The sequence below is a fragment of the Symphalangus syndactylus genome, chromosome 7, assembly GCF_028878055.3.
Source record: "Symphalangus syndactylus isolate Jambi chromosome 7, NHGRI_mSymSyn1-v2.1_pri, whole genome shotgun sequence".
Lineage (NCBI taxonomy): Eukaryota > Metazoa > Chordata > Mammalia > Primates > Hylobatidae > Symphalangus > Symphalangus syndactylus.
This window is the reverse complement of record NC_072429.2, coordinates 122,498,399-123,075,114: the sequence shown is the minus strand read 5'-3', so window position 1 is coordinate 123,075,114 and position 576,716 is coordinate 122,498,399. Positions and strand designations below refer to the sequence as shown.

At 42.2% G+C, this 576,716-nt stretch overlaps 4 protein-coding genes, 2 long non-coding RNA genes and 1 pseudogene across 13 annotated transcripts; 3 read left to right on the top strand and 4 right to left on the bottom strand.

Moving 5' to 3' along the window:
• Positions 1-86,402: 86,402 nt before the first annotated feature.
• LOC129486783 (ADP-ribosylation factor 1-like) lies at positions 86,403-87,237 on the bottom strand (annotated as a pseudogene).
• Positions 87,238-95,634: 8,397 nt separating this feature from the next.
• Positions 95,635-96,057, bottom strand: LOC129486784 (neuropilin and tolloid-like protein 2). Its single transcript, XM_055287193.1, has one exon. The coding sequence runs from the start codon at positions 96,055-96,057 to the stop codon at positions 95,635-95,637; it is 423 nt and encodes a 140-aa protein (XP_055143168.1).
• Positions 96,058-119,820: 23,763 nt separating this feature from the next.
• Positions 119,821-380,816, bottom strand: FER1L6 (fer-1 like family member 6). Of its 2 annotated transcripts, none has more exons than XM_055287184.2 (41): positions 380,616-380,816; positions 289,810-289,892; positions 282,346-282,466; positions 279,651-279,705; positions 279,422-279,553; positions 275,562-275,624; positions 272,151-272,229; positions 270,376-270,532; positions 269,602-269,788; positions 267,957-268,149; positions 264,760-265,106; positions 259,411-259,519; positions 238,233-238,413; positions 231,953-232,073; positions 229,122-229,222; positions 224,617-224,707; positions 220,684-220,803; positions 218,759-218,911; positions 206,878-207,055; positions 203,462-203,586; positions 197,510-197,644; positions 193,708-193,857; positions 183,024-183,134; positions 182,608-182,769; positions 181,272-181,452; positions 178,743-178,969; positions 176,766-176,888; positions 175,501-175,540; positions 173,791-173,906; positions 172,680-172,811; positions 171,640-171,765; positions 163,139-163,266; positions 157,042-157,212; positions 147,984-148,144; positions 144,589-144,731; positions 142,274-142,362; positions 141,751-141,849; positions 138,285-138,526; positions 136,290-136,453; positions 120,983-121,083; positions 119,821-120,318 (listed from the first exon to the last, which is right to left on the bottom strand). In XM_055287184.2, exons 1-41 carry the CDS (start codon positions 380,618-380,620, stop codon positions 120,135-120,137), a joined length of 5,586 nt encoding a protein of 1,861 aa, XP_055143159.1. In that variant the 5' UTR covers positions 380,621-380,816; the 3' UTR covers positions 119,821-120,134. The 2 variants fall into 2 exon arrangements, with proteins under 2 accessions (XP_055143159.1, XP_055143160.1); XM_055287185.2 differs by lacking the exon at positions 380,616-380,816 and adding an exon at positions 319,252-319,356.
• LOC129486786 (uncharacterized) lies at positions 139,051-182,563 on the top strand. Of its 2 annotated transcripts, XR_010121757.1 has the most exons (5): positions 139,051-139,114; positions 142,078-142,170; positions 171,364-171,494; positions 177,933-178,030; positions 182,525-182,563. It is a non-coding gene; the product is annotated as an uncharacterized lncRNA (long non-coding RNA). The 2 variants fall into 2 exon arrangements; XR_008659086.1 differs by lacking the exons at positions 139,051-139,114; positions 142,078-142,170 and adding an exon at positions 147,611-147,724.
• On the top strand, positions 226,623-229,022 carry LOC129486785 (putative uncharacterized protein FER1L6-AS1). Its single transcript, XM_055287194.1, has 3 exons — positions 226,623-226,772; positions 228,184-228,375; positions 228,948-229,022. The coding sequence occupies exons 1-3, from the start codon at positions 226,623-226,625 to the stop codon at positions 229,020-229,022; spliced, it is 417 nt and encodes a 138-aa protein (XP_055143169.1).
• A 35,193-nt stretch (positions 380,817-416,009) lies between the features above and the next one.
• On the bottom strand, positions 416,010-537,628 carry FAM91A1 (family with sequence similarity 91 member A1). Of its 6 annotated transcripts, XM_055287186.2 has the most exons (26): positions 537,252-537,628; positions 523,930-524,023; positions 518,160-518,242; positions 457,038-457,122; positions 455,922-456,073; positions 453,894-453,951; positions 453,119-453,186; positions 452,439-452,552; positions 451,136-451,226; positions 450,669-450,731; positions 446,650-446,756; positions 446,110-446,148; positions 445,488-445,600; positions 444,625-444,740; positions 443,862-443,974; positions 443,483-443,569; positions 441,486-441,618; positions 433,492-433,640; positions 432,080-432,214; positions 431,847-431,960; positions 426,306-426,378; positions 425,412-425,561; positions 423,269-423,373; positions 422,621-422,744; positions 421,102-421,171; positions 416,010-418,939 (listed from the first exon to the last, which is right to left on the bottom strand). In XM_055287186.2, the coding sequence occupies exons 1-26, from the start codon at positions 537,258-537,260 to the stop codon at positions 418,754-418,756; spliced, it is 2,631 nt and encodes an 876-aa protein (XP_055143161.2). In that variant the 5' UTR covers positions 537,261-537,628; the 3' UTR covers positions 416,010-418,753. The 6 variants fall into 6 exon arrangements, with proteins under 6 accessions (XP_055143161.2, XP_055143167.1, XP_055143164.1 ...); XM_055287192.2 differs by lacking the exons at positions 523,930-524,023; positions 537,252-537,628 and adding an exon at positions 518,627-518,715; XM_063642934.1 differs by lacking the exons at positions 416,010-418,939; positions 537,252-537,628 and adding an exon at positions 419,279-419,406.
• Positions 537,629-537,786: 158 nt separating this feature from the next.
• LOC129486787 (uncharacterized) lies at positions 537,787-538,738 on the top strand. Its single transcript, XR_008659087.2, has 3 exons — positions 537,787-537,983; positions 538,241-538,309; positions 538,718-538,738. It is a non-coding gene; the product is annotated as an uncharacterized lncRNA (long non-coding RNA).
• The last annotated feature ends 37,978 nt before the right edge of the window (positions 538,739-576,716 follow it).

Below are 576,716 nucleotides of genomic sequence, written 5' to 3'. Positions count from 1 at the left end.
CACTAAAATATCACCTCACTGATGGGTTTGGTCTGTTTTATTCACTGAAGTGCTCTAATCACTTGGAAGCATGCACTCAGTAAATATTTTTCAATGAACAAATAAATGAAGGAAAGAAGGACTTGGCAATGTGGTGTGGGGAAAGAGGAAACAGTGGAAGCATGAAATCTTTTCTTTTCTTTGCCACTGTCCCGTTCCCTTTACTTGTGTCTCTTTCAGTGCTGACCTTGTGTTAAGGGCAGGATGTCTGCCTGATTCTCCTGGCACCCTGGACAGTATATTGCATATGTTCTATCTCTAGCACTTAGCACTGAAAGGTGCCTAATACATGATGGTCTGATGAAAGAAGGATCTGAGTCTTGCAGACACATGTTGTGACAGTTTGAGGGGGTGGTGGTGATGACTGCGGACTGTAACAATTAGAGAAACAGAAAGGAACTTGCAAGCTGGGCACTGAATCTGGAAGGTGGGGAACAGAAAGAGAATTCCAGGCAGGGGTCAAAGTCAGCAGAGGACTGGAAGCTGGAATGCTCCGGGCACCTTTGGATTGTGGTTTCCTCTGAAGCTGGGCGAGAATGGCCATGCTTTTTATGCTCTCTGGCTCCTGCACTCTTGCCCTGGGATGGGGGTGTGACAGTTTGTCCATCTTTGGTGTCTGGCTTCTCTGTTCTTTGGGTTCATATCCCTCCCAACTCTATGCCCCAGGGCTTGCCCATGGACCTTGTGCAATGGGCCAGGTATTATGTTATCACTCATTGATCCAGTACGCTGGCAAACTGGAAGCTCATCTGATGCGTGGCAACCCCTTCCCCACGTAGCCAGACATTCCTGACCCACTGTCCCATGTCTTGTGAGAATCTACAGGCCACCGCATCCTCAGTTCCAAAGTGAACAGCGTTACTTCCTTAAACACCAGGCTGTGTCCTTGGAAATTTGCATGTTTCTCCCACTGGGCTGTGAGTCCCTGGAGGGCAGAGTTGGAGTCATATTTGTATCATTTATATCTTTTAGGTAGCTCATAAATACGCTAAATAAATGTGTCTTGATTTGAGTGAGTCGCTGAATGAATTCCTGAGTGGATGCTGTTCAGAGAGGTGGGGCTGGCCCCAGAATGGTGCTCTAGCTGACCATGCAGGGGCCACGGGTGCTGCTGTGAGTGATGCACTTTCCCAGGAAGACAGTAAGGATATTTGGCATTTACTATGCACTTGTGCCAAGCGTTTCTCATACTACATTTTATTTACTCCTCAGAACAGTCCTGTGAGGAAGGTTCCGTTAGAGTCTCCATATTTATGCTCCTGTGGAATCCTCCCAACCCCACTAGACTGTTTTAAGCTCCATGAACAAAACTTCCACAGCCTTTAGGTCTCAGCCTGTGTCATCTTTTTGGAGAAACCTTCACTGACGCCTTTATCTAAAGCATCCTTTCCTGCCATTGTCTATGATGGTAGCAAAGCATCTGTTTCCTTCTAAGCACTTATTACAAAGTGTGGCTGTCCTGTTGATTTATTTTTTCCCTTTTCCTAAAATTTCCAACTCTCTTTCCTCTGAATGATGGCTGTATAAGGGCAACGGCCTTGGCTCTGTTGCCAACCATCGTATCTCTAGGGCTTAGCAAAATGCCTGGTGTGTAATAGGCACACAGCAAATGTCTACTGAATGAATGATTCTGACCTAATTGTTTTGTATCTTATGCAGTGCCTATGAAATTGTAAGGACTCCATACTTTCTGTTGCTTCAGAGAGATGCTTTAGTATTTCTCTTTCTTGGTCTACTTCTTTTAACTTTCAAAAATATTTTCACAGGTGTCTTTTTCACAAATGTTCTGTGAGGCTGGTTATTTTTATTCAAAAACTATATATATAACACCTACTCTATGCCAGTAGGCATTCTAAGCACTTTACAAATGTTAACTCATTTTATCTTCATTACAACCCTGTGAGGTCAGTACTATCATTATCTCCATTTAGTAGACGAGCAAACTAACGCACAGCAAGGTTAAATAATTTGCCCAAGGTCACACGGCCAACAAATAACTGAGCTAGAATTGAAACCCAGGCCATCTGGCTCCGAAGTCCATGCTCTTCATGGTATAGCGTTTCTTTCCAGTTCACAAAGGAAGAAATGAGTAGGGAAGAGAAAACGGAGAATTGTTATTGACTGAACTCCAATTAGGTTCCAGGTACTTTGCTAAGTCATCTCAATTAAGCTTCAAAATTGGATATCATCCCATTTTTGTAGATTGCAAAATTATGACTCAAAGAGATGAAGTGACTTGCCTAAGGTTATACAGATAGTGACAGAGTCGAGATTCAAACTCCAATCTTTTTCATTGTGAAGTCCCGTATTTCCCTTTCTCCAAGCCAAATGGCAGCTAATAAAAGCAGGCTCAGAATTAGGACCTCAGCTCCCCTCCTGGAAGCCTCCTGCTTGTTACACAAGACCGGGATGCAGTCTCCACGATTTTGTTGCAATGGAAAAGCAGTTTCTCACAGCCAGTATGATTCTTATTTGCATCCCTGCGTCACATTGGTCAGGCCATGCCACATGATGGAACCAGCACTTGGTGAGACATCAGAGCAGCTTGCTCAGCCTCTCTAAACCTCGCTTTTCTTGTTTGTGAAATGAGGACACTGACAGTTGTGTTTCCTACCTTAGCAGGCTATTGCAGAAATCTAATGGCATTGTGTTCACGAGAAGGATTTGAAGACTGTAAAAGTCTGTGAAGGAAACATGTGGCCGTGTCGTGCTTGAAGATCAAACTCTGAGGAATGAAGGACAAAAACTTGGCAGAGCCTGATGCTGTGGCAGTTTTGAGTGATTTCTCTGCATGTGTGTCCTTGACTCAATTTCTGCTTCCAAATCATGGTTTCCAGGTCCGTTTCTTTCCCATTGGCTTTTCTATCCTGGAGATGCTTAGCAAAGCAAAAAAAAAAAAAAAAAAAAAAAAAAATTGTCATTAATGTATCCATCTGCCCAGTTTTTCATTATATAGAGCATTAAACATATAGAGCATCCTAGTTACTGGGGATAATATACAGTGCCCAAAATAATGAACTTCCGTTAGCGTAGTCCTAATGGGAGAGATAGGCTGCTCTGTGTGTGTGTGTGCGTGCGTGTGTGCGTGCGTGTGTGTATGTGTATCATGGAGCACTTGAAAATAATAGTAATTTACCTACATTTTCTTACTTTATCCTTATATAATAGAAATCTGACAATGAAGGGATTATACCTCCATTTTACAGATCAGGAAACTGAGGCTCCGAGAAATAAAACAGCTTAACTAAAGCCCAGTGCTTAGAAAGTGTGGAGTCAGGATTCATTCTCAATGATAACTTTCGAGTCCAAATCTCATCCCAGTGATTGTACTAAACTATGTGAATACAGCTGCTTCAAACTCCCTTTGTTTCTGGTGGTTTTCATAGACTCTGCTGGGTTTATCAAACACAAGAAAGCTATGGGCATCAGACGTAGTATAGAGAAGGTTGCCTGGGACTGGCTCAGGAATAGACATTAGAAGCTGGCATGAACTGAAATGGAAATGATATTGGCCTGTAATGGAGCAAAGTCCATCCCACCGTCATGGATGAATGATGTTTGGAAAGTAGCATTAGAAAGCAGTTAGCATGTTGGTGATTTTAAAAGCTACGCTTTTAAGGAAACTGAAACCTTGTTTGCCTTATTTTATTGTGCTTGTCAAACTTCTGGAATAATTTTATGAATAGTAATAGTGAAAAACTTTTTTCTTGCTCCAGAAATTACAGGGAATACTTCGAATATTTTGCCAGTACTTTTCTTAAGGATCTGTAGACACCTTTATTAGATTTAGGAAATTCTCTTATAGTCCAAGTTTTCTAAGAGTTCTTTCTTACTTTCTTTCTTTTCTTTCTTTCTTTCTTTCTTTCTTTCTTTCTTTCTTTCTTTCTTCCTTCCTTCCTTCCTTCCTTCCTTCCTTCCTTCCTTTCTTTCTCTTTCTTTCTCTCTTTCTCTCTCTCTCTCTTTCTCTCTTTCTTTCTCTCTCTCTCTCTGTCTCTTTCTTTCTTTTTCTTTTTTTGAGATGGAGTCTTGCTCTGTTGCCCAGACTGGAGTGCAGTGGCAGGATCTCAGCTCACAGCAACCTCCACCTCCCAGGTTCAAGTGCTTTTCATGCCTCAGCCGCATGAGTAGCTGGGATTACAGATGTGTGCCACCACATCCAGCTAATTTTTGTATTTTTAGTAGAGACGGGGTTTCACCATGTTGGCCAGGCTGGTCTCGAACTCCTGACCTCAGGTGATCTGCCCACCTAGGCCTCCTAAAGTGCTGGGATTACAGGCGTGAGCCACTGCTCCTGGCTGGCTCCAAGGGTTTCATTTTTTTATTTTTTAAATCACCAATGTGTATGGAATTTTGTTGAATGCTTTTCAGTATGAGGGAAGTATCTTTTGTTTATTCTTAATCTGTTCATATAGTGAACTGCATTTTCAGATTTTTCTAATGTTTCACCGTGTTTGCATAATTGGAATAAACTTGGCCATGATGTAGTAATTATTTTTATACCTTTATACAATTTTGTACATCATAAGACTTGTTAGGGCTTTTGTATGTCTGCTTGTGAGATTGACCTGTACTTTTTGTCTGCTTTTAGCATCAGGTTATAATGTCCTCTTTTTCTGTTCTTTACATGGTTTTGAATAAGATTGGAATTATATGTGTCTAAGTCTTCCAGAGATGCTAAGCAGTACGCTAGCATGCTGGGCCACTCTCGGTCTTTAAAAACTGAAAGTGTTAGTATTTTATTCTAACTTGCTTTTTTTTTTGTGAGACAGAGTCTCACTCTGTTGCCCAGGCTAGAGTGCAGTGGTGCGATCTTGACTCACTGCAACTTCTGCCGCCCAGGCTCAGGTGATTCTCCTGACTCAGCCTCCCAGGTAGCTGAGATTGCAGGTGCCCACCACCACGCCTGGGTAATTTTTGTATTTTTAGTAGAAATAGGGTTTCACCATGTTGGCCAGGCTGGTCTTGAACTCCTGACCTCAGGTGATCTGCCTGCCTCGGCCTCCCAAAGTGTTGGGATTACAGGCGTGAGCCACTGTGCCTGGCCCTCACCTGCTTTTATGGAGGCTTCTTCTGCTTCCTGTGTAGAGCTGATTCCACTACCGCTGGAGCAGACACTAAAAACAATAAAATGTGTTAAATAGATAAGGGACTAATTGACAGGGAAGATGGGAATAGAGAAATTCTCAGCCTGTAGTCTGTTGCTGTGTGGATCTCTTTGGGAGAATGTTTTAACTAAACTCCTTTATACCCATTTGACTAAATCCTCAAGGTCACAGAGAATGTCCTCCTGGTGGCTCCCGAGGAAGAAGGCTGAGACAGATTGCATTTACCTATTTTTACTGTGGTGAAATCTTACCAGTTTCAACCTGATACCAAACCCTAAATAGTCTCTTCTCTGACATTTATTTCAGAGGCTTTTTACAGATTTCTTAATCTCATCCCGAGCTCTGCAGCTGACACATTTGGGGGATTTATTAATACCCTAAAAACCTTGTGCCTTAATGCAAATCTCATCCCCCTTCTTCCTTCCCCAACTCTCTGAGTCCCTGCTGATTCTTCAAAGTCACTAATCAGGGATGAGGAGGTGGTGATAAAGGCTTCCAGGTGGTTAGAGAACTAGGTGCAAGGGAAAATAATTATCAGGTCACTCTGTCCGCAAACTACCCTTTGAAATTCTGTTTCTATGAACTGACATAATTAGTTGTTGTTGTTGTTGTTTTTTTTTTATCAGTTATCTTGAACTGAAAAGAGGAATGACTTCATGTAGGATTATAAATAGTTATGGAGAGGCTGACCTAGAAGAGAAATCACTACTTATGTGGCTAATGGTAGTTGTCAGGAGAAATTAATTGGAAAAAGAGATTAAACAGTCCTGCAAAAAGGAGGATGTATCCTGAAAACTGCTCAGAAAGGGCTTGGAAGGGCCTCAGACACCCTATGGGGACCTTGATAAAGGTCACTGTCCTCTTTGTTCTACCACCCAGTGTTGGTACCCAAGGCTGGGGGCAGGTGTGAGTGGGTGCTCACGTTTGAATGACCCTCCCCTGCCCTCCCCCCAGCCATACTTCACATTCCTTATTTCAGAATCTCGGTGGAAGGAGAGGGTAACAGAAATATTAGGGCTACTCTTCTGTCTTTATGACACCAGTTATGAAGAGAGATTTAAAGTCATCAAGGAAATCTGGTGCTAGCAAAGGGTCATGAATTCCAAGAGCCAGACGACATCTTAGAGCAGAGGTTCTCCAAGCGTGGTGAAGAGGCCCCGGCGGAGTGGAGTCTGAAACTTCTCAGGAGGTACATGCTTTTTTCTTTTGTTTTTGTTTTTTTTTTTTGAGATGGAGTCTCGCTCTGTCGCCCAGGCTGGAGTGCAGCGGCGCCATCTCGGCTCACTGTAACTTCTGCCTCTCAGGTTCAAGCAATTCTCCTGCCTCAGCCTCCCGAGTAGCTGGGATTACAGGCACATACCACCATGCCCGGCTAATTTTTTGTATTTTTAGTAGAGATGGGGTTTCGCCATCTTGGCCAGGCTGTCTCGAACTCTTGACCTAATGATCTGCCCACCTCAGCCTCCCAAAGTGCTGGGATTACAGGTGCGAGTCACCGTGCCCGGCCGAAACCTACTTTCTTTTTTTTTTTTTTACATTTATTTTTATTTATTTATTTATTTATTTATTTATTTATTTATTTATTTATTTTGAGACGGAGTCTTGCTCTTTCGCCCAGGCCGGACTGCAGTGGCGCTATCTCGGCTCACTGCAAACTCCACCTCCCGGGTTCATGCCATTCTCCGGCCTCAGCCTCCTGAGTAGCTTGGATTACAGGTGCCCACCACCACACCCGGCTAAATTTTTGTATTTTTAGTAGAGATGGGGTTTCACCGTGTTAGTCAAGATGGTCTCGAGTTCCTGACCTCGTGATCCGCCTGCCTCAGCCTCCCAAAGTGCTAGGATTACAGGCGTGAGCCACCGCGTCCGGCTTGAAACCTACTTTCATAATAACACTAAGATAGTAATTGCCTTCTTGCCTTATTTATGTATGTATGTATTTGTTTGTTTGTTCATTTATTTATTTATTTTAACTGTGTTGACATCTGCACTTCAAAGGTCATGTGAATAAAACCGCTGGCACAAATGTGGTACAAATACAAGATGGTGGGACCAAACTATTAGTCAGTGTATTCTTTACTGCCATGTATAAACATAATACATATTCAGGGACATGGAAGCAGCTGGAGGCCATTATCCTAAGCAAACTAACACAGGAACAAAAATCCAAATACTGCGTGTTTTCACTTATAAGTGGGAGCTGAATGAGGAGAACGCATGGACACGTGGTGGGGGAACAACACGTGCTGGGTGCTGTCAGAGGGTGAATGGGGAGGAGGGAGAGCATCAGGAAGAATAGCTAATGGATCCTGGGCTTCATACCTAGGTCATAGAATGATCCGTGCAGCAAACCACCGTGGCACACGTTTACCTATATGACAAACCTGTGCATCCTCCACATGTACCCCTGAACTTAAAGAATTTACTTGAGTGTTGTTGATGAAGCAGTAAAAAACTTAATTTTATTAAATCTTGACTTTTTGAGTACACCTTTTTTCTTTTTTCTTTCCGTCTTTTAGACAATGTCTTGCTCTGTTGCCCAGCTGGAGTACAGTGGCACGATCTCAGCTGGCTGCAACCTTCGCCTCCTTGGCTCAAAAGATTCTACTGCCTCAGCTTCCCAAGTAGCTGGGACTACAGGTACATGCCACCATGCCCGGCTAATTTTTGTATTTTTTGTAGAGGCAGGGTTTCACCATGTTGGCCAGGCTGGTCTTGAACTCCTGACCTCAAGTGATCCACCCGCCTCGGCCTCCCAAAGTGCTGGGATTACAGGCATAAGCCACCATGCCCGGCCCCATTTATGTGAAATTTATGGTGAAAGGGAAACTATGGTGCTCATCAAACACTTCTGCTGCATACTAAAGCACAACAGTTGTCTAGAAGAAATGCAATTGTGCTATTGTTTGAGTTTTTCAGGAAACACCGTTGGTTTTTCTTTTTAAACAAATGACTGACAAACCACGGTTACTCATACTTGAATATTTGGCAGCTAGTTTCTCAAAAATGAATGAAGTGACTCTGTTACTTCAAGGAAACTTACTGACAGTATTTGTTTAAGTGATACAATTTGCATTTTGAGTGAAAATTAGCATTTTGAAAGTGTTCTGTCACTCTGAGCCTGAACAGCCTCCAGTCGTAACACTCTTCTGCTGTGATTGATTGTGGTATTAACAAATGTGATTATTTATTATTATTATATAATGAATTATATTAACATTGGGAAGATCTGTATAATCCAGCGAACCATATATTTCCAAATGATCGAGGTATGATGTTACAAAATCCATACGTGGGCAAAAGATTCACTCAAAGTGTAAGATAAGTCAATGGACTTTAACAGAGTTTAAGAAGTTCACTGAGGGCTGGGCGTGGTGGCTCATGCCTGTAATCCCAGCACTTTGGGGGGCTGAGGCAGGCGGATCACAAGGTCAGGAGTTAGAGACCAGCATGGCCAATATGGTGAAACCCCGTCTCTACTAAAAATACAGAAATTAGCTGGGCATGGTGGTGGGTGCCTGTAATCCGAGCTACTTGGGAGGCTGAGGCAGGAGAATGGCTTGAACCCGGGAGACGGAGGTTGCAGTGAGCACCATCGCATTCCAGCCTGGGTGACAAAGTGAGACTCCGCCTCAGAAAAAAAAAAAAAAAAAAAGAAAGAGAAGTTCACTGAAATTTCAGATCCTATATTATCATTAATCTTTATGACGCTACCATTTGCCAAGTTAGCTACCGTATCAAACAAGAAGATCCACAATGATCCGAAAAAGCTTTAAAAATCCACCCTCCTGTCTTCCAAACCACATATTTGTGTGAGGCAGGAATTTCTTCTCATACTCCAACTAGACTAATTATTATACCAGATTGAATGCAGACGCAAATATGAGAATCTAGCTGCCTTTTGTTAAGCCAGACATTAAAGAGATTTGTAAAAATATAAAACAATGTTACTCTTCTCTCTAAATTATTTTGAGTTGGTAAATATAGATTTTTTTCATAATGTTATTTAATATATAATGGGTTTATTATTGTTGCTTTAGATGAATTGATAATAAGTATTCTGAACTTTTTTAGTTTTAATTTCTAAATATGGTAAATATCAAGGGGAACATCACACACCAGGGCCTGTCGTGGTGTGGGGGTAGGGGGAAGGGATAGCATTAGGAGATATACCTAATGTAAATGACGAGTTAATGGGTGCAGCACACCAACATGGCACATGTATACATATGTAACAAACCTGCATGTTGTGCACATGTACCCTAGAACTTAAAGTATAATAATAAAAAAAGAAAAAAAAACAGAAAAATAAAGAAAAATAAATAAATATAACTCATATAACCAAAAAGAATGTAAAGACCTCGTTAATTTTTTGTTTGCTTGTTTTTACTTCAACTTCTAAGTTCAGGGGTACATGTGCAGGATGTGCATGTTTGTTTCATAGGTAAACGTGTGCCATGGTGGTTTGCTGCACCAATCACCCCATCATCCAGGTATTAAGCCCAGTGAAAGAACTCACTAATTTTTAATAGTATAAGGGAGTCTTGCAATGAAAAATTTGAGAATCAGCCTGGGCATAATGGCTCATATCTGTAACCCCAGCACTTTGGGAGGCTGAAGCAGGAAGACCACTTGAAGCCAGGAGTTTAATACCAGCTTGGGCAACATAGCAAGATTCTGTCTCTAAAAAAATGAACAAAAATAAGAAAATCCGTTGGGCATGGTGACCCACCCCTGTAGTCCTAGCTACTTGGGAGGCTGAGGTGGGAGGATTGCCTGAGCCCAGGAGGTCGAGGCTGCAGTGAACTAAGATTATACCATTGACTCCACCCTGGGCGACACAACTGGCGACCTTGTCTCTGAAAAAAAAACAAGAACAAAAACAAACTTGAGAACCACTGACCAAGAGAGTTAAATTGCCCTTGGGTGAGCCTGTTAAACAATGCTCCACTAAGTCTTTGAAAGGACACACTGTCTTTCACCACATTTTCAAGTTTTGGGTAATTTTTCTTAGTGCTTTTATCTATTCTAATGGATAGAGTTATCTATTGAGTGAGTTTTTATGCATTATTAAAATTGGGTCTTCATAAACTAAAAGTAATTTTGACTCAGAATTTTGAGTACACCTAAGAAACTGAGGCGTCATTTCCCAAGACAAAAGTCCCAATGTGCACGCATACGCACGGATGTTTGGAGTTCTTTTGGAAAGCAGAAATTAAATGGTATGTAAGTCATGGAATGTTTAACACCTCTTAAAAGGACAAAGTAAAGTATACGGAGAAACTGCTTATGTAGAGGGAGACAGGGTATCACAGGTGCTAGGTAAGTAGCTGAGACTGAGATTAAATTCCAGCTCTCCACTTGCTATTTGTTTAATCTCAGGAAAGTTAATTAACCTCTCTAACTCTCAGTTCCCTGAGACTAATAATACTTACCTCTCAGGGTTGTAGTTAGGATTTAAGGATAAGTAGGTGTAAAACGTGTTATAGAATGCTAGGCGCAAGATGAGCCCTTAATGATCGTTCTTTTCATTATCTTTGTTACCATATACAGCCTAACCCCTTGTATTAATTTCCTGCTGTGGCTGGCACATATTGTTACTACATACTTAGTGACTTAAAATGACAGAAATGTATTCCCTTACAGTTCTGGAGGGCAGAAGTCTGAAATGTGTCTTATGGGGCTAAATTCAATATGTCGGCAGGACTGGTTCCTGCTCTAGGCTCCTGGAGAGAATCTGTTTCTTGCCTCTTCCAGTAGTGACACTCCCAGTGGCTGCTGGCATTCCTTTGCATGGCTGCATCACTCCACTCTCTGCATCAGTCATCACATCAACTTCTCCTCTGCTGTAGTCCAATCTCCCTCTTGCCTCCTTCCCATGGGACCATGTGTGATTACATTTAGGGTTCACTTGGATAATTCAGGACCATCTCTGCATCTCAAGACCCTAACTTAATCACACCTGCAAAGTCCCTTTTGCTATATAGGGTAACATTCCCAGGTTCCAGGGATTATTAGGACATAGATATTTCAGGGGACCATTATTCAGCCTCCTCAACCCTCTCATTTTACAGTGAGAAAACTGAGTCCCCTCAGAGGTGGGGATATTTGCAGAGAAGGTGATGCGGCTAATCTGGAGTGAGAAAAGGCAGGCTCTCTACCTCCACTCCCACCAATCCCTGGTTTGGCAACTGCCTGAGGCCCTTGCTCTCCCAGGCAGGGCCTTTTCTTCCTAACTCCTCTGCACCCCCTCCCAGAGCTGCCACTGCATACACAAATCCAGGGCATCGTTGCCATCATATTCCACAAATTCATGGACACGAATGCATGAGTTCCCCCTTGAATTGTGCAACATGGTATCTCTCCATTCTCAGTGATTAGGGATTGAGAGTCATACATCTATTTCTAGTTTTGAAGTCATCAAAGCCACTTCGTGTCCAGAGTGAAGATTGATCATGGTATGGTTTGTATCCAAGTGCCTAACATAAGACCAAATGACCCAAGGCTTGGCCTCTCTACAGCATCCTCATAATGTGAATAATATCCAGGTGATTCAAGATTAAGAAAGATCTTAATCTTTCTTAAGAGTTCCTTTGTTCCAGCTACATATTTCTAGCCATTACAGCTCATTCCATCTCATTCCACCACCCAACAGGCTCACCCCCAGGCTGTTTATGTTTCACAGTTCCAGGGACACAGTGACCATGGGGCCTCTGCATATCAGGGTCTGGCAGGGTGGACCATGAATGGGTTCCTGGGAGAGACAGCAAAGAGAGTTTTGCAGCTGACAATGAAATGCTGTCAAGATTTGAGACTCTTGAATAAGAAGCAAGCAAAAATCCTCCTTCCCAAGCCCATTTTCCTAATGAAGATCTTTTATAGTGAGTTTAATGGTACTCTGCAGCAAGATCCAGCCTTGTCCTAATGCCTGGAACCTGAGAATGTTACTATATATGACACAGGAGCGACTATTACCTTATATAGTAGCAGATGTGATTAAGGATCTTGAGTTGGGGGAGATTATCCAGGATTATCTAGATGGGTCCTAAATGCCTTTACAAGTGATTTTATAAGAACGATGCAAAGGGGCCGGGTGCGGTGGCTCATGCCTGTAATCCCAGCACTTTGGGAGGCTGAGGTGGGATGATCACTTGAAGTCAGGAGTCTGAGGCCAGCCTGGCCAACATGGTGAAACCCCGTCACTACTAAAAATACAAAAATTAGCCGGGCGTGGTGGCAGGCGCCTGTAATCTCAGCTACTTGGGAGGCTGAGGCAGGAGAATCATTTGAACTCAGGAGGCAGAGGTTGCAGTGAGCCGAGATCGTGCCATGGCACTCCAGCCTGGGTGAAAGAGTGAGACTCCGTCTCAAAAAAAATAAATAAATAAAGAGGCAAAGGAAGAGGAGAGGACAAGGACACACAGAAGAGAAGGCCATGTGAAGACAGAGGCAGAGATTGGAGTGATGTGACTAAAAACCAAGGAACACCAAAGAATGCCTACAGGAGCTGGGAGAGGAGGGGAAAAGATTTTTCCATGAACCCTTCTGAGGGAGTGAGGCCCTGCTGAAACCTTGATTTCAGACTTCTGTCCTCTAGAACTGTGAGAGAAACAAATTTCTGTAGTATTAAGCCATCCATTTTGGGATAAATTGTTACAGCAGCCTCTAGGAAACAAATACATCTTTGATGGGCTGGGACAGACACACTAGCAGATTATATGACAACAACAGTAATAACAACTAGTATTTTATTGAACATCCATTCTCCAACAAGCACTGCACTAAGCACCTAGTGCATCATTTCAATCAGTTACACAACCACTTCATCAGACAAGCATCACTGTCACGCACCATTTGTAGGCAAGGAAGCTGCAACTTAGGAAACTGGGCTACACAGCTAGCAAGTGAAGAGCTGGGATGAGACCCAGGGTCTGTCTGATTCTGTTGGGTATCATCAGTAACCTTCAGAATTACTCCAAGGACAGCCCATTTCATTGAGAAGAGGAGTAAGGGGAAAAGAGCAGAGCAGAGGGCACCAGCTGCTGGCAGAGAGAGGTCCAGCCTTCCTGGGGGCACTGGAGGCACTTTGGCAGCTGCCCAGAGAATGTGTGAGCTACCCTCAAACCCTGCCAGGGGAAGGGTGGAACTTGGCAGATGTGTGTGGAGGGGACAAAGGGGTGTTGGGGCTCAGAAATGCTCTTGGTCGCTATTCAGAGCCAAAGACCATTTCATGGCGGTTGTCACTACCTGCACCTTCCGCCTAGACTGGCAAGGCAGCCAGGAAGCAGTGTTTCACACAGTATGGACATGAGAGGCTGGTGTTGGTCTGGTGGGTTCTCTAAGACAGTCTAAGGAGAGTCTGTCCAGATCCCTGGGAAGGAAGGCCTTGCTTGTCAAGTCATTACATTACCTTATGCACTTGGAGGGAATTTTTATTTTCCCCCCAGGGACCAGTTTCTTTTTGATCTTATACGTCTGCTAAGGTCTATGAACTCAGCTCTTGAAGCCAGTGCAAGCTCAAAGGAAGGGAAAAAGCCAAGCAGATACCTCTCCTACACCAAGCTCAATTTAACATAGTTAGGGACAGCCTGGGTAGGCTGAGCTTCACGAGATTTCAGATCTTTGGTATTATTATACCAATTGTTTTAGGAGCAAATAGGGATGGGCTCCACTGGGGATCAGGCATGTGCAAGTAATTATTTGGGATAAGAAACTTGTTGCATTGGGTGTAGCAGAAACAGATGGAGGACAAACAGACTCCACCAGCAATTCTTTATTCATTATTCTGGGCTGTTAAAAAGCTATTCAAAGACCCTAATATTTCTCTGTAGCCCATGGCTAAGGGTATTTACAAGGAACAAAATTAATAAGGTGAAAGGACAGCATTTATTCAGCACCTTCTGTATGCCAGGTGTTTTGCATGTGGTATTTAACTTAATCTTCAAAACAGTCCTGGAATAAAAATATTATTTCTCACATCTTTTCTTTTCCTTTCTTTCTTTCTTTTTTTTTTTTTTTTTGAGAAGCAATCCTGCTCTCAGGCTGCAGTGCAATGGCACAATCTCAGCTCACTGCAACCTCCGCCTCCCGGGTTCAAGCGATTCTTGTGCCTCAGCCTCCCAAGTAGCTGGCACTACAGGTGCACGCCACCACGCCTGGCTAATTTTTGAATTTTTAGTAGAGATGGGGTTTCACCATGTTGGCCAGGCTGGTCTTAAACTCCTAACCTCAAATGATCCACCTGCCTTGGCTTCCCAAAGTATTGGGATTACAGGTGTGAGCCACCATGCCTGGCCTTCTCACATCTTTTCAAATAAAAAAAACTGGAGCTCATCGAAGTTAGGTCACCTTACTTGCCACACGGGGTTAGTAAAATGGCAAAACTAGAATTCCACAATCCATACTATTTTCACCACACCAGGCAAAATAAATGAACACTATGATGGAACTGGTAAGTACCATGAAGGAAATACACCAGGGAGATATGATGAAGCATGATGGGGAGAGGCAGGAATGCTCAGGTAAAGGGGTCAGAGCAGCAACAGAGAGGCTGATATGTGTGACCCTCATGTGTACCAAAGAGATGGCTTGCAAATATCTGAAACACATTGCATACAATTACATATGTAAATTCAAAACATATTTTTCTTTGTTATTTTTGTTAGATCTAAGGGCGCACACTGATTTCCAAACCAAAATGTCTCCAAAGTAACCCCTCTCAACTGAATGATGGGTTAACTGGCAGTGGCTATTGAAAAATAACAGGCATTTTTGCAGGATTACACCATTTCCTCGGGGAGTGGGCCATTCTTCAGTTGAACAAGTATTTAGTGAGTTTGTTGATAACCTCACACTCTCAGTGGCAGGAGGGTCATGGAGAGGTAGTGGCCCATACGGTACACAAAAGTGTTAATAGAGGATAATGGGTGCCGTGATCACCTTCTGCCTGGACCCTTCTAGACAGTCTCCATGAGCTCACTCACCCTTCACACTCTAGTGCAATGTGCATCAAAGTGGGGTCCACAGATCAGGGCTGGTCCACCAAATATTTCCTACCCAGCTGGGAGGAGGTACAGAGTCCAAGAGTAAGTGCTTAGGAACATTTACAGCAATTTAACATTACCATGACATTTTTTGTTGTGTTTTACAAATGTATTAATCACAACAGATTAGAAATTATAATATTTGGTCTTTCACCACAGATAGTTGGAGAAGTCCATCTGGTATCATTAGAATGAACTTTCTAGTATGCAAATCTGGTCATGCATAAAGCCTTTTGATCTACCAAAAATAACAATATTTGGATGTACAGCTATAATTATATAAATATATGTGTTCCATTTAGATATTTTTAAGTCTCCCTGACTCATCTTTATTGTATATGTGAAGGTCACATTGTTGGTTAGTCATAGTGTTAATACGTTTATTTTCCACAGAATGCTAAAATGCTTCTATTTTCTATATTTTTTAATGAGAAAAAATATCCAAAATCCTTAGCAGGCAAGCCAGGCCCTTGATGATCTAATCTGAACACCCCCCTTCCCTCCAGCCTCCTTCTCACCATTCTCTTTCATGACTCTGTGCCTTGTCTAGAATGTTTACTCTGCTGAAAAGCCTCTTCCTTGTCTTAGCCTGGTAAAGTCTTTTTAACTCGGCTCAAGCGTCATTTCCTTCTTTAAACCCTGACCTCCTACTCAGCTTTAGTCAATCCTTATTCTGTGCTTTCATAGGACATTGTAGACCTGGGCCATAAGACTCAGTGGTATTGTAGTTATCTGTTCCCCATCCCACATCGTTTCCCATCCTGTGCACCTGATGGGAAACCTCTCATGCTTTGAGACTCAGAACAAAGATTACCTCTTCCATGAAGTCTTTCCATACCACATACAGTTTTAACAGCTTTCTCTTTGGTATTGCTATTATACATTGAACATGTATGGTTCACTTATTTATTCAACACAAATTTATGTTTTATTGAGCACCTACTATGTGCAAGATCCTATGCTAGACTCTGGAGAAAGGGCCATGACCCAAAAGGACAGAAAGCTCACATTTTAGAGTTTTTTTTAAGCAAATAAACAGTAAAGACAATCATTTCAGGTGGTTATAAGTACTGTGAAGGAAATACATCAGGGTGATATGACGAAGTATGATGGGGACAGAGAGGACTGCTCAAATGAAAGGGTCAGGGAAGCAACAGAGAGAATGACATGTGGGCCTGAAGGGTAAGGAGCCAAGCATTGTAAGAACAGGTGCAAGTGTGCTCTAGGCAGAAGGAAGAGCAAGTGCAAAGGCCCATGGGTGGGAACACATTTGCCATATTCCAGGGATACAGGAAGGCCAGTGGGTCTGGGGCAGGGTGAGCAAAAAGGGGAATGATAGGAGATGAGATGAGATCAGATTGGGAGGCACAGGCCAGACGTCTAGGACTTTTCAGGCCATAGCAAGATTATATTTTATTTTAAATGCAGTGGAATCTGCTTGAAGATTTAAGCAAAGGAATGATACCATCTGGTTTTTACCTTTCAAAGACCATTCTGATTGATATGTCAGTGATCAATCCTGAAACACCACTTGAGAGGTGAAAAACCACTTCTCAGTGGTTCAGTTGAGAAGTGATGGTGGCCTGGACAGGATAGTAGTGCTGGACATGGGGAGAAGAGGAAGGGTTCAGGTCATGTTTGAAAGTTGGACAGACAGAATAGGTGATGGTTTGGAAGGTGCACCATAATACTACAGCATGTAAGTGTAGGAATGGTAGAGTTTATTTTTGGCCCTGAATCTGCGATTTAGTGAATGGTCCAGAGAAAATATCTCTGAAAAAAATTTCCGCTAGGGAAGCAATGCGAATTTGATTATGTGCTAGCAGGAGTGTAGGCATTAGGATCTGAATCTGCAGACATTTTCTGATCCAACACTGCCCTTATGCTAGAGAAAGCAAATATTGGCTTCTTGGTGGAAAAGTGTCCAAATTCTAAATCTAAGATAAAGCCCTGCACCTCACCCCAGAGACCACTCTCTTGGCTGGCAATGAACCAATGAGCAGCCCCATTTGAACTTCATAGGTCTATCCCAATATCAGCCAAACAAAGGTGTCCAGAAGACAAAATGGCAGGTCTCTGGACAAAGAAAAGGCATGACAGCCAAGGGTTCACTTTGTTGCTTGGTCCTGTTTTTTTCCCAGCATTTCAGAACTCCTTAGAAATCTGAGTGAATCAGGATTTGAATCAGCATGACTCCAGAGCCCATATGAGAACCTCAGGGACATTAATTGTGACTGTACTCATTAGCATAAATGGCAGGTGAATCTGGTGTCAATCACACTTCACCTTCCTTTGTCCAGGGAGGAGCTGGCCACAGCTCTAGCAACAGCAATAGTAATAGCTTCAGAAATGTGAGCCATTCTAATAAATCAGACTTTACTTTTTAAATTGGGGCAGGAAAAAAAAAAGGAAGCTTAGCTGATGACGGTCATAATGGGCAGTATGACAAGTGCCAATTTTCTTTCTTAAATGATGTTTTAAAAAGCCTTCTTTCAACAAAAGTCATCAGCATCGTATTCATTGCAGAGGACATTTTTGGAATACTGATGTATGTTAATTAGCAAGCATATATTGTACACCTGCTGGAAGCTAGGTCTGGGGGTGGGGAAGGAATAGAGAGATGAATAAGATGTAAAAAGTTCCCTGGCAAAGGTCAGTTATTCAACGGATAGATCCTTGGTTGAGGCAGATCTGAAGAAAATGGATGTAAAACAGGGGCAAGTGTGGTCAAACCTTGAATAATTGTTGTAAACAAAAGGCCCTAGAAACAGAGAAAGAACCCAAGTGCTTGTATGATATGGAGGCAGTGTAATGAGCATTAGCTTTGGGGCCAAGTAGATTGGGTTAGAATTCTACCTACACCACCCACCAGTGTTTTTATCTTGGGCAAGCTGGACTAACTTCTCTGAGCCTCAGTGTTCTCATCCATGAAATAGAGGAGGATGCTTATCTCCAGAGTTATGTAGTGAAAATAAATGACGTGAAGTATATGAAGTGTCCAAAGACCTAATACATAGTTGGTGTTCAAAGAATGTTGAAAATGTTAACATAGATGGTAGGTAGAAAATGTTAAAATAGATTCTTAGTGTGTGGATTGCTCTATTATAATTTCTTTTCCCTTTCTGATGAAAAGTTACCATATTCTGGGGTATCTTAGATTCCCTAGGGAAGAGGAGGTTCTAATATTATCTGTACTTAAATATACCAGATAAACTGACACAATATGATGGGTAAATGGCTAATTAGATAAGATACTGGGCCTGGGAAAGAATCACTGGTTTCCGAATAAATAGTGGATAGAAGGAAAGCAGGTGTAGGATTTAGGGCTTGATATCCAGGAGAATTAGGCTAAAGGCCCATATTGTAAGGGGCAAAGGGATAGTAGAGACACTCTAATTCAATCTCTTCTTAGTACAGTTAAAGATACTGAAACTTAAAGAGGTTGAGCCACTATTCCAAGACCCTCCGAGGCTGCAGTGTGAGCCCTTGAACTCTGTGTTCTTCCATTTCCTGTTCCTTGTTTCCTGGAGATCTGAAAGCAGATGGCAGTGCACAAGTCAGAAATACTGAGCTTGGAAAGTCACAGAAGAATCTAATTTCTGAGCTCAACACCTCTGCTTCAATATGGGAAACCACCACTTAACATTCCGTTAGAGAAACATGCTGTAGCAGTCAGAACCCACTGGTTAGGAACCAAGGCAGAAAGAAAGAAGTCAGGTCAACAATGCTTGGGTCAATGTGCTCACTTGAGCATCTTTAGCTGATTCTAGATAATTGGTTAGTTGGTTGACTTAAACCTGTCCCAGAGGTGGCCCCTGGAAAATGAAGTTTAGATACTGAAAATCTCTCAGGATAATTTAGAGAAATAAAGGAGAAATTAAAATTGTAGACAGAAAAATGAGTATTACATAAAAGCTACCTAACTACTCCCTAAACATATTTTCTGAGAGAACTAAAAAAAGAAACTCCTTTCTCCAAGCCTTGGGTTATACATTGGCAAAGAAAGAACTAGCATCATTGAAAAATGCTGGAGGGGCTATTTGTGAAAACCAGGGATAATGATAGAAGATACTGAAGTTGAATGGCCTTCCTGATGTCATTGAGGATCTGGATGGCATTGGTCACATAGCTTCACTCAACCACTGGAGGCAATAGGTGTGGCGACCTGAGTAAGCAGACATGCAGGGGTGGCAATCCCAGTGGTCTGGGCTTTGGTGGTGGTGAATTTATCATGGAGTCCCAAGGGTGAAAATAGATAGGCAAATCATGAATGTTCTACTTGAAACCTTAAAATTGAACACAAAACAAAACAAAAAAACCCGAACAAATTTTAAAACTCTCCTTTCTGCCTGTAATCCCAGTACTTTGGGAGGCTGAGGGAGGCAGATCACTTGAGGTCAGGGGTTTGAGACCATCCTGGCCAACATGATGAAACCCCATCTCTATTAAAAATACAAAAATTAGATGGACATGGTGGCAGGCGCCTGTAATCCCAGCTACTCGGGTGGCCGAGGCATGGGAGGCGCAGTTTGCAGTGAACCAAGATTGCGCCACTACCCTCCAGCCTGGGTGACAGAGTGAGACCCCCATCAGAAACAAACAAACTACAACAACAACAAAAAACCCTCTCCTTTTCTGGGAACTGGAGCTCATTCTTGAGCCGTCAAGTCAGCAAAAGAGAATAGAGTCAGTTCACAAAGCTAGAGAACCGAGAACACTTAGAATGAGTGGAAGATTGGGTACCCTGAGGAAGACCCTCCAAAATCATCTCAAGTATGTAAGCACATCTTCCCTCCAGCCTTCTGAAAGGGTCCTGCGGTCATTTACCAGGGTAATTTTATTCTGAGGAAAGAAGTTACACAGATTTTTAGGGTTCGTGACGCCGACTTTGAGCTATCCTTAATTCATGGGGACTTAGCACACTACTGTGGGCCAATAATCAGAGTAATGCCAGCCTCTAAAATGAACTGCAGCATTCCTTGCCTGCTGCATCCATACCCTTGTGGAATCCCTTCTGTTTGAATGTGGGCTGGGTTTATTTGGTCTAGTAAATGAAATATGGCAGAACTTAGGGAATGTCACTTCCAAGATTGGGTTATAAAAAGATTTTTTTTCTTTTTTTTGGACCTTGGGTTCTCTTTCACACTCTCTTGGATTGCTCAGCTGGGGGAAGAAAGTTCCCATGTTGTGAGGCATAAAAAGGCCCACATGTCAAAGAACCACAGCCTGCCAGTGACCACGTGACTGAGCTAGGAGGTGGATCATCCCTCAGGGAAGCCTTGAGATGACAGCAGGCTGGGAGGGATGCTCAGCCAGGACCATGCAGCCATGCTGCTCTGGCATTCCTGAACCACAGATGCTCTGAGATGGTAAGTGCTGTTCTCAGCTATTAAGTTTTGGGTAACTTGAAACGTAGCTATAGATAACTAATACCCAGTGTGGGGTGATCCACTCTATTTTTATTGTAGGCTGCCTCGCAACTGACTCACTAGAGCCTTCAACTCACCCTGTGGTTATTTCTCTAGTCCTATAGCGTCGATGGAAATATATAGGCTCAGCTTGGTAGAATTCCATAGTAGAATTCCATATTGCCTCTGGAACCCATAAATAAAGGCTATTATTGCAGAAGAGAGAAAATGAAAGCTCCCCCTCCCTGCCAGAAAAGTAAATCAAGAGCAGTCACCCTTTCCTGAGGGAACTGCAGAAATTTGTGGCATCACCAAAGACTTGAAATATATATGAGTGGTTATTTCTGTATATCACTATATTTAGTTGGTACAGAAAGATACTTGGAGGTTAAAAAATAGCAGTGGACTATCAAAAGCTTAATCAGGAAGAGACTTCTGTTGCAGTCACTGATCCAAGATGTGATTTCCTTATTGAAGCCAACTGACAAAGTCCCAAAATCTCAAAAGCCTGTGGTCCCTAATATACAACTATCAATTTGCAAAGTGCTTTTTCAGCTACCCCAATGAGAAGACAAAAACAAGAAGCAGTTTGCTTTTACCTAGAGGAGACAACAATACATCTTCACCATTTTGCTTCAAAGTTATGTCAACTCTGGCTCTGCCATAACTTAGTACATAGGAGACTTTCCCATCTTATCATTTTTCAGGGTATCCTGTGAGTCTGTTACATTGATTACACATTGTGGATAGTCTGGAGAGCAGAAGGAGCAGGTTCACTTATATCTTGCCAAGACGTGTGTGCCAGAAGGTCCTGATACCTCAGGGAAGTTTCTGGGTGTTAGTGGAATACTCTTTCTGAAACAAGATCTTAGTTCATAATAAGCTGCTTAAGTAGCAAGGTGCTGCATGGCCAGGTACATGGTCCCTTTTACTTGTGGTTTTGCTTTCTGAAGTTTCAGTTACTTATGGACAACTGCAATCTGAAAATATTAAATGGAAACCTCCAGAAATAAATAACTCATTTGTTTTAAATTGTACTCCATTCTGAGTAGCGTACAAAATCTTGTTCTGTCCTATTCCATCCTGCCCGGGACACAAATCTTCCATTTGTCCAGCATATTTACTCCGTGTATGCTATCATTTGTTAGTCACTTAGCAGCCATCTTGGTTATTAGATCAAGTAAACAAAATATATAGGGTTTGGTACTATCTACAGTTTCAGACATCCACTGGGGGTCTTGGAATGTATCCCTTACTGATAAGGCAGGGGGACTACTCTGTTAAGTCTCTCCCATGGCCCAGAAACAAACTGAAAGCTGTTATTTGCCTAAGAGACATGGCTTTATTCTAAAACCAGAGGCCTCTGCTATGATTCTCCTAGGAGGGCTTACTGCAATTCCCAAAGAGCCTTACGATATTAATTCTAATAACACTGGTACTTCTAACGTACTTCATCAATTGGGTTATGTATTAGGGTTATCTAGAGGGACAGGACTAACAGCACAGATGTATATATGAAAGGGCCAGTCTGACCAACATGGTGAAACCTCATCTCTACTAAAAATACAAAAATTAGCCAGGTGTGGTGGCACACACTTGTGATCCCAGCTACTCAGGAGGCTGAGACAGGAAAATCGCTTGAACCCGGGAGGCAGAGGTTGTGAGCTGAGATTGTGCCACTGCACTCCAGCCTGGGTGACAGAGCGAGATTCAGTCTGAAAAAAAGAAAAAAGGAAAAAGAAAGGGAGTTTATTAAGGAGTATTGACTCACGTGATCACATGGTAAAGTTTCACAATAGGCTGTCTGCAAACTGAGGAGCAAGGAAGCCATCCCAAAACCTCAAATGTAGGAACACTGACAGTACAGCCGTTAGCTTGTGGCCAAAGGCCCAAGAGCCCCTGGCAAACCACTAGTGTAGGTCCAAGAGTCCAAAAACTGAAACATTTGGAGTCCAATGCTTAAGGGCAGGAAGCCTCCAGCACAGGAAAGAGATGGAAGCCAGAAGACTCAGGCCAGTCTAGTCCTTCCACGTTCCTATGCCTGCTTTTATCCTAGCTGTGCTGGCAGCTGATTAGATGGTGCCCACCCAGCTTGGGGGGGGGTCTGCCTCTTCCAGTCCACTGACTCAAATGTTAATCTCCTTTAGCAACTCCCTCACAGAAACACCCAGGGACAATACTTTGCATCCTTCAATCCAATCAAGTTGAGACCCAGTGTTAACCATCAAAGGTTATAAGAGCTGGAAGTCTGAGCTGCTTGAATGGTGCCATCTAGGAGAATATTTCTTGCTTTAAACATCATGGTAATATCAGCCTTTTAGGTCACCAGATAAATAAATTTGGGAAGCACAATCAAATACGGTACTTCCCAAATCCAAAGAAGCTTGTAAAGCCTTTTTTTCTATCACTGTTAATGTGCCCCAAATCACATATCTAACAAATGGAACCAGGTTTCAAAGCCAGGTCAATTTGGTATAATAGGAGCACACATTTTCAGTAAGGCAGGCCCAAGGTCAAATTCAAGGTATTCCACTGTATAAGTTTCCTATTGACATCATAAAAAATTATCACAAACTTAGTGGCTGAAAACAATACAAATTAATATTCTTGTAGTTACATAGGTTAAAAGTCTGGTGCAGATCTCACTAGGCTAAAATCATGGTGTCAGCAGGGCTCTGTTCCTTCTGGAGATGCTAGAGGAGAATCTGTTTCCTTCTGTCCAGCTTCCAGAGGCTGGCTGTATTCCCTGGCTCATGGCTCCTTCCTCATCTTTAAAGCCAGCAATGTTACCTCTCTCTGACCATTCTTCTATATCTTCTACATCTCCCTCTGACTCTCCTCTCCTGCCTCCCTCTTCCACTTTTAAGGACCCTCCTGCTTACACTGGGCCTATAAAGATCAACCAGGGGATCTCCCAGTTTTAAGGTCAGCTGATTATCAACCTTAATTCCTTCGGCAATCTTAATTCCCTTTGGCCATGGAATCTAAGATAGTCACAGCTTCTGGGGATTAGGACATGGACATTTGAAGGCAGGTACAGTGGGCTCGGTCTGTAATCCCAGCACTTTGGGAGGCCGAGGTGGGTGGATCACCTGAGGTCAGGAGTTCGAGACCAGCCTGGCTGACATGGTGAAACCCCATCTCTACAAAAAATACAAAAATTAGCCAGGCGTGGTGGTGCACGTCTGTAATCCCAGCTACTTGGGAGGCTGAGGGACCAGAATCACTTGAACCCAGGAGGCAGAGGTTGCAGTGAGCTGAGATTGCACCACTGTACTCCAGCCTGGGTGACAGAGAGACTGTCTCAAAAAAAAAAAAAAAAAAAAAAAGACATGAACATTTGAGAAGGCGCATTGTTTCATTTACCATACCCACCTATTAGGTGAATTACCTTAGGCAAAGTACTTAAATCTTTAATCCTGAGCTTCTTCTTTGTAAAGTAGGAATAATAATAGCCAAGTCGCTGAGATGCTGTTAAATGAGATAAATGCATGTCAAGCACATAGCACAGCACCTAGCACATGATAAATGCTCAGTCTTTATAGTATTCTCTTTCCTTTCTCAAAAATAAGCAAATACACAATGTAGAACTCCCAAGCCTGTTCCTGGACCACAATGCCCTTCAATGACGCTTACAGCTCCCCCTGGCATTCCTCGCAGAGGCAAGAGACAGCAAAGGCTCAGAGCCTGGCTTCCACACCCACTGCCTGCTCTGTCACTGGGTGATGTGGGTCCTTTCTGTACTCTGGGACAACCCATGCTCATCACTCTTGAGGTTTTTGGCACTTGGCAGTGATTGTCCTGAGAAAGAAGTGCTCTCCTGGTATTTCCAGGGGGACTAATGAATCACTGAGTATGGCCTTGGCAAATGGTTCATTCTTCTATGAATGGTGACAGATACCCAAAAGGGAATAGCACTCAATGCCCAGAGACTGGCTTTGGATACAAACAAAAACAGTAGTGATATTTACTGTTCCAGACACCCCCCTATTGCTGATGTCACTTGACGCTTACAACTTTGGGAGGTGGGTTGGGGAGGCATCACCACCAGGCCACTGGGGAAATTGAGGCAGGCAGGGTGAATTGCTCGGCCACGGTGACACAGCTTATTATCAGTCCTGGTATTCCGACTTCCACACCTGGGGTTCTGCACTACTCCAGGCCCTTGCCTTAGCCTTCTCAGCCAACGGAATGGTGAAAGGGAATGAAATGGCCTCATTTGGGTTTCATCTTTTTTTTTTTTTTTTTTTTTTTTTTTATTAATTTTTTTTGCATACAAAAACAATAAACATTTTCTAAAAATACATACAAACAAAAAGATGCGTATCAAACATATTAGGAAGGTTGCACATGGGAAGTCGGGGAATAGAAATGGGGGTGGGAGTTAAAATAAATGAGAGAGGGACTTTATATGGATCAGTGATAATAACTCAATCCTCTATTTGACAAAGAAGAGGGAGAAGGAAGAGGAAGAAAAAGAAAGTGGGATAAAGGATCAGAAAGGGAGGAAAATAGAAAAAATTAGAGTATGACTCCAGGGTAGACCTGTTTTGTTGTCATTGAGTTGGTTGGTTGGTTTGTCTGTTGTATTCTTCATGTTTCGCCAAGTTGGCCAGACTGGTCTCGAACACCTAGCCCGAAGTGATCAACCCGCCTCGCCCCCCAGAGTGCCGGGACCACAGGCGTGAGCCACCACGTCCAGCCCCCACATTGCTTCTGGCCTCCGTGGTAGACCTCCCAGACGGAGAGGCCAGGCAGAGGAGCTCCTCACTTCTACCCAGACACGGGGCGGCCGGGCAGAGGGGCTCCTCACTTCCCAGACGGGGCGGCCAGGCAGAGACGCTCCTCATTTCTTCCCAGACGATAGGTGGCCGGGCAGAGGCGCTCCTCACTTCCCAGACGATGGGTGGTCGGGCAGAGGCGCTCCCCACTTCCCAGACGATGGGTGGCCGGGCAGAGGCGCTCCTCACTTCCCAGACGATGGGCAGCCGGGCAGAGGCACTCCTCACTTCCCAGATGGGGCAGCCGGGCAGAGGCGCTCCTCACTTTCCAGACGATGGGTGGCCGGGCAGAGGCGCTCCTCACCTCCCAGACGATGGGTGGCCTGGCAGAGGCGCTCCTCACCTCCCAGACGATGGGTGGCCGGGCAGAGGCACTCCTCACCTCCCAGACGGGGCGGCCGGGCAGAGGCGCTCCTCACTTCCTCCCGGACGGGGCGGCCGGGCAGAGGCGCTCCTCACTTCCCAGACGGTGGGTGGCCGGGCAGAGGCGCTCCTCACTTCCCAGACGATGGGTGGCCGGGCAGAGGCGCTCCTCACTTCCCAGACGGGGCGGCCGGGCAGAGGCGCTCCTCACTTCCCAGACAGGGCGGCCGGGCAGAGGCGCTCCTCACTTCCCAGACGATGGGTGGCCGGGCAGAGGCGCTCCTCACTTCCCAGACGATGGGTGGCCGGGCAGAGGCGCTCCTCACTTCCCAGACGGGGCGGCCGGGCAGAGGCGCTCCTCACTTCCCAGACGGTGGGTGGCCGGGCAGAGGCGCTCCTCACTTCCCAGACGGTGGGTGGCCGGGCAGAGGCGCTCCTCACTTCCCAGACGGTGGGTGGCCGGGCAGAGGCGCTCCTCACTTCCCAGACGGGGCGGCCGGGCAGAGGCGCTCCTCACTTCCCAGACGATGGGTGGCCGGGCAGAGGTGCTCCTCACTTCTTCCCGGATGGGGCGGCCGGGCAGAGGCACTCCTCACTTCTTCCCGGATGGGGCGCCCGGGCAGAGGCGCTCCTCATTTCTTCCCGGACGGGGCGGCCGGGCAGAGGCGCTCCTCACTTCCCAGACGGGGCGGCCGGGCAGAGGCGCTCCTCACTTCCCAGACGATGGGTGGCCGGGCAGAGGTGCTCCTCACTTCTTCCCGGATGGGGCGGCCGGGCAGAGGCACTCCTCACTTCTTCCCGGATGGGGCGCCCGGGCAGAGGCGCTCCTCATTTCTTCCCAGACGGGGCGGCCGGGCAGAGGCGCTCCTCACTTCCCAGACGGTGGGTGGCCGGGCAGAGGCGCTCCTCACTTCCCAGACGGTGGGTGGCCGGGCAGAGGCGCTCCTCACTTCCCAGACGGGGCGGCCGGGCAGAGGCGCTCCTCACTTCCCAGACGATGGGTGGCCGGGCAGAGGTGCTCCTCACTTCTTCCCAGATGGGGCGGCCGGGCAGAGGCACTCCTCACTTCTTCCCGGATGGGGCGCCCGGGCAGAGGCGCTCCTCATTTCTTCCCGGACGGGGCGGCCGGGCAGAGGCGCTCCTCACTTCCCAGACGGGGCGGCCGGGCAGAGGCGCTCCTCACTTCCCAGACGATGGGTGGCCGGGCAGAGGTGCTCCTCACTTCTTCCCGGATGGGGCGGCCGGGCAGAGGCACTCCTCACTTCTTCCTGGATGGGGCGCCCGGGCAGAGGCGCTCCTCATTTCTTCCCAGACGGGGCGGCCGGGCAGAGGCGCTCCTCACTTCCCAGACGGTGGGTGGCCGGGCAGAGGCGCTCCTCACTTCCCAGACGGTGGGTGGCCGGGCAGAGGCGCTCCTCACTTCCCAGACGGGGCGGCCGGGCAGAGGCGCTCCTCACTTCCCAGACGATGGGTGGCCGGGCAGAGGTGCTCCTCACTTCTTCCCGGATGGGGCGGCCGGGCAGAGGCACTCCTCACTTCTTCCCGGATGGGGCGCCCGGGCAGAGGCGCTCCTCATTTCTTCCCGGACGGGGCGGCCGGGCAGAGGCGCTCCTCACTTCCCAGACGGGGCGGCCAGGCAGAGGCGCTCCTCACTTCCCAGACGATGGGTGGCCGGGCAGAGGTGCTCCTCACTTCTTCCCGGATGGGGCGGCCGGGCAGAGGCACTCCTCACTTCTTCCCGGATGGGGCGCCCGGGCAGAGGCGCTCCTCATTTCTTCCCGGACGGGGCGGCCGGGCAGAGGCGCTCCTCACTTCCCAGACGGGGCGGCCGGGCAGAGGCGCTCCTCACTTCTTGGGTTTCATCTTACCTTCTCTGGTTGCCTCCTCCTCTGCTCCCACATCCAGTGAGGAGCCTTGCCACAGGGCAGCTCCTGGCTGTGCATGTGGGCAGGGCTGTTCCTCCTTCACCAGCGTCCTACGCCTGTCACTACCACTGACGGTACTTGATCACCCTCAGCCTCATACTCTTGGCTGTCCCTTGTTTGATTCTGACTTCTCCCAATTCTTGGTTTGAGTTGAATTTGTAAAAAGAGGAGAGAGAAGTGGCTGATGCTGTATTTCCACGGTCCTCACCAGGGGCAGAACTTTGCCCTCCACTGAGAAAACATTTGAAAGTCGCATGGGGCATTTTGGTGTAGTACAGTGACTAGGGGAGCCACTAACATTCCGTGGATATGTGTGTGTGTTGGGGGGTAACCATCCTGACACGTGCAGGATAGTTTACACACTGCACAGCCGCGAGAACATCTCATCCGAATGTCAATACACCTCCACTGAGAGACACTGCTGTGATTGGAGAATCAGCCCTTGCAAAATTAGAACAACCTCTATTGGATGATCATTGTGGCTTATCTTGGTAACTCTTCCTTGGGTAAAAAAAAGCCACTCAAGGTAAAAAGGAGCTTCCCCCTATCCCCACCATGAAATGGGGCCGATTCCACAGCTCGTTAGTGAGAATCAGGGTGTTTACAGACAGATCCAGGGCTGGGGGTTCCGTGGCAAAACATACAACAGCACAGACTTCAAAGCCACACAACCTGGGTTGATATTGTGGCTCTGCCATTTACTAGTGTGATCTTGGGCAGAGTATTTAGTCTCTCTGTGCCACCGTTTTCACTATTTGTAAAGTAGGGGCAATTGTAGCAACCACTCTGTTTTGTTGTGCCTGGCATATAGTAAGAGTCTAATAAATGTTAGATATTTTTTTTTACAATCACCACCATCTGTGGGACCTAGGGCAGTGTACTTCTTGGCTCTATGCCTCCGTTTCTTCACATGTAAATGGGGGATAATAATACCTACTTGAAAATGTTTTCAGAGATCAAATGAGAACAAACATGTAAAGAGTCAAATAGAACACATGATGCTTATAAGAGCCTCATGAAGGTATTACCCCCATTTTACAGGTCAGAAAACTGAGGCACAAAGAGGTTAAGTAACTTGGTCAAAGATACAACTCTAGTAAGAGGAAGAGTGTAATTTGATCCAAAGCTGTCTGGCTCTAGATTCAGTGTGCCCGACCATTACAACCACTACAACCATTCGCTGCTGTTTATTAGCAAGCGGCTAGAACAACATGTGGCAGGTCGTGGGCACGCAGTAAATGTTAGCTCTTACTAATGGATGGCAGAAGCTGGCTCTGTTTGCCCAACACTCACCTCTGAGGGTTATAGCCAGAGCCACAGACACATAGAAGCAGCCACCCCTGGTTGGCAAAGAGACAGTTCTGACTTTTAGCCAGGCCCTCCACCACTCTAGACACTCCATCCAGGCAGTGTCAGGATTCCCAGACTCCCTGCAGAGAGACCGGGCTGTGCGAGGGAATCAGGAAACTGAGAATCTGGTCTTCATTCTGTTGCCTCTGGTCACTCACAGGGCTGTGGCTTTCCTTGGGAGAAGGAGGGAGGTGTCCAAAGATGTTACAACAATGATGGGAGGCTGGAGGTGGGAGCATGCCTTGGCGTCCCACTGTCTCTGTTAATGGGAGCATCCCCCTGGTTGTTGTCACATGACTTATGACAGCACCAGTTAGGGGCAAAGCTCCTGGACTGTGCACAAGTGGGAGTGAGTTCCTGCAATAAAAAGAGAATCAACATGACACAGGGGTGACCTTGCGAGGCCAGGCAGCGTAGCATGGAGGAATGGAAGCTGATGCCGGGGGTGGGTGGCTGGGCTTCTCTTCTTGCCATCACCCTCCCAGCTGTGTCATTCTGGGTCTGCCCCTCAGCCTCTCTGGAGCTTATGTCTTTAACTACAAAGTAGGGATGAAAATCCCTTACCTGTCTCTTCACACACTTGACTATGGTAAAGTAGTAATGACCACTTAGTCACTGCTTATTACATGTGGAATGCTGTGTGCTTTATAGACATAGCTCATTGCAGCTCCATAACAACCCCAGGAGGCAGCTATCATTATTCCTGTTTTATGAAGCTGGATGCTGACTCTTACAGCCCATTTAGCCCATGCATGTTACAATCTGCCCAAAACTTGGGCTCTGAATCACTCCACTGTGGGTGTCCAAAGAGGCAAGGAGAGAGCACTACCATCTGTTAAGCACCTACTCTGTGTGAGAAAGTCCACATTCCTGGTCTTAGTCTGGCCTCACATCGCCCACGATGAGGCCCTTTGAAGAACTGAGGGGGTGGGGAGGGACGATGGTTGTTAGATTAAAGCAGTGCTGTGGTCAAGATGGCCCACTTAGAAGTTAGGCCGGGTCCCAAATCATGCGTACAAAGAACATACTCCATCAGGACGTCTAACTTCACTGAGCCTCAGTTTCTTCTTCTATAAAATGGGATGGATAAAGCTACGTCCCTCAAGATTTGCTGAGAGATGAAACAGGTAAAGTGTGTCCCACTGTGCCTGGCTCATGGCAGCTTCTATATAAATGGTGGCTATTAATAGCTCTAATTATGAGTTTCTAGTGGCTGAGCATTGAGGAGATAAGAAGGGGCTTAGTTTTCCTTGCTCTTCAGTCCCTCCCATTCCTCTCCCAAATATGAGATTTATATCTCCTTTTGCACCCACTAATATGCCCCAGCCACAATGGCCTGTTATCACATCCTAGGGATGACACAGTCCTGAGGCCAGATCCTTTTGTCACCTGCTGCTGGGGACTAGGATCAGCTCACTGATGCAGATTGTCCTGGGAGGTTTCCATAACAAAGTTGGGTAGGGGAGCAGGAATTCCCTCTACTCCTGAGGGGCGGCTGGTTCAGCTGGAGACATCCTTGTTCTCAAACTTCAGAAGGCTTTGGAATCGCCTGGAAGGCTGGTTAGGCAACCGATGGCTGGGCCCCACCCCAGTATTTCTGATTCAAGAGGTCTGGGGTGGGGCATTTCTAACAAGCTCCAGAGCTTCCGCTCTTCTCACTAAACTATGTTGACTCTTGAAAGAATGGAAATATATTTAATTAACATTACTGAAGTGGTGTCATGGCCAAAATCTATTGCTCCTGCTGGTCCAGGGACCACACTTTGAGAACCACAGAGCTAGATAAACGGGAAGGGCAGAACTGGATGGATGTGGCCCCTTCCTGTGAATTTCTCTTTCTTGGAGAGAGTGTTTGTTTGTGTTTTCTCTGAGTCATCTAGTGAATCTTCATGATTTCTGTTACTAAATGTCACTGTTGAGTAGCCTGATTTGAAATGGGGTATGAGGCAGTCCTGGAAACACAGCCCCATCTGAAGTCGGGGTGGGGTTAGGGGTCCCAGGCCTCAGTTAGGGAGTGGGCTCCTTGTCTACACAGGCTTCAGGGCTGATGCTGTCTTCTTGCCTCGGCTGGCATGCGTTGGCCTCCCAGGGCCCAGCAGGGCTTTCTTCACAGCTGGGCTGACTCATCTACCAGGTCAAGCCAGGGCCACAGGCACATGCTGACAATCTGGGGTAATTTGACACTAGACTCAAATGGACACCTTGAAGAATGGACTGCCTTTTTTTGGCAGGATGCAGTGACCTGTGACTGCTATGTGAAGGCCTGGGCACTGCTGAGGTCTGGACAGAGGTAGCCTGATGATCTGGCCAGGTGCTCAGCTCTCTGCAGTTGGCTCACTTCCTGCTGTCCGCTGTGCTTGGCATTTGACGGCAACTTGTCAACTCAGCATCAGATTTCAATGCTGTCCTGATTTTCCATTCTTCTGTTACCTCCTGTCTTGGGCTCACCACAGGCTCAACAACTTGACTTAACTTGGCGTTTCTGGATGTCTTCTGTAGAAATAGCTCTGACTCACTGGCCTTCCATCACCCCCTCATCCTGTAAGCCAATCAGCATGGGAAGACAGTGGGGTTTTTCCATGTACCTCTTTGGCTCTCTTATTGTTGATATCAAGCGACTTCAGCAATAGAGATTCATTTCATAAGAGAACTATGTGATGTTCCAGCAATGTCAGAGGCAAAGAAAGCTTTCCATTCATGTGGATCAGACTTAAGGAGGAAGACGAAGTGGAATCGTGGCCTCCTGTCATTTGTGGCAGGCTCCCACACCCCTGCCCCTGAAGTTCTGGGCACAGCCCATGATCTGTCAGGAGAACAGCAGGGCTCTGCATCTGGCAGGATTCTGCTCTGTGGAATCACAGATAAGCGGTTCCTATTTTTCTTCCAACACTGCAGAGAAATGACAAAATCCAGGGCCAGAGTTTTCATGAATTAAATAGAGTTGGAATGGATCTGAGAGCTCGTTGGGCCAAGGGGTGGCAAATGCATTTTATTTGTGCCAATAGCAATTATTTGGGAGGGGCTGGATGAAGCTCTGCATTAGAAGCCTACTTTGAGCTCTGGCAGAACTGGTACCCTGGTCTTACAGTCACATCTGTCTTGGGCATAGGATGAGAAAGTGGTTATATATTGCCATCACTGACGCAGCTCCGTTCTCTCCATTTATGGAACAGGAAGCTAGGTCCCAGTGAATGAAAGGTCTTTCCCAGTTCCTACAACTTGTTAGTGGTAAATTTAGGAATAGAATCTAGGTTTTCTGGCCCTATTCCAGTAACATTAATTCAATACATTTTCTTTTTTGTTTTTTTCTTGAGATGGAGTCTCACTCCCATTGCACAGGCTGGGGTGTGGTGCCACGATCTCAGCTCACTGCAACCTCCACCTCCCGGGTTCAAACGATTCTCAGCCTCTCGAGTAGCTGGGATTACAGATGTGCACTACCATGCCTGGCTAATTTTTATATTTTTAGTAGAGACGGGATTTTGCCATGTTGGCCAGGCTGGTCTAGAACTCCTGACCTCAGGTGATCTACCCACCTCGGCCTCCCAGAGTGCTAGGATTACAGGCGTGAGACACTGTGCCTGGCTGACATTTTCATTCTCATTGGAATAGATGCTTTGAAAACAATTGAGTCTGAGTTCAAATCCTTAATCCATCATTTACCAGCTGTGTGACCTTGAGCATGTCACTTAATGTCTCTGTGCTTCTGTTTCCTCATTTATTAAATGGAATAAACACACCCATTTTACTATTGGGAGGATCGAATGTGATCATGGTATGTGTAGCTCAGGGCCTCACCTAAATATTCAATGTATTTTTTTTTCCAACAGCAAATGACATGCATTATTAAGATGCCAGTCTTGGGGGCAGTTTGCACACCACAGTGATGGTATAATTGTGTAATTGTAGATCTAGCTTCCTCTCCTGTGAACTAATGGTTTGGGACCAGATTACCTTGAATTTTCCTCAAGCTCTAAAATTTCTATTATTGTAAATAAATGACTTTAAGAGATTTTTCTTTAGCTGTTTGTATGAGCTGGTACTTGGTAAAGGAGCCCTGGAGGGTTTTCTGGAGTCAAACAAGGGTCTTTCCAGGTGCAAAGGCCATTTTTAGGATTCTAATCTCTTCTATGCTGTGTGCAACTGATGGACTGAGACCTCTGCATTGCGGTAAAACGACTTTTCTTCTCAGCCTTTCAAGGTCAGGAAGTGGTCTGAGTTATCAGTGTCCTAGCACCCTGCATGGGCCTAGGATATGGAAGGTGGCTGACTTCATCGCTAGGGCTTGAGGAAAGCAGTCCAAGGCTCATCCATGGCCAGGGACTTGGAATTTACAAGGCCCAGGACTGAGTGAGCCTGTGACTCTGGGCCCCTGGCCCAGTCACTTCCTCTTGCAGCCTGTTGATCATTCCATGCATTAAATCGGGAAGCTGCTAGGTTACCCTGTGTCCTGGGGTGTGTGGCTAAATAGGCAGCGAGGAAATGCTGCAGCCTCTTTCACAGGGGGCTGGATGGAGCCGTAACACATTGAACAGCTGTACCTCCTCTGAAAAGCCATTTCAGGTGAACCAAAGCATTCTGCCCCTAGGAGGAAGAAAGGGAGGCAGTGAGGAGAGAATCAGGCCCAAAGAGCTGGGCCCAAGTGACATTTATAAATAGGAACATGGAAACTCACAGAAGAAGCCAAGCAAGGCAAAGGAGAATGGGCAAGTCTCAGTGAGACCATTTAAGACGTAAACAGCTAAGGAGAGTCTTTGAGGGCCGTTACGTAACTGTTTTCCCGAACCCGAATCATAGGAGCAATTTGTAGCTGGAAAGGGAAGCATCAGAAGCTTTGGTGCTTACCTTTGTTCATTCATTAATTCAGGCACTATTCACAGCCTCGTGTGCCCCAGACTCTGCTAGCATGGGAGAAAGGACCATAACAAAGGCATGGTCTCTGTTTCCAAGATTCCAGAAATGTAACCAGGGAGGAAGGCATATAAATAGCTTGCAGAAGCAACTGTAATTATCACAGTGCCATGGCATCCACTGTTGTGTTAAATCAGGTTTCTCTTGGTGGATGTTCATTGTGGTGTCTGCCTGGAACTCGTCCGCTTCTTGGTGGAAATGCATCCACCTTCTTTTTTTATTATTATTATTTTTTATTATTTTTATTTTTATTTTATTTTATTTATTTTTTTTGAGACGGAGTCTTGCTCTGTCGCCCAGGCTGGAGTGCAGTGGCGCAATCTCGGCTCACTGCAAGCTCCGCCTCCCGGGTTCACGCCATCCTCCTGCCTCAGCCTCTCCGAGTAGCTGGGACTACAGGCGCCCGCCACCACGCCTGGCTAATTTTTTTTTTTTTTTTTTTTGTATTTTTAGTAGAGACGGGGTTTCACCGTGGTCTCGATCTCCTGACCTCGTGATCCGCCCGCCTCGGCCTCCCAAAGTGCTGGGATTACAAGCGTGAGCCACCGCGCCCGGCCATCCACCTTCTTTAAGGAGTATTGTTCCTCAGCCCATCCCCCTCTGAATAAGCGCTGTCTGTCTGCACTCCTCTGACCCTAGTCATAGGAGAATGGCTAATGACCACAGTCAGGGCAATCAGAGTTCTTTTCTGGGATTCCTGTAAATGGAGCTTGGGAAATAAGAGTTTTTTTTTTTTTTTTCTTTTTTTCTTGGAAAGTGAAGCTATAAGGGAAGGCCAAGTGCTGTAGAGACCAGTCTCCTGCCTTAGAAAGATCAGCAGTTGAGGCCAGGTGCAGTGGCTCATGCCTGTAATCCTAACACTTTGGGAGGCCAAGGCGGGTGAGTCCCCTGAGGTCAGGAGTTCAAGACCAGCCTGGTCAAGATGGTGAAACCCCATCTGTACTAACAATACAAAAATTAGCCAGGCATGGTGGTGCGCACCTGTAATCCCACCTACTCCGGAGGCTGAGGCAGGATAATTGCTTGAACCTGGGAGGCAGAATTTGCAGTGAGCCGAGATTGTGCCACTGCACTCCAGCCTGGGCAACAGAGACTCTGTCTTTAAAAAAAAAAAGAGTGGGCAGTTAAGAAAATAAAAGTGATAGCCAGAAAGAAGCAGAGATAAGACACAAACACACACACACACACATACACACTCTCAGTGCAAGAGGGAGAGAAAAGCAGATAGTTGAGGGCCTTTGAGTCCCTGGTCTTACTCTCTACTGTACTTCTGCAGTTTACAAACACCAGCTACTCCCCTTTTTGTGTTTTTGCTCAAATTCAGTGTCTGTTGCTTACCATTAAGGGTCCCATCTAATAATAATATAGCCCCCACCAAGAAGAGAGGGAAGGGAACTGGCATTCCTACCTACTATAGACCAAGCATTTTTTAGGCACTTTGCAAACTGCCTGACTTAATTCTCTAAACAACCAGTGAGGTAGGGCTCAGCAGCCCCTTTTGATATTTCAAACAGTAAGAGAAGTTAAACAGCTTGCTCAAAGCACGGCAGCAGGAGTGAAGCAGAAGCAGGAAGTGGTATCATGCCCTGGGGTTATAGAGGCCAATCGAGAGATGCTGTCTAGGCCTTCAGGTAGTTGACAGGATTAAGCACATAGTCACAAAGAAAAATGTATTAGGTTGGTGCAGAAATAACTGTGGCTTTTGCAACCACTTTTTTTCTTTTTTTGGAGTTGCAGTTTCATTATTGCTGACCAGGCTGGCATGGTCTCGGCTCACTGCAGCCTCCACCTTCTGGGTTCAAGCAATTTTCCTGCCTCAGCCTCCCAAGTAGCTGGGATTACAGGCACCTGCCACCATTCCCGGCTAATTTTTTTGTATTTTTAGTAGAGATGGGGTTTCACCATGTTGGTCAGGCTGGTCTCAAACTCCTAACCTCAGGTGATCTGCCCGCCTCGGCCTCCCAAAGTGCTGGGATTACAGGCATGAGCCACCGCACCCGGCCTCACAACCACTTTTAATGGCAAAAACCCCAATGACTTTTGCACCAACCTAAACTCTAGCAATCCTTTTTGAATATAAAGAGGAAGGAGGTAGAGGAAAATCCCGACTTAAACCGAAGGATAAAAGGATGGGAAGGAGCTGTGGGCAGGAGGGAGGAGGGGCATGAATAACCAGTGGACAGAGCAGAGGGTGGGAGGCAGGAGAGGCCGAGGCATTTTTGGCAGGGAGCGGAGACCCAGTCGGAGGAAGCTGTTGCAGTGATGCAATGACTGCACTGAAGTAGAGGACACAGATGTCGGGAGCGATGGAGGGATTTGAGGGAAGTGGCGGGGGGACTTGGCAGGACTCAGTCACAGCTTGGACATAGTACAGAAGAGGAAGCAAGGCTGGCTTTCTGGTTCAGAGAAGTAAAGAAAGATTTCCATGTCTGGGCTGACAGAGTGGGACAAAAAAGTGGATGCTTTCCAGGGGTACTGAGTCTGTTTGGGATGGGGAACGGTGAGATGGAAGAAGAGAAGGAAATGTACTTGTCATTTTAATTACCACTGGGGGTTGGGCTCACATGGTGCAGTGGGTAAGAAAGCCAAAATTAAATGCAGTGAAATTTGTCCTGAAAATGGAATTCCTCAGCAGGTTAGAGAACCCTGTGCTAACAGCAATGGCTTTGACAATAGCTCCCATGAGGTCTGTCTTAGAGCACAATGCTTTGCACACTTCTTAGGCACTCAGTGTCTTTTTATTTTTAAGGAGGAAGGAAGGAAGAAGAGGAGAAAAAGAGAGAGAAAATACTGTATTCTCATTCTCAAAACTATACCTCAGTCAGCCAGCCAGCATCCTACACTGAGAGCCCAAGTTTGTAGCAGAGCAAAGCCACCATATCTGCCTTCTCAGGACCTTCTTCCTCTTTTGGAGACAGGGTCTACCGCCAAGGCTAAAGTGTAGTGGCGCTAGCATAGCTCACTGCAGCCTCAACCTTCTGGGCTCATGTGACCCTCCTGCCTCAGCCTCCTGAGTATCTAGGACTATAGGCACATGCCACCAAGCCTCGCTAATTTTAAAATATTTTTTATAGACATAGGGTCTTATTATGTTGTCCAGGCTGGTCTTGAACTCCTGGGCTCAAGTGACTCTCCCGCCTTGACCTGTTAAAGTATTGAGATTACAGGCGTGAGCCACCAAGCTTGGCCAAGGACCTTCTTAAAAGCTACTTTGATAATTGCAACAATTAGCTATGACATTGTTTCACTTCTTCAAGTAATAACAGAAAATACTTTATTCATCTGTTCGACCTTGGTAATGGTGTGAATTCAGTGTGGTACAGCCACACTGGTGTGCCCTGCACAATCTGGGGGACACTGTTCACAGAGGCAACAATGTGTTTGTGTCCTGGGAGTGGCGTGTGCATGACCAGCAGGATTTGACTGTGGTCTTGCATGAGAGGACCTTAGCTCAACTTCAAACTTGGTTTCTTAATGGTTGTGTGACTCTCTGAATGAGTCCCTTCATGTCTCTGGACCTGAAAATGGGGAAGCAAAATTGGACCAGATCAATGTTTCCAGAAGCATGTTTGCTAGAACGATCAATTCTATAGGCTATTTTTAGGTGTTATTTAATAAAACGGGTTCCAAGGTCAAAAAGCACCGGATTAAAATAAGTTAATATAGTGCGGCCTTTTTGTAAAGAAACTGTAAGATACGGATCTACAGAAACTATAAGATACGGATATGTGATAGAAAATACTTAATGTGGAATTAAAATTGCAGAGTTTGACATTTTTGACCAGGAATTTTTCTTTTTTAAACTGGTCCTGCTCTAGCTGGAAGGCTGCATGTCATTTTGTGACTGGAGTAGCTATATATATATTACTTTTTCAACTACGAAAGAATGTAAATTGATTATAGTGAAATTGGAAAATACAGATCAGTGAAAAGAAAATTTAAAACCACTTAGGGAAAACAAATATTTATAAAATGCTTCATTTCAAATGTAAAAACTAAAGTTACCCACTACCCTATAGAAATCCACAGTGATAACATTTTGGGTATTTCCTTCCAGACATTTTTTTCCCTCTACATATGTCAGCACTTCCCAGATGTGATGATGGTATTTGAAAGAGCATGATCTGGAAATCCTGAGCCGTGCTGCCACGAGAAAATGGATGCACAGAGGACAAGGCCAGGCAGCGCAGGTCTTCACTACACTGAGACTTTGCCTGAGTCCCATGGTGCCCCAGTGCCCTGGCCTGGGCACATCAGCACTGTCTTCTGTCCAGGCCCCATGAGTCTCAGATGGTAGGCCCTGGTGGTGGAAGGCTGGGTAGATGCCATGGGCCTTTCCCTAGGTCACAGCCACAGGTGAGCACTTGGTGTCTTACTACTCGGTGGAGAGGAAAGGTGTGCTGAAGGGTGGTAAGAGAGTGTGTCCAGGGGTGCAGACCAGAGTGGGCCATGCCTCATCTAGAGAGCAAGCATCTTCCAGAAAGGAGAGCCCTTGGCTCTTTTTACAGAAGCAATCAGAAAAACACCGGGCACCTCCCTGAAGACTGAATGTAAGAGGAAGAAGGGGCCGGGCACAGTGGCTCACGCCTGTAATCTCAGCACTTTGGGAGGCTGAGGCGAGTGGATCACTTGAGGTCAGGAGTTCAAGACCAGCCTGAACAACATGGTGAAACCCCATCTCTACTAAAAGTACAATATTAGCTGGGCATAGTGGCGCATGCCTGTAATCCCAGCTACTCGGGAGGCTGAGGCGGGAGAATCGCTTGAACCCAGGAGGCAAATGTTGCCGTGAGCCAAGATCTCACCACTGTACTCCAGCCTGGGTGACAGCATGAGACTCAGTCTCAAAAAAAAAAAAAAGAAGAAGAAGAAGAGGGGTTGTGTGTGTGTGTGTGTGTGTGTACATACGAGTGGGATCAGTAATATGACAGTATTGTCTTTTCCTTGGGTGTCGTTTATCCTGATGATGGATAATGGAGAATAAATGCCATTGGCCCATTGTTGCTTACAACTTCTCCCTTAAAGCATCTCAGAGACCGCAAGGTTGGCAACAATCGATGAGCAGTTTTGGAAGATCTCTCGCATTCTGATCGAAGGATGGAGGTTGGAATTGGCAGAGGGAGGCAGTCAGGGACAGGAGCTGGTCTCTATAGCCCCCCAACAAATTGTGGTCAATCTCTTTGAAGAAGAGAAAGACTTTAATCCCTTTACACCATTGTTTCCAATATATAGCATCAACACACCTGGTTCTATTCAGGATGATTTTAGATCATCCGAAGGCATGGCATGAAACAACACCAAATCAGAGTGAGGCAACAATTCTTTATTCTATTTTCTTTCAGTCTTTCTAATTATATATAGAGAAAGCAGGCCCTCAGGCAGTGTCTTCAGCAAGCAGCAGAAGCAGCAGCATGTGAGAATCTAATGATATTGCTGCTTTCCTGATAATCATTCTGAGTTACCCTCAGTTGCTGCAGAGAGTTACAGGGACAGGCATAAATCTTCCCAATTCTGGTTTATGATTTATAATAGTCATATAAGGTGTCCTTGTAATATGAATTTAAGTCAAAAGTGACTAGATTGGCCAGGTGGGCAGATCACTTGAGCTCAGGAGTTCGAGCCTAGCCTGGCCAACATGGTGAAACCCCAACTCTACTAAAAATAGAAAAAATTAGCTGGGTGTGGTGGTGGACACCTATAGTCCCAGCTACTTAGGAGGCTGAGGCAGGAGAATCGCTTGAACCTGGGAGGCGGCGGTTGCAGTGAGCGGAGAGTGTGCCACTAAACTCCAGCCTGGGTGACACAGCAAGACTCTGTCTCAAAAAAATAACAACAAAAAAACAATAAAAAGTGACTAGATTGAAAGTCAACTCCTGAGTAAATAATAGTAGGGGTGGTACAGAAATACCACGAATATCATAAAGATGGAACAGAAATGACTGAGGGTGAGGAGAGGCTGTTGAAGGAAGGAATTCAACAATAGATGAGCTGAGGATGTGCAAGCTGGATGTGCCGTGGGGAGGAAAGGTCTTTTTCGCCTACCTTCCAAAGTAGTTTTTCCAGAAAGATAATGAGGCACACTAGGGCCAGGTCTTCTTGTCCTGGGAAGGGAAAAGACACTTGTCTGTGATTCTGTGGTACTATGAGGCAAGATAGAAAAGGGAGTCTGGGCCTGGCATGGTAGCTCACGTCTGTAATCCCAGCACTTTGGGAGGCTGAGGCAGACGGATCACCTGAGGTCAGGAGTTCGAGGCAAGCCTGGTCAACATGGTGAAACCCGTCTCTACTAAAAATACAAAAACTAGCTGGGCGTGGTGGCGCATGCCTGTAATCCTAGCTATTCAGGAGGCTGAGGTAGGAGAATCACTTGAACCCATGAGGCGGAGGTTGCAGCGAGCCGAGATTGCATCGCCGCACTCCAGACTGGGCGACAGAGCAAGACTTCATCACACACACACACACACACACACACACACCAAAAACAGCAACAATAACAAAAGAAAAAAAAACAAAAAAAGAAAAGTCAGGTCTGGGGAGCTGAAGTGGCTGACAGAGGAGGAGGAGAATTATCTGCAGTGCTTCCGCAATTCAGGACACTCACCCAGTGCATCTCAAAGCCTGAGTCCTCATATCTCTTCTGGCTAAATGAGAGAAAGAATTGCTGGTGGATTCTACTGTGTTTTGCCTTGAGGTCATTATGGACAAAATTTCAGATCTATAAGGCCCACTGCTGAGGAGGGAGTGGACCTCTGTGAATCCTCTTAAGCAAAGGAATAAACATCCTAAGTTTGTGAGTAAAGCGTCCATCACATTCTCTCTCTGGAGCCATCACTGCTGTTTGGAGAGGTGGCTGTTGAGAGAGGCCATGACTGGGCAGAACCTGAGTTTTCTCTTGAAGATTTGTCCCTTATGAATCCAGCCCCTAGAAGACAGAGCAGCCAGCAGGCCTGTGGTATTTCAGTTTGGGTATAAAAACTTCAGGTTAATAATAAAACTCTTTTCTGGTTTTAAAAGTATATTCACGTGCATCAGCTCACATTTCTGAAAAAGCACTTAGAACAGCGCCTGAGGCAACGTAAGCATCATATAAATGTCGGTTTTGTGGTCATTCTTGTTTTATAATTATTATTATGTGTATCCTCACCCTGGCAGGCAGACAAGGCCATAGTCGATATTACAGTCATTTTATGGATAATAAAAAAAAGGCAGAGGGATTAAGTAACCTATTTAAATTCGCGTAGTAAACAAGTGGCAGAGCCAGGACTTGAAGCCAGGTTTTTAGGCTGCACATCTCAGCTTTAACAAATGATGGGAGACTTGTTCTCACATGTGGCTTTATTTGTCACCTAACCACCCTCTTAGGCAGGTAGGCACTGGGGGCAGTGCTCATGAGCTAGGCTTTTCAGCAAGAACCAGACATGGATATGTATTGGTTCTGTCACTTACCAGCCCTGTGACCTGGAGCTGGTTTTTTAACCTCTCTGGGCCCCACAATTTTCACTGGTAGGTGGAGTAACAGTAGTGCTGACATCCAGGGCTGTGGATGAGGATTGGGGAAGATATTTTGATATGAGTCTAGTGCTCAGCACACAATGGCAGTGATTATAATAACAACATGGTCATTTTTCAGATGAGAAAACTAGCTCAGAGAGCAAATGTGATTTTCTAAAGATTTGGGTTTCCTAGCTCCTAATTCCTAGTTCCTGCCACCACTGAAATCAGGACCATAGATGTTGCTCTCAGCATGACCATTAGTTTAGACAGCTGTAGGTAATCAGAGCCAGGCAATGCCCTCCCAAATACAACAATCACACACAGAAAAACATGGAACCCTTCTGCAGATGCCTTCCTTCGCTAGCCCTAACCTCATTCTGGTGTCATCTTTATTTGGTTCAAGCCCTACCCAGTATTTCTGTCTTCACCTGGATTTAAATGCTCCTGTGATCACACATAAGCTTTCATGCATCTATGTCTCGTTTCTATAATCATTACAGCGTAAGTGAACATATAATAGCTGCTTCTTCAGACCACACTTCCTCTCGGCAGTGCCTACCACAATCATGGTAGGTATTGACTGTATGTCTAGTGGCCCCACCTTTCCTCTGTAGCCCAAGCCACGTATCTTTGTTGCTTCCTTTTACTTCTTTGTTGGTCACAGTTTGTAGTTGCAGACAACAGAGTCCATTTCCATTTCTGAAAGAAAGATTTTTCCTTCTTTTTTCTTCTTCTCTCTCTTTTCCTCTCACTCATAGAATTATTCGAAGGGTAGACATCTGAGCTCTAGGCTAAGCTCCCAGGTCCACATGCAGATTTGTCCCATTCACGTCGATGCAGTTGTCCCTGAGATGAGAAACCACACGGCTTTTGCTGTCCCCTGTATAAGCAAAATGGATGCCCCCTGTCCAGCCTGTGTCCCTGCATAGGTTACTTCTGGATGGAATTCTCATACTGGTACATCTGGCTAGTTGAATCAGGCTCATTTCTGCCCCCAAGCTGTGAGGGAGGCTGGGGAATGTAGATTTTCTTTCTGCTCTGGGAAGGCAAGGGTAACATTGATGGAAATTATCCATGAGTTAATGGAGCATTTAAAGTATTTGGGGGACACAGAGCAAAGACAATGTGTGTAATGCATCTTCAGCATCCACATGTAATTGGTAAGCAAATTTCAGCAGTTCTAAATACGAACAATTCTGGGATTTATCCACTTCTTTCTACCCCACTGCAATCCTTTGGCTCACATGGACAATGGCAACAGCTTGTAAGTAGTCTCTCTGGCTCAGTCCCCTTTCTGCCCTATCTCGTGTATGTTTTGTAGCCAGTGTTACTCCTTTGCTTAAAATCCTCAAAGCTCCTGGTTGCTCTCAGAAGTGAGTTTAAACTTATAATTATGGCTTTTAAAATCCCTTGGAATCTCAGGCCGGGGGTGGTGGCTCACGTCTGTAATCCTGGCACTTTGGGAGGCTGAGGCAGGTGGATCACCTGAGGTCAGTAGTTCGAGACCAGCCTGGCCAACATGGTGAAACCCCGTATCCACTAAAAATACAAAGATTAGCTAGGCGTGGTGGTGGGCACCTGTAATCACAGCTACTTGGGAGGCTGAGGCAGGAGAATCACTTGAACCCGGGAGGTGGAGGTTGCAGTGAGCTGAGATCACACCACTTCACTCGAGCCTGGGTGACAGAGCCAGATTCTATCTCAAAACTAATAAATTAAAATTTAAAAATCTTTCAGAATCTGGAAGATGCTTCTCCAGGCCTTTTCACGTGCTGTTCCATCTGCCTGGGGGGCAATTTTGATGACTGTGTACCATTTCATCATAAAAGGACCAAACCGTTATTTAATCAAGCTGTTACTATTAGAAATCATATTGACTTAAAATATGTGCTCTTTTAAAAAATGTTGTAATAAACATTCTTTTAGCCAAATATTTTGAAATATTATTAGGATAGACTCTAAAAAATAGAATTGGAAGTCCTAGCTAGAGCATCAAGGCAAGAGAACTACAAAACACTGCTGAAAGAAATCATAAATGACACAAACAAATGGAAAAATATTCCATGCTCATAGATTGAAAGAATCAATATCATTAAAATGGTCATACTGCCCAAAGCAATTTACAGATTCAACACTGTTCCTATCAACTTACCAATGTCATTTTTCACAGAATTAGAATAAACTGTTCTAAAATTCATATGGAACCAAGAAAGAACCAAAAAGCCAAGGCAATCCTAAACAAAAAGAACAAAGCCTGAGGCATCAAATTACCCAAAATTAAACTGTACCAAAGCTACGGTAACCAAAACAACATGGCACTGGTACAAAAATAGACACATAGACTAATGAAACAGAATAGAGAAGCCAGAAATAAAGCCACATACCTTCAACCGTCTGATCTTCAACAAAGTCAACAATAACAAGCAATGGAGAAAGGACTCTCTATTTCATAAATGGTGCTGGGATAGCTGGCTAGCCATATGCAGAAGAATAAAAAGTAGATCTCTAACTTTCACCATGTAAAAAAATTAGCTCAAGATGGATTAAAGATTTTATTTTATTTTATTTTATTTTTTTGAGACTGAGTCTCACCCTGACACCCAGGCTGGAGTGCAGTTGCGCCATCTCGGCTCACTGCAACCTCCGCCTCCTGGGTTCAAGCAATTCTTCTGCCTCAGCCTCCTGAGTAGCTGAGATTACAGGCGCCTGCCACCATGTCCAGCTAATTTTTGTATTTTTAGTAGAGACAGGGTTTCACCATGTTGGTCAGGCTGGTCTCGAACTCCTGACCTCAGGTGATCTGCCCATCTTGGCCTCCCAAAGTGCTGGGATTACAGATGTGAGCCACCGCACCTGGCCAGATTAAAGATTTCAAATGTAAGACCTCAAACTATAAGAATCTTAAAAGAAAACCTAGGAAACACCATTCTGAACACTGGCATTGGGAAATAATTTGTGGCTAAGTCCTTAAAAGCAATTACAATAAAACCAAAAATTGACAAGCGGGACCTAATTAAACTAAAGAGTTTTGCACAGGAAAAGAAACTATCGATAGAGTAAAAGACAATGTACAGAATGGGAGAAAATATCTGCAAACTCTGCATCTGATAAAGGTCTAATATCCAAAACCTATAAGGAACCTAAACAATTCAACAAGCAAAAAACAAATAACCCCATTAAAAAGTGGGCAAAAGACATGAACAGATACTTTTTAAAGGAAGACATACAAGTGGCCACCAAACGTATGAAGAAATGCTCAACATCACTAATCATCAGAGGAATGCAAATCAAAACCACAATGAGATACCATCTCACACCAATAAGAATGGCTATTGTTTAAAAGTCAAAAACAACAACAACAGATACTGGTGAAGCTGTGGAGAAAAGGAAACACTTAAACACTGTTGGTGGGGATGTAAATTATTTCAGTCACTGTGGAAAGCAGTTAGGATATTTCTCAAAGAACTTAAACCAGAACTCTTAATACCATTTGACCCAGCAATCCCATTACTGGGTACATATCCAAAAGAAAATAAACCATTCTACCCAAAAGACACATGCCCTTGTATTTTCATTGCAGCACTATTCACAATAGTGAAGACATGGAATCAACTTAAGTTCCCATCAGTGGTGAATTGAATAAAGAAAATGTGGCACATATACCCCACGGAATACTATGCAGCCATATAAAGAATGAAATTATGTCCTTTGCAGCGACATGGATGCAGCTAATTCCTAAGCAAATTAATGCAGGAGCAGAAAACCAAATACCACATGTTCTTACTTATAAGTGGTAGCTAAACATTAGGTACTCAGGGACATAAAGATGGCAACAATAGACCCTGGGGACTAGTAGAGGGGGGTTGGAAGGAGCAGGGAAAGGATTAAAAACTGTTGGGTACTATGCTCACTACCTGGGTGGGTGATAAGGTCAGTTGTACCCCAAGCCTCAGCATCACACAATACACCCATGTAACAAACCTGTACATGTACCCACTGAATCTCAAACAAAAATTGGAATTATTATTATTATTATTATTATTATTGAGATGGAGTTTTGCTCTTGTTGCCCAGGCTGGAATGCCGTGGCGCGATCTCAGCTCACTGCAGCCTCCGCGCCCTGGGTTCAAGCAATTCTCCTGCCTTAGCCTCCCGAGTAGCTGGGATTACAGATGCCCGTCACCACGCCCAGCTAATTTTTGTAAAATATTGGAATTATTTTTTAAAAATAGAAATGTTGGGTCAGAAACTATAATTCTTTTCCTGAGATGTATGAAATTTATCTTTTTGTGCCTTTTAGTGAATTCTCTTACAGATTTCTTGAAGTTTGAGATTATGTCTTGTCTATACATCCCACCAACCAACCAATCAATCAATCAATCAATCAATCAATACTTGTTGAGGCACAGTACTGGGAACTGAAAACACAGTGTGAGAAGAATCAACAAAGTTCCTGCCTTTAAAGGAGGACATAACTGGACGATCACAAGACAATAACAGTGGGTATTAGCTTCAAAGTTACTTTCCCTGAGAAGCTTTTCCAGATAGCATGGTCTAGATCAGATCCCCGTGCTGAATGCTTACTTTCTATTTTTAAAAATCTTTTTATTTTGACCCAATCTAAAACTTGTAGCAAAGTTGCAAGAATAATACAAATAATTCTTGTATATTCTTTATCCAGATTCCCCAGGTATTAGCATTTTTCTTCATTTGATTTCTCTTTCACTAGACACACATAACACACAAACACAAACACACACATTATTTTATTTCTAAAATGTTTGAAAGTTGCAAACATGGTGTCCTTTTACCCCTACATGTTTTAGTATGTATTTTCTAAAAACAAGGATTATTCTTTTACAGAATCACAGTAAAATTATCAATTTATGAACATTAAAATGGACAGAACACTATTATCTAATGTATAGCTCTTATGCATATTCCGATCTGGTATCTATCTCTCTGTCTATCTTTTCACCAATTGTCCAATACTCCCCTTTATAGAAAGAGTAAGTCCTGGATGATGTGTTGTATCCAGTTTCATGTCTCTTTGACCTCTTTTCATCTTGAATAGTTCTAGTTCTTCCTTTGTCATTAATGACATTGACATTTTTGAAAAGTATGAGTCATTTAGCATAATGCCCCTCAGTGTGACTTGAGTTTCTCAGATGATTAGATTCAGGTTATGCATTTTTGGCAGGAATATTATAAAAGTACATTGCGCTCATTTTAGTGAATGATTTCAGGAGGCACACAATGTTCATCTCTCCCATTACTGATGATGTTAACTTTGGTTAAGGTGATGTTATTTTCTTCACTATAAAGTTACTATTTTCCCCTTTATAATTAATTATTATCTTTTGACAGAGGGGCTTTGAGGCTATAGAAATACCTTCTCAATCATTAAATTTTTCACCCACTAGTTTTAACATCTGTATCAATGGATGCTTGAATCAATTATTATTATGATAGTTGCCAAGTGATGGTTTTCTATTTCCATCATTCCTTCTACATTTATTCGTTGGTATTCTAATTTAAGAAATAGAGTTTCCTTCTCCCATATTATCCATGTATCAGTATGGACTCATGGGTTCTGTTTTTTTTTTTTTTTTTTTTGAGATGGAGTCTTCTCTGTCGCAGGGGCTGGAGTACAGTGGTGGTGTGATCTCAGCTCACTGCAGCCTCTGCCTCCCAGGTTCAAGAAATTCTCCTGCCTCAGCCTCCCAAGTAGCTGGGACTACAGGCGCGTGTCACCATGCCTGGCTAATTTTTTTATTTTTAGTAGAGATGAGTTTTCACCATGTTGGCCAGGATGGTCTTGATCTCCTTACCTCGCGATCCGCCCGCCTCAGTGGATTATAGGTGTGAGCCATCGCACCCAGCCAGGTTCTTATTTTACTCTATGGTTTAATAATTCACTACTATTGCTGTTTATTGTGATGCTCAAATTGTCCCAGAACTGGCCTGTAGTAGCCTCTTCAAGCTGTCTTCTATGTTCTTTTGACAAATTTCCATCATTCTTCAAGGACTTCCTTACTTCCTGGCACACCAAGATGTTTTAGGCTGACATCAGCAGCATGATGGGAGCATCAGGACAGCCTTTCTCAAAACTCTTCATGGTCTTTGGTTCTCTCCCCTGTTTCCTCCATCCCTGCTCTGGGGAAGGATGTCCTAGGAATTTGAACAGAGTGCACAAAATGAGGCTTAAGGCTCCTGATGCTTTGGCCAGTGATCTACCAGCCAGCAATCTGTGTCATCCAACAGTCCCTAGATCCGGGGACATATTGCTTCCCCACCTGTCCTCCCCTTGATACCTGGATTTTTAAAGGCCTTGACTTGCTTCCACTTCAGATTTCTCTTCTCTGTGAGCATTCCCGGTTCCCGGGCTGAGTATCGGTTTGATTTGAATTTAAGGAAAGTAATTGCCACATTACTCAATAGTATATCTTTTGTGGCGATGATTGTATTCTGAACAACAGAGTAAAGGCAATGTTTGGACTGTGGAATCCTGGCTCTGCCATTTTCTAGCTCTGTGTTTTTGGGCAAGATGTTTAACCTCCCTAAGTCTTAGTCTTCTCATTTGTAAAATGACGATAGTAAATATCCATTTTGAAAAGACATTGTGAAGAAATATCCAACAATGCTTTGGAAAATAGTACCTGGTACCTGGTGTTATTAAATACTGGCTTCCCCTCTCTCCCAGTATCCCTTTATCAGATCTTGTTGGAGGACTCCGACTGGCCTTGCATGGGTCTTTAAACTAATCTCTGTAGCCTGGAGAATGCTGTATTCTGATTAGATGAGCCTGGATCATTTGCCTATCTCTTTGGGGATAGGGTGGGAATAGGGTGAAGGATGCTTAGTTCCACCTGATCCACATGGAATGTACTCAAACAGGAAAGAAGGGGGAGGGGGGAAAGGTGAACAAACAGATGTCCATGCAGCTCTTAACCCTCACCTGTCCTTGTTGACGACCCCTCTGTTTCTGACTTATTCCTTCCCCCTTTTCCCACCATTTTTAAAACTTCCAAGCTCAGCATTTCATTCAAATGGGTCTGATATCTGAATGTTCAATAAATATGCATTGATTGAATAAATAAGTAATGGCTTTTTTTCTTACTCCATCTGGGGAATTTTTAATACCTGCAGGAAGCCTTCTTATAGGTCTGAAAGGACAAGTGAAGGAATCTAGAACTCTAAGGAAGAGCTGTAGAGAGGGGCACCCAACAGGAGCCAACGCCTTGGGTGGAGGAATGCAATCAACCGTAGGCAACCCTGTAGAGCCATGCTCTAGGGAATAAATACCCAACTTCATTCTTCTTCCACCTGCTAATCTCCTCTTGATGCCTCTCCCTGGCCATACACAACCTGAAGTCAGAGGGCAAAGCAGCCTACTAATGTAGTCCATCTGGGTCAGCTTCCTGGGGGCACAGAGCAGGCGGGAGAAGTAGTCAACAGATCTGGAGGAGGAAACAGAAAGTATCCAGTATACTCTTGTATCTTTAGCACCAAGGCACAGTGTTATCAGTGAACTGATTAATTCATTAATTTGCCTGATAATTCTTGAGCTTATATGTTACCTCTTAAAAGCATTCCCTGATGTCCCCAGCCAGAGCTTTTCTCTCTTTGCTCATTACCCCTTTTTATTTTTATTTTATTTTATTTTATTTTTTGAGACAGAGTCTCACTCTGTCACCCAGGCTGGAGGGCAGTAGTGCGATTTCAGCTCACTGCAACCTCTGTCTCTGGGGTTCAAGCGATTCTCCTGCCTCAGCCTCCTGAGTAGCTGGGACTAGAGGCATGTGCCACCACGCCCAGCTCATTATTATTATTATTATTATTGTATTTTTAGTAGAGACAGGGTTTCACCATGTGGGCCAGGCTGGTCTCAAACTCCTGACCTCAGGTAATCCGCCTACCTCGGTCTCACAAAATGCTGGGATTTTAGGCGTTAGCCACCACACCTGGCCTCATTTCCCCTTTTAAACACTTCCTGAGAGTTACCATAAGCATTGCTCACACATCTGTCTCCTCCCCGAGGCCCCTCTGAGCTCCCTAAAGCAGGGGCTTGTTTGAATTCATCTGAGCACCTCCAAAACTGAGCACAGGAGGCTGACTCAGAGCAGTGTTTAGAATGTGCTCTGAAAGTGAACAGCCATGTGGATGATTCATTGAATTGAACTGATGCAAAAGACCTTGCCTGAGATGGTCCAGTTGTCAGCCCATGGAAGGTGGGTGGTGGAGCATGTTCTTTGCACACTGGCTGTGTAGGTGTTAGGGCCTTATGTGAGACTGCAGGGGGACTTTGGGATTGAGGGATTGTGGCTGACTATGGCAGACAATTGAAGTACGACCCCGTCCTGGAGCCCCTTCCTGAGAGTTAGCAGTCCACTGTCATAGTTCTAGCTGCTACATGTGACAGGCACTCCATCTTGGTAGTTAACAGGATGAATATTGGAGCCAGACCACCTGGTCTCAAATCCTGGCTGTGTGACCTCAAACAAAATCCTCAACCCATCTACAAAATGGAGATGATAAGTTAACCTGGTAAAATTATTATAAGGACTAAGAGAGTTAATTCATATAAGGTTCTAGTGACAGAATTTAGCCCTTATTTGTAGATATATTCATTTACTTACTATAACTTCCAATTTGCAGGTGGGAAAGCTGAGGCACAGAGAGGTTAAATAAATTGTCCGTGTTCACACAGCCACTAAGTGGTAGGGCCAGAATTTAAGCACACACCATTTGGCCCTTAGTGACCTGTCCTGAACCATTGTACCATTTGGCTTTGCTCCATGTGGGCAAGTCCTTAAAGAATATTATTACAGGAGCTGGGAGCTGGAGGAAAGGAGAAGCTCAAAATGGAAAGTTCTGTAATAATGAGTATAAGGATAATGGTGTTTTATTGCTCAGCAAGATCTGATGGCAAGAACAAATTTCAATTCCCATTTTTCTAAGTGTCTTCTCCTTAAACAAGATAATGCAGATAAATCCATAATAATTAGCTCACTTTCCTCAGACTGGGTCCTGGAAATAAATGAACTAATGAAAAGGCCTTCATCTCTGATGTTACAACCTTGGGCAATGGACCGGTGAAGGTCAGGCACTAATTTTGATGTACAGGATGTGGTAGGAGGAGGAACTATCTAAGACTTTGCTACCCAAATGCTGCTCCTTAGACCAGCAGTGAAGACTCACCTGGGAGCTTGTTGGAAATGTAGAATCGCTTTCCTCAACCCAGACCTATTGAATCTGAATCTGTATTCAACGTTGAAACAATTTTTAACAAAGTAATTCATATGCACATTAAAGTTTGAAACACTATTACTGATGCTTGAGTCCTACATATCTCCACCCCACCCTCTCCCCACCGAGTCAGAAATTCTTTTTTTTCTTTTTTTTTTTTGTTTTTTTGAGACGGAGTCTCGCTCTGTCACCCAGGCTGGAGTGCTGTGGCACTTTTTAAATTTTATTATTATTATACTTTAAGTTTTAGGGTACATGTGCACAATGTGCAGGTTTATTACATATGTATGCATGTGCCATGTTGGTGTGCTGCACCCATTAACTCATCATTTAGCATTAGGTATATCTCCTAATGCTATCTCTCCCCCCTCCCCCCACCCCACAACAGTCCCTGGAGTGTGATGTTCCCCTTCCTGTGTCCATGTGTTCTCATTGTTCAATTCCCACCTATGAGTGAGAACATGTGGTGTTTGGTTTTTCGTCCTTGCGATAGTTTGCTAAGAATGATGGTTTCCAGCTTCATCCATGTCCCTACAAAGGACATGAACTCATCATTTTTTATGGCTGCATAGTATTCCATGGTGTATATGTGCCACATTTTCTTAATCCAGTCTATCATTGTTGGACATTTGGCTTGGTTCTAAGTCTTTGCTATTGTGAATAGTGCCACAATAAACATACGTGTGCGTGTGTCTTTATAGCAGCATGATTTATAGTCCTTTGGGTATATACCCTGTAATGGGATGGTTGGGTCAAATGGTATTTCTAGTTCTAGATCCCTGAGGAATCGCCACACTGACTTCCACAATGGTTGAACTAGTTTACAGTCCCACCAACAGTGTAAAAGTTTTCCTATTTCTCCACATCCTCTCCAGCACCTGTTGTTTCCTGACTTTTTAATGATCGCCATTCTAACTGGTGTGAGATGGTATCTCATTGTGGTTTTGATTTGCGTTTCTCTGATGGCCAGTGATGATGAGCATTTTTTCATGTGTTTTTTGGCTGCATAAATGTCTTCTTTTGAGAAGTGTCTGTCCATGTCCTTTGCCCACTTTTTGATGGGGTTGTTTGTTTTTTTCTTGTAAATTTGTTTGAGTTCATTGTAGATTCTGGATATTAGCCCTTTGTCAGATGAGTAGGTTGCAAAAATTTTCTCCCATTCTGTAGCTTGCCTGTTCACTCTGATGGTAGTTTCTTTTGCTGTGCAGAAGCTCTTGAGTTTAATTAGATCCCATTTGTCAATTTTGGCTTTTGTTGCCATTGCTTTTGGTGTTTTAGACATGAAGTCCTAGCCCACGCCTATGTCCTGAATGGTATTGCCTAGGTTTTCTTCTAGGGTTTTTATGGTTTTAGGTCTAACATGTAAGTCTTTAATCCCTCTTGAATTAATTTTTGTATAAGGTGTAAGGAAGGGATCCAGTTTCAGCTTTCTACATATGGCTAGCCAGTTTTCCCAGCACCATTTATTAAATAGGGAATCCTTTCCCCATTGCTTGTTTTTGTCAGGTTTGTCAAAGATCAGATAGTTGTAGATATGCGGCATCATTTCTGAGGCCTCTGTTCTGCTCCATTGATCTATGTCTCTGTTGTGGTACAAGTACCATGCTGTTTTGGTTACTGTAGCCTTGTAGTATAATTTGAAGTCAGGTAGCGTGATGCCTCCAGCTTTGTTCTTTTGGCTTAGGATTGACTTGGCGATGCAGGCTCTTTTTTGGTTCCATATGAACTTGAAAGTAGTTTTTTCCAATTCTGTGAAGAAAGTCATTGGTAGCTTGATGGGGATGGCATTGAATCTATAAATTACCTTGGGCAGTATGACCATTTTCACGATATTGATTCTTCCAACCCATGAGCATGGAATGTTCTTCCATTTGTTTGTATCCTCTTTAAGTAACTGGCCTGGGCATTAAGATTTTTCAAAACTCCCCATCTTCCAACGTGGGGATTCCAACATGCAGCAAAGTTTGAGAACCACCGTTCTAAGGAGATGAGCCCCAGAGAAGGGAGCAGCTATAGCTGGCATACTGTCCTCCTGTTGAGACAGACTTCAGACTCTACCCAAGTGCTCTGATTTTAATTGCAGATGCTCAGGACAGCCTAGTCCTCGTCCAGCAGGAGCCACAAAGTGCCTTCTGCCACTAGCCACAGCCATTTTACAAAATGCCTGGGCCACAAAGCTGCTTTGCCGTGAACCCTGGGCAGAAATTAGGAGTGGAAGGATGAGTATTATCACTTCCTTCTATCACTTCTATTATTCATTATGCCCAGTCAATTGGTCTAATTTTTATTTTTAAAAGCTTCCTTCCTATTGAGGAATTTGGCTGATTCATGGAGATATGTTTGGAAGGATTTAGATAAGTTTTGGGCTGGAATTTAGGAAACCATGAATTCTTCCAGAAAAGGTCAGAGGAAAATCTACTTTCTGTTGTGAAATTAAATAATTCAAACCTAAATCTGGTGGAACTTTAAATTATGTTGAGCTTTGAGAGCAATGCGGCCATGTGACCTGAGTCATATAGCATGCAGCTGCAACTTCTGCTTTTTCCTGTAAATGATTCGGAAGGACTGAATGATGCCAGAGTTAAGACCTTTCCAGGCCATTACCCCTCCTTATGGAATGTTAAAGGAAACTTCCTTGGCATGCAACAAGCTGTAACCAATCAAATCACTGTCCTATGTACTGACCTTGCATGGAAAATGTTGTAACCCTACTACACTTCTCTGTTTCTGCCTTATAAGTGAAACCTTAACTTCTCCACCTTGGAGCACTGACCCCATTCCTTTGGAGTCTGTTTCCCAAGTGGCTATCCTCAAGCTTTGTGCTGAAATAAACTCAATACTTCATCATATTTTCTGAATTTCATTATTTGAGGGTGACACTTTAATAACACTCTAGTGGGGAAAATTTTCTTCCCTTCTTTTTTTGAGGTAGGTTTGATTACGAATTGAACAAGGAAACTGGACCTAAGAGAGAGAGAGAGAGACAGGCCTCACTGAGTGGAGCTAAAGAGCATATAAGACTACAAAGCCGAGACATTCAGGGACCAGCCACATATCTGCCACTGAATACATCTGAAAACAGCCAACCTACGTGCTTACTCTGTGCTAACCTTCATTCTAAGGGCTGGGCAAGGATGACTTAATCCTCATAATAGCCCTATAATGTGGGAATTGTTGTCATATCCACTTTACAGAGATTATCATCAAGGTTTAGAAGAGTTACGTGACTTGCTCGGGGTTGCTCGGCTTGTAACTGCTTGAGCTGGCCTTCCAAATCAGGCCTCCCAACGGACTCCCAAGCCCACTGCCTCGGATATACCACACTTTCCACTGAGAAGTAGCATGCTGGAATTCTAAGAAGGTGTCATTTTAATTCTGAAACAATGGAGGAATAATTTTACAAAGAGGCCAGATGGAAAGAGTTGGATAAAGGAATAATACGAAAGCACTCCTCAGTCTGAGCAACATTTGGAAGAGGTTACACTGCAACTTAATTTAGGTGAGTCTTTTTCTGGGGACAAGGAAATGTCCTTGTGGTCAACTCAGTAGAATTTCATTTTAACAGAGCCAGTGGATTCTCAGGTTTCTGAGAACCAGCACTCCACTGCTTTTTGTCATTAGCATGTAACTGCTGTTCAAGTCAAACTGGTGTTTAGTGACTATGAAGTAGCAAAAGAAATCTGAGATGAAAATGCAAACAAATCTGCTTGCATGCTGCGGTCACCGTCTTTTGCAAGTTTATTCAACCAGTGTTCATTGAGTGGGTGCCTTGTGCCACATCCTGTGCTTCACGGATTACAGTAGCCCACTTATCCTTGAGGAGTGGGCATAGTACCCCGGTCTAGAGATGGGAGCACTGAGGTTCAGTGAAGATCTGATCTAGGTCTCAGGCTGACTCCAGAGCTTGTCCTCTTTACTGTATATCCTCTTGACTTTAGAGTCCAAGGGATCTCCCTTTATAGTCCAAAGGAATCTTTCTTGGCATGTAACAAGCACAATCTTAAACTTCTTAAGCTTCAGATAGACCTGGGGTGTTGATTAACAGGCAGATTCCTGGGCCCTACTTCAAGTGAATCTGATTCTAGAAGTCTGGAGTTGGGGACCCAGAATTTACATGTTCAGTCCTAATCCCCAATTTAGCGGTCTGAAGACTGAACTTAGTGAGTGCTATGTCAGTACTTCTCCCAGCCCCAGTCCCTGCCGTAAGAAATTCACAGCTCAATCAGAGAAGGCAGACACACGATGGATTATTACAACACAACCTTATAATCTCTAAAAAGAGGTTAGGTCCTAGGATGTTCAGGCATCTGTTGTCCAGGTAGAAAGAAGCAGCTGTTGGTGGGAGCAACGCATGGCACGAAGGGAAGCAGAGCTACAGCCCTTTCCCCAGAATCCCTGTGACAGCAGACACTCCCTTTATAAACTCAGGCTTCATGCCCTTGCACCTAGCACCACCCCACCCAAACACCACACACACACACACACACACACACATGTTTACACACACACACACACACTCTGCACCTCTCATTAATGATCAAGTCCTGTTGGCCAGAGCTTCCAAATGCTCTGAAATCTATGCATTCTTCTCGTCCTCACTGGTATTACTGTAGTGCAATCCACCATCTCTCCCCTCTACCATGCAATAGCCTTCTAAAGGCACTCGTCCTTGCTCCCCTCTAACTCATTTTCTACAGTATCCAGGGTGATCTTTTGAAAATGTAAATCAGATTTACACATCACCGCCACCCCCATTTTAAGCTTCTCTATAGACTAAAGCCCAGGTCATTATGTGTCTTGGTCTGCAAGCCTTTTCCCCATCTGGTGCTGCTTTCGAGGCTCACCTCCCTTATCCCTGGCACTCTGTGGTCCTCATGCAAAGCCATGTGCAATTCTTCAAACCTGTTCTTTCTCCCTAGCTTTTTCATAGACCGCTCCCGCTGCCTGGAATGCCCTCCCCACCTCCGTCTGGGTAATGCTCAGAGTGCAGGGCTCTGGTCAGATGCTACTTACTCCAGGAAGCCTTGTGACCCCCTCATACCACGTGAATTGAGTGCCCCTCATCTGTCTCTCACAGTCCTGCGCATTTCTTCTCCGTGCACTCTGCACCCAGCCCCTGTATTTTGACTGCTTATTGCTCTCTCTTCTCCACTGGACTATAAACCCCATTAGGATAAGTGCCCTCTTATCTTGACCTCCCTGTGTGTCTGAGTCATGCACAATGCTGTGCTCAGGATGGGCTTGTGCCATATTTTTTGAGTGAAGGAATGGACAATGGTGGGTGATGAGTGTCATCTGTCCTGGTAATTTGGTCTCAAAGACCCTTCCAGCCTTGTTCCCAAGGGCCCCTTACTATTCACTTTCATCTTGGACCTAGAGGACTTGACTCCATGGTCCAGAAATGTACATTTTTGACAAGGTCTGTCATTTGATGCTAATGTAGGTGATTGCAGAATCTTTTTTTTTTTTTTTTGAGATGGAGTCTCTCTCTGTTGCCCAGCCTGGAGTGCAATGGCATGATATCGGCTCACTGCAACCTCCGCCTCCTGGGTTCAAGCAATTCTCCTTCCTCAGCCTGCTGAGTAGCTGAGACTACAGGCATGCACCACCATGCCCGGCTAATTTTTGTATTTTTAGTAGAGACGGGGTTTCACCATGTTGGCCAGGGGCTGGTCTCGAACTCCTGACCTCAGGTGATCCTCCTGCCTCGGCCTCCCAAAGTGCTGGGATTACAGGTGTGAGCCACTGCCCCCAGTCCCTGAATCTTACTTGGAGAAATTCTGCTGGGTCATTTTCAGGCAGGGCTGAGGGGTGCGGGGACTCTCTGAGGGGTGGGAGGACTCTCTGAGGGGTGGGGCTTGTCTTCTCTCTGGAAGGGGGACAAATGTCTTACCATGGGGGTAGAAGAAAAGAGCATAAAAGAGGGCAGAGCCAGTTCCTGTGGGCCTGTCCTATGTTAACAACAACATAATGACAGCTAATATTATAGGATGCACGCTATGCACTAGGCCTCACGCTAAGTGCTGTTTGTGGATTATCTCATTTAATCTTTCCAACCACCTGCTGAGTTGAGTACTATTATTCCCATTCTACACACATTGAAACTGACGATTAGAAATTGTAAGTAAGCTGCCAGTGACTGGCAGATCTTAAATTCGGTCACTCCATGACTTTTCCTAGAATGGAGGGATGGAAGGTGCAGTGATTTCGGACTAGAAATGAATCTATGGAAAATAAAGGTTCAGATGGAAGTGAAAAGGAGAAAAAAGGTGGGATCAGAAGAAAAGAACTAAGAGGTAGAATTCCAAGCTCATTAACAGCTGGTCCTTCTGATGTTCCCGGCTGTAAGATGCCATTACTACATAATAAGCCCTGGAAATCAAATTAGTGTGTCCCAGCCCAACCAGCCTAAGACCATCAGGGACAACCACGTAGTCTGACAGAATCAGATTTATTGACACGTTGTAATGAGGGAGATCACACACCACAGAATCACGGAGAGTCTCACCAAATAAAGGAAGATGGAGTTATGCTAGGATTTGGGGTAAGTATGGAGGTCAGGGAGAGCTGAAATGAAGCGGAGTTTTTACAAGCACGAAACAAATCAAGGCTGTGTATAAAGCGACCGTCAGTTCTGAACAGCAAAGTGGAGGCAGGCTGCTGTTTCCTTGGAAACTACCAAGTGAAGGTAGACATGAAATGTTGTGTCTAGAAACTCCTTATCTGAAACTCTGTAATGGAGTTGGAAATCCATGCTGCTTTTTTGTGTCAAAGTGACTTGGATCCTCCAGGCCAGAGTGGGCTATCTCATTCTTACTGAAATGATTTCAGATGGTGATGTTTCTAATAGTCTATGATTTTAGAGCACAAAGTCCCTCAGTGAGTAAGAAAGTAACAGTCACAGAGAAGGCTTTGCTATCACATGTTGTGGCTCCTGGGGAGAAATAGTGTCTCCTATCCACACAGCTGTTGACTGTATCTGTGCTGGCATTCTTCTCTGTCTTATCTTTTTCTGTTGTCTTAATTGCCTTATTCTGCCTGATCTGTGTTTAGTCTGATGAATGGCTAGGCAGAATTTTTAAATTTATATTTAATTTTTAACATGTATCTTTTTATTCCCACAAATCTCATTTTAAAATTGACAAAAATTATACGTATTTATGGTGTACAACATGTTTCAAAATACGTACACATTGTGGAATGGCTAAATTGAACTAATTAGCGCATGCATTAACCCCATACCATTTATTTGTGACAAGGACACTTAAAATCTACTTTCTTCACAATTTTCAAGTATGAAACACATTGTTCTTCACTATAGTCACCATATTGTACAATAGATCTCTTAAACTTATTCCTTCCGTGTAACTGAAACTTTTGTATTCTTAGACAAAATCTCTGCAATCCCTGAGGCAGATTTTTACTTTCTCATTCTTGGCTAATTTTTATTTTCTTAGGGCTCACATGTGTATCGGTTTCCTGTGGCTGTCGTAACAAAGTACCACCAACTGGGTGGCTTAAAACAGTAGAAAGACACTGTCTCATGGTTCTAGAGGCCAGAAGACCAACATCAAGGTGTTGGTAGGGTTGGTTCCCTGTGGGAGAGTCTTCTAGCCCTCTCTTTCAGTTTCTAGTGGCAGCTGCCAGTCCTTGATGTTCCTTTTCTTGTAGATGCTTCACTCCAATCTCTGCCTCTATCTTTGCATGGTGTTCTCCCAGTGTCTGTCTTCACATGAGGTCTTCTTTCAAGGACACCAGTGTTATTCAATTAATTAGGGGCCCACACTACTCCAGGATGACCTTATTTCAATTTAGCTAATTACATTGCAAATACTTTATTTCCAAATAAGGTCACATTCTGATTCCTGAAGGTTAGGACTTCAACATAACCTTTTTGGAGGGACACAATTTAACTTTTAACAATGAGGAACAGAACACATTTGTTTCTGGGCCAGGGCCTAATGAGAATTAGTGCCTTGTCGCTACTCAAGTGTGGTCCACAGACAGGCAGCTTCTCCTCACCTGGGAGTGTACTAGAAATGCAGAATCTGGGATCCTGCTCCAGTCCAACGCATCAGAACCTATATTTCAACATTATCCCCATGTGATTTGTCTGCACATTAAATATGCAAAATAGAGTTAGTGCAAAAGCTTATTGCCCAATAGCAGCCCTGGGGACACTGCCAGTTTAAAATCTATTGGTTATTAGGAATTAAGATCCTGAAAGAAACCACCCCAGCCAGATATGGTGGTGCATGCCTGTAGTTCCAGCTATTCAGGAGGAAGAGGTGGGAGAATTGGCTTGAACCCAAGAGTTCAGCCTGAGCCATATAACAAGATCCCATCTCTAAAACAAACCAAAACGAAAACAACCCTTTGAAGAAACCAGCAACTGTAACAGTGGGACACAGCTAAAGAGGAGAGATTGGATTTGGGTTGTAGGTCTGCTGAGGCCTTAGGGAAGGCTGATGGGGAAGGAAGAGGAGGGAGCAGAACTGGGGCTGCCGGAATTACCCCAGCTGTTTCCAAACAGTGCAGACATCACATAAGCACTGTAGGCCTCACTTTCCTCATCTGTAAAGTGGGCTAATATCTCCTATCCCAGTGACTGGTGTGAGAATTAAGTGGGAAAATATACCCGAAGTGTCCAGGATAGGATCTAGCAAGGATAAATGCAAAATGAATAGCAGTTGAAGACACACAGATTGGGTCCAGCCTGAAAGAGGCAGCTGGGAAGGGGAGGCAGCTCATTCTGTCATGTGTTCATTCATTCCACATTTAGTACCTCCTCTGTGCCTGACGCTATAGTAACAGGAGTAAGTCCTCCTGTGACTCATGGTTATATGGAGGAGAAAATGAGCAAGTTTCTGAGCACTAACAATGGAAGCTGACTCAGGAACTTCTCACAGTGTGGCCCACGGGTATCAGATGGGGCACTCTGGGCCCCAGCTTGCAACAGGCAGGCTAATTCCAGGCTTTACCACATGGTTTTATGCTCCTCTGCCTCCTTTCTTCTCATCAGTTTGGTTCCAAAAAAAAAAAAAAAAAAAAAATGGTGGATGTGAGTCTGTAGCTGTCAGATTTAGGTGAGTCTAGCCAGTTAAAAACAACAAGGCCCAGCACTTTGGGAGGCCGAAGCGGCTGGATCACGAGGTCGGGAGATCGAGACCATCCTGGCTAACATGGTGAAACCCCATCTCTACTAAAAATACAAAAAAAAATTAGCCGGGCGTAGTGGCGGGCACCTGTAGTCCCAGCTACTCGGGAGGCTAAGGCAGGAGAATGGTGTGAACCCGGGAGATGGAGCTTGCAGTGAGCCAAGATCATGCCACTGCACTCCAGCCTGGGCGATAGAGCTAGACTCCGTCTCAAAAACAAAACAAAACAAAAAAACAAACAAACAAACAAAAAAACAAACAAACAAAAAACAAACAAAAAAACCACAAGGCAGCTTCCATTCTGGAGAACGTAATGGATAGATTGTCTCATTTAAGTTTCCGGGCAACACTTTGAGGGGTGGTAGGGGTAAACCAAACCGATGTCAGCAAACCTAGCAAACCTAGGTCTGAATGCAGCATAATTTGGATAAGCTGCTTAACTCTGAGTTTCCTAATTTTTTTTTTTTGTTTGTTTTGTTCTTTTTTGAGACAGTCTCAATCTGTCACCCAGGCTGGAGTGCAGTGGCACGATCTCGGCTCACTACAATCTCCGCCTCCCGGGTTCAAGAGATTCTCCTGCCTCAGCCTCCTGAGTAGCTGGGATTACAGGCCCCCACCACCACACCTGGCTAATTTTTGTATTTTTAGTAGAGATGGGGCTTTCACCATGTTGCCCAGGCTGGTCTCGAACTGCTGACCTCAAGTGATCTACCTGTCTCGGCCTCCCAAAGTGCAAGGATTACAGGTAAGGGCCACCGCACCCAGCCTCCTCCTTATTTTTAAGTGGGATAATAATGGTACCTACCACACAGTGCCTGGCACATGTTGATAACGTTAGTCTTTTGTAGAATTGAATCTTTCAAGTGTCAGTGGCAAGTGGACCTCCTGCTGCCTTTCCCCCTGGGAGACACTAGGTGCTATCCTGACTCTGAAAGAGACACCCTCTGCTCCCCACAAGTTCTCAGATGCCAGGTGGGCTTCCCGGAGCACCTACAATGCTTTAGCCTAGGCTTTACTGAATTGTAAAGAAGAGAAAGAAGAAATTTGACATTCTATTTCAGAGTAATGAGCAAATTGCCATTTCTTAACGTTATTTCTAAGCCATTATGAAGAATTCAACAATCAGCGCTAATGAAGAGAAATAAATACCACATGGGAAGAACTCTGGGCACCAGCTTCAAACTCGTTCTGAATTTGGGCTCTGGGAATAATCCAATTTCCTGAAAAATGTTGCCTTTTTTTCTTTCTATCTCTCACCTGCTCTCCAGTGGAGAGGGTAAGAAAGGTTAAATGAGAAAGAAGGACATTCAAGTTGTGATCAAAGCAATTGGAAGACTTTCCATTATCCTGCTTTAGTTTTCATCATAGAACTTCTCAATTTTCAATAATTACAGTTTGTTTTTTCTGCTTTCTCCCTGCACTATAATCAAAGCTGCATGAGACTGGCAATTTTGTTTGATTCACCCTGGCACCCAGCACAGTGTCTGGCACATAAAAGCACATGCCCAGTAAATGTGGGTTGAATGCATAAATGAATGATATACTCAAGAAGTTGCTCTAAACCCTGACAATAATTCAACAATACTGCAGGTTTTTTAAAAAATTCAAGTTTCCAGATTCTTCATCCCAGAAATTGATTCAGAAATTCTGGCATGGGTCCCCAAAAAGAGCATTTTTAAATATCTGTTTATATCTCTGGAGGGATCCATGAGAAATTAATAATATCAGTTGCTTATAGGGAGGGGAATGGGGCAGATGGGGGGCCACAGATAATAGGGAGACTTTTAACTGAATCTCCCTCTGTGTTTTTTAAAAATGTGAGTAATATATCATGGACTGTTAAAAGAAAAAAAAATTAAATTAAAGAATAAGAATGTTTAGTCCAGGTGATACGCAGCCAGGGTTGAAAATTACCCATTACAGCCAAGTTGCTATTTCAAAGAGCAGCTGGGATTGGGCAGCAGTATTGAGAGGTGGGCCGCCTGCTCAGCTTGAGTAACAGGCTGTCACGTAGGCAGGCTGGGAGGAGAATTTACTCTACAGGACATTGCTAGGTCCTGTAATCAATTGGGGAGAATGAGAGGGAACCATTGTCTGTTATTTATTTATTTGTTTATCTTTAGATGGAGTCTCTCTCTGTCGCCCAGGCTAGAGTGCAATGGCGCGATCTCAGCTCACTGCAACATCTGCCTCCAGGGTTCAAGTGATTCTCGTGCCTCAGCCTCCCAGATAGCTGGGATTACAGGTGTGTGCCACCACGCCAGGCTAATTTTTGTATTTTTAGTAGAGACAGGGTTTTGCCACGTTGGCCAGGCTTGTCTCAAATTCCTGACCTCAGGTGATCCTCCCCTCTCAGCCTCCCAAAGTGCTGGAATTACAGACGAGAGCCACCGTGCCCAACCAGTTTTCTGTTATACCAGGTGTTATACCTCAAATCCTGTGTTTGATTTAAAAAGAAAAGAAATTTCCTGTGTGCTGAGATAACTAAGTGCTCAACAAGAAGCCAACATGTCCATCCTTAATTAGTAATCAAAGTCTTACAAAAAAATCAAATCAATTTTTTTATCAGATTGGCAAAGATTACAAGAATAATAGCTAGCCTTGGGGGAGGTATGGAGAAACAGAGTCTTATATACTACTTGTAGGAGAAGAGTGCTACAGCCTTTTGGGAGAGCAATTTTGCAATTCAGGCCAAAATCCTTAAAGGTATTTACATGATACCTTTTGCTGTGCCAAACCTTTATTAACCTCAGTAGGGAAGACACCAGGTTCAAGAGGCCAGAAACCCAGCAAACAAGACACAGGGTTTTATTAGGGGCTTATATACAGGGGAGAGAGTCCAGTGGCACTGGGCTGGACAAGATATCCACCTTATATCCAAGCCAGTGGTGGCAGGCTGGGCAGGAAAAACACAACCGCCTGCAAACAGCGTGTAGTTTATATAGCATTTTCAGTTAACATCTTCCCCTTAAGGACCTCCACCTGGCAACTTTCAGGTACCTCCCCCGGCCCCCCCAAAAAACACAAAAAACTCAGGGCCTCAATCCTTCCTTATGGCCCATGTTCAATGGGACGGGACGGGGGCTCAGATGTTTCTCATAAACGAGGAATGAATCTCTGGGTTGGCCACTCCCGGATTCCCTAGCTTGAAACACACATTCAGGTGCGTCTGCCATACAGGTTTATTCTAATTGTATGCTTACATTATTACTATCAGGGGCATTTACCCTGTGCCTTAGTAATGGCGTAGTAATTCTTGGATTTAGTAATTTGGCATTTAGCCCATCGAAGTTGAATGGTTTGGTTCTGTGTTCCCACCTACATCTCATCTTGAATTGTAATCCCAATTATAATCCCCAGGTGTCCAGGAAGGGACCTGTTGGAAGGTGGTTGAATCACAGGGGCGGTTCCCGCATGCTGTTCTCGTGATAGTGAGTGAATTCTCACGAGATATGATGGTTTTATAAATGGCAGTTTCCCCGGCTCGCTCTTGCCTGCTGCTACGTGAGACATGCTCGCTTCTGCTTCACCTTCCGCTGTGATTGTAAGTTTCCTGAAGCCCCCTACCCTGCTTCCTGTTAAGCCTGTGGAACTGTGAGTCAATTAAACCTCTTTCCTTTATCATTACCCAGTGTTAGGGGGTACTCTTTATAGCAATGTGAAAACGGACTAATACAGAATTATTCAGCCAAGTGAGCAAATTAATATATGTAAAGGTCTTTATATCATAGTATTTATAATAGTGATTATATTGGTTAGAAACTATAAACAATATAAAAGCCAACCAATATAGGATCATTTAAATTATGGTATAGTCATCTGTCCCTTGGTATTCATGGAGGGAATTGGTTCCAGGACCCCCCAACAGAAGCGAAAATCTGAGGATGCTCAGGTCCTTTATATAAAATGGCACAATATTTGCATATAACCTACTACACACAGTCTCCCATACTTTAAATCATCTCTAGATTACTTGTAATACATAATTCAATGTAAATGCTATGTAAATAGTTGTTATACTATATTTTAAAATTTGTATTTTTATTGTTGCATTGTTATTTTTTGTTTTTTTTTTTAATATTTTCCAGTATTGATTCCTTAGATACAGAACCCTCAGATATGGGGGGCAGATTGTACATCCACACAAATAGAATGCCTTGCCACCAGCAGAAATGTGAAAAGAACAACATGACTTAACATTAGACATGACAGGCATACTCAAAGACACAAAACTTAGGGCAGAGTATGATGCTATTTTTGTAAAATATATACCTAGTTAAAAATATAAACTAGTTATTTATCCTATGGAAGTTGATATGGAATAGTAAATATAATCACACATAGAGAATAATTTAATGCTAAATGGAATTCTAAATTAAATATTAATAAAATATTAAGTTTAATAGAATATTAAAAATAATCACATGGAGTATAATCTTTTAAGATTGATTTGCGGCTGGGTATGGTGTCTCACCTCTATATTCCCAGCACTTTGGGAAGCCAAAATGGAAGAGTTGCTTGAGCCCAGGAGTTCTAGATAAGGGGCAACATAGTGAGACCCCTGCCTCTACAAGAATAAAAATAAATTAGCCAGATGTGGTAATTCATGCCTGTAGTCTCAGCTACTCAGGAGGCTAAGGTAGGAGGATTGCTTGAGCCCAAGAGGTGGGAGCTACAGTGAGCCATGATCACAGCACTGTACTCTAGCCTGGGTGACAGAGCAAGACCCTGTTTTAAAAGAAAAAAGATTGATTTGTACAATGCATACATTTTTATTTTTGCTTATGTTTTTATAAACATGCATTCCTTGCTAATTTCCAAATAACTGTTAACACTTTAAAACTTTGTCAAAGAACAGATAATTGTAGATATGCAGCCTTATTTCTGGGCTCTCTATTCTGTTCCATTGGTCTATGTGTCTGTTTTTGTACCAGTACCATCCTGTAGTACAGTTTGAAGTTAGGTAGCATGATGCCTCCAGCTTTGTTCTTTTTTCTTAGGATTGCCTTGGCTATTCAGGTTCTTTTTTGGTTCCATATGAATTTTAAAGTAGTTTTTTCTAGTTCTGTGAAGAATGTCACTGGTAGTTTGATAGGAATAGCATAGATTTGATACATTGCTTTGTGCAGTATGGCCATTGTCATGATATTGATTCTTTCTATCCATGAGCATGGAATGTTTTTCCATTTGTTTGTGTCGTCTCTGATTTCTTTGAGTAGTGTTTTGTAGTTCTCCTCGCAGAGATCTTTCACCTCCCTTGTTAGCTGTATTCCTAGGTATTTTATTATTTTTGTGGCAATGGTGAACGGGATGGCATTCCTGATTTGGCTCTTGGCTTAACTATTGTTGGGGTATAGGAATGTTATTGATTTTTGTATGTTGATTTTGTATCCTGAGACTTTCTGAAGCTGTTTATCAGCTTAATGAGCTTTTGGACTGAGACTATAGGGTTTTCTGGATATAGGATCATGTTGCCTGCAAACAGGGATAGTTTGACTTCCTCTCTTCCTATTTGGATGCCTTTTATTTCTTTCTCTTGCCTGATTGCTCTAACCAGGACTCCCAATACTATGTTGAATAGGAGTGGTGAGAGAGGGCATCTTTGTCTTGTGCCAGTTTTCAGGGGGAATTCTTCCAGCTTTGGCCCATTTACTATGATGTTGGCTGTGGGTTTGTCACAGATGGCTCTTATTATTTTGAAGTATGTTCCTTCATTACCTGGTTTGAGAGTTTTTAACATGAAGGGGTGTTGAATTTTATTGAAAGCCTTTTCTGCATCGATTGAGATAATCATGTGTTTTTTTTGTCTTCAGTTCTGTTCTTTCATTACATTTGGTCAGTTCTAAACAAGCAGCACTGATGGAATTTGTTAGGTTTCATTTTGTACCTGGTTCACAATGACATCATTCCTCACAGATGAGACTTTGCTTACTTTTAAAGATCCTCAGAAAAGAGGATTTTACAATTTCCCTCCATTACTACTTCCTCCACCTATTTAAATGTTAGGTGTCCTCCCCAAATTCATACATTGAAGCCCTAGTTCCCGGTGCCTCAGAATGTGATATTTGGAGATAGGGCCTTAAGGCCCGTAACTAAGTTAAAATGAGGCCTTAATCCAATATGATTGGTGTCCTTATAAGAAAAGAAATGTGGGCACAGACATGCACTGAGGGAAGACACCATGTGAGGACACGGGAGGAAGATGGCCATCTAAAAGCCAAGATCAGAGGCCTCAGAAGAAGCCAGCCCTGGCGACACCTTGCTCTGGACTTTCCTACCTCCAGAGCTGTGAGAAAATAAATCTCTGGTGTTTAAGCCCCACAGTCTGTGGTACATTGTTATGGCAGCCCTAGTGAACTAATATTCAAGGCAACACGGCATAGGAGAGTGTCTCAAAACATGGTCCTCCAGGCTGGGTGCGATGGCTCATGCCTGTAATCCCAGCACTTTGGGAGGCCTAGGCAGGTGGATCACAACGTCAAGAGTTTGAGACCAGCCTGGCCAACATGGTGAAACCCTATCTCTACTAAAAATACAAGCATTAGCTGGGCCTGATGGTGGATGCCTGTAATCCCAGCTACTGGGGAGGCTGAGGCAGGAGAATCGCTTGAACCCAGGAGGCAGAGGTTGCAGTGAGCTGAGATCACACCACTGCACTGTAACCTGGGCGACAGAGCAAGACTCCATCTCAAAAAAAAAAAAAAAAGTCCTCAGCAGCAGCAGCAGGAGCACATGGAGGGTGTTTGTTAGTGATTCCTAGAGCTACTGAGTAAGGGTCCCCCCATGGTCAGGCCCTGTTTAATGGAAATTCCTCTGCAGGGCTGCGGCACACAGAGACCATAAGCATGGGCTGTAGAGTTGGTGCAGCCTGTGTTCACGCTGAAGATGTCCCTGACAACTAGGATGACCTTACAATTTACCACCTAAAAGGCAACCATTTGCAAGATGAAAAGTGGTGCTCTTAATAATGATTATGAGATAACAATATAAACTGGGACTGTCCCACCAGGACCTATGGTCTGATTAAAACCAGAAGCTGCATGACTGAGCAAATCATTGAACATTTCCAAGCTCCGTCATCTGTAAGATGTGACTAATAGCATCAACCCTTCAGGGGTGTGGTGAGAAAAGTAACTTCTGTAAAGCTCTTACATGCTGCAGAGCAATTAATTCCTCCCAAGCCTCTGTAGTAGCACATTAGGCTGAAATTATGACACAATGGGAAATTTCCTCCCATGTCATCATTTTCTGGCCTGTGTGGATATAAACAACCATTTGATAATTGCATTTAAACTTTTAAAAAGTGTATATTAATTGCCTTCAGAAATGAGATGCATTATAGGAAGACCCACAGGGTATTTGCACAGCTGTTTTAGCCTTTCAGTTGAATTAATTTGTATTTTCTGAATAACTTATCCAGCTTAGCTCTTGATTATAGTCTTGGAGGTTCTATCCTTACATCTTTGGAATAATTGTATGGGACTTTATCACTTTTTTTTTTTTTCCAAAGCTATTTTAAGAAAAATCTGATTGGCAGAACTCTATCAGCTCAGGAATTCTCAAATCCATGTGTGCTCACCCAGGGTGTGTGAATGGGCAGATTGTGAAGTAGGTCAATTTATGGCACCTGTACCTTCCTCTAGGCAAGGGTGCTGGAATCTTTTCAGCCTGGTTTCAAATCCTGGTCTTAATCTTTAGAGAGCTGTGTGACTTTGGGTGCATCATGAAAATCTCTCAAAGCCTCAGATTCTTAAGCTGCGAGATGGTGGTTATAGTACTGGTCATCTCACGGGGAGGTAAAGGAGGTCAAATTTGAGAATGCATTTGTGCTTTACTTAAGGCTGGCCCCAGCAGGGTGACACTTCCCAAAAAAATAAATCCATATCAAAACTCAAAAAATGTTAGACTTTCTTTTTTTTTTTTTCTTTTAAGGCAGGGTCTTGCTCTATCATCCAGGTGTGATTCACTGCGGCCTCGAATTCCTGGGCACAAGCGATTCTCCCGCCTCCGCTTCTGGAGTAGCGGGGACTACAGATCACGCTGCCACACCCAGCTAATTATTGTATTTTTTGTAGAGATGGGGTCTTGCTTGTTGCCCCAGCTGGAATGTTGGACACTCTGAAGCTTCTTGAAGAGGAGGCAAGGGTGGTAGTGGTATTACCCCAAGTGGTGTAAGCAAATCTTCTTAAGCCCTCTTAAAATATCCCCCTCTCCAAAGTCCCATGCATCCTGGTATCTCTCCCTGCAGTTTCTCATTTCTGCTGCCCTGCCTCACAGGGCCTCTCTGTGATCCCCTATTTCTTCTTTCTGTAGCTCTTCTTTAACTCTGAGACATCTCTTCTGTTTATTTGTTAACCCTGTTTTCACAAAAAGAGCTCAGGAGCACAGGAGCTCAAACATAAAATCTTCCTTACTAAGTGGGAACATGAGAAAGGCTGGGAATATCTATCTTATATACTTTTTTTTTTTTAACTTGCTGTTTATAAAGTGCCTAATATTGTGCCTGGCACGAAGCCATTACTCAGTAAATCTGAGTTCTCTTCTCCTTTTTTAATAATTCTTTTGCTTCCTGCCTCTCCCTCTGCTTTCCCTAGTGGGGTGCAGTGACCTTAGCTTTTCTCTGTGTCACCCTATCCAAGGCTGTCCATTTGGACTGAGTCCCAGAGTCCCAAGTTCTCTTTCCAGGTGTCCTCAGTTTTTTATCTTCAGTTACTCATCTGGAGGAAAGGAAGCTGTGGGTTTAAAGCTAATCCCTGAGCATGGCAGGGGAAAAGAGTTCTGAGTTTGGGAATCTGAATCTTTTTTTTTTTTTTTTTTTTGAGACGGAGTCTCACTCTGTTGCCCAGGCTGGAGTGCACTGGCATGATCTCGGCTCACTGCAACCTCCATCTCCCAGGTTCAAGCGATTCTCCTGCCTGAGCCTCCCGAGTAGCTGGGATTACAGGTGCCTGCCACCACTTCTGGCTAATTTTTGTATTTTTTTTAATAGAGACGGGGTTTCGCCATGTTAGCCAGGCTGGTCTCGAACTCCTGACCTCGTGATCCGCCTGCCTCAGCCTCCCAAAGTGCTGGGATTACAGGTGTGAGACACCGCGTCTGGCCTCTGGTAATCTGAAATTCTGAGCTCCAGTTAGCATTGGGCAGGCTTTCCTTTGCAAACAACGAAATAAACCCTTGCTATTTCAATCAATAAAGGGATTTATTTAAAGATATTCAGTAGGTCCCAATCTGAGGAAGCTCAGAGAGCTCTGAAGTGATATAGTCAGGATAGGTGCCATGGGAGCTGCTGTGGCACTGCCACCATCACCATTATCACTACCCTGGCACAAGCATCACTGGGACCAGACCCAGAGTATCCACCATTGCAGTGCCCACAAAGGTGGATACCTCTGCTAGTATACTTGCTTTCCCAGCGTGAGGGAGCCTCCTTAGATAATTGATTTCTCATCAGATCTTGTGTGAATCTAACTGGTGTGAACTAAGTCATGTGTGCAATGACTTGTAAAGCAATCTAGGATTGTGAGTTTTGGGAATGGCAGGGCTCATAATGTGAAACATTACCCAAGGGTAGACAAGGGGTTGAGAGGTTTGGGGGCCATGATGCCCAGTCTCTCTGTTGACATTTGCTGGTTGTGCCAGTGTGAGCCAGATTCCTCTGAACTGTAGTGTTTTCATCTATAAAATGATCAAAACCTGGTGGGGGAGGTGGAGCTCTCCCTGGAAAATTCTAGGTTGGAGAATGGGGTGTGGGGCTCCATACCTCTCTTCCAGAAATGAATACACCCAGTCCCAGGGCTGGGCAACTTCAGGTTGTACCAGTCACAGGTGGAAGAGCTAGAGAGTAGCTGGCCTTGTGGATGCGGGAATCAGGAAATGTGAGCTCGTATTGCACCTGGGCACCCGATGTGACCAGGAGGTCATGCTGATTTCCAGAAACCCCTCCAAGTCTTCACTGTGGCAGCTCAGCTGCAGCAACACAGTGGCAGAGCTGGAGGTTGCATTACTGTATGCGCACATCTTCCTGTGCTTGGCACTGTAGATGTGTGAACGGTGAGGGAGAAATAGTTTGAAACAAGGCCAGGAGCAACCAGAAGTTACTCTGGGTAAAATTATTCTAGCCATTAAATGTATAAAATTATAAGTGGTATATTTGGTTTTCATTAATATCTAGTCAAAATGGAAGTATTCTGCTGTCAGGAATAAATTATATAACTAAATGTATACAATTTTAAATGCACCTTTTTCCTTTTAATGATGAGAATTGGACAAAAAATTATGAAATTTTCTGTTTGTAGAACCCAAATCTACAATAGTACTTCAAGGAATGAGTCCATTTTGGTGTGAAGTCTCATGTTTTATGTACTCCAAAATATCAGATTAGCCTTTAGCATACCTGACACAACATGTTCTGAGGAAATCTAATAATTTCAGATGAAATATCCTGAAGCAACAAGTGCATGTTTAAGGGATTGGGTACTGGTTATCCTGAGATGCCCACCATCACCACTAAGGATCCCCTTTATTTTGAGAGTTTAGACAACTCAACGTGATGAAGTATAATTCAATGTATTCCAGTTCAGCCAATATGAAATAAAGCAATAATATAGGGTGGTCAGTAGTTCAGAATTAGGGAATAGGGCACCTGGAGAGTTCCTGACTTCAGGGAACTGGACTGAAATGCTTTGGAAACAAATGCAAGTCACTGTTGTTTCTGTTAGCTTGTTGTGCAGCAAGATAGTCGGTGGTGAAATCTAAGAGGGTGCTGAGAAATGCTGTGAAGAAAGCCCTCTCTCTCCTAACCAGGCTCAACCCCTGTCATCCTGCACTCACTCTGACTGTCATTGCAGCCCAATTGTGACATGAGCTCATTATAATTTGGCGCTAATTGTGGCATGGAACAGAAGACCAGGAATAAATGAGGCCAGGGCTAAGCGCACGTGTGTTTGTGCGCATGCATGCATGTGCTTGTATTCCTGTATCTACATAAGACCAGTAGTTAATGAAACAACAAATAATGCTTTCAATATTCACTTTGATTAAAAACTGTCAATTTCTGATGGGTGACAGATGCTTCTTTAGGAAACAAGCCCAAGAATTCCAGAAAAATTAAATGAGCTCTTGAATGACAGAAGAAACCTGGTGTTAGATGAGAGCTGCTCTTCCAACTCCCCCATCCTCTGCCTCTGATTTCACCTGGTACCCCAGGCCCTGGCCACTGTCTGCCACATTGCAATGATGTATCACATCTACCATGTCTCTCGTCTACATGGGGGGGACTCTTTCAAGCCTCCATTTTTAGCTTTTCCCACTGCCCCTCTTACTGCTTAGGAATTTAATACTAATATAATTAATTGCCCTCAAAATGAGTCTCACAAGTAACAAAATAATGGTAATTTTTGAAAAGTGATATGCCACTATTACCTCGCTGGATTTTTAATAATAATAATATTGAAGGCACAGAGGGCTGCTGGTATAGCATAATTTGCTATAATTTTTCTGGATCTCTGAAGAGCAATTGGTTGCATTTTTTTAGAAGCTTTAAAATGTACATATCCAGCAGCGTTGTGTCCAGAAACTTAGCCTAAGGAAATAATTAAGAATATGACAAATATTTAGCTACTTAGATATTCACTTCAGTGTTATTCATAGTAGAAGAAATCTGTTGGGGGTAGGGAGGACTCTGTACATCTAATCAGATAACTGATTTAGTCAAAGCAATGCATATCAGTGTAATGGAATGATGTACAACCATTAAAATGATAATACGAGCTATATTAATTTGCGTGAAAAGGCATTCCACTGAAAGCAGGTTGTAAAACAAGATGGCAGAGTTTTGCTTCCAGGAAAATGGAGATGTGTTTCTGTTTTTACCATTGAGTATAACCAAATACCCTGGACATAATATATAAAACAAATATTAGAAGACCCTGTAAGGTAGAGAGATGGCAGGCTGGAGAGGAACTCAGGACCCAAAGAATAACACCATGATGAGTCTCTCTTTTTGTTATTTTGTTTGGCTTTGTTTGTTTTGCCTTTGTTTTATCCCAGAGTTGAGCTGATAAAGACAGCAATTTGGAAAGATCATTGGGCAGAGACATTAAAAGCCCCAAGAGAAACCTGCTCTATCCAGACAGCGGCAGCCTAGCAAGACAGAAAACTTAGACAATAACTCCTCTATTTCAGCTGAACAACACAAAATAAACTGCAAATCCAGCCTCATCAGCAAAGTCCAGGTGAGGAGTCTAGAGTTCCACACTAACCAGATTCAATACAGGTGCCCCAACAGCCCCAGCAGGATGGTGTCAGAAAAGGCCAAGTAGGAGGTTTTGTTTGTACTTTATAGTTAAGGATACCAAAACTAAAAAGCACGAAGAAGTTGGATTCTTCACAGCAACTACCAAGTCTCACAGCAGGTACAATTTCTGTGCTGCTAAACCCCCTTTCTCTGTGCGCTGTGGTGAAGCCTGTACTATTTTGCTGGCCTTGGCTGAGTTTATCTCAGGGAGAGAGAGGAGTGAAGTCTTCAGAGGTAGCAGCAGGGTGGGGCTGGAGAAAAAGGCTTTGCACATTTCCACAGCTTTCTCTCCCAGCATGAATGAATCATTCCGTTTATGGTCCTCTGTGCCCACATAGCTCTTCTTCTCACATAGAAGAGAGTGCTTTCAGAAAGATAGCCACTATCAATTGCATATACCTCAGTGTGTATTTGTCACTAAGTTTTCTCATCCATGGGTCTCTGGAAAGGAAACTATGATTATGCTTGTATTAGGGAGGACTGTGCTTTTCATTATAGCTGTCGGGATGTGCAGAAAGAGGAGGAGCAGATTGAGGTGGTACTTCTTGAATTTCTAGAATCACTTGCTCCTAGATTGCCCTGGTTCAAAGGAACTAGCTGCCAAGTGAATTCAGAAAGTTATTATTTAAGGCAGGAAGAGGACTGCTCCAGGGCGTAGCAACTATGCCTCTTTATGGGAGAGATTGATTCTGTTGGTAATTCCTGTTAGGTTTACGGGTGTAACTCCTTGCTAAAGTAAGATGATATTAGCCATCCACTTAAGGACCAAAGATAGATTACTATGAGGGATTTTTTTTTTCAAAGCTTTTCTTTTAATTAAAATAATAAAACTCTTTGTAAAATAAATTATTTCCAGTCTTAGCTCTAACATGGAAGAGCTTGGAAGTCATCACTCTAGTTCTTACAAGAAAAAAGCTAAACAAACTGAAAATCAATACCTTTTATCAGATTTACCAGGAGACTGAGGTCACAAAGCAAATCTGGAGAGATAGTTACATCCAGAGAGTCACAGCAATAATTTGTTTACCTGGAACAGACACATCTGGAATGATAAGCTGAAAGGAACCGTTAAATGATAGTACTGACTAATTTCTGGAGGCTAAGTATGGACTAGCTTAAGAATCATAAATTCCTGGGGGCCACAGTCTTGGGGGGGATACATTTCATGCGTTTAATACTTCCAGGAACCCTACCAGCATCTCATGAGGAAGACCCAGGGATTCTCCCCTGTGGCTTCGGTGGGGCTAAGGGAAAATAACCATTTTGTGAGAAGTTCATGGATTATCCTCCATAATAAAGACCTAGCCAGCAAAAGAAAAGACTTCACCAGACCCTTATTCCACTGGAGGGAAGGGCATTTGCCAGACCCCAGACCCCTTCAGCCTTCCTATTTTACCCAAGGTAGTGGGAGGAGGGGGAGCTAAGATACTTGTGAAGGTCACAGCCAGGGACACAGGCCTACCAAATGACAAGATTTAATAATAAAATTATAGGATGGAACCACTCCACACATTTTTTATGCCCGCTTTTTCTTCACTCAACATTATTAGGGACATTCTTCTATGTAGGTCAGTTTCTGAGTGGGTTCTGATGGAAGGATGTGGGGACACCTAGTCCAGCTAGAAGGTTGCCCTGGAACGGTATTGATGGCTACACATAGCCAGAGAAAAACAATTCAAGAGAAACACAAGCTACCAATGGAGGAGGATGTCTTCCACTCTTCAGAGGTTCAGGATGGGGTGAGGCAGAGGATGAATAGAACTGTGATCAAGACAGGAAGGCTGAGTCTGAAGGCTTTGAGCATGGTGCCTTGGGATAAATTAATTCACCTCTCTGAGGCTTATTGAGCAGGTTTTCATTTCTCAATGCACAAACTCTGTGATGCATTGGTAACATCATGTATATGTAACATTCTTCTTAAGGGAGCACCCGGCCTTTGCCTGATGCCTGCAGTGACAGGCAGTGAGGGGAAGGTGAGGCCTCCGTAGGAATTCAGTAAGCTGTCTCTAGCATTGGTGGTGCATTGGCATTGCTGGACAGAGCAGTGAAAACAACAGAGGCCAAGAAGGCTGATGGCTGTCATGACAAGGAGCAGTGAGTACCAGTGGGGAATGGGAGTGCAGCAAGGGGCTAAGAAACTGAAGTTGAATTAACAAAGGAAGGAGGGTTTTGGAGTCAAGTAGTTTAATTACTCAAGCTCTCAGTGGATATACAAAAGGGTCATGCTGAGATGAGAAGAAAGCGTTTGCTCCTCAGTTTCCTCTGAAGCACCAAAGCTACCTCCAGCTTTGGAAAAGGTGTTTTCTGTGGGAATGGGCAAAATCACAGTGGGTTGGGACCAGTTGCGATTCTATGCCATTGCCAGGAGAAAAACAAAATATTCAGCTCTCAGCAGGGGGACCTCAGCACCCACAAAGTAATGGAGAGGCATGATGCAAACATACCACATGTACATAGTATATAGGTAAATGCAGAGTCTGGGTAATTAGTAGTCTCAGGTTTCCTGGAAGGATCATGCTTTTTGATTCAGTTGGTTGTCTGGGAAATAGTCCAAATCTTTCTTTTCCAAACTCAGGGGTGGTAGAAACAGAATTAGCATGCCATCCATATTTTTCAAAGAAGTGATGGAAATGGATTTTCAGTAAGATTTCTGAACCAATTTTTAAATTCGTATTTTAGACTTTCACGTGGAGCTGTAGAAGAAGTGCATTCAATCTTGAGAGAGTGACACTGTTTTTTAAAGAAACCTCAAACCCAAATTGGAATCTCTTGTTTTAATTCTAATTCTGGCACATCACCAACAACCACTGGATGTGCCAACCCAAGGATGTTTTTTTTTTTTTTTTTTTTGAAAGGAGTTTTTAGTTCTGAAGCATGTGGTTCTACTTGTGGCAGATCTAAAAATGTTGAATAATGAACAAGAATTTAGTTTTGGGAAATCTAAATGTGTTGACTGCAGAACATTTTTAGAAAAGAATCCTGAGGCATTTAAACAGGCACCTGCTGGGATTGGGAAAATCCCCTCTCCTCTGCCAGGTGGAAGAAAAAAATTGTTAATAAGACAATACTGTATCAGTAATTTATGGAATTTGCACCTACTATAAGCCAAGCGCTTGAGGATTATTATTTATAATCTTTATGTGATAGGATGTTAAAAGGAGACTTCTTAAGTGAGTTTCTTTTTTTCTTTTTTCTTTTTGAGATGGAGTCTTGCTCTGTCACCCAGGCTGGAGTGCAGTGGCACGATCTCAGCTCACTGTAACCTCTGCCTCCTGGGTTCAAGCGATTCTCCTGCCTCAGCCTCCTGAGTAGCTGGCAGGACAGGCATGCACCACCATGCCCCGCTAATGTTTGTATTTTTAGTAGAGGAGGGGTTTCGCCACATTTGCCGGGCTAGTCTCGAGCTCCTGACCTCAGGTGATCTGCCTGCCTCAGCCTCCCACAGTGCTGGGATTACAGGCATGAGCCACTGCCTGTTTTTCTACTAAAGCATCAGTATTGTGGTTTTTTGTTTTGTTTTGAGTGATTCTTTTTTCTTTATTATTTTTAGTTCTGGGGTACATGTGCAGGATATGCAGGTTCGTTACATAGGTAAACATGCCATCATGGTTTACTGCACATATCAACCCATTATCTAGGTATTAAGCCCAGTAGGCTGTTTTTTGAGGATGGTGAAGGTGAACAAGACCTCCCCCACGCAGGCTTTACAGCGACAATGAAGAAGAATCTGTTTTGTCTTTTGGCTCCTTCACCTGGTTTAACGTCGTGATAGGTGGAGAGAAGATTGGTGGAGAGTGGGGGTGCTGCCTTCCTGCCTCAAGCCGAGTGAGGAGTGCTTTGGGAGACTCACCTAGACCTTGCCATGTCTTCCCTGTAGCCTTGACCATCAGCCAGGGCCAGAGGGTGTAGTCATCACTAAGCAAGAACTGTCCTATTTCCATACTTTTACCTCTCCTCCCTTGTTCTCCTCCTAGCCAGGCAGATCCTAAATAGCAGCTCCAGTCAGAGGACAATGAACAGTGAGAGTAGGGAGCAGAAAGACGGACCTCCTCTTCCCCCCTGCCCATTCACCAAAGCAGGCCTGAGCTTGGAGGTGGGAAGGCTTAAAGCTAAGTCAAGTTAAGAGTTTGGGTCATTAAAAGGAATTGGACTTTTATTCATTTATTGACTTTTATTATATATTTATATATTTTTAGACCAAGTCTTGCCCAGTCCCCAAGGCTGGAGTACAGTGGCACAGTCATGGCTCACTGCAGCCTCGACCTCCTAGGCTCAAACAGTTTTCCCACATTAGCCTCCCAAGTAGCTGGGACTACAGGTGCGTGCCACCACACTCAGCTAGTTTTTTATTTCTTACTTTTTGTAGAGACAGGGTCTCGCTATGTTGCACAGGCTGGTCTTGAACTCCTGGGCTGAAGTGATCCTACCACTTTGGCCTCCCAAAGTGCTAGGATTACAGGCAGGAGTCACTGGGCCTGGCCAGAAATGAACTTTTAAATTGCTGGATTGTGACTGTGTTTGCAACCTAAAGGCTGTCAACTGCCCAAGTCTGAGCAGAACAGGCTGGTGCATTTGTCATTCACAGACACTGGGAGACTACCCCCTTCCCCATATGGTCTTTCCATCCTCATCTCCACCACAGGAATAAAGTTTCAAGGGACATAAGCGTAAAAACTAAAGCGTGTTTGAGCCCAATGAACCGTCATGCTTGTTCAATAACCAGTTATGTTAACAGCACCACCAACTACATGGGGATTATTTTCCCCATTTTATAGATGGGAAAATAAAGGCTAGAGACATTAAATAGTGGAGCTGGAAATCAGATTCAGGTTTGTCTTTTAGGTCTGCAGTATGCCACCCTACTTTTGCTTATTGCACCAAAAAGAGTGAAGGTTATGCTAAAGATTAGAAATGAGAAAGAAACAGATTTTTAAGAAGGAAAAATAAGTTTTTATAATAATTTATTTTAGATATTGTCGATACTTTTAGACCACTTTGACAGTTTATTTGAAGGGTAGAAGTAACTTTTTTCCCCAAAAGCCAGGAGTATTTTATTTGTATTAAACTACACAAGAGTATAGTTTTCCCTCCGTACCTGCACACCCCAGGACAGCATATAGCACTGGGCCCCTTCCATCCCAAGGATCTATCATTCTACATGAAAATTTAAACTTGTAAGTCAGAGAAATAAAGAGCTGAGCCTGATTTAGGAAATAATTCACTGCAGGCTTTATTTATAAATAACAAGAGTACCAAGTGAATTTTGCATTTCATTTAATTAACACAACTTGGAAGGTAGAAGGACTTTTCAGGATTCCATCAATTTCTAGAACCTCAGGGTTTACCTGTAATCAATTTCACTCAACTTTGTATGGATGACAATCTCCTGGCCAAAAGCATGCCAAAAGTAAATTGGAGGAGCTATACTAAGTTTTCCACCCTCTCCTACTTAACCATGATTTTGCTTTTCTATTTTCTATTGCTTGGGTGAGAATTATCACTCGACACTTGCCCTAATATCTGAAAAAGACATGCCCTGGTTTGCTGCTGTGTTGTCTTCAGTGGGGGCTCTGGAGCTAGCCCAACTTCCCAACCAAGCCTGCTCTCACCCACCCACTGCCCCGCCATGCCACCCTAGCCCTGAAGTTCCTTCCCATCCCCAGCTTTGCCTGATGAAATCCTACTCTTCCAGGCATGAATATCCCTGTCTCCATGAAGCTTTTACTTGCCCCCCATAAAAATAAATAGCATCTTCTACAGAGCTCCCTGTGCACAGCCACTCAGCACCTTCCCACCCACTGCTTGTACTGGAGTTAGCTGTCTGCTCTCAGCCTTCCCTACTGAGAGTGAGCCTCTCAGGAAGAGGCTGTGCCCTATTCTATTTGTCTTTGAGGTTCCATCTCCTCTACTGTGCCAGCACCTGGTATGAATGAAAGTCTGTTGAGTGAGTGAATAAATGGGTAGATGGATAGATGAATAATAAGGGAGTGAGGCTGAACCACACTAACAATAATAACCACCCTTCTTGAGAGTCTACCTGTGCCAGGTGCTTTATGTACACAACTACCTGGAATTCTTACAGGAACCATGGATAGTTCCCATTTCACAGAACAGGAGTCTCCAGAGGCTATCTCCTCACTCTGTCCACTGGATTAGGCTGCCTCTTATGACTCTTCATGGGAGCCAAATGAAAGGTTGGCTGCCCATGAAGGGGTGTTGGAGGGGAGAATGGGGAGATGGGATGGGGATGGGAAGGATGTCATCTGCCTGAGTCTCACGTGACCCAAAGCATACCCTGTCATGCCCCACATCAGCATTAGCAAGCATAGCTCTGTCCTGCAAATGCAAATGCTAAAATAAATTTAGCTTCATTCTCCAAAGGGCATCTTTCCCCCTCCCTGCAGTGAATGCATTTCCATAATTTTATTCTGAGAGGAAATAATCACTCAGCTTTTTAAAAAATGGGCCTCTTTAAGTATGTCTTTTTGCCTTCTTCCATCTTTTGCAAGCTGAATAGCAGTTCTCTATGATCTGCGTTCTTTTTTCATCATTGGTAGACATAACAGATCTCAACAACATGGGGAGGCAGGTAAAGCAGTGTTGGAAAGGTCAGGGGAGCCTGGATGTAAGAGCAAAAGAAAAGCAGGAGCCCCTTTGCTGATGGCCACACCCCTCCTTTCTTAATCCAGTTGGCACCCAAGTTAGACCAACTGACATCAAAGCTGGTTCAAAACAATCTTTTAAAGGAAGGAAACTATGCAGGCAGGAGTCATACAGTGTAAGACACCCTGGGTCTATATGCAGATGGGGCAGGTGCCTTTGCTATTCTTAACTGAACTTTTCCATCTGGAAAGTGGGGATAATAATACAGAACCTGCTCAAGTGACCTCAATGTGCCACTGTTCGGTTTGTCTGATTTTCGGTAAGGAGGTTGGTTGTTTTAGGATCCCATGAGGTTGGGGACATGGTTGAGACAAGAAGATGAGGGTTCCCAATTGACCACGGAAAGGCTCTCTTTTCTTGAGTTTGGAGGCTGGTTGACCTTCCCAGTGTGTTACTAGGTCAACATGTTATCTCTTTTTTTGTACCTTAAACCTCATTGTGACAGGGGCTGGTTTTCTATGTAAACCAGATACTCCACATATGCAGGGACTTTGGATTCTGGTCTTTCTTTGCTAGACTGTGCTTATCCAGTTGCAGGAGTTGTGTGTTTCTCTGGCCAGGCTCCTGAGAGTGCAACAGGTGCTCTTGGGTAATTGTCCCTCCTCTCCAGACGCAGGCTCAGTCCTTACGCATGGGTCCCCGTGCCCTGGTCAATACTATATAAATGCCAAGGCTCCCTTTTCCCATTAGGTAATATAATTTTTCCAAAGGTGTCTACCTGCCCCATGCTGAGACAATTGAATTTCTTTTCTGGAATTTGGACTTTGGAAGAGAGAAGCAGAGACTGGGATTCACACATATAGCTGTGCTGACAACAAAAGCCAGCAAAACATCGTTGAGTTTACTCAACCACTTGACACACGCAAAATATTCGATAAAGGTTTACTTTATTATTGATATTATTCTTTATAATCCTTCCAACAATCCTGCCATGTAACTATTTTCTCATTCTAAGGATCAGATGAAGAGCTCAGAGATTCAAAATTCATCCCAAGGCAGAGTAACAGAGCTAGAACCCAAATCCTGCTCAGTCTGCTTGCAAAGTCCCTGCTCTTGCCATTGCACCTTGAGCCTTGTTTGCTGGTAGCATCATGACCCACCTTTACAGTGCAAGTAAAAATAAGAAGTATGCTCACAGATTAGCTTTGAGCGATAGAATCCAGGCACAAAAGAGCACATACTGTATGTTTTTAAGTTCAAAAACCAGCCAAACTTTACTATGATAATAGAAGTCCAGTTGTTACCTTCGTGAGGGGAAGGGGAGAAGGCACAAAGGGACGTTTCTGAGATACTGGTGATATTCTGTACCTTGATTTGAATGCTGGCTACACAGGAATATTTACTTTGTAAAAATTTGTTGAGCTGTATACTTAAGATTTGTGCACGTTATTGCTCTTGTGTTTGTTATATATCAATAAAAAATAAGAAAGGAAGAAATGAGAAATAAACTGAATTTAGGGAGGAAAACTGCCCCCTTTCTCTCACCGTTTATATTAACCAGACTGTTTTTACTCATTTTACTAAATTCAGTAGAAAACATGATAGCTTTATTCATTTTCCTGTACCTTTTTCAGACTTAATTCTTAAACATCTCTCTCATATATATGGAAATATATATGTATATAAATATAATTGCAGTCATCAGCTAGATGCCAAGTTTTCTATTTCTGTCTTTATTTAGTAGTAATCTTAAGCTTTTTACAGCATAATTATCAACTAAATGGCAATTGAATTTTTTTCCTGATATCCTGTCTTCATATTTTCAATGACCCAATTTGTTTTCTTATCTTGTGAGTAAGGCCAGAAAGCTATAATGACTGTTAATACTCTAGAAATTAACAACCATTATTATTATTTTAGCCCACTTATTTATTATGTTTAATATATTTAATGAAATTTTTAGTAAAGTATAATACACATAAAGCCACACAAATCCTAAGTGAGAACTTGATGAATTATCCCAAAGTGAGAAGTCCTAGCCAGAGCAATCAGGCAAGAGAAAGAAATAAAAGGCATCCAAGTAGGAAAAGAAGTCAAATTCTCTCTCTTCACTGATAATATAATTCTATACCTGGAAAACCCTAACAACTCCACAAAAAGGCTCCTAGAGGTGAGAAATGACCTCAGTAAAGTTTCAGGATACAACAATATATAAAAATCAGTAGCATTTCTATACACCAATAATATTCAAGCTGACAGCAAAATCAGGGATATAACCCAATTTACAATAGCCACACACACACACGTAAAATATTTTGGAATACATCTAACCAAGGAGGTGAAAGATCTGTACAAGGAGAAGTACAAAACACTGCTGAAGGAAATCATGACACAAACAAGTGGAAAAACATCCCACACTCATGGATTAGAAGAATAAATATCATTAAAATGGCCATACTGCCCAAAGCAATTTATAGATTCAGTGCTATTCCTATCAGCTATTTCTATCAGAAAAATGACCACCAACATCATTTTTCACAGAATTAGAAAAAACTATTCTAAAATTCATATGGGATCAAAAAAGAGCCTGACTAGCCAAGCAATTTTAAGCAAGAAGAACAAAGCTGGAAGCATCACACTACCTGACTTCAAACTATACTACAAGACTACAAAAACCAAAATGGCATGGTACTGGTACAAAAGTAGACACATAAACTAATGGAACAGAATAGAGAACGCCAAATTTGCATACCTACAACCATCTGCTCTTCAACAAAGTTGACAATACCAAGCAGTAAGGAAAGGACTCCCCATTCCATAAATGGTTCTGGGATAGCTGGCTAGCAGAAGAATGAAACTGAACCTCTACATTTCACTGTATTTAAAAATTAACAAGATAGATTAAAGACTTAAATGTAACACCTACAACTGTAAAAAACCCTGCAAGATAACCTAGGAAATAACATTCTGCACATATGCCCCAGCAAAGATTTTATAATGAAGATATCAAAAGCAATAGCAACAAAAACAAAAATTGACAAATAGGACCTAATTAGACTACATAGCTTCTGCACAGCAACATATACTATCAACAGAGTAAGCAGACAACCTACAGAATAGGAGAAAATATTCACAAACTATGCATCTGACAAAGGTCTATCCAGAATCTATAAGGAACTTAATTCAACAAGAAAGAAACAGTCCCTTTAAAAAGTGGGCAAAAGACGAACAGATACTTCTCAAAAGAAGACATATTTGGCCAACAAATACATGAAAAAATGCACGACATCATTAATCATTATAGAAATGCAAATCAAAACCACAGTGAGTTTACCATCTCACACCAGTCAGGATGGTTATTATTTTTTAAAAAGACTAGATGTTGGCAAGACGGCAGAGAAAAAGGAACACTTAGAAACTGTGGGTGGGAATGTAAATTAGTTCAGCCAATGTAGAAAGCAGTTTGGAGATTTCTCAAAGATCTTAAAGCAGAAGTGCCATTTAATCCAGCAATCCCATTACTGGGTAGAAACCCAAAGGAAAATAAATCATTCTACCAAAAAGATACATGCACTCATCTTTCATTGCAGCACTATTTACAATAGCAAGGACATGGAATCAACCTACATGCCCATCAACGGTGGACTGGATAAAGAAAACGTGGTATATATACACCATGGAATACTATGCAGCCATAAAAACGAATGAAATTATGTCTCTTGCAGCAATGTGGATGCAGCTAGAGGCTGTTATCCTAAGCAAATTAATGCAGAAAGAAAAAACCAAATACCCCATTTTCTCACTTATAAGTGGGAGCTGAATATTGTGTACTCATGGACATAAAGATGGGAACAGCAGACACTGGGGACTACTAGAGGGAAGAGGGTAGGATGGGAGTGAGGGTTGAAAAACTGCCTACCTGGTATATGCTCACTACTTGGGTGACAGGGTCATTTGCATACCAAACCTCAGTGATGTGCAATTTACTTACCCATGTAACAAACTTATACATGTACCGCATGAACCTAAACAGTTGGGAAAAAAAAATTATACCAAAGTGAGCATACGTGTGTAACCACTACTGAGGTCAAGAAAGGGAATATTTCTAGCTCCCTGGAAGCCCTTTTTGTCCCCCTTCCCAAACACTATCCTTTATTCCTCCCCAAGGCAACCACACCAGAGATTAGTCCAACGTGTTAGAACATTATATTGAGAACTGAAACCTCCTGCAATCACAGTGCACTGTCTGCATTAACATGATTTTATCATTCCAAAAAATTCTTGCTCAGGAAAATAAAGTTATAGGTAATCTTATTGTTTGTTTCAGGTACTTCCCCTAGATTCATTTATCCAGACAATAAGCCACTCTTCCAGACATCATCAAACCCCTTCTCAGGACAAAGAGTAGGTTCATAAAATGAAGAGCCTGTGTAAGATTGCTGCTTTCCCTTCCTTAAATGTTTGGTGCAATTTACCAGTGAAATCATCTGTTCTTTGTGGGAACATTTTTCGTTATGGATTCGATTTCTTAAATAACTAATAGCAGTATTTGAGTCATCCATTTCTTCTCTTGTTGCTTTCAGTCAGTTGTGTTTTCCAAAGAATTTGTCCAGCTGAAGTTACTGGTATAAAGTAGTTTATTACATTGCCTTATTCTTTTTTACTGTCTGTAGAATGGGAACTTACATCCCCTCTTTTATTTCTAACATTAACAATTTTGTTTTCTCTGTATTTTCTTTATTACTTTTGGCCTCGTTCACTTTTCTATTGCTTTCTATTTCAATGATGTCTGATCATCTCTTTATTTCCTTCCTTGTAGGTTGAGTTTTCTTTTCCTAATTTTTTAAGGTAGAAATTTAGATCATTCACTTTAAAAGCTTCCCTTTTTTCTCATATCAGTATTTAAAGCTGGAAATTTCCTTCTAGATACTTTTTAGCTGTATCCCACACATTTTGACATGTTTTTTAAATCAGTCAGTCAAAAACATCTTATAATTTTACTATTAATACATGGCTTGTTTGGAAGTATGTTTCCTATTGCCAAGTACTTGGAGGATTTTCTAGAAGACTGATTGTTATTAATTTCAATTTCAATTTGGCCAAGAGCATAGTCTGTAACATTTTAATCTTTTAATATGTATTGAGACTTATTTTATGGAAAAGCATGTGGTGTATCTTGGTGACTATTCCTCATACCTTAGAAAATAATCTGTATTCTGCTGTTGTCAGTTGGGTATAAATTATGCAAATGTCAATTCATCAAAATTGGTTGATAGTATTGATAGTAGTTGCTCATTCTTCCACTAGCTACCAAAAGAGGAGGTTACAGTTTTCAACTATTATTGTCATTTCTCTATTTTTTCTTTTAGTTTTGATCAGTTTTTGCTTAATGAATGTTTGTGATTTGTGTGCATATTTACTTTGGATTGTTATTTATTTTATTTTATTTTTTTGGTGAATTGACACTTTCAGTATTTAGGAATTAGAAAATTAATTTTTAGGCCAGGTGCAGTGGCTCACACCTGTAATCCAATCACTTGGATCACCTGAGGTCAGGAGTTCAAAACCAGCCTGGCCAACTTGGTGAAACCCCGTCTCTGCTAAAAACATAAAAAATTAGCTGGCGTGGTGGTGCACACCTGTAATCCTAGCTACTCAGGAGGCTGAGACAGGAGAATCGCTTGAACCTGGGAGGTGGATGTTGCAGTGAGCCGAGATTGTGCCACTGCACTCCAGCCTGGGCAATAGGGCAAGACTCTCTCTCGAAGAAAAAAAAAATTAGTTTTTAAAAAGTTTGAAAATAAAGTCCCCCTTTATCTCTAGTAATACTCTTTATCTTGATACCTACTTTGATCATTTTTTCCAATAATTAAGGTTTCACCCTGTCACCCAGGCTAGGGTGCAGTGGCACACTCATAGCTCACTGAAGCTTTGTCCTCTCCGGCACAAGCAAACCTCCCACCTCAGCCTTCCAAGTAGCTGGGACTACAGGCACATGCTCCCACACCCAGCCAATTTGTTAATTTTTTTGTAGAGATGAGATCTCCCTATATTGCCCAGGCTGGCATTGAAATCCTAGGCTCAAGTAATCCACCTGCCTCTGCCTCCCAAAGTGCTGGGATTATAGGAGTGAGCCACCATGCCCAGGCAATTTTATTCTATAGCTATAATTACAGTGCTCGTTTGTCCAAATGAAAACAGAAGACAAATAACAAAACTGTTGATTACCAATCATGTCTTAAAAGCAGTAAGAGGTTCCATAACACCCAATAGACCAGTTCTAATGTTTTCCCTAAGATAAATTTAGCAGCTCCAGCTTCTTCAGTGTTTATCAAAATACAAAAGAACAAAGTAGAAGTTGTCTTTATCAATGGCAGATCAGACTCCAGCAGGCTGAGAGAGAGCAAGCTACATCACACATGGAGATGGGGTGCTCCTGAGGGGCTGTGGGTTTAGATGGGCAGCCTGCCCAGCTCGCATGTGCTACGGCCAGTGAGGCCCCAGACACCTCGCTCGTGTGTCTGAGCAAGCGTGAATGCTGGGGACAAAGGGCCCATTTTGGCCTCATGCTGTCTAAGGGACAGTGGGGCCCTGCATCCCCCAAGCTGGCCACAGCAGGTGAGCAGGTAGGGGTGTCGGCCTGGGGAAGAGTGAGATGGCCATGAGCTCCAAGCCCAGCTCCTAGTAACCTTGGGAGCACAAGGACAAGCACAAGGCTGTGGAACACAGGGTGACCCACGGACAAGTGAGTTGTGGGGATCTCTATTGTGACCATGCCAAACTGACTGTGGGCCACTCCACTGCCTCACATTCCTGAGGGGAACGACTGAGCTGGCAACTCAAACTGCATACCTAGGCTAGGCAGGTCTCTCTCCTTCCCATGTGGTCAAGTTTTCTTGGCTTGGATTTTTAACTGTTTTTTAAAATGCACTGAGTTCTGGTTAAAAACCAACCACCTGGCCAGGTGCGATGGCTCACACCTGTAATCCCAGCACTTTGGAAGGCCGAGGAGGGTGGATCACGAGGTCAAGAGATTGAGACCACCCTGGCCAACATGGCAAAACCCTGTCTCTACTAAAAATGCAAAAATTAGGCAGGCGTGGTGGCTCGTGCCTGTAGTCCCAGCTACTCAGAAGGCTGAGGCAGGAGAATCACTTGAACCCAGGAGGCAGAGGTTGCAGTGAGCTGAGATCGTACCACTATACTCCAGCCTGGCGACAGAGTAAGACTCCATCTCAAAAAAAAAAAAAAAAAAGAAAAAGAAAAAAAAGAAAAAACAAAACAAAAACAACCAACCACTAAAATGGATCTGAACACATCTGAAAAGCCAGGGGTACACCCTGCTCTCCCCACACAGTGACTCCTGGAGGCCAGATGCCCATGGGCCTACGTCCCTCCCCAGCTCTGAACAGTGAGTTGATTTCACTTTTTACAATAAAAGCTGAGTAATATTGCATAGGTAGGAGTACCAGAAACTGCCGTATTGGAAATAAAAACTATTTACATTAAATAAAAAGACTGGCCGAAGTCTGTGTCTTCCACATTTACAGCACAGTGAGATGCACATGGTGACTCAACCACGGAGGCAGCTTCTGGCACTCACACCATGAACTACACATTTGCTACATGAGAGTAAAGTGGAAGGCAAGAGAAGGAGTGAGAGGATGGGGGTTCGTGTTCACTTCTGGTTTGGGAGCTGCTGGGACAGCAGTCCAGTCCTTCACAGAGTCTGTCGCCGCTGATGGTGTGGGTGGCCTGAATGTACCAGTTCCTATGGTGTAGGGAGTGAGCCCCAACGTGTCTGTAATCCCAGCTGCGTTCTTGGTGTTGGGGAGGCCCTGCTTGTTGGTGAACACCTGGAGGACTGCATCCCGAGATTGACCCCAGCTAGCATCCTCATGAGCCCCTCCTGGGCCTCGTCCATGAGCTCTCTGTCATTGCAGTCCCCCACGAGGATCAGGCCTTTTGTGTGCTGGAAGTAGTGGCCTTCCACATCCCACAGGATGAAGCTAATGTTCTTGTACTCCGTGTTCTCCACGCTGAAGTCTAAGGTGGGGACGGTGGTCATAATCTCGCCCAACTTCAGCTTGTACAGGATTGGCGTCTTCCTTGGAGCATCCAGGCCCACCATGATAATGGGCACTTCTTTTTTTTTTTTTTTTTTTTTTTTTTTGAGACGTAGTCTCGCTCTGTCGCCCAGGCTGGAGTGCAGTGCCGCAATCTTCACTCACTGCAAACTCCGCCTCCTGGGTTCACGGCATTCTCCTGCCTCAGCCTCCCAAGTAGCTGGGACCACAGGCGCCCACCACCACGCCCGGCTAATTTTTTGTGTTTTAGTAGAGACGGGGTTTCACCAAATTAGCCAGGATGGTCTCGATCTTCTGACCTCGTGATCCGCCCACCTCAGCCTCCCAAAGTGCTAGGATTACAGGCGTGAGCCACCACGCCCGGCCAATGGGCACTTCTTTTGTGCCAAAAAAGCCCTTTAAGAAGTTGATGAAGATGTTCCCCATGCTTGAAAGTGGGTGGAAGGACGCTGGCCAGGGACACCTCAGTGGCAGCTCCCCCAGCCAGGCATTGGTTCCGCTCCCTACTTTGATCTTAATAGAAACACAATAGTTCTCTTCTGCTTATTTTTTCATAAAATTTTTTCTATCCTTTTGCTTTCAAATTATCTGTGCTCTTGTGTTTAAAGTGCATCTGTTATAGACAGCATATACTTGGATCTTGCCTTTTAAATCTAGCTTGACAATATCTGCCTTTTAATTACAGTGTTGTTTCGTCCATTTTTATTTAATATAATTATTCACATGGCTGAGTTTAATGTTTTGCAGTTTGTTTTCTCTTTGTCACATTTGTTTTTTGTTTGATTGTTGGACCTTCCAAAACTAAGCAAAGAGAGGATCACCTTAATCAAATCAGGGATGAAATTATTAGAAGCCTCAGTCCTTGGGAGGGATGTTCTAGTTCCTAGTTGCTGTTACACCTAAGTATCAGCCCTTCATATTTTCCAACTAACAGTCTTGAATATGTTCCCAAGCTGCTCCTTTTTGGAGGGCTGTGAGCCTTATTTTATTTCTCTCTAGTCCTGTGAGAATCCCCAAAACCCTACTCAGCTTCCCGGAAGCTCAGCTTTTGCTTTTGGAATCAGCAGCCAAATTGAGCAGTAGAGGAGCTGCACTTCCTGGCTTTACTGGATCTTGTCCTGTAAGCTCTTTGCCTCGGTAACTTTCTAATGCTTTCATGGGCATTCTTCGTATTTTGTTTAGGTTTTTTTTTTAATCATCTTCAGCAGGATGGTTGGTCCAAAACAACCTAGTCAGTATTGCTGGAAGCAAAACTCATGATTATCATATGTTATTATTTAGAGAAAAAACAATTCACAGATGTCATGACCTCATCTGGTAACGTAGCCTGTATAACTTAACTGCTGTATAACTTGGATAAGTCATTGCCCTGCCCTGAGTCCTGAGTTCCAACACTGGCCACTCAGAAACATTTGGTCTTTTGTATGTTTTTTGGGATCTTGCAGGGATTAACTCCAAAAATAATTTTGTTTTGGTAGTTGTTTGATAGTTTTTTAATTCTATGGAATTAACCTGCATTATTAGTGATTATGTAATTAAAGTTCTGATGCAGTTAACAATTTTTATTATCGGGAAGGGTCAATTCATTTGATGTAATCACAGCGTGCTATCAAGAGCAAAACTTAATTTTGCTTTGTGCCCATATTTCTCCCTAAATATTATTTATTTGCATTTAACTTATTTTAGCTTAACAGAGATTTACCCAACCCTCTAGTGACATTTTCAGGACATGATTTTAAATGACACCTGTTATCCAGTCCCATCACTTTGTCTTATTTATATCGTTGTTTCCTCAGGATTGGAATAAGTGACATGTCATGATTTATTTATTTATTTATTTGTAAAGTTTGGTTTAGGGAGCATTGCATTGGAAATATACAAGTAAATTTGGTTTCAAGCATCCTAATCTGTTTTTCACTCGATGAACTGAGATTTTGATTCCTTTTTAATAAAAAAGGGGGGAATGTCATGTAAGAAAGCACCCAATGAAAGCAGAACCCAGAAGGAAGGATGAGGTGGGAGAAGCTGGCTGAGAGGGAGAAGATGTAGAAAAACTTTGAGAGATCAAGTTTGTCATGGAAAGGGCAACGGGCTGGGAGCTAGAAGACCTGGGTCCTAGTCTCAGGGCTTCTGGCTGTCAGACTTTGGATAGGTCACTTCTGCCAATGGGAAGCTCAGGAAGGTGAGGGTAGGGAGAGCAGTTCTGAGCAAAGTCCATGTCCAAGGGGGGTGGAGGGTCTCTTTACCCAGTTAATTCTGAAGGTTTCCAAACAGTAGATATCCCAGGCTTTCCTTGCATGTACCCTAGGATCAATCTACCAGTAACTTCCTATCTCTAGCCCTCAGTTTCCACATGTATAAAATAAGGAAATTGAAATCAGTAATGTTTAAGGCCTCTTATAAGCCCTAAAATTTCAAGACTTTGAAAGGAAATTTTAAGATCTTACCCAGCTTTAGAAGTTTGGAGGACCTTTGAAATTGATGCAAAATTTGGTGTGTCATGTGTATATACAGATGTGCATTTTTCTGGGGAGAGGGTTCTTAATGTCATCATTAGGTTCCAGGATGTTCCATGAATGCAAAAATATCAAGAAACAAATGGAAAATTAATGTTAGTAATTTAATTATAATACTCTAACAAGCGTCTTATTGAATAGCTTCTGAGTGTTCATATGGGCACATAGATGAATAAGATGCAGTTCATGCCTTTGAGGAATGGTTAGTCAACAAATCATCAACAGAAGTTGTATTGGTTCTCCTGGGATGTGTTGAATTGGGTCAAGAAATTCTGGGTCCTAGTCCTAGTTCCTGTAATATTTGGCTGTGACGCTGACCCTCAGTTTGCTCAACTAAGAAATAGATTTAATAAAACATATTTTGCTCCCTCCTTAAGGTGGTTCATTCGATCTATAGGTTAGAGCCATGTTAGGTACAAGGGATACAGCTGTGAATGAAACTGAGTCTGCCCCATGGAACATAGATCAGTTGGTAAGCTATGGATTTTATTTTCCTGGGATAAATGTTACACTGTGGGTGAGAAGTGAGAAATAGATACTGTTATCCACCTCAGACAGGAGCCTGAATAAATGGCTTTATTTTCTCTCCTTTTTATATTAGATTGAACTCAGAGAATAAAAAAGCATCTAGACCACCAATTTGCCCACTATGCTTCCTGAATACAGAGAGATAACAGAGATGGGAACTGTGAGGTTTCTCTAAGGGACAGCCATATGTATTTTGCAAAGTGATCTCTGGGCTTTAGGAGATACTTTGGTTGGAGGATGCTGGAGGCAGCTGCTGGGAACTGAAAAGGATTAAGAGTATATAATGATGCTCCCAAAATGATGGGTTGAGCGTGGGATAAATGGCATTATTTCAAAAGCACGTAGAAATAACTATGTTACTAATATTTTACAGACTTCTAAAATAATATAGGGGCATCTCTATAGGCCAGAAACAGAGAAAGAAAACAGTAAACCATCAGCAGTGTGTATATTAGGGACAGACACTTAAATGAATATATTTAATAGTCTATATGAGATAAAAGAATGAATAAAATTCATTGATTTTTGAACAAGGACAGTGATTATGAAGCAAGAACAAGCAGTTAATTTGTTATTTTAACAAGTACAGCATTCTGAAGATTATAGAAGAGTAAATCTGTAAACTCTAAGGTTAATTATTAAAAGATAAAGAGGTAGAAAAGATGAAAGTAAAGATAAGTAGAGGGGACAGAGCAAGAAGATACAACCTACCTTCAATAGGGGTTAAAAAAGATAAAATAAGGTGCTGAAAAGATGACATGGGAAAATTTACTGCCTGAGAAATTCCCAGAACTGAAGAAAGACTTGAGCTCTCAGAACAAAAAAAATCTGTGAAATGGAATTAAAAAAAAATCAAAAACAAAACAAAATGAAACCTGGGCACAATGTAGCGCTGCTTCAGAATAAGCCCCAAAAGGGAAACCTAACAGCTACCATAGAGGAAAAGCAGATGACCTGCAAAGGGGTACAATCAGTGCCATCAACTTCTCAGGAGCCACATCAGATGCCATGAGACAATGAAGAACCAGCCTCAAAGTGCTAAGGATATGTATCTTTGAACATGAAACTCCATATCTAGCCAAGTCTGTGTTTTAACAAGCCTTCTAGGAGATCCTGAGGCAGGCTGAAGTTTGAGAACCCCTAGGCTGCAGCATGCTCTCCACAGACATCTAAGGGAGGACTTTTCCATTCTCAATGACTCATTACTAACTCCTTTGCTCCTGCAAATGCCTGAAACTTGGCTTGCCAAATTCTGCTCACTTTTGCTAACACCTGGAGTGGGTGGTGTAACAGGGATATATCTTAACCTAAACGAGTGAAATCACAAGGGGGTTGAGTTTCAGACATTTGTAAGGTAGGTTGGAGTGGGACAAGGAGGGGCTGAGATAAGAGGCATTATTTGGGGATCCAGATGGCTTTCCAGCAGCCACCCACATTATACGAGATGTTGCTTACTTGGGAATCGGACTTGGTCCGTGGGGGAAGTGAGTCATCCTTATCTTCCCTCAGCCTCAGTACTCTAGAAGTGGAGGCTCCTCTGGCTGAGCGTATGTCTATGTGTTTAATGATTTCTTTGCACCAAGACAGAGCTTGGAAGAAAGTTTGCAATAAATGTATATGAAGGGCATGAGACCTACTTGCTTGGTTTTCGAAAGGTTTATTTTCATTCTTTCTGGGAGATGCCCTGAAGGAACTCTTTAGAGATCTTTCCTGCCAGCTAGTTCAGGTATTTACTGTCTGGCTTTTCTAGCTCTGAGTCCAGTTTTCTGCCTGAAGGACTTTTGTCATTTTTAAAGTGTTTATTTTTCCCTTTAGGTAAAAGTGAAGAAAAAAAGGGACTTTCTATCAGTTAGCAGTGGAGAAGTGGTTTAAAGCTTTGCTTTTCAAACATAGTGGTGATCAGACTTGTCTCCTAGGGACCCAGAGCCCGGAACTAAGAGGAGTGGGTGGAAGTTGGTCTGGAAGCCCACAGCATCACTGTGTACTATGCCTCGGGCTCAGTCCCAGGTTAGATTGTCTTATTCATCTGAGAAGGAAATGCGTTTTGGATGGAGGGATGAATGAATAAGTGTTTGTGTTTTCTGGTTGATTTGGTTTCTGTTTCCTGGCACCTAAGGCAAAATGATCAATCCCTTGATAAATACTTTAAAATCTTTGTATAACATCCTATAGCATACAGAGTGCTTCTATGCTCACTGTTTTTGACTGAGCCTGCCAGGGGCACTCCGAAACTTGGAGAAAATGTGTCACCCAGTTCTGCCTTTGGGACAAAGAAGCTGAGTCTTGGGAACATTTAAAACTATACATTCAGGAAGGTGCTGAATCAGGACCAAGAGTCTGTCTCTTTAGATTTTCTCCTCAGTTAGGCAGGTAATGGAACAAATTCATCTACCTTCCATTCAGGGCAGGGGAAGGAGAGAGTTTACTAGAAAACCACAACCATGAGAGTGATAACATCCTTGCTGCTATGGAGAAAATGAATTATCTGGTCCCTGCTTAGCCCCTGTGCCATTACCAACTGGTAACAACCTGGAGGCAAGGGGAATAAGAATTTGTCATTTTAGTCTCCAACATTAATTCCTTGAAAGGGGTCTGAAAACAATAGAGAAAATTGTATTTTCAGCCATGCTTGCTCAAAAAGTAACGCTATTTAAATCAAAGGCATAACATTAAATCACAATTATAATTCGATGAAAGTACCTGGAGAGGAAGAGGATAATGTAGTGTGGGTTTGGGGAGAATCAAGACTAAATAGTCCCTGTTGATTATGATAAAGAAGGAGAGAGTGGTGAAATAGATACTTCTGGAAAATTGCAATGCTACCACTGTGTATCCAAAGGCTACACAGGGTAAATTTGGAATCCATTTTTCATTTTTCTTACTAGTTGTTCTGTACTGGTTAATAAATATAACTTTGCCTCTCACCCCCATCTGGGGTACAGGAGAAAGTGATCAAAGGATCATATTTTAAAAATGGGTTTTATTATTTAAATGACTGGTCTTCTCTTTTTTATTCCTATTGTTTCAAAACAGTTGAGTTCTTTTTTCTGATTACCATGCTACAGATGTTTATCATAGAAAGTTTGGAAAAAACAGAAAAGCATAAAGAAAGTAAAAATCACCTGTAGTTCCACCACACAGACAGCAGTAATATTAAGGTGGTATTGTATTTACATCTAAAATTTCATCCCCACACCCACACACAATCCACTAATTACCCAAGTTCTCATCAGCCTAGGGTTGCTACTAAAGCCACTTCAGGAAGAAGCCCTTCTTTTCTTCTCTTCATACCCTGTCCTCTCTTTGGAGGGACACATTACCAAGGCTTAAGGAAGGTAGTGACCAGTGCATCCTGATTTGCTAGGGACTTTCTGGTTTTCGCATGAAAAACCTTACATCTTGGGAACACTTCAGTTCTAGGCAAACTGGGATGGCAGGTTTACCTCTATCTCCTCCTCCCACCGCATCAGCAGAAAGCAAGACTGATTCGGTCCTGGAGAGCTGGTGGGAGGCTGGCACTTGGCGGCCATGTTGCTCTGCTGAGCAAGGTTAATGTGCTAAGGTCACTGCTCATTCATCTCAGGGCTCTTGCTTCCTGTTGGGTCTGGGCCCAGGCACAGTGAGCCTCATGAGCACACCATTCCCTCCCTGCCTTAGCAGCACTTAAAGCAAAAAGGCAAAGCAGTGGATTGGTTAATAAGTTAGTCCTGCTATGCTCGTCCATCTACCTTCCATTCAGGGCAGGGGAGGGAGACAGTTTACTAGAAAACCATGACCTTGAGAGTGGTAGGGTCCTTGCTATTATTGAGAAAATAAGTTCTCTGGTCCCCGTTTGGCTCATCGTGCCCATTGCCCACTGATTACAACCTAGAGGCAGGGGGAATGGGTATTTGTAGTCCCATCTCCAACACACAAGCGCCTTGATGTGCAGATCCCTTTAAAGCAATGAGAAAACTAAGGGTTTTTGATGTGGATGCTAGGTTGACTTCTAGTGTAATGTAGCTCATTGTAGTATTACCAGACATGAACTGAGTGCTTTGTATATTGTGAATTGAAACATATGAGAGAAATTTTTCTTTGCTGGGGAGACTGATTAGAAAATCAGTGAATCTGGGTAGTAATGGCTTGTGATTCTTACAACAAGTTGGTGGATTTCCTAAGGGCAGGGTACGACTTGAGTTGGTGGCTCTGGCTCAGTGAAGGCTGAATCAAGGTCAAACAAAGATGAGGCCTCTCACTGGAACCAGCTTTGGCAGTCGTGGAGCAGGCGTGCTAGTGTACTATCTTCCCTCTCCTCACTTTTGCCTCTATAGTTCCACCATCCTCCCTTTTCCCATACTTTATCTAGACACCTGGCACCAGCCCTTAAGGAACTCTTCAAGCCCTAACCATGCTTCCCATCAAAACTGACTGTCCTGAGGTCCCTTCCCTCAGGGGGTGGTACAAACAGCAATGACGAATTGAGCCTGCCCATCTGGGTGAATTTAGTGTCTTGGCAGCTCCTTCTGCCTATGCCCAAGGACCCCACCCTCCTCTAAGAGCCTGGCACTGATATTCTCTGAGTAGGAGTTTTGCTGCATTCTGACTCCCACCTTCACTTTGTCTCTTCTGCCTCTTTCTGATCTTCCACGTTCCATCCTGTCTCCTTCTCTGCTTGGGAACTTCAGAGTCAAGGTCGAGTTGGATGGTCTTCCTGACTGGTTTTGGTCTCTACCCAAATTTCTGAGATCTTTTTTTTTTTTTAAACTACCCCACATCTCTTGATTCCTGCCCAATCTTCAAGCATTCTAAACCACCAAGGCCAACAGCACCTGAGAAACCAGCAGAAGCCCATCTCTGGCAGCCCTACCAGCCGGCCCATTCTCAGAGCAGAGAGCAAGGAATGTGCTTGGTTCCCAAGACAACCATCTCAGATTTAGAGGGGGAAGCTGTTCAGGGACAGAGCAATAGGTTTCTCGACTGATTCCTTTCACTGGGGTTCTTGTGGGTTAAGAGATGGGCCCCAAAGGGAGGGTAGATATGGAGCCAGGATGTTAGATCACACAATGACTGGAATTTGTTCTGTCTCTCTACAACACAGAAAGCAGTTTCATAGCCACAATCTCTATGCTCACACCAAAGTCCTGTGGGAGGGACAGCCATGGGCAGGAGGCTGATGCAGGCAAAAGAGCATCAGCTGTGAAGCCTAGCTGTTCAGGGTTCAAATTCTGACCCAGTGAGTCCCTAGCAGAGTAACCTTGGCCAGGTACTAAACCTCTCATCTAAATTGGGGAAAATGCCTTTCTCACAGGGTTAGGAAGATTAAATTATATAATGTGTTAATACACTCATCAGGGAATGTGGCCTATTAAATAATAGGTGTTACTACTATGTCTTTTTTTAAAGTTTATTGTGGGATCAGAATATTGACAGAGCTGTATCAGTCAAGAGCAGTATTCCCCTTGCTAAAACTAATAGGCAGCCCAAGCCTGGCTCCATCCAACCACCTCTTCCAATGCTCTTTAACTGGTGGTGCTTTATGACACCAAGCAATAGATGATGATTATTGTTTCCACTGAATAGAGTAAGTTCCTTGATTGGTTTAACATATATAGACTGCCTGAGGGAATAAAAATATCACCATACAATAGGTTAATGGTAAATCAAGGTCTTTGTAGTTGTGGCGGGAGAAAAGGGTTAGCTGCTGGAAACAGTATGGTGCCCTGGAGGCTGCTTACATACACACTTAAGAATTCTTGTCACCTTTAGCAGAAAATTAGAATTCAATGGATATGAATGCTTATGCAGAATCTTCTCGTTCCCTGACATAAATTTCGCAGGGACTCTCCCCCATTACTCGATCTTCTAGGGACTGTTCAGGGCACTTGTGTCCCTGTTTGAAAGTGTAACTACTTTTCTTGAAGGTGCTATTAAATGTTTTCATTGGCTGTGGTTGTGCAAAGTCATTTCGGAAAGGAAGTTCCATGGAACTGAGGTTGGCCCTGCTTTGTTTGACGCTGGAGGTCAGCGACCCACAGTGGTGGTCATGGATGCACTGGGAGGTGGTGGAGGAGCGCCGCGTCTTCTGGTAGTTGTTCAATTCTTCTGACAAGTCTGCCAGATCTGCAGAAATGTCTTTGTCCCTTAGCGAAAACAGTTCATAATAAGGAGGATCAAACATTTCTTGGAACCTGGTTTTATGAAAAGCAGTTTTGCAAGCCATGACCTTTTCTTGAGGCTGTTTCACTTGTACTAAAACAAATAATGAGAAGGACCAAGACAATCTCTGAAGTAATGCCAATAATGGTCCCATGAGTTTCAGTGATTTGTTCAAATAGTCCCGCCTTTTCTCTTTTCTTTACAATGATTTTCATCCCAAGGGTATACACAATTTTGGACACCATTACAGACTAAAGGATTGTTGATGCACATGTTGCTATGGCAAAAGACAGTGCCGCCTGTGCAGGCAGCTGATGATTCAGCAATTTTACTTTTAGCTATATACTCCAAAGAATGGAAAGCAGGAACTCAGTTACTTGCACACCAAAGTTCACAGCAGCATTACGCACAATAGCCAGAAGGTGGGAACAGACAAGATGCCTACTGATGGGTGGGTGGATAAACAGTATGTGTTATGCTCAACAAAGGAAGTAAAGAGAATTTGAGCTAAGCCGACTACCTTCATCTGCCCACATTTGTATTACTCCTGTTTCTGTTTTAAGCATTCCATCATTGGCCACAGTGCCGCAAAACTTGGCCTTCAGGTTTTCAATAGAACTGCTTTCGTCATAGACTGCAACAAAGTCTCTATTGGATTCATTTGAGTGCTCCATTGGATAATCTAGGAACTTCAAATCCTAGCTTTTGGAGTGGCTTTCATGGTCCCGATGCAATCAACAGTTTGGCCAGGTTTTGTATTCTCTTCTTGTTGTACCTGACTAGAGCACACTATTCCATCGGCTCCCGAGAGCTCAAACCCACAATCTCCTAGGTAAGTAAAGTCTGGATCTGGAATAAATGAATATTAGTTCATCAGAACTAAACTTAATCCACGTGAATCTCCCTGTTGATCTGATTAATGGAGGGTTTTTCATGCCTCAACAATGATCTATAAGGGGAGAGAAAGCAAATGGCCCATCTGGAACTTCCAAGGGATCAAACTGACACTCAAATGATGGCTCTATATAATAATGTTCATCAAAGCTCGATTCTTTCACATGGAGCAGCTTCCAAAATGTAGATACACTCCTTGCTTGGTGGATATAAGACAGGATAATTTGGTGAAGCAAAATGACCTCATTGCTGGTTTGAACCCAAATATCACACTGGATTGCAGGAATGTGCTTGATTCCAACATTTTGTCCATCTTTGAGGGCCAAGCAGAGCCCCTCCAGGGCCATGTTCCCTAACTGCCGGGCGTTTCGCGAGGGGCTGAGGCTGCGGCAGCGCTGCTCCGTTCCCATCGCTGGCTAGCAGCTGCCTCCCTGCAGGGCAGGCCTCAGGTCCTGCGGCCTGCCATGCCGGAGGGGCGCCACCTCCCGCCCTTACGCACACCCCCCATCCGCCCCGCCGCGATAGGCGCCACCTCCTGCTCTGCGGCACCTGGCACCTGGTCCCACATACGGCCCGGGGCGGGGCAGAGGAGTGCGGATGCGCTGAGTGGGATCACTGAAGTGTTACCACTATATTTCAGATAAAGAAACTGAATCCTTAACACGTGAGTCATTTGTACAAGGTCATATGGCCAATTCGTAGCTAAGCTGTAACTCAAACCCTGCCTACTGATGTCTTACAGCCTTAAAAGAGGAAGGGAGAGAGGAAACAATGTGTCTTAAGCTTCTGAAAATAGCTGTCGGTTTCCAGAAGATTGTCATGCAAGACCCAAGCCACAGGTCTAGGTGTTAATATCCTTTATTGAGCCCTCACTGTATGCCAAGAATTTAACTTTATTATCACATTCTTCATGGTTCACCTACAAGTTTGGGGCTATTACCCCCATCTTTCTATCTCAGAAGGAAGGTTAAATGTTTGAACTTAGATTTAAATCCAGTTCTGTGATGTTAGTGGCTTGTTCTTAATCACTGTGCATGGCCTCTCCTTATGGGCTCACATGCTGTAGTCCTTGCAGGGGTTATGATACAAAGCAGGAAAATAATACTAAACTTGGAAAGAGGCAGAAACCTGGTGTTACAGGTGGAGACAGGAGGCCTAGGGGAAGTCAAAAAAGCAGCTTTGGTAGGATTTGACCCTGGGGAGGACACACTCCTGACCTTCCTTTTTCTTTTTTTTCTTTTTTCTTTTTTTTTTTTAAATAGAGTCAGAGTCTCACTCAGTTGCCCAGGCCACAGTGCAGTGGTGCAATCATAGCTCACTGCAGTCTCAAATTCATAGGCTCAAGCAATCCTCCTGCCTCAGCCTCCTAAATAGCTGCGACTACAAGTGCTCACACCACCACCCTTGGCTATTTATTTTATTTTTTTGTAGAGATGGAGTCTTAAAATGCTGCCCAGACTGCTCTCAAACTTCCTGGCCTCAAGCGATCCTCCTGCCTTAAGCCTCCCAAAGCTCTGGGATTACAGGTGTGAGTCACTGGGTCTGGCCCTTCTTCTTTCCTGTGTGCTTGTTCCTGATACATTCTTTTTTGCAGTCCCCGGTTTAAAAGATCCAGGCCTGAAGCAAGTGCCAAAATATGGCTGCCAATGCTGGGAGTCTGTGAGCCAGAACCCCAATCTGATGAGAGTGATTTGAGCTGAAGTTCAACCACAGTTCCACAGCACTATCTTGTCAGTTAGGCTGCTTGGATGTCACCCTTGCCATTATCCTTCATTTTTTTCCAAAGCAACATTTCCCCATAAGGAATGACACAGACAACACCAGGGAATTGAACAGTCAGTTGCCACTTGTTTTTGCATATCTATTCATAGAAGAAAGAATGTCAAGACAGTGACAAATCTTGGGCTTTGTCATCAGAGAGAACGTGGCTCTCCACCACTTATTAGCTGTGTGACTTTGTAAAATTTACCTAACCTCTCTGACCATCTGTAAAATAGGAATAATTAGGGAAGAGGGGACTGTGCCAAGGAAGACTGCACCAGTGGTACCACCATCATCCACCACATCCCAGGACCTGATTCTTGCCTCAGAAAGCCCAGAGATGCACAATTGTCAGTGCTCAGGTGATGAGACCTTCTAGACTGTCTCAAGCTGAGTAAAGTGCACACCTGAATGAGGCAAACACCAGAATCCTGACTGATTTACTTTACAGTGAAAAGTAGTTCTGTCATATGGAGCAGAATGCTTGCATTAGCGTGACTAGTCTGTTTACTCCTCTCAACTCACTTGAGAGGTCAAACCTTCAATGGACAGTTGCTTTGATACATATAAAGCAGAGAAGGCAGACTTTGGATAATTTTGGGGTAAGATCACTGGGGTAATTTAAAATTCGCTTTGAGGGCCTACTCTATGCCTGTTATAGGCTTGTGTCTCCCCCAAAAAAGTTCGTGCTTTGAAGCCCTAACCCCCATATCTGAGGATGTGACTGTATTTGGAGATGGAGCTTTTAAATAGGAAATTAAGTTAAAGTGGGGTTGTTATGGTGGGCCCTGTCCAGTCTGACTGCTGTCCTTATAAAAAGAGATTTGGCCACAAAGATGCATAGAGGGAAGATGGTGTAAAGACACAGAGAGAAGATGACCATCTACCAGCTAAGGAGAGAGGCCTCAGGAGAAACCAACCCTGACAATACCTTGATCTTGGACTTCAGCCTCCAGAGCTGTGAGGATGTACATCTGTTGTTTAAGCCCCCAAGTCTGTGGTATTTTGCTGTGGCAGTCCTACTAAACTCATACACAAGGCAGCATGGTATAGGAGAATCTCTCAATAATGGTCTTCCAATCAGCAGCAGTAGTTACACCTGGGGGGTGTTTCTAAAAACAAGGAGGGGGCCAGGTGCGATGGCTCATACCTGTAATCCCAGCACTTTGAGAGGCCAAGGTGGGTGATTGCTTGAGGTCAGGAGTTCGAGACCAGCCTGGCCAACATGGTGAAACCCCATCTCTACTACAAATACAAAAAATTAGCTGGGCGTGGTGACAGGCACCTGTAGTCTCAGCTACTCAGGAGGCTGAGGCAAGAGAATCACTTGAACCCAGGAGGTGGAGGTTGCAGTGAGACAAGATCACACCACTGCACTCCAGTCTGGGAGACAGAGAGACTCAGTCTTAGAAAAATAAAAAGAAGGGAGGGCGGGCACCAAAACTTGACCAGTATCAAAGGGTCAGTCCCCAGCAGGGAAGGCTGGGTGTGAGTAAAGCTCTGGCGTCCCCATGGGTTTGTCTCTGTGCCCAACCCCAGTGATTGACTATGCCTGAATCCTCCAGGGAGCGTGGGAATGTCAAAGAGCTGTTCCACTTGAAATCTCTTCCGGATCATGGGATGAAGTAGGCCTCTCCCAGGGCCCTCCTGGAGCACACCATGAGTGTGGAGAGAGGCATTGTCACCCTAGCTGGGCTGCAGCCTGGCTCTGGCACAGAGGAGTGCTGAGCTATTGTAGAAAGTGTGACAGCCTTGCGAAATGGCAACGGTTCCAGCTGAAAACACAGGCTTTAAGTCACTTTGCTGAAAATCAATCTGCTGAAAGCTAATTTACTAAAAGCCCATTCACCAAATGACCTAGTTGTTGAATTATTTAGGAGTTTTTATGAGGCTTTTGTGTCATTCTTGTGCCTGCCTCTGCCCTGCCTCTGCATAAATCAGATTATATATGAGTGGTGCTGATGTGCTGGGAGGGGGGGAAGGTTCTTAAATGCAGGCTACTGCAGTCTCTATTTTTGTAGACTTCTATCCTGCCTCAGCTCCTGAATCTGGCCAGTCTCTGCCTCTTATCTACTATTTTGACTCAAATGAGGATATTTTCCTTTAAAAGCAATTTAATCTCTTCTGTATTTTTGTAGGTGTGTGCTATGGCATTCTGTAGTTAGGATTGCTGTTGGCTGCAAGCCACAAAAAACCAGACTAACAAGTTAGAAGCTTTTTTTTTTCCATGTAACTAGAAGTCTGAATGAAGCAGTGCAGAGCTAAAGCTTTCTCATACTTCTTGATGTGCTGTCATTGACCTTGGCTTTAGTCCTCATGTGGAAAGATGGCTGCTGCACCTCCACACATCACATCTATATTCCAGGCAGGAATCAAGGGACGGGACAAAGGGCAAGCAAGAGCTGGACTACTCCTCATGTCAGAGAAACCAGAGCTTTTCAAAGCCCCAGCCAGCATACTTCTTACTGTCTGTCACTGGCCAACACTTGTCACCCCAGTCTGTGCTTCTGCCCACATACCTATTCCCACTGCTGTATCTGGAGGTGAAATGATGTTGGGTGAACTACCCCAGGCCTGGCTTAAGGTTTTATTTAAAAGCAATGTTTTACTCCCTAAGTAAGAGAATAGGACTTTTTAAGCAGCTGAAATCTATAGAACACATTGGGTCATAAGAGTCTATGAAATGGGGTTGTTACTGTCACTGTAATCTCATTTCTACCCACTAGTTGATGAAGTCTAAGGAAACTCAGTGTACAGAGGTGAATAAGCCATGATAAGCATGAATTCTAGAGCCAGACAAAATGTGTTCTGGATTATAGGAGAGATCAAACAAGGTGTTTTAGGGTTCAGAAGAAAGAAAGGAAGCCCCTCCTGGTGTAGAGGATTAACATGAGCAGAGTGTCATGTACCTCTAATGCTTATTTTTAAAATTTACATCGTTGCAAATTTATTTCTATTTAGTGGTCACCTTTGCTACCTCTACATGCCTGGATTCTAATTCCTAAGCCTCTAGCTGAGCTTCCTGAATGCCAAAGGAAGAAAAAAGCCCCTTGAGTATTTCCTGACAGCCCCAGGTGGGCTCTTAGGAGCAGTAAGTGACTCAGAAAAACCATAAGAAAGATTCACCACAATCTGATTTTTGTTATTTTACTGAAAATCAGTTGGCTTACAGTTAGCAAGCAGTATTGTTAAATCATCATAAACATCACAAAGACTAGCGCAGGCAGAAATTGGATAGTTCTTTAGGGAGAAAATAGTCTATTTCCAGTTATATTACAAGAGCTATTGGGAACAAAGAGAGAAGATGGTTTTATTTTTTTTAATTTTTTTTTTTTGAGACGGAGTCTTGCTCTGTCACCCAGGCTGGAGTGCAGTGGCGCAATCTCGGCTCACTGCAAGCTCCGCCTCCCGGGTTCACGCCATTCTCCTGCCTCAGCCTCTCCGAGTAGCTGGGACTACAGGCGCCTGCCACCACGCCCGGCTAATTTTTTTGTATTTTTAGTAGAGACGGGGTTTCACCGTGGTCTCGATCTCCTGACCTCGTGATCCGCCCGCCTCGGCCTCCCAAAGTGCTGGGATTACAAGCGTGAGCCACCGCGCCCGGCCTGAGAAGATGGTTTTAAAACCAAATAGAACTTTCTTATAATTAGCTGTGGAGCCCTAATTTCTTGATCTGTACATTGGGAATAATTATAGCCACATGTAGAAAGCATTACTGTTATTCACCAACATCTGGTTCTCCTTTGCCCTGAGCACAGGGGTCACTGTAGTTCCCTGCTCACTTGAAGTTGGTCCGTCTAACTTGTTCTGGCCAATAAAATGTAAGTGGAAGTGCCAAGTCTTCCAAGTAGAAGGATTTAATAGTGATGTAGTCTTATCACTCTATTTTCCCTGACCCAGGAATTGTGGAATTAGTGTTGATAGGGAGGGTCCATATGATCATAACAGCCTAGAGTCCCAGCCAACATGTGGAATGTTGCTCAGACTCAGAGCCAAATCTCTGAGTAAGAAATAAAAAACTGCTAAGAAAAGGATAAACCTGTAAGATTCTGTGTGTGGGGGGGGATGTTTATTACTACAGTATGGTTTGTTACTACAGTATATCCTAGCCTATTCTGACTATAGACATCACAGAGATTAAAATTATAGAAGATCTCCCATAGGAAATTAACTACACATTATCTAGTATACCTGCTGCAATAAAGATCTGACAATATTAGTATTATTTATTAATGAAGTACAGAAAAACACTTAGGGTATTAACAAACGGTGCTGGGAAAAAAAATGGATAGTCAAAAGCAAAGGAATGAAGTTGGGCTCTTATCAAACACTCTATACAAAAATTAACTCAAAATCGAAGACCTAAACATAACAGCTAAAACTATAAAACTCTTAGAAGAAAACTTAGGAGAAAAGCTTCATGACATTAGATTTGGTAAAGATTTTTTGGATATGACACTGAAGGCCCAAGCCACAAAAGAAGAAATAGACAAATTGGAGTTCATGAAAATTTTAAATTGGTGTATGAAAGGACAGACTGTCAACAGACTAAACAGGCAACCATGGAATGAGAGAAAATATTTGCAAATCACATGTCTGATAAGGGATTAATATCCAGAATATACAGGAAACTCCTAAACTCAACAGCAGCAACAACAAAAATCTGACTAAAAAATAGACAAAAGACAAACAGGCATTTATCCAAAGAAGATATACAAACGGCCAATAAGCACATGAAAAGACACTCAACGTCACTAACCATTAGGGAAAGCAAATTCAAAACCACAAGATAGCACTTCACACCCACCACCCACTGAAAAAGCTGTATCAAAAAAAAAAAACAACTCAGAAAATAACAAGTATTGGTGAGGATTGGAAAAATTGGAACACTTCTGGATTGGAGCACTGCTGGTTGGAATATAAAGTAGTGTAGCCACTATGGAAAACAGTATGATAGTTTCTCAAAAAGTTAAAAATCGAATTACCATATGGCTCAGCAAATACGCTTCTGGAAACATACCCAAAAGAATTGAAAGCAAGGTTATAATAGATGGGATGTTGTCCCCTCTAAATCTCATGTTGAAATGTAATCCCCAATATTGGAGGTGGGGTCTGGTGGGAGGAGTTTGGGTCATAGGGGCGGATCCGTCATGGCTTAGTGTTTTCTTCAAGATAGTGAGTTCTCCTGAGATCTGGTTGGTTGAAAGTGTGTGACATCGTCCCCATCATTCTCTCTTGCTCCTGTTCTTGCCATGTGAGATGCCTGCACCTGCTTCACCTTCTGCCATGATTGTAAGCAGCTCAAGGCCTCACAGAAGCTAAGAACATGCTAGTGCCATACTTCAGGTATAGCCCACAGAACCATGAGCTAATTAAACCTCTTTACATTTTTTTTTTCTTGTTTCCAGTGGGGTTGGATTTAAAAATTTTTTTTTAGCTTCAGGGGAACATGTGCAGATCTGTTATACAGGTAAATTGTGTGTCACAAGGGTTTGGTGTACAGATTATTTCATCACCCCAGTAATAAGCATAATACCCAGTAGGTAGTTTTTAAAATTCTCTCCCTCCTCCCACCCTCAAGTAGGCCCTAGTGTCTGTTATTCCCTTCTTAGTGTCCATGTGTATTCAATATTTAGCTCCCACTTATAAATGAGAACATGCGGTATTTGGTTTTCTGTTCCTGTGCTAGTTCACTTATGATAATGGATTCCAGCTCCATCCATGTTGCTGCAAATGACATGATCACATTTTTTTAATGGCTGCATAGTATTCCGTGGTGTATGTGTACCACATTTTCTTTATCCAGTCTACAATTGATGGGCATTAATGTTGATTCCATGTTTTTGCTATTGTGAATAGTGCTGCAATGAACATACGCATACATGTGTCTTTATGATAGAATGACTTATATTCCTTTGAGTATATACCCAATTACGGGATTGCTGGGTCATATGGTACTTCTGCTTTAAGTTCTTTGAGAAATCGTCACACTACTTTCCACAATGGCTGAACTAACTTACATTTTCACCAGCAGTGTATAAGCATCCCTTTGCTTTGCAACCATGCCAATGTCTGTCATTTTTTGCCTTTTTCATAATTGCCAGTCTGGCTGGTGTGAGATAGTATCTCATTGTGGTTTTGATTTGCATTTCTGTAATGGTTAATGATGTTGAGCATTATTTTTCATATGCTTGTTGGCCTTGTGTATGTCTTCTTTTGAAGTTTCTGTTCATGTCCTATGTCCACTTTTTAATGGGGTTGTTTTTCTCTTGTAAATTTAAGTTCCTAATAGATTCTGGGTATTAGCCCTTTGTCAGATGCATGGTTTGCAAATATTTTCTCTCATTCTGTATGTTGTCCGTTTACTCTGTTGATAGTTTCCTTTCAACAGAGTAAAAGGAAACTAAGCAGAAACTCCTTAGTTTGATTAGGTCCCATTTGTCAATTGTTGCTTTTGTTGCAATTGCTTTGGCATCTTTGTCATAAAATCTTTGCCAAGGCCTATGTCCAGAATGATATATTCTAGGTTATCTTGCCGGGTTTTTATAGTTGTAGGTTTTACATTTAAGTCTTTGATTCATCTTGAGTTGATTTTTGTATATGTTGTAAGGAAGGAGTCCAACTTCAGTCTGCTGCATATGTCTAGCCAGTTATCCCAGCACCATTCATTGAATAGAGAATCTTTTCCCTGTTGCATATTATTGTCAACTTTGTTAAGGATCAAATGGTTGTAGGTGTGTGGCTTTATTTCTGGACTCTATATTCTGCTTCATTGGTCCATATATCTGTTTTTTGTACCAGTATCATGCTGTTTGGTTACTGTAGGCTTGTAGTATAATTTGAAGTCAGGTAATGTGATGCCTGTAGCTATGTTCTTTTTGCTTAGGATTCCCTTGAATACAAGCTCTTTTTTGGTTCCATATGAATTTCAAGATTATTTTTCTAACTCTGTAAAGAATGTCACTGGTAGTTTGATAGGAATAGCATTGGATCTGTATATTGCTGTGGGCCATATGGCCATTCTTACAATATTGCTTCTTCCTGTCCATGAGCGTGAAATATTTTTCCATTTGTTTGTGTCATCTCTGATTTCTTTGAGCAGTATTTTATAATTCTCATTGCAGATGTCTTTCACCCTCCCTGGTTAGCTGTATTCCAAGGTATTTTATTCTTTTTGTGGCTATTGTGAATGAGATTGCATTCTTGATCTGGCTATCAGCTTGAATGTTGTTGGTATAAAGATATGTTACTAATTTTTGTATGTTGACTTTGTATCCTAAAACCTAGCTGAACTTATTAAATCTAGGAGCTTTTGGGCAGAAACTATGGGGTATTCTAAGTAAGAATCATGTCATCTGCAAACAGAGATAGTTTGACTTCCTCTCTTCCTATTTGGATGACTTTTATTTCTTCCTCTTATCTGATTGCTCTGGCTAGGACTTCCAGTACTACGTTGAATAGGAGTTGTGAGAGTGGAAATCCTTGTCTTATTCTAGTTCTCAAGGGGAATGCTTCCAGCTTTTCCCCAGGATATGATTTTGGCTGTGAATTTTTCATAAATGGCTCTTATTTGAGGTATGTTCCTTCAATGCCTAGTTTGAATGTTTTTAGCATACAGGGATGTTGAATTTTATTTAAGCTTTTCCTGCATCTATTGATATGATCATGTGGTTTTTGTTTTTAGATCTGTTTATGTGATGAATTATATTTATTTTTAGATCTGTTTATGTGATGAATTATATTTATTGATTATAATTATATTTATTGATTTATATGAATTATATTTATAATATTTGCATGTATTGGACCAACCTTGCATTCCAGGGATAAAGGTTATTTTATTGTGGTGGGTTAGCTTTTTGATATGCTGCTGGATTCGGTTTGCTAGTATTTTGCTGAGAATTTTTGCATCTACGTTCATTAGGGGTATGGGACTGAAGTTTTCTTTTTTTGTTGCATCTCCGCCAGGTTTGGGTATCAAGATGATGCTGGCCTCATGAAATGTGTTAGGAAGGAGTCCCTTCCCAATTTTTTGGAATAGTTTTAGTAGAAATGGTACCAGGTCTTGTTTATACATCTGGTAAAATTTGTGAATCCATCTGGTCCTGGACTTTTTCTGGTTGGTAGGCTTTTCATTACTGATTCCATTTTGGAACTCATTGGTCTGTACAATAATTCAATTTCTTCCTGCTTCAGTATTGAGAGATTATATGTTTCTGGGAATTTATCCATTTTTTCCAGGTTTTCTATTTTGTATGCATAGAGGTATTTATAGTAGTCTCAGTTTTTTTGTATTTTTGTGGGGTTGGTTGCAATGTCCCCTTTGTCATTTCTGATTATGTTTATTTAGATCTTGACTTTCTTTATTAGTCTAGCTAGTGGTCTATAAATCTTATTTATTCTTTCAAAAAACAAACTCCTGGATTTGTTGATCTTTTATATGGTTTTTCATGTCTCAGTTTTCTATAGTTCAGCTCTAATTTTGGTTACTTATTGTCTTCTCACAGTTTCAGGGTTGTTTTGCTCTTGTTTTTCTAGTTCCTTTAGGTGAAATGTTGGTTGTTAATTTGAGATCTTTCTAACTTTTTGATGTGGGCATTTAACGTTACAAACATCCCTCTTAACATTGCCTTAGCTATGTCCTAGAGATTCTGGTATGTTTTATCTTTGTTCGCATTAGTTTCAAAGAATTTCCTGATTTCTACCTTAATTTCATTGTTTAACCAAAAGTCATTTGGGAGCAGGTTGTTTACTTTCCATGAAATTGTATGGTTCTATGTGATTTTCTTAGTATTGATTTCTATTTTTATTGTGCTGTGGTCTGAGAGTGTTCAGTATGATTTTGGGTTTTTTTGAATTTTCTGAAATTGTTTTATGGCTGATGTGTGGTCAATTTTAGAGTGTGTTCTATATGCAGATGAGAAGAATGTATATTCTGTTGGTTTTGGGTGAAGAGTTCTGTAGATGTCTGTTAGGCCCATTTGGTCAGATGTTGAGTTCAGGTCCTGAATATCTTTGTTTGATGCCTCAACGATCTGTCAAATACTCTCAGTGACGGGTTGAAGTCTCTCACTATTATTATATGGTTCTTTAGGTTTCTTTGTACATCTCTAAGAATTTGCTCTATGAATATAGGGACTCCTGTGTTGGGTGCATATATACTTAGCATAGTTATGTGGTCTTGTTGAATTGAACCCTTCACCACTATGTAATGTCTTTGTCTTTTTTGATCATTGTTGGTTTAAAATCTGTTTGGTCTGAAATTAGAATAGCAACTCCTGCTTTTTTCTTTTTTCTGTTTTCTGTTTGCTTGGTGCATCTTTCTCCATCCCTTTACCTTGAGCCTATGGGTTGTGTTGCATGTGAGGTGAGTCTCTTGTATATAGCATACAGTTGGGTCTTGCTTCTTTATCCAACTTGCTACTCTATGCCTTTTAATTGGGGCATTTATTAATAGTTTGTTTACAGTCAAGGTTAATATTGATATGTACAGGTTTTATTCTGTCATCATGTTGTTAGCTGGTTATTATATCAACTTGCTTGTGTGGTTGCGTTATAGTGTCAATGGTCTATGTACTTAAGTGTGTTTTCCTGGTAGCCAGTAACAATCATTGCTTTCCATATTTAGAACTCCCTTAAGGACCTCTTGTAAGACAAATCTGGTGGTAACAAATTCTCTTAGTGTTTGCTTGTCTGAGAAGGATCTTATTTCTCCTTTTCTTATGAAGCTTAGTTTGGCCAGATATGAAATTTTTGGTTGGAATTTCCTTTCTTTAACAATGCTGAATATAGGCCTCTAATCTCATCTGGCTTGTAGGATTTCTGCTGAAAGGTCTGCTGTTAGCTCGATGGGATTTCCTCTGTAGGTGACTTGTCCCTTCTCTCTAGCTTCCTTTAATATTTTTTTCTTTCACTTCAACCTTGAATAATCTGATGACCATGTGTCTTGGGGGTGGTCATATTGTATAGTATCTCACAGGGGTTTTCTGCATTTCCTGAATGTTGGCCTCTCTAGCAAGATTAGGGACATTTTCATGGATGCTGTCCTCAAATATGTTTTCCAAGTTGCTTGATTTCTCACCCTCTTTTTCAGGGATACCAATGAATCATAGATTTGGTCTCTTTATGTAATCACATATATCTAGGAGGATTTGTTTATTCTTCTTTATTGGTTTTCCCTTGCTTTTGTCTGACTGAGTTATTTTGGAGAACTGATCTTCGAGCTCTGAGATTCTTTCTTCAGCTTGGTCAAGTCTGCTGTTAATACTTGCAACTGTATGATGAAGTTCTTGAACTGAGTTTTTCAGCTCTAGTAATTCAAGTTGTGCTTTCTTAAAATGGCCATTTTGTCTTTTATCTACGGTATTGTTTTATGGTATTCCTTAGATTCCTTGGACTGGTTTTTTACTTTCTCCTGAATATCGATCTTCCTTCCTATCCATCTTCTTCAATTTCTGACATTTCAGCCATTTCAACCTGGTTAAGAACCATTGCTGGGGAACTACTGCTGTTTGGAGGCAAGAAGACACTATGGCTTTTTGAGTTGCCAAAGTTCTTGCACTGGTTCTTTCTTACCTGCATGGGCTGATGCTTCTGTCTTTGAAGTTGCTGTCCTTTGTATGGGTTTTTTTTTTTTTAATCTTCTTTGATGCCTTTGGGGGTTTGATTGTGGTATAAGGTGGGTTCAGTCAATTGGCTTTGAGTCTAGTCCACTGCTGAGTCTTGGAGCCCCTCCAATTAGTGTCATGTTTCTTTTGTTGGGGGTTCTGGTCCATGCGGTTCCCTCAAGTAGAGGCTACAATTGGCAGACAGGCTGTATGCCTGCTGGGTCAGCCCTAATCTTCTGTCCGAGTGCTTCCCAGGGAAACACAGCATCGCACCCACCTGCAGAGTTCAAACAGAAGTGGGACTGTGGGCTGCAAGCTGTAGTGAGTGTGGCCTGTCTGGGTACGATAGATGGGGATAGCTGGAGTTGCCTGTTCTGTCATCTAGGTATTTCTGGGATGACAGGAGGCTGTTCCCCTCAGGAAATTAAGTCAGAAGTAGGACTCCTGAGCTGGGAGCACTAGCAGGTACGATTCACCTGGCTATGAGAGGTAGAGGTAGGTGGAGTCACTCAACCCACTGTTTGGCTGCCTCCCAGAACAACAGGAGGCTGTATCTGCTGGCTACATTCAGACAGAAGCAAGACCATTTGGTTGGAAGCTCTGGCAGCCCTTGCCCACCTGGCTACCAATGGCAGGGGTGGGTGGGGTTGCCTATCCTGCCATCCAGGTGCTTCCCAGGAAAACAGGAGGCTGCACCTGCCAGCTGAGTTCACACAGAAGTGGGGCCATTGGGCTAGAAGTCCTAACAGCCATTGCCTGCCTGGCCACCAGGGGTAGGTGAGGCCACCCACTCTGCCATCCGGGTGCTTCCTGGAATGAGAAGAGGCTGTGCCCGCAACTGAATTCAAGTGAAAGTGAGACCACTGGGCTGGAATCTGTAGCTGGTGTTGCCCTCCTAGGCTACCAGTGGCAGGAGTGGGTAGGGTCACCCACTGGCTGAGTTCACACAGAAGTAGTCTGCTGGGCTGGAAGCTGGTGCTGAGCCTTGTCTGGTGAGAATGGGCAGAGCAATCCTACTGCTCCCAGGTACTGTGACTGCAGCCTCTATTGGGGCCATGACACCAGTGCTGGTCTGCTGCAGACCTCAAGACTTGTAGAGGTCCCCTTAGACTCAAGAGTTTCTCCTGCAAAACATCCAAGTAGCTCTCTGTCTCAGTTTAGAAGCGTGGTTGGAGAGGTTGTGTTAGGGTGCCAGGGGGGTTTTCCTATTCCCAGTTTTGCATAGATCCCTGTGAAGAGTGTGAATCCCTCAGGAGGCTCTCACTCACTCACCCTTTCCCATGATGGAGAGGTTCTTCCAGCTCTGCACTGAGCCCAGACAGGCTGGTAAGCCCAGCTTCCCTCCTCTCTGCTCTCTGTGTTCCCCTGCTGCTTTGATGGATCCTGATGTGTTTCTCAGATAATCATCCTGCAGAGTCAGCATTCACTAGCCCTTTCGTTTCCTCTCCATGACAGCAGCACACATGAGCTGCTTCTAGTCTGCCATCTTGACCCAACTCCCCTACACTTCTTTTCTTTATAAATTACCCAGTCTCAGGAATTTCTTCATAGTAATGCAAGAACAGACTATCACACAGTGTCTAGAGGAGATACTTGTATACCTATGTTTATAGCCACATGATTTACAATGGCAAAAAGGTGAAAGCAATTCAAGTGCCCATGAATGGATAAACAAAATTTGGTGTTTTTATTTTATTCAGCTTTTAAAAGGAGAGAAATTCTGACACATGCTACAACATAGATGAACCTTGAAGACAGTATACTTAGTGAAATACACCAGTCACAAAAGAACAAATACTGTATTAGTCGAATTCATACAGAAAGTAGAATGGTGGTTTCCAGGGGCTAGGGGGAGGGAGAAATGGGGGGTTATGGGTACAAAGTTTCAGCCTTACAATATGAAAAAAGTTCTAGAGATAGATGGCAATGATGGTTGCATGACAATGTGAATGTACTTAATGTCACAGAACTGTACATGGCCAAGAACAGTGGCTCACACCTGTAATCCCAGCACTTAGGGAAGCAGAGTCAGAAGGATAGCTTGAGCCCAGGAGTTCAAGACCTGCCCAGGCAGCATAGCGAGACTCCATTCTCCATGAAAAAAAAAAGGAAAAAAAAACTGTACTTGTAAAAACAGTTAAATTGGTAAATTGTGTGTTATGTATATTATACCAAAATTAAAAGTAAATTTTAAAAAGTTAAAGGTGAAGTTTAAGAGAAGCTCAGGAAATAAGAGAGAACTTTTACTTGAAGATTCTAACTGCTTGGCTTGGTCCACCAATGCAGAGGTGCCTCCTGACATGAAATTCTCCATGGGCTTTAGCTCTAACTTGAAGAGAAATGTCATCACAAAGGGGCCTAGTGTTACCTGGTCCTTTATTGATCTGAGGTGAAGCAACTCAGACAAGGTACTGGAAGAAAGTGGCTCCATTTCTGTAAGGTCAAGGAAAGCTTCTTTGTGTCAGTTGGGATTTGATTCAGCTGTGTATAACACCAACACCCCCAAATAACTTTGGCTTTAGAAAGATAGAGGTTTATTTGGCTTTTGCATAGAAAAATCCAGAGACACACCAACTAGAAATGGCTTGGTGACTGCCCAATCGATGTGACCCCAGCTGTCACACCACAATTCAGATGAAGGAGGAAGAAGAAATGCATGCAGAGCCTGCCACTGAGTGAACTCCCTTTAATGAGATTTCCTAAAAGCCCTCCCCAGTGAGCTCTGCTTACATAGCCTTGGCTACCCCTAATAGCAAGAGACTGGAAATATGTGCTTTTAGTTCAGCACATTCTCCCCCAGCTACAGCTGGGATTCTACTACCAAGGAGGAGGGAGAAATGGATGTTTATTATGCAGCTAGCAGTGTCTGGGGTGATCGATACCTCCTTCTTTTTCTGTTTCTTCACACAACTAATTTCCAAGTTGTATGCCTGGCTGTGGGGAGCTCAGTTAAGTGTCTGCACTCCGGAGTTTGTTTTCTGCACTGAGAATGGGGAGATTCTCACTAGAAGATGTGTCAAATGTGGAAAACAAAGTATTTATAGGTCTAGGGTAGCATGAATGAGAGATGCCCATTACATTCTCTAACCATCAAATGATGTGGTTCAAGTGAAAAGAGAGGCTCAAAACATGATAGTGTTGTGTAAAACGTATTTGAGATGTTTCAGGGGTGCCAGATCAACCCCTAACTCATGAATGAACCTCAAAAAAATCACTGAGGAATTTTCTGCCTGGAGGCAACCCTACCCACCTTAAATCAACCATCAGGCAGCCTGTTAGGAAGGAAAGAGCAAAGGAGTAGAAAGGAGGCCTGGGCGTGGGTCTTAGATGTGTTCCGAATGAACGGGTGATCTGGAGGTTCCTGTAGCTGGTTCCTCTCTACAAAATGGGATTCTTGGGAGAATTCATGAGGAACTGTATGTATTACTTTGTAATCTATAAGAGCACTGAAGGAATATTAGTTTGTTGCTTAGATAGTAAGCGATTATTAATTTAAATACCTATGATACAGAAGACAATACACTAGACACTTTATAACAATGTTCCTCTACTTCTGTCCCCAGTCATTACCACCACTGCACATGCCCAACCCACACAATCCTGTAAGATGGGTGTTATCTTCATTCTATGCATCAGGAACATGAGATTCAGAGCCATTGAATAACTCCCTCCAGGTCATGCAGCTAGTAAGTGGCTATGCCTAAGTTTCAATGGCATTCTCTCTGTTTCCAAAGCCCATTTTCTTTGTGCTAGTACAATGATACAGAAACCACACAATGCTTCAGAAAAATGTACTTTTCTCAAATTGCCCTTTATAAACTAGGGAGAACAAAGAATGTAAAGAAACTACTGCTGCGTTAAAGAAAAGCTGAACTTAAGAGGTTTATGTGGCTCTCCTGAGGCTGGGATGTGGGAAGAAGTGGCAGGGTCCTGTCACATCTGCTCAGAAAGCACCTCATCCACTGTGCTTTCCAGGACTTAATCAGCCAGGGAAGGACAGGAGGGATCCTTCCCTTTTGTTTCTGAGATAATTGTCGCTTGAGAGGTTGAACAGCAAATGAAAACATCTTGTTCTGAGAGAAAAGTGTCTGTGGAGCCTTCCCTTTCACATACCATAATCATCCCACCAACTTTCAAAGCTCTCCTGAATTGACTTCCAAATTGAACTGAACTACCATGCCTGGGAGATATTCAATGTGGTAGACGAATAGTATCTCCCTCTGCCAAAAAAAAAAAAAAAAAAAGCCCATGTCCTAATCCTAAAATTTGTGAATGTTCCTTTATATGACAAAGTGTCCCCTTTGCAAATGTGATTAAGGACCTTGTAATGGGGGAAATTATCCTGGATCATAGAGTGGGGGGCAATATTATGACACGGGCCTTAAAAGAAATAACAACTTAAGCCAGACATGGTGGCTCATGCCTGTAATCCCAGCACTTTGGGAGGCCAAGACAGGCAGATCACTTGAGGTCAGCAGTTCGAGACCAGCCTGGCCAATACGGTGAAACAACGTCTCTACTAAAAATACAAAAATTAGCTGGGCATGGTGGCTGGTTCCTGTAATTCCAGCTACCCGGGAGGCTGAGACAGAATTGCTTGAGCCTGGGATGTGGAGGTTGCAGTGAGCCAAGATTGCACCACTGCACTCCAGCCTGGGCAACAGAGTGAGACTGTCTCAAAATAAATAAAATAAAATAACAAAATATTAGAAGCATTAAAAAAAAAGCAAGAACTTTTTCAGGTATAGTCAGAGTGAGATGTGACTACAGAAGAAAGGCACAGAGAGATGCTGGAATGTTGCTGGCTTTGAAAATGGAGAAAGGGGGCCCGGAGCCCAGGAGTGCAGGCGGTCTCTAGAAGCTGAAAAAGGCCAGGAAGCAGCCTCTCCCCTAGAGCCGCCAGAGGGAAGGCAGCCCTGCCAGCATCATGAGTTTGGCTCAGTGAGACCCATGGTGGACTTCTGACCCACAGAACTGTAAGACAGTAAATCTGTATTGCTTTAGTCGACTGAGTTTGTTATCCGTTACAGAAAGCAATAGAAAACTAATGCATTCAGGATAATTACTGGTTGAAAAGTTTCTTAGTCTGTGTAACAGAACATTTCTGAAAGGTCTGATCCTTTTTTCTCACTGTCCATTTCCTGTTAAGCCCCATACCCTGTTGATTCTGCCTATGGAAGTGATACCTGTGACCTAAGCTACTACCTTTGAGGACTGGCTTTGTGCCAGGCTCTTGCTATACGCTTTCCATACATTTTCTTCAATCTTTACACCAACATTTGCCAAGCAGGGAATACCTCCTTCTTATCAAATGAGGAAATTGAGACTCTGGGAGGCTAAGTGACCTGCCCAGGTAGAAATTGTGGAGCCAGCATCCAAACTCCCTCGTCCTCTCTGGCAGGTGCCTCTGGGAGCAACGTCAACATCCTGGAATCTGGCTTTCCCTTTCCATCCTCGCAGCCATGGTCCTGGCATAGGTTCTTATATCCTGCTGAAGTGGCGTTGACGTCGTTTGTCTGGGATAATACCCGAGGTTCATTGCCTCATACCAAGGAAATTAAGAATGGAGACACACAAGGAGTGCGTTTAAGAGAAGAAGTTTAATGGGCAAAAGAGAAAAGCTCCCTTGTGCAGAGGGAAGAGGTTTGGAATGGATCTCCCAGTTCCCAGTGTGATGTGGTTGGTTTTATAGATGAGCTTGAGGCAGTGTCTGATTTAGATAGGGCACAGAGGATTGGTTGGACCAGATGTTTCATTTACATAGTGCACAAAGAAGCTGGCTGCTCCACCCTAATCTTTTATTATGCAAATAGGCTCTCTACCTGGCTGGCGCCATGTTGCCTGCTTGTTTACTGCTCACATGATGACAAAGAAAAGGTGGGAACCTCCATGTTGAACATACCTGGCTTCCAGGTAGTCCTTTTCTACTGGCATAGCTGCCGGCATTTACCTGTGTAAGCTTCCAGCTTGCTTATTTATGTTTGCAGCTTAACTTTTTTTTTTTTTTTTTTTTTTGAGACGGAGTCTCGCTCTGTCGCCCAGGCTGGAGTGCAGTGGCGCAATGTCGGCTCACTGCAAGCTCCGCCTCCCGGGTTCACGCCATTCTCCTGTCTCAGCCTCCGTAGCAGCTGGGACTACAGGCGCCTGCCACCGCGCCCAGCTAATTTTTTGTATTTTTGGTAGAGACGGGGTTTCACCGTGGTCTCGATCTCCTGACCTCGTGATCCACCCGCCTCAGCCTCCCAAAGTGCTAGGATTACAGGCGTGAGCCACCGCGCCCGGCTGCAGCTTGACTTTTTAGGCTGCTTTTTGTTAAAAAATTATTTTGGGGGCTGCTTTTTATTAAAGCAACTTCCACTGAGAATTCTCTTACCCTCACTATCTGCCTAAATAATTTCTTTTTGGCTCTTGTATGACTGCCAGGGTTATGTCTCGTGATTCTTAAGATGTCTCCCACCTCAATTGTCCCTGACAATTTGTTATGCACAGAAAGCTGAACAACTTGTCAAATTCATAGACCTGTTCTTGCCACTTCTCTGCTTAAACCCTCCCAGCCACTTTATGTTGCATAAATCCAACCTTTTTAGCATGGCATTCGAAGCCCTTCACAATCCAGCTCTGAGTTCAATCCACCCCTTCAAACTCTCCATGCTACAGACCCATGGACGTGTTAGCCTTGCACCAGGATATGCCATGGACTTTTCCTCACCATATATATATGAACCTCCTCATATGACTAGGAAACTGTGGATCAGAGATAAGGTAGCTGCCTTAGGTCACATAGTTTGTATGAAACAGAGTCGACACTAGATCCAAGTTCCCCACGAGACCACCCTGGAGCCTTAAAGATAGAATCTCTGATCCCTCCACTTCCCTCCTCTACTGCCATTACTGAGTGAACATAGCCACCCTCTTGTGGGGAGGGCTACTAATCTGTTCTCCGTATGGAATGGAAATCTAAGTTTACCTCTCTATTGCTTAAAATTCTTCAATAGCTACCCATTGCCCTTAAAATAAAGACCCAAACCCTTAAGGATATGGCTCCTGCATGACTTTCCAGCTCCATCTCAGGACCCTCTGCCTCTCACTATGATGCCATCTTTCAGACTCCTCTATGTGCCTTGCACCCTCTCACCACGGGGCCTTTGCACATGCCATCTTCTGTCTGGGAGCTCTTCCTTCTCTCCATCTCTTCTTCTGTCATCTCCCTTAAGCCATCCCTTCCCCAGGATGCCTCTGTGATGCCAGACTGGGTGCAGGCCCCCTGTAAGGTGTTCTTTCTCTGCTTCTAGTATTTTGTTTCTGTTTAGTCCATCAGTCTGTAATGATCTATGCGTGTGATTGTTTTATGTCTTCTCTCCATCAAGCTCTGTGTTCCATGAGTTTGAGCAAGGACTTTAACTGTTCACTTTTGTACCCCCAGTGCCGATTACAGTACCTTGAATGGATGGAACTCAATAATTATCTGTTAAATGAATAAGCACCAAATGGCCCCAGCTGTTAAGTAGATCTTGTAATTTCCATGTATGTGTCTTATAAAGGAAAGTGCAAGAGAGGTACCAAATGTTTCAATCTCTGATGACACAGAACTGGATATGCCATCCTGCGGGTTGTTTGTTGTTGTTGTTGTTATTGCTGGTATTAATTTTGTTTTGCTTTGTTTGGGGGAAAAAGATTCAAATTGTTGTAAAATACATAAATAAAACCTTTCTGAAGCAGATTTAAACTGTAAGAAAACTCTAAGCTATCAAATGAATACATTTAAATTAATCTTTTTTAAGAACACAAGTAGGAACTCATGACAACTTCTTGGGAAATGCGTTTAAAAAAAAAAAAAAAACACTAGTATCTTTAGCACCAGGGCTGCACAATTAGGCACAGAACATTATTTTATTTAATTTTTACATGCAGGACAGGCACGTAATATACTATGTATAGAATACCAGACATAGCTGATTCCAAAATTATCATTGCTTTCCACTTCTTCTCACACATTTCTTAAGATGCCATCTGATCCGAAAGTGTTTCAAATACTGCTCCAGGCTTTTAGCATTTGAATGTCTTTTGACATCAAAGGAGAGTTAATGAGCTCTGTTTAACTTAGAAGGATTTTCAACTTTTAGCTTTTTATTATGAATTTGAAAAATGTACATTTTTGTCAAGAGTTTTCCTGTCTACAATCCAGCAGAAAGCGTAATACCTTACTTTCAAATTTATCCTAAAATAATGCTGTTGTCCTTGTCAACATCACCAGAGGTGTATTCATACTTTTTCCTAAACCTCATCCATGAAATACATTCCTTATCTGGTGCCTTTCTTGGATGGCCCATAATTTGAAGATAAAATATCTTGAGCTACTGGAGTGAAAAATCCGTGGAGGTAGGGTGACATGTTTGTCTTATCTCTGCCGTATCCCCATTGCCCAGAACATAGGAGATACTTGATGAATATTTTTAAATGGACACATAAGTTTATTAAACTTTTTACATGAAAAAATACCTTTTTATTTTAGAAGTTTTAGGAGAAACAGAAAGACAAGAAGTAAAAAAGATGATACTACTTAAAGATAATCGTTAACATTTTGGTATATTCTTCCTGACATTTTTTGCTATGTGTATATATATATTTTCTTTTTACAACATGCTATACATACAGTTTTCTAACCTATATGTTTTGTTACTTACAATGTATTCAATGTATATATTCTATGCCATCAAATATTTTTAACTACATCATTAATTATGGCTGTGTAATATTGCACAGTAAGAATGAATGACAGTTTGTGTAACCAATCCCACTAGAAAACATTGCCAATGCAGTAAATGTTCCATTTCAGCATTTGGGGAAAACAGGGCATTATGGTTACTGGTGAGTATCTAGGGCCAGAATTCAGTGAAAAAGACTTAAGTCCAGAGTCACACAGAACATTCTTTTAGTCTTTCTTTGATGGACCAGGAACATTCTAAAAATGACTTTCTATGTAGAAATAAATGTTACCCTTTAGGAGTTACATCTGTGCTAGGCTATCAAACAAAACAGTAGTCCTGGTGTTTCTGGTGCCAAGAGGGGAACTCCAACCTAGCCTCCCAATACCAACACATGGTTCTTGCTGATAGAAAAAAGAAATGGTTGCTATATTGATTTGCATGTGAGGCCGAAAACTGTGCATGGGAATTGAGACTAAATATTCCAATTCTTCTGTTTCCTTATTTTATCTGAGAAAACCTGCCCCTCATTTCAAGTCCCTGCCTTAGGTAGGGTGGCACATTTAGATTGTGTGATGAAGAGCAGAGGTTTACTTTCAAGAAAAACTGACCCCATTTGACAGGTGCGTAGGATATCATTTCTAAGACTGGTTTTGAAATTAGTTTGTGCTTAAGCAGCTGGGTGTGGTGGCTCCTGCCTGTAATCCTAGCACTTTGAGAGGCCGACGTGGACAGATCACTTGAGGCCAGGAGTTCAAGACTAGCCTGGCCAACCTGGTGAAACCCCATCTCTACTAAAAATAAAAAATAAAAAAAAAAAAATTAGCCAGGTGTGGTGGCGAGTGCCTGTAATCCTAGTTACTGAGGAGGCTGAGGCATGAGAATTGCTTGAACTCAGCAGGTGGAGATTGCAGTGAGCCGAGATCGTGCCACTATACTCCAGCCTGGGTGAAGAGTAAGACTTTTTGTCTCAGATAAAATAAAAATTTGTGCTTAAGATCCATGATGAAACCTGGTACATATGGTGGTCAAGCTAAGTGCTGAATAGTGCCAGGGACGGCCATTTGTATCATGGTCTATGGGAACACCATACTTGGTGGAGCTTGTGTATCTGATGAAAGAGAATTCCTACTAGTGGCATGGAGCTGCCCTGACCCATCCACACAATTATATTTCATATATCTTACAACATATTATAAAGTTCCCATCTGGAAATTGCCACAGAGCATAAATCAAAATAGGTTTCTCCAGAACCAGCTACTACTATTGAATATGTTCTGCAAGTGGTGACTTTAATAGAAAATCCACAACATCTCATCTCATCTCTAGATGGAAATTTCAACAATAAGGTATTTTAGATGATTTATGTGACATTGTCTGCAAGCCAGTTTCACAGCCTAAGTGAATGTTCTGTAAACTATAAGGATTATACAAGGTTAAGATATATGGGACAGGTTCAATATCTAGTAATTTGCTATAATATTTTCAGTTTGTTTGCTCTAAAATTTTATTTTTATTTTTATATTTTTCTGATATACAGTCTTGCTCTGTCACCGAGGGTGGGGTGCAGTGGCACGATCTCAGCTCCCTGCAACCTCTGCCTCCCGGGTTCAAGAGAGTCTCATGTCTCAGCCTCCCAAGTGGCTGGGATTACAGGTGCGTGCCACCATGCCCGATAATTTTTGTATTTTTAGTATAGAAGCAGTTTCACTATGTTGGCCAGGCTGGTCTTGAACTCCCGGCCTCAAGTGATCCACCTGCCTCAGCCTCCCAAAGTGCTGGGATTATAGGCGTGAGCCACCACAACTGGCCTAAAAATTTATTTAAAATAAAATACTTCTAGTAAAATCTCCGACCCAGAACTAAACTCAGAATATAACCAATTACATAAAGAAAACATTGATTTAAGTCAGTTTGAGGTCATTGTTGATTACCATGAGGTGAAAGTGCCGTATTTCATGCTGCCCAAGGGATAAAACATGCCTTATAAGTTTGCAACTTGGAAGCAGGGGTTGGAGCAGGGAGAAAATGTTTCTTTTCCATCTCTTCCAAGAAACGTTGATCTGTCCCCTTAGCACTCAGCACAGTACCATGCATAGGACATGTTCTTAGATGCTCCCAGATGAGGAAGAGAGGATTAGTATATGGTGAGGATCTGGGTCCTCCATGATTCTCTATGAGCCCACAACGATCCTTCGGCTGATGGCTCCTGGCAAGGTGTAGATGAAAAGGACCAGGAAGATGATGAGGATGATCAGAATGAAAGCAATGATGATGTACTTTTTGTAATTCTTCCAGATGAGGTAGTACAGGCACTTAAAGGGGCTCATGAACCAGGAAAAGGAGGTGTCTGGGCGGCTGAGGGGGAAGGAAGAGAAAATCAAAAAAGGGGGTCATCCTGTCAACACTCAGAATGCTTAAGACCCCAGGAGGTGTTTCTGACTCCCACTTTCTGAGGACCCATAGGGAGAGCCCTGAAAATGGGAGAAGAGCATGTCGCCTGAAGCAGGAGCAGCCTGACATTTGTATGATGAGGATTCCTTTATCATGGTTACAGGGTGGTGTGGAGCAGAGAGCAAGAGGCCAGTTAGAATCCAGCCCAAGGCCCCGCCACCCTCCATCTGTCCAACCTGCCAGCTCAACTCCCACCTTTTCTAAGAAGTCTTTCCTGACAGCCTCAGGCCCCAATGATTCCCTTCACTTCAAGTTCCTAACTCATTCATCGCTTGACTCACCCCCTTTTGAAACTACAGACTCTTCTACACTCTGACAACTATTTTATGAATGTGTTATGTTCCCCAAATAGATCGAAAGCTCCTGGAAGGCATAGTTTATGTCTTATATTTCTTATATCTAGCTTTTTCTTCGAAAAGCTACACAGGTTGGAAAGCACCAGTTGACTGCCTCCTGGCTTCCCAGTTCTCCCACGGGGCTGCTCTAAAGAAATGCCACTATCAGACACCAGCAAGGACTGCAAAGGCCCCTTCCCATTTCTGATGTTCCCACTCGCAACTCCACTCACTTGGGCTTGGCCAGGGGCTCTGGCTCCTTGCGGGCTTTTCCAACAGGATTTTTCTCAGCTTCTTCTGCTGTAACTAGGTGGAACTCAGCTTCAACCTTGCCCTGCAAAAAGATGGAAAAGCTTTTGTTTCTAGTGACAAAGACCCACTGAGCCAATGGCAACCTTCTAGAAGTGTTACCAAGTTGGAGAATTCCAGGAAGTATTTTGATTATCCCGCTGCTTTATTTTTGATAAATATTGTTGCTTTTTTTTGGTCCTGGGAGAAGCCGTTTTTATGATGAACAGTAAAAGCCTAGGAATGATGTTATTTCAAGATTTGTGGAAGGAAAGGGTCCCATGTGTCCACACAGACACACAAGCTCAGTCACATGTACTATTCTTGTTGTAAACACTTGATATCTGAAAAAATATTACAGTAATTAGAAAGGGGACTAATTACTTGAGTGGCAGACCCTTTTGATTCTGATACAGTCTGTCTTCTCTGTCAGTTCTCAAGAGGAAATTGGTGACAGTGGCCCCACATTTGCTGAATGGCTTTTTTCTGTCATTCTTCATTCTTTTTGTTGTCCCCACGAGTTATTTTAGGGTTATCCTTTTATTATAGCACTCCCTCCCTCTTCCTGTTCCCTCAATAAGAAATGGCCTATTTTATTTGAAAATTGTGAGTAATGTGTTTCTTTAGAGCACTATGCCATCGTTTCTGTCAGGGATGTATGTCTTGATTTATCAAAGGATGAGATAGGACCCCCACAAAAGTTAAGAGACATTTTCTCTTGTTCACTCATTCATTCAGTACTGTTGGGGATCCTTTGTATGCCACGCACTGTTCTAGGCACTAGAGCCTTAATGATTAAGAAAAACAGAATTTCTGATCTCCTGGAGCTCCTATTCTTGGTGACAGAGACCCTCATTTCTCCTGCCTCTTTTGGTTTTGTGCATTGAAATTCAAGATGATAGGAGGGAGGCAGAGCTGGTAGGAGTGAAGCATTTTATTACACACGATTGCTGATAAAGCTTCTTCCTCTGAATCACACATGGACTGGGCATTACTTCACTTCAGAGGCATGACTGATTTCTTACCCCAGTACAAAAGTCTAAGATTCTGCCGAGGCAGTGGTCTTGTGTTAACTCACCCATTCACCCTAAAAAGGTCAGGACTTCTTCACAAGTAGGTTTGGTTGCTGGCAGCCATCATAATATAATCATGGGAGACATAAGAAAGATATAGAATACATGGGGTAAGGTTGAGGGACAGGAGAAGACAGGGAGTGGCAGAGCTGCCTGAATTAATTATTAAAGAAGTGCAGTGGACTTTCATTACAGGTTAAATCATGAGTTAAAATCTAGATGGTCTCATTCATCCTTTGAACTGGAACCCTGGCCCAACTCAGAGTAGCATTAAATGTCCTATGACCTAGAAATGTTTCATGAAAACATGTATATATGTAGTCTGTCATTCCCATTGAGAAATCTTAGCCCCATAGGCAATGACTTGCACATATAGGCACTCAGAAAATATTTGAAAACTGTGGGAAAAAATATAAAGCTTCTATTGATTTTAATTCTTCCTTTACACATCCATCAATAGTGGAGTAATAATGTATCTAACTGTGTATATATATCTTATACATATATATATATCTCAGTAAGATATGTATACAGTAAGATATATGTATCTTACTGATCGCTCACTTTGTCCCAGGTTTGTTTATTCTATCATTTATCTGTCTATCAATCATAGCAATAAGCAAGGTAGGTCTCCCTTATGTAGATGAAGAAATGAAATCACAGATCAAATAACTTTTCCAAGGTCACATAGGCAACAAGCCAACCAACTGGAATTTGAACCCAGGTCTGTATACCAAAGCTCATACTCTTTCGATTATAGCAGGCTGCCTCCCAGCTTATTCATCTAATTGCCAGAAAATTGGACTAGAAGGTTTATAAGAGCCTGCCTAGCTCTAACATGTTTCCATATTTGTCTTCCTAATCACCATCCAATGGTATCTGTCTCCTTGAGTCTCAGTTTTCTCATCTGTCAAATGGCCAGATGCTTTCTAGGGCTATCTGGCTCTAACTTCTAGGATTGATGAAAGGCAAAGTTAAGTCCAAAACTCATGGAAAAATGTTCTCCAATGTACAAAACAGACTTATTTCCAGAGATCATTTACAGGTAACTTAAGCTCCACTGAGCAGTATGTTATACACTAGGAACTTCATCCAATTCCTCTAATTTGAAGTAGAGTCAGCTTAAGAGGAGCTAACCGATTGCTAGGATCCAGAATGCTTGGAAGAGAGAATAGAAATCAACAGAGAATAAGTTAGGGCCACAGGAAGAGGATCGCAGCTGCCCCTTTGTTCTCTACTCTTAATAACAATAAACTCAGCTCTGGCACTTTATAACTTGCATGGTACTTCATGCATGCCCTTTTTGGCTATCTGACAAAATAGACGGCATTTTTATTATTATTTTACAGCCAAGGAAACCAAGGCTTGGTGATATTTGCTAACTGATATTACAAAACCGGGATTTGCACCAAGGTCCTTTGATGCCAAACTCCATTCCTCTGCTACTTTACGTGTCTAAGTGGCACCTTGTTCTGGAAGAAAAAAAGTAGACTATTTATTTAACAATGAATAAATGTGCTGTTTCTGAAATATTCAAGAGGAACCCCATAATTGCTGTCATTGCTCTGGCATTAGTATATGCTTTTGATCTCTGTGGGCTGGCTTTGGATAGCTTAATATTATAGCATAGCATAGCATGGCATGGCATAGCATAGCACAACACATACAGCAAATAGTCAAGTGAATAGGACTTGTGAATAGACAGATCTGCATTTGAAACCAGGCTCTACAATTTACTATCTGTGTGATCTTGGGTAAGTCACCTGCCCTCTTTAAGTCTCACTGTACTGAGGCTATTAACAGCATGTACCCTATAAGGTTGCTTTGAAAAATAAATGAAATAACACATATGCAGTGCTTAGCCTAGGGCCTGTTAAAGGAAAGCCTTTAACTATGGTAGTTGTTAACTTCAACACTATTTCATCAACAGAAACATGCAGTTTAACAGAAAACATCTTCTGCCCGTAGAGAAAATACCAGAAAAGTCCCACAGGCCCAGATTCCTATAGGAAAAGAAATGCAAAGAAAAGGGAGGCAGAGAATATTAAATTACTTCTGTCCTAGAGATAGGCGTCATTTGTTATCATCATGAAGAGCCTTGCACCAGCTCCACCACCCTGCTAGAACGGTCACAATGCATCTATCGGGCATTGGGAAGGCTGCAGGGGAAAGGTGTTTACTGACGGCTTCGATAAATGCCGCTGCTCTGGGTATCGTTCCACACAGAGGTTTCCTGTCCTGTTTCAACCATCAGCATTCAGCTCAGCACCAAGGAGAGGTCATAAGCTAATAATATCCTCTAAATGTAATTTTAAATCAGAGCTAATAAAAATAGACAGTTCAAGAGACTACTAGCCTAATGATATCCGTGGATGGGAGACAATAAGAAAAGATCCTTGAGAAGACTGGATTTGTCATACCACATATATAATGTGCCAAACTGCACCATACCTACAGAAGGGATGCCTTCAGAGGCTGAGAAGTGATTGCATTTGGAATGGACATGCCTTCAGCAATGATTATTGCTTATTAAAAGACACCCCTGACTGGAATTACATGAGGCATTCTCATATGCTAATAGAGGAAAGTATGCTGACAAAATCTTTTAGGAAAAGGAATATCTATATATATATATGTATATACACACACACACATTGCATATATTATATATGTATACATGTATTTAAGTGTATATATAGTTACATCACATACATGCATGTATATACATAGATATATGACCACAAAAATACACATGTAGTTGTATACAAATATATACACGTATACAACTACGTGTGTATTGTATGTCATATATAATCTTATATGCTGAATGTAGGAATTCCATTTCTGGGTAGCTAAGGAAGTAATTCAAAACTCAGAAAAAGTCTTGTGTACAAAGCACAGTCATTATTCTTTTGGATGTTCAAATTGTCCTATTTGCCCCACCGAGATGTCCCAGACTCATTTTGGATTTTATCTGCCCCAGACCTGGAGTCAGCCATTTCCCCAAAGATCCCTGTTTTTTGTTCTTTGGTTGGTTGGTTTTTAGTAGGAGCTGATACATAGAAACAGGATCTAGGTGCTAGGAGGCTTCTTTGCTACTGGGTGATTTTACTTCTAGATTCTTCAGTGGATAGAGCTTACAACATATTTGTTAAAAATCCATGAATCCATAGTGATAACAATAACAACAAAAAAAGTAAGGGAAAAATCATTAGAGATGACTCTTACACCAACTCTGAATTCTAAAATTTGTTTATTAAGTGATATAATTATGTATTTATCCTGTCTTTTTGGGGGGTAGGGGAGGAGGGTGACTGATTTATTTCCAATTGATGAGAGAAAGCTCTTTTTAACAGATAAATGCCAACCAATAAATGGAGAAAAATGATAGTAGGTAGGTAAATAGATCGATCAATAGCTTAGACAGACAGATGTAAGGAAGGGTTAGAAAAATTTTTATAAAACCAATGAAATAATTAAGATTGCCAGTAGTTATTAAAGCCTTTGGGTAGAGCAGAACAGGAATTCCCCACAGCACCACGTTACCCACCAGTTGCCTGCTAACTGCAAAGGGGAAAATGTGCCTTTACAGTGAAGAGATCTTGTATTTACCAACATAGTCAAGTGAGCAAACACAGCATCACTAATAGTGAGACCATCTGATAGCATGTGCCTCCTGGCATGATCCGCTATGGAGTAAACAGTATCACATATGAAACAACTTGATAAATGCTGTCATATCTAACTTACACTTCACAGGAAATACAGAGGATAGAGAATAAGATAAGCAATATGATGAGAAAACAACCAGATAAGGCAAGCCTAGTCTCATCAAATAGTCAACATGAAGGGAAAATGTCAGAAGATTGTTTTAACCTGGACCAAAGAGATATAATAATGCAAAGCAGTACATAAACCATGATTGAGTCTTGTTTTGAAAAGGAAACAGCTATACAAGACATTTTGGGGACAATAGGGTATTCTTTTTCTAGATGGAGACATGAATATGGTGTGGAGATCAGATTATATTAGGGAATCATTGCTTACTTATATGTGGTGACAGCATTGTGGTTATGTAGGAGAGTGTCTATATTCCTGAGAGATGCATGCTGAGGTATTTAGGGGTAGAGTGTCAGACTGTCTACAGCTTAAATTGTTCAGTCAAAAAATAGGCATATATACATACGAATACTCAAATATACTTCATATATCAATGGAGTATACCCAAATATATTGACAAAATAAATGTGGCAAAATATTAGCAAGTGTTGAATCTTGGTGGTGGATCAATGGCTGATCATTGTTCCATTTCAACTTTTCTGTATGCTCAAATTTTTTAAATGAATAAATGTTGAGGACAAACACAATGATTAAACTGGCATTTTTATTTTGAGAATATAAAGTGTTAATAATATTGCTAGTATAATGTAGGGGAATGCTCATTAGAAAACTGAGTGGAACAAAATGAAGAAGTCACTGTTTTAAGTATGGAATGATTGATTATTATGTAAAGGGAAGTAAAATTTATGCATAGAGAAAATATTAGGAATAACCAAACCGTTAGCAAGAGTTTTCTTTAGATGGTATACATATGTGTGCTATTTTTTCTACCTTTTTGTGCTTTTCGAATTTCCTATACATGTACATTATATACCCTACCTTAAGAATAATCTTTATATAAAAATATCTCCTTCCTCTGCTCCTATCTGATCTTGCTAAATATTATTTAAATGATCTATCTACCACCCTCCCCAGCTAAGCTGTGAACTTCAGGATGCTAGGAATTTATCTTATATGTTACGTTCTAAAGATTCAACAGTGAATAAGTATGTAGCCATAATGGATGCTAACAGCTGTTTTTCACACCAAACTGGAAGCATAGAAACCTCCCTTTGAGTTTTAGTTGTTGATGTACAGGAGATGGAATTTACCTTGGCTGCCTGTTGATTTGTGGGATTAACTTGTAAAATAAATTTTTTTGTCTTTATCTCTTAAAAGAATGATTTCTTTAAAGGTTGCTCTGAGTAGGATGACTTGGGATAAGGCATATAAAATGCATAGTGCAATGTGCTTCATGAAGAACATGGTCGCAGATATTCCCTTTCTTTCTCCTAAGGGTCCCCACTCCTCAGCAATCCCGTGGAGCTGTTTTTCATTTACTATGAGGACAGCCACATTCCACACTAGAAGCTGTGTGATCTAAATGATACTGCTGGGGGCCACTGATAAGCAGCTTTAAAAGTAAATCTGGCAGGTGGCAGTGGCCATAAACAAACCCTATCTTGCCTGCCAGCAACTAAAACCAGACAGTATGTTCAAATGCAGGCTTCAAAGAATGGGAGGAGAGTGCACACGGAGTTGGGATTAGAGAATGTTTAGGCTGGATATGCGTATTGGAGGCACCCAGTCTAACCTAGTGATTTTACACACATGGAAACAGAAGTGCCCCCAGGAGTGGCAGGAGTTTTCCATTACACCATTTACTCTGGACCACCTAACTTGCTACCCCATTAGGAGAAAGTTATTTTCTTAATAAGGTTATTGGTTACTTAAGGGGGAAAGAGTGTCAGAGGCATCTGAACCGGAGCAACTCCATCTTGAATAGGAGCTGGGTACAATGGAGCTGAGACCTACTGGGCTGCATTCCGGACGGTTAAGGCATTCTAAGTCACAGGATGAGATAGGAGGTCAGCACAAGATACAGGTCATAAAGACCTTGCTGATAAAACAGGTTGCAGTGAAGAAGCCAGCCAAAACCCAGCAAAACCAACGACCAGAGGAAGAGAGTGACCTCTGGTCATCCTCACTGCTACACTCCCACCAGCGAAAACCGTGATAGTTTACAAATGCCACAGTAATGTCAGGAAGTTACCCTATATGGTCTAAAAAGCGAAGGCATGAATCCACCCCTTGTTTAGCATATCATCAAGAAATAACCACAAAAATGGGCAACTAGCAGCCCTCCTCGGGGCTGCTCAGTCTCTGGAGTAGCCATTCTTTTATTCCTTCACTTTCTTAATAAACTTGCTTTCTCTTTACAGACTCACCCTGAATTCCTTCTTGCCCAAGATCCAAGAGCCCTCTCTTGGGGTCTGGACTGGGACCCCTTTCCTGTAACAAGAGAACAAGAGGACAAGGGTAGCTGGAATACATCCCTTCTGCAGGCCAAAGCAGGGCTTTCAGGACCAGGTTCCATGCTGCTTAGCCAAGGCTCTGACCATGGGCCACTAGTATGCATGAAAATGAAGTCAATTCTTATTTTCCCTTTAGGAGGTGTAAGGGCAAATAAAAATTAAAAATGAGAGGCTTAGTTCTCCCTGTTGAAAATGGGGAGAGATTTCCTTCCCACTTTTCTTTTCTCTTAGCGCATTTACTTTAGAAAAGTAGTAAAAGTACTTTCTCTTCTCTTTGTAATGTATATAAATTGTTTTGAAAGCTGACAGGCCTTTTGTCTTTAACACCCAAGAATGTCTTTTTCAAGGATCTGAGAACCATCTCCTTCAAGTGTAAACATCAAGAGAATAGCACCCTATACCCTAGTTTCTGTGGGAGGGTAGGAGGCTAACTTTGGTGAGCACTTTGCTCCAAGTTGCACAACTACCTCCTGTCATAAAGATTTGAGAAGGCTGATTAAATGACACGCTGGGGTGGGGGGGCACTGATAACAGCTTTAAAAATAAATATGTTTAAAAAATCTCTGGCAGGTGGCATAAAGATTTGAGAAGTTTGCTTTTCCTTTGGGTAAAACTAATCAAGTAATATAAATGGTCACTTCAATGACCATGTGAATCTAGAACAATGTGTGACAAATGGTGCTGTGAATTCCTCTTATTTGAGAACTAGTCATATTTTCTCCTGAAAATATGTATGTAATGGGTGATTGCTGCTCAGCTATATAAAAGGATGAAATTTCTGTCTTTGCAGTCTCTTAACAGGTTGTTTTTAGTGACTACTCAATGATAAAACTTTACCAGCTTTTTAGTTGGGAGACTTTGTTTTAAATTGTATTTCCCCCAAAAATATCACCTCAGACTTCACCTCTGTGGTGAAGATTGCTGGTAACCCCAGGACAGTTTGGATGTCCCTTCTGTTTCTATGGCTCTTTGACAGAAAAGGAAGTATGGCGCAGTGGTTAGGACTCAAGAGTGTAGAAGTGAACTGCTTGTGTTTGAATCTCATCCTTCCTGACTAGCTGTGCGATATGAGGCAAGCTACTTAAGCTCTCTGTGCCTCATCTTCCTTATCTATAAAATTGGGACTGATTGATTATATATATTTTTAGGGGGTTTTAGCAGATAAATGAATTAGTATACATTCAGTGTTTAGTGCTGTGGAAATCAACAAAGATCACCAAGATAAGAACAAACAGAGGCTATTTATTTAGAGCTACCATCACTTAGGTAGAGAGGAAGATACAAGAAAAGGGAAGTCATCAGATGTGTTCTGACTGAAAGGTGCTCGTGTGGGGAAACTGGAAGCAGGCTAAGTAGGGGGCTGTCATATGTGATTAGTTAGGGGAACATATTTGGAAGGAGGGGCGCCAATTAGGGAAGCTTGCAGTCATTGCCCAAGCTCTGACGGTTTGGGGCTGGTTGCTGCAGAGGTTGTAGCTTTATTGTCACATGTGGTCTGACCACTGCTGTTTGTATGTTCAGTCTTTCAGAACTGGTTCTGGTAGTCAGTTCATATTAGCAACACTTGTTACTACCACAGTCAGAGCTGTTCTGACTGTTCTGATGGTTGCTTCTCTTGTCTGTCTTCCCCTCAAGACAGCAGCTTCTTGGGGGCAAGAGCTGCATCCTATTCATGTCTGTATTCAGGATATCCTACCAAAGCCCTGCCCAAGGGAAGCTCTCTGTAACTGTTGAAAAATGAACTGCTGAAGGAGCAACATGATCATCTAGACTCAGGAGAAAACTACGTTGATAGAAATGAAGAGCATTTAATTAGAAGCCCCTATCCTTGCTACAGAAAGTGATATAGGTGTTAAGAAGAAATCACTTAGGCAGGTAGTAAGGGTATGGGAGTCTTCGGTAAGGCCTCCTTTTTTTTTTTTTTTTGAGACGGAGTCTTGCTCTGTCGCCCAGGCTGGAGTTCAGTGGTGCGATCTCGGCTCACTGCCAAGCTCTGACTCCCAGGTTCACGCCATTCTCCTGCCTCAGCCTCCCGAGTAGCTGGGACTACAGGCGGCCACCACCACGCCTGGCGAATTGTTTGTATTTTTAGTAAAGACAGGGTTTCACCACGTTAGCCAGGATGGTCTTGATCTCCTGACCTCGTGATCTGCCTGCCTTGGCCTCTCAAAATGCTGGGATTACAGGCGTGAGCCACCGCACCCAGTCAGGCCTTTCTCTTTAACGAAAAGCACCCCCAAATCATTTGCTAACAAAGAGCAGCCTGTAAAGTTGAACTGAAGACATAGACAAGCAAGCTGGGAGCTTTCATGGGTGCATGCTGGCAGGGACTAGGGACTAGGCATGTTCAAGATGGAGGCTCCATCTTCCCTTCTGTCAGCCACATGTAAAGAACAGGTAAGATGGTATCGATCAACTGGAAAGCCTATTTGCACAATACGATTAGGGTGGGGCAACCAGCCTTTCCTGGGCCCTATGTAAACGTCATACCTGATTGAACCAATCTGTGAACCCTATGTAAATCAGACACTGCCTTCTCCAGCCTGCCTATAAAATCTGCTGCAGTCCACCACCTCACCACTTTTTTGGACATGTATCTCTCTCTCTCTCAAGGAGCTCCTCTCCTTTCTTCTATTAAACTTTCCACTCCTTAACCCATCCACAGGTGTCCATATCCTGAATTTTTTCTCAGCATGAGACAACGTAGCCATTTCAAATCTTTAAAACAATCTCCTGTGAAAATTCATCATGGCCAATTCATCAGGAGAATCATTTATAAAGTAGTTAAGAGTACGTTGCTAGAGGTTCTATTCTTCCCCCTTCCCCCTTTCTTTTTCTTTTCTTTCTTTTTTTCTATGGAGACAGGAACCCCCTATGTTGCCCAGGCTGGAATGCAAAGGTGTGATCATAGCTCACTGCAACCTTGAACTCCTGGGTTCAAGGGATCCTATTTCCTCAGCCTCCTGAGTAGCTGGGACTAGAGGTTAGATACCACCATGCCTGGCAAATTTTAAAATTTTTTGTAGAGACGGGGTCTCACTGTGTTGCCCAGTCTGGTCTCAAACTCTCGGGCTCAAGAACGTCCTCCTACTCCAAAGTGCTGGGATTACAGGTATGAGCCACCACACCCAGCCCCTTCTTTTTTTTCTTATATTTACCAAAAGTGTAACCCCTAAGGATTAGATGTTAATATTGACTAAGATATTTAGGTATTTTGAGTTTGAGGCTTTTCCCTCATCTTGGGGCCCAGAAGGAGGTGAGAGCAGGGAATGGTCAAAACAGTTTATTGCTGAGTAATGGCTCAAGCGAAAATCTGACATTTATGAACACTTAGTATGTTCTAGGCACACAGATTCTATCTCATTTCAGGGTAATGACAGCTCATGAGGTGCATACTTTAATTTTCTCAATCTTTACAGCTAAGAAAGCTGAGGCTCATGGTAAAGTTAAGATAGCTGGTAAATAATGGATCCAGGCTTTGAACCCAAGATGGTTTTTCTTATTTCTTCAAGATGGTTTTTCTTATTTCTTCAAGGATGGAATCCAGGAGTCAGTATTTGTTATTATTACAAACAAGGTCTATGTTGCCCAGGGTAGACTTGAGCTCCTGGGCTCCAGGGATCCTCTTACCTCAACATCCCAAGTAGCTGAGACTACAGGTGGGTGACACTGTGCTTGGCCTCAGTTAGCCTTGAATGCATTGCTTATCTGCTGCCCTGGGGCCATTCTAGGGTGGAATCCACCCCTCTCATTATTACTGATCACAATCCCTAGGACAAGCTGGAAAGCTTTTGAAACTTTTAACACAGACATGCATTTTTTAATGCACAGAAGTCCTCTGTGGGATCTTAAATTATAAAATGTACATGTCCTCATAAAAGAGGCTTCTCTTTCATGATAGGACTATAAGAGGTGATCTGACCTTAGTGGCTCTGTTAGGTTTTCCCTCATGAGATCAAAGACAAAGAGGGATCTTCAAATGGACCGTCCAAAGCGCAAAGGCAGAAAAACTCTGCATTGAGTCAATCAAACCAGACAGTAAATTTCCCACATAAATGTCTCACTTAAGGCCCAGTCATTACAAAACTATTCAACAAATTAATTTAAATCACTATAATAACCTGACATACCTAGGCTCTGGCAAGGCAAGGACAGCATGGAAAGAAGGTGAAAAATCATGGAAATTGCCACTACTCTGGTACCTAGCAGGTGGGGCTCAGATCATACGCTCAAATGCTTCTACGGATCTTAATACAGTCTAGGAAGACAGACTGCCACAGCCCAAATGTTTATCCATTTGCCACTGTGTAATCTATCTAAATCTTTTGATCCCCTTGCCATTAAAATCTACCTGTCTTCTATCATTTCTTTATTCCTCTCTGGCTTGTAAGCTGACACTTAGATAATCATATAAATCAATGTGTACTAATGTGTCCATTTTCAAAGAACATTTACTGAGCACTTCCTATGTGCTCAGTACACTGAGTAAACAGAAGAAAACCTTATAATCTCTTATAGTAGGGTCAATTAATTATTCTTGAATTAATTGATTCATTCAATAAATATTTGCGTATTATGTGCTATGTACCACATTAGACACTGAAAATTAAGGGAACAGAAAGCAAAAACATACTTTTTGGACTCAAATTGCTGACAGTAGAAGAACCATGAAGTCCACGGACAAGTTCAAATCAGTGTGTCAAGAGATACATGTAGGGAAGTAGAAGGCAAGCCCACCCAGGCTGAGGATACCCAAGAAGGCTTCTCAGAGGGGCAACTGCTAAAAAGAATCTCCAAATATTTAAGGACTAGGAGTTTTCTCAGAGAAAGAGGCTAAGGCAATCTAGGCAGAAGGACCAGTCCACAGACCAGACAAGCAAGAGTCCGGGAAGGGTTCAGGATGGTTGAGAGGGGAGCAGTGAGAGATGAAACTGTGGAGGTTTCTAGAGAGTCTACACTAACCTGCTTCTCATTCACTGGACCATCCACATTCATCTACTTCTGTCTTCACCATTCCACTAACATTGCTTTTAAAAAATTGAGATATAATTCACATATCATAACGTTCACTCTTTTTTTTTTTTTTTTTTTTTTTTTTGAGACAGAGTCTCACTCTGTCGCCCAGGCTGGAGTACAGTGTAGCTGGGACTACAGGCACCTGCCACCACACCCAGCTAATTTTTTGTATTTTTAGTAGAGATGGGGTTTCACCAAGTTCACTCTTTTAAATTATACAACAATTACACAGATTTTAATATGTTCAAAAATTGTTCTGAAATCAAATAGTGGTGATGGCAGTACTTTTTTTTAATCACCCCAAAAAGAAACTCCATACCAGTTGCTCCCCATTCCCCTTCCACCCTACCCCAGCCCCTGGCAACTACTCATCTATTTTCTATGGATTTGCCTATTCTGAGCATTTCACATAAATGAAATCAGACCAGTATGTGGTCTTTCATGACAGGCTTCTTTCACTTAGCATAACCTTTGCAAGGTTCATCCATGTTGGTGCACGTATCAGTATTTCATTCCTTTTCATGACTGAATAATATTCCATTGTATGGATATACTGCATTTTAAAAATTGACTCATCAGCTGATGGACATTTGAGTGTTTCTGCTTTGGGGCTATTATGAATAATGCTGCTATGGACATTCACAATGCTACTTTTTAAAAGGTCACCAGGAACCTCCATGCCATTAAGTCCAATGGACACATCTTTGTGGCTTCTTAAACTCTCAGGAGCATTTGACACAGTTAACCAAGTGCCCTTCTCCAAAGAGCCTCCTCTCTGAGTTCCTATTTTAGCACAGTTTTACTCTTTTTTCTTACATCTCTGCCTAGTCCTCTCTCTCCAGTTTTGACCCTCTTCTGACCATTGTCCACACAGCATTAAGGGGATGTGTTTCCTAGGTGAGGCAGATCCCCTCCCTGCTGGAGACCATGCAATGGCTTTCTTTTGAGAATGAAGTCCAAGCTTTTCACCAGTCTCGAGGCTTGTGTGATCAGGCTCTTGTGTCCTCTCCACTTCACCAGCACTGCCCTCATGCATCACACACCAGTTATGGGAGGTTTTTGTTCATTGGGATTTTAGTTTGTCCAAAGCACTGAACTCATTCCCACCTCAGGCCATTCGTCTGTGGAATTTGCTCTGTGGGAAATGCTTTTCCTCCCGTGGCTCACTACATTTCATTCATCAAGTTTCAACTTAGTTTCACAGGCACAGAAAGGCCTTCCCCTTCCATCATAGTGAATGGAAATCCCTGCATTGGATAAGCTTTGATTCAGTGTTTTGTCTTCTGCCCAGCTTTTGTTCTAAGTCATTGCTTTCTTGGAGTATGCGTGAGTAGCTAGCTGTGGTTTTGCATGTATATGTCTGCATGTCTGAACTTGACTTTAGACTGTAAGCTCTGTGATGACAGAGACCTTGTTTGTATTACTCATGCCTTATTCCCAGGGCCTATCATTTAATAGAAGCTCAGTAACTATTTGTTGGATGAAATGAAGAAATAAGTAAATGACATGGAAAATGAAGAGTAATTAGGATTAAATAACAAGAGTCTGTACATATATCTCAAAATCTAAAGGGATATAAAATATAATAGATGACTGCTATTATATGATCATGCATCTAAATTTACTGCTTATGAATATACAGAAATTAGAATGATGTCAAAGGATAAGAGTTTGGACTTCTGGGCCTGGCAATCCCCATTTGTCAACCTTGTACTGTGCTCAGGAATTTTGATCAGAGGGTTGTTAGCCTTCTACCAGGAGCCACTTTATGCCTTCATACTGTATTCATCATGGTTCTTTCACTTGGAGTAGATATCTGCTCTTTTTCATCTATAAAATGCCTTTTCATTGTCCTTTGTCCTGTTTGAACCCTCAACTCCATCAGGACAATTGCATCCCTCCCACCTCTCCATTCCTTCCCTGCATTTCACACCTTGGTTATTCCACAAATGATTGGATGTTGAACTATTTGTCCCTCTCACTGGACTCTGAGCTGGCTGAGAGCAGAGGCCATGACTAATTCATTTCTGGTTTCATTCATGCATCCAACAAATATTGATTGCCCAGAACCAAGCCCAGAGGCTGGCATGTAGTAAACCCTCATTAAGTACTTGAGGGGGAATGAAACAGGCTGGAGCCTCTCCAGCAACCTCACCAATCAAGGGGATCCAATTAAGAATGGATAGAACAGACGAACTCTCAGAAAATACAATAAAACTAGACACTGTGAAGTCAGACCAGCAGCTCCCATTTACCCAGTGAGGTACAAGGGGAATCCCTGCCTCACACCCACTGGATCCTCAGAGCAGAGACAGAAAGAGAAATGGGTCTCTATCCAGACCTGCTACCAGAAAAATCCTGTCCTAGGTGTGCTTTTGCCACAAGGCACTAGAAACAGAGGGCAGAATGCACTCATCCCAAGGGGAGGCTAGCAGCAGAAAAAAGACCCTGCTATTAGTCTCAGTACCATTTTCCAACCTCACAAGTCATCCCTGCTGCCTTACAGAGGATCAGTGAGGGAGTTGAAAGAACAGGAAGAAGAAACTGTCTTCCCAATATTTGTGAAAGGTCAAAAATTCCTCCAAACACATGCCAAACAGTCTGACATGCATTGGCAGGAAGTGGACAATTCGGGAAAAGGGATAAATGGCTTCTCCTGCCATCACCTTCTTTTGAAAGGATGGATCACTTTTTAAATCATGTCTTACATTTGAGGATGAAGGCATAAAGTAATTGCATTGAAATTTTACATTACTCAGGACTTTATGCATAATCTTAAGAAATGTTGAAAAAAATTAATGCCGGGGCATAAGTTCAGGCCAAAAGGATAGAAAATCACCTCAACATAGACAGCTAAGTCTTCTTGCATTTATAAAGCTTTAAAAATTCTTGCATCTTAGTAGAACCTCTACATGAAGGGCTCATGTCATTTCAAGGCATTTTACTTGAAGTTCACAAAATGACTCATTGGAAGAGCATGATGCCCCCAACTTCCCCCATCTCCTCCACCTCCTGTAGCTGTCACTTACTGTGAGTTCTTTGCTTTTAGAAAAAGGCCACCAGCCACGCACACGTTTTTGCTGGAATATAGAGATCTTGGTCTCCTCACTTGCATTTTCAAACTTGGCAAGATCACAGCCTTTGGCAGACTTAGCTGCTCGAGGGAAACTGTTGAGGTTCATTTCCAGGGTACCTGTGGAGAGATGACCCTAACAGTTAGGGAAGCATTTTCTAAAAGTAACAGAAGAGCTTCTCAATCACCATCCTCATTCATTTGTTCACCCTTCACTTCCTACTCATTCAATCAGTACCACATTTGATCACAACTATGTGGTAGGTATTGGGAGTACAAATAGGACTGAGCCACGTTTGGTGCCATCAAAAGATTAATCACATGGTAGCAGGTAAAAGACAAAGGAAGAGCTTGTTTTAACTCTTAAGTTAACAATACTTAACTTGCAAGCCTCAGCTGCAGGTAGCTTCACTGCTGAGCACCTCCTCTGCTCCCTGAGCCTGGATTATTGGCTTTAGTCTTCCCCTGCTTTAGCATGACAACCCCATGAGAGCCTCCTCACCCCACTTCACCTCCTTCTTGGCATCCACTAAACCCCTTGAGGTCAGAGACTAGTCTTATTGTCTTTGTATCTACTCTCCAGGACAGGAAGTGAATTTAGTGGGTTCCCAACACTGTTTTTCCAATGAGGGAACACAAAGCAGAGTAAGAGATTGCCATGAGTTCTATATCTCTTTAACCATTTTTTCCTATTATAAATTAACATTTGTTAAATATGGAAAATTCAGAGCATATATACGTGGGCAAAAACATGAGAATGGAAACATTTTTCATAATTTCATCCCTAAAAAGTTGACCACTGCTCTGTGTATTGGTGCTTAGCCCTCTCTCTGTCTATGACTATCCCTTTCTCCTATACATATAAATGTGGTTTATAGAAATGAGATTTTTCTCTTTTCACTTAATGCATCCTGTACAACTTTCCAATTCATTAGATAGTCCTGCTAACATTAAAAATATGGGAATATCACTTGAATGTGTAAGCCAAAAATAAAATTTTAAGCCCCACGACCATCTGAATGGACTCCTCCTCTCCGCCAAAAGCGTTCTAAAATTAACCTGAAAAGCGAGTTCAGGCCATTGATGGGAAGGGGGAGTCAGACATGCCTCATTACTGTTAACATCAACAAAGACGTTAAGACTCATAGAACAGACTCTTCAAGTCTGATAATCTATCTTCTCTAAAGGCTGTTACCTTGAGGCTTCATATGCATGAAAAAACCTTGGTCTTCACAACCCCTTATCATAACCTAGACATTCCTTTCTATTGATTCCAGGTTTTTAGACAGTAACCAATTTCCAATTGGAAAATCTTTGAATCTGCCTATGAACTGGAAGCCCCCACTTCCAGTTGTCCCGCCTTTCCAGACCAAACCAACATACATCTTACATGTATTGATTGATGTCTTATATCTCCCTAAAATGTATAAAACCAAGTTGAGGCCTGACCACTTTGGACACATGTCATCAAGACCTCTTGAGGTTATATCACAGGCATGTCCTTATTCTTGGCAAAATAAACTTCTAAATTGAGACTTGTCTCAGATACATTTTGGCTTACTAGTGCTTACTACGTATGAGGTACTACGGAGTGTTCTTTGTGTTACAACATTTACAGCTCTGCCCCTCTCTCTGAAGTATGTAATATTACTACCCTCATTTTACAACTGACGCACAGAGCAGACCAGTAGTTAGCTCAAAGTTTAATGACTTTTTAGTGATAGCACAAAGATCAACTTAAGTCTTTTGGAATATGTAGTGGTCCATCATATGGATGTACCATCACTCATTTAACCAATCCCTATTAATGGCTATTTGGGATGTTTCCAAGTTTTTGCTATCATAGATAGTGCTGAAATTATTAGTCTTGTAACTAAATCAGACCAAGCTCTCCAAAAGCTGGGACGAAACCTTTAACATTAATATGTGCTTGATGAAGCCACTGGCTTACCCAGGAAGTCATCTGAGGACAGTCTTTCAAAATCCCAAACCTGCAGCACCAACACAGCGGGAGTCTTACACTCCATCTTCTCTAAAGAGAAGATGTTCTCCCTCTTGGTAATGACCATTTGCTTCTCAGCTGGGAGATACTGAAACGGAAACAGGAAGCGCCAGTTGAAGTTGCCCTCTCCAGTCAGGGAGTTGTAGTGCACGTCTGTCTCCTGCTTGTCATCCTCCAAACCCTTCAGCCACCTGAAAAAAGATTCAAAAGAATTTAAACACTCAGAGTACATTCTCCAGGCATCAGTATAATCATAAGTGATTTAGTGCATTTCAATGTGTCACAGATCATAGTTTAAAAATTATTATAATTAGATTCAGTTGGAAGTTTCCATTTTAACTTGAAAGAATAAAATAGGGGTCAGAGGGTCTGCCATAACAGAAAAATGGCTCATTCCAAGGCAGGGTTGGGGAATGGTCTTCAATTGCTTGTGTAAATCTGAAGCCCCATGCAATCAAGATAGAAAATTCAGGAAATATGAAGTGAAAGTGTAATCTGAATCTCTGTCACCCTGGGAACCCTCTTTGTAAGGGATGCCACCTCTATACTTGAGTGTTAGAACAAGATTACCCACTATACTGAGGACTCTGAAATTGGGCTGGTATAGACTTGTGTTATCAGACCTGTGCCATCAGACTATAATTGGTCCCCTCCTCCCTGGTTCTAGGCCTAGAAAGCCCAGCAGGCCTGGATTGGTGTGGCATGGAGGGTGGGAGGGCTGCCTGCACCCATCCATCTGGATTCCACCTCTGACTGTACCACTTACTGTGCAGCCATAGGTAAGTTATCTAACCTCCCTGTGCCTTTGTTTCATCTGTACACTGGAAGCAATTATAGCACCTAGTTTATAGGGTTGTTCTGAAAAATCACATGAGATGATGCCTAAATGTACCTTGGACATTCCAAATTATCTATCATGTTCTTTCGTCTTAGTATTATCTGGTCTTCCTCCTCCATCCCCAGCATAATGTAAGTTACAATTAGTACACTTACCCCTACTACTTGGTCGATGGTGAATTAATTGAGAAAATAAGTACTTTTTATTCAAACTAGTCGATAATTTCAAACCGTGTGCTTTCTGAAAGCAGACATCCTTCCTTCCCAGGGCAGGGAGGAGGAGAGTGAAGGCCTTTCTCTTCACAGAGGAGTGTCACCACTCAGGGTATGGGCCCAATTATTTAGCTAAAGATGGTGTTCACTCAACCAACACATTTGTGGGTCTGTTCTGAGGCAATGAGAGAGCTTGACGCCAGGGGAGTGTTAGGGAGCAAACAGAGATGGTCCTTGCTTCATGGAGTTATAGTCGTAGGGGAAAGGGGAGAGAGGGATATAAGTGAGTGGCAGAAGTCACTAGACAGAGGTGTGCAAAGGCCCCGTGGAAGAAGAAATAAGGATGCAGCCTTAGAAGGTCTTTCTTCTTAGTTCTTTCTTGCAGAGAGCAAGGGGGCATGTGCTATGAAATGAGGCTGGAGAGAGACAGGCAGGGGCTAGTTATTTGGGATATTTTAGGATGTATTAAGGATTTGAATCTCTGTCCAGAGAAAATGAGATGTCATTGAAGGGTTTTAAGACAGGACTGACATGATCAGATTGTGTTTTGAAAAGATAGCTCATGTTTAAACATAGAGAACAAACTACTGGAGGGCAAGAATGAACATGGAGAGGCCAGTTTGGATGGCATTGGTATTGCTGTGGTCCCACCCAGCAAGAGATGATGGAGGAAAAGACAATGGTGGGATGCGGCAAAGATGGAGAGGATGAACAGTGCTGATGGCCACTTGGGAGGTGAAATGGACAAGCTCTGACAGCACATTAGAAATGGGGAAGTCAGTGAGCAAAGGGTATGTAGATTTGGGGTTCGCAGCCCAATGGGTGATGGTGCCAGTCACTGAGATAAGAAACCGTAGAGAAGAAACGGTGTTGTAGGATTGTTTTTGTTTTAGACTTGTTCAGTTTGAGGTGCTGCCTTTGAGGAATCTGCACATTGGGAACAGGAGTTGTCAAGAATGGAAATTAAAAGGTGACAACTGAAGCCATTGGTTATTTGAACTACTTGATTCAAGTGAAGTGTTAGTTGAAAACGACAGAGAGACAAAATAGTGGGAGATGAGAAGTTGGCCCAGGACAATGCTACGAGCTATTTAACTGTTAGACGGCAGAAAATGAGCTTTCGAAGGACATGGACAAGAAGTGATCAAGAGGATAAGAGAAAAAACAGATACATGTGTTGCTACAGAAGTTAAAGCAAGAAGGTGTTTCAAAAAGAAGAGATGCTTAGATGTGACAAATGCTCCTCAGACAAATGCAATAAGATAAGGATTTATTTTTAAAAACATAAGACCATTAGATTTAGCAAAATGGAGAGCACTGTCACTTTGGTGAGACCTGCTTTGGTGGCATATTGGGGAGAAAGCCAGACTGGAGGTGGCTGAGAAGCAAGTGGGAGGGAAGGAGACAGAGAGTGAACAAACATCGCCTTCATCACATTTTCCAGAAGGTCAGCTTCTGGAAGTCTCAACCCGAACTCCCCCAGAATCCTTCCGTATTTCAAGCCATGGTAAAATACCTATTTACAGGATACATTAATCTTTCCTAAACTGGTGATGAGACAGCAATTTCAGAGGCTCTTAAGTCTGCTTGTTAAAAGCTTATTCATTTTGTGTCATGCTCCTTCTGCTACTCCTGCTTTGTAAAACTTTAACTCACTTCTGTATTTTTATTGTGAAAAAAATGAGAATTTTGAACCACCGGATATGGTATGTCTGCAAATCATTGATAACGTACATTCTGAAGACAGAATGCTTCCTGTTTTGGTAAGGCAAAGAGATATTAGCATAAGGCGGAGATAGATTTTAGTTAAGGTGCAGATTTAAATCACCTTTTTTCTGATGCCGTACCACCTCATCCCCTTCCCTGACTAGTGGCCAAAAGGAAGCAGAGCCAAGATGTAAAAGAGATATAGAGATATAAAATGCTTCCCTGGGTCTTAAGTTGTATCTTTTTTTAATCAATACCACTAGCAAACAGGAAGTTCTAAATTTTAGCTTTCACATTAGCTTTACAATCTGCTCAACATATTAATCTTTCATTAACAGCACCACATCACTCTGCTTCCTTCTGTTTAAAGGTAGATGTATGACAAATGTCACTGAATAAGTTTAGGTATCCAACGTTTAACTGAAAGATGTATATGTAATAAGATTTCCTCATAAAAATATTTTTATAAGCTAATAATTTTTAGCAAAATGACCAAATAAGAAATATTAGACAAAGAAAGTGGCCTTATCTAACAAAGTAAGATGGCTCCTTTTGTGGGCTGTGGGTTTAATATCCTCCATGAGGCATAGATTTGGTTAGGGTTTGAAAAGGTGAGGAGGGAAGGAAAAGGGAGGTTGGAGTTTGTTGATAACCTTACCCTTTCACATAAATATCACTTGATTTTTGGCCTGTGAAGATATTCTCATCCTCTAAAATGACATCTTCAGTGTTCCAGATGGTCACTCTTAATTCATATCTGGGATGGGAGAAGGAAGCATTAGGTCGACGACCTTGAAAGCTGAGTCAGTTGGTGTCTGTGTGGTTCTAGCATTGCCTTTGGTCTATAAGTTTCCTAAAGTTTGCCAAGTTCAGGAATATCAACACTTAGGGGCTTGGTTCTGTCAGAACCAAGTATCCCAGCTGGAGACCTTAGAACCATCAAGGACATGAATTCCTCTAAGCAGGTCTTCCTTCTATTAACCAGCATTTTTCAGATGAAGAACTGGAAATTCAGAAGCCCCTCCCCTAAGACAGGGGCCACCACCAGCTCCTGCAAAACTGCCAGGTGGATAGTGAGGTATGATGATCAGGTAACCCGTCAGACACCAGATAAAATGTCATGATTCTTTCATTCGCTACCCTGGTCTCTTCCCCTAAAGCTGGGGCTACAGCTGACATACCCTTTGGGTCGCCTTGGAGAGATGTCAACAGGAGGTCCAGGTTGAGGCATATCCTTGGGAAACATGTCCACCCACATCTGCAGGCGGCCCTTGTTAAGAAAAAAATATCTTCTTTAGCTTTGGGAGGGGGCTGTGGGACATGGGTAATTGATAATTCATGGTTTTATAAGATCCCTTTAGTAGAAATAGGTGTTAAGTATAGCTTGGTAGTTTTATAGATGTCTATTTAGCATATCTGTTGACAAAAAAGTATATATATATATATATATACATACATATATATGTGTGTATATATGTATATATATTTAGGAATTAGAGCATAAATTAAGAGTAGGTGAAGGGTGAGCAAACCTTTATTGAGCATCAACTAAGGGGTAGACATAATACTATCTATACACTTCACACACATTATCTTATGAACTCTTGCAACACCCCCACCAGGTAGATGTTATTATTCCTGTTTGACAGAGGAAAAACATTTTGCCCATGCTTAATAGATAATATGTAGCAGAGTCTGGATTCAACCCTTGTATGTTGACCCCAGAGACCTTGCTCTTTCTGCAAACTCCTAAGGATTAAAAAGATGATAATCCCATCTGTCACAAATATCATGCTTCAATGTACCTTCACATTATCTCTGTTAATGTTCACCCCAGCCAGGATTCTGCTCTATACATAAAGAAACTAAGCTCAGAGAAGTCAACAAAGTTTATCTGAAGTTCTGTGGCTAAGTGGCAGAACAGAGCCTCCCATCCATTGCCTTGAACTCCATACATCAGATTTTACCCTGGTATAAGAGATATAAGAGATTTAAGAGCCCATGTGAGGAGAAGCCCTGTGGATTCCATGCTCAGCTCTGTTGTATACACTCTAAGAATGCTGTCAGTTCAGGCAAGAAGGGAGGAAGGGATGATGGGGCAGGAGTGGATTTTATAAGAATGAGGTGGGGCTCCACCAGAGCATGAAGAAGATGCAGGATTTGGATGAGGAAGGGGCTTTGGCTAGAAAACAATGGCTCTTCAGAGGAAGAGAAAATGTAAGTAAAGGTTTAGCATTTGGGAAGAAAACAAATTGAACAGAGAAAAGTGGAATGATTTATTTTCTAAAGACACATTAATATTCACCCTTAATCAAAAAGCCACATCTGGCCAGCCAGATGAAGGATCCTAGTAACCAGATGATTTCAAACACCTGGCAGTGAATTTCAGGATACAATCATAAGCTTCTACATCTGATAATGGTTTACCCTCTCAACACGCTCCTCCACACATGCAATCACTAGGTCTATATCCCAGTAACTCTGGGATAGCAGGGTGAGTGTCCCTGACCCGTTAAAATCAAACTCACATGATTTGCTCGTCACACAGTGAGTCCAGAGCTGGGACAGAAGCTGGCTTGGGGTGTGAACCTGGCATGGGCCAGGGATGCACATTGCCTGGGCTAAACCCCATCTCTACTACTACTCACCTCTATTACTCCCCAACTGAGTAATTCAGAGCAAATTAATTGAGCTCTCTGAACCTCAATTTCCTCATTGTAAAAGTGAGGATCATAATAAGCCCATCAAGAGGCTGCATTAAGGAATAAGAGGAAGGTATCACTCACTCCCCTGTTTAGGAAAATCCTGGCGTGTGTTCCTTGTACCAGCTTGATTATTAACAGTGCCCTCGTTCACTCCCAAATGGCCCCAGTTTGGATAAACAATTCTAAGGTCATCCTAAATAGTTGAGATAATTTACGTAAAGGTCCTAGTACACGGAAGGCTCTTCACGAAGTTTCTCTTGTCTTCTCTTCTGACACCTAGCCCAGCTCTCTAAGTATTTTTTCCACACAGCGTCTTCTTGCCAGTTCTTTAAGGTAACCTACCACCTATTGCTTCTCTGGGAAAATTGTGTGTTTGTGTGTGTTATTACTAGGCCATGTGGTTACAGATAGATTTTGGGCAAAGTCCTGGGAATACCCAGTGGGTTAAGTTTTTCAAATGTCCAATATTCTTCCAAAAGAGTTTGGTAACTCAAATCATAAAAAGCAGTACTAAGTTGAACACTGACTCCAGGGCAAGTTGACATTTTAGGCTGGATAATTCCCTGTTGGAGGGAAGCTGTCCTGTGTTTTCTAGGATGTTTAATTTAGCAGCATCCTTGGCCTCTACCCACTATATGCCAGTAGCAACCCCACCTACTTGTGACAACACAAAATGATTCCAGACATTGCTAAATGTACCTGAGGGAAGGTCAAAATTGTTCCCGGATGAAAACCATTACTCTACAGTACACAAGATTAACTTTTAGGGCCAGAAAAGTCTTGCCCACTACCTGCTCCATTCCTGGCTTATCCTTGTGGTACAGTGGCCGAGTTTCTATGTGTTCGGGAACCAGCCTACACCCGACTTCCGGGATATCCTCCCAAGAGTGTAAAACCTTGAGGGCCAGGTGTTCATAAGACTCCACTGTCTCATCTGCAGGAAAGAAAGACAAAGAAACTTGTCAGATGTGTGTTCCTGCAAGGAGGAGACAGTGATGGGCTGCCACATGCATTTTTAAACACTTACAGGCTTTTTAAAATGTACCAAGGGGCTGGGTGCAGTGGTTCATACCTGTAATCTCAGCACTTTGGGAGGCCAAGGTGGGTGGATCACTTGAGGTCAGGAGTTCAAGACCAGCCTGGCCAAAATGGCGAAACCCTGTCTCTACTAAAAATACAAAAAATTCGCCAGGCGTGGTGGCGGGTGCCTGTAATCCCAGCTACTCAGGAGGCTGAGGCAGGAGAATCGCTTGAACCTGGGAGGCAGAGGTTGCAGTGAGCTGAGATCGTGCCACTGCACTCCAGCCTGGGTGACAGAGCAGGGACTCTGTCTCAAAATAAATAAATAAATAAATGTACTAAGGAATAGGGAAAGAAAAACAGACAGAAAAAGAAAAAAGTAAGGATGGAAAGAGGTGGAGATAGAAGGGAAGGGGAAAGAGATGGAAAGTTTAGAGAGAGGGAAATGAGACTAATTCACAAGAGGACCCAGAGAGCAGTCTTAGTCCTGGAGTAGGGGCTCCACCCACCTCCTAAAGATCTACAGATCATAAACATGGCTTCAAGGTACTGGAGAGGGTGCATTTTTGGAGGTGCAAAAACTGTTTGCTAACATACTGTGACAGGACGTGGAAAATCAGGGTGGCCCTAAGCGAGGTGGTGAAATGGGCACAACGTGCATCTGTAGAAATGTCTTTTGTTTTCTCACGATTGCTTTAGATTTCTCTCCTACCAACACCCACCCACAGGAAATGTCCTCTCATCTGCCATTCTATCAAAGAAGGTTATTCATGATAAAAACTACAGGTGGAAGTGATACGCACAAAACAAGACAAAAATTGTTGAATAAAATATTGACAAAGTTTAGAATGGCCTAATATGATATAGGAAAATTGAACTTGTCTTTAAAAAAATGGGGCCACAATGCCCCATTTTGCATGGTATGATTGTGATTATACATTGCATGCCTGTATGAAAATGTTTTATCCCATAAATACCTATTATGTACCCACAAAAATTAATAAAGGGGCCACAAAAAATTTCCCAATAATTACAATCAGTAAAAGTTGATAGAGACAAACAAGAAATCAATGAATAAATCTTTGTTAATCTTATGAACATAATTTCAGACTTCTAGTGGGCAAAAAAGTGGTAATTGTTTACTCATGTAGAATATTGACCAAAGAACTAAGTTGGCTTAATAGAGTATATTGTGAATAAATATTTTTCTCAATATATCATTAATGTCCTATCTAAATATCAATAATCTGCATGTAAGAACCTTCAATGGGTTTCTGGGCTTGAAATAACAAGGTAAAGGAAATCTTGGTATCAAAGTGGTAGGGGTCAACATAGTGTCAAACCATCCTATGTATGGCTCAGTACTTTTGATGCAGTGATCTCATGCCCTTAACTGGGCTCATTGCATCAAAAGTACTGAACCATACATAGGACACTTTAAAGCATCAAAGGCATGAGCGCGTGATATGGTTTTGGTCTGTGTCCCTGCCTAAATCTTATATCAAACTGTAATCCCCAGTGTTGGAGATAGGGGCTGGTGGGAAGGTGACTGGATAATGGGGGCGGTTTCTCACAGATGGTTTAGCACAATCCCGCTAGTGCTGGTCTTGTGATAGACTTCTCACAAGATCTGACTGTTTAAAAATGTGTAGCACTGCCAGGCGTGGTGGCTCACACCTGTAATCCCAGCACTTTGGAAGGCCAAGGTGGGCAGATCACCTGAGGTCAGGAGTTCAAGACCAGCCTGGCCAACATGGTGAAACCCCAACTCTACTAAAAATACAAAAATTAGTCAGATGTGGTGGCACATGCCTGTAATCCCAGCTACCCGGGAGGTGGAGGTTGCAGTGAGCCTAGATCATGCCACCACACTCCAGCCTGGGCGACAGAATGAGACTCCATCTCAAAAAAAAAAAAAGTGTAGCACTTCCCTACTTTCTCTCTTCATCCTGCTCTGGCCATCTGAGTGCCGTGCTGGCTCCCTGTTTGCCTTCCACCAAGACTGCAAGTTTCCTGAGGCCTCCCCAGAAGCCAAGCAGATGCTACCATGCTTCCTATAGAGCCTGCAGAACCGTGAGCCAATTAAACCCCTTTTCTTTATAAATTACACAGTCTCAGGCATTTCTTCATAGCAATGCAAGAACAGACTAACACAGTGTGACAGTACGAGAATTCTTCTGTATCATTAAATTAAATGTGATTTTTTTCCCTCACCCTAAATGTATGGAAGCCTCTCTGGGATCTTTGTGTTACGTCCCATGATGTTCATGTGGAAAATCTACGACTTGGTGTTAAAATAGGATAGTTATTGGCATAACATTTATAGGGGTAATTTGGGTTGTGTTCAGTTATTTATGCTATATAATATTCACTTTAAGACTATTGGCCCACCCTCTGCCACAACAATTTTACTTCTGTGACCTATACTATAGAAATATCAGAAACACACAAAAATATGTGTAAGGAAGTTCATTATAGCATTGTCACTACGAAAAAAAAAGAATACAATGTAAGTAAAAGGCATATCATCACTGATCATTTCAAAGAACAAAGGAGAATCATTATAATCTATTGGAAATTTTAAGAGCTGGGCACAAAACTATATGTATATTTATAATTCTGTAAAAATGTGATATATTCTCAAGTCACAGACAAGTGCAAGAAAATATGCCAGCAAGCAGCATGGTTGTATCTGAACTTGGGGATTATGAGTGATATTCATTATTCTCCTTACTTTTCCACACTTTCTACTATAAGCATGCATTACTTTTTTTTTTTTTTTTAGACTGAGTCCCGCTGTGTTGTCCAGGCTGGAATGCAGTGGCACAATCTCTGGTCACTGCAACCTCCACCTCCTGAACTCAAGTGATTCTCGTGCCTCAGCCTCCCCAGTAGCTGGGATTACAGGTACCCAACATCACGCATGGCTAAGTTTTGTATTTTTAATAGAGATGGGGGTTTCACCATGTTGGCCAGGCTGGTCTTGAACTCCTCACCTCAAGTGATCCGCTCACCTCGGCCTCCCATAGTGCTGGGATTACAGACATGAGCCACCGTGCCCGGCCACATTACTTTTATAATTAGATGTCCCATAGCCACAAATATCACTAGAATCAGGATTTTCAAAAGAAGAGCAACACCAGCAGGATATTTTGTAGGGAGTTACCAGTGTCCTCTTCAGTGAAGACAGTTTTTCCGGAAAAGACTTGGTTTCCTATCTGTATTTTCCCAGGGCGAAAGTAGGGTCCATCCAGCTTGTTGTCTTTGCAGAGCTTGGTGAGGATTTCGGTGGGTTTGGACGTGTCTCTCCAGGCATTGTATCCTTCTCTGAAAAGTGGAGGGAGAACACACTTTGAGGTCCCCACTGAAAGAACCACCCAGTATGATCCATGCAGTTTCTTTCAGATTTCACTTGCTATTCTATGTACCCGGGGCTAGGGGTTTTGTTTTCTCTCTTTTCTGGCCAAACACAGCTTGCCTGAAAGGTGAGACTTCTGAGTAGCTTAACAGAAAAATCCTTTGAAGGTAGCTTTTTTTGTTTTTGTTTTTTTAAGTAATGTACTTTTCATTTTTTTTTAAATTGAAGTGAAATTCACATAACAAAATTAACCATTTAAAAGTTGATCAATTTAGTAGCATTTAGGATATTCACAATGAGGTACAACCACCACCTCTGTCTAGTTCCAAAAAGTTTCATCATCCCAAAAGAAAACCCTGTACCCAGAAAGCAGTAACTCCTCTTTCCCACCCCCCAGAGGCTTTGGCAATCACCAATCTCCTTTCTGTCTCTATGCATTTCTTTGCAGGTTATATTTGTTTAGTTTTATTAAGTCCCTAGCAGAACAGCCACTCGGCTGCTGCTAATTCCAAGAGAAAAGCCTAACTCATCCTTTCAAGGTCTCAGCTTCGTCCCTCCCTTCTCCCTACCCCACCACCCCACCAAAATCATAGTATATATCCATGTCACAGATAGAGTCTTGATGTGTTGTTTCTCCAATCAGTGATAAGTTTTTAAATCTCCCCAACCTATTCTTTCCTTAAAAACTAGCTGTTTGGTTAAAATTATTAACTTGCAGTGCATCACTCCCTACAAGCCAGGACCAAGATAAGCTTGATGTCTCTGCTCATTGGGACACCAGGTTCATCAGAATTTAAACAAATCAACATGGCTTATAAAATGGAGCTATCAAGTAGTTTTCCCACATTATGCCAGAGAATCCTGAAAAGGTCATCCAAGCCAGTTCCAGAGCCACACACAGGCCTTCCCAGAAATAGGCATGCTTGTCTTGTTTTAAAAACTTTTCAGTAAATAAAGGTTGCAAGTCCCCAAACAACTATACTGCTCCCTGGCAGGTCAGCCAGGAAATTCTTCCGAACAAAAGATGTACCATTTGCCTGTGGTTTCCTTCCCCAATTTCAGAGTGAGAACAGCTAATCACTGTCTGAATGGAATTCTCTCAGGCACTTGGAAAGCTATGTAAATCCCCCAAGAGGCATATGGTTCCACTAGAGCCTGAAAACTAAACGGGCTCTCTACAGAAAGAGAGACTGTATGAAATCATTCCAAGAAGGATATAGGCACTCAGAGCCTGTTACAGTGTAAATTGGCACAACCCTCTGGAGGGCCATTGGGGCATATGTATTAAAAGTCCCAAAATGTGCATTCTTGTTAATGGAGCAGTCCACCTTGATGCATAAATATTAAGTGAATTATCAGAGAGGTGTGCAATGGCTTCAGGAAGGCAAATTGGTTTTACCATCTTATAATGCCTATGATTGAATACTATAGATATATTGAAATAAAGATTATAAAGAATATCTAATGACATAAAATGCTTGGGATATAAGGGTAAGTACAACAAGCAGGTTACAAAACTGCATGGATAGTAGAGTCCAGTTAGGGAGAAAATAGCATGGAACATATTGAAAATGAAATACTACACAATAATTTTTACATGAGTGGAATAATTTGAGAGTTATTTTGTACTTTCTGTGTTTTCTAATTTCAATGAGTGTGTCTTTTAATAAAAATATTTTTTAAATTATGCCATACTCTTTTAAAGCTATCAGATACAATATGCTTTTTAAAAAAATAAAGCGGTAGTCTATATTTTAAAATTAACCAGCATTCAAAATATTTGTAAAAAGTGAGAGTTTGGGGGAGGGAGACAGAGGAACACCAAATTGCAACTATACACACAAGATCAGGTGGGCAATCACAGTACCTGGTTTTAACATGATATTAAGCAAAGAGGCACTAAAGAGGATAAGAAAGACAGTCTTGAATTGCCTATCCACTCCTCCCCCATCCCCTGGCAGTGGCCCTGTGGCACGGAGAGAGGATCTGTGCACTTAGGGAAGGAAGAGCACAATAATTGTGGGACTTTGGATTGGAACTCAGTGCTACCCTGTCACAGCAGAAAGAAACACCAGACACAACTCAGAACTCAGCTGGTGCCCATGGAAGAAGCATTTAGACCAGCCCTAGCTACAGGCAAATTGTCCATCCCAGCTGTTGGAATCTGAGTTGAGTTTCAGCAAGCTCCGCCACCATGGGCTAAAGCACGCTGGGGTCCTAAATAAACATGAAAGACAGTCCTGGCCACAGGGACTGAAATTCCTGTGCAAATCCTACTGCTATGCTGAGCTCGGAGCCAGTGGACTTGGGGTGCACATGACGTAGTGAGATACCAGCTGGGGCGGCCATGGGAGTGCTCGCACCACCTCTCCCCTAATCCCAGGCAGCACAGCTCACAGGCCCAGGAGAGACTCCTTCCTTCTGCTTGAGGAGAGGAAGACCAAAGAGGATTTTGTCTTGCACCTTGAATACCAGCTCAGCTACAGTAAATACAGCACAAGGCGGAGTCTTGAGGCCTCCATTCCAAGCCCCAGCTCCTAGACATTTCTAGACATAAACTGGGCCAGAAGGGAACCTGATGCCTTGAGGGGAAGGACCCAGAACTAGCAGGATTTATTTCCTGCTGACTAAAGAGCCCTTGAGTTTTGAATAATCAGCAGTGAGAGCCAGGTAGTACTTGCCGTGGGCCTTGGGTAAAACTCAGAGCAGTGCTGGCTTCAGGTGTGACCCAGCACATTTTCAGCTATGGTAGTGATAGAAAGAGATTGCTTCTGCTTGACAAAAGGACAGGGAAGAGCAACGGGGACTTTGTCTTGCAGCTTGGGCACCAGCCCAGACATCGTGGGGTAGAGAACCAAGTGGGTTCCTGGGGACCCTGATTCTAGGCCTTGGCCCCAGATGGCATTTTTGGACCTGCCCTAAGCCAGAGGGCAGCCCACTGCCCTGAAAGGAGAGACACAAGCCAGGCAGCATTCACCACAAGTGAACGTTGGCAGTAGCCAGGCAGTACTCACCATGGGCCTGGGGCAGTGGTGGCCATGGGGAGAGACCCCTCTGCTTGAGGAAAGGGGAAGGACTTTATCTTGTGGTTTGGGTACCAGTTCAGCCACAGTAGAATAGAGCAGCAGGTAGATTCCTAAGGTTCCTAACTCCGGACCTTGGCTCCCAGATGGCATCTCCAGACCCATCTGGGGCTAGGGGCCTGGGGGGTAGGACAGAAGCCTGGCTGGGTTTGCCACCCATTGACTGAAGAGCCCCTGGGCTTTGAGTGAACATAGGTGGTAGCCAGGCAGCGGTCACTTCAGGCCTTGGGCAAGACCTAGTGCTGCGTTCATGGCCACATGGGTGTGTGTGTCACCCCTCCCCCAGCTCCAGGCAGCTGAGCACAGAAAGATAAACCCCATTTGTTTGGGGAAAAAAGGAGAACAAGAGTCTCTCCCTGTAATCCTGGGAATTCTCCTGGATCTTACCCAAGACCATCCAGGCAATACCTCTACAAGTCTGCAGGAGCCACAGTATTACTGTGCTTAGAGTGTCCCCTAATGCAGATATGGCTGCAATGACCAAATATTTAGATTATAATACCCAAGTCCCTTCAAAGATTTGGAAAGCCTTCCCAAAAAGGATGGGTACAAACAAGCCCAGACTGCAAAGACTACAATAAATACCTAACTCTTCAATGCCCAGACACTGATGAATATCCACAAGCATCAGGGCCATCCAGGAAAACATGATCTCACCAAAAGAACTAAATAAGGCACCAGTGACCAATCCAGGAGAGTCAGAGATATGTTTGCTTTCAGACACAGAATTCAAAATAGTTGAATTAAGGAAGCTCAACAAAATTCAAGATAACACAAAGAAGGAATTCAGAATCCTATCAGATAAATTTAACAGAGATTAAAGTGATTAAAAGGAATCAAACAAATTCTAGAACTGAAAAATGCAACAGACATACTGAAGAATGCACCAGTCTCTTAACAGCAGAATTAATCAAGCAGAAGAATTTGTGAGCTTGAAGATAGAACTATTTGAAAATACACAGTCAGAGAGAACAAACAAAAAAAGAATGGAAAAGAATGAAGCATGCCTACAAGATCTAGAAAATAGCCTTCAAGAGGCAAATCTAAGAGTTACTGGCCTTAAAGAGGAGGGAGAGAGAGAGAGAGATCAGAGTAGAAAGTTTATTCAAAGGGATAATAACAAACCAAGGGAAAGATATCAATATTCAAGTACAAGAAGGTTATAGAACACCAAGCAGATTTAATCCAAATAAGACTACCTCAAGACATTTAATAATCAAACTCCCAAAGGTCGAGGATAAATTAGGGATCCCAAAAGCAGCAAGAGAAAAGAAACAAACAACATACAAAGGAGTTCCAATATGTCTGGCAGCAGACTTCTCAGTGGAAACCTTATAGGCCAGGAGAGAGTAGCATGACACATTTAAAGTACTGAGGGAAAAAAAAGTTTTAGCTTCGAATAGTATATCTAGGAAAAGTATTCTTTAAATATGAAGGAGAAATAAAGACTTTCCCAGACAAACTCTGAAGGATTTCATCAACACCAGACCTGTCCTATAAGAAATGCTAAAAGAAGGTTTTTAATCTGAGAGAAAAAGGATGTTAATGATCAATAAGAAATTATATGAAGGTGGGAAGCTCACTGGTAACAGTAAAACACAGAATGTTATAACACTAAGTGTGGTATATTAGTTATTCATATCTTAAGTGGAAAGATGAACATATGAACCAACCAAAAATAACTACAACAACTTTTCAAGACATAGTATAATAAGATATAAGTAGAAACAACAAAAAGTTAAAAAGCAGGGAGATGAAGTTAAAATACAGAGTTTTCATCAGTTTTATTTTTGCTTGTTATTTTTGTTTATGCAGTTAGTATTATCAGCTTAAAACCATGCACTATATTTTTTCAAGCCTCATGGTAACTTCAAATAAGAAAACATACAACAGATACGCAAGAAATTAAAACATACCACCAGAGAAAATCACCTTCACTAAAAGGAAGACAAGAAGGAAGAGTAGACAGCAAAAACAATCAAAAGAAATTTTAAAATGAAAGAAGTCCTTACTTAACAATAACATTGAATATAAATGGACTAACCTCTCCAATCAAAAGGCACGGAGTGGCTGCATGGATAAAAACACAAGACCCAATAATCCATTGCCTACAAAAAACATACTTTACCTATAAAAATACACATAGACTAAAAATAAAGGATTAAAGACATAACATGCAAATGGAATATAAAAAAACAGGAGTAGGTATACTGATTATAAGACAACATAGATTTCAAGACAAGAACTATAAAAAGAGGTGAAGAAGGTTATTATATAATGATAAAGGGGTCAATTCAGCAACAGGATGTAACAGTTGCATACACACACACCCAACCGTGGAGCACCCAGATATATAAAGCAAAGAGCTAAAGAGAGAGATACACCCCAATACAATAATAGCTGGAGATTTCAACACCCAACTTTCAGCACTGGGCAGGTCATCCAGACAGGACACCAACCAAGAAACATTGGACCTAATCGGCCCTGTAGACCAAATGGACCTGATAGATGTTTACAGAACATTTCATGCAACAGCTGCAGAATACACATTCTTCTCCTCAGCACATGGAACATTCTCAAGGATAGACCACACGTTAGGCCACAAAACAAGTCTTTAAAATTTTTTTAAATTGAAATTATATCAAGTATCTTCTCTGACCACAATGGAATAAAACTCAAAATCAATAACAACAGAATTTTGGAAACTATACAAACACATGGAAATTAAACAATATGCTCCTGAATGGCCAGTGAGACAATGAAGAAATCAAGAAAGAAATGTAAAAATTTCTTGAAACAAATGAAAATGGAAACATAATGTACCAACACTTATGGGACACAATGAAAGTAGTACTAAGAAGAAAGTTTATAGCAATAAGCACCCACATCAAAAAAGTAGAAAAACTTCAAATAAATAATGTAACAATATATCTTAATTAATTAGAAAATCAAGAGCAAACCAAACCCAAAATTAGTAGAAAAAGAGATAATAAAGATTAGAGCAGAAATAAATGAAATTGAAATGATAAAAATGAAAAGATTAACAAAATGAAAAGTTGGTTTTTCAAAAAGATAAAATTGGCAACTCTTTAACTAGGCTAAGAAAAATGGGAGAACTCCTAAATAAATAAAATTACAGATGAAAAAGGAGACATTACAACCAATACTGCAGAAATTCAAATGATTATTAGAGGCTACTAATGATATGTTAGAAATAAATTAGAAAATTTGGAAATTAGCAAATTGGAAAACCTAGAAACAATGAATGAATTCCTAGAAATATACAACCTATCAAGATTGAACCATGAAGAAGCTCAAAACCTGAATAGATCAATATCAAGTAATGAAATTGAAGCTGTAATAAAAAGTCTCCTAGCAAAGAAAAGCCCGGGATCCAAGGCTTCACTGCTGACTTTTACCAAACATTTGAAGAACTAATACCAATCTGAAAAACAGAGAAAAAGGATATACTTCTGAAGTCATTTTACAATGCCAGTATTACCCCAAAACCAAAACCAGTCAAAGACACATCACAAAATGAAAACTATAGGCCAAGATCCCTGATGAACACTGATGCAAAAATGTTCAAGAAAAATTTTCAACAAAATACTAACAAACCAAATTCAACATCATGTTAAAATGATCATTCATCATGATCAAGTGGAATTTATTCCAGGGATGTAATGATCATTTGACATGCACAGTCAGTGTGATACATCATTATCAACAGAATGAAGGACACAAACCATATGATCATTTCCATTGACAGTTAAAAAGCATTTGATGAAATTCAACATTCCTTCATAATTTAAGAAACCCTCAAAAAAGTGAGTATAGAAGGGACATAGCTCAACACAATAAAAAACATACACAACAGACCCACAGCTAGGATCATACTGATCGGGAAAACTGAAAGGCTTTCCTCTAAGATCTGAAACAAAACAAGGATGCCTACTTTCACCACTGTTATTCAACATAGAACTGGAAGTCCTAGCTAGAGCAATCAGATAAGACAAAGAAATAAAGGGCATCCAAATTGGAAAGGAAGAAGTTATCCTTGTGGGTAGATAATGTGATCTTATATTTGAAAAAAAACAGAAACTAAAGATTTCACAAGAAAACCATTAGAACGGATAAATTCAGTAAAGTTGCAGGATACAAAATCAAGGTACAAAAATCGGTAGCATTTCTGTATGCCAACAGTGAACAATGTGAAAAAGAAATCAAGAAAGTCATCCCATTTACAACAGCTACAAATAAAATACCCAGGAATAAACTTCAAGACAGAAAAAATCTCTACAATGAAAACTGTAAAACATTGGTGCAAGAAATTGAAGAGCATACAAAAAACCAGAGACATATTCCATGTTCATGGATTGGAAGAATCAGTATTGTTAAAATGTCCATACTACCCAAAGCAATCTACAGATTCAGTGAAATCTCTATCAAAGTACCAATGACGTTCGTCATAGAAATAGAAAAAAAAATCCTAAAATTTACATGGAACCACAAAAGACACAGAATAGCCAAAGCTATTCTAAGCAAAAAGAACAAAAGTGGAGGAATCATATTACCTGATTTCAAATTATGCTACAGAGCTATAGTAACCAGAAGAGCATGCATGGTACTGGCATAACAACAAACACATAAATCAACGGATCAGAATAGAGAACCCAGAAATAAATCTATTCATCTACAGTGAACTCATTTTCAACAAAGATGCCAAAAAGATATATCGGAGAAAGGAGAGTCTCTTCAATAAATGGTGCTGGGAAAACTGGATATCCATATGCAGAAGAATGAAAGTAGAGCCCTATGTCTCACCATATGCAAAAATAAAATGAATTAAAGACATTAGGTTAAAAGTAAAATAAACCAGGCACAGAAAGACAAACTTTGCATGTTCTCACTTAAACACTTGAACTCATGCAGATAGAGAGTGGATGATGGTTAATGCATACAAAAATATATTTAGATAGAATAAGACATAGTATCTGATAGCACAACAGGGCAACTATAGTCAATAATTTATTGTCTATTTTAAAATAACTAAGAGTATAATTGGATGTTTATAATATAAAGAAAGAATAAATATTTGAGGTGATGGATATCTCATTTACCCTGATATGATTATTATGCATTATACTCCTGTATCAAAATATGTCATATACCCCATGTATATGTATACATGCATACATATGTCATATACTCCATATGTGTATATATATTATATATAGATATATATACACACATGTACACATCTATGTACCCACAAAAATTAAAAATACATTTGAAAAAAGAGTGAAAGTTGGGTCAGTTCTTCATTTGTAAAATGTGGATAACACCTCAAAGGGTGGTTCAGAAAACTCAATGAGATACTCCATATAAAGTGCTTTGTTATCAAAAGTACATGAGTGTTATAATTAGCTTGGACACTGGCATTTATATTATATTAATATTCTTCTTCTAGCATTATTCTCCACCAGGGGAACCCTATTTCAAGGCACATCTCTGACTGAGTGAACACATACATTTAGCTCTTGACTCTTGAAGAACCTGCCCTTGGTTCTCAGTCAGAGCTGCCTCCCCAGTCACGATGATTCTCAAATGCACTGAACAGAGTCTCCCCAGGCCAGCTCTGCTGATGTGGAGCCCATTTGAGACATTAAAGCTGAGCCTGGTCTGGCCTTCCTAGAGATGGACAACTGGGATGCAGAATCTGAAGCCCTGAAGCCTACAACAGCTTCAGAATACCAAGTGTCTCCCGGGGAAAAAGAACTTACATCTCATACTGGCTCTGCAAGCCACAGATGGCTCGGTGTTTGCTGTAGAAGCGGTTCTCCAGGTCGATCTTGGTCTCACCAATAAGGTCATCTGTGCCAATCATGTCATGGTCATAGATCAGGATGGAGAGCAGGGACTCTTTCGGGAATGTGGCTTGGATCTCAAATGACCTGCAGTCCAAGCAGAGACTTCAAGAGTCAGTAACATTTGGTGACACAGGGAACCATTCCCAGCTTCATTTTTAGCTAGCCCGCTATTCATGTGAACTTATTAAACACTCAGCAACTCAGTTAATACTTAGCAGATATTTGTTTGGTTTAATTTTTCATTGCAGTACAAACAATTTTCAATTTTGTTATCAATTTCAAATAGCCAATAATCTCCCCTTTTCATGGGCCACATCTTGTAGTCTTCAACTAGGGTGACAGCATGATGGAGAGGAAAAACTGGATTTTGGTTTCAAACGGGACTGATTTTTAATTTTGGTTTTGAATCTGCAACTTCCTGATTGTAAAACTTTGGGAAAGTTATTTAATTCCTCTTAGCCTCCATATTATAAACGAGTATATATGTCTTCTTTACAATTTAGCATGGGGTTTAAATGCAGTATTGTTTCTATAAAACACATATTTTACTTTCAAGCATTCAACTGGTGCCAAATATATTGCCATTCCGCTTCCCCTCCATTGTTGCTTCATCAACAAGTACTAGCTACATGTATTTTAAATGAAAACTTTATCAAGGATGAAAAATTATAAAAACATAGAATTGCAAGACCAAAGTGTTGTCTCTACAAGACTATGAGCCCCTTGAGAATAGGGACCTGCCCTTTTTTTTTTTTTTTTTGGTCTCTGCATTGCTGGAGCCTACACTTGACCTGCAGAAAGTGCACACAAAATAAATGTTTCCGTGAACTGTAAGAGATCTCAGAAATCACCATATCCAATCCCTTCATTTTACAGATAAGGAAATTGAAATCTAGAGAACACTAGCAACTTGCCCAAGATCATCAATCAGGCCAATCTAAGTGCCAGGTTCCTAATTCCTAACTCGGTGCTCCTTCCATGAAACCACACCAACGCAAGGTGTCTCAAGGAACATTAATGCTGTCCAATTTTCTGTGATGATAAATTACCCAATGCTACTGCATCGGGACTGGTACTTGAAAATTAAATGTTAAGCAAAACTCTTGAGTTATAGGGAAATGCCTTCCTGAAAACAAAATCAAGGACACAGCAGTATTCTCCAGCTTTGTAGACTGTCTGCTCTGGTACAGGATGAGCTGGGCTGGGAGCGATGGACAAAGAGGAGGGGGAGGAAGGAGAATACGAGCCCATTATTTCCCTGCATGTCCACAGGGCTGTCTGGGCTGCTGCCCTCATGGTCAGATCCACTTAGCCCTGACACTTACTCCCCAGTGAAGCAGGCACAGCAACTGCAGCATGCCCAAGCCAATTAACCCTACTCAGAGAGAAAAAAGCAGAGATGCTGGACAGCTCCAGTGACTGTAATTGACAGAAGTGGCTGTAGCAGGCCAGGGATATGGTTGTGTGGGAAAGAAATCCATATGTCTTCCATCTGAAGGCATAGTATTTCCTGCCTGAGCTCCAAGATTTACATTCTAAACTGTAATTGATACTCTGCAGGTGCATCACAAGGAAGCCTCCAGCCACGTGCCCCTGAGCCGTCACCATTACTGTCACTGGAAGGACTTATTAAGGACTTAACTGCTGCTGGCAACCATGACAGAAGACTTAATCACCCTGGCCCATCTTCCCAAGCTGTGGGTCCATATATTAATCTCACCTAAATTTTAAACGGAGCTGTCAATAAAAGTTACCAAAAACAGGGCCGGGAGCAGTGGCTCACACCTATAATCCCAGCACTTTGGGAGGCCGAGGCAGGTGGATCGCTCGAGGCCAGGAGTTCGAGACAAGCCTGGCCAACATGGTGAAACCCTGTCTCTACTAAAAATACAAAAATTAGCCCGGCATGATGGCAGGCACCTGTAGTCCCAGCTACTTGGGAGGCTGAGGCAGGAGAACAGCTTGAACCCGGCAGGTGGAGGTTTCAGTGAGCCAAGATCACCCCACTGCACTCCAGCCTGGGCGACAAGAGCAAAACTCCGTCTTGAAAAAAAAGTTACCAAAAACAGCCCATTATGGTTGAACTTCCAGTCACCCAGGGAAAAATTAGCCTTATACCAACTTGTGTCAATGAGGTACTATCCCTAGATGCAAGGGTGGTTTGGGAAAACAGAATGTGTCATGAAATGGGCCAAAACTGAGACGGTGAAAGCATGAAGAGCCTCTGAGCTTCAGAGGAACAATGTTCCATTGTTCATTTGGTCATTCATTCATTCTTTAATTCAGCATTTATTGTGTGTCTACTATGAGCCAGGCACTGCGATTTTTAAGAGATAAGTAAAACAATTTCTTTCCAGTGGGGAAGGCAAATAAGAATATGGCTAAATCAGGTGGCAGGAGCTCCAACAGAGTTATGGGCAGGGTGTTACTAGTATACCTGTCTGGGGAGGGGTGACAACAGAAGGTTTCACAGAGATGACTCTGGCTGAGCCTTGAGTGCAGATGGGAGTTCTCCCTGCTCCAGATCTGCAGAACTTCTAATCTTAGCCATTTTCCCAACCAGGTCAAGCTCTCCGATTATACAGACTCAAAGGCCCCTGTACCTCTCCCTTATAGCATTCATCATACAGGCAATTTTATATCTGCCTGATTTTTCTTTTTTTGTATTCCCTGCCTGCTCCATAAGGGTGTAGGTTCCATGGAAACAGGGTCATGCACCCTTTATACCTCTCCAGTAGGTGGCACATAGTCTGTCACCAAAATGATGACCTGATTGGAAAGAAAAAACATTTGCAATCTACTCACAGGGTGACGGTCAGTTTCATGTGTCTACTTGACTATAGTCTCCAGTTATTCAATCAAACACTAATCCAGGTGTTGCTATGGTGGCATTTTGTAGATGTAATTAACATCCACAATTAGTTGAGTTTAATTGAAGAAGATTCTCCTTGATAACTAAGTAGGCTTTAACCAGTTGAAAATGCTTAAGAGCAAAAACAATAATCTCATAATAAAGAGCAAAAGCGATATATATTGCTACGGGTTGAATTGTGTCTCCACCAAAAGATAAGTTGAAGCTCCAGATCCAGCACCTCAAAATCTGACCATATTTGGAAGTGAGGTCTTAATAGAGGTAATCAAGCTATAATGAGGTCATTAGGATGGGCTCTAATGCAGTATGACTGGTGTCCTTGTAAAGAGGAAACCTTGGCACAGAGACAGATGTGCACAGAGGGAAGATGATGTGGAGAGATGCAGGGAGCAGGCCATGTGGAGATGAAGGCTGATGATATTGGAGCAATGCATCTACCAGCCAGGGAGCACCAGGGATTGCCAGCAGATCACCAGAAGCTGGGAGGGAGGCAGGGAATAGAGGCTCCCTTGCAGCCCACAGAAGGAAGCAGCCCAGAACATCACACTTTCAGTATCCCAAACTGTGAGAATGAATTTCTGTTGTTTCAGCCACCCAGTTTATGGTACTTTGTTAAGGAAGCCCTGGGAAATTCTCTCTCTCTCTCCTCTGCTAGGTCCCTTCCTATGGTGAAACCCTGATTGATACCCATAGTTCCTGCCATATCACATCCTCCCTACACTCTGGACTTTGCAGGGCAAAGAACAACCCTCCCTTCCTACCCCCTCAACACTCCCAAGAGGGTCTTATGCCTTCCTAGGGTCTTCATAGGACTTGCAGCAGCCTATTGTAATCACGCATTTATTTGATGTTCTTTCAATATTCATGGGCACCTTGAAGGTACAGACTGTGGCTTGGTCCTCACTGTGTCCCAGCACTTAGCAGTGTGCCTGACACATGGTGGATTCCCAGTAATTGTGAGGAATAAATGAAGTTCTGCAGGTGGACAAGAAAAGGAAAAGCATGTCATGGTGAGGGCACAGCAAGGACAAAGTCCTACAGATGTGAATCAGTAAGGGGAGGTATAGCTGGTTTATTAACCCATTAGGATCTCATCATTTTGCTTTATGGTTAATTATCAAGGTGGTGGAGACAATGGGAAACATTCTAGGAAACCATAAGAGCCATGAGGAAGAAACTTTCAAAGCCTACAGACATGCACCATATCAAGATGATGCAGAGATAGGGCCTCATTAAATCCCACTGACAACTGACTGGCATTTTGTCCATCTAGCCACCCACCCACTCATCCATCCATCCATCTGTTCATCCACAAATACATATTGAGCACCTGCTGTGTGCCAGGCCCTGTCCTAGGTGCTGGGGGTGTGGCATTAACCAGACTAGACTAAGTCCCTGTTCAAATACTTCTTACATTCTAGTGGGGAGATGGGAGATGGCCAATAAACCCATAAACATCTAATCCATGTCAGGGGCTACGAAGAAAAGCAACGCAAGATACCAGAGCACCAGGGGTTGGAGGCTGTGACACCCTCACACCGATACTGAAGTTATGAGGAAGGATTCCGCAGACCCTGGGTCAGGCACAACAGCCCTCTACTCTTCCTGCTGGAACACTGTGGGATTGTGCTGGAAACTTTTGTTCCGAAGTAAAAATTAAACACATATCCAACAAAACATCTACATCTGGAGAGCTTTTGGATGAGGTGCTGCAATGTCAGAGGCAGGAGGGAACATTGACTTCGTCATCCTCTTCTCTTGTTTGCCATGGCCATATAGCACGGGTAGTAAAACAAGTCTAGTTCATGGTACTGTGGTGAAAGTAGCTCATAAAAAGTGCCTGCCAAGCGGTTGTCACACTGAAGCACTAGTTACATAAGTGGCAGGTGATGATAAAGGTCATCTCTGGATGAGGGAAGCAAGGGTAAGTTTCCCCAGTACTGTCATTCTCATTAATCTGGAAAGGCAAGATCATTTATTGCCCTCATTTCCTCAGGAGCAATAAAATGTAAGAGGCTAGTGCTGATTAAATGGCAGAGGCTCCAAAGTGATCACAGATGTGTAAATGAATTTAAATGGGGCCAATGGAGATTTTTTATCCCATATTCCTGCTTACTCAAGAAAAAAGAAATTAAACACACTAAAGATGTATCCATTGCTACAATAATTACCAAGGTGGAGAGCAAGGGAACTAATGTGTTCTGAGTGTCAATCGTGTGCTGGCATAGGCAATGTGATGTGCTAGGTGCTTTACATATTTAATCTTCTAAAGGAATCTGAGAGTCAGGTGTACTGTTGCTGCTTTGCAGGTCAGGAAAACTAGGTACAGAGAGGTTAAGCCATCTGCATAAGGTTGTAGAGCTTGTATGTAGCAGAGTGAAACCCAGGCCACATTGATTCCAGAGTGAATGACAGACAGGTGCACAAACTCAAACAGGGAACCATCAATGCTTAGCACATCATATTGGAGGATCAGTGAGCATGCAGGGTTGCTGTGAGCTGGCGAATGCCTAGTCCCCTTACACAAATGCAATAGCTTTTAACACTTTACAGGAAAACAAAGCACAACTTGAGGACAAAGTTCCAACTTTTTGACCTCAGGGGTCACCTCAAATGAACCACAAAATAATATGATGGAAAAATCCCTTTAGTAGGAGACAGAAGACTAAACTTCTGGCCCATTATCCTTCAATTGTGTCATCTGAACATGAATATGTTTCTTAACCTCCCTAGACCTTGGCTGCCTTGTTTATAAAAAGGAAATCTCTGCTCTGTTCAAAAGCATGAGGCTGAATCCAACAACTATTAAATCTGAAATCCAGAAAATTGTAATTAGAAAGCTGTGGGTATATATTTCTCTACTTAAGTTCACAAAAAAAGAAAAAGAAAAAAATATATAGTAAAGAAAGCTATGGGTAAGAAGATCACCAAGTACCACCAAATTCCTCAGGGGACCATGAAAGAATTCAACCCTGCTCTGTGGACGTAGGTTAGGTTGGTTATTACCAAGAGCAGAAGCCAGTATTTAACCTCCTGGCACCATTTCACCCAGGAACACAAACATACACCATCCCCACAGAAACACAGCAGGAGCAAATGCAGAAAGGACAATAAAACACAGCCCAGATGGCCACTGACCTTCCAAATACTGGGTTCAGTTGTTTGGGGATGTATTTATCCCGGTCTTTGATTTCTGTCTTGCCAAGCTTGATCACAATGTAGGGATCTGATTTGCCATCTGGATCAGCTGGACTAAGATTAAATGCCTGGAAAGGAAAAAGAAAATGTCTTTGGTTCAATAGCTCTCAACATTGGTTGTACACTGGGATTACCTTGGTGCTTTCAAAAATGCTAATGCCTGACTTGTCTCTAGATAGTCTGATTTAATGGGCCAGGGCTTTGGGCTTTTGAAAAACTCCCCAGATAATTGTAGCGTGCAGCCAAGGTTAAGAGCCACTACTTTACCATCTACATTTTGCTGTTAAAAAGAAAAATTATTGGCTTTGCCCAAGTTCAACTTTCTCTGGAGTCATCTCCTCAGTGGAAAGAAGCTCTTGGTACAGAAAAATGAGAAAAATGCTGGACCAGGAGGCAGAAGGCATGAGTTTGAGTTCTTGTTCTACAGTCACGCACCGCTTAATGATGTCTTGGTCAAGGACTGACCATATGTACGATGGCAGTCCTATAAAATTATAATGGAGCTGAAAAATTCCTATGATCTAGCGACAGATCTGTTGCAGCGTTGTAGTGCAACACATTACTCGCATGTCTGTGGTGATGCTATAAACAAACCTACTGTGCTAACAGTCATATAAAAGTATATAATCATGTACAGTACATAATACTTGACAATGACAATAAATAATGATGTTACTGGTTTATGTATTTACCATTTAATCTTTAGAGTGTGCTTTTTCTATTTATTAAAAAAAGTTAACTGTAAAACATCCTCAAGCAGGTCCATCAGAAGGCATCCAGAAAAAGGTGTTACTATAAACGATGACAGCTCCATGCGTGTTATTGCCCTGGAAGACCTTCCAATGGGACAAGATGTGGTGGTAGAAGACAGGGATATTGACGATCCTGACCCTGTGTAGGCCTAGGCTAATGTGTGTGTGTTTGTTTGTCTTAGTTTTTAACAACAAAGTTTAAAAAATAAAAATAAAAAACAATTTTAAAATAGAAAAAAGCTTATCGACTAAGGATCTCAAGAACATATTTGCATACAGCTGAACAATGTGTTCATGTTTTAAGCTAAATGTTGTCTTGACCAGAATCAAAAGTTAAAAAAACTTAAAAGTTTATAAAGTAAAAAAGTTATAGTAAGCTAATTTATTATTGAATAAGGAAAAATATGTGTTATAAATTTAGTGTAGCCTAAGTGTACAGTGTTTCTAAACTCTACAGTAGCAGACAGTAACATCCTAGGCCTTCACATTCACTCACCACTCAGTGAGTCACCCAGAGAATCTTCCCGTCTGGCAAGCTCCATTCATGGTAAGTGCCCTAGACAGGTGTACCATTTTTTTTTTTTTTTTTTTTTTTTTTTTTTTTTTTTTTAGGGAGTACTTTTTTTTTTTATTAATTTTTTTTGCATACAAAAACAATAAACATTTTCTAAAAATACATACAAACAAAAAGATGCGTATCAAACATATTAGGAAGGTTGCACATGGGAAGTCGGGGAATAGAAATGGGGGTGGGAGTTAAAATAAATGAGAGAGGGACTTTATATGGATCAGTGATAATAACTCAATCCTCTATTTGACAAAGAAGAGGGAGAAGGAAGAGGAAGAAAAAGAAAGTGGGATAAAGGATCAGAAAGGGAGGAAAATAGAAAAAATTAGAGTATGACTCCAGGGTAGACCTGTTTTGTTGTCACTGAGTTGGTTGGTTGGTTTGTCTGTTGTATTTTTCATGTTTCGCCAAGTTGGCCAGACTGGTCTCGAACTCCTAGCCTGAAGTGATCAACCCACCTCGCCCCCCAGAGTGCCGGGACCACAGGCGTGAGCCACCACGTCCAGCCCCCACATTGCTTCTGGCCGCCGTGGTAGACCTCCCAGACGGAGCGGCCAGGCAGAGGAGCTCCTCACTTCTACCCAGACACGGGGCGGCCGGGCAGAGGGGCTCCTCACTTCCCAGACGGGGCGGCCAGGCAGAGACGCTCCTCACTTCTTCCCAGACGATAGGTGGCCGGGCAGAGGCGCTCCTCACTTCCCAGACGATGGGTGGTCGGGCAGAGGCGCTCCCCACTTCCCAGACGATGGGTGGCCGGGCAGAGGCGCTCCTCACTTCCCAGACGATGGGCGGCCGGGCAGAGGCGCTCCTCACCTCCCAGACGATGGGTGGCCGGGCAGAGGCACTCCTCACTTCCCAGATGGGGCGGCCGGGCAGAGGCGCTCCTCACTTCTTCCCGGATGGGGCGCCCGGGCAGAGGCGCTCCTCATTTCTTCCCGGACGGGGCGGCCGGGCAGAGGCGCTCCTCACTTCTTCCCGGACGGGGCGGCCGGGCAGAGGCGCTCCTCACTTCTTCCCGGACGGGGCGGCCGGGCAGAGGCGCTCCTCACTTCTTCCCGGACGGGGCGGCCGGGCAGAGGCGCTCCTCACTTCCTCCTGGACAGGGCGGCCGGGCAGAGGCGCTCCTCACCTCCCAGACGATGGGAGGCCGGGCAGAGGCGCTCCTCATTTCCCAGATGATGGGTGGCCGGGCAGAGGCGCTCCTCACTTCCCAGACGGGGCGGCCAGGCAGAGGCGCTCCTCACTTCCCAGACAGGGTGGCCGGGCAGAGGCGCTCCTCACTTCCCAGACGATGGGTGGCCGGGCAGAGGTGCTCCTCACTTCCCAGACGGGGCGGCCGGGCAGAGGCGCTCCTCACTTCCCAGACGGTGGGTGGCCGGGCAGAGGCGCTCCTCACTTCCCAGACGGTGGGTGGCCGGGCAGAGGCGCTCCTCACTTCCCAGACGGTGGGTGGCCGGGCAGAGGCGCTCCTCACTTCCCAGACGGTGGGTGGCCGGGCAGAGGCGCTCCTCACTTCCCAGACGGTGGGTGGCCGGGCAGAGGCACTCCTCACTTCCCAGACGGGGCGGCCGGGCAGAGGCGCTCCTCACTTCCCAGACGATGGGTGGCCGGGAAGAAGTGCTCCTCACTTCTTCCCGGATGGGGCGCCCGGGCAGAGGCGCTCCTCATTTCTTCCCGGACGGGGCGGCCGGGCAGAGGCGCTCCTCACTTCCCAGATGGGGCGGCCGGGCAGAGGCGCTCCTCACTTCCCAGACGATGGGTGGCCGGGCAGAGGTGCTCCTCACTTCTTCCCGGATGGGGCGGCCGGGCAGATGCACTCCTCACTTCTTCCCGGATGGGGCGCCCGGGCAGAGGCGCTCCTCATTTCTTCTCGGACGGGGCGGCCGGGCAGAGGCGCTCCTCACTTCTTCCCGGATGGGGAGCCCGGGCAGAGGCGCTCCTCAGTTCTTCCCGGACGGGGCGGCCGGGCAGAGGCGCTCCTCACTTCTTCCCGGACGGGGCGGCCGGGCAGAGGCGCTGCTCACTTCCCAGACGGGGCGGCCGGGCAGAGGCACTCCTCACTTCCCAGACGGGGCGGCCGGGCAGAGGCGCTCCTCACTTCCCAGACGGTGGGTGGCCGGGCAGAGGCGCTCCTCACTTCCCAGACGATGGGTGGCTGGGCAGAGGCGCTCCTCACTTCTTCCCGGATGGGGCGGCCGGGCAGAGGCGCTCCTCACTTCTTCCCGGACGGGGCGCCCGGGCAGAGGCGCTCCTCATTTCTTCCCGGACGGGGCGGCCGGGCAGAGGCGCTCCTCACTTCCCAGATGGGGCGGCCGGGCAGAGGTGCTCCTCACTTCTTCCCAGACGGGGCGGCCGGGCAGAGGCGCTCCTCACTTCTTCCCGGACGGGGCGGCCGGGCAGAGGCGCTCCTCACTTCTTCCCGGACGGGGCGGCCGGGCAGAGGCGCTCCTCACTTCCTCCCGGACGGGGCGGCCGGGCAGAGGTGCTCCTCACCTCCCAGACGATGGGAGGCCGGGCAGAGGCGCTCCTCACTTCCCAGACGATGGGTGGCCGGGCAGAGGCGCTCCTCACCTCCCAGACAGGGCGGCCGGGCAGAGGCGCTCCTCACTTCCCAGACAGGGTGGCCGGGCAGAGGCGCTCCTCACTTCCCAGATGATGGGTGGCCGGGCAGAGGCGCTCCTCACTTCCCAGACGATGGGTGGCCGGGCAGAGGCGCTCCTCACTTCCCAGACGGGGCGGCCGGGCAGAGGCGCTCCTCACTTCCCAGACGGTGGGTGGCCGGGCAGAGGCGCTCCTCACCTCCCAGATGGTGGGTGGCCGGGCAGAGGCGCTCCTCACCTCCCAGACGGTGGGTGGCCGGGCAGAGGCGCTCCTCACCTCCCAGACGGTGGGTGGCCGGGCAGAGGCGCTCCTCACCTCCCAGACGGTGGGTGGCCGGGCAGAGGCGCTCCTCACCTCCCAGACGGTGGGTGGCTGGGCAGAGGCGCTCACCACCTCCCAGACGGTGGGTGGCCGGGCAGAGGCGCTCCTCACTTCCCAGACGGTGGGTGGCCGGGCAGAGGCGCTCCTCACTTCCCAGATGGGGTGGTCAGGCAGAGGCGCTCCTCACTTCCCAGACGGTGGGTGGCCGGGCAGAGGCGCTCCTCACTTCCCAGACGGTGGGTGGCCGGGCAGAGGCGCTCCTCACTTCCCAGACGGGGCGGCCAGGCAGAGGTGCTCCTCACCTCCCAGACGGGGCGGCCGGGCAGAGGCGCTCCCCACCTTCCAAATGGGGCGGCGGCCGGGCAGGGGCTGCAATCCCAGCACCCTGGCAGGCCAAGGCAGGCGGCCGGCCGGGGGGAAGAGGCTGCCGCGAGGTCAGACCACGCCACCGCACTCCAGCCCGGGCAACACCGAGCACTGGGTGAGCGAGACTCCGTCTGTAGTCCCAGTACCTTGGGAGGCTGAGGCGGGCAGAGCACTGGGCGTCAGGAGCTGGCGACCAGCGTGGCCAAGATGGCGAACGCGTGCCTGCATCCAAAGGAGAAAAGGCAGGCAGTGGTGGCGTGCGCCGGCACGACGGGCAGCAGCAAGCCGAGTAGATTGCAGCGTGGGCCAGAGAGGGAAAGAAAGAAAGAGAAAGAAAGAAAGAAAGAAAGAAAGAAAGAAAGAAAGAAAGAAAGAAAGAAAGAAAGAAAGAAAGAAAGAAAGAAAGAAAGAGAGAGAGAGAGAGAGAGAGAGAGAGAAAGAAAGAGAAAGAAAGAAAGAAAGAAAGAAAGAAAGAAAGAAAGAAAGAAAGAAAGAAAGAAAGAGAAGGAAGGGAAGAAAGGGAAGGAAGGGAAGGAAGGAAGAAAGGAAGGAAGCAGGTGTACCATTTTTTCAAATCTTTTATACTGTATTTTTACTGTACCTTTTCTACGTTTAGATACACAAATACCATTGTGTTACAATTGCCTACAGTAGTCTATATAGTAATGTGCTATACAGGTTTATAGCATAGGAGTGCAATAGGCTATACGATCGTGTAGGAGGTCATACCATCTAGGTTTGTGTAAATACAGTCTGACACTTGCACAGCACTGAAACAGCCTAACAACACATTTCTCAGAACATATTCCCATAGTTAAAAGACATATGACTATATTTCTTTTTTTAGACAGTATCTTGCTCTGTCACCTACGCTGGAATACGGTGGCGCAGTCTTGGCTCACTGCAACTTATGCCTCCCAGGCTCAAGTGATCCTCCCACCTCAGCCTCCCAAGTAGCTGGAACTACAGGCATGAGCCACCACGTCCCACTAATTTTTGTATCAGAGATGGGGTTTCACCATGTTGCCCAGGCTGGTCTCAAACTCCTGAGCTCAAGCAATCTGCCCACCTTGGCCTCCCAAACTGCTGGGATTACAGGCATGAGCCACCGCACCTGGCCTGACTACATTTCTAAGTAGTGTGTGATATTGGGCAAGTCATGTTGTCTGAGATCTATCTGTAAAATCATGGGGTGGACCTGAAGGCTCTTCCCAGAGCTAATGGTCTCTGAATCCATGACCCTATGACTCTTGCATTTAGCACTGACCAGCTGAATCATCTGTTTCTGAGAGTAAAGTCTGATTCTAGACAACCTAAGCCTTAAACTGTCAAAAGCAAATACTTTCTAAGGAAAGGCCAGAGTAGGAGGATGGTAAGAAATGGTATCCAAAAAGATGGAGAAACTCTGCAGCAATGAAAGCTGAGAAACAATTCCACATTTAGGACTCTATGCTGTAGATAAAATAGTGTGAGCCTATAAAGCTGTATGTTCAAGGATATTCACTAGAACACTGTTTAATAGCCAAAAATTGTAAGCAACCTATTTGTTGATTACTTGGGAAGAAACACAATGCAAAACAGTCCTTCCCATTTCTTCTTGTCACATCAGCCAATTTTAATTATTTACAAAGCAGTTATCTGACACAACTCCTGTTATCTGTTACCTTTGTTTATTTTTATATCTTCCTAATTCCCACATCACTCTCAACTAGTATGTAATCTCTGTGAGAGCAAGGGCACTGTTTATCTTGTTCATTACTTTACCTCTAGGACATAGAACAGGGTCTTAATATTTGTTGAATAAATGAATACGTTTATTCAAGAAAATGCTAAAAGGAATGAAGACCTGTACATACTAATCTAGAAAAAAAATGGCCAATCTATCTTGTTAAGTGAGGAAAAAAGGAGGTGGGGAAATTTGATTTCTTTCTTTATGCGAGTTTTGAGTTTTTTTTTTTACTTGTTAGTGTTCTTTTAATTAAAAGGTTTGAGAATTCATTTAATTAATTATTAGTATGAGAGCAAACTACACATAATCAGACTGCTAGAAATATCAATGAAAAGTATTGACTGTCCATAACTGTAGTGAATTTACCTAGGACTGCCATCTTCTGACTCCCTGTTTGTTCAAGTCCCTCCTGTTGTCAAGTTCCAGCCGAAGGCCTACCTCCCTCATGCTACCTCCTGGACAGAAACCTGATCTGTTTATCTGGCCTTTGCCTAGAAGATACTAAACACATAAAAGGTGTGCAGTAGATATTTTCTGAATGAATACATGAATAAGGAGACAGATCTTTCTCCAATCTCTGTAGTTCACAGAAATTCTTCCCTCTCCTTCCTACTGTTCATACTATTTCTGGATTCCCCAAACTGTATCTTAGAGAACTTTAGCTCTGTAAGATTTTCTGTAGGAGGGAAAAAGGTATGAGGCAAAAGTTTAGAAAATGCTGTTCAAGATTACTAAATAGGTTTATTTGCTTCTGAAATTCTCAGAGCCTTGAATGTGCTAATGAGCTTTGTGAATCTCAAAGGCTGGAGAAGGAAATATGCGCTATTTCTCAAATTTATTTGAACATAGTTCTGTTTCCTAAGGAATGCCTATTTCTCCCAAAACAAGTGACATCCTGAACAAAATTTTGAAAAGGTTAGTCTAAAGCATCCTGAGGGTGGTGTTTCATGTTGACTACCCAACATTGTCAGTGACTAAGTTCTTCTCATCTTTCCAGTTACACTGTGACTTCCCTGAAGACAGAGACTGTGTTCTTTTCATCACGACATCCCTGGCACGTCGTGGTTGTGGTGATGATACAGAGGATGATGAAGGAAACCTGAGAACTGCATGTGGAAGAACATTTATTTCTCCCTTAGCATTAAAGGATAATTCATTTTTATTTTATGTTACATTTATGTTTCTTTGAAAGAATGTAGGCAATGGAAGCAAATGGTTGATATAAAATAAGAGCATTATAATAAAATACAATTACAAAAACCACATCCAAGGTCAGGAGATTAAAGCAAATCCATGAACCATTGGGGTTCATACAGTTGCTTTGATCGAGCATTAAATTTGGCCCTGAGCTTCTGCTAATGAGGCCGAAAAGTTTCATAATCAAAGTTTTGTGCTGTCATTATCAGAAAGAGGGAAGCTTAGAGGAGTTAACATCTTTCTTGGAAATACATTCAAAGTGAAATTTCCTACTGCAGTAGTGCAGAGGCATGGCTGTGGGAGGAGAATTTCACAGTAATTGCTGCCCTGTTTTGCCTTGGTCCTTCCCCCAAACTGTCTTTCCTGTAGTTTCCTGCTTCCCTCCTATTTGGTTCCCTCTCCTGCCATAGGCAACCACAGGGAGCAGATAAAACTACACAGACAGAACAGTCCTGTATGCTCAGAAAAGCCATAGCATGTCTGTTTTGCCAGCCTAACTTCATACCCCCATATGTTGAACCCCTAACTCCTAAGGTGACTGTAGTTGGAGACACAGCTTTAGGGAGGTAATTAAGATTAAATGAGGTCATAGTGGTGCTGCTCTAATATGACAGGGCTATTGTCTTTACAGGAAGAGGAGGAGATATCAGAGCTCGCTCTCTCCCTATATACACGTGAAAAGAGGAAAGGCCGTGTGAGGACACAGCAAGAAGGCAGCCATCCACAAGCCAGCAAGAGAGGCCTCACAAGACACCAACCCTGGTAGCAACTTGATTATAGACTTATGGCATTCAGAACTGTGGGAGAGTAAATTTCTGTTGTTTAAGCCTCCCAGTCTGCCATATATTTTGTTATGGCAGCCTGAGCAGATAAATACACCCTCTCAGAGCAAAAAAGGATGGCTCACCGCGACAATGTATACTCTGATCAGCACTGTGACAGGGTGATTGGGCGGAATCCCTTGCTGGATTCTCAGCTGCCCGCTGTCCTCAGAGCTAGATTCCTGGGGGCTTTTGTAGATGCAGAAGGAGCCCTGGAACCACAAAACACAACCCATTGAAATGAGATGGTCATATGTCCCACCAAAACCCACAGAGAGCACAGTGCTGGGAAAATGAGCACAGCCTGGGAATCTGCAGGACCTGGGTTGGGCTAAACTTGCCAGTTGGGTGTCCTGGGGCAATTTACGTAGCCTGCTTGCATCTGAGCTTCTTCATGGTACATCAGTGAATTGGCATTGTACATTAACACCCCCCTCACAGGACTGTTACATGAGGAACAGAACAGATGGGACACGAAGTGCCTTTTACCTGTGGGGTGCTATGCTAGTGCTTCCCCCATTATCTCATTCATTCAATCCTAATTGCAGTATTCCTATTTCCAGACATAGCGACTGAGGCTTAGGCAGGTGAAGCACTTTGTTCCAGATCACACAGCTGGTTAATACTATAACTAGGATTTGAATCCAGATGGGCAAACTGTAATGCCTGTGCTATTTCCAACACAGCATGCTGCATAGAAAGGGCCCAGCTTGTAGTATGTTTATAGTGAATGCTGGCTACTACTTTGTGATGTTCACACTGTAAGTCTGCCAGATGAAGGGCTTGTGTTGCTTGATTAGTTTAACCATCCAACTGCTAGGCTTGCATAAATTATGTATTTGGTAGGCCAGGGGTGGAGAGAACAAAGTAAAGTTCAGTGTTCCTTTCAGGTAATGACTCTGTCTCCTTATTTTTCACCAGACTGAGCTCCAATCCACCGGTCACAAACCAAAAATATCTTAAAAGACTGGAGCTAGGTTTTGTGAAGTTCTAGAGAGGGCCTTGAGTAAAAATTAAGGATTTTCACTACACACATCCCACACCACAATTCCATTAACAGAATTGAGTCATACCTGACGTTTATGGACAGGGAGAGCCAAATGAAAGGATTAACAGTGGAACCTGCCTTAAATTTTCCTATGACTCGGTCTCCATCAAGACCATGGTCATCTTCCGTAGACTTGCCTCTGAAGAGCTCAAAAGTTTTCACCCAGTCTTCAAAATTGTTGAATTCACTCTCGAGATCACCATCATATATCTTTAGGGAAAAGGGAGAAGATTGTGCTAAGAGGAAGGAAAGCTCAGGATTGATTTAATGAGAAATGCCAAGATTCTCCAAAACCAGCCTTGATATATGCTCCTTGGGAAAATCTGAGACCATTGGTAATTTATCTGCAGCAAGATAAGGAACAGGGATTGGCTCAGCACTCCTGAAAATACATATGAATTTTATGAAATGATTTGATGAACTTTAAATTCCAAAAAGTATAGGTAAATTTAAAAAATTGTAATGTGTAAGTATAGATACAACAAAACTTTTAGAGCTAGTTGGTGCCATTGGTTGTTGGATATAGACTATAATACTTTGAGGAGATTCAAATCAATAATGTTCATTAAATATCTAATTCTTAACACATATAAGGTGATGGAAGATTTGTTTTTATTGTAATGCATATAGACATGAAGTTTATATATAAGCTTTGAAAATGCAAAATTGAGTTTTATGTTTGGTAGTATAATTTACTTATTCAACTTTCCTATATAAATTGCTTATCCAAATTGGTTATCTATATATATAATTTTCACCCTTCAAATTTTCATAGCCATCAATATACCTCTAGCTAATACCCTCTAACTAATGTTAAAATTGGCCTAATGGAGCTGACTTTAGTTGGAGTTAAATCTCTTACTACCTTGAGTGTGTACACATTTGCATGATGATGACAAGCACCTAGAGATGAGCCAAGGGGAGCTTAAATGCTGTATATTACTTTGTAAGGTCCACATTAAACAATTTAAGTTATGCCCCTTCTCAATATGAGGGTATGGAAAATGGAAAATGAATAAGCTTCCTGTCTTAGCTTAAATGCACATCAAAGTTTACTTCTCTACATTGGTGATAATGAAGACAAGATAGTCAAACAAAGGCATGAGTAGGGTTGACCAAAGCACTAACAGAACCTCATTGCTGAGCATCCCTTCCCATCCATGGCAGAGATGCCTGTGTCCCCACGTACCTGCAAGATGGCCAGGTTGGGGATTCCATCATCTTTGGGTTTCTTCTTGAGCATTTTGTCTTTCTTCTTCTTTGGGCCATCTTCTATATCTACCACTACCTCATCTGGCTTTGCCTCTGTGGATATTCAGCAGAAATTGGATTTCTCATGGTGGTCGAGATGAGAAGGAACAAAGCCAAGCTCCTTCTTTCCTTTTGCTCTGACATGCCCTAGTTGTGACCCTTCAGAAATAGTGACTTGTGGCCAGGCACGGTGGCTCACGCTCATAATCCCAGCACTTTGGGAGGCCAAGGCGGGCGGATCACGAGGTCAGGAGATCAAGACCATCCTGGCTAACACGGTGAAACCCCGTCTCTACTAAAGATACAAAAAATTAGCCAGGCATGGTAGCGGGTGCCTGTAGTCCCAGCTACTTGGGAGGCTGAGGCAGGAGAATGGCATGAACCCGGGAGGCGGAGCTTGCAGTGAGCTGAGATGGCACCACTGCACTCCAGCCTGGGCGACAGAGCGAGACTCCAAGACTCCGTCTCAAAAAAAAAAAAAAAAAAAAAAAGAAATAGTAACTTGTGACCCTTCTTTTTAAAAAGAAATAGTAACTTTTTGCCATAGGATTGTTACATACAGTCTGTACAGTGTTTGACTGCAGGGCACCCCATGCACATATAAATCCAATGTCAGTGGATCCCCTAGGGCTGGGCAATAGGAATAGGGCAATGGCCATATTCTAAGGGCCAATGTGTTACAGTCCATGTAAGAACTCATTAAACTAGGCACAGAGAGAATAAATAATTTGCCCATTCACGCAACTAGCCAAGAACAGACTCAGAACTTGGACTGACTCCAAAGCTTTTTGGCATCACACTCTCTCAGATCCGTTAAGGGACTTGAGATACATCTAGTTCAATATGAGGCTCAAATATCCTAAGGGTCTTGTGCAAAATTGTTAGTGGGATTACTCAGTAATTTTTTTAGCAGCAGGCTCTGCAGGGGAGAAACCACCTGATACGGACTCTAGCTCTGTTATTTTCTAGCTGTGTAATGTTGAACAACTTACTTGACCTCTTTGTACCTCTGTTTCATCATTTGCAAGGTGAAGACACTATTTCCTATGACATAGGGTTGGTCTTAGAATTACATGTGTTAATTAGGGGTGGTCTGAGAAACTGAGCCTGGCTCTGGTTTTTCCACTTCTATCACCACCAAATGAAACAACATTGGCTGCTTAGTGTTACAGTTGTATTTAGGCTGAGAACTACTGTTGGCTTGAATTGAGTTTGTGGTCATTTGAAATCTGAGGCCTAACAAGATCTGCCAAACAAGATCTATCCAATCCTGTAGACTGAGTTTTGGAACCCAAATCCAGGTCTTTACACTCACCTCTAATAAAGTTTATCATGTTGATTTTTGCCAGTCATCCAGATTGCTTCTATTTTTATTCTATGGTTTCTACATTAAGACTGTCAACATAGGAACTTGAGCCAAAGGGTCCATTCCAGCACCGAAATGAATTCAGAACTGAGATCTGGTTCCAGCCCAGCACCAAGAGCTACATGACCACATTTTAAAGTGCTGTCATCTTCCTGAGATTGTTTCTAAACTCAGGAAAGGAGGGAGTTGAGCTCTAATACACCTCCTGTGGCTTCCATTTCACAATTTTCTCGTAACAATGGCCCTATTCCATGGATAAATGTCCCCAGAATAGCTGCTTACCTGTATTGCCTTTTTTTTCCTTGGGATTTCTCTCCTTTGCCTTTGAAAGAGGAGGAGACAATATTATTGACACCGCAATACTTGATTTATTAATTCCAACTGCTAACAATTATCTCAGCCCTCTGCATTCCCAGAGACACTATTTTAAAAGAATATTCAAACAGTCTCTAAGCAGTCCCCGAAAATGAAGCCTCACTGTAAAGATCTGAGGGTTAAGCCCAATAGGATGCCCTATCCTAGAAAAGAGGTATCTGCACATCCAAGAAAAGTGTGATCAAGCTATAGACATCTTTGTCCCTTATATGCAGTACCTTCTCAGCCACAAGGCAAGCAAATTATCTCCCCAATATTTTTCCACCTCCCTGGAGCATCTCCCTCATCTGCACCATGAGTTGTGTCTGTTGGCGTGTCTGGTCTTTGGGATGGTACCATAGGTTGGGGAGGTTAGCAGAGAAAGGGGAAAGGGCTGAGTTCTCACAGTAAGTGATAGTGTCCATTGCAGCAAAAGGAGGGAGGTTGGAGGCAGGGACTAACATTTGCTTTTTCGGTATATATCAATATTTGAGAAATAGTCCTAGATGCAACCATAGCCTTTCCAAACTAAAGGATCAGAAGCACATTCAATTAAATATAACATCGGAGTAATTTTTCTTCCCTTTCGTACTTAGGGGTGAGAAATCTTACCACATCCAGTTGCCGAGCTTTTGCCGAACTCTCCCGGCCTACTCCCCACTGGCTTTCCAGCTTTATAACTAGATCTGTCTCATTCCATGGACACGAGGCCCTGCTCTTGCCATGTAAACCCACTTATAATACCATCCGCTAAGGCCAAGACCTCTGCCTTTGATAATTTCCCATGTGAACTTAGAATCCTGCTGGAGACTTGGGGCCCTCAGACTGGGGTATCTCCTGAGGCCCCAATCATTGATGCCCACCTGTCCAGAGACCCTATTTCTCCCTGCTGGACCCCCGTGAGTCTGGCTGGGGGGCAGATCCTCCAGATGCCATGCTAGACTGAACATCCTTCCAGTGTTTACAGCAGTGCTTGTGTCCTAGGGCCAGCTCCAGCCAAAAAGTGGGAATTTTGTAATTCAGGATCTCTGGTTCTTCCAGGCTTTTTCCCCTTCTGCAGTTAACAGAACCCCACCTGAATAGGGTCTATGTATAGTGGCATTTAAAAGGAGGTTATGTAGGATTCAGGGTGGGAGATGGTGCTGTGTTTTCTCAATGAGTCTCTTGACTCCCATAGGTAGGGGAGACTCTACCTTCTGGGCTTTCTTCAGGGAGGCATAATACTTAGACCACCAGTCAATCACGTTTTCAGCAGATTCATCCGCTATGGTCCTCTTTCTCCTCTTAGTGGACCTCCGGGAAGGCTTCCTGGGATCCTGGCAAGGGATGAGGGAATGGATTATTAGTTCAACCTCATTTGGCTGCACCTGGTGGTCAACTGGCTTGTGAGGAAGAAAACATTTAGGTGTCCACTGGAAAACACACAGAGGTATCCACTGGTTTTGTGGTACCAGCTCTCTGTATCACTTCCACAAATGAAAGTTCAAGAATCTATTCATTCATTCATTCATTTTTTATTTAGCATTTATTGAGCATATGTGAGATACTGTTTTTGACATTAAGGATGTGTGGAGAATTAGACACAATCCTACACTGGATACAGTACAGGAGCTAGGCATGCAACAAATGAGAACTAGACTATATGATGCAATGCAGTATAGCAGAAAAGGCATTAGCTTCATAGAGACCTGGGTTATAAATCATTAAGCAATTAATATAAATGTTTTAATTCTGTTTCCTCAACTAGGGACAATAATACCCACCACTGTTCTGAGGATTAAGTACATAATTTAGGCAATTCTTTGGTGTCATTTCTGATTTGAATGGGTACAAGTAAATGACTTCTATCACATAATTGATGGGGTGGCAGGAGAGGGAGTGATAGATGTGTGGCAGAAAGGTGGCATTCGTGGGAGAAGACAGGTGTCCTGCTGGAGCCTATGGATGCAGCACTCATCATGCATTCATTTATTCACTCGCCAAGTCATCTCTTGAGTCGTAGTATGACCCAGGCACTCTATCGAGTGCAGGGGATATAGAGATGTTGAAAAATTATCTCTTCTCTGCTGAGGCTTACAATTTTATGATGAATCTGAGATGAACACTGAATGATGAACACTGAATCCGAGAAGTCAACAGAAAGTCACAGGTGCAATGCTAGGGGAATGCAGCAAACCTGGTAAGGCATCACAGAGGGTCGCTGACCATGGATGAAATTAGAGCAGCCTGTGCAAATGTCCATGCATCTATCTCACCTTTCCACTCTTCTTTTTACTTCAGCCTTTACCATTTGCTGGGCAGGCTGTTTCTTAAGAGTTGTTGTTTTTTTTTTTTTTTTTTTTTCTCGATCTGTTGCCCAGGCTGGAATGCAATGCCATGATCTCAGCTCACTGCAGCCACCACCTCCCAGGCTCAAGTGATTCTCCTGCCTCAGCCTTTGGAGTAGCTGGGATTACAGGTGAGTGCCACCACACCTGGCTAATTTTTTGTAATTTTTTTTTTTTTTTTTTTTTTTTAGTAGAGATAGAGTTTCAGCATGTTGGCCAGGCTGGTCTTGAACTCCTGGCCCCGAGTGATCAGCTCACCTCGGCCTTCCAAAGTGCTAGGATTACAGGTGTGAGCCACCATGCCCGCCCCCTTAAGACATTCTTAAAATGGCCTTCTCTTTTAATTCAATTGATACACCAAGATTTTTCACTCAAATATGTAATTTAGAAAGATTAACTATATCCTTGTTTCATGGTTCTTTGTGTACTTGTCAATCTCTCCTTCCAGAACTGTCACTATTTTACTCCTCTTTAGAATCCAAAAGATGCATCTTCTTGGTCCCATATGATCTTGTACAAAGTAGGACCTAAATATTTGTGGAACACACTTGGAGGAAGAAACCCATGGCCTTTCCAAGCTAATGAATTAAGAAGAGTTTTCGTTCAATTAAATATTACTGTCACATTTGACCAGCACTTTAATTTCATGCACATTAACTTTCTGATTCTATAACAAAGCTGTGAAGTGAGTATCAGTATCCTCATTTTACAAAGGATGAACTGATACTCAGAAACGTGAAGCTGCTTGCCCGTGGTCACACTGCAAGCAACTTCATATTGTCTGAGGCCTCCAATACAAACTCCAATGAGCCTTGGAAATATGGAGAGGGATTTTAGTCTGACCTTAGGTTTTCCATCTTTTGGTGGCTCCTGGGCTACAGGTGTGTGTTCAGGCTCCAGCATCGGGGATGAGTCAGGGACATCAACCAGGATGGCCGGCTGGGCCTGGGCAGAGTCGGGCACCACTGTGGGAGGTGGCTCAACATCCACATAAATGTGATCTGCTGGGGGATCCTGGGAGGAGCTGTGGGCTCCAGAGGACTCGGTGGCTGTTAGTGAGTCTGAAATCTCTGAAATGAAAGCACATCAGGTCAGGGAACTGGGCTGCATCACAGGGTGGTCGTTTCAGGGACCTAATACTAGGAATCAGACAGATCCAGATTCAAATATGTCAGGTTGCTAATATTTCTGAGCCTCATTTTCTTATGTATAAAACGACAGTAAAAATACTCATCTCACTGGGAGGATGAAATGAGACCATGACGTAAGGCATCTGGCACATAATAGGTCATCAATAAGTGGTTGTATTTGTTATTGATCCCTCAAAGTAATTTTAATCAATCGTGGTCATTGGGATTATGAAAATCAAGGTTTAGGGTGCAGATTCTGTGTCTACGGGGATTGTCCCCCTGCTGTGTGTTAATCTGGGGAGGCTTTGGAGCTCCAGAGAGCCATGAAGCCCCCAACTGTAGGCAGAACTCTGGGCACATAAGTACATGTGCTTGGCAGGGAGCAGGGGTATGTCCAGAGTTCATGAGATTCTTAACTGGGCTGCTGATGCCACAGAAAGGTTATAACGCTGTCCTTCACTGCCAATGGTCCTCTCTCCATTTTATGCTGTAGGAGTCAGTACTCAGGAATATTTCCCAGTTTGGTACCCCCATGGCTGCCACAAACTCCAGAGTTTCTCTCTCCCCATTTGCTGACTTTCCAACAGCAAATCCAACCCGACAAACTCTTATGGGTATCTACTCCATACTGGGCATAGAGACAAAGAAACCAGTGAGACAGACTAGAAATCTCAGAAATGGACAGGGGATGTATGACAACTTGGTTATGAGAAAGATGGCAGTACAAATCATTGGGAAAATGAGTGATAGGTTAGCAGACCCTTTGGGGGAAAAATGGTGCTCTATATGGAGAAAAATGCAGCTGAATCTCCACTTAAAATCATATATAAATGCAGATGATTAAAGATCTAAATGAGAACGCTAAAATTATAAAGCTAACAGAAGAAAATATAAGATAATATCTTTGTGACCAAGGGGTGAGAAAAAGTTTCTTAAATATGACTAAAAATATAAACTATAAAGTTTAAAACATGGAGGGGTCTGAGTATATCTCAATTAAGGATTTCTGCTCATAGATAGGAATTATAGACAAGGTTAGTAGTTATCATACTAGGAAAAGATATGAACAATATCTGCAATCTACAGGATTTTAACATCTAGAAAATACAAAGAATTTGTGAATCAAAAAGAAAATTAAAGCACATAAAGTATGGGCAAAGGACATGAACTGGCATCACAGAAGGAAGATTAATATGGCAGCAAGGGTATGAAGGGTGTGCAAACAGTAGCAAGCAGAGAAATTCAAGTTAAAATAAAAATTAGATACTAATTTATGTCCACAGAGTAGCAAAAAACTAAAACCAAACCAAAGCAAAACAAAAATCTAGAAAGTTGGATAATAGCAGGTGCTGCTGAAGAGGAGAAAAATGGGGTTCCAAATGCAGAACTGGCAGTATAGACTGATGTAGACTGGTGTAGATCAGTGTAGCTCTCTGGAGTGCCCCCTGGCGCTAATTAATGAAAATACATGTGCGTATTTCCTGGGACCTAGTGATCTCACTCCAGAGAAATTCCCACATAGCATCTTCCCTCAGGGAACACACACAGGGATATTCATTGCAGCACTGATCATGGAAAGGGGAGTTGAGGTAGCCAATGGGTCTAATATGAGAGGAAGGGAAAAGTAAAGTGTAGATGCAGCGAATAATAGTAACAGGCTAATGTACACACAGCAATATGGATAGAGCTTAAAACAGAGAATTGAGTTAAAAGAATAGGAAAACAAATGAAGATTATAGCATCATATTATTTAGGTAGATTAAATCGACTTAAATTTGACAAGGATGATGGCGTAGTGCCTGCAGTGCGGAGGGCACTGGGATTAGAGATAAGGAATAAGGAGGATAGTGGATAGAATGAGAGAATCTTTGAATAGACCAGTGATGATTGTAGAGCATGGAACTGAGACGTGCAATGAACTCAACTTTGTGCACCTGAGATCCGAAATGGAACAAACTAAAACAACATCAAGCACAGAGCCAAGTAAAATGTCAGCATGGAGGCAGGAAGGAGCGTAAGTCATATTCAAGGAAGGCATGTTAGAGTTACTGACCCAATGTGAGTCAAAGCAAGAGTGTGGCAGCCAAAGAAGGCAGAGGCCCCTGCAGGAGCAAGCTCATCAGAAAGATCCACCCAGTCACTTAGCTGTGGAGCATCTTCTTTGAGCCAATCCCACAGCAGGCACCCTGCAGGCACCATGACTTCATAGTTACAGCTACAAAATCTAGGAGCAGCTTCTCACCATGCTCAAGCTGTGTTCCATCCACCTGTGTGATGGGGGCAAGGGGCTCTCTGAGTTTACACAAAAACTGCTTCAAGTAGTTGATGGTGTAGGTGCCCACAAGGGTACTCCTCCCAAAAGCTCTCCAGTCCACCACGCAGATGCTCAGTGGTGGGTGCAGAAGCTCGTTCTCAGGCAGTTCCTGCAGAGAGAGGCTGAGATGAAGAAGGGGCTAGGCCTGGCTGCTTGAGCCCTGGTGACCCTTCCATGGGCAGACCCAAACCCAGCTGGGCATCCAGCCTCCCTTGTCTCTGCCTTGCTATTCTGTCCCTCCTGGCCAGTCCTGCAGATTGCCAAAACTCTGGAGCAGTGTCTTCCCAAGCCAGGGAGTAATTCACCCAAATAGGAAGTCCGCCTTAGTAACAATTTGTCCCAGGTTTAAATTACAAAAATCTCTCACCTCTGCACTCTCTCTGACAGTCATTTTCAGACCTCTTTATTTTGTCATTATCTGCCAGCAGAACCCTCATCTCCAATGACAGCTTATCCAGGCCCATTATATAAAAGAGATGAAAGTCGAGCCATTTAATACAGAGCTGAGAGTGAAGGGACAGTGCCCCAGCCACCTGTTTTCCCTGGTGGCCCCCGAGACTCAATGCAGCCTGATACAAAAGATTTGCAAACACCATGCACATTCTTCCATCGCAGGCTTTGCTAACTGGGGATATATGTCCAGTGGAGCAGGCTGGGTTGCGCAAAGCAATTTTTTCTTTGCAATTAGTTTCAAATCAAAGCACAAAAAAGTACGCTGAAATATTGAAATAAATAAAAGCACAGATATCAAAAGAAATCACTTCAGAAGCATAAATTCACATGTAAACTCCTGACATTCCAAGTACTTTTTAAAAAATGTAGCCATTAAAATAAATTTTATTACGGTATTTTCTAGGCCAGTGGTTCTCAAATTTTATCATATATCAGAATCACCTGGAAACCTTGTTAAACCAGAGACATCTGGCCCTCCCTGCAATAGTTTCTAACTCAGAACAGCCGGCCCTGAGAATGAGCATTTCTAACAACTTCTCAGGTGATGCTGATGCTGATGAATTGGGGACCACACTTTGGGAACCAATGCTCTAGGAAAAAGTTTGTCAACCTGCTTTGATTGCCGTATGATCCACACTGGAAAAGTTTCAAAACAACAACAACAACAAAAGTCTATTTTATCTCATTCTGAAATTCTGGCTTTTCACTAAATTAATTCTTTCTCGCAGGTAGTGGACATCTGAAACCCTAAAATATCTCATCTGTGCAAAAAAGAGGAATGAGCCAGGTCGGGAGAGTGAGAAGCTCGCACCACTTCAAAAGCGTCTGCCTGGATGCTGAAGTTCGGGTTGTTCTTGTAGCTCTGGATCACACAGGACTTCACACCTTGTCCTCCACACTCAATGAGAGCCTGGGGCCGATCCACAGAGAGGAGCTGCACCTTCTTCATTTCCCGAACTCCCCAGAAGAGAACCTGAGGGGAAGACCAGCAGAGCCGTCACCACAGATCCACGGAGGAGCCCCACGCCTGCCCTGGCTCTGTGTGGAAAAGTCAGACCTGCTCCCTAAGAACCACGCTGTGTTCCTCCAGGAAACACCTGCACAGCTTTTTGAGGGCTCATTCTTTTTCTCTAGGTCCCCCGCCCGTTCCATACCACTTCTACAATTCAGGCGGGGCCAATGCCCTTGAGTCCCAAAGAACAACTCAGCTCCTCCCCTGACCCGTACCTCCACTCGGTATTTGCTCAGCACCGGCCGAATGTTGGCAGGAACCGGGTAGATCTGGGTGATGTCTGGTGGCTCAACGGGTGGGAGGCCTTGCAGCCCAGAAGAAGGGACCTACCACACAAGGCAAGTATGAGTTAGACGCTGGAGAGACACAGGGAAGGCAACATTGCCACACAACCACCTCATCAGTACGATGTTCACTGTTTTGCCAACAAAAGTAATGTTTCCAGCTTAAAATGCAAGGACCATGCATTTTACCAAATTTAATTATTTATTAATTGATAAATGCAGTCATTTACAAGGGTAACCAACATTTAGCGAGCACTTAAGATGTACCACAAGGCTAATAAGACAGAGCTCACAGTATAGAGGGGAGAGAGAAAAACAAATACGGAAGATGGTCTTTACAACTTAATAAAATTACAAAAGAACTACAGCAGGGTAGTGGAGAAGGAGCTTCTATCATTTTCCAAATGTTTGAGTCTTAATGATCCCCACTCCCTTCGGACTTGTCAAGATCTCCAGAAAAGCCATTATGCACTACTACTACTACAAATACTAATACTACTACCACAAAAAAAGGATGTACATTTAATCCAACAGAGACTACATCCTAACGAGTGAAGCAGAAAATGAAATGTTTTGAAGGCAGATGAAAACTTGTCACTTCTTGTGCACTTGGGGTTAATGAAACTTCAGGACAATTTCAGCTTTGCTGAAATTTCACACAAAGGACTTACAGAGTTCTACTGAGAAAAGGGTCTTTTTCACTGTGTAGGCCAGCCCACACTGCCCTCAAAACCTGGTTCGACACATACATCTTTCAAGAAGGTTTCCCCAAAGAAAACAAAAAATAAAAGAAGCTTTTTCTGACCCAATCCCAACTGCTTCTACCATTCAATGCCTTTTGAATGCAGTATGTCCTCTATGCAGATTTCGTGCAGAAATTAGAGGACTGAGTCCAGAAATAAGGCTCTGCTGTGTGACCCTGCACAAGTAAATTTCACTCTCTGAGCCTCAGATATTGGGCCAGATGACCCATCAAGCTCCTTGGGAATCAGATGTTTATTAAACATTGCTTTGGAGCAGGTGCTTCTCCTTACTGGGGCTGTTTGTCTGCCTGAACAATTTACACGGACTTGGCCAATAGGAAGTCTTTATTTACTTCATTCTCCAAGCCCCTCCATGTACAGTGAGTTCTTGATAAATGTTTACTGGTTGACTGACATATTAGTCCACATGCTCCGTATGCTAGAAAAAGCCTAATTGTGCATCAAAATCTGCAAAATGCAAATATATCACCATTCCGTTTTCACAGACATATTCTAGTTGGCAACTGCAGATGCGGTTAAGCTAATTACAAGAAAGCTCAGAAAAAGGAGAGAAGACACTGCAAATGTGAAATAGGCTTAAGGTAATGAAGCTGCAGGATACACCTGCAGCCCAAATCAAGAAGCTGGTAAATAATGAGGATAGCAATGCCCAATACTGCCTGGCAGTGAAGAGGTGAGCAATTTAGCCTGCGAGCATCACCTCACTGGGAAAGTTAATAGCCCCCCAGGCTTTAAAGGGAAAGCCACGAAACAGCTGTGATGGTGGCATAGGAGGGGCTGCCTCTAGATGTGCTTTTTAAAAAGCATTATATGTTTTATCCTGGGGCTGCTGAAGTATCTTGGGAAATAGCCAAAGAAGTTGTGCTTTGTAAGTGCCTGAAAAATGCTGTTAAGAGCTCAACACAGCCCTTAAAGAATCCTATAGCATTAGGAGATATACCTAATGCTAAATGACGAGTTAATGGGTGCAGCACACCAATATGGCACATGTATACATATGTAACAAATCTGCACATTGTGCACATGTACCCTAAAAATTAAAGTATAATAATAATAATAAAAGAATCCTATAACATTGTGGCAATTAAATGACTTTGCTACCAGCCAAGATTAAGCTTTTCCCAGTGTCATGGGTTGCTTGCTGGCCTATAAAACCATATGATATGCAGTTACTCAGCACCTAGGCCAGGGAAAAACAAGTGATTGTTATAAAGACAAAATAGTAAGAAATGGTGGTGAGCAGGATGGGTAGTTGGTCCGAAAGCCAGACTGCTCTAATATCCCCACAGAAGTAAAATATCAGGACCTCCAAGTAGGTCCAGCTTCAGGTCCAGGACAAGCGTGAACCAGTGTGGCACAAAGGGTACAAAAGTTAAGGAGGCACTCACTCTTAGGGTCATGCTTGACCCTAGTCCCAGCCCTGCCCATCTGAAAAATCACTGATGCTCAGAAGCCTTTCTCCTTTCTGTCTCCTTCAGCCCATAATTTATATTTCTATTATTTCTTATCTTTAGTACAGTGGTTACTTGGGCTCCAACACTTCCTAGCTCACTACATATTTTTATGTAGAAATGTCTAGCATGCAATAAAATATGGCATGCACAGAGATAAGACAATGAGATTAACAAGAGAAACAAAGCGAAGAAAGACTCAGAGGCTTCAGATAATGTGGTAATCAGACATGAACTTTAAAATAACAATGCTTAATCTGTTCAATAAGAAACCAGATAAAAAATTTCAATAGATACATGAAATCCATAATAAAAAAAGAAATGGAAATTCTATGGCTGAAAATTTAGTCACTGGAAAGAACTTAGTGAATAGGTTTTGAAAAAGAGGCAGTAGAAATGAGCTGGAAGATAGGCCATATTATGGATAAAATAAAGCTCAGAGACACAAAATGATAGACAATGCATAAAAGAAGAGGCCCAGAGTATCTAATTAAAATGTCTAACATACATGTAATTGGAGTCAGAGACGACAGGCAAAAAAGAGGTGAGGCAAGGAGAGGAGGAAAGGGAGAGAAGAGAGGAATAGAACAGGACAGAAGCAATCTTTGAATAGATAAAGGCTGACAATTTTCCAAAACTAATTTAAAACATCAAGCCAGGGTTTTAAAAGCTCTATAAAATCCAACAAGATAAAAACAAAACTGTGCTTTATTACAACATAGTAAAACTGCTAAAAACCAAAAATAAAGAAAAATACCTTAAAAACAATCAGATGAGGGAAAAAAAATAAAGATCACTTTTTAAGGAGCAACAATAAGAACGACAACCAACCTCTCAAAAGAGAAAGCACAGCCCAAACAATGGAATAATATCTTCAGCTTGCTGAAAGAAAATTGTTTGCAACCCAGGCAAACAAAACAAAACAAAAAAACCTAAGAGGAAATTTAATGGGCCCAACATCAAATAGTGAGATTACGGCAAAGCCAGAACCACCAGGAGAGGTAAGTGTGAGCTCCGGGATAAAGTTGGTGACTTGAGGAGATCCTCTTGAGGGCTTGAGCAGGGTCTCTACTGAAAGGTTTTTTTTTGTTTGTTTCTTTGTTTTTGAGACAGTCTCACTCTGTCACCCAGGCTGGAGTGCAGTGGTGTGATCCCTGCTCACTGCAACCTCCACCTCCTGGGTTCAAGCAATTCTCCTGCCTCAGCCTCCTGAGTAGCTGGGATTACAATTGTGTGCCACTGCACCCAGCTAATTTTGTATTTTTAGTAGAGACAGGATATCACCATGTTAGCCAGGCTGGTCTCGAACTCCCGACCTCAGGTGATCCACCCGCCTCTGCCTCTCAACGGTGCTGATTACAGGTGTGAGCCACTGTGCCTGGCCCAGAAGTTCTTAATAATATGTAAGGATCAGCCTGCTTTCCCTCCCTGACCCCTCACTAAGCCTATTTTAGGGTGGATGCCTTCTGCAAAGTCTTCATTAGCAGGTCAATAATCAGTTAATGACACTTTACCTTTAAAACAGGGAGAAAGATCACACGGAGATGCTGTCTGAAGCTAATTAAATCATCTAACTCAGACCTTTAATGAGAAGACTTAATGAGTGCCAAGCATCAGAGAAGAATATCTCATTTTTTAAGCCAGTAGAACTTAGGTTAAATCTGTACCACATAGACAAAGAAGATTAAAAACAAAAGAAAAAATTAGAGAACATTCACATGATGGTAAGAGAAAGAGTCCTAGAAAGCTGAATGAAAAGGGAGAATGGATTCTAAGCAGGCAGAGTTAACACATCAATCCACGGAGGCTGCACACTGCACAACTGTACGGGGTGCCAGCAACATAGACCAAATAGCAGTGGCCCCTTCTGGGGGTGTGTAGTGCACTAAGCCTGTAGGAAGGCTGAGATATTTCTAGGAATTGGGAAGTGTGTTGGGCAGAATAATGACTCCCAAAGTTGTTCATATCCTAATCCTCAGAACCTATAAATATGTTACCTTAAATGGCAAAAAGGGATGTGGCAGATGTGATTAAATTAAGGATCTTGGAATAAGGAGTTTATCCTAGATTATCTGGGTGGGCCCCATGTATTCTTGAGGGTCCTTATGAGACAGCAGCAGGAGAGTCAGAGTAGGAAGAGATGTGATAATGGAAGTAGACGGGAGGTTGGGGGGAGAAAGAGACAATGAGAGAGAGAGACTTGAAGAAGCTATCTGGCTGGCTTGAAGGTAAAGGAAGGGCCACCAGCCAAGGGATGCAGGCCATCCCCAGAAACCAGAATAGACAAGGAAACAGATTTCCCCCTAGATCCTCCAGAAGGAACACAGACATGCTGATGCCCCGATGAGGGACCCTTTCAAACATCTGACCTGCAGAACTGTAAGATAACAAATTGGGTTGTCTTAAGCCACCATGTCTGTGGTCATTTGTTAGAGCAGCAATAGCAGACCAACACAAGAAGCAAAACATACTAAGAAAGGGAGGTGGACTTTCCAGAAGGAGAATATTCAAGCAGCAAAGGAGAGGAAAACTGTAATAGGAGAGAGAGGGTTCTGAAAACAAGAGAAACATTATAAAAGTAGGGGAAACAAGTATTCTAAGTACGGAGAATGGAAAAGAAGGCCAAAGTGTGAATAACAACAGACAGTTCTGAGATTGCAGAAGGGGACATTGCTGTGAGGGGCCCGGGGAATGGCCCGACAGTTGAAATCTGGCTCACACACAGAATTCCATGAATGTTTGTTCATTCAATGAGTAAATAGATGCATTTTTTTTTTTTTTTTTTTTCGAGACAGGGTCTTGCTCTGTCACCCAGGCTGGAGTGCAGTAGCATGATCATAGTTCACTGAAGCCTCCACCACCACGCCCAGCTAATTTTTTATTTTTTGTAGAGATGGGTTCTCACCATATTGCCCAGGCTGGTCTTAAACTCCTGGGCTCAAACGATCCTCCTGCCTCAGCTTCCTGAAGTGCTAGGATTACAGGCGTGAACCACCAGGCTCAGACAAAATATTTTACTGTGAGTCTATGATGTGTAAAATATTGTGGGCTTTTCTGTGTGATGTGGAGAGATAAACCTCACATGTCAAATCTCATCAGCCAATCCAAAAGACTCTACCTTTAAGATACATGCAGAGCCTACCTCTTTTACTTTCCATGGCTACATTGATTCAAGGTGCCTTTATCTCCAATCTGAGTAACTTCAAGAGTCTCCCAATGGGCCTTTCTGCTTCTCTCCTTGCCCCTTCGGAATACACTGGATCCAGCATCTTCACGTTGCAACATAAGTCATTGTGCCGAGAGTCCTCTCTTGGCTTCCCATCTCTCCCAGAATAAAAGCCAAAGTCCTTACCAGGCCCCATGTGATCTTTTCCCACTGGCCTCATCTTCCTGCTTCCTGTCATTTGTCCATTCCAGCCACATTGACCTCCCTGAGCATGCCAGGCATAGTGAGGCTTCAGGGTCTGGAATTTGCTCTTCCCTCCGCATCTAAAGGCTCTTTGCCCAGTTAGTTGCATGGTTGCCCAGTTAGTTGCATGGTTGCCCAGTTAACATGCAGCTAAAATGTGAGGCTACAAAAGTAGTCTGAGGACAAATTTCAGGACAGCTTAACAGCCAGGCTTCAGAAATGTGACAGTCTCCTATGGGGCAGATTTCCTCTTCAGGGAATATTAACACTTATCATGGAAAAAGGTTTTGTGGTCAAATACATTTGGGAAATATCAAGTTTTGAAAAAGAAGTTAAAAAAAGTTCTTTGTTGCGGGACTTCTCAGTTTCTTTACCATGGTAACTGGCATTTCAGATCCCCAATTACCATGGCATTTCAGATCCCCAAGAGAGATGTGATATAAAGCATTTCTCAAGCTTTCTTGTCACTGTATTTGGAGGGAGTGATGTTCCAAAATAAACCAGACTTTGAGAAATGTTCCTGGTGGTAAGAAGTGAGAGCCACTGAAGATTTCTGGAGAGAAGGGTGGTAACACCAACTAGTGTTCTGGAAGGAATGTGGAGGATGGAGTGAACAGGAAAAGTAAAGGAGGCCAGTAGCCCAGCAAGGAGGCCAATGTAACATTCAGATGAGCACTAAAAGAACCCATGGGAACAGGGGATGGGAACAATTCAACAATACACAGGGCAGGCCTGGCTATGGATAAAGACATGGTGTAAAGAATTAAGGCTTACTGAATTTTCAAGCTGGAGTGTCTGGGAGAACAACGGGGCTATGAGTCAGGATTGGGAGGACAGGGAGCAGCGAACTTGGATAGAGGAGGGAAATGAAAATAATGAATTCAGTCTGGTGCATAGGAGAACAAAGGTATTACATCCCTCACGTGTTTCTGAGATGGGGTCTCTTGCTCTCCTGCCCAGGCTGGAGTGCAGTGGTGTGATCATGATCTCACTGCAGCCTCGACCTCCCAGGCTCAAGTAATCCTCCCGCCTCCACCTCCCGAGTAGCTGGCACCACGAGCAAGTGCCATCACACCCAGCTGAATTTTTATGTTTTGTAGAGACGGGGATCCCACTATGTTGCCGAGGCTAGTCTCGAATTCCTGAGCTCAAGTGATCCTCCCCGCCTCTAAATCCTTCTGAGCAAGGGCAGTTTCAGTAATGGAGATAGAGAAACTGATGCCAGACATCCACAAATGAAAACTGAGAACAGCTGGTAACAAATGAAGGCATTTTCCAGCCCCTGTCTTCTCAGCGTGTATGAGATCCACATGCTAAGACAGTCATGCTGGTGATCAAATTACTTTTTGAACAAGTGATCAAATGAGAAGAAGTCCTAATGAAATCCTAATGAATTGTATCTCAGGCTACTTACCTCTGACAGTGCTTACTTTATTAAGTCGGCTGTCAGGAAGCAGCAGGGTCTCTCACCAGTGTGCCCAGCTCAGGGCTCAGCCCACTCCAAATACAGTGACAAGAAAGCTTGAGAAATGCTCTCAGCCTCAGGAGGAAGGATGAGAGGTGGGGCTACAGAACCCAGACAGCTGAGCCCACAGAGAGCATTTGGGGATCCACCAGTCCAGCCTTCATTGGCAGATGCAGGGTCTCAGACCCAGAGCACTTATTAGGACAGCATTGTGTAGTGAAAAGAGAGTTGACTGAATCCAATTCAGTTAGCATTGAGCCTCAGCTTTCTCACATGCAAAATGGGAGTGCTGGACTAGATCTCATTTTCCCAAGTCAGCCATTCCATGACCACCTTTACCACTTGTACATCCCACAACGTCTTCTTTTATTAGACACTTTTATTTTAAAAAAAGGAAACTTCATCTTGCAAGGTAAAACAAGTACTACTTGACAGAAATGGAAAGTCACTTTAAGAAGAAAACCAATGAAACAAAATAGTGTTCTTGGAATATGCAATGTGATGCTTTTTTTTTTGAGACAGAGTCTTGCTCTGTCGCCCAGGCTGGAGCGCAATGACATGATCTTGGCTCACGGCAACTTCTGCCTCCTGGGTTCTAGCGATTCAGGTGCCTCAGCCTCCGGAGTAGCTGGGATTACAGACGTGTGCCACCACGCCTGGCTACTTTTTGTATTTTTAGTAGAGATGGGGTTTCTCCATGTTGGTCAGGCTCTCTCCAACTCCTCACTTCAGGTGATCCGTGCTCCTTGGCCTCCCAAAGTGCTGGGATTACAGGTGTGAGCCATCACGCCTGGCCAATGTGAAGCATTTCTTAAACTTTCTCTTTACTGTATTTGGAGGGACTGGTGTTCCAAGAGGCAGACTTTGGAAAATGTTCCCATAGGTGTCACTGATCTTCTTGGGAAGGGACTGTGCCTGAAACCTGAGCTATCTCTTATTAAAAAGGGAGGTTTCAAGTTGAGAGATATTCGAGACACATGAACATCAAAAGTGGCTTTCTTCTAGAAGTAATTAGAAGGACAAAACATGGCAAAACTCCCTTCATATCAATCCAACACTATTCAATGCTGGTTTTGACCTAAAATCCCTCATTGACAGTCTAAAATCACCAGGATTTTCACTTAAGACTGGACCAACAGTTTTGAAGTTTACATTCAGTTCTGATAGTCCATTTTGCTGTGCAACACAAATCTATTTGACTAGATCTGGTTCTGTTAGAATCCCATTTGGTTTTAAGATTTGTAAGACAAAGATTTTTCTAGTCCTACCCTCCTAGCCTGCAGTCATGGTGGAACTAGAGCCAATGCTTGAATTCCTGCTAATCCATTCCTCCAAGAACTCTCACCCAGCCTCAGCTCCCCTAACAGAGAGCTCACTCCTTCTCCAAGGCAGCCATTCCATCCTCAAAATGTTCTCCCTTACATGGAGCAAAAACTAGACCATACTCAAAGTCTTTGATGAGCTTAAGAACTCATCACTGTAGCCGTGTGCAACCCCCATGGCTGTAGACCTGGGCGGGGTCTGGGTTTGAATACAAGTGTGTCTAACCCCAAAGCTGCTCCCTTCCTCATTATGCTCCCCAGAATCCCTAGCTCTGGTGGAACTCTCTGGATTCTAGGCTCTCACCTGCCATATTGAGCAAGTAATTACCTTTCTATCCAGCTCGGTTCCTTTACCTGAAATACATGGTAGAATTAGACATCTTGCTTTAATATTCTAAGGCATCATTATCAGCTTAAATAGCTATTTGTGGAGTGTTTATTCCATGCCAGGCACTTTAGATAGATTGACTATAATCCCCATTTTGCAGGTGAAACCCAGATTAAGTAGCTTACGCAAGGCCACACACTAATAAATGCTGAAACTGAGATTCCTACTATGAGGTTGAGGGGCCTGTATCAGAGATTTCTCCCCTTGGCCTCCTACTCACTGAGGCACCAGGAGGCGCCTGGTGGTACTTCACCTTTTAGTCAGATCAACACCCCTGTCTTAGGTTGCTTAGGCTGCTATTATATAATAGAATTCTATAGACTGGGTAGTTTAAACAATAAATATTTATTTATCACAGTTCTGGAGGCTGGGAAGTCCGAGATCAAGGTATCAGCAGACCTGGCATGACTGGTGTCTTCATGCGACCAAGAGAGAGAGAAGTTATCTCTCTTTTGTCTCTTCTTATCCGGGCATTAATCCCATTGAAAGTCTAAAATCCCAGTGAGGATGCTAGCTCTAGCACCTTCATTCTTAACTCATTCTCTTTGTGTTAGGAATGCTTGCCTTCTGGTTTCTATACTAATTGAGTTTTGGCTTTATTTGATGTTTTTTGTTTTGTTTTTAAATTGGGATTGCTGAAAACTAGGCTTACCTATGTAGACATTGTTATGAACTGAATATGGCTCTCCAAAATTCATATGTTAAAATACCAACCCCAATGTGATGGTATTTGGAAGTGGGGCCTTTGGGAAGTAATGAGGTCATGAGGGCAAAATGCTCATGAGTGGGATTCATGCCCTGATAAGAAGAGACATAAGAGAGAGAACTTCTCTCTCTCTTGGTCGCATGAAGACACCAGTCATGCCAGGTCTGCTGACACCTTGATCTTGGACTTCTCAGCCTCCAGAACTGTGATAAATAAACACTTATTGTTTAAACTACTCAGTCTATAGAATTCTATTATATAATAGCAGCCTAAGCAGCCTAAGACAGAGGTGTTGATCTGACTAAAAGGCGAAGTACCACCAGGCGCCTCCTGGTGCCTCAGTGAGTAGGAGGCCAAGGGGAGAAATCTCTGATACAGGCCCCTCCACCTGCTCACTTCTTTTCCAGGTTCTCTCCACATCCTATGTGTTCCTCTCCTAGACTGCTGGACTTCAGGGACTCAGCTTCTCTTCCCAATACCTGCTTCTACTTTCTGAAAAAGTCTCCCCAGACACACGTTCATAAATCCCCCTTGGTCTTAGTGTGAAGGACTAAGAGCTCTTTGTCTTTGCAAAACCGTATAGTGTAAGGAGCAAAAGGCCTTAAAGGTCTAAGGTCAACTCAGTTCACCCAGCTGTGTGATAAGTCAGTCAATCACTTTAATCCTAAATTTACTATCTGTAAAATGGGAATCATAATACCTACCTCAGCAGGACAGAGGGAGCTTTAGTGTGATGAAAGGTATACGAGACAACAGTCACCACACCGGACACATGGTAAATGCCCACATATGTTTGCTTCCTCTCTGTTTTGTATCCTTTTATGGCCTGCATGGAGCTCAGGAACTTGCATACAAGGCTGCTCAAGCATCGTTGGCCAAACCCACAGGAATCCTTCATCCTGAGATTCTGACTTATAAGCTCAGGGGATATGGGAATAGTCCAAGTCACCTCAGTTCTTAAGTGCACCTCTCGGGTCCCCAAGAGACACATTCAGATGTGGGATTGCAGCGAGGGATCAGGCACAGCTTCACTGAAGTGGCACTTGTGGTGAGGCCACTTCTCTAGCCAGGTAGACCTGATAGATCTGGTGCCACATCTGGTTCACTCACCTGGAGCAGTTCAAATACAGCAAGGAGATCCCCTCCAGAGAGATTCCCACAAAAGATGGGGTGATAGCATAACCTGGGGGGCTCATAGTCCTGGTCAGCCAGCTTCACAACAGGAGCAGCCACTGTGGCACCCAAATATTCTGGCTTCCCCTAAAGAAGAAAAGAAATGAGTTTGTATTTCCTGATCATTTATTACCTGGTTCTGATCCACATCAATGCAGTTTTACAAATAACCTCCACAAAACCATCAGCATCCGTGTCTCACTCTCTTCTCCTGCCAAGCTCCCCTTGCCCATTTCCACAGGTCTGGGGAGCAGTGGGTTCCACTCATGCTCCTAAAAGGGTCATCCTGGCTGGGCGCGGTAGCTCAGGCCTGTAATCCCAGCACTTTAGAAGGCCGAGGCAGGTGTATCATGAGGTCAAGAGATCAAGCCCATCCTGGCCAACATGGTGAAACCCCGTCTCTACTAAAAATACAAAAATTAGTTGGGCATGGTGGTGCACACCTGTAGTCCCAGCTACTCAGGAGGCTGAGGCAGGAGAATCGCTTAAACCCGGGATGTGGAGGTTGCACTAAGCCGAGATTGCACCACTGCACTCCAGCCTGGTGACAGAGAGACGTCTCAAAAAAGAAAAAAGATGGCGGGGGTGGTCATCCTAGGGGCTTTCTGGCCCAGAGCTATCTTGGGGGCTATCTCTCTCCTCATATATTGAGCTCAGTAGGATATAGTTAAAATAATTATCCAGGGAAGACTGGAAGGGGAAAAGGAAAAATCAGGTGGCAGCAAACATTCCAAAGGATCTGCAGGGCAGGGCATCACTGTGGTCGGGAGCACGAGCTTTGGAGCCAGGCAGACTTCAGTTTGAGCTCTCACATCTGTCACTGTCTAGTTCTATGCCCTTGGGCCAGCTGCTCAACCTCTGAACGCCTCACACCTAAAAAGCATTTAAAAGTAATACCTTTCCACAGGATCATGAGGACTAAAGGAATGTTGTATAGGCTTTGCATAGGGACTGGTATATAAGTGCCCAATACATAGTAATGATGAATATGATCGATATGTCTAAGTGATGGGGCAGTCCTGCCCTATTTTTCTTGGCAGTAAAAAAGGATATTAAAATATTTTTGTATGTATGTATGTAGGCCATATGTTTCTGTAAGAACTATGCGATGCGATGGCTCTGCTTCCTGCCTCTTTTGCAAGACTGTGTGCACATTCCCCCAGAGGCAGCATGGGGCTGCACAGTCATTCTGCTGTGCTATTTGTCTCAAGAACCGCTAGAATATAAGCTCCTTGTGGGCAGAGTTGCCTGCACTATTCACTGCTGTGTCCTCTGGCACAGGGCAGATACTCAATGCATGCTGGTTGAGTGAAAGCTGTTGGATAAATGACCTCTGCCATCCAAGGCCAGTGCCCTTGCTCTTTTTGGCTGAGGCTGGGTTTTAGCAGTCACGCTGCTTCATTGTCTCTGGACTTTTGAAGCAACATGTGCAACCCGAGCTGTAGAAGGAAACTTGGTTGAGGTGGAAACTGGGCTTTTGTTCAACCACACTTGAAAACAAAACTGCCTGCTGGTGTCCACTAGTGGAGACAGACCTGTTTTGGGGATGGGTGGAGTTAGGGCAGCTGGCTAGGAAATCAGTGATCTGCCTAACAATTTTTTCATTAACCCAGCTGGGAATGGTTAATTCAAATTAGCCCTGGAAACAAAAGAGTAAACATAGCCCAAGCAACCAATTTTCCAAATATAAATTCATTTATTCCAGAACCAGCAGATACTTATGAGGCCACTGGAAAATGAGGTAAGGTTCTAGACTGGAAGCATGGGTCCAGCAGATTCTGATTCCATTAATCTGAGCATCACCATATTTTGGGCCCTGTTTAGCTGCAGCACACAAGGGTGAACAAAAGTTTTTCCATGTCTACATGTATTTCTCTGGGAGCAAAGTACATATTTTCATATTCTTTCTCTCCCACATTTCTTTTTCCCTTTAGAGTCAATAATGTCAGCTGAATTTCTCCGTAAAGGGCTTGGCTTAGGGTTGGGCCAGGAAAAGCCATTGCTGAATGGAGATCTGGAAGGGAAATGGAAAGCAATGGGGCAGCAAAGGGAAACACAGCCAGCCCAGCAGGTTAGTGTAACAGGACTATGGCCTATATACATACATACAAAAATATTTTAATATCCTTTTTTACTACCAAGAAAAATAGGGCAGGACTAGTCCCCCATCACTTAAACATATCAATCATCTTCATCATTACTATGTATTGGGCACTTATATACCAGTCCCTATGCAAAGCCTATACAACATTCCTTTAGTCCTCATGATCCTATGGAAAGGTATTATTTTTAACTCTTTTTTTAGGTGTGAGACATCCAGAGGTTGAGCAGCTGGCCCAAGGGCATAGAGCTAGACAGTAGCAGATATGAGAGCTCAAACTGAAGTCTGCCTGGCTCCGAAGTTCGTGCTCCCAACCACGATGGTGCTCTGCCCTGCAGATCCTTTGGAATGTTTGCTGTCACCTGATTTTTCCTAGTAGAGTGTTCAAAGACACTCTACTGCTATTACTGTTTTCTGCATAGAAAGTAAACACTAACAATTGAAAGCATGTTCTTGAGAACAAAATTGAAAAAGTAGTTATTTTGTGGTCTTCCCTACAGAACGTCTGTACTACATGCTAAATAGTAGAAATCCTCTTCCATAAATATACACATCTATCGCCAATTTATAGATAGGGGAATGGGGCCCAGAGGGAGGGAGTGGCTTGGAGGGCTAGAATGTGGATGTATAGGGGAGAGACTGCTACACTAGCCTCCACCACCTGTACAGGCAAAAGTGGGCACAGGGGACCTGGTTCAGCCTCCAACCAACTGACTTTAAAGAAGGTATTTGAGCTTTCTGTGTCTGTTTCTTCCTCTAGAAAGCAAGATGGGAACTTCATGATCTCCATGGTCTCCAAGGTCTCTGCTCCCCTTCTGTGATGCTCACTTCTTGATTCCCTCCTGGCTTTGGCCCAAAGACACGGGTTGTCAGGAGTACTGCGAGGAGGTGGGGAAGCTTTAGGCAGGCTTCCTGGAACTACTGTTTTACTTAATATATTTGTGCTTCTGCAACCTCATGCGGAGGTAGAGACATTAAATAAAGAAACAAACCCTTTCATTTTAGACGACCTAATTTAAGAAAAGAATATTTGTGTAAGTTAAAAAAATCCTCTAGTAAGCTTTTGGCTCTATCCAAGGGTTCAGCACACAAACATCTTTGGAGAACAAGAGGTTTGGTTCACATCATAAAAGAAAAGGGATAGAGATGAATGTGTTGTGTAGGGCGCAGAAGCAACAAGCAAGAGAGAAAGAAACACAGAAAGTCTGAGAAAATACCCATCCATTTCTTTTCAGCCAGGTGGATCAGTAAAAACCTCCTGTTTCCAAAAGGCATGGACATTTTTATTAAACAACAATAGGACCTGGAATTAGCTGGAGGCTGGGTACAGTTGCAGGTTGATTTATACAAGTATCACATTCCCGAAGAAGTGTGTAGACTGACGTTCTGTAAACCAGATCCGATTTTAATTGCCAGTTCAATGGAAATCAGTGAAAAACTATTTTCGTAAAGCAAATGATCATCACTAATCTTTTTGGTTCTGTGAACTGTTTTCAGAGGTCAAGTTTGCCTCTAGGTACATCTAGTGTTCTCACCACTCACAGCGTCAGGACTTTATTTACTTTAAAATAAAGCGAGTGAGTTCAACGTGGCATTTTTTATGAGGTGTGGTCAGTGCTGGCCCAGGGGGACACTCACCACGGCGTCACTGTCATACAGCTCCACCACCACTAAGGGCGGGGACTCTGCCAGCTCCTTCACATCTCCATGCAGCACCACATCATTGAACAGCAGCATCTGGTTCCAGGTCGGAGAGAGGGTCTGGGAGATTATCTGGAAGGAGGGACCAAAGAAAAGCAAAAGACCATTCAACTGAGTTGTAGGGGCTCTAAGGTTCATTCATCAAATACTTACACAGGGGAAAGAGAACACATCATCATTGTGATTGCTCATCCATTCAATATTCAAGTGACTATGTAAACTGAGCAGCTACTATGTACTAAACAATGCTAGGAAACACAAAGACTCCTGACCGCAGAGGAGCGTACATTCTTAAGTTTCATGAGCAGAGCCCCTACAATGTTTAACACCCTCTTTGCATACATACTTTCAGCTCAGTCCTCGCAGTAGTGCCAATGATAACACTAGCCACTTTTTTGAGCATTTATGGTGTGCTGGGCACTGAATTTCACATGCACTGTCTCATTCAACCCTCACAATAATTCTGGGAGGTGGGTTCAGTTATTTACACACATTTTCCAGATCAGGGAACTGAGGCTCACTTGTCCAGAGCCAGCAAGTGGCAGAACTGAGATTCCACCTGGACCATCTGGCAGCAAAGCCCAGGCAGGCTGCTAACCTCATCCACTCTCACCACGTAGATGCTAATATTATCTCCATTTTATGAATGAGAACACTGAGGATTGGGAAGATTACATGATTCTTGACCTAGGAGCAAATAAAATTTTGTCATCAAATATCCCGAAGTTGGGTATTTGACCTAATATTCCTTATGTGGAATTCTACTGTTTTGTGGTTATTGACTGAATTAAATAGATCAAGGTTTTCAAAACCACCCTCACCATTTTGCATGACATCTTTCTTATACTGATAGTAGACTGTACCCATTATACAGATGGAGAAGTCAAAGGATACAGAGGAAAATAATCTGCATAATTGCCCTCAGACCATGAGCATCTTGCCTAGAAGTGGCTCACAGCCCCCTCGTAGGCCATTTAAGTGGTGCCCTCAGAAGGGAGGGCATATTTGGTCTTGCATTTCCTTCTCTAGTTAATTGGATGTTTGGAAACCTGTCAATTTCACACAGCTGAATACTGGAGTTGTTTGCAGGGCAAGTGGACTCCGCACCTGGGCAGAAGCTGTTCCATTAATGCAGGAGCCTAGTCCTGGAAAGAGTTCAAAACCACATTTCTTTCTCTTCCAGGCAAATGAGTGATTTCATAGGTGAATGTATCACAGCAGCCGCTGGGTCCAGGGAAAGTTTCTGAACTGTGCCTTTGTCTGTCACTGTTCAATCTAGGAGGGAAGTCTGGAGAGACACCTGGCCTGGACTCCAAAACTCATATCAACTGTCACCTCAGCATTTTACATCGAGTCATTTCTAGTCACAGCATTAAGTCATTTGCCCTGTGGTCACAAAGGAATATTTTTATTGCTTTTCTTTATGTGGGTCATAAAAATATTGTGCATTTTCACAATTTCCATCTCTTCTTGCTTTTTCACTTTTAGGGTACTTTATGTCTGACACACAAGATTTTAAATGTTTCAGAGAAAATCTAACTTTTCCAATAGGAAATGAATGGCTTCAATCAACTAATAACAGAAGTTAAAAAGCCGCAATGCAAAGTTACCCTGTGTCAGTGACATCACAAAGAACCGTGTTTTTATGATGCTTTTCAAAATAGAAATGTGATCTGTCTTGTAGCATGCACTTGACAGCGTAATACCAAAGCAATTTATGATCTTCACAGCATCTTTCCTATAGAAATATTTTGGTATCTTCTTTGGTACTGGGCTGTAAATACCACTTGATAAGATTCCAGAGGCCAGCATTTGTTCATTCACTCATTCATCATATAAATGTAGGATTCAGGACCTACAATGTGCTAGGCACAGTATTAGACACTAACACAGCACTCTGTGCATAACAGATGCTCAATAGCTATTTGCACGACTAAGTGTGTATTGACCTGTCCTTGGAGTTGCTCCCTTGAGTAAAAGGACTGCATGGCCACCTTCAGGAGGTACTAAAAGATTCACCCAAACAAAAACATATTCTCCTACCTACCTCAGAAGGAAGGTAACTTCGTCCTCATTCAGTGACTGAGCATAAAAATGAGAAGACAACAGACTACTTTCTCTTTCCTGTGTTTTGAGAGTTAGTATGGAGCGTGATATGAAGTGTATAGACTCTGGAGCTGCACGGCCTGGGTCGAAATCCACGTTCTCCCGTTCTTTCATTTATCAGCTGTGTGACTTTAAACAAACCTCTCTTTGTGCCTCAATTTCTTTGTCTGTGAAATAGGGATGAGAACCTTGTACATTCCTTCCAGAGGATAAAATACTCTGCAAAGGTGCCTATGATTCGCCTCATTTCTTAAGGGCTTTCTTAAAGAGTTATGCATTATAACTGAGTTAAATGACATTATTTGGAAGTTATGGTAGCACTTAGCTAACATTTTGATGAGGGAGCCAGCTATCATGGACAGAGTATAGCTTTAGAATCAGATAACTCTGGAGTGAAATTCTAGTTTCATTACCTACCCTATGTTGGACTTGGGCATGTTGAAGATAAACCCTCCAAACCTTACTTTTCCTCATTTAAATGGGGTTAGCACCTACCCTGCGGAGTTCTGACAATTGTCCAAGAATATTAAGTGCTTGGCACACATCAGATGCTCAATAATTGCTTGTTACCCATCCTACCCGATCCCAGCCCATAGTCTTTTATAAATGAGTAAACATTTACTGAACGCCTGCCACATGGCAGCCTTGGTGCACTGGGGTAAGAGACCGTCCATGTCCTCAAGACTAAGCCCCAATCTGTTTGTTGGAAATAGCAGGTTCCATGCTCCACCCTCTAAGATTTCCTCCCCTTCTCCTCTAATGCTCCCTCTTAGCCACTTAGTCCGTTTCCCTCTTTCATCCCAGAAGCCTTTCTCTGTGGGAGCTTTCTCTCTTTCCCTTTGTATTTCAGTCGCAAGATTTCTATGTCCCATATCCTCAGTGATGTTGGGAATGACTGGATTCTCCTCTTTGAAATATTTCATTCCATTATGTCACTTTGTAAAGCGCTGGTTTTCAGGACCAGCCTTCGGAGGCTTTTTCTCCCTGAGCCCCCTGTGGTCAGGTGAGTGCTACCAGCTGAACGGTGGCACTCGGCTATGACTGCAGGGGCCCAGGTTCAGCTTTCCTCGTCGTTAAAAATACATAAAGGGGGCATGTCACCTCTGTGTTAGCGCAGAAGTGAAACAGGAGAGGGAAATTGGTACCCTTTCTTATGAAAATGGAAGTGGAGTGGTTAAGCAAAGTGACTCTGGAATTGGACAAACCTGGGTTTCCATCTTGGCTCCACCATCTTCTAGCTATGTCATTTCCAAGCCTTACCTTCCTCATCTGCAGAATGAAGACACTGATAACATCCAGCTTTGGGCTGCAGTGAGATGTAGCAAATGATGCATATAAAATGCTTAGCTTTGTGCCCAGCACGTGGGGGGCTTTTAGTAAATAGCAGCTATTATTATTAATGAAAATGAGGTACTTGGCTTAAAATTATGGAGACAAAGTCCAGAACTCAACAGAACCTATTTTCCCTTTCAAATAATTATTTCATAAACAAAAGCCATCTGTTCCTTTGAGATATGGATGTAAATCAAATGAAGATGCTGTATGGAGATACAAAATACAAGGATAATTACACAGCAGACCAAGGATTTCATCCAAATCCTGTACTTCACTCAGGCCCTGGAATTCCACAGTGTTGTGGCAGGTGGAGGAGGGCTCCAGGGATCCATCCTATGAGAACTCCCTTGCTGTAGGAAGGAAGCCTCAATTACAACAACAACAAGCAGTCACATAGGCCTTAGTTTTCAGCAAGGTACCGTCCTGGGTATTTTATCCTCTGGAAGGAATGTACAAGGTTATCATCCCTATTTCACAGACAAAGAAATTGAGGCACAAAGAGAGGTTTGTTTCGAGTCACACAGCTGATAAACGGAAGAGCATGGATTTTGACCCAGGAAGTGCAGCTCCAGAGTCTGTACTCAACATCACCACGCTCCATACTAACTCTCAAAACACAGGAAAGAGAAAGTAGTCTGTTGTCTTCTCATTTTTATGCTCAGTCACTGAAAGAGGATGAAGTCACCTTCCTTCTGAGGTGTCTCCTGACCTCTCTCCCAGGTAGAACTAACCCTTTCTCTACCTGGCTCTTGTAGGACTCTGTATTTCAGTCACAAGTCATACACATGCAGGGTGTATGACAAGCCTGCACCCTGAGGCTTGTCATAGTGTAGTGACTCGTGTGTCATGAGGCCTGCATCCATGCCTGGATTGCATATTACACTGGAGCAGAGTCTGGTTCCTCTCATCCTCCAAAGCCCAGCATGTGGCCTGGCAAAAAGCCAGCACCCGACAGGCATTGGTTCAATGAATGTGAGGCTGGTTCACGTCACGCTGTCAGTGTGCGAGTCATAAATCAAAATACAGTCTACTCTAACATCCAGGTCATGGGCTTTGCCCTGGAGAACAATGTTAGCCCTCTCAACATCAGCCAATGTCATGGCCAGCATTTATCAATCATTTTATAAACTTAACTATCTGCTTCTTCATGACAGTCCCATTTTAAAATGACAAACCTGAGGTTTAGTGAGTTGTGTTACTTGCCCAAAGACATGCAGCCAGAGAGGAGATGAGCTAGAAAGTAACCTTAGGGCACTCTGTGTGCTAACTAACCCATGATGCTTAACTTCCTGAGACGGGCAATTCTTTACTGAGTTTTCTTCTTTTCAAACTACAAATCAGAGAACAGAATAAATCTTTAGAGAATAGAATCTAATGAGAAAAGCATCCCACTGGATTTTTGCTGATTAGGAATCCTTTCACCTTTTATTTACACACATTTCCTATGCACACACTCGTACAGGAAAGGGAGAAAGACAAAGGAAACAGGCACAGACCCATACTATGCTTTGCATATTTGTCTTTTCCAAAACTCATGTTGAAATTTAATCCCTAATGTCACAGTATTGAGAGGTGGGGCCTTTAAGAGGTGTTTGGGTCATGAGGGACCTGCCTTCACAAATGGATTCATCTATGGATTAACAGTTTGTCATGGGAGGGGAACTGGTGGCTTCAGAAGAAGAGGAAGAGAGGCCTGAGCGAGCATATTAGCATGCTCCACCCCCTTGCCACGTGATGCCCTGTGCTGCCTCAAAACCTGCAGGGTCTCACCAGCAAGAAGGCCCTCACCAGATACAGCTCCTCAACCTTGGACCTCCAGCCTCCATAACTGTAAAAAATAAATTCTTTTTCTTTAGAAATTACCCAGTTTCAGGTATTCTGTTATAAGCAATGCTAAATGGATTAAGACAACCCATCTCCCTTAATACTCACAACATCCATTATGAAGTAGTATTTTCCAGAGGAGGGGGACTGTGAAGCACAGAGATGTTAAAAGCATGCAAAGCTCCCCAGCTGGTGAGTGCAAAGTCTAGAGCATCTTGACCACAAAACTGGCAAATGTTTCTCCCCTCTGAGACCCCTTCATAACGACTGGATCATAAACCTCATGCAGGTTGATCTGTGCTGTTTCCTCATTTGCTCCTTCCCCACTGCACTTGGCCTTGTGCCTGGCACTTTAGCCTTCTCCTCCTCACTCCTCTTTTTCTCCCAGCCTTCCTTTGCCTCAGGGACTTGCACCTTTGCCCTAGGACAATGAATCACACTGAAACAATAGACCTTCCCCACACCAGTCCTTTTGGGCACATATTCGCTTTTCAGTCTGAAACATCTACACACCCAAAGATGCAGGTATTTGCAACATGCCCCCGTTGTTTCTTTCCTGGGGTCTTCTGTGGGTCAGTTGCAGACTGCAGGAAAGAAGCAGGCTGTCTTGGTTACCCTGGTTACCTTTGTTGTCTGGCAGTGAGAAAGGAACGTGACTTTGGCAAAAGGGTCTGAAAGTCCATTGCTGTCAGCCGCGATGAGGCCCCGGGCTTGGTACATGTGAGCTCTCAGCTGAAAAACATGCTGTTCTGTGGACGAATCATGCAAGGGGGCAGGTGTTAGTGGGCTTTTCAAGAACAGTGTGTGCACATGTGTGTCTGCGTGTGATGTCCATCTATGTATCCACAGACAGACAAAAAGAGACCACCAACCACATCCACCCTCCTCTGAGACAGGAATGGAAGCCCTGAAGAAAGGGAAGAGGTGATATTTATGGGGTACTTTGAACCCAGCCATCTTCCTTGGTGCTTTCACCAGGTTATGTGTCTTATTCTTCACTAAAACCATGCGAAATAGCATGCCCTCCACTTTATAGATGAGGAAAAATGGCCCACAACCAGGTTAAAAGACTTTCAAAAGTTTGCACAATTAACCCATGCCAGAGCGTCGATTTTATTTCTGATTCTAAAATCCTCTTCTCTTTCTAAAATACCACATTTTACTCCCCAGTAATTCTCCTGTTTATACAGGCATGAGTGTGTGCACGTGGGCATGTGTGGGTGTGTGCGTGTGTGTGCATGTGGGCATGTGTGGGTGTGTGCGTGTGTGTGCATGTGGGCATGTGTGGGTGTGTGCGTGTGTGTGCATGTGGGCATGTGTGGGTGTGTGCGTGCATGTGGGCATGTGTGTGCATGTGGGCATGTGTGGGTGTGTGCATGGGTGTGCATGTGGGCATGTGTGGGTGTGTGCGTGTGTGTGCATGTGGGCATGTGTGGGTGTGTGCGTGTGTGTGTGCGAAAGGGGCTGTTCCACATAGTTTTCACTTCAATAAACACAATATATTTCTCAAGTCATCCATTCACTCATTTTCCATTCAGCCAGCCAGGGTCATTCTGAGCACCTACTGTGTACAGTCTTGATCTCTGAGGATTCTGTGGTAACTAAGACAGTCCCTGCCCTTGGAGAGGGGATGGAAATGAGGGGGTGGGAGGGATATGGCAGCCCTGGATGCTACAGGCCTTGACCCCTGATTGGCAGGGTGAGGAGGGACAGGAAAGGCAGGAGGTGCCAAAGACATCTCCTTGATTGTCTTGAGGCTCACACACGTTTCTGTCCCTCTACCCTCCACCCCATGCCACTGTCTAGCTGCATGCGGACCAATATGGAGCCTGAGAACACAGCAACCATATCAGACCCACTCTAATCCTGCAAAGAATTTGGAAACTTGAGCTCTGCACACTTCCCAGTTAAGTCCAGGTATTTGCAGTGAAAGTTCGCCACACTCTGTCAAGGCAGGGAGAACCAGAGAAGTGATTCCTTTGGACTCAATTCTAAGTCTGTCCCCACTGTCCCTCTGTCCCCACTGCCACATACACCAATAAACCCTCACATGACAGACTGGGCCCTGCTGGCAAGGGAGCCCCTTAAAATGGCAACAGTAAATGATGGAATGTTCAGCAGATGGCACAGGGATTTCCCGACAGGAGTGTTTCTAGAGATGGCCCATGTGTTCCTTAGCATGCTACATAGTTTGGCAAATTTCTCAGCTGACAGTGAACTTGGAAATGGTTCATCCGATGAAAATGTTCATCAGCTGCCCTTGAAATGGTTAACCCTGTAATTTTAGCAGACCTCCCAATGGCAGCCACACAAGCTGTGCACTGCACAACACCAGGGAGCACCATTTACTCAGTGTAAGTTTTCATTTTTCTGAAACCTTGAGTCTTACTAGCCATGTTCCCGGGACTAATCTAGTCACCCTCCTCACACTTTACTGTGTACACCTCTTGTGCTATGGCTTGCGTTTTACCTGTGGTTTTGAGAGATTTGTCTGTTATCCCCACTTGAGGGCCAGAATCACCTCTCACTCATCTCTATGTCGCCCACTAGTTTTTCCACCATGCCTTACGTATATAGGTGCAAACTAATTATTTGCTGAACAGGTATTTTCTGGAGCACAAAATTTTCCAGTAAGTGTGGATGGCAGCCAAAGCCATCAATGCCAGTGCACAGCAGGAAAAGTTATTAGGTCACTCTATGAAAACACACTGCAGAGGATCAGAAAGCATTGGGAAAAGTCTTTCCTCTTCTCTGAATTGTTAGTAGCTGGGATAGCAATCACATCCAAGTCCTTGGGTCTCTAGAGATAGTCTATAAAAATAGGAAGCCAAGTGAGCTTCCTATTTTTTCCTATCAAGTTAATGTGGATGTTTTTTACCCAAAGATGAAAACTCTCTCAAGGTATGGTGGAAGACAGTAGAAAGAAAGCAGGGTTTGGAGACATTTTTTCACCATCATTTACTAGCTGTGTGATCTTGGGCAATTTCTAATCATCTTTGCTACATAACTTTCTTCATCTGTAAGATGAAGAGTCTTCCCAGGGTTGATTTGAGAAATCAATGAGATCTTATGCATAAAGTGTAAGGCACAATGCTTGGAATGTGGTATTATGCATTTTCCAAAGACAATGCTCTTACGCATTTATATCGGGCACAGAAACCATGAGCTGAACCATTGGATATGTATTTCCAGAACCTTGTATTCTCTGACTATTGAGCAACTTCGATTCCACTGGCAGTCTAGGTTCAACCAACATCAGAGGAGCCTTGGGCCACAGAGGAGACCTGACTCTACAGACAATTCTCCAGTGTTTCCAACACTGGCTCAACCCAAAACTCAACTTCAGCAGAAATGACGGTAAAACTGCAGGCTGCTTTATCTGAACTCAGCAGCAAGAGATAACATAAATGGAAGTAATTTGGAAGCAGAAAGCAAAATGCAATTGTAATGAATATTTATAATAAAATTCAAAAATGTATCAAAACATAAACATGTTGGCACTTATAGAAAATAACTATATAGAAAAAGGATTCTATAAAGCATGCTGAATTTTAAAAGCAGCCAAGCCAAGAACCAAGCTGGAGAAATATGAGTGAACCTACTGATACCAGTCTCCACTGGGTTACTACTAGGAAATGTGAATATCTGCTGTTAATATGTCGAAACTCCAATGCCACATAAAATTAAAATCTGCCTTAATTCCACAGATCATGTAAGCACAATAACTTATTGACATTCTGACATTTTTTGCTTAAAATGCCAACTCAACCTACATAATCTGCCTACAAAGAAACTCAAACTACTTCCTCTCTATTAACAGAGAAACGTAAGTGTTTATTCCACATGTGTTTAATGATTTTACTCTTTTTAGATGGGGCATTGGAAGGTAAGGTAGAACACTTAGAAACTGTACTTAAGAAGGCCAATAAGTTGGCCCTAAAATAATGTGCAAAAAACTCATGCATGATGCCCTCCTTATTATCTTTTCAGAAGCCCATCTGAGACCTCAAATGACCCTCTTTGCCCAGTGGGGACCCTACCTTGGTAGAGCAGGTTAGATGGGGGGTGACTGGTGCCAGCCCCTTTGGAGGGCATTTCTGCTTCATAGCCTACTGGCAAGTTGTCCAAAATGGCACTGGCATGCTTGATGGAGCCCAGCCACAGGTACACGTCGATTTTTGCTTGCACAGACCAACCAGCCGGTCGTTTCCCGGGAGGCTGGAGAAAGGTTACAAAAAAGACTGACTTGTTAGTAGGAGATAATTATAGGCCTCCCTTTTTGAGAAAAGAGGTCCTTCCTGGAGACACACCTGGAAGTATGTTCAGAGAGCAGTTCTCAAGAGCTCCTCTTAAATCAAAATAAAGGCAATGGCCCCAATTGCCTTGATGCACAACTCCATATCTCCAGAGGAAGATCCAGGTTTAGTGGGACCTAAAGCTTAAACCTGCACTGTGATAAGCTCTTCCAAGTCGTGGGTCACTTAAACTTAACAGGTAGTAGGTGTGTTTATTGCCATCATTTGATAAATGGGGAAACACAGGCTCAGAGAGATAAAGTAAGTTGCCTGTGATGGCTCAGTTTTTAAGTGACAGAGACGAAAGTCAAAAATAAAAGAGATGATTCCAAATTTAGACTCTAGACTCTGAACCCCGTAGCCTGACTATCACTCTGAGCTGAAATCTTCTTCCTGGAACTTCCAACTGTCTGGAGTTCCAACCTGACTTTTTACCTCTTTGCTTCATTTAGAAGAATCCTAGTTCTTCTTCCATAAGTCAGGATTCTATGGCTTAGAAGAATCTACCTGGCCTACCATGCGCTTTCTTCCTGGCTAAACACCTTCACCCCTTCCTCATGCAGTGTGGTCTCAGATTCCCTTACTGCTCTGTTCTCTCTCTTTTGAATGTGCTCAGATTTGTATTTTTATTTATGTTTGCTTTAATTTCTATGTTTATGTCTGTATGAGTGTGGGTAGTATGAGTATGCACAGGGAGTGTGTGCATGTCCACATGTATGTGTGTACATATGCCTGTGTGTGCATGTACTTATGTATATGTGTGTATATGCCTGCATAGGGGTACACGTATTCTCAGAATCTAAAGACAAAATATAGGCAGTGTGGCTTCTTTATTTCTCAGTCACCAGGATAAGGGTACTCCCTTACCCCTCTAAGGAGTCCCAGGCCCCAGTCTTGGCTGTTGCCAGCAAGGCCATCATTCTGAGAGTAACCTACGGCACTTAACTGCTACCTTTCAAAATGTCAACTCTTCTTCTAAGTTCCTCTTCCTGGTGTTTCTTAGAATTTCCTGTCAGTAATTTTCTTCTTCTTTTTTTTTTTTAACATCACTTTCTTTCCATGGAGAGTCACAAAATCCTATTATGAAAGGCCAAAACTTGCTCTGACAATTTCCAAGGACACCATGGAGAGTCTCTGAATCCGAAATTGAGCACAGCTGTTTGCCTTTCTATTGTGCTCTGCGGGTTCCACAAATGGATTTTGAGCAACTCAGCTTAGCAACTACTGCCAGTGCCGCTAGGCCCTTGCTGAGGGAGTGGGGCCAGAAGACTCAGTCCTGGCCCTCCCTCCAGGGCTCACAAAGAGGCCACTCCACTTGGCCACTTACCTTCACCTACTCAAATGCAAAGAGAGAAAGTGCTGAGGAAGCAGAGAAGTAGCAGCAGTGATTTCCATCCTTCCTTTAAGATTCAGATATTTAGCTGGCTTTAATGGCACGTTGGAGTTGGATCCCAGAAAGAGAGGAAAGTGTGTGAACAAAGATTTGGGTAATATGAGCTAATATTTAGCAAGTGCTTACTCTGTGCCAGGAATGATGCTAAGAGCTTTCAGGAAAGAAGAAGTCACAACCAGTTAGCATGAGACCTAGACAGAGAATGACACAAATGAAACTGAAGAATCCTGCTCAGTATGTGGAGGAGCTGGGACTGTATTCTTTAAGCAGTAGGATGCCAGTATTTGTTGAGCTCAAAAAAAAAAAAAAAAAATCAAGTAAGTTTATTTTGTTGTTGGTAAAGGCAACCACTCTACAACCTGTAATTTACAAAATTATAATAAGACAAATAATCCTCAACTTATCACTTCTCTAATAGCCAAAATGTATTGAGGAATACATTTGTAAAATAAAATTAATATGTATTGAAAGCCTAAGATTATTTTCCTATAATAAAAGCAATCCCTCTGCCATTTGTAGATATCACTAAGACATCAATTCATAAAGAAAGGAACTTTTGTCTGTTGCTTCACTGCCATGTCCCCAGTGCCTAAAAGAGTTCTTGGCACCCAGGAAGCATGTGGTAAATATATGTTGAGTGAATATCCTTTATTTTTCTAACAATAATAATATTTAACACATGTTGAGCACTTATATCATTCTAGGCCCTGGTCTAATGTTTCTCTCCTCACACAGAATATTCTATTGCCTGCAAGCTATCACCAAATCATAGGTTATCAGGGTTAGAGCCCAGACTCTTAGCCAATGCTCCTCATACACTGCTATGAGCACATGGATTGCCAGGGTATTTGGTTAAAATGCACACTCAAATTCAGCTGGTCTCTGGGACAATTTGAGAATCTGATTTCTCCTGATGGATGCTAATCCTGCTGGTCTACAGATCTCAGTTTTAAGTATTTGTGCAGCAATGCTCTTAACTTAGTGTCCTACATTGCCCTAAGCAAAGCAAATCTGAGATTCTGCAGGGTTTTCTTTTCTTTTTATCCCCCTCCCACCCTGCCCCCATAGAGTCGCGCTGTGTCACCCAAGCTGGAGTGATGTGCTGCAATCTCGGCTCACCACAAACTCTGCCTCCTAGGCTCAAGCCATCCTCCCACCTCAGCCTCTCAAGTAGCTTGGACCATGAGCAGGCACCACCACACCTGCATAGTTTTTGTATTTATTGATTTTTTGGGGGGTAAAGATGGGGTTTCACCATGTTGCCTAGGGTCATCTCAAACTCCTGAACTAAAGCAATCTGCCTCCTTCGGCCTCCCACAGTGCTAGGATTACAGGCAAGAGCCACTGAGCCTGGGCCTGTGTTTCTTTTCTTTTTTTTTTTTGAGACAGTCTTGCTGTCACCCAGGCTAGAGTGCAGTGGTGCAATCTCAGCTCACTGCAGCCTCTGCCTCCTGGGTTCAAGTAATTCTCATGCCTCAGCCTCCCAAGTACCTGGGACTGCAGACATATGCCACCACACCCGGCTAATTTTTGGATTTTTAGTAGAGATGGGGTTTCACCATGTTGGCCAGGCTGGTCTTGAGCTCCTGACCTCAGGTGATCCACCCGCCTCGGCCTCCCAAAGTGCTGGAATTACAGGCGTGAGCCACCATGCCAGGTTGGCCTTGTGTTTCTTAAAGTAAAACAAAACAATGACAAAAAACGTCATTCATTTCTACTGCTACTAAACAATACGTGGGTGTTTAAACTCATGGTTAAAACCAAAGACTCAGCTAACGTCTTGTGAAAGTGTTCCACAAAGACCATTGCTGCACTCCTAAAGTTAGCAGCTTGTACATTTTTAAAAAAATATAAGCAAATTGGAATTGCTGGCAAGATAATGCAGAGTGTCTCACTTAAGTATCTAAGTTGGATTCATTCAACATTATTGGGCACCTTCCCAGGTGCTTTCAGGAACAGAATCCCATTTTTAATTTCATGTGTACTTTCAGCCTGGTTGCATGTCTGCCCCTGCCTTCCCTCAACTGGGGCTCAGAAAACAATACCCCCAAATGAAGTCCTCAGAAGCAAAAGTGTTTCTCTGACCTTCTCCTGCCCTCTTATCTCTCAGTCCCATTCACCCCCAGGTTAGCTATAGAAACTAGAATTTCTCTTCCCTAGTGCAGGTCGCGGAAACCAGAACCCCCTTTCCCCAAAGCCAGCTATAAAACCTAAAAATATGACTCTAACTTTCCCTCTGCCTTTCTATGTAAAAATTGGCCATAAAGAAATTATCTGACCTACCTTGTCTAACTGTAGCCCATTCCAGAGAGGGTTCTACTCCACATCCAGAAGGAAAGAATGCTACAGAGAGGCCAAGAAACAGCCAGGCAGACAGGCCTTGCTGTTTCCCCACTCAGTCCACTAGCATTAGATTATACCCTTTTTATTGAATTGCATTTCTACATGTCCGTCCATATTTTGTTGAACCTAAGCATAAAAATAGACGATTTCTCCCTATTTGGGGATCTTCCTTCTAAAGGCTCCCTTATATTAATGTGTATATTTAATATATATCATAAATTTGTATGCCTTTTCTCCTATTAATCTACCTTTTGTGAATTGATTTTTCAGCGAAGCTTCAGAAGGCCAAGGGAAAGCTCTCCCTTGGCTCCTACACCTGCTTCCCCACTCTCCTTCCTCTCTCATGTGCCCCTGAAGCCTCACCAACCACAGCAAGGTATTTCCCTCTGAGAATAGCATGGAAAGGTAGGAAAAAAGAAAACACAACAGAGAAAAACAATTAAGAATGAAAAAATGCATCAAAAAGCTGTGATCATCCATATATAAATATCGCATGAGACAGAATGCTAAAGGCTCAGTCTCCCCTGTGCCTCCCCCACCTCCCACGCTGTCCTGGTGCAAGACAGCTGGCTCGAAAGGAAGAGGAAGTCTCGGCAAGTGAGAGAAGGAGAGAGAGAGGTACTAACTCACATGAACTGTGTTGGAGTTGGTCAGTATCAGTGAGAGTGAGGTTTGTTTATGTGGTAGAGGTTTTACTCTGTGGCAGAACAGAGAAAGGTGCTATTTAGCCATCACTTCCTGCTGCATCCTTGGAAAAGCTAGATGGAAAGCTGGAACCTGGAGAACAGGAGATGGACTCCCTGTTGTGGAGAGAAGGTAGGATAGGGATTGTGATGGGAGTGAGGAGTGGACTCAGCACAGAGCTAACTCCAGGAGAAGAGGAAAGTTGAGCGCCACCCTCTGGGCTCTGAGAGCATCTAGCTCCTTCCTTAGGAAGGGTTTCCTTTTGGTGATGAATTTCCATTTCCACATTTCCAGCCATCAGGAGCACAGTGGGGATAAGACTAAAAGGAGAGGGTCGTGAACTTTTGAGTGGTGAGTTGGGCTGAGTTCTGCAAATTCTGTTCCATCATTTTTAGTAGCATCGTGAATATGTTTAAATTAGAGAAAAAGAAAGATCATGCAATCTGGGACCGCAAAACCTTCATTGCTGTTACTGATCAATCATTACTTAGCCGTGTGACTACAGATGAGGCACTTTGTTTCCTCTGTATTAATAGTTCCCAGGAAGAGAAGTTTCCTAAAACTTACAAATAGCTATTCTGGATGCATAAGCTTGACAAATGTGGGCCTAAAAAGTTAAAGATGTTTCACATGGTACTGGTACCAAAAGAGACATATAGACCAATGGAACAGAATAGAGACCTCAGAAATAACGCCACACATCTACAACCATCTGATCTTTGACAAACCTGACAAAAATAAGCAATGGGGAAAGAATTCCCTATTTAATAAATGGTGCTGGGAAAACTGGCTAGCCATATGCCAAAAACTGAAACTGGACTCCTTCCTTAAACCTTATACAAAAATTAACTCAGGATGGATTAAAGACTTAAATGTAAAACCCAAAACCACAAAAATCCTAGAAGAAAACCTAGGCAATACTATTCAGGTCATAGGCATGAGCAAATATTTTATGATGAAATTGCCAAAAGCTACTGCAACAAAAGCAGAAATTGACAAATGAGATCTAATTAAACTAATGAGCTTCTGCAAAGCAAAAGAAACTATCATCAGAGCAAATGGGCAATCTACAGAATGGGATAAAATTTTTGCATTCTACCCATCTGACAAAGGTCTAATATCCAGAATTTACAAAGAACTTAAACAAATTTACAAAGAAAAAAACCCCATTAAAAAGTGGACAAATGACATAAACAGACAATTCTCAAAAGACGACATTTATACAGCAAACAAACATGAAAAAAGCTCAACATCACTGATCTTCAGAGAAATGCAAATCAAAAACCACAGTGAGATACCATCTCGCACCAGTCAGAAAGGCAATTGTAAGAAAGTCAAGAAACAACAGATGCTGGCAAGGCCGTGGAGAAATAGGAACACTGTTGGTGGAAGTGTAAATTAGCTCAACCATTGTGGAAGACAGTGTGGCGATTCCTCAAGGATCTAGAACCAGAAATACCATCTGACCCAGCAATCCCACTACTGGCTATATACCCGAAGGATTATAAATCATTCTACTATAAAGACACATGCACATGTATGTTTACTGTGGCACTGTTCACAATAGCAAAGACACAGAACCAACCCAAATGCCCATCAGTGATAGACTGGATAAAGAAAATGTGGCACATATACACCATGGAATACTATGTAGCCATAAAAAAGAATGAGATCATGTCCTTTGCAGGGCATGGATGAAGCTGGAAGCCATCATTCTCAGCAAACTAACACAGGAACAGAAAACCAAACACTGCATGTTCTCATTCATAAGTGGGAGTCGAACAATGAGAACACATGGACAGGAACATCACACACCAGGGCCTGTCGGGGGGTGGGGGACAAGAGGAGGGAAACCATTAGGACAAATACCTAATGCATGCAGGGTTTAAAACCTAGATGACAGGTTGATAGATGCAGCAAAGCACCATGGCACACGTTAACCTATGTAACAAACCTGCACATTGTGTACATGTATCCTGGAACTTAAAAGTAAAATAATCAAATATAAAAAAGTTAAAGATGTTTCCCAACTGCAGGACTTCTTGGAACCTTCCACTGGTGAGTGGGCACTGTGACACTGCAAGAGTTTCCAAGGTTACAACTGCAACTTCTTAAAAGCATTTGAACATGGAACATTTACAGAGTCACTCAAAGAACAGCAGCTCCACAGAATAAAGTTTGAGGAAACTTTAGCTTAGAGAGTTTAGAGATTTACGTTCCATGTTCCCCTCCCCGCCCCCACCCACCTTCACTTCCTATTTCCCAGCTAAAAAACTGGAGTGAGTGGCAGATGAGGGAATACTCAGTGTCCCTGGTGCAGCCTTTGCTTTTTCTGGTCTTGCCCATTCAGTGAAGAGAAAGGGGCATAAAGAGAGATGGGGGGTGAGAGGGGACTTAAAGTCAGGAGTGAAAATCAAAACAGAAATGAAAATGGTCTCGCTGAATCATCTTATCAAGATATTTTATCAAGTTTATATAACTGGATTCAACAAGATCCAGAAAGCTACTGCCCAGAGCAATTCCAATGGCAAAAGGAAAATACAAATAAAGAAATAAGCTAAGGCTTACAGATGAAGATAATATTCAGATGATGAATGCTCCAGGGCAAAAGTTCTGCATTCTCAACTCTTCTAACCTCTGACTTTATTTGACAGCTGTTCTTTGTTCTAATTTTAAATAGTGCCAGGATACTCAAAATATTTAGAAGTCAGTAACTTTATACCACCTTTCTAGTATTTTTAGCACAGGGCCTTCTGAAGTGATTTGCTATTTTTAAGATAAATATTTCTTGCCTCCTTAGCATTCTTTGAATGGAGAAAGTTAAAGAAAATTCTTGATAATTGTGGTGAATGACTTGGGTGAAAGACTTTGTTTTTCAGTTATAGTTTTACTGGAGTGGGCTTAAAAGCCATTTTAGGCCAGGCACAATGGCTCTCGTCTGTAATCTCAGTGCTTTGGGAGGCCAAGGAAGGCAGAGGAATCACTTGAGGCCAGGAGTTTGAGATAACCCTGGGTTACATAGTAAGATCCCATCTCTATGAGAAATAAAAATTAGCCAGATGTGGTGGCACATGCCTGCAGACCTAGCTATTCAGGAGGCTAAGGTGGGAGGATTGCTTGAGCCTAGGAGTTCAAGGCTGCAGTGGGCTGTGATTTTACCACTGCACTCCAGACTTTGCAATAGAGTAAGGTGCTGTCTCTAAAACAAAATCATTTTACATACATGACAGAAAATAACACGGAGAGCCTCAAACAACTCACTGGATATGAGGGGGACAAAATTACAGCAATGTCCTCTGGGAATGTGGATGTCTAGTTGTTTGAATGCCAGCATTTATTGAGTGATTACTCTGTGAGGCACAACTACGTGTTCTTTACTTGCATTTATTCACTTGTTCCACACCATAATCTCCATTTAATGAATGAAAAATAGGATGAACATTCTTTATCCATTTGAAGGTTGAAGAATGTTAAATTGCCCAAGGTCATACAACTAGTATATATTGGCCCTGGAATTCTGTTATGGGTTGAATTGTGGTCCCACAAAATTTTTATGTTGAAGTTCTAATCCCCAACACCCAAAATATGACCTTATTTGGAAATAGGGTCAATGCAGATATAATTAGTTAAGTTAAAATGACATTGTACTGGAGTAGGGTACGTCCCTAATCCCATATGACTGGAGTCATAAAAATAATGTCATATGAAGGGACAGACACAGAGGAACAATGTCATATGGAGATTGGCACCATTCTAGTAAAAGCCATGGAACCAACCAGAAGCCAGAAGAGAGACCTGGAACATGTTCTTCCCTAACACCTTCAAGGCATCATGGCCCTGCCAACACCTTGACCTAGGACTTCTAATCTTCAGAACCATGAGATAACACATCTCTGTTGTTTAAGACAGTCAGTTTATGCTACTTTGTAAGTAGCCCTAGTGATCTAAAACAAATTCCAGCCCAAATTCACCTTATTTCAAAGTCTATGCTTTAAACCATTATCCCACACTGCGTCTCATGCTTAATAATAGGGGCCTTCTGTCTGCAACATTTAACAATCACATCTATAGTAAACTCTTGAGGTTGGTCAGCACTTAGAGGCTATTTAATTTAGCTGCCTGCTGCCATGTTTATGTCAAATAGTTGCCTAGGGTGTGCTAACACCTCTAAGGATGAGGAATGCATTATGGACTTCCATTTAGGAAACTATTTCCCTGTAATGTCTTTGTAGGGCCTGATTTTACCTGCTGGATCTCTCTCTCTCTCTCTCCTACACTTCCCCTCCATCTATATACTAGCCCCACAAACACTGAAACTACTGTCTCATGCTGTCAAATCTCCTGAGCTAAGAACTACTATCTCTTTACCTGTTCCTCTATCTCTATGGCATGATTTTGAGCCTTTTCACCCTCCCTGAGCTAGTAAAGGAATAATTATGTTATAGCAAGAAACCAGAACTGATATTAGGAGGACAGTCAGCCATGAGTTAGGAAAAGTTAATCAGTCAACTTGTACTCTTGTCAGTTGCTGGTGGGGGTAAAGGCTTTGGACACATTTTCCTCTTATTCATTCATTTCTACTTACTGGGATAAAAATATATTTGTAGTGGAGGTAAAATACCCAGGGCCTCCAAGCAAAGCTCAAATCTTGAGTTAGAGACAGTAGAATCCGTCCAGAGATCCATGTCTATAAGGGCCCACCCAGAAGGCATCTGGGGACTCTGTCTTGATGAAGGGTGTGGGACCCTCAAGTTGAAAATTTTATATTTTTACAATTTAAGGTCACAAGGAATCCTGAACTAGCTGTTCTGTCCTTCTTCCAATTTTCTTTGAAGCTATTTTAAAATATAGATTAACTCATGTGAGAAGATGCCATAAACAAATTACACAAGTGAAAAGGTAGTGAGGAAACTGATAGAAAAATATTCACTCTAAGAAAACATAGATGACACAAACAAATGCAAATACCTCGCATGCTCATGGATTGGAAGAATCAATATCGTGAAAATAAGCATACTGCCCCAAACAATCAACAGATTCAATGCCCTTCCTATCAAAATACCAACGTCATTTTTTACAGAATTAGAAAAAAACTATCCTAAAATTCATATGGAGCTAAAAAAGAGCCCAAATTGCCAAAGCAATCCTAAGGAAAAAGAACAAATCTGGAGGCATCACATTACCTGACTTCAAATTATACAAGGCTATAGTTACCAAAACAACATGGTACTGGTATAAAAGTAGATATATAGGCCAGTGGAATAGAATAGAGAACCTAGAAATGAAGTCAAATATTTATAACCAACTGATCTTCAGCAAAGCATACAAAAACACAAATTGGAGAAAGGATGCCTTATCAATAAATGGTACTGGGAAAACGAGATAGCCACATGTAGAAGAATGAACCTGGATCTCTATTTCTCACCATATACAAAAAATTAACTCAAGATGGATTAAAGACTTAAATCTGAGACCTGAAACCATAAAAACTCTAGAAGAAAACCTAGAAAAAAGTCTTCTGGTAAAGAATTTATGACTAAGACACCAAAAACAAATGCAACAAAAACAAAAATAAATGGTACCTAATTAAACTAAAAAGCTTCAGCACAGCCAAAGAATCATCAGAGTAAACAGAAACCTACAGAATGGGAGAAAAGATTTGCAAATTATGCATTCCATAAAGGACTAATATCCAGAATCTACAAGGAACTCAAACAAATCAACATGAAAAAAATAAATAATTCCATTAAAAAGTGGATAAAAGACATGAATAGACATCTCCCCAAAGAAGATATACAAATGGCCAACAAACATATGAAAATAATGCTCAACATCACTAATCATCAGGGAAATGCAGATTAAAACAATGACTAAGATACCACCTTACCCCAGCCAGAATGGCCATTATTAAAAAGGCAAAAAACAATAGATGTTGGCATGGATGTAGCTAAAAAGGAATGCTTTTATACAGCTGATGGGACTGTAAATTAGCACAACTGCTATGGAAAACAGCATGGAGATTTCTCAAAGAACTAAAAGTAGACCTACCATTCAACCCAGCAATCCCACTACCCACTACTGGGTATCTACCCAAAGAAAAAGATCAAAAAGACACCAGCATGTATATGTTTATTGTAGCACAATTCAAAATTGCAAAGTTATGGAATCAACAACCTAAGTGTCCATCACCTGATGACTGGATTAAGAAAATGTGATATATATACACCATGAAATACAACTCAGCCATAAGAAAGAATGAAATAACGTCTTTTGCAGCAACTCGAATGGAGCTGGAGGCCATTACTTAGTGAAGTAACTCAAGAATGGAAAACCAAATACTGTATGTTCTCACTTATAAGCAGGAATTAAGCTATGGGCATGAAAAGTCATACAGAGTGGTATAATGGACACTGAAAACTCAGAAAGGGGGAGGGTGGGATGGGGATGAGGGACAAAAAACTACCTATTCATACATTGTACACTACTCAGGTGACAGTTACACTGAAATTCTGGATTTCACCACTATTCAACTTATCCAGGTAATCACAAACCACTTGTAACCCTAAAGCTACTGAAATAAAAAAAATAAAAAAAAAAATTGGCCAGGTACGGTGGCTCACGCTTGTAATCCCAGCACTTTGGGAGGCCGGGGCAGGCAGATCACAAGGTCAGGAGTTTGAGACCAGCCTGGCCAACATAGTGAAACCCCGTCTCTACTAAAAATACAAAAAATTAGCTAGGCATGGTGGTGGGCATCTGTAATCCCAGCTACTTGGGAGGCTGAGGCAGGAGAATCACTTGAATCCGGGAGGCGGAGGTTGCAGTGAGCCGAGGTTGCGCCACTGCACTCCAGCCCAGGCAACAGTGCAAGACACTGTCTCGAAAAAAAAAAAAAAAAAAAAACCTTAAGGTTCATTGTTATTAATACTAGTAATCAAAGAGGTAAAAATTAAAGTAACCCATTAGATTAAAAAAGAAACTTATGTGTATCTGGTGATGTAACAGTTAAAAAAATTGAAAAAATTCCACCTAAAGGTGGTCTACTGAATTGCAATTTGAACCAAGAGGCACCAAGGTGTTCTAGTTGTCCTCCTACCTTTGAAAGCACTGGGGAACGGTCAGAGCCATGGACACACACTAGAAAGTCTGAGCCACCCTAGGGAAACAGAAATCTCCCTTCTTTTAGTTAAAATACTGCACACTTACTTTGAGGAAGTGAGTTTTTATCTTGCCGCAGTGTTTGCCCATCTGCCCCGCGACAGGGGAATAGAGGAGGTCTTTGGAGGCGATGCGGGCATAGGCCACTCTCCTGTTGTTGCTGAGCATCCAGATGAAAACGTCAGGGATAGTGTGCTGGGGCTGTGGGAACAGAGGGAGTTGGGATTGAATAGGACTGGGATTTGAAAGGTTGGTATTGAACAAAGGCACTTGGAGAGTTCTGCTATCCTGAAATATTCCCTCTTCGACAAAACAAACGCTGTGACTGACACCATCTAGGCACTGAAACATCTATGCCATCAAGCAAATTAAGTGCAGTTTCCTAGAGAAGAGAAAGCCTTACTTAGGTCATGAACTAAAAGTGCATACAGCCAGGCGCAGCGGCTCATGCCTGTAATCCTAGCACTTTGGGAGGCCAAGGCGCGTGGATCATGAGGTCAGGAGTTCGAGATCATCCTGGCCAATATGGTGAAACCACGTCTCTACTAAAAATACAAATATGAGCCGGGTGTAGTGGCACTCGCCTATAGTTTCAGCTACTTAGGAGGCTGAAGCAGAAGAATCGCTTGAACCCAGGAGGCGGAGGAGGTTGCAGTGAGCCGAGATCATGCCACTGCACTCCAGCCTGGGAGACACAGCAAGACTCCGTCTCAAAAACATAAGTAAATAAATAAAGTGCCTACAAACCCATGTGCCAAATTGCTCATATGAGAACATGCAAGTTGGATCTGTGATTTGGCATCTTTGGTAGCCTACTTTTCTCATCTGCAGGACAAACACTTTTGCACAACTTCCCATGGATTTCTTTTCCAATCTTGTTACAATGATTTAGTTTTAAGCACTCCTCAGAGTCAGATAACATTTCCAGAATATTCAAATGAAACAACAAAAACAAAAATCTATGAATATCTTTGAATGACCTTCCTTACACTTGCTCTTAGCAAGTATTTCTACAAGGAACTATATACCTATAATATGACTGCAAAATATTTTAGTTCCATTTTAAGTGGTTATTCAGCAGGAACTCAGCTAAATTGCACAGGAAATTAGACTTTAAAGTTGAATTAATCAAGATAAGAACAGTGGAGTTCCATGCCAAGTGGCCCATTATGTTATGGATGTTCGAAATGCACATTTCTTCACAAACAAAACTCTCAAAACAAAAAGGAAGTATATTGTTATAAACAAGGGTTTGACATTCCTGGACTGGAAGCAGATGCTCTGTCTTTCCAATCCCTAGTGATCAGTTATAACTAATCCCAGAAGAGGACATCCCTTCTCTCTTCTGAGTGCTTATTCAAATTCCTGCGTCTACTGACTGCCTGTTTCACCGAGTAATATGCCTCCAGGGAATGACTGATTTGCAAGAAGAACTACAACTGTCAAGAAAAACAGAAGCAGTAAATCTCTCTCCCTGAAATCTTCCCACGTAAAACCCTGTTTTAGAAGTTTCTACACATTTGCAGGCTTCAAGAACGAGTGTCAGTATCTGACAGATGCAAGTATGAGGGCTGTTTTTAAACAGGTCATTCTAGAAGTCACCAGAAGACACTGTTTACAACTAACTTTAAAATCAGAAGCTGCTGTGCCCTTTACTGGGCACGAATTTAAATCCTTTTATAGTTGAAAACCTATCAAAGTTCCTGTGCTTATGTTGACTTCACTTGAGCCCATTAGCGAATGTGCCTTTTATTTTGATGAATGTTCAGGCTTTGTGAAAAAAAAAATCAATAAAGCTGTACTTGTTTGGTTTAATTTAAAAATCTCTTCTCTAAACTAGGAGTGCCTGCGTAGCCCCCTAGGGCTGGGGAGAAAAACATTGATTCATATTTCACCCGTACCAACCATTCAAACCTCCCTGGAAGACATTCAGTCTAACCTTCCAAATGAGGTTTGCCTTTAGAGTCAGTTACCTCATCAACAAGAAAGCGGATTTTTTCCACAAAGTTTTGGGCTTCATGAATCATTTCATCAACAGATAACTTTTTCTTCTGCTGCTGAATGATCCCCTTGGCTTCCTTGCACATTGCTTCCTAAAACAAGACAAAAGTCAGTGTGGGTCTTTCAAGAGATCTGGACAACAAGCAGCGTCCTGTTGCTGAAGAGACCTGAAGGTCCTGGTGAGCTCCACACTGAGTCACTCACGTGGACTGTTCCAGGGTCTGCCACCGTGCACACTGCCTCCTTGGTGGAAATTTCACAGGATTATGGAGGCAGTAATATCATCTCACCTCTGCTTGACAGATGAGAAGCTGAAGCCCAGAAAGGCCACAGGCTTATCAAGGTCACATGGCTTATTAACCAGCACCTGAATCCAAGCTGATATGGTTTGGCTGTGTCCCACCCAAATATCATCTTGAATTGTAATTCCCATAATCCCCACGTATCATGGGAGGGACCCAGTGGGAGGTAATTTAATCATGGAGGCGTTTACCCTCATGCTGTTCTCGTGATAGTGAGTAAGGTTCTCATGAGATCTGATGGTTTTATAAGAAGCTTTTCCCCCTTTTGCTTGGCACTTCTCTTGCCTGCCACCATGTAAGATGTGACTTGCCCCTCCTTGCCTTCCACCATGACTGGAGGCCACCATGGCCTCCTAGCCATGTGGAACTGTGCATCAATTAAACCTCTTTCCTTTATAATTACCCAGTCTTGGGTGTGTCTTTATTAGCAGTGTGAGAACAGACTAATACACAGGCTTTCTGATATTTAACAACAACTACTATGATAATAGCAGCTTAAGGTGTACTGAGCTGTTCCTCTGTGCCAGGCAACATTCTAACCACTGTATTAATCCTTTGTTACTCCTCATAACAGCCTTATGAGGTAGGTTCTATTTTTCCCATTTTACAGATGAGGAAGCAGTAATGCAGCTACTGAATGGCAGACCCAGAGCTGACCCCCAGCTGCATCCAGAGTCTACATGCATAACCACCGCTCTCACCACCTCTTCCCAGAGGTGTGGTGGCTGCTTTCAGACCAAGAAGACATCGTATGAGAAATGCTGCCAGAAAGCTCAGTATAAGTGGTTGGAAAACCCAAAAGTGTTTATTTTGATTCATTTGTTCAGCTCACATTTATGTGCTTAGGAAAAAAAAAAATTTTCAGTGACTTCTAAGGCCCTGTGTGAGTTGGCCCTGCCACTGTCTGCTTCATCTTGTAATATTCCTTCCTCAGTCACTGTGCCTCAGGCACACTGGTCCTCAGAATCCCTAGAACATGACAAACTTTGTCCATCCTAAAGCTGGTGTATTAGTCTGTTCTCATGCTGCTAATAAAGACATATCCAAGACTGGGTAATTTATAAAGGAAAGAGGTTTAATGGAGAACTCACAGTTCTACATGGCTGGGGAGGACTCATGGGGAGAATCATGGGGAAGGCAAGGAGGAGCAAGTCATGTCTTACATGGATGGCAGCAGGCAAATAAAGAGAGATTGTGCAGGGAAACTACCCTTTATAAACCATCAGATCTCATGAGACTTACTCACTATCATGAAAATAGCATGAGAAGATCTGCCCCTACGATGCAATTACCTCCCAGCAGATCCCTCCCACAACACGTGAGAGTTCAAGATGAGATTTGGGTGGGGACGCAGCCAAACCATATTAGCTGGTATGCTTGGTGTTTCCTCTTGCTCAAATGCTCTTCCTAGACTCTACATGGCTGGTTTCTTCTCATCTTTCAGGCCTCAACTTAAATGTCACCACTGTATTACATTTCCCCATGTTTTCCTGATCCCTGTGGCTTCTTAGAATTTCCTTTTGAATCACAATCTGTAATAATTTTTATGTATTTTCTGTTTACCTGTCTATCTTCTGTCTTAATCATTGATGTGTAAACTTCAGTAGGACAAGGGCCTCCTCTGTCTTGTCCTTACTGTATGCTCAGTGTCTAACAGAGCTCCTGGCACATAGGTGTTAAATAAATATTTATGGAATGAATGAACTACTCAATCTAGAAATTCCTCAAGGACAAGCACCAAGTTCTTCTACCTTTGTTCCCAGCATCTAGAGGAGTGTGTGGCACATAGGAAGCCTCTGCTAATGTTATACACCAGGCACTATGCTTGGAGCCCAGGTCTGGGACAGGGAGAAGAAATAATGCTTTATTTCCCTGAGACATTGACAGTTTGGTGAGGTGAAAATAATACATGCACATAATTAAACTGTATGAAGCACTGTGGTATTAGACAGGGGCAAAGCTGGTTACCTGGAGAATATGACATTTGAGCTGAATTTTAAAATGTGAATAGAATTCGTCAGAGAGTAAGAAGACAGAGGGAACAGTTACATGTGAATATACATAATCATCGAGGATTCAAAATTGTCAGAGCATAGATACATGGGAATGAACTAAAGACGGATAAGGTTGGGATGCTAGGTTGGGACCAGATAGTAAATACCCCAATGTATCATGCAAAAGAGATTTAGATTTTATCCTATGAATGATTGAGATAACCCAGTGATTTTTTAAAACAATAATGATCTAATCAGGCTTGTATTTTAGAAAGAACATGCTGGTTGTAATACAGAAGATGGATTAGAGGAAGACTTTTGCCATACTCTAGAACAGAGATGCTAAGAAACTCAGTTTAGACAGTGACTCTGAAGATGAAGAAGTGGAGTTCGTTCCAGAGTCATTAAGAGGCAGAATCTACAGCACCTAGTATTCAAATGGCTACTTAAGGTGAGAGATAAAGAGCCAATGTTGAAGCTTAGCCTTGTTTGAGCAGTAAGTCTAGCTGGCGGTGCCAATGCAGGATGTGGAACAAGTTGAGATAAGGTGATGGGCTCAGTAGGATACACAGAGTTTGGAGTGATATGAGATAAGCATGGAGATGCCCACTAGGAGGCTGGAAAGGCAGGTCTAGAGATGGAGAGGGAGACCTAGGCCACTAAAAAAAGATATTGAAATGATCAGGCCAAGGGCTGTCAGACAATGTGAGGACAGAACTCTGCAGAAAACATGAAGTAGAGGGAAGCTGCAGAGATAGCACTTCAGCCAGAGGTGCTGAGAAAAGCCAGCATAGGAAGAAGATCTTATTGATGGTGGGAATCTAGCCTCCCTCAAATGTTCCAGAGGACAGAAAAGAAGCATTCTGGGAAAAGGATGGATGAGGAGTTAGGAGACCTGGGTTTTAGTTTTTGGATTACAGGTAACTAGCTGTGATCTTTAGAAAAAATCATTTAATCTCTCTGAGCCCCCCTCATACTTTAAAATGTCCCTGAGAAGTCAAGCACTGAGTAATTTTTCTTTGCAGAATTATCCTGGCCTCACATGAAATGTCCCTTGGTGCCCTTGCTGGAACTGACATTTCCAGTGGAGATAATCCAGGGCCTGACTTGGTCTGGCAATTCTAGTCACCAGTCACTGAAGAAGAACTGGGCAACATTAGGCACCTAGCACATGCAGGTTCCCAGGACACAGAGGGGTAACAACTACTGACCTGCTCTCAAGAAGCGCTTATAAATTTTAACACAATTCTCAATAGGAGGAACCTGAAGTCAAGGAGCATAGTTATTTCTTTTGATCTCTTGACTTGTGAGTCAGAGGGTCAAACGAGTCTACCGCCTTTAACAAAATATGAAGGTCAAGAAAATGAGCAAGAGGTCACCTATTCTCCATCAGAGTAGGAAGTAGGACCAGTGGGCTTCTAGCTCATCCTTATAAACCTTCAATAAATGTTCATTTCTTTCCAACTTAATATTCCCTTTTCACTCTTGTCTCTGCATCCCAAAAATGTATGACCTTTAAACCTTATCCTCATTTGGTCTGTGACCCATGCCTCATCCGTGAGGTTTATTTTTAACTCTGTCCACAAAGTATAAACAGATTTTCACATACCAGCTCCTGCCAACAGAGCGTAAGTCGCTTCTTATCTAAAGTGGTTTGGTTCAACATCTTGGGCTTTTTTTCTGCTTCAGAGATAAAGGCACTATAAGAAAAGAATAACAATTTTGAAACCTACTTAGTGAAAATCCATTTATATAATTCCAGAGGTTTGCGAAAATTGTTTCTGCAATACACTGGAAAGCTTTTGAAGCCATAATACCAGTATTTTTAATTTAGGATTAAGCAACTATGTATTAACTTTTCCAAGAGACAAAATGAGAACTGGAAATGATGCCCGGACCCAACATTAGTTTTGGGGAACAGATATTTTTTTCCACTTTCTTTCAGTACAATCCATTGTGATTGCTATAAAAATTCATAACAAAACCCACAAAATACTGTTTTCCTTCATCTTACAAATTTGACACACACCGAAAGTTTGCTGAAAAGTTGTATGTAAAACAAATATTTTAGATTCAATACTTAGATGTGTCCCCACCGTTTAAAAATAATAGGAAAGACTGAGTAGTAACATTTTTTGGAGATGAAGTTAAAAATGTGTTAAATAGGAAAATAGTAAAGATTGTGACTGCAATTCAAGAAGAAAAATGTAAATGGGCTAAACGCTTGGGGAAAAAAGATATTGCCTTCACTAGTGATAACTTAAATGCTAATTAAAATTAATAACATTTTACCTATAAAAATGAAATTCAAGGTTGGCGAAGATGTTGGGAGATAGTCACTCTTCTACTCTATTGAAGGTGGGTGTAAATTCTTACAGTGTTTTAGAGGCTATTTGATAGCACCTATCAAAATTTAAATTTGATTCAAAATTAAACTAAATTACACTAGAATTCTTACCCTTCAAAAATAATTGAACAATTTGACAAGATTATGTTTACACAATCATATGTATTGTAGCACTGTTCATAGTAGCAAAATAAGTGGGAACAACTTAAATATCATTAGGGACTAGTTAAATATATCATGGCACATACATGCAATTGAATATTCAAGATATCTATTATGTGCACCTGTAAAAGGATGCCTGTGATATTTTGCTGAATGAAAAGGCAACCGGCTGAGCAAATGTGTGATATCATTTGTGAAGAAATATGGTATTTTGCCGGGCGCGGTGGCTCACGCTTGTAATCCCAGCACTTTGGGAGGCCGAGGCGGGCGGATCACGAGGTCAGGAGATCGAGACCACGGTGAAACCCCGTCTCTACTAAAAATACAAAAAAATTAGCCGGGTGTGGTGGCGGGCGCCTGTAGTCCCAGCTACTCGGAGAGGCTGAGGCAGGAGAATGGCGTGAACCCAGGAGGCGGAGCTTGCAGTGAGCCAAGATTGCACCACTGCACTCCAGCCTGGGTGACAGAGCAAGACTCCGTCTCAAAAAAAAAAAAAAAAAAAAAAGAAAGATGGTACTTTATGAGTGTGTACATGAGGGTGTATGTTTCCAAACGCACAGAAAAAAGTCCAGGAGGACAAGTCAAACTCTTCTCACTGGAGAGCAGGATTGGAGAGAGAATTGAGAAGAGCTTTCCTACTTGGTATATGTATTTTTTAAAATGATGAGCATGATCATTTCAGTGATGTGCACTTCTGATGAAAAAAATCAATTATAAAGGAAACAAAAAGGAAAGTCTAAGATGCCACACCACCCAGCCCAAGGTCCCACACCAAGCTCTACCCACTGGCAGTTGGAAGCCTCACCAGAAATCCTCCTTGGACACACTAGTAACATTACATTTTCTTTGAATTTTTTAAAAAGAATAAAAAGGATTATATTTTGAGGAGGGAATCTTCTTGCCCCAATTCCTGCCTTTTCTTGTGGCAGAAGGAATTCCATTTCACTCTCCAGAATGGATCAGTGCAGGTAGACATAATCACTTCTGATCCCTTTCCTTTCCCCACAGGGAGAAATAATTTGTTTCCTCGTTAACATTGGGGTAAATGACCACGGCACATGTTTCTGTTCATTCTTCATCTTTCAGACCCAGCCTGTCTGCTGGCTATGGACACCCTCCCTTACCTTCACGTGTCACATGGCAAGTGCCCTCTCCCTGTGAGGGGCAAGGGTGAGATGGAGGGAGAAGCCCTGGTGAGCTGCTTAGCCATGAACAGTTCAGGGGAACAGGAAGCTTGCCTTGACCTCGGGTCCAAGGTGCTTTCTCAAACCTAACTTTTCCAAATGTAAAACTAACATTTTTATCTCTGTCTTATCCTAATATTTTTTTCGGTTGGTTGTAAACTTGAAAAAGGGGGAATGATTAACTATCGTCCCAAGTAAACCCCTAACATAGAGAAGTTATTGAGCTATTAATTTGCTCATAAACAGTTTCTAAAAGTATGGATTGTGAAGCTTTTTAAAATGCTTAAAGGGAATTGCAGGTGGCACTAAACAGCTCACAGCAGAAGTAGCATATATATATATATATATATATATATATATATATACAGCTTTTATAATGAAAAACAAGAAACAAAAACTATTTCTTTTCTTTCCTTTTTTTATGAAGTAAAAATTGTTGAGTAGTTGAGAGACTGGGGAGGCAGAACTTAAAAAGCTGAACACCAGAATTTAGCTACTCCCTGCCTTTCATTAGATGAATTTCCACTCCTTTTCCATTAGTTCCATTATGACAAGTTTTCATATTTGCTCAAATCTTAACCTACTTAATTTCAAGGGTTAGTCCAAGTTGTTTCCTTAAAGGGTCAGCAGCCTCTAAGGTGGCTCCAGTGAGTCCTACCTCCTGCACTTCATGCCACTGTGTAATCCCCTCCCTTTGATGGTGGGCTGGGCCTAGTGACTTGCTTCTAACAGAACAGTCAAGAGTGATGGGCTGTCACTTCCAAGACTAGGCATGGGAGACTCTGACTTCTGTCTTGCTGGGATGTTCTGACTCTTTGTGCTTGCTGGCTCTAATGAAGCCAGCTGCTCTGTCATGAGAGGCAGTTTAGAGAGGCTCACATGGCAAAGCATTGAGGGTAGCCTCCAACCAACAGCTAGTGAGAAATCGAAGTCCTCAGCCCAATGGCCTATGAAAAACTGAATTCTGCAAATAACCACGTGAGTGATCTTGGAAGTGAATCCATCCCATTGGAACCTTGATATGACTGCAGCCAGGGAGAGACTCTGACCCAAAGGACCCAGCTGAGCCACACCTGGACCCCTGACCCACAGAAACAGTGAGATAATAACTATGGTGTTAAGCCACTGAGTTTTGGGGAAATTTGTTTCTTTGTAAAAGATAACTAACTATGCACCCTATTTTTTATCTTTTATTATATTGTCTGCCGTCTAGAATAAGGGTTACTAATTGATACTCAATATGTTGTATAAAAATTTCATTACATAGTGTTGGGACACAGAAGACAGTTCCCCAAAATATGGTGCTTCATCAGGCTGAGTGCTTTGAAAATTGCAAGGCCTCAGAAATAAGCCTCAGAACCAGGGTTTCTCTCTGACCTTTTCCATGTCTCCCTGTCTCTCTGACTCTCTTTTCCAAAGCACCAACAGAGACTCTTTAAATTTTCCTATCAGACTAAGAAAGCTTAAATGTGATTGTCTTAAGACTCCCTCCCTAGAGATCTCATCAAATAACCAGGAAAGATCAACCAACAGAGAAGAGACTGGAATGATCATCTGCCCAGAAAGACTTTTCATCTATTCTAAGGACAGCTCCAAGAGATTACCTGGGGGACTTCGTATAAAAAATAAGACAACCTGTGTTCCTGTGCAGCTTCATCCCTCACCTTCCCCTAAGGTCGGCGTCCCATCTCCCTGGTCCATTCATTCTTCCTAGTGATTTACTGTCCCTCAAAAGAACTGTCTACATTCTCCATCTCCCCCGTCCCCTCTGAAGAAGGATATATATAAGCTTCTGTACTGCACTGGGTAATTGAGTAATCACTCTGTGATTCTCCCCTGTGCACGTTAATACATTTGCATGCCTTTTCTCCTATTAATCTTCTTTTTGTCAGTTGATTTTCAGTGAGCCTTCAGAGAGGGGAGGGAAGGTTTTCCCTTGGCCCAACAATAGTATATTGAAATATACTATTCAGGCTCACCGAATAGTATATTTCACTGAAAATAGTTGATTTTCAGTGAGCCTTCAGAGAAGAGATGTTTTCCCTCAGCCCTACGATAGTATTTTATATATTAATAGCTTATTCTTCTGACCATGTAAGTGTCAAATAGTTGCCGAGTGTCTGCCACATGCACAGCACCATGTTGGTGCACTAACACGACTAGCATTTTTCTTGTTTCCTACAGTCTCTGCAGTAAGTCTTTTCCTTTGCTTTTTCCCACCTTTGATTTATGCTTGAGTTGTTTAAGTGTCAAGAAGCAGTAGTTAGTCCACAAGCACCAGTGAAATTACTGAACAAAATTAAGATGGATACAGCACTCTAAAACACCCATTTGAATGCATTTGACTACTTTTCTCAAGGTAATTAAAAGCTGAGTCCACGGAAGCTCAGCTCCGCCTATGCCGGCTGTCTCTCCCGGTACCTGCTCTGACTGATGAAGTCACTGAGCGCTGTTTTCATTTTCTCTTCAGGTGCCTCCTGTGAAATCTTGATCAATTCTCTCACTTCTTCTATACTTTCTTCCTGAAAACCACAGAGGTGGAGAGATGAGGCTGTGGGAATGAGATTGGTAGTAGAGATACTAATTGTAATGTACTAGAAATAACAGCTATTTGTTTTGTTTTGGAAACGAAGGAAGATTTATCTAGTTTTCTTGTACTTGAATTGGAAAATGCTACTGCATTCTAACTTGGAACTTTTCTTTAGTAAGTGGAATTGGTCCACATACAAGTCTTCTCCCATACTGTTCAAACTCATTGTTTCTGTTATAGATCCATTCCCTAATGGTACCATTTATTTAGAATATACCCTCTGGGGAAACCTAATAACGTGGGAAATAGCTAACCATGTAGAGTAATTAGATACAATTACCCAAAACTTCAAAAGTAATGTTCAAATCAACTTTTTACATAGGGATATAATCATATTGAATAATCCCTGAAATTAAAGGGTTCCCCAGTCTTCTGATTACATGAGTTTTGGGCCACATAATGGGACAGATTGTATATGGCAATGGCCCTATGCTTGTATACTTAATAATCACACTTTTCCTTTGGGCCTAAATTCTAGAATCCTATTTAGTGGCCTGGAGGAAAATGGCACCTAAGGAGAAGTATATGTGTTACTAGTCATTTGCTAGAATTTACGAAACTATATTCTCTACCATATCCCAAAGTCTGGTGCCTGGGGACATATGTTCCCCTCTTTATGCCTTCACTATAAGAATAGGAAGCATTGTGGCATAGTTTAGGATTTGGGCTCCGGAGTCAGATTGCCTTGGTTCAAATCCAGGCTTTATCACTTACAAGTGAATTAATCCATTTATGCCCAATTTCCTTATCTGTGGAATGGAATAATAACAGAACCCACCTACAACACTATAGGGGGTCTGAATATCTTCAAACAGTACTTGGTGGTTAGTAAACATTCAGTCATGTCTCTCATGGTGGTTAGCCATGATATGCCAAGCATGGCAGGGATACCAACACTGAGAAAGGAATTAGAAATGAATGTCACTATCGCCTCTAGGAAAAAATTCTGCTTTGCTTTGTCAAGACTCTTGGAGATAAACGATCTGTTCTGTCTGAAGAGAAGTAAGACCAGCTCAACCAAGACAGTCTGTGACCTCCATGTGCTGTGATCCCAGACTAGGCCTCCTGACCACTTTCAGAGTTTATCTCTGTGTTGCCTGGAATCCCCATGGTCAGAGACAATACTTTGTTTTACACATTGAGAGACAAGGATTATAAAGCAAATGGGACAGAGAAATTTGTTCTTGACTTAGCATAGGTTTTAATGGAACAGGAGGGTCAAGACAAGGATGATCTGGTAAGGCATGTGGGACGGAGTAGTGGGCGCATGGGAGTAGGAGAGAAGAATTTATAAAGGGGAGGTGCAAGATGTCAGAGAAACAGAGGTCCCAGCTTTCTCTCCCTCCTCGGGCTTAGGTGGGAAAACCTAGCATACTGGATACTGATTGGCACTGTTTACAGTATAAAATACTTTCAGACATTCAATTCCCTGAGTAATTATTTAGTCCCTGTCAGGTGCCAGGTATTATGCTAAATGCTGTAGAAACAGTGGCAAATAGTTATTGAACAAATAAACACACAAATATATTGTAAAGTAAGATAAGAGGTCCAAAGGAAAAGAACAGGGTGTTGGCCAGGTACAATGGCTCATGCCTATCACCCCAGCAATTTGGGAGCTGAGGCAGGAGGATTGCTTAAGCCCAGGAATTCCAGACCAGCCTGGGTAACATAGTGAGATCTTGTCTCTACAAAAAAAAAAAAAAAAAAAAAAAAGTCAGGCATGGTGGCATGCGTGCACCTGTAGTTCCAACTACTTGGGATGCTGAGGTGGGAGGATTGCCTAGGAGTTCCAGGCCAGCCTGGGCAACACAGTGAGATTCCATCTCTACAAAATATTTTAAAAATTAGCCAGGGGTGATAGTACATGCCTGTGGTCCCAGCTACATGGGAGGCTGAGGCAGGAGGATTACTTGAGCCCAGAAGTTCAAGGCTGCAGTGAGCTTTGATTGTGCCACTGCATTCCAGCCTGAGTGACAAAGCAAGACCCCTTCTCAAAAACAAAACAAAACAAAACAAAACAAAACAGGGTGTTATGTAAGAAGATAAGCAGGTAGAAGGTGTCAGACTCTTCCCTGAGGAAGTTTGAAACTGAGCCCTGGAATTTGGCTGGGTTATAAGAAGACTGGAGAGGGGAAAAGTAACAGAGGAAAAGGCATGGTGGTGGCTGCGAGGCTTAAAGGAACTTGGTTTTTTCAACATATTCAAAGGAGACCGGTGTAGTTGGAACAAAGTAAGGGAGGAAGAACTTAGGAAAGATAGGGCTATAGAGTTAGGCAGGGCCTGATCTTGTAGGCAGTTGTCCACCATGCCAGGGACTTAGGATTTTTTATTAGTTGAAGCCAGGATCTATCAATTTTGTGAGAAAGTTGTCAACTCCTGCCCTTTGGAGATTAGAAAAACAGCCCATATCTAGATCCTATAACAGCCAGAAGCAGAGCAGGGATTTGAATTCAGGTAGTTTGATTCAAGTCCAGGGATTTTGCAAAATGTGGTCTCATTCCCCTAGATTTGCATGGTAGGATCCACGCGCCCTCCAAATGCAGCATCCTCAATTTATTTGTATTTAAACTGAGGTCAACATCCTCTACTAGGTGGATTTTAAAAATCCCTTCCCCCACCACTTTCCCAATTCTCTAATCCATCACCTGTCAGAGTCACCTACCAGGAAGTCTGCCAGTTTCTCCAGCATGTTGGACCAGTGCAGCCTGAAGGTCTGGTCTCCCCAAGAGCTGATGAAATAGACACAGGGCTTCTTAGCCTCAAATGGCAAATAGTTGTAATTCCTGTGAAAACAATTAGGTCTGGAAGTTAGCTGGTAATCAGTGTTTTCCAGGCAACCCAAGTCACATGTTAATGTTTTGTATGTTCTGGGCAGGACTTGGGAGGCATGGTGACAAAACTATCAAACTTTTAACACCATCATTAGTCTATAATTGGGGAACTGTGAGCAATGAACAATGAACAGTTAGATGGCTACAATGGAGAGGTATTAACAGCTACCATCAGAACCGGAATAAAGCTTAAAAATGATCACTACAGGGCGGGATTTTTTTAGGCAGGCCTTTTTCAAGAAGGATGGCTTTATTTTTATTTAATTAATTTAATTAAGTAATTTATTTTTAAAAGGCAAGGTCTTGCTCCATCACCCAGGCTGGAGTGCAGAGGGAGGATGGTTTTAAATGACAGAGGGAAAACAGGAAGAAAAGTAACTTTTCCTTTTTAGTCTCTATGTGCCAAGCATGTGTGAAAGTCAAGATAATAAATGTATTCCATAGTGGTTGTCCCAGTCTACATTCACAACAGCAGTGTAGAAGTGTTCCCTTTCCACTGCATTCATGCCAACATCTATTATTTTTTGATTTTTTGATAATGGCCATTCTTGCAGGAGTAAGGTGGCTTTGTGCATTTTGAGCATTGTGCTTTTGATTTGCATTTGTGCATTTTGATCATTTGTGCATTTTGAGCATTGTGGCTTTGATTTGCATTTCCCTGATCATTAGTGATGTTGAGCATTTTTTCATGTCTGTTGGTCATGTGTATATCTTCTTTTGAGAATTGTCTATTCATGTCCTTAGCCCACTTTTTGATGAGATTTTTTTTCTTGCTAATTTGAGTTCCCTGTAAATTATAGATATTAGTCCTTCATCAGATGTATAGATTGTGAAGATTTTCTCCCACTCTGTGGGTTGTCTATTTACTCTGCTGTTACTTTTGCTGTGCAAAAGCTGTTTAGTTTAATTAAAGCCTACCTATTTATCTCTGTTTTTGTTGCATTTGCTTGTGGGTCCTTGGTCATACAATCTTTGCCTAAGCCAGTGTCTAGAAGGGTTTTTCCAATGTTATCTTCTAGAATTTTTATAGTTTCAGGTCTTAAAGAACTAAAAGTAGAACTACCATTTGATCCAGCAATTCCACTACTGGGTATCTACCCAGAGGAAAAGAAGTCATTATACAAAAAAGATATGCACACGCATGTTTAGAGCAACACAATTTACAATTGGAAAAATGTGGAACCAGCCCAACTGCCCATCAGTCAATGAGTGGATAAAGAAACTGTGGTGTGTGTGCGTATATATGATGGAATAGTACTCAGCCATAAAAAGGAATGAATTAATGGCATTTGCAGCAACCTGGATGTGACTGGAGACTATGATTCTAAGTGACACAACTCAGGAATGGAAAACCAAACATCATATGCTCTCATTCATAAATGGGAGCTAAGCTATGAGGATGCAAAGGCATAAGAAGGATACATGGACTTTGGGGACTTGGAGGGGAAAGGGTGGGAAGGGAGGGAGGGATAAAAGACCACAAATTGGGTTCAGCGTATACTGCTCAGATGATGAGTGCACCAAAATCTCACAAATCACTACTAAAGAATTTACTCATGTAACCAAATACCATGTGTTCCCCCAAAACCTATGGAAAAAAGCAATTTTAGAAAAGATAACAGATGTAAGTGCATTATATAAGCTGAAATTGCTAGAGAAATGTAAAAAAATAATCATACTATCAATGAGGGTAAAGGCATGTGGCCCATACTAAACTTTGGCATTTCATGGCTTGCCCATCTAACCACCTTTCCCTCCATCCACTTTTCTTCCATCCATCCATCCATCTGATATTTTTTGTTGCCAGGAATTAATGCTAGTAGATTACCTGCATGGCTAAAAAGGACAAGAGGGATAGCAAAGTAGCTAAAAGCGGAAGCTGTGGAGCCAGAAGGAATATTTAAAGATGGCAGTTGGAAATGTGAGCATGCTGATAAGAAGCAGTTAACAGTATGAGAGAGATGACAGAAAAGCAGCAGTTAATTTATAGATTTTAATTCCGAGAAGGAAGGGGATGGGTGTGGAGGTAGCTAAGCGGGGAGAAATATAACAAAAAGTTGAAGAAGTTCCCTGCCTAATGACAGCTATTTTTCTGACCAGGTTTTCCCCCAAACCCCATGTAATTTTTTCCCAAACACCTGGGACTGTGTGAAGAGAACTGTAGAAGGCTAAAGTCCATGGAATGGTTGTGACAGGATGGCATATGGAGGAAGAAGCCTCTAGAAAATAGGGGGGAGAGAGACAGAGACCAACCGACCTTTGTTTTCATTCCAAAGAGCTAAAGAGAACTTCAGCCTGAAAGAATCGATGGTTATTCTTTTTAGCTCTTCCACACAAATTTCCTCTGAAGGAGACAATAAAATTAGTGAAGGTGCCTCATAGTCTGTTCTGCAGAAAACAGACGAGCAGGTGTTTACTCAGAAGAGAAGCCACGTAAGTTTTTGGCAGAAGCTGAGGTTGTTATTACAGCAGGAGAACAAAAACAAGTTTAGAAACCAAACTGCTCTATTTTATCTCTTTAAAAATTATTGCACTAAGAATCCTGCAGATAGATAAATTCCAACCCCAAATTTTGCTTTGTCTCAAGGTTTCTTTGGTTTGGGTAATTTTGTGCTAATGATGTTCAACACCTTTGTCTCTTTGGTTCTTAGGGACCTCCTAGTCTTAGCATGTCTACGTGGACAAGGATGCTGTGGCTTCTTAGGCAAACTGCAGTGCAGCTGGAGGGCAGCAGATGGCAAGGTGCTGTGCTGTTTGTGGAAAGAGGAGACTACCAGTCTAAATGGCTGACCAGCCTTGTGACTTTGGGTCATCACATGATGACCTGTCATTGGATATCTTATTCTCCAGTCCCATTCCGGAGCTCCAGCCTAGTAAATAAGCTGCATGTGAATGCATGTGCTTTGCAAAACTGGAAAGCCCAGAACAAATCCAAGGTGACATTTTAATGGGGGCAATAAATAAATTGTGTGTGTTCATATATATGTGTACATGCATGCATATATGTGCACACATGTATAGGGGTTGTTTATAGACATAGAATTTTCCAAATCAGCTGCTGCCTCCCTGGCTTGCCACTATATAGACAGAGCCTCAATATGGTGACTAAAGAATGTATAGAAAGCCCAAAGGTACCAAAAAAATACCAGCATGACTTATTTTGATCTCCTTGAGCCAGCAGGATAGCACTGATATGAGGTGCATCCAAGGATGCTTTGAGACCTCTCTTCTCCTCCTAAACCCTTCCCCTTACCATCTTCCCCTGAAACCCCCACCAATAGTCAACAATGGCTAATCCATCAAGGTAGAGAATGTCTTCACTGCCTAGCCCCAGTGCAAAGACGCAGAGTACCTCTGAGTAGTCTCAGAACAGTCCCCCAGAACTGCAGATCCCGCTGTTCACTCACTGATGGCCTCAGTTTTGAGAATAAAGTTAAAAGAGGAATTTGTTGTTCTCTCTGGTGTTGTGAAGAACGACAGATAAACAAGTATGGCTTTCAGCGAACCAAAAAAATACCCCAAAGAAGGTGATTCTTGGAAGGCCCATGGAAGGACAGGGTTTAGAAAATTCAGGGAATGCTCAAAAACAAGAGGACAAACAGCTAAGACTATTTCAATGGACTCCTTTCTGCTTTGTCCTAAATGCTTTCCCTCAATCCCTTAAGCACATTCTCTTCCTTTAGGATGTTACTCTTTCTGTGACTTTTCCCAACTCCTTACCTCCTCCCCACTGGGATTACTCACCTGACTCTGTTCCCATAGTACTCTGTACCCAATCCAGTTATAGTAATTCCTTAACTTATTCAAAAACACTTATGAGCACCTACTGCCGTTCACTGGTCACAGAGATGAACAGATATGCGTGTGAATAAGGCATAGTCCCTGGCCTCAACATGCTCCCAGTTTAACAGAGGAGAGAGACAGGTAAAAAAGTCTTCAATCAGTGCTTGGGGGAGGTGAGGACAAAGTCCAAATCAGACTGGGGATTCAGGGAAGGGAATTGGGCTTTGTCTCAAACCTAGCAGTTCTGAGGAGGGAGATTATTGCCAGGCATAAGGAACAGTGTGTTCAAAGGTCCAGAAACAGCACACAGCAGGACATATTGGGATACTGCCATGGGGCACTGTAGTTTGGAATAGAAGAAAGAGTTTGTGGAGTGGCCAGAAACAAACGTGGAGAAGTAGACTGGGATCAAATCCATAAGCTATGACCTCTGGAATTAATCCTGAAAGCCACAGGGAGTCAATGAGTGATGTGAATCAGGAGAGTAACTGGTTCTCATAGTTTAGCGAAGGTCTTGAATAAGATCCAAGCCAGGTAGGAGGTGTTGTTGCTGTTGCTGTTTTCTAGTAATTCAGGCTGAAGGTGCCAATGGCTAGAATTTTTAAATGGCAATAGATATGAGAAATACTTAAGAACTGTATTGACTGGCTTCATCACTGAGCAGATGCAGGTAGGAAGGAAAAGAGAACAGTTGACATTTTTTTTTTTTTTTTTTTTTTTTTTTTTTTTTGAGACGGCGTCTTCCACTGTCGCCCAGGCTGGAGCACAGTGGTGCAATCTCCGCTCACTGCAACCTCCACCTCCCCGGTTCAAGCAATTCTCCTGCCTCAGCCTCCTGAGTAGCTGGGATTACAGGCATCTACCACCACGCCCTGCTAATTTTTTCTATTTTTAGTAGAGACAGAGTTTCATTATGTTGGCCAGGCTGGTCTTGAACTCCTGACCTTGCGATCCGCCTGTATTGGCCTCCCAAAGTGCTGGGATTACAGGCATGAGTTGACAATTTTCTTGTCTGTGGCTTGGAGGACTCAGAATGGTGGGCTCAGTCTATGAGATAGGAAAAATAGGGAAAGAAGAAAAGTTGTCTGTGAAGACAATGAGCCTGGTGAGTAATCTGTGGGACATCCAAGCGGAAGTGCTTAGATCTGCTGCTCAGGAAAGAGGGCTGTCTAGGAAAATAGATTTTGGAGTCCCTGTTATCCTGAGAGTGGTCATGGTTTTGTCCCCAGAGAGTGTCTAGATTGAAAAGAGCAGAGGGACTGAGGAGCGTAGAGATGTAGCCTTGTCAGGGCCTTGCAACATCTTCTCTCCTCATGCAAAATGTGGGAAGAAACATCCTATTATGAGAATCCAATAAGATCATACATATTTCAAGATCTGGCAATAAAAGACTCTCACTACACTATCCCTTCTCGTTTGATCGGTGCTTGACACCACTTTCTTTTAAAAAATTCTATAATTTTACTTCTATTTGCAGGTTGAAAATTTGCACGGATTAAAGGAGATCAGTGACAGTACATGTAAGTGCCCCCAGCTGTTTTCTGAAATTATCTTTTCTGGTGCCTGACAATTGTTTTTTTTGAGTCTTTCAGTTTTGCAAATGACTGTGTCAAAAATAAGAAATGATGTATTCAATAATTCCATCAAATTGAATTTACATAATAGCACAGAACTCAGATGAATGTAATAAGAGGGTTTGGATTGAAATTGTAAGTTCTGACCTTCCTACCTTATTTTGCTTCAGTTACAGAATAAAGGGTGCTTCAGATATGATGATCATCATCATCATTGCCCAGCCCTTAAATGAATTACCTAGATGTGTTATCTGGAGGATTGTCATGTTGCTAAAGATTCAGTTGAGTGGCACTTACCATCTTGCTCCTATTTGCACCTTGTTCTCATAGCTTAGATTAAAAAATTATGTTTCTGGACAGGCATGGTGGCTCGTGCCTGTAATCCCAGCACTTTGGGAGGCTGAGGCAGGAGGATCATGAGATCAGGAGATCGAGACCATCCTGGCCAACATGGTGAAACCCCAGCTCTACTAAAAATACAAAAATTAGCTGGGCATGGTGGTGTGCGCCTGTAGTCCCAGATACTTGGGAGGCTGAGACAGGAGAATCACTTGAACCCGGGAGGTAGAGGTTGCAGTGAGCTGAGATCACGCCACTGCACTCCAGTCTGGCGACCGAGCAAGACTCCCTCTCAAAAAAAAAAAAAAAAAATACATTTCTGATTTTAGTGAAGAACTGAAGAAAACAGTCCTAGAAATTGGACAAAATCCCACCACCAAAATCCTTGGCTGTTCTCCCAGGCTATGTCTCCTACCTGTTCCCTTCCGTCACCAGTGGCTTCTCCGGGTGAGTGGTAGAGGCCATAGGAATGGGAACATCATGGGCCACATCCCCTTGTCCTTCGTGAAGCAGTGGAAGGAGGTCTTCTTCAGCTGATTCAGCTGACTTCTTACTCCCATGATGGGACCCTCCATCAATCAGGTTTCCAAAATTACCTGCAGAGGCAGTAGCAAGGGGAAAGGGGTCAGCTGACAGTAACCAGAATCAGTCTGCTTGGCATAAAGGATCCAAGCTCATGTTCTCCCACGGCAATAAGGTAAGCTCTCATTATGAAGGTTGATAGAGCAGTGATCAGACCAACAAGACTGACAATGACGATGAGCTATCATCTCTAGCCATCTTATTTTCTCTTTTGTAATAATTACACAAATGACAAATTAGAAAATACAATCAACTAAAAAAGGAGTCATTAGAAATCACAAAACTGTTATAACCATTTTAAACATTATAGTGTATAACCTTGCACTGTCCCTGAGAACCTTGCACTATAGAGATGTTGGTAAAGAATCATATGTATGTCATTTTGTAACCTGCCTTTTTCACTAAATAAAATATCATGAACACCTTTCCAAACCTGCTTCTTCTCTAAGAGAAGACTTCTTGTCTAAATCCCCAAAGACAAAATCATGTTTAAGAGGGAGGGAGGGAGGGAGGGAGAGAGAGAGAGGACAAGCAGAGTAGGGGGAGAAGGAAGGAAAACATCATTTTTTCCTCTACAAATAGGGCAGCTTTTGTGCTACAAATACCTTTGTATAGGAATAGATATTCACTGCAGCCATATTGGTGTCACTGATCTTTCCATTTTATAATCTAATTTCAAATGCTTTAAAAGATTTAGATGAACATTCCTCTCTTTTGGAAGGAGCTCCAAAGCTAGCCATATTACAGAGTTGGTTGACTGTTCAAATCAAGAAACGTTCAGGATCAAAAGCGCATAATCACAAGGACCCCTTAACTTGGGAAGCCTTCCTAACTTCTCCTTCCCTGACCCCTGCCTCCTTTCCAGGCGGGCCAGTTGTCACTACTCTGTCTCCCTGCAGTAGTCATTGGTGGTGCCCCACCCAGATCCTCTTTACCAGGAAGGAGCCCCCAAACGCCAGATACTGAGATTGCTGCTAATAGCTTACAACAGCCACCTTCCGTGGAAAATCGCCTTCTACTAGTGGAGTCTGCCTCTCCACAGAAGATTGTAAGGCCCACTTCTTGTGCCTGAAGCCACTCACAGCTTGGTGTGGGGAAATAAAAGCCCAGCCCACTTGCCTCAAACTGGGGCCAAGTCTGTGATGCCACTCGCTTGAGAGTGCCTCACAGGATCAGGCTGTGGCTGGTCTCCCTGTCCTCAGAGACCTGCCCTATGCTCCGTCACCCGCTTCTCCCAAGAGCATGCCACCCAAACCTCACATGTATGAGAATCTTCCCAAGTTTCATTTCTGGGAACCTAACCTAAATAGGTCCCTAATGTCACATCATATTCCCATCATTCCTCTACCATCTCGTTTTCAAATAATTTACTTAGATGTCTGCAAATGTCTTGAGAATGAAAATAGTATCTTGCTAATTTTTGTGTCTCTACTGGTCATAGAACAAATGCAGGGAGGGTCTTGATTCATATTTAGTGAATCAGTGACCTTAATGTGTTTCTGTGTCCATAAGAGTCTTTCTCCCAGTTCATTCCAATTCATTCTTTTCTTCCCTTCTCCATTATTCTTACCTTAGGAATAATATTAAAATACCTGAGAGGGGCATAATAACATCCTAGAAAAAGAAGGAGACTTAGAGTTAGCAGGCCTTGTTTGAGTCCTCTTTTTAAAATTCACCAGCTATATAAGCTGAGGTGGTTATTTGGCCTCTCTGGACATCCATTATGGCTGAAACCATTGAATTTGTGGTAAATCAATCATAAACGCAGAGCATGAGAGCAGAGAAGCAGGATAATTAGATGGGGTTTTTAATAGCACAACAGGGAAGAGAATTGAGACAACTGGAAAGAGTGTGGCTAAAGGGATGAACCTTGTAGTCTGAGACGGACAGAGATGAAAGCGAAACAGAAGAAAGGATTGGGTATCTTCATGAGTCAAAAGGAAGATATTATAGTAAGAGTCAATGAGAAGAATGAAGGGCAGGGCCAGAGAATAGGCTATTGGAGAGAAGGTCAGAGGTGGGGACACTCCCATATGCAGCTCACTACCTCACTGTGGATCCCAGTCCACTAAGGGAATTTATTGCCTATGGGCAAGTTCTTCCTTGGATAGACGCCAAATCATCCCATTTTTTCATGTATGTCCATGTGTTCTTAGACCCATCCTAGAGCCCCACATCATAAGTCTCCTTCCTCTTCTCTGGTCCTTTGATGCTTGAAGCCAGCTGCCAGGTCTCTCTCAGTCCCCACCCAAACCTCTCTTCTCAGAGTGAACTCTCCTGGGTCCCTCTGCCCTCTCTATAAAGATACATGTTCCCAAAATATATCTCCATTTTCTGATCATGCAGACAGGAGATTCTTTGTTAGGCTTCCAGCTGTATGGCTTAAAAGGGCTGTATTTCATCTCTATTTTTTTCTGCTCTGTTGAAAGAGAGCTTTCTGAATATAAATCATGACCTTCTGTGATGGAATGCTCTTTCTGGGAATGGCTTTCCCAGTTGCACAATAGCCCAAGAAGATTTGGAGAGTTACATAATAACATCTACTGTAGGCATGGAACTTTGTATGCCTTAACTCCTTAAACTTTTGCAACAACTCTATGAGGAATTCATTTCACAGATGAAGAAACTGAGACTCAGAGACATTAAGTGAACTCTGGGTAATGGAACCAGGATTAGGAATCCAAGTATGTCCGAATCTAAACCTACAGTCTTAATCACTTTTGTGAAGTATGAAAATAAATCTAGAGAGGAGGTGGAGCAAGATGGCCAAATAGAACCCTGAAGTGATCACCCCCCACAGAAAGACCAAATTAAACAACGATTCATACAAAATAAGCACCTCCATAAGAACCAAAAATCAGGTGAGTGATCACAGTACCTGGTTTTAACATCATATTATGGAAAGAAGCACTGAAGAAGGTAGAAAAAACAGTCTTGAATTGCCTATAGGTGATTCATTCTTCCCCATCCCCTAGCAGTGGCCAAATGGTGTGGAAAGAAAATCTGAGCACTTGCGGATGAAAAAAATGCAGTGATTGTGGGATTTTGCATTGGAACTCAGTGCTGCCTTGTCACAGTGGAAAGCAACACCAAGCAGAACTCAGCCATTGCCCAAGGAGGGAGCATCTAGACCAGACTTAGTCAGAAGCAAATAGTCCATCCTAAGTTCCAGCAAGCTTTGCCACTGCAGGCTGAGGTGCTCTGGGGTCCTAAATAAACTTGAAAGGTAGTCTAGGCCACAAGGACTGCAATTTCTGGAAAAGTCCTGGTGCTATGCTGGGCTCAGAGACAGTGGACTTGCGGTGCACATGCCCTAGTGAGACATAAGCTGAGGCAGCCAAGGAATTTTCACTCTTCCCCTAACACTTCACAGCTCTAGGAGGGACTCCTTCCCTCTGCTTGAGGAGGGGAGAGAGGAGATTAAAGACAACCTTGTCTTTCAACTTGGATACCAGCTCAGAATTAGCACCATGCAGAGTTGTAAGATCCACATTTCAGGCCCTAGCCCACAGATGACATTTTTTTTTTTTTTTTTTTTGAGATGGAGTCTCGCTCTGTGGCCCAGGCTAGAGTGTAGTGGCTTGATCTCAGCTGACTGAAACCTCTGCCTCCTGGGTTCAGGCAATTCTCCTGCCTCAGCCTCCCGAACAGCTGGCATTGCAGCCACACGCCACCACAGCTGGCTAATTTCTGACACCTGGCTAATTTTGTATTTTTAGTAGAGACAGGGTTTCACCATGTTGGCCAGGCTGGTCTCAAACTCCTGACCTCAAGTGATCCACCTGCCTCGGCCTCCCAAAGTGCTGGGATTACAGGTGTGAGCCACCATGCATGGCCCCCAGATGACATTTCTAAACACACCTTGGAAAAGAAGGGAACCCTCTGCCTTGAAAAGAAGAAAAGAGACCAAGGAGTCATTTCAGCAGGAGGATATAACAATTGAAAATACACAGGCACCCAATGCTGAAGCACCCAGATTTATAAAGGAATTATTATTAGAGCTAAAGAGAAAGATAGACTGCAACACAATAATAGCTGGAGACTTTAACACCCTACTTTCAGCATTGGAAAAATCATCCAGACAGAAAATCAACAGAAAAACATTGGACTTAATCTGCACCATGGAACAAATGGACGTAATAGATATTTGTAGGACATTTCTTCTAATGGCTATAGAATACACATTCTTCTCAGCACATGGATCATTCTCAAGGACAGACCATACGTTAGGCCACAAAACAAGTCTTTAAAAATTCAAAACAATTAAAATTATATCAAGTATATTCTCTGATTACAATGGAATAAGACTAGAAATCAATAACGTGAGAAATTTTGGAAATTATATGAGCACATATAAACAATATATTCCTGAATGGCCAGTGGATCAATAAAGAAATTAAGAAGGAAATTTAAAAATTTCTTGAAACAAATAATGGAAACACAACATACCAAAACCCATAAGATACAGCAAAAGCAGTACTAAGAGGAATGTTTATAGCAATAAGCACCTACATCAAAAAACTAGAAAAACATCAAATAAACAACCTAACGATGCATCTTAAAGAATTGAAAAAGCAAGAGCAAACAAACTCAAAATTAGTATAAGGAAAGAAATACAGAGCAGAGCAGAACTAAATGAAATTGAAACAACAACATAAAAATACAAAAGATCAACAAAATGAAAAATTGGTTTTTTGAAAAGATAAAATTGAAAATCCTGTAGCCAGACTAAAAAAAAAGAGAAGACCCAAATAAATAAAATCAGAGATAAAAAAGGAGACATTACAACACACACCACAAAAATTCAAAGGCTCATTAGAGACTGCTATGAACAACTATGTGCCAATACATTGGAAAACCTAGAAGAAATGAATAAATTCTCAGACATAAACAACCTACCAAGATTGAATCATAAAGAAATGCAAAACCTGAACTGCCAGTAATAAGCAATGTGATCAAAATCATAATAAAAAGTCTCCTCACAAAGAAAAGTCCAGGACCCCATGGCTTCAGTGCTGAAATTCACCAAACATTTCAAGAAGAACTAACACAAGTTTTTTCAAGATGGTGGACTGAAGGCATGGTTACCATGACTTTCCCACTTGGAAAAACAAAATAGTGTGTAGAGGTTCATGCTGTGAGCTTTTTTTTAAGAAACAATGCAGAAACTTAACAGGAAAACTGAAAGAAACTACAGACCCTCTGAAAGAAGCAGTGGACTGCAGCCTAAACTGTGAGCCAGGCAGAATATTTTAAGTCCCCAGACTGTGAGAAAGGGATAAATTGCCTCTGGGATATACACTCCCACCAGAGAATCTCAATCCAGGCCATGGAGGAAGACCTTAACCCTATCAAGTGCTAACTTATTTAGGGAGCAAAGAGAAATATAAAAGTAGAAGCAGCCACAGGAATAGTTATGCATACATTCCCAATCTCCAGTACAGATGGAGGGAAGCCATTCCTGATCCTACCTCACAGGGGACCTTGTAGAAGCCTGCCAGCTAACTCAGGTGATGGTTGCAGGTTTACAGAAGCCCCCAACTGAGAGGTACAAAATAATCTCAAGTGGGGACACACTCCCTTGGCCAGAACTGGGGGACAAGTGGGAAACGTGTTGCAGCCACAAGTGCTAGAGCTGGGAGCCTGGGTTTTGTGGGTGAACTGGGAGGTGTGTGGCCTGCAAGCTGCAGTTGCTGTCTCTCCCAGGGAAGGCTTATGACCTGGGGCAGTTGTAAGTTCTGAGCACAGACTGCCTGGAACTTAGCTAGCTGCTGCTGGTGGAATACCTTGGGTGAAAGATCTGTCTTGCCAATGTGTGGGAGCTGGGTGGGGCCTACTGCTGCACCCTACCCCCTACTCCTTCTCTGGACTCTTCTGTACAGAAAAGGCAGCTGTGCTCTTCCCTGAAACATTGCCCCAGTGGTCTGAGAACTGTTTCCCTAACTCCCCATTGGAGCTGCTGCTTGCCCTGCATGTGAAGAGCCAAAGCGTGGACTTGACAGACCCAGACCCAGACCCCACCTGTCTTTGAGCCTCCACCCACAATGGTAATGTAACACAAAGGACAAAATTTGGAAGCTCTGTGGTCCCACCCATTGCCTGAGACACCAGAGTACCTCCTCTGGGCAACATAAGGCGAGCACAAATCCCACCACCACTACTGCAGCTGATACCTTTTTGCAAGCACCACCTCCTGGCTGGAGGCCAACCGACACAGTCTATTACAGCACCTTCAGGTAGAATAACAGCATCCAGGAAGGAGAAAACTTGTGCATGGCCTTAACTAACAGCATTGCTGAGCACCCTGGATAAACAGGAGGTCCTAAGTCTGCCTACATGATCAGTTCATTACTACTACAACTGGCATTTGAGAAAGCCAACACACTAGGGCTATTTATAACCAGAGAATCTCACAAAGTCTACATCACTCCCCTGACCACCTTCATTAGAACTGGTACTGGTAGCCACTGCTGGGAGACTTGAGGACAGACCACATCACTGGATCATTTGCAGAACCTTCTTTTGTCATATCGCCAGAATTATTTTTCTGGTTCCTTCTCATTTGGGTAGACTATTTCCTCTAATTATTCTTGGATTTAATTTTGATTTGACTGTGTTTCTTTAAATTGTTTTTTACCCCCTAAGAATTACACTTTAATAATAATTGTTTCTTGTAGCCTAAGTCAGCTCTGGTGGCTTTAATGGTGAAGACTCTGTATGAGTTCCTTGGTTATAGACAGTCTTTGTACTATGGTTTTCTCAGATGCTGGTTGTAGTAGCCATGTGCTCGGTGTGTAAGCAAGTTCACTGTTTCCTACGGGGCTGAAATGGCAGAGGTCTGTTGAAGGCTATCTCATTCCTCTGTGGTGTGCGTTTTTAAATTAACTTTTTTTCCCAGTATTTTATGTACTGGGTTGAAGAGTTCAGGTTCAGGCCAGTAGAAGACGTGTCCGTGAATAGTAACCGGTTGTGGCTAAAGCAGCTGGGTGAATGCAATACCCCCAAAAGATCGTACTAGCTTTCCAGCAATGGATCCAAACCAAGATGAAACTTGGAAATACTAGATAAAGAATTCAAAAGATTCATCAAGCTAATCAAGGAAATATAAAAGAAAGGTGAAAAACAACATAAAGAAAATTTAAAACAATTTAGAATATGAATGAAAATTGTTCTAAGGAGATAGATAAAGAAAAACCAATCCACTTCTGGAAATGAAGGACACATTAAGGGAATTACAAAATACAGTGGAAAGTTTCAACAGTAGACTAGACCAAGCAGAAGAAAGTATTTCAGAGCTCAAAGACAAGGCTTTCAAATTAACCCAATCAGACAAAAACAAAAAAGAATTGAAGGAAATGAACAAAGTCTCCAAGAAATATAGGATTATGGTGAAACCTAAAAATAATTTGTGTTCCTGAGGGAGAAGAGAAAGCAAAAAGTTTGAAAAACTTATTTGAAAAATAATTGACGAAAATTTCACTGGCCTTGTTAGAGATTTAGATATCCAAATACAAGAAGCTCAAAGAACTCCTGGGAGATTCATTGCAAAAAGGACATCATCAAGGGATATAATCATCAAGCAAAATATACATTCTTCTTATCATCACAGGGAACATTCTCCAAGATAGACAATATGATAGGACACAAAACAAATCTCAAACTTTTTAAAAATTGAAATCATATCAAGTATCTTCTCAGATCACAGAATAAAACTAGATATCAATTCCAAAAGGAATCCTCACAACTAAAAATACATGGAAATTTGTCTGCTCCTGAATGATTTTTTGTTTAACAATGAAATCAAATGGAAATTTAAAAATTCTTTGAAATAAATGATAATAGTGACACAACTCATCAAAACTTCTGGGATACATCAGAAGCAGTGCTAAGAGAAAGCACTAAATGCCTACATCAAAAAGTCTGATAGATCAGAAATTGACAAACCCAATGTTGCACCTCAAGGAACTAGAAAAATAGGAAAAAAACAAAACTCAAAGAGCTAGCAGAAGAAAAGAAATAACAAAGATCAAAGCAAAACTAAATGAAATTGAAACCAAAAATATACAAGATCAATGAAACAAAAAATTGGTTCTTTAAAAAAAATAAGCAAAATCAATAGACCATTATCTATATTAACCAAGAAAAAAGAAGATGGAAGATGCAAATAATCTCAATTAAAAATTAAAATGGAGACATTACCACTGATACAACAAAAATACAAAAGATCATTCAAGACTACTATGAACATTTCTATGCACACAAACTAGAAAATCTAGAGGAAATGGATAAATTCCTGGAAACATACAACATTCCTAGATTAAGAAAAGAAGAAATAGAAACCCTGAAGAGACCAATAACAAGCAGTGAGATTGAGTCAGCAGTATAAAAAAAATTGCCAACAACAAAAAAATCCTAGGGCCAGATGGATTCACAGCTGAATTCTACTAGACATTCAGAAAAGAGTTAGTACCAATTCTACTGAAACTATTCCGAAAGATTGAGAAAGAAGGAGTTCTTTCTAACTCATTCTATGAAGCCAATATCACCCTGATTCCAAAACCAGGAGAAGACATAACAAAAAGAGAAAACTACAGACCAATATCCCTGATAAACACAGGTGCAAAAATCTTCAACAAAACACTAGCAAACCAAATCCAACAGCATATCAAAAAGAAAATACACCATGATCAAGTGTGTTACATTCCAGAGATGCAGGGATGGTTTAACGTATGAAAGTCAATGTAAGTGATACATCACATAAGCAGAATTAAAAACCATATGATCATCTCAAAAGATGCAGCAAAAGCATTCAATAAAATACAGCATCATTTTATGATTTTAAAAAAAACCCTCAAAAAAGTAGGCATGGAAGGGACATACCTCAAAATAATAAAAGCCCTATATGAAAAACCCTCAGCCAACATTATATTGAATGGGGAAAAGTTGAAAGCATTTCCCCTAAGAAATGGAACAAGACAAGGATGCCCACTTTCACCACTTCTATGCAACTTAATACTGGAAGTCCTAACCAGAGCAATCAGGCAAGAGAAAGAAATAAAGGGCATTCAAATTGGAAAAGAAGTCAAACTATTGCAGTTTGCTAATGCTATGATGATATACCTAGAAAACCCTAAAGACTCCTAGACTTGATAAACGAATTCATCAAAGTCTCAGGTTACAAAATCAATGTACACACATCAGTAGCACTGCTATATACCAACAACTTCCAAGTTGAGAATCAAATCAAGAACTCAATCCCTTTTACAATAGCTGCAAAAAAGAAAAAAAAAAAAAAAACTAGGAATATACTTAACAAAGGAGGTGAAATATCTCTGCAAGGAGAACTACAAAACACTGCTGAAAGAAATCACAGATGACACAAATGGAAACACATCCCAAGCTCATGGATTAGAAAAATCAGTGTTGTGAAAATGACCATACTTATCAAAGCAATCTACAAATTCAATGCAGTTCCTATCAAAATACCAACATCATTTTTCACAGAATTAGAAACAATCCTAAAATTCAGATAAAACCAAAAAAGAGCACAAATAGCCAAAGAAATCCTAAGCAAAAAGAACAAATCTGGAAGCATCACATATACTGCAAGGATATAGTTACTAAAACAGCATGGTATTGGTATAAAAGCAGATACATAGACCAATGGAAATGAATAGAGAACCCAGAAATAAAGCCAATACTTACAACCAACTGAATTTTGACAAAGCATACAAAAACATAATTTGGAGAAAGAACACGCTATTTAACAAATGGTGCTAGGAAAACTGGATAGCTGCATGTAGAAGAATGAAACTGGATCTGTATCATATATAAAAATCAATTCAAGATGGATCAAGGACTTAAATCTAAGACCAGAAATCACAAAAATCCTAGAAGAAAACATAGAAAAATCTATTCAGGACACAGTCCTAAGAAAAGAATTTATAACTAAGACCCCAAAAGCAAACACAACAAAAACAAACATAAATAAGTGGGACCTAATTAAACTAAAAAGCTTCCACACAGCAAAAGAAATAATCAGAGTAAACAGACAACCCACAGAATGGGAGAAAACCTTTGCAAACTATGCATCCAACAAAGGACTAATATCCAGAATGCCAGGAACTCAAACAAATCAGCAAGAAGAAAGCAAATCTCATCAAAAAGTTGGCAAACGACATAAATAGAGATTTCTCAAAAGAAGATATACAAATAGCAAATAAACATATGAAAAAAAATGCTCAACATCACTAATGATTAGGGAAATGCAAATTAAAACCACAATGAGATACCATCCTACCCCAGCCAGAAGGGCCATTATTAAAAAGTCAAAAAACAATAGATGTTGGCGTGAATGTGGTGAAAAGGGAATGCTTACAGACTGTTGGTGGGAATGTAAATCAGTACAATCTCTATGGAAAACCCTATGGTGATTTCTTTTTATTTAATTTTTTTTTTTTTTTGAGGCAGAGTCTCGCAGGCTGGAGTGCAGTGGCGCTATCTTGGCTCACTGCAAGCCCCACCTTCTGGGTTCACACCATTCTCCTGCCTCAGCCTCCCAAGTAGCTGGGACTACAGGCACCCACCACCATGCCCAGCTAATTTTTTGTATTTTTAGTAGAGACAGGGTTTCACCATGTTAGCCAGGATGGTCTCGATCTCCTGACCTCGTGATCTGCCCACCTCAGCCTCCCAAAGTGCTGGGATTACAGGCGTGAGCCACCATGCCCAACCGGTGATTTCTTAAAGAAATAAAAGTAGATCTACCATTCAATCCAGCAATCCTACTACTGGTTATCTACCCAAAGGAAAAAAGGTCATTATATCATAAAGACCCCTGCATGTTTATGTTTGTTGCAGCACAATTCACAATTGCAAAGATATGGAACTAACTTTAATGCCCATTGACTAATGAGTAGATAAAGAAAATGTGGTATATAAACACCATGGAATACTACTTAGCCATAAAAAAGAATAAAATAATGTCTTTTGCAGCAACTTAGATGGAGCTGGAGGTCATTATTCTAAGTGAAGTAACTCAGGAATGGAAAACCAAATACCATATGTTCTCGCTTATAAGCAGGAGCTAAGCTATGGGTATGAAAAGTCATACAGAGTGGTATAATGGACTTTGGAGACTCAGAAGGAAGAGGGTACAAGAGGATGAAGGATAAAAAACTATATACTGGGTACAATGTACTCTACTTGGGTGACAGGTGCAGTAAAATCCTACACTTCACCATGGACTTCACCATGGATGAATACAATTCATCCATGTTACCAAAAACTATTTGTATTTTTTTTTTAACCTTTTTTTTTTTATTATACTTTAGGGTTTTAGGGTACATGTGCACAATGTGCAGGTTTGTTACATATGTATCCATGTGCCATGTTGATTTCCTGCACCCATTAACTCGTCATTTAGCATTAGGTGTATCTCCTAATGCTGTCCCTCCCCCATCCCCCCACCCCACAACAGTCCCCGGAGTGTGATGTTCCCCTTCCTGTGTCCATGAGTTCTCATTGTTCAATTCCCACCTATGAGTGAGAACATGCGGTGTTTGGTTTTTTGTCCTTGCGATAGTTTACTGAGAATGATGTTTTCCAGTTTCATCCATGTCCCTACAAAGGACACGAACTCATCATTTTTTATGGCTGCATAGTATTCCATGGTGTATATGTGCCACATTTTCTTAATCCAGTCTATCATTGTTGGACATTTGGGTTGGTTCCAACTCTTTGCTATTGTGAATAGTGCCACAATAAACATACGTGTGCATGTGTCTTTATAGCAGCATGATTTATAGTCCTTTGGGTATATACCCAGTAATGGGATGGCTGGGTCAAATGGTATTTCTAGTTCGAGATCCCTGAGGAATCGCCATACTGACTTCCACAATGGTTGAACTAGTTTACAGTCCCACCAACAGTGTAAAAGTGTTCCTATTTCTCCACATCCTCTCCAGCACCTGTTGTTTCCTGATTTTTTAATGACGGCCATTCTAACTGGTGTGAGATGATATCTCACTGTGGTTTTGATTTGCATTTCTCTGATGGCCAGTGATGATGAGCATTTCTTCATGTGTTTTTTGGCTGCATAAATGTCGTCTTTTGAGAAGTGTCTGTTCATGTCCTCTGCCCACTTTTTGATGGGGTTGTTTGTTTTTTTCTTGTAAATTTGTTTGAGTTCATTGTAGATTCTGGATATTGGCCCTTTGTCAGATGAGTAGGTTGCAAAAATTTTCTCCCATTGTGTAGGTTGCCTGTTCACTCTGATGATAGTTTCTTTTGCTGTGCAGAAGCTCTTTAGTTTAATGAGATCCCATTTGTCGATTTTGGCTTTTGTTGCCATTGCTTTTGGTGTTTTAGACATGAAGTCCTTGCCCACGCCTATGTCCTGAATGGTATTGCCTAGGTTTTCTTGTAGGATTTTAATGGTTTTAGGTCTAACATTTAAGTCTTTAATCCATCTTGAATTAATTTTTGTATAAGGTGTAAGGAAGGGATCCAGTTTCAGCTTTCTACATATGGCTAGCCAGTTTTCCCAGCACCATTTATTAAATAGGGAATCCTTTCCCCATTTCTTGTTTTTGTCAGGTTTGTCAAAGATCAGATAGTTGTAGCTATGCGGCATCATTTCTGAGGGCTCTGTTCCGTTCCATTGATCTATGTCTCTGTTGTGGTACCAGTACCATGCTGTTTTGGTTACTGTAGCCTTGTAGTAGAGTTTAAAGTCAGGTAGCGTGATGCCTCCAGCTTTGTTCTTTTGGCTTAGGATTGACTTGGCGATGCGGGCTCTTTTTTGGTTCCATATGAACTTTAAAGTAGTTTTTTCCAATTCTGTGAAGAAAGTCATTGGTAGCTTGATGGGGATGGCATTGAATCTATAAATTACCTTGGGCAGTATGGCCATTTTCACGATATTGATTCTTCCAACCCATGAGCATGGAATGTTCTTCCATTTGTTTGTATCCTCTTTTATTTCATTGAGCAGTGGTTTGTAGTTCTCCTTGAAGAGGTCTTTCACATCCCTTGTAAGTTGGATTCCTAGGTATTTTATTCTCTTTGAAGCAATTGTGAATGGGAGTTCACTCATGATTTGGCTCTCTGTTTGTCTGTTATTGGTGTACAAGAATACTTGTGATTTTTGTACATTAATTTTGTATCCTGAGACTTTGCTGAAGTTGCTAATCAGCTTAAGGAGATTTTGGGCTGAGACAATGGGGTTTTCTAGATATACAATCATGTCATCTGCAAACAGGGACAATTTGACTTCCTCTTTTCCTAATTGAATACCCTTTATTTCCTTCTCCTGCCTGATTGCTCTGGCCAGAACTTCCAGCACTATGTTGAATAGGAGCGGTGAGAGAGGGCATCCCTGTCTTGTGCCAGTTTTCAGAGGGAATGCTTCCAGTTTTTGCCCATTCAGTATGATATTGGCTGTGGGTTTGTCATAGATAGCTGTTATTATTTTGAGATATGTCCCATCAATACCTAATTTATTGAGAGTTTTTAGCATGAAGGGTTGTTGAATTTTGTCAAAGGCCTTTTCTGCATCTACTGAGATAATCATGTGGTTTTTGTCTTTGGTTCTGTTTATATGCTGGATTACATTTATTGATTTGCGTATGTTGAACCAGCCTTGCATCCCAGGGATGAAGCCCACTTGATCATGGTGGATAAGCTTTTCGATGTGCTGCTGGATTCGGTTTGCCAGTATTTTATTGAGGATTTTTGCATCAATGTTCATCAAGGATATTGGTCTGAAATTCTCTTTTTTGGTTAAGTCTCTGCCAGGTTTTGGTATCAGGACGATGCTGGCTTCGTAAAATGTGTTAGGGAGGATTCCCTCTTTTTCTATCGATTGGAATAGTTTCAGAAGGAATGGTACCAGTTCCTCCTTGTACCTCTGGTAGAATTCAGCTGTGAATCCATCAGGTCCTGGACTCTTTTTGGTTGGTAAGCTATTGATTATTGCCACAATTTCAGAACCTGTTATTGGTCTATTCAGAGATTCAACTTCTCCCTGGTTTAGTCTTGGGATGGTTTATTTGTCGAGGAATTTATCCATTTCTTCTAGATTTTCTAGTTTATTTGCATAGAGGTGTTTGTAGTATTCTCTGATGGTAGATTGTATTTCTGTGGGATCGGTGGTGATATCCCCTTTTTCATTTTTTATTGCATCTATTTGATTCTTCTCTCTTTTCTTCTTTATTAGTCTTGCTAGCGGTCCATCAATTTTGTTGATCTTTTCAAAAAACCAGCTCCTGGATTCATTAATTTTTTGAAGGGTTTTTTGTGTCTCTATTTCCTTCAGTTCTGCTCTGATTTTAGTTATTTCTAGCCTTCTGCTAGCTTTTGAATGTGTTTGCTCTTGGTTTTCTAGTTCTTTTAATTGTGATGTTAGGGTGTCAATTTTGGATCTTTCCTGCTTTCTCTTGTGGGCATTTAGTACTATAAATTTCCCTCTACACACTGCTTTGAACGTGTCCCAGAGATTCTGGTATGTTGTGTCTTTGTTCTCATTGGTTTCAAAGAACATCTTTATTTCTGCCTTCATTTCATTATGTACCCAATAGTCATTCAGGAGCAGGTTGTTCAGTTTCCATGTAGATGAGCGGTTTTGAGTGAGTTTCTTAATCCTGAGTTCTAGTTTGATTGCACTGTGGTCTGAGAGACAGTTTGTTATAATTTCTGTTCTTTTACATTTGCTGAGAAGAGCTTTACTTCCAACTATGTGGTCAATTTTGGAATAGGTGTGGTGTGATGCTGAGAAAAATGTATATTCTGTTGACTCGGGGTGGAGAGTTCTGTAGATGTCTATTAGGTCCACTTTATGTAGAGCTGAGTTCAATTCCTGGATATCCTTGTTAACTTTCTGTCTCGTTGATCTGTCTAATGCTGACAGTGGGGTGTTAAAATCTCCCATTATTATTGTGTGGGAGTTTAAGTCCCTTTGTAGGTCACTGAGGACTTGCTTTATGAATCTGGGTGCTCCTGTGTTGGGTGCATATATATTTAGGATAGTTAGCTCTTCTTGTTGGATTGATCCCTTTACCATTATGTAATGGCCTTCTTTGTCTCTTTTGATCTTTGTTGGTTTAAAGTCTATTTTATCAGAGACTAGGATTGCAACCCCTGCCTTTTTTTTATTTCCAGTTGCTTAATAGATCTTCCTCCATCCCTTTATTTTGAGTCTATGTGTGTCTCTGCACGTGAGATGGGTTTCCTGAATACAGCACACTGATGGGTCCTGACTCCTTATCCAGTTTGCCAGTCTGTGTCTTTTGATTGGAGCATTTAGCCCATTTACATTTAACGTTAATATTGTTATGTGTGAATCTGATCCTGTCATTATGATGTTAGTTGGTTATTTTGCTCGTTAGTTGCTATAGTTTCTTCCTAGCCTCGATGGTCTTTACAATTTGGCATGTTTTTGCAGTGGCTGGTACCGGTTGTTCCTTTCCATGTTTAGTGTTTCCTTCAGGAGCTCTTTTAGGGCAGGCCTGGTGGTAACAAAATCACTCAGCGTTTGCTTGTCTGTAAAATATTTTATTTCACCTTCACTTATGAAGCTTAGTTTGGCGGGATAGGAGATTCTGGGTTGAAAATTCTTTTCTTTAAGAATGGTGAATATCGGCCCCCACTCTCTTCTGGCTTGTAGAGTTTCTGCTGAGAGATCAGCTGTTAGTCTGATGGGCTTCCCTTTGTGGGTAACCCGACCTTTCTCTCTGGCTGCCCTTAACATTTTTTCCTTCATTTCAACTTTGGTGAATCTGACAATTAAGTGTCTTGGAGTTGCCCTTCTCGAGGAGTATCTTTGTGGTGTTCTCTGTATTTCCTGAATCTGAATGCTGGCCTGCCTTGCTAGATTGGGGAAGTTCTCCTGGATAATATCTTGCAGAGTGTTTTCCAACTTGGTTCCATTCTCCCCATCATTTTCAGGTACACCAATCAGACGTAGGTTTGGTCTTTTCACATAGTCCCAAATTTCTTGGAGGCTTTGTTCATTTCTTTTTATTCTTTTTTCTCTAAACTTCCCTTCTCTCTTCATTTCATTCATTTCATCTTCCATCAGCGATACCCTTTCTTCCAGTTGATCGCATCTGCTACTGAGGCTTCTGCAATCTTCGCGTAGTTCTCGAAACTTGGCTTTCAGCTCCATCAGCTCCTTGAAGCCCTTCTCTCCATTGGTTATTCTAGTTATCCATTCTTCTAATTTTTTTTCAAAGTTTTTAACTTCTTTGCTATTGTTTTGAATTTCCTCTCGTAGCTCAGAGTAGTTTGATCGTCTGAAGCCTTCTCTCAACTCATCAAAGTCATCCTCCATCCAGCTTTGTTCCGTTGCTGGTGAGGAACTGCGTTCTTTTGGAGGACGAGAGGTGCTCTGTTTTTTAGAGTTTCCAGTTTTTGTGCTCTGTTTTTTCCCCATCTTTGTGGTTTTATCTACTTTTTGTCTTTGATGATGGTGATGTACAGGTGGGTTTTTGGTGTGGATGTCCTTTCTGTTTGTTAGTTTTCCTTCTACCAGACAGGACCCTCAGCTGCAGGTCTGTTGGAGTTTACTAGAGGTCCACTCCAGACCCTGTTTGGCTGGGTGTCAGCAGCGGTGGCTGCAGAGCAGCGGATTTTCGTGAGACCACAAATTCAGCTGTCTGATAGTTCTTCTCGAAGTTTTGTCTCAGAGGAGTACCCGGTTGAATGAGGTGTCAGTCTGTCCCTACTGGGGGGGTGCCTCCCAGTTAGGCTGCTCAGGGGTGAGGGACCCACTTTAGGAGGCAGTCTGTCCGTTCTCAGATCTCCAGCTTCATGCTGGGGGAACCACTACTCTCTTCAAAGCTGTCAGTCAGACAGGGACATTTAAGTCTGTGGAGGTTCTTGCTGAGTTTTTGTTTGTCTGTGCCCTGCCCCCAGAGGTGGAGCCTACAGAGGCAGGCAGGCCTCCCTGAACTGTGGTGGGCTCCACCCAGTTCGAGCTTCCTGGCTGCTTTGTTTACCTAAGCAAGCCTGGGCAATGGCGGGCGCCCCTCCCCCAGCCTCGCTGCCGCCTTGCAGCTTGATCTCAGACTGCTGTGCTAGCAATCAGCGAGACTCCGTGGGCATAGAACCCTCCGAGCCAGGTGCGGGACACAATCTCCTAGTGTGCCGTTTTCCAGGCCCGTTGGAAAAGCGCAGTATTAGGATGGGACTGGCCCGATATTCCAGGTGCCGTCTGTTTCCCCTTTCTTTGACTAGGAAAGGGAACTCCCTGACTCCTTGCGCTTCCCGAGTGAGGCAATGCCTCGCCCTGCTTCGGCTCGCGCACAGTGCGCTTCACCGACTGTCCTGCACCCACTGTTAGGCACTCCCTAGTGAGATGAAACCGGTACCTCAAGCAGAATTGCAGAAATCACCCGTCTTCTGTGTCGCTGGGGCTGGGAGCTGGAGACGGGAGCTGTTCCTATTCGGCCATCTTGGCTCCACCCCCAACTATTTGTATTACAAAAGCTACTGATATTTTAAAAATATTTTAAAAAAGAATTCCCATACAAAAAATGGAAGAGGAGGGAATACTTCCAAACCCATTCTACAAGGCCAGTATTACTCTGAAACCAAAACCATACAAAGACACAAAAAAGAAAATTACAGGCCAATATCCCTGATCAATACTGATGCAAAAATCCTCAACAAAATACTAACAAACAAAATTCGACAACACATTAAAAATATCATTCAGCATGACCAAGTGGGATTTATACCAAGGATGCCAAGATGGTTCAATGTACACAAATCAATATGATACATCACATCAACAGAATGGACAAAAATCATATGATCATTCCAATTTATGTTGAAAAAGCATTTGATAAAATTTAACATCCCTTCGTGATTAAAAAACTCTCAAAACACTGAGTACAGAAGGAACATACCTCAATACAATAAAAGCAATATATGACGGACCCACAGCTAGTTTCACATCAAATGGAAAAAAAACTGAAAGCCTTTCCTTTAAGATCTGGAACAAGAAAAAGATGCCCACTTTCATCCCTGTTACTCAACATAATACTGGAAGTCCTAGAGACAGAAATCCGACAAGAGAAAGAAATAAAGGGCATCCAAATAGGAAATGAAGTAGTCAAATAATCCTTGTTTGCAGATGATATGATATTATATTTGGAAAAACCTAAATATTCCACCAAAAACCTGTTAGAACTGATAAACAAATTCAGTAAAGTTGCAGGATGCAAAATCAACGTTTAAAAATTAGTAGCATTTCTATATGCCAACAGTGAACAATGTGAAAAGGAAATCAAGAAAGTAATCCTGGCCAGGCACAGTGGCTCACGCTTGTAATCCCAGCACTTTGGGAGGCCAAGGTGAGCGGATCACAAGGTCAGGAGATCGAGACCACGGTGAAACCCCGTCTCTACTAAAAATACAAAAAAATTAGCTGGGCGTGGTGGCGGGCGCCTGTAGTCCCAGCTACTCGGAGAGGCTGAGGCAGAATAGCGTGAACCCGGGAGGCGGAGCTTGCAGTGAGCCAAGATTGCGCCACTGCACTCCAGCCTGGGTGACAGAACGAGACTCCATCTCATAAAAAATAAATAAATAACGTAATCCCATTTACAATAGCCACAAATAAAGTAAAATACCTAGGAATAAACTTAATCCAAGAAGTGAAAGATCTCCACAACGAAAACTATAAAACACTGGTGAAAGAAATTGAAGAAGACACAAAAAAATAGACACATATTCCATGTTCATGGATTGAAAGAATCAGTATTGTTAAAACATCCACACTACCCAAAGCGATCTACAGATTCAATGCAATCTCTGTCAAAATACCAATGACATTCTTCATAGAAATAGAAAAAAATCCTAAAATTTACATGGAACCACAAGAGACGCAGAATAGCCAAAGCTATTCTAAGCAAAAAGAACAAAACTAGAGGAATCATATTACCTGATTTCAAATTATGTTACAGAGCTATAGTAACCACAACAGTGTGGTACTGGCATAACAACAAACACATGGACAATGGAACAGAATAGAAAACCCAGAAATAAATCTATTCATCTATAGTGAACTTTTTTTTTTTTTTGAGACATTCTGCCTGTTTTTTTTGAGTTGCATTCTGTCACCCAGGCTGGAGTGCAGTGGTGCAATCTCAGCTCACTGCAACCTCTGCCTCCTGGGTTCAAGTGATTCTCCTGCCTCAGCCTCCCGAGTAGCTGGGATTACAGGCACACACCACCACGCCTGGCTAATTTTTGTATTTTTAGTAGAGACGGGGTTTCACCATGGTCTGGAACTCCTGACCTCGTGATCCACCTGCCTCGGCCTCCCAAAGTGCTGGGATTACAGCCGTGAGCCACCGCACCTGGCCAGTGAACTCATTTTTTTACGAAAGTATCAAGAACATATGTTGGGAAAAGGACAGTCTCTTCAATAAATGGTGCTGGGAAAACTGGATAGCCATATAAAGAAGAATGAAACCAGACCCCTATGTCCCACCATATACAAAAACCAAATCAAAATGGATTAAAGACTTAAATCTAAGTCCTCAAACTATAAGCTACTACAAGAAAACATTGGGAAAACTCTCCAGGGCATTGATCTGGGCAAAGATTTATTGAGTAATACACCACAAGCATATGTAACCAAAACAAAAATGGACAAATGGGATCACATTGAGTTAAAAAGCTGATGTACATCAAAGGAAACAATTCATAAAGTGAGGAGACAATCCACAGAACAGGAGAAAATATCTGCATCCTATCTATCTGACAAGGGATTAACAACCAGAAGATATAAGGAGCTCTAACGACTCTATGGGAAAAAAATCCAATAATCTGATTTTAAAATAGGTGAAAGATCTGAATAGCCATTTCTCAAAGAAAGACATCCAAATGGCAAACAAGCATATGAAAAGGCGCTTAGCATCATTAACCATCAGAGAAACATAAATCAAACTTCAATGATATATCATTTCACCCCAGTTAAAATGGCTTGTCTCCAAATAACAGGCTAATAACAAATGCTGGTGAGGATGTGGAGAAAAGCGAACCCCCATGCATTGTTGGTGGGAATGCAAATTAGTACAACCACTATGGAGAACAGTTTGATGGTTCCTCAGAAAACTAAAAATAGAACTACCATATGAGCCAGCAATCCCACTGTTGGGTGTATATCCAAAAGAAAGGAAGTCAGTATATCGAAGAGATGTCTGCACTCCTATGTCCGTTACAGCACTATTTACAATAGCTAAGATTTGGAAGCAACCTAAATGTCCATCAACAGATGAATGGATAAAGAAAATGTGATACATACGCACAATGGAGTACTATTCATCCATGAAAAAGAATGAGAACCTGTCATTTGCAGCAACGTGGATGGAACTGGAGGTTATCATGTTAAGTGAAACAAGCCAGGCACAGAAAGACAAACTTCACATGTTCTCACTTATCTGGAGAAGCTAAAAATTAAAATAAACTCATTGAGATAGAGAGTGAAACGATGGTTACCAAAGGCTGGGAAGGCTAGTGGGAGGCAGGGGAGAAGTGCAGATGGTTAATGGGTACAAAAATATAGTTCAATAGAATGAATAAGATCTAGTATTTGATAGCACAACAGGTGAGTACGGTCAACAACTTATTGTACATTTTTAAGTAACTAAAAGAGTGTAATTGGATTGTTGGTAACTAAAGAAAGGATAAATGCTTGAGGTGATAGATCCCCTATATACCCTAGTGGGATTATTACATATTGTATACCTACATCAAAATCTCATGTACCCCATAAATATATATACCTACTATGTACCCACAAAACTTCGAATTTAAATTTAAAAGAAAATAAATCTATCCTTTATATATTGACAGTAGAGTAGACAAGGAATTGTTCATCTCATTCTGAGATGCAAACCTCCACCAGAGTGCTATTATCTTCATGTAAGGCACTAACTCTTTTATTCAAGAAATAGATACTAAATCCATGCTGTGTGCCTGGCACCGTGCTTATCTGTACTTACCAATAGAAACTTCAAAGCTTATGGGTTTATCTCCAATCTTCCGGTCAATCATGGTAGCTTCAAAAAATGCTCCAAAGAGTAAAAATTCCTCATTTTTTTCTGGTACAATCTACAGAAAGAAAACAAAATTATTAGGCAGAACTGGCTTTTTCTCTTATTAGGAAGCTGCTTTGTGATGCTGGCCTCATCCAGCATAATTTATAAACATTTGGGTCTCTGTTTCAGCCTGAAATGGCACAGCGTTTCCCCCAAAATCAGACATGCATGAATCAGGATCTGCAAACTGCAGATCCAAATTTAGTCATTCATCTAGAATGATGCAGTCTCAACCTCCTGAGCTTCTACCTTAAAACAAAAATCCTTTTAACAAATAAACTTGGTGTGCATATCTGTCTAGGATGCTGCTGGTGAAACACGGGTTTGGAATTACCTTTTGGAGATTGGGGTTTTAGAAAACAGAATATCAAAGACAAGAAACAGAATTACAGGATAAAATCCTTAGATTTGAGCATAACTTTATGGCTTACACAGGGTAGTCAGATACATTATGCTATTTGTTCCTCCTTGCAACCTTAAGAGGTCAAAATTTGGATCATCCCCATTTAACAAATAAGGAAACTGAGGGAACTAAGGCTTGAGGTTGTCAAGTAACTTTCCCAAGTATACTCACCATAGACCCAGTGCTCTTTGAACTCAAACATGTATTAACCCAATGCATTAACGCTGACCAGAATCAAACTTTACTTCACCAGATAAGCAAGCCCGTATAAAAAGAAACAGCAGATTAGTCACATGTACAAGCATTGGCCAATCATGTGTATCTAGGGTGGGCTACCTTCACTGTGGTTGCTGCTGTGAAGGGTACACAGGTCCCAGAATCACAGGTGCCTTCATATTAAAAAGGACCTTAGAGTTCATCTACTCCAACCTCCACCTTATACCTGAATAAACTAATGCTTCCCAAGGTCTCACACAGCAAATTAAAGTCAGCCAAGACTCAAGGCCTGGTTTCCAACAAGGCTGCCTTCTCAAGGAGCCCAGTCTGGAAGACTAGACTATAACAAGTCATAAGACAGGAGTCATCACAAGGAAATACACAATTATTTGCAAATGACTCTTGTTGACAAGGAAAAGGCTGATGCTTCAGGGAGCAGATGTTGCTGGACCCAGTGACACAGCATTACATTTCTGAGCTAAGAGGCTGAGTCGACTGGACCCATACATTCTGTGCTTCCTGGTTTTGCAATTGGATTGATTGAACTCTGCAGGAACAGCCATAAGGACAATCTAAGGAAATAAAGCAATTGTGGCCCCAGGGATCAAGAGCTTCATTGAGCTGAGAGTCCTAGACAGGTGCCTCAGAGAGCCAAAGGGTTTCCATATCATTAGGTGAAGGATAACCCCTTCTTTCATACAGAAGCTACTGTGGTGCCAGTCTTCCTAGGAAATGTTCCTTGTGACCAGAAAATGTTGAACAGGGTGAGGCTCAGTGCTGGATCTTAGTCAACGAACATACCCTCCTCCTACCACTCTATCCACTGACTATTAACTAGCCTCCTATCTCACCTTCCTGAGGCTGAGTTTACTCTCTAGGAGGAGGTTAAAAACCACGGAGAGAAGCTGGGTGTGGTGGCCTGTAGCATCAGCTACTCGGAAGGATCTGGTGGGAAGATCGTTTGAGCCCAGGAGTTTGAGGCCAGCCTGGGTAACATAGCAAGATCCTGTCGCTAAAAATAAAAACCACAAAACAGGGAACTACTAAGAGACCTGGAGGGAATGTAGGCCATGTAGCCGAGAGAGGAATTTCAGGATCCAAAGCCAGACAAAAAATCCTTCTTCAAATCTCAACCCTTCCACTCCCAGGCTGATTGACTTTAAGCAAATCATGTCTATTCTCTGGGTGTCATGTTCCTCACCTGTGAAATAACCACCATCATTGGGCTTTCAGGGAGGAGAGGGGGCAGAAATGATATCATTCATGTTGAGCATCTAGTAAAAAGCCTGCACATATCACCATAAATGGCAGTCGAAATAAGTATTTCAGCAGGGCAGAATTGATGTCTTCATTCCACTCATCCTACAAGGTTTAACTCAAATGTCTTTCCATTCTAGAAGCACATCTCGGTTCCTCAAGCTGGTGAAATGATGACAGATAATGTTTACTGACCTCTTACTATGTGTCAGATATGGTATTAAGAACTTTGCCCACGTTATATCCTGTAATTCTCACAACTACACCAGGAAAGAGGCACTTCTACTTTACTCATTCACAGACGATGACACTGCAGTCCAGTGAGATTAAATCTCTGCCCAAAATTATTAAGCATAACTAAGATTTATTGAGCACTATGTACGAGGCTCTGTTCTGAGCATATTTTCATATATTCATTTATCAAATCCTTAATAAGAGGCTGAGAAGCAAGAGGTTATTCTTGGAAATAAGCATAGGGAGGTTAAGTCACTTACTCAGGTTCAAATGCAGGCAATGTTTCTCCAGAGGCCAAGCAGTAACCACTGCACCATACTGCCACAATTTACATCCAGCTATCTTACTTGGGGGCTTAACATTTTAATAATTATACTTCACTCACTCCAGGAAATAATAGCACTTTATCTGTACCTCCTTAAAGCCCTTACCACTTTCTACTTCCTGTTACATTTATATTTCATACCTCTCCTTCTATATCATAAACTCCATGGAGTTAGGCTCTATTTTTATTCTTACCAATATCGAGGATGACATTTAAATAAGAAGCTAGTCAGTGTGTTCACAGAATTTTAAAAATGAACCCATTTTTAGATTGGCTATGATCTGTGAAAATTTGGCACAGGGGAGATAAGCTTTGAGGGGTAATGGGGGTGAGTTGACAAAGCCAGCATCATGGGATCTCTCAGCTGTCCAGATGGGCAATGAAGGTATGGCTGCAGCTGGGGAGAGGGGAGATTGGAGCCTGAGAAGAGTTGAAAAAGAAGATGCTGCAAGAAAGGGGATCATCATGTTGATGAGGGTGAGCCATGAGCTGTTCAGGTGTGAGGAAGGTTGAAGCCCAGTGTGGTGGCTTTAAAATATATCCACAAATTCTTTGCTAATCTTCCCCTCAAAAAGTGAAACCTAATTCTCCTCCCTTTGAGGATAGGCTGGACTAAATGATTCATTTCTAACAAACAGAACATAGCAGATATGTCAATGTGTGACCTCTGTGGCCAGGTCATGAAAGACAGTTTCAGCCTTGCTCCCTCTTGGATCTGGGGAAGGCCAGCTGCCATGTCACAGGATCCTCAAGCAGTCTGTAGGAGGATCCACAGAATGAGGATGAGGCCTCCTGCCAAGAGCCAACAAAGAATCACAGTCTCCTGCCATGTGAGGGGCCATCTTCTGAGTGGGTTCTCCAGCCACAGTCAAACCTTCAGATCATGACAGCCCCTGCCTCGCCCTTGATGGAAACTTCACGAGATCCTGAGGCAGAACCACTGAGCTATGCTATTCCCAAATTCCTCATCTACAGAGAAAATAAATGTTTGTTGTTTTAAGCTGCCAAGTTTTGAGATATGTTATCATGCAGCCATAGATAACTAATAAACCCAGCAAGATACTGGCCACAAACAGAAGCCAAGATGAAGAGTGGAGGGAGGGGAAATAAGGGTTTAAATAGTGTCTGAATTTTACCTCTCTATTACCTACTACACAATAGCCAAGATACACCCCCCCACAGCCTGTAGACAAATGTACTTTCTACCCCACATAAGTTCCCAACTTCCCTTGCTTTCTGATAGAATCTACTTCAAGTGTCTTCGTCAAAATATCTTAAACATATTTCGACTTGGATTAAGAAAATATTTTTCTAGCCTCTTTCTACTTGGCAATCCTTGTTTAGAAAAGAATAGGCAGCTTCAACCCACAGCAGGAAAAACGACTGCAGGGATAGATGGAGATATCAGTTTAGGTAGCTACTAAGCCACCCACAGCTTCTGGTGAAATTCAAAGTTAAGTCTCCAAAGTTGGCATGTATTCTCAAGAAACACCCCTAAACACAATCCCATATAGATAATATAAGTTCTAACCACAACAAACTGGCGCACACGTTTTCAGATAATATTTCCCAATACAGTATGTGAACTCAGAGGAGAGAACTGGGGAGGTCCACTAAATTTCCAAAGTCACAAACAGATTGGAAAGCTCTGAATAGCTGCTTCCTGGTGGTGGGAGAAAACCATAGCGACACTGACGACAACAACAACAACAAACGCATTGCCTGCTTCCTATGTATGTGCTAAGAACTCTGCTAACCATTTTATACGCATTTCCTCATTTAACCCCCAAAGATGCCTATGGCAGGGTAACTATTAACTATCTCATTTTGTTGATGGTAAACTAAAACACAGAGAGGTGTTAGTGTCGGAGCCATAACTACAACCCACCCCAAGATTTCCAGCCCTGTGCTCCAACCTTTCCCCTACACGGTTTCTTAAGATTTATTAGATCCCAGCAACCAAAACAAATGCCTCTTCCAAGGCTAAGGTGACCTTCTGCTATACTCCTTTGGACTCTCTAGTCTCTCCTAGAAATGAACAGCTCTGGGATTTCTAGCATCACCTCCCTTCCCTACCCGAAATTATTGCCTAGTTGACCGAGAAGCATACATCTAGAGGCAGAATTAGCCAAGCTGGGAGCTGGAATCTACCTACCTCTGCTACTGACAAAACATGAAGCTCTTTCATTTGCTTAAGTGCAAATTACCATTGATAAACTAAACAGTAGAGAGAATATTCACCATTTGTACTCCTCTTAGAGTCTCATATCTCTTTCCCATAAGACAGAACCAGGCTGGGAAAGTGCTAACATGCTTCATGGTAAGTAATAAGCATTCCCTAAAGTTGTGATTTCCCGAACAGGTTTGGGGTAGGGGTGTAGGTTTCTCAATTTCTTATATCCCAGCTTGTCACCTACTCTTCCTCCTCTTCATTCCTCATCCAAAATTATCTCCCATCCAGAGCTTACTCCAAGCTAACACAACTAAACAAAATTAGGCCACAGATAGAGTTTAATCAATCCCGTACCACCCACTCCCACCAACTCCTCCAGAGCACTTTTATTTCTCTTTACTTGCGTTTCCATGGGAATTGTATTTGGGGGAGTGGGGGATTCAAAGGAATTTATCATAAGCAGATGGCTGTGAAGTGTGCAAGAGGGGGCAGAGGATCAGCCTCAGAACACAGGGCTGGGCCAACACAAATTTTTCAGGGGGAGTAAGACATATTCTGACAATACCTTCAGAAACCTGTGACGGGGCAGTCACTGCTCTGGTTCACCTCACAGGTAAAGTACCATAAAGCAGTGCCCAGACCTACCTCGGGGGGGACATCGAATGATTCCACCTCCACCTCAGTTGAGTTAGTTTTGTTTGAAGCCTGTTGGGATTTTCCGTCTTCAGTTTTGTCAGCCTTCTCTTTACCTTTGGAAGATTTGGAGTCTTTGTCCTTGGAAGGCAACTTGAGCTCCTTCAGGGCCTTGGAAAATTTAGATTCCTGTGCCCCTCCTGAGAGGATTTCCACTGCAATTTCTACCAAGATTCTGCCCCTGAATGACACACCTTCCCCAAAGCCTTCGTTCATTTCCTGGTAGTCATCCATCAGACTGTGGTTCCTGGGCGAGCCATACAGGTTAATCCAGGCAGGCCCAAAGGTGGGAAGAAAGCCTAGAGAGACCCCAGGTTTTAGTTATCTCATTATGTTTTTGCTTTATAAAAGTTGCACACATTCATTTCAAAATGTAGAATATCCAAGAAAGACAAAAGAAAATATTGACAGGATACCCCATCACCAAAAGACAACTACGATTGCCATCTTGCCGTATTTCCTTCTGGTCTTTTTTGCATTCATGTTTACACTTGTTCACAGTTGTACTAATACCATAAATGCCAATCTGCATTCTGTTCTGTTCATGTATTCATCAAATGTTTATTGATTCCCCTATGTTCTCCAGTAGGCTCTATGTTTAGTGCCAGGTACCATGCTAGATACTAAACGGAGCCTGGTGGAGAACAAAGCAGGTATAAACATTAAACATAAATATTTACAGTGCAAACACGATGGAGGAAATACACTTTGTGTTGCAAGAAAAAGTAACAGGCTGATGTAACATAGAGGGGAGTTAGGCAGGCAGAGAAGAGAGAGAGTGTGCGTTCTGGCTAGAGGGAGCAGCATGTGCCAGTTAGAAAGGAGCTTGGAGCTAGAGATGAACTCTGTGGGAGAGTTTGAAGAGGTAGGTGGGTCTTGGGGCCTTGATAAAAATTTTGGCCCTTATCCTAAAAACTACAGAAATGTTTCAAAGGGATTTAAGCAAATATGTGACATAATCATATGTCTTAAGATCACTATGGCTGTTATATGAAGGGTTAGAAGAATGCATGTGGGCTAACTGGTTCAAGAACCACTTCATCATCAAAACTGAAGACCAGCAGCGTCTTGAACCAGGGAGAAGGTAGTGGAGACTGAGACAGGTAAATGTTTCAAGATACGTTCTGAACATAGAATTTAAAAGACCTGGTGATTTGAACTTACTGCTGATGTATTTTCCCTTCTTAATACATAGTGTCTGAGAAAATGCACTGTCTATGGCAACATCTTGATGGCAACATCTCGATGACAGGCAGTACAGCCTGGTGGCTCTGAGGCCTGAGTTCAAATCTCAGCTCTGTCATGTTCAAGCTGTGTGACCTTGGGCAGTTTTTAAACTTCCCCATGTTTCAGTTTCCTCACCTCTAAAAGGCAGATGTTAATAGTACCTGTCACATCTTTAATTTTGAGCCCCAGCTAATCCACTGAGCCAGCCAGGCAGAGGTCAGGTCAAAGAATTTCCACTCAGTATATGGCATTTTATTTCTCAAAATTAAAAGAAACTATCAATTGAGTGCTTCACGCAGGCCCTTAGGAAGTGCTAAGAATATAGGCTATTATTATGAAAAAGCAAATATATCATAATCTGCTTAACAATCCCCCAGTGTGGACAAGTAGATGTTTCCATATGTGGAAACTATTATCAATAGTTTTATGCCTACACATTTCCTATCCCCTTCTCCCATAGACTGGATTCTAGCCCTCCCTTGAGTAGACTTAAATATAAGAATATTGTATTAAAAAGGATAGAAAGATTTTATGGTCCTGATGTCTATATTTTAAATCACTGACATATATCTTCCTGAATGCCATCAAGATGTTCCTAAAAGGCTGTAAATAAAACATGTTTACATCTAGCTGAGAATTGTATAGATGGGCCGAGGGTGCTTTCTGCATATAGCAATCTTGTGGCAAACACTTCCATAATGTAAAGATGTAGACAAAGGTATTTATTTACTGAGGCCTCTCTATGGTATCTGTTAGGGACATAAAAATGTGTAAATCTTGTTCACTGCTCTTGACATGCCTTTAGTCTAATCAAGTAAAAAATTAAATTACATTAACTTCATATACAGATGGCATGTGATATATTTATTAGTGTATATATTTGTATATGTATGTGTGATTATATGTATGTAGATACACATGCATGTGCATGTATGTATGCAAAAAATATGTCAATTAATATAAATTTGTAGCACAGAGAAAGATTGCCTGGGAATTCAAAGAAGGGAAGGTTTGTTGGGCTTTTCAGAGAATTATCTACTAATTTGGGTTTTGCAAATAAAGAGCCATATACTGAGTGGAAATTCTTTTACCTGACCTCTGCCTGGCTGGCTCGGTGGATTAGCTGGGGCTCTCAGCTCCCACCCTGGCTCACAGTGTGCACAGTCAGTGCACCTCGCTGCTATTCCTGCACTCTCAGGCTCCCATCAATGGGTTGAAGACACAATTTTTGTTGGTACCATTTATCTTGTGGGCCATACTAAAATATGTAGTAGGCCATATTTGGCCCATAGACCTTAGTTTACCAATCTCTGATTTACTCTAAATGTCTCATTTTTCAATTATGGGAAGACTGACTTCCTCAAGGACACATAGCAGTGTTTGTGGAAGACCTGGGACCAGGAGCAAACCTCCTGGCTCCCAGAGCCTGGCTTCATCCATTGCCCTGAACCAACTCAAACCACAGACCCTACAGTAGCATGGAAAGTGCCTAATACATGGAAGGTGCTCTAACCCAGAGGCCCCTGAACCCCCAGAGCCATGGACCAGTACCCATCCTGTTAGGAACTGGGCCGCAAGAGATGAGCAGCAGGCAAGTCAGCATTACCACCTAGATCCACCTTTCAGATTAGCGGTGGCAATAGATTCTCATAGGAGTACAAACCATACTGTGAACTGCACATACAAGGGACCTAGGTTGCGTGCTCCTTATGAGGAGGCTCCTAATGCCTGATGATCTGAAGTGGAACAGTTTCATCCCAAAACCATCCCCCTACCCATTCATGGAAAAATAGTCTTCCATAAAACTGGTATCTGGTGCCAAAAAGGCTGGGGACTGCTGCTCTAGCCCACCCCTTTTAAAGATGAGAGATCTAAAGCAAGCATTTTGAGACATTTTTCAAGTCAGATGGGTGGGACTTTACCTTTGTCTCCATCCTGTTCATTGGAGATTTTCTTCAGGTCAATGAAATGGGTTGCCAGTGCTACGTCATTCACGCTGCCTTCATCCCACACCTGGATTTTCACCCTCCGACACAAGGGAGGGAACATTTCCTTGAAGATCACCTGTTCATGCCACACAGGATCAGCGCAGTTCTTCTGCACTGTGGTTCGCCCCTAAAAACACAGCCAGGAGGACATGAGTCATAGAAGGGAGTGACTGACTGCAGAAAACTCTTCAAGCTAGCTGGAAGTATAAAGCGAGTTTTCAAAGATAACGAACCTGCTTCTGACACCCACGAAAATCAGTTACACTCAGCGAACGTGACTGATGACCTGCTCTATGCTGGACACTGTGCCAGGTATCTGGGACAAAGTCACGTCACAGCCCTGCCCTCAGGAAGTTCTGATCAGCATATTGGGGAATGGGAGTTCTGTGCATCTCCAGGAATACAGTGGATGTAGTTACACCATGAGCTCATATTTTGTAGAAGTATGACCTTGTGTGAATCACTCTTCCAGTCTGGCCCTCAATTTCCTTGTCATAAAGTGGAGGTGATGTCTTATATGATCTCCAAGTTCAGCCCAAGTCAAAAATACTTCAGTGTTCACCCCTGCCAAGGGGACACAATCAGGGTAGGTCTGTATTTTAATGGCAGAGATAACATGTGCGTGAGTTGAAGCTTCAAAATCCAGCCAACCAGCTTTAATCTCTGACCATGTACACAGGCCCTGACACTTCCAATGGCTCCTGAGCAGGGAAAAGCGATGTCCAGGCTTACATAAGACAAGGACTACCTGAGGAGATTGTGGAACAGATCAGGAGGTGGATGGAAATTCTAAGACAGGGACTACCTGAGGAGATTGTGGAACAGATCAGGAGGTAGATGGAAATTCTAAGACAGGGACTACCTGAGGAGATTGTGGAACAGATCAGGAGGTGGATGGAAATTCTAAGACAGGGACTACCTGGGGAGATTGTGGAACAGGTCAGGAGGTGGGTGGAAATTCTACCGGACCTGGGGACTGAATAAACAGCTCATAGAAGTAGCCAGGGGTGAGGAAGGATGCCTGTCTGCCTGTGTCCTAAACCACAATCCACCCATAGCTCCTTTCCATTTCCTCCAATTAAAAGTGAGTGAGTAACCCTCCCCTATTTCCCTGCCATATCTCGTTGCCTTTTCTTTTTTTTTTTTTTTTTTTTTTTAAAGACAGAGTCTTGCTCTGTCACCCAGGCTGGAGCACAGTGGTACAATCTCTGCTCACTGCAACCTCCGCCTCTCAAGTTCAAGCAATTCTTATGTCTTAGCCACCCAGTAGCTGGGATTACAGGGATGCACCACCATGCCCAGCTAATTTTTTGTGTGTTTCTGGTTGAGACAGTGCTTCGCCATGTTGGCCAGGCTGGTTTTGAGCTCCTGGCCTCAAGTGATTCACCGCCTCAGCCTGCCAAAGTGCTGGAATTACAGGTGTGAGCCACCTCGCCTGGCCCCATTGCCTTTTTGTGACAAAGCTTTTGCTTTCAAGTCACTTCCTAATTTTTATTAATTTGATTTGATTAAACATATCTTGGATAGAGAGCAGGGCCCTGGCCCAGGCCAGGCAGTGTTAGTGACAATGGTTCCTCACCATCTGCCCAGCAAAGGAGACCTCCACAAAGGGATCCACCAGGTCCTTACTGTCACCCACAAATGCCTTGGTGACGTTCGCCATGATGCTTGAATTCATTTTGGGCAACCCTTCTGCTTTGTAGAGTCTCACATAGAATCTGGCCCAGGGTCTCTCTGATGGAAACCCATCAGGGATCAAAAGGTTCCTTAGAGGGAGACAAAAACAAATGAAAAAGCTCTCTCAATTGAAGAAGCAGAGAGAAAAGCCAGGAGCAATTTGGAGGCAGAAAGATCCCAATATAAGACAAATCTGAAAAGAGTAAGATTCATTGCTGAAATGAGTTTTCTTCATAGTGTAAATGACAGAGAATGGTATGAATAGAGTGAATGAAGACTCATTCAGGTCCTAGGATAGGATAAATACTGTCTCCCACTCTGAACCTTAAAAGAGGTGCATTTAAGTCTTCCCACATCACAAACCAGTGATTGAAATTATAATTCCTTCAAAGAAAACTCAGCTACATTCAGAAAAATTGGATAAGCTTAGGAATAGCTTGTCTATTATGAGTTATTATAGGAAGACAGACAGTTCTTGCCCTAGAACCTGACCTCCCGAAGGAGAGTCATACCTTGATAGGACACATCTTGGTGTCTCATAGAGCAGAATGCCAGGTGGCCAAGCTGAGAACAAGCATGGTTCTCATGTACCCATAAGAAAAGTGGTGAGGGAGGGAAAAAAGATTAAAATTGGACATATCATTTCTATGCACAGCCCAGGATGGACCTGTCTTACTTTTCTATTTGCTCCTCGGTGTCAGAAGTTTTAGGGCTGGTCTTCAAGACGTCGCCTTTTCCCATCACGCTGATGTCACATTTCAGGTATCCCTTGGTGCCAGTCCTGATGTCACCAGGGTCTGTGAGCAGGGCCCACTTGTCGCAGAACTGATGACCTGTGAAAGCACCCTGACAGCTCACATCCTTCACAGATGGGCCCAGAAGCCCCACCCCTTTCTCTCCCATGCGCCAAGGCCTCCCAGGCTCTCCTCCCTCTGTTGCTCTGGGTGGTAAATCATCTCAGTTATTTCCAAACCTCATGCTGCTTCCCTCTTCCTTTCCCTCCTCTCCCTTTGCTTCCTACCAGTTCTCCATCTTTTCCCCCAATTTACCATAGATTCTTGGGAAGGCATTGACCTAGTAGAAATCACTGAGACAAGGTTCCGTCTTTGATGGAATAGGGGGACATTAATGAAGTGTAGAAGTCACATACGTATTATTTACCCACAGGACGTAAATGTGGCTCCTGGGTCTTTTTGTTTGACCTCACTGTGAATCAAAACTTCCAAGATGGCTTACATAATCTAGACTTCTGGCTTTTCTTTAAAAATGGTAAGTTCTGGGAATACTGGCTTCACATTTCTTTTTTTTTTTTTTTTTTTTTTTTTTTGAGACAGAGTCTCACTGCGATGCCCAGGCTGGAGAGCAATGGCATGATCTTGGCTCACTGCAACCTCTGCCTCCTTTGTTCAAGCCATTCTCCTGCCTCAGTCTTCCAAGTAGCTGGGACTGCAGGTACGCACCATCACGCCCAGCTAATTTTTGTATTTTTAGTAGAGACGGGGTTTCACCATATTGGCCAGGCTGGTCTTGAAGTCCTGACCTCAAGTGACCCACCCGCCTCAACCTCCCAAAGTGCCGGGATTACAAGTGTGAGCCACTGCGCCCGGCCACTGGCTTCAGACTCCTACATGACAGTAAATACCAAAGGCGCTAAGTAGCCACTGCCCTTGTATATGGAGCACAAGCCTTCCTGTCTCCTTTCCCAGACTCCACTGTTCCTTTATGCCTCACACTCAGGCTGCTGCACGCAGCTATGCTTCCTGTCTGGCCCCTGCAGTCACAGGAGTTGGAATCCCTGTTGAAGATAGGGGGCCTTTCATAAAAAGATCTGTGCTGGCTCTTTTACTTATTTGCTCTTGACCTTGAACAAATTACGTTGCTTCTCTGCGTTTCTCTTTCCTACAAATCAGGGATAATAATAAGTACAGCAAATCCTTTGTATAAGGATACAAAATGCTGTAGTCATTATTATGAGTGAGACTCTTTACTAAGCATTTTGTGTGTATTAACTTACTCAATCCTCCAACAAACCTATGAAGGAAGTAGTAAGTTATCCTCATTTCTACAGATGAGGAAACTGAGGCCCAGAGAAGTTAAGTCATTTGCCCAAGGTTGCACAGCTAGGAAATAGAGTGGGATTTGAACCCAGGCAATCTGACTCCAGAGTCTGTATTCTTAGCTCCTATATTCCATTGCCTCTCCTGTCCATATCTCAATTGGACAGAATTTGTGTGAGAAAAAAAACTCCCCAGAAGTAGACATATAAAATAATTTTATCATGAGACTGTAAAACATTTGAGGGCAAGAGTTATGTCTCATTCAACTTTGTATAACTGGTGCTCAGTGTTATTGAATGAATGGTCACACAGGTGAGTGAATGAATGGGATGACCTCCACGTGCTATAAACCAAAGACAAGTGAGATTCAGATGGGGAGGTGATGTTTTCTTACCAGGTTGGTTGTACACGGTCCCCAGGTCTACTTTGAAAGAGCCAATCAATACACTTCCTATCAGCTTGTGGTGAAAGACCTGAGGAGAGAGAGAGCAGGGAGCATGGCAGATTTACCTTGAGGATAAGAGGCCTTGACCCTTGTCTAGCTTTGACCCTGTCTGGAGCACAGTGGAGTTTGGCCATCAAACCACAAGGCCGTAAAGGACCTCCAGAAGCCTCTCACCTTCACCTCTTGCTCTTAGCAGGATTTTAGCTAATCTTCCATAGAAGGATGCCTGACAACTCTCAGTGCCTGCAAGCTTCCTTTAACCAAAATAAACCTGAGTACAGCTTACCCTTCAACACCCATCTCTTCCTGCTGAAATTTTCCCTATCTTTCAGTACCTAGAACATGTCACCTCCGCCACGCAGTCCCCCCAAACTGAAAATGTTCCTTTTCTCCCCTAAACTCCTGCAACTTTGCTCACAACTTTCTCAGATAACTCATCACATATTGCCTTGAATCATTTTAGGCACGTACAACAGTGAGAACAAAGGAGGTGATCACCCTCAATATTCTGTCTGATCAGGGCCAGCAGAGGGCCTGGCTTGGTTACAGCAGCCCATTTTCATGCTAATGCTCTCAGGATGAGGAAGTTCTAAAGGAAGGTGCAGAGCTGGTGCCAGGTTGAAAAGCCACAACATACGAGAAACTGCTGAAGAACCAGGAGAAAAGTTCAATCTTTCACCCATAAAAGAGAAAACTGGCAGGTGTGGAGAAAGGGCAATGGCAACTGAAGTGTCTTTAAATCATGTAAATGCCATCATGCAGAAGAGAGAGTAAGTTCCCCTCTACAGTTCCCAAATAACAGGATGAAAGATTTCCACTCAATGTAAGAACAATGTTTGTAACTGTCAGAACTTCCCAGCAATGGAATGAGCTTTCCTAGAGGTAGCGACCTCCCTATCACTGCAAATAATCAAGTTATGCCCCCAAGAACTCCATGTAGTAAAGGAAGAGGAGAAGGATTCTTGCACCAGTTGGAAGTTATACAAGATGTCCTCTGAGCTTCCTTCTAACTATAAAATCCTATAAGCTCCTTAAGTCAAGGACAGTTTCCTCCTGTCATCCACCCATCACATGGCCTTGTTCACAATATTCAATAAACATTCAGTGAATTAATGAATGATTGACTAATTGAATGCAGATGAACAGAAGGCTTTTGCAGCTTCCAAACAGCTCCTTTTTGCTGAAGCAAAAGAAATTCAATTGACATCAAGAAATGACAGCCCTCCTCATTTCTCTTTCCACTCTCTCTCCCTAACCTAAACTTTCCATGGGTGTCAGAGAACCAAGGTGAAGTACAGGCAGCCTGGCTCAAGTAGAGGAGCTACTGAAGGACGCTCACATAATGCTCTCACTCCAAAACCCACCATGCTTGCAGTTGCTCATGTGTTTTTCCAAAGGCCTGAGAAAGAACACAAGCCAGTTTCAAGTTGTCCTCTCAGGTTTAGAGTCCCTGTGGGCAAGATGAAATGCAAGAGCCCCAAACAAATCTTTAAATAACACAGGATGCCTCTTAAAGTCATCCATCCAGTGGTTGGGTACCAGGCAATTCTGGCAAGTGTTAAATCACCAGGACTCTGGGGACGTCTCACACACAGAGTACTGGGAGCCCTGCATGCCTTGGCCACTGAGAAGGGAAGACTGTCTTTGGCACAACCAGGGTGTATTACAGGCTGGCTGTCCCAATAGCATCTGCTTACAGCACTCCCCCACTTCTTATCCCATGTCGTATATATTCTGGGCATACTGACTTTCAGTTCATGGACTAAGAGAAAAGTTGTGTTAAACATTCCCCTCTCAAGGAAAGATTTTATTTTAAAATCTTTTGTCTCTAAGAGTCTTTTAGGGACACTAAAGTCTTCTCTTCTTCCAAGTTAGAGAAACAGAGATAGGCAATAGTAGCTTTGATCCTCTGTCTAGAAGTCCACATGTCCCACAAACAGTCCTGACCCTAGACTATGGCACAATATAAAAATCTAGTGATTAACTGTTCATCAGACAGTCCTTAGAAGCCTTCTATGGAGCTGATTCCACAAACAGATGGTTGCTTGAGCAATGGAACAAAGTCCTGGGCATTGTCCCAGGTCCTGAAATATCACCTGCACCACTTGTCATCATGCCTGAAATTCAAACCTTAAGATTGTTTGGCTCTGGGTGACTTCTCATTCTTCAAGAGTCACATTCTTAAAGTCTCCTGGGAAGGGTAATGTCATAATTCCACCATTACCTAGGCCATAATGCAGGACTTTGCTGACAGTCAGCTGTGGTTAAAGGGAACATATTTTATATATCTGTTTAGATATTATATTGAGTCAGTGACAAAGACAGGGAAGAAAATCTTCAAAACAGGTTTTGTCATCCTCACAATTCTGATTAGAGCTGGTGTGACTGTTGAAGAAATCACTCCTTTATTCTCCCGACTTCCTACACTGACACATGAAGGAGGAATTGTGTCCTCTTCGAACTGTTTGGAAGAGAGAAACTTACTCTCCAGCCATCCTTCACCACCTTGGGAGAAGCCGTGGTGATCTCTCAGGCTGGTAAGGTAGATGCAGTCTGTCATCCACTGGTCTCTGTCCCTTTGCTGGATGGTGCAAAGTTTGTAACAATCCCATTTGGCCTGACTTCTCTCTCATTTGGATCAGTCTGGCTTCTACATGGGCACTTCCCCTTCCCATTTCTGTCCTCCATGTGGTGGGTAAACTTGGATTGGGCCCTTAGAGCAGGAAGCTCTGTCTCTGCACTTCCCCTGGCAGGGCTGAGGAAGAATCTATGCAGCAGACTCAATTTCCCAAGGGCAGGTCCTGAGGTCTACACTCAGAGGCAACTTTTGAAAATCCCAATGGCCACCACTTAGTCCAAATCACATCCTCTGATCCAGCATTACCACTGATGAGATTGATACTTTTTTCCTGATTCTTGTTCCTATTTCTTTATTCATTACCCAACTAGGAGGAGGAGGAGATGTGATTAATGTTCATTAGTGTAGATACCAGCCCAAGAGAGAAACACCAACATTTGCTTGATTTTAAAAAACCAACTAAAACTGGCAATGCATTAAAATGTCACTTGAAGCACGTATCTCACATTCCCACACTAGTAAGCTACACGATTCAGTCAGTAATAGCTTTACCATAGCTTACCACTTGCTTCCAAGAAGCATAGATCGTCTTGGGGTGGTTTTTCTTCCCAGGCTCCTCCATACTGGTGATTTCAAGTTCTGCCTGTTGGTTAGACTCACCAACTGACACTTGCCCTCCTGAATCTATTCCCCTCTAAGTATGCTGAGTTGTCCCAGAGAGTCCCCAATGCCCAGAATCTCTCCCACCTCTCCACAACTATTACCACCAATGCTATACTTACTGAGATTTTGATGATCTTGTCAAAAAGATGCACTTGGGGCCCAATGAAGTCAAAGACAAAGTACTGCAAAACAAAAAGTTCATTCTGGCCATCAACCCCAGGCTTGCACCTAAGAATCCTGTTCTTGGAGTGGATTTAGATCTTTGTCATTCTAACCAACTGCTGCATGAATATATATATATATATATATATATATATATATATATATATATATATACACATATATACACACATCATCAACTGATTGTCAATTCTCAATTTTTTTTTTTTTTTTGAGATAGGGTTTTGTTCTGTCAGCTAGGTTGGAGTGCAGCAGCACAATTATGGCTCACTGCAGCCTCAACCTCCCAGGGCTCAAGTAATCCTCCTGCCTCAGCCTCCTGAGTAGCTGGGACTACAGGCCAATACCACCACAACTGGCTAATTTTTTTATTTTTTGAATTTTTTGTAGAGACAGGGTCTCACTATGTTGCCCAGGCTTGTCTCGAACAAAACGAATGCCATCAATCACATTCTTGCATAGGATATGTGTGAATAATTCTCTAAAATGAACATGAGAAGTGGAATTGTTGGGTCATAGATCAAGTGCATGCAACTTTTGAATAGATAGTATAAATTTGTTTCCCAAATGGGAATTTTATATTCTCACTGGCAACAAGAAAATAGCCATCTCTCTATAATCTTACCAACCCTTGATAGTGTCAGTTCATTTCTTTGTTTATAATTATGCGTGAAAATGGTATTTCAGTATGGTTTTAAGTGGAGTGGACTTGACTAAAATCTACTTTTCCCAGGATTTTTCAGTTTCAAACATCCCTGTGAAATTACCAGGATTTACCAGGGAGAGAATACAAAGAAACTATGGACGTGAGTATTTTTAATACTAAGACCATGATTGAATTTTGGCGTTGGAGAAATTATCTAGACCAGCCCCATGTTTTACAGATAAGACTGAAGACTAAAGAATTTAAAAGATGCTATCCAGATTCCTATTGCTAGTTATTGTTGGGTCTGGGACCAAACCTCAGTTCTCTTGACATTATCACAAGGGGATCAAGTATTAGATATTTCACCATCTGACTCTTGAGTCAAGATCCTCCCAAACTCGAGGTTGTACGATTATAAGATGCAGAAAACTGAAGTGGTGTTTTGTCCTGGTTTGTGTGTTTTGGGTACTGAGGGGGAACCAGGAAGGCAGGCCTGGGAAGCTGTTTCCTGGATTTTCTTTTTTGAGCTCTAGAGTGGAAGAATGGCCCCTTAGAGATGGACACAGCTGCAGCAGAAAGGAAGAACTGACCAAGCGCTGATGGCCTGCTTTCAAAGGGCAAAACAGAAAAAGCAAAATGTGGGAACCGAAAAATGTCATCATACATTATAAGAGATCCTCAAAATGGTGGTCCTTAGAGATCAACCAAAGATTCCATTCTGTTCAGTGTCTTCTGTTTAAGAAGACAATACATACAACATTTCAGGAAATTTCTCATATATATGCTTAAACTTTTTCAGAGTCCTGGTGTTCAAAATTTATATGGAAAATTCACTTACACAACATTCTTCATTCTCTGAATACACCAGATGCTATGGCTTCCTTTGGATGGACAAATGAGCTGCGATATTTATTACCTTCTGATGGGTTTCATGTGTTTCAGACTCAACTGCCTCACATAGGCTTCTGAGACCTCCAGGCCAACACATATTCTTCTAGCTGGGAGATATTCCCCAGCTCCAACTAATGGGTTCCTTCAGCATCTGATGAACTTTGGGCTTGAATATTTAGGTCAAAAGTTGTAACAAAGGTTTTTAGATCAACTTTTGTGTTTCTACGTGATTTTTCTACCAGTTACACTTGGGCCTAGTTTAATGTCATTTAGATCCAGGACTTGTATGCATAATTACTATAATTAATAAATCTGTAGAGCTTTGCAGTTTTAAAGCATTTTCGTATATTATCTCATATGACATCCATGCCAAAAGCTCTTCTGGGGGTAGAAAGTGGAACAAGAAGGGAAAATCTAGTGACATTTCACTTATAGTCAAAGGCTCAGAGGCACAAATGATGAAGAGGAAAGGAGTCATTAGCTCCAATGGGATTTGGGTATTTTCTGTTGATTTCATTATCCATGCTCTCCCTGCCTTCCTTTTAAATGACCACTCCCATTAAGATAATAAGATTTTTTTTTTTTTTTTTTTTGAGACAATGTCTTGCTTTGTTGCCCAGGCTGGAGTGCAGAGGTGCAATCTCAGCTCACTGCAACCTCCACCTCCCAGGTTCAAGCAATTCTCCTGCCTCAGCCTCCTGAGTAGACGGGATTACAGGCACACACCACCACATCTGGCTATTTTTTGTATTTTTAGTAGAGACAGGGTTTCACTATGTTGGTCAGGCTGGTCTCAAACTCCTGACCTCGTGATCCACCCACCTCAGCCTTCCAAAGTGCTGGGATTACAGGTGTGAGCCACCACGTCCAGCCAAGATAATAAGAATTAAAAGTGTCCTGCATTTTTTGAAATAATTCATTGTGTCAAAGAGCCTACAAGTAACCAAATGCTCCTGTGCACTGTTCATTTGAGTATAAATTGTTACCTCTTTGGAAGGCAATTAGCGACATGGAAATTTTAAATGCATATACCTTGTGACCCAGTTATACTATTATAAGTAGTAGCAAAAGGTTAAAAGCGTTTCATGTTCATTCATGAGAGACTGACTGGTTTAGTATATTATGGTATATCAAGGCAATAAAAAACTCTTCAGCCAGGAAGGCAAAATGGGAATGAGCTGTACCTCCCATAGGGATTTATTTTCAAGATACATTGTTTAGTGAAGAGTCCAGAACAGTGTGTATAGAATGCTACCATTTGGGTACAATATTTCCTTGTATTCTGGTACACGCTTGGAATATCTCTGGAAGGATACACAAATGCCTAGTGAGAGTGAATGCTTCCAGGGAGAGGACTAGGGCATTGGGGATCAAAGAGCAGAGGGAAACACATTACTCTATATCGTTATACTTTTTGTCTCTTTTGCCATATTTTTTCACCAGGTAATTTTTTTTTTTTTTTGAGGTGGAGTCTCGCTCTGTCACCCAGGTTGGAGTGCAGTGGCACAATCTTGGCTCACTGCATGCTCCGCCTCCCGGGTTCACACCATTCTCCTGCCTCAGCCTCCCAAGTAGCTGGGACTACAGTTGCTCGCCACCACACCCGGCTAATTTTTTTGTATTTTTAGTAGAGACGGAGTTTCACCGTGTTAGCCAGGATGGTCTTGATCTCCTGAGCTCGTGATCCGCCCGCCTCGGTCTCCCAAAGTGCTGGGATTACAGATGTGAGCCACCACACCCGGCCAATATTTTTATTTTAAAAAGAGAATTTAGCATGTATGATATTTAGAAACCTCTCTGAGATTTTTCTTTACAATTTCTACACAGCTTAGAAAAATGTAACTTTTACTTTCCAAGGTAGTATGCCTATTTCAAAAACAATAATTAAGTTTCCAATGTCTCTGCCAGGAAAAAGAATGTGTATCTTCTCCCTAACTGACATTCAATCAATGTATTGACTATAAACCCAGGGCTTATAATGGATGAAAATGAGCTGATAAGAAATAAGAAAATGTGTGTTGAAAATGTAGCAGTGAATTTAAAATCAGGAGGAATTCCTTCCCTTTCTTTTCCATGACCCTTTTGTGAAAAGCTTTAGGGGGCTGTGTTTGTAAGAAGAATCAGTGAGTTTGCCATGGGCTTAACTGGGGGCCTGGGAGGGAGACAGGAGGGGCACAGCTCTTCTGTTTGACCGAAGGATCCTGCAGAATGGTGGTGAAGAGAATTTTAATGCAAAAGCTGTGGGTGACCTCCATGACTTACTTCATTATAAAATGGGCTGTTGGTTCCTTCCTTCACTGTGCTTTGCTTCTTCTCATCCCCAATCTCAATGGTCACAACTGGGTCAATGTTCTCACCCACCAGCTGGCGAGCCTCGGTGATGGTTATGGCAATCTGCAACACAAAGCAGTGTGGACACCATTCCAGACACCACCATCCATGCACACAGGAAGCACTGGGGGAGGCTGGGCAGGAAGAGCCAGTCACTTACTTGATAATTTTGGGATCTGACCTCCCCATCATGGATCTTAGTCAACAGTTTTGATCTATTAAAAGAAAGTTTAATATATTTGTTTCATCAAGGAAGAATATCCATAAGTCACGATAATATTCTCCCAAGTATTTCTAAGTCCTTTCATTTAATATTATTATATATTCTCTCTACATCTCTGGGGGAGATAAGTATAAGCGGATAAATGACTTGACCTCTGAGATTTTTCATCCTAAAAATGGAGCTTATAATAGCATTTTTGAGATGATTGCTAGAATTAAATGATATAATTCATATAAAGGTTTAACTCAGTAGCCGGCAAGAATAAATGTCAGCTCTTTTTATATTATTATCAGTATTTTTTAAAATTTTAAACAAAATGAGAAACTGAGATACCTCAGCAAATCAGTGGCAGAGCTGGGTCTAAATAAGGAACTCCCAGTCTCCTGCCTGATTCCATACACAGGACCACTCTGCCATGTCTAATAGATATAATCATAATTGCTTTTGAAAGAATTGGTAAAGGAAAAAATGGAAAGGAATGACTAAAGATACCATCTCCATGAAATTTCACATTGCGGGGGATTTCATTTATCTGGACTGTCACAAGTAATTGAAAACAGATGTGCAACACCTGGGCCTTTAGAGATGGGTAACAACAGAAAGAGATGAAGAATTCCTATTGTCATAGAAGCTGAAATCAGTGGGAAATGAACTGAGCTTGAGTTCCTCTTGCATTTTGTCCCCTTGGTTACTAACAATACCATGTTGCATTTGACTTCATCCCATTTCTGCTGATTATAATCAAGTCCAATAGAGAACAGATTAAGTTAGTAAAAATCTCAGCGCGTTGGAGTCAGACTGATCTGAGTGAGAATATTTGTTCTCCTCAGTTTTGGACTTTAGTTTTAATTTCCGCAACTGTAAGTAAAAATAAGAATTCCTACCACATAGGGTTACTCTGAGGACTCAAGGAGACAATGCGTGTAAGAAAGGGTAAATATCACTTAATTGGTTCATCAATAAGGTGGCAAATTTGCACTGATTATTTATTATGTGAAAGCCCAGTGCTAGATTCAGGGGAAAAATAAAAATGAATAAGCCATCTTCCTGGTCCTTGAGAAGTAACAATCTATCATCCATGGGAGAGAAGACAGAAATATATTTAAAAAGAACTAGTAGGCAAGTGTAAAATGTGTCATAGGGTAAAGAAAATATGACAGAAGAGCTGTTGAGAAAAAATTCCTGAGGACCAGAGTACACAACAAAGATTTCACTGCAGAGGTTGGATTTGAATTGAGCATTGGTGGGTGGATAGAATTTCAATTGCTGGAGAATGTTCTGACCAAGGAAAAAGAAAAAGGCTGTTATTCCTTCCTTCTCTTTCTCCTGCCTTCCTCCACTTAATGCTATCACCCCAGTAAAATGAATGGGAAGAAATATCTTGAGTATTAAAAGATGATTGAAATCCCTATTCAGAGACTAGGGTAGAGAGGTGGTGGTTGTCAGGGTGCAGCAAAGGAAGGAAGGAGATATCGCGGTGAGTAGGTGTGTACACATTTCATGTCTTCTTTTGAGTGTCAATTTCTGAGTTATCACCTTCTCTAATTCCCACTGCCCTCTAACCCATATATATGCACCCTGCCATCCTGTCACAACCCAGAAACAACAACTCAGGATCAGCCACATGGGGAAGCACTAATTTGTTTTATTGATAGTAATAACTTTGAGTGGAAAAGAAAGGGAAGGGCATGAGGAATTATCACAAGTAAGAAACTGACATAAACAAATATGGTAGACTGAAAGCATTGTTAGCCCCAGTCATTGGCTTCTCTGTATCCAAACTTGTTGCCCTGTAACGTTTAGTCTCTTCCTACTCTTATGTGGGCTGGGCTGGTAACTTGTATCGGCCAACAGAAGGCAGCAGAAATGACTTTTGCCAGTTCGAAGCCTACGCTTCAAGAGAAATTCTGTACTTCCACTCTCTTAGAACCCTGCCATTGCTACCATTGGAACAAGCTCAGACTAGCCTGATGGAGGATCTGGTATCATGCAGAGAACAGCCGGTCTCAGCTGAAGCAGTACTAAGCCAGGCTACCACCAGCCAACTCCTAAACTAGTCAGCAGAGCTGCCAAATGACTACAGAAACATGAATGATGCATCTGCAACTATCTGGGATCAGCAAAACTATCCAACTAATTCATTAGCAATAATAACTGCTTATTATATTAAGCCACAGATCTGGGGGCTGTTACACATTATTGCTAACTGATGCAGTGAAATGCATGCAGAAGGCCAGCTTGTTTTGACTTTTTGTTGGGTAGCATAAGAACCACTTTCTGATTTGAGACAGACAAGAAGCTAAGATAATGAGCACCTTGATGAATCAAAGAGCAGGTAAGAGACAGCTCCTGCTGTCATTCCTGAACTGTGAGCGACATGAGCACCTTCTCTCAGGAGATTTAAGACCAGAAGTTTGTAGAACCATGATCCTGGCCTGATGAAGGCTGAACGGTATCAAGAGGCCAGCACTGCCATAGAGAAAACTGAGCTAACACAGTCTTCCTGCCTTAGACCTTGCTTGCCTGTAGACAGTGACTATGTCTTACTCTCTTCTCCGAGCACCTGCAGAGGTGCTTGGCACATAGGAGATGCTCAGCAAATGTGTGTTGACCACCTGCATCCATACTGTACCTTCTCTTTGGAGGAGCTGAGGGGACAGGAAAGATAGAAGCATCATCATGGACCAAATCTCCTCTTGGTCCTTCCTGGTGAGAAGGCTCCTCCTGTGGTGCTTCAGTGTCACCTTGACTATCTGGAGAAGCAAACAAAGGAAGAAAATCCTGTGAAATTGACACGTGGTGGCAATCGAGCCTCTGCCTTATGCCAGCCCCGTGGCAGGCACCATAAGTGGTACAAAGAGACTAGAAGGCATACTCTGCCAGCATAAAACTTAACATCTTATTGGCAGAAATGCCAGATACATCCTTCATTTTTCTAAAACTATGCCTCTTCTGTTTCCAAAAAAGAACAGATTTATGTGGACGGGATTGTGAAAAGAAAAATTGGATTATGAATCTAAAGTGTAAACTAAAAATAAAATCCTAAGCAACCCCCTCCCCCACCCAAGGAGACCCCAGAAAAATCTTAAAAACTGAGTTTCTGGCCAGGCGCGGTGGCTCACACCTGTAAGCCCAGCACTTTGGGAAGCTGAGGCGAGTGGATCACCTGAGGACAGGAGTTCGAGACCAGCCTGGCCAACATGGTGAAACACCCTTTCTACTAAAAATACAAAAATTAGCCTGGTGTCGTGGCAGACAACTGTAACTCTAGCTACTTGGGAGGCTAAGGCAGGAGAATCGCTTGAACCCAGGGGAGCAGATGCTGCAGTGAGCTGAGATCACGCCACTTCACGCTAGCCTGGGCAAAAAATGAAACTCCATCCCAAAAAACAATAAAAAAACAAAAATAAAACCCTGAGTTTTTGGCAATGATGAGAAAGGAGATCAGGCATACCTCATTATACTTCCTTTTTGTGGTTTAGACACAACAACTGACCAGCATTAATGTTAAAATAGAGATAAGACTGACAAAATGGACTCTCTGTGGCAATAAGATACCAAATTATAAACAGGGCCTAAAGTCATGACAGGCAAAAGTTAAGTCATGCACTCCTATACTTAAAAACAAACAAACAAACAAAAAAAACTATGCTCTAACTGCCACAGGTTTTTCTTTTTCTCTAGCAGCTGCACAAGCACCAGCCTCAAGATAAGCAATAAACGATTTACTGCTTGCCCACCACTGACAGACACTGAATAACTGACTCCCAGCCCCTGTTCTACAAGCTATAACTACAGCTTTAATTACACAAGAGACTGACTTCAGTGACTTTCTCCTGATAAAAAGACCACAGACAGGCCAGGCACAGTGGCTCACGCCTATAATCCCAGCACTTTGGAAGGCCGAGGCACGTGGATCATGAGGTCAAGAGATCGAGACCATTCTGGCTAACACGGTGAAACCCCATATCTACTAAAAATACAAAACGAATTAGCCGGGCAAGGTGGCGGGCACCTGCAGTCCCAGCTACTCGGGAGGCTGAGGCAGGAGAATGGCGTGAACCCTAGGGGGTGGAGCCTGCAGTGAGCCGAGATTGCACCACTGCACTCCAGCCTGGGTGACAGCGAGACTCCGTCTCAAAAAAAAAAAAAAAAAAAAAAATTAGCTGGGCGTGGTGGTGGGCACCTGTAGTCCCAGCTACTCGGGAGGCTGAGGCAGAAGAATCGCTTGAACCTGGCAGGTGGAGGTTGCAGTGAGCCGAGATTGTACCACTGCCCTCCAGCCTAGGTGACAGAGCGAGACACTGAGACTCCATTTCAAAACAAACAAACAAAAAAATACACAAACTATAGACTGGTTCTGGCTGCTTAAAGAGTCTGCACACTTGAGTGCTTTTGTTCCTTAAAAAGATCTTTTTACACATACGGCCTAATTCTAATACATTTAAATATTAAGTCTCCACCCCAAGGTAAATTTGGGTCATATATAACACGCACGTGTGTTCAGAACACATGCATCGAGACCACCTTCTTGAATATTCATAGCTCCTCCTGTAACCTGTAAATATGTATATCTGGCCAACCGTTTCAATTTGAATTCCTGTCGTACTCTTCCCTTTCTGGAAGTGTCTGTCTCTGCGCTCTGTGGGAGGCTATGCTTCCCAGACCATCAAATGGGCACCTGGCAGGCTGTAACCCTTCATAAAAAATAAAGTCTACCTTCTTAATTTATAAATTATATGATTTAAGTTAACAAAAGACATGTTTCAAGTCATGACCTTGCTGCAATGGAACTTCAGATGCATCATTTATTCTCTGAGCCTCATTAGCAAAATCTAGTATGCATAAGCATCACCTAGGAAGCTGTTAAAATGCAGATTCTGATTCAGTAGGTCTGGGTGGGGCCCAAGATTGTACGTTTCTTTTTAATTTTTTTGGAGACAGGGTCTTACTTATTGCCCAGGCTGGAGCTGGAATGCAGTGGCAAGATCTCAGCTCACTGCAGTTTTGAATTCCCAGGCTCAAGGATCCTCCCACCTCAGCCTCCTGAATAGCTGGGACTACAAGCACACTCCACCACACCCGGTGAATTTTTTCTTGTTAATATTTTTTTGTAGAGATGAGGGGGTCTCATTATGTTACACAGGCTGTCTCAAACTCCTGGGCTCAAGCAAATCTCCCACCTTAGCCTCCCAAAGTGCTGGGATCGCAGGCATGAGCCACCGTGCCCAGATAAATTCTGCATTTCTAACAGCTAGATGCCAGATGAGGTTATTCCTGCCATCTGCAGGTCAATTTTGAGTAGCAATGTATGATATTCAGAAAAGATAGCCAGTCCTCATCTCTGAAGCCTGTAAATGTTACCTTATTCAGAAAAAAGGTCTTTGCTGATGTGATTACATTAAGAGTTTCAGATGAGGTGATCCAGGTGAACCGTAATTGCAATCACATGTATCCTTAAGGGAGATTTTGCATAGAAAAAAAAAAAAGGTGGCAATGTGACCATGGAGGCAGAGATTAGACAGATGCTGCCACAACCAGAAGCTAGAATTGGTGACCAACAGATTCTCTGGAAGGAGTGGGGCCTGTGATTTTGGCCCAGTGATACTGATTTCTAGCATCTGGCCTCCATAACTGAGAGAGAATACATCTGCCTTCTTCTAAGTTACTGAGTTAATGGTAGTTTGTGACACACGAGTCTAGGAAGGATCGGTTTCCTGGGAAGCCCTATGAAACAGTACACACGCATTTAGGAAACTTAAATGAATAGATAATAAACATATTCCTTAGAATATTTTCCTATCCACCCTAGATTCTAATTTATCTGGAATGTTGCTGGATGTCGAGATTGTTGAAATTCCCCAGATGATCCTAGTGTACAGCAAAGCCTGAGAACCGCTTCTCAACCAGATTTTCTGCAAAAACAAGAGTGGCTGAGCCTTCCTAATAAACCGAGAGACTCTGCATGATGTAGCTCAAAGACCTGAATCCAAAAGATTTGGGTTCAAATTCCAGTCCTTCCACTTTCTCGTTCTTTGATTCAGAGAAGTTACTTCTCTCAGCTCCGTTTTCCTCACTTGTAAAACAAGGCAAGGCTAACATCATTTACCCCCAACAGGTTAGGAAAATTAAACAAACTATATAAAGCCCCTAGCTTTATACAGGGTCCATGGTAGACATTCAAGTCTATGCATTCCCAGTTGGATGACTTGAACAAACCACCCAGAATTTCTTGGCATTTTATTCCTTGCCCATAAGACAAAAGAATTGGGCAAGAAAAGTGGTTTTAAAATTTGTTAAAGCAACAGAATCCTTTTATAAATGTAACTTGATTGGAACTTCAGTATATAACACAAGCCTGTTTATATCACACTGTTTTATGTTCCATGGAGTGGAATAGGGACAGGGGCCTCCTGCAGACTCTCATAGCCACCACCTTCAGACACTCCTGAAGCCATGGTTCAGAATCCCAGGGATCCAGGGGACTCACCTTTTAAACCCATCAATTTAATACTTTCTAAGGTACCTTCCATCTTTGATGCATTTTGGTTCTCTGATTTTAAACAGCAAACCACACACAACAGTACTGCATCCGAAGAAACGCAGCTGTGTCCAGGGAGCTCATGCACATAGACCAGGCCTTGTAGGTACTCAGCAGCTACAGAGAGGATCTCTTCATGAATAGAAGTCTGCTTTTATTACCCGTTCACTCAGGAAATAAAGACAAGCCCAGCACTACAGAGCTGCCAGAAGGAATGCCAGTGCCTGGCTGTGCTCCTTGAAGCAGCAAGATAAAATACCTGCTCCCCTCCTTGACTGCAAGGGCCTTCAGGCTGGGGCCTTGCTGTCAAGTTTCAAGCTTCCAGTGAACATTCAAAGACACGTTATATATGCAAGAAAAGGTGCTAGGGTAGATGCTGAGGATGCAGGAATTAGCAAATCACGTACGCCTCCCTCTAGGGGCGTACATTCTGTACATTCTGGAGGGTGAGACAGACCTTGAGGTAGAAAGGCAGTCAGCTAAAGCTTCTTCTACAGCACTCATTCACTAATTTGTTGAGTTACTACTTTGTTCTCTTCAGTCTGCTCACCATGGAGCATCCAGGGTGACCTTATAAAAACCAGACCGTGTCACTTTTCTTAAAACCCCTTAATGGCTTTCCATTGCACTTAGAATAAATCTGAAGTCCATACACAATCTGCAATTAGAGACCTGCTCCATCTGGTTCTGCCCACGCTTCCTGCCTGCCTGGCCCTCTCACCCACTTCATGCGCTCTATCCACAAGGGCCCCTTTCAGTTCCGTCTAATCTCACGAGCTCTCTGCTGCCTGGAATTTTTCACAGGCATCCCTCCCTCTGCACTGCTCTCCTCCCTGCCCATTGCCCAGTGGGCTCCCTCTCATCCTTGAAGTTGTAGCTTAAATGTTACCTCCCCAGAGAATTCTTCTCTGCCTGCACGAAGAGATTCCCCAGCAGTCTCCATTTCAGCCCAGTGTCTGTTTGGGGTTGTTTTTTTTAATAGCACTTTACTCAACTTGCAATGCCATTAGTTACCTCAGTCGTAGTCCCAATAGGTAACAGATGGTACCATCAGAGTAAGATGATTTGAGGACGTTTTACAAAGATGTTTATGTAGGAATACCACAAAAGGTCTTGTCATCATCTGGGGCTCTCAACAGCCAAGCTGTTGCCACTTCTAGGCACTCCCCAAAATTAGCAGAGAGAGAGCAGTTACTGGAACCCCAAAGGAAAGTAAGTCTGCTGGGGTCAGCCTCCCAACGAGGAGCAGTGACCCTCCTGTAGGTGAGGGACAGGGTCACCTGGAGCCTGACCCATGCTCCTCCCTCCCACGCCTCCTGCTGGAGCACCCCATTGGCCAGAGCCAGCCCGAAGGCAAAGGGTAAGAGACCTGGGCCATGCCTCCATAGGGGACAGAGAGCAGCTGGCTAAGGGTGGAGAATAGATCCGGAGCGGCAAACAAAAGAGTCCTGCACAGCGCTGTCCTCCCCTCGGACGGTCCAGTCTTTGCCATTAGAGTCCCAGAATTTAGCCCAGGGCTGACACTTAGACATTCCTCTAATACATTTTGAATAAATGGGCAAATGGATGATTGTGGGAGGTACCCAATAACTATTTGTAATGTAACTAATGGCTAGGTTAGGGTAGGGTAAAGAGAATTTTAAGAATTTAAGATGTAACTACAATGCCTCAAAATACACAGATAAAAAAGCAAGAGAAAGTTTCCAAACATTTAACCCCAAACAGCCCTAACTTTCCAGGCCAGGCCAAGAAGGCAAGACCAAAGTCTCTGTTCTGTGGGCCTTGTTTTTTCAGTCTCCCACAGGGCTGGCCTCTGGACAGCAGGATGGATGCTGTTTACTTTCTAGGAGGGGCCTGATTCCTCCCTGCCCTGTTTGCTTTGTGGGCTGCAGACTCTAGAATGAGCCACAGGAGCAAACTCCTCTGAAATGCCTGTGGTCGACTGCCCTAGGTATCCGCCAGCTTCTCAGGGAGGGCTCTTAACTGGAGGCCACCCATGGGGTAGGAAACTCAGGCTCTGATATAAGACTCACCTGGGATCGGGAGCCAGCTTCTCCATTTACTAGCTGTGTGACTAGGGGCAAACCACTCACCTTCTCTGAACCTCTGTTATAAAATGGGTACAACAGAATCTACTTTTCAGAGTCATGAATGATGTATGTTAAGAAAAAGCAGCAGAGACTTACTAAATATGTCATAAATACTAGTGTTCATAAGGTCCTAGAGGGAAAGGACTATGCCTTATTCAACTTTGTGTCACAGGGCCTACCCCAGTGTTACAGTTTCAAAGACACCAGGAATAACCCCAAAGCCTTTTCCACCCACTTCCTGGAAGTTTCATTGACTCAGCAAGGACTTTTAAGCTTTAAGCCTTGTCCCCACTGAAAATGCAATGTCCCTCATTTTCTATCCAAGGCTCTTAATCATTATCAATACCTGGGTGTAAATGAGTTTCCATACTTTTCTACTGTAAGGATAGGTTCTACCTAAGGGCAAGGAGTGAAGTTAGGTACAACATATGGCTACAGGACATCTGCAGTAGATGGCAGTGAAGCAGGGCCCCGAGGAGACAAGAGGGGTGAAGATTAACAAGACCCACGTTACCATTTTGGTTTAGGAATGGTCCAGAAAACTAGCCTTGAGCTGGTTTTTAATCAAGGCTATGCAGCAGAAGTCTCCAGAGGACCACCCCGTCTGTCCACTTGGAAACCATTGATCCAATTGGATTCAATAAACACTGAGGATCTACCCAGTCCTGGCCTCTACTGATGCAGTTCACCCCGTAACTCAAGACTTCACCCTTTTGGAGAAGGAAGTATCCCATTCTAACAGCAGAAAGTGAGCAGCCTGGTTTTACATCCCAATGCTGTTGCTTCCTGGCTGCGTACCTCCCATGCTCAGGGCCAGCCAGCTTCATGGATACGTGGTCTGTGCAGCTATACAGGACCCTAAGCTCAGAAGAACCTCACTGCACTTGGCTTAAGCTCTGCGGTCACCATCTTGACACTTTTAATAACTTCTCCAGCGTCTCTTCCACACTTTATTTACTCTCTCTGTATCTCTGTAAATTCACTTGTAAAACTAGGGTGCCAATAGCTACTGGGAAGGTGGTGGAGGGATTCAATGAGATGCTGTGTGTGAAGCCTCCCCCACAGTAACTGTGATCCTCTTATTTTCAAAATCTTGCTCGATCTTCCCCACAGCTGTGTGAGATCAGCCCAGCAACCCACATCATGACATTAGATGAAGGAGAAGCTGAGACTCAGAGCCACTCATGTCACAGGACAAATAAGAACAGAAACAGAGTTTGAACCCTGCTGCTGCTTTCTCACGGGGACCCCTTCCATGCCCACTCACCTCTTTGGCCCAGATGACCAAGGGCCTTGGGGATTGTCTTGGGCCTACACCTGTGACTGGCAGGACCTAAAGGGTCAGGGGGCAGCACACACACTCCCCCTCACTCCCATTGAGAGGGAACTGCATTTTCAGCCAAGGAGGGGTCCACTCTGCGAGACTCTCAGGCCCCAGTTGTCAGCACCCCACCCCCAGCCTCACCTTTTGCAGCCTTGTTGGCTAGGATTAACCCCTTCTCTGCCTTATTTTTCTTCTTCTTCAGCTTCAGCCCAAACATCCCCTTTCTGAAAAGAAGAAAAAAAAGAATAATAAAAACTTTGAGTCATTCAGATGTGTTAGGAGAAGGTAGACACATAAACACACGAAGCTTCATGAAGCCCATCAGCCTCCTCATCCACCCAGGATGGGGGCAAAAGACAAGTGTTAGGGGCACCCAGCAAGCTCTCCAGGGAGCTCTGCTTTTGCAGAACCACAAAAATCCCACCCGAATTGGAACCATGAGGTCCACCTGGAATTGCATGTAGGTGAGGCAAACTAAATACCAACAACACTAGCTGAAATTTCTATTTCTCCTGGCTCACCAGGCATTCTGCTAGGCATAAAAAAGCAGTCACATCATTTAATCACCACAGCAACCCTCTCCTGCCCATCTTACAGATGAGGAGCCAAGGCCCAGAGAGGCCGGGCAATGTTTCTAAGGTCACACAGTTCTGAACATCTCAGAGCTACCACTGGGTCCCAGGCCTGGCTGATTTCAAAGCCCAGGGTCTAACCACTGGGCAGCCAGAGCCTGTCCATTCCCTTCAGCAGAGTGAACACCGTCAAGCAGCAGCAGGGTTCAAACTCTGTTTCTGTTCTTATTTGTCCTGTGACATGAGTGGCTCTGAGTCTCAGCTTCTCCTTCATCTAATGTCATTGAGACCAAGGTCAAGAAGGCCTGGAACTTACTGAGGTCCTTCCATAAGCGCACAGCTCAGCTGGCATATGGCACATGCCCAAAAGGTCCACTGCTATTATTGTTAGCCATGAGCAGGAAGCCATTTTCCAAGCCTCCTTCTCTCCCCACCCCCTGCAATCCCCAGATGGAGTCTTGCTCTGTTCCCCAGGCTGGAGCACAGTGGCACGATCTCAGCTCACTGCCACCTCCACCTCCCAGGTTCAAGCATTCCTCCTGCCTCAGCCTCCCAAGTAGCTGGGATTACAGGGGCCCGCCACCACGCCCGTAAGCCTCCTTCTCATCACAGGAATCTCCCCAGTCCGTGGTCTCTGAAAGACAAGAGCATTCCTAATGCTCTGCCAGCCTCCTACAGAACCCCTTTCTGAGCTGGGGGACTGCTGAGAACAGGGCTCTGGGGCACAGATGGATGAAACTGGGCTGGAGGAAAGTCCTGGCCTTGACGCAGGCAGGCTGGCCAGCCTTGGAGAGAGGAGGGGAAGGAACAAGGAAGTGAACATTTGGAGGTGAAGGGAGGAGATGGCAGCAAAGGTTCAAACCCCATTCAGTGAACATCTGTGGGCCTGGAACATGAAAAGCAGTGGAACAATCAGTCTCCCATTTAGCTTATATGTTTAGGACTTAGGATGTGTGGAGTGCAGTGGTTAAGATCAGCCTCCACAGTCAGACTGCCTCGATTCTAATCCCAGCACTATCTCTGCAACTTTGAACAGGTCACTTAGTCTCTCTAAACTTCAGGGTCCTCATGTGTGAAATGAGATAATAAACGGAAAGTATTTAGCACAGTACCTGGAACATACTATTTGCTCAACAAACCTTAATTAGTCTTATTGTCCTAAGAGTAGGATTAAGACCAGTGAGTGGAAGGCTCTAGGAGATAGATGTTCACTCAACTCATTCACTTATTCTATTCACTTATTTGTTCACTTATTCTATGTATGTCCTGCTTTTTTAAATTCAGATAAGGAATTAAGGAGCCCCCACATCAGTGCTGTCTGAACAGTGGAGTGAACTACTTTGCGAGGAAATGAAGTTCCCGTTCCTGGAGACGTGCAAGCAGAGACCTGAGCATCACTGTTAAAGGATGTTGTAGAGAAGACAAGCATCAGAAGGGGGGACTGGCCTAGGGGAATTTAGGGGTCCTTTGAGACCCTGAGATACGTTAGAATGGAAAGAATGGACTCTGAAAGCACCCAGATGTGGACAGGACCCCTAACTTCTTGGGCAAGTCCAGTACCTCCCTGAGCCTCAGTTTCCTCTGTGTATAATGGAAATAACTACTCTACAGGATTATTGTGAGAATAAAATGATTTAACATAGCAAAGCACCTAAGACGGTGTCTGGGATATAGAAAGTGCTAAATAAGTGCCCTTCTTGGAGGTAGCATTGTCCGCCTTTGATTTGCCATCATCCTCTGATGAGAACATCATCCTAAGTCTCCCAGGAATCTCTGGAGAACATACACAAGGAGGACTTCCAATAATAGTTTTCACTATTCTGTTTTCAAAGGGTTGTTCCCAAGCCAGGGACGTAAAGCTAGTACCTTCCCAACCCCGAATTGGCATTTGTGGTCCCCAGGTGTCCCCTGCCATGAGCAGTTCAAAGAGGCAGAATTTGATGTTCCTGGGAATGTGGCCATTGGGCTCTGGAGGCTGCTTGAAGCAGCTAAATGACTTCCATCCATAAATAGGGAGTTGCTAACAATAAAAGACAGTATCTGCCAAGGGAGACATAAGGTTCCTTTCGGGAGCTGGCATCCTCGTAATGGGTGGCCTCAGGGTTCTGAGTTCTCCCGTAGGGAAGCCAGCGCCTGAGGCATTGGGGCATGGCTGAAGATGCTGTCACAGACCAGGGAAGAGGATGAGATGCCCCACCTCGTAGAGACAGGCACCGCTGCCCTTCTGAAGCCAAGAGCTCTGGACCCTGCTGCCCATTGGAGTCACCTAAGGAAGTTTATAAAAATACTGATGTCTCGAACCACCTTCAGAGATCTTTAATTACTCTAGGGCAGACCCAGTGTTGAGAAGCAGTGGTCTAGGCACAGCTCAGGCCTCGTGAAGGGTAAGCCAAATAAACTTCCAGGAATGCCCGAAGGATTTACAACCAGCGCGGCCCTCTTGGGTGCGCTGATGTTAGTATCACAAACATACAAGGTTGTTTGCCTGAAACTGTGAGTCAGTCATCAAGGGCACACCCAGCATGACTCCCAGAATGAAAAGGTTTCTTGATGAAAATTGATTTCTTCTCCACAGCCTTGTGACATGGAGCAGCAAGAGGAGGCATGGCTCACCAGCCCAGAACGATGGTGCCACTGGCAGATTGGGCGGTAGAGAATGAACCCGTGACACAGGGCTCAGCTCGGGCACCTGCCTGAATTCATTGTTAGCTCTAGAATTTGGGGTTGGATACTTAACTCAGATGCATATTTCTTCCCATATGACACAAGGACATTTCTTACCCAATTCACAGGGTGATATTAAAATAGAAAACAATGTTTTTCAAGTGTAAAGCATGCTACGAAGTGTCACAATATTGATAACAAGGAAATGTGAGTTTACAATTTTTTTACACCTGTATAAAGCACTCACTCACTATGTGCCAGGAACATCATTTTACACACATTGTCTTTTAGGATCCCCACAGCATACCATGAGGAAGATGATATTATGCTTGCTGACAAATAAGAGGATTTCAGGGGTTTCCAGACAATGTATCGGGATCAACCATCAAATCAGGAAGACTTACCTGGTAAGTCACTAAGGCAGCTGCCACCACGTCCCCAACCACCTCTACTCTGCAGAGAATTCCAGCATGAGAACCCTCCCACTTCACAAAAAGTACGGGGCTTTCTGGTTTAGGATCATAATATCCTCCCAGGGTCATCCCCAAGATAAGGCAAGAGGTACACAGGAACCCTCATACCAACCTGGTCTCCTCAGGGTGAAAGCTACTGCGACTCCGATATCTGTATCCAAACAATAAGAGCATTAAATGAGGCACGTGTTAGATTTGCTCAGCACATCTGTTCAGGTGGCATCACTCAGTGTTTAACCACAAGGCCCGCACTGCAGGGAGGCAGCCAGCCCGGCACAAGAAAGAGGGGCTGGACCGCTTGAGTATGGGTCTCATGTAGGCTACTTTCTAACTATGTCACTGGAGCTGGCCCTGGGACTTCTCCGAGCTCCAGGCTCCTCTTCTGTTCCTCTTGTTCAGGAAGTGGCCATAAGGTTACTTCTGCTTTTTCTCACTAGGATGTTACACAGATGACCTTATTGATCCCTCACGCTGAACTATTAAAAGCTCCACACGTAGCTAATTTAGAATAAATTTGTATGTAATGAGGTCTAGCTTAAAAACAAAACAAAATCACAAAATTTTTCCACCATTCAAAGGTTATCTATAAAGACTTGGGTAAATTCCCAGTAGCCTGCTGGGAAATACCTTCTTTAGGATGTCCTATCTGGGTCCTCATCTTTCTAAGACTGGGATATATTCATTAATGGCAAACCACTACACATAGAAGCAGTTGTGTTGCAGAATTCAATAGAAATTGTTAAAATATAAACCCATGTGACACTCTGCCTTGCCATGCCTCTGTAAGTTCTCTCTCTCCATGATCTTCTCATCAAAACTTACCTGTTCAATGTTCTATTTCCTTAAGGCAATGATGCCCCAACTTCGGCTACACATCTAATCCATATGGGGGTAGCTTTCTAAAACTGTGCCCCACACTTGACCAGATCCCAGCCCCGAGAGTGTGATGTCATTGGTCAGTGATGGGACAAAGGCTCAGTGGTTTTTAAGCTCCCCTGGTGATTCTAATGTGCAACAGGTTTACAAACCCTTGTGGTTAAGTAGACAATACCAATGAGCTATCCTCTCAAAGAGAAATCTAAAGGAAATTTAAAATAATTCTTAACCAAAAGAGATCTAAAGGAAATTTAAAATAATTCTTAACCAAAAGGAATGATTAAATGTATTAAATTCAGAGCCTTTAGTAGATACATTTGCATAGGCTGCACTTTATAATCCACCTCTACTTCCTTTCCACTCAACCTCAACCCCTACAGTTAGCCCACAAAATTGGCTACCTTCTCTACTTATGCACAGGATTAGCTCAGCCTTGGAGGAACAGAATGCTCAGGTTCAAGAGAAAAAGAACAATCCTCTTCCGGATCAAAAATGTCTCAAGCAAGGCTAACGGCCTGAATGGATGGGCCGTGGCTCCCGGTCTCACGGGAAGCAGTTCATTCTTGCATACTGTGTTTTGGAATCCTTTATCTCATTGTGATAGTAGGTGGATGTTTCCATGTTAGCCCCTCATTTTGTACATTATAGTCCCTCAACCATTATAATGAGATTCAAATATCACAACTCAACAAACAGTGATTGAGAATCTTAATATTTCACCTGCAAGAGTCAGCCGAGTCTAGGAAATACACCTCCAAGGATGCCAATTAATTCCTCTTCCTGTGGCTTCTCTGAACCAAGAATGACTCAGGAATAATTCAGATCCCCACTGTGTAAAGCCCATCCCTGTTAAGCCAGCCTCTCATAGCCCTTCAGAGAAATTTGCTAAGTGTTCAAGGGCAAAATAGCAGAGGGTAAGGCTATAGGACTGCCCCAGGAAAATGGAGGCATTTTTCTTGCATGCTTTCTGCCCACCCTGGAGCATGCCAACAGTGCCCACGATAGAAACAATCTCCCAAGGGTTGGGGAATCTTTTTCAGCCTGGGGTCACTGGCCTCCATCTTCTCCTGCTCCTTGCCCTCTACAGCTAAGCATCAGCACATCACCCATGACTGGGCTGTTTAGAGTGCAAGGAAAATAGAGAAACAAATATTGGCAAGTCAAGTCATCCATGCAGTACAGATAGGACTACTAGATGCCCCCACCGCAGCCTAAGACTTCCTCTTGCCTGGGCCCCGAAGAAAATGGTTCGTCTTTCCTATTCCATCTTCTTTATATCCAGGCTAATTAAAGCCCTGCTCTCCACTCTCCTAAACATCAAGAAATCAACTTTTAAGCCAAAAATAGACTACAGACCACTTCTCAGCACTTGGAACAGGCAGCTCTTTCTCCCTTTGTCCCAGCATAAATGAATCTTCAAACTCCCATCTCTTTTAGGCTTTCTGTTTTTTCTTCACTCCTCAAACCTGCTTCCTCCCATATATTGCTTGATTATCTTTTGGTGGAATTATTAGAGTATGGCATTAGGTTTACATTCCTCACTTGGGAAGGGCTAAGGTCCAAAGCTCTTATTCCCATGTGGTCTTTCTTCCTTTGGGTCTACCTGCCCACAGAACATTTGTATTCTACTTTCTGCTCTGCTGTGCAAGTGGAAGTAACCACTGAGCAGAGCTTCTCCTCCCTGCAGCTGAGTGGGCAAGTCCATATGATTCAGAGGGAAGTATTTGAAAATCAATCTGGACCCTAGTCCAAACAGCTTCCTCCAATTGAGCTTCACCAGCAATTGAGGTAATATTTTGATCCCTATTTGATGTCTAGGTTTCTTTCTCAATGGTTTTGAATGTCTAGGATAAAGAGAAGGGTATGGTTATAACCTCAGGAACACCAATACACTGACTCATAACAGATTTTATTACAAATGGGAATCATTAAACTTCCTAAACTTACTAAGAGAGGATCTATGAAATTCCTCTGAACCTCTTTTATTTTTTTTGATGCTGTGGACATTGGAAATAGGAGAATGGGTGCTATGTTAAACTAAATTAAATTACTACCTTTGCTGCAGGATTGTCAGAGCCTTGTGCATTGTGACTCTCCAAGAGGGTGCTGTTGTATTCAGACTTTTCCAAATGGATTTGACCACCACACCTTTATCATTAAATATCTGTTAATATCTTCAAGAACACTACTTGGGACTTCAGAGAAGGAGAATCCTGGAAACTTTTAGTGTTCCTTTTTCTTTTGAAGCTTTCCTGAGATGAGCAATGATCAAGTAAGATTGACTGGGGAAACAGAGTAACCCAGGACATCTCTCCCATGCATTCCCTCCTCTGTGTCCACATGGCTTCTGGTGCTAGTGCAGACTTCACTGGACTTTCTGCTTCTGTTCTCTCCCTCCTGAAACCTAAACTCCATTCCACAGCCATCTTTGCAAATCAGAAGAACAGAGAATTTTCTGAATCTGACAAACAATATTTACAAAAGTCCTTGAGTCAGTATCATACCAATATCGTATCATATCATATCATCATGTAAGATGTCCTCTGATATTTAAAAAAAAAAAAAAAAAAAAAAAAAAAAGACAGGATGCCCGCTATTTCCCTTCTATTTAACACTGCACTGAAGGCCTTGACCAATTCAATAGTGTCTGTCTAGTTGAATTACTAACTGAATTTAGCAGGATACCTAGACACAAAGGCAACATATAAAAGTCAGTTGTACCTCTTTATACAAAAACAAATACTCATAAATTAAAATTAGAAATAAAAGATTTTATAATAGCATCAAAAATTCAAAAACTCAGGAATAAGTCTAAGAAATATAAATAAGACCTATACTCTGGAAATTACAAAATAAGATGAATGAATGAATATTCCATGCTTGTAGATTGGAAAGTGCAACATTAGAAAGAGGTCAAACTTCCCCAATTTGATTTGGAGATTATTTACTATATTTGCTTTGCAAAAATTTTTAATTCATACACTTAGGATTTGTGGGTATGGCTTTTTATGTTTATATGTTATGCTTCAAGATTTAATTTTTAAAAAGCATAAATTTTCAGACTGAAAGCCCTGGCTTTGAGAATCAGTTCAGCCACATGCTGATTATGCAACCTTGAGTAAATCCTTAACCTCACTGTGCCTCAGTTTCTTCATTTGTAAAATGGAGGATAAGTTATGTCTGTCTTACAGGACAATCATGGATATCCAATGAAATAATAGAGACAACATACTGTTTGCAAACACTAAAGTGTTATATCCTACACGTTAATTAAATTTAAAAACCAGCTCAACCTATTATGAATGTCTCTTAGGGTTCTCCACGCTATAGCCACAGTTCACCAACACAGCACTTGATCCTCAAACCATGTACTCCAGCCTGATGGACAGCTCCTCCTAAACTCATCACACTCTCTTGTCCATGAACCATTGCTCACCGTAGGCCTTCCATTGAAGGGGACTTCTCCGATCTCTACCTAGCAACACCCAAATCTTTCTCCTAGGCCCAGCTCAACTGCCTCCTTTGATGTGATGTGTTCTCCAGTTTTGCAATGGAGCAACAAGTCACTCATTCCTCTGGACTCTACTAGCACTTTGTTCTTATCTCTATTACATACTTATCACATAGATCCTTACAGTTACTTGAAAAAACATCCTTCTCCTTTATTAGATGCTGAGCTTTTGAAGGCAACAATCGTGTCTAGTTTACGTATGGACCCTCAGTATCTAGCACCATGCCTGGCACATAGCACGGCTCAATGAATGTTGAATTATGGATAGATGAATGGACAGATGGAGTCTACAGATAGAAAGCTCCACAAGAATTCAATAGAAGTTCTTTGGTCCTATTTAAAAATGTATCATATAACAAGAAAAGAGTTAAAAAATCGTTCCAAGACTGAGAACACAGGCAAAAGAGAATAATCCTAATATTCATCTCGGAGCTGGGGAGAAAAAGGAAATTGTTTACTCTGGAGCCTGAAAAACAATTTGTACTCTGTTAATAGAGCAGCAGCTCTGGCTGTCACCCAGCCCCAGTCTCCATCCATTTCTTAAAATCACTTCCTTTTCTAATGCATCCTCCTTGTTCTTTCTCTACATCATACCTACCTTTTTTTTTTTTTTTTTTTTTTGAGACTGAGTCTTGCTCTGTTGCCCTCCACCTCCCAGGTTCAAGTGATTCTCCTGCCTCAGCCTCCCAAATAGCTAGGACTATGGGCACGTGCCACCACACCTGGCTAATTTTTTGTATTTTTAGTAGAGACGGGGTTTCAACATGTTAGCCAGGATGGTCTCTATCTCCTGACCTGGTGATCTGCCCGCCTCGGCCTCCCAAAATGCTGGGATTACAGCACCTGGCCCCTAAATACCGTTTATTGGTTGGCTATTTCTCTACCACCAGTCCCTTATAGTCATTCAAGAAAAAGTACACAGAGCCTTGTTGTGTTCCAAGCACTGCACTAGGCCCTGGTACACTCTGCCATTTTGATCAAGAAGAGATGAAATAATAAAGTCATTTCCTTGTCTGTCTTTGTGCAGAATGACTAGAGAAAAAAGGTTGAGCTCAAGGAGGAGTTGGAAAAGTTTCAGTTGTTTGAATTGGGAGAGAGTATCATAATCAAGCCCAGGTGTCTGCAACAAGGGTTCAGATGTGGGAGGAAGAGAGGGAAGATTGAGTATGTAACCGGGTGGCCCAATGTGGCCACCACTCCTCCTCTTGTACCTGAGGGGATCCATTTTTATGTTTTACATATTAAGGAGTTTGAATAATATGTGAATAAACTTAAGTTTTAAAGTTTGAAAACCACTAATCAAAACCAACCTGTTCAGCCTGGGCACCGTGGCTCACACCTGTAATCCCAGCACTTTGGGAGGCCGAGGCAGGCAGATCGCTTGAGGTCAGGAGTTTGAGACCAGCCTGGCCAACATGGCAAAACCCTGTCTTTACTAAAAATACAAAAAAATTAGCTAGGTGTGGTGGTGTATGCCTATAATCCCAGCTACTCAGGAGGCTGAGGCAGGAGAATCACTTGAACCCAGGAGGCAGAGGTTGCAGTGAGCCAAGATCGCCCCACTGCATTCCAGCTTGTGCGAGAAAGTGAGACTCCATCTCAAAAACAAACAAAACAAACAAACAAAAAACCAACCTGTTCATTAAACAGATAGCAAAATTGAGGTCCAGTCCAGAGAAAAGAAAGAACCAGTTCAAGGTCATAAATCTGTTCATTGGAAGAGCTAGTACTTCTGGATGTTCATTTATCCTGTGTTTAGCCACTAGGAATGCTAAGACCTTAGCAAGCATCAATCCCCCTACAACGCTTCCTCTCTAAACCTAGGCCAGGTGACCTCTGATAACAGATACGCTTTGAATCCCATTCAGTCAAAAATTGACTTTTTTTCCCAACAGAGTTTTACTTCAGAACTCCTATATATTACATAAAATGTTCCAAGGGGTTAAAAGTGATAGCCTAATTATTTTTCTGTATATACTAAAGACATATGAAAGGAAGTTCATATCTGTTAAAAGCAAAAGCAGTTCAATGTTGAAAATGAATGACTACGTTATTTCAAATATGACCCGCAAAGGATCTGACTTTCTTTGCATGTTTGAGTTCTTTAATACCTTCTATAACCAAGAGGAGGAAAAATTTACTTCACTCAAGCTGATTAGTTCCAAGAATAAAAGCCTTAATTAGCACAGTCAAATGAAGCTCTTTTAATCAGTTAAAACTTGCAATGTGATGAGGCAACTCAATGCAATTGCTCACAAACAGCTTCCAATCATCCATACCTAAGACATGACTTTAAAAAAAAGTCTCTGCCAGAAATTTATTTCTTCAGCTTTCATTGATGTCCTGCATAGAAAAAAATAAACCTGAAGGCTCATCTGTCAACCCGTGCAATCAAACATAACTTTGAAGGCATTTTGGAGAGGCTTTATAAAACAACTTATCTTCAGTGAGCCTTTTGTGTGAGATTTACAGGGCCCCAGAAACAAAAGAATCCCATCAGACCTTCTCTCCCTCACTGCACAGGCTCTGTTCAGGTTCTTCATAAATTACTTTTGCAGAAGCTGAAGTTGAGCCTCTTGAACAGGAGGAGGAGTTCAGTCCTGTCAACTTCTCCAGGAGTCACTATCCTTGGGATTTCAGCCTCAGCTCAGGGTCAAGATGTATTGAGTCCCAAATATACAGGGATTTCCCAGTCCAGTCCTCTCAGTCTCAACTTGGAAACACGAAAGGGGGTCTAAAGTTATGCCTGGTCTCAGGCCTTGAACTCAGGGAACACAATAAAGATTTGCTACTGAAGATGATAAACTCACCAACTGCACAATGAGGAAAGCTTCACTGATCCGCAATCTATGATGGTAGCAAAGTCAGAAATGGAGAAATCCATATATTGAACTTACACATAAACATGACGCAACACTCCCTGTACCTGCTTAAAAGCTCAACTTACAGAGACATGTGTCACACATGTAAAACCAGGAGAAGGTTGGAGCCAAGACCCTGAGTAGATAAATTGTGCCTACAGGTCTTATTCATACAACGCTTTACACTCCTCCAAGCACTTTGCCACATATGGAACCCTAGCAGATGCCCTATGAGGGAAAGGAGGCTGGCAGTATTTTCACAGCATACTGGGTGAGACACAGCCCCAGGTCTGGTTACCCTCTACCTCATATAGTATGTGTGACCTAGAGCAAAATACATAACTTCTCTATGCTTGTACTTCCTCATCTGTAAGATGGGTATCAAATAGTACCTACCTCATAGAGTGCTAAGGATTGAGAGTGTGTGTACGTGTTTGTGTGTGTATTTATTTATATATATATAACTTACCTCCTGGCATATGAAAGAAAATAGTTACTATTCTTATTTGAAGACAAGAAAACTGAGGCTCTGAGAGGTTAGACAACTTGCTCAGTCACCCAGCTATGAACTGGCCAAGCTGAGGGCAGAGCTGGGTCTTCTTGTTATTGACTGAATGCTTCTCCTTCTACACCACACTGGGATTGAGTCAATATACAGTTGTTCATTATATATTTGATAATAAAAGGGATGAATTTATGTGTTAAATATATATTAAATATATAATATATATAATAAGATGAATATATTTGTTAAATATATCTAACAAATATATTCATTAATTTTATTATCATTATTCAGATTGCTCTGGGACAGTCATCATAGCTACCATTCATTGAGCATGTAGAATGAGCCATGCATTGGGCTAAAGTCTCTATATACCCTTTTTTCCACTTAATCCTTCCATCAGCCATCTGAATGGGGTATTTAATCTCTTTTTCAGATAAGAAAATTATAGTCTAAGGGTTAAGTAAACTGCCTAAGGTCTCAAGGCTTCAGTAAAACCCTGACCCATCAGATTTCTACTCTATATTACCTCCCAGATATCAATCACAGCCACCATTTTCCAAGCACCTAGTCAGAGTAGGGTACCATCCAATCCCCAGTTACCAAATGCAGAACACCTCACCTCAGACAGGTTAGGGAACTTGCCTAGAGCCACACAGCAGTCTGACACCCAAGCCCAGCCCCTTTGTCCTCTGTCTGCATCCTCACTCCTGATGGCCCAGGTTTCTAAGGACAAGCAGAAGAGTGGCATTTCCAAGGGCTTCCAGAAGCCCAGGCTGCAGCAAAGGGTATGGACAGAGTTCGGTAATGAGAAGCAGAGCAACAGACCTCACCTCGACCAGCAAGGCTCCTGACTGTGCCCAGAAGCACTCATACTCACCAGCTTCCTGGACCCCAGGAGGTTGGCCCAGCAGGAAGGGCAGCAGCCACCACTGTCTTGGAAGAAGGAAAGCTCCCCTTGGGAATTCAGTGGCTCGGTGGAGCACAGCAGGCTACCTCCCAGGAATGTCCTTTCTGTGTGTGTGCACCTGGTAGCTCCCTATCTCTGTTTGAAATTGAGTGCCCTCTGTTCGAGTTGGCTGCCAGAGCCCGACTCTGATCAGCAAACACAGAAGCTCAGAGCAAATCTTGAGAGGAGGGGCCACCAATAGGTTTTATTTCAAGTCAGGTGCAGGTAATTGTAGGTTGATCAAGATTCAAAGGAGCCCTAGCTCCAGGCAGTGTCAATGCCCTGGGTCCAGCCACTATCCAGACATACTTGGTTTTTTAATCATGTTCACCACCCCCTGCTCATGTTTTTACTGTTTATTTCACTATCATGGTTAACATTTATTGAGCGCTTTACTTCCGCTAAGTTCTAGCTACCTTTACAAGTGTTATCCTATACAAGCTCCACAACAGCCTTCAAAGGCAGTATTGTTATTGTACTCAATGTACAGATGGCAAAACTGAGCCACAGAGAGATTGGTAAGTGCTGGGATTTGAACTGAGGCCACCTGGCCCAGAAGCCTGTGCTCTCCAGCCCTCCAGCCTGCTGCCTCCACTCTATGGCATAACTTTGGGACCTGTATTCTGAGGCTATTTCAAAAAGGTCAAGTTTATCAGGGAGAAAAATGAATAAAATAAGTCATTTGGATGGGTCAAATACCTCTGAAATCACCTGTAGTGAATTGAATGGTGGTTCCCCTAAAGATATATCCACATGTTGAAACCTGTGAGTGTGCCCATATTTGCAAAAAGAATCTTTGCAGATGTAATTAAGGATCTTGAGAAGACACTCTCCTGGATTACCCAGTGGACCCTAAATCCAATGACAGGTGACCTTTTAAGATAATAAAAGGAGAAGATGCAGAGAGGAAGACACTGTGAAGATGGAGGCAGAGATTGGAGTGATGCAGCCACAAGACAAGGAACAAAGGAGCCACCAGAAGCTGGAAGAGCAAAGGAAGGATTCTCCCTCATCATCTTCATGATCCTGCCAACTTTTGACTTCAGACTTCTGGCCTCCAGAACTGTGAGAGGATGATGCTGTTTGAAGCAGCCTTGTTTGTGGCACATGGCCAAGGCAGTCCCAGGAAAGGAATACACTGCCCCTTGTCCATTCCTCTAGCACGTCTTTATGGTGTCATGGAAAAGGAAATGCTGGGCCTTCTCCATTGTGCACTTTTGTGTTTTAGGTATGGTGCTGGGACAAGAAGAGGACCTGGCGGTGAGGGCTGAGAGGCCACCCCTGCGGGCTGGCAATGGTGTAGGAGCCTCTAAAGTGCAGAGCACTGAGGAGGGAGGCAGCAAGAAGTGTGGGGAGGGGTTGGGGGAGAAGGTTCTGCAGGTGCAGACTAAGCAGTTAAATAGTAGCTCCCAAGGCAGCCTCATAAACATCCCCAACTGAGCTGCAATCCTCCACTCCATACGTATCATAAAAAGACATGCAAAGGAAGGCGCCTGGGCTCAGGGGTTCACAGACAGAGTGGGTCCCCTAGTGCATCCCTCCCCCAATTTTCCATCATAATAGAGTTGATTCCACTCAGAATCAAAGATGGTCAGAGTCGTTGAATTCCAACCTCACATGTTACCACTGCGGGAAGTGATTATTTAAAAGATGAGGCGGTCTGAGGGTACACAGCTGATCATGGCACTGCAAGAGCTGGAACCCCTAATCCAGTACCCTTTCAAGGTAGCCAAGCCTCCTTCCCTCATCTGCTCTGTTCTTTAAATTCTTCACAAAAACAAGATCCCATGGCAACTCTTATCAGAGCTCAATAACACCATGGGGTCCAAAGCTTTCTAAAGTTCAAACCCCTCTTCCCAGAACTTAAGTTTATTTCTCCTTTTATTTTTCTGCAGAATTATATCCTTACCATGATGCTGCTGTGTGTGATCCACATACAGTACACATATCAACAGAAGTCATCTGGCTACACAGTAGACATCCAGTAATAAGGATTATTGATGGCACAGCACAGGAAAATACCAAATGGACCACCCTGTACCCAAATCTCTCTGCTTCCTCTCCTACTGCATCCCTGTGGTTTGCTCTGGCCACACCACCTTCCTTCAGTGACTTGACTGGAACATGCTCCCTCCCTCCAGATCTCTGCACATGCTCCTCTTTGCTGGAATGCAAATGCCCCTCACATACCTCTTTCTCTGGTTAACACTGTCCCATCCTTCATGGGCCACTTAACATCACATTCTCAGAAAAGTCTTTCCTGACCTCTGTGCTTTCCCCACCAGACTAACCAGGTACCCTGGTTCTATCTAAGCTCCCCAGGTTCCCAGAGCTTTTTCCTTTCATCACTCATCATAGTTTGTAATTTTATTTATGTGATTTTTTTCCATTACTGTTCACTTTCATTATTAGACAAAAAGTTTCATTAGGGCTTGAGTTGGTTTACCCTTATCACCCCAGCACCCAGCATGTAGTAGACATGTGTAATTCATTCCTAGGTTCACTCCACAAACGTTTATTGAACAAAATACCGAGCTGGTACAAATAAATGTACAAAAAGAAACCGACAAAACTGCCACCCATCAGGAGATTAGAGCCAAACAGAAAAGCTACCGTCAACCCTGTGAGAAATTACCCCATTACAAATCTCCTCCATGCCTTTCCTTTCCCTCTTTCCCTGTGCTTGTTCCTTAAACATTTAGCCTTGACTAGGATGTTCCCAAAGCAGAGAAAGGACGAGTTGGTAAAACTCAAAGCAGTCAATGCAAACAGCTCTGGGAAATAAGCTTCAGGAGTAGGGGGTGATGCCCTACAATTATCTAAGATAAAGTTTGGGAATTTTCTTTACAATTCAATTAACATCAGAATTATTTTAGAGATGCAAAAGAGAAATATTACAAAGCAAAAAGATGTGACACTCTGACTGGGCACAGTGGCTCACGCCTGTAATCCCAGCACTTTGGGAGGCTGAGGTAGGCGGTTCGCTTGAGGCCAGGAGTTCAAGACCAGCCTGGCTAACATGGCAAAACCCTGTCTCTACTAAAAAATACAAAAATTAGCCAGGCGTGGTGGCACATGCCCGTAGTCCCAGTTACTCAGAAGGCTGAAGCAGGAAAACTGTTTGAACCTGGGAGGAGGAGGTTGCAGTAAGCTGAGATCGCGCCACTGCACTCCAACCTGGGTGACAGAGCGAGACTCCGTCTCAAAAAAAAAAAAAAAAAGTTGTGAAACTCTTCCCCTAGTCCTCTTCCCTCTGCCAGGAATAATACCCTTACCATGTACTGCTACACATGATCCGGATACAAGGGCAGATTATATCAACACAAATCCCCCGCTACCCTCCCCCATGCTCTGCCTCCTGCCAGAGGGAATGCATTTCAGTGTCTACAATTGTTATGCCACATACAGCCTTAGTCACAGAGTGTTTCCTTGGAAAACTCACAACAGTTGTTATAATAATTTAACAAACATTTGATGAGTGCTTATTAGATGCCTAGCACTGTGGTTGGCCTGTGGGAAATCCAGGGCAATGATGAATAAAACGATGCCTTGGGGTCAAGAGCACAGTGCCATGCTAGCAGCCGATACACTTGAAAAGCCTTCAGCCACCTCATCATAATAGTCCTCTGTGTTTCTGGAATGCTTTTTAAATTGCAAAGAGCTTTCATTTGTAGCTATGCGAGGAAGAAAGGACAAGTCCCCCATTTGATACAGTAACTGTTTAGGTTCCAGAAGCCTTGACTGCCTTATTCTAACAAGGGGTACAGCTGGAAATAAGGGTGGTCATGAAAATATGCCACTCAATCTCCAGCTACAGGGAGCACACACTGACTGACAACCCCAGCTGCTGAGCCTTCCTGCCAATCACTGCATCACACTGGGGCTATGCATCCGATGGGCTAAGCACAGCAAACAAACTAACTCAAGCCCCTTCCTGCAAGACATGGGACTCCTCTAATGGGTGACTTGGGACACAAGACTCCCCAACGACCTGGAGGAAACTTTCTTAGAAGATTCTTCCTATGCAATTTTCCTTCCCTCCTCTGTCACAGGTGTCAGACGCACAAAGCCTAAAGTCCCTTCTTGCTTGTCCTGCTCCTTCCCCTTTATGCTCCCCAAATAAATGTCCAGCACTCCAGTAATGTCATCTTGGAACGTGCTTTTTGGAGGACCTAACAGCACTCTAATCCAGATCTTGGGATTCACAAATAGACCTTCCACTAATAAGTAGGCTCCATTTTGAATTGCATTTTGAAAACACTGGGGTAAACCTGGTTTCCTAGGACTTAATAGACTCAACAATATGTAATAAAATTCATCAAGAATACAAAAGTACCACAGAATGTCATGGTTCCCAAACTGAATGGACAAGATATATTATTTAGCTCACCCCAATGGAGACTGGAACGTTGGTTTTTCACAGGTCACAATTTGAGAAATGCTGCCAAGCCCCACTTTCCAGCAAGTACAAACCTATGCTTCTCTTGGCATTACTAAAGAGCCTCAAAACTAAGGGTTTGATATTTTATTCCCTTGCTATGCTCAGATGAATGTGCAATACAATTGCTGAAAAGCAGGCAGAAAAAGCAAGTGACCTAGGCAACCCTCGAACAGTGTACTCTTCCCTTGAAGAATAGAAAAGTAATTATCCTTTACATTAAAGCTTTGTTCCTATTTTTAGAAAAATGTGATACTTTTGATATTTGAAATAGGTGTCATCTCAAGAGACAGGTAAAGGCTGGGCGCCATGGCTTATACCTGTAATCCCAGCACTTTGGGAGGTCAAGGCAGGTGGATAGCTTGAGCTCAGGAGTTTGAGGCCAGCCTGGGCAACAGGGCGAAACCCCATCTCTACTAAAAACACAAAAAATTAGCTGGGTGTGGTAGTGGGCACCTGTAGTCCCAGCTACTCAGGAGGCTGAGGCACAAGAATTGCATAAACCGGGGAGGCTGAGGTTGCAGTGAGCCAAGATCACACCACTGCACTCGAGCCTGGGTAACAGAATGAGGACGCATCAAAAACAAAAACAAAACAAAACAAAAAACTCAGGTAAACTGTATAAGCTTTTAAACAAGCAATGGATTCTAAGTTATCTATAAGTTTTAACACTGGACTTATTATTGTGGGCATTACCCAGTAGATCATGTTAAAAATGGTTCCACCAAATGTCAGAAGTCAGTGACCAGACCTCAACTCCCATTCATGATTCAACATCTGAATGAAAAGGGAGTAAATCCAGTGATGCAAGTCATGACGTAGCTTTTCTGTAAATTTTCTGCAGATGCAAAAGCTCGAAATGTGTGAAGCTTAATGGGAATATGCATTCCCATGTACCAAGGAGGTATTCCCTGTGTAAACATAGTTAGGTGAGAGTTATCTGAAAGAGCAAACAAGGGTCACCTTAGGGTCAAGAGACTTAAAGTGAGCCTCCACAGGTTTTCCCTCTTCTTTCTCCTTGAAAAGCACAGTAATGAAAAGGAAGTGTTCTTGGTATGATAGGATGGAGGAACTCATTGCTGTTGATTACCTACAATGTAATAAGCAAACACTTCACTGATCAGGTGCCATTAGCCTTCATAATCTTGGCGGTAAGTAGAACTATTACCCCATTTCTTTTTAGATGGAGAAATAAGGCCTAGAGCAATAAAGTTACTGGCACAAGATCAGAGATTACGACTGACGTTTCTTAACATCTCTTAGTACTATGTTTTATGCTGTCACCTCTTGGGGTTTTTTTCTTTCCTATATATCTCTGTATATGGCAACATTTGAACAAGGTCCATCAGTTACTTTGACATCAGAAAAGAATATATTTTGCTAAAATAGAAAAAGTGAAGCAAGTTTATTATTTAAATATTTGTTGAAAAGCATATTATAAATCTTGTATTACTGACCAATTATCTACATTAGGCCATGAGTACACACAAAAGAATCAGAAAGAAGTTCCTTTTCTAAAGTTGTTAATATTCTAGATGAGAAAACAAAAGCAATTTTATATGAAAAAATTAATTCTCACAGATTGTTACTGCCTCCTATCTTCTTTTCAACCTGGGTATCAAGGGTTAAGATTATTAGGTGGTCTCAGCTCATCCCTAAACCTGTAGGACTAGACTCTCAAAGGCCTTTTCTCAGGGATCAGGCCATTCTCGTACTATGTGACCTCACCCATTGGCCCAGCTAATTGGTCCACAAGCCAACCAGCAGTCTTAGAGGTGACCTTTCATAAAAGTTATGATAATATCTAGCTAGATAAAATAATTTAAGTATTTTAGTACGAGGCCTTTCTTGATGAATGGAAAGGTTTTTTATTTCTTAATTGACTTCATCTGTATCCCTCGTTCAGTGAATTAGGATAGAGTGAGCATTATTAAATGTTCCTTATTAGGCTGGGCATGGCGGCTCACACCTGTAATCCCAGCACTCTGGGAGGGCAAGGTGGGCCGACCACCTTAACGTCTGGAGTTCGAGACCAGCCTGGCCAACATGGTGAAACTCCATCTCTACTAAAAATACAAAAATTAGCCAGGCATGGTGGTGGGCACCTGTAATCCCAGCTACTCAGGAGGCTGAGGCAGGAGAATCACTTGAACCCAGGAGGCGGAGGTTGCAGTAGGCCAACATCATGCCTTTGCACTCTAGTCTGGGCAACAAATGCGAGACTCCGTATCAGAAAAAAAAGAAAAAATGTTCTTTAACAGTTAAGACCCTTGTATGAGGATAACCATTTTAACCAACAATGGTCAGGTAAAAGGAGTGAGAGAATAGACTGCGTCTGATCTCTAACCTAGGTGTCTAACAAATATAAGCTTTTATCAATTGTCAGTGGCTCCCTCGAGAACTGGTTCAGAAAGTTTTGAAGCTGGGATAGATGATTTGTATCTGCTATGGGCAAGATAAAAAAGAACAGTGGTGTGTGTATTTGCTGACTCAACTACCGAATATCCCCTGGAGTGTGACTTTTGACAGCTTGAATGCTATATATCTGCTTGTTGTATTAAGAGTTACCCTCTGAACAACTGGAGGACCAGAAAATGCCAGGTGATTGTGTCCAAGTAAATGAAATGTTGCAGTTCCCTTAATTTGCCTTAGAAAATTCAGCACTGTTTACAAAAAAAAAAAAAAAGGCTGCAATTATCTTTTATCTAAAAATGTCAATGTATTTTCTAAACTCTGAGAGCAACATCTTAATTAACTCAGCAGATAATATAAAGGACTCTGAAAATCGGGTGAAAAAGTAGGACACCACACTGTCGGGGAGGAATCAGCTGCTCTGCATACCATCCCCAGGATTTAGCCTTCTCGTTGAACTTGTCCCCTGAGCAATGTGGTCTATCTTCTGGTTCTATGCTTGAAACAATGGGTTGGGGGGTTCAGAGCACTTTAAAAGCATATGGATCGTTCACTTAGGCTGTTGGCATTCCTCCTACAGTAACCATCAGATCCCAGGGGTCATGCATCCGACCGAGAGGTTATTTTCCTTCCCATCCTAATATGCAGGCTTATTAACTCCTTTCCACACCCTCAGCTGACATTGCACAGCTGTTTGAGAAACAAGTGAAATGCAAACTATCTAGAAGTTCCCAACCCTGGGAAATGGTTTGGAAAAACATTTTCAGATTTGATTTTTTTTTGGATTAGCCAGTTCGCAGGATTTTAAACTCATCACTTTCTCTATTTTCCTTCTGTTGGTCCCCTTTACTGTGCATTCCCATCTCTACAGACATGACAGCACCAAAAATTAAAATTAGTGCAAGGCAAACATAATCTTATAGTTGGTCTATTGCTCTCATCATATTGCTCATGAAGCAGAGTAAAAATCACCGGATAAAATCATTTAACTTGTGGTTTTAATTACCATATGCTTTCTGTCTTCCATCACCATGGATACTGCCAGGAGCTGTGGTGAGCAGGTGTTCAGGAGCTTGCACTTCCCTGGACCCATGCGTCTCCTGATCACCAGCAGGGTCTGCACCCAGATGCCCCTCAGAGACAGCAATGATTATCCTATGATACATTTCTAGGCACTTAAGTGGTGGATAAGGCTAGTCAAAAACCTGCTGTTTTTGCCAAAGTTCAGAGAGGTATTTGCCAGTGTTGAATTTGCACTTTGATTCTCATTCCTATTTTTGTAAACATTTTAATCAGCAGAGCTTAGACGCTTAGTTCAATTTCCTCTCTTAAAATGAATGTGGAATACCTTATCCCAGAAACTTGGAATATCTTATTATCCCAAGGAAGTGCTCCAAAACTGATGGAGAAATGTCAAAAGAACATGGACAAACAGAAGGGGCTCCCTGTGGCAAAATATGAGGCAATTTGAGTATCAAGATAAATAGTAAGAGTGGATTATAACATGTTAAATAGATAATCCATAAGCTCATACTGACAATAAAAAGGGAAAGGGGGTTGGAAAGGAAAGGTGAGGAGAAATCTTTTTTACATAGAGGAAATAAAAGAAAAAAATTAAGTCACCATTTTACAATTCTTATAGTGATCATTAATTAGCTAAGAATCACCAGTGAAGGCTGTATTAGTCCTTTCTATAAAGAACTACCTGAGACTGCATAATTTATAAAGAAAAGAGATTTAATTGACTCACAGTTCTACAGGCTTAACAGGAAGCACGACTGGAAGGCCTCAGGAAACTTACAGTCATGGTAGAAGGGGAAGCAAGCACGTCTTACCATGGTGGAGCAGGAAAGAGAGAGCGCAAGGGGTTAAGTGCCACACACTTGTAAACCATCGGATCTCATGAGAACTCAATATCATAGAACATCAAGGGGGAAATCCACCTCCATGATCCAACCACCTCCCACCGGGCCCCCTCCCCCAACACGTGGGGATTATAATTCGAGATGAGATTTGGGTGGCGATGCAGAGCCAAACCATATCAGAGGCTAACACCATTGGATGAAAGGCTGTTGGGAGCAGTCTGGTGGTACCACTTAATCAAATGATCACACTGATCCACAATAATAAGCCAATTGATATCACATGCCTCCTCCAGCCATCCATTGAGAACGTACCATCCAAGTGCTTCTCTAGGAAAAAAAAAAGTTCAACCTGAATCTACTTATAAAGGAATAATCAAGCAAATACAAATTGAGAAAAAAAGTCTACTAAAATCTCTAAAATGTCAATGCTGACTCTAAAAATGTCAAATTAATGAAGACAAAAGCAAAAACCTGGGAGAACTGCCCTGTATTAAAGGAGACTAGAAACATTGTGACTAAAAGCGACACATGATCCTTGTTTGGATCCTGGACCAAAGACATAAATTCCCTTACCTATAAAGGACACTGTTGGAACAAATGGAGAAATCAGAACATGTACCATATTAGATAGTGCTACTGCATCAACAGTATCAACAGTTAACCCTGGAGGAGGAGGTTGCAGTGAACTGAGATCGAGATGGCGCCACTGCACTCCAGCCTGGGTGAGAGAGTGAGACTTGGTCTCAAAAAAAAGTATCAATAGTATAGTATTATACCAATTTCCTGAGTGGAGTGTAGTGAGTATGGTGGCCAAGAGGATCCCCTTGTTCTTAGGAAATGATGAATAATGAATTATTTGGTGATTATGCATTATGATGTCTATGACTAAATGGTTCAGAAAAAAGCAAGGATATAGAGAAAACAGAAAACAGATGGTGAAATGTTAACTACCATATCAAGGTAAAATGCCTACAGGTGTTTATTACTCTATCTTGAAATGCTTCTGCAGATTCTCAAAATAAATAGAAAATTTTTAACACAAAACTTCATGAGAAAAAGCTGGAAAACAAAGCGAGGAAAGCGGTGAAACTGGCTAGGATTTGGAGAAAGGGAGGCTAGAAATGACCACAGTGCCTTGGTTCTAGATCTGAGTGATAGTTACGTGACTTCACTTTGATCGTTTATCGAGCTGTCCATTTTTGTTTCATATACTTTTCCTCATGTTGCTCAATAAGAAACTGATTTTCTAAAATCTTGCCTTATTCAATTATTTTCCACATTTTGTTTCATCACCAACACACTCAGACCTGTGCATGTGTGCACATGCACTCACGTGTGTGCACACATATGCATAGGAGCTGGGTGCTGCTTGCTATGTGCCAGACACTGAGTTATGCACTAGGGGGAAAGTGAAAACCTGATCCCTGTATCTGGCAGCTTATAGGCCAGTGTGAGGCTACACACACACACACACACACACACACACACACACACACACATGCTATGATAGAAAGATCAGACTATAGGGGGAAGTGGGTGGGGAGCAGAATTCTCCAAGGGCATGTCAAATAACCATGGCTTTGAAGGATGAGGAGGATCTGGGCAACAGGACATGTTACTTTCTGCTCTGGTTTGGAACACTGCATTTACAGGATCCATTAATGACTTTGGGGACATCCTTTAGTGATGAGCTTTAGAGCTGTCCAGAGCCCTCCAGCCATGGGGTGGGAACAGCCAGACCTACATCCTCTGCTGAAAGATGCTCCTCTTCCTCAGAAAAAGTAACCCTCGGACACACCAGATGTGGGTCAGGGGAAGGCACTGATTTAATCAAGAAAAACCTGGGGCTCACAGAGGTTGAATGGCTGGTGTAAAACCAGGTCATTAATGGCAGAACCAGGGCCAGAACCCAGCCACATCCTGTTCTTTGATAGTTGACCCATTTCCCTGTCTGTCTCCTCTTCTAGCACAGCAATAGCTTGTTTGGTTGGCCTGATTGTTTTTGTCTGTAAACTTCTGAAGGGTAGAATTTATACTATTTTCATCACAAGTAGCCTCATACACATAAGCACAGTATTTTGCAAATGCAGATGCTCAATGAATGTGTTTAATACTCCAACACCCTAATTACAGATAAAGGAAAAGAAGCCCAGAGAAGCTGTAAGTTGCCCAGGTTCCTATTGTACTTGCCGAAGGATCTAATTCTAGAAACTAGTTCTTCTTTTGCCCAGTCCTCCCCCCACCATTACACCAATGCGTTCCTGCTTTGGCTAATTTGAATGCCACCTTCAGGAAACTACCAGATCCAAATCCCTCCTTCACCGTTGTTAATTTTTAAAATTAGCTCATCAGTTATTTTGCAAATGAATTTATATTAAAACTTATGTTCTATTTTAAACAGAAAACAAGTAACACATGCCTTAAAAGAAAGTAATTTTAAGAATAAATACGGGGCCTGGCATGGTGGCTCACACCTGTAATCCCAGCATTTTGGGAGGCTGAGGCAGGTGGATCACCTGAGGTCAGGAGTTTGAGACCAGCCTGGCCAACATAATTAAACCGTCTCTACTAAAAACACAAAAATTAGCTGGGTGTGGTGGTGTGTGCCTGTAATCCCAGATACTTGGGAGGCTGAGGCAGGAGAATCACATGAAATCAGGAGGGAGAGGTTGTAGTGAGTCGAGATCACGCCACTGCACTCCAGCCTGGGCTACAGAGAGAGACTCCATCTCAAAAATAATAATAATAAAATAAAATAAAGATGGTAGGGGAAGAAAGACACTGTTAAATAAACTGCAGCTCTAATAGAAGCTGTTGACTGAGATGGTTCTGAGTAAAAGGCCTATTCTCTCCTTATTCAAAAAAGAATTGGCAAGTTTTAGAGAGCTAGAGCTGTTAGAGATAAGACTTCTTTTGCAAAAGCAGAATTGAAAGATAATTTTTAAAATAACTTTCTTTTGTACTTCAATATTTAGTTCCATGTCACTGTACTCCCTAAAATTATTGCTTATACCCCCAGCAGGATGTGTCCTATAATTGGGAAAGAGTTCTCTGCCTATATATTTGTGTTAAGTGCCTTGACTGTTGAGATTTTAATATTTGCAACAAAAAGAAACAGAGACAACAATATTGGATAGCACATAACGAATTGTTGATGATGCCACTTGTAGAGAAATTGGGGATGGAAGAAAACTACTCAGGCTCTGTTCAATCTCATCCTTGAAAAAGAGAAAACAAACAAAAAAACATTGTCTTTGCAGTTCAGTTACTAACAGGTCTTTCCTGCACTGGCCAACTGCAGTGGGCTGGATACTGGGCAGACGGTTGTGAGGGTTTCTTAACCCATATCCTGCTGTACTTACTAACTGCCCTTTGTCTTTGTAAACCAAGACGATTTGTTTTTCTCACAACAGATGTGTACATAGCAAGTGAATTTCAATGGAACCAAGAGAGGTCCAGATACACTAATCCCAGATGAGATTCCTAGTAAACACCCCTCCCTTGATCCCACAAAGAGGAAGTGAAAGAGAAAGAGAGCTCATTCTTCCAGTCTTCTACCAGCCTCCGTGGAAGAAGCTCAGGCTGGGGTAAAACTCATCCAGGGACCATGCAGTTTTAGTGCATCTGTTGGTACACAAGACCCTGCCCTGGTTATTGGGCAGATTTACAACTTCCCATTAACATGTCATTTTCCTCATGAGATACAATAAGAAATACCGTGGAAAATGCAGGCAGGGCTTCCAGAGCCTCAAAGGGTGTAGGTTTGCTGTTCTTACCCTCATGGCTTTGGGGTCTCTTGACAACTCTAAAGCCTATCACTAAAGGATGTTTCCAAAGTCATTAATGGATCCTGTAAACACCATATTCAAAACCATAGCAGAAAGGACCTGTCAAGAATAGTAGAACCCCAGTGGGGTGGAGGTGGGAGTCAGCCATGGGAGTCTCCAGGAAGACGCTCAACCCATGCCTCCTCACAAAGGGAGGTGTAGATGTGATCTCCATCTGAAGTCATCAGAGGCCCTCCTCAGACTACAAAGACCAAGACCATGAACAGCAACAACTGCTTATTAAGTCCTACCACGTGCCAGGTACTCTGCCCAGTGTTGTACACGCACCAGCCCATTCCATCCCACAGCAATCCCTGAAGCAGGTACTAGGGTCATCCCTATTTTAAAGATGAGGAACCTGAGCAAGTTAAGCCACTTCTCTGGGGCCACTCATACAAAACGTGCTAGAAATGGAATTTGAACCCAGGCACTCCCTCCCTGAGCACAGGAGATTAGTCACTGTGCTCGCCCGTCCAAGTCATGAGTGTCCATAGTGCTCACCATTAAGTCCTGCCTCTTCTCCTTCTAAGGCCCAGCTGAAATGAATGGCTCCGTCCCCTGCCCTCCAAATCCACTACGCATGTGTTTGTGTGTATATCTTACGGCACTGTTAATTCATTTATTCATATAACACAAATTTATTAAGTATCTTTATAGGCACCAAGAACACATGAGACAAAAAAAAATGTCAGGGAGGGAGGAAGGTGTGGTTATAAAAAATAGAGATGGACAACATGTGGGATCCTTGTGGCAATGGAGCTATTCTGTATCTTGATTGTGGTGGTGGATACACAAACTAATGTGATAAAATTACATAGAACTAAATACACACATTCACATCCACACACATCCATGAGTACAGGTCAAACTGGGGAAATCTGAATAAGATCAGTGGATTCTATCAATGTCAATATCCTAGTTGTGATATTTTTCTGTTACCTTTGGGGAAAACTGGTTAAAAGGTACGTGGGACCTGTCTGTATTGTTTTTTACAACTGCATGTTATCTACATTTCTCAATAATTTACAATTATCTCAATAAAAATTTCAATTCTAAAAAAAAAAAAAACCAGTGCCATCTAGCAGGAAAATGTACAAGAGCCGCAGACCTGAGGCTAGGAATGACTCAGTCATGTATATACTTATCTTGCCCACTAGATTGTGGTATCACTAAGGGTGGAACACATGTCTCTTAGAATGCTACAGCCCTAGGGGAAAAAAATGAAATAAATTTTCATGTGCTTTCATGTGCTTCCTCTCTCCCCAGTTCTCACACTTGACTTTATTTGGTAGTACTGACCCCTCATGCCAAAGATGTACCCTGATGTCTTCCCTTCCTTGTATGTTACCCATCAAGGGCAGCCCTCAATACCGTGTCTCCAATCAGGATATAAATGACAGAGTCAGCATAGAGTAGTAGAATTGGAGGGAAACAGAAAGACCACCAGCCCCAGAAAGAGGAGACCCGCCTCTGTATTGACCAAGTTAATTCTTCCTTGATGCAGACTTCCTCCCTAGAAAAAGGAAGAAACATTAAGCGTGAGCTCTAGCAGCTAAGAGGTGCTAGTGTCCTGGAAAGAAAATAGGATTCTGGAACCAAAAGAGCTGAAGTTAATTCTCAATTCTACTACTTACTGTCTATGTCTCTGTGGATAAATTATTGAACCTCTCCAATTTTTAATGTCTACAAACAGTTATAAAGGCTGTTCTCCTTTCCCCACCTAAATGTGAAAACACTTTGAAACTCCAGAGCACCAAACACAAGCCCTTCCCAGTTCACTGCTGCGTCTCATGCATGTGCATGTGGCAGAGTAGCCACTCAATAAAACATGTGTTAAATGAATGAATCAAAGAATCACATAACGGGCCTCAAGTAAGACTGTATTCTTCATTCCAACCATCCCTTAATACCTCTCAAGCCAAGAACCTGGAACATTCTAGATGACCTCTAGTCAGGACTTCTTTATAGCTCATCTTTTAATCCTCAGGAGACCTCATTCCCAAGGCCATTGGTGAGTTCCAAACTCACCAATTCACATTGGTGAGTTCCAAACTCACCAATTCACATTGGTGAGTTCCAAACTCACCAATTCACATTGGTGAGTTCCAAACTCACCAATTCACATTGGTGAGTTCCAAGCTCATAATAACACCTATTTCACTGATAATTAAGTCACCCCCATTTCCCTTAAAAACACCTTACCTGGGTGTGCCTCACTTTCTCTAGAAGGCTATTCTCAACAGTATATCAGTTTAAGTAAATGATGACTCCGATAAGAATGACCTGGCAAATAACCCTGTTCTACTGATAACTTTCAACAGTGAAAGGAGATATGTACGAAAGAATCCTATTTCCTTGTCATTATGCTCAGATTCCAGTTGTATCCATTGGATTTCTTAATTGCAAACCACAGAAACCCTCTCTGGCTTGATTAAATAGAAAAAGAATGTGTTAAAGGCTATGAAACCATTTTCAGATTTTCAAGGAGGCACAGAGAACCAGGCTTGAAGATTATAAAGCCAGGAGTAGTGCTCACTTCGCCACAGATAGCCCTGGGGAAACCCCACCTCTGGACACAGACACTACTCATCCACCCCACTGGGAACTGGAGGATGCTGCAGAGCCTCTGCTACTCCCCTAAGAAAACAAGCCTATTTGCCCTTCCCCACAGCAGAATGGTTATACTCTGTTTATTTGTGCCACTAGGTTTACATTCAAAATCTCAAATGTAAGCCATCTGGTTGGTGGAGCCTGTGTCACATGCCTGCATTCTAGCTGCAAGGGAAGCTAGGAGCAAGTTTATGGCTTTTACCTTGGGAAGAATCTACAAACTGGAAAGGAAATTTAAAGGTGCAGAGCAGCCAAAAAGAAAAACAATGGTCCATTCTACCAATAAAAAACTTCAATAATTCGCCATCAGGCTACAGTGATATTAGTTCATGTAAGTATCATTTTTGCTCCAAAAAAGTTTAACATATTAGAATATTCATCTGTTACTTTTGTATGCAAAGGTAAGCATTTATTAAGATTTTGTAAGGAAAATATGAGAAGATTTTTTTCCAAATGCCACTCAAAGATAATTTACAAATCATTGAAACCTTCTTATATTCCTGATGATAAAGAAATTAACATTCCTAACTCTTACAATCATTTATAACAATTATATAAACAAAATCATCCATTATTCATGATATGCACATTGCATCCATTTCTGGAAAGAAGAAAAAACCATGAAAAGAAATCACCAGACAATAAACACTGTGATAACATAAAGTTGCAAGAAGGGATTCAGTAAAGCTTCATAAAGAACAAATCTTGTCAAACTAAACCAATTCAGCTCTCTAACCAAGATAAGTTTAGAACATTAAGAAGAAGCAATAAATGTGATCTATTTTTATTTAGTCAGGGTTTGGCATTCTGTCTTACATAATGTGAACGTCAATAAAGTAAGATAATACCAGCCTGCCCACCCAGCTATTAACTAGAGGTACAACTTCTAAGAAAAACATTAAAGTAAGATTTCTACTAAAACAAATGGTGCTGCTACAAAAAACCAATGTAAAGGTTTTCAAAACTTAGGATAATTATTACAAAATTTGACAAGCCAAAAATCCAATTTAACAAATAAAAACTGAGCTGCTCCTTGGATATTTAAATACAAAATTGTGAATTCTATCAATGTATCCTTGCCACTCAAATGTCCCACGGTTTTCCCAAAGGGTCAGCACAGATTCTGCTGTTGTTGAGCAGCTTCATTAGAAACCTGGATAGTAGAAAGAAAATTTCTTTCATGAAGCAACTGCATTTGCTATTATTACTGACTTGCTGAATCGCTTCAGCCAAATCATGAGTTTGAATAGTTTTCTTCCCAAAATGCGATTGGTCGTTGATTCTTGTTGAGCTATCTGACTCACTTCTAGGCCATAAAACTAGGCTCCCAAGAGACTTGGTTTGTTTTTTTTTTTTTTTTCCTGCCTGCTGACTATCTACGACCCTGGGCAAATTACAAAATTTCTCTGGGCTCCAGTGTTCTTACTAGGGCCAATGTTGAGCCAACTCTATCTCATAGAGTATCATGAGTATTAACTAAATTGATACTTGTAAAGTGCTAAGAATAGTGCCTGGCACATAATAAATGTGCAATAAATCATATGTATTACAAGCCCACCTCTTTTACCCCAAATCTTTGGGAGTCCAATATGTTATGAAATTTACAATCTTTCTGATTTTAGGAGAGAGAGAGTATTAAGTAATCTTCCATTAGAGTCTAAGATAATATTTCATAGTAAAATGCAATATTTCTATAGCAAATAGATATATTACTTAGAATATATACTACTTAGACAATAAATAGCTTCACATCAGGTAGTACAACAAAAGAGTTTGTGCCACACTGAGAGAAAACTTTCCGTTTTCAGAGCTGTGTGGATTTTGGAATTGTGAATAAGAGATTGTGGGCCTGAGCTGTGGCTATTCATAGTTTATATTCTGTGCCATTGCCTTATTATATATTCTACCCCCTAAAGTCTTCCAGGTCTCCTGAGTTTCTGATTGATCCCTGTATTTGTTGTATACAGCCTTGGCCTAATGTTAGACAAGGTTTGCCTCCCCCACCATAACCTGAACTTACATCCTGCCCGCTCTAGCCTTCCCGGTGATGAACTCCCAGAGCTGGCCCCAGGCCAACTTTTCCCTGTGCACACTCAGGTCCTTGTGCACGGGAGCCAGACAATCCGGCCCGGGGAAACTGCATGGGCCACCTATTTCCAGGCCATGTGGACATAGTCTTTGTCCCAGAATCCAGAGGAAAGTAAGCCACCGGGATTCTTAAACATAATACTAACCTACCCTCAGAAGGCGGTCATGCAAAGAACACTCAATATGACATCACAACACAGATTGTCTTGAACTTCCAGGAATGTATGGCCAGCATCCCAAGTCTGAGAAGCACTCCTAAAGCACGCACTAGGGGACAGCTGCCACCACGTCACCAAATTCGAATATCCAGTCCCATTCTGAGTGTTAATTTACCCTGCATTGTTTTATAAATGTTGACTGCCATAATTTATACAGCCATTATAAGAAGTCAGTGAGAACTTCAACGCCTTTTCTGCCATCTTCCAATAAGAAGTGAGCAGGGCCGGTTTCACAGATGTGCCACTTGTGCACTGGGCTCCATGCATAGACAAGCCCCATGCTTGCTTTATTGCTCTGCTCTTATCATCTTAAAATTCATAATCGTTGTCAAACAAGGAGTCCCATGTTTTCTTTTGGACTGGGCCCTGCAAATAATGTAGCTGTACATGGAGCTGATGTTTGTAAGCAAAGCATTCTGTTATTTTCAGAAGGATCATTCAAATGTGTCTGGAAAAGTCCAAACAACCCCAGAGGGCAATGGTCTCCAAAGAAGGGTAGGCACACTCCGGGGTCTGGGCAAGACCGTCCATGGCAGTGCAGGAAGGAAATATTGAAACTTCTATTTATGTACACTTTATCTCATTGTTTATCTCTGTTTTTGAATGTTGCCTCCTGCTATGCTTTCTTCCTTCCATTTCATGGTAATGCCAGTTTCACAGAATTGCCAATTTTCAGCTGAGCACACAGCCACCAAAATTACCTTTCCTAGCATCCATTGCAGCCTGGTGCCTTATAGCTGATATGGCCGTGTGATCATTTTTAACTGATAGGATGTTGGTCAATATGATGCTGTAACTTCCAGCTCTGTCCTCAAAGACAGGTGTCATGTTGCATCCTGCGAAAATTTTCTTCTATCCTGCTACTTGGAATGTGGATAATTCAGCAAACCATCCTGGGCCTCACAGATGAGTGAAACACTGTCAGGATTTCAGAGCTACAGGGAGGCAGAGGCTGGGTCCCTGGGTTCCCTCATAGAGTAGAGCTGCCACTTGGACCCTAGACTGTCTCCCTCCTAACTATTCCGTGAGAAAGAAGTCCATTTCTATCTATTGAAGCCACTGTTTTCAGTGCCCATTACATATCGATAAATCAACATTCTAATTTGTCAGTAACTTAATACAAGAATACAATTTGTTAATAACAAATAATTGTAATCAGATGGACAATCAAAAATTTAGAGATTTCACTTCTAGGAAATTGAATTTTAGATAGCCCATTGAATTTGAAATACATCTGGATCAAGGTCACAAGTTTATCTTAGATAAACAAATAAGTGAGCAAACACGAACAACCAGGGAAGCATTCTATTAACATTACACTGTCCTCTTGGTTTTGACAGTGACCAAGAGAGAACAGGGAGGTGAACAGGACGCAACCAAGTGAAGAGGAAAGTGTGGCTGCTTGCACCATCTAGCAGCCTTTCTTGTTCAGTGCACCTCATTAAAACCACAGAAAATGATTTGTGTGGGTTTTTTTCTCAATTCTCCCCGGAATAGCACATAACTGGTAGCATTCTAAATACATAGCAGAGAAAATGTATTACATACAATGGATGCCTCTGAGTGCCAGGGCTTAATCCTCTCATGGAAGCCTGGTTGAGACAGACAGAGTGTGCCCTGATTAACTGAATATTCCAATTCACTATTTTCACATTCTTTTTTTTTTTTTTTTTTTTGAGATGGAGTTTCAGTCTCGTTACCCAGGCTGAAGTATGATCTCGGCTCACTGCAGCCTCTGCCTCCCAGGTTCAAGCGATTCTCCTGCCTCAGCCTCCCAAGTAGCTGGGATTATAGGCATCTGCCACCATGCCCAGCTAATTTTTTGTATTTTTAGTAGAGACTGGGTTTTACCATGTCGGCCAGGTTGTTCTTGAACTCCTGACCTCGGATGATCCACCTCAGCCTCTCAGAGGGCTGGGATTACAGGTGTGAGCCACCGCACCTGGCCATATGCTTTTTTTTTTTTTTTTTTTTTTTGAGACGGAGTCTCCTGTCACCCAGGCTGGAGTGCAGTGGCTCGATCTCAGTTCACTGCAACCTCTGCCTCCCAGGTTCAAGCAATTCTCCTGCCTCAGCCTCTGGAGTAGCTGGGACTACAGGCACCCACCTACATATTTAGTAGAGATGGGGTTCACCATGTTGGTCAGGCTGGTCTTGAACTTCTGACGATCCACCTGCCTTGGCCTCCCCAAAGTGCTAGGATTACAAGCTTGAGCCACCATGCCCAGCCAGATTTTCACTTTTTTTTTTTGTCTTAGATGGAGTCTCCATCTGTAGCCCAGGCTGGAGTGCAGGGGCATGATCTCGGCTCACTGCAGCCGCCTCCCGGGTCCCAGTTCAAGCAATTCTCCTGCCTTGGCCTCCCGAGTAGCTGGGATTAAAGCCACGTGCCACCATGCCCAGCTAATTTTTGTATTTTTAGTACAGATGGGGTTAGTTAGGTTCCTCATCTGTAAAAATGAGGTGATGATAGAATCTGCCTTACAGGCAGTTGGGAGGATTAAATGAAATAATGCATGGGCTTAGCACAGGGCCAGCATATGTTAAGGGTTCCTTAAGAGTTAGCTGCTATTATTGATATCGTCATCATCATCATCACCATCATCATCACTATGCTTAAATTACTGATTTTAAAAATAACCTAAAATAAATTGGCTACTCTTATGCATAACTTTTTCTGAGAACTCGGGAGTACTTGCAGAATTTTGCAGTGCCCTGGGGAAGCAGCATGACATTGAGTTGAACCATATGAAGTTGCTTACAGTCAACTGTTTTTGACGCATTCAGATGGCAATTTCATATAGTTCAACAGGATACGTGGAAAAAGCAAGGGCATCAAAGCCAATGGCCGTGCATTGTATCTCATTCTGTAGGTGACATTGACGAAGTTGCTTCATTCAGCTCTCTGTGCCTCTGTCCCGTCACCTAGAAAATGGAGTTTGTTTCCTTTCCCTACAGGATCACAGCTGTGAATATCCATCAGCAACTTGCTGTCCGATTCAGACATTTTCTCTCCACCTTTGGAACCCTTGGAGGGGGTTAGTCCAAAACACCTGCTTGGGTCTCTGGCTCAGATAACTTTTCCTCTGTCATTATCACCACACTGCATAGCAGCTCATTCGGCAGAAATGCGGTGAGCAGCAGCCCCTCCATAGTACAGGGAAAGATGTGGCTAGACTGAGAGCAGAGGAGGCAAGACAGAATGGGGGTGTGGGGGGCTGTATAAATCTCAGCTACTGAGTTCTCCAAAGCCAGGGCCAGGCAATGAGATTTAGTGGGAGGGAGGAAAGTGGGGCTTTGGATTACATACTTTGAGTCCAAATCCTGGCTCCACAGCTTACTAGCTATGGAGTCTTCACCAAGTTCCTTTAAAATCTATCTCACTGGGCTGCTGTGACAGTCAATGAGATCAAGGAGAAAAAAGTAAGGTGTGCCATCGATTTATAAACCACACCACAAAAATTATACACATCAATTATAAGCTACCCACAGACCAAAATGTGAACCTTAAGAGTCCAGAAACATGCCAGTTTCTCTTGGCAAAGGGACGTCGAAGATGGAGAGGTGGAGGATTTCCAGGCTGGCGGTGCCTACGGGAGCCCACGGCTCTGCTGTATTTCATTTATCACCAGCAGGAGGTGCTGCCTTCTCTCGCTAATGGTCTCTGAGTCCCTGGCGCACACATCTTAGTTCCTCCTCACGATGGGCGGCTGGGGCCCTACACAAAGTCCGGGCCCAGGCAATATTCAGAGAGCCTAAGCCTGCTTCTGACCAGGTTTAGGCCAGAAGAATGGCGCACCAGCTGCTCTTGCTGCAACCTGAGGATTCTCTCCTCAGTCGGAGGTTTTTCTTTTTCTTGTTTCCTCCAGTGACTCAGACAGAAATTCTCCTTATCTCTCCAGCCACAAATGTTACCTTCTGTCACGCAGAATAAATGCCCCTGCCCCCAGCAGGCAGTCAGCTGGACAGCCAAGATCCCAAAGCCTCCCACAGCTGCAGCTGAGGTCATGTAAGCCACCAGCCAATGCACACAGATGGCAGCTGCTGGGAGCACGGCACCAGGTGCATGTTGGCTTGTTTCCAGTTGGCCATGAAATAGGCTCCGTGCAAGGGGCCTGGAGGCACAGCTCTGAGGGATTTGCACTGGAAACCACCTGAGGCAAAGGTTGAAATCATAGTACCTGGGGCGAAGGGAGATAAACTGGCCAGACTGTTTCATAATTCTATACTTCCCTCATGCTGCTGCCTGACCCAGCCCATCCTGTCAGAAATGGAGAAACAGTGGCTCAAACAGATGAATGAACTTGCCCAGGGTCTCACAGTAGATCAATGGCACGTTACAAGGGGCTTGACAAACACCTTTCAAGTCTCTCAGCCCTAGGGCGGCCTCCACACTAACGCCTTTCCTGATGCCATCATCATCAGTAAGATCCAACCTCCCCACAGCTGCCCTGTGGTGCCCTGACTTGACTTTTATCCAGCCCCAGATACCCCACAGCTTGCATCTGTTGACATGTCTGGCCCTCTGCAAGAGTACAATCCTCACACCCATCAGGATGGCTACTACCCCCTGCCCTGGTACACACTCAAAAAAAAAAAAAGGTAAGGTGGGAGAATCACTTGTGACCAGGAGTTTGAGACCATCCTGGGCAACACAGCAAGATTCAGTCTCTACGAAAAAAAAAAAAATCCAAAAATTAGCCAGGCATGGTGGTGTACACCTGTAGTCCCAGCTACTCAGGAAGCTGAGGCGGGAAGATCACTTGAGCACAGAGGTTCAAGGCTGCAGTGAGGCAAGATGGCACCACTGCACTCCAGCCTAGATGACAGAGTAAAATCCTGTCTCTAAAAACTAAAAAATAAAAATACAGAAAATAACAAGTGGTGACAAAGATATAAAGAAGTTGGAATCCTTGCACAATGTTGGCAGGAATGTAAAATGGTACAGACACTTTAGGAAACAGAATGGCGGTTACTCAAAAAATTAAAAATAGAACTACCGTGTGACCCAGAATACCAGTTCTGGGTATATATCCAAAAGAATAGAAAGCAGAATCTTGAAGAGATATTTGCACACCCATATTTGTAACAGCACTATTGATAATAGCCAAGAGATAGAAGCAACCCAATATCCATCAATGGATGAAAGGATAAACAAAACTGTGATACAGACATGTAATGTACTATTATTCAGCCCTAACAATGAAGGAAATCTTGTCACATGCTACAACATGGATGAATCTTGAGGACATTATGTTAAGTGAATAAGCTAGGCACGAAAAGACAAATAGTATAAGATTCCACTTCTACGAGGTATGAGTAGTATAGGTAGTCACACTCATAGAAACAGAAAGTAGAATGGTAGTTGCCAGGGGCTGAGAGGAAGGGAAATGGGGAATTGTTTTTCAATGGGTATAGTTTGTTTTACAAGATGAAAAAGTTTCAGAGGTCTGTTGTACAACAGTGTAACTATATTTAACACAACTAAACTGTACACTTAAAATAGTTACAGTGGTAAATTTTATGGTTTTTTACAGTTAAAAATTCCTCAGCAGCAGACCACAGCCTTCTGTCTTTTGTCCCCAGCATCTGGAAGAGTGTGGCATTTGAGTGTGTTGAATGAGTACGTGAATATTACCTTTCCAAAACTTTATTACAAAAATCACAAAATCCCTGAGTAAGGAGAGGCCCCAAAGGTCACTAAGTGTATCCTCCTATACTAAGCTGGAATGTTTTCTACACAACTGTAGCCCTGCTAAGTGGTCACTCAGGCTAGACGTGGGCCCTCCTAGCCCAGCTCTGGCTCCCAGACATGGCCGCTGTGCCATAATCTCCCCTTCTAACTCTTGGGACCACAGAACCAGTCTAATCGCGGTTCTTCATCACAGCCCAGCATAACTCTCAGAATACGGTATTTCTCATTTGGCCTGGACTATGACCCTCAGAGCCTAGATGATGGGGCCATACAGGGTCAAAGAAGGATCCATGGATTTGCCAGAGGTCAGACACAAGTCACAACCGGCACCACCAGCCTCTCAGGAGCCTCGTTTCCCATCCACTTGATTGTCTTGCAAGAGTCCTGATGACCTCATCGTGGTCCTAATGACCAACTCCACTTGCTCCAGTGGAGTTAGGGTGAGCCTCAGGGTGGGGAGTGATGTGGAAATGGAGTCTGTCAAACTCAAGAACAAAACCTGCAACCAATGTAATCACAGAGTGTCCCAGGCTCAGAAAGGGACTTGAACTTGGGGTGTAATGCTCTGCAGTCACCACCTTGCAATTCTTCATAAGAATTTGAAATTGCGTTTTATAAGAGAAGTCTGATGGGACAGTGTACATGTGCCAGGGGCTTAGGGCCTTCACCCTTGTGTGTTCCTCCTCCTCCCACTGCCTCCTTGCCTCTCCAGGAAAAGTTATTGGCCACCTGCTCCCCCTCCCTGGCCCAGCTATCTCTGCTGCCTTTCACAGGTGCAGAAGAGTCCATGTCAGGCGCAGGGACCTTAGGTGATTGATGTGGAGGGGAGCTCCAGGTACCTATGAGAGTCTGCACTTGCCCCATGAGCATTCCTGTGCTTTAGAGAACATGACATTCTTAATAAACCCAAATAAAAAGCACCATGACAGATCATGAGAAAGACTGTGGAAAACAGAAAAGACTTTTTTTCTGCCTTTTAAACTTAAGGGGCTCTGCGTTTTCATTTCTCACTGAGCCATGCAAATTATATGGCCAACCTGCCCAAGGACATGGCTTACTGTTCCCAAGGTACTGGACCACGAGCAGAGGTGGCTCCTCCAGCCATTGCAGTGCTGTGCTATGGCAGGCCCCCCGGGGCAAGCACTGAGGGGCAGCTGTATTGCCTACACCGGCAGTACGCTTTGCAAGTAGAGGGCCTGCTGTTGAACCAGTCCTTCCACAATTGACCTTTATCATATGCCTCCTAGACATCTTTACTTTACATAAAGGGTAAATGCAAAGCAAGTCCTCCCTACAAGGAAGCCCAGCCTGGACCAGTTAAGGAAATAAGAAAACCTAAGTCATGGGAAGAGGTAGCTGGCCCCAGGTGTGGGAAACAGTCTCAAAGGACCAACCCTCCCATTCTCTGCTTTATGCTCTAGCAAGCCTGGACAACAGTGCCCTACTCTCTCTCCTGGCCTCCAGCCTCTTCACTGCTGAGACTTGGGGTCCCCCTGCCTTCCTTCCCGAGGAGTTCTCACTCATTCTTCAAGTCCCCACTCTCCTACGAAGTGTTCTCTTTGCCTGCCAGCACTCTCTGCCCACCAACAGTCATTGCACTGCCTCCCCTGGGGCAGGATCCCACTGGAGCCATCCACTCTGAATTGCAGTTCCTGTTGACCACTGTATATCCCCTGCTGGACTGAGAGCCCTTGGACGCCAGGGGCTGGTGTGTTTTCCTCCATACCCCACGCCTGACCCTGAGGGGCACTCTCTAAATGTTTGTTGAACTGAAAGGAATCCAGCCCCAAACTTCGCCTTTACACTGGAATCTCCCAGAAATCCCCTACCTGATGCCCTCCAGGCTATTCTTAAGAACGCCAAAGCAAGGTCAGTTCAATCACTGCTGAAACTGATTCCAACATTCGATGACCGCTCCCCCGGCCCCTGCCACCACCACCTAACAGCATTCACTGTCAGCTCTCTGCTAAACACTTTCTGCCATGTTCTCTGATTGTGCCATGAGATTGAAGTCTCAAGACTTCAGCTAAACCTCAACCTCCCACAGCCTACACTTCTCTTGTCCCTTAATAGCCCCTGACACAAATACAAATTAAAGTTTAAAAACTTTTGACCTCTGCCTTCCCATTCCTAGGAATTTGTCCTGAGGATGCAATTGCACATAGACAAAGCTGAATACACAAGGATGATAATTATAGAATTATTACCTGGGAAATGTCTCAAATACTTATCAACTGGGGACTAAGTAAATAAATTTTTTACACACAATGGAATATCATACAGTGCAAGTATGTATTTGTTGAATTTTTTTTTTTTTTTTTTAGACAGGTTGTCTCTCTGTTACCCAGGTTGGAGTGCAGTGGCACAATCTCAGTTCCGTGCAACCTCCACCTCCCATGCTCAAGCAATTCTTCCACCTCAGTTTCCTGAGTAGCTGGGACTATGGATGCGTACCACTATGCCTGGCTAATTTTTGTATTTTTATAGAGGTGGAGTTTAACCATGTTGCCCAGGCTGGTCTTGAACTCCTGGGCTCAAGCTATCCACTCGCCTTGGCCTCCCAAAGTGCTGGGATTACAGGTGTGAGCCACTGTGCCCGGCCTGTATTTGTTGAATTGAAAAGATGCCCACTTCACAAGACCTAAGCATAAACTTCATTAGTTCAAGGGGAAAATGCAAGAAATGCAAGAAAAGGATTCAACAGAATTCTAGAATGCTATGACGAAAGAAACAAAAGAGAATAGAGTCCATTTTAACGTTAAATTTTTCAGTCATTTTCCCAGTAATAAAACTTTCAGTGTATGTTGATAATGTTCAGAGGAAAAGTAGGTTATACAACAGCGTGAATAATGTGATACAATTTGTGTATAAAAATGTATATACGCATAGAAAGATGCCTGAAGAGACTTTTACATCAAAAGTAAGTATTTCTCTCTGGGAGGTAGTATTTGGGATTAATTTTACTTTTTGTCTTTACACATTTAACTGTACTGTTTCACATTTTTATAAAGATTGTGCATTATTTTTACATTCAGCAAAGACTGTAAAGCTCTTTATGTTTTTTCTTTGGCAGGAAGGAGATGACATCTGGAACACGGAGGCTTTCAACAAATAGTTAAATGAAAACTGACTCCTAGTCCTTTTGGCCCTATGTGAGATTTAGACAAATGTCATGAATACCTGAAGTGCGGAAGGGCCTTACTGAATGTTAGAGTGCACAGCAATGCCCCAGCCTGTTCTTTGAGTGGATATTATTGATGTACTGGACACCTCAACATCAGTCAAGTCCTCTGCACTTTCAAAAGGCTTTCCCTCTGGATGTCTCATTTGACCTTAAAAACTAGATTTACAGTAAATTCCCCAAATTGAATCCCCTAAATGTGTGTCTCGTCACCATTATTTCCTGTTTGGCACAGTTATTTATCGGATGGATAAATGGGTGAGTGGGTGAATGGACGGATGAATGGATGGATAAAGGCATGAATTTATATCCCTCCTTTACAGATGAGAAAACTGAGTAGAGGCAAAGCATCGTGCCTAAGGTGATGCAGTTAGTAAATGATAAAAATCAGTGGGTTGGAATCGCTGCTCTCTGCAGTCTCCTAATCAGCTCTCTTTTATCCAAAATGCCCCCCAAATCCTGTTTTCTTTAGGAGGAAATTCCTCAGTATCACTGACAGACACACTTGGTAAGCAGAGGTGGTAGTCAAAATACCAATGGCATGGGTATCAACCTATCAAAGTGCCCCAGCCGTGATGCTACTGCAGGGCCCTGGACCTCCTGCTAAACCGGACATTGATGCGTTAATTACTGGATACAAGTGGGTCTTGGCTGTCAGAAGGGCACTCAGTGGGCTTAAGACAGGAGCTATTCACTTACTGCTATGGAAGTATTTCATTATTTTATCAACTAATATAACCATCCAAATGCATCATGGTTGGATATAAGCCTTGCTAAAAACCTCCACAACACTAAAAGGTTGCTACCTACATGAGAAATTTTGTTCTCTCTTCACTCAAAGCAGAGCACTTACTCCAAAAACTATTTATAATTCCACTTAAAACTTGCAATCCAATGAACTCAATCTGCATGAGTAGATGGAACTAATTGCCATTATCCTCTTCTAAAAATTATCCTGAGCCTGACTATGGCAAGAGAGCAGGGCAAACATATGGAGAGAAAAGGATAATTTGCAATGAAGGAGGCAATACCATAAAAGCTCAAAAAATCCATGAGACACTAGCACAGATCAGTGCTAGTCATGAGCCAGCATCCCGAATACATGTTTGTGTTGAAGGGCATCTTTGTTCCTGGTGCCACGCAAGATTCTGGAAGACAGTAAGACTGACCCTGATCTCAATTTGTTTATAGTCCAGGAGGGCAGAGGGAGAGATATCTGTTAGCAACTGTTGTAGAAAGTGGAAAGTTCCAAGAAGACAGGAGCGCTTTGAGAATTCAGAAGAGGGAGAGTTTACTTCTACCAGAGGAAATCTAGGAGGGCTGCCTGAAGAAGGCAGCTTTGACCCTGGGTCCTCTTTCAGAACAGGCAGCATTTACACTTGGGGATGAAGGAAATGCACCCTCAGAGATCAACACAGGCTCACCTTGAAGCAAACATTATTGTCCAAGCATTTACCAGCAAAATATGCAAAATGGACATAGGGTATACTTTACTGAACTTGTCATTCTCAAATATATCCTGCCTTTCACTTTCCTGTCATTACTCACACTGTCTATACCTTCTACCTGGAACATTCTCCCTCACCCTGACTCTCACTTCCACATTCAAGAATGTTATTTCCTATTCATTCTTCACGTCTCAGTTTAGATGCATATCCTCTAAGGAGACTTCCTTGATCCCCCCTAAAATGGATTAAGTGCCTCTCCCCGCCTAGGCCCTAACAGTATCCTGAACTTACGGCTATTGTAATACCTGCAACACTCAAATTTGATTGTCTGTTTCACTATAGATCAAGACTGCTAATCTGTAAATGTTCTGAGAGAGGGATCTTGTCTGGTCCATTTTTGTGGACCTAGTGCCTAGTGAAAGACCATATTCACAACATGGTCAACAAAAATTTAATTAATGAATTGAATTTTAACAGTCAATCAGCAGCCCAATTCTATACTAAATCCTGATTCTGTCCCTTGTTCGAACTCACGATGTACTCATGTAATTCTACCAAATTACTTTGCAGATGAAAAGAGACAAGTGGAGTCTCTTTTCACTTTAAAAAGTGTCCAGACCCTTTTTATCCTGCCCCAAACCAAATGAAAAGCCAAGGCCACCCCTGAACCACATGACAAACTGCCCCTCAACCCCCTGGCTATCGTGGCCATGAAGGCAAAGTTTTAACCCCAGCAGAGCTTCCTAAACAAGTCTGTGAGTGAGGCCAATGGACATCATTCCTGCAAAAGAACTGAGAGACCTCAACTCTCATTTAGAAACTGAGATAAGAGACTTTGAAGCAGAAAGAAATGGCCAGAGGAAGAAAAGAAACCACAAGCTTGGGTTGGCTTTCCAGTTTAGTGCAATTAAATAAGAAAAGGCCCTGGTTGCGGGGGTGGGGGGGCGGTGGGGGTGGGGAAGCATGTAATACCTTTTACAGTTCAGTTCAAGGAATGAAAATTTTTTTCATATCCAAAACATTAGCAATAATTACCTCCAGTGATGAGTTATGACTAAATTCCTCTTAGCTTCCACATTTTCCAAATATTCTAGAGTGAAGATTATTTATTTACTCATCAGAAGACGAATAGTTCGTCTTTTAGATGCATGATCAGGCCCAGTTGTCCCTCCTGGCCCACTTTTTCCTACTAACCCTTAAGTCTAAATTAACCCATGAAATTTTTGAAGGGAGACCCTTGCCTCTCCCAGTCCCTTGACTCTGGCCACACCCATAAGCTTTCCTGTTAAGAGAAGGAAATATGTTACTTGGCTTTGGATGGCTTCTCCATTCTTCCTCTTTTTAGTGGCTCCTCTGGGCTAGGAACACAGCAAAATCCTGATGTCTGCCTTTATCCAGATCCTGGTTACAGGCTTCTGAGTTTCTGAGTAATTGAGTGGGTGAGACTATTTGTGGGGGTTCGGGGTGTGGCTGAATCAACATTCATTGCTGTGCATGGCTGTTTGCAAGCATCATGTTACTAAGTGTAATCAAAAGTGCAAAGCAAACTGTCCCACAAAGAGTAGATCAATCTTCCAGGCTTCTTAACCATCCCCACCCTTTTTCCCCTTCAATGACAGAGCCAAAAGCTAAATGCTTTCAGACTCAAACTCGCATTCTAAAAACATCATTAGAAGAGACCATAAGAACATCTCATGTCAAGGAAAACACACTAATAAGGTCATCCAGTTCTCCCAGAACAGGGATGTCTGATAGAACTTTCTGCCATGATGAAAATGTTCTATTATCTACACTGTCCAATATGGTAGCCAACAATCTATGTGACTATTGAACATCTGAAATGTGGCTAGTGCAACTGATTAAATTTTTTAAAGTTAATTTAGATTTAAATAGCCACACATAGCTAGTGGCTACCATTTTAGAACACTGCAATTTAGAATCCCAAAATGTTTTAACCCTAAGAAGGATCCAATAAATCATTCAGACCTTTGCAATTGCAAGACCCATTTCTAATACAGAAGATGTATCCAGACCTTTCTCATGTTAACAGAATGTTTAGTGTGTGTTCATTAAGAATGCCATATTGACCAAAATTAGGAAAAATTCAATTGTATTTTAATTTTTTAATTAAGAAAATTATGAAGATTACAGTTAGGAATAATTTCATAACACTTTTAATTGCATTTTGTTAGTCATAACAGTATCCTCATGCACATATATGATAGACATGTGTGAGGTATTATTTTGCCCAGCCCTCAAACTTGTCCAACACATAGGTTCCCAGATCCTCTCCAATAACTCCACAGACCCCACTCACCATGCAATAGTGCAATGTGGAAACCAATGGCATAGTCCAACCCCTGCTTTTAGAGAGAGAAAAACAAAAATAAAAACACAGAGCCCAGCAAGGGAGGACACCTGCCCAAATCACATGGCTAATAAACAGTAGAGGTGACCTGACAGCCAGACCAAGCCTCCTTTCACTCTGCCACAAAGCCCAAAGAAAAGAAACACAGCTGGAAATCTGTAAGGGAGAGTCAGCTGGCTATGTTGAAAATGCCTCTCTTTTCTTCCTCTTAGGAATTGTGGAAAATAAAAAGGATAGATTTTTGTAAATATCAAATATATATGTGTGTGTTTGTGAATAAATTATTTAACATATGAACAAATAATTACATAAGTTTGTCTGTGAAGGGACTATGGAAAAAAATGGAACTAACCCCATTTGTATTTATTAAATACAAATACTTTCTGTAGTTAGGAGGTATTAAGTAAAATGTAATAACTTTCAAGATTTTTCTGAAGCTTTCATAACTTCCCCAGTTTCTGTGGGTTTTGTTAGCATCTGTGAGTATCCTCCCAGAAACAAGCAATAAAATATAAACTATCTCTTAAAAATAAACAAGGTTTATGGGCTCCTTTCAGTGACAGTAATCAAGACCCAGAAGAGCGAGCCAAGATGTCCTCCTCAGTTACAGCATTTACCACATTCACCTGGTGAAGAGATGGGTCTAACACCTGCTGATCTGACTGCTCTTCTCTTCCTAGATCGCTCAGACCACACTGCCTCCAATACTGTACACTGCATTGCTCTTGGTTGGCAGGAAAGTTTACTGGAGTCAATGTTGAGGATTTAGGGCAACAGTCTTTCCATTTTAAATGTCTGTGCCTTTGGATTCCCATAGCATTTGATTTTCTTTTATTTTTAACCTTGACCACAGTGACTATGACCCTGGACTCTGGAGTTAAACTGCCGTGGCTGGAATCAATACTCTAAAATACCTACTAACTACAGAAAGTTTGGTGATTTGCTTTACCTCTCTCAGTCTCAGTTTTTTCATTTATAAAATGAGGATAAAAATTTACTACATAGCCATGTTGAAAAATTAAGGCGGATTCTCATAAATTTCATAGAACAGTGCCTGCCAAAAAAAACCTCAATGCTGTCTTGGAGATAGTATTATAATGAATTATATCTGTGAATGTGTATATGTCCCATGTTAGGCTATAAAATTCCTGAGGGCAAAGACTTTATTTTCTAACCACCCGAAGCCCCTATAGGTGCAAAGCTGTATAGGTCCTGTGCAGACGTATGTGGTGGTTACAAATGTCAGCCTTGGCATTATCAAACATACCAGAGAATGAAGGCTGTGATCTTCTTACAGTACTTAGTAGGCTTTCTTCTTTTTTTTTTAAAAACATCGACAAGTTTCTTAATGTCCCTGGGTCTCAGTTTCTTCATCTTTTAAATGGGTTATTCCATTAGCTAACTTGCAGTTTAATTGTGAGAATTAAAGGATCCTAGGATGTGATGAGCATTCCATAAAGGCTGGCTGCTGTGAGCCTAGTAATGTGCTATCCCAGCTCCCACTTTGATGAGTACCATGTAATGTTCATGCTAGAAGTTGCTAAATGAGAATCTAGGGGTTGGTTTTCAGTGCACTCCCTTATTTGCTCACTCCATGCCAAACAGATTCCCTATAGCTAATAGAAGCCAGAGGCTAGTCTACCATAAAACCAGGGTGTGCTATGATAGCAGACTTCACAGCACACATGCCAGCTGTTCCCCCAGGAAGGGCAAATTTGCCCTGTAATTCTCTGGAAAAAAACCAACAGCCTGTTTGCACAAGAGCATGGAAATTCAAAACCAGAGATGCAGCCCAGTTTAGATGACAGGCTACGGCCCTGAGTCGGGAGCCTTGAGTCTGAGGACTTGATCTCACTAGTAACTAGCTTCATGCTCTTGGACAATCCATTTCACAGCTCTGGGACTCTGTTTCCTTTCCCCTAAAAAGAAGGGCCTAGATTAGGCAATCTCCAAGGATCATTGCAGCCCCTGTGTTTCAGCATCCTAGGGTGAGCTCACTAAGCAAACAGGAAGATGGACACAGAATGCAGAGCCAGAAAGACCTAGGTTGAAACCCCTACCTGTTTGCCTTTGATCAAGCTTCTTAATCTCTCTGAAGATTAACAGAGGGTTTCTTGGGTTTCTCATGAGTAAAGTGGGGGTAATAAACATGACTATTGGAGAATTTGAGACAGTGAATGTGAAGCCTGACACTGCCTGGGCCATTGTGGATGCTAAGTGGTAGCTGCAGTTACTAGCATTGTTACCATCGTCACTATTATTATTATTAATACTATTACCTTCCTTTTAAAATGTTAAGGTCCAAAAACATTTTATTGCATAACTGTCATGTGGAATCAAATGGGAATATCAACTCTTCACAAGTAATTTTTTTGAAATGTGTTAACTTTCTTCTGTGTATAATTACTATTCCTTTTCCATTTTTTTGTCTTGAATCTTTTCATTTCCAACTCTAGAACTTTACTTCCTTAATAACAAACAATATAGTTAAGTATATGAGGAATTCCATGGACTCCTGCCCAATGATCATCACTGTCATCATAATTGTCACTGTCATGATAACTATCACCTTTACAGCTCCATTTTTCAGTACCTGGAGTTCAGCATAATGTGTGACTCACCCTAGACTTCACTGCCCATCCCACCAGGAAGTCATAGGACCTGGACTTCAGGTTAAACTTCTGACTCTAAAGCCCATGATTATTCCACCTGACCATCAATTTCATGCATTAACTCAAGTTTTTCCTCACTGTCATTGCCTTGACTAGTCTTAAAATATGTTTCTTTTAAAGTAACTGCCCTTCTATATATATGGAATTTGAAATACAGCATTTCTTAAAGTTTAGCCCTAACTCCTTGGTCTATCCAGTTGCATACCATCTAACTTAATCACTTTTTCCTACCACTAGAAGACACTTAAGCAAGTTTTGGAGGACCTCTGTTTTCCACTACAAACATATCAGGAAAGTTTACTTCAGGTGAATAGAGGCAATGTTTCAGTTAGGTTTTTTGGTCACAAAAAAAAGAGCTAACTCAAGTGAGGGATGAAGTATTTTAAGGATTTCCACTGAATGAAATTATGTTGAAGAAAAAGAATGTTAAGTTATCATAGGATGTGGCCACACAGAGGATGGGACTGAAAGATGGTTCTTGACCTAAAGCAACTCCAGCAATGCTGAACGCAAAAGGTCCTAGGTCCTCTCCCTAGTGTTCTACCAACCCACCATCTCACCATCTGCCATCTTCTCTAGTGGTCTACCATGTTGCTCCTCTGCCCCACTGTCTTCATGCCATTGACTGGATGTCTTACTCTTTCCCCACTCAAATTCTCTACAGAAGTGTATCTCCAGCTCAGCTGATTACCATGATTACTGTTTGAATAGTCTTTTCAACATGACGGCATATCCTAGACCACTGATCAGCAGATGAATCTGCTGCTGCCAGGTCAGACATGGCTTGAGGCATCAAACGTGGCTGCCTAGGACGGAAATCTCAGCTAGGACAGTGGGTGGGCCCACTTTACTTAGAAAGGGCTGTAAGCCACAGCAGGTGCCATGATTATCATTGCTAACAACAGTGTAAATTTCTTTCTCTCCAGATGCTGCTACTTATTTCGTAACAACCTAAAACTGGTTTGTCATTTTTATAATTTTTAATGCATCCATATGTTTGCAAAGTTCTGACTGATGAGGAATTTCAGAGTTAACTATAATAACAACAATCAAAATCACTTCCATAGATACAGTCCTTTATGGTGATGACCTCCCTTTCATGTCCTCTGTTTCGTTTTATTGCTACATCATCCCCTAGTTGACAAGGACAGTTATCATTGTCACCATTTGACAGAAGAAAAAGCTAATGTTTAAGAGAAATAATTGGCCCTAGGCTACTGAACTGGTTAGTGATCCATTTGGGTTTTAGACCTGTTTCCTAAGTTAATTTCTGAAGGCATAGAAACAACCCTTTTCCCCTTAACCTTTATGTGTAGCCAATCATGAATACGTTTTGAGTCTTAATATACCTCACCAGTCTCCTTCAGCCTATGCTCAGATCCTCATTAGTTCTCACCCTGGATTGTGCAGCATCCTCTTAACTCACCTCTGCCCCCACTCAACAACATTTCATCCCTTCCTCCATAGTCAACCAGAGAGGTCTTTTAGAAACTGTTTTCAACAAATCATCTCCATGATCCCAGGCCCTCAGTGCCCACAGAATAAAGTCCAAACTCCTTGGGAGTGTATTTGGTGTCTTGAAAGATTTCACTCTATCCACTTCTTTGTCTTATCACCTGTGCCCCCCTGCCCCCCAGCCACTTATGTCCCCATGCACTCCAGCAATGCTGGCTCCCAAGCTTGGCTTGCATCTTTCTCCCTCTTCATCTTTCTGTAACTCACTGTCTGAAGACTAGAACTAGCCTGTAGATGGATTTGGATCACACTATTATAGGGTGGTTGCTTTATCAAATCTATTGACAATGTTTATGAAGATCTCCAGCTTCTCTTGAAAAATTAGTGGATCATGTTAACAGTCAAACTGAGCCTGAGGAGTGGTTAATCCCTTTACATGGGCCATGCCCCTCCAGTTGACTATAATCCCCACTATTCCCATTGTCTTAAATTCAGCTAGCTTCACTCGTAATAGTGATATGCTTGACCCCTTAGACATTTGAATTTGCAATCTTTGCCTTATGTTCTTGCCATCCAAAATGCGTTTCCTTATATATTTCTATTGAAATCATAGTCACCTCTCCAACAATCACTCCTCCATAGAGTCTATATTGATTCCCTGAGCTGAAATTAATCTCTTCCCCCTCTGTCCTCCTAAACTTGTTCATTGTTGCCTCTACCTATAGCATCGAAAAGACTTCACCAAGTCTATCTCCTCCACTAGGTTATGAGCAATCTTATTCATCTGTGTGTTCCCACACTGCCTAAGATATGGTTATCCTTACACTTAGTAAATATCCCCAAAAAAGACCTGTCGAATTAAACTTATTTAATTCAATCAACAGTTAAACTTTCCAGTAGAAGCCAACTCGTCTGTGATAATATTTTCCCATTTCACATTTAGACTTGAGCTTCTGTTAATACTGACGGCATCTACTTCTTACTAAAAGTCTTATCTACTGAGGAAACAAACTCTTTTCTAAAGTTCTATTGACTTAAAAATGTAAGCTCTTAAATAAATTATTTTCCAAAGAGAAGAAAGAGCAATAAATTTGCTTTGGCCCTGAATCAATACCACTCCCAATTGCAGAGTACCTTGTAAGAGCCTCACAAGAGAAGAGAGAGAAATACCCAGTCTTCATCCCCAGGTGAGGATTAAATCACTACATCATGGTTTATCCACAAACTTCCATTTCCTCAACTAATACATATTTCTTACACACATTATTTGCCCAAGAGAACCTATTGTTCTTTCATGCAAGTTACATTTTTTATGAGTTACTTCCCCATGTTTTTGGATTTTGACATCTCTTATAACCTTTTAAAATGTTTTTTAACATCCATTTTTTAAGCATCTAGCAGTTCATCAGGCATGGTGCTTGGTTCTGGGATGGCAAAAAGAAATACATTTGTTCTCAACTCTGGGAGGTTCACAGACTACAGTAGAAACAAATACATCACTTAGATACTGTTTATCAAATGCTGTACCTAAACAGAGCAAATTTTCGCTACAATATTTGTTGTGAATGTCCCATGTGTGCTATGTGGTGCAATATTTGTAAGTTTACTGCCCCTCTGACATCCAGTTTAGGTAGTAGACACTGGTGACTTATTTCTCTGCCCATTGTTTGAACCTCCTTCCTATGCTCAGTACTGAAGAGAAATTGGGGTTTCTCTTCTCACTCCCCAGAATGAGAAGAATATGGTTAAAACCCAGAGAGCTTCCCTGAAGGCCTCTTATATAATCACGTCCAGTGAGAGGCCCTCAGGGAAGCCTCCTGGGTTTTAACCATATTCTTCTCATACTGGGGAGTAGTAATACCAATTTCTCCTCAATACTGAGCATATGAAGGAGGTTTAGATAATGGCCAGAGAAACATGTCACCAATGCCAACTAAAGGTTGTCCAACAAAGGTTATTGGACAACCTTTCCAGCCCTATACAGGCAAAATTACCAAAAGCTTAGACACAGTGAAAGTCAGGGTTGCACCATCAGATATTGGACCACAACTAGGTGAGTTGCTATCAATAAGGAAGCATGGCATGGGCCATAATGGAGGGTGGTGATAGCAGCAGCTATGACCGTGTGATCTGTTGATGGAATGAAGTCATAGCCCCTCCCTGTACCTATGTCTGCTTCCTTTCTGTATTCTGGATGATTTGTGTGTGAGTATGTGTACACAATAACATTCCTCCTTCCTCTTTACAGTGCCTGATTATTATGACAGGGTGTGCTGGTGGTAGCAAAGTGTATAATCTAGTCAAGAATTTGGCAAACTACAGACTGCAGTTCTAGTACAGTCATCTAGGGACTTTTGTAAATAAAGTTTTATTGGAACACAGCCACAACCATTCATTTACACGTTGTCTATGACTGCTGTCATGCAACAATAACAGACATGAGTAGTCTAGACAACCACTGTGTGGACCACAAAGCTTAAAATAATCACACACTCCCTTACAGAAAAGTTTGCCAGGCCCTGACCTTGTCCACAGGTTACAGAATATCAATGCTAAGGGAAGAACGAGTATCCAAGACGTGAATCCGGACATCAACTCAACTGGTCTTTCTTTAAAGAGGGGGTTAAAAGGTCTTCAGATGTGTGAGCCATCTTTTTTTTTTTTTTTTTTCCGGAGATGAAGTCTTGCTCTATTACCCAGCAGGCTGGAGTGCAGTGGCGTGATCTCGGTTCACTGCAACTTCCACCTCCCAGGTTCAAGCAATTCTCCTGCCTCAGTCTCCTGAGTAGCTGGGGCTACAGGCACACACCACCAAGCCAAGCTAATTTTTGTATTTTTAGTAGAGACAGGGTTTCTCTGTGTTGGCCAGGCTGGTCTCGAACTCCTGACCACAAGTAATCTGCCTGCCTCAGCCTTCCAAAGTGCTGGGATTACAGGTGTGAGCCACCGCACCCAGCCACAATCATTTTATTATACTAAATGGGAGCATCTTTTTACATCTGTGTTGTTGTTGTCAAACACATGTAAACATGGGAGAAAGGATGTAGGGTATCTAAAGGAATAAGCCATATTGGATATGTGTCACTCACTCAGATTTTTCGTATGTTTGGAAATTATCCACAGTGTGGGTTGGGTGGGAGGTAGAGCCCACCTTCTAGAACAGAGCCTGAAAACACTAGATACTTCTTACTACACCATACTCCTAGAGGCTATGGTGCTGGCATCTAACTGAAGATTGGCCAACTGAAGGTATCTGCCCAAGGCTTTGAATCTGAAGTTTGTTATGCGAAGAAACGAGCAGAGAATTCATTCCTATGGTTGGGCCAAGGGTCAGCAGAAATACCCAGTATTGGGAGCTACAGGGCTAGTAGCAAAGCCAGTTACCCAGGACTGATGGGAGAGGTGGTATCACTGATGACAGCAGTGGATAACCTTACCTGCCTGTCTCCATGACTCTGCCTGAATTCTGGACCCTTGGCTTCTCTTGGTTCCTGTCTGATTTCTGATCCTGTTCTTCAATGCAATATCCCTTCAAAAAACCCCGTAGTGCTTTATGTAAGTAGGAATTTTTTGTTGTTGTTTAAACCTAAGACTCTGCTGCTTTTACAGCAGATAACCAATGTACAACTTAGAAAAAATAATTTTAAACTGTACAGCAATAATTTGAAATTATACAGCAATGTACAACTCAGAAAAAAATAATAAGAGCTACATTTGTTAAGAGATTATCATGTGCCAGGAACCATAGTAATCTTTGTATATATATTATCACATGTAATAGTTATAGATAAGGAAACCAAGGCTGGCTTAGAGAGATGAAGTACTTGGTTCAAGACTACACACTTGGTAGCACCAGGTTTGTCTGTGTGTGCACAAAACCAAGGAGTTTAACCACACTAGCAGCATTCCTTTAGGTCCTGTATTCTCCTGCTACAAAAAGTGGGGCTGAGACTATTCACAACAGCAAAAACATGGAATCAACCCAAATTCCCACCAGCGATAGACTGGATAAAGAAAATGTGGTACATATACACCATGGGATACTATGCAGCCATAAAAAGGAATGAGATCAAGTCCTTTGCAGGGACATGGAGGAAGCTGGAAGCCATTATCCTTAGCAAACTAACAGAGAAACAGAAAACCAACACTGCACGTTCTCACTTAAAACTGGGAGCTGAACAATGAGAACACATTTACACAGAGAACACACACTGTGGCCTGCCAGGGGTGTTGGGGGGAGGGAGAGTATCAGGACAAATAGATAATGCATGTGGGACTTAATACCTAGGTGATGGGTTGATAGATGCAAACCAACATGGTACACATTTACCTATGTAACAAACCTGCACGTCTTGCACATGTTTCCTGTAACTTAAAATAAAAAAAAATTTTAAGTGGGACTGAATTAGTTTCCTAGATCCTAGCTAAAATGAAACTCAATGGCTGGACCAACTATGTCTTCAGGGGTGTGCTGGTAAACCAGCTCTCTAGAGAAAAAGTCCTGAGTTGTAGCATTTGCCAATTTCCATGGTGTCAATATTCCCACCATGGCTGATTTCAAACTACCAAACGTTTAACTACTTGTTCATAAATATCCTGAATGTTTAACTGACTCTTGAAAGCTAGTGTGAACTGGCACCAACATACTACCGTACCTATGCCATTTGTTTCTTGTTTCTCTGTTTGTTGTTTGCCACTTCAAACACTTTATCTTATGCTCTTGGAATCTCAGAGTGGGGAGAGATCTCAGAGGCCATTTAGACTCATTGTGTAACAGTGGAAGAGATCCCTTCAAGTCAACCCTAACTTGGCATCTACCCTCTGCTCAACACTTCCAGTGGCTGGGAGCTCACCACCTTCTAAGTATCTTGTATAGGTTGAAATAGTCATTATTGTCCCAAATAACTAAGCTAGTTTTAGGAAGTAGTTGCTTTTACTCTATGTTTTAGGGGTAGACTTTGAGTTCCCTCTTGTCCTAGAAGTTCTCTGTCCACATGTGTCTGCTGAATATGGCTCTCATAAGTAGTTGCTTGGCCAGGGCTCCACTTTTCCCCCTCACATCAGAAGGGGATTTAGGAGCTGGGGCTGGAGGGTGTGCAGTGTGATTATTTGCTGTGAGATTATTATATACAGAGCTAGTGCTAGATGCTTTCCAACCTTCCCTATAGCCTCAAGCAAGGAGGGACCTGCCTGGGTGTGGTGCTTAGCCCCACACATCACACACACACACACACACACATACACACACACACATACACACAGTTTATTCTAAAATATGCAAATGCTTCTGTCACTCAGGATCCAGCACCCAGTGCTGTCACAAGACTTATACACCTACATATGCCCCCTAAAGCCAATCACACCCTTCACACCCTTTCAGGCCTCAGGGCAACAATTCTACACATCTACTGCCCTGCGTTCTTGAAATCAAAGACATGCATGTGCCATGCCTCAAAGTCTTCTGTGTTATCACTGCCAGCTTCGGAGGAGGCCTCTGCTTTGAAGTGGGGGGAGGATTTGATTGGCAGAAGTGCTTATGTAGGAGAAAAGATAAGTTAATTAAATTGTCAAATCCCTCTTCTCAGAGAACATGAGATTCTTGCATAATTATCATTTCCTAACAGTGCCCAGCATCCCTTGTCTTGCTTCCTTTTGTGCTATAATTTGCCTTCCCCAGGGTACTCAGGGGTTAGGGCGGTATTCCTATCAGTGGCACATGGCTCCTAAGGAACATTCTACAGTATGAAATGGTCCATATTGACCTTAAATGTGTACATATGTAAGTGTAGACTTCATATGCCTGACATTGTGCTGATTCTTTACATTGGCAATTAGATGATCATTTCCCATTTAGGAAAAAAAAAGGTGCAGCTCTCTGCCAGCCCTCATTTAATTTTACATAAATATGCTCTTTGAGGCTGAAGCAAATATGACTGATTTTCAGTGTGGAAATAAAATATAAAAACTGTTCTTGGAGTTATTTCTAAACAGAACTAACATCAGAATTGTCTGAATCATCAGAATAATCTATTTCAGAAAAATCAGATTCATCAAGTGAACCTTCAGCCAACAACTGTTTGAGAACGATGTTACAATCATGCGTAGGAATGCTACGTTTTCTAGGATTTGACATTTTCAGTGATTGAGAATTACTATATTTTGTAAATGGAAATACCACTACTAAAAACAGAGTGTTTTAAATAGAATGATGTCTTTTGTTTCCAAAGTCGATATACTAGAATGACACAAACATAATAATAAAAGCAAGATATTCTGTGGCAAAGTTATCTCAGGGTAAATGCTGCAGCCGCAAACAGAAAGGATGCACCTGCAAGTATTCTCAGGGCAAATAAGAAATGGGTTAAACGTTAAAATTGGCAACAATTTCCTTTTACTAAGATATAATTGCATGTTTAAAAAAACCAAATTACTAAGCATCATAGATAGTCTTTTTCAGACAAACAAATGCTGAGAGAATTTGCCATTACCAAACCACCAAAGAAACTGCTAAAAAGAGCTCTAAATCTTGAAAGAAATTCTGGAAACACAACAAAACAGAACCTCTTTAAAGCATAAATCACACCAGACCTATAAAACAAAAATAGAAGTTAAAAAGCAAAAACAAAAAACAAAAAAAAAAAACAAAATACACAGGCAACAAAGAGCACGATGAAAGCAACAGTACCTAATATTTCAACACTAACATTGAATGTAAATGGCCTAAATGTTCCACTTAAAAGATACAGAACCCCAGGATGGATAAGAACTCACCAATCAACTATCTGCTGCCGTCAGGAGGCTCACCTAACACATAAGGACTCACATAAACTTAAAGCGGTGAAAATGGACACCAAAAGTGAGCAGGGGTAGCTATTCCTATATCAGACAAATCAAACTTTAAAGCAACAACAGTTAAAAGAGACAAAGAGGGACAGTATATAATGGTAAAAGGTCTTGTGCAACAGGAAAATATCACAATCCTAAACATATACACACCTAACACTGGAGCTGCCAAATTTATAAAACAATTACTATAGACCTAAGAAATGGGATAGATAGCAACACAATAATAGTGGGGGACTTCAATACTCCAATGACAGCACTAGACAGGTCATCAAGACAAAAAGTCATCAAAGAAACAATGAATTTAAACTATACCTTGGAACAAATGGACTTAACAGATATATACAGAACATTTCACCTAACAACCCCAGAATACACATTCTATTCAACAGCACATGGAACTTTCTCCAAGACAGACCATGTGATAGGCCATAAAATGAGCCTCAATAAATTTAAGAAAATTGAAATTATATCAAGCACTCTCTCAGACTACAGTGGAATAAAACTGGAAATCATCTCCAAAAGTAACCTTCAAAATCATCCAAATATATGGAAATTAAATAACCTGCCCCTGAATGAGCACTGGGTCAAAAATGAAATCAAGATGGAAATTTAAAAATTCTTTGAACTGGGCCAGGCATGGTGGCTCACACCTGTAATCCCAGTATTTTGGGAGGCCAAGGCAGGCGGATAACGAGGTCAGGAGATTGAGATCATCCTGGCTAACACGGTGAAACCCCATCTCTACTAAAAAATGCAAAAAAATTGGCCAGGCGTGGAAGCAGCACCTGTAGTCCCAGCTACTCAGGAGGCTGAGGCAGGAGAATGGTGTGAACCCAGGAGGCAGAGCTTGCAGTGAGCCGAGATCACACCACTGCACAGCGAGACTTCACCTCAAAAAAAAAAAAAAAATTCTTCGAACTGAATGACAATAACACAACCTACCAAAACGTCTGGGATACAGCAAAGGGGATGCTAAGAGGAAAGTTCATAGCCCTACACACCTAAATCGAAAAGACTGAAAGTGCACTAACTGACACTCTAAGGTCACACCTCAAGGAACTAGAGAAACAAGAACCAAACCAAACCCAAACCCAGCAGAAGAAAGGAAATAACCAAGATCAGAGCACAACTAAATGAAGTTGAAACAAAACAAAAAAAGATACATGAAACAAAAAGCTGGTTCTTTGAAAAGATAAATAAAATTGACAGACCATTAACAAGATTAACCAAGAAAAGAAGAGAGAAAATCCAAATAACCTCACTAAGAAAGGAAACAGAAGATATTACAATTGACATCACTGAAATACAAAAGATCATTCAAGGCTACTATGAACACCTTTACACACATAAACTAGAAAGCCTGGAAGAGATGGATAAATTCCTGGAAAAATACAATCCTCTTAGCTTAAATCAGGAAGAATTAGATACCCTGAACAGACCAATAACAAGCAGTGAGATTGAAATGGTAATTTAAAAATTACCAACAAAAAAAAAGTCCCAGACCAGATGGATTCACAGCAGAATTATACCAGACATTCAAAGAAGAATTGGTTCCAACCCTTTTGACACTATCCCACAAGAGAGAGAAAGAAGGAGCCCTCTCTAATTCGTTCTATGAAGTCAGCGTCACCCTAATGTTCCAACCCTTTTGACACTATCCCACAAGATAGAGAAAGAAGGAGCCCTCTCTAATTCATTCTATGAAGTCAGCATCACCCTAATACTAAAACCAGGGAAGGACATAACCAAAAGAGAAGACTACAGACCAATATCCTTGATGAACATAGATGCTAAAATCCTTAACAAAATACTAGCTAATCAAATCCAACAACATATCAAAAGGATAATCCACCATATCAAGTGGGTTTCATACCAGGGATGCAGGGATGGTTTAACATATGCAAGTCAATAAATGTGATAAACCACACAAACAGAATTAAAAACAAAAATCACATGATCATCTCAACAGATGCAGAAAAAGCGTTCGACAAAATCCAGCACCACTTTTTGATTAAAACTCTCAGCGAAATCGGCACACAAGAGACATATTTTAATGTAATTAAAGCCATCTATGACAAACCCACATATTATGACACATATTATTGATAAGCCAACACAATACTGAATGGAGAAAAGTTGAAAGCATCCCCTCTGAAAACTGGGACAAGACAAGTGGATGCCCACTCTCACCACTCCTCTTCAATATAGTACTGGAAGTCCTAGCCAGAGTAATCAGACAAGAGAAAGAAAGAGAGGGCATCCAAAACCGTAAAGAGGAAGTCAAACTGTCACTGTTTGCTGATGATATGATCATTTACCTTGAAAACCCTGAAGACTCCTCCAGAAACCTCCTAGAACTGATAAAAGAATTCAGCAAAGTTTCCAGGTACAAGATTAATGTACAAAATCAGTAGCTCTTCTATACACCAACAGCGACCAAGGAGAGAATCAAATCAATAACTCAACCCCTTTTACAATAGCTGCAAAAATATATATACACTTAGGAAAATACCTAACAAAGGAGTCGAAAGACCTATACAAGGAAAACTACAAAACAATGCTGAAAGAAATCATAGACCACACAAACAAATGGAAACACATGTCATGCTCATGGATGGCTAAATCAATATTGTGAAAATGACCATACTGCCAAAAGCAATCTACAAATTCAGTGCAATCCCCATCAAAATACCACCATCACTCTTCACAGAATTAGAAAAAACAATTCTAAAATTCATATGGAACTAAAAAAGAGCCTGCATAGCCAAAGCAAGACTAAGCAAAAAGAACAAATCTGGAGGCATCACACTACCTGATTCCAAATTATACTATAAGGCCATAGTCACCCAAACAGCATAGTACTGGTATAAAAATAGGCACATAGACCAACGGAACAGAATAGAGAACCTGGAAATAAGCCCAAATACTTGCAGCCAACTGATCTTTGATAAAGCAAACAAACAGTGGAGAAAGGACACTTTTTTCAACAAATGGTGCTGGGATAATTGGCTAGCCACATGTAGGAAAATAAAACTGGATCCTCATCTCTCACCTTATACAAAAGTCAACTCAAGTACTTAAACCTAAGACCTGAAACCGTAAAAATTCTGGCAGATAACAGTGGAAAAACTCTTCTGGACATTGGCTCAGGCAAGGATTTCATGACCAAGAACCCAAAAGCAAATGCAATAAAAACAAATATAAATAGCTGAGACCTAATAAATTAAAGAGCTTTTGAATGGCAAACGGAACAGTCAGCAAAGTAAACAGACAACCCACAGAGTGGGAGAAAATCCTCACAATCTATACATCTGACAAAGGACTAATATCCAGAATCTACAACCAATGCAATCAAATCAGTAAGAAGAAAAACAATCCCATCAAAAAGTGGGCTAAGGGCATGAATAGACAATCCTCAAAAGAAGATATACAAATGGCCAACAAACATATGAAAAAATGCTGAAATCACTAATGATCAGGGAATTGCCAATCAAAATTACAATGCGATACCACCTTAATGCTGAAAGAATGGCTACAATCAAAAAATCTAAAAACAGTAGGTGTTGGCGTGGATGTGGTAATCAGGGAACACTTCTTCACGGCTGGTAGGAATGTAAACTAGTACAGCCACTATGGAAAACACTGTGGAGATTTCTTAAAGAACTAAAAGTAGAACTACCATTTCATCCAGCAATCCCACTACTGGGTATCTACCCAGAGGAAAAGAAGTCATTACATGAAAAAGATACTTGCACATGCAGGTTTATAGCAGCACAATTCACAATTGCAAAATCATGGAACCAACACAAATGCCCAACAATCAATGACCGAATAAACGATGATATATAATAGTTATATAGCAGTCATATAATATGTATTATATAATATGTATCATATAGCAGTTAGATAATAGGTATTATATAATATGTAACATATAACAGTTATATAATAGGTATTATATAATATGTATTATATAACAGTTATATAATAGGTATTATATAATATGTATCATATAACAGTTATGTAATAGGTACTATATACTATGTATCATATAACAGTTATGTAATAGGCATTATTTAATATGTATCATATAACAGTTACATAACAGATATTATATAATATGTATCATATAACAGTTATATAATAGGCATTATATAATATGTATCATATAACAGTTATATTATAGGCATTATATAAGATGTATCATATAACAGTTATATTATAGGCATTATATAATATGTATCATATAACACTTATATTATAGGCATTATATAATATGTATCATATAACAGTTATATTACAGGCATGACATAATAAGTATCATATAACAGTTATATTATAGGCATTATATAATATGTATCATATAACAGTTTCATGATATGTATTATATAATATGTATCAAAAACAGTTATATAATGGGTATTATATAATATGTATTATATAACAGTTATATAATGGGTATTATATAATATGTATTATATAACAGTTATATAATGGGTATTATATAATACGTATTATATAACAGTTATATAATGGGTATTATATAATACGTATTATATAACAGTTATACTTATTATATAATATGTATTATATAACAGATGTACGTATTATATAATACGTATTATGTAACAGTTATATAATATGCATTATATAACAGTTATATAACACTTATATAATAGGTGTTAAATAATATGTATCATATAACAGTTAAAGGTATTATATAATAGGTATTGTATAACGGTTATATAATAGGTATTATAAAATATGTATTATATAACGGTTATATAATAGGTATTATATAACAGGTATTATATAATGGTTATATAATAGGTATTATATAACAGTTATATAACAGTTAATAATAGGTATTATATAACAGTTAATAATAGGTATTATCTAACAGTTATATAACGGTTACATAATAGGTATTATATAACCGTTATATAACAGTTATATACTAGGTATTATATAACAGTTATACAGTGGGTATTATATAACTGTTATATAATAGGTATTATATAACAGTTATATAATAGGTGATATATAACAGTTATACAATACGTCTTACATAACAGTTATATAATAGGTGTTATATAACAGTTATATAATAGATGTTATATAACAGGTATGATATAACAGTTATATAACACCTGTTATATAACAGTTATATAATAGCTATTATATAACAGTTATACAGTAGGTGTGATATAATAGTTATATAATAGGTATGATATAATAGTTATATAACAGTTAAATAATAGGTATGATGTAATAGTTATATCATAGTTATATAATAGGTATGATATAATAGTTATAAAATAGTTATATAATATGTATGACATAATAGTAACATAATAGTTATATATATGTATTATATATGCATTATATAATAGTTATATAATAATAATATATATTATATATTATATTATCGTTATATATAATATATATTATATATAACGATAATATAATATATAATATATATTATATATTATATTATCGTTATATATAATATATATTATATATAATACGTATATTATATATTATATTATCGTTATATATAATACATATTATATATAACGATAATATAATATACAATATATAATATATGTATTATATATAATATATATTATATATAATATAATATAATATAATATATATTATATATAACGATAATATAATATATAATATATAATATATTATATGTATTATATATAATATATATAATATACTATATATTATATATCATATATAATATATGGAATATATAATATTCCATATATTATATATGATATATTATATATACTATATATAGTATATTATATGTACTATTATGTATATTATACAATATGTATTATATAATATACATAATAATATATATATTATAAATAGGAAGCAAGAAATCCCGAACTTTCAGATATTAGCATTTTATGGATGAGAATAATTTCACGACTTTTAGAAACATATTTCCCCATATCATAAACCTTTCTTAATTGGAAATGACTCAGGCATCTAGTGAGCAGCAACAATAATTTTTAAGTTACACAAAAGTTCACCTAGAGCACTTATTCATTTATAGTTTGTTTTTAGCAGTTTATCTAGATTATTTATACATCATTTCCTTATTATCTGTTTTATAACCTGTGAATATCAGGCATTAATCTAATTAAGAACCTTAAAGTTAACTACATGGGGATTCTCACCAATAATTCAGAAGATTTAGCTGTTTTCATTAAACCACCAACATTAAATTAGTCTTACTTATCAAAAAATTTGCACAAAGATCATTTTATTTTGGCTGGGTTTATGGTTTTATAACCTTCTGTGCCAAACCCTGATATCTCACAATTTCTAGCAAAGACAAATGTAAGACCCACACAAAAATGTATGTGAGAATTCTGAACACATTTCTATATTTATGTTGTCAATAATTTTAAAACCAGCTTGTTAAGTAAAGATTTACTTAAGTCATGTGAACTTGACAATTGCTTGAACTATTTAATTTATGAGACTCTTATTTGTAAGCCAATTTGGTAGACAAGACATAGGACATAGTAAATGTACATACACATAAATGCATCTAGACATGTATACACACACAAAGATCCAATAGCCTTTGCCATGGAATTCTAGCCAGGAGATAGCAGTACAAACTCACCAGTCTACAAACATGTTCGCATGGCTGAACTTTGCTAGCCAAAATAGGTAATCCAGTGAAGGCTGTGAATCAAACTTTTGGGTGAAGCAGTTTCCAAGGCAGTTTGGTTTTTAAAGGCCAAACCTCCACAGTCTCCAAAGAACACTGGGGCCAAAGAGTACCAGAGAAGAACATCACATGGAACCTACTAACCAGACCCAACCCTGCTTAGAACAGCAGCATAAATAACTGAATACATAGACCTCCAACCCACTTTCCCACTCAACAGCAAACTTCACATTCCAAAGAATACTGGGGACAAACAGTATTATAAAAGAATATCAGGCCTGGCATGGTGGCTCACACCTGTAATCCCAGCACTTCCGGAGGCCAAGGCAGGTGGATCGCAACAGCAGTTCAAGACCAGCCTGGCCAACACAGTGAAACACCATCTGTAATAAAACTACAAAAATCAGCCAGGTGTGGTGGTATGCACCTGTAGTCCCAGCTACTAGGGGGGCTAAGGCATGAGAATTGCTTGATCCCAGGAGGTGGAGGTTGCAGTGAGCCAAGATCGTGTCACTGCACTCCCACATGGGAGACATAGTGAGACTCTGTTTCAAAAAAGAAAAAAAAAATGAGAATATCAGTTTACTGAATTTGAGTTTCCCAAAACTGTATCAAACATACACACACAATCACCAAAACACAAGCCAACTGCTGCAGTAACAAACAAGCCCCAGGAATGTCTAACCTGAAACAGGGTACTTGTTTCATCAAGACTAAGAGCTTCATGAGCAATCTTAATTAGCCAGATTTCTTCAATTTTCTATCTGGTTTTAAAGAATATTTTACTATCTCAACTTTTTCAACTTCCTATTTTATCTGGATCTGCACAAAGACAGAGAAATGGGAAAAAATACATATGACTTACATAGACCATCTATAACATGCTTGCAAACAAAAATTCTTTCAGCATTTCTCAAATTAAGAAGAGCTAATCCCACTCTCTGGGACCCACAAAAGACATTCACTTGCCCAGACACACAAACAATTTCAAACAAGCCCCCAAAAGTATCTATACTGAAACAATCAGGGTGCTTCCCTGTCTTAGTTGGGCTTATTCAACCTGCAAATGGAAATTCCTTTAAAAATTTCCCAAGTTGAGAGGAGCATACCCCACTGTCTGGGTCCACACACCACACACCTGTGAGTGTCTGGGACACTCACCTATCTGGATGCAGATGTCAAATTTCAAAGGCAGTTCTTCCAAGGCAATCAAGAATGCAGTTGGGGCCAGCTGTGGTGGGGCCAGAGAGAGATGGAAACTGACCTCCAGCCAAGATTAAATGGGCAGCATTTTACGGGGCTTCTGAGACACCCAGCCCATGGCAACTGAGCCAGGAGGGAACCAAATCGGTTCCCAATCAGGGAAACAAAATCTGTTACCGAAACACCGGGGGTTTGGTCTAGGTCCTGCTGCTTGCCACACAGAAAGGCAATTACTGAGACAACAATTATTGCTGAGAAAGAAGGCTTTATTGGGTGCTGCAACCAAGGAGGTGGGAGATCAGTCTCAAATCCATCTCCCTAACCAACTAAAATTAGGAGTTTATGTATCAGGGAAGAAATGTAACTATGTATGGGAAAACAGGAACTCAGGAAGGGTAAGGAAGCAATCTGATGAATCTCAGGCCTGGTGTCTCATCGTATGGATGTGATGATCTGGAAAGTTTCAGTTCTTTGATACTTTTTGAGAGGCCTGGCATCTCATTGTCTGAATCTGGTGAGTTTCAAGCTTTAAGACCAGAAGTGTCCATTTCTATGTTTATTTTTTAAAAACCTTCTATGGGACTATACTAAACTGTCTATGAAACTATAGCTTCAATATTTGCATAAATACCTGACACTGGTAGGATAACCATTATTGTCCTCACAGATGTGAAGGCTAAGGTCCATTTATTCAACACATTTATATTAAGTGCCTCCCTAGGACACTTAACATACCAATGCCTGGCTCTAAGCATACAATGGTGAAGTGGAGTGACAATTTATCATCCAAATCAGGACACGTTAGAGAGTGAAAGAGGGGCTGAGACGATTGGAAATTAAGACTGTCTTAAAGAAACTACAATGTATGATCACGCAGGTCTTAAGATTGTTTTGTGTTGCTATAACAGAATACCTGAGACTAGGTAATTTAAGAGATTTATTTGGCTCACAGTTCTGCAAACTGGCAAGTACAAGGGGCATAAGGCTGGCATCTACTTAGCTTCTGGTGAGAGCTTTTGTGCTGGGTCAAGACATGTCAGTAGGTCAAAGGGGAACCTGACACATGTGAGGGGCCAAAGATGAAGAGCTTCCATCCTTTATAACAACTCACTATCTCAGAGAATAATCCAGTCTTGTGAGAGCAAGAATTCACTCAACCCCGGAGACAATGGCACCAAAGGCTCATAAGGGATCTACTCCCATAACCCAAACACCCTCCACTAGGCCACACCTCCCAACACCATGACACTGGGGAGCAAATTTCAACATGAGTGTAGCTGGAGACAAACCATATGCAAACCACAGTACCCTAAGAGTAAGACATATTTCTTGGCCTCAAAGACTTCAGGATTAGTGGAGAAGACATATAAGGAATTGAGCAATTATAATCTAAGTTGATATTGTCCTGATAGGGAAGTACAGAGTGTTAGGTGCACAAAGGAAGTACTCTGAAACCAGTCTCAAGGCAAATGGCAAAGGGAAGATACATTTTACTCATGTGAAGAAGTATGTAAGAGCATCTGAGGCAGAGGAACAAAACGCACAGAGTCCCAGAAGTGAGAGAACATCACAGCATTTAGGAGCAAGTGTGTATGAGGCCCAGAATGGAAGTGGGAGAGGAAGGTGATGAAAGATGGGACTGGAGAAGTAGCCAGGATGTGGCCATGGAGCCATGCTAAGACCTCATCCTGGGAAATTACTTCCCCTGGGCTCAAGAATGAACATGGGCCACTGCCAGAACCCAGGTGTCCTGCCCCTGGCCCAGCCTTTCTCCATGGCTGTGCATCAAGAAAGTCAGAGCCACATACTGATTACAACCACAGCTGTCTGGCTCCAAAGCCCACACTGCCTCTTACTCACTGTGTGGCCTTGAACAGCTTCCTGTGGCTCAGTTTCCTCATCTGTAAAACAGTAAAAATACCAACATCATACGGTTGTTATGAGAATAAAATGAGTTAATATATATGAAGAATAATTATATCAGTGTCTGTCACTAGATGCAAACTATATAAATGTTGGCTATTACTATTACTAGAGGAGAAACAGATGCAGTATTACCTGTCATTAACCCCTTTATCAGTGCAAGGTGGTCAAATGCATTTCTGAAGCAACAGCTCACTGAAAGAGAATAAGACACAAGACAGCAGCGGAAGCTTTGACAAGGACAGGTGACCAGAAATGTCCCAGGAGTGTGAGGCAAGAAGACAGGTAGACCATTCCTCGTCATGGAAAGAGGAAAAAAGAGAAAATCCACACTGCCATAGCACGTTATCACAAACAGCATGGCCTAAAACAACAGAAATTGATTCCTTCACAGTTCTGGAGGCTGAAAGTCCAAAACTAAGGTGGTGGGAAGGCTGTGTTTCCTCTGAAGGCTCAAAGATGGAATCCCCTCTTCCCTCTTTCTCACTTCTGATGGCTCCATCAGTCCTTGGCATCTTGTGGCTTGCAGCTATGTCACTCCAGTCTCTGCCTCCATCTGAACATGGCCTTCTCCAGATCTCTCTCTTGGTTCTTTTCTCTTTTTTGGAGGACACTCTAGTTGGATTTAGGGCCGACCTTAATGAAGGCAGGTGTCATCTTAACTAGTTAACATCTTAACTTTGCATCTGCAAAGACTCTATTTTCAAATAGGGTTCCATTCTGAGGCTCTGGGTGGACACAATTCCACCCACTGCACTGCCCGAGCTCTGGGGCTCAGGTGAAAGCATATGCAGCAGATGGAACAGCAGAGAGGAAATGGAGAGGAAGGCACGGCAAGGCCAGCCCAGGCAAGGATTTCCAAGCTGCCTCACTGCAGGGTCAGCCACTCCCAGCATCAACCCTGGGGGTTCCCTACACTCTGCTTGCGTCCTTGTAAATAGTCCCTTTTCTAAACTTCTCTTCCCATTTGAGCCTGCCATCTTTTTTCCTCCTGGGACCCTGACAAATACACACATCGTTATAGCAGCATCTAGGATCCTCTGGCCCAGAAAAACTGAAGCAAACTGCCATGAAAGAATTCTAGAACCCTCTGCAAGGCCAAAACAGCCTGCACTGTGGATGAGAGCGATTCTGCCTCTGCCTTTCTCTTCCCTCTGTCCTTCCCCAGGCATCTCCCCAGCCAAGCTGTGTGACACTGGGGAAGGGCTGTGGCTTTGGGGCAGAGGACCTGTGTGGATCCCAGAGCTGCCCCTTAGCAGCTTTGTGGCTGGGACCAAGCCACTTACTGCCTCACTTTCCTAATCTGCCCCATAGGGATAATCGTAACTCCATCCTAAGATTGGAGGACCATTTAGAGGGATAATATGTCCCACCTTCCCTGACACACCCACCCAGGAGAACACCATTACTCAATTTTGGGGCAGCACACACATGGTGTTCTTTGTGAATAGCACCTAGGGTGCCTGGGCAGAGGTGGCAACACAGCACTAAAGCACAGTGGTGTGATTTGTAGTGCACAGCCCTCCTTTTCCACTTCTCCAAGAGCTCAAAAGGGCATTCACTGGTCTTTGCCAGTGTATGTATGTCATAGGAGTTCACTTAAAAAATATGAAAAAACCATGTGTATGCCATGCTCTGAATGTGTCCGCCCAAAATTCCCAAGTTGAAACTTAATTACCAACATGATTGTATTAAGTAAGTATTGTAACATGAAGTATTAAGAGGTGAGGTGTTTAAAAGGCGGTGAAGTCATGAGAACAGAGCCCTCATGAATGGGATTGATGACTTTATAAAAGAGTTGCAAGAGAGCTGTTTGTCCTTTTTATCCTTCAATCCCTGACACCATGTTCATCCCCTCTGGAGGACGCAGCAAGAAGAAATGATCCTGGAAGCAGAGACTGAACACTCACCAGACTCTGAATCTACTGATGCCTTGTTCTTGGACTTCCCAGCCCCCAGAACTGTGAGAAATAAACTTCTATTGTTTGTAAGTTGCCCAGTCTGTAGCATTTTGTTACAGCAGCAGGAATAGCATAAAAGGACCTGGACAGACATCAACCTGAATCTACCATTATTTTGTCCTCAAATGTCCCTATCTGTCTCACAATTCTTATTCAACAAACATCCACTAAGTGTTTACTGTGCACACAAGGCTTTGTGTAAAGTTTCAGAGACTATTTAAAAACCAAGACTTGCTCTCAGCCGATTCCCTGGCCACTAATGCCTGGATTCCTCTAGGCTGTGATGTGCCTGCATGACAATGCTTTTTTGCCCCCACTTCCTTCTTTTGAGGCAGACTGTAAAGCTGAATTCAGTTCAACATCCATGGAGCATCTCCTGGAGTCAGCCCTGGGCAAGACACAGGGAATGCAAATGTCACAGCACAGCCCCACCTCTATGCTCCTGCACTTGCCCATCCTTCTGACCAGAAGGCTCTTCCCTGGCTTCTTACCATTGCTCACACCTTCTCGTTATTCATATCTCAGCTCAAATTTACCTCTGGCTTTTTAAGGGTTTTTTTGTTGTATTGGTGGTGGTGAATTCTTTAATCAACTTTATTTTTTAGAATGGTTTTAGGTTCACAGCAAACTTGAGAAAAGGTAGAGAGTTCCTACACACCCCCAACCCCCACACATGTACAGCCTTCCCCATCATCAATATCCCTGCACCAGAATGGTTCACTTGCTAACAATAAATGAACCTGCACTGGCATGTCATTATCACCCAGAGTCCATAGTTTTTATTACAGTTCACTCTTGGTGTTGTACATTCTGTGTGTATGGATTGATGTATAATGACATCTGTCCACCACAATAGAATCATGTGGAGTTGATTCACTGCCCTAAAAATCCTCTGTGCTCTATTCATAACGTTCTTTTAGAAAGGCCTTTGATAACCCTATCTAAAAGGGCCCTCTTCTCATTTCCCTGTCATTTGTTTCATATCTATTTTATTTCCTTTAGAATACTTGGCACTATCTCAATGTTTCTTATTTTCATATTTTGCTTATTATTTGATACTCCCACTCTATCAGCTCTGTGAAGACATCTTGTCTATCCTGATCAACAGCTGTGTTCTCAATGCCTAGCATATGGTCACTGCTCAGTAAATATATATGAATGAATAAACCAGATAGATGTGGGCCCTGTTCCCAAAGAGAAATTGAAACCAAGTAAGCACATCTCCATCTGGTTCTAACCCTAACTCTATTCTTCACTAATCACTTCGATTTCATCTATTCAGGGGCTGCTAAGACAGATGGACATCAGGAAGCCAGGCAGCTGAGGTGCTTCATGTAGGTTTGGGCTTTTGGCTCGTTCCTTTGCTCTAAACTAAAATAAACAGATCTACTAGATAGTAAATCTATTTCAAAATATTCTTGGGCGTCAGGGACTTCATTAAAAAAAAATGTATGTGGTTTTGTGGGCCAGAGTTCCAAGACAATCCCTTTGGGTTTCAATGTTCTTTAGGCAAATATCACATTCACATCAGATTTTCTTTCTTTGGTTCCCCTAAAGAATCCCTTAAATTAGTTGAAATCTGTAAGCCTTCAATTAAAAGAAGGATGATGCCATTTGATTATAATGTGGTAGTTCAAAAGTGATGATAGAAAGGTTGTGAAACAGTGATTAGCTTTTAGCACCAGGATGTGAAAGAAATAGTGGATTACAAGCAGATCAGCCCCTAAATTCTTAGCAGCTTTAGATGAGCTCCATGAATATGCTCAATCAGCCCCACCAAGGAGGAGTCCTGTGACTCCTTTTGCTCTGACACAACTTGAGAAAACAGGACGCATAATCCACGTTATTGCTGGTCTGTCGGGACCTGTGGAAGAAATTGTCTCTTCTCCCCAATAAGACAAGGCCGACTCAGCTCCTCAGGGACCTTCAGGCTGCCAGGTCAAGGCCCTTACTAAGATGGGCCACACAGGGTCTGGGGTATTGAAGCTTTACTCTTTTAACTTCCTTTGTGTGGGTCTAAGGATGGCTGGGTGGTGGCACTAAAGTTTGCTTTTTAAAAACTCATCCCCTTTTTCGTTTTTTATTGCATCTATTTGATTCTTCTCTCTTTTCTTCTTTATTAGTCTTGCTAGCGGTCCATCAATTTTGTTGATCTTTTCAAAAAACCAGCTCCTGGATTCATTAATTTTTTGAAGGGTTTTTTGTGTCTCTATTTCCTTCAGTTCTGCTCTGATTTTAGTTATTTCTAGCCTTCTGCTAGCTTTTGAATGTGTTTGCTCTTGCTTTTCTAGTTCTTTTAATTGTGATGTTAGGGTGTCAATTTTGGATCTTTCCTGCTTTCTCTTGTGGGCATTTAGTGCTATAAATTTCCCTCTACACACTGCTTTGAACGTGTCCCAGAGATTCTGGTATGTTGTGTCTTTGTTCTCGTTGGTTTCCGCATGTTCTCACTCATAGGTGGGAATTGAACAATGAGAACTCATGGACACAGGAAGGGGAACATCACGCTCCGGGGACTGTTGTGGGGTGGGGAGGGGGGGGAGGGACAGCATTAGGAGATACACCTAATACTAAGTGACGAGTTAATGGATGCAGGAAATCAACATGGCACATGGATACATATGTAACAAACCTGCACATTGTGCACATGTACCCTAAAACCCTAAAGTATAATAAAAAATATATATATATATATTTTATATATATAATATATTATATATATAATATATATATATATATACAGTATAATACTATTCAGACATTAAAAAAAAAAAAAAACTCATCCCTGAAAAGTCTGCATTCTCTGGACAAAAGGCCCACTTATTTAGAGGAAAAAGAATATTCTCTGAGTTTCACTTTTGGAAATAGGAATTCACTCTTAACTCAGACTAAATATCATATAAGTTAGTACTCAAGAGTTTTAAAGAAAAGTCAAACTTAGAACAAAACTTAGAACATCAAAACAAAGAGAAAATGTGCCCATTATTTGCCATAGGTGAATTGGGTACATTCTGCATTCTTGCCTTTCACCCCAACTCACTAGCACCCCACCATTCCACCCTACCCTCATGAAGATTCATCAGGAAGACAACTACATAGAGAAAAAGCAATTTTTCTTTTTTTAGTGAGGACTTTTTTTTTTAGTTCCTTCATTCACTTTTTTGAAATGTTAATGTATTTTATGAAAAAACATCCCCAAGTGAGGAAAAAGATATTATTTATATCTCTTAGCATTGAACTCTAATAAAACAATCTAATTAAGTAAATAAGCAAAAGATAACTCTCAAATTACTCCCAAGGTGAACAGACACCATTGCACATGACTTGTCATTGCAACAAACATGATTACTTACAAGAGATCTTTCCCAAGGGGAAGGGTTTGGGGTTAAGCTTCAGGTAACGTGCAATGAAGCTCAGCTTGCACAGCATCAAGTAAAAGGCCAGGGGAGGTTCTAGCCCCCAAATGGATCATGTTATGTGTGTTAGGCAAAGCTCCCAGAATTGCATCATAATTAATTGATCATCAGATGTCAGGCAGGAAATCCAGGGTCTGTATTTAAATGATAGGAGCACAGCTATCATCTTGCTTTAAAGAAACCAGTGCGAGGAATCAGAGACAATGCTGTGTATTCACCATTCCATTTCCTTTCCCTGGGTACCCAAGAAGGCGGCTTTCCCAGCCTCCTTTGTGGTTGAGTTGGGCCTTTGTGGCTGAGTGCCGCAAAGCTGGGGATGTGGGCTGAAGTGATAGAAACCACTTTCAGGCTGTCTGGGCATAAAATACCCTGGGTCAGCTTCCCTGATTTACCTTTTCCTGCCCCAAAGCTCAGTGGGTATTGGGTGGTGGGACCACTCAGTGGGAACTGGAGCAAGTAAGTTCTCTTCTCTGCAAAACTGGGAGATCAGCTTCCGTCACTACTTGTCCCGCCTAAAACCCCTCAAGATATTAACCTCAACTCCTCAACTGAATAAACTGGACTTGTAGAAATGGCTGCTGTGGACCGAGGACATAAATAAGGTACTGAGATAAAGCCAATTCCTGTGGATTGCCAGTAAAATGTCATGAAAAGAGGTGGAGTTAAATACAGTGGGAGTTAGAAGAAGGCTCGGTTGGTCTGTCCGTTGGTTGATCAGCTGGTCAATCAGTTGATCAGTTGGTTGGTTTGATGAAGGAGAGCATATGGGAAGAGTGGAGGGAAGTTGGGAACTGGAAGTTGGGAACTGGGAGTTGGTTGGGGAAGAGGGGATGCCCACGAGGAATTTCTTACCAAGAAAATTAATTTGAGGGATGCTTTCTCCAAGAACCTTAGGGATAATCATAATTTTCAAATAGCTTTAAAGTGATATGATCTAAAGCTGCATTGTAATTCTTTTAAATTACCTCCAATCCTTCAGTAGAGTCTGAATCTTGGAGGCAATGTCATGGTGAATGGGGGACAGCATGATCAGAAGTGCTGCCTGCCCCATGGCAACCTTAACCCATGGCAATAAGGCAGCATCCAACAGACAAACAGCTTCTGAGATCCAAGAGATGCCCAGCAACATGTGCTCCCTGGCAGAGCAGGGAGTGGACAGAGGGCACACGACCCTGAGAGATGTGAGGTTAAACCTCCATTTTCCCAACATATACTTCAGTGAGTGAATGTGTGTGAGTGTGAGTCTGTATGTGCACATGCACGTGTGAGTATTTCCCACAGTAGAGGACAAATACACATATTAGTGGCACTGGGATTATTTTTAAGTGATGTCAAGTAATATTGACTCTGGCCAGGCATGGTGGTTCACACCTGTAATCCTAGCACTTTGGGAGGCCGAGACAGGCGGATCACGAGGTCAGGAGACGGAGACCATCCTGGCTAACATGGTGAAACCCCGTCTCTACTAAAATACAAAAAATTAGCTGGGCATGGTGGCACATGCCTGTAGTACCAGCTACTCAGGAGGCTGAGGCAGAAGAATCGCTTGAACCTGGGAGGCAGAGCTTACAGTGAGCCAAGATCATGCCACTGAACTCCAGCCTGGGCAACAGAGTGAGACTCCATCTCAAAATAAATAAATAGGTGGAGCCAAGATGGCCAAATAGGAACAGTTCCAGTCTACAGTTCCCGGCGTGAGCAATGCAGAAGACAGGTGATTTCTGCATTTCCAACTGAGGTACTAGGTTCATCTCACTGGGGAGTGCTGGACAGTGGGTGCAGGACAGTGGGTGCAGTGCACCGTGCCTGAGCCGAAGCAGGGCGAGGCATCACCTCACCCGGGAAGCGCAAGGGGTCAGGGAATTCCCTTTCCTAGTCAAAGAAAGGGGTGACAGATGGCACCTGGAAAATCGGGTCACTCCCACCCTAATACTGCGCTTTTCCAATGGGCTTATCAAATGGCACACCAGGAGATTATATCCCGCACCTGGCTCGGAGGGTCCTATGCCCACAGAGTCTCACTCATTGCTAGCACAGCAGTCTGAGAACAAACTGCAAGGCAGCAGCAAAGCTGGGGGAGGGGCGCCTGCCATTGCTCAGGCTTGATTAAGTAAAAAAGCAACCAGGAAGCTCGAACCAGGTGGAGCCCACCACAGCTCAAGGAGGCCTGCCTGCCTCTGTAGGCTCCACCTCTGGGGGCAGGGCACAGACAAACAAAAGACAGAAATAACCTCTGCAGACTTAAATGTCCCCGTCTGACAGCTTTGAAGAGAGTGGTGGTTCTCCTAGCATGCAGCTTGAGATCTGAGAACGGGCAGACTGCCTCCTCAAGTGGGTCCCCTGACCCCCGAGTAGCCTAACCGGGAGGCACCCCCTAGTAGGGGCGGACTGACACCTCACATGGCCGGGTACTCCTCTGAGACAAAACTTCCAGAGGAACAATCAGGCAGCAGCATTTGTGGTTCACCAATATCCGCTGTTCTGCAGCCACCGCTGCTAATACCCAAACAGGGTCTGGAGTGGACCTCCAGTAAACTCCAACAGACCTGCAGCTGAGGGTCCTGACTGTTAGAAGGAAAACTAACAGAAAAGACATCCACACCAAAAACCCATCTGTACATCACCATCATCAAAGACCAAAGGTAGACAAAACCACAAAGATGGTGAAAAAACAGAGCAGAAAAACCGGAAACTCTAAAAATCAGAGTGCCTCTCCTCCTCAAAAGGAATGCAGCTCCTCACCAGCAACAGAACAAAGCTGGATGGAGAATGACTTTGACGAGTTGAGAGAAGAAGGCTTCAGACAATCAAACTACTCTGAGCTAAAGGAGGAACTTCGAACCAATGGCAAAGAAGTTAAAAACTTTGAAAAAAAATTAGACAAATGGATAACTAGAATAACCAATGCAGAGAAGTCCTTCAAGGACCTGATGGAGCTGAAAACCACGGCACGGGAACTATGTGATGAATGCACAAGCCTCAGTAATCGATGCTATCAACTGGAAGAAAGGGTATCACTGATGGAAGACAAAGTGAATGAAATGAAGCATGAAGAGAAGTTTAGAGAAAAAAGAATAAAAAGAAACGAACAAAGCCTCCAAGAAATATGCAACTATGTGAAAAGACCAAATCTACGTGTGATTGGTGTACCTGAAAGTGACGGGGAGAATGGAACCAAGTTGGAAAACACTCTGCAGGATATTATCCAGGAGAACTTCCCCAATCTAGCAAGGCAGGCCAACATTCGGATTCAGGAAATACAGAGAACGCCACAAAGATACTCCTCGAGAAGAGCAACTCCAAGACACATAATTGTCAGGTTCACCAAAGTTGAAATGAAGGAAAAAATGTTAAGAGCAGCCAGAGAGAAAGGTCGGGTTACCCACAAAGGGAAGCCCGTCAGACTAACAGCTGATCTCTCGTCAGAAACTCTACAAGCCAGAAGAGAGTGGGGGCCGATATTCAACATTCTTAAAGAGAAGAATTTTCAACCCAGAATTTCTTATCCAGCCAAACTAAGCTTCATAAGTGAAGGAGAAATAAAATCCTTTACAGACAAGCAAATGCTGAAAGATTTTGTCACCACCAGGCCTGCCCTAAAAAAGCTCCTGAAGGAAGCACTAAACATGGAAAGGAATAACCGGTACCAACCACTGCAAAAACATACCAAATTGTAAAGACCATCGAGGCTAGGAAGAAACTGTACCAACTAATGAGCAAAATAACCAGCTAACATCATAATGACAGGATCAAATTCACACATAACAATACTAACTTTAAATGTAAATGGGCTAAATGCTCCAATTAAATGGCACAGACTGGCAAATTGGATAAAGAGTCAAGACCCATCAGTGTGCTGTATTCAGGAAACCCATCTCACGTGCAGAGACACATATAGACTCAAAATAAAGGGATGGAGGAAGATCCACCAAGCAAATGGAAAACAAAAAAAGGCAGGGGTTGCAATCCTAGTCTCTGATAAAACAGACTTTAAACCAACAGAGATCGAAAGAGACAAGGCCATTACATAATGGTAAAGGGATCAATTCAACAAGAGGAGGTAACTATCCTAAATATGTATGCACCCAATACAGGAGCACCCAGATTCATAAAGCAAGTCCTTAGTGACCTACAAAGAGACTTAGACTCCCACACAATAACAATGGGAGACTTTAACACCCCACTGTCAACATTAGATCAACGAGATAGAAAGTTAACAAGGATACCCAGGAATTGAACTCATCTCTGCACCAAGCGGACCTAATAGACATCTACAGAACTCTCCACCCCAAATCAACAGAATATACATTCTTTTCAGCACCACACCACACCTATTCCAAAATTGACCACATAGTTGGAAATAAAGCACTCCTCAGCAAATGTAAAAGAACAGAAATTATAATGAACTGTCTCTCAGACCACAGTGCCATCAAACTAGAACTCATGATTAAGAAACTCACTCAAAACTGCTCAACTACATGGAAACTGAACAACCTACTCCTAAATGACTATTGGCTACATAATGAAATGAAATAAAGATGTTCTTTGAAACCAACGAGAACAAAGACACAACATACCAGAATCTCTGGGACACATTCAAAGCAGTGTGTAGAGGGAAATTTAGAGCACTAAATGCCCACAAGAGAAAGCAGGAAAGATCTAAAATTGACACCCTAACATCACAATTAAAAGAACTAGAGAAGCAAGAGCAAACACATTCACAAGCTAGCAGAAGGCAAGAAATAACTAAGATCAGAGCAGAACTGAAGGAAATAGAGACACAAAAAACCCTTCGAAAAAATCAATGAATCCAGGAGCTGGTTTTTTGAAAAGATCAACAAAATTGATAGACCACTAGCAAGACTAATAAAGAAGAAAAGAGAGAAGAATCAAATAGATGCAATAAAAAATGACAAAGGGGATATCACCACTGATCACACAGAAATACAAACTACCATCAGAGAATACTATAAACACCTCTACGCAAATAAACTAGAAAATCTAGAAGAAATGGATAAATTCCTCGACTCATATACCCTCCCAAGACCAAAGAAGGAAGAAGTTGAATCTCTGAATAGACCAATAACAGGCTCTGAAATTGAAGCAATAATTAATAGCTTAAATAATAATAGGCAATAATTAATGGCTTAAATAACCAAAAAAAGTCCAGGACCAGATGGATTCACAGCTGAATTCTACCAGAGGTACAAGAAGGAGCTGGTACTATTCCTTCTGAAACTATTTCAATCAATAGAAAAAGAGGGAATCCTCCCTAACTCATTTTATGAGGCCAGCATCATCCTGATACTAAAGCCTGGCAGAGACACAACCACAAAAGAGAATTTTAGACCAATATCCGTGATGAACATTGATGCAAAAATCCTCAATAAAATACTGGCAAACCAAATCCAGCAACACATCAAAAACCTTATCCACCATGATCAAGTGGGTTTCATCCCTGGAATGCAAGGCTGGTTCAAACATACAAAAATCAATAAACGTAATCCAGCATATAAACAGAACCAAAGACAAAAACCACATGATTATCTCAATAGATGCAGAAAAGGCCTTTGACAAAATTCAACAACCCTTCATGCTGAAAACTCTCAATAAATTAGGTATTGATGGGATGTATCTCAAAATAATAAGAGCTATTTATGACAAACCCACAGCCAATATCATACTGAATGGACAAAAACTGGAAGCATTCCCTTTGAAAAGTGGCACAAGACAGGGATGCCCTCTCTCACCACTCCTATTCAACATAGTGTTGGAAGTTCTGGCCAGGGCAATCAGGCAGGAGAAGGGAATAAAGGGCATTCAATTAGGAAAAGAGGAAGTCAAATTGTCCCTGTTTGCAGATGACATGATTGTATATCTAGAAAACCCCATCGTCTCAGCCCCAAATCTCCTTAAGCTGATAAGCAACTTCAGCAAAGGCTCAGGATATAAAATCAATGTGCAAAAATCACGAGCATTCTTCTACACCAATAACAGACAAACAGAGAGCCAAATCATGAGTGAACTCCCTTTCACAATTGCTTCAAAGAGAATAAAATACCTAGGAATCCAACTTACAAGGGATGTGAAGGACCTCTTCAAGGAGAACTACAAACCACTGCTCAATGAAATAAAAGAGGATACAAACAAATGGAAGAACATTCCATGCTCATGGGTAGGAAGAATCAATATCGTGAAAATGGCCATACTGCCCAAGGTAATTTATAGATTCAATGCCATCCCCATTAAGCTACAAATGACTTTCTCCACAGAATTGGAAAAAAAACTACTTTAAAGTTCATATGGAACCAAAAAAGAGCCCACATTGCCAAGTCAATCCTCAGCCAAAAGAACAAAGCTGGAGGCATCATGCTACCTGACTTCAAACTATACTACAAGGCTACAGTAAACAAAACAGCATGGTACTTGTACCAAAACAGAGATATAGACCAATGAAACAGAACAGAGCCCTCAGAAATTATGCCACATATCTACAACTATCTGATCTTTGACAAACCTGACAAAAACAAGAAATGGGGAAAGGATTCCCTATTTAATAAATGGTACTGGGAAAACTGGCTAGCCCTATGTAGAAAGCTGAAACTGGATCCCTTCCTTACACCTTATACAAAAATTAATTCAAGATGGATTAAAGACTTACATGTTAGACATAAAACCATAAAAACCCTAGAAGAAAATCTAGGCAATACCATTCAGGACATAGGCGTGGGCAAGGACTTCATGTCTAAAACACCAAAAGCAATGGCAACAAAAGCCAAAGTTGACAAATGGGACCTAGTTAAGCTAAAGAGCTTCTGCACAGCAAAAGAAACTACCATCAGAGTGAACAGGCAACCTACAGAATGGGAGAAAATTTTTGCAATCTACTCATCTGACAAAGGGCTAATATCCAGAATCTACAATGAACTCAAATTTACAAGAAAAAAACAAACAACCCCATCAAAAAGTGGACGAAGGATATGAACAGACACTTCTCTAAAGAAAACATTTATGCAGCCAAAAGACACATGAAAAAATGCTCATCATCACTGGCCATCAGAGAAATGCAAATCAAAACCACAATGAGATACCATCTCACACCAGTTAGAATGGCCATCATTAAAAAGTCAGGAAACAACAGGTGCTGGAGAGGATGTGGAGAAATAGGAACACTTTTACAATGTTGATGGGACTGTAAACTAGTTCAACCATTGTGGAAGTCAGTGTGGCGATTCCTCAGGGATCTAGAACTAGAAATACCATTTGACCCAGCCACCCCATTACTGGGTATATACCCAAAGTATTATAAGTCATGCTGCTATAAAGACACATGCACACGTATGTTTATTGTGCCACATTCACAATAGCAAAGACTTGGAGTCAACCCAAATGTCCAACAATGATCAACTGGATTAAGAAAATGTGGCACATATACACCATGGAATACTATGCAGCCATAAAAAATGATGAGTTCATGTCCTTTGTAGGGACATGGATGAAGATGGAAACCATTATTCTCAGCAAACTATCGCAAGGACAAAAAACCAAACACTGCATGTTCTCACTCATAGGTGGGAATTGAACAATGAGAACACATGGACACAGGAAGGGAAACATCACACACCAGGGACTGTTGTGGGGTTGGGGGGAGCGGGGAGGGATAGCATTAGGAGATATACCTAATGCTAAATGATGAGTTAATGGGTGCAGCACACCAACATGGCACATTTATACATATGTAACAAACCTGTACATTGTGCACATGTACCCTAAAACTTAAAGTATAACAATAATAAATAAATAAATAAATAAAAACAATAATATTGAATCTTTGACAGAGGGTTTTACTTTGTTGCCCAGGCTGGAGTGCAGTGGCACAATTATAGCTCATTGAAGCCTCAAACCACTGAGCTCAACTGATCTTCCCACTTCAGCCTCTGGAGAGCTAGGACTACGAGAGCATGCCATCACACCCAGCTAATTTATTATTTTTTAAATTTGTGTAGAGATGGGGCCTTGCTATGTTGCCCAGCCTGGTCTGGCCTATTGAATCTTACGATAAGAAAATTATTAGGCACTCTCTTTCTCCCTTGATCCTTGCGGTTACATCAAAGGGAAAGTTTCATTTTGGTTCTACTGTATCCTTAGTGCTTAAACATTTGCTAATCTCACTTTTTAACAGAGAGAAAGTGGCCTCAGGCGAAGAGCCTAGCACAGGCCATGGAATAGAGCTGGAATCTATTAACACTGTTTTGTTCTCAATGTTATCACTAAAAGTGAAAACATTTTTTATAACAAAAATATGGGTTTTCTATTTTTAGCAGTGACAAAGTTTTCTTTTAAAATAAATACAGTTAAATATAAATGTTTATGGAAAGGAATAGGAAAAATAGTATTTGGACAAGGCAAAAAAAAGTATTTGATTAATGTACACACAGTTCCTCTTATGTGCCAAGCATGATTCCACATGCGTCATAGATGTTAACTCGCTTATGCTCAGGATAAGGCTCATGGGTAAGGAAGCTTACTCAAGGTCACATAGCTAGAGCTGCACAGGGCCTGGAGGGAGCACTAAGGGTCGTCCTTCTCCTGAGATATGACTTCTACCCCCAGCCTCTCACAGTAGAAGCGACAGAAGTCAGAAATTGTTGAGGTGGAGGACAGTGGTGGCTCCCTGAGAGGTGATGGGTACGTCAGAGGCTTGGGCCACAATGATGACATTCGGGTGTTAATCAATTGCCCAATATTTAACTTACTCCTACCCAGAGATGGCTCCAGCCTCTCCTTATGACTTTGACTCTGTGAACTCCAGGTTACACTTGGCCATGAAAGAGTTAAAAAGCATATTTGGGAGCAAAAATGTCTCCAGTGAGTCCCCCAATTTTCCCTGCCCTAATTCTCAGTAGTCAGCCAGCACAGCACGCGTCTTCCTGCCTCTCCTCTGGCCTGCGTCCGTTCTGGGAGGCTTTGGAACTAGGACATATCATGTTACTGTACTGCCCCCTTCTTCCAGCTGTTTTTAATTCTAAGACTTGCCCTCTCTGGGAGAGTGACACACGGTGACTTAACAATTTTAAGCCTGACTTCTTAAAGGAGACCCTCCATTTTATTAGAAAAACATTAAAGCAATCAGAGCATGTGATTGTTCACAATGCCAAAAAGATTTCTATAGAGCCCTCTCCCCCACCCGCACCCCTTTTTCCCTGTATTTAGAACGATAAATCGACTTAAGTAAAGAACCATGATAATTTATCAGCTTCTACTATGGCTGGTGATTTTTCATAGTGATAAAAGCTTTTATAGGGAAGGAAAAAAAATCAATCTCACTGGAGATAATAACTTCATTTTTTTTTTTCCCAGGGACTGGTAAAGAAACCAAAGTTAAAGGAAGCTTATTTCACATACATATTCCAGTGGATTTTTTGAACGATATGTTATGGAGGAATCTTGGAAAAATGCTAATCCGAGTCCTGAGAAATGTAGATTCAAGCAAGATGAGGCTACCAGTGAGAGCTCTCAGAGAACAGTTCCCCAAACTGCCTCTCAAAGCAGCAGAGGGGATGACAGCCTTCTCATGCTCACCGCTTGAAAGTGTTTGGCCATGTCCGCCACCTCATCTCATTTGATGCCAGTGCTGCCAGCTGCAGGCTCCCAAAGCCCCCACAATTCCTTCTTGCCCAGCCTGGGCCCAGAGAACCCAGGCATGTGAGTCCAGGACCTTCACCATTTTATACAGAAAAATAGCATCAACCAGAGAAATTTTGCTATTTTGGAAGCACTGAGAAAATAGGGTATGGAAAAATATGATTAACAGATGAGGGTTGGATAAAACCGTGGTGGTGAACAAAAAGAAGCCTCACAGTTCTAGACAAATCTGGTGAATCAGCAATAATTTAAAAATAAATGAAAGGATGACTCTTGAGTGACGTTTGCCAAGTGCTTTCATGTAAATTTCATCATTTTGTCCCATGAGTAAACATTTCTATGGTGTTGTGGTGGGCACCAGCGATACCAGTAGGAGGAGGAAGACCCAGTCCATGCCTAGGGAAGTTGCAGACCAGTGTGGGTGAGGAGGGAACTAGACAGCGAATAGGCAGTTATGAAGCTCTGATTGCAGGATGCAGGGGAGCAGGGAGGAGTGAATGGCCAAGCTAGCCTAGGGGCCTAGCAGGTATGGGGTTAGATAAGGTTCCCTTAGGAAGTAACATGTACTCTGTGTTTTAAAGAATACGTACAGCTTTCACCCACACAAATGTTGACAGGGACCATTCTCAGTTCTAAGGCTATATCAGTGAACAAGTCCCTGCCCTCATGCAGCATATATTCTAGTTGAGAGAGAGAGAGAGAGATCATAAACATACACTTATGGCATGTCAGCCCCATAAGCACTATGGGAAAAAAAAATCAGAGTAAAGGGAAAAGAGAGTGCTGGGGTCAAGGTGTAGAAGGGATTGCTTTTTTCTGTAAGGTGGTTAAGGAAGAACTATTTGAAAAAGTAAGCTGGGCACAGTGGCTCATGCCTATAATCCCAGCACTTTGGGAGGCCAAAGGGAGAAGATTGCTTGAAGCCAGAAATCTGAGACCAACCTGAGCAACGTAGTGAGACCCCATCTCTACAAAATAAAAAACAAAAAAAATGTAGCCAAGTGTGGTGGCACACGCCTGTAGTTCTGGCTACTTGGGAAGCTGTGATGGGAAGATCTCTTGAGCCCAGGAGGTCAAGGCTGCAGTGAGCTGTGATCATGCCACTACACTCCAGTCTGGGCCACAGAGCAAGACTCATCTCAAAAAAAAAAAAAAAAAAAAAAAAAGTGACATTTAACTAGATCTGAGTGAAGGAAGAAGCAAGCCACAAAGAGTATCCAGGAAAGGATGAAAATATCCCAGAAAGAGGAATGAGTCAGTGCAAGACCCTGAGAAAGGGGCTTGCTGGGTGTAATTCAAGAAAGAGCGGACAGGTAAGTGGGACTGGGATGTAGAGAGAGAGGGAAGGGTGGCATGACATGGGATCAGAGAACAGACAAGGGCCAGACTGCAGAGGGCCTTGCAGAGTGTGAACAGATCTTGAGTTGTACTCTGAGTGAAATAATGAGCAACTGAGGGGCTCTGAGAAGCACAGTGACATGATTTGACTGAAGTTTGTCAAAGATCACTCTGAATTCTGATGGGAGAATACTATAGAGGACAAGGTATGAAACAGGAGTGAGTTAAGAGACCAGAGCCAACAGTGGCTTGGGGCAGAATGGTAGTGACAGATGGTGGACGTGGTTAGCTTCCGGACAGATTCTGAAGGGGGAGCCTGCAGGATTTGCCCATAAATTGGAAATGGTATGCATGAAAGTGGAGTCAAGGATGACTCCAAAGGTTTTTGCCTGAGAAACTTGAGAAATGGAGTTGTCATTTATTAATATGGGGAAGACATTTAGAAGAGCATCTATGGGTGGCACAGGTGGGAAGCCAGAGCCTGCTATGAAGATCTTGATGTTTGAGGTGCCTATTAGAGATGTACAAGGTGATCTGGTATAGGCAGTTGTATATACACATATGGAATTCAGGCGAGAGGCCAGGGTGCAGATATAAAATTGGAAGATGGTATTTATAATAATACTAATTCTAACTTTGTTTCTCTTCAGTATTGTTTGCGTTAGTCGAATTCTTTTGCCTTTTTATATAAACTTTAGAATTGCTTGTCAATATCTACAAAGTGACTTGCTGAAATTTAAACTGAGATTTTATTAAATATATAAATTAATTTGGGAAGAATTGACATCTTAACAATGTTGAGTTGTCCAATTCATAAATATCTCTTCCTTTAAATTTTAGATTCTTTCATATCTTTAGCTTGAGCTTTAGCGAGTGGATAGCACCACTCATCTAGTCAGATAATACAGGATGAAATGGATTTGACAGCAAAAAAGTAGAAATTATGAGCTCAGCTTTGGACGTATTTCCTATGTATGAGACAATGGAAGGATCTCCAGATGAAGAAGCCCAGCCAGCATTTGGATATACAGATACAGAGCACAGGGGAAGAGATGTGCTCGGGGTACAGATTTGGAAGTCACCTATACGAGGTAATGGTTGAAGCCATGGGTATGTCCAAGAAAACAAGGGAGATCATATCTGGGCAATAATAATACTGATAATGTCCAACTCTACAGTGAGATATAACACTAAAATATTAACTCTTGCAAAGGTGAAAAAGAAACTAGTGTAATCCTTTGCTTTTTCTACCTTTAGACCTGGCCCAGAAGCAATTTCTTTCATTATGTCTTTAGGGAAAAATATCCCTTCCTATTACTTTATCTTAGTCACCTTAAACAAGCACATAGTCTCATCTAGTAGCAATTCTAAATTCAGCCCCAAATTGGATCCAGATGCATAACTCAGACTAACCTGATAGATGACAGCTCACAACTCTCCCTACCTGTCTGAACTACTGATTAAATCATTTGTGAATCTCTCTGCAGGGCTGTGCTCTTTATTTCTCTATGCGATAGCTCTCCTAAAATGTCTGGCAACTCTTTGGTGACTTCCTGCCTGGTGGAACCATCGGGTCAGAATTTGTTTTGCCTCTATAGTGAAAGAAAGAATGAATTACCTTGATGTCCTGAAGTTAAGCAGACAATGGCTCCCACTGGAGTATAAAAATAAAGATGAATATCCGTTCAAGTCAGCAGCCTTTTATTTACTTTTTGCACAAATGTACCAACAGGCCTGCAGGGAGGGCAGCTTGGAGAAGGAAGCAGTGGGGTCACTTGAGGGCACCTTCCAAAGTGTGAGCAGGCAGCAGAAAATCATTTTTCTGGGAATCATTTTCATGGAAAACAACTTGTACTTTAGAATGCATTTTCATTATATAAAGAAATGAGCCATAGTTATAATAAATAAAATGATCAGGGAAAATGCTAGTGGGAAATGAAAGAGCTCTCTTGAACTGACTCCATCTAGCAAGAGGCCCACTTTGAGTCATTGCCCTAGAAATGATGCTATGTTTTTTAGGCTTTTGCTTATCATCTCTCTCTCTCTTTGATTCCTTCCTCAATGTCCAAATCACTAATTCCAAACTTCTTACCACCTTTGGATTCTTAAATGTCATGATTTTAATAAGGCAGCAAGCCTTTACCAAATTCTTTTCATTAATCTAAGTAACCTATTCGCCTGTTTGAAAACTCCGATGAAGTCACTCACCCAGATATGTTCCCTCTGTACTGGTACTTTATTCCCATCCAATAAATGAGGGGAGAGGGAGCGGGAAAGGAAGAAAGGAATAAGGAGAAATCTCACAAATACAATGTTGAGGGAAAAAAGCCAGAGACACAAAAAAGTACATGTTCTATGATTTCATGGATGCAAAGTACAAAAATGGGCAAAAAAGCATCTAAGCTGCTGAAATTTAGAATAATGGTTTACTCTCTGAGGGAAAGAGGGACCGGTAGAGAGCAGAACAGGACCTCGTGGGTGATGGTGATGTTCTGCATCTTGATCTGGATGCTGGTAATGAGTGGACCCCACTGGTGGGCATTTATTAAGTTGCACATTTGTGACATGTGAACTTCTCTGTAAGTTCATTATGCTTCAATAAAACCACTTAAATAAGAAAAAAAAGCCATCCATCTTCATGAAAACAATGACATGCAAATATTAAGGGCAATAACATCCAACATTTAAAGAGAGTTCCCCATGTACCAGCCATTATTCTGAGCATTTTGCAGGTAAATCAACTCATTTTTATTCTCAAAACAACCATAGAAGGTAGGTCCTAAGAAATTGTTCTCATTTTGTAAATAAAGAAACTGAATCTTAGATAAGTAATTTGCCCAGCATCACACAGATACAATGTACTAGAGTCAGAATTTCAACCCCCCAGAGCCAGCATTCTTACTCACTACTACATCTTGTATGAGAAAAGTGAGAACACTGGGGTCAGAGTCAGGCACTGGAATTATTGTCCCAGGTTACAATGTGTGGCCATAGAAAACCATCTTTCCCACCTTGGACTTTGACATCCCTATAAAAATCAGCAGGTTGAGCTAGTTATTTTTTGTGTGGGACTGCATTGTCCCTAGTCAGGGAATGCCAGTGATAACCCAGAAATTGTCCTAAATGAAAATGTCACACCATATACAAAGATCAATTCAAAATGAATAAAAGACTTAAACGTAAGACCTGACATTGCAAAGCTACTATAAGAAAACACAGGAGAAAATCTCCACAACATTGGTCTAGGCAACATGTTCTCAGACAGGACGCCAAGAGCACAGGCAACAAAAGTAAAATAGACAAATGAGATTGCATCAAAATAAACAGCTTCTGCACTGCAAAAGAAACAAAGAGACAACTCACAAATTTGAAGAAAATATTTGCAAACTATACATCTGATAAGGGGCTAATATTCAAAATATATGAAGAACTCAATTCAGTAGCATAAAAACAAATAACCTGGTCAGGCGTGGTGGTTCATGCCTGTAATACCAGCACTTTGGGAGGCTGAGGCCGGAGGATTGCTTGAGGCCAGGAGTTGGAGATCAGCCTGGGCAATATAGAGAGACCCCATATCTACAGAAAAATTCAAAAATTAGCCAGGTGTGGTAGCACGCACCTGTGGTCCTTGCTACTCGGGAGGCTGAGGCAGGAGGATTGCTTGAGCTCAAGAGTTTGCAGCTGCAGTGAGCTAGATGGCACCACTGCACTCGAGCCTAATGATGACCAGTGTTGGCAAGGATGTGGAGACAAGGAAATCTTGCTGTGCTGTTGGTGAGGATATAAATTAGCACAGACATTTCAGAAAGTAGCATGATGTTTCCTTAAAACACTAAAAATAAAGTTACTGTATGATTCAGCAATCCCATTTCTAGGTATATATCCCAAACAAATTAAAATTGGCATGCCAAGGAGATATCTGCACTCCCATGTTTATTTCATCATTATTCACAATAGCTAAGTTATGAAAGCAATGTCAATGACCATCAAAGGATGAATGGGTAAAGAAAATGCAGTGTGTATATATACATATTTTTATATATGTAGTATATATATATATAAAATATATATACACACAATGGAATACTACACAACCTTAAAAAAATAGGGAAATCCTGACATTTGTGACAACATGGATGGAAAGGAAGGACACCGTGCTAAGTAAAATAAGCAAGGCACAGAAAGACAAATACCGTATAATCTCCCCTATATGTGGAATCTAAAAAAGTCGACCTCATAGGAACAGAGTAGAAAGGGGGTTAGCAGAGGCTGAGATTTGTGGGAGGAGAAGGGATGGGGAAAAGGAAGATGTGGATCATAGTGTAGAAAGTTTCAGTTAGACTGGAATTCAAAGTTGCCAAGATAGATTTTTAACATTCTCACCACACACAAAAAAGCGATAAATTGGTGAGGTGATGGATATGTTAGCTTGACTAACTCTTTCCATAATGTACACATAGATCAAAACATCACATTGAAAATAAATAAATGGGCTGGGCATGGTGGCTCATGCCTGTAATCCCAGCACTTTGGGAAGCCAAGGCAGGCAGACTGCTTAAGCTCAGAAGTTTGAGACCAGCCTGTACAATGTGGCAAAACCCCACCTCTACCAAAAAGTATGAAAATTAGTTGGGCGTGGAGGTGCACACCTGTGGTCCCAGCTACTCTGGAGGCTGAGAAAGGAGGATTGCTTGAGCCCAGGAGGCAGAGGTTGCAGTGAGCCTAGATGTGCCACTGCATTCCAGCCTGGGTGACAGAATGAGACCCCGTCTCAAAAAAAAAAAGAAAAAAAGAAAAACAAATGAATAAAAACATCACATTGTCCCCTACATATATGCACACAATTATTATTTGTCAATTAAAATTTTTTAAAACAGCACCGCATACTTCCAAATGAGTGGTCCCTACAGGGGCAATACTGCCCTGGTGGAAATCCTCTGGTCTAAATGGCCTCTACCACCCCTTCCGGAGCTGGCTTTCCACTATCCTAAACTCTGAAGGTTGATCATCGAAAGCTTTGGTGCCAGAGACTGATCCACTGCTTCTCAAGCCATCTCGCCTTCTTCCTGGACGTCTAGTGAGTTGTGTTTCCCAGTCTCCCTTGCAGTTAGTTGTGATTGCATCACTGAGTTGTGGCCAAAGTATACGAAGAGAAGTGACAGATGCCATGCCCATGTCTGCACTGCTAAACCCTCATATCTGATCTTCCACTTCCTTTCTCTCTTTCCTCATCTGCAAGCAGGTGTTGAAGATGACACAGTCCCCATCAGTCCAGGACCCAACCTCATTCCACTGGTGACTAGACTGCCAGTCAGCAAGAAATAAGTATCTGGCACTTTAAGCCACTGGGATTTCAGGTGTATCTGTTACAGCAACTAGCACTGCCCTAACGAATCATCTTCCAAACACTCACAGCCTCTTAGCATATTGACTTTTGCTGTCTCTCAAAATTTTAGCTAAGGCCCCAAAGCTTAAGAGAATAGATAATGCATACTCCCATATTCTAAAAAGAGCACCAAGAACCTGGCGGACACCATCTCCAGAACTGTCTAGTAGGTGCCAAACTGGCCTTGAGACCCTCACCTCACCATCCTTATCAGCCTATGTAATTTTCTTTAAGTGTCATGTAAAGGAAGCTGGTTAAAGTAGGAGAACCCAACAGAGGAGGGAGTCGTCAGAGAAGAGTGGGGGAGCATTTCCTCTCCTGTTTCCCATGAAGGAGGAGAAGGGATGACCCCCAGTCCCTGGCCAAATGAGGAGGGCTCCAAAGACTCTTCAAAAAAATGTGGGGATGCCTGCAGGAAGGGGAAGCTGACACCTCACTCACAGGTGAGATGCTAAGTGCCAGGGCCACTCTGGAGTGAAATGTGGTCAGCTTTTGGAGAGTTTATCAGTCCCCAGGAGCTTGAGAACAGACATGAACACAGAAATTAGTTTCTGCTTTTTTGTCTAGAAAATTCTGGCAGTAGGAACAGGGTAGAACCTCAGGAAGAGGAGAGAGGGCAGTGGAAGGGCGGTGGCCTCCAAGAACCTGCTGGCTGAGGGGCCTCATGGAGGACAGCCACTGCACCACTGCTGCTGGTACCCACTTCAGAGGCCAGCCACCAGGACGAGCCCATCCATCTGACACCCTGTAAGAGCCAGGAACAGGAGGGGTGATAGGAAGAGAGAAACAGTGGAGCATTCCTAACAGGTTAGTACTGAACTGGGAGGGAAGGAAAAAGTTTTAACTGCGTATGATGTTAAAATTTTGATTTACACTAGACTGGATTTTTTTCTGAGACAATGTCTCACCCTGTTGCCCAGGCTGGAGTGCAGTGGTATGATCATATCTCATTGTAACCTTGAACTCCTGGGCTCTGGTGATCCCCCTACCTCAGCCTCCTGAGTAGCTAGGACTACAGGTGCATGCCACCATGCCTGGCTAATTTTTAGAAAATTTTTTTGTAGATATGGAGTCTCTGTCACCCATGCTGGTCTTGAACTCCTGGCCTCAAGTAATCCTCCTGCCTTGGCCTCCCAAAGTGCTGAGATTACAGGCATGAGCCATCGTGCCAAGGCCTGGACTACTTTTTAATAACTAAATACAAATCATGATCACCAAAACAAAACATTCTAATAACTAAAACCACAGAGAACAATGAGATTTTTCTGATTTTTCACAGGGCTGGGAAGAAAAATCCATCAGAGTAAGAGAAGGCAGTGGTTGGAAAAAGTAAACACGTTCTCTACTTGTACCCTCTTTGGAGTTCAGACTTTCCATAAATCAGGCACTGTGTCAATGAGGATACCCAGGAGATGAATGGAATCTACTGTCTTTCCCATGCTTGTCAAGGCATCTCATCTGAGCAGTTACCAACATCAGCACAGTGGGGCTGGTCTGCCCCATCTCCATCTGACCCGCCCAGCTCGCCCAGTGATGCATCACACTGCAATAGTGGGACCTTTTTTTCTAACAATGGTTCTACTCGCCTGGTGTAAAAGCAAATAAATGGGAATGGGGTATAACTTGATACTAAATTCTGTGAAAATAATCTATTTGCACTGCACATAATGTGTGGTGCTAACTTGCTACTCTTCATCCAAGCAGATAGAAGCAGTTGTGCCCTCATATATAGAGGTGCCAGGCAGTCGGGGACACAATGAGAAAGTGTTTCTGAAATCTCTTCTCAAAAGCATTCAACAGGAATGCTAAGAACAGTGACAATGAAACACCACCACACCAAGTAAACGATGTCATTAACTTCACTTTGTAGATGAAGAAATCGAAGCTCAGTGTGATTAAATAACTTACACAAGGGCATGGCTGCTAAGACACGAAAGAGCTTGGAACTGGACCCAAGTTCTTCCTTCTCTCACAGAAAGATATGCTTGCTGAAAGCGCTGCAGATTTGAAGATTGTGTTCTATATGTTAGTATGAGGCCTGGGCCCTAATTATATATATATATCTCACATATACATATGTATATACATATACATACTAATACATATATAAACATATGTATATATTTAATATGTATTAGTTATATATATTAGTAATATACAATAATACACTAATATACATTAGTAATAATATACATTAGTTATATATATTACATTAATACATAATATATTAGGGTAATATGGGGCTGGCCCATATGACCAGCCCCACTGTGCTGATAGATAGATAGATAGATAGATAGATAGATAGATAGATAGATATACCATTTTCACTTTAAAAGCCTCCTTCACATCCGTTCTCTTGCTCCACTCTGTTTACAGCTTTGTGGGGTCCAGTGGGAAGACAGCCGGCCCAAGATCATGTTTTTGGTCCATGGCAGAGTCAGGACATAAACCCACACATCCAACTATCGCCCACTCCCTTTTTCCCATTCCATACTAATGCTCTGGATGAGAACTCAGTGGGCTCTAACCACCCTCTGCTCCACGCCCGCCCTCCATGGCACTAACCTCTATGTATTGTTTAAGTTAGAACCAGAACTTACCAAGGCTACTCAAGGCCTAGAGCAGAGGACACAGCAAAAAATCAAACCAACTCCCTGCCTGCCAGGAGCTCACAGTTTTAAATGGAATGCCCATTTGTGGTTTTGTGGCCACCTACTATCCATTCCAGTCAGGCTCCCCAAACACAAAAAAGAACTGAGGGCACGCATCACAACGTCCCTCTCCCATGATGCCTGGAACTGTCCTGGGTCCTGAACTGTTTGAGCTAAATTCCAGCCTTTTCATCTGTCCCATGGGCACCCTTCGATTCCATTTACATGAAATCTCCAAAATAGGTAAATCCATATGGACAGAATGCAGATTCATTGTGACCCAGGGCTGATGAAGAGGGAAAGCTGGGAGTAATGGGGTCTCCTTTGGAGCTAAAACTGCTTTAGAACTAGGTAGAGGTGATGATTGTAAGCCATTGTGAATGTACTGAATGCTGCGGAACTGTACACTTGGAAATAGTTAATTTTATGTTACGTGAATTTCACTTCAATGAAAATTTTATTTTAACAAACTAGGATACAAGGCAGATTATGGTAAGTGTATAGCAGAAGAATAAATGCAGTGCCAGGAAGCCTGGAGAGATTGGCTTTCACTCCCAGTTTCACTCCCACAGTCTCCCGCTATCCCCCACCATGCCTGGCAGTCCCCACAGTCACCTCTGCTCAAGCTACTTCCTCCTCCCAGAATGGGCTTTTCTTTGTTCTGCTGAGAGCCCATCCCCAAGGCTTAGACAAAATGAGAAGGGCCTGTGAAGACACCCTTGGTAATAAAGGGACAGAAGATACCTTCAGCCCCCTGTTCTATTCACATTCCTGAAATGGAAACACCTCCTCCATTGGCCCTCTGCCCCAATCCCCATCATAGACCACCACACTCAGAAACACTGTGTGAGTGGACTCTTTTGTGGCAATGAATCTAAGTTTCACATTTGAGTTGACATGTTACACTGCAGAGATCCGAGATGAAGCTGTGATAGCCCAGAAGGAAAGTGACTGCGACTGCAACCACATAATCCCCCAGAACATGCAGACATCTGGGTGGGCACTGTGGGAGGAGCCTTGGATTTCCCCAGAGCTTGGAATGACCTAGAGGGTATCAACACCCTACTGGGGAAATGAGTAATAAAATGCAGGTAATATTTTTTTCTCATCCTCTCAGTGTTGTCATAAGGATAAAATGCACTAACTTCCTCGAAACAGCTCAGAAAAGCCTAGACCATTTCACAAACGTAAGGCATTGTTCATGTTATAATTGCCGTGATACCATGTTGGAGCCATAACTGTCCTGAGAAACCGTCTCACCAGACGTCTTTTCATTTTATAGATGAGGAGACTCAGGACTGACAGGAGCCTGCGGGAAGTCACACAGGCCTTTAGTGAAGGGCCAGCACTCAGATGCAAACTTCCTAATCACGGTCCCTGATGGTCCCTGATGCTTCCATGAGAGCCACGCCCACAAAAGCCCCGCATCCTTTGCTCATCAGAGGTGCACCTTCTGCCACCCTGTCCCGGCTCTGTGGAGCTGCAGGAGACTGGCAGCTCTGCAGAGTCTCTGGGTAGCATCACTGTGGCTTCAACAAGGCTGCAATGTTGTTCCTTCTTACATCGTTCTCAGTGAAAACCAGCCTCTGTGCTTGACACTGTTGGGTTGTCTGCAGCTTTCTGGCCTTTTCCTCCTCCAGGTCTTCATAATAGCCACGAGCATGTCACCTGCATACATGCAACTTGGATAGGTTCTCTCAAAATACATTACCCCACGCTTGCCCGTGGTGAAGCGTATCTGCCCCTTTTTCTCTACTCATCCACCCCTGTAAAATCTTCCTTGATTAATAAAATACCCCAGGAAAAAAGTAACAATTTTTTAACAGCTTCGGGTCCAAATCGTCATCTGTATCATTTCCTCATTAAGACCTTTCTAAGAACTGTTGAATAAAAATGACTTGTTCTATTTTAGGCCGGTTGTGGTGGCTCACGCCTGTAATCCCAGCACTTTGGGAGGCTGAGGTGGGTGTATCATTTGAGGTCAGGAGTTCGAGACCATCCTGGCCATCATGGTGAAACCCTATCTTCTCTAAAAATACAGAAATTAGCCGGGTGTGATGACAAGCACCTGTAATCCCAGCTATGCTGGAGCCTGAGGCACAAGACTCGCTTGAACCTGGGAGGTGGAGGTTGCAGTGAGCCAAGATTGTGCCACTGCACTCCAGCCTGGGCTATAGAGTGAGACTGTCTCAAAAAAAAAAATAAATAAAATAAAAATAAAAAAAAAAAATGTCTTATATTTTGAAGTCTGAGGGTGGGCACAGTGGCTCACACATGAAATCCCAGCATTTTGGAAGGCTGAGGCAGGAAGATCCCTTGAGCCCAGGAGTTTGAGACCAACCTGAGCAACATAGTGAGGCCCCATCTCTACAAAAATAAAAATAAAATTGATCTGATAGGTAGCTAAACACATATTATATAATATATCTATATCTAATACATATTTCATATATGATATATGATATGTAACCTTAGGGATGATTACATTTGCCTCAAAATCCAGCTCCAAAAAATACAATGTGGGATTCTGGACTGGCTCCTAGAACAGAAAAAGATGCTCGTGGGAAAATCTTGTGAAATCAAAATAAAGCGTGGAGCTTAGTTAATAGTAATGCCCCATTTTCAGTTTCTTCATTTTGATAAATGTACCATGGTAATGTAAGATGCTACCATGAGGGAAAACTGGGTGAGAAATTCAAGAGAACTCAATGATTTTGCAACTTTTCTATAAAATAAAAATTTATGTTTTGAAAGTCTAACAATCTTGTGAGAGGCCCCACATTTTCTATGAGTTCCTGAGGCAACTTCCTCATGTTTTTTGCCTCTATAATCCCCCAAAATTTTACCAGTCTCTTCTCTCTCCTCCGTCTGTCACACACACACATACATACACACACACACACACGCATGCTCACAACATGGAGTTCAAGCACCAAGGCCAACCTGGCTACGGTGACCACTGAGTGCTCAATCTGCCAACAGCAGAGACCAATGCTGAGTTCTCAATATATGGCACCATTCCCTGGGGTGACCAGCCAGCTAGCTGGAGGCAGGTTGATTACATTGGACTACTTCCACTGTGGAAGGGGCAGCATTTTGTCCTTACTGGAATACACATTTGCTCTGGATATGAACTTGCCTTCCCTGCACACAATGCTTCTGTAGAATCTAGTATCTGTGGACTTACAACATGCCTTGTCCACCTTCATGGTGGTCCACACAGCGTTGCTCTTATCAAGGGACTCACTTCACAGCAAATGAAGTGCAGCAGTGGGTTCCTGCTCGTGGAATTCACTGGTCTCATGGTGTTCCCAACCGTTTTAAAGCAGCTGGCTTGATGGAATGGTGGAATGGCCTTTTGAAGTCACAGTTACAGGCAACCTCACCAACTAGGTGACAGTACTTTACCGAAGTGGGGCAAGGTTCTACAGAAAGCTGTGTATTCTTTGAATCAGCATCCAGTGTATGGTGCTAGTCAGGACTCATGGGTCCAGGGATCAAGCGGTAAAAATGGGATGGCAGCACTCGCTATTACCCCTAATGACTCACTAGCAAAATTTTTGCCTCTTGTTCCTTTATTATCCTGTTAGCCTAGAGATCTTAGTTCCAAAAAAGAATGCCTCCACCAGCAGATACAACAGTGATTCCATAGAACTGAAAGTTAAGGCCACAGCCAGCCACTTTGGGCTCCTCATACCTCTGAATCGACAGGCAAAGAAGAGAGTTTTGGTGTTGGCTGGGGCAACTGATCCTGACTACCAAGGGGAAAACGTGCTACTATTCCACAATGGAGGCAAGAAAGAATATGTCTGGAATACAGGAGATCCCTTAGGGCATCTCTTAGTATTACCATACCCTGTGATTAAAAGTCGTGATTAAATTCGTGGAAAACTACAATAATCCAGTTCATGCAGGACTACTAATGGCCCAGACCCTTCAGGAATGAAGGTTTGGGTCATCCTACCAGGTAAAGAACCTCAACTTACCGAGTACAAAGGGAATTCAGAATGGGTAGAAGGTAGTTCTAAGTATCAGGTACAATCATGTGCCCAGTTACAGAAATGAGGACTGTTATTGTCTGAGTTTCTTCTTTATTTTGTTGTGAACGTATTTGTGTACATATATGTACATTGCCTCACACAGAACATTTCGTGACTCTAGAAATTCCCTGGAGATTTGGTGGAGGTTCTGGAGCCGAGTAGACCTACAGCACATCACCATTCCCTCTCCCCTCCTGCTCCCTGGGGGAAATGATCCGACATTTCTTGAACTTTCTTATTAAGAATTGTTATGCAAAAACATAAGTTCCCCAAACCTTTTTTTCCAGCACACACTTCCTGGGGTACTTTTGCAAACAGAGATGAATTCCAGGGCCAGTTGATAACACAAGTATGTTCATAGCGACTATATTCATAATACGCAAAAGTTGAAAACAACCTAAATATCCAACAGCCATAAAAAGGATAACTAAATTTCGGTATGTTTTCACAATGGAATACTACACAGAAACAAAAACAAACTATGACCATGAGCAACAACATGAACCAGTCTCACAAACTGATGAGGGAAGGAACCAGACGCAAGAGTACAAATTGTATCATTTCACATATATGAAACTCAAAGATACACAAAAGGTGATAAAAGTCAAAATAATGGTTACCTCGGCTGGGCACAGTGGCTCACACCTGTAATACCAGCACTTTGGGAGGCTGAGGTGGGTGGATCACGAGGTCAGGAGTTCAAGACCAGCCTGGCCAAGATGGTGAAACCCCATCTCTACTAAAAATACAGAAATTAGCCGGGCATGGTGGCAGGCGCCTGTAATCCCAGCTGCTCAGGAGACTGAGGCAGAGAGTTGCTTGAACCTGGGAGGCAGAGGTTGCAGTGAGCCGAGATCATGCCACTGCTCTCCAGCCTGGGCAACAGAGCAAAACTCCATCTCAGAAAGAAAAAAAAAAAAAAAATGAAGAATGGTTACCCCTGAAGAGGGACATTAATTAGGAAGGAGCACAAGAGAGTTTCCTGGGGCTACTGGAAATGTTCATTTCAGATACGTGTAAGCACATACATACGTACACACACATTGTATGGGATTCTTCCAATTTCATGAGGACATCTGAGAAAGGGAAGCATTGAGGGGCTATTTCATAAATACAGCCCAGCTGGAGCAAGGATTTTGGGGGGAGGAGGAATATAGACTCACTAACTAGCCAGGATCCTTTTAGACTATTCTCTCTGTAATTTCTCATTAAAAACACATTTTATCTCAGAATAAATTTCAGTTTATTTCATCATTTTTCTTGGTGTTTGAAATGGATTGAGAGATCTCAATAGGTACAAGTTAATTTAGAGGGCTGTATCAGATGGAATATAATTAACTTCTCAGATTTCAAGTTACTCAAATCCCACACATGGGCCTCTTAGCGTCCCACCGTTCTTCTCATTCATGCTGGATGAGGAGATGCAAGAGAGGTGGCAGCAAGAATGGAGAATCTGATTGAGCTGTGACCAATTCATGTCCCCTACAGGACACAACAGGTCTGGAAATTTGATTACAGCTCAGTCTTTAGAGAGAAATGACGTCTGACTGAAAGGTTGAAACCCTTCTTCACAGATTTTTTTAATAAAAGGGAACATTTTGGTAGATGACACTGCACCTGCAGAGGTGATAATAACAGGATGCTGAGCTGCACATATGTGGCAGGACTTACTGAAGGTGATGCTGTTCTGTTTACTTTCTATGCACTGGATGCTCTCACTTTACCTTATTCAATCCTTGTGTCAATCTGTGAGGGACTTCTTCTTAGCTCCATTTTCCTGATAAGGAAGGTGAAGCTCAGAATGCTTAGGCACCCCGACCAAGGTCACTCAGCCATTATCCTCAAAACTGATGTTCCTCCCTCCAGATTAAAAAGCATGGCTCTGCGAACTGTTATGCCTAGGCTGCTGGTAGGGGCTGTTCCCCTGCTGTGATTGTCATTCACAACATGAAAACTAGGGATGGGTAATTGGGGTAGGAACCCCAAAGATTAAAGGAAAAGCCCCAGCATGTAGATCTAATTGTGGGTGATCCCCATAGTCTAAAGAACTCATTGAATTGATGGGCTGTGTTCTTGGATGAATACTGAGGCATTCAAGGGTCTAAGTAGCTCCAAGAAACTGGAAACTTAGCTTTTTTTTTCTTTTTTTATTTTATTTTATTATTATACTTTAGGTTTTAGGGTACATGTGCACAATGTGCAGGTTTCTTACATATGTATCCATGTGCCATGTTGTTTTGCTCCACCCATTAACTCCTCATTTAGCATTAGGCATATCTCCTAATGCTGTCCCTCCCCCCTCCCCCCACCCCACAACAGTCCCTGGAGTGTGATGTTCCCCTTCCTGTGTCCATGAGTTCTCATTGTTCAATTCCCACCTATGAGTGAGAACATGCGGTGTTTGGTTTTTTGTCCTTGTGATAGTTTACTGAGAATGATGTTTTCCAGTTTCATCCATGTCCCTACAAAGGACATGAACTCATCATTTTTTATGGCTGCATAGTATTCCATGGTGTATATGTGCCACATTTTCTTAATCCAGTCTATCGTTGTTGGACATTTGGGTTGGTTCCAACTCTTTGCTATTGTGAATAGTGCCGCAATAAACATACGTGTGCATGTGTCTTTATAGCAGCATGATTTATAGTCCTTTGGGTATATACCCAGTAATGGTACTGGTACCACAACAGAGACATAGATCAATGGAACAGAACAGAGCCCTCAGAAATCATGCCGCATATCTACAACTATCTGATCTTTGACAAACCTGACAAAAACAAGCAATGGGGAAAGGATTCCCTATTTAATAAATGGTGCTGGGAAAACTGGCTAGCCCTATGTAGAAAGCTGAAACTGGATCCCTTCCTTACACCTTATACAAAAATTAATTCAAAATGGATTAAAGACTTATATGTTAGACCCAAAACCATTAAAATCCTACAAGAAAACCTAGGCAATACCATTCAGGACATAGGCGTGGGCAAGGACTTCATGTCTAAAACACCAAAAGCAATGGCAACAAAAGCCAAAGTTAACAAATGGGACCTAGTTAAGCTAAAGAGCTTCTGCACAGCAAAAGAAACTACCATCAGAGTGAACAGGCAACCTACAGAATGGGAGAAAATTTTTGCAACCTACTCATCTGGCAAAGGGCTAATATCCAGAATCTACAATGAACTCAAACAAATTTACAAGAAAAAAACAACCCCATCAAAAAGTGGGCAAAGGACACAAACAGACACTTCTCAAAAGAAGACATTTATGCAGCCAAAAAACACATGAAAAAATGCTCATCATCACTGGCCATCAGAGAAATGCAAATCAAAACCACAGTGAGATACCATCTCACACCAGTTAGAATGGCCATCATTAAAAAGTCAGGAAACAACAGGTGCTGGAGAGGATGTGGAGAAATAGGAACACTTTTACACTGTTGGTGGGACTGTAAACTAGTTCAACCATTGTGGAAGTCAGTGTGGCGATTCCTCAGGGATCTAGAACTAGAAATACCATTTGACCCAGCCATCCCATTACTGGATATATACCCAAAGGACTATAAGTCATGCTGCTATAAAGACACATGCACACGTATGTTTACTGCGGCACTATTCACAATAGCAAAGAGTTGGAACCAACCCAAATGTCCAACAACAATAGACTGGATTAAGAAAATGTGGCACATATACACCATGGAATACTATGCAGCCATAAAAAATGATGAGTTCATGTCCTTTGTAGGGACATGGATGAAACTGGAAAACATCATTCTCAGTAAACTATCACAAGGACAAAAAACCAAACACCGCATGTTCTCACTCATAGGTGGGAATTGAACAATGAGAATTCATGGACACAGGAAGGGGAACATCACACTCTGGGGACTGTTGTGGGGTGGGGGGAGGGGGGAGGGACAGCATTAGGAGATATACCTAATGCTAAATGACGAGTTAATGGGTGCAGCAAAACAACATGGCACATGGATACATATGTAACAAACCTGCACATTGTGCACATGCACCCTAAAACCTAAAGTATAATAATAATTAAAAAAAAAGAATAAGTCTCAATTTTTAAACTACTTTTGGACTAAATGAAAATGAATATATAACTTATCAAAATTTGGCTACAGAAAAATAAGAATGGATAGCATTGAATGCTGTATTGGAAAAGAAAAAAGAAATACATTGATAATTCAAGCTTCCACCTTAGCAAACTAGAGAAAGAACAAATTAAGCCTGAAGACAGAAGAAATAAAAATATGTGTTATAGTTCTTAAAAGGTAGTCAAAGGAACAATAATTTTCTGAAACAAAAGTTATGTCTGAGGGGCATCTTGCATATGTTCTTCAACGAGTCTGTCAGTTATATTCACCTCTCAATGTCCACTACTTTTTCCTTCTCCTCTCCAGCACCCCTCAGCAATGAACTCAAACCAAGAATCTCACATCACCATTTCCCTTGCACCTATCCTAAGAATGCCAAGGCTATAGGCATTATTCTACCAAAACACCCAAGCTCATAGTCTCCACTTCACATCTCCACCCGCCAATGAAAACTCAAAAACCTGCTTCTTCCTCTTTCCACTAAAGAACTCATCCCCAGCATGCACATCAACTCACCTGTACTTGCTCTTCCACCTCAGCAAACATGTCCTGACATGTTTGAATGTAAGTTTAGGCTCAAAGAGATAAATAACTTCTACCCTGAAATGTTCTGGTGTGAGGGTCATGTATTCTCACTTATCTCCAAGTTTAATATCATTTTCAAAAACCAAATAATACTAGATAATATTTTTTAGCATTTTCTATAAGCCTCGTACAAAGTGGAGAACTTAGAATATATTGTCTAATATTTGAAATAACTATATGAGGTATGCATTGTTATCTCCATTACACACACACACACAACCACTGAGGCTCATTAAGGTAAAGTTACATACTCAAGGCACCACAAACATCAATGATGGATCTGGGACCAGAAACCAGACTTTTCTGACACCAAATTGTATTGCTTCAGAGAACGTGGAGTGCTTGGATTATGTGTCTGGTGAAGCAGTTCTTATGTTGCTATATATTTTAGATTTGAAAAAATTCTCAAGATTATTCACCATGACAACCAGAGTCAGTACTGGTATTCCTTGTGTTCTCTATGAGAAAAACTGACTGTCAGGAAAACACTGAATGCCTGACTTTCCTTTTCATGGGCTTCTTTATGTCATTTTTGTCAGTTCCTTCTGTGGTTGATCTACAAACGTTAGGTTATTTTCTTTCTCACAGATCTATAAATCTACAGCAAAATCTACAGCAAAAAAAACCAGCAAGAATTATTTGAGTACTACAGATAAATAACATTTGGCAATATGTTTAAACATTGAAATTGTCTGAAACACTTTTATATAATTTCAACTGACTGAAAACCTCTGCAGGAAGAAACAGCAATTTTAAATATCTCCACAAGTTGTATGAAGCACAGAAGACAAGACTTAACTCTAAACAGAAAAACAAGTTTAAAATCAGTTTATTAAATACAGCTGAAATAATTGTATAGCATGTATTAGATATAATTATCTCTGACACTAGCCATGTTTTGTGACTTTTAACATCCAAATCATTTGCTGCAAACCTTGACATCCATCAAGCATAAAAGTGTACATTTCAAGAAAATAGGAGATGATCTCTGAAAGAAAACAATGTGATGTCAAGAAAGTTCTTATCTCTTTATATAAAGTGTCAGGAAACATCAATGAAAAACAGACTGTGCTTGAGTTTAATGACAAGACCTTTGTTCCAACCTAGTTAATTATCAAGTAGATTCTTTAACTTTGTATGTCCTTTCAGCTATGTTAAAGGCCAGAAAAGAATATACAACATAGAACCTAAGGAAACAAAGTACTTTTAGAACCAAGTTATTTACTTCATTTCCCTGTAATTAAAAGTGAATCCCTTCTCCAAGAGATTCATATTTCTGATTTAATATTTTCCTTTTCTGAGAAAGGAGATTAGCAAGAACATCAGCGCAATGATGGAAAAGGAAGTCCCAGCACTTGTTCCCCCACAGAAATACTGATTTAACAATGATCTACAGAATAAAATAACTTTACAAGAAGTTCAAAATCCAGTTACAAAGTTGCAGCACCCCAGGAAAGAACAAAATCAAGAACAGTTGCATTGAAATGAATAAGCAGAGCAATTTTACTTTACCCACATCAGCCCCTGCCCCAAGAAGATGCAGCTCAGCACTAAGAGCTGTTGCCCTGGTCCACAACTTCTCCCTGTGCTAGGAGCAGTGGGGCTGGTGGGTGAAAAATAGGGCGTACATCCAATGCCCTGTGTACTTTCAAATACTTTCTGAGGGGCTGGTTCCTATCTTGTCTCACCCAGAGCATTGACAGAACTGGTGTCGTTTTATGGAGGTGATTAAGAGCAAAGGAAAGGAGGGGGGCAGCTTTCTGTACCCAGCACATCTCTACAAGGTTAGAAGAAGGTACATAACTAAAGGTTTCTACACAGGGAAAAAGGGAGGATAGTGGAGCATGCCTTCAATGTCCTGGCCCACAGTACAGCAATTAGATACCAGAGGGAGCAAGAGATTATGGGATCACCTGCCAAAAAAAAACAACCAGTAAGTCCCGCTAATTAAGAATCTACACACACAACACCAAAGAAGACACAACCATAAAAAAGGTTTGAGAAGCTCCCAGAATCTCCAGCCATGCCGACTCACAAAAGTCTTTTTCTATTGAATTCAGTCAGAGGCTGGGAGAAGTGGCTGTTTATTCAAATGTATGGATACCAACACAAATCCATGAGGAACACAAAGAATCAGAGAAACATGACACAATCAAATGACCAAAACAGATTTCTAGTAATTAATCCTAAAGAAATGGAGATCTATAAACTGCCTAAGATTTCAAGATAATTGTCTTAAGCAAGCTCAGCGAGTTATAAGTAAACATGGATAGACAACTAAATAACATCAGGAAAATGATATGAAAAAAATGAGAATATCAAAAAAGAGAAACTATTTTCAAAAAGAAATTTTGGATCTGAAGAATATAATAACTGAACTGAAAAATTCAGTAGAGGACTTCAACTGCCAATCTTATCAAGCAGAAGAAATAATCTATAAACACAAAGACAGATCATTTCATTTAAAATTATCTAGTCAGAAGAGCAAAAAGAAAAAATAAAAAAAGAGTGAAGAATGCCTAAGGGACTTATGAACATTATCAAGTAAACCAGTATAGGCATTGTGGGAGTTCCAAAAGGAGAAAAATGGAGGCAGAAGTTATAGTCAAAGAAATAGTCAAACTTTATGAATATGAGGATACATACATATATGTATATAACAAATATATTTTCCCAAAATGTAGTCTTTTTACTCTTAATAGTGTCTTTTATATTAGCAGAAATTTTTAATTTTAAGAAAATCATATTTATAATTCATATGAAAATTCCCCTTTAGTGTTTTTGTACCTGTTTTAAAATATTTGCCTACTTCAAGACCACGAGGAGTCTATTCTGTTTTATTCTAAAAGCTTTATTGTTTTATCTTTCATATCTGTATCTACAATCTATCTGGAATTAATTTTCATGTATAGCATGAGAAAAGGATCAAGATTAATTTTTTCAGCATGGATATCTCTAATTGACCCAGTACCATTTACTGAAAAAAATCATACTTCCCCCCCATTGCACCATAGTGTAATTTTTGTCATAAATCATGTTGCTGTGTATGTGTGGATTTTTTGGCACTCTCTTCTGTTCCATTTTTTTTGTCTAACCTTGCAACACTATCTAAACTTTCATAATACCTTTAGTTCTGCAGGTCTTATTCTATGGCAAGTTAAGTCCTTCAACTTTGTTTTTCTGCAAGATCACCTCTTTTATTCATGGTTCTTTACTTTTCCATATAAATTTTTAGAATCACCTTGGAAGTTAGCACTACAAACAACAATACTGAGACTCTGATTAGAATTTCTCCTACAGAAAAATTTTAGAACACTTAACTTACAATACTAAATCTTATAATCTTTTCATTTATTGTCTTAATTTTACCAATAAATATTGTATAGTTTTCAAACTATGTAGTGTATTTTTTCCCAGGTAAACTATTTTTTTCTGTCTGTTGGAGTCTGAGTTCATTTTTTTGTTTTGTTTGCTTTGTTGTGTGTAGATGATCTTGTAATAAATATAAATTCAGCCAATATTTGAATGAGTGATACCAAGTTACTGCATGACTTTTGCTAATAGACTCCACTTTCTGGGCCCTGGTTGCCTATCTTTAAGTCAGTTGACCCACATTATGAGTTCACATCACAGAATGTATCTCTTCTTCATAGTTCTTCACATAGTTTCAATTTTGCCCTTGTGTAATCATTGGATGACATATGTTTTCCCCATTAGACTATATGCCCATTGAGGGAAGCAACATACCTTTCTCACTACTACATCCCCAGTACCTGACAATTCCTATAGCAGAGTAGATACACAACATATATTTACAAAGAAAAAAAAAAAAAGAATGACTGTAAAATAAGAGCTTTTTTTTTTTTACTCCCAAGATCACATAAGTGAACCAGTGAAGAAAATACCTAAAAAAAAAAAAAAAAAAAAAAAAGAGGTGTTCTGCTATTGAAAAATGCCTCACAGATCATTCTGGTGTCCACCTGTTCAGAAATAATCCCAGTTTAGATGATGCAACAATGGTTGTTCTCAGCAAAGACAGACCAGTGAGCTCTATTTCTGTGGAAATACTAAGTGCCTCATTCTAACATGGAACTTAGCAAACACATTCATGTCTGTTAAAGCAAAAATTTCCTAAGTAAATCTTGTTCCTTAATCCTTTCATTTGTTGAGGAGTCAAACCAAGCTTATAAAGTTTTTATGACTTTGAAGTCTGCCCCTGGTCCTATCTCTTGCAAATTATTGCATAAAATTCAGTACCTGGCCTTAGGTAATGACTTACCTTAACTCTCACCCTTACAACAGTTGTCAAACCATTTTTGAGATGAAAAAACTGAAGCTCAGAGAAGTTAGGTAACTTAGTTCACATATCCAGAAAATAATAGTGTCAGAATTTGATTGTAGTTCTGTTAGAATCCAATGTCTAAGCTTTTTTTTTCTGCCCACTATACCAGGGTTTCCCAACTGCTTGTTTGTAGATCCTCAAAAATTTATCAAGTTTCTCCAAGAGGTTGTTAAAGGTAATACCATGTTTTTTGTTTCTAACTTTAATCAGTACAATTATCAAAAACCTTTCCCTTTAATACAGAATATATTGGAGTGCTTATGTAAGTGAATCAAATGAGCAAGGAACACAATAAGTAGAGATTAGATGAATGTGCCCATGACTCAGTGTGTTATTCAACTGAACACTGCTAGCCACCATATGGCTTTGATCATAATATAGTTTTAGATTGTTTTTATTCTTAGTCATATATTTCTTCATTTATGCCTCAGTGGATTGATTACTACAAACAAGAAGAATGAAAAACACAAATGTTGAAATACAGGAAGTTAATGAGGAGCATAAAAGGATAATTCTGCACATTACCCTCAAAATGATCTGCACAAAGGCTGTAACTCACAATCGTCTCATCAGAATTTGCATTTGGTAAATTTAACTGTCTCAGGGACATCAAGAACTGATGTTTTAAAAAATGGCACAATGATCATCACAATTAACTTGGCTTTTCACTTATTGCGAAGAAGTTCTCTCCATACTCCATATGTTAACATGCAGAGAAGTGTAATGGTTTAAATATTCATAATGTAGTTCTTGATATTATATGTAATTGTGAAGTCAGTTTGTGTGCCACAAAGAGTGAGGAAGTACCACAAAATACCAGAAGATATCACTACATGAATTTTCCATTTTTCCCTTTGCCTTGGACAAATGAAACCCAAGGAAAGAATAACTATTTGACTAGACTTAGCCAAAAACTTAACTCAGTGGTTTTCAATCCTGGCTGTTCATTAGAATCACCTGGGGAGCTTTTCAAGGCCCAGATAACTAGGCCTTAAGATCAGAGCTTCTAATTCAATTCTCCTGGGGTGGGGTCTGACCACAGGTATTTTTACCTCATTCCAGGTGATTCTACTTGAATGTGCCTTTACTAAATAAACCCTCTTTAAGTAGACAGCAGCATTCCTTACTAGCAACAGTTGATTTTATATCCAGTTTATTCTGAATGTAGCTTAGGAGAAAAAAACAGAAACTGAAAAGCCAGGGGTCCTGGGTTGAAGTCCTGACTTGGCCACTGTGTGATCTTGAGCAAGTCACCTCATTTATTTGGTTGTCAGTATTTGCTCCTTGACACTAGCACTTTGAGGCACTTGATCCCTACTGCCTCTAACATTCAGTTAATTATTAAATGTTATAATAACTTTTATATTAGTAAGTTATAACAATATAACAATCAGCAAAGCAGCTTAATATTGTAGAAAGAGTTTAAACTTTGAAGTCACATCAGGTGGAGTTCAAATTCCAGCCTTGCCGACTTTGTAACTGTGTGACTTTAGCCAAGTCACCTAACCTCTCTGAATGTACTGAAATGGAGAAAGAATTGTTATAAAGATTCAGTGAAATACAGAACTTTGCACATTATGTATCTCAACAAATTGTAGCTGTTTTTATTACTGTTTTTAATGTTCTGGTTGTTGAAATTTCTGCTGTTATTTTATTATTTATATTTAAATATATTTAGGCTATTTAATATATTTAAATACTATATATTTATTTTACATAGTCAATATATTTGTATAACATTATAGATTATATAAAATATCTAATATGGTATACTATATATTTAGTATATTTATATTTATGTTATTGTATTATTTTCTTGCATCAAGGAGTGAAAGAAGATTCATTTGGAACAGAGAGAATAACGTCAAAGGGGTGATTGACTTGACTGTCCCTGATTCCTTGGGTTTCCCATCTAGGCCAGCAGGAGGCTGGCATCACTCACGTGGAGAATGTTTCTGTAAGGCAGCTTTTCTCTCCTATGACCTTCATGAACTTGGCTGCCATCAGATCCTGCAGTGGAACTGTCTCAAAGAGAAGCAATTATAACAACACCGCTACAGAAAATGAGAAAATGGCTTTGAGCCCCCAAGTTGGCAGCAGACATGTTTAAACCTCACCCATCCTACCTTTTACACCATCTCCAAGCCCCTTTCTCCCAAACACACCGGGCAAGTATATCGTTTAGAGCATGGGTTCAGCTGTTATCACAGAAACCCAAAGTAATAATGGCTTAAACCAGATGAAAGTATTTTTTCTCTGATTTATAGAACTGTCCAGATGAGACTAATCCTGGACTAGTAGACGGATATCAGAGATCCTGGTTCCTACCCCTTCTTGTCCCATTACCTGCCAGCCACATGCTCCATCCAGGACAGCTCACTCTGACGTTCTCATTCCAGCTAATGGGAACAGGAAATGGGGATGAATGGAGCATAGGTCTCTTTTGAGGACATAACCCACCCGATGCTAGGTAAATTGTGCTTGCTCCCATTGGCCAGAATTTAGTCACCTGGCCACACCTGGCTACAGAGGAGGCTGGAGAAAATGTAGTCTTTATTCTGGGAAGTCATGTACCCAGCTGAAAACTAAATAGCTACAGAAGCCAGGAAGAGTGGCTGTTGATGGACAAATAGCAGTCTCTGCCACATGAGTAAAGACATGGGGTAGTGTTCAGGGATGGAGAAGATTCCAGATCACTGCAGATTGAAACAGAGTGGTTTTCAAAAGACATCTGTCCCAGTATACATAACTCTAAATCATCACTAACTGCTGGGGTGCCATTTTTTCTCTAGAAATTTGGAACATGTCCCAACACAAACACATGGTCCTTATGTCAGAAATACAGAGTGACAGACTCCATTATGCATTAGTCGTGTTTATAAACAGGTTTATTTTTTTTTCAGGTCACATCAAAATATCTCTTGCTCAAAACAGTTCTAAAACATCCTATTATCTCAGGCCTTTCCTTTGATGCATGAGAGTTCCACGAACACTTGGAGCCAGACAGAATAGTTCTGGAGTCTCAGACTCAAGTCAGGAATTGCATGGCTTTCTTGGGAGCCAGAAAAGCTCAGCGGGGCTAGGTCTCGTGTCATTTACCTCAGCTCTGGTGGGGTGTGAACTAGTTTGGGATTCTCTGAAGTGCTTTGAACCCAACATTTCCCCCCACACTCCTGAGCTACCTCCCAGTCACAGCAGCTGTATAAGGTCTCTGAACCTCTGCAGAGGCCACATCAGCTACAACAAAGGCCCCTGGTGCTGTGCGCCCCCCCACCTCCTGCTCTCAAAAATCAGTCAGGCTTAAAACAGTGCCAGGTGCATGGTGAGCATCGTATAAACAGCTATGGTTTTTATTATTACCACTGCTTCCTGAAGAATCTTTGGAGTTTGATTGTGAGTTGCATAAGGGCATTAATTATCTTTTCTCACTCCTTCCTCCTCAGCATCTAATATGGTTCAGGTCTCATATCCAACTCTATTCTACCCATATATATTAAGCCTCTACTATGTGCTAAGTACCAAGCTGGGTAATGGGACATAGTGATGAATAAAAGCCTTGATTTGTGTTGTTACAGAACTTAGAGTTCAGCAGGAGATACTTGTGGAAGGGAAATAACAAGAGAATGAAGCGGGGAAGGATGAAATCAAAGAATAAAGGAAAACTTGATTTTTGACTATAAGGGCAGGGAATATCACAGGTATTAAGCAAAGGTATGAAATTTAAGAGTGGATAAATTGAAATGCACCTTGACCCCAGGCTACCTTGAAAGCTCTTCTGAGAGAGCCCAGCTCTGGCCCACTGTCCATCAGTGCAGCTTTAGCAAAAATACATTGCGCTGCTACTCCTCCTTGACCTGAGAGCCCAAATGGTTGAAGCGGAATAGCAGCCCAGCATAAATACCTGGATGAAGATTAGACCTAAAGCAACCAGAGCCCTGCAGAATAGGAGCAGCAAAAGGCCAATATTTTACCATAAGAAACACAGAGGTCCAATATATCCACAGTTCCCTTGTGTCCCCAAAGTAAAGTCAAGTGAATATAGATATGCATATTCCTCCAGCAGTAAATAATACATCAATAAACAAAGGTGAGAGTGGCTCAAAGCAGATCATTTTTGGGAAGCGACATAGGGTCATCACAGGGGAGGGTATATTTGGTTAGAGGTAACTGCTGTGATAAGCAATCCCAAAACCTCAGTGGCACAGTCACAGCCCAGTGTACATAATCAAAAGACTCTGCTCCATACAGTCATTCAGTGCCTCAGGCTCCTTCACCTAGTGGCTTGACTATCCCTTAGAGTCTCGGAGTCCTTGCTGGACCTGGCTGGTAATCAGGAAAATGAGCAAGAACATGGAGAAGGCTTTCTTGCCCTTAACTGCCTTGGCTAGAAGTTCTGCTCACCCATCTCTTCTTACATTTCATAAGTAACATGGCCTCATCGAGATGCACAAGGGCTGGGAAATCTAGTGATTTTTCCGGCAAGAAGAGGGTTTGAGGGAGCATTTAGCAAGCTTCTGCCAAAGAGGGTTTGAGGAAATTTTTATGTAACCACATAAAAAAAGTGAACTCCTGGGCAAGAGTGATGACACTTTGTGGAGAGATACCTCCAGGTTCTCTGGAGAAGGCTATAAATGAGAAGAGCCCCAGTTAGTGGGGCTCATTCAGTCATTACAGAAACATTTGAGTGCCTACAACATACTGGGCACTGGGCAAGCATTGATAAACACAACAGTGCCTACCTTCATGGAGCTTACCGTTTAGCTAGAACTACAAACAAATAAGCATTCACAATTCACTGTGATAAGTGCTCTCATAGTACATACACAGAATGCTCTGAGCTTACAGAGAAGGGCTCCTAACTCTGACTTGGAGTGATTAAAGAAGGTGTCTTGAGCATCATTTGCCCTATCTACCTGGTCCCACCCATTGTAAGGTGATTTTCTTCATCTCTCACATGTTTGTTACAGGAGTAGACAATTTTTCTAACATGGCCAGCCACAATTGGTGGCATAACCATAATCCCCTTCCCTAGGAATATGGGAATTAGGGTAGAGACAAATCAGGCTCTCTCTGGGTAGATGAGCCTGTAATACGTAAGCCTTGGGAGTGCCTGGGGAAGCAGAGGAAACAAGCTTAGAGGGAGAAGAATCAATCAGGCATACAGAGAGGAGGAAGATTGGGGAATCTTGATCCTAGTTGTCTCTGAGGCTTAATTCAATCTCTGTTCTCCAGTTCCATCAGAACCCCAGGGTCCTTATAATAAATGCCCTCTCTTTTTAAAAAATGAAATCAAGCCGGTTCCTCTTACAACCAACCAAGACTTCTAATGAACACAAATGCTGAGGACTCGCATCTTAGTGAAGACCTGATGGGGCAGGAGTGGAGAGCCCAGTGACGAGAGGCAGATGGTAGCATGAGGCTGAATCACATGTACCTCATAGAAAGATGTTCATAATGTGATTTTAAGTGAAAAAAAGCCAAATGCATTAGCATAATAGTATTTATAAAGTAAACCAACCAAAGGAAAACACAGCTTTATGTGCTCAACGAAATTTTGGGAGACACACAATATTGTTTACAATGTAATTCTGGGGAGTGGGGCTGGGTGTTTAAGGGGGCTTTCACCTCTCACTTTATACTTTCCTGTTTTGTTTGAAATTTTAGTGATAAGCACGTATATTATTTTTGTACACTGAGACAGGTGAAGAAGGGTGGAAGAGAATTCCAGCAGAAGAAACAGCACATACAACTTGTATTAGTCACACTGCTATGAAGAAACACCTGAGACTGGGTAATTTATAAAGGAAAGGGGTTTAATTGACTCACAGTTCCACACTGCTGGGGAGCCATCAGGAAACTTACAATCATGGCAGAAGGCAAAGAAAAAGCAGGCACCTTCTTCATGGGGCAGCAAGACGAAATAGGTTCGAGCAAGGGAAATGCCAGACGCTTATAACACCATCAGATCTCGTGAGATTCACTCATTATCACGAGAACACCATGGGGAAACCATCCCCATGATTCAATTGCCTCCACCTGGTCCTGCCCTTGACAGGTGAGGATTATGTGGATTACAATTAAAGGCGATATTTGGGTGGAGACACAGAGCCAAATCTTATCAGCTACCACAGACTATTTTTATTACTAATTTAGCTTCAAGACTCAAAGTTAAGGTGTAAGAGGTTTCTGAGGTTCTGTAGTCACCATTCCCTCCTGAGACCACAGGCAGAGCATCCTTAGTAATGCAGTGTAGAGCAGATGGGAGGCTCCAAGGAGTTCAGTACGGGGTGAGTGAGAGGACAGAGGATGACAGGCTTGTGGTTGAGGTGTCTCCTCATGAAGCAATACTGAAGGAAAACAGCAAGGACCGACGGGGTTGACTAGGAGAGAGAAGGAAGCCCCTTGCAAGGCAGGACAAGGGTAGTAGGGTGAGATGCTATATTAGAGTCAGGGCATATGGCCAATTCACCTTTCTGTCATCCTAAGCACCCAAGCAATCTTACCCACCAACTCCTCTCCAGCCACATCCTCCTCTTCATTCCCATGGTCACTACTGTAGTTCAAGCCTTCACCATTCACCCTACCCTTTTACAACCTCCATCTCCCTCTATCCTTCTTCCCCCTTGTAATTCCTAAAAACCATTAATCTGTTCTCCATTTTTAAAATTTTGTAACTTCAAGGATATTATATATAAATGGAACAGTGTAGTATTCCACGATATGGATGTGGCAGTTTGTTTAACCATTGACCCACCAAAGGACATTTGAGTTGTTTCCAGTATGGGGCTGTTATGAATAAAGCTACTATGAACAATAATGTACAAGGTTTTTGTGGGTGTGACATTCATTTCTCTGGGATAAATGCTCAAGATTGCAATTGCTGGATCATATGGTAAGTGTGTCTTTAGTTTTGGAAGACACTGCCATACTCTTTTCCAGAGCAGCTGTACTGCTTTAAATTCCCACCAGTGGCTGGACATGGTGGCTTATGCCTGTAATCCCAGTATTTTGGGAGGCCGAGATGGGCGGATCACATGAGGCTAGGAGTTTGAGACCAGTTAGCCAACATGGCGAAACCCTGTCTCAACTAAAAATACAAAAATGAGCCATCTGTAATCCCAACTACTCAGGAGGGTGAGGGACAAGAATAACTTGAACCCAGGAAGCAGAAGTTGCCATAAGCCAAGATCATGCCACTTCACTCCAGCCTGGGAAACAGTGAGACTCTGTCTCAAAAATAAAATTAAAATAAATTCCTACCAGCAATGTATGCATGATCATTTTCTTGCACCCTTGACAGCATTTGGTGTTGTCACTATTTTTTATTCTTGTCATTCTAATAGGTGTGGAGTGCTATCTCATTGTGGACTTAACTGTGTCTTACTAATGGCTAATAATGTTGAACATGTTTTCGCGCTAAATGTCTAATGGAAAATGGATAGCCCTGTACTTGGTTGGACCTGGGATAAATGTGCCTTCCTGAAGCTCTGCCAGATTTCTTGACCCTTGGATTAATGATGAGAATTGGAAGCAAGGTGAAGAAACAGGGGGAGGCTGCCAAAAAGTAGAGACCTAATGATTCCTTACCCATCATCACTAACACTTCTTTTACACACACACACACAAAAATGTCTTCTGCTCAAGAGAACCTAAATGATTGGCAACATGATTGACTGGTTGATTGATTGAAGTTGTTCATTCAAGCTGGAGAATAGCTGTAATTGTAGGTTTCAGAATATTCTGATTTTCATATCAAAAAATCTCCTTTTTCTTGTTTTCTTAAAGGCTTATTTCTATAAGCAGGAGACAGATGCTATATTATCAAGTGAAAAACTACCATTTAAGTAAGAACTCCCAAGAAAGTGAGCAAGAACCCTGTTGCCCAGGGTTATTTGATGCACTCCAGCACTGTGAGGCTTGAACTTGGCTCTTTCCCATTGCTCTGGCATTCACAGCAGTTTTAGAAGTAAAGATGAAGACATTTTTAAAAGGCTGCAAAGTATGAACTGCTTTTGGCTTAGACTTCAAAGCATCTATCCATCTTGTTGCTATTAATCACTCTCGTAAAGTTCTACACACCCAGCTAATTCACAGAGTAGCCGAGTTGCTTTCTTCAAAACGGGAAAAGCGCTGGCCTCAGCAGACTGTCCGTGTCTGGAATCTGCAGCATGGATGGGGACTCAGAGGTCACCCCCAGATCTGCTGTAGACAGCAGATTCACATCCTGGTTAGCACATAGAGCTCATTCCTGTGTTGTGGGCTTCTGTTGATTTCTCTTCCCTTCTTTATGCTTCTCTTTATATTCCGAGCTACCTGCGATTATTTTCACAATCCTAAAAGATACTTGGGTTTGTTAAATTTGTATCCATGCTCACTTTGCTCCATTTACTAGGATACAGTGTAGGACTAGTACATTTTACTGAGGTTTCTAATGACCAGAGATGGAGGCATAGCACCTAGTTAATGAGAACTGGAAGCTAATATTCCTTGGCATCTGAAAATAGAAAACAGAGTGACTCTTTCCAAAAAGAGAAAGAAATCTGCTTTCCTCATAAAATATTGTTGCCTTTCTACCCAAAGCAATAAACAACAAGCATTTACTAAGAACAAGATTGTTTATTGCTATGTTTTCTATTTTCTTTATGGTAAAGCCTGGGCAATTCAGAATGGTAAAGGAATGTTGACTTTTAGCAAACTGGATTTCTTTGGGGGATGCGAGCAGGGAATGGGGTTGGCCTGACCTAATAGAACAAGCCCCTGCCTGGAGACGTGGTGCCAGTTCTAGGGTGAGGAAATGATAAGGATGCTTAGTCAGGGATAAACTAGACTGCCCAAGGATCCCCTGAAGTCAATTCCCTCAAGTAGGAAACAAAATGTCCATTACACAGTGGCAGCAGGGTTTAAATTGGAATTTGCCTTGAAGAGAGAAAGTTACAAATTATGGCAGTATTTACAATAATCAAATGACAGAAACAACCCATGAGTCTATCAACAGATGAATGGATAATCAAAATGTGCTATACCCATATAATAGAACAGAATTTCACAAAAAAAAAGCAGTGAAGTATTCAAACATGCTGCAATATGGATCAACCTTGAAAATAATACATTGACTGAAACAAGTCAGACACAAAAGGCCACACATTGTATTATTCCATTTATATGAAATGTCCAAAATGGGAAAATCCATACAGACAGAAAGTAGTGGTGGCCACAGGTTAGGGGAGGGGAAGACAAGGTGTGACTCTTTAATGAGAATGGGGTCTTTTGGGTGGTGATTAAAATGTTTTGGAACTAGATAAAAGTGATTGTTTCACAACATTGTGAATGTACAAAATGCCACTGAAAATGGTTAGTTTTATGTTATGTGAATATTACCTCAATAACTCAATAATAAAACCAGGTTTATTTTATCTTATAGTTAACAAAATGTGAATTATACAGGCAGCTATTCACTAACTCTTGGAATGAAAAAGAAATGAACTAAGTGTTGATTGTTGCTTGGGTATAGTTTTCTTGAAAAAAATAAATTGGGTGATGGCAAATGATCCCAGTCATGAGAATATCTTTATTTAGTGTCTGACTTTCACATAACGGATCAGGCTTTTTTTCCCATTTTGCAGAAATATTTGTTAAAGAAAGTTATAGGCTCTGGGTACCCCAAAATGTATATGTTGAAGCCCTAAACACAAATGCAACTGTGTTTGGAAAAAGGACTCTTAGGGAGATGTATTTGGGTTCTCTAGAGGGACAGAACTAATAGGCTAGATGTACATATAAAGAGGAGTTTGTCAAGGAGTATTGACTCACGTGATCACAAGGTGAGGTCCCACAATATGCCATCTGCAAGTCACGGAGCAAGGAGGCTGGTCCGAGTCCCAAAACTGGAGAACTTGGAGTCTGATGTTTGAGGCCAGGAAACATCCCAGCACAGGAGAAAGATGTAGGCTGGGAGGCTAGGCCAGTCTCATCTCTTCACATTCATCTGCCGGCTTTTCTTCTGGCTGCACTGGCAGCTGTTTAGATTGTGCCCACCCAGATTGAAGGTGGGTCTGCCTTTCCCAGTCCACTGACTCAAATGTTAATCTCCATTGGCAATACCCTCACAGACACACCCAGGAACAATAATTTGCATCTTTCAATCCAATCAAGTTGACACTCAATATTAACCATCACAAGTGGTAATTAGGGATAAATGATGTGATAAGGGTAGGGCATTAGTTTGACAGGATTGGTGTCCTTACAAGAAAAGGAGGGGACACTAGAGACATCTCCCTCACCCCCACCACTGCAAAAGGAAATGTCAAGTGAAGACACAGCAACAAGGTAGCCGTCTTCAAGCCAGGAAGAGAGCCCTCATCCGAAACCGAATTTGCCACCACCTTGATCGTGGACTTCTAGCCCACTGAGCTGTGAGAGAATCAGTTTCTGTTGTTTTTAGTCACCAGTTTGTGCTAATCTGGTACAGCAGCCCCACAAAACTAATAGGAAGACCATGTTACACCAAGAGGCAATGTGAGCTAAAATAATAGTTTCTAGGAAGACTTTTGATTATGACGAGAGTCATCACACACCAAACCCAGTGATGAAAGAAAAGCTCTGAGGTGTGAAGGTGGCCCAGACCTGTGACAGGGACAAGGGGACAAATGAGGTGTCTCTCTCCAAACTATCCCATTGTGCTCCTGCCAGAAGCAGAGTCAAGTGGGCAGGATGGCTTTTCCCAGGAGCATTAAATAAAGAGGAAGTCTGCACTCTTTTGATTTCCTCAACATTGTTCATTTATTCCTCAACTATTTCTTGAGTCTTAACCTACACCAGGCACTGTAGTAGGACTTGGGGCACAAAGGGGAACAAAACACATAGCCTGCCTTGAAGGAACTCGTGGTCTGTAAGAATAGATAAGGAAACAGGCAAATGCATTACAGTATGATAAGTATTATGAGACCATAAAGGTAGAGCTCCTGCCTTGGACCTGCACAGTCTGGAGGGCTGCCTGGAGGAGTAAGCCAGGTGACAAACACACTGCATCTGTGTGACAACAGATGCAGAAAGTGAAGGGAGGGTGAGAGTTCAAACAGTATGTGAAAAGAGACAGAAGCCAGGGATCACGATGCACTCAGGAAACCACAGTGCATTCAGAATGTCTGCAGGACACATTTGAAGGAATTTGCAGGTGGTAGAATCCCAAGGGCTAGATCTGGCCCCCAGCAAGGTAGGAACCTTGTAAATTTGGTTAAGGAGTTTGAAAGGAAAGGAGGCAATTCACTACCATCTGAAGCAGAGTCCCTCTCCCTATAGGAGCTGGTGACAGGAAAAAGCAGAGACCACATGAACTCCATTTGGTGAGGGTAGTGACAGAGGCAGAAGCTGCACTAAGTTCCAGCAGCAACCATGACAGAGGTTCTACCAGCAGCATTCATGGCATTTGTGGGTCGATCGGAAGTGTCCATGCCTAGAACTGACAAGTTCTCCAGGCCAGGTCTAAAGCATGATTTAGGATGGAATCCTTGACCATGTAGCCTTCAAGCCTGGCTCTGCCCTTTCTGGGGTCTCAGTGAGTTTTGCAAAGTTTGGGTTTTTCTTTTGTTTTGCTTTTTCTAAGTCTTCTTACTGTTTAATTTAGCCAGACTTGTTTCTGTTTTTTGGAGTTTAAAAATCCAAATGGACACATAGCATCAACTTCAATACGTTTCCATGGCAACAGATGCAGACAGCTTCAGTAAGTGGAAGGTGAGGGTGGGACAATCTGGCCACTTAAAAGCATGAGTGGTGTGGGGCCAGGGGCTTATAAGTTAGGCACTGACTGTGCCATCCTCTATTCTGTGCCACACTGTTGACACATTCATCCTCAACAAGTAGCTACCTCAAAAAAGCAAGCGAGAGGCGAAGAGGTCTTCCCCCACCCCCAACATCCTTTTCAGCTTCCATCATGACTCAGGCTAAGGACAGATATTAATGCATCCACACAAACACCTACACGATTATGTGAAAGGAGGCTTTTAACACATACAGAAGTATTCTTTCTACGGATCCACATATAAAATAGTAATAGTAATGTTTATTGAGCACTTGCTGTATGCCAGGCACACTTTTTCCATGTATTTTTCCATGTAATTCTGAAAATAATTTAGAGGAGTCAGGATCTCCATTTGCCAAAAGAAGAAACTGAGAAATGAGAGGTTGAGCACTTTGCCCAAGGTCACATGGAGGGTTGGTCAGAGTAGCCTAGAGTATGCATTGGTAACAAACACTTCTAAAATATCAGTGTATTAGTCTGTTTCACACTGCAGATAAAGACATACCCAAGACTTGGAAGAAAAAGAGGTTTAATGGACTTAAGTCCCACATGGCTGGAAAGGCCTCACAATCATGGTGGAAGACAAGGAGGAGCAAGTCACGTCTTACATGGATAGTGGCAGGCAAAGAAAAAAGAGAGATTGTGCAGGGAAATTCCACCTTATCAAGCCATCAGATCTTGTGAGACTTATTCACTATCATGAGAACAGCAAGGGCAAGACCTGTCAATATGATTCGATTACCTCCCACCGGGTCCCTCCCACATGTGAGAATTCAAGATGAGATTTGGGTAGGGACACAGCCAAATCATATCACTCAGTGATTAAAACAACAAAGTTTTCTCACTCATGCTACCCTCCATTCATCACAAGTTGCCAGGGGGCTCTGCTCCACAGCATCCTCACCAGGGACTCAGGCTGATAGATCCTCTGCCATTGCAGCCTCATCTGTGGGCGACAGACGAAGGGAATGAGCAAATTGTGCACTGGCTTTTAAGAGACTTCTCCCTGGAAATGACATCATCACTTTCACTAACATCTCATTGGCCAAAGCAAGTCACATGGCCAGGTCTAACTGCAAGGAGATGGGAAGTAGAGTCCACCATGTGCCAGAAGAGGAGAACTCTTAGTGGGCAGCCCTAATGACTACCACTTGGTGGAGCCACCATGTGAACCCAGCCACAATTTTGCTCCACTACCCATGACTCCACTCTCCCTTTCTCCCTTTCTCTCCCCAACTCTCTCCTTTTCATTGTCAATTAACCCTCTGGAGACAAAAGAAATGGAGAATAAAGAAGATTCTATTATTTGGGTCCTTCATCCCACACCACATGTAAATTGGCCTAACTAAATGACTTGCACACTTGTTCTTAGACGGATGTGAGAATCATTAATATATTGCCACAAATGTCTAACCATCACTCAAACTCTGATTTTAATGCATCTTATTTTCTAAAACCAGCTCATTAGGGATAGGTTGCATAAGTCTTTATAAAAAATTGACTCCCCCCAAGCCCACTAAACCATACAAAGTCATTTTAGGTCATTTATACTTTGTAGCTATTCACTTGATTGAATTTTCACTAGAATTTTAAAAAGCAACATTGGCTGCTCAGAATACATTTATTTGGCATGATTGCATTTTCCAAGCAAAATTCAATCATCTGTTTAAATCTTTACAAGGTAGTTCTGTTTCAAGGCGAAATGAAAAGGAACACCTTAATTTTAACAACAAAAGTAACTAAATGTAGTTAAAGACGTATAAGATAAATAATGCCAGGGATATACACATCTCACAGGTATCTCACCATTCACCTCTAGGGAATTGAGAATTCTTTAGCAACCTTCTTTCTACAGACAAAGATATTGCAGACTGCATTTGTGGCCAAGGTTTTCATGATAGATATACCCGCTGTACAGCTTTTTGTGGACCAATCTCAAATTATCTTTCTCAGCGATCATCAGACTGCGATTTTGTAACAGTTGGATTGTAGAGCTACTTTCTTCAAAATAACCACTTTCACTGAGGCGGAAGCAGAGTTCCACTCCGGTTGTGTCTCTGAAGTCCCACTGAAGCCCTGGCTCCAGGCTGCTCCACATGACTTCATGGGGCATAGTGGGAGCAGCTTGGGTTTAGTGATCACACGGACTGGTTTTAAGCATGTACAAGCTGAGTCACTGACCCACTTTGGCAACACTTTTCTCTTTATTGGAATGAGGGTATCATCTTCATAGGGTTGTTTCAAGGGTAATTTGGTAACCTAAGTATGGACTCTACCTCGGGAATGACAAATATGTTTCAGTTATTGCCAGTTCCAACGTCTAGAGCACTGTATTAAGAAGGATTCTGATGAAACACATCTGGGTTCAAAGGAACATCTGCTGAACTAGAGTGGTGCTAGGGGTAGGATGCTGGTGGCCTAGGAGAGTCTGTGTTCTCTTTTCCTTTTCTTTCCACACTGCTAGAGTATTCATCAGGACCCTCTCAGTTCCAGGAGATACCCACCCAATTCAAAAGCTTAAGTCAAAATGGGGGTTCATCAGAAGGATGCTGGAGTATCTCAGAGAATTGGAGAAGACCTGCAGGAACCAGGAGGGCAAGTCCAGTGACCTCAGGGACAAGAACCGGTTACAAAAATCATGGCCAGGAAGTCAGGATGCACTCTCTCCTCCTCTTCCTTCTCCCCTCTCCCCTCCTCTCTTCTCTCCGTTTCCTGACCCTGCTCTGCTTGGCTTCACATTCACTCTCTGGGCCTCCAGCCCCTCACCTGTAAGTTTTGAGGATGGTCCCCAATCAGTGATCCTAGGACACTCGACATGCCCTCTGTGTCAGCCCAAGTTCTCTCCCAGTCCCCTTTCTACCTGTCACACGCAGCCTTCGTGGCTGCCCTACTGGACACAGCTGGCCTTTGGAGTAGGTCGCTGCCATTTGTTGATGAGACTGTCCTCAGTACTGCTGGAAGTGACCTGGCTTTTCTCACTGGTGGCTGGCACAGACCTCCCTCCTCTGGTACCAGCCATCCCTATTGGGCTTGTTTGAGATGCCAGTTATGCCGAGCCCTTATGGCTCCCTGAAGCCCAGACAATAGCTGAGATGACTGCCCTTTTCTAGATTGTTGGCATTTGGCAAAGCAATTGTGTATTGTGTGCTTCTCCAAATAATAAGTGACAAGGGCCATTTTTAAGTGACTCCCATCCAGTTCTGCAGAAGTCACAAGAAAGAGCAACTTAAATAAAGAAGCTGGTAGGACCCAAAGGGTCAGGATCTATGGGTTGACCACCAAAGAACCAGCCTCTGAGTTTTCTTTCCTGGCTGCATTTTGGAGACTGAGACCATCAAACACTGTGCAGCGATAGCAAGAAGGGATAAAAGCTTGGCAGTCAGCCAACATCACTGGAAGCAAAGGGAGATCTCTACTGCTACACATTATATCCCTGGTTTAACAAGTGCCTTTTTCAGTTTAAATCACTACTGTTTGAGTGACAGAGGGCTAAGATGGTTTCTGTGGATTCCAATAATTCCATAAAAAGAAAAAGGGACTCCATGTCTTCTCAAGGAAAGGGAATAAATCGGCAAATGAAATCACTCATTCATCCACTTCCACATACTGTTCTAGATGGTGAAGATGCAGCAGAGAGAAAAGAGATTGAAAGCCCTGACCTTGTGAAGCTTACATTCTATGGGGGGAGGCTGACAATCAGCAAGGTGCAGAAGTGAAACACATGCCATGCCAGGCACGGACAAGTGCTAAGCAGGCCTGGCAGGGCAGTTGCAAGTGGAGGTTTCGGTCAGCGGGTAGCTGTCTAGTTTCCTAGGGCTGCTGGAACAAAGAGCCACAGACTGAGTGGCTCAAGCAACAGAAATTGATCCTCTAAGAGTTCAGAAGGCCAAAAGACTAAAATCAAGGTGTCAGCAGGGTTGGTTCCTTCTGGAGGCTCTGGGGAGGGTCCGTTTGCTCTATGCCTCTGTGTTAGTCCGTTTTCATACTGCTAAGAAGAACTGCCCGAGACTGGGTAATTTATAAAGGAAAGAGATTTAACTGACTCACAGTTTTGCATGGCTGAGGAGGCCTCTGGCATGGGAAGCAAGACACCTTCTCCACAAGGCAGCAGGAAGGAGAAGTGCCACATGATGGGGGAAGAGCCCCTTATGAGACCATCGGATCTCAGGAGAACTCACTCACTATCACGAGAACAGCATGGAGGAAACTGCCCCCATGATTCAATTACATCCACCTGGTCTCTCCCTTGATACATAGGGATTATGGGGATTATAATTCAAGATGAGATTTGGGTGGGGACGAAACACCTAACCATATCAGCCTCTCTCCCAGCTTCTGAGGTTCCCAAAAATCCCTAGTGTTCCTTGGCTCCTGGCAGCACAGCTCCACTCTCTGCCTCTGTCATACACAGCCTTCTTCCCTGTGTCCCTGCGAGTCCTCTCCTTTTCCTATAAGAACACAGTCATTGGATGTAGAGCTCACTCTACTCCAGTTTTAACTAACGGCATCTGCAAAAACCCTATTTCCAAATAAGGTCACATTCTGAGGTTCCAGATGGACATGAACTGGAGGCAGAGGCAGGATGGGGGTGGGATGAGGTTACATGACTCTACCCCAATACTGCAACATTTTATTTTGTAAAGACCCAAAGTGAGGAAACAATCATGGTATCAGCTGGGAGAGAGTATTCTAGGCAGAGAAAAGAGGGAATGCCAAGACTCCGAGTGGGTGGGTGCCTGGCAATCCCTTTGGAAAGGAAGTGAATAAAATAGAGACTCCTCTGAGTTACGCTGTACAGAGTTGTGGGGATTTGAGGGAGAAGGAAGACTCTACACCTTCCCCATCATCACCACTTCTCCATCTGAAATTAGAAGTAATTTTCAGAATAAATCAGGTAGAAAGAAGAGGCAGAAGACGCTGGGTAGGCCAACAAAATGGCCCACCTTAATCATGCCACCAAAATCCATTCAAGTCACTTTCTGAGAATGTTCCCATGGTATCCCACACACAGACACTCCCGGGATAGGGCACCTTCCCCTGGAAGTGTGTTCACCATCAACCTGACCTATTAAGTCCTGATGTTCTCCAAGTTTCCAGGTGAACTCACCAACAGGTTAACAAGACTGGGGAAGGAGTGGTGGGGAGGTGAAGGGAGTGGGAATATAAATGAATTCTGCTTACTCTTTTGAAAAGAAAAATCTATGCTAGCCCCATGCAAATTGAGAAGTCCCTGATAGAAATGAGGGTTAAAAAAGTGAAATACTGGCCGGGCACGGTGGCTCATGCCTGTAAATCCCAGCACTTTGGGAGGCCGAGGCGAGTAGATCACGAGGTCAGGAGATCGAGATCATCCTGGCTAACACGGTGAAATCCCATCTCTACTAAAAATATAAAAAATTAGCCAGGCATGGTGGCACGCGCCTGTAGTACCAGCTACTCGGGAGGCTGAGGCAGGAGAATCGCTTGAACCCGGGAGGCAGAGATTACAGTGAGCTGAGATCGCACCCCTGGAGACGAGACTCCGTCTCAAAAAAAAAAAAAAAAAAAAAAAAAAAAAAAAAAAAGGTGAAATACTGCCACCCACTGGAAGAGAAAAGGCTGCAAACAGAAGGAAGGAAATAGATGAGGGCTTTCCAAGTTGCTATGACCCCCAGATCCCAAGCTTTCAAGAGAAACATTGGCGCCTTGCCGGAGTCCTCACCCCAATAGGCCAGGGAGTTGGACAGTAACTTTTTTTTTTTTTTTTTTCTTGAGACGGAGTCTCGCTCTGTCGCCCAGGCTGGAGTGCAGTGGCGCAATCTCGGCTCACTGCAAGCTCCGCCTCCCGGGTTCACGCCCTTCTCCTGCCTCAGCCTCCCGAGTAGCTGGAACTACAGGCACCCGCCAACCGCGCCCGGCGAATTTTTTGTATTTTTAGTAGAGACGGGGTTTCACCGTGTTAGCCAGGATGGTCTCGATTTCATGACCTCGTGATCCACCCGCCTCGGCCTCCCAAAGCCCTGGGATTACAGGCGTGAGCCACCGCCCCCGGCCCATTATACTTTCATCTGGAGATTTCTGGATTGAGAAAATGAGCGACTCATTCATAGACTTTATTTTAAAATAGAACAACTTTTATTTTATTCTGTTGGGATTAGAATACCACTAATCTTCAAGATCTTTTAAGACAATTTACTTGGCTGGAGTTCATAGAATACAAGGTATATTAATAAAAAAATTTTTCACCTAACATTAAAAGTACATTTTCAGAAAATACTTGATATATTTTTTAAAATCTAACTTAATTTTCCTGACTCACTTCTAACTTTATTTCTGTAAAGTGGAAGAAGCAAGAGATCAAGCTTCACATAGAGTATTCTAAATTGTTTCGGGCGTTGATGTGTGCCTGTGCGTTTATGTTTTTGTGTGTGGGTGGGGAACACTGGGGGAAAAGTGCTGAAACGCACCAAAATGTTCATCTCTGAGCAGCAAAATTATGGTTGATACTTTCTTCCTTTTTTTCCATTTTCCAATTTGTCTATACTGAATGTTAATTATTTCATAGTCAAAAGAACCTGTAACATAAAAAGCTTTCTAAAAACAAAAAACTTAAAATAATTGTATACGCCATGGCTGATGGCAATTTTTAAATATTTGCACATTCCTAATTGCTGAAACAGCCCCAGAATCGAAGGTCAGCAGTTCTCATACATTTTGGTCTCAGGATTCCTTTACCCACAGTTTACAAATTATTGATTATCCCAAAGAGCTTTTGTTGAGTGGGTTATAACCATTGTTATTTACTGCACTAGAAATTAAAACTGAGAAAATATTAAAATACTTATTTAGTTAAAAATTACAATAAACCCATTACATCACATTACCTAAACAACATGTTTTATGAAAAATAACCATATTTTCCAAAGCAAAAGTAACTTCATGAGAAGCTACATCTTTGCAAATCTCTTTAATGTTTGGTTTACTAGAAGACAGCTGGATTCTCATCCACTTCTGCATTTCTTCTGTTGGGATATGTGATTTTGATTGACATATATGAAGAACATCTGACCTCATAACAAATATGTATTGGGAAAAGGGAGGAATAATTTAGTAACCCTTTCAGATAACTCTCGATATTACTTGTTTTTTGTTGTTGTTTTGTTTTGTTTTGTTTTGAGATAGAGTTTTGCTCTTGTTGCCCAGGCTGAAGTGCAATGGTGCGATCCCAGCTCACTGCAACCTCCGCCTCCTGGGTTCCGGTGATTCCCCTGCCTCAGCCTCCCAAGTAGCTGGGATTACAGGCATGTGCCACCGCACCCAGCTAATTTTGGAATTTTTTTTATTATACTTTAAGTTCTGGGGTACCTGTGCAGAACATGCAGTTTTATTACATAGGTATACACGTGCCGTGCTGGTTTGCTGCACCCATCAACCCTTCACCCACATAAAGTATTTCTCCTAATGCTATCCCTCCCCTAGCCCCCCACCACCCAACAGGCCCGGGTGTGTGATGTTCCCCTCCCTGTGTACACGTGTCCTCATTGTTCAACTCCCACTTATGAGTGAGAACATGCGGTGTTTGGTTTTCTGTTCTTGTGTTAGTTTGCTGGATAAAGAAAATGTGGCACATACACACCATGGAATACTATACAGCCATAAAAAAGGATGAGTTCATGTCCTTTGCAGGGACATGGATGAAGCTGGAAACCATCATTCTCAGTAATTTTGTATTTTTAGCAGATGGGGTTTCACCATGTTGGCCAGGGTGGTCTCGAACTCCTGACCTCAGGTGATCCACCCACCTCGGCCTCCCAAAGTGTTGAGATTACAGGCATGAGCCACCATGCCTGGCAGGATATTCCGTTTTTACTACACCACTGTAGGTTCACTACACATGCATGTCTGTCCCAGGCCAAAGGTGAGGTGGAGGGGAAGTCTACTCACTGCAGTCACAGGGCACCCACGCTGATGAGGCACCCATCATCTTAAATGTTGCCAGTCACCTCCCTAGAGGGAAAGCAGAGTTCCAGAGGATCTCACGATGGCAATTAAATCTTTTGTCCAGAAATGACACCATTACTTCTACTCACCAATGACCAGAGGAGTCACTTGGCCACATCTAATTACACAAGACTGGACCTCCTACCATGACCCAGGAAGGGCAACAACTGGAAATAGTTGGCAACTAGTCCTAACGGTCATCACAGCTGTGTTTCAAACGAATTCTCATAATTATATATGTGTATATATGTATATATAACTATTAATCGTTGGAAAAGTTACCTAAACAGAAGAGGAGATAGGATAAAATTAAAGCCACATCCTTTGCCCTCCCAACTGAATCGAACACCCTCCCCAGAGATAACAATGCTAGTGTCCATGAAATCTCTCTGTACTTATTCTACACCCACAGAGGCATATGGCCCCTTTCGTTTTACTCCAGCGACTTTGAGTAGCAGCTTCTTTCTTCAGATATAGAACTTCAGAACTTCTTTCTTGACAATATGTTGTAGATATCTTTTCTCACCAGTACTTAATTCTTTAAAAATGGGTCTTGTGTATCTTTATTTAGCCAGTACTCTATCAAAGAAGAAACAAGGCCGGGTATGGTGGCTCATGCCTGTAATCCCAGCACTTAGGGAGGCTGAGGCTGGCAGATCACTTGTGGTGAGGAGTTCGAGACCAGCCTGGCCAATATGGTGAAACCATGTCTCTACCAAAAATACAAAAAATTAGCCACACACGCCTGTAATCCAAACTACTAGGCAAGCTGAGGCAGGAGAATTGCTTGAACCCAGGAGGCAGAGGTTGCAGTGAGCCGAGATCACGTCACTGCGTCCAGCCTGGGCAATAGAGTGAGACTCTGTCTCAAAAAAAAAAAAAAAAAGAGTGGCCTTTTTCTTTTCTTTTGGTTGATTTTTTTCTATTATAAACAAAAACTGCAATGAACATCTTCCTACACAAATGTACACATACATCCAAAGGTCATATTCCCAGGGGTCGTATCATTGTATCAAAGAATATATAGTATATCTTAAATTCTGATATTGTCAAATTTCCTTCCCCAAAAAAAGCTATAATTTGCCCTCCAATTAATGGTACATATGAAATCCATGCTTTCCTAGGTTGTCACCAGACCTAAGTATTAACAATCTTTTTCATTTTTGTCAGTCTGTCAGATGGGAAACACTACCTCACAGTAGTTTTAATTTCTTTAATTATAAATTATCATGTTTTATTTTATGTTGGCCATTAATTCTTTTCTATGAACTACCTATTCATGTATTTTTCTTATTTTTCTAGAGTCTGGCTTGTCTTTTTTACTTATAAGGGGTGTTTGTATAGTGAGTGTAGTGGACATAGAGATGTGCTCCTCAGATCTCTATTCAAGACCGGACTCACCATCCAGCAGCAACAAGGGTGGTTATCTGGCAACCTCCCACTGTTCATTCCTTCAGCGTTGGCCTCGGCTTTCCAGCCTGGGCCAGTCTTCTCAGGGTAGTTCCCAGCCAATGACTGACCCAGAGGGAAGAGGATCCAAAGAGAGTAGGAACGAGATGGACACTCTATGTCCAAGCGGAAGGCAGAGACGGCCAAGTGGAAGGTAGAGACAGCCCACAGGCATGCCAACCCACAGGCATGCCCACCCTCTGATCCCCGATGCTCCATCCAGCACATCCACCACCCCAGTGCCAGTGGCTTCCTCTGAGAGTGGAGCTGCTGTCCCCCGAGGAAAGAGGAGGGAAGGAAGGTGGCGAGGCTGTGCTTTCCTTAGGGGGCCCTGAGTGTCCAGAGCCCAGCCATTCTGCCCACGACGGGACTCCCCTCACGGGCCGTCCTAGTAGGAAGCTTATTGGTGTGGCAGGTCTGCATCCTGGTCCCCCGGCTCTCCCTGCAGACTCTGCTCCTTCCCTCTTCCTTCCCAGGAGTTTCTCCCCAGCAAACCTCCGCACTCTTAACTCTGTCTCAACATCTGCTTCCTGGAGAACCCAACCCATGACAGGAAGAAAATCAGTCCTTGTCATATCTAGAAAATATTTTATCTCAGGTTGAAGATTTTCTTCTGACTCAGTTTATAGAGTTCTGGCAGGCAGGAAGTTTCATTTTTATTTAGTAATAATTACCAGTTTTCTTTTAAATCTTCTGGGATTGGTGTCATCCCTTAAAAAGTCTTTATGCCAAATGTATGAAAAAAAAATCACCTGTTTCCACTTTTATGTTAACATTTTAAAATATTTAAACCTTGATTCCTCTGAAGTTTTTGGTGTAAGGATTGGGGCATAATTACCCCCCTATATTTTTTCCAAATATCCGCCAGTTATCCCCAGATCAGTTACTAAATGATCCACGGACATTCCTGGATACTAATCTGAAATGCCACATTCAGATTCTTGTGTATTTAGTTCTATTTTTTCTGTCTGTATCTGAATAATCTGTCTGTATCTGAATTAGTACCATACTGTTTAATTACTTTAGGCTTATAATATACATTTGATTACACCTGTTGGGATAGATATTTTTAGATTTTTTTTTTTTTACCTTTAAGTCTCCACTGTTTCTTCTTCCAGGTTCAGCTTTAGAATCACTTTGCCAAGTTCCAAAGTTTAAAGAGAAAAAAAAAATCACTGGTATTCTGAAGGAAATTGTTAATTCATAATATATAATAATTCTTAATTCATAATATATTTAGGGGGAATTGGTAACTTGACAGTATTGAGGCTGCCTATCCAAGCACAGTTATGATTTTCCGTACATTCAGGTTTTCCTTTCTGTCCTTCAGGAGTGCCTTAAAGCGTTCCTCCAGGGTGTCTTGCAAATTTCTCACTAAGCTTCTTGTCAGGTGCTGTGATCTCAATGTGTCCCCCCAAAATTCATATATTGAAATCATAACCCTCAACTTGATGGTATTAGGAGGTGGGCCCTTCGGAAGGTGATTAGGTCATGAGGGTAGAGCTCTAATGAGCGAGATTGGTGCTCTTATGAAAGAGGCTTGAGGGAGCTCATTTGACCCTTCCACCCCGTGAGGACACATTGAGGAGATGGCCATCTATGAACGGGGAATCAGGACTCTCTGTTTCAGACTCTGCCAGAGCCTTGACCATGGACTTCCTAGCCTCCAGAACTGTGAGAGAGAAATGTTTGTTGCTTCTAAGCAACTGTGGACTTTTGTCTACCTGAACTAAACTGAACTAAGACATCCAGTATTTCACTTTATTTTATATATATGCATGGGTACATATTTATTGAGGTTTTGTTCTATTAAGATCTTTTTCATACTTATATATAATTTTTGCTATTAAGGTAGCTCTTTTCTTTCATTATATCAACAATATAACTGGTTGTTGATTACAGATAAGAAAGCTACTTACTGAAGTCTTTGCTTCTAATGTTTCAGGTAACTTTTGCATCTTCCTAGTATACAAGTATCTGAAAAATTATAATTTTTCCCCATCCTTTTAAATGTGACTACCTCTTATTCTCTTGCCTAATTTCATTAGCTATAATTCCAATGTTACATGCCTAATAATGGTTTGGTGGGGATACTTGTGCTGTTTATGTCCTGGGAGACTATTGCTTCCAGAAATTAAGTTAAAAATGATTCTGAATTGTTTATAGAATAAACTATGTGGTATCCAAGTTTTGCCTTAAAATAATCTAGTGGCGGGGGAAATAGTATCGTTGTGTGTGTTTATTTATACACACACATATATACATATATAAGTGGTCTTTGTTTTGTATATATGAAATGAGGGGCTAAACATGAAATCACTGTGGAAACTGGGTGATGGATGCATGAAGCTTCACTATACTATTCTCCCTTCTTTTGTATATGTTCCCTAACAAAAAGAAATAAAAACATAATGAGGCTGGGAGGATTTCTGCTTTGAAAATGTTTAAGAACTTTCTGCTCTTCTCCTCTTGGCAACCACCCACTAAAACCACAAGGAGAATGAGAAACAGAAACAATCACTGATAAAACTGAGGAGTTTGTAACCCAAACCACAGGACACGAAGACACAAAGCAGGTACTTGGAACTGGAAGATGGCTTTGCAGAGCAGAGGAAGAGGAATTTAGCAGAAAATAGAGTTCATTATTAAGAGCATTTAATCCCCTAAATCCCACCTCTTTGCCCATCCAGCTAGGATACTAGGGAAAGCTGAACCAGAGAGGCTGAAATGGAGTGAGGCACAGGACTGGAAAGAGAATAATGACACGCAGGCTTGGGTACAGACTGCGGAGACTTCACTTCCCTCCCCAGATCCCAGAATTTCGTAGCTGTACTTAGAATGCCTAGAAAAGGAAGCTGAAGGCTCCCTCCTTGATGTCTCCCTTAACCTAGAAACAGCACAAATATCCCGCATTATACCATTATTACTGACATGTAACATTGCCTGGACCCATAGAACACCTGCAGATCCTAACAGCTGGGAGCACCAGAAACTAGAAAATATTGTAACCATCCATTAAATGGATGTTATAACTTAAAAAGAACACAGTTATAGCTTAAATGTTCTCACTTCTGAAGTATATCTAAATATCTATATGTAAACATAACACAATCATTTGTTCATTCTTCTATTTTATGTTTTAAATTTTTAAATGATTTTTTAGAGCTGAGGTCTCGCTATGTTGCCCAGGCTGGCCTCAAACTCCTGGGCACAAAGGAGTTCTATCTTCAGCCTCCGGAGTAGCTGGCACTACAGGTGCATGCCATCACACGTGGTCTCATTCCCCTTTCTATTGACTTTTGGGTTGTTTCCAATGTTTTGCTATAATTACACACAATGCTGCTACTTGCCTCTTAAGACTTTCTTAGGATTAGAACTGCTGGACCTCAGGATACGCAAATGCTCAACTTTACAAGATTGTGCCAAACTGTTTTCTACAGAGCTTGAACCAACTTACAACTCACCAGCAACAACAATTTATAGGTGTCTCAGCTCCGAGTCTCACACGTGTATATCTGGGGTTCTATCTTAGAGCTCTCTTATGGTATATGCTTTGCATCAGTGACCAGCATATGGTGCTACCTCTCCAGGTATTCTCTATAGCCGGAATACACAGGCCCAGCAATAGAAATGGGAGTACCTTACAGTGGAAAAACCTAGCAAACACCATCTTACCCAATAAGGAAACATCACCAGTGATACATATTGACATCATGTACCCTATGATATGTTGTACTGGTGGGAAGGGCACATCACCTTTGTAGTATCCTTTCTGATAAAACGTAGCCTCCATCTAATCATGAGGAAACATCAGACAAACCCACATTGAAGGACGTCTTACAAAATAACTGACCAGTATTCTTTCTAGTGTCAAGGTCATGAAAGACTGAGAAACTTATATATTGGAGGAGACTAATGAGACACTGATGACTAAATACATGCAATGTGGTATCCTGGACTGGATCTTGACAACAAAAAGACATTAGTGGGAAAACTGGTAAAAGCCTAATCAAGTATGCAGTTTAGAAAATACTAGTACCAGTGTTAACTTCTGAGTTTTCACAGACCTGCCACGGTTTACAGGTGTCCACATTAGGCGAAGCTCAGTGAAGGGTACAGGGAACATCTGACTATCTTTGCCACTTTCTGTAAATCTGAAATTACTACAAAATAATTAATTTTTTGTGGGTTTTTTTTTTTTAAGTACAGGAAAGCCACAGCACCAAACCATGGTTGTATTTAAAATTAAGACAGGAACTTTCAGAAAATTAAACACATTTTCATAGTAACTTGATCAATACCACAGTTTATTTGTAAACATGTTATATGTGTCAATAATCAAATTGACAACACTTTATAGATGTCATTGTGTAATATTAACATCCTAACAGAAAACGATCCACTGTACTCAGTTACAGTTTGGTATTTTAAAATCCTTAAATACAAATTGTATTTGAAACACTGAACACAAAAAAGAAACATGAATGGCAGAGAAAACTGAAAACATCAAGTAAAAGAAACCAATATTCCCCTCTCCCCCCAAAAAATATAAAATCATCTGATTACATAATTTAAAAAAGAAACAAAGGAAATCAGATGATCATATTTTTTAATGATATAAAGTTGCATTTCTTCAAATCCATTTTAGAGGTGAAATTGTACCAATATTAAATTCTATGTCTTTTTTGATATTGGTTCTTTTTTCCCTCTTGGTTTCTAAAGAATGTTTGCCAGGGTTTAAATTACATTAAAGAAGCGGGGAAAGAAAGGAAGGAACGTGGTAAAAAGCCAAATGAAATTAACTATTTGCAAAATAATTGGATATAAATTTTTCATGAATCTTCTTTGGCAAATAACAAAGTCTGCACTTTAAATTTACCTTTTTGTTGAAATGGATCAATACTTGTAAGATTTGAGAGATTACATGAGTTAATGTATAAGTAAAACGAAGCCAAATTCACAAAGCAAGGCGCAAACATCAGCTTTTCACATTTTGCTAAAAGCTCTAAAAATGCACTCTCCCTCCTTAAGAGTATCAGAGGTCTTCAGCTCGGAATCTGATGATTACTCTTGCCTCATTCAACACAAGAAACCAGAGGGGACCCCATGGTTTTTCAGTACTTTCCCTAAAATTCATGATCACGATTAGGTTCTATTTCTTCCTCCTTTATCTCTCAAAGGAAATATAGCAGCAAATCACTCCCATATTTTAAGCTTTAAATTCACCAACAACTGGGTTCACTGCCAACAACTACAAAAGTTCAATTCTTTATTAGTGTACATGTCATTACAGTTGGTTTAGATGGTTAATATAGGAATAAATAAAATAACTACAGTTCAAAGGAAATTAAAATGAGACTAAGAGCCCTGATCAAAAAAAAAAAAAAAATACTTACAACTTTCAGCTGAAAAACTGTAAAAGTTACATACATACATAACTAATGGTACTAGGAATGTACAATATCATTATTGGAAAAATAAGTGAGTGACTCAGAGTCATAAGAAATTATTTAATATTAGTATTTTTTCTTTTATAGACAAACATAACATACACATGGTTTCTACCTTCTATAAGACAAAGTAGAAAACTAACCATTACTGAATTTACCTCAAACATAGCACTGACTGTGCCACAGATAACATGGTCCAAAATATTCAATTCTATAGATAGGCCATGGTATTCAATGCATGGTTAAGTTTTAGGAAAGGCATATATTTCCTGAAGTATGTATGTTAAATACACAAATATCTATAAATAACAAAAAGTTGTCAGCAAAAACGTTTAGGTTATTAACATTCCCAAACTTCCTAACATTTTAAGTGTTTTAGATATATGTTGTCTGACCAGTTCGTTTGGTTACAGTTTTAAACTAGCAAACCATTACCCTATAAGAGGAGCTAAACTAAACTATAACACTGCACAAACTTCCCAAGGAAGGTAACTTGAAAAGTCTAAAAAGTGATTCCAATTATTCTGATTAACATTTGACATGCTAAAAGAATCAATGACTCAAGAAACACTTTGAAATAATTCCATTTTTCATCATTTTCTAAAAAAGTATTCACATAAATTTAAGATCCAGATTGCTTAAGAGTATGTCTTCAAAGTAGGTTTATCACTAAAGCATTCTGATCCAAAGACACAGTCTTAATGCTTCTAATATGTAATTCTAACCTAAAATCACAATCCTTGGTTTGAAAACATCAAAGCTAAGAACAAAAAAATAAATCAGGGTGAAAATGTGCAGCAGCTATAGCTACAAGAGTGGAAAATAAATTCTATTTTTTCCATAAAGACTCTATGAAAATATAAAGCCCAAAGTCAGTGACAACAGAAGTCCACATATAAATGGTGTTTAAAAATAGAAAGTTTTCTAAAGCTTCTCATGAGATGTCAATGAATAGTCATAATCTTGAGTTAAGACCTTATAAATCAAGGTTAAGTTATACATAACTATGCTGATTTACATACCTTCTACAATGTCCAACTGACATACATAATTTACAGACACCCATAGGAATTCATAATGCCCTATCATATCATCTCTCAATACTGGATGTTTATTGTTTTACAGTTTTACTACTTTAAGTACCAAGAAGCCTTTTCAGAGGAAGAGTTCCATCTCTTCCCTTGATCCCCGAAAGTATAGGTAACAAAATATAAAATTAAACAAGATTTATGTTTGATAAACTAACATATAAAATTACCATTGCAATTTTCATAGTGACTGCTTATAAACGTAACAGTCATCATAAAGCCTATAAAGTATATACTTAGTTTTATAAAAGAAATGCAGATTGTCTCAAGGTAAAAAATACAGTGCTGGCTGCTAAAAAGCACTTTGTTGCAATAAGATGTGCAATAATGAGCAAAACTTCAGAAAACATGAATATGTTCCCCAAACTTTTAATATTAGTTAAGCAAGAATTGCACTGCAGCAGCAGGATGCTTTTTAGTGGCTGACACTATAAAGCTAACGTTAAGAAAGAAAAAAGGCAGAAAGTGTGAGCAACAAATGGTGTAACCAAATTATTGCAAATGGAGATTAGCAATAAGAAATGAGGAAGGTGACCGTCCACTCCATTCTGATAAGACACCATCTTTAAATATTAAGTTTTTTGCAGGAAGTGGAACACCCATGTCAGCATACGATGACTGTGAAAGCAAACTTGAAAAACTGGGCTCTGTGTGAATATCCAATGTTGAAGCACCTTCCTAAAAGATCAAGAAACAAGAGAAATTATGATATTCAATACTTTACCAAAACCACTTAATATAACTAATGAGAAAGAGAGACCCTGATTACCTGAGAAGTGTTTATGGATTGCAAAGCAGTACAGGAGATGCAAAGATCTACACTGTGAGCCCAAAGCAATCAATGACAGGTATTAATATGTGCAAAAGTGATTAAATGTTAAACTGTAGTAAGTCCTTTTAAATAGAAATAAGAGGCTATGGGACTGTGGGAAAAGCAAAAGTTCATTTTTAGAAGACCTAACCTAACCCCAAAGTATTACCTAACAGAAGAAAAATCTCTAAAAAAAAAAAAAAAAAACTTACAAAGGCCAGGTGCAGTGGCTTGTGCGCCTGTAATCCCAGCACTTTGGGAGGCTGAGGCGGGTGGATCACTTGAGATCAGGAGTTCAAGACCAGCCTGGCCAACATGGTGAAACATCTTCCTACTAAAAATACAAAAAAATTAGCTGGGCGTGGTGGCACATGCCTGTGATACCAGTTACTCGAGAGGCTGAGGCAGGAAAATGGCTTGAACCCAGGAGGCAAAGGTTGCAGTGAGCCGAGATCGTGCCACTGCACTCCAGCCTGGGCGACACAGCCAGACTCCATCTCAGGGAAAAAACAAAACAAACAAACAAAACAACCTTACAAAACACTAAGCACCAGAATAATCCATCTACTCCACGCTTCTCAGATTCATATATTCCGCACGAACCTCTCCCCAGGACTCCAGGCTCAAACATCCACCTATCCGACACTTTGTTTCAGATGCTTCCCCATGCACTCTATACTCAGCATGCCCATCATTGAACTCTCAAATTTTCTCTCACCTCTTCCTCCCCAGTCTTCCCTATTTTACACATTCAGCTAATCAAGAAACGTAAGAATCATTTATGATCCCCCCCTTCCCTCCATAGCCCTAATCTCTTCCTCACATTTAATTTATCAAGTTTTATCAACCTGTCTCCAAAATATATCCCAAATTAGTTTAATTTATTAATTCACTATGGCCAAGGCCTTCACTGCCACAACAGACAGCCCAGTATTGACAGAATTTTGAAATTTTTCCATTTATTACATCCTTATAAATTTTCCATTTTTGCCTACTTTTATAAAATAGTCCATCAGAAATAACATCTCTCCCCTGTTTAAAAGTCTTTAATCATTTCTCTTTGCACTCAGCGTAAAATAATAGTTCTCTAACATATGCCAGAAGGCCCTGCACACCGTGCCCCGGCCCTCTTCTTCAACCTCACCTCTTGCTTTTACCCCTCCTTCATGAGGTTTCTGCCACACTGGCCTTCATTTGTTTCTTTGTTCACTGGACATTTCCCAGACACAGGATGTACAGACCTAAGCTCTGCCGGAATATTCTTTTCCAACTTTTTGGCTTCAGCTTACATATTATCCTGCACCTATTGAAATCAGGTCTACATGCAGATTTCATCATAGTTGGCTCCTTCAAAGTACTTATTAAAATCTTTTAGAACTTATATATCTTAATATTTATCTGATTATTGTCTCCCACAACATCCTCTAAGTTCTATTAGTATCTTACACATCACTGTTTCCACAGCACTCAGCAAAGAATCTGGCATACGTCAGGGTCAAGCATTTACCAACTGAACGAATGAAGTAAAACTCCAAAATATTGATTTCATAACATTGAATTAGATATTCTGAACAGAAATATTCTATTTTAAAAGTTTACCTATAAATCAAGTCTAGAATACTCTTTCTTTCCTTGGGGATGGGGGGAAGACAAAAAGTCCAGAACACTGGCCTTCACTGCCACAACAGACAGCCCATCCTGGCAGTGGAGAATCGCTTTAGTTATTGGGAAGTGCACTATAACCAAAAACTGACAACTAGCATGGTACACAGCCCATAAAAGACACTTAACACATTTCTGTTGAATAAAGCACTGGCACAGAACAGAGATCAAGCTTTGGTCTCCGAAGACCTGGCCAGTGAAATGTGCAAGTCAATTAACTTCTTGAATCTCAATATCTTCATTTGTACAATAAAATTAATGTTTATTTCATATCTTGCTGCTGTGGTGACTCAAAAACAAACATAAAAGTGTTGTGCATACTTAAAGCTCTGTACAAGTACCCTTTGGACTTTTTGGTTTTTGTTACCTGGAATGAGTGAACGAAGTTAAGGACTTGCAGAGAGAGTTTTCTACTGGAATGTAAGAGGTTTTGAAGGCTGGAAAAAAAAAGGCAAGAAACAGTTTAAAACAAACATAAAGGCAAGAATGAGTTTCTCATAAGAGTTTAATTTTAGCAATTTAAATTCATCTATATATCCTGGCCAATCACAAAACATCTTAAAAAACAATTTCAATGTTTTTCATCAATGAAATTTTTGCTTGTTTTAATAATAGGGAGTAGTCATGCATTAAAAGTCCATTTTGAAATAAAATATATCGTGTAACTAAAATCAAAGTTATTGTTTTTAAAAAATTCAACTATTAGTAAACATAAATGTTAAATGAAAGAAAACTTTTCAAATGAAGATTTAGGCACTCTGAGGAATGACAACTATGACACAACCTTTAAACAACCAAAGTAATTGCAAAAGACAACTGATAACAGATTAAACACACACCAACCTACCTAAATATTTTTCAAATATGTAAGTCAGTAAAAATTATAGTGGTAATCTTTAAAGTTCTATAGTATTTCCATTTTTTACTCATGTGCATTATTTTGTTTTTAGAGAACAGATGTTGAAATGGCCAACTGAGTACTCTTCATTTTCTGATAAAAGCTACATTACACCATTTAAATGAATTATTGTCCAACTTCATTTTCTGAAATAAGAAGATCTTGACTTGTGGATTTCACCTCTCCAAGCCACCTACTGTGACAATCAGATTCAATTATATTATTATAGTTGAAGAAGCAACTATAGATTCAACAACGAAGCAAACCTCTGGTATGGTGCTAAAACTTTTTCCAATTTTATTAGACTAATTTCTGAGGTTTAACTTTTATGTTAAGGCATTTGCATGCCATTTGTCTATTCTTATTATTCATAAGACTTTTAAATAAGACTTCTCTAGGAAGCCTGAGACAACTGCTAACCCAGTTTGTCTCAGAACCTTTACAACATTGCCTCTTAGCAGCTGCTCACAATGGATCAGAGCTGGTATATAAGATAAAACCTACATGTCATCTTTAAGGAGTAATACATATTCATTTTAGAAAATGTGGAAAGTGAAGAAAATTTTGCAAAGTCACCATAATTCCACCACAAAAACCAATCACTATTAACAGAATATAACATGAGTGTGTGTATGTTAGGAGTGAGAGAAATGCAGAGAAATTTTCTGTAGACATACATTTTTTAAAACCTAGGTTCATACTCCATTATCAGCATGCCCATTTCACCACACCCTCACCTCATCTAGATTACTAAATAAATATAATCAAAACATGTGCCCAAAATGTTTGCCTGTGACTAATTTCTGATCTAGTGAAATTTAATTTTGAAAAATACAGCAAAACCCTTAAACTAGTGATCTCTATTCAATCAACAAATATATACAGAACAATTAACTGTGCTTGTGTGGAATAAAAGTAAGATATACTAACTACTCGCTGACAGCTTAAAAATCGATACGAAAATATGACAGTGAATATAAACCCTCACCTCTCTTTTCTGCAAAGGCCATGTGTAGCAATTTTCCTACAAACTTTCCGGTTTAATTCGGAACTGAACAGTGGAATTCCAAAGCACAGCTCGAGAGGAACCCAATCTGCTTCTGTTGTGGCACCTAAGAAAGGATACATAAACTTATTTTTTTATCATATATATCTACTTATATATATATTATATATAACTGACAAGGGTTTCTTAACTTGAGGTTCAGAGATTCCTCCTGCCCCACTGATATCCACCAGTGGGCTTGGCAGGGGAGGAAGAAATTGAAGGGGGCCAGTTAATCTCTAAACAGGATAGGCATTTTTGGTGTATAAACATGTGTCTGAGAAGGTACATAGCTTTCATCCAATGTTCAAAGCAGTCATTTGCCCAAAAAAGAGTATTGCAAGACATCTGTAAGATGAGAGAATGAACCAAAACATTTACCACAGGAATAAGGTTATTAATAAGTTATTTTCAAGTCATAATTTTATACTTGAATTATTTTTCTAAGTATGTAAAAAGGCTTCCTAGAAAAGTCTTATTTAAAAGTCTTATGAATAATAAGAATAGACAAATGGCATGCAAATGCCTTAACATAAAAGTTAAACCTCAGAAATTAGTCTAATAAAATTGGAAAAAGTTTTAGCACCATACCAGAGGTTTGCTTCGTTGTTGAATCTATAGTTGCTTCTTCAATGACCATTTCAAATGACTCTGTACTCCCATTTACATCTGAGCCAGAAGCCAAATCAGGTTCTCCTTGTAATTAAAGGGCATACACAATATTAGGATTCTAGCAGTTAGCAGAAGCTGCCAATAAATCAGTCCTAACATGGAAAAGACTTCAGACAATAGTAATGATGATAGAAAGAAAACGCATAATTCTTGGCTCAAAGAAGTGGTTTTAAACAGGGGAGCAATTTTGATCCCCAAGGGACATGAATGAAGACAGGGATGCTATTCATATCTATGAATGCTAAACATCTGACCATACACAGGACAATCCTCCACGAAAAGGAATGATCCAGCTCATAGTGCTAAGTGCACATAGTGCTAAGGTTGAGAAACCCTGACCTAAAGAAACCAAAATACAAAAAGGAGGACCCAAGTTACTGAAGCCGTTTGCGCCCCTGTGGAAATATATAGTCTGATTATGTTATTACTCTTCAAAGTTCTTTTCTGACTCATTATCTTTCAGCACAGAAGATCCTCCAAGATCCCTTAGACCTTATCTACTTCTCTACTCTCATCTTCTACTACCATTCAACAAATCCTTTCTTTCGGCCGCAATGAACTACTGTTCTCTAATTCCCTCTGCCTGAAAGGCTGCCACCCTCCAAAAACACATTTTCTTTTGTCTACCTAACTCTTCAATTTTCAAAACTCAAACTTCACCTTCTCTAAGAGGCCTTCTCTGTGCTGTATTAGCGCTTTATGCAGACCCCATCATAGTCAATAACACCACACTGTATACTGACTCACTCGTCTCCTCTCTGGGGTTTTCATCCTTGGAACAACATTGTCTTTTTTGTTTCTTTTTTTTTTTTTGTAGAGACAGGGTCTTGCTCTATCGCCCGGACTGGTCTCGAACTGCTAGCCTCAAGCAATACTCCTGCTTTAGCCTCCCAGAGGACTGGAATTACAGGTGTGAGCCTGTACCTGGCCATGTCTGGCCTGGTCTTATTAAATTGCTCCAGCACCTAAGCAGGTATTCCATAAATGTTTGTGGAATGAATGACATAAAAAAGGAAAGCTGTAGTAGACGTGCTTTGAAATGACTGCTTAAGTCATAGCCCTCTTCTCTAGAAAATGCTCCTGCAATATTTGGCAGTCAACTATTTGGCCAAAGACAAATGAGATAGGAGTAAATACCTATCTCAACGGGAGCCAATCCAATCTACTGGATGGCAAGTAATCAATCATATTTTCTCAGAATTTCAAACTAAGAGGCTCATAGAATACTGTCAATCAATGGGAGATAATGAAAGATCTCCCAGAGTCAATGGACAAGAACTGGCACCATGGCAACCCAAACCACATATATGCCAATATTATGCCAGGGCAGAAACAACTAGTAAGCATGAGAAGGTGATTTGAAAATGGATTTTCAAATTAAAAAAAAAAAGTAAGTGATATCTATGGAAAATAAGCTATTGTCAATACGTAGGACAGACTGGAGATAGAAAGGAGAGGCCAGAAAGGCTAAGCAGGGAATGGCTGCAACAGCACATGTTTAAGGTTTAAAGTTCAAGACCCAGACAAGAAGAGCAGTCACAGAGAACCCAAAATGAAGAGAAAGGGGAAGAAATGGACATGAGAGACTTATCTAAAGCCTAATTCACAGAACTTGGAAACTAACTGAACATAGTGGAAAAAGGAAAGAATGAGACAAAGATAAGATTTTAGACCTGGATAATTAAGACAATGGTACCTTTTGACAGAAAAAGTTGAAAGGGAAAAACTATTAAGTCAATTTTGGAAACATTTGTATAAAGAGACTTGAGTTTTGAAACCATCACCCTATAAAGCTAACCTAATAAAGCCTAATAAACACAGATATGACAGTAGAGCACCCAAAAGTCCCAAACCATTCTGTACCCCAATCCTATTTTCTTCATTTGAACAGCTGACATTTGTCCAAATGATGTTCCAAAATATTTCCTCGTGCTTCAGTGAAAGAATATTGACTATTCAATAATTTAGCATCCCCACAAAGGTCTGCTGCTTTTCATATATTAACACTGTGTCAAACTCAAAACCAATTATCTTAATCCAAAGAATCCAACTATTGGCTAACCTCTCTCATCAGAAGCATCACTGAGTTTCCTATTTGCAAGTTGGCTGGAAGCATTCAACATGGTGACATATCCACAGAGATGCTGTAAGTCCACTCTGTTCCTTAGTATCTGCAATGCTTTATGAACACCCATATTGACACGAGTGAACTCTACAAACAGAATGGACATCACATTAATGAACAGCTTCTAATAACACAACGCCAACAGCTTAAACATACTTTATTAAACAACTCTTAGAACTACTTTTATACTTTAATACATCACAATTGATTCCAATAAAGAAATATATAGAGTTGTTCTTCTTACTGAAACTAAAGCTAACAATGTACTTGACATCACATGCCTAAATTATTTATATCTTAACTCAAGTTCTCATAAATATGTGAACTTATAAAAGAGAAAAATGCTCTATATTCAAATATAAAGAAATCTCTTTTTTATAATTCACACAATAATCCCCCAAGGCAAAGGATCTACTAAGCAGTTTTTGAGATTTTATAAATTTTAAGATCCTGTTGTCACTATCTGCATCTCCAGGTAAACAATTATTTTTTTCCTTAGACTTTATGAAGTATTAGACAGTTGTGTGAATGATAAAAAAGGAGAAACAGAGAAGAGTCTTCCATCTAGGCAGATACCTACTTACTCTCTTTATTCCAAGACAGACTAGTAGTCTTTCAAAAATCCTAAAGGGGTCTTATTCTAACAGTTCTTTGTGGATGGCAAAGCACATGACAAAACACTACTTTTGCCAATACTCTTTAGTAGCAAATAACTTAGAACTTAAAAATTTTAAGAATTCATTTCCTGCCATGTTTTCCACCAAACTGTTGACATGAGTAATAATTACAAAAAAAAAAAAAAAAAGTCAATAGATACAATTCAAAAGGTACCTCCTTGTAGTTCCGTTTCATCAAATGGAAATGGGACATGGACAGTTTCTCCTATCCCATGCAGACCATGCCCCTAAACATAAACAAAAGTTAAAAGGTATACAAGAAACCTTCATTTCCAATCACTGATATTCAAAAGTAAATACGATTGTGTCATATAATGGTATATTCCATATTACTACCTCACCAAAATTCTTTCAACAATTTTCTATTTTTCTACAGCAAGCAGTGACAATCTTATGTGTATAATAATCTATAAGGCAATGTTTCTCAAATTAAATGTATAGGCCAATGAAAAAAAGGAGGCTAATTTAACAGGTAAACCAGGTGTTAGCCAAGTGAAGAGTGAATGAGGCCAAGTTTATTCACACAAAGGTTAGCTAGAGTTCTGAGAGGGAAAAGTGGCGGAAGAATCCCCATAATCACATAGCATACCACAGGCTAAGAATGCAAAACTCAAAAACCTGCCCTGAAATAAAATATATTCAGAATTACTTGCTACAATATTATAATTACATATAATTGGAAACAACCAAAATGTCCACCAACAGGGGACTGGTTAACTAAATTAGGAGACATATCTTCAATGGAGGTGCATAAATGAAAGAAAGCTATGACCTGCAATGGAAAGATCTCCAATTGCTAAATGGAAAAGGTAAGGGGCACATCTGTGTGCAGGTACTTGCATATGCATAAAGACACTCTGGAAGGATACAGGAGAAATGAACAGATGAAATTATCTGATTTGGAGGAGAGATGGGGAGTGGAAACTTGGTAGACAGGGTTAGCAGGGGAGTGATACTTTTCTCTCTATACCTCTTTATTTTTTTTTTTTAAGACAGAGTCTTGCTCTGTTACCCAGACTGGAGTGCAATGACACAATTTTGGCTCACTGTAACCTCCACCTCCCAGGTTCAAGCAATTCTCCTGCCTCAGCCTCCTGAGGAGCTGAGATTACAGGCGCCCGCCACCACACCCGGCTAACTATTTTTTTGTATTTTTAGTAGAGACTGGGTTTCTCCATGTTGGCCAGGCTGATCTCGAACTCCTGACCTCAGGTGATCCACCTGCCTCAGCCTCCCAAAGTACTGGGATTACAGGTGTGAGCCACCGTGCCCGGGCTCTCCACCTTTTAATAACGTTTTATTTTTGAATCATGTGAATGTACTATTAGTTCGAAAATTAAATTTAAAAAATCTGAGTCTACCCACTTCACTCTCATGTTACAAATGATAATTGAGTTTCATCTCTCACATTCAATTAATATTGTTCATTTGAGTTTTGTTTTAAAGCTTTGCTTATATTTAATTCCAAAATTTGATTTGAATTTGTAGTTGTGTAATAACAAGAAGCATGAAGAATTTAACTTTATGTCTACATGTATTTAGAACTGTTATAATAGAAATTTAATACTGAGGATCTCCAAATTTTTCCCTTTAAGAGAGACCCATACATTATTCAAATTCAAGAAACCCAGATATATCCAAAGGAAAGCATACTCTTTTCGTTGTTTCATATAACTATTTAAATATATTTCTGAGAGCTCTCTTTTATTCCCTAAACCAGATGGCTGCAATAAATTATGGTTTTAACCAAAAATGTTAACTTGTAACACGTTTAAATTCCAATAAGATAAATTTATTTCCATCAAATTTAATTAAAAAGGCATTTTTCTTTAGCAAAAGCAAAACTCCTTAACAAACACTTTAAAAACAGTACTGTTGGCCTGGTGCGGTGGCTCAGACCTGTAACCAGCACTTTTGGAGGTCAAGGCGGGTGGATCACTTGAGCCCAGGAGTTCGAGACCAGCCTGGGCAACATAGTGAAACTCTGTCTCTATAAAAAATTAGCCAGGCATGGTGGCGTGAGCTTGTAGTCCCAGCTACTCCGGACGCTAAGGCAGGAGGATCTCTTAACCCCGGGGGAAGTCGAGGCTGCAGTGAGCTGTGATCATGCCACATACTTCAGCCTGGGTGACAGAGTGAGACCGTGTCTCAAAAAAATAAATAAAAACAGGTACTGTCTGCTGATTTGTTTTTCTATCCATATTTTGCACTAGCCCCCATGCCCCCCCGCCCCCCAAAAAAAACCTTACTTAGCTTGACCTACAGAGTACCACCTACAGAAAAGACCTTGGCAACCACCTCTCTCATTTTATTTTATTCAAAAAAGATTTGTTACTATAAATTAAGACAGGGTTTCACTATGTTATCCAAGTTGGTCTCCAACTTCTGGGCTCAAGCAATTCACCTCAGCCTTCCAAAGTGCTGGAATTACAGGCATGAGCCACTGCACCCAGCCACCCTTCATTTTAAAGGTAAGGAAAACTGAAGCTCATGGAATCACCCATTGTTCCTTCACTGTACTTCTACTGCCACTACCAACACAATGACGTTTTCTGAGATCTTCCTATGTGCTAAACACAGCGCTCAAGTCATTCTTTTCAAAAACCTTAAAAAGATGGGAACTTTATCTCCAGTTTATAGGTAAAGACACTAAAGTTCAAAAAGGTATTTAACTTGTCTAAGATTACTAGTAAATGATGGAACCAAGATCTGAGTTTAGGCAGTCTGACTTAAGTCCATGTCTAGCCCATTCAATGATGCTATCTCCCACGACCACCACATACTACATATTTTCCCTGGCTAATTTCATCCTCTCATGGTTTCAACTACCATCTACCAGCTGATGCTGACACTTAATCACTCTTGTCTAACCTCTCATCTGAATTTCAAAATATTTCCAATTACCACAGGCACCATATAAACACAACACATCATCTGCCCCATAAATGTGCTCTTCCTCCCGTGTTCCCTAGAGTGGTGGTATCACCACCCCCCGTGATATCACTTCCTCCCGTGTTCCCTAGAGTGGTGGTATCACCACCTCCCGTGATATCACTTCCTCCTGTGTTCCCTAGAGTAGTGGTATCACCACCTCCTGTGATGTCACTTCCTTCTGTGTTCCCTAGAGTAGTGGTATCACCACCTCCTCTGATATCACTTCGTCCTATGTTCCCTACAGTAGTGGTATCACCACCCTTCTACCTTCACAAGCCAAATACCCCAGAATCTTTCTTCCCTCTTCCCATCTCTCACAGATATCTGATCAATTCTACTAATTGTATATTTGTAGTAGTTCTTAAATCCATTTTTCCTTTCAATTCTTATTACCATGTCCTTGATCCGGGCTATCTTTAGCTCTTATCTAAACTACTACACACAGTCCTAATTGGTCTTCTTGCTTCAGGTGTCTCCCCACTCCCTCCCATTCTCAGTATCATCCCAAGGTTGATTCCTGAAACACACTTGACCATGTTAATCCCTGTTACCCCCCTGTAATTGCTACCATCACTCTACAGGTCAACTTCTCAGCTCCACGGCAGGACACTCAAGGCAGGCGGCACTGCAGGGCCCACCTACTTCTCCAGACTTGTCTCTGACCACGACCCCCCTCACACTCCAACTCACCCCTCAAACACACCAAACAACTTATTGGCCCTGGCATGTTATGTCACTTCATATTCTTATTTATTCCACAAACACTAACTGGACAACTACTATGACCCAAGCACTGTGCTGGGCACTAGAAAAATAGCAGCAAAGAAAAAAGAAAAAAAAAAATCCTTGTCCAGAGATTTAATCATGCTGACCCCTACTACCTCGCTTCTTTTAAATCATCCTTTTGTATTCAGCCTGGGTCTTGCTTTCTCTAAGGAACCTCCCCTAAGCCCTTCTCCTTGCCCCAAGGCTGGACTGGATAGTTCTTTTTAAGTCTTCCACTATATGTAATTCTATTCGATAAACTGAAACTGAGTGCTTATGCAGCTTTTCCCACCATCCTTAAATTCCTTGAAGATGCGGGGCCCTGTTTTATTTGCATATTCATATTAGCACAAAATATGCACATTCAATTGTTAGATGAACTGACGAAATCTTTACAGAGAACCTATTATGTGCCAGAAAGTGTGCTACACATTTGACACGTACATTTTCATTTCATTCTCTCAATTCTATGAGCATAAACTGCCTACCTTACCACTAGTGGCCATTATTATAAGTGTTTGTTATTATACAACAGATATTGCCATCTCCATTTTATAGGTGGGAAATAAAGTATAAGGTTTATCACAAAAATGTCACACAGCCCAATAAGCACATGCAAAGAAGCTCAACATTATTAGTCTTCGGGAAAATGTAAATCAAAACTATAATGAGATACCATTCCACACCCCCTAGGGTGGTTATCATCAAAAAGCCACATAATATCAAGTGCCCGTGAGAATGTAAAATGACGCAGCCACTTTGCAAGACAGTCTGACAGTTCCTTAAATGCTTAAACATGGAATTACCATATGACCCAGTAATTCCATCCCTATACATACATAGACAAGAGAAATAAAAACATATGTCCACAGAAAAACTTGTACGCAAATGTTTATGACAGCATTCTTCATAATGGCCAAAAGGTGAAAACAACCCACATGTCCATCAACTGAAGGAGGAATAAACAAAATGTGGCATATCCATACAATGGAACATTATTTGGCCTCAAAAAAGGAATGAAGTATTGATACTACGACAACACTATGAACCTTGAAAACATTATGTTAAATGAAGGAAGCCAGTCACAAAAGACCACATATTATATATGATTCCATGCACATAAATGCCCAGATTCGGCAAATCTATAGAGACAAGTAGATTAGTGTTGCTTCAGACTGGGGGGAAGGAGACAAGTAGTGGGGAGAAAATAGAAGAGTGATCACTAAAGGACACAGGGTTTCTTTTTAAGGTAATGAAATGTTCTAAAATTGAGTGTGGTGATGGCTGTACCTATCTGTGAACACACTAAAACCCACTTAACTGCACAATTTAAATTGGTGAATTGTACAGTATGTGAATTATATACTCAATACAGTAGTCCCTTTTATGTGAGGTTTTGCTTTCCATGGTTTTAGTTATCATCTGTGGTCAACCAAGGTCTGAAAATAGGTGAGTATAGTATAACAAGATATTTTGAGAGAGATCACATTCATATAACTTGTATTACAGTATGCTATTTTCTTATTCATAATTGTTAATCTCTAGTAAGAGATGTCTAATTTATAAATGAAACTATCACAGGTGTATATATATATATATATATATATATATATATATGAAAACACATACTATATATAGGGTTGGGTACTATTGGTGGTTTCAGGCATCCCCTGGGGTCTTGGAACATATTCCCCACAGATGGGGAAACTACTGTAAAGTTATTATTTAAAAAAAATTTTTAAAAATTGTGATCACGCAGCAAGCAGGTGAGGCTGCAATGCAAACCTGGGTCTAACTTCAAAGTTCATGTTATTTCTACCACTCCCACACTGCCAAACGGCCAGGACTAAAATCCACATCTCTGATTTTTTACGTTTCAACTTTATAAATTTCAAATGACTGACATTTTATTGCAACTCAATATAGAAAGCTAGAAAAATTATCAACTTTATAATTAAAAAGTCAAAATTGATTATTTCAAATAAGATAAATGTACCTGAATTAAAACTGCAGAATGTGTTAAAGCATCATTCAACATTGTGAGCACATTTGAGGTAGGAACTACTCCAGGATCATGGCCCCAAGATGTTATTAGCAATCGATCATAACTCTATTGAAAAGAAATTAACAGGTAAAATTGCATTCAGAAATAAAGAAAATATTAAGAAGTTATCTAGCATACTGCTCACACACACACGCAAAAAAACCATCCAAACCTCACACACATACCTGAAATATATCTGGCAGTTTTCGAAGTCTTGTACCTTTGGACAATAAAAGGGATGGTGGTCCTTGTCCAGTGATATGATAAATGTACAGTTTAAACCAGACAGAGCTGACTTCTGGGATAGCTGGTCCAATATGCTGCAATCATAAAACAGTTAAGATAAAGTTAAAGTAAAGTGTTACATAAGTGACCGAGAACAGTCTTACAAACAGCAAATCCCTTCACATAAATGTTAACTGCAATTATCCTCAAGAAAATAATTTTAAATGTTTCATTAAAATAGTTTCAATTTTATACTGGAATTAAGAAATTATGTCTTGTCACTGTAATTAAGAGAATGCACTCTGGAGAAGACGGCCTAGTTTGGTATCTTGGTTTTACCCATCCAGCCATATCACCTCAGGAAGGTTACTTAAGCTCTCTGTGCCTCATTTTGCTCAATCTATAAAATATCAATAAAGAATCTACCTCAAGAGGATGTTGTAAGGTTGTTCAAAAAGCTTAAAACAGTACTTGGAATATAATAAGCTCGATATTAAAGTATTAGCTATTATTAATATTAATCACATACAATTTTCACAAGAGGAATCGCCCACCCTTCCATCCATTTTACCATTTATTCAGTAGTTCATGGATTCCTACCATGTCTGGAGGTTGTGTTAAGGAATAGGAGAGGTTGGGGGGTGTGCACAAAGAATTATTTTAAAAAGGTTAGTTAGATGCAAATCTCTTGTTGAATACTAAGGACAAAATTGGTGTGAAGACAGGATCCTCATTGAGGCAGCTAGAACATAGGCAAATTAACTGTGTACAAGAATCCCTTTCTGCTACATCATTAAACCCTGCATTGTCTAGGAAACCAGGTAAGATGCAGCACTGAAGAACAGCAACATAATTCCCACTCTGAAAATGGCACAGGCCACAACTTCCTTGTTAAGTGTACAAATGAATGCAACTGATATATATATATATTTTAAGTAAAAGTCCAGAAGGAATTTTTACATATAAATTATACAGTTAACCAGAGTTCTAGCTTTCAAGCACCATCTTTTCTTTTCAGCTTATTCAGAATCATAGCCCCACTTCAAAGACATTTAACTTTTCCTAATTAAATTTATCTTATCCCTCAAAATAATGCCAGCTTCCTTTCTGGAGCATCCTAAAACATTCTCTTTAAAATATTCTGTACATGAATAAATTTTAATCTAATGTGTCACAAGTCACTAGGTGATACTTATATAAAATATATCAATTACACTCCACAAATTGAACATACCATCTTACAAAGGCATAAAATACAAAATTGCTTTCTATGATTCAGTGATTTTAATAGTTGGTATCTGCAGATAGAGAAGAAAACAAAACTGACGGGACTCATGACACTACCAAGTGGATCTTCCAAGTAGGTCTTTACCTGAGGGGTGCAGCTGCTGACAGGCCGGATTTCATTGGTGAGGGGAGCCATGGAAACAAGCAGCGTATAATTTTTGTTTAGAACTCTGCTGCAAGTTGCAGGGTCCAAACCAAGAAGGCTTTCACAGCGTAAGAGATCCAGAGGAAAACCTGAGTTATGGTCAAGCACACACAGAGAATAAAAGACTGACAGTGTGAAACAAAAATGTTGAAGATGCAATATTGATAACTGACTTAAGATTTTAAATTTTCTTTTTAAGGTAGAGTAACTCTATTAAGAAGTACCAAACTTCCTAGGAGACCACCAAGACACTTTAAGATGCAAAGCTAAAATGTTTTATTCTTTGGTCTAGACGGATAATCATCTACTTCAGGTTACTTTTTACTGCAACAAAATGTACTTGTTTTACCGTACTTCCTCTCTCTGGATTACAACAGTGGCATACCGTTGACCCTTGACCAGAGGATTTACAGATGCTGACGCCTTGCACAGTCAAAAATCTGTATATAATTTCAGACTTCCCGATGACTTAACTACTAATAGCCTACTGCTGACTGGAAGCCTTACCAATAACATGAACAGTTGATTAATACATATTTTCGATGTTATATGTACTATATGCTATATTCTTACAATAAAGCTAGAAAAAAGAAAATCATAAGGAAGAAAACCTATATTACTATTAACTGGAAGTGGATCATCATACAAGTCTTTTTCCTCATCTTCACAGTAAATAGGCTGAAGAGGAGGAGGAAGAGGAAGGGCTGGGCTTGTTGTCTCCAAGGTGACAGAGGCAGAAGAGGTGGAAGGGGAGGCAGGAGAGGCAGGCATGACGGGTGTAACTTTACGGAAACACACTGTAAGTTCCATCTAACTTTCTTGTTTCTTAATGTATCTAAAAATGTCTCTATACAGTACCAATTCTTCTTTCGCCATCTGCTTTAGTTGCAGTGTCTGCATCATAGAAGAGTGCACAGAAGTCAAAAGCAGTCTTGAATAATCAGAATCCTGCCAGACGGTCTAATGTCAATTTATTTTCTGGCACTGCTTTTTCTATGTCTTCCTCATTGTCTGGCACTCATTTGGAAGTACCCATCTCCATCAAGGTGTCTATCTATTAGCTCTTGAAGAAATTCAAGAGCTGTATCTTTTTTTTTTTTTTTTTTGAGACGGAGTCTCACTCTGTCACCAGGCTGGAGAGCAGAGGCGCCATCTCGGCTCACTGCAACCTCTGTCTCCCAGGTTCAAGTGATTCTCCTGCCTCAGCCTCCCGAGCAGCTGGGACTACAGGCAGGCGCCACCACACCCAGGTAATTTTTGTATTTTTAGTAGAGACAGGTTTCACCATGTTGGCCAGGATGGTCTCGATCTCCTGACCTCGTTATCTACCCACCTCGGCCTCCCAAAGTGTTGGGATTACAGGCATGAGTCACCATGCCCAGCCAAGACCCATATCTTAAAACGCTTCAGGCCAGGCACAGTGGCTCATGCCTGTAATCCCAGCACTCTGGGAGGCCAAGGTGGGCGGATCACGAGGTCAGGAGATCGAGACCATCCTGGTCAACATGGTGAAACCCCGTCTCTACTAAAATACAAAAAATTAGCCGGGAGTGGTAGCACATACCCATAGTTCCAGCTACTCGGGAGGCTGAGGCAGGGGAATCGGTTGACCCGGGAGGCGGAGGTCACAGTGAGCTGAGATTGTGCCACTGCACTCCAACCTGGCAACAGACCAAGACTCCATCTCAAAAAAAAAAAAAGGCCCTTCACTCCCCACCTTTTAGCCATATCCAAAATCTCTTTCATTATTTCCTAGATTAGCTCTGTTGTAAATCCTGTGAAGTCAGGTACAACATCTAAACAGTTTTCTCCAGCAGAAATTTATTATTTTAGGCTTGATGGCCTTCACTGCTTTTTCTAAAACAATGATGGCATCTTCAGTGGTGCAATTCTTCCAGACTTTCATGAGGTTCTATTAGAGTTCTCTTCCATAGCGCAGACAATCCTTTCTATAGACTACTGTGTGTAAAAAGCCTTAAAGGTCATTATAGCCCCCGATTTGGAGGCTGAATCAGAGACACTGTGTTTGGGGACAAGTAGATCACTTCAATGCCTTCAGTGTTGAACTCATGCGGGTTCTGCGTGGGTTAACCAGGACCACTGTCCAGTACCAAAAGAACTTTAAAAGGCAGTCCCTTATTGGCAAGGTACTTCCTGACTTCAGGGACAAAACATCAAAGGAACCAGTCCAGAAAAAGGGTTCTTGTTGCCCAGGCCCTTCTGCTGTATAGCCAAAAGACTGGCAGCTGGCATTTATCTTTTCCCTTCAAGGCTCAGCAGCTTTATAGATAAGCGCAGTCCCGACCAGAAACCTGACTACATTTGCACAAAACAGTAGTAGGCCTGCCCCTTCCTGCCTTAAATCCTGGTGCTCATTTCTCTTCCTTACTAATAAATGGCATTTTTTTCCAGAATAGGACACTTTCGCATGCATTAAAGACCTCTTTAGGCAGATATCCTTTCTCCTCAATGATTTTCTTAATGGTATCTGTATTACTCCGTTCTTGCATTGCTATAAAGAAATACCTCCGACTGCGTAATTTATGAAGAAAATAGGTTTAATTGGCTCATGGTTCTGCAGGCTGTATAGGAAGCAGAGCAGCCTCTGCTTCTGAGGAGGCCTTACTCCTGCATTTTCAATATGAGAAAAAGAATTTTGCAAAAAGTGCAATGTTTTCATGCCTGTTGGCATAGATGTAAAACCAGCTTCATAAGTTTCCTTCTCTTATTTAACAATCGTCTTTTACACTGGATTTACCTATCTTGAAATGATGGGCAACTGCAGCTGTAGATCTCAATCTGCAGTACATACCACGCAATTCAACTTTTTCTTGTAATGTTACGACTTTTCTCCACTTCTTGGGAGAATTTCCAGCATCACTAGTGGCTCTCTGTATGGCTCCCCTAGTGTTATTCAAGGTTTATGGTACTGCACTAAATCAATGAAAAATATGAGAGAACCACGAGAGATCACTTTTAACTGCAATACGCAATGTAAAGACAAATTGCTCACTCAGAGATGATCAGCGTCACAGGGCATTTTAAGCAGGTACTCAAGTAGATAACAACACTTGAGCTCACCACAATAGCAACAAGAGATACCTACGAAATTATTACTGTAGTACCATATGTACAACAGGTAATTGTATGCAGTTACAGCTTAATACTATATCTTTCCATTTATTTACATTTCTTTCAACTGCAATGTCTCTGTATGATCTGTAAATGTGTGCATTAAGTTTTTATGTTTGAATGTTTTATAATGGATCTGTAGATATTTTATGGTAATAAATGATAAAATAGACTAGTATCTACATATATTTTATGCATACATGACATACGTAACTTTTCCTTAACTTCTTTGACATTTCTAGGCTATGAGGTTTGTCTGCAAGTTTTTTCAAGTTGTCACAAATTTCCAAAAAATGATCCAAAACGTTTACTCATAAAAGTCAGCCCATAAGTGGACCTGTGCAATTCATAGCCACGTTGTTCACTGGTCAACTGTATTATGAAAGCCTAAGTGCCAGAAGAAGCTATATGCTTCTCTCCTTCAGTTTCCGATCTCTACAAAGAGAATCATAGCCAAGTCCTCATTTTAGTATAGGGGCAAGAGCTCCTCATTTGGAAATGTGTACCCTAGATTTCTGGTCCATAGAGCATGAACTCACTCAACATACAACAGATTTTAAGCATTCTTATTCTTAATCCTTTTGAAAAATACCAAATCCTATTGCTCTCTAAAAAGAGATGTTTAATGTTAAAAGAAACTTCAAAAGATCAAGGTAGCTATATCCTCCTTCAAGCAAGAATACATCTAAAAATATAGATATATACATATAATGGCCTCCTGAAAATGCCTAGAAGCAATGAGCACAACTAACACCAGTATCTTGGTCTCGAATAGCAATCCCCAGTAAAAGAAATTAGGCTGCTAGGACAAATGGCTGATTCCAGGACTGAGGCAGAATAAATACACAATAAGATGCTATTGCTTGGCCAGAAAGTAAAGAATTGCTTAGGGGAGAAACCTGGAGGCATGTCATAAGGAGAAAGGAGACAGGAGCCAAGCTTAAAGGAAAACCTCATGGCAAAATCTGAGAAAATTGGGGCACAAAAATAATTGAGAGACAATAATGACTAATCACAGACTACTGAAAAGACAAGAATTCATAAATTCATACAGAGAATACGAGAGAATGCCTGGTCACAACTGTTAAATATGGCAGAAGTGCTAAAGAGGGGGAAAAATTACCAATTTCCAACCATCAAAGTACAGAATGGTTCAGGCAAGAACCACCAATGGATTCTAAATCTAGGAAGAAACACTGATGAGGAGTGGGATATCTGCATGGTCTCAAAGTATTTCCCCACCGATTGCTTATCAGTTGTGAGAGAAAAAAAATAGTTGACTATACAGTGGAAAAATCAGACAATGCATTAACTGGGTGATCAAAATTAACATCACCAATGAAGGGTAGATGGAAAGCATGGGGTGTGAGGAAGTGGGATGACAGGGTGAGGTATAGGATAGCAGATCACAGAATGTTTAACCATAAGGTCAGCATATTTTCTGGGAGGGTTCCTAAAGGAAGGGCTACATCCTGGCTCAGGTTGAGGGTGAGTCAAAGTTCATGGGGCTGGAAGAAGGAGAGAAGCTTAAACAAGCTTTGGCTAATATGGGGCTGGAAGAACAAGAGAAGCTTAAACAAGCTTTGGCTAACAAGCATTTTGTTCTGATTGATAATTCAGAACAGGCAGTTCAGCCCACTGCTTATGAGGCAAAGAAAGGGAATTTGGAGGATCTGTTTCTGACCTTGTCATAGGTGAACAGAAAGGAGTGGGGAATTCACCTGTGAATCTTATCTAAGTCATACGGGGAAAAAGTGGGTCCTTGCACTAAGCCCCTTCCCAAAACACAAAAGGATGAAGGGATGTCTTAACCTTCAGGCAAAATTCAACATTATCAATGTCAAGTATAGATAATATTTAATGTATACTAAAACGGGGAAAGTAGGAAGTCTAAAGAGTTCATGGTGGTTAGAACACGTTTCTAATAGCTTGACAACTGTGATTCCTTTCCTACAAACGTGGTTTAATTCCTAAACATTTCCACAGTACTAGGCTGCCAAATTATAAACAGTGGTTTTTATGTCTGACTTACACTAATCACAGTTAAACAATGTCCTTTTAAAGACAAAGATACCTGGGGGAAAAAATCATGCTTATAAAATGAGAAAAAAACAGACCACACATCGCTTTTATTTATAAGCAGTGCGCCGTGCTATTTAAAACCAAGGGATTAAGGACTCTTAGGACTAAGAAACTAGTTCCAAGTATAACAGAGTTTGCTTGTATAATATTGCAACACTTTTACTTTATAGTAGATAACAAGTACTACATGATATACCCAAAGTATAAATTATTAGTGACAAAAAAAGAAAATTCTTTTTCCTCAAACAAGATGCTTAAAACATCAATACTAGAGGATTTCTTTTTTTTCTTCTGAGATGGAGTCTCCGTCTGTCACCCAGGCTGGAGTGCAGTGGTGTCATCTCAGCTCACTGCAACCTCAGCCTCCCAGGTTCAAGCAATTCTCCTGCCTCAGCCTCCCGAGTAGCTGAGATTACAGGTGCCTGCCACCACACTTGGCTAATTTTTATATCTTTAGTAAACACGAGTTTTCACCATGTTGGCCATGCTGGTCTTGAACTCTTGACCTCAAGTGACCTGCCTGCCTCGAGCTCCCAAAGGGCAGGGAATACAGGCATGAGCCACCATGCCCGGCAGAGAATTTCTTTTCTAAAAAAGAGTAAGTTTCAGTTACCAAGCCCAGTACCTGCAGAAAGCAACATTTCTCAACAGGCTGAGCATGAGGCCTTAATGCCCTAAGATATCCTCTACATAGAACGAATGACTTTTTTCATGCATTGAGAACGGTACTAATGTGCACCATCATTAGAAAAACTGAGAAATAGTCATGCCAATCATTTCACGTTCTGCAATTCAGATGAGGAGCTCAGCTAAGAAATGCTGGTAGCAAAAATGAAATTTCAAAAGTAATTGCAGGTTTGGTCTTAAGGGGAGGCATTCATCAAATTTAACTTTGGAGACCCAGCAATTATTCTAAGCAATTAAATCTCCAACTAGGGTCAGGAACAGTCTAACATTAAAACCACCTTAAAGGTTAGGATTGCACAGGACTATTTCTATAGAGAATAGGTTTAGATTTACCACTTAACTTACTTCATGGTACACTGACTATTCACGGGGAAAAAGTTTAGCCCAGACTACTAAGAAACAAATGTTTATGGGTAAATGAATACAAAGCTTAGCGTTCAAGAGAAGATAATATAGGGACAGGGCAATGGGAAAAAAATCAACAGACACAGATTCAAGTCTTCCATTCCTGGCTCTTCCATTTACTAATAATATGGGCTTTGATGATTAAAAAACAAGCAGAAGATTTAGCTAATATAAACTACAATTTCTTTATCTATAATAGGAGTTACACTTCACTGGTCACTAGTATTCTCTAACGTTCTCAGATTCTGTGATAGGCAGGAAAGGACAATGTATTTCAAGACAGCTTTAACAGAATATTTCAAATCATCTAATGCATTATCTCCATAAATCACTAAAAAGTCCCAGAAATTCCAGGAGTTTTATATCCAAAGACATCTTCAAGACTGTGCCACTCATCACTGCTTCATCACATGATTTAGTATTTATTAACCAAAAATGGTTATCCATCAACAAATGCCTACCAGTAAGTGCTTCAGACTCTTGGCATTTGGCGATTTAATATTCTCAGTTTTAACTACTTATGAATGATCTCAAAAAGAGCCCCAGTATGTAACAATTTGTAATTCTTCATATAAGGCATATTAAGGCTGCAGAAGTGAATCACTTGATACCAAGTGAGTCTAGCCTCACTCAAGTAAACTACCCAGCATGTTTGTTCTCACCTATGTGACAGCTTGTTAAGTAACAGCTGAATCCTCCCTCAATTTTAAAATTGAGCCGAAAAGAAAGCCAGATGCTAGTGAGAGAATAAATGAAAATGGAGATGATTAAGAAACTGATGTTCTTGGCCAGAAAAATAGTTTTTAGGTAAATGAAACTAATCAAAATTAAATGTTATAGTGGTATTGAGGACCCATGAAGCCCCAAGACACAACTCTTGTGAATGTCTAAGAACTTGAGCCAAGTGCTCATGCAGTGGTGCCCAAGCCTAGCTGAGCATTGGAATCATCTTTTAAAAAACACACATTCCTGAGTGCCATGCCACACCTCAAAACCTACTGAATCCAAATCCCCATCTGGGTAGAAATTCTGACACCATCAATTCAACTAAAGTTTGGGAACCCCCAACTATCACAAAACTGAGAGTGCCCAGTAGGGCAACAGCTCCATTGAAGTTCATCAATACCTTAAAATTGCCACTACTTCTTTTACTCTTTAAAAAGAATTATCTATTTCCTTTTTAAAAGTAAAATCTTTTGGTAAGTATTGCAGTAGCATTTGAACAGAAGGCTCCTCTTTATTCTTTTCATTACGATGGAATCTTTCATTCTTGAAATTTTATGCTTCCTACATTAACTAAAATTTTGCCCTTGTTCACCCCTCAGAGCTGATGCCTGTTCTAAATTCCATCCAACTACTTCAATAAATTAACATTCTAACACTTTTGTAGGTATTGAACAGATTTAAATACTATAAATGTTAGTGGCACATGAGAAGAGAAAAAGTAAAATAAGGTTAAGAAACAGTTAACAAGCAAGAAATTCACAAAACAGGCCTCTAGTTATAAATTTGATATGCTATCTACACAAAATATATGTGATGATTACATAAGTGAGCATGATCTGTTTAATTTCTTAGAAAAAAGTTTCATATGATCACGTCTTCAAAATTAAATATATTTATCATACCATAATTGGGTTGGTCTGGCTGTGCAGTTTGCGCAACTAGATCTTTGTTATGACGCAGAAACAGTATTGTGTTTCTCAGAGTAAGTGCATGATCAAAATATCTCTGTGCTTCTCCTTCACCAGTGCTCTGAACCTAAACCAAGAGAAAATAGATTTTTGCAAGAAAAATACCACTTTTATGCCATTCACTCTAATAATCATATAATAGAGATATAAGACATTATTCAAAAGTAGTAAATCAAAAATGTGCCCAGGCAATACTGAAACAAGTTATTAACCTCAGTCTTGGTTGAGTTCCCAATTTTACTACATCTATGAAGATAGAAATTACTTCAACTAAGACTAACAATTTTAGCAATTGAATAATGCTAAGTTATAGCATTATATGTTACGTGTTCCATATGATTCAAACAGAGTGCTTAAACAACTCTAAAACCCATATTCTGCTCCATCTAGGAAAGTACTCCAATCCAAGGTCACCAGTTTTACCTGTAATTCTCATCACTTTGTTCACAATTCTGTATTACCAGTTACAAGAAACACTGGAGTCTGTGATTCAACATAGCTGTTCACCATTGCTGAACACACAGCTTAAATTCACTCAACAAAGATTTACTTAGTGCCTCCTATGGACTATGACCTCCCTAGGAGATAAAGACAGAGTAATGGACAAAACCCCTGCCTTCACTGGCCTTATAGTTTAATGCATGCTCTTCTGAATAAGTCACCTTTTCATAAGTAGAGACACATATATCCCAGAAACAACACAGAAAATGGAATGATAGGTCTACCAACAGGAAAATAACTAAATCAGATTTGCATAAATTTAAAAAATCAATCTTAATCAAGATCAAACTACTTAAAAAATAGCTAAGAATCCACTTTAAAAACTAAGCCTCAGACTGAAAGGCTTTCCCAAGAATGACTTTGTGATGAAAAAGAACATAGATTTATGAGTGAGTAAAACAGCAGAAGTCATCTTGCAATTTGCTACATTTGATAAAAGACTGAGGTGAAAAAAAGATAAAAATCAGGAAACCAGGACTTGAAATGTGCAGTAACATAGTAAGAAATTTATTAGTAAAAGATAATATACAATAAGAAATGGGGTTAACAAATAAAGAAGCATGAAGAAATAAATGGCAGTATAAAGGTAAAAGTAAAAGAGACCAATTAATAGCAAAGGATTATCTCACACATATTTCTGCACTAATAAAAGTAAAAATCCTATGGAGTAGGAGCAGTGAAAAATGTTACGGTCTTTTTTTTTTTTTTTACAATATAAAGGAGTTACAGAATCACCACAAATTCTCTAAACAGCACATTTAATATACAAAGTTCATCATAAAGCACAAAAGGCACCAAAAGTATTAGTCAAGGAACAGATTAGGCACAGAAACTATTTGAATACAAAGAGGACAGAATAAAATATCCAAAGAATGAAAAACACCAATAAAGGGCAATCAGATTTATTTAGAGCTAAGGAAAACTAGGGCTGTACTCACGGGGAAAAAGGTGGTTAAGAGCAAATATGGCTGAAGTCTTCAAGATGCTACAAGGGATAGTGAGAGCGGACATAAATATGATACCCAGGGACATTGTTCCAGATTCAAGGTAAATGGAACAAAAACTTCAAATAAAACTGCTTCAGAGGTGATCTTAGTCATACCAGAAAAAAATTGAAAGGCTATTTTAGAAAAAATTCAACTTAAAAAATTACAGACTAAAATTTCTATACCCCATTTCTTCGTTATATCAAATTACGTTAAGAATTAGATGAGGTAGACATATCACTTTAAAAATCACAAAATCAATTCACCCACTCAATATGTTTAAGTCTAAATGACTGTCAGAGTACTAAGTTGGGGAATGAGGTAGGAACGAGCAAGAATACACCAAAAGCCCATCCAAATCAACAGACTGTATAACTGGCATTCTGCCAAGCAAGGAAAGATTCCAAATGCCCTAACATCCCCTAACATGCAATCTACATTTACCTTTTCTAGTTCTATAAGAAAACTGTCCAGAGACTCATCTGAGAGTTTGCCTACTTCAAACATTGTGACTGCATGACTTTTCAAGTTCTGAAAAAAAGAAACAAAATATTAAAGTTCTACTTCTCCCTTTTTATGCTAAGCATAATATCTAATATTTATATTATCCTTTCAAATATATTTAAACTTAAGGATCGGGGGGGGTGAGGGGCTAATTCTTCCAATTACAAAAGGACTCTCCCTGAAAGTTATTATACTCCTCTAGGTCAGTTGTGCTTCGGGAATAAATGTTGTATTTTTAAAAAGATACAAAAGCACTAAATTATTTTATATCTAGTATTTATTTTAAACACCTTCATATTTAAACAAGAATTGGGCTTACTGGTGAAAGATTTCCCATCATTAAGAAGGCAGTAAGAGTGGAGTCAAACAGGAATGCGATGCGCTTTGTGTGTCCTGTAGACAGACTCAGGCTGCTTACACTGGCTGTGTCAGCTGAAAAACACCATAATGTAAAATCAAGTAAATGGAAATTATTCTTTGCTTACCATTTGGAGTGAAAGTATTCCATTTCAGCTTTCTTTGATAACCAGAAAGTACATAATTTTAAAAAGGCACTATTATAGTCATAAGAAGTTCCAGCCATACCTATTTTGAAGCGCAAAGAATATTAAAAAGCATTTAACCCTAGGCCTTGTCCACTATGCTGTGTTTCCCTTTGGGCTTAGCCTCACCATTCTCTCGGGCTGAAATGGCTTTCCTTCCCTGACCAGCTGGCAGGCTCTTCTTCATTCTTAGCTCAAATAACATCTTCTCTGTGAAGGCTTCCCAAACCTCTCTAGCCAATTAAGGGTCTCTTCCTCTTTGCACCCTAAAAGCATTATAATTGGTGCCCATGTTGTTGTAATTTGTTTGGTCACATTCCCTTCTCTCTCCTTAGACTTAATTCTTAGAAGAAAGGTACCATATTCTTGTCAATTGTACACACCTAGGACCTAGCACAGTGCCCAAAACATAGTGAAACACTCAAAGACTGCGTATTGAATAAAATCTAAAATAAAACTAGAAGATAACTGTAAGAGTGTATGTTTGGACATGCGCCATACCTACAGACAGACTCTATGTTAAACTGAGTTACTGCTAACCTGGATCTTCTTGACTATTTGTATCAGTGTCAGTTGCCGATGAAGCTTCTTGTACAGGACTCCTACTTTCCCCTCCATCCCATGACAAGAGCATCTTCTGTGGATCTAAGGTACTCCTATTAATGAAGAATGCATTTGCTTTTTAAAAATCATATAAATGACCTTACATTAAAATATCTACTGAAGTTAAGACTTAAATTATGAACAATCCATCAAAATCCAGTCTTATATTCAAGCCCAAAATTAAGACGCAGCCCAAAAATGCTCTGCCTACATACAACAAGGGTTCTTAACTAAGATCCATGGATAGGCTTCAGAAAATTCAGGAACCCTTCAAGATTTTATGTAAAACATTTATTTGCTTTTTTTCTGGGAAAAGGCTTCTTAGTTTTCATAATATTCCAAAAAAGATCTGTAACACACACACACACGATTAAAAATCACTAATATAAAGGGCTCACCTCAACTGACAGGTTTAATAAATAAAATTTCTGGGCCAGGTGCAGTAGCTCACACCTGCAATCCCAACACTTTGGGAGGCCAAGGTGGGTGGATCAGTTGCGGCCAGGAGTTCAAGACCAGCCTGGCTAACATGGTGAAACCCCACCTCTAACAGAAACACAAAAAATTAGCTGGGCATGGTGGTGCACACCTGTAGTCCCCACTACACAGGAGGCTGAGGCATGAAAATCGCTTGAAATGGGGAGGTGGAGGTTGCAGTGAGCCGAGATCGCGCCACTGCACTCCAGCCTGGACGACAGAGAGAGACTTTGTCTCAATAAATAAATAAATAAATAAATGTAAAATTAAATGTCTTTTCAAAAGGAAAGTCTAATATCTCATACTGAATAAATTTAAGTTACTTTAATCTGTTTATGGATGGAACATTCTTCCATGATGAATGAAGTTGATCCAGATTAATTACTTGTCCTTTCTTATGGGCAAAGCCCAATCGGCAATACATTGAAACAGCATTCTGAAAGGAATATAAAGGAAACTAATTAGCATTTGAAATAAAACAGACATCAGAATATTTGTAGAGAAAAAATAGTGTAATAGACTAATAGTGATTCTCAAACATTTTCATCCCGTAACTAGAAACTATTCTCAGTAGACCTGCTCCTCCCTTAAGGTCTTCATAAATGTACAGGAGGGAATGTTTCCAACTCTCTGGCCTTGCCCTCCCTACATCTACCCCTAATGAAGCAAGAGTTGTTGCTTTAACGGACCTCACTACAAGATACTGCTTGGGCTGCTTCTTGCATGAGTGCTCTCTTTTCAGTCCATGTGTTTGAATCCCAATTCAGGGCCCCTTATCCTGCTCTTTCCTGTCTTCGCAAGTGCCCCTTTACTGTGCCCGCTCTCTCAGACAGGTAACAACAATCTCAATGTCTTCGTTTCTCAGTAGCTTATCAAGATAAAAATCTACTAGTAAAATCCACTCAGTTATCACATCACAAGTAAATGAGTATAAAAATAACATACCTTAACCAGGGATAAGTCAATCTCAAGGACATTTGCAAGCTGGAAGATAAAATTAAAATTTATTTTTACATTCTTAGAATTAATAGCACATTACACAGTTGTAATAGACCAATATAATCATAATCAGCAAAATTTTAAGTTAAGAATAATTAGAAGACTGAATAAATTTTGAATTCAGAACTTTCTTCTTTCCCTATCTCTAAGATCCTTATTGTACAAATCCAGGGAGTGACCATAACAATTTAAGATTCCTTACTCTTTAATTTTGTCTCATTTAAAATAAAATTCCTGGATAGATCAATATAGTCTGCAATACTTTAGTATAAAAAGTCATATAAAAAGTTAACCAAATTATAAACTTAAATTTTAATATATATTTATAAGAATTAACGTTAAGAATAATGACATTTAAGTGTAATAATGGTATGATCTCCCCACATGGAGATTTTAAAAACATATTACCATATTAAATAACTTTACTTACTTTACACAAACTTATAATCTTGAGATTATATTTTCATGAGACGTTGTCAAACTTACCTCTGCAACATTTGTGTGCTCATCTATTGAAACAAATATCTTATAGAGTAGAGTTTCAAAATAATCACCTTGCACTCGATTCATTACAAAACCTTCAAGAGGTGGAACTAAAACAAACAGAAGAGATTTTTCTCAGTGATACAATTTTATAAAACAAGAAAGTATAATTTACACATCTAATTAAAAAAAGAAACCTCTAACTTAGGGACTGAATGCAGCTTTTGATTTATTTATCCACTCCATAGCAAGTTTTCTGAAACTCTACAACAATACCTACACAGAGAAGACTCTGAAAGTAGACACGAAATCCACAGAGTTCATTTAATTCACCATGGAACTCTCAGAGTTACTGAGACAGGTAACTCAGAAATGCTGGATGACACAGACTTGGTAGAAGGGCGAGGGAACAGGGGCTGCTTCAGAATGGGGGAGCCTGCAAAGGGTTTCTGATACATGTGTTTTTGATGCCTCATAGGCAGCAGGGGCCAAAGCTGAAAAGCAAATGACTGCAAGAGTTGCTATGCTATACGAAAACCAGGTGGATGCAAAGTATTGGCTCTGCCTCCCCATCATCCCCACTCCATCCTAAAAAGGGAAATTCATCTGCATGACCATCATGTTTACCAGGAGTCACTGGGCTAACTCATTCTTTGGGGCTTTCTTTTCTGGTATCCTCCCCAGTGGGACTCAGTGGCAACAGGGTCAAGATCCCCTTTAGCACAGTGGGCAGCCCAAACATCACTCTTCACCTGAATGTTCATTCATACTCACTTCTATCTCTTTGGTCCAAATATTCTAATCTGATTACCAAAGTGCTCTGCCCAGCCAATAAAAAGCAAGCTCTATGGTTTCCTTTGCCATTCTCCCCTGTGGGTACATTTACCTTGAAAATATCCTGAGAAGGAGGATTGCCTAGGCCATAGTAGCATTTGGGTATCCTTATGTCCCCTGGCCCTAATATCATCTAATTGTACCCGAAAATTTAAATTATTCCTAACAGTGAAAATTAAGACACAATTCAAATGGTCAAAATTAAGACACTGAAAAACTACAATGTATATACATCTGAGGATAGGTTATTCACTTTACAGATCTGGCTCATGTCACTTTCTAATTTAGTACTACCTATATTTCTAGTCATCTAGGTACTTCTGATGATCAATGGTTTCTTTTTAGAAATATTTTAGAATTCCCATCTTTGACAACATTAATTATTTCCCTACACTATCAGCTATGTAAATAATAATAGCATTTATTGAATGCTCACTAAGTGCTAGGCTATTACCAAGTACTTTATATATACATTTTCATTTAATCCTCCTAACTCCATGAGTTGTACGGTAGTATAATTACCCCTATTTTAAAATGTATCTATTTATTTATTTATGTATTGAGATAGGGTCTCACTCTGTCACCTAGGCTGGAGTGCAGTGGGGGGATCGTGGCTTACTGCAGCTTCGACCTCCCAGGCTCAAGCAATCCTCTTGCCCCAGTCCCCCAAGTAGCTGGGACTACAGCCACATGCCAACACGCATGACTAATTCTTTTTATTTTTATTTTTGTAGAGAAGGGGTCCCTTTATATTGCCCAGGCTGGTCTCAAACTCCAGGGCTCAAGCAATCCTCATGCCTTGGCTTCCCAAAGTACTGGGATTACAGGTGTGAGCCACTGTGCTTGGCCAGTTACCCCCTATTTTGAGAGATAAAGAAACCAAGGCACTATGAGAGTAGAAATTTTCCTAGGCCAAAATTTATATCTAAGCAAAAAGAGTAAAGTGACCCTACATGAAGAAATTTGAAACAGTGCTAGCATTTGTCCAAATGCTATTGGTTATTCAAAGAGAAGAAAAATAAGTTGAACCCTTATTCCACATCAAATATGAAAATAAGTTCCAAACAAACTGCAAATTTAAATATATGCAACAGAAGTTCTCAAGAATTTTCAGACTATTTCTATATTCTACAGGTATTCCATTCAAGCATAACAGAAATCAGGAAGCTATAAAAGACACACAAAATACAGTTAGAAAATTTGATGAATAATGGAATAAATTTATTTAATAGCAGAGCCTTTCACGATTACTCCCTTAAAAGTATTTCTGATCTCCGTTTATATTTATATCACCAACCATAGTGCTTGTTTTGTTGTTGAAACGTATCTGAAATGCCTCTTTTGAAATCACCTTCAGGTATTATTTGTACTGAATTTGATGCTTCCACGTTGTCAAACTGCTTTTATGTGTTTATTCTAATTTGGGGAACAGCCAAAGAGGTAACATGGTGACAAGAGTAAGTTCAGCAATTATCATCCCATGGGTCTGTCTGTACCACCAAATACCAGCAGCTACTAAGTGAAGTATGATAGAACACATCATTGTAATGGGGCAGCCATCCATCTGGCCTTTCTCTGACTGCTTTTTTCAAATGAATCTAGTTTAGCCATAAATAATATTAAAAGTTACTCCAATGTGAGTCAATGTTCAAACTGACAGTCAAACTGGACTGAAATGAACTAGTCAAAGACTAATCTTTTTATTACTAGGTGGATCTCAAATGAATCAACGTCAGCTTATCTGATGACAGTGGGCACTAGAGTAATACTTTCATATTTTCCAACTGTGACAGGAAACCACGGCCACCTCTGTCTTCAGAAATCATTTCCTTGTCAAAATCTTTCTCATTTTAAAACTAGTGTTTTGTTACAGCATCAACTATACAAACCCAAATTAGTATTTCCTGTACTTTTTAAGGTATCTTTCCAAGCTTAAAATAAGATGCAGGCCGGGCACGGTGGCTCATGCCTGTAATCCCAGCACTTTGGGAGGCTGAGGCGGGCAGATCGCTTGAGGTCAGGAGTTCAAGACTGGCCTGGCCAAAATGGTGAAACCCTGTCTCTATGGGTTTTACCTGTAGAGTAAATTAACCAGGCGTGGTGGTGGGTGCCTATAATCTCAGCTATTCAGGAGACTGAGGCAGGAGAATCGCTTGAACCCAGGAGGCAGAGGTTGCAGTGAGCCAAAATCATGCCACTGCACTCCAGCCTGGGCAACTGAGCTAGACTCCGTCTCAAAAAAAAAAAAAAAAAAAGAATTCACACATGCATAAGGTTTAAAATGTGTTATTAAAGAATCACAAACATATGCCAACCCAAAGGTCTGGACACACTAGAGCATGATATCTTGTCAAGATTCAACACTGATTTAAAGAAGTATTTCTGTAATAAGCCCTATCACCACTAATTTGTTAATATTAGGGTCATTCTCTGAAATTTTTTGACACTTTATATTTGATTACACAAATATTCAATATCTAAGTATAATAAAACACAAGAACAATAGTTAAAAGGTATGCCACAAGACATACTTGTAACATACAACCTGAACATAGTAAGTGCTTCTATAAATTGGTAAGAAATCTAACCTATAGAAAAAAAAGCATCACTCTGTGTTCAAGGATATTGAACATATCAGTATTGTAGTGGCAAAAAAACTGGAAATAATCTAAATTACCAGAAATACAAAATGGTTTAATAAATTGATACATCCATAAAGTGTATGACAAATATACAAGGCTCTTAATATTGGTTTAACTCGGAGAAGTAGGTAAAGGAAGGAGGGAAAATGAAATAGACAAAAAGACTAGAGTAACATAAAAAAAATGCACTAGTATGTTAAGTGAAAATGAGAACATACAATTCTATGAGATTACTGAACACATGTAAAAACAGCTACACACTGAACAAGGATTAAAAGGTAACAAAAATTTATAAAAATATTGATTTGATTTGGGATTGTTAGAAATTTACCTTGGGTTTCTATTACTTTAGTATAGTGTGTACACCAAATACAAAAATGAGAATAAAGAATTTAAGTAAAACCAACGTACTATGTTAAAATGTAATAAAGAAGAAATATTTTTCTTGAAATATCCTAACATCTAAGATCCTAGAACAGATGATATGCAGTGCTTAGCACCTGATATCCATTCAAAAAACAGTGAAAAATGTTAGCACTGACTTACCTGCTATACAACTGTCATCAGATATTGGTACATCCAGATAAATAAATCCTTTGTTATACAAACCTAAAGAAACAAAAGTACCTTGTTTTAGATGGAACACTACACAACAGTGATTTTTTAAAAAAAACTAATTCCTGGCTTTCTGTAAAGATTCTTACAAATGAATGCTATGTGACGAAAGAAAAAGTAAAATAGAAGAGAAAAAGAATTAAGGTTTTTAAACCTTGGTTTCCTGCATATGCTCAGAAGTACAGAATTTTTCTTATCATTCAGTTGCATAAATTTCTAGTGTATGTGACTAATTATAGCCACACTGGAAAACAAAAGACTAAGGTCACATTTCAAACAATAATATGCCTTAGAAACTAGTACTATTTGTACCTACTTGATAAATAATTGCTAGTAATTATTGATGGTTTAAAATAAGTTTTTATGTTGACAAAAGACCATTTCTACTAACCACTTACTATGTACTACATTGTAATCTAGTGATCCAGAGAGTTGAGGGCCTGAATCGATGATCTTATCAACAGCGCATTTCTCAGGCAAAGTGCATATCTAAGAAAAGCAAAATATTTTTAATTAAGTTCTGTCCAAATTAACTAATTCACAAGTCTCCTGGTATTTATTTATGCTGAAACCAGTGATTACATGTCATTAGCTCAATGAACTACATATTTATCACTCTATAATTCAAACAAAAAAGTGTGCACATAGCCATCAATTAAGGTGCCAAAATATGCAACATACCAACAGAATGTAGAAAACAAACTTACTGTAAGTACCAACATTTGCTGTTTAGTAGTATTTGTTCCTTGTCATTGAATTGGAATTAGATCCATCTGCCAACTCGGAATCCCTCTAGCCAGAAGTTTAGTCAAACTCCACACGAATATTGTCAGTAACAGGAAAGTTCACTAGCTTATTATGATACAGTTTAACAGCTCCATTAGGAGGTACTTTAGACTGAAGTAAAATTTCTAAGCCTTCCACTCATTGGATTTAGTATGTACTCTGGAGAAAATTAAATGCAGACTAAAAAGAAGCCCACATACTCATTTACATTGCTTCAGCTACCCATAATTACAATCTGGTCTTTAGGTGCCCTCATTACTCCACCCCTTTCCTCTAAATCAAATCCCTTCTAAGATGTGGTCTAACCACTGGGAATATCAACTCTCTTGATCTTGACACTATCGCCCCATAAAAGCACCTATCACTTCAGTACAACAGTTCTTTGCAGTGATTAAGAGTACAAGTTCCATGGCGAACTGCCAAAAAATCCTGGACCTTTACTACCACTAAGACTTGAGCTGTTACTTAATTGTTCTGTGCTTACTTTCCTCATCTGTGAAATGGGGGTGCAAATAATACATACCTCTGGGGCTGTTATGAGAATTAGGTAAGACAATATAAAAAGCACTTGCAACAGAGCCTGGCACATCTAGCACACAGCAGATGTTCAAGTGTTAGCCAATATTATTGTTGTTGGTAGCTGTGCATCATATGTTACTTTACATGAAGCTTCTATCTAATTAACATCCCCAGATAACTGTACTTGAACCAAGTCAAGTCTCCCTCACCATTAAAGAGTATCTCAAAAATTCACCAATATTCTAGTCTACTAAGATCATTTTAAATTTTAAATTTGTTTCCTTTTCTTCAGGAAAACAAAATAATGTTACTTTTTAAAAAATTATAAGCTAAATTAAAAATTGTAAAATAAACTAAAAAATAAAAATTCTATGTTTAACTTTTAAAGATTTCTACCTTGATGTCATCTTCTGTGATATATCCAGCCTGCACCACCCACCACGCCTCTATGGCAATTTCCACTGGCTTTATTGGTAGAAGATCACGGGCTGTTTTCCTTCTGAAGAATTTCTGCAACGGTACAAACACTCGAGAATTTGCAGTCTAAAATTATCACTTTCTTCTTTCATCAATCACATCATAAGATTGTTTCTAATGGACTAAATAAGTATCTTCTTAAAACCTTCATGTTTTAAAATCTTAACAATTCTAGATATTAACATATTGTATGAAGAAAGTCATTCTTAAATTGTTTCAAAATAAACTGTTTCAAAACACTAATTGTTAAATCCAGATTTACTTTCAGAAACCCAAGTGAAACCCAAGCAGTGAAAAATGCATTTGAAAATGCAAACACTTATTTCACCCATTAAGTGAACTCTACAAGTAGAATGAGCAAATAAAAAGACTAAGAGAACAAAAATAATTTTTAAAAATAAATGTTTTATGCATTAAAAATTTTAAATACTCATTTAAGCTATAACCTAGAGAATACTGAGGAGTTCTTTTTGTATTGTTTCTGTGTTAAGTACATTTTATTTGGTCAAAGACATACAATTCATTATTTCTACCACTTAAAAAAACTAGTCAAACTGTGTGACGAGGCCAAAATAATGAAAAAGAAAGTACTAACTTACTTTTGATGATCTACACTGATTCATAAGATCAATATACTGGTTTCTTCCTATGCCAAGAAGCCTTAGACCTAAAAAAAAAGAGTCTTTCCTTTAAAAACATTTAATATATCTTGAAATCTCAATACGCTCACAAGTGATTGTAGGAAAAACCCAAGCTTGTTTTCATCTTTCAATTACTAATCAAATATCAATATCAAATTAAAAGGATGTCTTCAACCAAAATATAAAAGAAAGCTAAACTTTGGGAGAGATGAATTCAAGAAGACACTTCTAACAAATAAAAACATTTTAAAAAAGCAGAAGTCCTGCCAATTTTAGGAAGTCAAAATGTAATTCTCAGCGAAAGCTTCTTAAACAACAGAATTATGACACATTCAAAATATACACTTTGCCAAAGTAAGCATAATAAAACAGCAGCAAGTTAAGTTACTAAAAACTGTATGTCACCCTGCAAAAATACTGTGCACAAGTTTTCCTCCCACATTCAATACCCACACAGCCCAAGTATCAGAAGGAACTTCATTTTCTGGAAATATATAGATTAGTCCTGTTTTTCTGATTCTATCACTCTCAAATATTCCTCTCTTAGACATTTAGAGTATATCTTACACATGCGTCTGATATCATCTGATAAAATTCCCACTAATAATGTTGCTTACTGTTCTCATTTTTCACATATTTCAGGTTAAAAACACCCATTACAATATTAACAGATGACAGGATGCACAAAGACACAACCTAAACATTACCTTCTTCAGCACAATTAAATACTTACAGTCAGCAGCAGTAAAATTGGGCAATGAATCGTAACTTTTCTCACTGTTCATAATATCCTTTTAAAAAGAAAAAAATTTTAAATTTGAAATCTAAAATATCCTTAAATAAAAATGTGTATAAATACAGTATTATTACAGCCAATAACAATGATTATTACAGGAAGCAGTAAGATCATAGTTTGGCTACCTAGGGCACACATGCCACCCTACGGCACTTCCCACACATTCCCCAACCTAGTAATTAAAGGGGCAGATTTTCAGGTCTGGGTTTCTTAATAAGGCTCTCTACGAATCCCAGACAGCTGCCCCATAACCTCTGCCCTGTGGAAGCTATGTAAGTAATGGCTCTATTAGAGCTCAGGGTTCCAGCCTCTCCACATTTCATACCTGATCCTAGATCCCCACCATGACAGAAAGCCAAATAACGTGCCACAGCTCCATCAACATGCACTACCAATAAAGACTATAACCACTTAGTGGCCTTTGATCCCACAAGTCCCCATCTATAGAAGAGTTAAACTTCGTATCCAGCTTTTTCTACCCCAATCGGTTTCTCCAATAACAAACCCACTGCTTCCTGTGGTGATAAGGCCCATTTTCTACCGAGGAACTATACCCAATGATATAAGAACAGAAACCAGAATGCAGCAACCATGTGGATGTAAGTGAAACGAAAGCTGGTAAATGAAACAAAAACTCCGCCTATTTTAGCTCCCAAATTTGTGGACTACACTAGAAAAATAAAGAGACAGCAGTAACTATTCTACTTCCTGATTAGCTGCCACCTTCATTATGCTACCCTAGTTCTTCACTGTGCTACCTGGGCTATCGGGCCTCTCGCTTTCCTCTAGTATTTCCTCCAAAAGAGGAACACAGGATGCATGGGACTGCAGAAGTGCCCATGAAGAAGGGGCTTCTGGAGATAAGCGAAGGGAGCAAACAGCAAAGGGACACATCGTAAGTGGGGCTAAACCTCAGGTTACCACAGGTTCCCAACTCCTTTAGTTCTAGGCTCCTCTCTGCTCTTCGAGTGGCTAGTGAGCCCCAAACAGGAGCACTCAAACATAATTAAGGAGCAAATGAATGCTAAATAAATACTGCCAATCTTTCATAAAGCTCACTTGAAAATAGTATATAACTAGTATCAAAGTTACCCAATACAAGCCTAAAAGCTGTCTTTGGAAAAAGGCTAACAACTAAAAGTTAATAATTATAGAAAGAGATTAACAGCCAAGACTACTAACACATTTCTCTTTTCTGGCACCTGTATTATATAATGTTGGGTCTATGTCATCATTCATTCTTTAGTTAGTGAACAGTTAAATACATTAATTTTCCTTTCTTTTTTTTCTTTTTTTTTGAGACAGAGTCTCGCTGTGTCACCCAGGCTGGAGTAGAGTGGCGCTATCTCAGCTCACTACAACCTCCACCTCCCAGGTTCAAGCGATTTTCCCACCTCAGCCTCCTGAGTAGCTGGGATTACAGATGCACACCACCACGGCTGGCTAATTTTTGTACTTTTAGCAGAGACGGGGTTTCACCATATTGGCCAGGATGGTCTTGATCTCCTGACCTCGTGATCCACCCACCTTGGCCTCCCAAAGTGCTGGGATTACAGGTGTGAACCTCTGCTCCCAGCCTAAATACATTAGTTTTCTCAGAACATAATGTTCAATTCTGTCACCCACATTTTCAACCTTAATCATGTTTTAAAAAGCAATAAATTTTACACAGACTCTGCTAACATAAATGACTGATCATTGCTACAACAGCACAAAGGGTCAATAGCACCTTCAAGATCCAGAAGAGAAACAGACACCTTCTCAATGTAAAAACATCAATAAGGATAAGTACTTGTACAGTATGGCTCAAACAGTTAACTTGCCACCAATAGTCCTTTTTACACTATGAGTTCTGAAAGACTGTCCACCGTGGATGACAGCTGAAGAGCTGGTGAACATCTGCAAAAAGTCCCAGACATGTAGTCCCATCCCATTCCCAATGGCTCACCCACACTGTAAACTCACCTCCATAATCCCAGTATAATATGAAAATGGTGTTATCCTCAAGCCCTTCACCATAATATCCGATAGATGGTAAGGGTACAGCATGAGATGATCTCGGCTGTACTTTAGCAGTTCCTCATAGTATCTGCGTTCATCTTTCTTGACATGTTTAACTGCACAAAAGAGGGAAATTGTCCAGTTTTTTTCAGGTTTCTTATAGTTATATGTTAACTATAAACACTTTACAAACCAACAGTAATTTAAAAGAAAAGTACGTAAATTACAAGAGAACAAATAAAATATTCTAAGTTGGAACAAAGAAATAATCACATGAAACAGATTTTAGAGTACAGAAGTAAAATGTCTAACAGGACAGATTAGTAGAGAACAATTCTTGCCAAATGAGAAAACAAGCATGGAACTACCAGCACGCCCCCCAAAAAGGTACAAAACAGAGGTTTACTGAATTGTATTCTACTACTTTACAAGAGAGCCAAACTGAATGATCATTTTCAATGAAGTCAAGTCTATTTTAAAAAATCATTTGCTGTTGTTTTAGTTTTTAAATGTAAAAAGCCCTCTGACTTTCATGGAAAATGTTCATGAAGAAAAACAATGTCAGAAATATTATGCTTAAAATACGAGTAACAAACAGGAGCGAAAGACTACCAGGGCAACAGAATAGACTAACCAAAATAATCTGATAAATAAACAAATTTTTTTTAGAAAGAAGAAAAAAAAATCATGGAATGAACTATGTTTAAAATGTGTCCCAATTATTATAGAAAGTTTTTCATATTATTTGGAAAATTTATGGAGACAACTCAAAGTCAAAAATTACTAAGAACTAATATACTTTTTCTTTTATGGCATATTTTCTGACATTTGAATTAAGATTATTTTATAGATAAAATGAGTCTATAAACAGTACTTTAAAAATAATTTTTATCAGAATTAGAATGAAAAATCTACTTGCTAATACAAATTGTTGTTAGGTGGAATGGATCAGTGTAGGGTTTCTTAAAGTCTGTACATGGAATAATTTCAGTACTACGAAATATGTATTGAAAAGAAAGATATACGAACGTGAAAGAGTAATGGTCAGTTCCACCCCAATATAAACATGCCTCTACTTACCTAAGTTATTTCTATATCGTAACTGATTGCGGATACTGTACAGGACAACCTGCTTTTCATATTCTCTCTGTGAATTTCCAAGACTCTAGGAGAAATTTCAAAAAGATTTTAAACAACTTCCAAACTGAACAATAGTACTATTTTATCTCATAACACTTTAAAACCATGACCCCCATTTTTATCCTGGCATCTCTAATTTGCAGAATTAAATAAAAAATATTTTCTTAAATGTTATTATACTAACTTTCCTGCTACAGTATTCAGAGCAAAAATTCAATGTATTTTCAGTCTGCCTTTCTAAAAGAGTTTACTAAAATTATCCAAAGTATTTAATATCAAATAAAAACCAGTAGGTGAGTGTAACTTCACGTTAGTTAACAAAGAACTAAGTTCTGCTTATAAAGATTTCCTTCCTGACTGCTATATTAAGTGGCTGGATAGATGGTTTCCTGCACCTACATTTATTTAAATTTAAGAATGGCAACTAAGGACAGATACATGCCTCTTTGATAATTGTAGCTGAGGGTTATAATTATTAAAGATTAGGATTTCTGGAAAATTTACATTTAAATGTACATAAGATTGTTTCTTAAAAATGCAATCTCCTCTGGCCTCATTAGAAAGCATTTGGCCAATTTTAGAATTCTGATCCATTTTTAATAAGCTGAAGTCTTTCTAGTTATGCACTTAGTGTTTTGTTGCAGTGTTCCTGAAAGCAAACAACATTTGCCTGATTATAGTTAACATTATATTCACTGTGAGACCATAAACTTAATTTAATATACGACTGCTATCCCCCTTCTAATTTCTAGGTATGGTCTTTCCAACACGCTATAAAGTGAAATTAGACATCTTAGGAAAGTAATGACAGAAAGATCAGATGATTAAGTTCATTGTATTTCTTACTCATAGATAAGCCAAAACCAAAGACAGGTCCCTACATCTTTCACTTAAGGCAATCTTCACAATAAGACAGATGAAACTCATATCTAAGTAAACTGACCCATAACTGGACCTACCATTGGTAGGTAATATTTTAAGAAAATGTTATTTTTTCTTAATATTTTAAGAAATTGTATTACCTACCATTGGTAGGTAATATTTTAAGAAAAATGGAACGTGATGTGTCCCATTTTAACTGTACAATTATGTGCGGTTGGCCCTTGGACAACATGGGTTTGAACTGCATAGGTCCATTTACACTGGGATTTTCTTCCTCCTCTGCCACCCTGAACAGCAAGACCAATACTTCCTGTATTTCCTCCTCCTCCTCCTCAGCCTACTTGATGTGAAGAGAAGGATGAAGACCTCCGTGATGAGCCATCTCCACTTAATGACTAGAAAATATTATGATTTTCGTAATAGCATTTTCTTTTCTCTAGCTTGTTTTATTGTAATACAGCATATATTAACAATATATATAACATACAAAATATGTGTTCACCAACTGTGTTATGGCCGAGGCTTCCAGTCAACAGTTATAGGCTATTAGTAGTTAACTTCTGGGGAAGTCAAAAGTTATAAATGGATTTTCAACTGCACAGGGGTGCAACATCCCTAAACCCATGTTGTTCAAGGGTGAGCTTTCTTCCTGCATTTAGCTTAGTTTACACAGGCTAAGCCAGAACCCACGGTAGAACAAGAATGTATGTGCTTATCTTATTTTCATCTGTCTTAACATTATAAGGGGTTAAGAGTAGATCTCATTGTAGAGAAACTACTCTACCATCCTCTTTGTAGCATCAATGCCAGGGTCGTTGTACTGACAATATTTAGAGGATTCAAAATAGCACACTTTTAAAGGTTTTCTCTGTCTCTACTGCTAAATAAAAGTCTCTCTCTCAGGGAACACAAATACACACACATGCATACTCACACAAGCACACAATTTTGCTAAAATCTAACTTGAGGTTTTGCTCTTCTGTTTCAAAGTAAGTCTCTTAATACACTACCTATCAAATTTGTAAGCTTTGGCTCTCGGCATTAAGTAATAACTGGTCCTGAACCTATCAATCAATACACGAGTGAACACAAATTTCTAAAACCCACATTAAAAGTTGGCTTTATTCTTCACTAGCCAAGTATGTAATATAAATTGCTTTATTCTGAGATTCTTGGGCTCCCTGGGCTCCCCTCCTACTCCTACCCCACATCTCCCACCATTCAAATTTTAAAACACTGTTGCCACTAGAGAAGGTAACTTTTTAAAAAGGAGAAAAAAAAAGTCATTTTACCCCAAGACAACTCTAGCCCTGCAGAAATACTGACCAGGTCTGACAAATGAAGTTGGGCTGCATATAAAAGGAACTACATCAGATGAAAGGGCGATTTAAGAACAAGACACTAGCTATAAAGCACCCATCACAGATCATGCTAAAAGCACAAAGATTTTCTGAAATCTTTGCTCCTACAGACTCCAATCCCAGCATATACATCCCCAAGTACACCCCCGTGCCCCATCAAAAAATTTTTAAAGTTGACCCTTCTTGGATGATACAGAAGCTTATCATAAGATTTCCCTTAAAATCAAAGGACTATTATTTTGAATAAAGAATACAAGATATTGGTAAACTACAGAAAAATCCTGAAATAATGGCCCCATCCACAATTTTTAATATATTTTTTTAAAGTCTATCATGACCCATACCACATTTTTTAAATGTCCTCTCATCCACATAAAAATGAATTAGCTTAAAATACATTTTTAAAAAATCTAAATCACCTGCCCCCAGCTTACAGAACTGGAAAATGAGTCATTTTCAAGGTAAACCCATCAAAACTTACTGGAAACGACATCGAAGTATCTAAAAATCTATAGTGCCAAAAGACAAATTCTTTCCATAGAAGGAATATTCCCCAAGTTTAAACTGACTGAGCTTTAGGTGCTCAGCTACAAATACTTACTAAAAGCCAAGTATGTGAGAGGTGCTCAAGGGACAAAAGCAAAGCCAGTACTGTAACCAGAAAATGCACCATAGTGGGGTAAGCTCTATGATGGGTGAGGAATACAATGCAATGGTAAGATAGCCTGGGGGCAACCACCACAGATTTAGGAGGTCAGGGAAACCTCCCAGGAGCAGTATCACAGTGAGAATCAAAATAAGCTATTAATATAAGCAATATAAAGGAGACAAGCAGTAATAAGGTTGGGTTTGCATTTCAGAATCCTCACCCCCAGAGTAGCATGAAGAATGCAGGAGAAAGTCCTATTCTAAGAGCAAGAGACCAGAGAGAAGACTGACATAGTAATCTCAGATGGAGCTCGGCCCAGGGAAACAGTGATTAGGCTAGAGAAGGTACTTGGAAGTAAACTTGTACAGACGGGTTTTGCAACATCTACAAATGGCCAACCTCATCCTAAGCTAAAACAGCCACTGTTTCAAGTGATCTTAAAAACAAAAACATACTTAATTTCACATTTAGACCTAATTTTAACTGTCCCGTGATTATTTTTAAATAGTCATGACTACGTTTTAGAAACTCTTTGGCCAATACTAATTAAAGTCAAATATTCATGTTGGATATAATCTCATCACTCATCTTTCTTCCAGTATGCTACTTTTATTCTGATGAAGAGTACAGAAAAAATAGAAACAAAGAATTGTTTGTTCTTCTTGTGTCTTTGGATTTGCCACAAAACCCTGAAGTACAAAAGTATCCCTTAAAGCCTTTATTCAAGATTAACAAAAGAAATTTATTCTTTCAGGTTTAGAGCTTTGTTCTCCCAGTTCAAGATAAATGCCACACGGGCAGCCACTGACACCCAAGAATTCAAGTTCTTTAAATTTATCTTTCTCGGTTTTTGCTATATTAAAGTGAAAGCATTTTCTTGGCCACATGATGCATGACCAGAACCTTAAGATTCACTTCCTGGCACTAAATCCCCAAGGGAGGAAGGGAGCAAAGTAAACTAAACTACAATAATCATACTGGCTGGGCACTGTGGCTTACACCGGTAATCCCAGCACTTTGGAAGGCCGAGGCAGGCGGATCATGAGGTCAAGATATCGAGACCAGCCTGGCCAACATGGTGAAACCCCGTCTCCACTAAAAATACAAAAATTAGCTGGGCGTGGTGGCGCGCACCTAATAGTATCAGCTACTCGGGAGGCTGAGGCAGGAGAATCGCTTTAACCCAAGAAGCAGAGTTTGCAGTGAGCGGAGATCACACCACTGCACTCCAGCCTGGGAAACAGAAGGAGCCTCTGTCTCAAAAAAAAGAAAATAAAAATAAAATCAAATAAATAAATAATCCTTATATACCATCACTGCCACCATTCCAAACTTCCCAAAAATGCCACTGCCAAGCGCCAACAGAAAACTGAATTTCACTCTCGACCAAGTATAATGGGAGGAAGTGAAGGTCAATCTATGACCAGAGCAGCAGTGCCTTATCTGTAGCCCATATCACTACTTTCGTAAGACTTAAAACCATCTGCTATGTTACGTATTTATTCATTTATTTGTTTACGTCTTTCTTTCTTTAGTAAAATGTAAGCTCCATGAAGGCAGTCTTTGTCCTGTTGACTGTTGCAAATTACCTGCAACTAGAGCAACGCACAGCACCTAGCAGGTGGTCAATAAATATCTATTAAACAACTGAGTAAAACAGACTAAAAAAATCGAGCATTAACTTTCAAAAACCTCATGTCACTCTTGTTGAAACATCTCTGATAAACCCATCTTGTCTGGAGGATAAAGTCCAACAAAACAAAGCACACAAGCACCTTCAAAATCTGGCCCTGGCCACTTTTCCAGGCTCATCTACCAGCCCCGCGCACTCAAAAAACTTCAACTCCAAACATGTCAATCCAAACTCTAGTGATACAGTCACTTGCTACTCATGAGACATGCTCTTTCACTCATCCAAGCTTTGTAAAATGACTTTCCTTTCCCCCTGTAAAATTCTTTACTCCCTCTTATTTAACTCTTATTCGTCCTCCAAGGCCCAATTTAAGTGCCTGCCTCACAAATCCTTCCAACTCTCCCAGGTTAATTTCTACCTCCCTTTGCTCTCACATATACTACAATGGAGGTGTGTATAAGCTGCTATCATCCTGTATCGTATTCGTTTCCCATCCCTTTCCCACCCCTTTCCCACCATCCTGAAATTCTGGAGGTCAAGGACCGTGTTTAAAATCGCTATCGCAGGTGCCTGGGTGAATGTAGGCTGCGGGCAAAGGCGCCAGTCGAGTCCTGTGGACACCATGCCATCCCATTTAGCAACCGCCCCGTCCTGCCCCTGTGGCCCCACAGCCGTCCCCTCCTCGCCCTGGGCTGAGGGTCTGTCTCCCCAAGACCACGGAGGAGTAAAGGAAGGGAGTCAGCCGGGAGCAGCCCGCTCGGGCCCCGCGAGCGGGGCAAGCAGGTGACCGCTGGGTGGGCCGAACCCGTCAGGGGCCCGGTCTCAGGTTCCGGCCATACCTGTCTCACGTTGGCCGGCAACTTGTTCCAGGGGTAGTTATGCCGGATGTGGAACTCCACGTCTATGTTCATGATGCCGCGGCCAGGGCCGGCGGCGGGGGCCGCGACAGCGACCCACACTACGCCTCCCGCCTGCCCGCCCGCAGCCTGTCAGCGGAGCGCCGCGGCAGGCCCCGCGCCTCACACTCCAGAAGGCCCAGGCTGCCCCATGGCCTAGGTTCCCGACAGTTCAGCGCGGCCCGGGCCAACCGAGTACAAGAGTAGCAGCGATGGGAGGCTGGGTCGCCTAAACAGCTCCAAGTTTCTTCCTAGTTTCTGCCCGCCGGAAATGGCTCCGGGTACACGTCACTTCCGCCCGCTGGCGCGCGGCCGGAGGGGCGGGGCACGGACTGGACTCTAGCCACGCCCCCTACAGGCTGCGGGGCGGGGCGACGGTGAGGTAGCCGGCACCGCCCACGCGCTTCGTCTCCCCGTTTCAGCCTCTGAATGAATGGCGATAGTCGCTTGGGTCTGCGTTGCCTTTGCTGATGACCCAGTTTACTCAAATTGTAAAGCCGGAGGCACTGGGGTCGGTTTTCAGAGAAAAGCGACCTGGGAAGCGGGCCGGCAGTGGCTGGCTTTACATTGGAGTGTGGTGCGCTCGCGGGGGTTCTCCACAGGCCAGCCCCGAACCCGGGCTATTGAGACGGGGCGCGGGGGCGGGGGGTGGACGGGTCCAGGGCCCTGGGGAAAGAAAGAATCTCTAAGTCAGGTCTCGCACCGGGTTGAGCGAGAAGCATGGGCAGTGGGAGAGCAAAGGTCTGGTAAGCCCTCTTCCCTTCCGCGGTGTGCTGCACGTCATTGGGCTCCACTTCCCAAGAAGATCCAAATTCTTACAATGCAGGGATTCAGGGAGCTGAAATTTTAAACAGTGGGGCTGACAGGTCGAGGCAGCCTACAGGGCTGACAGAGAACAGACCCTTGCTAACTTTGTCATGCAGCCTGTCGGTTTCTGCTTTCTTCTGCTCCACACAAATGCCTCCAGAGTCACTTCTTAAAAGCAAAAATCCAGCATGTTTTAATTTCAGATTGAGTGATAAGATCTTTGGGAATAATTTCTTCCAGAAGTTGTTACACTGCCTTAGCAAACCCATGGCCATTATTCCTGGCAACAACCAGAGACAAGTTCAGTGTTATTGCAACTGTTTTTCAGTTTTTAACAATGGTTTTAAATAATGTTTTATTATACACTGGGAGATGTATACTTAGAACTTTTTATAAGATACCTAGCTCACACCTCAACAGCTGGCAAGTCTGATGCTTAGCAGAAACCCCATTATATCTGATGAAACAAAGGTGACAAATACACACTGCCGTTGCTTAGATGTTTTGGTCTCCTATTATCCAACTATAATAGCCCAAAGATAAGTGCTTTGAATCTTATGTTTATAGATCCTCCTCAGCATAGCTAAGGTTAACTGAACTCTAACCATGAGACATTTATTCAACAAATATTGATAACCTGCCCGCCACGTATTAAGGCCTTGACTTGGCAATAGATTGTTATTCCTCACAACCCTGATATTCCTACAACAGTAACCACTTACTATCCCAGTTTGATAGAGGAGGAGACTGAGGCTTGGCAGGGCTTCATGACTTGCTCGCAAGATCACACAGGTAGCACTGACAGCGCCAAACTGGAGCCCAAGGCTATCCTCACTCCAGAGCCATCCTTTCAGTTCCCCAACTCAGGCTCTCACTCACTGAATTCTTCTACCTCCTGTTCCAATTTAGACAATGTTCATTCAAAGTCAACGACATTAACATCCTCTAAAATAATGCTTTGCAGTTCTAAGTGTGGAAGAACCCATATTCTTCCAAAGTCTAACTTAGATCTAATGCAATATAAGTAACAATGAAAATTAAAGTCAACTTAGTTTAAAAAATTCCCTGTAAACTATTATTTTAGCTAATGATATCAGTTCAGCAGGTGAATGCCTGATAAACTCACTATATTGAGTTTAGTGGACACATCAAAAACTATAAAAGTGAACATGGGATAAGTAGAGGTGAACCTACACCCATTAAATTAATAAGGCAAACAGACCTTTGAAAATGCGACCCTGTGACTGACTAGAAAAGATTCTCACTCAGCAAGTAGCTGAGAAAAGCAGATACATGAAGGAGGAAATGGGAATGAGATAAAGCTATGTGGATGGGAAGAATTCAAATAACAAGCCCTTACGAGTAGGAACCAGTGATGGACTCTGGCTTAATACACAATCTTATTAAAGTACTGATCTGCCTCATTTCCCACCAAGAACCAGTCTTTGGGAGGATAGCAGTTCAAAGACAGTAAATTAACCCACAGGGCTCCATGACCCCCTCTGCTGGGAAGTTCAGGAACAGTACTGCTTCCCCAAGCACCAGAAAGCTGGAAACAATAGCTCATTGGACTGACTCCACGCGTAACACTCATTACAGCACCTCACCTTTTCGTTTAGCAATATGTCCTTCTTTTATGTCCCTGACTGAGGCTCTTGCTAATTTTTACTTTACTAGACCTTTGGCTTTTCAAATTCCACAGAGGTCAGAAACTGCAGAGTGTTTAAGTCCCATCCCAGAAGCTGCCATTCGAATTAACACTGTGGGTTAAAAAAAAAAAAAAAAGTCTTCAAAAGCACAAACAAGTGCAATGAAATTCAGTCTTATCTGGCTTTACCAGATCAGATTGAGGAAAACTGCCCAACTAGCTTAGGCAATTGGCCCTTTAGAAAGACTACAGAACTATTTCATTCCCAAAATTCCAACAGAAATAATGAGCAGAAACTACCTGAAAGTAGGGAGCCATCTAATGACCCCACTCATAGACTCAAGAATGTCATGCCCTGTGGTAGGAATAATAATAGCCCCCAAAGATGTTCACATCCTAATTCCTAGAACTTGTGAACTTGCCCCTTATATGGTAAAAGGGACTTTGCAGATGCAGTTAAGGATCATGACATGAGGAGATAATCCTGAATTATCCAAGTGGGTTCAAGATAATCATGAGGTCCTTATTAGAGGGAGGTAGGAGGTCAGAGTTAGAGAAGGTGATGTGACAACAGAAGCAGAGATCAGAGTGATACAGGGCCACAGGCCAAGGAATGTGAACAGCTTCTAGGAACTGGAAGAAGAAATGGATTCTCCAAAAGGAGCACAGCCCTGCTGAGCCATTTTGAGCTTCTGATCTCCTGAAATGTAAGATAATAAATGTGTGTGATTTTAAGGCACCAAATTTGTAGTAATTTGTTACCTCAGCATTAGGAAATTAATATACTCCCCAACAATAAAATATTCCAACACCCAAATAGCTGATGCATCAAATGTTATAATTAAAGTCATTGTGATTAAATACCCTTAGGAAGAATAATTCCTTTTAAGCCTTATTATTTTTTAAGTATACATGAGCTGTCACATCCTTTTCTGAGAGCAAGTTTGAAAGAGATAGAGCTTAGGGATGAAATGAGGCTAGGGAAGCACCTGTAGGGGAGGAAATGGTGTCCAGAAAAAAGGGAGGAAAGGAAGTCACTGTAACATTTTTCTGTTTCACAATTTTGCCTGAGTCCGACCTTAGTCGTGGGTTTCCATACCATATATGTTTTGCTCTGTTCCGTGAACCATTTTATCTCCATGCCAGACACCTTAGCCTCGCTTGTTCCCACCTCCCAGTTTTTACCCTTCTAATCCCCTCCACCTCGAATGCCTTTCCCCAGACCTTTGCACAGCAGGTTCCTTTGAGTCCACCCGCTGTCACTTAGAGTGGCCTTCTCCAACTACCTTGTCCAACCTAGCCCCTTCTCCCCCCAACCTCCCTCTAACCTCATTACCTTGTTCATGTCCTTCATTGCAAGGAATTACTGTCCAACATTATCCTGTTTGGCTCCTTGCTTGTTGTCTGTCTCTGCATGGAGGGAAGGACTTTGTCTTTCTTGTTCATCAGTTTATATCTAGGACCTAGAATCATGCATCATATGTAATAAGTGCTCAGTAAATACCATTGATTGTACTGAATGCATGAACTAGTTATGTGATACCTGAGCTCTCAAGTGCTACTTCTCAGTTAAGCCTTTCCTGACCATCTTATTCAAAATCGTAACATATCTCCAACCCTCTGCATCCTCCTCCCCTGTGTTATTTTTCTCCATAAAGTGGAGATGGCACTTATTACCATCTAATATAGTCAGTAAATGACTTAATCTTTAAAATTGCCTTTCCCATCAGACAGGAAGCTTCCAAATGATAGAGGCTTTTGCCTGTTTTGTTTTCTGCTGTGTCCTCAGGCTTAGGTCAGCATATAGTAGGCACTCAATAGTATTGAATGAACAATAAATGTTGCATAGGAGCACAATTTTCGTAAAAGTCCAGATTTGGGGATTCTCTTGAAGCTTTGGAAAGTCCTGCAGCATCGCCCTCCTTCGTACCAGACAGTGAAGCCGAGAAGAGGCTGCCTCACTTAGGACACAGGCTTTCCCAGGGGCCATATTCCCCACTACTCCCTACTGCCTCCCTTTCATGGAAGCTGTCAGTTATGCTTTGTTTATTTTGGAGTGAAAAATAATTCTGTAGCCTTGTCTTTGTGGAAAGTGAAGAAAACTTTTTAGCTAGGCTGGAAAGTTTAGGTGGCCATTGTCTCTTGCCTCACACACTTCAGAAAGACCAAGACATTTGCAATCCTCCTAAACATGCCCTATGGTTTAATCCCTTTGAATCTCTGCATATAGAATACCAGTTTCTGGAATGTTTATCCCTCTTTCTTTACCTGGAAAACTTTTCATCTGGACACTGAATGGAATTCTGAAGAATCAGGATGTGAGGACGCGGAGGTTGGAAGAGGCAAAACAATGCAGAGACATTTTTCTTTACACTAAAGAGTTTCTAGGACTTTCTTTTGCAATTGATGGAAAACAACTGAAAAACTACAAGCTTGTTTTAGAGAGTCAGAGAGATGCCCTGCCACAGAGCCTTTGAAAGATTAACATTCTATATCCATGTATACTATAGAGAACGTTATATTTCTGCAATTTGAAGTCAGTTTGTGTTTAGGACATTTGTGATCTGAGGTGGACATGAACATTCCAATATCAAGCCTCACCACCTCAATACAAACGCCAAACAATTGTAATAGTTAAGGTGACCACCAGGGGCTGATCTCACACAACAATTCTATATTTAAAACCTGCAAATTCCACTTTCCCATATCTAACTGTTGACTTTAACCCAAGCCATTCCCTCAGGCCTTAAAGTCCATGAAATTCGTTTTCTAATTTGTCTACAGTAGCTAATAATACTTGTTGTACTTAGGCCCGCCCACTGGGAAGTGGTCCAATTGAGGTTTATACAATCTCAAGGTCACCATTTGTGCCCCTTCGTAGCTCAGGTAGACAGGATAAGTTGGTCAGCTACAAAGCATGATTTATACTTAATTGAAAATATTGTCACAGTATCCATGACAAGGAGTAAAATCACATTTTGAGTGAATAGGGAGGTATTCCTTATCGGTACTCAATTTTATTTTATTTTATTATTTATTTATTTTTGAGACAGAGTCTCACCCTGTAGCCCATGCTGGAGTGCAATGGCGTGATCTCGGCTCACTGCAACCTCTGCCTCCCGGGTTCAAGTGATTCTCCTGCCTCAGCCTCCCACGTAGCTGGGATTACAGGCACCTGCCACCATGCCTGACTAATTTTTTGTATTTTTAGTAGAGACAGGGTTTCACCATGTAGGCCAGGCTGGTCTCAAACTCTTGACCTTGTGATCCGCCCGCCTCAGCCTCCCAAAGTGCTGGAATTACAGGCGTCAGCCCCTGAGCCCGGCTGTCAATTTTATTTTTTAGAAAAGTTTGGACTAGCTGGAAAAACAAATAAAGAGACAAAAGGCATAAGATGATGAAGCCCAGTGGAAGTGAATGCCATCTGGAGGGTTCTCATTTTTTTTTACATTTCTTCCTCAAATTAGTTAATGTAAGTATATGGGTAATCTTGAAGGGATAAGATGCAGAATAAATAACTTGAATGCCAATTTTTTTAAAGGGTGGGGGTAGTACCAGGAGCATAAGAAGTGCCTGAAAAGTTGTTTAAACTACAAATGTCTAGATCTCACAGCAGATGAACTATGTCAGAGTTTCTGGGGTTAAAGTCTAGGTGCTGCATTTTTTGGGGGGAGGGGATTGCAGAAATTTATTAAAATTGGAAGACGTTTAATTAATCTTTTCTGCCATGAGACTCCATCAGGCTGTCTGCAAAGACCACTGGGAGGCTGAGGTTCACTTGAGCTCAGGAGTTTGGGTGACAGAGCGAAACCTTTCCAAGGGATAAGCTGGGTGCATTTTTTTAAAATATCCCCAGGTAATTCCAATGTACAACAAAAGTTGACCACCATTTATCAGACCTCTTTGGGCCTCAGGTGCTCAATAAGCATTTGCTAAAATGAATTTGTAAAATAAGGAGACTGAACAAGGATAACTTCTAATGTCCAATCCAAACTCTACAACTCAATAATTCCATGATCGCATATAATAATTTTTGCATATGCAAAACAATTACCCAATCTAAGCTTTTAGTGTGAGAAATAAGCAGCCATCTATTCAACATTCATGTAGACCAAGGAAATAATTTCTCTACCCCTTGATAACAATCAGGAAAACTGGGAGGTAAATAAAGAATTACACGCTACCGGACCAATATGGAAATTATCTGAGTATGTGTTACACAGATGGCACTGGGCCAACTTGGATCTTTTTAGCTTATTTGGGTATATTGTTACAATGCCTTGGAACTTGGATAAAATGAAATTGTTTTTGTTTCCTTCTAAATTACACCATTCAAACTTTACACCTTTAGCAACACGTAATCTCTTAACCGTCTGACAAGAAATACAAATTTGTCTACTAATGTAAACTGTGATTAGGGATTAAGTTCAAGTATAGTAGGATTGTTTTGTGACCTCTATAAACAAGATGTGAGTGAGAGGTAGGACACTTTCTTGACTACAACTACAACTAATCCTGGAAAAACATAAACTGGCTATTTCTTGGCCAGGTCTACGTAAGCATTTCTTCTCTCTGAAGAACAGAAATGTTGACTTCTCTTTCTTTTAGATTTAATAAAGTCATTAATTGCCACATGTTTTTGGAAATGATATAGCCTTAATGGATAATATTTTATTTCTCTTTTTTTTTTTTTTTAGGGATATAGAAAGCTAGCTGAACTGTGTACCTGGTAAAAGTGGGCCCAGGAAAACAAAAGTCAGAAAAAGATTAATCAAGAAGCCAGAGACATCTATTTGCCTTTGAGAAAATAAGGATTATTACAAAGAAAGCCCAAGAGAAAGTCAAAGTTCAGCTTTTGAAATACAAACTAGGATTTTTGAGTCTGAGCAAGACAGTAGTCTTAAAAGCCAGGCTTTGTTGAGAAAGGGTTTTCTGAATTGTTTTAGCTCCCATTGGCATATCTTGGGGAGAAACAGGGGAGGAAGTTGAAATCTTCAAGAGAGAGCATCTCCCAGTAGAAACCATAGTGCCAGTGAGATGACTATATTTAAACAGAAAGAGGCCAAATAAGAGCCTTTCAACTGATAGATTTAAGCTTCCCCCGACTCCCACCACTAGCCAGTGGAATGACAGTATAAGACTGATTAGGTCCACTTCAGGAAATAAAGCAGCTGCATTTTCTTTGTGTATATGATTAGTCACGTACGAACATTTTCAACCCAAAACAACTACCAGCTTTAGTCTGAAGCAAGACCTATTTTCCGCACATGGGAGATAAGGAGCAAGACTGAACTGGAGTGATAATCCCTCGCTATCTGCCTGCTAAGATAGCATCAGTATCCACACATTAGCATCCCTGGCTGTCACACAGCAGAGCCTGTCATGAGGTGAAGGAAAGCAGGCTTTCACGGATCACTCAGAAAGAGAAATAACCAAGAGGACCAAAACTATGACTTACTGAATAGCCTATCTCTGATGGGAACTGTGAATCTTTTAAAGGATCAAAGTTTTGGTGGGATTATTTTAGGCAGATAATTCTGACCCAGGCTACAAAGAGTATAGGGATAAAGATTGCTTCATGGACTCCACCACTGAAATGAATACCAAAGATTGTGATTAATTCTCAAGTGTGAAAGAGGCAGAAAGCAGTTAAATATTTAGGGCTAACAAAAAATCCCAGAGGAAAATCTCTCACTCTATAAATAAGGGAAGAGGATGGAGGGGTTGACACTGAGATCCCCCCATAACCCTGATTCTGAGTCCAACAACAAAATAGTGTTTGCAACTGATTATGCCTTGCTACCAAATATTGATTTCTGATTCTAGAAATCTGAACTTAATCTGAGAAGGATTAATTTCACAAAGGATACCTTATTTCAGGACTGAATTGTTTCTATGTGCAAGGTGCTACGTTAAGCATTTGGGGACACAGAGATGAACCAGGCATGATCTTTACCCTTAAATAATTTACAGTCTAGTAGGGTTGAGAATCCAGGTATATAACCCAGTGGAATATAAAGTAGAAAGTAATGATTGGTACAAGATGCTAGTAGAAGCAAAGGGAGCTTCTCATTAAGGATTCTGGGAGCAATTATGAAAGAGGTGGCTTTTATGCTGGGTTTTAACACGGGATAGATCTGAAGGGACTGGAGGAAAAGGTATTTTGGCTGCCAGAGACTATACCGGCGATGTAAGGGAAGAAAAAGGTACACCAAAATAAAAAGAATAAAGTGATGTTCTTGCTAGACTCTGGTGTCAGTGAGCAGAAAGCCCCACCTACATGATAATTTATCCTTTTATTTTTTAGCTCTTCAGTGTTTTATGATATATTATTATATATTATATCATGATCATTGTTTTAATTTTTGTCTTTAAAATCCTGATGAACATATTTAAATATGGAGAGTGTACCAAGTTTATAATCTGTCCTATGTTTACACAGAACAAAAAAAAAATTCCAAATGTGACAAAACACCAAGTCAGGGAAAGAAATGTGGGCTGCCTTAAATATTTAAAGAGATTGAAGACCTTTAGAGTTTCTTGCTCTGTGTGTGGCCACTGGATTCAAGGGAAATAAGAAGCTTATTGTTCCATTGATAAGTAAGCCATAAAGTTAAAGATTCACTACACATTGCATGGAAAACCAATAGCTGGTACAAGCTGGTACGATATATTTATTTCTGATATGAGAAGCTAAGTACACCTGCTGTTAACAGATAATGACATGATACTGTGAGAGAATACACAAGGAAACATACCAGAGAAAATTAGTCACACCATTGCATCATGCTGATGATTGTTAATGGACTCGTCTCTAAGACACTTCAGACTCCCTAAACGAGTAGTTCTCAACTGGGGGCAGTTTTGTCCCCAGGGGACATTTGGCTATGTCCAGAGACATTTTTGGTTGTTACAACTGGAGAAGGTGCTACTGGCATCTAATGGATAGGGTCCAGGGATGCTGTGCTACAGTGCATAGAACAGTCCCCCACAATCAAGAGTATCTGGCCCAAAATGTCAATAGAGTGAAGGATGAGAACCCTGCTCTAGATGACAAACCACTTGGCATGAAAATGTACTATAAAAGCATTCACTTTATGCTTCTGACCCCTAATCTCAATTAGTGATGAAGATATTAGGTGCAATAATTTTACAGGAACCCATGTCCAATCTATTCGTATCGTTGTCAGGTAGAAGGTAGTGGCCTGAATTCACCTCCCCATTTGACTGTGTACTGAGCGACTTCTGGTTAATTGTTTTGTGCCTCAGTTTCCTTATCTGTAAAATGGGGATAGTAATAGTAACTATCTCATAAGGTTGGTGTGCTGTTAAAAAAAAAAAAAAACCAAAGTCATGTAAAGTGCTTAGAAGAGAGTCTGGCCCACAACACTAAAAAGTACAAACTTTTGTTACCACTGTTATCATCAATATTATTACTATTACTTGACACAAAAAGAAATTTAGAGATGTGCATTTACCTAGACCAGTTTCCAAAATCTCAGTCATTTGAAGAATAATATGATTTTTTGAGTATCATCTAAACTATCATTTACTTAAGACTATTCTTTAAATTGTCACACTTTGTACAAATCTTTTGTGTCATTCACAGGTTTGATATCTTAATTGTATTTTCCTAAAATACATGAAATAATGCAGTGCTATCAAAGTAAAGTTTTTTGTATGTTCCAACTAAAATCATCTCACATGTGCTCCATTGGCAGACATGCAGCAATTATTGAAAATCAGTGGCATGCACAGCCTCAGATTTAGAAAGGAACTTAGATATCCAACCCCTTTCTACTGGATTTTTGCCATTCATTTGGCTGAGCCCACCTCCCTATAAATGCCAAATATTCTCACTCCCAGCTACCTTTGCTCCTAACACCTGAGCATGTGACCTCAGCTGCATCGATCAGACATGCTCATGCTTGAGTCTGAATCCGAAGCTGGTACTGAAAGGAAGCAGGGACTGTGTAAATCTTCTCAGTCCCAATAAGATGAGCTCCTGGGGCTGCAGGGACAACCAGCCCTGGGCAGCTGAGGTGGCAGTGATTTTCTCACTTGTCCAATTTTAGTGTATGGTTTTTGGTGTTGCTCCTGACTCTGAAGTTCCAGACCTGGTTCTATAGCCTTCTCAGACGTTTGTTGAGAGATCCTGTATTGCTTAGTAAATCTTTTTTCAAAAATCCTTAATTCAGCCAGTGTCAGTTCCTATTGTTTGCAAATAAAACCCTGGCAGATACACTCTCACTTTATAGATGAGAAACTGAAACTCACAAAAGTTGTGTTCTGCACAACACAGCCGTGGCTAGGTCAGGATTAGAACCCAGGCCAGTGCCTTTTTAGCATACTGCATTTCTAGCTCCTTTATGCTGGGTCAAACCTTGACAAAGTTGAGTCTTAAAAAAAAAGTTGGCTCTTCAAAAAATTTTTCCAATTAACACATAATAATTGTACATATTTATAGGGTACAATGTGATGTTTCAATACATGTATACATTGTGTAATGATCAAATCAGGGTAATTAGCATATCCATCACCTCAAATATTTGTCATTCCTTTGTGATGAGAATATTCAAAATCCTCTTCTAGCTGTTTTGAAATATGCATCATTGTTTGCTATAATCACCCTACTGTGCAGTAGAACACCAGAACTTATTCCTCCTATCTAGGTGGTCCAACTTCTCCCATCTCCCTCTCCCCTCTCCAGCCTCAGATAACCGCTGTTCTACTCCTACTCCTACAGGATGAACTTCTTTAGATTCATATGTGGATATGAGTGAGGTCATTCAGTATTTGTCCTTCTGTTCATGGCTTATTTCACTTAACATAATGTCCTCTAGGTCCACTCATGTTATTGAAAATGACAAGATCTCATTCTTTTTTATAGCTGAATAGGGTTCCATTGTGTATATTTCTAAAATTTATTTATCAATCGATAGGGTTTGGCCGTGTCTCCACCCAAATCTCGAATTGTAGCTCCTATAATTCCCATGTGTTGTCGGAGAGACCTGGTAGGAGGTCTTTCAGTCATGAGGGCAGGTCATTCCGATGCTGTTCTTGTGATAGTGAATAAGTCTCATGAGATCAGATGGTTTTATAAAGAGGAGTTCCCCTGTACAAGCTCTCTCTTGCCTGCCGCCATGTAAGATGTGCCTTTCACCTTCTGCCATGATTGTGAGGCCTCCCCAGCCACATGGAACTGTGAGTCCATTAAACCTCTTTTTCTTTATAAATTACCCAGTCCTGGGTATGTCTTTATCAGCAGCGTGAGAACAGACTAATACATCCATTGATGGACACTTAGGTTGATTTTATATCTTGGCTATTATGAATAGTGCTGTAATAAGCATGGGAGTGCAGTTTTCTCTTTGTCATACTGGTTTTATTTCCTTTGTATATGTATCTACTAGTGGGATTGTTGGATTATATGGCAGTTCTATTTTTCACTTTTTGATGAAACTCCATGCTGTTTTCCATAGTAGCTGTACTAATTGACATTCCCACCAACAGTGTATAAGACTTCTCCTTTCTCCACATCCTTGCCAGCATTTACTTTTTTTGTCTTTTTGGTAACAGCTATTCTGACTGGGGTGAGGTTATATCTCATTGTGATTTTGACTTGCATTTCCGTGATGATGAATTATGTTGAGCAATTTTTCATATACCTGTTGGCAATTTGCATATCTTCCTTTGAGATATGTCTATTCAGATCTTTTGCCCATTTTTACATCTGATTGTTTTTGTTTTTGTTTTGCTATTGAGTTGAGCTTGTTATGTATTCTAGATATTAACCATTCTGTAGGTTGTCTCTTCACTGTGTTGATTATTTCCTTTGCTGTGCAGAAGCTTCTTAGCTTGATGTAATCTCATATATCTATTTTTGCTTTTGTTCCCTGTGCTTTTGAGGTCTTATCCAAAAAAATTCTTGCCCAGACCAATGTCATAAAGCATTTCCCCTATGTTTTCTTCTAGTAGTTTATTAGTTTCTGGTTTTACATTTAGGTCTTTAATCCATTTGAAGTTGATTTTTTCAGCAGTGAGAGATAGCAATCTAGTTTCATTCTCCTGCATGTGGCTATTCAGTTTTCCCAGCACTGTTTATTAAAGAGACTGTCCTTTCCCCATGCGTGTGCTTGGCAATGTGTGTGTTGGCTATAAAAATGTGGGTTTATTTCTGTTTAATTTTAATTTTAAATTTTTGTTGATAATAATTGAACCTCTTTATAAGGTACATGTGATGTTTTGATACATACATTTATTGTGTCATGACTAAATCAGGGTAACAAGGGATATCCATTGCCTCAAACATTTATCACTTCTTTGTGTTGGAAACATTTCAAATCTTCTCTTCCAACTATTTTGAAGTATACAATGAATTATTGTTAACTATTGTCACCCTAATGTGAACTTATTCCCATTATCTGACTGTATTTTTGTACCCATTAGCCAACCTCTCTTGTGTGAATTTACTTCTGGGTTATCTATTCTGTCCTATTGGTCCATGTGACTGTTTTTATGCCAGTGATGGTGGCAGTGGCCTGTCTGGAGCAGCAGCTGTGAGGATGCCAGCTGCAGCAGGGGAGGCATGGCAGGGGCTGTGCACAGAGCTCTGTGGAGCCAGTAGGGGCAAAACAGGCAGGAGCCCACCCCCTACTGAGTTAAAGGGATGGAAATCCCATGCTCCCTGTCACAGCTGCAGCCATCCAGCCACAGCTTCGGACCCGGGCATCCCTGCTCTCTCAGGGACCTGGTAAGCCCCACTTTCCCCACAGGCTTAGAAGTGCCTGCTTCCTTTCCCTGGCCTCTCCTGGCTTCTGCACTCACTCTGATTTCAGAGCAAAGTTGTGGTTCAGCCTGGGCAGTGTCACAACCTGGCTAGGTGTGCACACACTCAGGGTGGTGCTGACATGCCAGCCTCTTGCTGCCTCAGCCCCCTCTGGACTTTGGGCACTGATGAGCACAGGACAGAGACTGAGGGGGGCTGAGAGCAGCTTGGCGTGGGGCTACAGGCTCCCCTCTGCACGAACAGCCTGGGTGCCATGGACAACCTGTTGATGGGAGGAGGAGGCAGACAGGCTCCTAGGTGGAAAGGAGTGGGTCCCTGGTGAAGCTCCACGTTCAAGCCAGGGCCAGCGTGAAACCTAGGTGCCAGGCTGTCAGTTCCAGGTGGAGTCCATGGCCTGGAGTGAGAACTTATGGTGATTTTTCCAGGCCTGCCCGTGGCCACCCATGGCCCAATAAGCATGTACTTCCTCCCTTCTGAGCCCATAAAAACCCCAGAAGCAGTCAGAGTCACACAGATATTGGGACAACCTGCCTGCAGAAAGGAGCTACCTACTGCAGGTCTCCTCTCCACTGAGAGCTGGACACTCATGAGGACAACCTGCCTGCAGAAAGGAGCTACCAACGTTGGGTCTCCTGAGAGCTGTTCTGTCACTCAATGAAACTTCTCTCCACCTTGCTCCCCCTTCAGTTGTTTGCATACCTCATTCTTCCTGGACATGGGATGACAATTCGGGACCCACCGAATGGTGGGACTGAAAGAGCTATAACACAAACAAGGCCAAAACAGGCCCCTGGCTTGCCACGTCGCGGGCAACAAGAAGGAGAGAAGAGCTGCAGCCCTTTGGGGAGCCCAGACCTAGAGGCTCCCAAGCCAGGACTGTGAAACCCTCTTGGGGCTCTGCGGTTCTTGGCATCTCCAAACTTCCCTTCCAGGCACCACCACATTTCCTGGTGCCCTTTTGCTGTACACCTGGTCCAGCCACAGCCTAGCACAAAGCCAGTGCTTGTGCCAGCACCTGGAGCTGCCTGCCCCGCTGCAGCCAGCACACCTGGCTGTATGCAGTGGCCAGACCCTGCACTCACTCACACACCCCTCAGCACTCCACACCTGGCCCACCCTTGGCAAGCATGGGATCTGGCCCAGTAGCACTCCTGAGTGCAGCCTGCTGGGCCGAGTGGGTGAAATGAGTCCCAGTGAGCCCAAGCAAAACCAGGCAAAGTTTCCACCAGCCACAGAGGTTTCCAGGTGGAAAAGTGACACCCTACAGATCCTGTAATACCAGTGCCATGCTATTTTGGTTACTATTGCTTTGTAGTATATTTTAAAGTCAGACAGTATGAGGCCTCCCAACTTTATTCTTTTTGTTCAAGATTGCTTTGGCTATTCAGGATCTTTTGTGGTTCCTTATGAATTTCAGGATTGTTTTTTCTATTTCTGTGAAAAATGTCATTTGGTAGTTTGATAGGATTTGCATTGAATCTGTAGGTCACTTTGGGTAGTATAGACATTTTAACATATTAACATAATTAATTAACATATTAATTCATGAACACAGGATATCTTTCCATTTATTAGTGTTCTCTTCAATTTCTTTCATCAATGTTTTATAGTTTTCATTGTAGAGAACAAATTGTCTTATTGGCCAAGTAAACTGAATACAGTGGTTATTACCACCCTCATCTTTGTATTGTATATCTTTGGGATATGTAGACATGTTTCCTATAGCTCTTCAAAAGTACCCAATATTGAATGAATTCCCAGAATTGCAAACTCTGATGCTTGAGAGGCCAGGCAGCTCATGTAATGTGAATGAGTAACAGGAGCCAGATCAAGGAGTGGTGGGGACTGCATGGAATTGAGCACTCATGCTTCATCCAAGTGGGCATCTGCTGCTCAGCCCTTATCGTTTGTTTTTGTATAAAGGGTCTGATTTTTCAAGACAAATAAAGTTTCTCATTTTTACATAAAAGTGATGGGCAATATATTAAAGCAAACAAAAAGTCCCCATTGTATGGACCAACATTAAGGGGTTTATGCCTGTGAGCCAGGTTCCATGCTCAGTCCACTGGGGTACAAACTCCAGGATATTCCTAAATCTCACTTCTCATTTCCTCCTTAGTGGAAGGCTTAATGGAGAGAGAGGTTAAAGCAGCCTTTTCTCTGCCCCAGCAGTAATGTAAGTAAGACTTCAAGACATCACCTCTTCTACTAGCTTTCCAAGTAGAAATCTTATTCCATAGCTGCATGTCCCTGTATTTTTGCTCATGTTGTTTCATCTTCTCTTATCAACCCCACTTTGCACAACTGTGTCTTACTCTTCCTTATAAAGCCTATTCCAGGGTCACCTCCTTCTGGAAGCCTTTCCTGATTTCATCTCCCTCCCCAACCCTCCTCAACTCATTCACCTTAGGTTATGTACCCCATAGCATCCAGGGATAATATTCCCAACATTTAAAAAAGAGTGTCTTAGCCCCAATTCTCTACAAAAAAAGATAAAGTATATGCAAACACATTAACAGGGGGTACAATCCCAGAACAGCAAAATTGAGAGCAAACAATATGAGGCAGGAGAGGACCAACAGCAAATGCAAGTCAAGCAAATATTATGTTACCGAGTTGGCACAGCCTCTCCAGAAAAGTCAGCTGCTCAGTCATGTGTGATACATCTCAAGAGGTAATATGAAATCCCTGCACCTCAGAAGAGCTACTTAAAAGAAGGAGGAGTGAGGCATTGATTTATTGGATCCTTCTTGTTTTCAACCTCCCATTGGCCAAAATTTGAACTATGGTATGGTAACTCCCCCATACCAGAATAAGTGCCCTGGTGCACACAGGCCTAACAGCAGGTTTGCCTACACCATAGCACCTTCCACATTGTAGGAAATGATGCTTGTATGTCTTTTTCACCAATGATACAATGATACCAATAATGACTTTATCACTTACATTGTTAGAATCTGCATAGTGCCCAGAACATAGTAGCAGGTAGACAGGTGAGTTTGGTTTAAACAGACATTTATAGAACACGTAGAGGTTATCAACTGAAATGAAATGCAGAGGAGGGTTATAATAACCTTGAAATACCAAACCCTTCTTTCAACTCAATAGTACAGCTACAGGGAACCTTGCCGACCCAACGTGTACTGACTTCTGGCCTTCACTTCTATTCCAACCACCCTCAGGCACCTTGATTATAGACCACAGGACACCCTCACCTTGGGTGGTTGCCCTAGACACAATTTCACCAAATTAAAAATCCAGCAGTGTATATGATATCTATAACTAGGCCCCTGGGGTTTTGATATTGTTGGCGTTGAGTAATGTTCGGATGCCTACACAATGCAGTTGAATTTTGTACAAGAAGGCTTTTGCATATCTTTTCAACCAAACAAAAATGTTCCTTTCAACTTAATGGTGTTTATTGTACTAATTAGTTTTAAACAAACCTTGCGTTAATAGGGCTCCCTAATCCTCTAATGACACTGAACCAACAATATATTAATATCATGAATGTATTTATGTGGAAAAGGAATCCCCGAGGTTTATCTACACTGTCACAAATAGTCTGTCTCCTTCTTTTTTAAGGCTAAATAATGCCCTATTTTTTTATATACGTGTATGTATGCCACAATTTCTTTATCCACTCATCCATTAATGGACGCTTCAGTTGTTTCCATACCCTGGTTGTTGGGAATAATGCTGCAATGAACATGGGAGCGCAGATATCACAAAGTGAAATAAGCCAGACAGAGAGAGAAAAATACTTCATGATCTCACGTGTAGAATCTTTTTAAAAGTCAGATACATAGAAACAGTAGAGTGTGGATACCAGAGGTGAAAGGAATGGGGAGACATAGGTCAAATTGTACAAAAGTTGCAGATATGTAGGAGAATAAGTCTGGAGATCTAATGTACAACAGAAAGGTCACAGTTAATAATATTATATTGCATACTGGAAATTTGCTAAGAAAGTAGATTTTAGGTGCTCTTAACCTCCCCCCGCACAACACACACACACACACACACACAGACACACACACACACACACACACGAAGGTAACTGTGTGAGATGAGATGATCATCACTGTAGTAATCATTTTGACAGTATATGTAATTCAAAACATAATGTTGGGTGCCTTAATATATACAATGAGAAAAAAAAACTTTAAAAAAAAGAAAAGGAGACCAGGCACGGCGGCTCATGCCTGTAATCGCAGCACTTTGGTAGGCAGAGGCGGGTGGATCACTTGAGGTCAGGAGTTTGAGACCAGCTGGCTAACATGGTGAAACTCTGTCTCTACAAAAATACAAAAATTAGCTGGGTACGGGGGCGCATGCCTGTAATCCCAGCTACTTGGGAGGCTGAGGCAGAAGAATCACTTGAACCTGGGAGGCAGAGGTTGCTGTGAGCCAAGATCACGCCACTGTACTCCACCTAGGCAAAAGAGCAAGACTTCAAGCCACCGCCCGCACCCCCCCGGCCAAAAAAAAGAAAAAGTAAAGGAGTCCTCATTTATATGGGGATTTTTGTATTTGCTCGGAGGAAAATGGTACCTTTCAATTTTTTTTCTTTTTTTTTACTTGGGTATAGACACCATGCCTTTTCAATTTTTATCTCTGTTCATTTTTTACATCCACCGAGCACATGATTCCTTTTCGTGTGTGCTTTGTCTTCTCGGCTGTCTACTCAACACCTACTGGGACATGGCACCCAGTTAGGTATCGTCACTCACTGATGGTTTAAGAGGCTTCATGTTTTCTAACCGCTTAACACACACCTCAAAGGTAAGACGGAAAATCTTTAACTTGCTCTTCTCAGGGGGCTGACGAGCCTATGATTGGAATAAAAAAAAAAAAAAAGGAGAATTTCAAAAAATAAATTCAGGGAAAGAAAATAAGTCACTGGATCTAAATTATTTGGTTTGTGTGAAAGTAATTGCAGTTTTTGCCATTATTTTCATAGACAAAAATCACAATTACTTTTCCACCAACCTAATAATTCCATTTTCTAGTAATGCTTGTTACTTTAAGAATTCCATCCCTAAAATAGTCTTGACTACCAGGAAAGGTTAGGAAGTCTTAGTTATCTGTTTAAAAAGTGATGGCGACATTTATCGCTTAGGCCTTCAGCAACTACATTTCCCCAGGGCATATTAGTCAGCTGGTTGTTCATTAGCTTCCCGTGCTATTAATCATTTATCTCTTATGACTACACATGACTTAAGCTATTAATACAATTTTCTACAATTTTTACTATCTATTTAAAACATAGTTTGGAAGTATTCATGAGGGCTGAAGCAGACTGAAAAAAAGATTTTTCTGGAACTGCATTTCCCAGTCTCTACCTTTGCCATGTGTACATCATCAAAGTTTGGTCCGACTCCTGAGTGTGGCCCACATGGCCTGGTGACAAATCACTTCCAACATGTACCTTCTTGATAGAAAGTTCAGATCTTGGAGTTGGCCAGTACCATACAGCCAAAATATGGGGAAGTTCAAAAGACCAGGAAGTTTTATCTTAGGCGTCTTGGTCACAATGTACCCTCATAAAGTAAAACTTAATTTATAACATGGAACAGGCTTTAAGATGCCATGGAAATAATAGCAGTCTGCAAATAGGGATCTTGCCTCTTGCTACTGACACTGCTTTTCCTGGAATCATGAAAAGTCAGAAATGAAATTGTTTTTCTTTTCTTTTTTGCACATTAAGGCAGGCAATACTAATCTTAAGCAAATTTTTTGAACCAAAACCCAGTTTTTTTAAAAAAAATTAATAAATTTCAATAAGAAAAGACTGGATAAATGCTAATAGCTGGGATCAAAGAATCAGAGTGGCCTTAAGATGGAAGGGAATTTACAAGCTGTCTGGTCTACTCCCCCGCTTTAGAGTTATAAAAATGGAAGCCTGTAAAAAGGAAGGGGCTTGCTCATAGTCATGCAGCTAATTACAGAGAAGCAGAGTCATGTGGTGAGGTGGCCAGGGAGGCCTAGAGGTCCTTGAGTGACAGCCATCTGCTTTCCCTCATCCCAATCAAGCTGACTCTGATGCTAATTGAATGTCTTTGCACACATTTTTTTTTTTCTTTTGAGACAGAGTCTCACTCTGTCACCCAGGCTAGAGTGCTGTGGTGCGATCTCGGCTCACTGCTACCTCCACCTCCAGGGTTCAAGCGATTCTCGTGCCTCAGCCTCCCGAGTAACTGGGATTACAGGCAAGCGCCAGCCACCACGTCCGGCTAATTTTTGGTATTTTTAGTAGAGACGGGGTTTCGCCATGTTGGACAGGCTGGTCTTGAATTCCTGACCTCAGGTGATCCGCCCACCTCCACCTCCCAAAGTGCTGAGATTACAGGCATGAGCCACCGCACCCGGCCTTTTGCACGCATTTAATTAAGTTTAAGTTAATTAAATCGGTATTTATATTAATTAATTATAAATAAAATTATCTGAGAAAAGATTGCTTCTGTTCCTGTAATACATATGTTCCTGAAAACCTGTGAGATTAATTTTTTAAAATAAAATGTATTTTGGACACTTTGCTCTCTTCCTATTACTGTTGGGAGTATTCAAGAGTGCTAACTACTTTCCTTCTTGGACAGCTCTCATCTTGCTTTCTAGAAACCATATTTTTCTCATTTTCCTCTGCTCTTACTCACCACTCCTTCTCTGCCTCCTTCGCTGCTTTCTTCACATCCTCTATGCAACAAGTGTGACACACCTGAGGCTCACTCCAGGGCCCCTTTCCCTCTCCTTCCCCTTCTCTCCCCTCCTCTCCTCCTCTCCCCTCCTCCCCTCCTCTCCCCTCCCCTCCTCTCCCCTCCCCTTCTCTCCCCTCCCCTTCTCTCCCCTCCCTTCTCCCCTGCCTTCCCCTCCTCTTCCCTCCCCTCTCGTTCCCTCCCCTCCTCTCTCCTCCCACCTTCCAGCAGTAATGTCCACCTGACTCATGACTTCCATATACTCTAATGACTCCCAAATATGTCTCTAACCCACACATCATTCATCCCAAACTGTGAGCTTGACATCCCCACCTGAGTGTCTAATAAGTCTCAAACTTAATATGATCAAAGCCCTGCTCCACCATTTCTTCCCTCCACCGAGTCTTCCTCACCTCCATTAATGGCCCCACCAACCCAGGTGCTTGGGCCCAAAATCTGGGAGAAATGTTCTTGACTTTTCTTTCCACTCCATCCCTATGTCCAACCCAGCAGTAAGTCTTCTTGGTCCCACTTCCAAACCTGTCCACATCTCTAAACCTCACCTCTGCATTCCAAGTCACCTGCACCTCTCACCTGGTCTGCAGTGAAGGCCTCTTGACCTGTCTCTTCTGCTCTGCCCCACTGACATCCTCACCTATTTATAGCTGGGGCAACCTTTCAACCTTTCAACTCAGATCATGTCACTCTCTTATCTAAAACACCTGGATGAGTTCATCTTTCTATACACATAAACTCCAGCCCCCTCGCCACAACCTACACATGAGGCCTGGCTTGGTCTTTTTCCTTCCACTCTCCTTCACCCTCTGACCACATTGACATCTTTTCTGTTCATCACATGTACCGAAGGCTTTCGGCCTCAGGACCTATTTCTCCCTGCCTGAAATCATTCCCCTAGTTCTTCAAATAACTGTGCCATTCTTGTTCTTCAGGTCTGGCTCCACACACACACACACAGGCCTCTCCTTTCTGCCTTGGCTATTGGCCTCCCCAATTGCTTGCCACCATATCACCCTGTTTATATCTGTCACAGCATTGCATGTCCCACAACCTGTAATTGTGCTGTTTGCATCTTTGTGTACTTCCTTATATTTCCCCTTACAGAATATAAGCTCCACCAGGGCCCAGACATTGTCACCACCAAATCCCCAATGCCTAGCAGAGCTCCCGACACATAGTAGGCCCTCAAGATATTACTGTTTAATTAATGAAGTAGTGGATCTGAATGTGCTTATGAATCTCCTTTAAAAGAATGCTAATGGGAAACAATTGAAGAATGACGGAATCACTCTCACACATACTCATTCATCTTTGGGTGTGTGGGTGACAATTTCAGTCTTCCTGCTCTGCATCGATGAGAAAAATGCATGTGCTTTCCAGCCATACTATCCATTTATTTATGGAATATTTGCATGAATCAAATTCCGGCCCAAGAAACTTGTATATCCCTTGGCGTTTGCCATGACAAAATCTGGCCTACAACAGACAAGGTTTTTTCTTTTTTTATTGTTGTTATTACATTCTTTTTTTAAATTTTTTTATTATACTTTAAGTTCTAGGGTACATGTGCACTATGTGCAGGTTTGTTACATATGTATACATGTGCCATGTTGGTGTGCTGCACCCATTAACTTGTCATTTACATTAGGTATATCTCCTAATGCTATCCCTCCCTTCTCCCCCCACCCCACAACAGGCCCCGGTGTGTGATGTTCCCCTTCCTGTGTCCAAGTGTTCTCATTGTTCAATTCCGACCTATGAGTGAGAACATGCAGTGTTTGGTTTTTTGTCCTTGTGATAGTTTGCTGAGAATGACGGTTTCCAATTTCATCCATGTCCCTACAAAGGACATGAACTCATCCTTTTTTATGGCTGCATAGTATTCCATGGTGTATATGTGCCACATTTTAAAAGCAATGGCAATGAAAGCCAGACAAAGTTTTTAAAGAATTTGTTCCTGCCAGTCCCTCATTCAACAAAGACATATTGTACATCTGGGGCCATTATTTCCATATGACAAGTGCTATACAAGGCTCCAGAGAGAGAAAGGTGAGGAGGATATAGTCACTGCCCTTGGGGAATCCACCCCAGGTGGACATGTGTAAACTGGGGAACAAGAAAGACAATACAGTGAGGTCAGGGCTGATGCGAAGGAGACAGCTTGTATCCCACGTGGCTAGTATTTGGTGGTGATTTTGTTTCGTCTTGTGTTTATTTCATCACTTTCTCTGATGAACTTTCTGACTTCTTTGAAGACCTCTTTCTCCTTATCACCTCCAAATGCGCTTTCCAAGGCCCCACTCCCAGCCTTCCATTCTCTTTCAACATGTTCCATGCCACCACATCCACCTCTTCAAGGCTCTGACACCCACCGTGTGATTACCCCGATCCGGCTCTTGTCCCAAACTTCTCAGCCAAGGCTCATCCCTCTTCCTCCACCTCCGTCTCAACTCTTCCTTTGGGGCTCTCTGGGCACCTCAGCTTCCATGTGTCTTGCCTAGAGCAGCTCCTTCTCTGATTTTCCTGTCTCTGAAGATGCCTACACAAAAATCCCAGTCACTTCAGCTTGAAACCTTGGGTTCTCTTTGATAGCTCCCCCTTGGCCACCATCCTAGTCCAGGCGTTCTCATCAATATTAATTTCTCAACCTCATTTCCATGTCTCGTCGACTCCCCTTGTCCCCTAAACACACCACACTCCTGATCGCCTCCTCATCATTCCCCCAGGGCATTCACCATTTCCTGTGCTGTCTTCATGATGCCTTCCCTGCACCCCTTTCCAATTCTTGCCACTCCACACATCCCAGCCTAAAGTCCATGCCCCTACAAAGCCTTTCTTATTCCTTTTGGCCACCATTTCTTCTTTTCCAACTTCTGTGAATTACCTTATTTATAACAGTCATTTGGTGCTTAACTATATCTTGGCTTCCAATTGCACTTTTTAATATCTTATTCCTCACACATAAATGTGAAGTTCTTGAGGGGCAAGCATTCTGGTTTTTACCTGTCTGTCTTCTGCCTCATGGTGCCTAGCACAGTGCTGTAACACCCCACACTTAGCGACCAATACCTGTGCCTTAATGAATGAGTGCTGGGTTCTGAAATTCTGCAGTGTGGGCCCTAAGCAGTGGCTTATCTCCCCAGAGGCATTAACAGTGGAGCACCCCCCCTACCCCCGCCACCCTCCACCAACCAGCAAAGCTCACAATGACAAAGTCCACAGGGTGGAGCAAGTCAGAAGTGGAAATTGCATGAGTGCGCGAGCAGAAGTTGAATGTTGGGTACCTGCAGGTCAGCCCAAGAAGACTCACAGAAGGCGGTCCTGGACGTGGAAGCTCCAAAGGGAAGGGCACTTTACTCACCTTTTAGTGTCTCTAATGTCAGGTCTTAGCCTCTGGGGTACCATTTCCGCCTTCTTCTCCCATCCTCATGAACTCTCTCTCTCTCTCCTCTTTTCTTTCTCTTTTTTCCCTTCTGTAGTGGACACCTCTTTTTTGGCCAGCCTACCATTACATTCACCCTTTTTTTATTAAGGGCACCCCAATTTTCTCTGGTGACAATCCTTCCCCTACTCTCAGTCCACGTGGTTTGGGTGGGATTGACTTCTCACACAGCTCTAGAGGAGGACATGAAATCTGGTCCTCACAACCTGCCCCCACCCCAGCTATGGTGACAAGTTCAGAGATGAGGATGAATCCCAACATGAGCCAGAGAATCATACCAGGTTCTGTATTCAAACTTATGGGGAAAAGAAGCTCTCATTTCCTTTTCACTAGTTTTGGAATTTTTAAGGATGAAAACATTGATCCACAAGCCAATATCTTGCCTTTGAAATGTGGAATCTCTTTGAGAGGGGGGAAAGAAGCCCTGAGAGATGGAGAGAGACAGTGGGTCTCCAGGATATATTTTGAGTAGCTGGATCCAGTTATGCCTGAAGCTAGCGCATTTTCCAATTATGTGAGCCAAAAATTCAATTGTTTCCTCAAGTGTTGTGAGTCAAGTTTTCAGTCACATGCAACCTACCTTCCTAAACCGAAAGTGTTCATGGTAAATGTAGAGATGAAGCCCAACTGCTGTATTTACATAGTGCAAAGCCAAGAACTGGACAGAGTGGGTGACTCTGATGTGATCACACACGTAAATTGTAGCAGAGACCACCCTAAATCCGGGGGACTTTGCTGTCCCAGGACTGTGGTTTTTCTGCCATAAAATACAACATTAAATTAAGATACGGTTTTGCATACACGGGTGTTTCGTTTCTCCAACTAGAGCGTGGCATCTAAGAGGGTGGGGTGAGAGCTGTGTCCTGTATTTTTCCCATTCCCTGTAACTCTGCATAGTGTCTTGTACGTGGGAAATGTACAATCAGTATTTGTTAACACACCCATGAGCTTCAGGTGGCATTTTGTTCTATGTTATTTTTATTTTTGTACATGCAAGATGAAATGTGTGACTTTCAGGGTTTTTACTACTGGAAAGATATAGAAGTATACTTTCAGTGACTCTAATCATTTCCTGCAGATTTCAGTCTTTTCATCTTAGTCAAGCAATAACTTTTATAAAGTAGGCATTATATGAAGACACTGTGGGAATTTGTTAAGCAATTTATTAACTAATGGGGTGAGGGGAGACCATGCACAAACATGACAGAAATCCTAACATTTTTGCTTTTTCTATGTGGAAGAAAGTATCTGTCCAAAAATCAACTATAATTTGGGGGTTTTAGCTAAATTACACTACATAAATAAAATACTATGAATTCTCCCTGCAGAAAGAAAAATCAAGCAAGTGTTCAGCATTTAGAAAATAAACATTTATGTGCTTTTGTTATTTTAATTAATATTGCATGACTATAAGAGAATATGAAATACTTGTAGTCTTAATATCTATAATATAATATTTTCCCCGAAGTATTTCTAAATGGAAATTTTATTAAATGCAAATTATACAGCATAATGCAGTTGCTGTGATTCTCACAGCAATCAATGAGCTTTTTGCTTTCTGTTTAAGGTGTTTTAGTTTCCTAGGGCTGTCATAACAAAGTGTCACAAACCGGTGGCTTAAGACAACAGAAATCTATTGTCTTACAGTTCTGGAGGAGAGAAGTTAAAAATCAAGGACCAGCCTGAGCAACATAGCAAGACCCCAGTCTTGAACTCCTGACCTCAAATGATCTGCCTGCCTCAGCCTCCAAAAGTGCTGGGATTACAGGCGTGAGCCACCATGCCTGGCCAAGACCCCAGTCTCTTTTTTTTTTTTTTTTTTTTTTTTTGAGACAGAATCTCACTCTGTCGCCCAGGCTGGAGTGCAGTGGTGCGATCTCGGCTCACTGCAAGCTCCGCCTCCCGCAAGACCCCAGTCCCTATAAAAAAAAACTGTTTGGAAAATTAGCCAGGTGTGGTGATGCATGCCTTTAGTCCCAGCTACTTGTGTGGCAGAAGGCTGAGGCTGGAGGATCACCTGAGCCCAGGACTTCAAGGATGCAGTGAGCTATGACTGTACCACTGCACTCCAGCCTGGATGACGGTGAGACTCTGTCTCAAAAAAAAAAAGTCCAAAATCAAGGTGTTGGCAGGAATGTGCTCCCTCTGAAACCTGCAGGGGAAAATCCTTTCTCTCCTCTTCCTGGCTTCTTGTGGTTGCTGGCAGTCCTTGGTGTTCCCTGGCTTGCAGCTGTAGCATGCCCTTCTCTGCCTCCATTGCCACATGGCCTTCTCCCTGTGTGCCTGTGTCTTCATATCGCATTTCCCCCTTCTTCTACAGACATCCACGCAACCATTCTGTTTTTCACTTTCAGTACAGTATTCAATAAATTACATGAGATATTCAACACTTCATTATAAAATAGGCTTTGCGTTAGATGATTTTGCCCATCTATACACTAATGTAAGTGTTCTGAGCATGTTTAAGGTAGGCTAGGCTAAGTGATGATGTTCAGTAAATTAGGTGTGCTCAATGCATTTCCAACTTAACGATATTTTCAATTTATGATGAGTTTATCGGATGTAACCCCATCGTACTGTAAGTTGAGGAGCATCCTTCAGTATAGACTCTCATCCCACCATTCTTTCTACTAACTAGCAGGCTGATGTTGGGTGAGATATGGTCACTTTCCAGGACCAGAATTTCCCAATCTATAGAATGAAGGAGTTGGTCCAAGTGATTTGTCTCTTCTGGTCCCACTTGTGCATTTACACATTCTCCATCTTTCATACTTTTCCAGTTGCTGCAATTAAGCTCATAGCATTGCAACTTCAGATTTTACAGACTTTTAAGACCCAGGAGCACCACAAATTTTCATAAACTCTTGGTCTGCTGATAGAGCCAGTCATACAAGGAAGGTGGGAGAGGCAGAAGGTCTCCCACCATTCAAGGGGAGTGGGACACCGTTGGCTTGAGGACTGGACAATTCTTTGCTGTGTGGGACTGTCCCATGCAGTGCAGGATTTTTATTATCCCTGGGCTGGGCTCCAGTCCCCACTCCACCACTCATTATGGCCACCCAAATACTCCCACACACATTGCCAACTGCCCTATCGGTGGGCAGCATCATGACTTTGAGAAACAAAATCCAAGAGATGTAAAAATTAGATGTAGCCCAGTTGACTAGAGGAACCTATTACACAGCACCTGTTATAATTTATGATCACTAAATATTTACAACCATACAAAAAGCCCTCCCACCTGTCTTGTGCCTTCTCTTCACCCAGATCATGTCTTCTCACTCTTCCTTCCCAGAGAGTTTCCTCCTTCTCCCCTCTGGGCCTCCAAGCATGCATCCTTCCAGAAATGGCCTGAGGTCACAGGAATGTTCCTTCCTTCCCCACTGCTGCTGTTGCTGGTAATTATCCCAGCCACCTTCCTAAGTACCCATCCACCTGAGGAAGGAGAAAAGGAGCGACACTAGGGATAGCACCATCTATGTCAAATCAAAACCTGGCTATGGTCAAATCTAAATAATCAATAGGGGTCTACACTGGTAGTGATGTTGAAAAGTAAAAAGACACTTCTGCCTCTCAGCTGTCTATCTTTCACCTGGAGCCATAAACTGTATCTCTTCCTTAACTAGGCATTTCCTGTGCTCAGTAACTCAGCACCCTTGAACAGCATTTATCTCTACAATGAGCATTGCACATCAAATTGCCCTGCCCCTTGTGACCTCTGAGATGTCACTACTCAGGTGTCCCTGAAGGATGTGGTTAATGACACAGAGGTGGGGCACAGAGGACGTGGCCTTGAGAAGTCTGGGCTGGCAAAAGGAGACAGAGGACAATAAAACAAAAACTCAGCACTAAAGAAAAAATAATAGTAAGTGTTCGAAATAGTGGTCATTAACCTATGTCCTCTTCTCCCTCATTCTGCTGTCAATTCCTGGAGGAGAGTTTGTCTTGCCCACCACTATATTTCCACACCCGGCACCCTGTGTGGCACCCAGTAGTCTCCAGTCTCATTGACATCTTTTATTTTCTCCAATTCACAAAGCTCTTTCCTATTTTGAGCCTTAGCACAAGCTAAGAACATCCAACTTGGAGCACTGTCTCTTTTTAAATGATGAACTCCTTTTAATTCACAGCTTCAGTGTGAGCTCCTTGAAGAGCCCTTTCTCCGTTTAAAGCAAAGTACACACACACACACACGTGCACACACGCACATACCCTTATGTGCACACACACACGGGTTAGTCTTTATTCTAGCGTCCTGCTTATCTTCTCCATAGCCCATATGACAATTTATAATTATTTATTTGTTTGTTTCTTGTATAGAAATTTGGCTGCAAGTTCTAGGAAGGGAAAATCCATATCCATCCTGTCCATCTTTCCAACAATTAGCACATCCAAGGCACTCAACAGATAATAGTTTAAAGAACAAAATAATAAATATATAAAATCAGAATTTAATAAACCTATACAAAATTTTAATTCTATGTTACATAGGAAATTAGCTTTAAATAAAAGTGGCATCTTAGACCAATAGTGGAAAAGTGCATTATCCAATAACTGTCTAGGATTGACTGAATAACAAAAACTAAGCTGACTCCCTTTGATATAGTTTGGATGTTTGTCCCCTCCCTATATCCTGTTAAAATGTAATTCTCAATACTGGATGTTGGACCTGGCAGGAGGTTTGAATCATGGGGGCAGATCCCTCATGAGTGGCTCGGTGCCATCCCTCTGGTGATAAGGGGGCTCTTGCTCTGCGTTCACACATGATCTGGTTGTTGAGAAATGTGTGGCCCCTCTGCACTTCCTCTCTTGCTCCTGCTCTTGCATGTGACATACTGGTTCTCCATCTCTTTCCGCCATAATTATAAGCTCCCTGAGGCCCTCCAGAAAGGAAGCACCATGCTTCCTACACAGCCTGCAGAACCATATGCCAAAATAAAACCCCTTTTCCTTGTAAATTACCCAGTCTCTGGTTCTTTCTTTATAGCCATGAAAGAACAGCCTAACACATCCTTCCTTCCTTAATCTGTATCAAAATCAATTCCAAATGAATCAAAGATATAAGCCTTTAAAAATTAGGCCATTAAAAGAACTTGGAGGAACACTTATGCAAGAAGATTTAAGAATCCTAATGCAGAAATGGTTTTTCTAAGCAAATCAAAGAATAAAAGACTGATATATTTGAATACATCAGAGCTAATACTTTCTTCACATATATACCCTCAAAACAAACAAAGACAAAAGATAACAAACTGGGGAAAAATAATTGTTACACTTCACAAAGGCCTAGATTTTATTATAAATGAAGTGTTTTACAAACAAATAATGAAAATACTAATAACTCAAAAGAAAAATAAAGACCACAAACAAGCAAACCACAGAAAAAAAATACACAAATGGCTTTAAAGAAATGGGATATACAATTTCAAGGATATCAAATGAAAGAAATGTAAATTTTAATAAAACACCATGTTTTTATCTTTGAAGTTGGCAGAAATGAAAAAGTTTGACAATATTTAGTGTTAGCCAATATGTAGGGAAAATCACACTGGTATATTCATACAGTGGGAGTGAAATTTTCAGTTTTTGAAAGTAAGCCTCATGGATCAGCTGGTCTTTGAGAGTGGTCCAGGATTTTGTCAGTGTGGAGGACAACTTGGCAACAGCTATCAGAATTTTCAGCGCACATAGTCTTTAGCCAGCAATTCTATTCTAAGATTTTATTCTACAGATAAGAAAGCATAGCAAAGATGTGTATGAGATATTCATGCAAAAGACCAAAAACAATCTAAATGAGACCTTTAACAGTGGACTGATGAAATAAGGTTTGGTTCATATTCATAACAGATGACTACATAGCCACTGAAAAAGAAATGTGCCAGTGTCATATATCTCTTTAGTATATGAAATATATAACCCATGAGACCACCAAATTAAGTGAAATAAGCAAGGCACAAAAAGACAGATATCACATGTTCTCCCTTATATGTGGGAGCTAAAAAATTTGATCACATGAAGGTAGAGAGTGGATAGATGGAGAAAAGAGACTGGAAAGGGTGAGTTGTGGGGGAAGAGGAGAAGTGGGTTAAAGGGTACAAACACACACTAAAATGGAAGGAATAAATTCAATGTTGGATAGCAGAGTACGGTGGCTGTACTCAACAGAAATCTATTGTACTCAGGCAAACACTCTCAATACCCTGACTTGATCACTACTCATTATATACATGTAACAAAATGTCTTACGTGCCACATAAGTTTGTACAAATAAAAAAAGAAACATGTTGTAATAACCTTCTCAGAAAAAAAAGGAAAGAAAAGAAACATGCAAGGCATGGACCAGAATACATTGTACAAACCCATTTGGTGAGGAAGAAAAGACAAGTTGGATAACGATAAACAGAGAAGTAGGTAACTAGACAAACGACAGACGGACATACCTGAATATGCATGGACCACTTCCAGAAGGACTCAGAGAAAACCTCTGGGGGAAGGAATAAGGAGGTCAGTAGGCTGACTTTTCATGGGACCTTTTTGTGTTATTAGAAACAAATTTACCATCTGCACATATTACTTTTTAAATTCAAAACTCAGTAAAATTTTTTAAATGATCTACTGTAATGCAATGTAGCCTTCAAAAAATTCTCTGTAATAATAATAATAACAATGTTAGTAAAAAATAGTAAGATTTTTCTATTTGGTTAATGCTTTCATTATTAAAAGGCATAATATTTTAAATGAACACCCAGAATATGAAAGAATAACTCAACAATTCAGAAGTGAGGCAGGTTTAGTCTTTTAGGTGAGAAGAAGCTATTCAAATTTAAAAGCCTAAACTTTATTTATTAAGAAGTATATTATTTTAAAAACATGGGTACCAAGGAAACTTGGGCAGTCTAAGTTTATCTGTAGCTAGAGCCACTCCCTACCCATCCCCAACAATGTATTCAAATTCAGTGCCAAAAGTTACTTATTAAACACAAGAGATATTATGCCCTGGGGAAAACTGTTGTAAACTTTGCCTGTAGGAGGACTGATCTCTTAATGAAATACAGAAAAACCATCTCAGAAAAAGGAAAATGGGCAATCATCATGTAAGTACTCATTGCCTTTGGGAATTGGTTTTAATTTTGGTTAGCACGTGGAAGAATTTAAACTATAAAATCATGATTGATATTTGTATACTTTATCACTATGATTACCCTTTAATATTGGTTTTAGCAACAGTATACCGTGCTTTTAAAATGCATTGAGGCCGGGTGCGGTGGCTCACGCCTGTACTCCCAGCACTTTGTGAGGCCAAGGTGGGCAGATCACTTGAGGTCAGGAGTTTGAGACCAGCCTGGCCAACATGGTGAAACCCCCTCTCTACTAAAAAAAAAAAAAAAAGGGCCGGGCGCGGTGGCTCACGCTTGTAATCCCAGCACTTTGGGAGGCCGAGGCGGGCGGATCACGAGGTCAAGAGATCGAGACCACGGTGAAACCCCGTCTCTACTAAAAAAAAAAAAAATACAAAAAATTAGCCGGGCGCGGTGGCGGGCGTCTGTAGTCCCAGCTACTCGGAGAGGCTGAGGCAGGAGAATGGCGTGAACCCGGGAGGCGGAGCTTGCAGTGAGCCGAGATTGCGCCACTGCACTCCAGCCTGGGCGACAGAGCGAGACTCCGTCTCAGAAAAAAAAAAAAAAAAAAAAAAAAAAGAAAAAAAAAAGAAAAGTTAGCTAGGTGTGGTGGCACATGCCTGTAGTCCCAGCTACTCAGGAGGCTGAGGCAGGAGAATCATTTGAACCCGGGAGGCAGAGGTTGCAATAAACCGAGATTGCACCACTGCACTCCAGCCTGGACTACAAGAGTGAAACTCCATCTCAAAAAAAAAAAAAAAAAAAAAGCACTGGGAATATATTTTTCCCTCACTGGCCAAAAATCTCTTAAGAGGGGCTAAAGAGAAAGAAGTATGTAAAATAAGGCAGTAAATAGTGCCTTGCAGAGAGCAAATGGTTAATATGTATCTGTAGAATGTATAACTAAAGCTTTTAGTTTGTAGCAAATTTGTATAAAACTTCATAAACTAAGCCCATTCAGAGTTATGTGGGAAAGATAGGTTCATGTTGCAAATATTAATAGACCAAGGTAAATACTCCTGTAAGTCCATACAACTTTGATTGAAAGGTGAAAATATTCCATTATTATTTCTAAACATCCAGATATTTGCAAATATCCATGGAATGGACTTAATATTTTACATTTCTTTTGAAATGTTTAGGCTCCTGAATAGTGTGTCTATAAATAGATAATGACTAAAAACTGACTAAAACACCACCTTTTGGAACCAACTACACACAAGACAGATCAGAGTTGAATCTTGAATATTTTTTACATTGAAGTATATCTAAAGCTATTCCAATACAAATCTTAATAAGGTTTTGTGTACCTGCTGTAACTTTCCACAGCAAGAATGATATATTTCATGCACACTATGAGCAGAGAATAAAACTCCAAAACTTTCTGTAAACTGTTACTTTGTCTATAAGGTTTTTCCTTCGCTATATATTAAACCTGCACTCAGATGTTTACAAACTTACAAATGTCTTCTTAGGAAAGGCATTGTTTTTCAAATCATCTACAAATAGCATTTTCATACCAGCAGAGATTATGAGCCATCCATTCAGTGTATCTTTCAGAGAAACTGAAGCCTGTTTTTCAAATACTTCTGATAGATGCAGAGGACCCCAGGAATAATCAATGGACCCTGCATTCACAGCTTAGGAGGATAATTTTGTCTTTTGAAAGTCAACCCGGGGGCAACTGGCCTTTAGGAGTGGACCAGCATTTTTATGTATTTTTTTTAATCCTCAGAGCCAGTCGTACACCCTCTCAGAAGGCAGTCAACAGTTGCCCAAAGGGGACACCCAACCCTCGACAGTCGTGCAGCCTCTCAGCCACCCATCACGGAATGGAGAGCCAGAGGCCCCACAGCCTGTAAGCACTTTATTTTCCCTCCAAATCATAGGTATGACCTCTGCTCTGTCATGGGGCCAATATGAGCCCCCAGTGACCTGTCATGTTGGACCCTCCATCAGCCACCAGCCATCATCAGGCATGACTTCCAAGCAGGCAAATTTTTCCCTGCAAAAAGTTTGTTACTGTATTTACAGGTAATGTAAAAATGAACTCTTCTAGAGGCTTAGTTTCTGTTCCCAACAGTGTCTCATTAACAACTCCTTGAAATCAAGCACAAGAGGCTACACCAGGACCACTATGACACTGCAGAAAATAGTAAAGGAACTTAACATGTGCACAAAGAATGAATACATGTAAAAAAGTAAATACAAAATCTTTTTAAAGAACAAAAAACTATCCCAAAAATGGCTTAACTTATTTGCATTAGAAAGTTACTTGAATATGTACAAACAAAACTAGAATGCTGGTGGTTTTGAAACTACACAAGCAAAACAGATATATAAATTAAATGATAATGTTATAAGTCAATGCTGTTTAAATGTATGTCATCAACATAGTGTAATAGACAATGTTATTTTGTTGAGGTTAAATGGCTGTGCTCAACATGAAATGGTCCCAATGGCTATAATGCTGGGTTGGTTTTTTTTGAGTTTTACTTGGTTTTTGTTTTGGTTTGGTTTGTTTTCTGAATCTCAGCAAATCTAAAATATGATGTGGTATGTGACTTCTGAGTTCTTTTATCATATTTCTCTATTGAACCTACTGAGACACTTTTGTTTGTAAGGCTCCTTGTAATGCCGTGGGACCTTCTCTCAGCTCACACACATGGTGTTTCTATTAAATCTCCCTCTGTTCACTCTTCTTTAATCATTAGCCTGCAATAATTGAAGTATGGCTGTTTGGCATATAAACAATCATAAATACAAACACAAATGCAGACATTGAAATCATGAGCCGGGACTTGGTCATCTTGATGATCTAGTATGCTTTATATTAATTTTTAAGTTGTTATCAGCATGAAATACAAAAGACTCCTAGAAAAGTTTTTATTCCCCCAAGAATATGTCCACAGACCAGGACCCATAGATAATTGACAACTATTATTGCAGAGCCAGTAGAATATTGGCCAGGAAATTGCATTTTTCAAGGTACTATCATCTGAAATCCTCATCAATCCTGAAACAAAAATTACTTTTGTGCTATCCTCAATTCTTTTGCCACTATTAATGATTTTTTTGAACCAAAAACCTAGTGTTTGTAACTAACCTATTTGGAGCAGCAGTAACCAAGATACTGGGTCATTATCATTCGCCAAATCACACAATGTTCAAAGAATGTCCTTATCTTGCCAGGCACGGTGGCTCACGCTTGTAATCCCAGCACTTTGGGAGGCCGAGGCGGGCAGATCACGAAGTCAGAAGATCGAGACCATGGTGAAACCCTGTCTCTACTAAAAATACAAAAAAAATTAGCCGGGCGTGGTGGCGGGCGTCTGTAGTCCCAGCTACTCAGAAAGGCTGAGGCAGGAGAATGGCGTGAACCTGGGAGGCGGAGCTTGCAGTGAGCCGAGATGGCGCCACTGCACTCCAGCCTGGGTGACAGAGCGAGACTCCGTCTCAAAAAAAAAAAAAGAAAAAAAAAAATTTCCTTATCCTGGAGGACATGTCCTTGTGTCCAGCGAGCTTTGCAGATAGAGTGTACACAGAGAGAAAGATCAGATCTAGCTCAGGTTTATCTACATGACTCTTCTATTGTCTGGGTTGTTTTCACAAGAATCGCTATCTAGGGAAAAATACAGAATTGAGATCAATATTAAGATTACTTTACCACTGGAGTGTGGCTATAGGATATGGGCAGAATGACAGAGGGAGGGAGACCTAGTAGAGCCATTGATAAATGTGGAAATAATCACAAACTCAAATGGACTCATGATTTCTGGGAAATTACTTGCAAGGCTAATGAACAGGCAATAGAAAGGACTACAGCCCTGCTACTCAAAGTATGGTCCCTGGATTTGTAGCAGCATCCACATTGCCTGGGCACTTGTTAGAAATGCAGATGCTCAGCCCACTCAGACCTATTGAATCATAGTCTGCATTTTAACAGACTCTTCAAGTGATTTTCAGGCACATTAAAATCTTAGAAGCACTGGACTATGAAACGCGTTCTCAAACTTGCCTGCATTGAGATCACCTGAGGAGTTCTAAAAGCCACTGATGCCTGGGTCCCAGCCCTAGAGTCTGAATTATTTGGTCTGGTGGTTGTCCTGGGCATCAGGGTTTGTCAGTGCTTCCCAGGTGGCTCTAATGTGCAGCAGAGTTTGAGAAACACTGGAGTGTAGAATATGGCTAACCTTACAAGAAGAGCTCTGCACACTGGGGACAAAGGCAGATGGTCATTGCACACGCTTATAACTGAAAACCGATTTGTAAATGTTAGAACATCTGTTCAGCAGTCTGCCACGTTGTTTGTGAACACGCCAAGTTTATGACTTGCTTGTGCCAATATTTAGCCAACATAAATATTATCTCCAGTGGAGAACAGTTTGGGACTTGTGGCAGGTGAACACCAGGCGAGCTCAGATGAAGGTGGACCAAGAACACTCGAAAGCTGCATGACAAGTGGGGAAATAGGTCCAGATTCCTGAGAAAAGAAGAGAGGCTCTGGAGGCAGGTAAAATACGGCTGGGAATTTGAAATTAAAGTAAGTATGGTCTTAACCAAGGGTTTGCATTAAACTGTGATCCCAAATCCAGAAGACCCACGGTCAAGCCCTAGCAGAAAGCAGTCTAGATCATTTCAAAAGACTTAAATAAATAAATAAGATCAGGAAATATTACTTTTTTTGAGACAGCATCTTGCTCTGTTGCCCAGGCTGGAGTGCAGTGGCACAATTATGGCTGACTGCAGCCTCGACCTCCCTGGTTCAAGCGATCCTTTTACCTCAGACCTCCAAGTAGGTGGGACTACAGGCATGTGCCACCATGCCCAGCTAATTTTTTGTAAAGACAGGTCATCTTATGTTGCCCAGGCTAGTCCCAAACTCCTGAGCTCAAGCGATCCTCCCACCTCAGCCTCCCAAAGTTCTGGGATTACAGGTGTGAGCCACTGCACTTGACCTCAGGGAATCTATTATCCCAGAAAGTTAATCTTTCAGAATGCCACTGCAAAAGTGTAGGAGGAAGTGAAAAGGGCCTCTGATGTCAAAGCATGACATGCACCAACGCATACCTTTTTCATTTAAAGACAAGTCTCTGAAGGGTAGCTACATTTTAGGTACAATTATGCAATCTTGGCCTTTTGGATATTTTGTCTATGGTGGATACAAAAAAAAACAAAGCAGCCATTGTAAGGAGGTGGTAAGAAGTCGGCAGAGGACCGATACACTGATAGAAGGAAGAACATGCTAAATGAAACCTCAACACAAGAATTCTAGAGCCGCGGGAGTCTGGGGCCACTTGGTGCAGGGGAGAGAATCCTGCATGTCCCAGCAGCGCGAGCCCACCTCCCAGTGCTACAGCCACAGCAACAGGAACCAAAACTAAAACTCCCAGTGGTGATGGTTGTAACTGGAAGTTTAAATGAGACCTTCTGAAATGTTAATGATAATAACTGACATTTATAAAGTGCTTAGTAGACTGTGAGCTGTTCTGAGGGTGTGAACAGTGACCCTGGAAGTTTGAGTCCTTCACGCCACCAAGCACTTCACATGTGTTATGTCATTTGGTCTTTACAACAATCCTGTCAGGGAGATACTATTATTAGTCCCCTTTTAAATATGGGGAAAGTAAGGCAAAGAGAGTTTAGGTAAATTGTTCCTAGCTGGACAGCTAGTAAGAGGTCAAGCATGAATTTGGATTTAGGCACAAATTTTTAACACTATGCCTTAGGTTCAATAAAGCTTCTTTTTATGCCAAATAGAAGCTTAAGCTATTGGGATTTCTGAAACTGTTGAACTGAATCATCACCTCGTCGTCTCTTTAGCCCCTTCCCTGAGCTTTCTCCATCCCCTGCCCCCCAAGCTGGATTGAACGCTCTTCCTTAAGGCTTCTATAGTTCTCTCTGCATAACTATTACTCCACTTCCATGTGGTTTTAGAACCATCTGGGTTTTCTGTTTTTGTTTTGTGTTTTGAGACAGGGTCTCGCTCTGTTGCACAGGCTGGAGTGCAGTGGCACAATCACTGCTCACTGCAGCCTCAGCCTCTCAGGGTTCTCCTACCTCAGGACCCCCTTACCCCCAAGTAGCTGGGACCACAGGCGAGCATGACAACGCCCAGCTACTTTTTAATTTTTTGTAGAGATGGGGGGGTCTTCCTATGTTGCTCAGGCTGGTCTAGAACTCCAGGGCTCAAGAAATCCTCCAACCTCAGCCTCCCAAAGTGCTGGGATTACAGGTGTGAGCCACTGCGCCCAACAGAACCACCTGTTCTGTATACCTGCCTCACACTGGACTGATGGTTTCCTGAAGGCAGAATTGTATTTTGTTCACCTATATATCCCCGTCACCAACACAATGCCTGCAGCATGGTAGATCCTTAATAAAATTTAGATAAATTCATCAATGCATTCATTACATTTTCTAAATAAATCTTAAACAAATCAGTGTTTTGCCCAGTTGGAGTTCAAATTCTTATATCTATTTGCATTCCCAGACCAATTCATGTGCAAGGCCCTGTCATCTGTATATTTTTAAACTCCCCAAATGATTCTAATGTATCCAAAGTTGAAAGCCATGAGTCTAACGTCAGGCCTTCTAGTGCAGTAGTTTTCAAATGAGGTCTCCCAGGCCCGCATCATTGGTATAATCTAGGATCTTGTTAGGAATGCAAATTCTGGAGCCCAACCCCAGATCTACAGAATCAGAAACTCTGGAGATGGGATCCAGCAATCTGCACCTGAACAAACCTTCCACGTAAAACTGATGCGTGCTCAAGTATGAGAATGACAGTTGAAGCATAAGCCTTTCCCATGCCCACGCTGGGGCTATGCCTCAGCATTGACTATGGGGAACTCCCACCAAGAAAAAATCAACCTGCAGATATGCCCAGATGATGGCACTGAAACCCAGGTTAGCACCACGCCTTCCTCCCCAGGCTTCTCACCCTGAATGCAGCCTGGAAAACTCCCCCATTCTGCTCCTTTCCCTACCCCACCCAGGCTTCCCTCTCTCCCTGCTGCCATGTAAGATGTGACTTTGCTCCTCTTTCACCTTCTGCCATGACTGTGAAGCCTCCCCAACCATGTGGGACTGTGAGTCCATTAAACTACTTTCCTTTATAAATTACCCAGTCTGGGGTACGTCTTTATTAGCAGCTTGAAAACGAGCTAATACAGACAACAATCGTTGGATTTAGGAAATATTCTAAATCCAGGATGATTTCATTTTGAGATCCTTAACTAATTACATCTACAAAGACTCTCTTTCTGAATAAGGTGAATTCTGTGGCTGTGAGTAGACATGAGTTGGGGTGAGGGGGTGGGGGTGACACTGTTCAACCTATGAAACTAAGGAAATTAGATTTTATTTTCTTAGGCTAGCAGTGATTTTAAACTTCAGCACATTAGAGTTCCTTGGAAGGCTTACTTAAATGGAGAGTTGGGTCCAACCCCCAGAATGTTGATTCAGTAAACACTCTAAGGCGGAGCCTGAGAATCTGCATTTCTGAGTTCCCCGGTGATGTTGATACTGCTGGTCTAGGAACTACACTTTCAGAACTGCTGCCTTAGGCATAGGGAAGCCCAAGTCAGAAACAGACAAGGAAGTAACAACTGGAGTGCTGCTTTTAGCTAGACCATGCTGGAGGCTAGTGGAGAAGGGCTTGGAGGGAAACATGACCAGAGGCAAGTCAAGCACTTGGGAAGCAGTGGCCCTGGAGAGAAATGAAGACCCTCTGCCGCCCTCCGCCCTCATCAGCTAAAATAGCAACAATGGAATTGGGGAGAAGAAGGCAGATCAGAGTCAAATGAATATAACTTGCTAAGTGGATGTGAGAGGTGAGGGAAAGGAAGATGACAGAGTGACTCCAGGTGTCTTGTCTAGTTCGTGTGCACAGGTGGATGGTGGCACATCCCAGGGATGTAAGGCAGTGACAGATTGAATTTGGTTTGGGGATCTATAGAGTTTGAGATATCTTTGGGAAGTATGAGTTCACAGTTGTTTTTGTTTGTTTGTTGGACAACTAGTATGTGTTTGATCGAAAGTAGCACACCACAGGACTCACTTTGGCTTAAATAACAAAGACATTTAATTGTCAATTCTAACAGGAGCTCTGAATTAAGATGATTCCAGTGTTGGTTCAGCAGTTCAGTACATCGTTAGGGACCCAAGCTATGTCTGCCTTTCTGTCCTGCCACTCTGGATGTATTAGCAACGTCTCCCCGCCTAGATGCAAGATAATGGTCATGTGTTCAAGTTAATGATATCTCAAGATAGTCACAAGCAAGAAGGAAGCAGATAGAGGGAAAAAATACCTTCTTCCTTATGTACCACTCCTCTATCAGGGAGGAAAATCTTTCTGCAAAGCTCCAAGCAGCAGACATCCCTTTCTATCTCACTGGCCAGAACTGGTCAAAAGCCCAACCCAAGACTGGCAAAGAGGGAGAGGAGAGCCTTGAATCATAATTCATCCCTGAGGCTGAACAAATCATCTTCTCAGTTCTCTCTCTCTTCTACGAGTTGGCCTCTTTCTCTCCTACTAAAAATAAGCTTTTTCTTTTCCTGATGTGGGAAGCAAAAGGGGCTGGTGAGAGGGAGGCATGGCCATAGATAGTTCAGGCACCAAGAGACCTCCATGGCATCACATAGCTCCAGATTAGCAGCCTCAAGGAAAATCTCTTCTTTCTCTAAGTATCTATGTCAGGGAAGAATTCTGGTTGGCTTGGGTCGTGTACCTACCCTGTGAATAATCATAGTAAGTAAGGTTGGCCTTATCTTTATCATCACTGCTTTCTTATAACTATTATATTTATTAATATTACTACTGCTATTACTACTACCACTACTGATACTAATACTACTAGATGGACAGAAATAGAAGGAGGATGCAAACTTGAAAATCAGATAGAAAGGGAGAAAATAATTCTCTTTCCAAATAATGGGGACTTGGATGGTTGTAGTAGGAATGAAAAGGAAGATAAAATGTTAAAGATAATTTTAAAGAAAGAATTAATAGATTAAAAATTAACTAACTAAAAGAATTAATTTTTTTAGATCCAATGCATAAACTCTTCTACCAGGGGAAAGAATAACATTCATTGTTTTGATACTGATTGAGACAGAAATTTGCTCAAGCAAATTTAGCTATTTTACCTTGTTTCCTTTTCAGCAAATCAGAACTTGTCCACATACTGTTGACTGCATCCTGCTACACAGCACATTTGATGCCGTGAAGGCCCCGCTCAGCCCCCAATATTCTCACTTTTCAATTCCATCTGCCCACTTATCATCGACTCTTGAGGATTCCAGAGTACACTTGCTACCTTTTTTCCTGCAAGTAATGAATCCCAAGTTCATACTCTCATTGAATTGGCAAAAGACTACCTTTGGCAATATAAGAAGGAAATGGATCATTCTTTTCTAATGAGAAACATGCTTCATTTTTCATAACTACTGAAGGCATGGTTCCTTTCACGGTTGAGAAATAGCCATCATCTGCCCACAACCACTTTATCCTCCAAGTTCTCTTTTGTTGGTGCAATACAGTGGTAATTGGATATCTGGAAGTTTAGCACTCTTCAGAGGTCTCCAACTCCCCAAACAATCTGTGGACAACCTCAAAGCAGACAGTCATTTTCCCCAGGACACAAAATCTTGTTTCCAGATAATGAATGTTATTCCGCCTCTACTAGAAACTCCAAGTTCTCCAGCCCAACACAGCACTCAAGGGCCCCTAAGAATGAGTCAACAGAGAGATGTCACTTGGGCACGTCGCCCTGCCAGTGTAGGCTGGGATGTTCACAACAATCTTAGTGCAGACAAAGAAGCAGGAGGTGACAACAGGTTTCTCACTTTGAACTGATCTCAGCTCACACCTTCTTCCTAGTTACCTTATCCCAGCACTCATCTTTCAGATTTGTCATCTGGGTTTCTTTGCAAAAAAATTAAAGAAAGTAAGACATCATGGTCCATTTCTATTCTTCCCTTTTAAGTTACCACAGCAATTTGCTCTTGGTGACTGGAAGCCTTGCTTTAGTCAGTACCTGTGTGCCGTTTACCACCAGAGGCTTGGCCTTCTCCACACTTTTTAAAGAGACCCGTTGACAGAATTGTTACAACCATTCGGCCAGGGTTGTGGACCCTTGGCACATTAGTCCTTGGCACTGCTGACATTTGAGCCCAGGTAATTATTAGTGTGTGTGTGGGCGGAGGGAGGGGGGCTGTCTGTTCTGTGCATTACTGAAGGATGTTTAGCAGAATCCTGGCCTCTATCACTAGATATTCCAGTAATACTTCCCTACTCGTGCCAACTGAAAATGTCTCCAGACATTGCCAGTTGTCTCCTGGGAGACAAAAATCACTCCTGGTTGATTGAGAACCACCGCTTAAAAGGGAAAACAAGGCTCCAGGGCAGATGTCCTCAGAATGTCTTTATGTCACTGGATCTCCACCAGAAATCACCATTCCTGCCCTTCTGGCCCAGGCACGTCCCTACACTGATTTCTTCTCTTATAATGGAGAAAAGTCAGCTTCTCTTGAAGATTAACCCTTGTCCTCCTGTTGATGACAGCAGCAGCCAAGAGGCAGCAGTTTTTCTCAAAACTGTTAGCCCATGAGTAACTTCTTCTTCTTCTTTTTTAAAAATTCTTTATTTCCACAGGTTTTGGGGGAACAGGTGGTATTTGGTTACATGAGTAAGTTCTTCAGTGGTCATTGGTGCACCCATCACCCGAGCAGTATACACTGAACCCTATTTGTAGTTTTTTATTCCTTACCCTCTCCCACCCTTTCCCCCAAGTCCCAAAAATCCATTGTATCATTCTTATGCCTTTCCATCCTCATAGCTTAGCTCCCACTTATGAGTGAAAATATATGATGTTTGGTTTTCCATTCCTGAGTTACTTCACTTAGAATAGTATTCTCCAATCCCATCCAGATTGCTGCAAATGCCATTAATTCATTCCTTTTTATGGATGAGTAGTAGTCTATTGTATATATATACCACAGCTTCTTTATCCACTCATTGATTGATGGGCATTTGGGTTGGTTCCACATTTTTACAATTGCGAATTGTGCTGCTATTAATATGCATGTGCAAGTATCTTTTTCATATAATAACTCCTTTTCCTCTAGGTAGATACCCAGTACTGAGATTGCTGGATCAAATAGTAGTTCTTATACCAGAGTGAGAAGGGTTTCACTGCAGAAACCCTCAGTAACAAGGCTGCTGGGCTGCTGGGCTGCTGGGCTGCTGGATTCCCTGCCTAGATGAGCAGTGCTCCCCTGGAAAGACACAGGCTGGAACCATCAGGAGCTGATTGGCTCACCTCTCCTCTGTTTGGGTGTAGCCCCCAAAAGGCTACCCCACTTGGACTCCCTATACCACAGGTCAGTGCATGGCAGGATGACCACATTGTTTACACTCCTGAGGATACCATCAGTACCTTCAGGTGCAGTGGTGCCCACCACTTTAAGGCACAACATATTGAAGGGCCTTCAAGTCAGGTCTCCTAGCTCCTACCCAGCCCTGCAGTCACCTTTGATAGGTAAATATCACATCAGCACGTGTAACCCAGACGGCACAGCCTAAGGAAGCTTGTCTTTCTGGAAAATGACCTAAGTATACCAATCTTCATTAAAAGGTGCTGAAATGCCAACATGGAAGCAATCCCAAATGTAATAGAAAGGTCATGTTTTAATCTAAAGAATTGAACTCATTTTTCAGAACATACAGTCAACATATGTAAGCAAATCATGTTGAGCTGTGATCCAAATGGATGTTTTTCTAGTTTTAGTTTTATTTGTCAAATGATACAAATATTTCTGCTCCTTTAGAGTGATAGCCAAACACTTAGTCATCATGCATGTCACTGTAATACTGCATCTTGGAAAGGAGGTATCAACAGCAATGAACAACTCTGTAGCATTCTAGCACCCTACTAAGGTGGGCAGAGCTCAAGTTTCCTAACACACTTTCCCAACAGTTCTCTGATCAACCCCCACAGATTAATAAACTTCTAATGTGGGAAGAGATTCTAGGCATGAAGGAATTACCTTGCTTTTAGTTGATGTGAGATTCTGGGGAATCCTAATGAAAACAGCAATAACTACATGATGAAATACCAAATATTCTTATTCAAACTGTGCTTAAATATACCCAACAGGGTATACTGCCAAATATATTTTTTTCTATTGGGTATTTTTACTTTTTGCTCTGGCAAGCAATTAAGTGGATTTTAATTTTTTTTTTTTTTAAAGGCAAGTCTTTTTAAAAATCAAATTTATTGTTCCAAGGAAATCATGCCCAAGAAGCAATCGACTTAATGAAACCAATATGTCACTAATCACCCAAGATTCATGCTTCAGATGTGAATGGCCCCTCTATTTTGTTTCAAATTGCTCATCAGTCTCTACTAACCATGTCTGTGGAAATGTCACCAAGATATTTTCTGGCTCTGAATTCATGAATGTTAAAAGTACAATAATTTGCATTCATACTAACTGGCTTCAAGGTGCAAATGAGTAACCAGTTAGCGGTAAAAGAACATTGTTCTGAGAGAGATAGGAGATGGTTGTTTCCATAAGGTGACCCTGAGCAGGTGACTTAACAACCAGGCTTCAGTTTCTTTGTTTGTAAATGAGGGGATTGGATACATTCAATGTCTCCCAAACTTCAGATTTAAGTACAACCTTCATGATTGTTGCCAAATATATGGGTCACCTCTTCTACTAATTATTCTATTAATTATTTTTAAATACGCACTTTTAAATATAAATTAATTTATCTTAAAAGGAAATTTTATACTGATACCATAAATGGAAAATTAATATCAGTTGACATAAATGTAGATAACTAAATGAAAGCATAAAGAATGTATTAAATTCTAACTAAATTTGATGCTGCCAGCTGAAGGGTAAGGTCCTATCCTCTGACTAAAAAAGGACCTGTCTACATGGTCTACGTGGGATAGAGTGGGAGTCCACAAAGTAAATAATGAGGCTTTGTGGGCCACAGAAGCTCTGGTGCAAGTAGGTAACTCTGCCATTGTAGCGTGAAAGAAGCCATAGGCCAAATGTAAATGAATGGGTTGGCTGTGTTCCAATAAAACTTTATTTACAAAAATAAGTAATGGGCCAGATATGGTCCTCAGTCTGCAGTTTGCCAACCCCTGGATTAGATGAGTGTGAAAGATCCACTATCACTAAGCAGAGACTTAATCAGAAGAGTTGGGAGAGAATTTTAAAAGGAGTTCCTTTCCTAGTTGGAGGTCCAATGGCTTTAATGCTTTCAGTGTTCCATGTCACCCATTTGGAAAAACCTGGGTTGAATTTTCACTTTAAGATTTCATACTTAACCTTCTTCTCTTTATCTTTAGCATCTTGGATAAGGTCAAGGATTTCTTACTTGTGTAAACCTTCAGCACATTTCTAAGTTGTCTTCCTCCTTTACCGGGATGTCAACGGGGAAAGTTTCTAATTGTTCTCAGACTAACAGTTCTCAACCCTGGCTGTTTGTTAGAATTGTCTGGGGAGTTTTAGAAATATTTATACCTGATATATCCCTGTACCTCAGAGATTCTGATTTCGTAGGATCAGATTGGGATCCCAAATGATTTTGAGTGCAACCAGGGTTGAAAGGCTACTAATCTATATCTTGGCCAGGTCACTTTCCTCAGAGTCCATTATTTTCTCCATTTGGTATTAAATTCTAAGAGCCCCAAACTCTATTTAGCTCAAACCGTTTCACACCCGAAGGTCTTAGGACTTCACTTTCATTTGTGATTCCTGTTATTTCTCCAGCTGAGGTCTGATTGAGCCCTCCCAGACACCTTGGTTAAATTTACTGTTCCTCTTTTCATTCTCTCTGCTTCATCACCTTAGAAAGCTTGACACTACTCTCAGCTCAAGATTTCTAGCCAGATAAGTTTCCTGTTCCATTCTTCTGTCCGTACTACTGCCACTGACTCTGACATTAATACAAACTGCGTGCAAGACCAGGATGCAAAGGAAAGGCATTCAGTGTATTCTGTAACATACAAAGGAAGAAGATTCCTCCTTCCATGGAAAAGAAGAGAACATTTACCAAGTACCTACAATGTGTCAGGCATTGTGCTAGATGCTGGGGATATGAGAGTGAACATGACATAACCTAGCCTCCAAAAGGCTTACAGTCTAGGGAAGGAAATTAATAAAAATGTATAATAATGTATCTGTAAAAAGATCTGATAGAAGACTCTAGAGTGGAGTGTAGAACAAAAGAGAAAGTCAGTGGTGTGCTAGAATATGTCTCACCACCAGCTCTCTAGGAGAAAACAAAAGCCTAATTTGTGGTGCTTGCCAATTTCCATGGTATAAATACTTTCACCGTGACTGATTTCAAGTTACCAGCATGATCTCGCCAAGCAGATTTGGGAAGAGATCACACAATTGGCTCTTGCCAGCTTGCAAAGTCAGCTCCAGCTAGCGGGACCAACCATCCTGGTTTACCTGGAACTGTCCCAGTTTTAGCACTTAAAGACCCACATTCCAGGGAACCCCTCTGTCCTGGGCAATCAAACAGTTGAGTTCAGCACACCACTGGAAGAATTCGATTCTTCCCAAGAGGATCAGGAATGGTTTCAGAAAGGGGAGGCTTCAGCTTATTTGCTTGAGTAGAAACATTCTCCACTGTTGCCAATGGAATCAATGGCTCTGTGCTGTCAATCTCAAGTTTCTTTGGTCCTCCGAGGACTCAGGAAGTTGCAGGGAGGAATCCACTTGCAGCATCCCCCCTTTTTCCTCCCCCTGCCTCCCACTGATGGGCCCCTTGGGAATCAAACAACTCAGCAATCCATGTGCACAGATTCTGTCAAGCAGGGAGAAGTGATATTTTACCTATAAATATATTTGGCAATTTATCCAGCTGGAAAGCAGGCACCCATAAGAAGTAGGCATATTGGAAACCTTGGCCATCCCACTGGCTTCATGTCTTTTCAGTCTTCAAAATGTGTCTGCTAAAATTCAGCCCCCTGGCACACTGTAGTCCTTTAGCTATGATCCCTCCTCTACCTGAAGGGAAAGATACTTTAGGAAAGGGAGAACTGGAAGATTGGGTGTGAAATGAGGAGGGAAGGAGAAGGAAGAAGCTTCCTAATGGCCTTTGAAGGGCAGAAGGGCCACTTCCTCCCCTGCCAGCCCTGAGTCATCATAATGAAAGCTCCCTGTCCAGTGCTCTGACATTGTCTTATTTAATCTTCCTGAGATTCTTCAGGTTGGGCAGGTATTAGTCCCAGTTTACAAATGAGAGGCAGAAAACCTGATTCCATTAGCATCGGAAGGAATATTGGGAGCAGAATTTGACAATAGTGCCTCTCCTACATACACACTTTGCTCACTGGGAGATGGCTGTCTGTTTTGCCTTGCAAATAGTGGTGACTTCGTTTTTCATTTTACTTTCTATTTTCTCATCATCCAGAATATTTATTGATCCTACAGCTGTGCAAGGGGTTCTTGGCTTCTCTGGTCACTGGACAAGTCTCAGGTCTCAACTAGTGTTTCTGTAAAAGACTATCATTCTAAGAGTTGAACTGAGCTTTGCTCTTTCTTTCTTTCTTTCTTTCATTTCTTTCTTTTTGAGACAGGGTCTCACTCTGTCACCCAGGCTGGAGTGCAGTAGCACAACCACGGCTCACTGCAACCTCGACTTCCTGGCCTCAAGTGATTCTCCTGCTTCAGCCTCAGCCTCCCAAGTAGCTGGGACTACTGGCACACACCACCATGCCAAGCTAAATGTTTAAAATTTTTTGTAGAGACAGGGTCTCATTATGTTGCCCAGGCTGGTCTTGAACTCCTGGTCTCAAGCAATCCTCCCTCCTTGGCCTCTCAAAGTGCTGGAATTACTGGCATGAGCCACCCTACCTGGCCCAGCTTTTCTATTATTAAATTTAAAATAATAATTATTTAGACAATAACCCCAAAAATCTATTAATGAGAAGTCAGTAGTAGAGTTTCTGAATGCAGACTGCATAGGTTTGAATCCCTATCTCATCATACTTGTGTGTCTTGGTTTTTCTCATCTGCAAAATAGGAGGTAATAATACCTACCCCATAGGGTTGTTGGGAGAATTAAATGAGTTGTTATTTGTAAACTGTCTGGACCCACGCCTGGCACATATTGAGTGCTCTATATTTTGCTGTCATTCTCAATTTGGAGTTTTCCTCCCATACATCTCTCTTAGAACTTTACCCCTGCTACTCTTTATCTATGAGTACAAAGTGATTTCTAATTTAGGACAAGTTTCGTAAACAGTCATTTTGAGCTTCCTATAGTAAACTTCCAATTTTAAAGGCACTACACAAAGCACCATGCAAAGGGCTCACTCAACACTCAACAGCAATCAGGTCAAGATGGAAGAAAGGAATAAAAATAACACTCAGCACTCGCCACGTGTTGAATATCCTGCCAAGCGCTCTTGATACATATTCTCCTAACAACCCATACGAGGTGGGTACTATTATTACCATCTTTCAGATGGGAAAACAGCCTTGGAAAAGATACGGAGGAAAAAATAGCCTCGTGCCTGGTTCAAAGGTAGATGTCTGTGAGAGAGGAGGCAGAACTTACGTGACCTCAAAGAAGAACCTTCCCCGAACTGGACTCAGTTTCCCTAACTCTGTAGTGTTCTTAAGATCTATACAAGGCAAGTTTACAATGGAATATTATTCAGCCTCAAAAAAGAAGGAAATTCTGCCATTTGTAACAACTTGAACAAACCTGGGGAACATTATGCTAAGTGAAATAAGCCAGAAAAATAAATACTGCATGATTCTACTTACATGAGGTACCTAAAATAGTCAAACTCATAGAAGTAAAGATAGAACTGTACTTACCAGGGACCAGAGGGAGGGGAAATGAAGCACTGTTCAACTGGTACAAAGTTTTGGTTACGCAAGATGAATTCGTTCTAGAGATCTGGAGTACAGCAAACTGTACCCTATACTTTATTATGCACTTAAAAAATTGTTAAGGTCAAGTGCAGTGGCTCATGCCTGTAATCCTAATACTTACGGAGGCCAAGACTGAAGGATCGCATGAGGTGGGAGGATTGCTTGAGGCCAGGAGTTCAAGACCAGCCTGGGCAACATAGTGAGTCCCTCTTGCTACAAAAAATTTTAAATACAAAGTTTTATTTGTTTAATGGGTTGATGTCAAGTTAAATGTGCTTAACATACGCACACACACACACACACACACACACACACACGGAGACACAAGGAAACTTTCATAGCTGATGAAATATTTATTACCTTGATGGTGGTGATGATGTTATGAGTGTATGCCTATGTCCAAATTCACCGAATTGTATAATTAAATATACAATATATTTTACAGCAATTATACCTCAGTAAAGATGTTTAAAATATGTTTCAGGAATTTTGAAAAAAACTATACAAGGCAAGCTTAATCAGAATCACCAATATTGGTGCAAGGTGCCATTAACCAACAGTGGCAATGGTAACAGCTTAAACCTAGGAGAATCAGGTGTGTCTGAGGCTCTCTCCAGCACACCCTTCACCTGCCTCCATTTTGCTCCTGCTTAACAAGCCCAGGCCACTATCTGGTTCTAATCTTGGCCCTGGTATTTAATCTCATTTCATGACAGCTCAAACAGCAGCTCTCTGTAGATCAGTGTACAGCGAGCCCTCTGCCCTCTGCTCCCTGGGTCTTCCCGGGGGCCCTCCTGGCTCACAGCCCAGATACCAAGCAACCATTGTCAAATATTTACTGAGCAGAGTGCAGCCAGCCAAGGCTTCTGAGAAACTGCACTGGAAATATTAAACAGTCTAAATGCCACTCCCATTGCATTTTGATAATACTTTCAGAGTTTACAAATGACCCTTACATCCTATGTCACCCAGCATCCCACCTCCTACGTGCCACCACCTGAGTGCTTACCGTAATCCAGCACTGTGCTACTACATCCCAAACACGAATGCATCTACACCTCACACCGCCCCATGCGCAGGTGCATCTCCACTTTAAAGATGAGACAACTAAGGCTCAGAGACGTGAATCAGCTTGCCCAAGGTGGTACAACCAGCAAAGGGCAAAACAGCAATTGAACAGAGTAGGTCTGACTCCCGAGTCCACACTATGTGGACTATGATGTCATGATTAGATGTAATCATGTTAGCACATTGACAGGTCATAGTAAGCATGCAAGTACACAGACTTCCAAAGCATCAGGCTGTGGTCTCTCCCTGGCATATCTTCCTTCTACCTCCCCTCTCTCTTTTATTTAATTGCTTGCCTAATTCCTACTGCCCTTTGAGAACCAGCACAAATGTCAACTCTTCCATAAAAATTCCTTTCTCCTCTCAGCTATTTGTACCCAAAAGTGCTTACTGTATCATAATGCAATTGTCATGTGTCATTTACATGTTTATTTCCCTGGGAACAGAGACTATGCTTCATAGATCATGGCGTCCACCTCAACTGGGGTAGTGCTTAGCATACAATAGATTTTCAATACTTGTTTGTTCAAGGAAGATAAGGGAGGAAAAAAGAAGAGAAGAAAGAAGAAGAAAAAGAGAAAGAGAAAGAGAGGGAAAAATAATTCAGAGTCTAATTTGCCTGTAACATATTTCTTCTTAATTAATTCACATGCCTCTCATGAGACAATCTATTCTTATTGTCCAGGCTTGAAGCTACTCAAGTAGAAAATCAGGACACAAGGACTGACAAGTATGAATGTACTTAAATGAGTGTATTTCTGGCTGTGTTCTGGAAGATGCTGGTTACTATATAATACTTAGAGCAACCAATTTGCAAATCATATCCCTCAGCAAACTCCTTCACACATTCCATCCCCAGAGTTTGCTGCAACCTGGAAGATGTTCCTAGAATGTTCCATTTCTATTATAAGAGTTAAGACTTCCTTGAATTGGACTGGGACAGAAGGCATTTGATCAGGCGTCTGTTTTTCCATTCTGGTTCTTCTGGCTGAGGGTATCAGAATCTTGATTCAAAAGAGCTGACCTCCCTCCTGGGCAATCTGCTCTGTTGCCTCAGGAACATCCCTGAGTCATTTCTCAACGTAGATGTTTTCTGCATTCTTTCTGCCAAGGTGACACCGCTTCCTAGGATCAGAGCATCTCAGTTGATTTTCTATGCTTCCTCCTTTGAGAAAAATGGATCATTCATGGCCTTGTTTTAGAGGAGGGAACACAGGAACGTAGATACACAGAGAAGGACATGTAGACCTACTAGAAGGAAGAAAAAACCAAAGTGGAAGTCCCCCCAGCACCAGGGCTGCCTTATTCATGCACCAGGCAGTGCCTTTCATAGAGCTGACAGCACTTGCTCCCATTTTGGACCTGAGGTCCAGGCATGATGGCCAGCACCTCACCAGAATGGTATCCCAGGGAGAGTCTCACACTCCATGAGGTGTGAATTATCACACTCGTCAAATGAAACAGCTAACAAGGTGTGATGTTGGGACATCATGCCAGGCCACCTGGACTCCGCAGCGTGACTGCCCGGTGTAAAATATATGTCTGGAACCTCAGATCCAAGCTGCAGGTGACCGATGAGAAATTGATCTTTAGAGTGCCATTTACAGGGTGAAAACTCCTCAAGCAGGAAAGGGGTTTGAAATATTCTGGAAAGTTTATTGCTGATTTGCCTTCAACAAATATCAATTGTTTGCATTTGCAAAGTCCATGCTGTCAGCCAGGCTTGTTTTAGATGCTTGGCATGAATAACTTTAACTCCTCCAGGAACCTTACGTGGTAGGCACTATTATTATCCCCATTTACCATTGTTAGGTTCTAACTGAGATCCGAAAAAAGTCAGTGGGTTGGCGGCTAGCTGGAAAAACACTCGAGGAATCACAGGGAATTTCAATATGGCTTTACTCTTTCTCTGGGCGCAAGCGAGCCTGGGTGTGAGCCCCAAGCCAGAGGTACAGCCTTAGCAGCGTAACTGTACCTTTTACAGACAACAGTGGCTCAGAGCCAAGCACAAGCGCATGCGAGTGGTTACTTAATGCGCCTCACGTGGCGTGGCTACATAACGTGCAGAGTTGTGCGTCTGCACTCCAAACTTGCTGAGACACGCTGCGTCAGAAAGTTGCCTGGGCCTACTCCCGACTAGAGCGCAGCCATCTCCCTTACAACCATGAAGAAAGTACAGCACAGAGAGGTTCTGTAACTTGCCCGAAGTCACACAGCTAATAAGCAGTTGTGCTGGGACTGAAATTCACTCTGACAATAAAGCCACATTCTTCAACTTTACTGTTATATTTTCAGTGGCTACCTATTATAAATATGTTGTTGCTCGGGCATTATAAGATAAATATTTGACAAGTTTGGGAGATATCTATCCATCTGAGATCAACATATATGAATTAGAAACCTATATATCTACATATGGTACATATGTTTGTGTATGTATCTTCATATACGTACCTTCCAAAGCTGTTAAATCTAAATATGTAGAATTGAAATCTGCTTGAATATCACTTTTATGAAATCTTATAAATATCACAAGGCAAAAAGCCAAGAAATGACCCAAACAGACAGGGAAAGGACCAATATTTATCTAGCTCCCTGTTTTCTGGCATTTGAAAAATTATTTCACGTAAGCCTCAAGCCTTGCAACGCAGAGACTGCTCCCATTTTACAGATGAGAAAATGGTGGCTTAGAGGTTAATGGCCCAAGTTCACACAGCTGCTAAGAGGCAGATCCTCATTCAAACCAGGATTCCTGTGGGCTCAAAGCCCAGACCTCTTAAACCATTTTTATTGATGTTTAATATCTTGTGCTGTTTTTATCTGTCTCCTGAGTGTCAGTGCAAGCACCGTCAAAAAATAAACAAATTGAAAGAAAACAAAACAAGGAAAGTTGCCCTGGCTCTACAATGTCTCATAGTTGAAAACAAGTGGAATATCCGTGTGGTCTCCTGAAGCCTCACACGCTTGTCTGACCCCATCCTGGAGTCCCCTGCAGCCCATTCTGTATCTGACTTGCATTCTCACAGTATGCAGAAGCTCTGCTCAGTTGCTTCCGTTTCAAAAACTAAATCTCTGGATAGGCAAACAGGCCTGAGGCCCCATCGTCAGCTGTCTATCCCATTAACAATGAACAGTGGACGTGGAATGTCCGCTCCATATACATTCCCGAGAAGAAGTTCGGTACCCAGCTCCTGGGAACAAGCCATAGGACACCCGTTCCATCAGCACTGAGCATCGATGATGAATACAGCCATTGTGGAGGCAGCCCCCACCACAATGAGGGGACAATGCCAAACAGACTGTTTTCTTTTTCTCTTTTAAAATCACATCACATGATTCTTTCACTTCGACATCAAATATCCTGCTGTTACAAGGAACAAGCCTGAATTATCTTCTCAAGCAGATTAGGAAAGACAACCAACGTGGCGAACAGTGGTTCCTACAGGGAGTCAGGGCACTGGGACCTCAACCTGCCCTGCTGATGGTGGCACCTCTGATAGAGAGTCCTACCCCACATTATTTGTTAAGGAAAAAAAGTGCGGTGGCTCACGCCTGTAATCCTAACATGTTGGGAGGCCAAGGTGGGTGGATAGCTTGAGCTCAGGAGTTTGAGACCAGCCTGGGCAACATGATGAAACCCCATCTCTACCAAAAAATACAAAAATTAGCCAGGCGTGGTGGCACTTGCTTGTAATCCCAGCTACTTGGGTGACTGAGGCAGGAGAATCGCTTGAACCCGGGAGGCAGAGGCTGCAGGGAACTGAAACTGCAACACTACACTCCAGCTTGGGCAACAGAGTGAGACCCTGTCTCAAAAAAATTTTTTAGAAAAGGAAAAATTAAGTCCCAATGTTATCTTCATTCATAACACATGACTCAACACTCTCCTGCTGCACCTCCCAGATATCAGAGTTATTTGGAATCAAATGACACTTATTTACTAGGTTTTTTGGTCTTGGGCATGTTGAGAGCATTCTTTTGTCTCACCCCTCAGCTCCTACAACTCTACGATATTTGTATCATGGAATGGCCTCCCTAAAATGGGAAGGGGATGAGGGGCAGGCATGTCATTTAGATCTGCCAGAATCAGAAAATCTGCTTCTAGCCTTGGCTCCCACTCAACCACTGCCTGGCCAGGTGATCTTAAATAAGTCTCCACGTGGTCTCTGCGAGCCCTCACAGCTTCTATGTGCAAATGAGAAAAAGGTGACCCTTGAGAGGAAGCAGTCCTGCCAGCACTAGGCTTGGCAAGCATGCCCCCAGCTCAGTTCTGCCCCAGCCCCTCAGCCAGGGCCTCAGGCAGGGCATAACCTGCACAGCCATTTGCAGAGCCCTGCATCTCTGTTTCAGCGCATTAGTTGTAAATTGGGACAGATCATGTCCCACAAAATTCTCTGCACTGATGAGGCTAACAGGACATAGAGAACAGCTTATGAATTAGCCGAGTGATAGGAGATTTCTGTTGCCCTGATTCGATTCTATCTCACTTCCTTGGCACTCCATAATACTTCGGATGAAAAGCAAAGAAGCCATTACTATTTTGAAGTTGCTACTTCCACACTCAGAGGACCAGCTCCTTCAGAATTTGAACAAAAGTAGGGTGGCCTTTATAAGTGTGCAGCCTCTGCAACTGCATAGGGCCCCATGCTCAGAAGGGCCCTGTGCTTGGCTTAATACTCTGACGTTACCATATTGAAATCCTTGGTAATTTTTGAGGAAGGAGCCCTGCACTTTGATTTTGTACTAAGCCCAGCAAATTATATAGCTGGTCCTGCCAACAAGCCTTCAAAAGCACCAAATAGCTGTCTTACATCTCACAAAAGATTTGGATAAGGAAAACAGGAGGTATCATTCTGCAACTCCAGAGTCATCGGACCCCTCTGTCGGATCATGGAGGCTCTAGTTATAGAATGTGAGGCAGTATTGTGCGCTGCACAGAGCACAGGCTTTAGGAGGCAAATTGAGCTGGGTTCAGTCCTGCATCCTGCCAGACCTCAAACAAATTATCTAACCTGCCTGAACCCAGGTTTCCTTACCTGGAAGGCAGACTAGTAATGCCCACTCTTCCCTATGCATAATGAAGAAAGGTCTATAAACTGCCTGGCATACAGCAGGTGTACAACAATGTCAGTCCCCTTTCTGGCTTGTTTCAGGAACAGATGCTGCAAGATGGGGCATGCCCTCATGTTCCAAAAGGCAGGGAGGTGATAGGTGGCCCTGACAATCCTTTCAGCTCTAGGAGTCTATGATTCTCCATTAATCAAAGCCTCAAGCCAGCTCGCCTTCAGCCGACAGATATTAGCCAGGACACTTTAGATCGCAAGGACGGAAACTCAACTCATATTAACTTAGACCAAGGAAGTTTGCTAGTTAATGAAACCGGGAAGCCCAAGGACACAGGCACTGCTGTGTCTGAGGATTTGTACAATGTGTTTCTTTCTCTCTCTCCCTTTATGTAGTGGACAAAATGGCCACTAAGAGCCCTAGACTCACGCACTTTCACTGCAGCAGACCCAGCAGGAGGCAGACGTGTATCTCTCTCAGTATCTACGTATCAACCAAGGGAAAGACTCTAATTGACTCTAATCCTGCTTGGATTACATCTTTACTCCTCAACCAATCCTGATTGCCAGAGTCACAGGACACGTGCCCACATTGGTGACCAAGGGCAAGACAAACGGGCTCAAGCCTCATGACTGACAGCCCCAATGAGGCCACACAATGGGGGAAGGAGAAATAAGGAAAATAAGGATGCCATGCAGAGAAAGGCAACATACCCACTGAGCTGCATGTGGTTGACTGTTCACTTCCACTGGGTGCCCAAGGATATGAAAGCAGGGAGAGTTGAACTGCGATGCTACTGCCAGTGGCACTTAAACCAGCCTTCACTGAAGGATGGAAAATATACGGACATGCCGGGCGCGGTGACTCACGCCTGTAATCTCAGCACTTTGGGAGGCCGAGGGAGGCAGATTGCCTGAGCTCAGGAGTTCAAGACCAGCCTGGGAAACATGGCAAAACCCCGTCTCTACTAAAAATACAAAAAATTAGCCAAGCGTGGTGGCGTGCACCTATAATCCCAGCTATGAGGAGGCTGAGGCATGAAAATCACTTGAACCCAGGAGGTGGAGGTTGTAGTGAGCTGAGATCGCACCACTTCACTCCAGCCTGGTTGACAGAGCGAGACTGAGTCTCAAAAAAGAAAAGAAAATATAGGGACACATATCGCTTAGGAAAAGCTCCATGAGAAAAGGCAAAGACAGGAAACTCAGAGTGTGTTCCTAGCTACCAGCTGCATAACCACAATTAACCTCAGAGGTTAATTGCAGTTTTTAATAGTTGTGTGTTTCTATTTATGGTTAACTTCCATTTATGCAAGCAATACTGGGTTTCCATTTTTGTGCTCACAAAAATTTCCTGTTTAAGACAACTTTAAGTAAAAACAAATGTCAATTGAAAAGAAAATAATAAGCAAATAATAATTATAAGCAAACAATAATTTGCTTATTATTTAGACATAGGTAACTGTGGATGCAATAGTGCATGTATTGTGCCAATGACTGAAGTATGGGAAACAACTCAGTACACTATGTAAACAGGACTTTACCTTCCCAAGGAGCACTAAAACCAAAACTGTGCTTTTACTAGTTCCTATAGTATCTCCAACAAACCAAATATATATCTCTCATTGTATGGATGGCAAAGATCCAAGTCACCAAATGAACCTGTAATAAGGTCCTAGAACACTCAGCTTCTGACCTATTCCTTAGACTTAGCTGTGTCTCATGGCAAAGGGGGGAGAACCAGCACTCCAGTACACTGGCTCACAGTATTATTCTTTGTTTCAGAGGCAGACACACAAAGGTGGGGTTGATATGAAAATCGCTCATTGCAGAGCTGGCCAGGATGATTGTCCTTGAGAACAGAGGGGCCCATTCTCCTGGTCATCCAAGGCCAGCTGGCCCCAAGGAGTACCAGCCACCTCTCTGGGGCCAGAGTCTCCCTAGCTGATTTCCGCATGTACCAGTGTGTGAAGTGACAGCTGGTCCCTGGTTAGGATGACTGTTTGGTCCTCCAGTTTGCTACCAATTTTAGCCAGAGATCATTTAGGAATGTCTATATTGTCATCTCACCTTTTCAATTATTTTCTCCAGGCTAAAGCGAGCAGTCCTCAGGGTTTTGATGTGGATCGAGATGCCAAAAAGCTGAACAAAGCCTGCAAAGGAATGGGTATGAGAGATATTTTGTTGCTAATTTTCTTCTGAAGTTGATTAAACTTGGTCTCATGTCCAACTTTCCCATGATGTTAGGAAGGTGACATCTCACTGTCTTGTGTATTCCAAGCTAACGCAAGTCAATCACTTCCACTGACCTCTTTGTTAAAGTTTGCGAAATTATAGTAGGAACCTATTACTTTTCAGGATTCTATATAACAGCTAGGAGTTGGATATTGTGACATTTAATTTGAACTTGAGGTGAGAGAAACTTCATGAGAAGCGCAGTTCATGCAATCCTGGTCTATTAGTCTGTTCTCACGCTGCTAATAAAGACGTACCCGAGACGGGGTGATTTATAAAGAAAAAGAGTTTAATGGACTCACAGTTCCATGTGGCTGAGGAGGCCTCACAAGCATGGCAGAAGACAAAGGAAGAGCAGAGGGACTTCTTACGTGGCAGCAGGAAAGAGAGAATGAGAACCAAGTGAAAGGGGTTTCCCCTTATAAAATCATCTGATCTCGTGAGACTCATTCACACCATGAGAACAGTATGGGGGAAACTGCCCCCGTGAGTCAATTATCTCCCACCGGGTCCCTCCCACAACATGTGGGAATTATGGGAGCTACGATTCAAGATGAGATTTGTGTGAGGGCACAGCCAAACCATATCACCTGGCATGATCTAAACCCCTCTGATCTCTTCCCTAGGAGATGGTGGGGAATTGAGTCTGATGAGAGCTGGATTAGGGACCTGGAAGCAGCCTGTAGAAGTAGATCAGCTGGGCGCGGTGGCTCACGCCTGTAATCCCAGTACTTTGGGAGGCCAAGGCAGGCAGATCACGAGGTCAGGAGATCGAGACCATCCTGGCCAACATGGTGAAACCCCATCTGTACTAAAAATACAAAAATTAGCTGGGGGTGGTGGCATGTGCCGGTAATCCCAGCTACTCAGGAGGCTGAGGCAGGAGAATCGCTTGAACCAGGGAGTCAGAGGTTGCAGTGAGCCGAGATTGCGCCACTACACTCCAGCCTGGGTGACAGAGAGAGACTCCATCTCAAAAAAAAAAAAAAAAAAAAAGAAAAAGAAAAAAGAACCAGATCAAGTGAGTAACTGGCCAAGATCAACCATCAAGGGTTGAAAATGGAGAAGCTGTTTACATCCTAAGGGTCAGTGCATGGCCAAGAGTGGGGAACTCCACAAGAAGTCAAAACTAAGGTAGACCAGGGACCAGGGTGGGAGAAGGGAGAGAGCATCTAGGTCTAGGGCCATGAAGAGAGGCCCTGGGATCCAAGGAAGCCACTCATGACACAAGGTCTAGTCCCAGAAGCCTGGAAGAGGGTGAGATCCAAAGCACAGATGGAAGGATTTCCCTTGAATAGGACAGGGAGGGAAGGCACTGAGACTGACAGCTGGAGTAGATGCCTTCATAGGTGTTATCGGAGCAGAAATTGAAGGCACCCATGCCTGGTAACCTGACATTGCTCAGTGAGTGGGAGGTGAGGTTGTCTGCTGAAGAGAAGGGTTTGACAATGGAGTATGGGGCTTGAGTGGTGGCTTGGAATAGCCCTTGAGTAGCAGAGAAGGGGGAGACGACCAACAGAAGACTGCTGATACACATTGAGGGCCCCACCGAGTGGGGAGATCATGGTTTCTCATGGCTCCAGCACACATGGTTGTGTGATCATATCCTTGAAGGTAGGATGGGAGAAATTGATTGACTCTGGGCTTGCTGATCAGAAGTTCCAGAACAACAAGCAAGTGAAATCATTGAAGGAGACAAAGGGGTCAAGGGGCAAAGTGGATTAATTTCCCAGATTTCCTTTTTTACATTTATTAAGAAACTGTTAAACTTTCAGGCATTGGGCTAAACACTTTATATAGAAAATCTCATCAAGTTCTTACAAAAATCCATTTTCCAGCTGAGGAAACTGAGGACCTGACATTTTAAGTAAGACAGCCAAAGTCACCAAGCAAGTAAGTGGGGAACACTGGGATTGAACCTATTTTTGTCACTCACTCCAAATGCCACCAATTTAGAGACATCCTAGCTAGGCACCTCAGCCACATGGCTGCAGTCCTGGAAGGGGTGGGGACATTGCTCAGTGTCATTAACAACAGGTAGGAGCCATCTCAGTCCACAGAATGTTTTATTAAATTAATTTTTTGCTTATCGAGATATAATTTGCATACCATAAAATTCACCCTTTTGCAGCATGCAGTTCAGAGTTTTAGTATATTCACAGGATTTTGCGACCATCCCTACTTATTCCAGAACATTTCATCACCCCAGAAAGAAACCTCACACATATTAGCAGCCCCTTCCTCCCTTCACCTCCAGGAAATCACTAATCAGCTTCCTGTCTCCACAGATTTGCTTATTCTGGACATTTCACATAAATAGAATCATACAATATGTGGCTTCTTTTACTTGGCATAATGTTTTACAAAAACAAGTGATAGGTTTTTTACACAGAAGTAGATTAGTAGAGATTTACTTTCCTAGAATTGGTGTCATGGTAGAATAAATATGGCCAAAAATTTTTTGTATGGCTCCAAAGGAATAAAACTTGGATCCATGGTAGAAGTTCCAAAGAGACATACTTTGCTTTAATTTAAGAAACTTGGCTGGGCGCAGTGGCTCACACCTGTAATCTTAGCACTTTGGGAGGCCAAGGCAGGTGGATCACCTGAGGTCAGGAGTTTGAGACCAGCCTGGCCAACATGGTGAAACCCCGCCTTTACTGAAAATATAAAAATTGGCCAGGTGTGGTGGTGCACACCTGTAGTCCCAGCTACTCGGGAGGCTGAGGCAGGAGAATCACTTGAACCTGGGAGGCGGAGATTGCAGTGAGCTGAGATGGCACCACTGCACTCCAGCCTGGGTGACAAAGAGAGACACCATCTCAAATATATACACACATACATATATGAAACTTATCTAGCCATAGAATAGTTGCCTTACCCAAGAAATGTTGAGAAGTCTGCAGGAGGTGGGATTGGGAGGATCTGGTAGGAAAGTAGTACAACGGATAGCTACATATTAAAACCCATTTATGCCTAGTGTTCCATTATTGGGACACTAAGCATGTGGGAGTTATTTATATCCTACTGCTCAAGGTCATTGCCAAGATCTGATTGCAAAAATTCAAAAAACTGCAGTCTCAGGAATCAATGGGTTAAGAATTCTTGAATAAATCAGAGCTAGAGAATGGGGGGAGGAAGAGAGAAGGAGGGAGGAAAAGAAAGAAGATAGGGAGAGAGAAGAGAAAGAGAAGATAGAGGGAGGGAGAGAGTGAAGGAGAGAAAGAAGAGAAGGAGGAAGAGAGAGAAGAGAGAGAACAGAGAGGGAGGGAGAGAGTGAAGGAGAGAAAGAAGAGAAGGAGGAAGAGAGAGAAAGAAGAAAGAAGAGAGAGGAAGAGAGGGAAGGAGGGAGATTGAATGTGCAACCTGTGTTCTCATCTACAAAATGAGGCTAACAATGTCTCCTCACATGGAGAGGGATAAAGGAGGCAATGCAGAGCCCAGCACCTCGTTGGCCCTCGTTGTATGTAGATCGCATGCTTTGGAACAATATGCTGGGATCCAAAATCTTCACAAAGCCAGTGAGATCAGTATGAGCGTCGAGTAGGCACGCCCTTGTTCTACATCACTGAGGGTGAACTGGGTTGAATGGGGGCTCCCCAAAAATATATCCCCCCAGAACCTGTGAACATGACTGTTTGGAAAAAGGGTCTTTGCAGATATAATAGTTAAGGATCCTGAGATGAAATTATCCTGGATTACCTGGGTAAGCCCTAAATCTAATGACAAGTGTCCTTAGGAGAGACAGAGGAGGAGACACACAGAGAAGGCCATGGGCAGATGGAGACAGAGACTAGAGAGATATGGCCACAAACCCAAGAATGCTAAGGGTTCCCGGCAGAAGCCAGGAGGGGCAAGGAACAGACACTGCCCCGGGGCTGCTGGAGGGACTGTGGCCCTGCCGACACCAGGATTTCAGACTTCCACCCTCCAGAGCTGTGTGGGAATAGGCTGCTGTTTTTTTAAGCCATCAAGTTTGTGGTCATTGAATCAGCAGCCTCCCCTCTGGAAACTGAGACAGTGAACAAGTGGGAAGCAGTGACTTGCTCAGGCAGGCAGGACCGTGCCCATTCATTACTTCATCTGTCTTCCCTGCACTCCCATTTCCAAAGGAGAAATGAGGGACTGCACGGCCCAGCAGTGCTAGCAGAAGAGAGTGACCCTTAAGCACCAGAGCGGGTGTTGCAGCCTCCGGGGCCCAGCCAGGCAGGCTGGGCTGGCATTGGGGCCCAAGGGAAAGCTGAGCCTCCACCACAGCCCGATCACTGTTCTGCCACACGGGCCTGGGGGCTTCCCACCCTGTCTGGAGCCCCCTTCCTGCTGAAATGTGACTCGGTATCTTCCCAGAAAATTTCTGGGAAAAGCAAAGCCAAGGAGGCCCAGAGGCACTTCCTGAGGGTGATTATTGCCCCGGCTTTGACCTCTGCTGTGAAATTACAGTGTCCAGCGTGTGGCTCCTTCTTTTCTCATTTTTAAAAAAGCCTTTCCCAGAACCACTGGGGACTGGCCCGGGTGCCTCAAACCGTTGTAAGTATTTACAGGAAGTCATTCAGCGGCACTGCTTATACGATACACATATTGTGAAATGTCAAGTGAGGTCACTGTTCAGTGACTGGGTAGTAGAAACACCCCCCAGATCAACCTGAGACCTGGACTCAAAGGACTTGGGGGAAATCCAGTGTTGTTTTCATGGCATCCCCCGACGTCCAGGTTGTTGCTGGGCCATCTCAGGACTGTTTTGCAATCTGGTTTCTCGCCTTTTTTTTTTTTTAGCTTTAAAATTTCATAGACTTTTATTAGGTTTTTTTATTATTATTATTATACTTTAAGTTCTGGGATACATGTGCAGAATGTTCAGGTTTGCTACATAGGTATACATATGCCATGGTGGTTTGCTGCACCCATCAACCCATTATCTACATTAGGTATTTCTCCTAATGCTATCCCTCCCCTTGCCCCGACCCCCTAACAGGCCCTGGTGTCTGATGTTCCCCTCCCTGTGTCCATGTGTTCTCATTGTTCAACTCCCACTTATGAGTGAGAACATGCAGTGTTTGATTTTCTGTTCCTGTGTTAGTTTGCTGAGAATAATGATTTCCAGCTTCATCCATGTCTCTGCAAAGGACATGTACTCATTCTTTTTTATGGCTGCATAGTATTCCATGGTGTGTATGTGTCACATTTTCTTTATCCAGTCTATCATTGATGGGCATTTGGGTTGGTCTCTCTCTTTTTTTTTAAAGCATTCCCAGAAAGAACATCTAAAAAACACTATTATTTGTAATATTAATTTCATTTTCCTGATTATCCAGTTGTGGGCTGCATGTGGCATCAGAGTATGGAGGATTTCTATTGGACCTCGCTACACAGACCCATCTGAATATCACATACAACTTACACCACTTCAGAGACAAGGTTCTGTCATGATGACATGCAAACTTCCTCATTTGTCCATTCATTCATTCATTCATCCATCCATGCATTCATTCATTCGTATGTGCACATGTTTAAGCATCCGTTCATTCAGCAAGCCATCTGATAAATACTGACAGCCTTCTGTGGGAATATCGTGGTGAACAAAACACTCTGCTCCCATGGAACTTACCGTGTGTCCTGGCAGAAACAAGAAGAGCAGGCAGCATGAGAGACACAGAGGGTGAGATGCCTCGTCTGTCCAGGAGTGTGCAGGGAGCTGAGACCTGAAGGAGAAGTAGGAGTGGAGGTGAGGATTGGTGTGTTCCAGATGAGGGGAACAGCCCATGCAAAGACCCAGAGGCGAGAAAGAAAGTGTGTTTGTTCTAGGAGCTGTAAATCATCTACAAAGTGGGTGGAAAGTAGCGTGGGAGAGGACAGGTAGGAGGATGAGACTTTGAGAGGCCAAAAGGCCCCGTAGGCCCCCCTGCAGAGTTGAAGCCTCATTCTGCATTTGAGAGGGCCTATACTGAAAGGTTTAAAGCAGAGGGGTGAGCAGGCCAACCTGTACTTCAGAACGGTTGTTCTGGAGGCAGTGAATGCCAATTGGAAAAAGTGAGAGCAACAGAGGAACCTGCATGTGGGCGGTATCTGTAGTTCTACTGAGCGATGGGGTGGAGATGAGGATGGAGAGAAATGGGTGCATCTGAGAGGCACTAAGGAGGTGGAATGGAGAGGCCTTAGTCTGACTGAATGTGGGGTGAGGGAAAAGGGAGAGCCAGGCATGAGCCCCAGCTTCCTGGCTGGCCCAGTACAGTGAGTGGGCCTCCTGCGGGCAGAAAGGCTCCTTCCAGGCTTGGCACCTGCCAGGATCCAGGCCTGAGAGGCCGAGGCCCTCATCTGGAACAGGAGTAGCCTGAATGGAAAGAAAGGGGCAGGTTCAAGAGATATTTACAAGAAAAAGAAATCCCTTTAATCCCTTTTGAAGTGAGATTTCTGACACTCAGAATTTTTTTTAAAAAAACATAATAGTGTCATAGAATGAGTAATTGGATACCCATGATGGAGGCGAAGCTCCAGCAGGAAATGAAGCAGGACAACGTGAATCCCAGTGTTAAAACCAAGCCAGCACCAGGCAACTCACTCCTGCTACTTTTGCAAGTGAGCTCCTCCTAGAATTCTGTTTCTCCAATTGGAACCAAACAGCTAAATGTACCCAGAGCTGTAGAGGTGAAAATACTCTTTGAGATTAAGTGAACGGTTCAAGGACCCAAAGGTTTGGAACAGAGCTGTCACATCGGACCCCTGCTCAGGCCTGTCTTTCCAAGTCCCCTCTCTGTCTTTCCAAAGCTGACTTGAGGGCTGGTGCTGGAGCAGCTGGTGCTGGAGGGAGGGTTAAACAGCTCACATTTTTTTGCCAGGGCTCCCTTTTTTTCTCTTCCCCATCTCCAGCCAGGTTCCCTCCATTCACTTCCCATCCCCATGGCCTAGATTTTTCCCACTCTCAACCCTTCCATCAAAATGCATCAAAATGCATTTACACGACCTTGTTCCTTCAGGATCCTGATGGCTCAGCTGGGTAGCAGCCACCATCTAGGTCCACCCACCAACCAGGGCAAGACAGCGAGTGGCACCGTAACAGCACACACTGCCATTTAGTGGCTACTCCCTAGAGCCCAGGTGTCGGGCTCAGAATGTCAGTACTGCAGTCTTGGATAATCACTGCAATGATCCTAGAAATATACACATAAACAGCGTGCTGTGCCAAAACAGAGGAAGCAGAAACTTAACAAGTGTGGCTGAGATTAGGTGAGTAAGCCTTGGGCTGCTGTGTGCAGAGATGGATCTAGAAGAGTAGCATGACACCGAACTACAAGAAGTCTCGATGCCACCATAAGGGATTCTGATGTAATTCTAGGAGTCAAGAGGGATCACTAAAGGTATTTAAAGTATGGTGTGAAATGAACACTTGCGAGATTCCCAGGGTGGACTGCAGAGATCAGAGCCTGGTATCAGGGAGAGGGCTAAAAACGCTTAGGGCCTGTTAGCCAGTGACAGTAGGAATGAAGAAGAGGAACAGGTGAAAGAGTTGTCTCATAGGTGAGACAGGCAGGACTTGGTAGTATTTGAGAGTAAAAAAGACAGGTGGGCCCTCAAAGGTGACTTTGGATTTTCTCTAATCCAGGTGATGCCATGCGCTGAGACAAAGGAACAGGATGAAGAGTGGATTTGAGGACAGACAAAATGAGTTTGGTTTAAGCTACAGTGGAAGTTGAAATGCCTTGGGAGATCCGTGGGAAGTTGACTACAGGCAGCTGGAAATAAGATCTGAACTCAGAGGAAAGATTAGGGTTAGAGGCGCTGATCTTGGAGTCATCAGTAAAACGGCGAAAGTCGCCTGGGAAAGGAGTGACTCCAGTAGAGAGAACTGAAAACCGAGTTTAAAAAGCCAGTGGAAGAATAAAGGCCAATCAAGAACGCTGAGAGGGAGGTGATGGAGAGGAGAAAGGAAGGACCAGGAAAGGAGATACAAAGCCATCTAGGAAGGTGTTTCACGCAAAGAATTGTCAACCGCAGGCCGGGTGTGGTGGCTCATGCCTGTGATCCTAGCACTTTGAGAGGCTGAGGCAGGCGGATCACCTGAGGCCAGGAGTTTGAGACCAGCCTGACCAACATGGTGAAACTCCATCTCTACTAAAAATACAAAAATTAGCCGGGCGTGGTGGTGGGTGCCTATAATCCCAGCTACTTGGGAGGCTGAGGCAGGAGAATTGTTTGAACCCAGGAGGTGGAGGTTGCAGTGATCATGTCACTGCGCTCTAGCCTGGCTGACATAGCCAGACCCTGTCTCAGAAAAAAATAATAATTCCCGACTGCAGAATTCAAATGCTGCAGAAGAGTCAGGTACATGCAGGAACTGAGAAGAGGCGCTGCGTTGTGCCTCAGCTTCCCTATCTGTAAATAAGAGTTTGGACTAGATAGTCTCTAACGTTTCCTCCAGCTCCAATGATTGCTGACTGCTGTGCCTTGATCCCACCGAGCTCGATCACTGGGGTGAGCAGTTCATGGAGGCTGGTCCCTGTGCACACCCTGCATGGATGTGAGGCAGTGCCAGGCGTGTGGTCATTTACATCCCCGGGTGTCCCGGGTTTCCCACGTGCACTCTCAGGACCACCGTGGACTGGACCCACACTTGGATTGTCGCATTTCATTCTCACAATAGCCTTGTATAGTGTTACCCCCATCTTAGAGGTGGGAAAACTGAGACTTGGCAAGAAAAATCACTTGCCCAATGTCATGCAGTCGGTACAGGGTAGAGCCATGATTTGAATCCAGCCTGAATAAATCTAATGTGGGGTTTGATGGTAAAACAGTCTTTCTCATTCCCACACTGGAAATACCTGGTTCATCTTTCCGATCCTAGTTCCTGGTTCAAACAAGGATATTCTCCCCTTGTTTCTTATTCACTATAGTTTTCAGTACTGATCAAATTGCTGCCATGAGCTTGTATTACTTTGAGCATCAGGGGGCAAAAAATCTTTTAAAAAATAGCATAATTTAAAGGTAATAGGAGTTAAAAGGGGCAACCTCCCTTCATGGTTTCAATCAAGACTTCTCTCCTGAGATGAACAAATGTATGGGTGGGGTTAATATTGTAACAGTTTCAGCCTATATCTTAATCTTGTTCATGCAATTGTAAGCACCCAGAGGCCAAGGAACAGGCCATCTTTTTCCTTGTTGTTTTTTAAAACATTTTTATTGAGATATAATTCATGCACCATATAATTCACCCATTTAAAGTATTCAATTCAACAGTTTTTATTATACTCACGGATACGTGCAACCACCACCATAGTCGATTTTAGAACATTTTCATCACTTCAAAAAGCAGCCCTGGACTCCAGCTACCATCCCGCTAGGCAGCCCACCCACCCCCAGCCACTAGTATACTTCCAGCCTCTGTATATTCTCCTGTTCTGGACTTTCATATGAATGGAATTATATAACATGTGATCTGCTATGATTGACTTCTTTCACTTAGCATAATGTTCTCAAGGTTCATCCGTGTTATAACATCTATCAGTAATTTATTACTTTTTCTGGCCGAATAACATTCCATTGTATGGATACCCCACATTTTGTTTATTTATCTTCAGGTAATGAACACTGGGGTTGCTTCCACGTTTGATCTATTATGAGTAATGCTGCTATGAACATTCACATGCAATTGTTGGGTGGACATATGTTTTCATTTCCCTAGGAATAAAATTAAGGAACTGGCCATACTCGTTCCTCTTTCCACCACAATGCCTAGCACTTTGTGCCATGTGCTATGAGGCCTCAATGGCTATTTGTCTAAGTGAGTGAAAAGAATACAGTTTTCAGCACAAGGCATCAAAGCTAAGGGTCCATTGGGTTCCATAGACACCTCCAACCACCTTTAAGCTGTGAGTCCTGGCTGCCTCACCCTGGACTAAAATAAACTTCCATCTTGTTTCTTGTTCACTGTGGCTTTGTTTGTTTCTCCTGCATTTTAGGAACGAATGAAGCAGCCATCATTGAAATCTTATCGGGCAGGACATCAGATGAGAGGCAACAAATCAAGCAAAAGTACAAGGCAACGTACGGCAAGGTGATTCCAGGGGTGGTCAGCAAGCGTGCACCCAGCCATGGCCTCAGCCGTCTCGGCTTCCTCATGTCCCCACGGCCACGCAGAATATCTTTATAGCTTTATTGAGTCAGCTCAGGAGGAAAACTGAAATAACCACTTAAAAGCATTAATGGAGTTCAGAAAAACTGAAATTGCTTTGTTAACTCAATAGCCTGTAAAATCAATACTCTTAAACTCATTTCTTAAATTGACTTCATTTTTCTATTAAGACCCTAGTCTTTTTTTCACTTAATTGGGATTAACTGTACATATGTAGATAGATCAGTAATTTGAAGATCAGTTTCCACAAGTGGGTCTTTATACAGGAATTTTTCATAAGTGATTGTTACAGAAAACTATCAAAAAAACCCTCCATTTTATTAAGCTATCAACACCTATTTTTCTTTACATTTTCTTTCTTTTCTTTCATTCTTTTTATTGTTGAAAATAATGTCATATAGAGAAGTCTTCAAGTGTCATTAGGCTTTCTTATTTCTTTATTAATATATAATGAACACAACTTAACCTTTTCTTAATGTCATTAGAATTATCATGCAAAATGAATATCAATTATTATGCTGTATTCTCATTTATATTTATCAAACTTTTACCATTTCAATCACTGTATGTATGAAAGATGAAGATGGGTTTTCCTATTTATTTGATATTGAAGAGATAACAATTGCTTCAGGCCTTGGTCTTTTCATGGATAGAAAGAAGATGATAACTTAGCTCCCTTCTCAGTTTGCTGGGAGAATCAGCATGTACCAATACAGGAAAGCTATGATAGCTATGATCGTTCCCATTTTACAAAATCACACACCTAAAAAAAAAAAAAAGAGAGAACCAGGACTCACATCCAAGTCTTCTGACTTCAAGAACAGTATCCATTCCTGGAGGACCCAGTGCCATAAGTAGAGCTATTTGCGTATACACTAAATGGCCCAAATGGCTGTGCTTTTGTGCTTTTTCTGCTTCTCTCACTATTAGGCTTGTCAATGTAATTTTTGATGAAAATAAGTGCATCTTCAGTTCAATTGCATTTAATTGAATGCATGAAGCTGAATGTGTGTGTGTGTGTGTTTTGGTTTTCGGTTTTTTTTTTTTTTTGTAGTGACATAATCTTGGCTCACTGCAACCTCTGCCTCCAGGGTTCAAGCAATTCTCCTGCCTCAGCCTCCTGAGTAGCTGGGATTACTGCCGCGTGCCACCATGCCCAGCTAATTTTTGTGTTTTTACTAAAATTTTTGTAATTTAATTTTGGTCAGACTAGTCTTGAACTCCTGACCTAGTGATCTGCCCACATCAGCCTCCCAAAGTGCCAGGATTACAGGCGTGAGCCACCGTGCCTGGCCTGAAGCTAAATTTTTATGCCTGTCAACATCCCTAACTCCAGCAGCCTCCCAAGACACATTCACCCTACCAATATGAAAAGTCAGTCCAGGCGAGGTGGCTCACGCCTGTAATCCCAACACTTTAGGAGGCCAAAGCAGGAGGATAGCTTGAGCCCAAGAGTTTGAGACCAGTTGAGACCTTCATCTCTACCAAAAATAAAAAATTAGCTGGGCATGGTGGTGCATGCCTGTAGTCCCTGCTACTCAGGAGGCTGAGGCTGGAGGGTTGCTTAAGCCCAAGAAGTTGAGGCCTCAGTGAGCCATGGTTGCACCACTGCACTCCAGCCTGGGTGACAGAGAGAGACCCTGTGGAAAGGAAAGAAAGAAAAGAAAAGAAAAAGAGGGAAAGGGAGGAGTGGAGGAAGGGAAAGAAGGGAAGGAAGGAAAGAAAAAGAAAGAATGAAAGAGAGAAAGAAAGAGAGGAAGAAGGGAAGAAAGAAGAAGGAAGGAAGGAAAGAAAAGAAAGAAAGAAAGAAAGAGAAAGAAAGAAAGAAAGAAAGAAAGAAAGAAAGAAAGAAAGAAAGAAAGAGAGAAAGAGAAAGAAGAAAAGTCGGATACAATGCTTCTTAATATTTAGTCTTTAGTCTAAAGAAGAGTAAATGGGTTTAAAGTGAAAGCCTAGGGGCCCTGTTAAAACTTAAATGGGCATGTTCTAGCACAAAACTTTGTGATACATCATTTGCTTACTTTCTGGTTCTCAGCTGTGTTTCAGAGAACTGAGACTGCCAAAGAGATAATCTAGAATCCCAACATCGCAAAGCTAGAAGATGTTAGATATGATCCAATCTCAGCCCCGTGTCAGTTGACCTCCAAAGAGAATAACAATCCCATGGTAACACAGAGTTAGCAGGAAAACCAGGAGTAGAGCTGAGCTATCCTGAGCCTGCTACTCTGTCCAGACAGAATGTAAGCACACAAGGATTTGTTTTTATGCCTGTGGTTTGTAAGAGTGGGAAGCTGGGATTTTTCTTCTCTGCGGCTGTATATAATGCCCACCTGGCCTGAAAATAGATTTCCAATTTTTAGATGAATCCACACCATAGAGTACTGACCACAGACCTGCCTTCACAAGATGCAGTATTGGCTGGAGCAGCCACTGTGGGGTGGAGGCATATTACAGCCCCCTTGTAGGACTGCAGATCCCAGGGCTTTGGACAAAAATATTCCAGGTTTTTCTCCCAGGCCAAGAGCTCAGAGCTTCATTTGAAAAAATAGTTGATGTGCCTCCTCTTAGAACATTTTTTTCAGCACGGGAGATTAATGATAAGCATTTGCTGACCATTTAAAATGTGCCAGGCACTATGCTCAGTATTGACAAGGATTGTCACATTTAATTCTCCCAACAACCCTGTGAGGTCAGTCTTGCACTGTCTCCATTTTCTAGAGCTGAAAACTGACAGTTGGTGGGATTAAGTACATTTCCAAGGTCACAAAGCTACTGTGACTGTGTTCTTTGCCACCATGCCACACTGCTGGGGAGCTGCCCACCCTGTGCTATTGTTCGTGTCCTTGAAATGCCAGCTTGTCTGTGGGTCTCCAAACTGAGCCATCCTAGGCTGTCACTCTACGTGAAGGTCTTTGGTTTAAGTTTGGGCATTAACTATTCCAGGTAGGCTGATGCCCATCCTTGACCATTTCTCCTGTTAAACCACATTGTCAGAGGGAGACAGGGAGAAGGTAGTTAGTTCTCTTGTGAAAAGGGGGTGCTCAAAGAAAAGAGGAAGACAGGTGCTTGACAGGATAGGTGGCAGGCTGGGAGTTGTGGTGGCTCATGCCTATAATCCCAGCACTTTGGGAGGCTGAGGTGGGAGGATCACTTGAGCCTAGGAGTTTGAGATTAGCCTGGACAACATTGCAAAACCCCATCTCTACACAAAAAAAATTTAAAAATTAGCAGAGCATGGCGGTGTGTACCTGTAGTCCCAGCTACTTGGGAGGCTGAGATGGGAGGATCATCTGAGCCCAGGAGGTTGAGGCTGCAGTGAGCCATGATTGCACCACTGCACTCCAGCCTGGGTGACAAAGTGAGACCCTGTCTCAAAAAAAGAAAAAAACAGATGCCAGTAAGAATTCCATGTACCTCCCCTTCTACATATCTGCATTCTTCCTCACGTGTGTCCCTTCCAGGATTTAGCGAGACAACTGAAGTGACGATACAGACTGTCGTTCTTCCCATGACAATCCCCTTTATTCCTGTTGTCCTCTGCAATTGCTAATAGTGCCCCCTTTCACACTGAAAAGCATCCCAATTTGGATGACAAATTCTCCGGTCCTAGAGATAACAGCCCTTTATTTCAGTCCTTCCTAGCTGAATATTTGGGGAAAATTCTTCATCTTATCAGGTTCAACAGATCTTGAAGGTTTTTCAGCGATCTTGAAGACTGGCTGAAAAAGCTCTCTGAGCTCTCAAATGTTCCGCAGATACTGTTGTTATTGTGATTCATCGGTGAGGTCTCCAGCCCTGAGCAGGGAGCTCCTCTCTGCCTCTCTGCCAGCCCTGGGGAAAGGTGGATGGGCAGCTGAGAGCAGGTTGCATGTTCTCAGCAGGTTGCAGGTTGGCAGAATTCATGTCCACAGCACCTTTATTTTCAACCACGACCACTTGCAATAGTGCAAGCAGACACCTGCCCCTCTCCTTCTGGGCCATTTCCAGCAGATCTCTCACTGTCTTCCGGCAGGAGCTGGAGGAAGTACTCAAGAGTGAGCTGAGTGGAAACTTCAAGAAGACAGCATTGGCCCTTCTGGACCGCCCCAGCGAGTACACCGCCCGGCAGCTGCAGAAGGCTATGAAGGGTCTGGGCACAGATGAGTCTGTGCTCATTGAGGTCCTGTGCACGAGGACCAATAAGGTCAGTCCCAGCTGAGCCCGCAAGGGAGCATCATACACCCAGTATAGATAGTTGCAGCCCCCAGAAGGGACCCTACTTCCCAGCATTCTATCCATGGAGTAAGCAGGTGTCTGGGGAGAAATGTGTGTGCTTGGTCCATGTGGGAGGACATCTCTTCCAGTCTTCCAGAGGTCAGTCTTGGTGTTGCTGCCCTTTGACAGGATAGATCTTTCAGAAGAGCTGTGTCCAGCGAGCTTCTGCTTTTCTAAACTGATGCTTTATATGCAGGAGGCACAATTCTACTTTCCCCCACCCAGCCTGACTTTGCGGCTCTTCCGACATGAAAAATCAACAAGCAGCCCAAGCATGTCTGTGCCACTGCCTGGGCCATGGCGGTCAACTAGCATAGGGTACAAAAGAGACTGTAATGAGGAAGAGAGGTGAGTGGTGCTGGGGGATGCCACTGAACACCCCAGTGGTTGCCAGTACTACCCTGAAGGATTGTGTGTCCTTCTGTCATCAGACAGAGGGATGTCCCTCGGGCACATGCCACCTTTGCAGGGGCTGAAGAGAGCATTTGTTGAAGCCCCATTGAGAACTATTTGTCTCTGGCTCCAGAAGCCAGGAGAACCAAGGGACTCATCAAGAGTCAAGAGGGTCCACAAATAATTCATAGGAGAGACCCCTCCCTCTTGAGCAACCACGCATGACAGCAGAATGGGGCAGCCCAGCAAGGAAAATGCCAGAAGAGCCCAACATTCTTGAGGCCTCTCAGCAGGAAATAGAAGCAGAGATTGGAGCAGACAGCAGGCAAAATGCAAACAGTGTCCTGACACAAAAATGGCTGGAGAAGGCCTGGGTGCTTGTAGGGACCAGCCCCACAGGGTCGGTGGGTCTCTCCCTGTGTGCGGCAATGAGAGAGTGTAGAAATAAAGACACAAGACAAAGAGATAAAAGAAAAGGCAGCTGGGCCCGGGGGACCACTACCACCAATGTACGGAGACCGGTAGTGGCCCCAAATGTCTGGCTGTGCTGTTATTTATTGTATACAAAGCAAAAGGGGCAGGGTAAAGAATGTGAGTCTTCTCCAGTGATAGGTAAGGTCACGTGGGTCACGTGTCCACTAGACAGGGGGCCCTTCCCTGCCTGGCAGCCAAGGCAGAGAGAGAGAGAAGACAAAGAGAAAGACAGCTTACGCCATTATTTCTACATATCAGAGACTATTAGTACTTTCACTAATTTACTACTCCTAGCTATAAGGCAGACCCAGGTGTACAGGATGGAACATGAAGGCAAACTAGGAGCGTGACCACTGAAGCACAGCATCACAGGGAGACGGTTAGGCCTCCGGATAACTGCGGGAAAGCCTGACTGGTGTCAGGCCCTCCACAAGAGGTGGAGGAGCAGAGTCTTCTCTAAACTCCCCCGGGGAAAAGGAGACTCCCTTTCCCGGTCTGCTAAGTAGCGGGTGTTTTTCCTTGACACCTTTTGCTACCGCTAGACCACGGTCCGCCTGGCAACGGGCATCTTCCCAGATGCTGGCATCACCGCTAGATCAAGGAGCCCTCTGGTGGCCCTGTCCAGGCATAACAGAAGGCTCGCACTCTTGTCTTCTGGTCACACCTCACTATGTCCCCTCAGCTCCTATCCCTGTATGGCCTGGTTTTTCCTAGGTTATGATTATAGAGCAGGGATTATTATAATATTGGGATAAAGAGTAATTACTACCAACTAATGATTAATGGGATTCATATTTAATCATATCTAAAATCTATTTCTGGTATGACTATTCTTGTTTTATATTTTATTATACTGGAGCAGCTCGTGTCCTCGATCTCTTGCCTCGGCGCCTGGGTGGCTTGCTGCCCATGGGTGCTGGGCCCTGTTCACGCTGCTCAGCCTCTTTTCCCGAAGTGCCGCCAGGGTCCAGGCTACAGCTGCAAACCTTTTCTGGAGCATCCCTGGACTTCTTTTCTCCCCACAAGATAATAAAAATCCTCCATTTCAAGGAGTCTCAGGTTGGGATGGTGCTTTGGAGGAGGGTTAGCACAGGCCCCCCGGGAGTGTGAGTTGAGGCCAAGAGGCACACAACTTCCCCCACTCAGCATCCACCCTTCCCAGAAACACCAAGGTCCCAGCGGGGAGGCAGCCAACACCAGGGCGGTCAGCACCTGCCTTTGTGAAAAGGTTAATTTTAATAATATTTTTCAGGCCAGGTACAGTGGTTCACGCCTGTAATCTTAGCACTTTGGGAGGCCAAGGCAGGTGGATCACTTGAGGTCAGGCGGAGTTTGAGACCAGCTTGGCCAACATGATGAAACCCCATCTTTATAAAAATACAAAAATTAGCCAGGTGTGGCACCATGCATCTGTAATCCCAGCTACCTGAGAGGCTGAGGCAGGAGGATGGCTTGAACCCGGGAGGCGGAGGTTGCAGTGAGCAGAGATTGTGCCACTGCACTCCAGCCTGAGCAACAGAGCGAGACTTCGTCTCAAAAAATATATTCATATATATTTTTCCAATCTTATGTGACCATAGCTTTTTCTTCCTCAGCCTAGTTTCTTTAAGGTCCTGGCTTCAACCAATAAGCAAGGCCTCTCTAGCAATCAAATAGATCTGATGGGATGAGAAGAAAAACCTGCAGAGAGCGGGTGCCAGGTTCAGACAGATCCTGGTTGCTGCTTGGAAGGAGAAAAGGGAGGGAGCTGCACAAACACAAGTGAACAGCCTCCCCCAGCACCTGGCCTGCCCCTCCCTCCCACCCAGGAGCACAGCAGTGAGGCTGCCCACCACTTTCTCCCCATCACCACCTTCTCCCAATCACCACCTACTGACTTTCATTTTAACCAGCTTGGTGGTGGGGGGCGGGGGGAGCAGGAAGCCTGCTCTTACATGCTGTTGGTTCAAGTGTAAACTGAGGCAGCTCCTGAGGTGCACCCCTTGGCACCAAACATTGAAATATAAAGCAGTTTCTCCACGAACACACCCTCGAGAGAAACTAGCACTCCTGCACGCAGCCAGTCTGTTACTGAATGAAGCCTTGTTTGAAGGAGAGAAAACTTGGAAAGGGCCTAAGCCTCCATCAATAGGAGGTTGGCTAAGTAAACCATAGCTTATTGTAGTATGGAATATTTTGTGTCCCTTTAAAAAACTCTAGGTGACTATCCATGTACAAGCATAGCTGGATCTCCGGGATATTAATATTGAGAGAAAAACTAAGTCAAAGAATGATAGGTACAGTATTCCACCTGCTAAACACATGACACCTATACAATTCTGTTTTCAGTAGCACATATATACACAAATGCAAAAAAAAAAAAATCTGTGTATCTTTCTGATACGCATTGAACTTCTAACATGGGTTACCTGAGTGGGGAAGAGAGAGTGAGACCAGGCGAGGAGGTGGTGAAAGAAGGTGTTAGCCTAGCTGTAAACTTCTCACGTTTAAAGAAGGAGAATGCATGCATTTGTCACTTGGGTGTTTGAGATGTTTGCAGAGGTGGGTGGGGTGGGGGGGTGGGGGGGCCCTTCACATCTCCAGGGACTCGCTCCCGGTGTGTGCCCTGGATCTATAGGGATGACTATCTTAAGGGGAAGTCTTGAAGGCACCCTGTGTCCAGACATGGTCTCCTGCCTCTTCTCTCTGTATGTCTCTGTGTCCGTTATTGATTAATCCCTCCTTGCAGTATTGATTTTTTTTGTAAATTACCTTCCCTAGGAAATCATCGCCATTAAAGAGGCCTACCAAAGGCGTAAGTGACTTTTCATCCTGGCTTTGGATAAAGTATATTTCTTTCAAAATACCTCTGGGAAACTAAATCATCTTCTTTCTTCCCTCCTTGTTTACTTCCTTTGAAGTATTTGATAGGAGCCTCAAATCAGATGTCAAAGGTGATACAAGTGGAAACCTAAAAAAAATCCTGGTGTCCCTGCTACAGGTAAGAGTCGGAAAGAATCTTTGGCAACATGGCACCATGATGAAAAAGGGTAATGTAGATAAACATTTCTTTCTTACATTAAAAATGTTATTAAGGGATTATAAACCCATGCTCCATCAGCCCAGCTCTGGTGAAATTATATTCAATTGCAGTTACTTCCATATAAACAATCTGCCTAGTCATCTGCAGTTTACAATCCCTTTTTGTAAATGAATCAGCTCATTAAGCATCACTTTGTCATTTTGCCAGTGAGGAAATGTAGGCCATGGGAGGGTGGGTAACCTGCCCAGGTTCATGCAGCCAGTAAAGACAGCCCAGAAGCAAGAACCAGACCATCTGATCCCAAGCAGGGCCGCTTCCACAACACAACTCTACAATTACTTCCAGGATTCACTGGATCCTGGGCCTGTAAGGACTACAACCAGAAACTCAGCCAGGACATCAGGGCTTTCAGAATTGGCCCTGCTGGGACACAGCCCCCCGAGACCTCTAGACAGACGCATCTGTGTTCTCATGGACACACCCATCTTTATGAGCTCTGTGCATTTTCTCTGTTTTGTTTCTCCCAATGGGATACACTGACAGCAGAGAACAGAAGAGAGAGGCTTCCACTGCAGCAAGAAGGGTGTTTAAGTTTTCTCTTGCTGCATAACAAATCGCCACAAACTTAGCATCTCAAAACAACATAGATCTATCATCTCACAATTTCCATGGGTCAGGAGTCCAAGTAGTATCTTGGAGATCCAGCTGAGTAATATTTGGGTTCGCAGAGTCCTTTGGTCAGGTTCTCAACAGGCTGAAATCAAGGTGTCGGCTAGGGCTGCCATCTCATCTGAGGCTCAGAGTCTTCTTCCAAGCTCATTAATTGTTGGCAGAATTCATGTCCTTATGGCTGTGTTTGATGTCCCCATTTTCTTGCTGTTGATCAGAAGCTACTATCAGCTCCTAGAGACCACCAGCAGCTCCCTTCCACACAGTCCCCCAAGGCAGTGCACCACATGGCTGTTTGGTTTCTTCCAGTCCAGCAGCAGTTCATCTCCTTTGACTTCTTCCATGTCTGACCTTTTAAGAAGAGCTCACTCATTTGGGTCAGGCCAGCCAAAGATAATCTCCCTTTTGGTGAACTCAGCTGATTGGAGACCTGAATTATATCTGCAAAATTCCCCTTTGCCATTGAATATAACACAATCACAGGAGTAGCATCTCCTCACATTCATAGCTCTCACCCACACTCAAGGGAAGGGGATTATACAAGGATATGGATCACTGGGTCATCTTAGAATTCTACCCACCACAAAGGGCTCAAGTTAGACTTCCATGACCAGCTCTCAGGGTTCTTTAGGACTGGGACCTTGAGTGGTGAAATCTGATATTTTGAAACGAGGAGGGGACTCACTCTAGGGAAAACCAGAGATCACACTCTGTCTGCTCAGAGGTCAATGGGGTTTGTGGGTGACTCTGGTTTCTACAAAAAAAAAAAAAAAAGGCAAAACCAAGTGTTGCCACGGAAGCTACTCTGTTTACCCGTTGTGCCCAAAAGATGGCAGCAAAGAGCAGGTGTTACCTCCTTGCCAGGCTGAGCTGAGCTGAGAAAGAACTCACCTCTTTCTCCAGGACTTTGTTTTTTTTGTTTGTTTGTTTTCTGTGGTCAAGCAGGAATGCAAGTTAATAACAATGTGTCAATTTTTCTAGGCTAATCGCAACGAAGGAGATGACGTGGACAAAGATCTAGCTGGTCAGGATGCCAAAGATCTGTATGATGTATGTGTGCAGACATGCCAGTCTCTGCAAATTCTTTTTTTAAATTTATTAGCATTATTTTCAACAAATGTTTATTTCATGCAAAGAGGAGTTACTTGGGAAAAAACAAACAAAGATATGCTTAGATCTTTATAGATCACATATATAGTCCCCATGAATCTAAATGAATGCTTCCTATTCCTATACTCTGGGGTTGACCACATCAGACCCGTTTTGGAACAAAGAATGGTATAAACAATATAAATAAGTATGTGAAATACATTTGTGGGTTAGAAGCTGAAAGTGCTTAGTCCATTTGACTTCTATTCAATGCATAGTTTATAATTTCCTGTGAGGCCTAGTCACAGCACTGTATAATCGGTCTTTTCACAAAAGCCTTTTTCAAAGTGTTTGTATTTGACCCTTGAGGCAGGGGAAGGCCGCTGGGGCACTGATGAGCTTGCCTTCAATGAAGTCCTGGCCAAGAGGAGCTACAAGCAGTTAAGAGCCACCTTTCAAGCCTATCAAATTGTAAGTCATAAAGTATTGGGGCAAAAGAGTTCACTCTGAAAGTGTCTTAAGTTATTTCCAAAAGAAGCCAAGATCTGTAATAAGGAATTGGGGATCCTTTATAACATGGTTCTCAATTAGAGGTGATTTTCCTACCTAGGGAATATTTGATAATGTCTAGAATTATTTGGAGCTGTCACAGCTGGGGGCGGTGGCCCTGGCATCTAGTGAACAGAGGCCCGGGATGCTGTTAAACAGCCTGCAGTGCACAGGACAGCCCACCACCAAGAATCGTCCAGACCCAGATGCAGTACCCAGGCTGGAAACCAGCTGCACAACAGAGGCCAGGGAAGCAAGTGTCCCATCCGGGGGCGAAGCTCTAGAGTCTGAGAGCCCAGGTGCAAATCCTGGGTCTACCACTGGCAAGTGACCAAATCTCTCCATCCTCTTTTGTAGAACAGGAACCATGAACGTCATCTTCACACCCTCAGAGTGATTTTAAGCTTAAATAAGATAGACTCAGAACCGCAGCTGGCATGTGGCAAGCATACTAATGTTTGCTATTATTACTCCAGTTTACAGTTGGCTAACAGTGCTCACCATTCTCAAGACAGGTATGAGGTACCTCAAAGATAGGCTCCTGAAAAGATGCACATAAATTATATTTTAATCCCAGGATAAATTTAAGCCCACAAGGTGAGTTAGTTATTTCAAGGCCCTTAGCAGTAAGTCCTTCCCTGAAAAGCAGTCTTTACTTGCAAAACGCCTGGAGTGGAATATCAGATTTCTTTTTTTTGGCATCCTATTATATATGTGTAGAGTGCTTTTACCTATTCAAAGCACTTCTATGTTCTGTGTCTTATTCAGTTTCACAACAACACCGTAACTATAGTGTAGGCCGAACAACTATTGTGACCCACAACTGCTGGACAAGGAAAGTCTGTTGAGTGAGGAACCATCTGTAACTTATCAGGACCACACAGCAAGTCGGTAGCAGAGAGTGGATGAGAACTCCAAGATTCCCCGGCCTGAGCTCCTACTTCAGCTGAAGCTGGCCGCTCCTCACTCCAAATAGCATTTCCTATGTGTTGCCAGCAGATAAAAAGACAATAAAGCTTTGGAATTTTATCATGACTGTATATAAGCCTTTAGGGCCTGCTCCTTTCAAATTGTGCCCAGAGTCATGATCAAAGACAGCTGGCCCTGCACTCCCCTGGTCTCTTGTTCCTGGAGCTGCGTAGCCTGTGAGCTGGAGGACTTCTCTATGACTGGGATCCTCTTCCCACACTACGGGGCCCACAGATGGAGTTTCTGGGTACATGCGTGTGTGTGTATGAACTCACTACGTGAAAGTACACTCTCCAGGCTAATATCTCAAAGTTGATCCTGAAACAGCAGCATCAGCATCACTTGAGAATTTGTTTAAATTGAGAATTCTCAGTCCCCACGAGACCTACTGAATCAGATTCCCCGGGGCTGGGGTCTGACCATCTGTGTTACAGCAGGTGTTCCAGGTGATTTTAATGTATATTACAGTTGAAGAAGTCAGCTTTAGGCTACAGCTGCATGTCCTTGTGCAAGTTATTAAGGGTTCTGTGCCTCAGTTTCCCAAACTGTAAAACAGGGATAATAGTACCTACTTCATAGGGTTAATAAGGATTAAATGAGTTAATGGAAATAAGCTAAGCACTTAGTACCTGGCATGCAGTAGGCGTTTGATGAACATTAGCAATGGTCAGGCATCTCCCTGGGTGAACAGACAGTGCCAAAAATCAGGGCTAAAGCTTACATGTACAATAAGGTAATCTATGGATTTGATGATTCTTTACATGAAACCAGCTCTAAAATGCTATCTATTCATCCATTTCAAAAGCCTTGCTCAAGTGTCATTCTTGATATTTATTACTGATGTTTTTAGAGTTCAGCCTGCTCTTAGATCCTGGTTCTGTGATTTTTCGGATGGCTTCTGACCAAAAGCACAGAGATGCTAGTCTGAGATCACTGTAGTTTCTCATGTGGCATGAGTCGTCCTGGCTCAGGGTTGAATTTTAATTTTCAGCACAAAAACTCAGGGTTTTGCCATTTATTTATGCTCTAAGCCTGAGTCTTAACTTCTGACACTCCCAGCAATCCTAGGCCACGCAACAGTTTCCCAAACTTCTGCATCATGCAGGATTATTACAGTCCCCAATGTTACCAAATATGAAAGACTTATATAGCTATAAAACCAAAGTCAAGTCCCCAAACAGGGCTCAGCATAAACGGTAGGTATGCATACCCATAGCCCTCTTTGCTGCCACCCCACTGCGTGCCTCACCTTTTGCCCCTCCCCCGTACATGTTCCTCATTCCACGCCAGAGGCTTCAGCCCTCTAACTGCTATAGTCAGTGCCAGAGCACAGAGGGCTCTGCTGTCAGCGTGCCGTCCATTTGGGGAAACTGATTTTCAAAGAAAGAAATGTCTCCCCTTCTCCTCTAATAACCTCCCTGCAGGCATTGCTGCCTGTTTAACTAGAGTCTTAGAGACTTGTTTGGAATCTACTCTCATAATGCGTTTTTCTACTGAGATCAGAAAATGTGCTTCTGTACAAAGAGCCCCTAAGAATCATGTTGCAGTAACTGAAGTGAGAAGTATCCAAAGTACAGACCCAACAGCTTCGCCCAGACCATTGTTTCAGATTGTGTCCCACGGAGATGCCTCAGCAGCTACCAGGAGTAGGGTGGGGCAGGAAGCAGACAGGGCAGTACCTTCTTGTTGCAGTGTGTGAATAGCACCTCCTGGAGTTGTGCAAGGAAAAAACCCGAGAGGGCAAAAACATGGTATTGATGCCAATAGCTAGGGAAGGGAGCCCACCTCCTGCCTCCCAGCACAGCTCTGCTTTCTGCTTTCATCTGTTTTGTAGGCTGAGATTCTACAGAAAATTTAAAATCCCTGTTCTAGCCTGGTATTAACAATAGAAATGGAAAATGGTTTAATGTGAGGATTTTTTAAAGTAAACAAGACCTGTGTGAACAAAATGTTCTCTTGAAGTATGATCTCAGTCTACAGAACAAGAACCTTGTTTCTGGGAAAGGGATACCAGTCCCTTCCAAAATAACGACTCCCACATCAAACCCAAAAAAGACTGGGGGCAGCTAAGGAAGGGACAGTTCCCCAACTCTTCTAATCTTGTTTCTATTGCCACACACCAAGGCCTCCAGATACGCAAACAATGACTAGGAGATCAAGCAACAGGGCTTCATTAAATCTGGACACAGTTCCTCCCCCGACATATATTGTGCTTACATCACAAAGAACATTTTGTTTACCTGTGTTTTCAGAATAAACCACATAAACTCCACTGGTGCATACTCAAAGTCCCCAGTTATTTATAGAATCAATTGTGTCATATCCTCAAAAGATAATTTCTAAGAAAGAAGTTTCAGTATTTCTAATGCTTAATTGCATTTCCCCAAACCCAGCAAAGCACTCTCCTTTCTCTTTATGTGCCTGCCCCGAGCTTGGCCCGGGCAGTATTTGTGTTAAGGATAGTCACAATTTACTCTGAACTTCAGCTTCTGTAAATATTTAGAAAGAAATCTAATGTGTAATGCTGTGCAGAGCAATATGTGAGCCAGTGGTGAATATAGGATTATTTGGAATCACCCCAGAGTGAAGACAAGTGGCATTTTGATGTGGTCAGCACCCCCGGCTTCCAGCAGACCCACCCTCTCAGGAACTTTAGATCAAGTTCTCATGAACTTCACCATCCCTACTTATTTCACTCAAACTGTGACTAAGTCCTTGGTCCCAAGACAAGGGAGAGGATGGAGGTGCATGTCAGATGATCATAACTACAGCCTCCTGGGAAATTGAAACTGGAAAGGTTGAAGAACACATGGGAACTAAACTACACATCAATGTTAAAAAAAAAATCTATGATTATAGTATATATTAGTTGTTTCTCCACTCCCAAATTTTACAGATGAGGAAATTGAGATTGAGGGAGTGGCACTGACTAAGGTCAAATCCATTAGGAGTCGAATCCAAACTGACTCCTCAGCAATGAGAGCCCTCTCTCGAATGGGGGGCAAACACCCCAATCCTACGAGGCAAGAGTCGGGATAGGAGTTCCCTGAAGCCACAGGACTAAATCTGGAAAACTTCAGTGCTTTTTGTAGAGGAACAACCCCAAGAGTACCAAGGTCAAAGGCAAACCTGGGATAACAGCTGATTTTGGTTTTCTCTGCAGCTCATTGGCAAAGACATAGAAGAAGCCATTGAAGAAGAAACATCAGGCGATTTGCAGAAGGCCTATTTAACTCTCGGTAAAGTAAAGTTAGGAGATTTCCTGTCTTAGGTTGGGCTGCCTGGAACCAGACTCAGACAGAGGTTTGCGTGTAGGAAGATTTGAGGGAATAGCTTTTGGGGGTCAATACATCTAAGCAGCACTGAGCAAGGGAGAGAGTGACTATGATGTAGTTGCAACAGGGGCATTGCTGATCCCACAGGAAGCTCAGAAGCTGAGATGTCCAAAGTGGAGCAAGGGGGCCAGGCTTTGGCACCCCACATCAACCAGTCATGTAACACTGGCTGTACCAGGGGAGCAGTGCAACTTTGGGCAAGCCAGCTCTCTCCTTTGGAGGGAGATTCCTGGGGAGGGACTCAGCTGTGAATGACTGCCTCAATCCTGAATAGGGCATCTGAGTGGCACACCACAGCATCCACTGCAGTCCTGCTGTATTAGTCCATCTTCATGCTGCTGATAAAGACATACCCAAGATGGAGTAATTTATAAAGAAAGAGAAGTTTAATGGACTCACCGTTCCACATGCCTGGGGAGGCCTCACAATCATGGTGGAAGACAGAAGGCACATCTTACATGGTGGCAGACAAGACAGAATAAGACCCAAGCGAAAGAGGAAACCCCTTATAAAATCATCAAATCTCGTGAAACTTATTCACCACCATGAGAACAGTATGAGGGGAAACCACCCCCATGATCGAATTATCTCCCACTGGGTCCCTCCCACCACATGCGGGAATTGTGGGAGCTATAATTCAAGATGAGATTTGAGTGCGGACACAGCCACACCATATCACCCACTAACACCATGGGTCCCTGAGGGCACCTGTCAACAACCTAGACTGTTATCCAGTTTCAGGCAGCCTGATAGCTCACAGGTTTCCTTTTCCATTTGGTTCCTTTCAATGTTTTCAAAAAATGAAGTTTGTTTGGAAAGAGAGGGGAGGGAGATCAGATCTGATTGTGCCAACCAAACCCCAGGACCTCCTCTCCAGGTGTTGCCCAAGGGCAGGAAATAGCAGAGAGATGGGCATGAGGCTGTGTCTGGCAGGCTCCTTCTTTCTTCCTGCAAGCCGTGGAATGAAGGCATTGTCCATTGTCCACACTCCTGTGGTGAGGAATCCAGGGCACCAACCCAAATGGCAGAAGCAATGGAGAGACCTGTCCTCAGAAGAGGAAGAACCAAATAAGCAGGCCTGGAAGTTAAAAAATGTGCTCCAGTTGCCAAACTCTTTTGTTTGGTTTCTTTAGGGTTTTTTTTGAACAATGTCAGCAATTGATCTTTTTTAATCCATCCTTATTTTGCATTCAATGAGCAAGACCTCTGCTGTGATATCCGGAGGCCTAAAAATCCCCAGTGTTACTCATGACCCACACTGGGTATATACACGAGCCCTAGTATAAGTGACTGTGCTTAGGGCCTTAAGCCATTTATGCCGGAGGTTGCAATTTTTTGAATTGCATACATGTGTGAAAAATTCAGACCTTGGTGATGACCTTGAGCAGTAGGATATAAATAACTCCCACATGCTTAGCATTCCAATAATGGAACACTAGGCATAATTAAGAAGAGTCTTGAGTAGATAATAGGATCTACTCATGGCCTGGTTCTGAGGCTCTACGTCCTTGCTTGCTATACTTGCAGTGTGAGAATCGGGAAAACACCGGAGTGTGGTCAGAAGATGGTATTACAACTATTCAATGACTTAACAATTACTCAGCACCTGCCTGGGCCCAAGGTTTGTGCTGGGTGTGGGAATAAGAGGTAAATAAGGCCAGTTCTTGCTCTTAAGGAGCCTAAAGCTCATGGTGGATTTTAAGCTGGTGGGTACAAATCAACAGATTAGGCTAAAGATAAAGATAAAAAAGAAAGAGCAAAGATGGTATAGATGACGGAAAAGCAAAGTCCCTGGGGTTGAGGACCACACAGTCTAAGAGACAGCTGTACTCCAGTGGTAGTGAAAAAAAGTGATTAGAAAAGACCTTGAGAATAAGCCACACAAATAACAGAATACGGCTTCATGACTATTTTCTAGACACCTCCCACCCCACTCCCACCTAACTTATAGCCATGCCAGTTTATGACTAACATCTAGGAGCAGGGGGCTGAGGTCAAATGGCTCCCACCACATGCAGCCTCTGGAGCAGCATTTCTCAAAGTGAGGTCTATGGACCCCCTGCCTCAATCACCTGTTACAATACAGGTTCCTGGGCCCCACTCCGGGTTCCCATTGAGAACTCCAGGAAGGGAGCCCGGGAAGCCGCACTTTTACAAACTCTCCAAGTGACTGTGTTATACTCCCTGAAGTTCAGGAACTTGCCCTGAAGGCAAAGGGGAGCAAGATACAGAGCACTGGGCTGGCTGCCCTTCCTGCCACTTGCTGTGAGAGGTTTTTTTCTTTCTTTTTTTTTTTTTTTAAAGACACAGTTTCACTCTGTCACCCAGGCTAGAGTGCAGTGGTGCGATCTTGGCTTACTGCAACCTCTGCCTCCCAGCTTCAAGTGATTCTCATGCCTCAGCCTCCCAAGTAGCTGGGATTACCACGCCTAATTTCTGTGTTATTAGTAGAGACGGAGTTTCACCATGTTGGCCAGGCTGGTCTCGAACTCCTGACCTCAAGTGATCCACCGGCCTCGGCCTCCCAAAGCACTGGGATTACAGGTGTGAGCCATCGCGCCTGGCTGCAGTGAAGAATTTTATTCCACATCTTCTCTGGCTATCCCTGCCCAGCCTTTTGAGGGATTCCTGCTGCTGCTAACAACAGAGGTTGTTCCCCAAGCATAGATTATAGACAGGAGAAATGTTGAGGGTTTTCTTCCCAAAAATACCAGATGGTAGAAGGAATGTCAAGGGAGAAGACCCCTGTGCAGGAGCGGGACACAGTGACTTCAGGCAGACAATGATCCCCACATCAAGTCGTGCTGTACGGAAGAGGATTTTCAGGAAAACTTTGTGGTGCTCGCTAGCTCAAATTGCCTGGGGACCACAGTGAGTCTTGAATATGTTACTCCCCAAAGTAGCGTGCAAGTTTCCCCTGAACCACCAATCCAGCAGCTTTTGGGTTGTTCTCAGGAGAAAGAGGCCAGTGCTATTTTCTTTTCCATTGAAACTGTGGCAGCTACCACATGGCCTGCAAAAGGAGGCTGGTCCCCAACCTAGACTCTGCTTCCCGAACTCTGCTCCTCTCCCCTGCTTATAAGCATCAATCACACAGACAGTCCCCTAGACAACAACAGCCCCATTATGGGACATAGTAAGGTTGCACATTCCACTTACTGTTAATCACTAATATCATCAAGTGTTCTAGAGAAATGTTAACAGCCTAAAGGGCAATTTTTTTTTTCCTCTAACGTGTTAGTCATGTTGGATCCATGTGAGCCTGGGAGGAGGGGAAGGAATGATTTATTCCCAGGAGAAGAGATGCACCCTGTCACCTGCTTGATGAATAGAGACCACGCTTCATTAAGCTGTGGATAGATCAAAGCTGGAAGGCAAGGGAAGGCCAGGAAAGAGCAAATAGCAGCATCGTAGGAAAGTGATCTTTAAAAAGGATCAAACATTTCATCAAGTCCACATCCCGGATTGCAAACCAAAAGATCGCTGGGAACCTGGAAAATGTTCAGAGATGAGGCTACAAAACAAATCCAGTGAGGAAAAACAAAGGGTAGGGAGGTTGTTGAGCATAGGAGAGCAGGCGGCTGTCCAACTGGATACACTGTCAAGATGATGAAGTTTTGTTCCAGAAGGTTGCTGGCCAATCTGTTTCCCTTCAGAACCCTAGGACAGCACCAGAGATTTCACTCGATAGGGAAAGTTATTTCTGCTGGGAAATAACAAGAATCATGGACGTGGCTGGGAAGGCCCGAGGAAGCCACAGCTCTCCTCTAGAAGGTCTTCAGGGGACAGAAGAGGAGCTATGCTTGAAGATTCCAGGTGCTCTGACCAGGGAATCTTCCGAATCTCATTTCACAACAGTGTCAAGTCAGCTCCTTTCAAACCTCTGCCTCACCATCCAGTCAGCTCGAAGGGCAGCCAGGTGACATTTAGGGGGGTCCCAAGGTCATTCCACAAAACGTGAAAGCCTCACATTCTGTTTTCCTTCGTGCTGCCTAGTGAGATGTGCCCGGGACTGCGAGGGCTATTTTGCTGAACGTCTGTACAAGTCGATGAAGGGTGCGGGGACCGATGAGGAGACATTGATTCGCATAATCGTGACCAGGGCCGAGGTAAGACACACTCCAACTCCAAAGAGGCGGCTGCAACTTCTCTTTTTTCCACCACTGATGTCATCAACAAATAGTTTCTATTAAGGGCCTATTTACAGAAAAAGTAAAACAGAGACAGCCCCTTGCCTTCCCAGAATTTGCAGAAGACATTGTGCTCTGCTTCAATCTGTTTCTTTTTATAAAAATACAATAATGATCGTTGCTTCTTTTTTTGTCCTCTGTGGCTCCGGAGAGCTCGTGGAGGGGCGCAGAGGCGACCCTGTCGAGCGGTTCTCAGGGGCTGCAGCTATGCACAGCTCCATGTTAAGGAAGACAAAACAAAGACACTTGAAAGAGGTCAGCCAGCAGCAGGGACAAAAAGAGAATGATTTCTGAATTCCCGAGCGAGGCCTTTCCTTAACTGAACACACTGCAGAAGCAAGCACACCAGCATAAGGCAATGGTTCTCAATCTTCTTAAAAACCATTGCTGTTCTAAGGAACCTTTTTAGACACATGTGTTTCTTCATTGCCATCCCTTCCCCTCAAGAAATGTTAACACCAGAGATAATACTACAAATCTGTTTATAAACCATGTGGATATCAGTGCTTTATACGTAAAAAGATTAAGGGTTTTTTCACCCCCTAAAAGCCAATTTGTGTTTGCTCTCGGAGAATGTGTGTGTATAAGAAAGAGAAGGGAGAGGAAGAGCCAACGGCTTGGGAGCAGCTGTCAAGATCACAGCTGATCGGGTACAGTGGCTCATGCCTGTAATCTCAGCACTTTGGGAGGCCGAAGTGGGTGGATCACCTGAGGTCAGGAGTTCGAGACCAGCCTGGCCAACATAGTGAAACCCCCGTCACTACTAAAAATACAAAAATTAGCTGGGCATGGTGGCACACGCTTGTAGTCCCAGCTACTCAGGAGGCTGAGGCATGAGAATTGCTTGTACCCAGAAGGTGGAGGTTGCAGTGAGCCAAGACGGTGCCACTGCACTCCAGTCTGAGTAACAGAGCGAGACTCGGTCTCAAAAAAAAAAAAAAAAAAGGTCACAGCTAACACTTTGGGATATGGGGCCACAGACAGAAGGAGGTACAAAATAAAGGGGAAGTGGCATTTCATCGGCAGCAGGAGAAGCCTTGGGGAATGAAGTGGAACTAAGCACTTGAAATCCACAGACATCTTCCCTCAAAAAAAAAATAAAAATAAAAATAAAAGGTGTTAAATGAAGGGGGAGGTGAAGGGGGAGGGACACCAACCCAAATTCTGATCCATGGCTTCTTAACAAATAATACTTAACATCTGACACTGTTTTTAAATATAACTTTGCAACAGGATGGTTCTTGCATTTTTATTTCTATTCCTGGAATTTCTCCTCCCCTCCTTTCTCCTCCTCCACAACTCGTCTTTTTCTATTGAAGGCCACGTCTCTCTCTCTCCCCTCTTTCCCTTTGCCATTCTCTCTGCTCTGCTCCCGCCATGCCTCTGCCTCTCTCCTCCATGGCTCCAAATCCCTCTACCTCCTTTCTCTCCAGGACTTCTGCCTTGTCCATCCCTCCGTCTCTTAGCAACTCGACCTCCAGCCAAAGTCACTGAGAGATGAGAGATCTTGAGGGACTCAAAGGGGACAGGTTGAACACAATGAAGACCCAGGATTCCAAAAGACCCCCAGAGAGACTGGATCCATCCAAAGGGCTTGTGAGGGTTCCGTGATCACTCCAACGTGGCCCACGGAGTGTTTTATTCCAAGAAGCTCTGTCCCATCTCAGAATCAACCACACGTCCTGGGCCATCTCAACATGTGGGCCGTTCCCTCAGAAGGCTTCAGGCCTGGCTAGATACAGTAGTTTGGCCAGACTTCCTAATCTCCCAAAGCCACAGAACAGAGCCCTGTGCACCCCATCCCCACCCACCCTCCACCTTCCTGCCCCTGTCTCAGCCCCAGCACGGGGCAAGGAGCCAAGCAGCGGAGCAGGGGGACACAAAGGCTGGGGGAGAGACAGACACCACCTGTCTCCTGTAGTGTCTGCCACCTGCTCCGCATCCACTGCAAACCCTCCCTCACTCCCCCACATACTCCCATCCTGATCATTTCTCTCACTGTCTCAGCTCAGCCCTCTCACTGGGGCAAGAGAAGAAAGAATCAGATCCCTGAGCCACACTTTTTGGGTCTGGAGTACAAGGTAGGATCTAAGCCAAAAAAGAAAAGAAAGACTCCTGGTTAAAAAGAGTTCTCTGCTTCTTTTATGAGATCCATTATGTTCTACCTGGAACTACGTCTTTTCTGGTACAAGTATCATCTCCTTTGCTAGGCTGTAAGAATCTTTTGGCAGAGCAATCTTTGAGTTTATTTTTCTCCTGAGTCCTATCATCACTTCTAGCACCTGGGTTTTTCAAGCTTCCAATAAATTAGATTCAAAATAAATCCTACAAGTTGCTAGTGATTTGAGTTGTGTTGACTGGTACTAATATCCTTGCTAATCAGGGTGTGAGGGAAAAACTGCTTAATTGCTTAATTCCACATCTCTATGTTGACAATTTTCTTAACTTTATACCAGGGGTAAAAACCAACTACAGCCTGCAGGCCAATTCAGGCTCACTGCCAGGTTGTGTACAGTCCTGCTGGCTTAGGGCAATTCATTTTCAAATAACTGTTAAAACTCAAAAGAAAGATAATACTTTGTAACATGTAAAAACTGTATGAAATTCAAGAGTTTTAGGGCCAGGCATGGTGGCTCACGCGTGTAATCCTAGCACTTCAGGAGCTGAGGTGGGTGGATCACCTGAGGTCACAAGTTCAAGACCAGTCTGGCCAACATGATGAAACCCCCGTCTTTACTAAAAATACAGAAAAAAATTAGCCAGGCATGGTGGTTGACTGTAATCCCAGCTACTTGGGGGGGCTGAGGCAGGAGAATCACTTGAACCCGGGAGACAGAGGTTGCAGTGAGCAGAGACCACACCATTGCACTCCAGCCTCGGCAACAAGAGTGAAACTCTATCTCAAAAAAAAGAAAAGAAAAGAAAAGAAAAAAATTCAAGAGTTTTAGTGGAACACACACACACGTGGACACCTCTGCAACCTTTGGGGAATTGACCTCTGCCTTCCCTTTCCTGATCACAAAATTGAAATAATGTGATAAAGGAAATAATAATAGGAAATAAAGCCCTATCTCAAGGGCTGTTTTAAGGCATGAATGAGATGAATGAGCAAATGAGTATAACGTATGTAGAACAGTGTCCACTGTTTGTGAACACACCGTAAATGTTCTTATCTCCATTGCTGTTATTTTTTCTACAGGTGGACCTTCAGGGGATCAAAGCAAAGTTCCAAGAGAAGTATCAGAAGTCTCTCTCTGACGTGGTTCACTCAGACACCTCCGGGGACTTCCGGAAACTGCTAGTAGCCCTCTTGCACTGAGCCAAGCCAGGGCAATAGGAACACAGAGTGGAACCGCCTTTGTCAAGAGCACATTCCAAATCAAACTTGCAAATGAGACTCCTGCACGAAAACCCTCAAGAGTCCTGGATTACTTTCTTGGCAGCTTAAGCGGTGCAGCCAGGCCAAGCTGTTTAAGTTAAGGGCAACAATGTTAAGATGCGTGGGCAGGGCACCTTGAACTCTGGCTTAGCAAGCATCAAGGCTGCCTCTTCACTTTCTTTTAGCATGGTAACTGGATGCTTTCTAAACACCAGTGAAATCAGCAGTTGATGGAAAAACCATGCATTTGTAATGGCACATTTAGAAGGATATGCAGCACACAAGTAAGGTACAGGAAAGACAAAATTAAACAATTGATTAATTTTCCCTCTGTGTGTTCAATTTGAAAGCCGCATTGTTAATTAAAGTTGTGGATTATGCCTCTAGAAGCTGCTTTTCCAAAGATTGTCTTGATAAGTTTGGGCTCTTGTCTTGGAAATGTACGACTTGTGAAATTCAAACATACATTTTTTAGTGGTCACTAATCAAGGCTAGTCATAAGGAAACAATTCACTTGCTTTTGTAAACTGTAACTAAGGGTAAAATTCCCTAATCTGCTACCTGGTTTAACTGGGTTTTCTCCTCTAGACATTTGACTCACTTGAGTCTTCCATCTGATCTTCAAATACAATTAAGCTAAGCAAAGTGCCAACAAGATCAAGATCAATGGTCTACCTCTGAAGTGAATTGGTTCCACACAAATAGATTCTGTGTTCCAAAACTTTAGTCTCATAGCGACGTGTTGCTAGACATAGAGGGATCTGTCAAGAGAACCTGGACACCTTGGCCCAAAATCATAGTTGTCATTCATTGGCTGATTATTTGTGCCTGACACTGAGTAGTCCAATTTCATTCTTAATCCTCCCCACAGCTCTATGAGGTTAATATTACTCCCAATTATCAGTTGAGGAAACTGACACATTAAGTAACCTATCTAAATTCATTTACAAGTGCCGTTTTCACACTGCTATAATTACCGGTAAAAAATTACCGAGACTGGGTAATTTATAAAGAAAAGAGGTTTAAGTGACTCACAGTTCCGCAGGGCTGGGAAGGCCTCAGGAAACTTATAATCATGGTGGAAGGGGAAGAGGCATGTCTTACATGGCAGCAGGAAAGAAAGAGTAGTGAGCAAAGGGGGAAGAGCCCCTTATAAAACCATCAGATCTCATGAGAACTCTCTCACTGTGACGAGAACAGCATGGGGGACACAGACCCCATGATCCAATCACCTCCCACCAGGTCTTTCCTGGGGATTACAATAGACACATGAGGATTACAATTCGTGATGAGATTTGGATGGTGACATACAGCCAAACCATATCAACCAGCATTTCAATCCAGGGCTGGCTGACACCAGGAATCATGCTACTAACTGCCTTTATTGGAAAAATCACTTGAAGTACATGAGAATGGGCCTGTATTCATTCATCTGCTTAATTCCCTACTATCTGCCAATCACTGTGCTGTGCTCTGAGGATACAAAGATAAGTAGAACACTGACTCCCCTTGGGGCAGTTCATTCCCAGGTCAATGATGTCTCTTTTATTCAATAGAATGCTGTAAGTGCATTAATAAGAGCAGTATATTTGTTCATTTTCACACTGCAGTAAAGAACTACCTAAGACTGGGTAATTTATAAAGGAAACGGGTTTAATTGACTCACATTTCCACCTGGCTGGGGAGGTCTCAGGAAACTTACAGTCATGGCAGAAGGTAAAGGGGAAGCAAAGCATGTGTTACATGGTGGCAGGAGAGATGGGGGAGGGGAAGAGCCACACTTTTAAACCATCAGATCTTGTGAGAACTCACTCACTATCATAAAAACAGCATGGGAGAAACTCCCCCCATGATCTAATCACCTCCCAGCAGGTCCCTCCCTAGACACATGGGGATTACAATTCAAGATGAGATTTGGAGGGGGACACAGAACCAAACCATATCAAGCAGGTAAAGGGCTCTACCCATGAGTAAGAAGAGAGAACACACAGCTCTGCATGGGGAACTGGGGAACACTTCCCAGAGATGCATTTGTGCTGGGTTTTAAAGAATGCATAGAAGCTCTCCAGAAAAATAAAGGAAGAAGGGCACAAGCAGAGGCTGGAGAAGCCCGAGTGGGTAGGGTGTCTTCAGGAAGAGGGGAAATCCATTCTCCTGGGGCACAGATGTGTGGAAAGGAAGGAATGGCCCTGGCAGGCAGGCAAAGCAGCTGTGAAAATAGGTTTGAACCACATCAGCCATGGTTCTGCCTGCCAAGCACGAGTTTGGTCCTCTGGGCAATAGCAGTCACTGGAGATGTTTAAGCGAAGAAAATGATCACATTTGGGCTTTGGGAAATCACTTTAGTGGCTGCTAGACATAGAGGGATCTGTCAAGAGAACCTGAACACCTTGGTCCAATAATCATAGTTCTTATTCATTGGCTGATTATTTGTGCCTGACACTACTAAGTAGCAAAATCTCATTCACACCATTTGGGGTATGATCAACATGTAACAAACAGCCCAATCAGTTAAGAATAGATGTCATAATTGTCTTTTTAGTGGCTACAAAACAGTGATGGACATATTAAGAAGTTATGTTAACATCAGTGTCTTCAACATCCTGGTTTATCTACTTAATAGTCATTGCCATCATTATAAGCTTTAATACATAAAAAATTATTTTCTAGAACCAAGCTCAGTGACAAAACATATTTGTATTTACCTATTTGTTGCCAAAGCTTGTCTTTGCTTTTATAGCCAGAAACAAAACAACCAGTTCTTGGGTTCTGAGCTCATGGTAAGTACAGAAAAACAAATCAATGGACTGAAAAGAGATCTATTAAAAACAGACACAATTTGAGATTGTTGATGGCCATAATTCACACAGAGACAAGCAAGAAGATATTTTACAGGTGGAGAAACTGAGGCTGATGAGATGGAGAAGCCAGGTCATTTACTCAAGATCACCCACATAAAGTACCAGGGCCAGAATTCAACCCAAGTCCTTCTGCCTCTAATGCCCGTGCTCTTCGCCGGACTAGCTCATGGTCCATGAGTGCTTTTGTCTAAAATTTTGCTGAGTGAGACATCAAGGTTCCTTTCTGTGGCTGCTCAATATTGCTCATCACTTGCAAGCTGGAGCCAGTTTCTAGGTACTCGCCTGGGGTCTGGTCCGTCCCAGGAATGCCCCACCCTTCCTCTCCCACAGAGGCAGCTCAGGAATGTCTTCTTTTTTCCCTTCCACACACCCCTGCCCTGCCCGGGTCCCTCTGACTTCTCCTTGTGCCCCCAGCCCGCCTGCCTGTGGAGAGAGGGAATGGGGAGGATAAAAATAGAAAGAAGGGAGAGAGGAGAGAGGAGAGCAACACTATCTTGGCATCTCCCCACTGCACAGCCCTGTTCCTCATACTAGCCCCTTCCTCTAGGGCCACTAAAGAGATGCCAGCTCCTGCCACCCAGATGCTTAGATAGGTAGGGGGCTCCAAACTCCACCTCCAGGGCTGCACAGAGGAGAGCATATCCTGCCAAGGCATGCCGTTCCCCATGGAATTCTGTGTCAGGCCCTGACTGGGCTCCACACTATTGTTCACTCACAGTGAGTCACCTGGGTTTTGTGGGTGAATAGATTCTGGGGAGCTGGTCTGGGTGAACCATAGAAGAAGCTGAAAGTCCTCCCACCCCACCCCAGGAGCCAAGGGCATCCCATGACTTACTGTGGGAGCCTCAGCCCTCCACAGATCCCTCTCAGCAGTGCCGGGGCTTCCATGTGGCTCCCCTATGCAGGCCCACCACTCAAATGTGTGGGTCCAGCCCATCTCTTCAGCTTCTGCCTCTGTCCTGAACTGGGAGGGACCTATGAGGACAGCTTGGCCCACCTAGCCAACTTCTTCCCACAACCTTCTATGGACCCTGGGAAGATACCCGCAGCAACCCTGGAAGCTCAGGGCTCAGGGCAGGGCATTTTGAAGTCTCCGGTGCTAGGTCAAGAAAAGGGTGTCCAAGCCACAAGTGGATGTGTCTCCTGGACCCCAAGGACTTCCCAGCCCATGGGGAGCGGCACAGCAGAGGAAGGCAGGGAGGCATCCTCTAGAGTGGGCCAGGGCGGGACACCAGGGTCCAGGGTGGGACATTGCTCCCGTGAGCCCCTTGGAGCGGCACTGGCCACTCACTTTCTTAGTCTTCTCTGGCCTCTAACTCTTGTATTTCTTCTGCTTAGGTTGCTGGGACCCTACATGGGCCTCAGTCGAATAGGCAAAATGCCCTCCTGCATGCACGCACACACATGTGCATGTGTGCGCACACACACACACACACACACCCCACTTCCTTCTGCTGCACAGGTTGCACTGCCTAACCTGGACTTCTGGGGCCTGATAGAGGCTGGAGAAAATAGCCCTTTGTCATTTCTTTTCAGCCCCACCCCTCGCCAGGACTCAGGCTGTCAAGTCCAAAGGGCTGGAGGGCAACTGACCGGTCCCTATTCCAATCAAGTAATGAGCCTGAACTGCGAGCCATGCACCGGGCACTGTACTGGGTGCTGAGGGTTCCAGGGCGAGCCCCTCACAACTCATTCTGCCCTTATGGTGCTTCTTCTGTTTTGCAGGGAGACAAATAATTGTCAAGTAAACAAACCCAATCAGAAATTGAGCATGGCTTATAAAGCCAGCCATGAAAGAAAGAAACTGGAGCCTGTGGTGGGTGGTGATGGGGGCTGGGCTGCAAGGGAGGGAGCAGGGAACTTCTTTATGTGGGCAGCCAGGAAGCCTCTCTGAGGAGAGACTGAGGGGTGGGAGGAACAACCCATACATTAGGCAGGGGGAGTTTGGGGCACAGAGGACGTGGGGATGACATATGAAAGAACAGAGGTGGCCGAGGGATTCCTGGACAGCCAGTGGTTGGTGCTATGTGAGGGAGGACAGAGAGAGGGGTTGCCAGGGCCCAGGTGGAGCAGCACCTCGCAGGCCACAGTAAGGTGTTTGGGTTTTACTCTAAACGTACTTTTGAGGTACCACCCCATCCTTCCCATGGGGGTGTCCCACATTCAGTCTCCAAGGTACCACCCCTTTTGGTTCAAGCTCCACATTCCCCATGGTTCCCAGTGTGACTGGGACCAGGGACCATGTGGTATCACCCAGCCTCCCCTGAAGCCCTACACCTTGTGCTGAGCCTGGGTCCCCATTCCAGTCTTCCCTCCCTCTCCTCATGGTGAATTCTTCTTTGAGGATTTTGGTGTCGTTTCCCACAAGATGACCTCAGTCAGGACCATGTGTCAGAGAGTTTCTGGAAACATTGGGTCCCACTGGGTCACAGTCAGGGGCTGTGGTGTGTTGGTTGATGTTTAACAATCAGCGGTGGGTGATGGGAAAGACTGATGCATAGCGTTTGTCCATTTCCATGGTATAAATACTCTCACCATGCCAATTTCAAGAAAGTGCCATGACGACATAGAGCCCTGGCTTAGAAAAGCAGAGCAGTAGCACACGGATATACAGTGTTCCCACCAAACACATACAAGAGACGTCAATAACTTGAAAAGCATAGTCAACAGTAAAATGAAGTCAATAATTAGGAATGAATTTTGAGTATTTATTACATGTTATCAATATATTTTCATTGTACATTTATATAACTTAATTTTTAAAAAATGTTTAGCAACCAGTTTCTACAAGTGTTGAAAAATTAGCAATTGGCTCTTATGAACTGATAGGAACTGATGCCAGCATTCCCCTTGGTCTAGGTCTTAATCTCATTTCTCCCAGGGGATTCCAAAGACGATCTGCACCCTGTCCTCAGGTACCAGCATGAGAAGAAATAATTATCCTGAATGCTCTTTTCCTGGAAAAATGAGCTGCTACCCACTGTACGTTTTAGGGTCACAGTGAATCGTTGTATAGGTTGTCTACTGTGCAAAGCTGCCTGGCTGAGGAGATATCTGGGGTCTGAAATTGAGCCCTCGTTCTCCCCACACCAAGACTTTGCTGCAGGTCTGCAGCTGCCTAGAGAGGGTGCTTTCTGCTAATTTGCACAGAGGGAGCATCTGGGCTGGTTCTAGCATTGCACACAATCTATTTTACCTAAGAGGGGCTGAGCCATTCAAGAGACTCCTGCCTGGACAAAACGCCTTGTTGCCAGTTTCTTATTTTAAAAATTTTAAGTTCTGATGTTCAAGGCACCCCATATAACCATATCATCAATCCTTGTAAATCTCTCCTTAGGAGACTGTTGAAAAGGGAAGATTAAGAGGAAAAGGGAGATGAAAATAATGGTCTAGATGAGACAGGTTTTACCACGTAAAGGAGCGAGGTAGAGAAGAAGCGAAGGAAGCAGACCGTGACGAGGGACAAACGGCTACTTTTCAGTGGATATCGGCCCACGGAGGGTCAGACATGACAGCCCCCAGAAGACCCCACCATCCTCAGCCACAGGCAACGTGTTCCTGGCCAAAGGTATGCAGCCTGACTCCTTCAGCAGCAAGAGACGAATGCACAGAACTCCTCCAGACTCCAAACAATGTCTCAAACCATGTTAGAGCCAATCAAAATGCCTCAGATAAGCCCCCAGAAACTAGATAAGCTGAAATAAGGGTGCCAGAAAACCAGAAATGGTATTCAGCTCCCCGTGCCAATGAGTGAAAGCCCCCAGAAGAGATGTCACGTCAGCCTGTTGGTATTGAGACAATTTCTCTCATGATCAGGGCATAGGGTGCAGACCAGTATGTTGGGAGACATAGCATCAGGAGAAAGAAAAGAAATGGCCAGGGGTGTGGGAAGATTATTCAAAATAAACTCCTCATTTTATTTTATTTCTGTAAATTTTAGATTTACAGAGAAGTTGTAACAACATTAGCAAGAGTTCCTATATACCTACTGCCAATTTCCCATACCACTGACACTAATACAGTGCATTTGTCATAACTTACAAATGAGGATTGATACATCACAGCAGAGGAAGGCCAGACTTCCTTCGCTTCTCCTTAGTTTCTACCTAATGTTGCTTTTCTGTTCTGGGTTCTATCCAGGACACCACGTTACATTTGTTCATCGTGTCTCTTTAGGCGCCATCTGGCTGTGACAGTTCCGTAGATATTCCATATTTTTCATGACTTTGATGGCTTTGAGGAGTACCAGTCAGGAGTTTCATAGAACGTCCTTCAGTTTGGGTTTATCTGATGTTTTTCCCATGGCTAGACTGGAGTTATGGGTTTGAGGAATATCACAGAGGTAAAGTACCATTCTTATCACATCAGATCAAGGGTACGTGCTATTAACGTGCTACCAATACAACATACCACTGTTGAGGTTGACTTTGAACACCTGGCTCAGATAGTGTTGGTCAGGTCTCTCCACTAAAAAATTACTCTTCTTGTTCCCCCTTTCTGTACTGTACTCATTAAAAGGAGGACCCCATGTGCAGCCCATGCTCAAGGGATGTAGAGTTAGGTCCCACCTCCTTGAGGGGGAGTATCTACATAAATTATTTAATAGTCTTCTAAACAGGAGATTTGTCTTTTCTTCCCCATTTATTGATGTAGTCACTAATTATTTTAAATCAGTATAGAATTATGATAATTTATTGTATACTTTGGGTTATAACCCAATAGTATATTATTTATTTTGTTGCTCAAATAGTTCCAGCTTTTTCTGTTGGGAACTCTTGCAGTTGGCTTCTGTGTCCCTTTGACGTACCTCTCATTTTGCTTTTTCAGTATTTCTTTAGTTTCTGGAATGGAAAACCAAATACCATATGTTCTCACTTACAAGCAGGAGTTAAGCTATGGGTAGGCAAAGGCATACAGGGTGGTATACTTTGCTTTTCCATTCCTGAGTTATTTCATATAGAGTCCTATGAGAAGATTCAGGCTCATCTTGCACATTCCCTTTCCCAGCCCTAGAATCAGTAATTTCTTCAAGGAGCCCTGACTCTTTTTATTGGAAAATGGGGTTGGATACCAAGATGTAGACCCTGGTTCTGCTCATTGCTACTGGGATGTCATTGCTTTTGAGCCAACTCAGCGGTCAGAAGTAGGAAATATAAGTATGTATACTAACCCATTTGATATGGTTTGGCTGTGTCCCCACCCAAATCTTATCTTGAATTCCCAAGTGTTGTGTGAGGGGCCCAGTGGGAGGTAATTGAATCATGGGGGCAGGTCTTTCCCATGCAGTTCTCATGATAGTGAGTAAGTCTCACAAGATCTGATGATTCTGTAAGGGGGAGTTTCCCTACACAGGCTCTCTTTTTTCACCTGCTGCCATCCACGTAAGATGTGACTTGCTCCTCCTTGCCTTCCACCATGATTGTGAGGCCTCCCCAGCCACGTGGCACTGTAAGGGCATTAAATTCTTTTTCCTGTATAAATTACCCAGTCTCAGGTATGTCTTTACCAACAGTATGAAAACAGACTAATACACCATGTATACACACACATCTTTTTTTAGTTTCAATAGGTTTTGGGGTACAAGTAGTTTTTGGTTACATGGATGAATTGTATAGTGGTGGAGTTTGAGATTTTAGTGCAACTGTTACCTGAACAGCGTACACTATAAGAAATATGTAGTTTTTGTCCCTCACCCCCTTGCCCTTCCCTGATTTTAGTCTCCAAAGTCCATTATACCACCCTGTATGTCTTTGCCTACCCATAGCTTAGCTCCTACTTGTAAGTGAGAACATATGGTATTTGGTTTTCCATTCCTGAGTTACTTCTTTTAGAATAATGGCCTCCAATTTATCTATAATTATTTATACATATATGTAGGTAGATGATATAGACATAGACATAAATAGAGATATAGACATAGATATAGATCCATCTGGATCTATATTAAGCTAAACATGAGTTCATACAATGTCTTCAACATTCATCCAATACCATATGGTTCATGCTACAAGGGTAATTTTGACATCTTGAAAACAGCACAGCTAGACAAGATAGTAGGAAGGAAGCTCCTATAAAAAGAGCCCATGAGCCGGGCAGAGGGGCTCATGCCTGTAATCCCAATGCTTTGGGAGACTGAGGCAGGAGGATCACTTGAGTCCAGGAGTTTGAGACCAGCCTGGGCAACATAGCAAGAACCTGTCTCTCCAAAAAAAAAAAAAAAAAAGACAATTAGCTGGATGGACATGGTGATATGAACCTGTAGTCCCAGCTACTTGGGAGACTGAGGCAGAAGAATCGCTTGAGCCCAGAAGTTTGACGCTGCAGTGAGCCATGATTGTGCTAGTGCACTCCAGCCTGGGCAACAGAGCAAGAGTCTGTCTCTAAAAAAAGTGGGGAGGCGGGGAGGCCGTGAGAAGAATCAAAGCAAATCATGTAATGCCCTGCATGTGGAGTGATCGTACTTCCATTTTGGATGGCAGAATTTGTGCCCAAGGCAGGCTGTCACTGAGTGCTCCTTGGATCTCCGCTGCCTGGTACCTAAGGAATTGTCCCAAGGCTCTGAAGAGAATGTCCCATGACTTCTTTGTGACTAAACCAGAAATACTGATGTCTTTTGTTCCTAACGTAAACAACATTAAACAAGCTCAAAATGTGTACAGCCAATGTTAATACCACACAAGGGAAGGGAAAAGAAAGAACATCTGAGAAATATGAGTACAAAATGGGGAAACTAAGGAAGCTAGCTTTTGACCAGTCCCTGGGGAGTCTGCAGGGCTTTTGCGACGGGATTGGGCCTCTTCCTGGAAAACAGGCCTGCAGCTAGGAGGGCCAATCTGCTCAGTGAGCATTTGAGTGAGAGGAGTTAGTGGTTTCCACGGGGGCTGCCTACTCCATAGTGTGATGACCTTCTTCAGCATCAGAATCAAGTGGGGTTTTATGTCAGTATCCTTGTGTTCAAGATTTTTAGTCTCCAGTAAGTGTCATTTTAGGATTGCTTAGAACAGGAACAGCTCAAAACAAAAGAGACCTAAGGCATTTTTAGACTCTGAACCAGAAGGAAAAGGCACTGGTTTTGAATCATTCCTTGCTATGAGTAATGTGGACCAGGAGAATATGACTCATAAACCAAAATGGACTGCACTAATTGTCTGAACTCTGAACCCAACCCAAGCAATTTTTTTTTACTGCACCAAAAGCAAAATCAGCTGTTTTTAAAATCCTACTGAACCAGTTCAAATTAGAACCAGTCTTTAGAAAAGATTGAGCCAGAAGGAAAAAAGAACCAGAAAAGCAAAATCATTTCCACACAAGTTTTTCATTCATTCATTCATTTCAAGTGTCTGGCATACACAAACATATACTGTGCATGTATTTCTATCAGTAGGGGCTCTTTTTTTTTTAGATAGAATCTTGCTCTGTCGCCTAGACTGGAGTGCAGTGGCATGATCTTGGCTCACTGCAACCTCCACCTCCTGGGTTCAAGCAATTCTCCTGCCTCAGCCTCCCATGTAGCTGGGACTACAGGCATGTGCCACCAGGCCCGGCTAATTTTTGTATTTTTAGTAGAGACAGGGTTTTGCCATGTTGGCAAGGCTGGTCTCAAACTCCTGACCTCAGGTGATCCACTCACCTCGGGCTCCCAAAGTGCTAGGATTATAGGCATGAGCCACCATACCCCACCGGTAGGGGCTCTTTTATATAAAATCTCACTTAACTTATATGCCAGATTAACCAGCACTCTCCATTTACTCTGCAAAGTCTATTGGTGCATGCCCTGGGGCTCTGAAGGCTGGTGGCTGCTGGGGACTGGGTAGGAGCCCTTCTGTCTTCTGGTGGATCCTGTACTTTGCAATAGTAGATTGGATTTATTCCCAAACCTGTTCTCTATTGTATTTACTATTGCAATTACCCAATTTAATTAAATATTAAATACACCGATCAACTGTAAGTACACAAAGAAAGACGTCCTGTTTCTGTGAAAGCTAACTTGGATGCTTTGGAAAGACTAGCTAAAGCTGTGTTTCAAAGGAGGAGGAGGAGGAAGAGGGGAGGAGGAGGAGGAGGAAGGGGAGAGGAAGAGGAAGAAGAGGAGGAGGAGGATGAGGGGAAGAGGAGGAGGGGAGGAGGAGGAGGATGAGGGGAAGGGGAGGAGGAGGGGAGGAGGAGGAGGACGAGGGGAAGAGGAGGAGGGGAGGGGGAGGAGGACGAGGGGAAGAGGAGGAGGGGAGGGGGAGGAGGATGAGGGGAAGAGGAGGAGGAGGGGGGAGGAGGAGGAGAGGAAGAGGAGGAGGAGGGGAGGAGGAGGAGGACGAGGGGAAGAGGAGGAGGAGGGGAGGGGGAGGAGGACGAGGGGAAGAGGAGGAGGAGGGGAGGAGGAGGAGGAGGAGGGGAAGAGGAGGAGGAGGGGAGGAGGAGGAGAAGGAGGAAATGACACTGCCCATCCGTGGCTTACTCTTAAAGAAAAGTTCACAGTAAACCAATATACATTGAATGTTTCCTACAAAAAGTTAAATAATATATGTTGTCTTTTAATGATTCCCAGCTTTAGGCTTAAGTATAAATGGCGAATTGTCTTTCTCAAGTGTGTTAGATCAGAGGGTTTTTACTGTATACACAACTTTTCTTCCTTCTGAAACATTAGTCTGTCTATTACTATTAATTACACTGGTTTTTCTTCTGCTCAAAGACCTGCATGGTGCTGCCACCGTCCTTGTCTCCCTACACCTAACCCTCCATGGAGGCAGCAAGACCAGGGACTCCACTCACAGACTGTGTCACATTAGGAAGCCACCTTGCTCATCTGAAACTCAGCTTCCTTATCTGTAAAATGGGGGTGTTGATAATTCCGAAGCTCACCTACTTAAGGATCAAAAACAAAAGAATGTTTATAGAGAGATGAGAACAAACCTACTTCCAGGACAAACAGGGCAACTCTGCCTGCTAATGAGAAATGTCTTTAGAGGCCACTTATTTAGTATTATTTTCAGCTTACCAAAAACAACAGCAAGAACAATTGCATCTATGCCTAAGTGGAGGAGTGGTGCCTGCCTTGTAGGATCTTTGTGTGGATGAAATGAGATAAAGTATCAGAAGCCCTTAGCACAGGGATGGACCCTTGCCAAGAGCTCCCTCTATGTGGGCTGTACTGTTGTCCAAGCAAGTCACTCCATGCTCTGTGCTGGGTGGCTGGCCCTGAAATGAAATCATGAAGCAGTCTATTGAGCGTGGAGGCCACTCTGAGGTGCAGGTGCCAGATGGATTCAGGTCGTCATCCTTTCCCATCTAGACTAACACAGCAGACCAGGGTGGTCCCCCCACCTCCAGGCACCTCCCTCCTCCAGCGTATTCCCACCCCACAGCCAGCCTTGCCTTTCCTAACTGCACCTCTCTCCTGAGCTGTCCTCAGGCACCCTGCCTCCACAGAAGAATTTGGCAGTCTTATATCTCAAGCCTCTATGAGAGCTGCTTCCTCTCCACCAGGATGCTCAATTAGCATCTCATACTAAACACATCCAAAGCAAAAATCTTGATTCCCCCACAAAACCACTTCCATTCCCAGTTTTCCCTATCTCGGTAACCACCCCCATCTTCCCAGCTGCTCCAGCCAAATGCTTAGGAGTCATCTTGGATTCCTCCCATCCCTCAATCATCAGGGATCAGGTATCAGAAGTCCTATCAGTTCTATTTCTCCAAGTATCTTAGAGTTTCAGGGTTTTACCACCTCCATAGCTATCACCCTAAGCCAAGCCTCTGACCTTTCTAGCCAGGATCCCTGCAATGTCTTTGTCACTGAGCTCCCTGTGTCCCCAGTTGCTTTGTCTCTGATTTCTTCTGGAACACCCACTTTCCCCCTCACTCTCCAGGCACCAGCCACCCTGGGCTTTTTTGCTGTTGTTCCTCAAACTTGTCATGCTTATTCCTGCCTCGGGACTTCTGTGCTTGTAGTTCCTTTTACCTAAAACTCCCCTTCTCACAAACAGCACCATGAGCTAATATCAGCATGCATGTCACCTCTCCAGAGGCTCACCCTGGCCACCTTATCAGGTCCCATCCCCATCACTGCCCTCAGAACACACACAAACTCTCCCTATAACATTATCCTGCATTGATTTCACAGAGGTTGTCACCAGCCAATATTATCTTACTTGCTTACTGACTCATTGTCTACCCTGCTCCACTGTTAAAAAGGAAGTTCACCACTGACACTACAGCACCTAGAACAATGCCTGGCACATAATAGATGCTCAATAAAAGATGATTGAAAAGATGAACGCCTAACACAATGTCCTTCCTCCCTTTCTCCAGCCAAATTTATCCCTTGACTTCCACATTTCCTTTCAGTGGCAGCTCCAGCTTCACCATCTCTTAGAAGGCAAGACTTGCCTGCCCCCTCTCCTGTGCAGTTAGTGTCACCCCCTCTGTATGCTCCTTTCACACAATCCCATCACAGCACTTACCGTATTTTTCTTTGTCATTCTCTATATCCATATCCCTAATGAGACCAGGAGCTCTGTGAGGCCAAAAACCCTGTCTTATGCATCCTTCCAGTCACAACACACACAGCAATTTGAAACCAACCCAATTGTCCCCTGGAACTGATGTTTATGGTTTCTTTTGAATAAACATAAAAATTGATACCCCAAGTCTTAAAATTTGAGAAAGTTACAGTTGTCTTACCTGAGTTCTTTCCTCAGGAACCCAGTTATCACCCCCTCTCCCAAGGTAATGTTGAGGAGCTGAAACTTACAAGACCATCACATCTGGGCAATGAGACACCAGATCCTCACTCATCATGATTCCCTCTCTGACCACCTGCTTCCTGTTGACCAACTCCTCTTCCTCACTCCTTCCTAATTTCTGTTTTCCCATACATGGTTACATTTCTGCTGTGCTATACAAACCCCTAATTTTAGTTGCTTGAGTAGATGGATTCGAGACTCTATCCCCCACCTCCTCAGCTGCAGCACCCGAATAAAGCCTTCTTCCCTGGCAACAGGTCGTCTTCTCAGTGATTGTCTTTCTGTGTGTCAAGCAACAGGACTTAGACAAAACTCCTGGTGTTTTGGTAACAAATTCTCTATGTTTCTGTCCTCCTTGCCCACTAGATATAAACTAGTCATTTCCTTCTATCCCTTCTCCATCACAGGCTGCGTTTTCGTCTCTTCTCATCATCTCAAATCACTTCATCTCCATTGATTGATTGACTGATTTGTTCTGCTTATCTATTGTCTGCCTCTCCCACTGTCAGTGCCTAGAACAGTGGCTGAGGCATAGCAGGTACTCATTCAAGATGTGTTTAAAAATGGCTTATTCAACATGTTTGTTAAATGAAGGAATCATACATTAATTAGCAACCACAGCACTATAAATCTCAGGGTCCCCAAAGAGCAGGGAGATCCAATGCTATGTTTACAATAGTTACTCGTGTTTGCCAAAGACAAACAAGACACAGGGACATGCTTCATGAAAATCACATCTGAAACAAATGTTAGGGGAGGATGAGGGCAGGAAGAGATTTGGCTAATGAGCAAAATACATCTTGAATTGCTCCAAGGCATCCACCACCTGAATTACTGACATGTTGCTTCTTTTGTTTGGCATTAAGAGCCCAGCTAGGAGCAACAGGTCTCTCTGCAGTTCTACTAATCCTTTCAAATTATTTCATTAGAAACAGATCCACAGATAATTACCCAGATGTTCAATTTCATCCGAGGTCACATTGCATATGCAGCCCAAGATTAACATCAATATTGGCTGCAGGGGGTGACATGCAGCAAAACAGGTTTCAAATGGAAATTTTAAGAAGAGTAAAGGAGGTTCAACAGCCCCTTTCCAAGAGGGGGCCTTAGGGTCAACTGCCTTCTTTAGGGCCCTCAAACCAGACCTGCCGGAGAGTGGAGACATGAGATCTGCTGGCGATGCTGGCATCTACTGTGTGACATGTAATATCAACATTAAATCACTCTAGGCCCACAGCACTGCCGAAGACACGATAAATCAAAGCTGAGCAATGTGGCAGCCACAAGGGTAGCGAAAGGTGAGCCTGGAACTGAGCCAGCCTATGGGGCCAGCAGAACAGAAGCCAGTTCACGGCTGCCAGCCCCTAAAATAATGTTTCGTCAGAATGGCATGTGAGGCCTGGCTAAGGCAGGTCAACCCCATTTCCCAGTGGACAGAAATGTATGGCTGATTCCAAACAGGTGCTCAAATCCAGAAATGCACCCAAGAACTTAGCTGACTGCATTTCACCTTTGGGCAGAGTCTCTGTGAAGAAGACAAGAAGAAAAGTTACTCCGTTTTACTTTCTCTCTTACCGTGAGTAAGAGAGGCCAGTGAATTGTGCCTCCAGTCTCTAGGAGATGGGCACAGTGCCTAGCACAGCAGTTCCCACCCTTGGCTGCACAGTGAAATCTCCTGGGAAGCTCACAGAATGCCGATGCCTGGGCACCACCCCCGGAGATTTGCCTTTTATTGGACTTGGATTGTGGCGTAGCCTGGAAATTGGGAATTTTCAAATCTCTCCAGGGACATTCATGTGAAGACAGAATGAGAACCACTGCCCTAACACAGCCTAAGGTTGAGGAGGCCCCAAAACCCAGGTTCCATCTTCATCCGTGGATACCCCTAGTCACTTCAACCCTCCAGACTCATTTTAAAGCAAAGAGAAAAGAACCACTGACCAACTCCTATCTCCAGAAAGTCCTTCTGAAACATACAATATTCTTCTATATGGGTTTTATTGAAGCCCTTAGAATTTTCTATAAAACATTAACTCCTTAGACTAGCCTTCTGAGGCCTCCATCTCCCTGTTCATATACTCATCCAACAAATATTAATTGAGCACCTACTATGGCCCAACGCTCTTGTTCTCATGGAGCTTTTATTCTATTAAGGGAGACAAAACAAACAATGAAATGTTACAAATAGAATCATTTCAAAATCTGAAAAATGCAATGAAACAAAACAGGGTGATACAACAGAGAGAAATAAATGGCAGGGGTGGAGAGGGGCTACATGCTACTTTAGGTGCTCAGGGAAGGTCTGTTTGATGAAATAACAGCTGAGCTGAGTCCTGAACATTCAGGAGCCATCCACGTGAATCTCTGAGGGAAAAACACTCCAGCAGAGGGAAGAAGCTGTAAGAAGGTCTCAGTGCCAGTGTCCTTGTAGCCCCACTTCAGCCCCTCCACTGCCATGCTGAGTGTCACCAGCTCCCCACCTTGGCACTTTGGATTTGCACCATCAGAGGTGCCACCTTCCAACCCAAATCTATCATTTCTTCAAGAAACCCCTCCTCCAAGAAGCTTCCTATGAGCAGCTCCTCCTCCTTCTGACCACTCCTTACTTCACCTCTAACGTCTGTGCATGACCTTGGTAAGCTGCATGGGTATAAAAGCATGAGACATGATTGCCACGATTCATGATCTCTTTAGCATCATGCCTGAGCTTACACTGAATCATCATGCCCTTGATTTTATTGTCTTGTTGTTTCACCTGGGTACAATTAGTCTCCTCCTATGGGATCACTGGTCCTTCAGGGCATAGATCAGATTTTCTGCTGTCTTGGTATCCCCAGTTTCTCCTAGAACAGAGCTAGGCATTCATTCACAGCCCCTGAACATTTATAGGAGGGATTGACCAGGTTTTCAATAAGTGCTTATTTGAGTGAAAGAATTAATTAGTAAGCCTTGCCTCAACACCATGCAGCCTTCATTCTATTTTGCACTATCATTATTTCTATTTTATAGGCGAGGAAACCAAGGCACAGAGAGATTAGGTATCTTGCCCCAGGTCACACAGCTGGTGAGTGGTAGAGCTGGGATTGAAACCCAGGTCTGTCTGGTATCAGATGCTGCACCACGCTGCATAACATGGCCCCAGTGAAGAATGGAGGTCGGTATTCCCATCGTTGATTTTCAATAAAGAAGAAAAAACTCATAAAAGAATTAATAGAGGTGACCTGATTCATGGATTGAGTTGATACCAGAGCCAGGGCCAGCATTCATGGCTGTGAGAGCCAAGGCCTCTGGCTCTCCACTTTGCCATGTCCCTTTCAGAAAGGTCAAAATTCTGGTTGGGATTCAACCAAAGGATCTGATCACCACTGTGCCCTCTACTGATTTTAAGTGTTGCCAGGACACTCCTGACAATAGGTGAAAATGTCTAATGAAATGGCAAATGAGCAGAAGGGCAGAACTTGCGTGTTCACTTTAAATAATGTTGTCTTTCTCTCCCTCTTTCTCTCTTTTGACCATTTGATTGGTGGAGACAGAGAAGAACAGGAGCAAGAAGCTAACATTTATCAAGCACCGTAAGCAAGTCACTTAACCTCGTTTGTAGTATGGGCTTCATGGAAGGCTGCCAGATTTTGCAAACAAAGACACAGGATGTGCACTTAAATTTGAATTTGAGATGATGAGACGATTTTAACATAAGTGTGTCCAGTGCAATATTTGAGACATACTTATACTGAAAACCTTAATATAACCTGCCTCATAATAATCATGAGGGATAATAATTATTATTGCCCATAAAAATCATAAGAATAATCATGAAGACTGAATAACACAGAGAATGTAAAGTACTCATAGGTACCTGATGAGTAAGTGGCAACATCTTGTTTGACCTAGGTTTGTTCAAATATCACTTTTCTTCCTCTACACAGACTAGAAAATTGGCTATCATGGATTATTGACTCACAGTTTAATAAGTAAATTCACCTGAAAAACACCTGGCTCCCTCAGCATGTGGGGCTCTCTGCTCTTGCCTTGCCCCTAGAGAACTCGTTCTGTCCATAGAGCATCCATTGGTTCTCCTGTGAGATGTCTTGCCTGGCCAGAGGCAGCTTCCATGCAGGAAATGTAACTAGAGAAATGGCCCTTTCCATAAAGCCACCCCAACTTGTGAGCAGTTGGATGTACCCACGGAAAGAAGGGGAAAGGAGCGGAATCAGGAGGCCGGGCCATTAAGGCCAGAAAAGTCGATTCCTCATGAGGAGGGATAATAGAAGGGATAACAGGACAGTGGTTTCACAAAAAATAATAACTTGGCTGAGCAAGAGGAGAAAATGAGATGGGGAGGTAGTGGGAGGTGGAGGTTAGGAAGGGGAAAGGGCCTAAGAAGAGAACACAAGAAGAATGTTTGTGGGGAAATGTCAAGAGGGAAAGGCCTAATCAGAATATCTAGGCACATTACGTGATGCACTGTGAGGAGAAAAAAATGTTTTACAAAGGTCCTTGGGGCCGGGCGCAGTGGCTCATGCCTGTAATCCCAGCACTTTGGGAGGCTGAGGTGGGTGGATCACAAAGTCACGAGATCGAGACCAGCCTGACCAACATGGTGAAACCCCGTCTCTACTAAAAATAGAAAAATTAGCTGGGCGTTGTGGCGCGTGCCTGTAATCCCAGCTACTCGGGAGGCTGAGGCAGGAGAATTGCTTAAACCTGGGAAGCGGAGGTTGCAGTGAGCCAAGATTGTGCCACTGCACTCCAGCCTGGTGACAGAGCGAGACTCCATCTCAAAAAAAAAAAAAGGTCCTTGGACAAGCTTGGGATAGCTGTGAAGCAAAAGAGTTTGTCTCTGATGCCCTTTCCTCCTCCCCATCCAGAGGTGACACCAAGTCAGACCACCCTCCCTGTCCAGAACTCCCTCAATACCTCAAAGGCATTGTGCTAAGAGAAATACCCCCTTAACACCCCAGGCCTGGCCCAGATTCGGTACTTCTCCATTTACCTCTCCAAGGTGCCCCTTTGCAGACCCCAACCAGCTCATCTGACAAGCTAATCACAGCACCAGAACATTCTTTCTAGAGAAAATTCATGTTCTAATAACACCACTTGGAACAATCTCTTCCCCTCCTTAACCTGCACTTTCCTTTCCATTGTTGTCTAACTCATTATCTGCTCTAATTGGGAGAGAGGGATTTTCAGACAGAAGCGAGGGCTAGTGTACAGCACAGTAAAAATGGGATCTTTGTGTGTCTCTCCAAACACACTCTGTGGGCAGGGAATATAACAGGTGTGTAGGAGGTGTTCAATCATTTTGTGTTGGAATGAAATAATCCATTGATATGACCTGGTGGCTCTCCCAGTTTCAGAAAAGGTTATCCTATGATTGTATAGTGTTCTTATACAATCATTTCTGAAGGAACATCCACTGACATCTGGGACACTCAGTCATGTCATCAGCTTACCCCCACCCCACACCCCATTGCATAACGCTGTACTTTAGGAGCCATAAATAAAGAAAGTCCCCCTTCAGGCACTTGTGTTGAAGAAAATTCTGAAGATGACAAGTGGAACAATGTGCACATCTCCCAGGCGGAATGGTAGATTCCTGGTTCTATTATTACTACCAATATTGCGCAATGCCTTTGGGCAACTGGCAAAGCACTGGGTGGAATGAAAAGTTTAAATAGCAGACTCTCCGACCTCCAGCTCATGTCTGAAACTCCATGGCCTGCACTGGCCTGCCCACTGGAATGGAAAACACAAGGAGATACTCCCTACTTCCTTACCCCAAGCCCTGGGGACTCTGGCAAGCTTTCCTAGGAATGGAGGTTACCAAATCAACCATGTTTACTTTTGCTCACTCTTTCTTCTACCTTTTGATTATTCAGGTGTCAGTAAAAGGAAAGAGATGACAAGGGAAGCCTTTATCCATCCAAGGGGCTCCTGAATCCTGGTAGGTTCTGAGGATCTAACCTCAAGAACAAAGCATAAAGCTGGTGTTCTAATACAAAACAGTATCTCTCTAGTAGCACCTATTTGCCACCAAACATTATTTACAAGAAATAGTGAACACCCACCACCCCAGGAAAGGTAAGACTGATTAAAAAAAACCTTAGCAGAATCTGGGAGTTATTGGAATAGTGGGAAAGCAGATGCAGTTGGTCCAGGAGCCACAGTGAATGACCTATTCACACTCTGCCTCATGAAGGACAGGACCTCCATTCTCAGAAAGTCAGTAAGGAGAGAGTTCATTTCTTCTACACTCCTGCTCCTTGACTCAGAGACCCAGAGTACAGACCAATCTTAAAAACAATCTTAAAACTGACCAGCTATTCTCTACTACACAGGTGACATCTTTTGAGGTAACCAGAGTACAGTGTTACACACACACACACACACACACACACACACCCCATACCATATTTTTCAGAGACTGCAACTCTCAAGCACAGAGCAGGGCAAGATATGGAAGACAGTGAAGAGTGCTCATGTCAAGCGATCCCCTGCCTCCTCAAAGTCGGAGTGGAGTCAGTGTAAAAACAAACAAACAAAAAAGGCTATAAATCACTCAATTCACAGACTTCTATTCTGCAGCACTTCAGCTTTTCCAGAATAAGAGGAGCAGTTTCTAGAAATATTTGAAGAAAAAAATTTGACCCCTAACTATTAAACCAAGCCAAGTTATTGTTCATCGGTGGTAGGAGATGGAGACTCTTGAGGATTCAGAAAATACACCTCTCCTATATTATTTCTTTAAAAAATTGCAATATCGGCAGAGGTGGGCAGATCACTTGAGGCCAGGAGTTTGAGAACAGCCTGGGCAACATGGTGAAACCCTGTCTCTACTAAAAATACAAAAATTAGCTGGGCATGGTGGTGTGTGCTTATGTCCCAGTTACTCAGGAGGCTGAGGCAGGAGGATTGCTTGAGCCTGGGAGGCGGAGGTTGTAGAGAGCCAAGTGCACGCCACTGCAGTCCAGCCTGGGCAATGGGAGTGAAACCCTGTCTTAAAAAGACAAAAATTGCAATTTAATGAACTCCCATTCAAAGATGAATCAGAATTAAACATTTAAGAATGGGAAACTGTGGCATAAAAAAACTGGCAGCTCGGGTGTAAATCAGCCAAACACAGAGCTAAGTGTAAATAATTGTCATAAATAAAAGCAAATAGCAAAGTAATTTTTAAAAGATACATTATATAAAATTTGATGACAGTAATCCAAGCCTTAAAACCCAGATTATTCTCATAAAAGCCTGAAAACGAGAAGAAATAAGTGTTCTAGATTTGTTTTCTTACTAGCAGGGAGTCAAAAAATATTTCTTTACTCTTGTTTTTGATCATTAGAAAAACAGGTTAAAAAATATTTTTGGAAAAACTTAAAAGACAGACACTTATGAAAATACAAAGAAGTAAGCAAACGGTCTCCAGGGTCAGACTCTGTCACCAAATTCTATTATATTTCATCTCTGCCTTTACTAATAAGGGGCAGAAGGCTAAGGTTTATTTCTTCCCTCAAAGAGCTAAAACCTAAAATAGGAGAGAGAGATGGAAACACATGACAAAAATTCAGCTATATATATAAAGATATATGTATAAAGTTCTCCAGAAGGTTACCAAGAATTCATGGTGGGAGGGCGATGAGATTGCAGGGAGGGAGGTTGGGGAAGGCTCTCCTTCAGAACAATTTGGACACTTAAATTATTTATTTGTCTGTCTTTCCTAAAAGATTGTAAGTTCCGTGTGGACTGAGACCTTGTCTGATTCTCTAGAGTTTGTAAGTACAGACTAACGGATGATGGATGAATGGATGATGGATGGATGGAAGATGAATGGATGGATGATGATGGGTGGCTGGATAAATGGATGGATGAATAGATGATGGATGGATGAAGGATGAATGTATGGATAGACAATGAATGGCTGGATAAATGGATGGATGGATGGATGGATGGAGGAGGAATAGATGATGGATGGATGGAGGATGAATGGATAAATGAATGCTGGATGGGTGAAGGATGGATGGATGGATGGATGGATGGATGGATGGATGGATGCTGGATGGATGGATGCTGGACGGATGGATGCTGGACGAATGGCTGCTGGATGGATGGAAGAATGGATGAATGGATAGATGATGGATGGATGGATGGATGATGGATGGATAGATGAATGAACAGATGGATAAATGATGGATGGATGGATGAATGAATGGATAAATGGTGGATGGATAGATGAATAGATGCTAGATGAATGGAGGATGGATGGATGATAGAGGAATGGCTAGGTGATGGATGGATGGATGGGTGGAGAGATGGATGGATGGATAGATGGATGGATAGATGGTGGATGAGTGGATGGATAGATGATGGATGGATGGAGGATGGATAATGAATTGATAGAGGATGGATGGATAGACGGATGGAGGGAGGATGGACGGAGGGATGGAAGATGGGTGAATGGATGGATGGATGGATGGATGGATGGATGGATGGATATGCATGGACAATGGATGGATGGATGGATGAGTGGATGGATAGATGATGGATGTATGGATGGGTGGAGGATGGATAATGAATTGATGGAAGATGGATGGATAGATGGATGGAGGGTGGATGGATGGATGGAAGATGGGTGGATAGATGGATGGACAATGGATAGATGGATAGATGACGGATGGATGGATGGATTGGTGGAGGATGGATGGATGGCTGAATGAATGGATGATGGATGGAGGGAGGATGGATGAAGGATGGATGATGAATCGATGGATGATGGATGGATGATGGATGAATGAATAGATGGATAAATAGATAGATGGATAAATGGATAGATGGACAAATGACCCTTCCTTGCTTGATTCCCATTTCCCATAGAGATCCTAACTAATCCCACTTTAAGGTAATAAAACTTACCCTCCCAGTCAGTCCTTCGTCTGTAAGCCTCCCACCTTTTATCCCACAAGTTGGTAGCAAATTGCCAAGCCATTCCTGAGTGGTCAGGGGGAGGTGATGTTTTTGCCTAAATGCCTATCTCACCAAGAGGGAACGCCTGGTCCTGGGGAGCAGAAAGACCAAGACAGTATATTATTCTTTGTGACTCACAGTGCTAAAACAGGAGAGTAAGAAAGCATCCTTGCTCCTGTTCTTTCTTTCTTCCCAGTTTGAGAGCCCAGAAAGCTGATCTGTGGCATAAATGATGGATGAGGTCAGACTTTAGTTTGCAGGAAGAAAGAGGGGGGCAGACAGCCGGGTTATACCAACAATCTGCTAGCCGTCCTGACGTCATCCCTGTTGTCCTTTTTTTCCCCATTATTCTCCCTGGGGGAAAAAAATATGAAGATATTTTCTGGTGATAGAGCAGGGTGGAGGAAGAGTCGGGAATGTAGTCGTTTGCACTACTGGCCTAGTCAGAGTAGCCTTAAAATTTTTGCTTCTGGAGGACGGTCGTCATGGCAACCCCTGGACTCCTGGAGCAGGACCCCTTTCTGCCTTTGTCTGGAGTACAAAGTCCTTGTTCAGCTTTCCACAGGCTGCTGAAAAAACACACCCAGCCAGATAGACACAGACACAGATAGACAGGCTCTCACGTATACTTAAAAACATTTTGAATCTTATATCAAGACACAGGTTTCTTCCTACAGCTTATAATGATTCAGTTAATTGCAACCTTACCTGTCTGCTCCTCATGTTTCTCTCCACCTGTGGGAACAGGAGATTCTCTGATGCTGGCAGGGGACAGCCTTCCAGAGAGACCGCAGCACCACGAGGGCCTTTATGTGCATGTTTGTCCATCCTTGAAACACAGCACTCACCACAGCTATGGTTCCTAATTAGAGTGAGGGGACTTCTCCCGGAAAGGGCAGGTGGGGAGCACAGCCCCGAGTGAGTTGAGAGGACTGAGGGTAAGGTTGTGACAGAGAGTGTTTCGTGGCTTCCCAGCTGTTGTTGTCAAACCTGCTGCTGACAGGAGCCAGCCTGCCCTTTACTTGGGGACCCAGACCCCCCACACCCAGACAGGAAAGAAACCAAGGCCTCCTGAGTCAAAGTGCCCACCATGGCAATCCAAAACTCCAGGAGGAAAATGAAGGCTTTCCAGATTGACTTACAAGGGCAAACTCATCAAGGGCACCTGCTGGGAGCTCGACTTAGGTTTCTTCTCTGCACCTGGCTTCAGGCCAGAGCCGTGAGGAAGCTCTGAAGAGCCCTCATCCCTCAGTCTCAGCTTCTCCCCGTCACTGTTCTAGGCCACAGATTGCAGAGAACACCTCAGGGTACAAACCATAGGAAGGTGAACTAGAAGGGCCAGGTGAGGAAATAAGTGCAGACAGGTTAAGTGACTCATCCAAATATGCACAGCTAGTCGACAGCAGAGCCCAGACTGAATGCCAGGACTCCTGGAGGCTAAGTAGATCATGAGGAACATAGCAATTGCTCAAGGAAAAGGAAAATGCTAGAACGCACAGGGGACCAACTGAGACACTGAAAACCAGGCACCAAGACCCATTGGAATCTAATGAGATTAATTTTAGGTAATAATATAATACTGACCATACTTTACTGTGAATATACACTATGCCAGGCACTTTACTGCATACTGCACATACATTATTTCGCTGTGACAAGGATGGTTATCTCCGCTTAACAGATGGAGAAACTGAGGCTGGAAGAATATAAATAACTTACCCAAGACCACATGAATAATGAGGGGAAATGCCAAGATTATCCCCAGCCCTTCTGCCCCCAAAGTTCAGGCCTTGACTTGTTATGATACTGACTTTCATCAAAAGGAGGGCCGTGATTCATGCCTGTAATCCCAGCACTTTGGGAGGCCAAGGTGGGTGAATCTCTTAGGCCCAGCAGTTCAAGACCAGCCTGGGCAACATAGCAAAACCCTGTCTCTACAAAAAATACAAAAAATGGATGGATGTGGTGGCTCATGCCTGTAGTCTCAGCTTCTCAGGAGGCTGAGGTGGGAGGATCACTTGAGCCTCGGAGTTGGAGGCTACAGTGAGCCATGATCATGCCACTGCACTCCAGCCTGGGCCACAGAGTGAGACCCTGTCTCAGAAGAAAAAAAAAAAAAGGAGGGACAATGAGCTGAATGTCCTCATTGATCTCATTTCTTTTAGGTTGCCCATATGTTCAGGCCCTAGACTAAGACATCTTCTAGATGAAAGTTAAGACAAAAAGTAGAAACCTCCCTGAGAGAAATCAACTCATGAATGGGTTGGTTGGGTTACATGTGGGTGGTAGAGATGCTTTTTTTGGGTCAAGCTTGGGCTTATGTGTGTGTTTGCCGTGTTGAACACCAAGACTCTGTGTCTTGACATTTGACATTTGACGTAGAACCAGGATCCTCTTGGTAGGCCAGGCCAGCAAAACAGGGCCTATTTTTTCTAAACATTAGAAACCAAAAGATTTAGTAAAGTTGGTCAGACATTGATGCTGCACACTAAGACCTATCTGAACAATTGACAGGGCTGGATTCCAGAAGGTTTAATTGGTAAGGGGATGTAGGGGAAAATCCAAGATCCTTCCTAGGGAATGGTGCTGTGTTAATTCACTCCTAGAAGCCCCTACCTATTACCCTCAGAACAAATCCTTGGCTTGCTTGCTGCCTGGAAGAGAAATCATGCAGGCGTTTCAGAGCATTAAGGAAGTTATTTCTTCCTTATGTTCACTCCGAGGTCAAGGACAAGAATGCTAGCTTTGGCGTTGGGAGGACCTCAGTTCAGTTCCCAGCCTGAACTCAAGTCTTGCACTGCAGTATAAAACAAGTGTTTTACTTTTCACTTCATCACATTATTGGATCTGATTATGTGGATAATCAGGGCTGCTCCAGAGCGCATTTGCAGGGCAGTCTACGCAGTAAGCCATACATGGCAGCTCTGCTAAACCGGCACAACAGACGGTGGTGTGAAGTCCACCCAGCAAAGCTCCCTCTCTTTCCCCATTCTCCATTCTGTTCCAGCACAATGCAGGAACTGTATGGAATTCATCCCCTCTAAGCCAGGCCCTCTGCTGGGTGCTAGGAATAGAGCTACAATGAAGTCAAGATTCCTGCTGCCCAGAGACTTCCACTCTAATAAAAGAGACACAGGCAAGTAAACATAATCTCAGTGAGGTATGAGGCATGCCATCAGAGGTATGTAGAAGAATGGAAACTGCACAGAGGAGTGTGAAATTAGTTGTCTTAGAGAGGAGTAAAAAGACTTGCAGAGAAGTGATACGCAAACCAAGTTTTGGAGGATGAACAGAAACAGTGAAAATGATAGAGTGAGCAGAGGGGAAGAGCTCATGGAAAGGGATAGAGTACGAATCAGAGGATCCCCGGGCTCTTTCAGGAATGTGACTA

What these genes read in the sequence shown, in the direction of transcription:
- LOC129486784 (XM_055287193.1), bottom strand. Translation starts at nt 96,057, where the DNA reads ATGGCTTGCAAAACTGCTTTTCATAAAACCAGGTTCCAAGAAATGTTT.
- LOC129486785 (XM_055287194.1), top strand. Translation starts at nt 226,623, where the DNA reads ATGGACACCCTCCCTTACCTTCACGTGTCACATGGCAAGTGCCCTCTC. An exon ending in GCCTTGACCTCGGGTCCAAG is followed by an intron (nt 226,773 to 228,183) that starts GTGCTTTCTCAA and finishes GATTGTCTTAAG; the next exon opens with ACTCCCTCCCTAGAGATCTC. An exon ending in ATCCCTCACCTTCCCCTAAG is followed by an intron (nt 228,376 to 228,947) that starts GTCGGCGTCCCA and finishes GAGTTGTTTAAG; the next exon opens with TGTCAAGAAGCAGTAGTTAG.
- FER1L6 (XM_055287184.2), bottom strand. An exon ending in CTCACTGCCAGACAACAAAG is followed by an intron (nt 197,645 to 203,461) that starts GTAACCAGGGTA and finishes CCCTCCTTCCAG; the next exon opens with ATAATCTCCCAGACCCTCTC. An exon ending in GGAAAAAAAAGGCAATACAG is followed by an intron (nt 173,907 to 175,500) that starts GTAAGCAGCTAT and finishes GAATATCCACAG; the next exon opens with AGGCAAAGCCAGATGAGGTA.
- FAM91A1 (XM_055287186.2), bottom strand. An exon ending in TGATGGGAAATCTTTCACCA is followed by an intron (nt 443,570 to 443,861) that starts GTAAGCCCAATT and finishes TCTTTTTTTCAG; the next exon opens with AACTTGAAAAGTCATGCAGT. An exon ending in AACAACGAAGCAAACCTCTG is followed by an intron (nt 422,745 to 423,268) that starts GTATGGTGCTAA and finishes ATCCTTTCTTAG; the next exon opens with GTGCCACAACAGAAGCAGAT.